The sequence below is a fragment of the Lissotriton vulgaris genome, chromosome 8 (genome assembly GCF_964263255.1).
Source record: "Lissotriton vulgaris chromosome 8, aLisVul1.2, whole genome shotgun sequence".
Classification (NCBI taxonomy): domain Eukaryota; kingdom Metazoa; phylum Chordata; class Amphibia; order Caudata; family Salamandridae; genus Lissotriton; species Lissotriton vulgaris.
This window is the reverse complement of record NC_141696.1, coordinates 1,396,878,625-1,397,455,340: the sequence shown is the minus strand read 5'-3', so window position 1 is coordinate 1,397,455,340 and position 576,716 is coordinate 1,396,878,625. Positions and strand designations below refer to the sequence as shown.

Sequence of the window (576,716 nt, the reverse complement as noted above, 5' to 3'; positions counted from 1 at the left end):
ATCCTGCAGGTCTATGGCGCATAGCCAGTCTCCCTGTTGCAACTGAGGGTAAATCTGATGCAACGACAGCATGCAAAACTTTTCTCTGCGAATCCATTTGTTTGCCTGTCGCAAATCCAGAATGGGCCTGAACTCGTTCTTGTCCTTCTTGCGAACCAGAAAGAACGGGGAGTACAGACCTCTTCCTCTCTGAGACAGAGGTACGTCCTCTATCGCCCTTTTCCTTAACAGGATATCCGCTTCCGCCTGAAGCTCTCGCAGCTGAAACCGCGAGCTGACCGGGGGAATAGCCGGAGGAGGGCTGGTGAACCGAAGACTGTATCCATTGCAAACAATATTCAGCACCCACTTGTCCTGAGTAATTTTTCTCCACTCTGCCAGAAAAAAATTGAATGCTTCCCCCTACCGGAGTGGGTAACAGATCCGGGGGAAGAAGGTGCCTAGACCCAGCCTGGCCCTTGGGCGCCGGAGCCGACTGCTGGCCTCCCCTGCCCTTCTGGCGCTTCTGGAACGGCTTACGGAACTGGTGTTGCTGTTGCGATTGTCCCGAAGCCTGTCCCCGTCCACGGCCTTGTCCGCCGAACCGCCGTTGGAAAGGGCGGTACTGCTTCTTGGTCTCTTTGGGCTTTTACAGGCCCACAGCCGTCAGCGTCTCGGCATCAGCCGTCATGCGGGCCATTTCATCGTCCGCATGCTTCCCGAAGAGGGTCTCACCGGAGAACGGCAGATTGGCCACCCTCTGCTGTGCGTCCGGTTTCAGGGACGTAAGCCGGAGCCATGCGTGGCGCCGTTGGTTGACTCCGTGGCAAAATCCGTGCGCCGCCAACAGGGAAGAGTCCGCTGCCGCTCTGGTTGGCCACCAGCATCCCCTCACTTAGTACTTCCATGAAGTCTTCACGCTGCTCCCGAGGTAGATGCTCCGCAAAGCGCTCGAGGGAGTCCCAGAGGGCGCGGTCGTATCGGCCCAACAGAGCCGTGGCACTCGCCGCTTTCATGGAAGTAGCGGAAGTTCCACAGACTTTTCTTCCCGCTGAATCAATCCACCTTGACTCCTTATCCGGTGGAACCGTGGAGGAAGGAGTGGTGGCATGCTGCTTGCGAGCCGCCGTGACGATGACCGAGTCAGGCGGAGGCTCCGCTCTCAAAAAGGCCGGATCCGAGTCGGGAGCCCGGTACTTCTTTAGTAATCTTGATGGAGCCGCCTTCGTCACCGCAGGGGTGAGAAACAGAGCCATAGCCGGTTCTTCCAGGCCCGGCACCAGAGGCAGGAGAGGACGAGACAGGTGCTTTTGATGTAGGGTCTCGAAAATGACCGACGTCTTCGGAGTGGGCACCGTCAGAGATATGCCCAACTTCGCCGCGCCTCTCAACAGGACGTCCTGAAACGCCACCAGGTCATCTATCGGGGACACTCTCGTGTCCGGTGACCCCGATAGGGTAGGGGAATAATCCCTGGTCCCAGAGGACCTTGTGTGTGAGCGAGATTCGCGCCTCCTACGGCGGTGTCTCGATCTCGTGAATGATATGCCTCGCAATCTCTCCTTCCTCCTGGAGCGAGAGCGAGACCTGCCTGCCCGTGGGCACTCCTTCGGTTTACGTGGAGGGGTCTTCCTTGGTTCCTCACGGGGTTTCGTCGGTTCCTCCCGGGGTTTCGGTTTTGGAGTCCCCTTAGGAGGAACAGGCAGGGACGGCAGGGAAGTGGACCTCGGCGGAGGAACCTTCGGCTGCGGGGTGGGCCCATGCGGAGGGACCGGAGGTGGAAGAGGGTCTCCTGAAGGCAGTGGCGGTTTGGGTGGAGGGTCCTCCTTAGGAACAGGAGGGGGAGGCGGAGTCCTGGGCCGAGATGGCGTGTAGACTTCCGAGTACACCGAGCCCGGTGACCCTTTAGGCGAAGGATGCGGAGAGCCAGTCCCGTCAGCGGGCGACCGCTTCCTCTTGCGCCCTCCACTGGAAGCAGCGTGACTTCTGGGACTAGAATCCCTCCTGCGCCGTTTTGGAGAGGGTGACCGACTCCTAGACCCTGACCGCTGTCTGCAGGACGCAGAGCGACGCTTCTCTGGCGTAGAACGACGCCTCCTGGGCTCCAGCGTCGATCGCCGTCTCCTCGACGTCGACCCTCTGCTCCTCGACGTCGACCGTCGACTCCTCGACGTCGACCTCCTCTTCCGCGACGTCGCACGGTGCCGTCTCGACGTCGAGCGTTCCTTCGACGACGAACGTCGCCGTCGTCTTGATGTTCTCGACGTCGAGGAGCCCCTCGACGTCGAACGGCGGTGTCGCCTCGACGGCGATCGACGGTGTCGCCTCGACGGCGAGCGTCTGTGCCGCTTCGACAGCGAGCGCCGATGCACGTCACTCCGCCTTCGGCGTCGATAAGAAGATCTCGACGTCGACGAAGACGATGACGTCGACGGTGGCTTCTCCTTCGACGTCGAGCCGTCACGCCGTCTCGACCCGGAGCCCCGGGGAGAAGGGAAGCACACCGCCGTCATCCCTCTCGACGTCGTCGATGCAATCGACGTCGACGGAGAATGGGACCATTTGCTGGACTTCCTGCCCCCGGGGGACCCCCCAGGGGCCTCAGCAGAGGCAGAGGGAACCTTCCCAGCCTGCCCAGACCCACCTGCAGCCCGCAGACGCCTATCCTCCAGGCCAGCCAGCCTGATCTTCAATCTGTCCCTCAGAGTCCGAGCAGTAAGCTGCTGGCAGATAACGCAATCCTCAGGGACATGATCTTCTGGAAGGCACACGATTCAGACATCATGGGGGTCACTCTTGGCCTTCTTCCTCTCACATGCTGGGCACTTGACAAAAAGGCCAGGCATTTTAGAGCCCTAAAACGCCAAAAACAGCACAAAACAGGAGAGGAGAACACCAATAATTAAACTGCAACACTTTTAAAAGCCAAAAGTGTCAAAAATTTCCAATAAACCCTTGAAAAAGGGAGAGCTCAATGCCAGGGTCCTGTAAGCAGGAGCCGGAAAAAAGAACTGAAAGTAGAGGGACCTGCTATGCATTCTGGGATACTGGGAGAAGTTCTGGAAAGTTCTCTTAAAGGCACAGTATCCTATTTAAGCCACATAATAGCAGCCTATGGGGCTTGTCTGTCCCTACCTTCCTCTCTATCATTCCAGAGTCTTTGACTGGGGGAGGCAAGTTTCTTCATGGTAGAAACTGCAGGCTGTTTTATGTGTGGTGTTTTTTTGGTGGAATTTCTAGTTGAAGTACTGGACAGTGTAGCCTGTGGATATAGGCTGTATTATTTGTCTTTAAATTCTCTCTTAAGTGTCTTTGCAGTTTCTGCATTATTTTGACAACTTAAGAGATTATTTTTGATTGCCGGGGTCCACGCACATGGGCGGGACTATTCACTAGATTATGACTATACACAGAGATCCCCTACTACAGAACAAGAATTCTTTGAATACTCCCAAGAGACAATATTTGACCTTGTCCACAACTAAAACAATTTATATATTCGGTCATGGAATGGTCGACTTTTTTCTTCTGTATTTAAGAGCCATTTCATAAATGTACTTTCATGATTCAGTCGGATAGCATTTCCAATATCATACTGTATGCTTTGAATGAAAACATCGCTTTTAAAATGCGTACAGCACAAATGCTCATTTTTCGTGTACAACCATTTCAAATGCATTTTTATGTATTTTGGGTGGGGTTTTTACACACCATGCTTTAGATACGTTTTAAATGCTTAGAATTTAGTAATGTCGAACATAATAAAGTGGAGTGGGTGTTGTATGGCGTTTTAGGATCAGAGCGAAATTTCCTGATTCATGCCCTTATATAGGTACAATTCACCTTGCCCTAATATAGGCATAGAAATCATACCCATATTTAGACATAGCCCATGAAGTCCAAATACAGGCATGGCAACTTCCACCCGTTCCAAAAAGCCACAACGATTTCTTGGAAAAATCGGCTTAAGCAATCAGGGACATCCCCTTGCTTGAATATGAATTTGTCCAAGAACTCATTGAGTTTTCAAAGAACTACCATTGCCTTGGGGTTCTTGACGTGATAATGCCCGACTTTACGTCAAACTAGGCACCTTCGAGGTATAAATATGCCTACACTTGCCCTAGCAAAGACACGGTGGTTCGGAGCAGCTCGGCTACCTACTTGCCCGACGCAGATCGCTACAGCAAGTGCCGAAGGAAGCCGACCCTCCAGCTGACACGCTGATCGAGAAGCTGTACTTTCTCTCACTGAGAATCCAGCTCCAGTGTTTCCAAGCTCCCCTCGCGGGGTGTCGGGAAATCGAATCCCGAGACAGAGATACCGGACCTCCTTCATTCTAAACTAAGGTATGGAGCGGATTAGACCCTAAAGAGAAATCTAGGATAGATTCTTGGCACAGAAACTAAACCTATGCTACACAACACTTACTTCTTCCCTCGTACTAAGACTTAGGTTAGGTAGATTGGGGTAGACGTATTTTAGACGCATCAGTGGAGTACTTTTAGCCTTCGTTGTTTATGTATGTATTTATCTATGGTTTAGAAACCATACAATGGTTTTACAGTATTATTTTATAATACTCTTCTCACTGTACGCATTATACTTTGCAGCCTGTATTAAGATTGTAGCAGTTCACTTTACTTGCATGAGAAAGAAGACTGTTCAATAAATCCTTTTATTAAAAACGCCCGTCTATTTCTCTGCACCTCTGATGAAACTAAGCATGCACGATTGACTGAGTAAAATATTTATCTATTGTTTCCACGACTCTGAAGATATGTTTATTCTTGGGGAAACAAAGTTGTCATGTTTATGCGGTTGTCAGAAACTAATCCCTTCTTGTGAACCTGGACCTGCTCCAATACGGTCGCTCCCCCCCCTCGCTCCTTGACTCCAGTTGGTGAACATCATTGTGTCGGAAACGCTTTGCTGTAACTGGTATTGCATTCGTGAACATCATTGTGGCTGAAGCGCTTTGCTGTAACTGGGATTGCATTCGTGAACATCACTGTGGCTGAAGCGCTTTGCTGTAACTGGTATCGTTGCCTCATTCATTGTTTCAATTTGCTCTCATCCGGACTTAGAGCTGTATTAGCGCGCTGTTTACATTTGCTGCATTAACTGTGTTTAGGTGAAGTGTTCTTGCCTGTGCCCGGTTTCACTTTCCATCCTGCCCACCATCTTGCTGTTGTGCTTTCCCTCAGCCCGCCTCTCCTCCCCGCTACCGCCTCCCAGCTGCCCCTCCCAGGCTCCACCCCCTACACTCTCCATTTAAGACGGATGACTCAACGCGCAGCGGTCACGCCAAAGGTAAGCCCGTCTAATCAATCAAATCAAATTAGGTTGTCAAGTTTATACTGCTATGATTACAACTAAAGTGTAACCTGGATTGTGTTGTATCTTATCAGTAACATTAGTGATGGGATGATAGTATTGTAGGCTGGTTGTGGACGTACTACAATTATTATTACCCATTTACTTAACTACTACCTATTTATAAATACACACACTTAGATATTCATTTTTTCATTACATGATATGGTTATGTTTGATGCTGATAACTATGCATGTTAAAAAGTAATCGAAGTAATAGCACAATCCATAACACACAACAGCCTTGCAGTGGCGTCCACATTAAGCTGGCCCCTGTTGCGCCATTTCTCAGTAGCACTCAATTGTCCAGAGCATCCAAAGACTGTTCACAGGGGAAAAACGAGGTTGGAAATCGGAAGGGCCTGGCCTCTGGCAAAGCTTTGCACCCATCATTCCGTGCGCAGCGAGGGTGTGCACAGCTGGGTTGGTCACAGATCCTGGCCTTCTAGCTGGGCCCTGCACCCTACCCTCTGTGGGCAGGTAACCCATTCTGTACCCAGCCATCAGACATGGCCTGTATGGGATTCACATGAAGGCTTGTACTGCAGACTAGTCCCTATCTTACCATGCTGTGTGCGGCCAATCTAAATGTATGGTCAAATGGTACTCTGAATACTATTTACAGGATTCACAAATCCAGAAGTTTTGAAGGGTACATGGAACACAGGAAGGATCAATGAATCAAACGTAACATTTGTGAATCCCGCAATAACATTGCATTTTCTATCTTCATTGTGATACCTTTGGTATTCTTCCTAAAATTCCAGTGCGTTGGCTAATATCAGTCTGAACAGAATTTTGAGGCAGCAGAGCACTATACATGGTGAAGACTAGCATAACGTTGAGTAAGAGGAGATGCAGTTGGGTTGTGGCCAGTTAATGCATGTGTTGGCAAATAACAGGAATTCTGCCTTGACTGGGTTGAGATTCAGGAAGATGCTGGACATCCAGGGCTGGAAAATGTGCAAGCAGAGTTTGAGGCCATTGATGTCTGAAGCACAGGATACTTTCAAGTAGAGTTGTGCATCATCTGCATATTGATGAATCTTGACAGTTATCTGGGAGTAGAGTACCAACCAGCTCCACGTAACCGCTGAAGAGGACAGCATACAGAGTAAAGCACTGGAGGGTTCCCCAGGTAATAGAGATCTTTTGTGAACTTGGTGTCGCCTGGAAAGGTAGGAGGCGAACCAGTGAAGGATATTGCAGGCAAATCCTACTCAAGACTCCACGGTGCAGATAAGGGAGGGAATGCTTTACTGCATTGAAGACAGCTGAGAGATCGAGCACTATCAGGAAGGAGGGGTCATTTTCATCTATATGCTGGCGTAGTATCTGAAGCCACACGGATAAACATGCAGTATATGATTAGCATTGATATGATCTTGGGATGAGGGTCGCAGAAATCTACTGGCCCACTTGCTATGGCAAGTCAAATATGGTCATGGCAAGATATTGTTAGGGTCTACTGGCCCAGTTTGGAGAGAGCGCTAAAATTGGCAATGAAAGGGTGGTCTGCCCATTCAAAAAGGGAATGAGCAATAGAAATGCCATAACATCTTGTTTTTATTTTGTCACATTTGCTGTGTGTTCAAAAACGGGTCAAATGTCAATTTGGGTCTTCTTACAAACGGAGGTGTGTTTCATCCTGGAGACTGGTGTTAACAAAACACTAACTTTGCAGTCAGGGAAAGAAAAGTAAACTTTACGACAATTTTGCCAAGGTATATACAGGTAGTGTGAAAAGATGAGCCTTAGGATGTCAGTGTTTTCCTAACTTTTAAATTGCTTGTAACTAAACATTACAAATATGTCAAAATATACTGAAGCAGCTATGAAAGTACTTTTGGTCGTAATTCAGATGAGTGATGGAAATTAATATTTTAATTGGATCAAAACAATTAACACTTTACTTGGGTTTGTACAAATGATAAATAATTGCTGAAACTAGTTTTCCACACGTATCGCTTGTACGCTATGTAGTTTTATCAATAAAACTTCATGTCAGTGGGAATGTTTGTGGCCATTTCAATGGAAATGTGATGTTTGTAAATGCCAGTGCACTACCACAACATGCTTTAGTAATAGATTTATTAGACGTGATCTATTTTAAACATGAACTAAGATACATACTTGCCTCTGCCTTGATGACAATAAGATTAGTGAACTAAGAGACAAGTCCTGGACCACGAGTACCCTATTTGTGGGCTACATTTATATTATAGATGGAGCAAAAGTTTAGTGCATTAAATCAAACAAGAGTTTTTCTACAGCAGACATGCTGAACACACATATTTGAAGGAGCCCTAATATGTTTTAATTAAGAAAAATGTGTAGGTGGAATAAAATATTTGCCTAGGATCAGAGAATTTGTGGGTCACACACATTACAGTTCGGTCCAGTAGATTATTCAAGTCACTAGACCTGCAGGTCTGGTAACATTTATATGGTTTTGGAGACCTGGTATGCCCTTATGCTGAACTCGGTTTGCAAATGCTCTGTGGATTTGAGATTCCGAGGAGGATCGCAAATCAATGGTCCAGATATCAGTGAAATTGTATATCTTATCTTCATACCCAACAAAAGCACCCTTTAAAACACTAATTTAACAAAACTACTTTTCACATTTACACCAAACCATCAAAAGCGCAATCATCGAGTAAAGATCTACCTTTGTGCAAAAATTGGGCATAATTATTTCCAATCTTATTTTCTGTATTATAACTATTATTATGCATGATATGTAAAGCGGATGGCTTCCTAAAAAAGGTTTCGCAGCACTAAGCTGACACAGTGGGGGTGGGGGGGAGCACTCCACTGTATAATCATCAAAAGCAGCATAATTTAAGAGGAATTAGAGGAAGGAAACAACCAGGTTTTAAAGAGTTTCCTGAGTACCAGAAATGATTTGCAATCTTTCAATGCCGTAGACAGATTGTTCCAAAGCCTTGGTCAGAGATAAGAAAAAGCTTGTGCTCCTTGGCAGCATTTCATAATTCTAGGAACTACGGCCAGTCTCAGTTGACTGAAGAGTAGTGAGCGTGCGGGTGAGTACCAAGACACCATTGATCTCAGGTAGAGAGGTCAGTTGTTTGCTAGACATCTGTGTTTATAGCACGGTGCTTTAAATTGCACATGGTGCTTTAAATTGCACATGCTGCTCTATGGGTAGCCAGTGAAGAGTCTATAGCAAACTGGCTGGAAAACTTTGGGCTCATAACAAAAGGAGCGCTGCAGCATTTTGAACAACCTGGAGGCGCTTAAGTAGATAATTCGCAAATCCCAGATAAAGGACATTTCCTTAGTCCAGTATAGAGATAACTAAGTCCTGGACTATGGTTCTCCGATCCGAAATAGTGAGGCAGTACATGATCTTTCTGAGACACTTCAATATGCCATAGCAAGTGGCTACCACCCTGGTAATCTGCAGGCTCATAGTAAGTTTGTAGTCTAACAAACCACTCCGGTTCTTTACAACTGGCACTGGGCTATGAGGGAGTATCCATAATCGCAGGCCGCAGTTGGAAACACCTGGTGGGGGGGAGGGGGGGGGGGGGGGGGGGGGTTACCTATCAGCAAGACTTCAGGCTTCTCTCCATTCAACTTTAAAAAAGTGGATATCCATCCAAGATGAAACTTGGGCTAGACAAGTGCAAAGTGATCACATTCTGGTTTTTCTTGGATGACAGATACCACAATTTGTTTATTGTCTGCAAACGAGAAGTGTAAGGCCACAGTTTTCCACTATCTCTGCCAATGGCCAACATACAGATTGAGTAGCAGAGGACTCAATGTGGGCCCTTGAGGCACATCAGGAGTTGAACTATGTAGTTTTGACCTATGTTGGTTAGTGTGTGCCTGAAAGGTTCGATTATGCAAAAAAGATTTTAACCAAGATAAGGCAGTATTTTGTTTTCTCATTCCCTTTAGCTTTTTTGTATGAGCATAGAGTAATGAACAGTATCAAATGCTGCACTGAGATGTAACAAGACCAGTGCAGTAGCTCCGCCTTCCTTAGTTTTTTAGGTTTCGCCTGTCGAAAGTTGCGCAGCAGCGTTTTGCGCAGGCGAAATCTTATGAGAATATCATGTGGGCTTTGTCCCGCCTCTGTCTTCCATTGGCTAGCTCTATAAATGGAGGCTAGCCATTGGAAGAGAGAGGAATCCGTCATTGTGCGAGGCGATTCGTGGGCGTTCCTGCGTTTTTTTCCCCCTCTGCCCCTTGTAGAACGTCATTGCGGCGGTGGGCGTTTACTTTTTTTTTTTGCAGCCGTTTATTTTGTCATTTGCCCCGACCGCCGCCGGAAGAAGTCGTCCTCTGGTGAGTGCGTGTTTGCTCTTTTCCCTACTTATTGTCTTTCTGCCATTTTCCACCTTTCTCTTTCCCATCGGTCTCTTCCGCCGCTTGCTCTTCCCCGTCCGACTCCTGCCTCCCGTTTGCTCTTCCCGTTCTTTTCCGCCTCCCCGCGTTGTAAATAAACTTCTTGAAGGCTCCGATTCCAGGAAACTCGGGGGCCGAGGGGTTGTTGAGTCATCCCCCCCCTCCCCTTCCCCCAGTCTGCTGCGGGCCTTTTGTGTGAACAAAGGTTAAATTTCTCTTCACGAGCCTGTCCCTCCCACCCGGAGTGGGGGGCGCAAAGCGGGTGGTGGAAGTTTCTTACTTTAATCTGATGTTTTGGGAACATTACACCACACCCAGCACCACTAACTCTGGAAACACTAGTTTTCTTGAAAGGAAAATCGGATTTTGTGTATTTCCTCCATCATGCTCCGATGACCACCTCTTTCCTTCTTACTCTACATGTTGTATTTTGCCGCTTCTAGGTGCTGTAAATCAGTGTTTAAACTCGGGAAATGGAGGTGCAAGCAGCTCGAACGCTTTGTTGTATTCTTTTAGTGAGCACCCGCGTGGCAGCGCGTTACTCGCTAATAAATATCAGGTCATTCATTCCTCGGGGCCAGGCTTTCTCTACAAGTGATCTCAGTCAGCGCCCTCCGACCCCACACTGGGTGGTCTGAAATGGATCTGTGTCCAGAGAATTGAAGCCCCTCTCTGTGCGGGCACTCACTCGATTTATAACGCTCCCCTCCCATGGGGGGCCTATCAGTAGTGCAGCAGGCGTAGTGGCACCGGGGCCAAATGATCTAAGGGTCTCTGGTTTTAAGGGGCTCTCTGCACCCATATATGTGTCTGCATTTCAGCACCTAAATGGGGACCTTAGGGGTGGGGGTGTTTTCAGCTTCCATTAGTGCGCGTGGCAATCTCCCTACGCCACTGCCCTACCAGTGTCATGGGGCAGGAGACCTCCGAAGATGGTCCCTGATTTGGGCTGCATGTGGAAATGGGGTATCAGCAGAGTACGAGGGTGCTATAGCTCCGCGAGGCCCCGCCCCCAACAAGCGCACACACACAACGGGCACGAGCAGTCTGGTCTCGATGCCACTCTGCTCACAGATTGGCACTGCTGGCTGTGTCTTACAGATGTAGAGTAAATATGCCGCTTTACCACACACTCTGAAAGTCTGTAGTGTAATAACCAAAATCCTGTCTCCCGGTGTCTGCTTTCTAGTTACACTGTGCGCAGTCTGTTACCTGCCTCGCCCTTACAGCGCTCCGAAGTCCACTCGTGGTCGTGGCAGGGCGGCACTACATAAAACTATACAAATAAATAAAAGCCAATGTATCACACTGGAGAGGACAGACGAGGTGCCCTTGGGTTTCCTGGGGGGGTGGGTCGAGGTGTGAGGGGCGGGGCGGTCTTGACGCCGCGGGAATCATTTGGAACTCATTCCTCGCAGTGTTATGGGATCTTAGTCAGGGATGTGTGGGTGGGAGGGACCCCCAGCGGGCACCTTCCGACTGGGCAACAAAGAGGCCTTTGTCTTTGACGGGGACATCTCTGGTTGTGGGGTGGGGGTAGGTGCAGAGCAGCTCCCCAGAATGGATGGGGGCCTCATCTGTGCAAGAACAGCACAAGGCAGTTTAATTACTAGAAATGGCTGATGTTGGGGGGCGTGGCTTGGACGCCGAGGAAGATGGCGGCTTAGAGCGTCTCTCCTCCCGTCACGAGCGCTTGAATCCTAAATTGGAACGCTTCTTCAGCTCTGTAGCTGAGATGTGACCGCAGTTTCAAGAACCGGAACGCTCACGGAATACGAGGAGCTGTCCCATGCGGTCGTAACTGCAGTGGTTCGGGAGCTGTGCCGTTTGAAGCTCCGGACACACATGGCGGCAGAACGCGGTGAAAGGAAGACGCGGAGCGAGAGGTAATCTCCAGCGTGCCGATGCGGGGAACCTGCCTTAGCGAGGAAGTTTGAAGCGGAGGGAAGGGCCGACGAAGGAATGCGCCCCTGAGCAGACGGACTGAAAACACTGGTCGCGTGAGTACTTGGTGATCGCCCGTGCCGAGGCTTCCCCCGTCTTACACAAGATGGCGGCCGCCACTCGGTAATGCACCGCAGTCCGAGACAAAGTGACTCTCCCAGCCATCCTTGCCTATATTAATCCACATGCAACAACAGGAGAGCGATACTGATAACTGCTGAGCATGTGACAATGAGAAGCTAATGTTAACTCCACCAAACACGTGTTCTGTGCCTTATACATGATGGATGCCATTCTGTTGATGGGGGCTTAAAGCTGAGTGCCTGCCTGCTACACCAGCGCTATCCCCGAATGCTGACTAGTCCCTAGAACTCCGCTTATATTAATCCACATGCAACAACAGAAGAGCAATACTGACAACTGCTCTACCAGTTTGAACATGTGAGCATATGGCAATGAGAAGCTAATGTTAATGCAACCACGACGTATGCCTGCAGTACCAACCATTAGACTGTATTGAACTCCACCAAACACGTGATCTGTGCTTCACACATACTGCATGCCTGGATTACATGATACCGAACTGTATTCGACTCCCTGCTGCACCAGCGCTATCCCCGAATGCTGACTAGTGCCTAAAACTCGGCTCTCTTCTACCTACACAATAATCAATATTTGGTGAACCTCTCAACGATAGTCTTGTCTCCGCAAAGCTTTTTCCAATGCCAGTGTACACCACGTGCGCAGTCTGAATGAATATGTGAGGTGCTCTGTACCTGAGATCCCAAACGCATGGTAATGCAGCTCCCGGCATACTGAGATCTAGTTGTCCACCCTATTATATGGACTTGTACTGCACACTTTCCGGACGCAGCTTGTGATTCCAGGCAAACTATGGAAGGTTCTAGCGACCAAGATGGATACCAAAGACCAGACTACCCTTAAAAGGCTTAAGTCGGATCACTCGAACCCGGGATCACCAAATAAACCAAAGAAGATCACTCCGGACGCACTTGAGATGATATTGAACAGGCTGGATGAAGTGAAGGACCTGGCCATGGTCACTAAAGAAGAAGTGGTGGCAATCCGTCAAGATATCCGAGATACTAATGCGCGCCTAACAGAAACAGAATCCCGGATCAGTCGCCTGGAAGACATAGAGGTTAAAACTTCAACGGCTCTGAAACACTTACACATCTCCTCAGATCAGACGGCTAGACGACTAGCCGAGTTGGAGGATAGGAATAGGAGAGGGAACCTACGCATTTTTGGAATTCCGGAGGGGTCCGAAGAGTCGGAAGGTTCATGCATTCGGTTCTTGGAATCCTGGTTCACTAAAGCCACGAACTTGACTTTCACAAGCCCGCTTGAATTTGACAGGGCACATAGAGTGCCAGGAAGAATCAATAAGACGCAGAGAGGACCAAGGCCCGTCGTGTGTAAACCGTTGCGCTACCAACATGTCGAGCAAATCCTTGCCTTCGTGCGGAAGCACAATCATATTCTATGGAAGGACACCAAGGTCTACATTTCCCAAGACTACAGTAAGGAGACCGTAGAAATAAGGAAGGCCTTCCTTGCCCTACGTCCACAACTGACAGTGAAGGGATATCAATTTGGCTTTGTAGGCCCAGCGAAGTACAGGGTGACGATACGTGGATCGTCTCACTACTTCACGGATCCCAGGAAGCTTAAACATATGCTTGATGACGTAGAAGAACGGGATATGGAGCGTGACATGGAAACTAATAATCCAGATAGCCTAGCAGCCTCAGCTTCAGGCTACAAATGACCACATCTGAGCCTCCGCACTCTCATCAGGATATTTCTGCTTTGCTGACTCTCCAAGCCTAATGCGCTTGTCAATTACAAGGTAACTACAGGGTAAGGTCCCAAGTTTACGGATGCCTCCTTGCACCGGAAGTTCTATGATGCTTGAAACGTCGCGCTAGGGCTTGATCTTCAGTCCTGGAGGTCTCCTTACTTTGCTTCTCCAGTTGTATTGGACACAGACCTGTTGTTATTGGTCTACACCTTTTGAAGGGAGCAAACCCCGGAACATTGGCAGGATAATTCGGGGTAGATTGGAATTCAGATCGACCACGCTGAGACTCTTTGTTTAAGAAAATGGTTACTGCCAAGTTACTGATTTTGTTTAGGTTACCCACCACTGAGGCATGGGCCAAATGACTACTAACCATTACATACCTTTGCTGTAGGGTATGAAGCTATAATACTTTACAACGGTTCAGGTCATTGTTTTCTCAACTTTCTGCTCGATAGCTATAATCGAACGGGTACATAGGATTGTTTCTGATCTATCAAGATTATATAGTGGGGGCGTGCTAGTCGATTCATATTGATTATATGTTGGTTCTGCCACACCATTCCAATGTTCTAATGTTCGAATAACCCACTGCTTACGTAGTGTTTATATGCATTTTGCGTTGTGCATAACTGTTCCAATGTTTATACGTGACTAGTATAGACGGGAGGGTTGCTGCGGTTTTCCTCACGTCGCCATGCTTCTGTACTACAGTTGGGGAGGGTGGGGTGGGGGGATATGGGGGATTGGGGGGGATGGGTGTAGTGTTCTTTGGTTTGCATTTTTTCTTTTTCTTCTTCTTCTTTCCCCTTCTTCTTCTCTTCTTCTTCCTCTTCTCTTTTCCTTGCTATTTCTTTCTCTTCCGGTCTGTCTCTTTGCTCTTGATTGGACAAGTTGTATCATACATATGTTGTATTTGTCTGCCCGTACTCAGACCAGTCATGTTCTATCCCAGGGCGCCCAGATGTCTGCGCATGGTCTCTTCCCGTTTTACGTCATAGGGAACAATCCAATGTGTCCTGTGCATAATGCGCCGTGTAACATGTTTCGTCTTGGCTCTCACGGTCCATTCATGATACATATACTAATTTAAATGTCACATACACCGATCTCCACTCCATTTGGGGCAAGCTCACTTGATCGATTGAAGATTCTGTCTATGAATGTTAAAGGTTTAAATCAACCCGTTAAAAAACAAAAGATATTAGACTATGTACGCAGGCAGAAGGGGGACATTGTATTGCTACAAGAAACCAAACTAGATGCTAAACAATTTTACACTTTGCGCAACAAGTTTTATACAGAGGTTGTAGGATCTAGTGCACTTGGTAAAAATAATGGAGTTCTGGTATTACTGTCAAAGAAGTCCAAAGTAGAATTACTGTCTTCCTCATCAGATGAAAAGGGACGCTGGGTCACAGTGAAACTTTCTAAGGACAACACAGAATTCTTTGTCACTAATGTTTACGCACCTAACGCTAGTGACTTGGACTTTTGGCAGGACTTAGTCAAGCAGATTGCAACGATACCTGATACGGCGGTACATATATTTGGGGGAGATTTCAATCTCCCTTTTGACCCGGCCTTAGATAGGGATTCAAAATGTGTATTCAAACCGAACAAATCACACAATGCCTTTATCAAACTGTGTCAACAATTTCACTTAATTGATACATGGAGAATACAAAACCCTACTGATAGGGATTACACTTTTTACTCCTCCCCTCACGACTCGTTCTCCCGCATTGACTACATTTTCATTACACAAAATGGCGTAGCAAGGATAGAGGATACATCAATTGAACCTAGGGTACTGTCAGATCACTCATGCATTTCTCTATCCATTTGTAACATTAAACCGACCCCTAAACAAACGTCTTGGAGACTCAATGAAGAAATCTTAAGCAAAGAACAGAATAGAACCGAAATTCTAACAGCCATTAGGTCTTATTTGGAGAATAATGTGAAAGGGGACACTTCGGATCTAGTACGATGGGAGGCTTTGAAGAGTACAATAAGGGGGGGTGTGCATCAAAATTCGTTCGGCGATGAACAGAGACTGTAATGCAAAGCTGGAAGGGTTAGAGGCTGAAATAGCTATCCTAGAGAACAAACACCAAATGACAAGGGACAGGGAGACGTTCAATATTATGACCAACAGAAAATATGAATATAACAAGCTAGTGAGCGAGAGGGCGGGGGTGTGGCTAGACAGGAAGCGAAGGTTTAAGCTATGTGAATCTAATAAGGCCGGCAAGAGCCTAGCGGCATACCTAAAATTCAAGGTCCAAAAGAATGCTATTAATGTTATTAGGGACTCTGCAGGAATTAATCACTCAGACCCCCAAAAAATAACCGAAGTCTTTAAAGACTTTTATGAGGACTTATACGCTAAAAACGAGTTGGTGGATGTAGACAAGATTCAGGAGTATCTGCAGGAATGTGTTCTACCAAAATTAAAACCTGAAGAACAACTCAGTCTTAATGCGCCGATCTCGGCCACTGAGGTGGAAAAAGCGATCAGGGGATTGAAATGCGGGAAGGCACCGGGCCCAGATGGCTTCACGGCCAAATTTTATAAAAGCTTTAAAGCGGATTTGATTAAACCTCTTCTAAACCTCTTTCACGAATTCACAGAATCAGGGGAGGTAAGGGGCACATTAGCAGAAGCGACCATTGCAGTTCTGCCAAAAGACGGCAAAGACCCATCACTACCAAAAAATTATAGGCCGATTTCACTGATCAATTTAGATTGCAAACTACTGGCCATGATTCTGTCCGCCCGTTTACAAAAAGTCCTTCCTACCCTTGTACACCCATCCCAAGCGGGTTTCCTGAAGCATAGATTGTCTAGTGATAACACCAGAGTGCTAGCCCATGCCCTAGAAAAAGCAAAACTTCTGAAAACTCCCACGGTAGCTGTCACACTAGACGCGGAAAAAGCCTTCGACAAGGTAGATTGGTCCTTCCTTGAGGCGGTTCTACACAACTTTAACCTAGGAGAGACGTTTACTAAACTCGTAATGGCTTTATATGCCGGCCCTACTGCCAAGGTTAGAGCGGGTGGCTCCTTTTCTTCTTCCTTTTGTTTGAAACAGGGGACGAGACAAGGTTGCCCACTATCTCCATCTCTGTTCTTACTGGCAATAGAACCCTTTTTGTGGCATATTAGACATAATGAAGCCATTGCTGGTGTTCCATTCGATGACTGCACTGTAAAATTGACTGCATACGCCGACGATGTGCTGATCCTGACAGAAAAAGCCGACGAGGCTATCCCGGCACTGATGGACACAATTGAGGGGTTCTCTAGAGTTTCAGGGTATAAACTGAATAAAGACAAAACAGAAGTTAAGTTACTGAATAATATTGGGGGTAAAGAAATTCTGGGTTCATCTGGCCTCACCTGGCAACCGAAAGCTTTTAAATATTTGGGCTTAGATTTTGAGAAGGACTTGGTTACGACTCTGAAATTAAATGAAGACTTGACATTAAAAAAGATATCTAAGCTGCTGGACAGCTGGTCACCAAAATTTTTATCCTGGTGGGGTAGGGCTGAGACCCTTAAAATGATGTGCACGCCTCTAGTTAACTACTTAGCCTCCATGCTACCCATGACTTTTTCAGACGAATTCATTAAGAAGGTAGATCGGTTGTTCGGAGAGTTCCTGTGGCGAGGGAAGAAAGCCAGGATATCACTAAAAAAGCTGCAATTAGCAAAGGAAAAGGGCGGCCTGGGCCTGCCCTTTTTCAGGAACTACCAAACAGCCTTCCTCTGTAAGCAAGGGGCACTTTGGCTGGTTGATGCTACATCCTACACTCCTGTGTGGCTAACTATCGAACGTTCCTTAATGGCACATGCACCCCTCTCGGCTATCCTCACCATGGACTTGGCCCATGTACCTCATTCTAAATACATTCTACTAAATACCAGAAGAGCACTCCTCCGACTTGATCAGTCCCATAAAACTGCTTCGGTGATTAAGAGATCTACTTTGATCTCATTATGGCGTAACCCTATGCTCCGGATGGAGGGTCAGACCCTTTATTGGGAACTGTGGGCTGCGAAAGGTATACATATGGTGTGTGACCTCTATGAGAATGGCAGGCCCCTACCCTTCTCGTCATTGCAAGAGAAATTTAATTTGCCACCCATAGAATTTTACCAATTCCTAAAACTGAAAGCCGCTATCTCCAAATGTCCCCTCACTACAGACTTGCCTTGGCTAGTGACCCGTCTCCGAATATTGTACCATGCTGATCATTTTGTATCCAGAGTATATAAACTGCTACTCCCCCTGCCCAAGAAACCACATAGGTCGGCAGAATGTAAGTGGGAGGCGGAGCCTAACTCCACAGGCCTAGCGATAGACTGGGAAGTGATACACAACACCGCACTAACAAACAAGGTATCCCCGATCCTATGCCAAACAAAGTATATGTTGTTGAACAGAGTGTTTTGGACCCCCCAGAAACTGTTTAAATGTAAACTGAGGGACACGCCTACCTGTTGGAACTGCCAGGAAGAACCAGGTGACTTGGCCCACATGCTTTTTAATTGTTCCTTATTGCGACCGTTTTGGAGTAAAATATTTACATATATTCAGCAAGTATTTGGAATCACCCCTACCCAGGAATTTATATATGTCATTCTGGGCCCTTTAGAAGCACAATTGCCGGACATTCATGACAGACAATTGCTTGATATCATGTTGACATTGGCGTGCAAAGTCGTACTTTACAAATGGAAAAATTTTGCTGAAGTCAACTTTAAAATGTGGCTGGAATGGCTTTCCTTTCTAAGAGGGGCGGACAATCCTGCACTACAGTCAGCCACTTGGAAACCTTCGAACAACAAACTCTGGTCGTCCCTGGATGCTTCATCCTCCCACTTTGAGCCTCCATGAAGTACAGCTCAACGGTCAACTTGACTAAATAGAATCATTATAGAATTTGGTGGGATTGAATATGTATGCTTACTGTATATTTTATGTATGCTTACTGTATATTTCCTGTTACGCGCGCAGCGGACCAGGTCTGGGTAAACCGATTGCTATTGCTATTGTACTACGGATACACCTGTCCTCTCTCTTCTCTACTCTTTTCTCTTCTCTTCTCTCTCGCTTTTCCTCTCTTTCTTTCTCCCCCTTTTCTTCTCTTTCTTCTTTGACTTGATTTGATTATTGTTAGTATCACTCCGCCAATACTTTATTCATGTGTACCTTGGAAGATTACTTGTATTGTTTTCTATTTTCATCTTTGTTCTTCAATAAAAAAGATTTGAATTAAAAAAAAAAGAAATGGCTGATGTTGGAAAGCACAAGGGGTTCAATTTGACATTGAGAGGGAGGGGGGGGCGATAAGGGGATTGGTCATTCTTAAATTGGAGGGGAGGGTGTGCAGAAACTCTAGTTCGCTCCCCGGCACTGGGATCATCAAGGTCTGACCCCTTCCTCCCCCGCCCTTGGCTGTAATGGGGAGCTTAGGACCGGCTTTCTACAAAAGATGCCCAGTAGCACTGCCAGTAAATCACTCGTTTGCTAGTGGGAAGGGGAGCGAAGCTGTAGCGACATTCACTGTGTCCCGCGCAAACTAGGCAGAACGAGGGGGCTCAAGCTTGAGGACTTAAAGCGTCTGCCCAAGATCACACAGTGTTTTCATGAACGGAAGACGAAGTAAGATCCACTTTGGTTTTGACTCCGGTGGGCACGAATCCACATTTTCTCCACAGTCCATTTAAAAAAAATGTAAAAGTGTCATAAAGGTGGCAGCAAGTCCTAAACGAAGAACTTGTGTGGTCAGGACCCAGCTGTACGTCATCTTGGTGAAAAAGAGCTCCGTGCACCAATGCACGCTTGCATGCCTCTGATTTCTCAGTCTGTGGGAAACTCCACTTGGGGGGGTCGGAAAGCAGCGAGTGAGGTCGGAGGAGGGAGGGGCTGGGGGCAATTCACCGATCCCATCGGCCTCAGCAGGGACATTCCTGCAGCCTCAATGACACCCCTCTCTGGATCCCGCCTCCTTCTGTTGCCCCTCCCCGACAGCCAACTAAACTGCCCCTCCTAGCTGCGAGACACTGATCTCCTATACCTCTGTGCTAGAAAAGACACTCATGTTTTCCGAGCATTTATTGGTGTGGGGCTGAACTCTGGGAGCATGTAGTGGGGGTGTGGCCAGCCCCGCCTCTCCTCCATGTGTTCCTCTGAGGTTTATCCACGCAGCTTTTCCAGCCCTCGTCACCCCAACCGCCCTACCTCCTTATTGAAACACACCTCACTAGGATAGGGCTTGATTGCAGGAAAGCCCTGCTCCATAACATGACTGCCCATCTACCCTGTCACAATAATTCCGTTTAAGCCAGGGAGTGCATTGGTAGTAGTGTTGTACACACCACTACTGAAGCGTGCATTCGTTCTTAAGGTGCATGCTATATTTCCAGTTAATTGCAGCGCATTTTAAGGTCACATTCCTCAATTTATTTTTGCAGTTGTATATAGCGCGAGCTCCGTCCCAAGGTATGGGAGCGCTTTACATGAGCCCCAGTTACGTTACGCAAGGATCCAATCATTTTTTGATAGGCAAGAGGAGATTAAGTGATTTTCCCAGAATCACAGGATGTTGAGCCATTTGCCGTCAGTGTCGCCTTTCCCTACATACCGTCTGCCCCCCCCCCCTTGTACACACAAACCCAGCAGTTTCACCACAGTTCAGCCTCCTCTCTCCAGGCCACCTAGTCCAATCAACTGTAGACAAACAGGCGGTTTTTCGTTTTAATGTATGTCCAGATTTGTGTCGCAATGTATGGTGGTGCAGAGTATGACTGGGCGTTCGAGACCAAGTGAGTTGGGAAGGGAGCATGTATTGTATTGCACAGTCTTGAATACACTACCTCCTACAGGGACGCCTGCTGACTCCTCTTGATACTCTTCTGCAGGAGTAAATGCACAAGCCAGTTTTCATCATAGTGCAAAATGCTAACTGAAATAGTTGCAATACAAATCGCATTTGCGAGAGATTAAGCTATTGCCATTGTAAATGACAATGCCATTTATTTATCTGATTTCAAAACCAACACATAAATAAAAAGTTTGTCATTCACAATGCCAATAGCTCAAACTTTTTCAAAGGCGAAACCGTTGCATTTTAAATGCTTGTTGTTTAAAGCGTTGGATTGTCTTTTTATTCTCTTGCTCTCTTTCACTTGAGCACATACTTTTTGCACTTTCTATTGCACCTCTATCTCTTGTTTTTTAAATATGTATATAAGAAAGTGAATGTAACAACCTGGGGATGTCCCAAACTTCGGTATGTGATCAAGCTACAAAGACAATACGGACAAACTCTACCTTTAACCCATTGTACCCTCTGCAGAATCTCGACACGAACGTAGACTCGCAATCAGAACACTGGCCCTTTAATGAAGATTGGGAATACCAATGGGAGGAGTCATGTCAGGACACGGAGACGTCTTATACCGCACAGAACGTATCAGGTGTGTGCTTGTTCACCCAGGAGGAGGAGACGGATTAACGGAGTGGAGTTGGAGAAAGCATCGAAGCGGAGCAGAGTGCAGAGTGCAGAGAGACGAGACGAGAAGAGAGCAGGAGGCGTGAGAGTGACGAGTGAGGACGAGAAGCCAGGAGGCCACTGATACTACGAGCCGCCCAGCCATACACCCGCGGGAGGTGTATGGCTCAGCCAGGTACGTGACAAACTCCGGGGCTGGGTCAAAGGCAGAAATACGAGCACCGACGTACCCTGAGGCATCCCCACTTGGTCTTGGTGCACCCCTCCCTGAGCACAATTTCCCCTCACTTCGGCGTTTAAGTTAGACATGTGCACCGTTAGGGTAGTCCTCACTCCCTTTTCCCTATAAGTACTAAAAGCATTGAGGGCAGACCACTGATACTTGCTATCTTTCTCCCCTGTGCATTCAAACGAGCGGCAAGACGGAGGTTGACGAACCCGCTCCGCGACGGACACTCGACCGGGATCATCGTGCCTCAGCTGCGGAGTCTGGGATCAGAAAGGCAGCGAGAAGTCGTTCTCCGAGGGGGAAGATAACATCCAAGAAGAAAAGTTCGGACTCTTTGTACTCGAAAATAAACCCTTTAAAAACTTAGATCAGGGGGCGTGGCCAAGATGGCGGGGTGAGCGGACGCTTCCTCCCGTAGCTCCTCCGGCCCGGCTCAGCTCGAGCCCCGATTTCAGCGCTTCTCTCCCCCCGCGGCTGCTTTGCGGGTGAGAGGAATGTGTCGGAGTTCCTGGCGCACCTATTGGTACTACTTTGACTCCTATCGCCCCGGGGGAAGTACCCCGAAAGCTTGCTTAAAGTTCGGAGCACGGAGGAGAGCCTGGGAGGCGGAGCGTATTGCAGTGCTGTCCAGGCGCCTCGGCTGGGCCTGGTGCTGAAAGCTGGTGATCCCGAGTGTTCGGTCCCGACGTGCTCCGGAGAATAACAGCACTCCCCGGCCGAAGCCTACGTGACCGGTATCACCGACGCGCAACAGGCCCTGGACCTTAGCTGGCACTTTGGCACTTTGGCCCCTCGCTACCGACAACGGTGCATGGCACGGCGTGGGCCCCGGACCTGGCGGAGAGGGACGGAGGCATCTAAACGGCAGCCGACCTGGGCGAACCCACTGGCGGAACTGTGAGACATTGGCTGTGGACTTTCCTTGCTTATTGTGCCCCGGAGGTCGCCGACGGTCTCGCCAGCACCGGCCGCCCTGTTGGGCCCTGCCCTGCCGCCATCTTCTCCCTGAGGAGCTGGAGCTGGCGACCTCCACCCGTGCCTTCGGCGGGCAGGTGCCCACTTTCGCATTGGCTCATGTCCTGATCGCCCAAGGGGTGCGCTTCTGAAAGGCCCTGACTTTGGCCCCCCTGATTGCCACCTTGGTCGGTACAACGATTGTCTCGCCCCGGCCAGAGCCGCCATTTTGTCGCTTGTGACGCAGCACCCTTGTCCTCGGCGGGGTCTCACATCTGGTGCCCGCAGGCGACTGAACGCATCTACAGCGGCCGGCCCTGAACCTTGCCCATTGCAGTGGCCACGATGACTGGGAGAGGAGGCTCGAGAAGGGGCGATCGTACTCTGCCGGACATGCTCAGCAGGGCCCAGCAGCTAAGGGACAGGACGCAGCCGTCGCCGGGGTCCTCCCGGGCCTCGGCGGACGCAACCGGCGGCGAACCACCGGTCACGAGGTCCTTTATGGAGGACTTATTTAGCTCCCTCAAGGACGACTTCCAAACGCTAAAGAAGGAGGTGGCCGGCGAGGTGCGAGAAGTGCGCAAGGAGGTGGAGGGCCTTGGTGAGCGTGTTGACACGGTGGAAACGGCGGCCCAGCGCCGTGACGAGGAGATAGTCCATCTCCAGCAGGACGTTCTCCGTCTCCGAGAGCAGTGTGTCGAGCTCCAGGCCCACTCTGAAGACCTCGAGAACAGGTCCAGACGGAACATCCGGGTGCGGGGTGTCCCATCAGCGGACGAGGGGACGGACCTGGTGGCCTATCTACAGGACTTGTTCCGGGATATTCTGGGTGAGGACGCAGAATTCCCGATCCGTATAGACAGAGCGCACAGAGTGGGCCGACAGCGCCAGTCTTCAGCACCCCCACCGGACATCCTGGCGTTCCTGCCCGATTTCCCCTTGAAGGAGCGCATCATGGCGGAGGCCCGCAGGAAGCAGCCTTTCACTTTCAGAGAGCGGCCTGTGGCGCTCTATCAGGACCTGTCCGCCATCACGCTGCAGAAGCGCAGGTCCTTCCGGATTGCTACAGACTTTCTGCGGGAGCACGAGACGCCCTACTCCTGGGGTCACCCCTTCCGCCTCATCTTTCGATGGAACGGAGTGCTACACCAGCTGCGCTCCCTCCAGGACATCTGTGGAGTGTTGGGACTCACGGCCACGGAGGAGGACGGAGCGACACCCACGTGGAGGCGCTCGGAGAGACGGAATCGGAGGAGATCGACGAGGAGAAGATCGTCAGCGACTGTGAGTCGCCCTGATTCCCCTACCATCAGGGCGGATATGGAGGAAGCCCTGAGAACGGCGGCAAGGAACTTGCCTGCCTCCGACAGCGTGGCCTTGACGGCCTGATTTCACTCCGGGGGGAGAGATGCTTAGCTTCTACGATGCTGGGTTGGGGCTGGGGGTTGGGAGGGGACGGTTGGAGGTGAGTGGCTGAACGTCCACTTGATTGTTTTCTACAGACTTGCCCGTCTGGGCTGGACTGAGACAATGGGGTGTTTTTATTTGTTCATGGTTTTGGCTAGTTGCCATGGGTTGGTTTTGGGAGGGTGTAAGAGTTGTTTTGTTGTTGGTGGGGTCCCGTCTGATAATGCCCAAACACACGTGAGTCCGGTCCTGGCCTTCCCTGCGCTCCTGCCCCGCGCGCCCCCTCCACTGATCCCTCGCTTGCTGCATAGCGCTTCGATCCCCTGGGAGCGATGCCGTCCTTGAAGGTGGTGACCCTTAATGTTAAGGGTCTGAACAACCCTGTGAAGCGTAGGGCGATCCTTTCCCTGCTAGAGGGGACGCAAGCGGACATTTGCCTTTTGCAGGAAACTCATTTACTTTCCAAAGATTGTCACAGGCTGCGCTCCGCCAAGTTCCCCACCCAATTCTTCTCTTCGGCGGCGACCAAGACTGCGGGTGTAGCCATTCTTTTAGCCAGCTCCTTCAGGGGCGAGGTATTGTACAAATATGCCGAGCAGAAGGGGAGGCTCTTAGTGTATCGCATGCGGCTTGGGGGTATCGCCTTCACGGTTGGCTCCGTTTACAGCCCGAATGACCACCAGGATCGTTTCCTGGAATCAGTGTTGGTGGACGTCACTGCCTCGCCCGATCGCCATGTTGTCTTTGGGGGAGACCTAAATATGGTCTTCGACTCAGCTATGGATAGGTCTGCCCAACGCTTCCCGCAGACGGGGGAGCTTTCCCGAGCGGTGCAGGACCGGATTGCAGAGATGGATCTGCATGACCTCTGGCGCACTATGCACCCCACCGATCGGGACTATTCATACTTCTCCCATGCGCACCGCACTTATTCGCGGTTGGACTATCTCTTGGTGAGCGGACCGCTTCGCTCGGCCGCCACGGCAGCAGACATCGGGGTTTTGTCCCTGTCCGATCATGCACCAGTGTCCGGAGTCTTTGCTTGGCCGGCAGCCCCCCCCCCCCCTCCAGAGGGATGTGGCGGCTTCGGGATACTCTTCTACATAAGAAGTCGGTGGTGAAGCGAGTGGGGGAGGTCATTCAGGAGTATCTGGTCCACAATAGCAACTCCGACACGTCTCTAGCGACGCAGTGGGCAGCCTTGAAGGCGGTCCTCAGGGGGGAATTTATCTCCATTTCCTCGGCGGAGAACAGAGAGCGGCAATGTAAGAGGGACAAACTGACGGCGCAAGTCAGGGAACTTGAGCAGGTTCACCGCCGAACGGGAGCTCCTCGAGTTTGGAGGCAGCTGAAAGCGGCGAGGAAACTCCTCTCTGCGCTAGATCTAGATCGGGCGGAATACGCAGCGTTGCGTCTGAAGCATGCCTTTTATACGGGCGGGGACAGATGAGGTAAGCTCCTGGCCCATCGGCTCAGAGCTGCGCAGCAACGCAATGTGGTGAAGGAGCTAGTGGGTGCAGATGGGGTTCCGGTTACCGGTGACGCGGACGTGGCGGATTCCTTCCGTAGCTTTTACGAGGCGCTATACGCTGCGGAACCCTCCCCACCGGGAGAAGCTGAGGCCTATCTGGAGTCTATGACCCTCCCGGCTCTGGAGCCCGCCCAGGCGGACCACCTAGAGAGGGACATCCATGTGGAGGAAGTCATCTCCGCTATTGCACGATTGAAGCACGGTAAGGCCCCAGGCCCGGATGGCTACACGGCCTTGTTCTACAAGACCTTCTGCTCCACTGTGGCGCCTATCCTGGCTCGCCTGTTCAACTCCTTCTCTGAGCCGGGGGCTATCCCGCCGGACCTCCTTTCCGCGACGGTGTCGGTTATTCCGAAGCCCGGGAAGGATCGGGCCCTGTGCGGTTCATATCGGCCTATTTCGCTTCTGAATGTGGACCTTAAGCTCTACACGGGGATCCTGGCGGCCAGACTTGGCCTGCTCCTACCGGGCCTAGTGGAGGCGGATCAGGCTGGGTTTGTGCCCGGTAGGCAGACTGTCGACAACACCAAGAGGGTGACGCACGTGTTAGAAAAGGCCTCACGCGTCCCGGGGGAACGGATGTTACTGTCGGTCGATGCGGAGAAGGCCTTTGATAGGGTTCATTGGCCGTACCTTGAGCTGGTTCTCGGGAAACTGGGGATCGGCGAGAAGTTCCGCACCATGGTCTTCAATTGTTATAAGAGACCGTCAGCATCGGTGCGAGTCAACGGACACAGCTCTAGTAGTTTTGCCATTGAGCGCGGTACGAGACAGGGCTGCCCCCTCTCACCGCTCTTGTTCGCCCTCTATATGGAGCCGTTCGCCCAGAGGATCCGCGACAATCCGGACGCTATTGGGGTTAAGATGGGTCAGTACACTCATACTGTCAGCCTATATGCGGACGATGTCCTGCTGACCCTGGATGACCCCAGGCGGTCGCTCCCCGCTTGTGTCCAGGAACTGAACGCCTTTGCACGCGTGGCCGGCTTTAAAATGAACATGTCCAAATCGGCTGCCCTGGATGTGTCGCTCTCCGCGTACACCAGGCGAGACCTCCAGCGTCTTTTCCCTATGCAGTGGTCCTCTTCCACGGTGCCGTACCTGGGGATCCTGCTTGCACCTTCGCTGCCTGAAATGGTCAAAGCCAACTATTCTTCCCTTAGCAAGAAGATTAAGGAGGAACTCAGCCGATGGGGCAAGGGCCTGCTCTCGTGGCTGGGTCGTATCGCAGCGGTGAAGATGACGGTACTGCCTCAGATCTTGTATCTTTTTCGCGCTCTACCTCTCCAGCCCCCTGTGGGTTGGATACAGCAAGCGCAGGCTGACATCTCCCGTTTTGTGTGGCAGGGCCGCAAGCCTCGGATGAAGCGGGTTCTTTCCACGCTTGCCCCGGAGGCGGGGGGTCTCGGTGTTCCGGACCTCCGGAAGTATTTTCAAGCGGCACAACTCCGGTATTTGGTGGAATGGAGCAGGTGGGAGTCGGACAAGCACTGGCTCTTTCAAGACCAGGCGGTTGCAGGTCGCACCCTTCAAGAGGTTCCATTCCTGCGGCGCGCACATCGCCCGGCTAATTTCTACGCCTCCTTTGTCACCCAGGTCCCACTGCGAGTGTGGGACGCGGTTTGTGAGCTCCGCGAACTAACCACTTTCCCATCACCGTTTACACCCATAGTTGGTAACCCAGACTTTACTCCGGGCCTAGAACCGGGAGCTTTTTCTCACTGGGTGAGTGCGGGTTGCAGGGTGCTCTTTCAGATTTACGGGCCAGAGGGCGTGCTCCCTTTCCAACAACTCCGACAGGAATTTGGTCTGACGGAGGTGGACAGACTGCGTTATATGCAGGTCCGTCACTGGGCTCTCCAGCCCCAAGTGCGCGACGTCGCAGCCCGTCAAATCACACCTTACGAGCGGTGGCTGGTGACTCGGACCTCGGATGCCAAGCTTATCACCGATCTGTATAAAATTCTCCAACCCCCGCCGTTTCATTACCACAACCCGGGGAGGGAGCGTTGGCACAGGGAGCTGGGCAGAACCCTGAGCCACAAGGAGTGGGACAAGATCGCATATCGGGCGAGGCACTCTGCGTATCACACTGGGCTGACGGAGACCTTCACCAAGGTGTCCACCTACTGGTATTACACCCCGGAGAGGCTCTACGAGATGCACAAACTCACCGACAAGGGTTGCTGGCGAGGCTGCGGTCAGGAGGGTACTCTATCGCACATTCTCTGGGGGTGCCCGGTGCTGTCTGCTTATTGGAAGGAGGTCTTAGATGAGGTGGACAGGCACTTTGAGGTGGAGCTCCCGCGCTTCCCAGCATACGTCCTGCTAGGCCTTCCCAACGACTTGATGTACCCGCTGAAGTCCCGCAGGGGTAGGCAGATTGCTATTGCGCTAGGCTCAGCGGTTCAAAATATCCTTGTACACTGGCGCACCCCCACTGCCCCCTCTATCACTGGCTGGTTACATAGACTCTGGCAAGTACTGGGTATGGAGAAGATGTCGCTCACTGTGGCTGGAAATGTAGACCAGTTCGAGGAGCTCTGGCACCCTTTCTTGGCACTGCTGTCCACGGAATTTCGCGAGCTCACATGTCCGAGGTACCTGCGCCTTCTTAGGCTGACGCCGCCGGAGGCTCCAGCGGATTAAGAGGGATGGGATCAGGGGGACTGGGGGTTGGGGGTAGGCGGCTTGAGGTGAATGTTTCTACAACGGGCTATTGGACGGGGATGTTGGGGTATTGTTTTCTTCTTTTCTGGGGACGGGGGGCTTTGAGGGACTGTGTTGTTTTCGCTGTGTTGCGGGACGCTACTCATGCTTAGCTTTGATTGGGAGGTTGGGGACTTGGAGGGGTTTTCGCACTACCTTATTGCCTTGTAGCATATGCCCCTTTCCCCTCCGGGACTACCGACCTCCCCACTTTCCGCCAGAATTGCTGCAACATGTCTCTTTTTGCACTGTATGTAAATTTGACCTCCTACTTCCCTTCCCCGTGTTTTTTATGTTTTAATAAAATGCTTTAAACCTAAAAACTTAGATCAGCATCTTGCCTATTCCTCCCGCAACACTAACAGTGGTGAAGAATGCGGGCATAGGCACCGTCTGTGGAGTAAAGATGGAAACCGTAGTGCAACAGTTAGTGAAAGGACAAGAGCGGATCGAGTGGGTACTAGAGCAGCACTTGGTATCTGCACAAGCGGATAGAGAAGTTATAAAAAAAGCATTTGAGGAAAAACATGAACAACCCTGGGTCGACACTAGTAACAGAGGAGGAACCACGGAGAGAACAATAACCCATGGAACACCATCAGTTTCCCTGCAAAAATATCGGTCAGGAGAAGATCCCGATGCCTTCCTGTTAAATTTTGAAAGGGCCGCCAGAGCTTGTGGTTGGCCAGTAGCAAAATGGCCGTTTTTTTTGGCGCCGCTATTAGGGGGAGAAGCACAGGCAGCTTACCAAGTGGCCAATCCTAATGGGAATACTCAATACACCGAGATAAAGGAGAATAATTCTCGACCATCTGGGGCTAGATCCAGAAGCATATCGGATAAGGTTTCGGAAGGAAAGAGGCTCAGTAGGAGAAAACCCCAAAACTTTGTTTGTAAGACTTAAAATGGCAGCAGACAAATGGCTCACCCCCGCTACGAGTAGCAAGGAAGAAATACTCGACCATATTTATTTAGAACAGTTTCTAGAGGCGCTCCCCTATGCCACCCAAAAGTGGCTAAGGCAGCATCATAGTTTAACCACGGCTCAAGCGGTCGAAATGGCTTCATCTTTTGCACGGGCTCAGCCAAAAGGTTTTCCCTTTGAGCAGGATCGGGAGCGAAAAACTATGATAAGACCTGAAAAAACTACTGCACGAGGAAGGGAAATGACACGCCTTAGAACATGGAGAACAGAAAACACCATCCCTTCAGGTCCACAATGCTTTGACTGTGGACAGTGGGGACACATTGCAAGAATGTGTCCTAGAAAGAGAAACGAAGAGGAACCGATGGAGGTTGGTTACCTCCCCAAGGCAGTCCTGTTTTCGGCGGAAATGGGTGGAACATTTAGAGTAAGTGTCACGGCAAATGGATACCCCCTGTTGGCGCTATTAGATTCAGGCTGTCGCCAATCAGTAATAAAAGCATCTTACGTCCATCCAAAACAGTACATATTAAATGGGGTGTTTAACAAAGTGCGTCCATGGGGATGTCAAACCCTATCCAATTGCCAACATTGTTATAGAGTCCACCTTAGGGACAACTCCTGAAGTCCGAGTGGGGGTAATGGAAAGTTTGCCTGAAGATCTGATAATCGAAACTGACAACCCGGGTTTCCTAAATATGTTTAAAGATAAACTGGCAGCAGCGAGAGGATACCCCTATAACACTGATACGGAACCAAGGGAACGGCCCAACATTGACTACCTCCGGTTTGTAAAATTAACCAAAAATGCATGCTCTCCCACAAAAGGTTCAGTCAAGGCAGCTGGTTACGATTTATATAGCGCATACGACTATATAATACCCAGTAGAGAAAAACTCTAGTTAAAACGGACTTACAAATTGCAATTCCCCCTGGGTCCTACGGCAGAATCGCTCCTCGGTCAGGTTTAGCCGCCAAATATTTTATTGATGTGGGAGCAGGGGTTATAGATGAGGATTATAGAGGTAATGTGGCTGTCCTCCTCTTTAATTTTGGAACTGAAACATTTAAGGTCAATAAAGGAGACCGTGTGGCTCAGCTAATTTGCGAGAGCATAGCATCTACGGCATTGAATGAAGTAGACAGGCTGGATGACACTGATAGGGGGACGGGAGCTTTCGGATCCACCGGGTTACACTGTGAACCCGTACATGCGATACTCCCTCACGACCCGTGGGTGTTAGACAAAAGCTTTAAATTTGCCCAAATTAGTGACCCAACCCTGCTGAATGCGTGGGAACAGGCACACCAGAGAGAAGTAGGGTCCAAACATTTTCCCGGCTTCATCATACAAGATGACCTACTATACAGAGTTGGGAAGGAGGGGGCCCCTGCTCAGCTTCTTGTACCGGTATCGTTCAGGGAGCAGGTTCTTTTTTTTGCACAGCCACCTGGTGGCCGGACACTCCGGTGCTGAAAAGACGACCCAAAATGTGCTCAGACAGTTTTTTTGGCCCGGGATCTATAAAGATACTGAATCCTATTGCCGTAAATGTGACATTTGCCAACGAATGAACATGGTCAGACCCCCTGCCATCCCTTTACAACCTTTACCAATTATTGGGAAACCTTTTGAAAGGGTCGGCATGGATCTTATAGGTCCGTTACCCAAAACAAAGAAGGGGTTTCAACACATTTCTGTCGTAGTCGACTTCGCCACCAGGTTTCCTGAGGCATTTCCCTTGTCAGCTGCCAACTCTAAAAAAGTGGGTGATAAAATGATTGAACTGTTTAGTAGGGTGGGGTTCCCGAAGGAAATCCTGACTGACCAGGGTACTCCATTCGTCTCCAAGTTGATGCAGGAAATTTGTGGTACCTTGAACATCCACCAGATCCGTACCTCTGTTTACCATCCTCAGACGGACGGACTGGTGGAACGTTACAACCGTACCCTCAAGTCGACTCTCCGTAAAATGATGGAAGTCAGCGGGTCTGACTGGGACAAAATGCTGCCACTCGCATTATACGCAATTAGGGCCCAGAAACAGAGTAGTATGGGAGTGTCTGCTTTTGAACTTCTCTACGGCCGTCAACCCCGCTCATTACTTGAAATGACCAGGGATGCATGGGTCAAGGATTAGTCTGAGGAGGTCGCCACTACCCTTGACTACGCCACGGCCTTGAAGTCCAAGCTAGGTAAATTGAGAGAACTGGCGGTGGACCATCTTGCGGCCAGCCAGACTGTCCAGAAACGAGCTTATGATAAGGGGAAAAAGTGGAGACAACTAAAGGTGGATGACTGGGCCTTGGTTCTGCTGCCTTCCTCCTCCAATAAATTTAGGGCTGAGTGGATGGGTCCATATAAAGTTACCGCAGTCATAGGGCGCACTAGCTATAAACTGCAGATCGCTCCAAATAAACACCAGTCATATCATATCAACCTTTTGAAGAAATGGCTGGGGCCGCCCCCTGCCGATGTTCACTTGGCTGACAATTCAGGATCTGAGTGCTCCACCATTGATATGCTGGTACAGAATGAAGAATTGCAAGGGCAGCAACAAATTGAACTGAAAGCTACTCTAAGTACTTTTGCGGACGTATTTTCAAGCCGCCCAGGGAGAACGTCTCTGGCTGAACGTTGTATCGATACCCCACCAGACAAAAAAGTTAGGATCAAACCATACAGAGTCCCCGAGGCCAGAAGAGCGGCTATCAAAGCTGAGGTAGAGGAGATGCTCCGGCTGGGCGTAATCAGGCCGTCCAAAAGTGATTGGTCTAGCCCCATCGTAATGGTCCCTAAAACGGACGGCAGTCGCCGATTTTGTATGGACTTTCGGGCTCTGAATGACATCACTGTTCGATGCGTACCCCATTCCCAGAGTGGACGAATAATTGAGAGTCTGGGCAATGCTAAATACATTTCGACCCTCGATTTAACTAAGGGGTATTGGCAGGTGCCCCTGCGACAGGAGGATATGAAAAAAACGGCATTCTCGACTGAAGAAGGTCATTTTGAGTTCACTGTCTTGCCGTTTGGCCTCCATGGGGCGCCAGCAACGTTCCAACGTCTGATGAACAGAGTTCTAGCTGGGTTGAGTGACTTTACGCCCGCTTATTTGGATGACATTGTCATCTACAGTCCAGATTGGCGGTCGCACCTGAAACATCTGGCCACTGTTTTGGAGACATTACGGATTGCTGGCCTAAGAGTGAACGCTAAAAAGTGTAAATTGGCCTTCCAAAAAGTCAAATACCTTGGCTATGTGCTGGGACATGGAATGATTGAGCCGCAAATAGAGAAGGTGAGGGCTATTTCTGACACCCCTTTTCCAGCAACCAGGAGAGAAATGAGATCTTTTCTGGGCCTCGTCGGATATTATCGGAGGTTCATTCCACAGTTTGCTGACATAGCCGCACCCCTTACTGATGCCTTGAAAGATAAGGGGAAGCCGTCCACTCCGGTACATCCTACTGAACTGATGCAGGAGGCTTTTGGCACATTGAAGTCCATCATTACTTCAACACCAGTATTGTCTTCTCCAGATTTCTCTCGCCCGTTTTCGTTGCACACGGATGCATCAGATTACGGGATTGGAGCTGTACTTTCGCAAATAGGGCCTGATGGGCTTGATCACCCGATCTTGTACGTAAGCAGGAAACTCTTCCCCAGGGAATTGAAGTACGCTACCATTGAAAAGGAATGTCTTGCAATAAAATGGGCCATTGAGAAACTTGCATACTACCTAGAGGGGAGACATTTTGATCTCTTTACCGACCATGCTCCACTTCTGTGGATGGCCCGCAATAAATCAAACAACGCGAGGGTGCTTCGATGGTTTTTGTCACTACAACCATTTTCATTTTCTGTCCATCATCGTAAGGGTATTGAAAATGTGGGGGCCGATTTTTTGTCACGACACCCACTCACCGATCGTGAGTGTCCGGAGGGGGAGGTATGTAACAACCTGGGGATGTCCCAAACTTCGGTATGTGATCAAGCTACAAAGACAATACGGACAAACTCTACCTTTAACCCATTGTACTCTCTGCAGAATCTCGACACGAACGTAGACTCGCAATCAGAACACTGGCCCTTTAATGAAGATTGGGAATACCAATGGGAGGAGTCACGTCAGGACACGGAGACGTCTTATACCGCACAGAACGTATCAGGTGTGTGCTTGTTCACCCAGGAGGAGGAGACGGAGAAACGGAGCGGAGTTGGAGAAAGCATCGAAGCGGAGCAGAGTGCAGAGAGACGAGACGAGAAGAGAGCAGGAGGCGTGAGAGTGACGAGTGAGGACAAGAAGCCAGGAGGCCACCGATACTACGAGCCGCCCAGCCATACACCCGCGGGAGGTGTATGGCTCAGCCAGGTACGTGACAAACTCTGGGGCTGGGTCAAAGGCAGAAATACGAGTACCGACGTACCCTGAGGCATCCCCACTTGGTCTTGGTGCACCCCTCCCTGAGCACAATTTCCCCTCACTTCGGCGTTTAAGTTAGACATGTGCACCGTTAGGGTAGTCCTCACTCCCTTTTCCCTATAAGTACTAAAAGCATTGAGGGCAGACCACTGATACTTGCTATCTTTTTCCCCTGTGCATTCAAACGAGCGGCAAGACGGAGGTTGACGAACCTGCTCCGCGACGGAGACTCGACCGGGATCATCGTGCCTCAGCTGCGGAGTCTGGGATCAGAAAGGCAGCGAGAAGTCATTCTCCGAGGGGGAAGATAACATCCAAGAAGAAAAGTTCGGACTCTTTGTACTCGAAAATAAACCCTTTAAAAACTAAGATCAGCGTCTTGCCTATTCCTCCCGCAACCCTAACAGTGAAATACATTGCAAATTTATATTGCTTATAAGAATTTTGTATTGAAGTTTATTGTGGGTATTACCAATAAGACTGAATACGCATTTGGCTTTGTATGTTTTTTTTTTTTTCTCTTCTTTTTGTAGTTTTTCAGGACTAAGTCCCATGAAATAACTCAGATTTAAAATGAGTATTACAATGAAATGTGTTAAATGAATTATGTCCAGGACCACTCTGTTTACTATATTATCGAATACCCAGGTCCTTTGACTTTTTCTGGGTTATAGCCTCCTTGGCAGCATTTTCAGCTCCGGCACTTCATTTTTTTTTACAAATTAAGCACTGCTTGCTACTTAGTTTTGGTTAATACACCTGAAGTGCCTATACATAAACCATATGCACAGATGTGTAATATGCTATTTATTGACTTTATTCAGTTAAGTACTCAAAATCATAGGCAACAGCCAGGGTCGGACCACCCCCTCCCACCGCTCTTCTCCACATCATTTTACTGAGAAGCCCATAGATCCTTGCAAATTGCATATGTTAGGGGGTGATGTGTGACTGGTGGATGAGTGCTACACCTAGAGGTCACCACCCTAGATTCTTACCCCAACAGTGAACACGGTTTATGCGTTTAGTATGGACAGAGAACAGGTGTTTTCTGTTTTCTAGATGGAAATTGGGGTTAAGTTGCCACAATTTGGCAATAGTTGGGGGTGGCCTAGGCAGAGATTGTGGAAGGGATGCTTGGGAGGTTTTGGGTGCCAGGGCATCCCTTTACCACATCCCAATGGAAATGAATATACACACATTCCTTACAAGGAACAGATGGGGCATGGGCACTGTTACCAAAAGATATACATCTATCTTAGATGTACAGGGCCCCAACATTCTTCTAGAAGGCACCTAAGAAATACAAGAGGCTTAAGTGTAAGAGGAGAGGGCAGCTATTTGCAGCAGGATATTACGCGTACATTAGGGGAGTCCTACTTTGATGAAATCATGGGGTCCCATTTGCAGAACCAAATGTTCAAGAAAGAGGGCAGGTTTGAGATGCTTACTGGAAAACCTGATGTGGTGCTGGGTACTATATATGCCCCCAACATGCATCAAGCCACATTACATAGCCCTTCCAAAATATCCTTTTGGAAGGGCTAATAACCTGACAGCCCCTTGGTCAAGGGCAAGGAATACATCTAGAGGTTATACATTGAGCTATAAGGTTTATAATCTTGTTTGTCAGGAGCCCCAGGTGATAAAAATGTTATAAAGACTAACTGCCGGGTACTGGTTCTTGGATGAAAATTTGTGACAGGAAGGCTCACTGTAGCAAATGCATACTAGATGTAGGGAGTATTCATTTTGCTCCCAGTATGGCTAATCCGATCGAATTCTGTGTATACCATGTTGCTTTTATGAGTTCCCGGAGGTATACTATACAACATTTTATGAGAATGAAGACTACCTAGCTGGAGGGTGTAAGAAAAAGATAGCAGGAGTAGACCACATTTGACAAGTCAATACGTGAATTACAGCTATAATCAGTTTGCGGGCCCTTTCCATATACAATCACAACTTACAGAAACTGAGAAAAGGGCAACGCCACTAAGAAATGGAGGAACCTCCACTATACGAATACATGACAAGGACTCCCACAGAGTTGCAATGGTTAAGTAAACCTGAGCAGTGACACAAACATAACCATAATCAAAGTTAGGAACGATCTGGGTAATGTAGCAAAAACACAAAATTACATTAACAAAGCCTTACTAGACTATTCTATTAACTTGTACCTAGGTCTCAACAAAGCAGAATATGAAGATCAATATAATCTCCTTCTCATTTGAGGTGAATTGAGACAAAAACAAAGATGCACACTTTTATACATGGTTTTTGTGCTGGCGATAGAACCCTGTGCAAGCATAATGAAGACTAAGATCAAAGAGAGAGGGAGGTTACTGACGGATGAAGTACACCTATCTGTGGGCAGGGGACTTCCAACTGTTCCTGCAAGATGACAGCACTATCCTGGTGATCAGAGTCAACTCCTTTAACCCTTTCGATGCTGATGACGAGCTCAGCTCGTCATCACCCACGGGTGTCGTGTGCTGATGACGAGCTGAGCTCGTCATGGTGCCACTAAAATGGCATTTTCCAGCACAAGGGGGGAAAAAAGCCCAGCAGCCATGTGGTTAAGGAAGTCAAACCAACACCGGCCTCATGGTGAACGGAGTTAAATACTGCACGTTTCTCACTGAGCAGACCTGTAGTCCACCACAACTGCATGAATGTGATATCTTCTGAGGATCACAGAAATGTAGATACTAAGGGGTTTTTGTATATTTGGAGGTAGACCGCTACTCTGGGAATTTGAGCAGGGCCCTGCAAATGTTCAGAGAGTAGAGCAGAATTCTTAAAGTCGCTACCATTGTGGACCATGTAGTGCTGGTAAAAATAGTAATGCTGCTTTAACTGTTCAAATATTCGGTCACTTTGGTTAATTTACCAATCTGCTTCCCAAAGACATTTATTCAGGCACTTGGACCTCACTGCTAGCAAAACAAGGAAAGAGACACAGACTAGCACTCGACAAACTTAAACTTTCAGGCATGGGAAGAGCCCTGGATGCACCACATTTCAATTTATGTTTCACAGCTGCCCAAATCCAATGGGTGCCCTGAAAAACCTATTCCAAGGTCACACAACTGCTGCAGGGAGCATCCGTGCTTACTGCGTGCAGCACTACCGCGTTGGAAAGGTATGCACAGAGAACACCTTCTTCATAGAGAACATACCTGGCACCTATATATGTCCCAGGCCTGCCATTTCTAGCTTTACACAGATCCAGGGCATACTAAACACAACAACTAGAAGCCTGGATATGGGTAGGATTAAAAACTATAAAGGACTGCTTCACCTCAAGCAAATAGAAATCTTTCTTTGATTTGACTGAGGGTGTTAACTACCAAGAGGGTCATTCTTACTCTACCCAACATTAATGCACACTCTTCGTGAAGCTGAGGGCGGGGGTTGGCAGTCCCAAACACACCAAGTATGTATATTACCGTTTATGATATGTGAGGGACAAAAACTAGTGAGGAGTTCTAGAAGGCCTCTCTCAAAGATCAGCACAAATAGTCTAACAACCAAATGAAAAGTGGACTTTGGAAGGGAGCTGGAAGAAGAGAACTTGTTGAAACCACGGATATGCTCAGAAGGTATCCAGAAAATCGTCTACGTACACTCAATTTTATTATTTACTCACAACTTACCTAAACTCAAAGAGGATCAACAAGATCTACAGTGCACACTCAAATTGTCCTAGATGTAGGCTCATAGGTGTTGTGTTTTTCACATGGTACGGGACTTTGCTATTACAAGCCAGTTTTACGAGGAAATCACTAACCATTTGCAAAAGGCAATAGGATAAACCAGAAATTCACACCACAGAGAGCTGCTTGCTGTGCCTCTTTCCTCGCCCAAAATGTAATCGTAACAGATTTTATCCCCAAAAACGGCTTCGGTCAATATTAAACTTCAGGAGCATTGCGTTACACAGGGAAGAAAAAATAAACAGGCCTCTGAAGGTGATCAACTGCAAAGTTATGGGATGAGGTATTGTAATCATTTGTATCTAGTAGTGGATTAGATGATGAACCACCTTATGTGGCTAACTAGGCATTACCAGACCTCGAGAAAAAGAAAAGGCTAAATAAATAGTAATTACAGGACACAGGTGGAGTAGATATTATTACATCGGGACTGCCACATATATAAATACAGTACCAAGCAACTAAGCAAGATATACTAGCAACCCCACCTCTGGGGACTTCCGGCCCAACCTTCCACAACGGCGAAACAGAAAAGAACACTAGATTAACACCACTCCAACACATGGAGACTAGACCCACATATTTCTAACTGGTTTTTATTTATGGTTTAAATCTTTTATTGATTTTCAAACAGAAATAAAAGACAAGGCCCTCAGCTCCTTATGAACAGTGCAAAATAGACAGAGGTCGCAGTACATGTCATCACCATAGGCAACAAGCATTTACAAAGCAATGGTTTCGCCTTTGGAAAAGTTAGAGCTATTGGCATTGCTCATGACATTTCTTTTTTTTTTACTTATAAATAAATGGCATTGTTATTTACATTGCCAACCTCAATGAAGGTCGAAGTCTCACAATGCCTGTCTCACAAGGCACACAGATACACAGCAGTCACCCACTTCACAAGGCATAACATACACTCAACTTCCGGCATCACAAGATACAAAATGCAATGCAGTACCTTATGCAAAATGCACAAAGTGTGCAGGAAACCCTACAAAACGCACAAAGTGATTTTCAACCTATTCTAAATGTACAACAACACAGCAGCATGCTCCACAACACACAACAAGTTAAGGCCGGTACAACATGCAAACGTCCTCCACACAATATAAAATAAAGATGGATGCGGCAATACAGCCAGAGCTGCTGATCATGGAAATGGGGAGTCAAGTTCGAGTCTTGTTGTCGGCTCAACAGCCTGTGATTCTGGGCAAATCAAGTAATATCGTCCTATAAAATGAATGTGACCTTGTGTAATGTAAATGGTGCTCGTGTGAAGCACTGGGGTCGAGTTTGCGCTATATGAAACTGCAAAAAAGAAAAACACAAACACTGCAACCTACCCCTACCATGCAAAAATATTCAAGTGTGCCCTACTAAATACACAACAGCAGGCTTGTATATAGGAAGAGGAGTTCCATGGGACTCAGTACAAGCTGAGTAGGCATGCACACGTGTTTACATGCCTATTGGTTGCAACTCCTTCTAAAGCATGCTTCCCTTCCCACATCGCGAGCAATCAATAAAGTGTCCACTCCAGAACCAACATCCCTGCTACTAAAAACATAAGACATAGAAGATCTACACTTCAATATTTTTGCAAATCCTCTCTGTGCTTCTAAATTTAGGGAACTTCAATTACATTTGCACGTGTGATCTAAATTCTTAATGGGGCTGTTTTATGATTGTTCTGAAAACCAAGGCAAAGTAGAGGGTCGAAGAAAGCACAAGTACTCCATTGCAACGGCGACCCAATACCCTGTCCACAAAACCAAATGTCTGCCAACCCAATTTTGAGTTGGTGGACTGCAAGCTTTCGCTGACCAGATTAAAATGTATTCAGATGGTGTAAAACTTCCTCCAATGACCCAACAGAGTAGGGGCTGTTGGAGGTAAGCCAACCGACCTGGAGCCAATGGGGGTTGAGAGCCTGACTTTCTTTTGCTACTACACGTGGCGGGATCTAACTTTGTTTAGTGTTCAAAATGCTGTGCCACCGCGTCCGTTTCTGGATTGCAGCGAGGTCTGTTAGCCAATGAATGACAGCCATTGTGCCGCGCCGGTCACAGTCTTGTCTGGCAATCAGTGTACATTGTTCAGGCTCTCAGTCCCTGACGGTCAGTGAGTGCACAACAATCTCACTATCTGCCTTCGATCGACAGCCAGATATATAGTGTAGGGACTCGAAGCCCTGATTGGCATCCGATGTACGTATTTCAGGGTCTCTGTGAAACATTGGTAGGGAAATGCAGACAGCGGTGCCGGTGGGCGGGCGAGAACACCTAACAAGCGCGCGCCGCTGTAGTCAAGAGCAGCTGATAACCGAAGGAAAGTGCTCCACTGTCAGCTCGGCCAAAGTCCGTCCCTCTGAGAGACCTCGTGTTATAGAAACAGGGGGAAGGACTGCAGGCTTTAAAGAGTCTTTCTTGAACTAATCACATCTGTAGTACTCCTAGCGCGCTGGTGGCAGGCCATTACAGGTTATATCCACAGCCTACATATGCTGAAACATTTTACTATTGAGTACACGGTAAGATTCTTTTGAAAATGACTCTGGGGAGATGCTTATTGCTGTGCAGAAGAAGGCACTCCTTGAAAGTTGACTGTTCAACTTTGTTGCATATTGCTGTATTTTGGTGGTAAACTAGTACTGATAAAGTAAAAAACTTTTGAACAGTGTTGTGAACATGTTAAAAATAACAATAATACTGAACTGAAACTATCACAAAATGTACCTCATTGGTCACATACTTTGCATTTTCTTGCAGCATAATTTGGTCCTCCCTTGCTGCATTATTCCAGTGGCCCTGGAAATAGCCTTCTTGCTCTCAACCTGTAGGAATGACCACGACAATATATGTGACCAGTTGCTTGTAAATTAGTATTTACTACATTTTAGGAACAATCTTATCCAGCTATCGAAAGAGATTGTGCGCGGTCTCTTCCCGCTCCTGCACGTGATAGACATAACATTGCTGTGCGGGATGTTTTAATAAATACACACCCTTTCATGCTACTTGTAGCTATTCGCAATGTGTTCCCTTGTGTCTCCCTCACTCACAGAGCTGTCTTGGCTGCCACAGCTTGCACTTGGAACCATAGTCCTGCTCGCAACCTAGAGTGTAAAGATTCCCTGCCTTAGCAGGTGCACTGCCTTGCTGCCCGAGCTCAGTCTCCCCTCACCACCTGGATCCCTGACCCTGCATTTTACACCGGTGTGCGTGCCTTAACCATCAATCCACAGTCCCTATGTAACTTTATCCAGCACTCTTCCAATGTTCGTGCATCTCTCGGTAGCATAGGGCAAGCTCTGAATTTCCTCCCGTCCTGACTGTCGAATCTTCTTTTTTTCCCTACACTTCCATGTCCAGACCCCATCCAGGCCCGCTGTGCCATGCTCTCACCTCGCAGTCGATGAGGCTCTCGGCCAGCAGGTCTCCGTGCCGCAGCCTCGGAATGGGCCGGGTCTGGAACGGGTAAGGTCAAAACTGGCTCTGGCTCCAGCCTGGAACCTGGACTCGAGCTCTAAATTATCGGTGCTCCCAGTTCCTTCGCCTCCCAAATCAGATCTGGTACCGTCCTCCTTCCCGGCCCCTTCCTCCTTCCCGCCCCCGGCCTCCGCCATCGCAGGCTCTTCTGACCGCTCCCACCGGTTCCGGGGACCGGAGAGGCCGCGGCTGCTCCTCGCGCTGGAGCTAGGCACACTGACAGCGGCGGCGGCTGCATGAACACCAGGAGTCTGACCAGGCACAGACAAAACATGTGGAGAGAAAGGACCGCCCGCCAGACAGGACTGCTGCAGTGCCCTCCCGCGGACCGGCGGGGTAGTACAAGGTTTCAAACCAGATACGGCTACGTATAGAGAGAGCTCCCGCAAGTCTGCACCCAAACAGGGAGTACATACACAGGTACGCAAATTTCTATAGAGTGCAGTGCGCTTTGGAAAGGTCGATCTGTGAACTTTAGAAAAGGTTGAGGAATAGGAATAAACCATTTCTACATCGAGGAATAAGCAATTTCTACACAGTTCTAACTTCAGTGCTCAAGCATTCGCTTTTCATAAATCTCTGTCTCGATTTATGTAACAGTACTGCAGAATTTGCACAAACACACACACGGTTCTGCGAGCAAGTCATAAATTAATTTAACGCAAATAAAAACAAGAAGCACACGGACAGCGGGGGGGAACGGACGGCGGGAACGGACAGCGGGAGGGGGGGGCGGGAAGGCAAGGAAAAACAAGCACTCACCTGGCCTTCCTCCGGCGGCAGTCTACCGCGAAGGGCCAAAACAAACCTGGACGACAAAAAAAAAATAAACCCCGCCCACGGCCGCGATGACGATCAGAAAAGGGTGGAGAGGGACGAAATCGCGGGAACGCCCATGAATCTGGTCCGGCCATGACTGACAGATCTCTGTTCCAATGGCTAGCCTCCATTTATGGAGCTAGCCAATGGAACAGAGGGCGGATTCCCAAGCCACATAGTTCTTCTCATTAGGTTTTCGCCTGCGCGAAAAACTGCGCAGTGCGCAGCTTTCACTTAGGCGAAACCTAAAAAGGGAGGTGCCGGTCTACAAGATTTAACAAGGGAGGGAAACAAAAAGGAGAAAACCCAATTACCCACCCCCCCTCGTCCACCAGGAACTAAAATAAAAAAAATAAAAGGAAGGCAGAGTGGCTTTTCACGCCGCCGTGTAAGACTTTTCATGGAATCGCTACTTAGAATCTGTGTATCTGGGAGACGAACTAGTCGAAGGTATCGAGGGCACGTCAGCTCTCGAAATTCTGACACTAATAAGGTCAGGAAGGGCCGCCACAACTCCAGGAATTCAGACCCTCTACCAGCCAACGTAAGAGTGAGCTTCTCCATGCCCAACACCAGCCAGAGTCTCTGGAGCCAGCAGGAGTGTGTAGGAAGTTGGGGGGTGGGGGGCACCAGTGATCTTGGTTAAGATTTGTGAGACCCATATGGTAGGCTGAGTATCGAGCCCTGTGGTAGATACCTTCCCATTCTTTGTGGCTTAGTGACCTCCCCAAATCCCTTTCCCATCGGGGGCGGCACGCGTTATATGTGTGTGTGGTATTGGCTAGGAGCATTTGGTATAGGTCGGAGATGATTTTCTTATCAGAGGTAGGTGTTATAAGCCATTTTTCATATGGGGTCAGGAGACGCTGCGCCTGAGGTTTAACCTGTGGGTGAAGTGCCCAGTGCTTGATTTGGAGACATGGCAAGCGTTCTGATTCTGAGAGGCCATAATCCTCATTGAGCGGTGGAAATGGAATAACGCCATTTAAGTCATAGAGGTGGCCCAGGGACCTGCAGGGGGAGGAGCACCATGCCTGAAAGGTCCGGGTATCCGTGCTGGCCTGAAACTCTGGGTTGTCAAACAGTGGTGTGAGGGGCGATGGGAAGGTGGTCAGGTGAGTGGAAACGTTAGTGTGATCCCAAGAATCCATAATAGTGTTTGTGATGTATGAAGCATAGAGATTGGGTGGTCTGTGTCACTTGCGAAGAAAGGGAATACCCTGCAATGGCCTGCCCGCTACCGCCTGGTCCTGAAACAACCAGTGTTTCTCCGATTCTAGGCAATTCCACTTCACTAGATACCCAAGCTGGGCAGCGTGAAAGTGCAGTTGAAGATCAGGGACGCCCACACCCCCCTTTTCCGGTGGAAGGACTGCGATCTGGTGTCGCAATCTTGGTTTACGGCCATGCCAGATGAAGCGTAATAAATCCGCTTGGGTCTGTCGAATCTAACCTAGTGGGGGCCGAAGGGGAAGGGTCTGGAAGAGGTACAGGATCTGCGGGAGGATAGTCATTTAGGTAGCTGCAATCCTACCTAGCCACACAGCGTGCAGTGTTTCCACCTATTTAGTTCCTTGCGTATGTGGGTGCGGAGATTGAAGTAGTTGAGGTCTGCGGTGGCCTGTATGGTGGGGGCCAGCTGGATACCCAAGTAGGGAGTTGCGGCAGATGCCCATTGCATCGGTGTTCCTCCTGTAGGTGAGTGAGCGTATGCGAAGAGCGGGAGATATTGAGAGCTATGGATTTATCCATGTTAATTTAAAGCCCGACCCTTGCGCAAAGCTATGGAGTTCAATAAAGAGGGAACGCACAGCTGTGATTGGATCTGAGAGAGAGAGCAGGATATTGTCTGCGTTAAGACTTATGGTGTGAACATCCCCTACAAATTTAATCCCCGTTATCAGAGGGTGTCATCGAATTCTGAGTGCCAGGGGTTCCGTATAGAGAGCAAATAGGAGGGGTGACAAAGGGCGCCCATGCCCAATGCCTCTCCCAATGGGAAAACAAGAGTATGTGTGACCGTTGACCCAGACCGTCGCCATTGGAGAACGGTAGCAATTCAGAATTCGGGTGCGGAGTTTCTCACCAAGGCCAGCAGCCGTCGGGATCATTTCCAGATAGGGCCAGTGCACCCTAACGAATGCCTTTTCCGCATCGATGGCCAGGAGCATATATCCTCCCTGGGTGCGGGATGCTTTTTCGATCAGGTGTAGTATGCGTTTAGTATGGTCACTGGTCTGCCTCTTCGGGATAAAGCCTGCCTGATCTGGTTCAACCAGTTGGCCATATAAAAGGTGCTAGGCGAGGCGCTAGAATGCTAGTGTAAAGCTTAGTATCTATGTTCAGTAGAGATATAGGCCTATATGCGCAACAGGCCGTCTTGTCCTTCCCAGGCTTCAGGATAACTACTATTGCCGCCTCCAACAACTCAGTATAGCTCCTGTTTGGTCAAAGGTGTTAAACAAACCTGCTAGAATAGGGGCTAATTGGTTGCAGAACGTCTTGTAAAAGGAAGCTGTGTAGCCGTCTGGGCCTGGCGATTTACCTACCGTATAGCTCCATCTAGGTGGTCTACCTGTGGCTCGGACATAGAAGGCATGCGGGCCGAGGCTATATAGTCGGCGCTATTTTGGGCATCAAGTGGGTCCCCCATGTAGAGGTCCGCATAGAAATCCCGGAATATTTCAGCTAATGTCGTGTCGTCAGAGACTGGTTCGTCCCCGCGTGCGAATGGTCTGGATACCCTGCTGCTGTCTGGCCTCTCGCAACTTGTTGGCGAGTAGTCGGCCACATTTGTCCCCTCCCATATAGTAGGAGTGACGAAGTCTGAGAGCCGCGTACTCGGCTCGGTCCTGATCCAATGCCGCAAGCTGTTTCCTTTAGACATAAAGCGGATGCCATGCGCGGGAGGCGCCTGTTCTCCGATGCATCTGCTCAAGCTCCGAAACTCTTTGGGGAAGTTCCGCTCTCTTGCGGCTCCTTTCTCGATTGTGGGCTGAGGATATAGCTATAAATTCCCCCTTAGGACTGCCTTCAGTGCCGCCCTTTGTCTCGCTGGGATGTGCCTGGGTTAGCATTGATGGTGACAAAGTCGGTGATGGCTTTCTGAATTGGTTTGGTTACCGCTCTGTAGCAATGTGTCGCGCAAATGCCAGTACCTGAGGGGTTGCGGTGACTGCGGCAGCTGGAATGTGCCTAGGACCGATGAGTGGCCAGAGAGGGAGGCTGTCAGTATTTCGGCACTTATAGCATGTGCGTGAAGTGATGTAGAGCTAAAAAGGTAGTCCAGTCGTGCATGTGTCTTGTGAGCCCCGGAATGAAAGGTGTAGCTGCGAGTGCGTGGATGAAAGAGGCAACAGAGGTCCATCAGTCCCAAGTCATGGAGTTGGGTTCGCCCTGTATGCGCAAGTACACCCGCTTGGGTCGTCCTTGGACAGGAGCGGTCCATGTCATTGTCGAAAACTATGTTGAGGTCCCCATCCAATAATAAGTGGCGATCTGAGGCTGCAGCTGCCCCCCGAAGGGCCTGGAGGAGGAACTTAATCTGCCCGTCGTTGGGTGAGTAGATTGAACCCACTACAAAGGTCATTCCTCCTTGTGAGTACGGATATACGAGTAGGCGACCCTTAATCTCAGCTTCCTTCTGCAAGACCCGGCAGGAAAAGGAACGGGAAACTAGTATGGCCACCCCAGCCGATTTTGAGGTGTTAGAGAACATCTTGGGAACACTTTAGTATTAAATATCTTTTATTGAGCATGTCGACACAAAAACGGGCCCAGAACATTTGTAAGCTATCTCCAAGCAGTTTTGCTAGGTGTTAGGGTTCAGATATAACAGAATGGCGTACAGTGTGGCACTGTATTTGCAAGCTCAAGGTTATACACAGCAAGCCGCCTACAACCCAACCAGGGCCGGCCGCGTTTTAAAACAGTGTAGTGCGAGTTCATGATCACCGTTACCCCTTCCACTGACCCGCACATTCCTTTGCTCGGGCGGTACCCGACCCGTTCCAGGTGCGGTGTACTGCTGTTGACTAACTCAGTTTTTTGGGCTCAACAGAACTCCCCCCCTCCCCCAACAGACCCAACCCCCCTCACCCGACACCCCCCTCCCCACCTAGCCCCAGCCCCCTCCTTCCCAACCCCTCCTCCCCAACCCCTCCCCTCCCAGTGTGGTCCATGGTTTCATTCTCCCTTGTGTCACCACTGTTCCGATCAACCTAACAGGCAGGTCTATTGCCCCTCCCGATCAGTCTCCGTTAGTCTCAGCAATCTAAGATACCGTGGGCAAGTCACCTCCACAAACTCCGAGGACAGGAGGGCTAGAAATGGCTGCCATAGCTCAGCATACTTGGCCTCCTCTCCCGCTTTGTACAAAGAAATCCTCTCCATGCCCAGGACCATCCACAGGGGATGAAGCCAACCCCGATACGTAGAAATTTGCGCAGAGCGCCAATGTGCCAGAATGTTCTGTAGCACCGAGCCCAGCGCGATGGCCATCAAGCGACCTCTTCTTGATTTTAAAGGATAGGTCAATGCGTTGGGGAGCCCCAAAATGACATATGAAGGGAAGCGTGGGATTTCTGTGTTAAAGTGGGCATCTACTTCGTCTAAAACCTGGCGCCAATATTCCTGTAAAAATCCGCAGTCCCAGAGTATGTGCGTGAGAGTGCCCAATTGTCCGCAACCCCGCCAGCATAAGGGATCTTTGTTACTGTCCATCTCATACAGCCGCTCCGGGGTGTAGTACCAATAGGTCACTAGCTTTGTAAGAGTGTCAGTGAGCCCCATGTGGTAAGCTGAATGTCGCGCTCGGTAGTATATCCCCTCCCATTCCTTATGTGTAAAGGATCTCCCCATATTCCGCTCCCATCGGACCCTACTCGCGCTGTAGGTGTACCTGTGTTTGTGCATGAGCATTTTGTAGAGGTCCGAGATGAGCTGCTTGTCTGTTGTGCGTGTGATCAGCCAGCGTTCGAAGTCAGTCATTCGCCTATCTGCCATAGCTCTCACCGTAGTGTCTAGGGCCCAGTGTCTGACCTGGAAGTAGCGGAGCCTCTCGGTTTCTGGAAGGCCGAACTCCTGGCGGAACTGTGGAAAGGGGACCACTCCCTCCGGACCGTAGACCTGGCAAAGGGAGCGAGATCCAGCTGGCTTCCAACGTTCGAAAGCCCTCCCATCCATCCCTTGGGAACACTTTAGACCTTTGGAGACCTTTGGAGATCTTTGGAGAGAAGGGGAGTCTCCTGTAGAAGGCATATGTCGGCCTTGGAATGCTCTAAATAGTGGAGGGCGGCAATCAATCAAAGCATTTATATAGCGCACTACTCAGCCAGAGGGTCTCAAGGCGCTAGGGGAGGGGGGTCCGCTACTGCTCAAACAGCCAGGTCTGGAGTTGCTTCCTGAAGGCGAGGTGGTCCTGGGTCGGGAGGGAGTTCCATGTCTTGGCGGCGAGGTAGGAGAAGGACCGTCCCCCTGTGGTGGCTCTTCGGATGCGGGGGACGGCGGCGAGGGCGTGGCCGGTCGATCGAAGCTGGCGTTTGGGGGCGTAGAAGTTGAGGCGGCTGTTGAGGTATCCTGGGCCTTGGTTGTGTAGGGCTTTGTATGTGTGGGTGAGGAGACGGAAGGTGATTCTCTTGTTACCTGGGAGCCAGAGCAGATCTCTCAGGTGTCCGGAGATGTGGCTGCGACGGGGGATGTCCAGGATGAGTCGTGCTGAGGCATTCTGGATCCGCTGGAGTCTCTTCTGGAGTTTGGCGGTGGTTCCGGCGTAGAGGGAGTTGCCATAGTCCAGACGGCTGGTGACGAGGGCCTGGGTGACCGTCTTCCTGGTCTCGGTGGGGATCCACCGGAAGATCTTACGTAGCATGCGCAGGATGTTGAAGCATGACGAGGAGACGGCGTTGACTTGTCTGGTCATGGAGAGGGAGGAGTCCAGGATGAAGCCCAGGTTGCGTGCGTGGTCTGTTGGTTTGGGTGGGCTGCCTAGGGCGGGGGGCCACCAGGAGTCGTCCCAGGCGGAGGGTGAGGATCCCAGGATGAGGACTTCCGTCTTGTCCGAGTTCAGTTTCAGGCGGCTGTTCTTCATCCATTCGGCTACCTCTTTCATCCCTTCGTGAAGGTTGGCTCTGGCGGTGGCGGGGTCGTTGGTGAGGGAGAGGATCAGCTGGGTATCGTCGGCGTAGGAGATGATGTTGAGGTTGTGCTGGCGTGCGATGTCTGCGAGGGGGCTCATGTAGACGTTGAAGAGGGTTGGACTGAGCGAGGAGCCTTGAGGAACGCCGCAGATGACTTCGGTGGCTTCAGATCTGAACGGGGGGAGGCGGTCTCTGTGTCCTTCCGGCGAGGAAGGAGATGATCCACTCCAGTGCCTTCTCCTGGATTCCGACGTTGCTGAGTCGCTGCACTAGTGTACGGTGGCAGACAGTGTCGAAGGCCGCGGAGAGGTCTAGGAGGATGAGGGCTGCTGTTTCTCCGTTGTCAAGCAGGTCTCGGATGTCATCGGTGGCTGCGATCAGGGCGGTCTCGGTGCTGTGGTTGGCCCGGAAGCCAGACTGCGAGAGGTCGAGGGATCCGTTCGTCTCGAGGAAGGCGGCCAGCTGCTTGTTGACTGTCTTCTCGATGACTTTTGCAGGGAACGGGAGCAGCGAGATGGGGCGGTAGTTCTTGAGGTCGGTGGGGTCGGCTGATGGCTTCTTTAGTAGAGCGCGGAGTTCGGCGTGCTTCCAGCTCTCCGGGAAGGTAGCGGTGTCGAAGGAGGTGTTGATGTCCCGCAGGTGGGATGCGATGACAGAGTCAGCCTTGTTGAAGACGTGGTGAGGGCAGGGGTCGGTCGGAGATCCAGAGTGGATGGAGTTCATCGTGCGGACGGTGTCTTCGGTGCTAATCGGGGTCCAGGCGCGGAGGGTGGTGGTGGGGGGCGGTGGTGGTTTGGTCGTGGCGTGCGTCGGTTGAGTGCTGAAGCTGTTGTGTATGTCCGCGATCTTGTTGTGGAAGTAGGAGGCGAGGGAGTTGCAGAGGTGTTGCGAAGGGGTGATGTTGTTTCCGGCGTTGGGGTTGGAGAGCTCTTTAACGATGTTGAAGAGTTCCTTGCTGTTGTGTGCGTTGTTGTCCAGTCGTTCCTTGAATGCAGTTTTCTTGGTGGCGTGGATAAGTTGGTGGTGTTTTCGGGTGGCGAGCTTGAGGGCAGTCATGTTGTCCGGTGTAGGGTCTCTGCGCCAGGTTCTCTCGAGGGCTGGGCAGTTCTTCTTGGAGCTCTTGAGTTTGTCGGTGAACCATGGGGCTTTCTTGCTGCCGGGTCTGCTAGGCGGGGTCCTCGGGGGGGGGCGAGGTCGTCTGCGCAGTCGCTGATCCACTTCGTGAGGTTGGTGGCCGCTTGGCTGGGGTTCGATGCGCGGGTGGGTGGGTTCTTGCTCAGGGAAGTCGCGAGCTGGTCGGCTGTGATCTTGTTCCAGCTTCTGCGTGCGACCTGTTGCTGGTGGTGGTGGATCGTGGTCCAGCTGAAGTGGACGCAGCTGTGGTCCGTCCAGTGGAGTCCGGTGGTGTGGCTGAAGGTGATGTCCTTGCTGGATGAGAAGACGGGGTCGAGTGTGTCCGGCGTAGTGGGTGGAGGTGGTCACCAGCTGCTAGAGTCCGAGGTTGTCCAGCAGGGTGGTGGTGTTGCGGTCGTTGTTGTTCTCCAGGTGGAAGTTGAGGTCCCCGAGGAGGATGTAGTCAGCGGAGGGGAGGGCGTGTGGGCTGATGAAGTCGGCGATGTCTTCGCTGAATTGTGTGCGTGGTCCCGGGGGTCTGTAGATGAGGGTGCCTCTGAGGGTGGTCTTGGGATGGATGTGGACCTGGAAGTGCAGGTGCTCGGCGGATGAGAGGATGTCATCGGTGATGGTCGTGATGCGGATGGTGTTCTTGTGGATGATGGCGATGCCTCCTACGGTCTGGTTGATGCGGTCCCTTCGGATGATCTTGTAGCCGTCTGGGATGGCGGGCGCTGAAGAGGCGTTCATCCAGGTTTCCGTGAGGAAGGCGACGTCTGGTGAAGTTGTGTCGAGCAGGTTCCAGAGCTCGACGGCGTGTGTGGACGGAGCGGGTGTTGAGCAGGATGCATTTCAGGTGGCTGCTGCTGTTGCTCGTCTTGGTCGGTGCTGGAGTAGTGCAGGTCCGGATGCAGGGGAACTTGCAGGAGTGGCAGCAGAAGGGTCCGTGGGTGCGTCTCGGTGTGGCTCGGTAGCAACCCGGGGTTCGGCCGGCGTTGAGTGCGTTGAGTTCGGTGGCGTCGTAGGTCCGGCGGGTGGGCTGGTGACTGCGGGGGCCAGGGGTCCTGGCACTGGGCGCAGACAGGCTTACCTTTGGCGCGCTTCGGGCGCGCCCGCTGCGCGTTTGCCACTCTGCCATATGAGGAGAGTGGGGGGGGGTGGAGCGAGGGAGGGGCAGCTGGGAGGCGGGGCGGCGAATGGGAAGGGTCCCAGGTGGAAGGGGGCGGGGCCGCAGGGGGGCGGGGCGGTGGCGGGAAACGCGGCGGGGGCACAGCAGGGAAAAAAACGGCGGGCAACGAAACTTAGACAAAAAAGAGAAAAGGCTGGGCACAGAAGGGCAACAGGGGATACAGCAACAAACACAGGGGAAACAATACCGCAATGACAGTGGCAGGATACAAACGGGCAACAGGGGAGAAAAGCCAAGCAGTCAGCAGGAAGCGGCGCTGCGCTACGGAGGCTGAGATCACGCCAGTGGTCAGGAGCACAGCTGCGGGCAGCGGCGGGATCGGGGCAGCCTGGGCACACCCACGGGGAGGGTGCGCGGTGCGTGGTGGTGTGACCGGCCCAGAGGGACTGAGGTCACACCAGTTTGATTGCGTTTGATTAGGTTGTTCAAACCTCTCACATTGAGAGTGAGGACTTTAAGGGAGTCACGCGGCATCGGAGGGCCATGGTCGTGTCAAATCGTTAAGACAAGTGTCAAAGCAAGAATAAAAAAAAGACAAAAACTGGTGGAAAAGTCAAGTTCCAAAAAGAATTTCCGTCATCCTGGAGCAACCAGGAGGCCGTCAAGGTGGGGCTTGTAGTGTGACCAAAGGGAGAGGTCGGGTTCCCCCCGCCGCCCACCAGGGATCAGAAAGTCATGTTTAGGAAGATGCGGGTACCATCTGCTCACTTGAAGGTGTGACTCGTCCCACCTAAGGCATCAGTTGCTAAGGCTAGTGTATTCTGTTGGCCTTTCTCTATATCCACCTTGCTCGGCTTCCTGGTCCGTCTACGCCGATTTAGACGCTGCCACCCGAGGGCGTAGTCTCAGGCCCTGAACTGGTGCTGAGGTGGTCCTCCTCCTCGGTCGGTGCCACCAGGCGGCAGGATTCGATGAGCGAACGCATCTGGTGTAGCTTGTCAAAGAGAAAGAGGAGGCGGAATGGATTGCCCGAGGAGTACGGGATACCTTGTTACCTGAGGTGCTCTATCACCAGGCGAAACTGTAGGCGATGCTGCAGAGTGATCAGTGCCAAGTCCTGATATAGTACTGGGGAGTACCCTTGGTAGGAAATAGGATGGAGGGATCTCGCCTTCGCGAGGATGGATTCTTTGGTTTTGAAGTCCTGTAAACATACAAGGATGTCCGCTGGAGGGGTGTTCGGCACGCAGGGTGAGCCTACTCTGTGCGCCCCGTGGATGATTTCAGTGCCGTCAGCAGAGGTTGAGGTGTGGCGGAAGAGACCCACCGTGAATGCAAAGAGGTCCTTGGTGTCATCTGTCGCCCCCTGATCTGAATGTTATGCCTTTGAGACCTGTTTTCCAGGTCCTCCAGGTGCGTTCGAAAATCCAGGTGTTGGTCTTGCAGGCGGATTATCTCTTGTTGGAGCATAGTCACTTCAGTCGCCGTAGTGTCACTCTTGTCCTCTAAAATTGCGACGCGCTCTCCCACAGTCTACATCCTTGCGGATCTCCCTCATTGCGGCCGCGAGTTCCATCTTCACAGTCTGTAGATCAGCTCTATGGGTATTGAAAAGCGATTCTAAGAACGTTTTGTTGATAGGCTCATCCCCGGGTGCTTGGAGTTTGCTGTGTGGTCGCCATTTTGGGTGACGCAGTTGCTAAATTGGGAATTGAATGTGCGCCTCCGAAGATATCCTTCAAGGGTTTCTGCTTTCTCGTCCTGGCAGAGGACATAGTGGTGGGGTCTCTGGTATACAGTCGGCTCCGGGGTACCTCTGTGTGCGCCCCCCACTTGTGGATTTGGTTGCGCGCCTGTCTCGCCCGCGGGCATCGACTCACGTGTCCAGGCAGGGGGGTCTTCCGCTCGCCCCAGGGATGGGGGGGGTGGGGGGAGGGGGTCCACCCAGCCCAGGGGCGCGCCACAGCCCGTGCTGGATCTGCAGGGCAGTTGCGATGTAGATTAGCCGGGCGCGGTTTCCCCCCCGCTGACCTGAGACGCCGGGCCATGTGTTGCCAAGACATCGGGTGAGAGACATAGCGGTAGGGCCTGACGCGGAGTGAAAACTTGACATTCAGCTCAGAGCGCTGTTGCGAGCAAGGAAGAAAGCGAGGATAGGAGAGTACGCCCCCGGAGACACAATGGGGAAGCCGGACACCAGGCAGCCGAAGCTGAACTTTGAAGCGGCAAAGAAGAGGAACCGAGGCACGCAGAATGACCAAGATCACGCCAGAAGAAATGAGACCCAGGAAGTGTCCCCTGGGCAGTCAACAGATGTCCAGGATATCCTTTGAGAGGTCCGTCAAGGATTTGCCACCGTCGTGGACAAAGTGGATAGAATGTCGTCCAGAATGGACGCCATAGCACATTAACTGGATGGCCATGAGGACAGAATCAAAGAAGTGGAAAGGCGCATATCTGACTCGGAAGACGTGACCACGAACCACACCACACCACACAACTGGCATGCATTGATAACCTGCTGAGGGTCATTGCCGCGAAGAACGAGGACTTGGAAGCACGCAGTAGACACAATAATATACGCATTTTAGGTATACCAGAGTCTACCAATACTGGGAGGATGGAAGACTACGTGGAGAAAATGCTGATGACTGTAATAGGTCCCGAATCCTTCTCCAATCAGTTAATAGTAGAGCGAGCCCATAGAACGCTCGAACTGCGGGCTAAGCCAGGCACCACTCCAAGACCCATCATAGCGAGATTGTTGAATTATAGGGATCGGGATGTGGCACTGCGGGCTGCGAGGAGTATACAGATTTTGAAATATGATGGGAACTCATTTTTCTATTTATCCGGACTTCACGCCTATGGTGCAGAAGGATCGACGGAAATTTTTAGATGTCAAAAGTAAGCTGAGGAAGGCACAAATTGATTATGCGCTCTTGTATCCTGCTTGCCTGAGGGTAACGCACCAAGGCAAACAGCGGTTCTTCACCAAACCACAACAGGTGGCAGATTTCCACCGAGGATGGCGGAGAGGAGCTGTAGAAGTCTGGATGGCGAGAGGACAACGAGGCTCCTACTGAGTCGTACCTTGCAGACATTGGACGTCTTAACTGTAGACTGGGTCACGTGAGTCTTTAACTGACAGGCAGTCAGGTAGAAGTAATGTTTGTTATTTGAATGATGATCCGTTTTGGGACCTTCTGAAAGTTAAAAAGGCCCTTAGAGACAAGAGCTTGAAATACTCCATGCTGTTCCTGCCCAAACTATGGGAAGAAGCAGAGGGAAAAACTTGGTTCTTCGATGCACCAGAGGAGGCGTGGGATTGGCTTGATGGCTGGCGAAGAGTAAGAGATAAAGGAACTAACAACGGAGGTAGACTACAAACATGGAAGTCACAGGATAACTCTGATCTCACTCTGGAAGCGGCACAACCCGCAAATGGCAGAACTCAGGATTGCCCGGAAGGAGTGTGAAACTAAAAGGAAACACTGTGTGGTGATGGCTCCCACAAGGACACTCGAGTCTTAATCTGATTGGACCATATCTAGAAACCATGTGAACTACAAGGTGGGCATCTTCCAAAATCGGCTCTGCAAGATCCAGAACCATCGACAAGAAGAAAATGAACTACAAATTGTAATGTATAGTAGCATGCCTTAACACTACACATTGTCGGGTTCAAGCTCCTACTGATAAGGGGGGGGGGGGTCGGAGAGGCGCTCTGCAATGTTGGGGGACAGGAAGTTCACACACTGTCATGCATGGAGGGTTGTTACATTTAATAGGTGGGTAAATAAGGAATCATAACTAGACATTGCTCTTTTTAAATCACAGCACTTGAACACAAATCTGACATTGCATACAAACCAACTGCAGTGCCCTGATCGAATAGATTCCACAGTTCGGCTACAGATACTGCTCCTGTGCGAAATAGGGGATATATATGTCCATCCATACAGAGCACCGGACATGGAGGGCAGGGGGGAGGCGCTGGACGTAAACTCTGATGTAATTTGATGGGGCCAAATGTCTGGTGAAGTCGGCAACTATGCCTGAAATACTAATTTTACGACTGTTTTGAAAATGTGATTAACTAGGTCTGATGTAAGATTCCAACCTTAATAAAAAGAGGTTTAAAAAAAATAATATGGGATGGATGGATGAACTAATGCGGCTTACGGGAACGATTGTGAAAAGTTACAGATTGCAATTATCATTCTGTAGGTGGTGCACCGTTCTTAAGGAAATCTTTTATTTGTGGCGTTTCATGGTGGCAGCCCTATTCTTTCTAGGCAAAACAAATTTGTTGATAATGAGTTCGGTTCAGTTTTATTTATTTATGATTACGGAACTCTCGTGAGGTCCACATAAAAGACAAAATATTACATTCAGTAGAGTCACAAATAAGAAATAAAACATTTACAAGGAGTAAAATATTTGAAAATATACAGAAGAAACTAAAACATCAGAACTACCACCTAGTACAAATTCAAAAAACATTTTAAAAAATTGTACAATTTAAAACAAAACATTTCATTGGGGGGATTGTTCATGGCCAAAGTGAAAGCAGAGGCAGACAGAATATTCAATTGGAGGCAAATAGGTCTTAGCCACTTTCGCCTGTACGGCATTAGAGCTGGGCAAACAAAAATAACATGAAGCAAGTCCTGATCTTTCATGTAACAGAAATCACATATAGCTGAAGAGCCATACCATCTGGATAACAGAGATTTCAAAGGAAGTAAGTCCTGTCTTACTAGAAACAATAGACGCTTAACGCCATGAGGAATGTTCCAATGAACATAGGGTTGCGCTTTCCTCACCAGACAGGAATCAATAACTGGGGTGATACCTTTTTTCAGAGTACGAAACTCTCTATCCAGTCTAAACCCTAATTCCCAAGAAGCAGACTTCAGGGGGGTTTTTAGCCGATATGGCGATAAAGAGAATAAAACAGCTTTATCTAATTGTTATTGACTCACAGCATATCTGAAGTTTTTTAGAATTAAAGAATAATCATTAAAATTTCCCAGCAGCTCAGTTTTTATAAGATGTCTTAACGTGCCTGGCTCACTCAAGGATAGACTAAAAACCCATCGCACACTCCCTGCTAGACCTTGAACCCAGCTACTACGCAAGCCAAGTCCCTGTCTAAGAGCTGCTGTTGAACTAGCTGTGTTGACAGATAGAAGGCTACGTGAGATTTTACCTTCAGAGGAGTTCAAGAAACTCCAACTTTTCATATCAATTAGCTCCATTCCATAAAGTAATGAAGCAGGGATTTTTGCTCGATATACATCTAGCAGTATCGAAAAATGCCTTCTGCCTGTGGCCTTATATAAGGACGCCAAGCTCTCTCCCTGGACAATAGCTTTATGGATGTTATTAGCAATGTGAGCTTTTTCACTTAAATTGCTCGCAACAATTTTGCCAAGAAAAGTATAAGATTTCACGGTTTCCAATTTTTGGCCTCCCACAGTCCAATGAAAGTTCGCATATTTAGAGTTCTTCCTGCCCGACATACACATCACTTTACTTTTTGCGATATTTATCAGCAGATGATGCTTTCCTGCATACTTATATAAGGCTTGTAAACGATTATTCAACCCTTTAGGCGTTAGGTCAAGAATCAAAATGTCGTCAGCATACATAAGACATACGATTGGGGAACCCCCCCAAGATCGGAGCAATACCTGTACTTGCAGAGGGAACCTGGGGTAAGTCGGCTATATATAGGGAAAACAACAAAGGGGCCAATAGACAACCCTGCTTTAACCCATTGGCTATAGAGATAATTCTAGATAGACCGCTTTCCCCACCCAACAACACTCTGCACCAGGTATCCGAATGCAGGGCACGGACTAATCTGATAAGAAAAGGTGGCATCCCCAGATCAAATAACTTTCCCCACAGCAATGTTCTATCCACTTTATCGAAGGCTGTGGAGAAATCGATGAAGGCGCCATAAACTCGCCCTCCACAAACCTTAACATATTCTCCATTATAACCTGGAGTGCAGTTAGATTATCTAACGTACCGTGCTTTTGCCTAAAACCGGTTTGGTCAAAAGGTAAAATTTCGGCCATAGACACCCAGTCGTTAATTAAAATAAGGAGACATTTTGCAAAAACCTTGCCGATAGCATCTAGTAAAGTGATTTGGCGATAATTTTGAGGTAGGTCTCTAGCCCCTTTTTTAAAAAGAGGGACTAGAATGCTCCCTTTCCAAGATGGGGGAACGGTACCGCTAATAAAGCAAAATTTGAACACTGGATATCCTTTTCGGATGGTGAGTCATATGGAAGAATGTCCTTATGAAGAAAATCATCATCCCGTTGCAAGCCATTGCTACTATACAAATGCTCAATATATTGAACCCAAATCTGCTCATCAATGGCAATTGGCGTAGGACAGGATTTAGTGCCACATCCTTTGCCAATTAATGACCAGAATGTCCTGGCTAGACCCTTATGGGAGGATTCACGGAGTTTAATCCATAGAGAATCCTCCTGATCTCTTTTTAATCTAGCCTTCAACCTAGATCTCCTTTTTAACAGGGCTAATTTATGATGCCTTTCCTGAATAAATACTAAGTATTGATCCCTTACCAATTTATTTATTTGAATGTTTAATTGTCGAAGCGGTTTGGGGAATATTGTAGGTTTTTTAATGGGCGGGACTTTCTTTGCTATTGAGGTTACGAATTCCAAAAAATCTGAAAAACCTAGGAGTTCCCTCCCGTCCCAGTGGGACAAATTCTCCACAGTGGATAATAGGGTACTCCGCAAGCACTCAAAGACCTGAGGATTCCAGTAACATTTCCCAGACCTGGCTCCAAAATTCACCAAATCAGTATCAATGTGCCAGGAATCAGACTGGAAAGGCCTGAGAGCAACTGTAACAGTTAGCACCTTGTGGTCACTTAATTCAGAATTGACAACCAAGACATCCTTCAGGAAAGAGAAAAAAGAACTGTTACAACATAATCAATAATTGATTCTCCATTTTTTGATTTATGTGTATAAGCTGCAGGGATGTCTACCGTTTACTATTAGGCAATCCACCTTAGCAAGACCATCTAAAATTAATTTCCCTCTTTTGTTAGATTTAATATTCGTCGGGAACTGAGCTTGTGGAATATGGAGAGATTCTTCCCTAAGCTTATTCCTGAACAAATCAAGGCCACAATTAGAGATCTTACAATTGAAGTCCCCCAATAACAATATATGTGGAGGGGAAGGAACATCCATAAGTTTAGATATAAAGGAAAAGAGCGACTTTAAGCCATCATTAAAGCAGGTGTCAGGTGGAATGTAAGTGTTTATTAAAATAAGCGATTTATTTGGACAATCCTTAACCAAATTTTCCAAAGTTATTGCCTGGAACAGTTTATTTGGCTCTAGATAGTGAGAATAATGCCAATTAATCTTATTGGAAAGTAAACATGCTATTCCACCCTTCGCGTGTCCTCTCCTAGAAGGAAATGCACTGCCATCTAAAACAAAATATTCTTTTTCCATCATTAGTTTTCCTTCTACCCAAGTTTCCTGTAGACAAATTACGTCAGCTTCTAAGGAATGTAAGAATGACAGTTTTTCTTGACTATTCTTAAAACCTGCAATATTCCAAGAGATTATTTTCAAATCTGTGTTAAAAATGTAGATGCGGTTTGAAGGTAGCGGTGGATTTACTAGAAAGAACGCCAGGCAACCAACTCCATTTAGATATGTCATCCATCAAAACAGGTTTAGGAGGGGGAGGATTTTTATAGAGAACTTGTCGTTTGTTTTTAGATACACAAATTTTTAAATCCTCAGTTTTGGCTGAGGACCAATCTGTGGAAACCGGATTTACACCGTAGGTTGATGACAAGTTGGTGGATAATTTGTCACCCTGTTCCTCTATGAAGAAAGGAGTAACATCTATCCCTCTAATTTGTAACTCCTCTGCCCAGTGTAGAATGTGATTTAAAAACCAATTTAGAATGGAATTTAACCCTGGCTGTTTTCCCCAAGGTGGAATTCGAAAGCAATACCAGATCCAAATCCGAAGTTTGAATTCGTTTTAGGCTTTCGATCTCACGGAAACATTTAAGAAGTGCCGATATATTGAGAATAAGATCGGAATCAAATAGAGGGATGAAATCTAAGAAAGCAGTATCTACACTTTCTTTCTCCCGAATAGACAAAGAAGGGGCAGGCTCAATTACAGGAAAATCCTGAAATGGCCTAGCTCAAGGATTAAGAGTAGGAGGTAGAACATTTACAGGTAATATCGATTCAACAGGACGAGAATAACTCGTAGATCCTGCGGAATCTATAATAGTCTTCACTTGATCCTTTGGGGAATTACCAGTTATGTCATCAGGTAAATTAAGCGACAACTCATTCGGGCAAGATTTTTCCAACAAGGGCTCCAAGTTATTTTCAAAAGTAAGTTTCCTCTGTCTTTTTTTTTTAGAGAATCTTCGGACATGTTTCCTTTTTTTTATTCTATTCTTTTTTGGCTTTATAAAAGCTGCCTTGTCATCATTAATTGGGAGATTAATACATGCCTCTTTATCTTTTTTTATATGCGGAGTAAATATAGGAAATACAGGAGGTACTTCCAAGTTTTGCATGTCAGTAGAGTCTATCAGGGGTTCTATTTCCTCATCAAGGATGACGATACAATTACCTCCAACAGATACTACATTGTCGACAATACCATCCGCCAGAATGGGCGCTAACTTATTTCCATTCCCACCATCGGGGACGAGATGCAAGTCCATTTGGGCCGGGTCTACAGTTACCATCTCATGTGTAAGCCTTTTGTCTTTACTCGAGTTCACCAATAAGATGTCAGACTCAAAATGAGACCCGGGAACGGACCCACCTTTATTATGTAATGACACCATAAGAATTTGGGTTACCGTATCCAGGACGCAATCTGAACCACCAACAAATTTTTCCAATAAACGTAGGATTGATGATAGCAAATATTCCAAGGAAGACAAGGATTAAGAAATTAAACTATCACTGTCAATCAGAGGACTCGGATGGATGTTATTCAAATTAGTGCCAGAACAGGAGGAGAGGTTTAGCTGGGCTAGAGAAAAATCTAATTTATTAGAAGGAGTGCTGCTATAAGGATGGGGGCTAGGGATTAAAGGAACTTCGTTAGTATTAGATTTGGCCATGGCATTAAAGTTCTTCCCGTATCTGCCATCATCAGCTAGAGAGTCGGTTGCTAGAGCTTTAATTTTATCTAGGCTCGACTATGCCAACTCTCTTTTTAGCGGCACTCCAGCTTTCTTAGTTGCCCGACTGCAGATTATCCAAAATGCGACAGCACGGCTGCTGTATAACATTCCAAGCAGAGAAAGCGTGCGAGCACACTTAAAAGAACTTCATTGGCTGCCGATCGCTCAAAGGATAACTTTTAAAATCCTCACCTTAGCATTTAAGGCAGTCCATGACATGGGACCATCCTATCTAAGGAAAAGATTCAGCCGCTATGTCCCCACACGGCCGCTACGTTCAGCCGGCTGAAATCTCTTGTGTGCCACGCTTTCAGCGAGTACGACTAGGAGGCTACTCGCTTGCTGTTGTCGCAGCTAGGACTTGGAACGCCCTTCCCCTCTCCCTGAGATCGACTGAGAATTTTGTTTCTTTTAAGAAAGCACTAAAAACTCATCTTTTTAGAACAGCCTATTAGTGTTCTTTTTCCTTTAGCTGGCCACTTGCTTGTTTTTCTTTATCGCGCCAGGATACTCTGGTAGTAATGGAGCGCGTTATAAAACAGCAAATAAATAAATAAAATAAATTAACTTGAACGAGTTCCGAATGTCTCTTTTGGGACACTAGATCAATATCAGGTTAAGTAAAGTCTCCCTCCGGAATTACAGGGGTAGAGGATAAATCAGGAGAGACTTTAGATTTCTCCTTAGTCAAATGTGTAGGATTAAGCGCTATTGAATCTGGTAAGAAAATGTCATTAGAGGTTTTTAAATTAATACAACCAGGAGACGCAATCGGAATGACATTATCCTTAACAGGAAGAGAAATTGCCTCTGACACTTTACCCTCTAGCTCTTCGGAGTCCGAGGCATCTAACTCAACTTTATCCTTTCCCTTTTCCCATAGACTGTACAGTTGACATTGACCTTTCAATTGTAGAGAGGAGTTAATTTTATTCCGCAAGGGATTCGATTTCGTTTTAGAACCTGGCCTCCCCACTAGTACTCTACCAGAACGGAGTTTTTTTGCCGTCATAGTTTTTGTATACAGAGAAACACAATGTAAGATACAAATTATCACTCTTAACCAAGGATGAAATAGGAGAGGAAAATGCGACAAAAGTCAAAGGGACAGGACCCAGCCTAGCCTACTTCAGCCTCTGACGGCCGCAGACGGTCCCGCCCTTGTCCCAGGCTTCTCCCAGGATGCTCCCGGGCAGCGGGTAAGGAGTCCTATTAAGTAGGAGAGTGTGATGGGAGGGGGGGGCGGGCAAGCAGGGAGAGCGGCCGGGTGTTTCCTATCGGGCTAGCCGGGACTCCTGGGACATGGAGTCCCTAAGCACAACGTTTGCAGCCCTGCTCCACTGACCAATCGCCCCACAGCAGTCTTGCAGAGTCACAGCCCGTCCTCTGTCCAAAGCTCCACCGAGGCAGCAGACGAAGCGGGACCCGCGGAGCGGGCCCGGCGAGAGGTAGCGTTTTCCAAAGGCGACACACTGGCAGCAGCAAGCAGCAATCCCGGCAGGTAGGCAACAGAAGTAATGCCTGAAGATACATTTGATATTTCTAAATTATAAAACATTACATGCCACAGATAATCAAGAACAAAAGAATGTGGCCCATGTTCCTAAACAACTGACAATGACAAATCTAGGATTCTGACTATGTAAATACTAAACAGAAGCACAATCCAGTCACAAATTTAACTGCTTAATAGGTCAACGGCAGGGGGGGTTTAATGGGGAGGGATTGTTCAACTGATTTCCATAATGTGTTCTCTTATGAATTGACACATTTGTTATTATGTTTTAGAAAGCAGTCCCGAATGAAAGGGATGTACTATACACTTATCTGAAAAACTATTCTTGCTTGATACCAAGGTCAAAAATATTATGATGTGAGATTACCAAATTTCCTCAAACAGAGGCTATGTCAGTAGTGCAATCACTTGGCCTTTAAGAAATCACTCATGACAGCCATTTGTGAGCTAGTATCCAAGGTCTGGTCGTTGTCCGACAGGTAATCAGCCAATCCAATAAGACAAGCACCAATTAATACATTTGAGAAAATGTGTTACTTTTATCTCTCAATTTAACTCTTAAAACTCTAATGTTGTTACTGCCAGAACAGTAAACAGAAGATCAAAAGTGTACTTTTTTTTTTATAAATCCTGGTTTGAGAAGAATATCAAAGAACAAGATTCAACTGATGATTGCATATTTCTGTTAAGACAAGTTAAAAGAATACAGACTGCTGCAATCACTGTGGATGTGAAGATGTTGTCTGACATATGCTGGAGTGTTGTAAAGTTTTGGTTAGACAGACGCCTCCCAGAAACATAGTTAACACTTTTTGTTGTATTTCTACAAACTGAAATCTAACAAACTGCATTTCAGACCAGAATCTAATGAGTGTCAGCTATGCGGCCAACCCTGGAAGAATTTCTCTCATCTTCTCTGCATCTGTCCAGCCCTAACTGACGACCACTGGAAGTTCCTTTGTCAAGCATGGATCAAACAAGGGACTCATACCATTCAAGCATCCGTACATTTCCTGCTCAACTACTCTCCTCTTAAAGTTATCTGCGGCCTGGTCAAATTCTTGAGAATAGCTGACAAAATGCTAAGAGCCCTCACTCCATCAGTTACACCTGGAACATAAACTGTTACTCATTATTCCCATTCACACTACGATTATGCACAAACGCACAAAGTACTGATCAACAGGTAAACATAAGCGCTAACCAAAAGCGCACATCATCATCTAAAGGGCAGAAACTAGACATCAGGACTTCATATTAAAACCTCAAGAAAGACCTGGGTATAATCTAGTCAGCAAGGAATGAGCTTACATCTTGACGCACAGGCACTTTAAGTCACAGCACAATGGGAGCAACGGCAGACTGAGATTTTTTAAACATGCACTTATACCACTCTGAATTTTAGATTAATAGGTTTGAAATCAGTTACCAGTTTACCTGGAGAAAGATTCAACTCCATGGAATGGAAGTTTTTATTCGCAGTACTAGAAAAATATAAACTAGGCCTGGTGTTCCTCAAACTTGTTCGACTGCTATACACGGAGCCGACAATCCAGGTCAAGGTGGGTCCCTACACATCAGAAAAAGTCTTAATACAGAGGGGAACTAGACATGGATGCCTAATGTCCCCTCTCCTTTTCTCGCTAGTCATCGAGCCATTAGCAGAGACAATCAGTAGTAAACTGCAGGAGGGCATACCGCTGAGAGACGGCATGCACACAGTGACATTGTATGCAGATGACTTATTGATATATGTCAAAGACACTGGAAGAATTCCCCCATCAACTAGCGCAAATTCTTAAGGATTTTGCAGCCCTATCAGGTCTGAAAGCCAACGCCGCTAGGTCCTGCCTCTACCCATTCAGTGACACACGGATCAAGACCCGGTGTACGTCCTCAATGGGGTAAAAGTGCAATGGCGGGCAGACACTTTCCGATACCTGGGTATAAGAATATATAGTAACCATAAACAATAGAGGGGGTGAAGAGGTATGATAAGCTGTGGACTCAGCCTCCTCTATATATTGCAAAAAACACAGAAAGTCCACCCTTCATACATAGTAAAACACCTTCATACAGAGAAAACACTGTCCTTCCAGAGATCGTTTTAAACCATGTGTGAGAAATCAGTATGTTTTCCTAGGGGCGTTTAGGAAAACAATGTTTTGTTAAAATAACCCTCACCCACAAAAACGTCCATTGGTGGCATGCTTCATAATCTGGTTCTTCCCGCCCGATGCAGGGCGGGCGGCCACAACCGACGGAGACGTGGGAGCACTTATTAGTGAGGTGATTCTATGTGTAGGAGTGAGAGGAAGGGTCAGAATCTAATGTAGTTAGTTAAAAAATACCTGGCTGCGTGGAAACTAAATTTTAATACTCCCTGTAGCTGGCATTCGTAAAAGGGGGAAGGAGGAATATTTGCTATGATGAGCTGTTCCCTCCCTGGTCTACATGTCATGAAGCCTTCCTCTAGGCTTCTTCTTCAGGACCAATGCGATTGATCCAGTCTACCACTCTAGAGAAAACCTATGTGGTCTGCCTGATCAATGTCACGGTCTAATGTGCATAGTATAAGCATGCGTCCATACAAAACCTAAATTGGTACGTTACTGCATATATTCCTCCTTTCCCCTTTTTTTTTATATTACCAGCTAGAGGGGGTATTAAAATCTAGTTGCCATGCAGCCAGGAATTTTTTAACTCTACATTAGATTCTGACCCTTCCACTCTCACACCTACACATAGAATCAGCTCACTAATAAGTGCTCCCACGTTTTCGCCGGTTGTAGTACGCCCCTTCCTACAGCAGGGAGGGAAGAACCCGATGATTAAGCATGTCACCAAGGGACCTTTTGGTGGGTGAGGGTTATTTTAACAAAACAGTATTTGCTTGTACACTCCTAGGAAAAAATACTGATTTCTCACACATGGGAGGACAGTATTTTCTATGCATGAAGGGTGGACTTTCTGTATAAGGATATAAAGACAACCTGCTGACTTCATTGACGGTATTTTGAGCAGAGCACACACTGCAATCCGTTCCCAGATGTAGTTCTGGGGCACTCTTCTGCTAGCAGTGACTGGCAGAGTAGCCCTGGTTAAAATGGTGGTTCTCCCGCGATTCCTCTATTATTTTACGCATCTACCATTTTACGTCCCCCCTTCCTTCTTCCAGTCATTGGAGAGATTACTCAGACTTTTTATGGGGCAATACTCTACACTGAGCAGCAATCAAGAAACTATATCTGCCTACACACCAGGGAGGCCTCGCAGCCCCAAACCTTGAACAATAATACCTGGCTGCACAACTGCAGTGAGTCTCTAGATGGTTGGCTGACCGGCAACGCGAGGACACCGGGCCAGCAGACCCACCCTATTCACTTTCACAGCTGACTGCGGTCTTTCACCCTAGCACGAGAGTCAGACAGCCAACACCACTATCGCTCGCAACAGCATATAAATGCTTCTGCAGAAGCCTACATTTGACCAGGAATGTTGTGCCATATGCTCCAGCGAAACCTATGGTGGGAAAATCTAGGAGCCAATCAGTGGTGACCAAAGCAGAATTGCGAAAACTGGCACAAGTTCAAGCCATGGGAGACTTCTAATGATATGGGGTGTTATTCCCTTATACTACACTAGTAGAAGACGATGAGTTAGCCCTAGGGCAGTACCTCTTACATCAGGCGTGGATAGCTACCCTCGCAGATAAGTGGGGCGATTTAGCAAGGGAACCGCAAGTACACCTCACAATGCAATACCTACATGTCATGGGACAGGATAGGCATCGCACGAGGTGGCTTGTGGCCTCACTGAAGCAACATACTGCAATTAATCTGACCTCGCTACGAGGCCATTGAGAGCAGGACATGGGCCGCCCATTCACAGATCAGTAATGGACCACAGTACTAGAGAGCCCAGGGCACATCCCTAGAAACGAGTGGCTCCGCCAGATCCAGTATTATATCACACAATGGGCATATCTGGCCAGAATTAATCTGTACTTCCATCACACAGATGCAGCCTGGCTGCTCAACGCCCGCCCACGCTGCGTTTTTGCAAACACATACCTGCTACACATGCTCTGGGGATGCCCCCGTCTACAAACATATTGGACGGATATAGCGAGCATACTGGCTATGTGCAAGGAGAGTATACTTCCATTCAAATGGCACATATACATTTTACACATATCGGAGGCGCCAGGGCACCAAAGTAACCTCTAGATTTTTTGATCTAGGAATGATAGTTGCCAGGAAGCTAATTACTAGAAAATAGAAAGCGCAGGCACCCCTCCACATATTAGCATGGAGACACCCTATGCCTGCATGGGCAAAGGCAGAAAGTGTGGCACTCCGTAGAGAGGACACCATGGGGATACGTAAAATTCCAATATCATCAAACTGGGAAGCGATACGGACTGAATGACCTCACATAAATACCACTACCAGCGAGGATACAGCCACACCCAGCTTGGCGGATCAGGAAGGCGCACATGAGTAACAGAGCAAACCCTGGATTGGTAGGCAGGGCAAGAACTGGGAACATTTACTGCATATAGCCCCCAGTGCATGGCTGCTGCACAAGTACATATCAAACTGACCCTCAAATGAATAAACACCAGAAGGCGACTAGGGTAGAGGGTCAGGAGGAACTCTCAAGATTTGTTAGTTATTAACGGTTATGATTTATGTTGTCCCTGTTACGTTATCACCCACCTCCATATCACGGAAAGTTACAGTGTCCATTAAGAGTCATAGCAACGACAGGCACGGATATCTAAAACTCTAGGAAATGTACAAGGCTCTGACACTGAGGGAACATCTTTATCGTATTGGTTTTATATGAAGTATGAGACAATAAAATATTGAATATAAACAGCATTTTAGACCATTTTTTATTTCCCCCAAATGGAAATTTATGTTAGATACTGATCAATATCAAGTAGTTATCAATGCATTGAAGATGATATATACATATAATATATACACACATATTATATATATATACACACACACACACAAACACACACACACAGGAAACTTCCATAAGATAGGCATTACAACGCAATGTCTTTACGACACAGGAGCAATTAGGATGCATGCCATTACAACGCATACCCCTCACTGACCAGCACCTTCACGGAGGTAAACATCTGGCAGTGTTAGATTTGTAATTTTCGTTGTAATGGCTTGCATTGCAATGGCATACGTTGTAATGGAAGCTGTGTTGTATTGACCGCGTTGTTAAGGTGTGCGTTGTAATAGTTTTCGTTGTAATGTCATACATTCCACACACACACACACACACACACACACACACACACACACACACACAGAGTGCTGAACAGTTTAGGATCAGGGATTGACTCCTTGACAGAGGATCTGTGGTGGTTTTTCCCTTCATACTTGTGCACCTGTCTTAAATTTTTCTCTTGTGGATTCATTTGCAATGTAATGATAGTTGAGGACATTGGTAGATTTGGCTCTTTGTTTGACCCAAATCATTTGAGGACTCAATAAATAAAAGATTAATAAAATGTATGGAACAAGCAGAAAGAAACGAAGTAAAGTGACTCCTTGCCTTTGCACAATCAATAAACTGTTGTCTATGCAGTGTGTGTAGCATCCTCGGACTTAAAATACATTGGTTTATAGCTATGGAATTCTTATCTTCCAACGCTCTTACATGTCTAAATCTGCATCACAAGTTATGCTCAGAAAGTTTTGTATCTGTCAGCAGGACAGAATAGTGAAACATCTTGGCAATATTTGCCACGCTTACACTTTATTTAATTTTAATATTCTACAGCTTTGACTGGTCAAATCGTCATATAACATCTTTATTCTGATTTTCATAAGACTTATGTAAAATGTAATGGGTTACAGTAATAGTTTTAAATAACCACAGGTTTCGATTTGGTTAAAAAAAAAAATTGGCAGAGACAGCACATGCAGAGCAACAGTGTCTACCTACAGCAGAGAGAGAAAGGAATGAGAAATCGCTGTAGCTAACTCCTATGTTTCCTTCTGTAGCATAACTGAGATTCTGAAGGCCAGGACACTGAGGAAGTAGTTTGTAAAGCCGATCAGTGTGCACCATTATTGCCCTAAATAAAATTGAGCATGTGGTAAGAAAGTAAGCACCAACTCAACACCCAGACTGGGTCAGCACTTCATATCCAAACACAAAGTACCAACTTCCAGTGCATTCAACAATTCAATAATGTTTAGAACACCGGGTTGTAAAAAAAAAAATGTAAAAATGTTTTTAGAATGCTGCACAATAAATACACAAGTTTAATTCTTAAAATATGTAAGGCACGGTTAAGAGAATTAAGTGGTAAATCATATCTTAGCCAAATGAACTAATAAGTGCAATAGAGAGAATCACGAAAAGTACTGTTAAAAAAAAATAAAAAAAAAAAAAAACACACAACACGTTTCCCTCAAAACAGTTGTACACTACTTTCACTTTAGGCAGATAGGGTAGACATTTGTGTTTACATGGAGAACTACAGCTGAAATACTCGACATCTGCCAAAACAAATTTAAAAAGAAAAAAAACTTGTAGTAACTAGGTTTCCATAAAACTACTGACAAATTCCTAAAGAGATGAATGCCAGTGCTGGCTAAACTCCCTGGCTAGGATTCAGATATCTAAATGTGTCCATAAAAAAATAAGCAAAGTCATGAAAGTAGGACAAGACTAATTGGACGGCATAGGTTGGTCTGAACATGTGGAGTTAGGCCCCAAATATAGACACTTTTGTATTGCTGGGAAAAATAAAGTTTATCTTAAGTTCCATTCTGCACTATTAAGCAACTGTTTACCTATACCTGAAGACACTGCTTCAAGTTTAAAATGTTACTATAGCTTTACTTTTCTACAAATATTATCCAAGTTTCATGTGTTTTTTGATTCAGGGTATGTTTGTTGCAGCGACATGTTAAAGATAGGCTTCTATATGTACATACAATAATAAACTACTTGAGCAAATAGAGGGGGTGAGGGAAAGGAAAATTAACCACACTGATTTAACAGTACTTAAAATGTGATCTGTTTAATAGTAATTATTATGGTTTACAAGTCAGATCGCCCTTCGTCAGCTCATAAAATGCATGCATCAATCTTACCGACACCCTCAAATTAGACCAATTAAAACAATACACATTGTGTTAAATTATTACTAACCGATTTTAAACAAAAACGTAATACAGAAGAATGCTGTCTCAATCTTCCTTCGATGAAACACAGTGAAAGAAAAAATGTCTTATTGGTCAAGTCAAGTCAAAGAATTTATAAAGCGCACTACATACCCAGAGGGTCTCAAGGCGCTAGGGATGGGATTAGGAGGATTACTTGTCGAATATCCACGTTTTAAGTTGCTTTCTGAATGCTAGGTGGTTCTGGGTAAGCGAAGGTGAGTGGGGAGCGAGTTCCATGTTTTAGCAGCCAGGTATGAGAAGGATCTGCCTCCCATGGTGGTCTTGTTGATGCGAGGTACAGTGGCGAGGGCTTGGCTGGAAGAGCGTAGTTGGCGGGAGGGGATGTAGAAGGACATGCGACCATACTGCAATGGATATTTTTTCTAAAAGTACACTCAAAGTTAAAAACACTAGCAAACAGTTGTCTGGATTAAAACATGAGCCTCTTATTGTGAAAGCTCGCTTGATTGGTAACATTCAACAGTTTAATCAGCTTACTAGCTTGCTCGCCCCTTTTCCGATATCATAAATTGCCGACAAAACAATAGAATAAGTGCTAATGAAAGAATAAAAGAGTAAATCTGCTGCGGGGGCAAAATTGAAACCATCATCTGAGAAAGTGTGATTTTCACAATAAATGCGTATCAAGTTTAAATTACATTCTTCAAATAACTAAAATAATAATAAGCATTGGCAAAGCCAATGCCTGGACTTGGCAGGCTGAGCATTTTTTTTATTTTTTATTGTAAGCATATGCCACAAAAAGAAAAAGACTTAAACATGACTGCCACATGCTTGCGTTTAGATTTTAAAAACCATTCACAGATATGGCAGTTTTGTTACTAGCGAAGAATTGTAATTAAACTTTTCAGTTGTACCATGCACTTTATTATGACCATTATTATTTGTAAATAAAATAATACATCAGTACATAGCAAGCACTCAAATCCCAAGCAGCTACAACGTTACTTAACTTTAAAGAGGGGACGAAAAATAAATCACCATCTAACTGAGCACCCACAGTACAGGTAAAGAAAAAAGTATTTAATAACAAATAAAATAAAAGGCACATTTTAAGCAGCTTTGTCATTGAAGAGAAAGAGACAATATTGGAGGATGTGAACAATGTGCACAGGCTCTGTGAAGTCGCTCAAAGTGAACGGTCAATTGGCAAAGTGGACTGGCCCACTGACCCATGCAGAATGCTGGAGTGGGTGAAAAAAATGTGTGAATTACTATTTAACTGACCAACGGACGAAGCCCTCTCACCAAAAGGCTCTACCCCTGTCACTCTCCAAGTATGTAAATTCACCCAGCCACCTACCTACGGGTCATGTACAACATTCAGAACATAATTTAAACTTCAAGAAACATAAAACCAGTAACTTGTGTCGAACATGATACATGGAGCAAATATGGATTGAGTGGTACGAATTCAAGCGTTTTGAGAGTTTAGAAATGCATGCAAAAATGTATATACCTGGTCTCGGGAGGCAAGTAAAAAGTCTTAAAGAAAGTACATATAAAAGCTACACTATATCTTACAGTTCACTGATGGTGACTTTGTGGGACAGCAAACAGTCGACAATTGGGTGACAAAACTATGCACAGGTAAACACACAAACAAGTATGAACAACTTTCATGTGTACTATTTGGTAACTTGAAAGGAAAAGCCTATTACTTTCTAAAAACGGTCCATCTCTTGAAACTAAAGTATCAACCTAATAACAGGGGGTCTGAGAGGTCAAACGAACAGAGGAGCCTCGTTCAACGATCTGTTGTAGTGATTAAGTGACAGCTGTCAAACCTCAAGATGCAATAGTACTGCAAAGAACTTGAGAGCAAAGTCTTGACAAATGAAAAAGCACGAAGGGGAGGGGGTATGGGGTTTGTTTTGATTCAGCAATCTGATGAAACACAAATCGTTCGATTCGTCAAGATACGTGCTGTATATCCCTTTCTGTGCCCGAGCACCGAGCTCGGCTACAAGCTTAGTAAATCGACACTGGAAACTGGGTGGTGTGGCGATACCTGTAGTACGGTGTTGCTAACAGAATAGCCATGTAGCGCAACAAAATGCATAAATCACTTCTTAGAGACCAGATCATGGGGATGCATAGATCCGCAGAAGCGGACTCTACGCTATCAGTAAGGAGGCTGGAAAGTATTAACAAATGCAATGGAATCACGATTATGAAAAAACTCGCTCCGCGTTGCATTCAGTCCACACTACAAGCACGCACAAAACAGACAGATGGAAATCCCTAAAAACAGAGTCCGCTCTATTATAGGGACTCAATTCAACAATCTGTGAGGATATAGCCTATAATAACACGGGGGGTAAGCCACAGCTCTGTAATGTTCCCAATTTTATGTCAAAAAAGCACAAATTGCAAAGCTGGCACCCAAGATGATCACTCATCAGTTCATACCAATGAAGAATTGCAGGTGTTTCAATGTCAGGTAATCCACAATGCAGGTTTGTTAGCTAGCAACTCCAGGACCCAAGCAAAAAACATGGACCATGGAATCTATTCCTGGCCCGGGACATGGTCTGCATGTTTGGATTCTCTTACTCCAACGAGACAAGCCGCCGGAGCAAGTGATCTATTCCCTGGGCTAGTATCCGCAAAGTGGCTTCTATTCTCCATAAAGGCATGGTGCCGAGGGGCCATAAATCCAGCTCACCCCAAATACTGAAGTCAAACCCTTGCATACACAGAAGCTGTCACAATATCAACACCAATTCTGCTCTGTCAGGCCGCATACCATAGTCACCGCTCTGTGCAGACAGTTGTTCAGGCTCAGCGCAATGACTCGTCCAACGTCTCCATCACGCACAGCAACAGCGCTATCCTCCTGCCCAGCAACAGGGCCCAACACTTACCCGCCTCCTCGCCGACGCGAAGGGGCCTTGGTGTCAGCCGGTCTTGCGCACCCAGGGGCTCCCCGGGGATCCGGAGTCCAGAGCCGGCGGCGCTTCTCAGCGAATACACATAAACACGGCCCCAGGATCTCTCCCCCGGCCGCGCTGCTCAGCGGTGTCACAGGCTGCGTAGAGTCTCGGGTCCTCCCCCGCGGCACGCCTCCCCCGCGCTCTCCGCCGCTTGTTTTCCTTCAGGGAGATTTTGTAAATTTCACAAAATGGCGCGCGTTCCAAACCTGCGCAGCGAGCCGGCCCGGCGGAGCGGAGACCGGGAGAAGGAGGGGGGTATAGCTACCGGGCAACCGCCTTCCACCCGCGTCGATCACGGGTACTGACCCGGAACAATGCCGCGGAACCAAATACCAAAATGAAGTAGAAAAAGAAAGAGGGGGAAAAAAAACAAGTCTCTTGCGAACTGTCCTTGTTTATTATTATTCGGGCGGGAAGCAAAAATTATTTAAAAAAAAAAAAGCGACTCACAAAATGGCGACAGAAGGGGCATGTTGCTATGGAAACTGTCAATCAAAGCACGGCCCTCCTCCTTCTTCTGCCAATGACGCGCTGACGTTTCAAAAAAATAAAAGGCGGGGCTGGTCGCCCATGGCGACCAGCAATCATGTGACAGTGACGTTTAAAGTAGGAGGGGGAGCTGGCTCCAGGGAAGAAAACAGTTTGGTTGGAATTCCGTGAGAACCCTCGCCGGAGTGACGTGTACAAACAGACCGCCGGTATAAACACTGAAGAAAGACTGTTCAACTAGTCCAGAAGTCCTCTCAATCCACGAGAAGGAGGGAAGTTGGTGTTGCCGATGCATTACTTAAAACCAACGTATAGAAAGAGATACGAAACGGCACTCTTCATTCCTTTAGTATAGTTACATAAAAAGTCAAAGTTCTTTTTAGTTGAGGGCCATGGGACTACTCATCTGTATTGAAGGCACTGCACGTCCACTACAATGGTAACCATCGGATCCATCTTTTTTTCACAGTTTTATGCAGTGCGAAGGTGAGATTAATTTTGTAGGCATGGGAAAACGGATTCGCCCAAAATCGCAGGATGTTCAGCTGACGCATGGGGACTCGAACCTTCGGTTTCCCAGTTTCTAAGGCTACAGCTCTGGTCTTTCTCCAATAACTATATTACTCCAAATTTGCACTCTCACAGATTATACATGGAGGGTAGCAACAAGATATTATGAACGTGAAAAACCTAACAATGATTTCTGGGAATCATGAGCATTCCTCAATGACAACAAGTAAGCATTGGTAAGTCGCAATGGGTTCATAAATTCGATTGCAACTCCATTCCATGCATGCATGGTCAGAAGCAACATTTTAAGTGTTTCAGGAGAGCAGTCCTGGCACATAGTTGCCACATTTTCCTGAAAAAATATAGGCATTTTTTGTGGTTTGTGTTGTAGCCTGACTATATACTACCTACCCTTACACTTCACCTCCTGCTCCTCCTAATTGATCATTCTACTGAAGTTAAATTATAATGTTCAGGAGACAATTGCAATCTGTTGTTTAGAGAGCGAAGCCTGAGGACATATTGAAGGAATCTTCTTGAAAATTGCTCATCTTGATTATAACACTGGCAACCAGTATGGGATGCTGTGTGGTGGACGGCAAAGAGTCCTCACCCCATCGTAATACTCTAATGCTCCGGCACTGTTGCCTTGAAGATGTTGCGAGTGAAACATTCCTGAGCAACAACATGCTTTCACCCTTATCAGAGTGTTCCTGGTAGCTAAGTGAGACGTTTTTTGCTTTTGCGTACTGCCGCTGTGGGGTCTCTTCAGGAAATATATGTTGTGTGGGGTCGATAATATGGTGAATATTTGCATGACATCTAGACAACAGACTATTGTTGCCCCCTACTGTAAGCTGTTTTTTTCCCAGCGCTCTCTCGTTTAGGAATTCTGTCTGAGAACTCTTCATGTATATCTGAATATTATGTGAGCCTTTTGTGCCTTTCCCTTCTGTGTGTTAGGCTACTCTTCCTTTAGAAAATGCTTAGTGGCCAACCGATCAAGCACAACCTTTCTTTTTACGGACACCAGCTGGCATTTCCCCTCAAACTAAGCAAGTGCGTACGGAACTGCTAACATGTATTTGGCTTCATGTTGTTGGACTCCATGTCCTCTATTGTCCAGAGGTCACATTTTCAGGGTAGTGATTGTACAGACATCGCAAATTGAGCTGGATGATGCTGTGTTTCCGAGATCATAGCACCAGAGGAGGAGACCCACAAATCTCCGTTTAGCTTCCAGCACCTTTGGTTGCCTGAGTGGGAGCAGCCTTTTTGCATTCACTTCCCTAGTCCCGGGGTAATTTTTCTGTCTGGTTTTATGTTTTTTCTCGTCAGCCTGAGGAAAACTAGCATACCGCACTGCGATCTCCCTCACCCCACCATAAAAGGAGCGCTCTAATACTTGCTTTTGAACAGTCAACACCTACCTCAGAATAAAGCGTTTCAGTACTTGCTTCTGGACAGTCCCACAGGTAAGCCAGCGCACTGTTCTGTGTTTCCCCTCGTTCTCGCCTCAAAAGGTTTCCATAAGCAATGCGATTAAAGTAATAAACTTCTCCTATGTTATTTTCTTGCACAGTTCGCTACAGCTGCCGAATCTTCAGAGAATCTCCCTCACAAGCCATCTCCTTCAGTGAGGGAGCTTTGGGACCACCCTGCACCACATGACTGAGCACTTGACTTGTACAAGTTAAAAGGTCTTCATGGAAACTGGACTCCTGTCTTCATTTTGTATGTTTTTCACCATTGTTCTAGTATAGTATGTGAGCCATACTATACCGTTATGTAGAGAAACTCTGCTTTCTTTATATTCCAGGAGCCTTTTCTTCCCCTGAATTTTTGCTACAGATAGTACCTCGTCCTCTTTATAATGGCTGCCACCAGTGCATCAAAAATCCCAACCTTTCTAAATAATACAGGATTGGGTTAAAAAAAAATGGAATCCTACCTATTAGTCGTAGACAGGGAGACATTTACTTTTTATGAAAACAACATTTATTGTTGTATAATCGGGGTATAGGAGGAAGGAAAGTGACAATTAAGCTGAAACCTTTGGTTTTGAGACTGATGATGCTGAAGGTACACAGGAGTGTATCAAACAACTTTCAAAAAGTTAGCAGAATGTTTTGGAGAGATCAACATTGTGTTAGGAAGGAATACGTTCTTCAACAGGACATAAAGATAAATGAGAGGGTAACTATATCGCTGTTTTGAGAGGGTTATCTCTGACCTGTGATTTTGGACCCTTTGGCAATTCATTAATCAGGGACAAACTGGTCATGTCTCAATAACCCGAAAACACAACAAGAGTTTCATCACTTAATCGTGGTCTCAGTGAGGCAATTGAAATTCCTGAAAGCATTGAGCACCCAGCTATATGGAAAGATGGAAGTATTAAATTGTTGTTTTTTTTAAATATATTTTTTATCTTTTATTCCCAGAAAATGAATTATCACAGTGAATACAGTTTCACTTGCATATCAACAGAACATATTTGACATAGTGTAAATACGCCCTGGTAGTTCGTGTTTTGACAATAAGAAGACAAAAATAATAAAAAGGGACAAAAAACAAAACATAGACTGATTATCAGAGGGGAGAAGCACAGACAATAAGTTGATGTTAAGAGATCTTAAAGCTACACAGTTTTCTCTAACTAGCTAGTAATTGGGGACCAGATTTTTAGCTCCCATGCTCGCTTTTTTCGACCCCCGCATTTTATAGGCTGAAAATTCTATATTGTGTATCCCTAGCATCCTAGATCTACAATTAATAAATGTTGGGGCATCTGGACTAATCCCCTGGGAAGTTATGCATAGCCCTAAAACAGACATAGCTATGAATAGAAAACTAATCTCGGCTCCCCCACGAGGTTCTCATTCAACCCACAATATTATCAGCTCAGAATTGAGAGTTACGGGTATAGCAATGATCACATTTAAAAAGTAGTTTACATCCTTCAAAAAAGAACCCAATGCAGGACAAGCAAAAAACATATGTAAAGTGTCTGCTCCCTATAGCCCACATCAGCTGCATGAGCTTCCCAGGGTGCAAGCCCATTTAGAAGTTTTAGCAGGGTATAATATAAATCGAAAACCGACATAAAGTGCTGCGCTTTCAGACTTCCAGATATAAGTGCACAATTAGCAAGTTCCAACGTTGTTTCCAAATGAATCCCCGTTCTCCCTAGCCTCCTTTCCCAGCTAGCATTTTGAGATATTAAATCGTCAAGGGGCTCTGCCAATAATGCCTGATAGATTTACTCCAATCCGTGGTTGTGTTTGCAACAGTTCTTTTAAACTAATGGAATCCAGATTACCATTTACCCCATGCAGCCTAGGGCCTAAGAAGCTTCGAATTTGTAAAAATTTGAAAAAGTCCCCCCCGGGAAGACTCAACTTCTCTTGTAAAGATATAAATGATGCCAGTTGCTCTTCATGGCATAAGTCTCCTAAAACAGTTATTCCTGCATAACCCCAACTAAATGTAATTCTATCCTGAAATATGGTTGGTAGGAGACAGCTTGCAGAAAGAGGAGTATATGCATTGATATTGGGTATCTTGAATCAACATCGGATTTTCTTCCAGACTGAATAAGCCGATTGTACTGTTTTAAATTTGTTTTTTTATAGTAGCTAGGTTCCAAAATTTGAACTAACCTTTGTCTAGCTTCGCCTCCTAAAAGCATTTCATATATAGTGGGGCTATTATCCTCTGATCTAGCTATATTACCAGTCACTAGCATTCCCATATGCTGCAATAGCGCAGCCCAGTGATATAGTAAAAAAATAGGTACCCCCCAGCTGCCCCTTAATCTAGGAAGGGACATCCACTTAATTTCTCTTCTGGGCGTCCGATAACCCCATAAAAACCTAAAACAGGTCCTTTCGATATTTGTGATACAAAATGTTGGAAATATTAATGGAATTGTCCGAAAAAATATAAGAATTTTGGGGAAATGGACATTTTGATGACCTTACAGCGACTATGTAATGATAAGTGCAGATGGTCTAATCTCTCTAAGGATTTACTAACTGTATGTATCTAAGATGTTAAGATATTAAGTTCAGGAATACGTTCCACTGCTGCTGTTAATCTAACCCCCAAATTGATGGCCTCTGATACAGTAGGGATGTCTGTAGGAGGTGAATTATCTGAGTGTAAGTATTGTGTTTTGTGCGATCTTCCATAGCTGGGAGAGCTTGCCTTAAGTTGCTGGTGAAAATCGCAATATCATCGGCGTATGCCAGTGTTTTATAGCTAGTATTGTTAACCTTGACAGGCTCCATTTCAGTTTCTGCTTCAAGGTTATTTAAAAAGGGATCAATATATAGTGAGAATAGTAGTGGAGAGCAGGGACAACCCTGCCTTGTTCCTCTACTAATATTGAATGCTTGCGAGATTTGCCCTGATATGCGAATAACAGCTTCTGGTGTTATATAGAGAGCTTGGATTGCTTGAATAAATTCAGAATTAAATCCCTTCCATTGTAAAACAGACCAAAGGAACCGCTAGGAGACCCTGCCAAATGCTTTTCCAGCATCCAACAGGATCATCCCGAGCAGTGATCCACTTACCTGCGCCCAGTCAAAGAGGGCTATTGCTCTCTTGATATGGTCTGTTTTATCCCGACCCGGGATAAACCTCTGTTGTCTAATAGATACCAAAGGGGTTATAGCTGTGCCCAGCCTAGAGGCGATTATTTTCGAATAAATCTTGCTGTCCGCAGTGATAAGTGTAATCGGTCTATAAGATGCCGGACTGAGTTCAGGTTTGTCCGTCTTCTTAAACACCACAATAGTAGTCTTTTGCCAGGATTTGGGGATCTGTCCCAATTGAGCAAGTTGGAAAAGAGATATCAACATAGGACATAAAATTTGCAGAAAAGTCCTAAAAAACTCTAGGGGAATCCCATCTGACCCAACTGCTTTACCCGAAACTAAAGATCCTATTGCTATCTCGACTTCCTACCCGGTGATTGGAGCATTGAGAACCTCGTTTTGTTCAGGTGTGACTTTCACCGTATTTTGTTCATTTAAAAATTCCCTAATGCTTTCAGTAGTGGCTTCCCCTTCTGCAGTATTTAATTGATGATAACAATTTTGAAATACACTACGGATTCCTGACGGAGTTTCTTGTATCAGACCCAGTAGATCTTGAATCCTACCGATTCCGTTGCCCTTTGTTGGATGCGTTTGGCAAATAATTTCCCAGTGTTTTCCCGAGCTCATAAATATCGGATCTGTGCTGTATATACTTTGCAGCGAGCTCTTCTGCGAAATGTAGATGTATTTTAGATTTAATTGCGGAGATTAAATGTTGACATTCATCTATATTTTGTGCGGTACTGATTTTCCTTATAAATTTCGCCTCTGCGAGCCTTAAATTATCAATCCAGCCCTTGATCTTAGCCATGACCATCCTTTGATGGTGCATAGAGAAACTGAGTGTCTCCCCCATAAGGCAGCTTTAAACGCGTCCCATACTGTGGTTTCCGGACCAACACCCTTGTTAATATTAAAATGATCCATTTGGCCATATGGTTACAGTAGGCTTCATCTAATAGAGGTTTTTTTTATCAAATGTCCATATCTGTATATTCCTAAGAAGCCCACCTAATTATATTTCCATTATTAGCGGATTGTGGTCAGAGATTATTCTAGGGTACAATTCGATATTGGCATTTCTGATTATTTGATAGGTTCCCAAAAAATAGTCAAACTGAACAAATTTGTTATGTGGTGCATAGAAAAAAGTGAAACCCAGCTCCCCAGGTCTATGTCTGTGCCATACATCCACTAATCCATGCTCCCTGACTAGCCCCTGCAGTGCTTTAAAGGTCTGGCTCTTTCTGCCTGGATATAAAATATTATCAGCTAAATTTGAATTATTCTCTCAGTGAAAGTTAAAATCACTGCAAAGAATAAACGGAGATGGCCAAGTAGCTAATTCAATATTGATATAGTTCAACATTTCAGGGTCATCTAGGTTTGAACCATACAGGCAACAAATTGTGAAGAGGTAGCCTTTGATATCTGCTTCCAAGATCACCCATCATCCTAATTGGTCCTCCTTCTTGCGTCTGCAAATTGTAGCTCCGTGTTTTGCTAGTATTGCTACCCCCGTGTGGTGGCGCCTTGGCGTGTACAGGCCAGTAGATCAAGGCCAAGATCTCTAAGCCAGTTTTGTTTGCACCAAGCTATATGTGTTTCCTGTACGCATTGTACTTCTATTTGCAAATGCCTGATTACTTTAGCAAATAGATTCCTTTATTTACAGTCATTAAGCCCACAAATATTTATTGAACAAATATGTAATTTATCACTAGCCATTATCCATGTTAAATGCCTGTGCATTCACTGAGCTAATAACTTGGTACATATGATTCAAATGGCTTTTAAGAGCTACAAGCTTCAGTGTTGTCAGTTTTCCCCTATTCAAGTAAAGGTGTACACACTGAATATGCAAATTAACCATCAATTGTGATTCCCCACCCCCCCCAATTCTTGAGGCATAGGGACCATCTGTCCCCGGTGATGTTGAGTGGGCCTCCACCCACTCTGCTAAGCCAAACCTCCCCCCTTCAAGTGAAATTAATACTGGAGAAGAGTCAAGACATATTATTGAGCAATCGAGGGAGAAAAAAGATTGAAGAGCTATGAGAGAGAAAAAAAGGAAAGAAAAAAGAAAAATTAGCATCTCCCAATTCAAGCTTACAGTGCCCTTCTTGTTCTCCCTTAATAGAAAAAAATAAAAAAGCTTTGCCTTTCTCCATTTTAACTACCCCTTGCAGGCCTATAATGAAGACAACAATTCCTTCGCTTGAATCTCAGATTGAAAGAAATGTGTTTGCCCATCGAAGATAACTTTCAATTTGGCTGGGTTAAGTAGAAACACCTGGGCTCTCTTTGCCTGAAATGTCGGCAATAATTGCCGCAAGAGCCATCTTTTTTCAACAGTTACTTGACAGAAGCCTGGCCTTACAAAAAAGTCACAGCCCTTTACCATCAGTTTCCTGTCTGGTCTAGCCAGATCATAGAGGGCTTCCCTCGCTAAGAAATTATTAAGGGAAATAAGTATGGCGCGTGGTCGACTATCCGCCTGTCCTCCAGTCTTCTTGCGTACATTAAAGGAAAACTGATGGGCCCTCTGGAGCTGTAGCTTCCAATCCCAGTGTTGAAGTTCGGGAAATGCCTCCTCAAAAAGTTTGATCACAAATTGTCAGGCGTCTGCGCCCTCTTTGCCCTTGGGAACACCCAAAATACGGAGATTGTTTCTCCTCGAGAGATTTTCCATATCAGTCAATTTCTATACTGTATCGTCCTTTATAGATTTCATAGTTTCTGTGAGATTTTTTTGCACAGTCAACTCATCTTCTAACTGAGAGATTTGGGTCTCAGCTTCCCCCATTCGCATCGGAAAATCGGAGCATGACTTAGCTACCCGTCGGAGAGAGTTCTGAAGTTTACAATAAGCTCCTTGCGTCCGGGAGCTCTCTGCTCTAGTTTTCTCTCTGAGGGCCATAATAGTTTGATATATTGTTGAAAGCGTAATCCCTTCTGGGTTCTTATCATTGTCACCAGTAGCACCTGCCAGTGAGATTTCCTCGCAGCCTCCTTCCCATCCAGATTAGGTGAAAAGCAATAATCCCATGTCATAGAACCTGCTGCACCCATAGCCTGGTCAGATAGACTAACTGGATCTCGTATTCTGCACTCCATGCCATGCCATGTTTTTTTTTTCTTCAATTTGTTTTTATTAAATTTGAAAGTTCAGACTGCGGATTGTAATTTTCCAGTAAAGCATATTATAATCAGCGTTGTTACATCTATCAGCTGCTTACACCTTGCAACATTCCAAACCTGGACTGTAAAATCAAAAAACATGTTGCAATTATAAATGTTCCCCTAGTCCTTATGTATAGTCCCGGCATGTAGAACAGATCAGCGCGGTTCTGGACCAGCTACCTGATCATAACGACCTTCCGATGATTAAATAACGAACAATTAGTCCTGTATGCATCCAATAGTATCCTAAAATTAGCAATCCAGATATAAACAACAAAACATTATACCCCCCACCCATAACCTCCCCCGCGCTCAGGTCCGAGTATGCTGCATCAGTATGTGTAGGATCCTGTCATTAACAAGTGTGCAAATTGTATCGCCAGTGGTCACCACTCAACTGTGATATATTAATGGTCGCTTGTACACTCAAGTGCATGTTTTGAGATCGGGAGTGCGCACCACCGGCTTAAACTCTGTACCCAGAGCATGCATCACAAGTTGGAGCACGCTCAGCAGATAATGACATCCCGTGCAGCAAAATCATTCAGCAATGCGTGCCATTCCAATGAGATGGGCGTCTTCTTTTTTTAAAAATTTTAATTTTTTACTTTTATTGGTGACTACAGTAAAGTATACATACATCTCAAATCATTGTCATATCACAGTCAGTTTTCCACTTTTTTCTAAACATACCTTTACACTCTTCTGGAATGTCTCATGTGCCTCAGCTTCGTCATCAAGCTACAATTTCAAGTTCATGGAAATCCAAGAAATTTCCACTATTCTTTCACTGATAATCATTCTCTCAGGTATCACACGTGTGAGGCATTACAGACCAAAACTATAGGCACTAATAAAATACGAAACTTTAGTTCTAACCCTCCCTTAACCCACCCTCTCCTGGTCGCTTCTGCCTGAAACTGACAATACACTTAAAGCATATCTCCAGCAGGCAATAAGCTGCTCCTATAGAACATCATTATGCGTGCACCTTTCTGTGGAGGGGGGCTGGGGCAGTCCCTTGACCAGCGTCTACTATTCTAAGCAGATTATTGAGAATCATCCACTCGAGGGGCAATTAAATCTATTCCCTCAACTGCAATACCATCACATCCCACTCCAGTACTATGGGTTGTTTCCTATATCCTCTCTCTGTAAAGCCGCTCCCTCTACCTTACTGCACTGCACTAGGTCCGAATGCCATGTAGAACTCCTGGGGGGTCTGGGGGATTTCCACCTCATTGTAATACATCTAATCGCCAAAACCAAGGCGAGGTCCAAGAATTTCAGTTTGACCTTCAATGCCTTAGATCTCCTATGCAATCCCAATCGGCAATTCAGGGCATCCGTCGGAATGGTCATTTGAGTGATCGTGTGGAGCGTCTGACATATCTCTACCCAATAACCCGACAGTCGAGGACAGGACAACAGCATGTGAATAAAGTCGGCTTCATCACGTGACCGCGTGGACAGCAGTGTGGGGAGTCAGTGAACATACGATGTAGTTGTGTGGGCGTTAGATACGCTCTGTGGAGCACCATCGTCTGGATAAACCTGAATTTGGCGTTACGAGAGACTCTTCTTGGGTGCTCTAATAACAACTGCCAAGTCTTAGCAGACAGATCTGAGCCATGATCCTGTGTCCAGGTCGCCCTAAGGGCCGTAAGTGGTAGTGCAGCATGTTCCCTGATTCCGGTGTAAAGCCAATGTACCAAATGACCCCCTTCACCCATATAGTACAGCAAGTGAACTAATTTGTGTTGCGTGGGTTTTGTTCTTTGAGGTGCCCATGTGTTTTTAATATAATGTGAAACCACGGCAAACAGTAAATACAATCTTGGTGGGGCTCCTGTGATCTGTAGGAAGGTGTTCTGATCCAATAGTGTGTCATCTCCAAAAAAGGCCCCTATATCCTCTACCCTGTTGTCCGCCCAAGTCTGCAGTGCGTTGCATGTGAGTCTACCCTGCGGTGTCGGGATCCCTAGCAATGGAATGTTCACCGCGTAAGGGGGTATCGTGGACGTGTAGGCCAGTGCTTTCTTCCAACATGTTAAAGCCGTGTGTAAAATGGGAGAACAATGCGGGGGGATCCAAGTTTTTGGCAGCAACAAAGAGTGGAGGGCTCCCCGGTCTAGGCGTTCCTTGGTAAAGGCAATCTCGTTCAGGTTCTTACCCGCTGTCCAATACGATAGCTATTGCAGTTGACTAGCGTAATAGCCTCTGAAATCCGGCACTCCTAGCCCACCCATCGAGGTACCTAGTTGAAGTTTCCGCAGACTGATACGTGGTCGCCCAGTGCCCCATATCAGGCTAATCAGGAGAGTGTTAATGGAGTTAAAAACATGTTGAGGGAGAATCACAGGTATGTTCACAAAATAATATAATAGGCGGGGGAGCATAATCATTTTCGAAAGGGCGACTCTTGCCAATACAGATAGTGGCAGTGAAGTCCAGTATCCTACACTACCACGGAGTCGCGCAATCGCCCTCATGAAGTCCCATCAATTTGATCGTCAGTCTTTCTATATATTTGTATACCCAAATATTTAAATGACACGGGCCACCGGAATCAAATATGTTCTAAAAGGGATATATAAGGGGCGCAATCCTTCCTGAAAAAAGAATCCTACCGATTTGTCAGGATTAATCGCCAGACCCGATAATGTCTCAAATTGCTGGAAGACCCGGCAGACTGCCGCGTGGTTCACTTCTAAGTCACTGAAATACAATAATATGTCGTCAGCGTAGATGGATATCAGATGGTATACCCCTCCCACCGGAATACCGGGCCGTTCGAAGGCACCTCTGAGCGCCAGTGCCAGAGGTTCTAGTGCTAAAACAAATAAAATATGGGATAAAGGGCACCCCTGTCAAGTGCCTCTATGCACTGTATAGCGGTCAGAAACATACCTGCCTGTGCGCGCCCGAGCTGTAGGGTTGGTGTACAGTAAACGTATCCAACGGATAAGGGCGTCTGGGAAGCTGAAGCGTTGCGGCGATGCTAACATGAAAGACCAGGACAAAGAGTCAAATGCTTGTTTCAAGTAAAGCGCTATACTGCCGGCCCTTGGAAGGTCAGGAGGCGACTCCGACATAAGGGCGTGTAATCTCAGCGTATTTAATGAGGTACTACAGAAGAAGGGATGGTTTTTAGGATGTCAGAGAATGGGCGCACTGCCAGAATAGTAGCACTGTAGGGCTAAGTGGAGTGTGGTGCAACTGGGTGAGTGGACAACCATGTAACCACTCAAAGGAGAAGCAAGCACGCTATACTACTCCACAGTGACAAAAAACAGCATACCCTATGCACACACTAGACAAGTTAAAAAATATGGATACAATGTCCAAACGTAGGTATTCAATATAACACAGAGAAACAACAATAATATGCAAAATGTTAAGAATAAGTAAGTAGGTGTCAATAAAAATCTTGGTATCCTTGTTTTATTCATACACAGCAAGTGGACAACCAGCCGACACGTGTTTCATCGCGTCTCGCGAATCTTCAGGACTGGAAATAACACAGAAAACAAGGAGCTATACTTGGGGATTTATACATTTGTATGTACGACCTAGATTAACACTTTAGGTCAGCCGTTGAGACAAAAATCGCATTGGATACTATCATGCATTAGTTCATGCCCTTCGAGATGGTTGTGGGAAAACATCCTTTAGTGTGCTGATGTGCTTAGAAATAGTTCACATGTACCATGCAAATAAGGTGAACCGTCGTGCACTTGAGCCTATGGTCAGGCTCAGAAGAATTACTCATGGAATTTTTTAACTACCTGAATAACAACACATGGGAAATTAAATTTACCATGACCCACAGCCAAACCAAAATTGAATTTCTAGATATAGAATTTTATGTGGCAGATAACACTTTACATAGCAAGCTCTTTAGGAAATCTACTTCATGTAATTCTATATTACATGCAAATAGCTCTCATCCTCCGCACCAGGTACAGTCTATACCGTATGGCGAATTCCTAAGAGCCAGAAGGCTCTGTAGTGAAGAATCCCAATATATAGACTGCGTACATGACATGAAAAACAGGTTCTCCAAAAGAGGTTACGCCAGAACACGTTCTGTGTTATTTCCAGCCCTGAAGATTCGCGAGACGCGATGAAACACGTGTCGGCTGGTTGTCCACTTGCTGTGTATGAATAAAACAAGGATACCAAGATTTTTATTGACACCTACTTACTTATTCTTAACATTTTGCATATTATTGTTGTTTCTCTGTGTTATATTGAATACCTACGTTTGGACATTGTATCCATATTTTTTAACTTGTCTAGTGTGTGCATAGGGTATGCTGTTTTTTAATGAGGTACTACGCCCAGGAAGAAATCCACACTGATCCGGATGAATCAGTGTATGAAGATGGGGTTGAACACGCAAGGCTAAGGCTTTACTGAGGATCTTGTACTCCGTCGAAAGTATAGAGAGAGATCTATAATTGGCCATGTCTAGAGTATCTCTATCTGGTTTAGGTATAGAGGTGACCAGTGCTTGCATGGTAGAATCGGGTAGCTGCCCTTCCTCAAATGCTATTGTATATACCTTCTCAAGGACAGGTACCAGGATATCTGCATAGGTCGAATAAAATTCCACAGGTAACCTGTCTAAGCCGGGTGTTTTATTATGATTGAGGCTCTTTATTGCCACCCGTATCTCATGCTGCGTAATCGGGCCCTCCAGTGACTTTTGTGTGTCTTCCGACAGTACTGGGAATACGAGATCAATCGGAAAATCAGTTATTTGCACCAGGCCTTCAATGCCCCTGGATGCATAGAGGCCACGTAGGTGGGCACAAAAGGCATGATTTACTTCAGTTTGCATGCGAACCCAGGCGCCCGCCGGGTCACGTATTTGAGTAATAGTCGGTGGATCCGGCTGATCCCGCACCAATCTGGCCAAAAGCGCACCAGACTTGTCCGCTTCCGTGTGCTGACGACGTAAATATTCCCTATAATCTATCGTCCGCAATGTTTCCAGAACCTCTGCGTGGTCAATTGTAGGTCTCTCTTCCTTTCCGGATCCACGCCTGCTGCTTGCTCCAGGGATTTTAAACAAGCCTCCACGTCGCATAACTTCTTGTGAATCTCCTGTCTGGCTCCCACCACCTGTCCTATGGCTACACCCCTGATCACAACTTTCATAGCATCCCAGACCACCCGATTGGAGGAGGCAGAATCCCAATTTAACCGAAAATAGTCAGCAAGGGCATCAGACAAAGTTCCACGAAACGGGGGATCTTCTAAGAGGGAGGGATTGAGTCTCCAGGTGGGAACCGGGGTTGGTACTGTACCCCAGTGAAGTACAAGGGACAAGGGCCTGTGGTCCGAAAACGTCTTTGCTAAATATTCTGACCTCTCCACCTTAGCGATCAACGATCTGGAACATAGGAACCGGTCAATTCTAGTGTGCAGGTTATGTAGTGGTGAATAGAAAGAGTATTCCCTATGTGTGGGATAGAGCTCCCGCCATGTATCGGACAACCTCCAACCATCAACCCAGGAAGCAAAGAAATCAGTCAATCTAGCAACTCCAGCAGCCTGGAGGGGGAGGATGTGACCTGTCCATGTCTAAATTCAAGACCGCATTCCAATCACCTCCCAGCACCCAAGGTATCTCCGCCCAGTCCAATAACGCCGAGCCCAGCTTATGCAAAAACTTTCCTGATCAAAATTGGGTGTGTACACACTACCCTACACTGTTCCTTTAACTAAGATGTACCTGCCTTGGTCGTCCATCCTCCTTTCCTCTTCTATTAACCCCTTAAGCGCTGCCGTCGGCCAATGGCCGACGGCAACGCTACCTCCCCAGTGCTGCGCACGACCGTTGGCCAACGGGCCAGCGCTCGTTATTCGAGCGTTCACACTGGGTGCTGAACGTTCGACGCAGCTAAGATGTTAACATTACCCCATGTCGGACCCATATAGTCGCACCCCGGGAAAATTCAGAGTAGGATGTGGAGTAGATCGACCCTCTCCATTTCTTCCTCAGTTTCTGTGATTCTGCATCAGTGAGGTGAGATTCTTGTATAAAGGCAATCTGTGTGTGATTGCGAAGGAGGAATGAGTGGATTTGATGAAGTTTTTGTACAGACCCAAGACCTTGCACATTCGAGGTGAGTAATTGGTACTTCCCCTTAATCCCAGCCATGTGTATCTTCTATCTCATGTAAGAGCAACCATTGCCCTATACTGGCATCCATTTCCATTGGCGACCAGGAGTCCCTATTCCCAGAACTAACTCTAAAACCCAACAAAACTCGGCACAGCCATTGAACAGCGCTGGGCCCATCAATAAAGCAATCAACATTTCAAACCAGTACATGGTGCATACGCCAATGTGGGGCCGCTATCCCGTAGCACCAGTGATGTGATAGTCCAATCTAGCTCCACCTGCTCGACAGCAGGTCTGCCCCGGGTACAATGAAGTAGAATGTCCGACAGCGAGGGAACGGGGGAGGGATCCTAGAGTATTTAAGTGACCCTAAAGAAAACCAAAATGTATCTGTACACGGTAGCTTTGCTCAACATCACTTAAGAAAGCAGGTCAAGGTGTACAATTCCCGCCACCCGCCCATAAACAATTAACTTACAATGCATCATACCAAGATCACATTAAAGAACGTAAATCCTATTGATTAATAACAAAGAAAGGATACCACTGCTGTTATCTTCTCATGTCCAATTCAAGCTGAGTCTTCAATGTTCCTAATTATCTATAAGGTCATCAGCCGCTCTAGGTGTAACAGTGGGGAACTGCACAACACTGTGGTCTGAATCAGAATGTACAGTGCTGTCCTCTGAGTCCATGCCAATCTTGTCTGTATCCTCTCGAAACGCTCCCACCGATGCCAACGCCCCCAGTTGGTCTTTCTTCTGTTGTTGTCGTGATGGACCAGGTCGTCCGCCCCTTCCTCCGGAGCCAAGGGATCCTCTCGCAGTCTGGCTCAGGTCGTCCTCCGGCATCCGATCTGATTGTACATGAGTAGAATCCAGGACATCTTCCAGATCCATCACATCTAGCCATTCCTCGACATCTGAAGGGCTTTCAAAAAAGTGTGTCTTTTGAGCATGGATCACCTTCAAGCGGGCTGGGAATAAAAGAGCGTACTTCAGGCCGGCCTTCTGCAGTCTTCTCTTCATCAGTTGGAATGACGAGCATTGCTTTTGGACCAGAGCAGTATAATCTGGATACAGGGATATCTTGTGGTTTTTGAATTGAATGGTCGACTTCTCACAAGCTTTTTGAAATAGGAAATCCCAATCCCCGTAATTCAGAATCCGTACTATAAGCGGTCGGGGTGGCCAGCCAGGCCGAGGTTGTCCGGACGGGGTCCTGTGTGCCCTCTCCACACAGAAGTACGGAGAGAGACCCTCAGTAGCCACATTGTCTCGGAACCAGCTCTCCATGAAATCTGCCGCACGATTCCCCTCGCATCGTTCCTGGAGGCCTATGACACGTATGTTGTTGCGTCGGTTTCTTCCTTCTGCATCCTCCACTCGGTCTATCAGCGAAATCCCTTGCGCCTAAAGCTGTTGAATGGAGGAAGAGTGGTCCGTCACTGTCGGCTTGAGCTCTGCTAGGACAAGCCCTTTGTCCTTAACCTTGTCCGCAAGCTTACCATGGTCGGCCTTCAGGAGGGACAAATTGGTAGTCAAGGCCCCTAGCTGCTGTTCCATCGCTGTTCTGGAGTTCCTTATTTCCTTTAAGATCAGGTCCAACTTGTCTGTTGATGGTTCGCTCCCGGCGTCCATGGTCCCTGGTCGTCCCTTTCCAGCCCCCACTCCAGTCTGCGTCGTCTCCGGGCCACCAGGAGTCTCTAGACCCTTGGCCCCTTTCCGGACCATGCTGGAATCACTCACTAGCTCGTGGTAGTGCTCACCCTGCAACCAGCCTCGAGAATGTCCCCTTAAGAAAGCGGAGATCTCCCAGCAATAGACACTGTATTCCAGGCAAATAAGGATAGTCTCGTAATGCCAGGGTCCCGCAGGCACGGAAGCGTAAGAATATAAATATGCGGGGTAATGATCAGAGAACCCCCCCTCTGGAATCAACCAGGCTCAAGATTGCTGTGCCAATTGATCTCCCTTGAACTCTGTGTCTGACAAAGGGGTATTCTCCGTGGCACCACTCCTCTGTGCATCTACGCAAAGGGCAAACACTTCAACCCCTCCTTGATCCTCTAAAGCCCAACTGTCGCCTCTACCCTCGGGGGGGGGGGGGGGGGGGAGGGCCTTTATCTCCTCATCGGGCTCATATATCCGTATGCCACGTCTTATTGCTACAGTGGTGTTCCTCAAAGGGTCCAATCGTAGCTCCTCGCTGGGTCGCCGACCCCCTCACCGCTCTGCCGCCCCGGGACCGTCCACGTGCACCAGGTGCGCTCTCGCCAGCCCCCGGGGTCTAGTTCCGAAAATCAGGGCCTTTCCTTGCACAAGGAACAACCGGACAGCAGCACCGGGCTCGTCGCTCTCACCCAAAGGAGGGGGGGAGGGGCTGGTCCTTCAACGAAGGAACAGCAATCCGCATCCCCCCCTCCAGATCTCACAGCCACTTCCCACGTCGTCAGTCCGGCGTCCCAGGCGCCGTCCTCTCTCGGGCAAACACCGTCGTCCTCAGGGATAATGCGGGCTCTGGAGCAGGCGCAGGTGCGCCGCAGTCCGCTCCGGGGCCGCACGGCCCGCCAGCCGACCCGAATCTGTGCCACCGCAGGGCAGGATGGCAATCTCGGGACTCCACCTCGGCAATGGGTTCCACTCAGGCAGCTTTCCCGGGCACTTCCGGTCGGGCAGGCGGGCTGCCGCTCGTTTCCTGGTACACTCGAGCGCCCGGTTGACGACTGTGGAAGGCCGCGGCAGGCCACACTCAGCAGCCACCGTTGTGTGAAGCACAGCAAAAACTCCTGGGACTCCAGTCCGGTTCAGAAGACGATCCCCTCACTCCGCCTCACTTTTGTACAGAATCGGACTCCCATCGGAGTCAAGCAGCAGGATTCTGACCCTGGGCACCTCCGGAGCACTATCAGGAGCCGACCACCATCGTGACAGGTTAGCCACGCCTCCCCAGATAGGCATCTTCCTTAGCCCCATGTAATCTTCTCTGCTTAATTCTACCCCCTCTGCACAACCCCACCGAATCACCTCTGCATGCCAGTCCATTGGGGATGGGGGCTTGGCCGACTTCCACCGGGTGGTCACCGTTCGTTTGGCCAGGAGAAGTGCTTCGTTAACAAAGCGCGTGGAGGGATTTCCTTTCTTTGCTCGTGGTCCCAATCCCAGGATACAATATTCCAGGGAATCATACGGACGCGCCGGGACCACCGCCGCTAGGCTGTTACGCACTGTATTACAGTTCCCCAGCCTAGTGCAGCACCACAGCATGTGCAATAACCCCGTCTGCGGTGCTCGACACCGTGGGCACTCATCCAACGCGTCTGAGAACATAGCCTGCAGACGCCATGGGGTCAAGTATGCCCTATGGAGCAGCATGAGCTGTATGAACTTAAATTTAGGGTTTTGCGAGACCTTTTTGGGGAATTCTATGATCTTGCTCCATTCTGTGTCCGTGAATGTGCGGCCTGAATCCCCCTCCCATTTGACGCGTGTAAGTTGCAGGTAAAGCTGTTTTTCGCTTCTTATCCCATGGCTCAGCCATTTTCCCAGCCGAGCACCATTACCCATCAGGTATTGCATAGTGAGGAGTGCATTCGTGGGAGGCTCATCTCTATTAGGTCCCCATATAGTGCAGATGTAGTGAGCAACATAGGTGTGCAATAGGAATAGTGTAGCAAGAGTACCATGTGTTCTCATGAATTCTGCGTGCGTCATTAAGACGCCCTCCTGGAAGAAATCCCCCAGCGTCGTGACCCCAGATTCTGACCAGGCTCTGAGTGCACGTTTAGTGAGCGTACCTGATCTAGTGGGCCCACCGAGTAGTGGTAAAGTAGGGGCATATGGTGTTGTTCTACTAGTATATTTCAGAGCACTGCGCCAGCAACCAATCGCCATCCGGAGTGCCGGTGTCATGGGAGCATGGGGCAAGAGTAATCTGTGTATTAGTCCCTAATTCGTGTCTTGTTCTGTCATATCTAGTTCGTGATGATTCCGTCCAGCTATCCAGTATGCAAGCTATGCAACTGGCATGCATAACTGTATGCCCGCAAATCCGGGACCCCCATGCCTCCCCGGGTGGTGGGCAGCTTCAGCTTTGCCAGACTGATACGGCGCCGTCCCGTGCCCCATATAAGGTCTGTCAATAAGGTATTCATTAATTTAAAGGTCCTTGTGGGTATGGACAGTGGGAGATTAGTAAAAAAATATATCAGCCTCGGTAGCACCACCATTTTCGTAATGGCTACTCTACCTGCTATTGACAAAGGCAGGGAGGTCCAGAACTGAATTTTGGATCTAAGTGCTGTGAGCGCTCTGCCCAGGTTCCCGTCTAGGAGATCCTGAGTATTACGGTAAATATGTATCCCTAGATATTTAAAGGTGGCAGGTGCAAGATGGAATACCCAAGGGTTGAACTGCTCCATGCCATGTTCTAACAGCGTTTTGTCACTCCTCTTCCCAGTGTAGACTGCTGCTATCCCTTCCGTCAGCGGCCCAGTGATTGCCAGGTTGATCATCATCGGAAGAATTAGAATAGTCTGATAGTGAGTAGAAATTGTCTGTGGCATCCTCCTCCTTTGAAGGCTTGCTTCCTAGATGATTGTTTATGTACAGCGATTCAGTTACAGTTTTTGCCTGACCTTCCCCTGAAAGGACTTCGGCTCCCACAGTGCATCCCTCTTGCTGTTGTCCTCCCATTGCGTCCTCAGCCACCGGGGGCCCATCTGTCGGGGGGCAAACCTATTGGGCTCCCAAACTCCCCACTGCCACCAGGGAGAGTGAGTGCATCAGTGGTTGATTCCCCAACAACACGCATCTGCAATCCCCCAATTGCTTCATGGGCGGGTAATTCAGTGCGCGGCAGATCCAGACCTTGAATAACAGCATTTTGTGGAGTCAGGGCAGCCGCCGGTATTGTCCGGGAAGCCTCGGTCTTTCCAATCCATTTCAGGCTGACAGCCGGATACTGCGTTGGTTTATTCCTATCAATTTGTGCTTTAAACAAAGCAGGGATCGTCTGTTTACCCCGCGCTACGCCGTTTTTCCTCTGTTGGCCCCCGGAGCCAGGAGACCCAGCCGTTGTTACAGAAGTGGAGCATCGTCCATTCTGCTCATTGTTCTCCTCTGCTTGATCCGGGGTTGGTAGTTGAGAGTTGCCAGAAGTGGTGTGGCTCACTGGTTAGAGGCGGCAGACCCGTAAGCAGAGAACTGCCCGAGACCAGGGTTCAATTCCCGACGCGGCAGGGTCAAAACGGACTTGATCATTCTCGCCTCGGTGCCTACTCTAACCAAGGAACACACTCGGCAACTCTGGGCATTAAGCTTGCCTCATCTCTACAACGGCCCCCCACAGACGCTGGGGATGCCTGGTTTCACCTTGGAGATACCCAGAAAGGGACCATCTCACAGGGAAAACCAGGACGGGTTCCCCAGCGGTCTTCAGCGCCAGGATACTCCATGGAGTCGCAGTGCGCTTTACAAGTACACCCACATTTACAGAACCAGCCAGCTTTCCCCGTCCCTTAGTGCTTTTGGTGTCGATCTTCGGGGGCATCTTTGCGGCTGGATAGATGTACCGTGAAAAAGGAGAGGAGACGCAGGGGGTCCTCCATGCCACCAATTTGAAAGGGAGCGGTACCCCCCAAAGCCAGGACCAAGAGCGCCAGATCATCTGAGGAAGAATAAAGCTGCAGAAAGGTAAAAATCACGTTTTCAGTTATTCTTCACCATTACAAGAGTCCAAGATCACAAAGAAAGGAGGTTTAGCAGGGAGGTGGTTAGGAGCCTGCTCACTCAGCCACTGCAGCGGCCACCATCTTGCCTTGCCTGAAAGAGAAATTTGGAATCCATTGTCGACAATAGCCAACCACAGTATTAAATGATTATGTGAAGAAAACATCAGCAGATAAAAATAATGAAGTGGATGTGGTGTGCAAAATTAAAAATACCCAACCAGTAAAACAAAATACACCTATTCGGAGAACCAGAGTACAGAGTGAAATACTCCAATGTTTTCACTGTGGGAACAGTAATCACTTGGCAAATAACCCTAATTGCCTTACAAGTGGGGTAATCTGTAAGAAGTGTAACTAAAGCAGGCATTTGCCTGAGTCAACAGAGAAGGTGATAACAAGAATGCTCATGCCATCACCATAGACATTGAAGAGAAGGTGAACATAGCATTTTAGTTGAACACAATAGGAAATTATAATAGTATACCCTGTACTGCTTGTAGCATTAGATTGGATGGAGTGCTATTTGAAGTGTAGGCTGACTTGTCCTCCCATTATACCCTCATTGACAGCAACACATTTAAGAAGACATTGAAAGGTAAAGATTAGGACATAGAACCACCAGACATAAAACAAGGAGACTATAATGAAGATGAAATGTCATTAGAAAGGATGATTAGTATGCACACTTAATTTAAAGACAGAACCACTGTGCTTGAGGTATATCTGGCAAAACAAGGTTAACATCTTTTAAGGTGTAAACACCAAAAATATTTAGAAATCAAATTAGATCCTAACATCGATGAACAAGTGCTATTGCTTAACCGATCTATTGTAGGAGCATAGCCCCAACCTCAAGCATCTCCAGTGACCCAGATCCTCTTCCTCAATACATCTCTTTCATCGTGGGCTTGCATCTCTTGCGACTCCAGTGCCTCCGGCTTATGGGTCCCCTTGAGGGTCATCTTCGTATTCTTTGGGCTCTCCCGATTGCTAGGGGCCTGCCATGACTCCCCTGCTTTTGGTGGATCTCCTGGATCTTGCTGGTCCCGACATTGCACCTTTCTCCACTTTTACGTTGGTTGCAGTTGCCAAGTCTTGTTGGTGCTTCCACCGGACACCGCCCCCTCGACTCTCGACGTGGGACAGCTCGTATACGGCTCCTGTTCTTCCTCAATATCGCCTGGGCCACCCAGTTGCAGTTCTAAGTTAATCGTCGGCTCCCCTGCAGCACCCGACATCAGTGGGCATTCGTCTACTAAGCCTCCTAGTCAGATACTTTCACTTTCTCCAGCAGCAGCATCTTCCTGAAGTCCTCCATTGGAATCAACAGCGGTTTCCGACTGGGGCAGGTATGCTGGTTCCTAAGGTATCCACAGATGGGGTGGCTTTCCAACCTTCTGTCTTCCACAGGGTTTCTTCAGGGTCCGCTGGGAAGGGTCCTTCTTTAAAATTGCAACCGCAACGTACCTATTGACTTGTATTGATCACGCAGTCGTGTTCTCACTCTGTACATGGCCTCCTTGGGGCTCCTGGTCACTTACCTAGGGTGGTTCCTTGGGTCCCCGACATTTCTACTTCTTATGGGTATAGTCTTGATTTGAGTCATGGTTTACATACCACTCCTTTAGTATATGGTTTTGTCTCCCCCTGGGGACCACTGTGTATTATGTGCTACTTACCTGTTTCTATGGAAAAGATTGTGTGTATCTCCGACTAGGAGATAACTGTATGTGTTAATGAGTGTTATATAATAAATACATATTTTTATAAATACACTGTGTGGTTCTTTTTCACTTAATCATATCAATAAGACTATGGTCTGGTAAAACAAGTTGCGTTACAATTCTTCTGGACTAAGCCTGAAGGCTGCTCTCCACAACTACCACTTAGAGAGATTTTTAAGGTTGTCTATGACCACTAAAATCACTATAAGGGTTGTCTGGATTGGTGCAAGGTGCCCACTTACATAAGTGTACTACATATACCGAGCCATCTTCTCACAGCTTGGGTTTGTAGGCTGTTCACTATAGTGTTAGTTAGTAGGAGAAGTTTCCATAGGGTTATTTTTATGCATAAATTGTCTCCTAAAGTGTTGTCAATGTGTCTGTCATTCTGCAAACCTGCACCTACTTGTATTCACAATACACATGCCATGCTAATGAAACAAAAGGAAATACCAGATTTAATAAATATTGAGATTATATAAGACAAAATTGGATGGACTTTTCGTTCAAGGGCCGATTGAGAAATTTGCTTTAAGAAATGGACTATAGCATGAACATACGTAGGTAGCATCCATTTTGTCTTTGAGCCAACATTTATTTAAATCAAAGCAACTTGAAACTTGCCACTTCACAAGAAATGCTTTTACCTTTGTTTTTCTCAGCAAAGAGCTTTGTTTATTTAGCAACTCGCTGACATGATGGAAAAATGACTGTTGTGCCTCAATTTGCTTTTCTGTTTGTGACATGTAACTGATAACCACAGAACTAGGAGAAGGTCTTATCACTGATGCTAAAAGCTTATCTTAAAAGGTGCAGTCTTTATACCAGCTACGGGCTTCAATGGGGAATTTCAACTGTTCAGCAAATTTGTCGTCACATAGCCCTCCTTTGAGTTCGGTATAAATATGAGAGATAGTCTGAAGAACCAGTTAGTGAAACTTCCGCAGCCGTCCTTGTTGATTGAGCTTTCGTCCTAGCTCCACTCCGAGTTTACACTTGAGCCTGAGCAGCGCGCAGGTGTGCAGCAGTCCAGCAGCAGCGGTGGCAGCCGTAGGAGTTTCCTCCCGGAGCTGTGCCGCGACTGCGGTAAGACTCGACTTGACTGTAGAGCGGGTGGTGCGGGTAGAGCACAAGGCTGGCTCCCGGCCCCCCACAGGCTCATCAGCAGGTGTGCAGCAGTCCCGCAGCGGCAGCCTGAGCAGGCGGAGCGGTCGGAGCACAAGGCTGGCTCCTCCGTAGTTCCTCCGCAGTCTCACCAGCAGGCGTGCAGCAGTTCTGCAGCTGCAGCGACGGCTACAGGAGTTTTCCGCCGGAGCTGCCCGATTTACTTGGTTGCCTGGTTTGGGTGAGCTGAAATCTGTGTCGCTTCATGGATCTCTGATCTCTGATTTATTTGTATTATACTGTACGTGACTCTAAAGTATGGCAAGAGTCCAGCGTTACAAAAACCTCTGAAAAAAGAAAAAACAATGCTCTCCGCCTCATTGACCATTTCCTCTGCCTATCCCGGGTTGGTCATATGCCAGGGCTACTCCCTTGCCCCGATTTGCTGACTTGCTACCCTGCCACCCTGCTACCTTGACTACTTGCCACATTGATAGCCCCCCTTCATTCAGTAATAGCCCCCACAGACTGCACAGCGAAGGAGTAGAGAGAGGCAAAGGAGTGTTAGTAGAGACACTATTACAAACAGGCCACAATCAAGATTGGCCATCCACTCTGACTTCTCACCCTGCCCTGGAAATCATTGACTGGAAAACTGCTGAAGGTCATCTGGAGGGGAGGACAGCCGCTCAGCGTGTGTTTAAATAGGGCCAATCAGGCAGCTCTAATGCCTTCACCTGAGGCCCTGCCCACTCAGAGAAATCGCCATCTCCACAGAGCTGCCAAGGGCCCAATCTACGAGGCATCAAGGAGGGCACTTCCTTTGCTTCAAGGATGGCAGTCGTCTCATTGAGCATTCCACCAACTGCTAACTAGTGTTCTCGAAAAATGGAAGGACCAAAAATCTAAGAAAAGGAGTTCAACACATAAAATATCTAAAGTAGCGGAAGTGCTGATGACAACTCAAGATAGATCTTCTGCATCCCTTTCCCTCAGTGGTCTATCCAGCCTTAGCACTAATCAGACAAACCAACCACCTTTGGAGATCACAGCAGCTTCCAAATCCACCAAAGATGGAGATGGTATAACTCCATTAAAACTTGAATATTCGGGGCGTGGCCAAGATGGCGGGCTGAGAGGTCGCACTTACCGAGAGCTCCCGGACCCCTGAAACCCTGCACCGCTCGCAGCCGCTGATTCCCCCCCGGATCGAGCGGTGACTGAGCCTGGTGACCCCCGTGGTGGTGTGGAGCGCTCGTTGAGCCCTGGGTGCACCGCCAGAGGTGCGATTCTGACCGAGATAGCCTGGGCGGAGCCTGCTGGTCGGCTTGTGTGCGGCCCGGAGGCCGCGAGACCTTCAGGCTTGGGGTCTCGACGGTGTGCTCGGCCGACTTTGAGTGGCCTGCCGGAGTGCCTGCACCGCGGTGATCGAGTGGGTGCCGAGGAGGACTTCGCCGGCGGAGCCGAGCGGAGGAGGGCGACGGAAGCGGAGCCGGCCTCCGGCTACTACGCAAGTCCGGGGCCTGAGAACGCTCGCCTCGCGCGGCCGCTCCTGCCCAACCCTGGTCGTGGCGGAGTGGTGTCGCGCCTCCGGAGCATTTCTTCATCCAGACGTGCCGACTCCGGCTGCCTTTGCCCCGCGAGCCTGCCCTCCGGCTGTGTTTATCGCCACTGGACTCGCGACGGAGGTAGGCCTCATTCCCTGGGCGTTGGCCCATTGACTGTAACGGGCAGCCATTTTGGGAACCACGGACCGGCCGCCCGGCCTTGGTCGGGGCCTCTGTGTGGCGGTGCTTCCCGGCTGGCGAACAGCAGTCCTGACCCTAGTGGCCTCTTCGCCGAGCGACGGCCATCGGTGGCTTCCGCGCCGCCAGGATGTCGAATGCCAGGGATCAGAGGAGAGGCGACCGGACTTTGCCGGACATGTTGGGACGCGGTGCCCTACGCAGCGGAGGGAGCCAGGCCGCCCCAAACTCCCCGGCCCCTTCTAGAGGCGCTGAAGGCGGGGAGCCCCAGGTGACACGATCGTTCCTGGAGCCGCTGTTTAGCTCCTTAAGGGAGGATTTTCAGACTTTGAAGCAGGAGGTGGCCGGGGAGGTCCGCGAGGTACGGAGAGTGGTGGACTCCTTGGGGGAGCGAGTCAACACCGTGGAGGAAGCTGGTCATTCCAGGGACGAAGAGATCACCCACCTGCAGCAGGAGGTCCTGCGGCTGCGGGAGCAGCAGATTGAGCTGCAGGCCCACGCCGAGGACCTCGAAAACCGGTCCAGGCGGAACAACATCAGGGTCCGGGGTGTCCTGTCCGGCGAAGAGGGTGAAGACGTGACCGCCTACCTAGAGGCCCTCTTCCGCGCAATTTTGGGGGGAATCAGGATTTTCAAGTCCGCATCGACAGGGCGCACCGAGTGGGCCGCCCTCGCAGAGCTACGGCGCCCCCCGGACATTCTGGCCTTCCTAACGGACTTCCCCCTGAAGGAGCGGATCCTCCGCGAGGCGCGGCGGCAGCAGCCTTTCCGCTTTAGAGACCACCCGGTGGCCCTCTATCAGGACTTGTCTACGGTCACGCTGCAGAAGAGAAAATCCTTTAAAATCGCTACGGACTTTCTCCGGGAGCAGGGAACGCAGTACTCTTGGGGGCACCCCTTCCGCCTGATTTTCAGATGGAATGGAACATTGCACCAGCTCCGGTCCCTCCAGGATGTCTGCGCAGTGTTGGGCATCACGGCATCAGATACGGACACCCCGGCACCGCGTCGCAGACGAAGCACTCGAGATGGTTGGCAGCAGGCTGGGGAGAGGCGCTCCCCGCCACCGGAGCGGCCTGACTCGCCCACGATTCGGGCGGACATGTCGGCCGCCATCCAGGAGGCCTCCAGAGCAACAGCGATCGGTGAAGTGGCCTTGACGGCCTGAACTTACTCCGGGGGGAGTCTACACTAGCCTTTCCTTATTGCAGGTGCAGGGGTTCTGGGGGTGGGGAGGGACGGGATGGCGAGTGCAGGTGGTTGTGGCTGGACGTCCACTAGACTGACTTTCCATGGCCTTGTCCGATAAGGACCGGACTGGGACAATGACTTCTTTGAATGACTTGAGAAGCGGGGAAGGGGAATGGGAATTGCAGGGGGGTGTTTTGAGTTTGGGGGTTTGCAGGGGGGCTGGGAGTTGGGAGCGGTATGGGGTTGGGTGTGTGAAGTTCCAGGGGAGGGGGGGGGTCCACGTGTGCCGTAGGGATGTCTGCATTTGCTGTGCGCTGAGGTTTCGTGAAGTGGCCTCTATGTTCGCCTGCTGGGCCTTGCCCACCTTCATGTGCGTTTTAAGGGTTCCCCTCCTTGATGGCCCTTAAGGTTGTTACTCTGAATGTGAAAGGGTTGAATAACCCGGTTAAAAGGCGGGCAGTGCTGTCTCTGTTAGAGAACTCCCAAGCTGACATCTGCCTGCTACAGGAGACCCATCTGCTGGCCAAAGATTGTCCCAGAATGCGTACCCCCAAGTTCCCCACGCAGCTTTTTTCCTCCAGCGCTTCTAAAACGGCGGGGGTGGCACTTCTGTTCTCCAGGGGGTCAGGGGGGAGATCTTACAAAAGGTAGCGGAACAGAAAGGGAGGCTCTTAGCATACAGGATTAGGGTGGGGGGCCTGGTGATGACTGTAGGCTCTATCTAAGGTCCCAATGAACATCAAGATCAATTTTTGCACTGGGCACTGGAGGACGTGGCGTCCACCTCTGATAGGCACATAGTGTTGGGGGGAGATCTGAATCTGGTCTTTGACGCGGCTCTGGACAGGTCTGTGCAACGGCGCCACCAGTTGGGAGAGCTTTCGGGCTCGGTTCGCACCCGACTTGAGGAGCTGGATTTGCATGACATGTGGCGCCGCCTCAACCCTGCGACCCGCGCGTACTCCTATTTCTCACACGCACACAAGTCCTACGCGCGACTGGACCATCTACTTGTGACTGGCCCGATGCTCGCTCTGGCCTCGAATTCCGACATGGGGGTCCTCTCTCTTTCCGACCATGCGCCGGTGGAGGGTGCCTTCAATTTACCCTCAGTGGCTCGACCGAAAGGGGTCTGGCGACTCCGGGACACCCTATTGCACAGACGGTCGACGGTGCAACAGATTTGCGCGACCATTGCGGACTTCCAGCGCGTAAACGATAATGACGACACCTCCCGCGCGACGCAATGGGCCGCCCTGAAGGCCGTGCTCCGGGGCGAATTTATCACCATCTCCTCGGCGGAGAACAAGGATCGCCAGCTCAAACGGGATGAGCTTACCCGGCAGGTGCGGGAGCTGGAGCAGGTCCATCTTAGACGGGGGCCCCCAGAGTTTGGAGACAACTGAAAGCCGCCAGGAAACTCTTGTCTGCCCTTGACATGGACCGGGCTGAGTACGCGATGCTTCGTCTGAAGCACAAGTATTACACCGGTGGCGACAGGTGCGGGCGGCTCTTGGCCAACAAGCTTAGGGTGCAACACCAACAGCACCGGGTGAAGGAGCTGGTTACCCCTGCCGGAGGTTCAGTCACGGAAGACGAGCAGATTGCGGACGTTTTCCGTACTTTTTACGCTGACCTCTACACTGGCAAAGCCCCCTCCACCCGGGCAGAGGCGGACTATCTGGAGTCGGTGCCGCTCCCGTCGTTGACGCCGGATCAGGCCCAGTATCTGGAGCGGGAGATCCGTATCGAGGAGGTGGTCACGGCGATCTCCCGGCTTAAACCGGGAAAGGCCCCGGGCCCGGATGGCTTCATCCCTCTTTTTTATAAGACCTTCTGTCAGGAGCTGGCGCCTCTGTTGACACGCCTCTTCAACACGTTCTCGGAGCCGGGCGCCATTCCCCCCGAATTTCTCCAGGCCACGGTCTCCGTGATCCCGAAACCGGGCAAGGACCGGACTGCCTGTGGATCCTACCGTCCTATCTCGCTACTGAACGCGGACCTGAAAGTGTTCACTAGCATACTGGCGGCACGTTTGGCACTTCATCTCCCGGGCATGGTCGACTCGGATCAAGCCGGCTTCGTGCCTGGCAGGCAGACGGTGGACAACACGAAGAGGGTGACTCATATTCTTGAGAAGGCCTCCAGGATCCCCGGAGAAAGAATGCTCCTTTCCATCGACGCGGAGAAGGCTTTTGACAGAGTGCACTGGCCCTACCTAGAGAAGGTCCTGGGCAAGTTCGGGGTAGGCGAGAAGTTCCGGCACCTGATTTTCAACTGCTACCGGTTTCCGTCCGCGGTGGTCCGAGTGAACGGAGGCAGCTCCCGACCCTTTCCTATAGAACGGGGAACGCGACAGGGATGTCCACTGTCCCCTTTGCTCTTTATATGGAGCCGTTTGCTCAAAGGGTTCGACAGAACCCCGATATTGTCGGGGTCAAGATGGGAAAATTTCACCACGCGATTAGCCTCTATGCGGACATCGTCATTTTGACGCTCGATGACCCACGGAGGTCACTGCCGGCTTGTATCGCGGAATTGGACCTCTTCGCCGCGGTGGCGGGCTTTAAGGTGAACCTCGGGAAATCTGCTGCCCTCGATATTTCGTTAACCGGCGCCACCAGGGCGGAACTACAGAGGCTTTTCCCTTTGAGCTGGTCCGGGGACCGGATTCCGTATCTGGGGATCCTGTTGGCACCCTCCCTCCCAGCTATGGTCACGGCCAATTATGCGGCTTTGAGCACGAAAATCAGAGAGGAACTGGCTCGGTGGGATAAGGGCACGTTGTCGCTACTGGGTAGGGTGGCCGCAGTGAAGATGACCCTTCTACCTCAGGTACTGTACCTGTTCAGGGCGCTGCCGCTGCAGCCCCCCACCGGATGGCTCGCAGAGACTCAGTCGGCCATTGCGCGTTTTGTCTGGCAGGGCCGCAGACCGCGGATTAAGAGGACCATAGCTACGCTGGCGCCTGAATCTGGAGGGCTAGGGATACCAGATTTACAGAAATATTTCCAGGCCGCCCAACTTCGCTATCTGGTGGAGTGGAGCCGGTGGGAGTCAGACAAACACTGGTTGTTTCAGGACCAGGCGGTAGCAGGCAGAACGCTACAGGAGGTGCCATTCTTGAGACGGGCTCATCGACCCCCTAACCTTTACGCCTCTTTTGTGACGCGTGTCCCACTTCGGGTGTGGGACTCAGTGGCCACTAGGCATGAACTCACTACCTTTCCCTCTCCCTTCACGCCGCTAATTGGCAATCCGGACTTTGGTCCGGGAACTGAGCCTGGCGCTTACGACTGCTGGCGGGCGGCCCGCTGTTGCACTTTGTATCACCTGTATGGCCCAGAGGGTGTCATCCCCTTCCAGGACTTGCGGCGGGATTATGGCCTCCCTGAGACGGAGTGCATGCGGTATATGCAGGCGCGCCACCGGGCGCTACAGTCCCAAGTGCGCGAAAGGGCAGACCGGGAGATCACGGTGTACGAGCGCTGGTTAGTCACTCGCACGTCGGACGCTAAGCTTTTCTCCGATTTGTACAAGATGCTGCAGCCCCCCCCTTTCACATTCACAACCCGGGTCGGGAGCGCTGGGAACGGGAGCTCGGACGAGTGTTGAGTCATACAGAATGGGACCACATCTCCTACCGCTCACGCCACTCTGCCTATCAGACGGGGCTCACGGAGACCTTCACCAAAATTTCGACCTATTGGTATCGCACTCCTGAGAAATTACATGAGATGGATAGGTCAATACCAGGGACGTGCTGGCGTAACTGTGGCCAAACTGGCACGCTTACACATATTTTGTGGGATTGTCCCCTTTTGGCTTCTTACTGGGAGGAGGTCCTTAGCAAGGTTGACAAATGTTTCGAGATAGAGCTGCCACGGTTCCCTGCCTATGTCCTATTGGGATTGCCGAATGGGTTGATGTACCCCCTCAGGTCTAGAAGGGGTAGACAGATTGCGATAGCTCTGGGGTCAGCGGTGCAAAACATTCTCATACACTGGCGCTCCACCACGCTCCCCTCCGTTGTCGGCTGGCTGCATAGATTGTGGCATGTTCTTGGTATGGAAAAAATGTCCTTAGTGGCAGTGGGGGATGTAGATGCTTTTGAGGAGCTGTGGGCGCCTTTCTATAGTCTGTTGTGTTCTGAGTTCAGGGAGATCACCTGCCCGAGGTATCTCAGGCTGTTACGGCTGACACCGCCGCCGGATCCGCCTGTTTGATTGGTCGGAGTCGGCGTCTAGTAGCGGAGTCAACCGGAGGGTCGCTACGAGGGGAGAGCAGTTGGTCATTGGCACAGTGCAGGGGGTGGGTTGGGGTGCAGTAGTTGGGGGGTTTGTTGGTTGGATAGGATATGGAGCAGGGTTGTTTCCCCACCCTTTTCCCCCCTTTTTCCTTTATCCCCCCCCCCTTCCCTCTTCCCCCCCCTCTTTTTTCGTCTTTAACCACAGGCGCGCAAGCTGTGTTTCCATGCTGGATGGTGCCCATTGAGGAGACAGAAATGCTTTGATGTATCTAATGTACCGCACGCATTGATTGTGGGGCACCTGTGGTTTTTCTTTTTCATGTCCTTGTTGTTTCCTTCTTTACCCTGCTTCAATAAAATACTTTAAACCTAAAACTTGAATATTCATCTATCGTAAAAGCACGCATGGATAGTAAAAGGACCAGCTATACTAGTAGCAGAAGCCCTTCAGAAATGAAAAAAACCTCAATAAAGGACTTTCACTTTAAAAAGTCCCCTCATATTACTCAGTCAGCCCAACTGGACATTACGGATACCTCGGACTCAATTAAGAAAAGAAAAAAGTACCCAATGGGGACCCAATAGCTCCTCCGGCCCACCCTGTGGGTATATTATCTCTTATAACTCCGTCTCCCACAACAATTAGTATGCACAACCAGGTGCAACCACACTTAATAAATAGCACAGTTATTGACATTTTATCTGGAAGCCCCCCGGACAGCCTGTTGGCGGTGTTTGACCTAACAACCAACACGACCGAGAAAGACACAGGAGCCGAAAAAAGGGACCTGCCTCCCAACACCCAAGAATAGTCCAGAGAAAGCACTACCCTATCCCAAACTAAATTGTATAACTACGGCTGCACAGATTCATAGCTCCATGGAAATAGGTGCAGGAGCTACAGGACAACAGGCAATCGTGGGCTGCAGCCTATGGTCCACTGATCAAGCAGACTGTGAAACTTTCAAGGCAGCCAAAGGGGTCCTTACACCGGCCCAATCTCACCTGGGGTCCCTTTTCGCACAATGGGCAAATGTACAATAAAATCTACAGAGTCCGGGCAAGCACTCGAGCAGCACAAGGTCCTCCCCCCAGTGGCTTGCTGCTCTACGCTTAACTCGAGTATTATGGAAAGTCTAATATCTGCTTCTAAAAATATTACAAACAACATGGAACAAGAATCTTTATCGGCTTCTATAAATCAAGCACTGGTAAACACAGTAAGGCCCCTGACATGGCAGTCCGATAAATTGGAGTTCCAACTAGAACTAATTCAATCCCTGGCCTTCCTAATACTAAAGATCAAGGAAAAAATCAGCGCACTGCAAGAGAAGCAAAAAAAAGCAGCAGGCAAGGAATGCGCTTCATGTTCCTGCCATTTTTAAAAAAAAATTTTTTATTGAGATATATGATGTAATTCAGTAATAAACAAATACATATACAATTCATTAAACCTGATGCAAAAATACTAAATGCTTAATATACGTTAAATTTGTTAGCATTAATCAATAATATAAAATAGTCAAGGCTCATACAGTTTATACAGACATCAATAATAAGATGGCCCGAAAATTGGTGAAACCCAATGCTCCTAAATGAATATATGTTGTAAGATTTACCATTTTGAATCCCTCCATTTTTTCAGGGGTGCCCAAATATTTCTGCCCACTTCTTGAGATTTCTTGCCCTTAAATCCGTATAGACATGACTCTATATTATGCATGCCCAGTAGCCTGGCAAGCCACATCTGAAAAGTAGGGGCGGTGGTATCCTTCCAACCTGCAGAAATAAGGATTCGTAGTACAGCGACTGAGATAAACACAAGAGCTTGGGCATCCCTCCCCGCCTTTAACTTGTCATCCGTCCCTATTAGGACCAAGGTAGGTGATAGATCGATGTTGTGACCTAGCAGCCCCTCCAAAAACAGAATTATATGCCTACGAATTAAAACAAGATTGGGGCAGTGATAGAACATGTGTAGTAAATCTGCAGGGCCAATATTACATTTAGGGCATCTATCCTCTTCTCTTACCCCCCATCCATACAGTTTCGCGGGGGTGTAATAGAGATTAAACCGGGTCTTATAATGTTGGGCCCTCAAATTTGAAGATCGAAATATTTTCCTATTTAGGAGCAGGGCGAGATCTAAATCGACATCAGGATCCCTCAACTTCTGCGCAATTGTGGTTTCGGTTTTCTCCAAATCAACTCAAAGGCCGAGCAGCAAATAATTATAAACTATTCTTATCTTTTTACCCCCTCTAATTAAGTAGTCAGCCATTGAGTTACCTGGAGGCAACGTAATCCTTGGTCTAATTGCCAGCAGTGTTTGAACGATTTGACCATATAAAAACCAATGATTTTGAGGGATACCATATTTCTGCTGTATCGCCTCAAAGCTAAGGATGTCATTGCCTACCATAATATCCCCCAGACACCTTACCCCACACTCCCTCCAAACCAAACAGTTATTACTCTGGCCAAGGTGAGGGAAGGGGCTGGATTTCCAAAGATTAGTATTGACATTGATTTTGGGAATATTCAATATTTTACTAATGGCCTTCCAGGTCCCCCAAACCCCTTCCATAATCTTATATCTAACTTTCCTATAGTACCTACGATCAACTTCGCACATCAGCAACCCTAGAGCCTTCCTCCCAAACAAGAGCTCAAAGATAGAAGGGGGGCCCTGATTCTCGACCTGACCTTCCAAAGGCAAGGGATCAAGTTGCAGCAGTATATTCATTTGTGTGAGGAGGCACTGCCAAAGATAAAGTCTAAGGTTCGGCATAGCCAAGCCTCCTCTTGCCAATGGTAATGACAAATGGTTGATCGAGCGCCCGATCTTGCCATACTGCCAAACAAACCTTATAAAAGTGGCTTCTATTTTCCTTATCAAACTTTCTCCTAGTAACAGGGATAGCCCTAAACAGATATAACACCTTGGGGAACATAGTCATTTTTAGGATATTAACCCTACCGATCAATGAAAGATGTAACACATCAATTCTTTTCAGGTCAGATTCGATTGATTCGATAAGCGGTGGGTAGTTATCTTCAATGATCTTATCCACCGAGGCAGTCACCCTAACCCCGAGATATACAGCTGAATCTACGAATCTTTGATTCGTCTTAGTAATGTTTTTAGTACATATGATCTGGGTTTTCCCTTCATTCAACTGCTATCCTGATCGACACCCGAATTCCTTAGCCAGTTGTGACAAGATAGGCATAGCTCGGTGAGGATCCGTGGTTACTATTGCCAGATCGTCGGCATAAGCAAGCAATTTTGTGGTAAAGCCGTTACACACCACCGGACTGATCTGACGGGAGGCTAAACGTTTCTGTATAAGAGGTTCTATAAATAAAGAAAACAATCGGGGAGCAAGGGCAGCCCTGGCGCGTCCCCCTCTTAATTGCTATTTCGTCTGAACGCTGGTCCATAACAAGAACCCTGAGCCACCGGATCAACATACATAGCTTTGATAGCCCTCTCGAATTTACTACCAAAGCCTCTACCGGCGAGGATGACCTGCAGAAAAACCCAGACCACGCGGTGGAAAACTTTCTCCGCATCAAGGAGGATCATGGCCATCTCCCTCCCAGTTGCACCATGGGCATCAAATAACGCTATTGCCCATCTAGTATGGTCCGTCGTGCCTCTACCCGTCACGAACCCATGCTGCCACGTGGAGACGAGACGACCAATGATCCCCCCCCCCCAATCTTTTAGCCCAGACCTTAGAATATAGCTTGGTGTCCGCATTGATAAGCGAAATTGGGTGATAAGACACTGGCAACTCTTTCGGTTTATCTTTCTCATGAAATATGACGATGTTAGTCTCTTTCCAAGAGTCCAGTATTATGCCTGAACACAAAATGCCGTTGAACAAATCGTGCAAGATAGGGTCAATCTCTTTTTCTAAGCATTTATAAACCTCCAGAGGAATCCCGTCGGGGCCTGCAGCCTTACCAGCGGCTAGCTCCTGGAGGGCAGTAGTTATTTCAATCAGGGCCAGGTCTCTATCAAGGTCTTCTCTACACTGTTCGTCCAAACCGGGACCAGCATCCTCATAAACCGGGCTTTGATCATAAGTCCCACCCTCCTCATCATACAGTTCTTGGTAAAAGTTCTTAAAAACTCTAGAATATCTTTAGGCTCAGTATACTCGTTGCCATCTTCCTGTGTACTAGAGATTGTATTCTTAGTCCTCTCTTGTCTTATCCGCAGTGCCAATGCCCTCCCTGCCTGCTCCCCTGTTTCATAACGCCTTGCTCTAGAAGCCTGGTATTCGCTAACTTCCTTCTGTGTTACAATTCTCTGGAGGTCTGCTTTAGTAGTAGTAATTTTATTTAAGCTTTCCTGACCATCCACCCCTTGACCAATGTCTCTGATGTGCTGCTCTTCCGCTACCACTAACACCCCCATGAGGTTCTCAATCTCTCTCTTATCCTCTCTCCTTAACCTGGCTGAGCAACTTATCGTTTCCCCCCTTAGAGAGGATTTAAATGCTTCCCAAACACCATTACGTGACATACTATATCGGTTTGCGTCATAGAATTCTTTCGCCCATTTTCTGAGATGCTCCACAAATCTGGCGTCTGATAATAATTTCCTTTCAAATGTCCAGCTAGTATGCTTCCTCTCCGGCTTAGCTACTTCACAGAACAACATCAAGGGATTATGATCCGAAATTGACTTCAGCAGTTTCTTAATACGGACCTTATTTATCTCTGAAGCGGAAATCAGAAAATAATCAAGCTTGGAGTATCTCTGAGAAGGGCTAGAAAAGTATGTATAACCAGGGTCTAACGGCTCATTAACCCCCCAGACATCCTTGAGACCATGAGATTTCATGAGAGCGTCCAGAGCACGATACACTCTAGATATTTTGATCCCCACAGACTATGATGGGAATTGGCCAGTTGGCTAACTCTCCTTCCAGAAAATCATAGACTTCTGGGTCGTCCTGGTTGGAACCATAAACTACACACAAAGTATAGCCTAAATTAAGCTCCACTATTGCCCACCTCCCTGAATTATCTGCCTTGAGTCGCTTAGCCCCCCCTAGCGAGGGTCTTGCCAAAACCGCAACCCCCCTAATTGTCGATGTTTGGGATGAACAGGCCAGCAGCTCGAACCCCCTGATATTCATCTGATTCCTTTTTGTCCAGGGGAGATGAGTCTCTTGTAAACAGAGAATGTCGATATTATTATACTTAGTAAAATGTCCCAGCCTCTGACGCTTCCTCCAATCGTTCAGCCCACCCACGTTAGCTGTACAGATTTTAATGCCTGGCATATCTTTGAACTAAGCTTTCCCGACAGGCCTTGACTACTACTACGGCTTTCAATGAGACCAACAAACCAATATTAATTAACTCAAAACACCATTTCCCCCTTACCCCCCAACCACCCCAAGCCTCTCCTCCCTGGCCCCCCTCCTTCCCCTCCCCTCCATCCCCACCCTGCCCGACCCCCATCCCCCCTCCCCTCCCCTGCAGGCGCTCAGACCTAGTCTGTGCACGTGATGGTCACAGTTGGAGCAGTGAAGAAAAAAAAAACACATTTCAGTGTCAACTATCACCTTACCCCTTACAACCTTCAAACTAACAATACTCCGGAGTCATCCGACCCCCCGGACCTTTTATGTGGTGCTTCATTTACCTAAGCGGAAAAGACCAACATTAAATGCATGTACTTCCACTGGGAATCTAGATACTCTTTAGCTTTAATTTCTGAAGCAAAATATAATGTTCTTCCTTCATTCATTATTTTTAATTGGGCAGGGTTGATCAAATAGGCCTGCATCTTCTTGTCCTGAAATGGCTTGATCAATTGCCTAAGTCTCCAGCGTCTCTCAACTGTCACATGGCAGAAATCCGGGCGGACGAAGAATGCCACCCCTTCGATAATCCTCTTAGCGTCAGGTCTTGCCTTTTCCGCGATTGCCTGTCCCCTCACAAAATTGCCCAGGAAAATGAATATTGCCCTAGGTTTATCACCTTCTTTTACTTTTCTATTTAGTTTGAACGGGGTACGATGTGCCCGCTGGATTTCTCCTGACCAGTTCCAGCTTGAGAGTTCTGGAAATGCCTGCTCGAATAGCTTGATGATGTAAGTTCTCACATCGGAGCCTTCTGCTCCCTCGGGCACCCCAAGGATCCGGAGATTGTTCTGCCTAAAGCGGATCTCCATGTCCTCCAGTTTCCACTGGATGTCCACAACTTGGGAGCTTTGGGCCTCAACCTTACTGGTAGCGGCAGCCGCCTCCATCTCCGTTGAGACTACTCTCTCCTCAAGATTTGAGACCCGGTCTCTCAGGTTGATACAGGCCTTGGACAGTTTCCTAACAACACCCTGCATCTTCCTTACTGCTGCTTGGGACTTACGGCTGTCCTGCCGGGTTTACTCTCTGTGGGCAAGAATCTCCTGATGGATGACCTCCAGGAGCGACATCTGAGCAACTACCCCACAGAGGCTCCCTTGCAAAGGCATTGCGGAGGAGTGATCGCAACTGAGCTCTCGTTGAGGGGGCTCCTGTCCTTTCGACCCCAATTGAGGTTTGACTGCCGTTGCGGGAGACTCATGTTCCTGCCATTTGATTGCGGAAAAACTATGCTCCCTGCCAGATGCGTTGAACCTAATGTTAACGGATATAAAGTTGGCTCTACTGCAACAATTAAGCAGTAGCCACAGCAGTTGCGACGAGAAACCAATAGATAAAAAATCTGGCTGCAACACGGAAAGAGAGACCACCCTACTGGAGTCAGCTGATGGGAAAACCCAACTGCCGGTCGCAATGCTACCACTGCGAGACCTTGCAAATTCGGCATTACGTACCTTGGAAGTAATTCACAACCAGGGTGCTGATTCACTCCCAATAGAGCACGAATTGGGCCTGGAAGCAAAGGATAAAAAATCGTCAGGTTTCCAACACAGAAAACCTTCAACTAATGATAACAGATGGCCCGTTGCTCTATCGAAAAGAGCAAAAAAAAGACAAAAGAAGGACAGAAATAAAGCAGTGGGAGATAGTCTCTCAAACCAGCCTCCACTCAAACTAATACAATTAGATAACAACTCGCTTAATGTATTTTCACTGTTTAAAGGTTGTGGCAATTCGAAGAATTCATTACGAACTGCACAACCACTTGCTCTCTTACCCCAGGCACCCTTGGATCTGACAATGACAATCTAAATACAGCTCCCACCACGGTACAAAGCATTACATCCCAGTCCATTACATCAGGAACATACCTGCCAGGGTATCACCCCGCAATCATGCAAAATCAGAAGGAACCACCGCAACAGTGGTAACACAATAAAAGATCCAGAAGTAGGCCAACAGCCGCCATCCTCACCTGAACGCACTGAGAGATTAGTTAATTTCACAACCAAGAAAGACCAAGGCTCTACCACTGATCAAAGCCGCTCACTTCAAAACTTAGAGCCCTCAACTCACTAACAAAGGGCGCAGCAACCTCCAAGATGGGTGGCGACTTCAGTCATACAAGAAGTTTCCCAATCTGCGACAAGAAGTGGAGACCCGTGGAGATCTTATCTAGTGCGCAAATTGATTAGACCAGTGATCAATAATCACTATCCCCTAGCTCACCCTAATAATGAAGGCCATACTAAAAGATGCCCAGGAGAGGAGCAACCCGCCAAGCTGACGTTCTTCCCATACTATCCGTCGGAAGGGAGGCATGATGTATTGACATACTAAGGTTACTTCAGGCTACTCCTATCCTGTTTAAGCTAACCTCAGAGGACATACTGAGCGTGGAATGAAAAAAAAAACGGAGTCCCACAATGGGAGGGAAGCCACTTTTTTAACATTATCAACAACTTCACTGGCGGAGGAAATACTAGACCGAAAGGACATCCTCGAGTAATGGGGCATAGGAATTTCAAAAATACAAGCACCCAAATACCCAGCTCCGTTAAGAAAGCCCCATCCAAAAGCCCACCCCTACAGTATATTGAGGGGGACAGGACCTTTTCTCCGCCAGCCACAGATAGATAACATAAATATATCCTGCTTCCACTCATCATCAAGGGGCATGATTAGGAAAATAGTAACAGGACAACCAGGGTGTGTCCACCAACCTGACCGGAAAGAGTTTCCCACATTTGGCCGAGTGAAGTTGCGGCCTACTCCTAGCAGTGAGAAGCGTGCACCATTGCCACAACAACTGATAACCTTTTTGTCATGGAATGTAGCTGGACTATTAAGACTTCTTAGTTCAAACACAGCAAATTCACTGCTATTGGCATCTGATGGTCTTTGTTTCCAAGAAACATGGGCTCTAACACCTTTAACAATTGTTGGCTTCCAAGGGATCCATCACGCATCTAAGAAAAAAAACATCTTTGGGAGGCCCTCTGGAGGCCTGTCAATATACCTCAACTTGAATATGAAAATAAAAACACACTCCATTTCAATTCAAGATGAGAAGCTTCAAGCGCTCGTACTGAAGAGCACCAAGCCGTTGGTGCCCGCTCTAAAATCCTCCTGATTAACTTCTATTTTAACAGCTTCGGCTCAGATCGAGCAAGACGCCTTCGCCAGCTGTGCGATAATCTGGACCAAATCCTCTGTGATCATGTTAACCACGACACAATAATCTGTGGAGATTTTAACCTGCGACGATTAGGATTTGTTAACATTACCTCCTTATCTCTAAATCCTCTAAGTAACCAAATAAATAACATCTTAAGTAAACATGGATTACAATATTTGCTGCTCTTAGCAAACAGCCAAGAACCTTCATCTCACCCCCTGAAGACCTTCAAGGGAATAAGCACCATCGACTATGTTTTTGCATTGGCGAACTATATCAATCACCTTGCGAGCTTTAAAGTGCATTTTTCTAATGATAGCCGCCATCTTCCACTTCGCACATCATTTAACTTAAATCTCCCGAAACGCATAGGTCACAAGGTGCTGGTTACTTCCTGTAATGACGAAAGATCAGATCTAATTCGGAGGATTAAATGGGCCCATGTCAACTTACGGAATTTAGCATCTTGGAAAGCTGCTACAGGACAGTCCCTGCAAGCCCAAAGCGGCAAATACCTACTATCTCACCGGACTTCCATTACTAGGGGCATCCATGAATTACTTAATCCTCAAATAGGACCCAGGCGGCATCAGTTAAAACCAATTAACAAAAATCTAACTATTTTGGCGAGCTCACAGCACATTCGTAGTATTCTAAAAGTACTAAGCAAAATAAAATCTTCAGGTGCACCTGGTCCAGATGGCCTCCCGGCCCAATTGTTCAAAGAAGACTTGTCACTATGGTCCGCATTACTATTCTCAATATTCACAACCTGTACTAAACTTCATCAAGTGCCAGACAGCTGGAGAGGTTCAATATTGCACCCAATATTTAAAAAGGACGACAGACAGAATCCCTGTAATTATCGGCTGATAGCTTTATTGGATATCGAGGCTAAGATCTACGCAGCTGTACTCCTAAAAGATCTAGAGGCTTGGGCAACAACAAACGCAATAATTTCTTTCTGCCAAACTGGCTATAGACCCAATTCCTCCACACTGGACAATATAATCACCCTATCCTACCTTGTCCACCAGGCAAAAAACCAGAAGACATCAGTACTCTACGCATGTTTTGTGGACTATTCATCTGCATTCGATCTGGTGGACAGAGGTATCCTTAGGAGAAAACTGCAGGCGTGGGGCATTCCCAGCAGCCTCCTCAATGCCATCATATCGCTATACACAACTACCAGGGTGAGGGTCAATCTACCAGACACTGCGCTAACCAAGAAGATCAACACCACCCAAGGGTGCGTCCTTGCCCCAATGTTGTTTAATTTATACACTGCGGACATGTCCCGGGCACTTACCAACGCTAATTTAATCTCCCCAAAAGTCGGCAACACAAAGAATACAATATTGCAATATGCGGACGACATAGTCCTCCTCGACAACTCAAAAATAGGACTCCAGAGAGCATTAAATTCTCTCCACTTATACAATAGCGTAAACAAACTGAAAGTAAACAAAGCAGAAACAAAGGTTCTATTATTTGGAAGGACGCTACAAAAAATAAATAATTTTTAGTCCCTAGGACCCTTAAAAATCTCTGGAGCCAAATCCTATAACTATCTGGGCACATGGTTTTCTGCAAACGGCGCATCAACAATACATAAGCGTCACTTAAAGAACAAGGCAGCATTAATAACTACAAGACTGTGTCAACTACATGCATCCATTGAAAGTCCATCTTCAGTGTCAATTAGAAAGGTGCTCAGGGGAGTATTACATCCGCAATTCTATGTCAGGACCGGAGGCTTCGGATTATGCAATTCTTTCATCGCTTTATTCTCTACAGCAGCAAGAAAAAATAACACAACTACTTTTCCCATGAACATTTGGGGGAAAAATAAAGTCAAACATGAGTCCTATTACAGTGTCCATGTACAGGTGTCTCCCATCATGCTCCACTGTACTTGTCTCCTCCTCTTTCTTCGCTGCTCGCAGCAAGTTAAGTTGGTTTTTCCTTCTCTCCTGGGTTTTGGGTTTCTGTGTGGTGCCTTGGGCCTTTGGGCCGGGTGTCGGGCTTCTGTTCTTTCTCCACAGATTCCCTTGATTGGTCGCGGGACGCTTAGTGCGCTCCTTACGCGATCTTTGCCCAGTAGTGTGCGGTGTGGTGGCGCGGCCACCAGGGGCCGGTGTCTCGTTTGCTGAAGGGGCGCTCCCAGAAACTTCTGGAGTGTTCTGGCGCGCCCCTGTCACCAGCGGACCCGTGCCTAGCCTCCCGGCTCTGACACCCTGCGGGGTCGCAATTAGGTTTCCCCTTTACTTCTGAACGCCCTTTGGGTTGTACTTTTGACGAACACCCTACGGGGTCGTAATTGTGCTGTGAGAATGCTTTGCCGGGAGGCGCCCCGAGATTCTGTGGGCTGCAGCGTTTCCAGGGCTTGGCCCGTTCATTGTGTGCCTCTGGCCACCCATATCGCTGGGACTCCCCAGACTATAGAGCGCCCTGAGGAGGGTCATTGGTCTTGTCTGCCGTTCCCGTTGCTAGAGCCTAATTTAACTCGCTATGCAGGGGAACGCGGACAATTATCCGGAGGAGGACCCCCTGAACTATGTCCCGTTGGACGATGACTTTTACCAGGCGGTCGACGACTCCATCTACCGCGCGGTCGACCAGGCTATGGTCCCACTGGAACAACGTCTTTCGGCGCGCCTGGACGAGGCCTATGCCAAGTTTGCCGCCTTGCTTCCGGCGCCGGTCCCGGCCTCCGGGCCAGATGCGTCCCCTACCCCGCCTCCTCCCAAGAAGCCTTGCACTGAGGGGGTTGATTCGGCGGCTTTCGCCAGGGTAAACAGTGCCTTCAAGGCCCTGGAGGACGCACAGCCTCCCGCTCCTCTTCCCTCGGAGGCTCCACCGCTTTCTCCACCTGCGATGTCTCCGGACCCGCAGCACGACGACGACGACTCTCCGGACTCGGAGGAGGAAGCCTGTTCTTCCAGGTCGTGGCTCCATTCTCAGCCCTCATCCTTCGCAGGTCCGTCGGACATGCTGGACCCGGACGATATCGTCCACCCCCGTTCATCAGAGTGGGTCCCGTGTGACAAGGTGGCCCAGTACGTCGCTAATAGGCTGAGGAAGCCGGTGGACAAGGATGCTAGGAGCCGCCTGCGCGCGGAGTGTCCCCGGCCGTCGTTGGAAGGCAAGGTGGCCATGACCCCGGACATCGATCCGAAGATGGCGACCTTCCTACAGAAATTTGTCAAGGACCCGCGGAAGGGTATCGACAGGTCCTGGAGAACTTGCCAAGACAAGCTTCTGGATGCTGTCGGGCCCCTTACCAAGATCCTGGATATGGCGGAGGAGGCCAAGGTGTCGGGTGACGCAATTTCCCCGGAGGTTCTTTCCAACTGGGCCCAGAGGGCCATTATTTTCCTTGGCAACGCCAACTGCGCCCTCTCTACGGAGCGGAGGCGCTCCCTGCTTATCAAGGTGGATCCCAAGCTGGGCGACCTTGCCTCGTCGGAGGCGGGTGCTGTAGTCCAGGGGGGCTTGTTTGGTGACCCGTTCATCAAGGAACTGGGGATGTTTGTAGCCACCTTCACGTCCCTGGATCGTGCCCAGTCCAGTATTAAAAAAGTTTTCGCGCCCCGGGTTTTCGACAAGGCCGGACGAGGCAGGGGCCGCTCGTTCGGCCGGGGCGCCAGCTCGGATCGAGGTCAAGGCTCCGGACGTGGCCAGTACCAGGATAAGGCCAGGTTCAATAATTTCTACCCCACGAGAGGGCAGAAGTTCGGAGGTCGTGGAGGTCAGCGTGGCCAACAACAAGGCGGTGGCCGAGGTGAGTGTACTGCCTTCCGCGAGTTTGCTAGTGGGGGGGCGCTTGGCGCAGTTTCTTCCTGCATGGGCCTCCCTTACCAGCGATGCTTGGGTGCTGCAGACGGTTCAGGGCTTCCAAATGGAGTTCCATGGCCATCCGTGTCAGCTACAGCGTCCTCGCCCCATTACCTTTTTCCAGCGCGATGCGGCTTTGGTGGGCGAAGAGGTCGCTGCCCTCCTCCAAAAAGGGGCGATTTGTTGCGCTTGCGAGCACCCCTCAGGTTTCATAAGCAATCTTTTCTTAGTCGACAAGGTCGATGGGGGCAGTCGCCCTGTGATAAATTTGAAAGAGTTCAACAAGTGGTTGGTGTATCGGCATTTCAAAATGGAAGGGATACATCTCCTGCGCGACGTCTTGCGACAGTCCGACTGGATGGTCAGGCTGAACTTGAAAGACGCTTACCTAACAATTCCCATTTTTCCCCCTCATCGGCGTTTCCTCCAGTTCAGGTGGAACGACCAGGTTTACGAGTTTACCACTCTTCCTTTCGGACTCTCCTCAGCACCGTGGTGCTTCACAAAGGTGTTGCGGCCGGTGGTGGAGGCCTTGCGGGCTCAGGGGGTCAGGATGATAGTCTACCTAGACGACATGCTACTCATGGACCAGTGCCCCTAGAGACTGCGGTCACAGTTACAGTCTGCGGTCAACCTTTTGCAAGACCTGGGGTTCGTGATCAACGAGAAGAAGTCTCTCTTGGTTCCCATGCAGCGCGCTACGTTCCTCTGTTTCACCATAGACTCGGTGGCGGCTACCTTGAGCCTGCCGGCCAGGAAGATGGCATGGATCAGACACGAGTTGCGCCAAACCCTAGCGAAGCGGATGATTTCCTTGCGCCACCTGGCGAGGCTAGTGGGCCTGCTGTCCTCTTCGATCCAGGCTATCTTCCCGGGTCCCCTTCATTACCGCGCCATGCAGCGCTTGATGGCGTACCACCTGCGGAGGGGCCTGACGTACTCTTAACTGATTCCTTTGTCGGAGGACGTGAGGGACGAAATGCAGTGGTGGCTTACGCACATGGAGGCCTGGAATGGCCGTGCGATTTTCGGTTCCGTCTCAGATATCGTGATAGAGTCGGACGCCAGCCGTTCCGGCTGGGGGGCGCGGTGCGGAGACTTCTCCACGGGCGGCGCCTGGTCTGCGCTCGAACAGTCCTTGCATATCAACTGCTTGGAGTTGCTAGCGGGCTCCTTCGCAGTGCAATGTTGGACCAAGGACAGAGTGCAATCCTGCGTCCTTCTGAGGATGGACAACGTGTCGGCGGTCCGTTATATCAACCACCTGGGCGGTACCAGGTCCAAGATGTTAGCGGACCTGGCCAGGGATTTCTGGCACTTTTGTCTGGACCGCCAGGTGTCGGTTACGGCGGAATATTTGCCGGGTCGTCAGAACAAGGTGGCCGATTGGCAGTCGAGGAATATCCTGGACGCCAGCGTTTGGAAGCTGGACCCTACCCTGTTTGGGGAGCTCTCGGACCTTTGGGGCCCGTTTTCGGTGGACCTATTCGCGTCCCGCTTGGACCACCAGCTCCCGCGGTATTTCAGCTGGCGCCCCGACCCTCTGGCGGAGGCGACGGATGCGTTCCTCCAAGACTGGTCGGGGATACAGGGCTATGCGTTTCCACCGTTCTCAATGATAACGCGGGTGTCAGCGTTGTTACGCCGCCAGTCGGCACAGGTAGTGATGATCACTCCGTGGTGGAGGTCGCAAGTTGGTTTCCGGTTCTTCTGGAACTTTCTTGGGATTTTCCGATCCTACTCCCCCAGTCTCCCCACATTCTACTGAATCCGTAGGGGGCTCCCCACAGGTTGGTCCTGGAGGGCTTGTTGCGCCTGATGGCGTGGAGGCTCTCCGGAGACGCTGGACGTTGCCTGGCCTTTCGAGAACGGCAGAGGACTTGCTCTCCAAGGCTTGGGCCGACAGCACGACCAAGCGCTACCGATCAGCTTGGCTCCGGTGGAGCCGTTGGTGTGTGCGACGGGGTTTGGATCCCGTGGGGGCACCTGTAGTGCGCGTCTTGAACTTCCTGGCGGAACTGTCTGATCAGGGCCTGGCCTATAGATCGATCAATACGTTCCGGTCGGCGGTGTCTGCGGGGCACGACCTGGTTCAGGGGTCCCCGGTTGGCGAACACCCCTTGGTCTGTCGGCTCTTACGGGGTATACGGCTTGCCTTGCCGCCGGAGCCTCGGTATTCCGCCCTGTGGGATGTGAACAGAGTGCTGAATTTGTTCCTCTCCTGGCAACCAAACAGGTTTTTAACGCGCAAGGAGTTGACGGCTAAGTTGGCCATGTTGTTGTGCCTGGTTTCCTGCAGGCGTGTCTCGGACGTGCGGGCGTTGGATATAACGGCCAGGGTTTTTTCCCCTGAAGGAGTTTCTTTTACCGTCAGCAGACGGACCAAAACGCATACTAGGGTCATTTCGTACCCGGCTTTTCAGGACTCCCCTAAGCTGTGCGTGGTGCAGTGCCTCCGTGCTTATGAGGATATGACAGAAGATACTCGCCCTCCGGGTGAGCGACAGCTGCTTATTGCCCTGCGTAAACCGTATAAGGCAGTTACTTCACCGACGATCGCCCGTTGGGTGCGTTGGGTGATGCAGGAGGCGGGGATTGATACTAAGCAATTTGGGGCTCACTCAACACGAGGAGCCATGGCGTCTAAAGCCTTTGCCCTTGGGGCTAGGTTGGAAGATCTGATGAGAGCGGCCGATTGGTCCTCGGACTCCACCTTCAAGAGGTTTTATTTCAAGCCAGTTATTGATGTGGCCAGATTGGTGGTCGATAAGCTTTGAACTGGCATAATCCGAAGCCTCCGGTCCTGACATAGAATGCGAATTTGCCTAGCCTTAGTGCTGGTAAGTTCCAATTCTATTAAGGACTCGGAGGCGAGGATTATCCCCCCCGGTGACTTCATGGAAGTGTACCCTCCCCGTATGCAATGTAAGTAAAGCGTTTATGTTCCTTTTGAATGTGCGCTTATGGCTCTGCGGTGTACTGCTCTTCCTGTTTTACAGATGACGTTCTATTGATATAGGATGGGTCTGATGGTGTGTTCTTTTGCAGGAGCAGGTAATTCTAAACAAGATGCGTGAGTGGACGGATGTTCTGGCTTCGTGCGAAGAAAGAGGAGGAGACAAGTACAGTGGAGCATGATGGGAGACACCTGTACATGGACACTGTAATAGGACTCATGTTTGACTTTATTTTTCCCCCAAATGTTCATGGGAAAAGTAGTTGTGTTATTTTTTCTTGCTGCTGTAGAGAATAAAGCGATGAAAGAATGGCGTAATCCTCGCCTCCGAGTCCTTAATAGAATTGGAACTTACCAGCACTAAGGCTAGGCAAATTCGCATTATCTATGGCAGCAAGGCCTTTCCAGGTCAATTCGCCAACACCATCGAGAAATTACATCTAAAAATATATGTAAAAGAGTGTTTAAATTGCCCTATTATACCAGGGGACCCTTGGTGAGACTTGAATTTGGCCTGGAGGGCATCATATGGTCAAGTATGGGGACTTTTATAAAGTACTACCACAGATGCATTACAGCACCGCCAGGTACCCTGAAATTCATTTTGCAAGATATGTTCAAACATAAAATCAATCCATGGTCTCCTTACTTAAGGGTAGCAGCAGAAACTCTACAAATCGATTTGACTACTCTAAATACTTCTTCACGTTTGTCCATTGCAATAAAAAGTATTACGAAAAAACAGACTAAACTACTTTCCAAGACCTCGGACCTGCAAAAAATTTATACTACATCACCACTAAGGGCCCCTGCAGCGTCATACAACAATGAAAGTCAAGTCGGACTTAGGGCACAACCTTACCTTAACTGCACTATAGGGAAAGTCTGCCTGACTAAAATCTTGGCAGTAAGGTTGCTGGCACTACAAATCAAAGATTTTAATCCTTACTGGCCGCTGCTCTCTAAAGTAGTCCAGGTTAGAATATGCGGCTACAAATCAGGAACTCTTTTACACCTACTGTGCAACTGTCCGACGTTGCTCGACTGCCGCCGAACTTTACTAAAGCCACTCTTCTTAATCCACAGTATAAGAACATGCAACCAAGCAATGAACTGTTTTTTTGCACAATGGTCCCCCTTAGATTGGCAAGAATAGGTAACATTTTTAAAGCAATGCAGGACTTCCTTAAAAACTCTAAAAAAAGCACTGAGATGATTATTAAGTGTTAACTCTTAGTTCTTGGATTACAGACACTTATGCACAGTAGAGTTAGACCATGCCGTAATAGAGTTCTCTTTTTAGTTGAAACTTTTTATTCATTTTATGGAAGGTTTTTTAACCTACTTACTCATTATATTCATAATAGACAAGGGAAAGGGAAGAAGGTAGAGAGAAAGCCTGTACACCAAGAGTTTCCTTTCTTCGGGCATACCAAGCCATTTACACAATATGGTCTTGTCAGGAACCAGCATTCTTTTTTGTTTTTTGTTTAATTGTGTTTCTTTTTAAATGTTTTCTATTGTCATGGTTTTAAATAATCTACACAATAAACTTTGTATTGACATAAATATGAGAGACTAAGTGTTGATTTTTGTCCAGTCTATACAGTCCATCTGAAGTGGTGTGTTGTACATTGTACCCGCTAAGCTTAATAAATGGCTTTTGTTAAAGCTTGCCTCTGACTCTTCGCACTTTAATTTAGGAGGACAGAGTGGCATTGTCTAGAGCATAGGGCTATGCTTTTCACACCCAAGATAGTTTTTTATTTAATGGTGAAAAAGTTAAAACTGTGGTGCTATACAGGCCTGGCCTATGTGGCCCCGTGCTGTTGTAGATGATTCTAGGACTCTAGTAAATATTCCCTATTTCATGCCCTTATGTGGTTATATAAAATCATATCCTTATATAGGCATAAGAATCATACCCATATTAAGACATAGCTAATGCAGTCCAAATAAGGCAAGACTACTCCCATAAACTCCTAGAAAGCACAAGGCGTTCTTAAACAAACCAAGCCTCCAGCAGCCCGGAAATTCCCCCTGCTTCTGTATTGATTTGTCCTAGAACTCCTGGAGTCCCTAAAGAACTGCGAGTTCTTAGTGACGTCTTATGTCCAACCTCACGTCAAACTCGGCACCTTCCAGGTATAAATATACGGGCATCTGCCTTAAGCAACACACAGTGGTTTGGAGCAGATCGGCTATCTACTTGCCCGACGCCCTGCTGATCCGAGTGCCGAAGGAAGCCGACCCTCCCTGCTGACGCGCTGAGAGAGACGCTGTCTTTTCTCCTGCCGAGAAATCCAGCTCCAGTGTTTCCCTGTCACCCTTGCAGGTTGCTGGGAGATCGAGTCCTGAGAAAGAGATACAAGACCTCCTTCATTCTATAACCAAGGTACGGAGCTGATTAGACCCTTAGAGAATTCTTGATTCAGATTCTTGGCAAAACTGTAACTCATCTACTCCTTCCCTGTACTAGGCTAAGGTTAGGTACACTGGGGTAGGCGTATCTTAGAAACACCAGTTGAGTACGTTTAGTCATTATTTTATCATTGTATGTATTTTATCCATTTTAAGTATCTTATGGCTTAGAAACCATATAAATGCTTTTACAGTATTATTTCATAATACTCATTTTACTGTACGCACTTTACTTTATGACAAGTAACGCAATTGTGGCAATTCACTTCTCTTGCATGAGAAAGTAGACTGCTCAATAAATAACCACTTTTATTGAAAACGCCCGTCTCTCTATTTCTCTGCACTTCTGGTGAAACGAAGCATGCACGCTTAACTGAGTGAAATAGCTATCTATTGTTTCCCCGATTCTGGAGATATACTCCTTATTCTGGAGGAGCAAAGTTGTCATGTTTATGCGGTTGTCAGAAACTAATCCCTTCTTGTCTATTCAAGAAAGTTAGCACCTTCTTGTTTACTCGAAAGTTTCTAGTGACCTGAGCTAGCTGGCATTTCATAATTAAGTCTAACATATTCAATAGAGACCTAGTCGACCTCAGTCCTACGTCTACACTGTCGATTATGTTATTCCAATGCACAGAGCCTATTGGGAATATAAGAACTACACTATTTGTTTTTATTAATTTCTATTTCCCCTGCTTTTAATGTGTGTTCCCTCCTGCCCACTCACTTGCATTGTAATTGTTTATATCACCGCTGTTCGAGTGAGTCCGGTCCCGGGGATCTGCTTCCACGCTCGCCATATTCGGAGCGAAGGGGACATTTCTGGGCGCCATTTAGGAGCGTTCTAGCGCTCCTGCAACTCGCGATCCGCCTACTTAAGGCGTCTGTATTCTGGGGGCCAGCCTGGACAAGGTAACCTCGCAATACAAATTGTTAGCGCTGCTGTGCATGCGTTTTACGCTTTTAAATCTCCCGTTTTCTATTTGTTTTTATTAATTTCTATTTCCCCTGCTTTTAATGTGTGTTCCCTCCTGCCCACTCACTTGCATTGTAATTGTTTATATCACCGCTGTTCGAGCGGGTCCGGTCCCGGGGATCTGCTTCCACGCTCGCCATATTGGGAGCAAAGGGGACATTTCTGGGCGCCATTTATGAGCGTTCTAGCGCTCCTGCAACTCATGATCCGCCTACTTAAGGCGCTCTACTCAGCGCGCAGCGGTGACGCGCAGCGGGTGCGCCATCCCTGCGCCAGAGTCCTGCCCGTCAGCGCTCGTCAGCGCTAAGGAGGCGCCTGGCGTGGCGGGTCTCTGTTCCTTCTTTTAGATGGCTATTCAGTATTCTAGGGAGGAACTCCTTAGATTGCGGTATATGACCTTTCTTTGTACGCTTGCCCCTCTACACCCTCTTTGTGGTCCTTATGATTGACCTTGCGGTAAGTTGTGTCTCCCTATCCCTACTCCTATACTTGCTCTTACGACACCCCATTGCTCAGTGGATTCTCTGTCGGCTATTCCCGCTCTTCATACTCGGTCACCCTCACATGTAAAAATCTGGCATCTTAATGTCAGATCCCTGTCTAAACACTACCAGGATATTCATGACCTGCTATCTCAGGAATCTCCTGATATATTTTGTATGACTGAAACTTGGTTGCATGACGAGGCCACGGCCATAATCAATTTAGCACTACCCTCGGATTATTCTATTTTTACGCTTAATCGCAACTCCAGAGGAGGAGGTATTGCCATGGCTATAAAGTCCTGCTATCCTTGTATCTGGAAACCTATAGATATAGCTGGCTGCAAATGTGCTTTCTTTGCTGATACTATTAACCACCATTTCACTTTGCCGGGCTGGTGATATATCGACCGCCAGGTAGTGATGTACTATTTAGGAAAGCGCTTCCTGAAGTTGTTAGCTCCCTGGCGCTTGCCTCAGCTAATTTTAGCATCATTGGGGATTTAAATCTCCATTTTGATGCCTTTGATACTCCAGTGATAAGTGGCATTCTTGCTGACCTAGAGGCTCTTCAGCTATCGCAGCTGATCCTCCACCCCACACATGAGTGTGGTCATACCTTGGACCCACTGTTTACCAACTTGAGTGCGGTCAAGGTCAGTCTGCCTAGACCTAAAGTCTGGAGTGATCACCATCTGATCGAGCTTCAGGTCACTACTAGGGACCTTTTGTATAAAACATCTGACAGAACAATCTTCAGACGTCCTTGGAAAAAACTTAAACTTGCGGAATTTCACCATTTCCTGGAGTCTTCTCCTTTGGCCCCATTTGACGATGTTGAGTCCGGATATACCCTCTTCTGTGATTGGATCACCAAAGCCCTTGATGTCTTGATTCCTGCGGCGTGGAGTAAGAGCCTCCAGTCAGGATCCAGTCCATGGTACAATGACTCCTTACGGCTTTTGAAAGCTACTTGCAGACAAGCAGAGAGAGCTTGGCGCAAGTCTTATGAGGTGGGACTGAAAACTCTCTATATTGCTAAAGTTAAATTCTATCACCGAGCTGTTTGCAGGGCTCGTGCAGCTTATTACTCACACAAATTTAATATTAGCCTTAATCCCACAAAGCTGATCTTCAAAGTTTTGAAAGATCTCACTGCTAACCGAGCCTCAGTGCCTGAGGTCTGTTCACCATCTCACTGTGAGGCTCTCGCAGCTTTCTTTGTGGAAAAAGTGACTAATATTTACCGCTCCTTTCCTAATACTACGCTGGCAAGTGAGGAGCTGGTTTCCATTTCCTGTAACAACTTGATTCTTTCAGCACTTCCAGCTCTTTCTGAGGAGGAGTTTGAGAATTTGGCAGTTAAAGTGAAATCTGGATCTCCCGTGGATCCACTTAGACCTGCCCAATTTAAAGACTCAGCTGCCTTCTGCTTGCCCCCTATTCGTCATCTTATAAATCTATCCCTCTCTTCGGGTAAAGTCCCCTTGAGATGGAAACAAGCTCATGTTACTCCCATCCTGAAAAAACCTTCACTGGACCCTCTAAAACTCGAGAACTACCGTCCTATCTCCCTCCTCCCGTGGGCTGCGAAGGTGACAGAAGCCCATGTAAACGACATTCTGTCTAATCATCTTCAATCTGCCAACATTTTAGACCCTTCGCAGAATGGCTTCCGTGCTGGGCACAGCACTGAGACAGCCCTTCTTTCCATGGTCGAACATCTGCGCGCTGTGCTGGATGTGGGTCAAACGGCGGCTCTGGTACTTTTAGATCTCAGTGCCGCCTTTGACACTGTTTCCCATGCAATACTTATGCAGCGGCTAGGAGAGGCGGGTGTCAAGGGTTTGGTGCTGGAATGGTTTCAATCGTTTCTTTCTGATCGTACCTTTCGGGTCTCTACACCTCCCTTCGAGTCTAATCCCCATATCATCGAACAGGGAGTTCCGCAGGGATCACCATTGAGTCCCACGCTTTTCAATCTTTACGTGCAGCCGCTGGCTGCTGTCGCCAAGCGTTGGGACCTTACAATGGTGTCCTATGCTGACGACACGCAGCTTGCGGTTGCACTTAGTGGAGACACTGATCCTGAGGCCTCCAACTTTCGTGAGGGTCTCAGTGCGGTGGCTGGATGGATGACGGATAATTGCCTGCTGCTCAATGCGAAAAAAACGAGGTATTGATTGTGGGCAAACAGATTAATCTTTGGGGTGATAAGTGGTGGCCAGCTGACTTTGGCCCTACCCCGACTCCGGTTGCTGAGGTGAAAAATCTGGGTGTTTGGCAGGATTCTATGCTTAGTTTTTCTTGCCACACCAAAAAAGTAGCCGCGACCTGTTTTGGCATCCTACGGGGGCTTAGGCCGGTGCTGAAATTCTTTGACGCTCCGACTCGACAATTGATCATTCAGGCAGTCATACTGTCTAGGCTTGACTATGTGAGCTCGCTGCTGCTTGGAGCCAATCAGGCCGAAATTACGAGATTGCAGCGCGTTCAGAATGCTGCATCTAGGGCTTTAGTTGGTCTCCCCAGATTCTGTTCTGCTAGAAGCACTATTGTCAAGCTCCACTGGCTGCCTGTGCTTCAGAGGATAGAATTTAAGACTTTATGTCTTTCTTTCAAGATACTAAAACTTGCCTCTCCTCAGATACTAGAGCATCTCATTCTCCCTTACACTCCTTCCCGTCAGTTGAGATCCTGTGGACAAAACCTAGCTGTAGTCCCTCGATTTTTAAGAAGCAGGTCCGGCGGTCGCTCTTTTAGAGTGCTTGCCCCTAAACTTTGGAACTCTCTTCCTGCCCATGTTCATGCCCTTGATGACCTCCTGACATTTAGGAAAGCTGTAAAAAAGTATATCTTCCCAAACAGTTGTTAACTTTCCTCTATTCTTTGATTTCTTCTTTTTGTTCTGTTCGTGTTGTGTTCCTTTCCAGGCGCAGCGCCGGGACGCCCCTTAGCTGGGGCAGCTGTGCGCTTAAAAAATGGAGTTAACATAACATAACATAACACTACATGGCGCCCAACGTTTGGTAAGGCGATAATTTACCGCTAGATAATAAAGTAACTCAGTTGTGCTTTTCACACAGACCCCTTTTTCCTGTAAAAACTCCGATAGACGTCTGGAGCGGGTAGAAAGGTTAATATCCACCAGAACTTAGTAGGAAGAGATTCCTATGTAATAGTTTTTGGTTTAGTCAACGTTGAAGGATACAGTGTTCCAAAATATTGTGCACCTAACCTTTGTTTCCTTGAAAGCTACTCTGAAAACTCTCAGTCAGCAAAATGACGGAGAGTGGCGACGAAAGGGAGAGAGCTAGAATAGCAACTGAACTATTAGCAGAAGACACAAGTCTTCAGCAAAACAACCCAGATGCAATAATCATCCCGGTAAATGTAAGAAAGAGTGTAACTTACAAACTAATAAATAGTGGTGTATCATCGAGAGGTGGTACAGTCATATTTGTGGTAGAGGCACATAAATATCGGCAGACAGAGGTATTCTATTCATGGATAAATTTTCCTGCTGCAAATGCTGTAGCACACGAGTTCCACTACTACAAAGCAGAGGAACCTCCAGCGGAATACGTTCCTTTCGTGGATGTTGAAATTCCACTAACTTACCAGGAGCATGAGCTCTGGTTCAATGGTGCCCTAAAACATCAAAATCACATTACCAGGCTCAGTCCACTAGGTAGACCAGGAGCCACATGGCCGGTTCTAGCCAGCTATACACCACATCCTGACATTGAAGAAATGTCAGACAGAGAACTTTTAGTTCAGCTAAAACAACTAATTAAAATACATAGACAATTGGTACAATATGTCATGCGGACTTTAACAGTCCAACCAGCAATAAAAATTCCACAGCACACTCCTCACCAGGGGAACACCACTGACTATACAATCAGTCATTGGCAAATTACCCACAAAACAGGAACAAATTCCGTTCTGGTTAGCTCAAAAAATTACTCCAATAGAGGCAGTATTTCCTGATACTACCCCTCACGAAAAACACAGAATTCTGACAATCTGCCTACCAATGGGGATTGCACCACATGTGGAAGACTGTGACACTTGGGGAACAGTCTTTGCTTCAATCTACACGAAAACACATGGCGTTCCGTCTATGGCGGTTATACCAGATGTACTAAGACAGATTCAAAATGAATACGGCCCAGAGCCTGCTTTAAATCTAGGTATGAAATTACTGAAAGACTTTAAGCAAGTCTCGGCTATACTACTAGCCAACATAGAAGGAGAAGCAGCATCTGTGGCAATCCGCCAAAAGTTAAAAGAAACAGATATAGCAGAACAACCTTTTGAACTTGCCAGAATAATTGAAAAATCCTATGAAGAATTAGGTAGAGACAGTTTGGGTGGGAAACCACTAAAACCACAACTAACAGAAAATGCTGAAAAAACTTTCATTAAAAATAATTTATTAGCACAAAAGAAGAAGTGGGAAGGTAATAAACAGACCTCTCCCAGAGAAAGGTCTCACCAACGGAGAGATAGATCTCCAGAACGGGGGGGCAAGTCTCCACAACGGGAGCCCTCTGAAAAAAGATATAACCTTAGAAATAGGGAAAATTTGAGAAAACCTGACAGATTTCAAGATATTGATACACGCCCCTCTCGATCTTTTCAGACTTCCTCACAGAAATCGGAAAGAAGAGGACGGTCAGAACATAAAGAAGAGCGCGTCAAGTCCAAAGACAAAGAACCTGCTCATCAAAGTAAAAAATTACAGTTTCCCAAAAAGAAGGTAGCCAGTATTAAAGTAAAACATGCCGAGGATTCTGAGGACACAACTCAAGAACGGAGAATGGGCCCAGAAAATGCTAGACAGCGCAGCAGAAGTGACCATAGCTCGCAAGATCCTGATGAATCTTCTGGAGACAGTGGACACGAATGAATACATTCAAGTGGAAACTGCAGATACCAGAGTTAGCGGTTCCCATAAATTATATGAAATAACATTACCTATAGAGGGGGGACAAAACTAGGAAAATAAGAGGTCTCTTCTGAGGGAACCTATCTAAAGGTTATGGTATCCTTCTAGCAGAAAAGGACTGGCCACCAGAGTTTGTCAGGGAGTGCCCGCATGGCGAAGAAATGATTATGCCTGCCTTCTCAAATCATATTCCAATTCATAAAAAATACACATACGCTAGAAAATGGGCAGTGCCCAATCCCCTGCATTTTATAAAAATCATGTAGGGTGGGATGAGGATTCTCCTCACCATAAAATCCAGATAAAAAATCAACCTACTGCACAAAGGCATTATCCTGTTAAGCAAGAAGCTAAAAAACAAGTCAGGGAGATCTTAGATCAACTTGAGTACCAGGGGGGGGGATTGAAACATGCACCTCACAAATGAACAATCCTTTGTTTCCTGTCTCCAAACCAGACAATTCATATCATCTAGTATTGGACTACAGGCACTTAAACTCTTGTTGCAAAACATTTGCAGTACAAAATTCACACAGTTCAGCACTAATGAATAATAACATGCGCAAAAAATACAAGACGACATTAGATATTTCAAATGGTTTCTTCTGTCAAAACATAGCACCAGAAAGCAGGTATTTGACCGTGTTCTCCAGTATGGGGACCCAAAAGCAATTTTGTCGTCTCCTACAGGGATTCAAGAATAGCCCAGGATTATTTTCAGCCAGGGTAACAGAATTACTACAAATGTATGATGATGAGGCATTATCTTATGTCGACGATATCTATCTAACAGACGATGACCTGGAGACACACTTGAAAAGAGTGAACACCATCATACTTGGGTTCGCATCTGAAGGGTACAAACGTAACTTAAAAAAGTCACGAATTGCCCACCTCACGGTCCTATTTTTAGGATAAGAGTTATCAAGTGAAGGCAAAAGCCTAGCAGACAACTTCTTAGAGAAGTGTGCAGTACTCCAAGCTCCAAAAACGCTGAAAAACTTACAATCAATTTTAGGTTTCCTGAATTTCGGAAGAACTCCATTCTAAATTATGCAGAGAGGGTTAAACCGCTCTACGAACTAATAAAACCTGATTTCAAAGCAATTAATTGGACTCAGAAACACACAGAAATTTTATGATCATTACAAACACACATGTTAACTAAAACAAAACTGCAAACACGTGCGAACGAATGCAATCTTGTAATCCGAGTCATCCCAGGAAGATGCGGATTTACATACCTAACCTCTAATGAGGGAGAAACGGTACCAATAGCTTACAAATCACACTTGTACACACAAGCTGAAATGAAATTCAGTTCCACTGAAAAGATTCTAACTGCGGTACAGACTGCTGTAGCAAAAGAAAGAACCCTGCAACAAGGTAAACGCATAAAAATCATTACACCGATACCTGCCCTAGAAGCAGCAACAAGAGCAAGCATTCCGAATGCTAAAGCAAGGGACTGCCTTGCGCTGGTCTTCGACTGGTTCCAGCGGAACGGTCTGAGGGCCAACTCAGGCAAGTCCGAGATTTTATTTTTTGTTTGCGTTGCCGATCCGGAGTGGCAGCATTGGTGGCCGTCCGACATGAGTCCTCCTGCACAGTCTTCAGTGGTGGCCAAAAATTTGGGCGTCAAGCTAGACAATCAGTTGTCGCTCCGAACTCACATCCTTGGCCTGGCCGGCACCTGCTACGGATTACTAAAAATGCTCCGCAAATTTTTGCCTTTGTTATCTGAGGAGCACAGGAGGATTACAGTGCAGGCTCTGGTCGGTTCGAGGCTAGATTATGCCAATGCTCTTTTTCTCGGCCTTCCTGATTATCTGGTCCAGCGCCTTCAGGTGGTGCAGAACTCTGCTGCCCGGGCGATCTTAGGCCTAGGGAGACGAGCTCGAGCGTCCGGGTTGTTCCAGTCGCTTCATTGGCTCCCCCTTAGGAAGAGGATCCAGTTTAAATCCTTGACCCTGATGCATAAAGCTCTGCATGGATCAGGAGCGGGATATCTGCAGCGGAGACTGACTTTTTATCGTCCAGCTCGTTCCCTCCGCTCGGAAGCTCTTTGCAGAGCGGTGGTTCCACGGGTGAGGAAGGCCCGCGCGGGAGGGCGGTCTTTTGGTTGCAGAGCCCCCCAGCTTTGGAATCTGCTTCCATTTTCTCTTCGGAGTACTGCCAATTTGCTCCAGTTTAGGAGGGGCCTGAAGACCTGGCTTTTTAACTCCTAGTCTGTTTTATTGCCCATTGTTTTTGTTTTGTTCTGTTGTCTGTTTTTAGCTGTGTTGTGTTATTTCAATATGAGTTGAGGGTGGAAAGCGTCGGGACACTCCCTGTGAGTAGCTGTACGCTATACAAAAGCTCAATAACATAACATAACATAACATAAAGCCTTACATCCGAGATGGATACAATGGGTTAATTCTCTTGCTGCATCAGACGTAGTATACAAATGTGATCCTAACTTAAAAACGCAAGAATTTCTCCAATACGAATACGAATGTCTTCTGCCAGCTGTAATTCTGCCTCTGGAACATTACGGCTATATAATATATACAGACGGTTCAGCACAACCCGCAGTAGGGGGTAAACCAGCATATAGAGCTGCGTGCGCGATTGTTAAAGGTCGATGGCACGAAGGAAAATTTAGACCATTGGTCACTTAAACTCAATCACTTGGAGATTGTACAGCTCAACGAGCTGAACTACAGGATTTTAAAATGGCGCGTGAAAATACCGATCGCGATTTCCCCACACTAATAGTGTGCGATTCATATTACTGCGTCCAGTTTTACAATGAATACGGTTACAAAGATGAGACAGGTGGCACAATAAAACATAAAAAACTATGGGAACAAGTAGTTCTTTTACAGAAAGAACTACGGAAGACTCACGTGATACATACGCAGAGTCTTCAACGTGATGGCATTCACGTTGCAGTGAATTCATTGGCTAATAAAGCCACAGCGGCAGCTGGTCAACCGGCTTCGGTAGCTACAATAAAGCGTTCTAAAAAACAAATAGATGGAGAAACTCTACTAGCAGTAAAAGCCTCAATGGAAGGCAATTATGCGGCGTTACCTCTAAATTATCCACTCTGAATTACATACATAATTGATGCGAACTCCGTTCCTTTTGCTCAAATCCCTGGAGTGGAGGATCGAGTAATTCCAATCACGAACCGGAGGGCTTACTTGATTCAAGAAGCACACATGGGAATGGGTCTGAGGCACCAAGAGATCCTGAAATCTCTAATAGAATTGCAATCAAGATACTGGTGGCCGGGAATGAGCGTGCAAGTTTATAACTTTGCAATGGATTGTCATGACTGCAATAGAGATCGCAGTTATGAACCGGACCAGATATCTGATTCTAGCACAGTAAGACCAGCCCAGACACCTCAATTAGACAGCATTAGACTATCTATACGCAGGCGTCCGAGCGGACAAATGCAATCCCATAAATATTAAGACAAGATTCATTTGGATGTGGCCCCAGCGCTCGGCTGACGCCAGAACTGTTATAAAAGATTTGCGAGTCTTTATCGGCACCTACGCAATTGGCATGCTACATTCTGACCAGGGTCCTGCGTTTAGCTCTCAAGCTTACAAGGAGGCCATGACCAGTTTGGGCATTGCATTGCGGTACTCTAGTCCATTCCATCCTGAGGGAAATGCTGTAGTGGAGAGAAAAAACCGTGACATAAAGCAATCTATAACAGCGAGGGTATGAGGTTCGGGTGATGGGTGGGTCAAACATCTAATAAGTACCAACGTAGTCTTAATAATCTGCCAAGAAATTCTCTGGGTGGAATCACTCCTATGAACTTTTGTTTGGTACAAGAATAATAATCGAAGATCTCGATTGTCAGACTTCAGTGGTGGAACAAAAAGCTTTTGATATCAAAGATCGTTTGGCTGTTTTACAGGACTTGAATAAAACAAGAAGAAGTCTAAGTAACACAAAACTAAAGCCAACGGCCACTGAAGAAAAACCACCTGTCCCAGCAAGACCTGTCTGGATTCCAAAGATTGGGGATCAGGTCAGAGAAAAAATTACGGTAAAGAAGGAATTTGGGCCTTCTTACAGAAAAGCAGTACCCGTCTTAGCTATCAGGAGAACAATATCAGTCGTACTACCGCCCCTTGCTGGTAAAAAGGAGAACAGAGTTGTATCAATCGACCTGGTAAAACCACAACCATGTGGCCAATAATAAGTAGTAGGCCCAGTGGACTCCCAAGAAGTAGCAGAAGACCAAACCTTGCTACAATCCAAGAGGTTCAAACTGAGAGACTAATCACATTTGATAAACCTGCAGTGAATAAAAAAGGACTATGCAACAAAGCCATGGAATTTGTGCCTCTTGAAACCCAAATTGCAGCAGTTCGTCAAGAAACACCTGTCTACAATGATGTAGCCTCGGACTATGCTAATATGAAAAAGAAAGAAGCAACTACAAAGATTAATACCAATCCTGATGCCATTCAAACAATTGACAGAACTGGCTCTGGTTATTTCATCAGTTTCGATGACTTTTCTGAAGATCCTAGTGAACATGAAGAGAAGCCAGCAAACAAAACTTTCAAAGACAAAATTACAGAACTCTTTCATCAACTTGTGGAAACATATCTGATTTCACTGTGGATTGAATTATGGATTGTGTTAGGTGTACTTTTCCTCCTGCTTTGGCTTATTTCGGTTCTAAGCTTGGGAAGAATGATAGATGGAAAATACAGTACAATGGACACAGCAAGTCAGAACATCAACTTGGTTCTAAAACCTCACAGATCCTCTCACATTGAAAAAAGAGAACTATCATCAGTGAACATCACAGCCATTCCTATACCTGGTGGTGTAGCAGGGGACGGTACTGATTACGAAATCTATGGCCCGGTTGAACTCTTGAAGCATCCACATCAGTTCAAGATTTCTTTAAGTGACTTTGTATCACCTAGTACTTTCTCTGATGATTGGGACTTTGAAAATATTAACAATATTTAAAAAAAAAGAAAATATTAACAATATGATGTCAGATTTAGAAATGTCAGCAAAATATACAGAACATTATTATTTACAAGGTTCATCAAATTATGAAGAAATGTATTGCTTTAATCACTATGGGCATCACTATTTGCATAAATCGGCTAATCCTAGAAATGTTTTTATTTATAATCGATGGGAACATTGTCCAACTCCGCCAAAAGGCAGCTCAAAAACATTTTATGAGAAATCCCCCTACTTTTCAGGGTTTAATATCACTGATCCATAAACGTTTTATTTTAAAATTATGAACAAGACAGGAATGAAAAACATGTTGAAAAATACTAAACTGATTTATTCTGAAAAATGTTATGAAAAAATGTCTACGTTTGGTTTTGAATTTTGGAAAAACAACATTGAGACAAAAACTGTCTGGGGTACAAAAGACTGGCAGGTACAAGGTTTAGAATCCTTATTCAGAGCCTGCATGATCCCAGAACAAATAATGTTCCTGAATGACACCATTCAACAAACGACCTGTCTTGGCCTAGCCAGGATAAAGGACTTAAACAAACCGTCTATACCAAAACCCATACCTGATAGTAATAGCACTACAGAAGTGGAGATAGACGTATCCCATATTTTAAAACATAACAGAACACTTCCTAATTGGAACAAACGGTTGATCTGGCCCACAGACACTAATAACTGTCAAGATAGATTCCTGAACAAAATACAGGGGTTCAAACAGAATAGGCCAGACCCAAGATATTCCCAGAGACAACATCCAGGGATAATAACAACCTATAGTGTAGGAAAACTATGCCTCGAATGGCTATAGAAATCCACACTACCTGAAATTAAGCAACACTTGACTTTACTTAAGGAAGGTGCTGACTTGCGAGATTTCCTACTGGGACCTCACAAACAGCGTCAAAAACGTTTCATATACGCCGGTATATACGCAGCTTACAATGAAGCTTGGAAAGTAACGCAAATTGAAACTGCAGAAAAAATACGAGAAATTGATCGTATTAATTTGGAAAAATCACTGTCTGTAGTCGACAATGGGTTAACGACTCGGTCCTTCAGAATTTATTCACTGGACAGCATTGTATCATCTGCTATTGATATAATAGAACAGGATATGCTAATGTTACAACATGGCCAGTCTCAATTACTTTCTATTGTACAGTTAGGCTGGACGTTACAAAATCTGCGTTCAGGCTACGTGCCATGGCGTCCGATAAACCCAATGTCATTATTTTCTATCTTTAACCTTACTGATAAACAAATCTCTTTGGCACAAAGAGGGGCAGACTATACGGTGCTGAGCATTGAAAAACTAGAAAGATTACCATTGACAGTCTCCGAAAAACCTGTCATTGAATGGATAATACATGGCACCATTACAATTCCGATAACGACTTTTCAGTTTCAATATTGCCAAAAGTATATACCAGCAGGCCTGTAAGAAAGGTTGGGTAAAGGCTACATCAAGTCAACCTGGAATTTACCTTACACACATAGATTTTGGAGTGGGGGCAAGAAAGAGGTATTCCTTAGTGGGAACAACTGTAAAAATTCACTAAGCGGTACACTTCTGTGTCAAGGAATTAATTTACATGGAGCCTGTGAAGGTTCATCAAATAACCTTTCATCCCACCTGCACGGCACCCCTGCTACACATATAGAGCCTTTTTTCAGACAGCTTTCCAACGGCAGCTACGTTATAATAAGTGAACACAGCTGTATCCAAACAACAAGCCAGACATGGAGGCAGCAATATGGCCTTCTTTGAATATCTCTTCTATTCGAATTGATACTTTCAGCAGAATGAAGTCTATTCTTTTATAAACAACTGTGCCTTTAACCTCGTCTAGAGAAACATATGATCTGCAAGTTGCAAGGACAGCAGCAGAGATACATACATTATTATCGACAAATTGCCCCTTACATTTCGTAGAAATGTTAAGCCAAATCTTAAACATGTCTGATACCAGTGGCATCGCACATGTATTTAAGACAATTTTTTTGGGACTGTTAGCACCCTTTGAAGCAGTCCTGAGCATCTTCTCGAATTTCGTGCACTCTGTGTTCGGCGGCCTGCCTCTCATCTTGGGACTCGTAGCAGGAATCTTATTTTTGTTCCTTCTGCTCCGATATGGCAAGTCAAGTCACAGACAAAACTCAGGCTACAATGGAAGACACGATCCTAGCAATGCAATACCGAGAGCGGATTACTAAAGTCCTCAGCTTGGCTCGGCTAAGAGATCTGAATACTACCTGGTTTCTTTCATTCAGACCAATCTGGCAAGATTGCATCTTACCTGTTCTACGATGCCTTCTTTGCGGAGAAGAATGTGTGTTAGACGTCTGTCTCACACTTCCATCAGCAGTACCTATGGATATCGATACTTTGCTTGGTTCGGTAACGGCTCATGCAACGTGTTGTCCCCAGCGGCTACCCGTTCTGATGACGGCATTCGTTGAGACCTCACCATTACGATTAGGTGGCGGTGAGGTACGAGATGAAAGCGATACACAGGTACAACCTTCTGTGAACATTGCTGATCCAGATAACGCTGACTGTAATGCATCTCACATATGCACTATTTCCACTTTTTCGGAAATGGCCCAACTTTCACCTACTGTTGTAGACGAATTTTTTGCCAGCCTATCTGAATTAATGTTCTCTCCTAACAACGAGAATAACTGTTGAAAAAGCAAGCACACGGCGTTCCCTGAAATCTGAATTCGGCCTTCAGTTTTGGTAAACAGAACCTAAAAAACTTTGGAACTATTTTTTTTTTTCCCAGAAAAAATTGATTTTTTCCAGTTCCCAAAATATTTACCTTTTTGGCACATGATACTCTGCCTAAAGTAGAACTATTCTTAGAGTCTATACTAATTTGTAACACCGTAGTCAGCATTCTCATAAACTGTCCCACATCACATTATCCTGGGGACATCAGGACGTCAGACCTTCAGATGGTGCCGGTAAGTCTGGAGTTCATGTCTCCGAAAGGGTGGTTCATTGTCTGTTCTTTTGGATCGTAGCCCAAAGGTGTGTTTGCCTTTTCTAGCTTGGGCTTTACATATTTAAATATGATGGTGTCTACAACCCACAAGTTCCACTAGTGGAAATCGTTAATATGTGTCTTTCATGACTAGCATATTTTTTCCATCAAGGATGCTCCCAAAATCTGTTCTCATATAGGTCCTGGGGGATATACCTGGCACTTCCACAATGACTTGACTGGGTCGTTCAGGTTCACTGTTCTGTTGATACGTATTGCATCCTAAACAAAATCTTCAACTTGCTGGTTCATCCCAGGGAAGCATAATTGTTTTCTCAAGAGGAATTTAGTGTTTGCGAGGTATTGGTTCCCTTGGTGGCCAAGAGCAGAGACTGTCTCTTTCATGATCTGGGCATCAACAATTCCCCTACCGCTCAATATGAGAGCCTCTTCAGTGGCACTGAGGTTGGACCTGGCTCTCCAAAGCTCCTTCAATGTTTCTTTGGACCTCAAGCCATACTTCTGCAGTTGTTTGAGATATGTCTTCCACTTGTGTTGTCGGAGCATCTCTGCTACCTTTTGCAGGCATTCATCTTTGCCAGTCTCAAAGACAGAATCACTGAGTATTAACGTCTGTGGGCACATGGCCCTCACGGCTTGACAAATGTACTCTGGTACTTTCCACCTGTAGAGTGCCCACTTCACAACAGTCTTGGGGATACAGTGAGAGAAAATGTGGGGGATTTTTAGCACCTGACCTGTACACGGCATCAAATTTTTACTGCTGCAGCTGTACCACCGATTTCTTGATCCTCAAGAGGACACTGTGGGGAGGTGCCTTGAAATAAGTTTACCAGGGATTTGTGATCAATTATGACTGAAATTCTTCCTGTAGAGTACAAGTGCTTCCAGCTCCTCCCTCTTGATATGGGCATACTGAGACTTGACATAAGTGAGGGCTCGGATCTCAAATGCCACTGGCTTCCATGCACCTTGAGTATACAAAAACAGAGCTCTGTACTTGCGCTCTTTAACTGTCGCACTGCTGAAAGCGGGAACAACTCCCTCCAATATGTAATGTTCATCCTGGTATTCCACAGCGCTCTTTGTAATCAACATGTTCATGTATCTTCCTTGTTACTAGCTTTTTCATCATATTCTTCACCACAACGGAGACAGCAGAGTTCTTTATTGAACATTTTCGATACATGCTGTATGCCATTTTAGGCTTCGTACAACAGTACATACTAATTGACCTCCATATGAAGTGAACACTCCGTATAATGTCCCAATGCATTTCGAGCCTAGGGGGCTCTTCGTCAGGGGATTCTGAAACATGTAAAATTAACAGTTTTTACTCATCCTGACGTGGTAACACACGTGAAATATAAAAATATATATAAAATGGCGCTGTTCATGAAAACCCAGAAACACCCTCCCTTCATCCATATTAATGAAAATCGTAACACTAAATACACCACCCTACTCTGCTCCCCTCCTACCCAAACATGCATTTCCCTTGTGAACTATGCAAACCTAGCTCAAACCCATGCATCTCCCTAACTACAGAACTCAACTCTAATAACAAAATTCCACCTCTCCTTGCCTCTCCTCCGTTACTGCTCCTTCCTTCTCTTTCACTTTATCCCTCGCTGTTGATCTCCACACTCACACTTACTGATTGCAAACTTTCACCTAATCAATCCGAAACCCCATACTCCCCTAAACTCACATACGTACTCCTACCCATCCCTCTACCTCCTTATGCTGTCCCTCATTATTTTCATACAGCCACCCACAACAAACTCACCTGCTTTGGCGTCACTTCACAAGTAAACTGCGTCCTCATGCTTCCATAAAATAAATCCATATACTCTCCACTCGCGTTCACTTAAATACCTACCAGACGGGGGCGTGGCTAGCAGCCGATCATGGCGGCAGCATAAGGGACATGCTCCGCGGCTAAGGCGGCCTCTTCGACTATCCGACTCGTAATCCGTCACAATTTACAAGCCCTGCAGGAGGGAACCAGAGCCCAGGACCGGGCGGTGCAAGTGGCGGAAAGCGGCGTTCAAATCCGACGCCTGGAGACCGAGCTCTGTCGGAGCTGCGGACTGGCCTACTCCGACCATCTGAGCCAGGACCTTCTCTGATCGACTAGCCCGACAGGAAGTGAAGCCGTTCCAGGGGACCTGCACCAGAAGTGCCCGCACGTAAAGCATGGCGGCCGGGACACTGTAATCACGCAGACAGACTGGGCACTACCTACAATCTGAGATGGAGTGGCGGCATCTGCACACCACGGCCGCTACCTCCAGACCCGTATACTGCGTGTCTGGTGGCCACACGCCGAGGAGAGCTCAAGATTGTAAAGGACAGCCGCCATTTTCTGAACGGTGAAGGACAGTGCGCACCGATAGACCGCTAGCACAACTCGCCCTGCGGAGCGCCCTACCGGTGCCCGGTTGGTGAACAAGGCCGCACCCTGCTAACTGCACCCGGTTCGTAAGAACGATACGATCCTCCGGGGCCCGGTGGGGGGTCAGCTCATTGGTGCCGGTGGACATCAGGGAAGCTCCCTAATCGCGCTCACACGTGAGCGAGAACGCCAACACTCCGCGAACGTTGCGGATGAGACTCTCCGAACAAGCTGGAGCGGAGAGGCCCGAAAGCCACGAAAACCAGAGGTATGGCGGGGAAAGGACCGAAGAGTGGCACCACGCAGACCCGCATAGAACGCTATGCCTACGACAAGCCAGCTACCTCCCCCACGACAGGGAAAGAGACGGGGGGCAAGACTGCAGATGCCCCGGGTGGAAAGAAGGCAACACTGGACGACGTGATGCAGGCACTGGCTCAGCTACAGACGACAGTGGGCTCGATCTCAACGGATGTAACTTTGCTCAGAGCCGACCTCCACAAAATGTCGGAGAAAGTCAACGCCATGGAAGTGGTTACAAAATCCCTCGTGGAGGACGTCTCGGAACTCCAGCAGGAAATGGGGAAGTTGGCAAAGGACAACAAGGTACGGCGTGAGAAACTCGATGAGCAAGAAGGCGGAACAACATCCGCATTATTGGGGTACCTGAGTCAGAAGGCACGAGAGCCATGGACTTGTATGTGGAGAGCCTAATCACGAATGAACTTAAGCCAAAAGGATTGTCCTCTTTCTTCTCCGTGGAGAGGGCCCACCGTGTACCGGGTGGTCAACCGAAACCAGTGGCGTCCCCGCGGCCTATAGTTGCTCGACTATTCAAGTTCCGAGACCGGGATGCCATCTTGCAGGCAGCCAGGACGTCCCCTCCAATCAGATTTCAAAACTCCACTGTGGCCTTCTTCCCCGATTACACGGCGGACGTCGCACGCAGACGAAGAACCTTTTTCGAGGTGAAGAAAGAACTAAGAACACGAGAAATCCTGTATTCCATGCTCTTCCCCGCAAGGCTCAGGGTGGTAGCAGAAAATAAAACATGGTTCTTTGACACCCCTGATGCCGTGCAAGACTGTCTGGAGGGTTGGAGGCCGGGCCCTCACCCTCGGCGAACCAACCGACCCCCCCCAAGGGCCGTAATGTAGGAAGACATCCGGATTCCCAGGCATCCGGGGGGGCCCGGAGAGCAGCTCGCCATTAAGAGACGAAGGTGGACAAGAGGAGAACGAAGAACTAAGATCTCCAGGTTTTCGTAATCTACTAGACTTATTGTGCCGCCCACACGCCACCCGCCATTGGACACTGGGTGATGGACCTCTGGGGGTGAGACTGAGAGACCGCTGGCTGCGGAGAGTCCCTCACCCCGACGCGCAAGTACATTGTTTGGTGGTTGGGACATGCACTCTGCTCAGTTGGGGGGGCGGGCAGTTTTGAGTCCGTATAGCAGGGGGGCAGGGAGGGGGGTGGGTAGGGGGAAAGGGATGGTTAAAGTTTGGGACCACTTGGTCCTACAAGTTATGGTTTTGACACACACACATGCTGATTGGATTGACACTGCCTTTGGACAACACCACATGTCATTGGGGAGGCCCGATGGCAGGGGGTACAATAGCGTTGCACCTGCCTCGTGCGTGCCCTCACACAACACCTCACTCACAGCGAGAAGGCCTTGCGGCCTATCCAGATTCCTCCGTAGGACAAGAGGGAGATTGCATCCTAAGGATTCTTTCGGGCCCCAACACCAGCGACTCCTATGGCCAGGGTGAATAGTCACACTCCGCCAGCCCCACTGCATGTTATGTCCTGGAATGTTAGGGGCCTGGGCGACAAGATCAAAAGGGGCCTGGTACTACAAGGAATTAAGAGACAGGGACCCGCCCTGGTTCTTTTGCAGGAAACACACTTGGCGGGGGCGGCCACACGGGCTCTGGATAGGAGAGGATACCACATGATAGTACACGCGGAATTTACCTCAGGGTCACGGGGCACAGGCATATTGCTGCGAAAGTCCTCCCAATACATAGTTAAATCCACCAAAATAGACGACCAGGGCCGCTTCGCAGCGGTACATGGCCAGTGGGAGGGTAGACTACTGAATGTGGTCTCCGTTTACATCCCGCCGGCGCTGCAAGCCGTGGCACTGCCAGACCTCGGCAAGTTCCTGTTAGAACTGCCTGAAGGAGAATTACTTATTGGCGGAGATTTTAACACAACGCTCACAAACACCCTTGATCGATTCCCCACACGAACACACACAGATGGCCCTAGCAAACTCCAGAATTTTCTAGAAGCGCAGGGATTGGTGGATGTGTGGCGTCTGCTACACCCGGAACAACAACAGGACACCTACTATCAGCAACCCACAATAGCCTTTCAAGGATAGACTACTTTTTCACATTAGGAAACGGCCTCCTTAACATCGACGAAGCGAAGATACAGCCGAGGGGCATTTCGGACCACTCGCCGGTCACTCTGACCATATCTAGTACAGGTACCAAACGTAGGAGGATCTATCCGATTTTTCTAGGGTATCTCAAAATCCCACAAATTAATAAAGACCTGAAGAAAGCGACCCGACTGTATTTTGAAGAGAATCAGTCCTCGGTAGCCTCCCCCTCAATATTGTGGGAAGCCTATAAAACGGTGTTGAGGGGACAGGCTATTGCGACAATAACAAATCACAAGAGGGCGCAAAGGAGGGAAGCTTTGGAGCTGGAACTGGGCCTTGAGAGGGCCAACACCGCTCACATGGCTGCCCCATCAGAAGACACACTTCACGCCCTACAGATACACCTACGCCGCCTCAACGACCATTTGAGGCGTGTGACCATGGCGGACATCGCCGTACCAAACACAGAGTCTATGACATTGGGGACAAAGCCAGTAAACTCCTTGCGTGGCTGGACAAGAAGCAGGGGGGAGGCAGGAACATACTGCAAATCACTGACGCATATGGCATTGCACACACCCAGCCGGAGGAAATAGTAGATGCATTGGCCGACCACTTTAGTGAAGTATACACCCCGACAGTGATAGTGACGGAGGATGAAGCCCGAGCCACCCTCGACTGTGTGCCTCTGCCGGCGCTGACAGAAGAGGCGGCGAAGGACCTCGACGCCCCCTTAACAACGGATGAAATTCAGTTGGCAATTAACTCCCTCCACTCGGGTAAGGCTCTGGGCCCCAACGGGGTACCCATTGAGTGGTTTAAAACCATGTCGGAATCCCTGAGTGAACCCCTACTTCAGATGTATGAGGAGAGTAGAGAAAAAGGTACGTTGCCCCCATATCAACGGATGGCAGCTATAGTCGCCATCCCAAAACCGGGTAAACTGCCTAGCGACTGTAAGTCCTATAGACCTATTTCGCTCCTGAACCCAGAGGCCAAAATAATAGCGAAGGTGCTGGCGAACAGGCTTATGCCGTGCTTAGGTCAGCTGATCCACCCGGACCAGTCCGGCTTTATGCCGCATAGAAGCACGGCATTAAATCTTCGTAGAGTGCACAGAGTTTTGGCGCGAATCTCACTGTTGAAGGAACCAGCAGCGATATTGTCATTGGACGCCAAAATGGCATTTGACATGGTGGAATGGAGCTATCTCTTCGCGGTGCTCACTCGCATGGGCTTTGAGCCCGTCTTTATTTGGTGGATCAGGTTACTATACAAAGACCCCGTGGCCAGGGTAGTGGCGAATGGACACACGTCACGAGACATACGTCTGGGATGAGGAACTCGACAGGGGTGCCCACTCTCGCCCCTCCTATTTGCATTGGTCCTAGAACCGCTGGCGGTCACTATACGAAGTACGCAGCTCCTTAAGGGGATTAGATGGGATCAACAGTGGGAAGACAGAGTGTCCTTATATGCGGACGATATGTTGATATACCTCACAGACTTAGAGAATAGCCTTCCAAACCTCTTTGCTATCTGCAACGAGTGTCAACACCATCAACTGGTCTAAATCGATACTCTTTGAGCTCAGAGGGCCACTCCCGCCCCTGCCAGACTCCTGCCCGCTGGAGGTGGCTTCCTCTTCCTTTAAATACCTAGGAATACATATCACTCGAGACAACGCTGAGTTTTCAGCACTCAATCTGCAACCCCCTCTAATTCGACTACGTAATGATGTGCAACACTGGAAGGAACTTCCATTAACACTACTGGGCAGAGCAGCACTATTTAAAATGATGGCACTACCGCGCTTCCTATACGTACTTTAAAATGCCCCAAAATTAGTACCGGCCAGTTTCCTCCAGAGGGTAACAGCACTAATATCGAGTTTGCTCTGGGGAAACCGACCAGCCCGAATATCTCACACGAAACTTAACAGGAGTTGGTATGATGGCGGAATTGCACTGCCTAATATGCAGTTGTATTACTGGGCGGCCCAACTCAAGATCCTCAACCAGTGGGTACATGCCCCACAGGACGACCCAGCATTCAAGTCAGACAGGGCACAACTAGGTACAAACAGTTTGCTAGCACCTCTATACCACCGGGGCACAGCGGCGAAACTTATAGGACCCACCAAACATACCGTACAGCTATGGTACAAGGCGCAAGCGAAGCTACACTGGGATGGGACCATCACGAAGCTCACACCACTGTGGGACACCAAGGCATTGGGACACCTACGGCGCACTGAGAGCTTCACCCAGTGGGATAACATTGGGATATCGACTGTGGGGGACTTGTGGACTAGAGAGGGTGTGATCCCGTTTACTTCCCTTCAGGACCAGTATGAACTAGGAGATAACGAACTGTATAGGTATATACAAATCAGACATGCCCTCCAGGCGGCGATCCCACCGAATACGACACCACCAGAGTCCTCCCCGCTAGAAGACCGTCTGCTCACGGACTTCATGCAGGAAGGCGCAACCTCCTTAACATATCGTAAACTGATTAATAACTTACCCGCCCCACTGGAGAGGTTGAAGGACAAATGGGTGGCCGAAGTCGGCGACTTCGATGACTCCGATTGGAACTCTGCCATTGCATCTCCGCGTGAGGCTGGCATATCGTCCAAGTTCCGCCTGGTACAACTAAAAATCCTACACAGGGTATACTATACGAGAACTACATTACACAAATTGCAGAGAGCAGACCATCCTTATTGTCTCAGGGGCTGCGGGGAAGAGGGCACGTTCATACACACACTCTGGAGCTGCCCACGTATCGTCGGCTACTGGCAACGGGTACTCCGCACTATCGCTCAGACACTTAACACCTCACTCACACTGGACCCGCGTATGTGCCTATTGAATATTTGGGGACCTACAGATCTCACATTTTATGAGAGGCTTTGGACTACGATAGGCCTCATGACGGCCAAACGGGACATTGCACAGAGGTGAGGGGCAGCGGAACTCCCCAATTTAGCGCAATGGAGCAGAAACATGGATATGCTTATGTTAACGGAAAGGGCAGTATACAAACTGAGAGATAATCCACGCAAATGGAATGGGGTTTGGCAACCGTGGAACACATACAGAGGGGATATTTGTGAGCCATTGCCGGAGGAGGATCTTGATGGCTCTGAGGATGAGGAGGACACTGAATAGGAGTCCAGAACGACGGGAGGCAGCACACGTGAGGGGAACGGGGCTGGATACAATACAGCGGGATTTAGTGAAGGGGGGTGCACGGGCGGGATGCAAATTGAGGAGAATTGCAGACCTGATCTCTCGCAGGGCAACGCCGATACCAGATAGCAAACCATGCATAAATTGTGGTCATACTGACCTACTTGTGAAGTTTACTAGTTATACAAAAACACAAAATGCAAATTGGATTTCGATGTACATTTTATCCGTTCCATGTAAATAAGTATCCTGAGTAATCAATAATGCCTCAACAATCGGAGAAGGCCAGAACATCTGCTCCTGGATCACCAGTACAACATACTGCAAGCCGGCCTCAGGGTTGTAGGCGCAATTATGTAATATGATTGAAAATTTCTATATGACTTTGCAATAAAAAAAAATTAAAAAAAATACCTATAGACGTGCTCATTAGCTCCCCACGTGACACCTCCATCCTTCCTGCACACCCAATATGCTCAGGAAACAACTCCCGAAAACTCCACCTGAAAACTCTAACATTACCCTGCCCCACGGCGATATAGAAATACCACTATCCACTCTTTTATAACTCCCAACCAAATTAAGTACCAAATGAATAAATCTAATTTCCATACCACTGAGAAAAGTAACCTGCAATACTTAGTTACCTTGCCCTCAAAACATAATACCCAAAATGCGTGACCGTGTCAATGCACCGGTGAGACTGCTAAGAATCTCAGTTCTATAATGGTGCCCAATGTGGGACTCGATTGAGGGACCCAACTGGACCAGAACAAGGTTGTTTTGACAGAACAAAAAACACAGACGGGGCGCCCAGCAGATTGATATTTGCTCTTACGGTATAGGTGGTTTTCAGCTTATCAACTTGACCTTTGAGGCGGCTGTGTTTCTCAACTGGGGCTTTTCGGTTGGCATTTTGGAGGTGGTCTATTGATCCAAGGATTGGCAGGTGGGAGTTGGAGTACTGCGATCAGGTAGGATCGAATTGGTTGTCTTTTTAGGGTTTTGTTTGAAAAAGTCATTTGCAAATGCCTTTGACAGGTAATGTGAGAATTTTTTCTCATCTTTTGGCATTGGTATAAGAGTCTCTTAACGCTATTGTTAAGAAGTATTTGGTAAACATGCCTGTTTTGAGCACACTTCGTGCATTATGTTGTTGCTGCAGCAGGAAATATGTTTTAGAGGAAAGACAACCAGTGCCTTTAGAAAGCACTCCGAATTATGAAATGTCCATTAAATATGGTATTTCTTCCACACTTTTTAGTGCATTATGGAACAAATATACGAAGGCCAATGTTAGTTTACAGTGGCCACTTCATGGTACCTTTGATTCAAATAAATTGCAATATATAGAGGAACAACTTTAAAAAAAAGAAAAGTAGGCAGAGTTTGTTTGATGCTTTAGGATTATGGAAAATATATATTAAACAGAAACAAATTAAAGAAGAAAAATATAGGAAGAAAGCTGAAGAGCAGTGTTGGACTTGGCCCTTTTGGCAGGTTCACTCCGAAACCTTTTGCGTTCTCCTAGCCTTTTTCTGTAACCTGGTGTTGGTGATTTTAGGCCTCTGAGCACTTTAGCACTGTGGTCCAGTGTAAAGTGCATGTGCTCTCTGTATATGTGTAGGGAGATGGGCCTGCCATCCCATAGGAATGCATGGGGGATATGTGTGTCTCTGGTAGTTCCTGATATGAGAGGAGTGCAGAGACGAGTTTGGTATGTGCGAACTCGTGAGAATAAATGCTGCACAATGGTGTGCGCAGATTTATTGTGACTGGTGGAGAAGTGCCACTTTATAGACGTTTGTAAAGAAAAGGAGTCTGGTCCTGGGACAGAGGGGCAGCTGGACCAATCTACAATGAACTAGAAAAAATTGCTAGCCCCCCACTCTGATTTCTTGTCTCAAAATTTAAGAACAAACAAAGAAATTATCTTCTGTTTGTGGGGGTTATTTTATTTGAACCCTTTTGGAATTTATCAATTATTTTATGTACTTTCATGAGTGAGAAAAACACTTATACAAAACACTTATACATATATACAAAACTACTGCATATTATACATATATACGAATATAAACAATTTATACACAATCTTCTTTTCAAATGTAGCGGTTTTCTGTCCGCAAATAATTCATCTTTGCGAAATGCCTGTCCACTACAATAACCACAGGGTGAAATAGCAACAAAAACGGCAACAAAATTTCTTTAAGAAGGATCAAAAACCAACTTTGAAAATAAAGTCAAAGTGATTAACAATGAATTCTTATTATCTTTCTTCTAGTGCCTGCCGACGCGTTCCGAATCTGGAGTTAAGTTTCAGATTCTCATCAGGGCTCTTTCATTGTGGATAATCTGAACAAAAAATGTAAAAGAAGAACATTCAGTAACTAAATTTATCTAGAAATTTAAAACCCCTTCAAGAGCTGGATGTCACAAAGCAAATTACCTTCAAAAATGGGCGACGCGGTCCCGCGGGTCCAGTTATTCTAACGAAGCTAATGCAATCCTGAGTCTTTTGGTACAACGACTGACCTAGTATGTAAAGTAAGGAATATTTACTATTTGGGCAAGGAACAACACAGCCTGCCTGGTACTTGAACGGAAAGGCTCTAAATTCATACCTATTGTGGTGTAATCGGAGTCTGAAGGGTTGGGTTGTTTATGTTTCACACTCCAAACAGGTACGGAGACTCTTAGTCGGGCTCCAAAACAATCTGAAAAGCACAATCGGTAATAGTGCTAAGTGCCCGATGTTTTCTAAAACTGTAGGAACGATCTTGTCAGTCTAGGAAAGAGACGTACCTGTGTTTGTTTTCAATTCTGGCGGAGATCGCAAAAAGGCGTTTGTGCTTCTCCGTGTCTCGCGAACCCACAGGTTCAATTCGACCGCGGGGAAAAGTGATTCGGGCTCCTCCGCGGCGTTAGTAGCAGCGTGTCAAAGTCGCGCTGGATGCCTACATGGAAATGTCCTTGTTTAGTAGAAACAGGGCGCAAAGGACGCGGTGGTGTTGAACAACATCACGCTCACTCACCTATCTCTTCCTATGACGGACCAGAGATGCGAACCTTCCAACGTCGAGGCAGCCATGTTTGGCTCCTCCACTATATTCAACAGCCGCTAGGCATTATGGATACTGTAGTTTGCTAATGGATTTTCGCAACTAGGTGTTCTCAAAGTCTGGAAACTTCAGACAGGGAATTCAAGCCTGTTTGCGTTCTATTAAATTTTAAAATCAGGTAAGCCTCCTTCCTTAATAACACTTGTTCTGTGTTAATGCCTGGTTTAGCCTGATTCATGCTGAATAAGATGGTCCACTGGAACTCGTTATCTGCATGTTTGTTCTCGATAAAGTGTTGGACCAGAGGTGCAGTAAGGACTTTATTTTTGAGGCGTGATCTATGTTGTGTCATACGAGTGTTGACCCGTTGATTAGTCTTGCCTATATAGACTTCAGGGCAAGGGCAGACTATCGCGTAAACGACATTTTTAGTCCTACAGTTGGAGAAGCAGCCATGTGACCAAGTGACATTGGCGTGTTGAAAGGTTTTACCCTCGATAGTCGAGTCACACGCCACGCAGGTTTCACATCTGTGGTGTCCTTCAATGTGCTTTAGTTCCCATTGTGTTAACAAATCACTTTTAGGTTTCGCTATCCTTATGTCTGCACGGAAAATCTGCTGTCCAATGTTTGGATTTTTCTTATATGCAAAAATGGGACGGGGAAATGGCACTTCGAGTTCTTCAAGAAGATGCCAGTGTTTGAGGACCATTTGTCTTATTTTATGTGTTTCTGCACAAAATGTAGTGACACATACCAAGTTTTCAAGATCACGTTTTACTTTGGTTTCAAAGAGGCATTCTCTAGGGGTGTAGCGTGCTCTCTTGTAGGAGTGTTTGAGTAACTTCCTAGGGTAGCCCTTTTGAACCATCTCCTCACAAAAATTCTGTCCATGATGGTCAAACTGTTTTAATTCCGAACAATTTCTTCGAATCCGAATAAGTTGCCCATAAGTTTCTTGGATGGGAACTCCTATAATGGAGAATGGCATTTTTGTCCGTTGCCTTCTTATGTAAGGAGGAGTTAAGTATGCCTTCAACATTTGTTATTTCGACATCCAAAAATGACATTTTCAAACTACTGGAGTCCACAGAGAATTTTATGTCCTTATGTCTTGCATTTAACCATTGGTGAAAGTTTGACAACTCGTTGTGGCTCCCCTGCCACAGGAGCCACACGTCGTCGATATATCGGAACCAGTGGACTATGTGATGTTTGAAAGGGTTATTCTCCTCCACTTATTTTTTCTCGTATTCGGCCATATACAATACAGCCATCTCAGGAGCATAAGGGCACCCCATCACGGTGCCCTTGATTTGCATGAAGAAGTCATCATTAAAACGGAAATAATTTCTTTTCAGCGTAATTTCCGCTATTTTAGGGATGAAGGACGTAGGGACTCTGTGAGGTCTTTCCCTAGAGTCCAAATAAAGTTCTATCACCTCTAACGCCTCGTCCTGTGGGATCTGCGTGTAGAGTGACGTGACGTCCATTGTCACCATAAGTTGTATGGTTTGGTCAAACAGGGTCCCTTCAACTTTTGTTAAAAAATCGGTTGTGTCTCTTAGATAAGCTTTCACTTTGGCCACAAAGGGCTTTAAGAAAAAGTCCACATATTTGGACAAGGGCTCAAGGCACGATTCACACCCCGAGACAATTGGTCGTCCCGGGGGATTGGATAAATCTTTGTGCATTTTGGGCAAAAAATATGCCACTGGGGTTCTTGGGAACTTTTTCACTAGGAGCTCACTCTCTTTTGGGCCCAGAAACCCGCTGTCCCTACCAGTTTGGACGATGTTTAAGATTGATGCTTGAATCTGTTGTAACGGATCTTCTTTAAGCTTCCTGTACCATTCCTGATTATTGACCTGAGAAAGCCCTTCTGCTAAGTATTTTTCTCTAGGCCAAATAACTACAGCACCACCTTTGTCGGCCTGTTTTATTATCACTGAAGAATCTTCCTTAAGATTCTTCAGTGCGGCCCGTTGTCCCTTAGTAATGTTCTGTTGAACAAATTTCTTCTTGTTTTCTAATTTGTTGATGGATGACAACATAATTTGCTCAAAGGCATGTACCTGTTTAGGGATGTTTTGACTGGGAACAAAAGTAGATTTGTTCCTTAGGCCTGTGGTCTCAGTATTGGTATTTGGTGGTTGGTTCGCAAAGAAAGCTTTAAGTCTGATCTTGCGGCAAAATTCTATTGTTTCCAATTTAATTTTAGTGAAGTCTGTCTGCCTAGATGGTACAAATTTTAGACCCAAATTAAGGACAGATTCTTCATCTTTTGTTAATGTCCGTGTGGATAGGTTGACTATAGTGGAGGAGCCTTCTACGACTTGTAGAAGTTTTTCCGGGTTCGCATCTCCCATGGTGTTTTGAATCGTACTTTTGACTTTTGACTGTTGGCCTTTCTCTAAAAAAGAAGTTTGTTTTTTGTTATTGTTGCCTCTTGTTTCTGAGTCCGAAGATTCAGAAGAAGAGGTTTCAGAGAAAGTTTTAAACCTGTTTCGTGACCTACCTTGGAAGTTTGAAAGTGCTCCACGAGATTCCGTTTGGGAATAATAATCGTATTTAAGGAAGGGGTAAGCCCTGTCTAACGTGAAAGATTTAGAATCCCTTTCGTACTGGGCGGTCTTACTGTTGATCGTGTTATCTTTAAAGGTCTGTATTTCCTTGTCTTATTTCTCTAAGAGAGCCTTAGAGTCCAGAACCACCTGGCTGTCCTTGATCGCCTGTGTAAGATCCTCAATTTCTTGTAACTCCTTAGCACATAGTCTCTGCGCTGTTTCTATGGTGTGGACCATCAGGTCCCGGCTGCACTTCGTATTTATGCAGCTGAAACCCTTTTTATATTCCGCATCTTCAGTGAAAATCACCGGGATATTCTTGACCTGCAACCCACAGGTTCAATTCGACCGCGAGAATTAATTGTTAATCACTTTGACTTTATTTTCAAAGTTGGTTTTTGATCCTTCTTAAAGAAATTTTGTTGCCGTTTTTGTTGCTATTTCACCCTGTGGTTATTGTAGTGGACAGGCATTTCGCAAAGATTAATTATTTGTGGACAGAAAACCGCTACATTTGAAAAGAAGATTGTGTATAAATTGTTTATATTTGTATATATGTATAATGTGCAGTAGTTTTGTATATATGTATAAGTGTTTTGTATAAGTGTTTTTCTCACTCATGAAAGTACATAAAAGAATTGATAAATTACAAAAGGGTTCAAATAAAATAACCCCTACAAACAGAAGATAATTTCTTTGTTTGTTCTTAAATTTTGAGACAAGAAATCAGAGTGGGGGGCTAGCAATATTTTCTAGTTCACTTTATAGAAGTTAGCATTTCTGTGTGCTGTGAATTGCATGTCCGGCTTGTGATTGACAGGTGCTGGATGATGTGGGTGGCTCCAGGAGCCAGGATGTAATGTAATGTAATATAATACGTATTTATTGAGCGCAACTGTCACCCAAAAGGGTATCCTGGCGCTGTGACCAAAACATTACCGACAGATGTTACGCACTACACTACTCTTGGGAAGAGATAGCTTTTTAAACCCTTTTTAAAAGCCGCCAAATCCTGGCAGCTCCGCAGGGGCAGGGATAAGGAGTTCCAAAGTTTTGCAGCTGCAAAACTGAACGACCGACCGCCCATCCTCACCCTTTTTATCCTGGGAACAACTACCAGGAAGGCTGAGGAAGACCTCAGCGGTCTTGCGGCTGAGTACCAGGAGAAGAGATCTTGTAACATTACTGGCCCCAGCCCATGTAAGGCCCTGAAAACAAGGCAAGAGGCCTTGAAATGAATCCGTTGCTGAACAGGCAGCCAATGAAGGTCCGAAAGCGCCAAAGACGATGACGCTGAGCGTGGACGAGAGAAGGCCATCTTGGCAGCCATGTTCTGAATCCTCTGCAGCTTAAAAACCAAGATGTTAGGGGCTCCTAGAAGCAGTGCGTTGCAGTAGTCTAACCTACTGAGGATGGTACTACGCACCACTTCTGTCCTGGCCGCAGTTGGAAGTAACAGCAGAATCTTCCGTTAAGTGCGAAGCAGGAGCATACAGGTCACCGTGGTTTTATTAACAAAAGCGTCAAGCTGCAGGCTAGGCCTGAACATGACGCCAAGATTACGGGCCGAATCAGCAACAGTCACTGTACCAAGATTGAAGAAGGCCAGAACCCATCAGGTAGAGGGCGAGGTAACCGGTCCAGGGAGCAGTGGAGCACCTCGGTCTTCGCTCCATTGAATTGGAGTGAGTTGTGTCGTAACCAATCTGCAGTTGCAGTCATGCAGCGGTGAAAGGTTTCCCTCGAAACCGCATCACCTCCTTCAAATGAAAAAATAAGTTGAGTGTCATCGGCATAGTTAATAACAGATATGCCGAATGACCTAATCAAACTTATTAGTGGACGAAGATATAGATTGAAAAGGATCAGGGTAATTGCCGATCCCTGAGGCACGCCCTGCTTTACATTCTTCACTGCTGACCGAAAAGGTGGAAGTGCCACAGCCTGCTGCCTGTTGCAAAGATAGGAAGTCAACCAGTCCAAGGCCAGACCAGTCACCCCGGCCTTCGGAAGCCTGCCCAGTAACACCGCGTGGTCAACCGTGTCGAACGCGGCCGACATGTCGAGCAGCACCAAAAATGTCACTCTGCCCATGTCGACACGCGAGCGCAGGTCATCCAACACGGCCACCAGGGCAGACTCCGTACCGTGGGCCGGCCTCAAGCCAAACTGGGCCGCGTCCAAGCAGGCATTGGTTTCCAGAAAGTTAGACAGGACCCTTGTAACGAATTTCTCCAAGATTTTTATAGAAAATGGCAAAAGCGAAATTGGCGTATAATTGGCCGGATTCGAAGGGTCCAAGGTGGCTTTTTTTAGCAGGGGTGAAACCACTGCCAGCTTCCAACTATCTGGAACCGTAGCTGTGGCAAGTGACTGACAGCAGATGGAATGGAGCGGTGGAAAGAGCTCAGCCTGAAACACCTTCCAAAACCTGTGGGGCATAGGATCAAGTGGGGAGCCAGAAGAGACACCATTTGCCACCAAACAGAAGTCCTCCAAGGAAGGAATAGGAAAACAGGTCAACAAGAGCTGTCCTGACTCTGCCCCAGAAACGTCTGGGGTCGTTGTGCTGGCCAATTCTATAGAGGAAGGCACCAACGGTGTAGTCTGACAAGAGTCCGAAAGGGCAAGTAGAATGTTCCTAATTTTTTCCTCGAAGGCGGCGGCCAAGGAGTTACATAACTCCTGAGACGCCGGAATAGCTGACGCAGTGCAAGAAGGATTGGATATGTTGTTGACAAGTTTGAACAATGCCTGGGACTTGTTCATGGCCTTAGTCAAGGTATCCTACAGGAACTTTGCTTTGGCCACCCGTATCTGCGTTTTATATTCTTGAAGGGTTTCCTTGTAAGCCAGTTTACCAGATTCCAGATAGTGTCTTCTCCAAACACGCTCCGCCCGTTTACAGCAGAGTTTCTGGTTAAGGAGCTCACCAGAAAACCAAGGAGAGGCTCTCATAGGCTTGTCCTTTGCCTTACGCAAAGGGACCAACTTATCTAAAGATTCCAGGATCTGCTGGCATAGGACGGAGTAGCTCTCCTCCACGCTCTCCCCCAAAGAGAAAATCCCAGGCAGTAGCGCGGGCAAACTCGTGCCCTTCAGGAGACGCGACCATTGCCTGCTGAACTTATACCTACCAGGGCCGCTAATGTTCAGCGAGCCTGCTTGCATGAGAATGGTGAAAAGGACCAATGCATGGTCTGTCCAGCATTGGACTGCAACCTCCTGGACTGAAACCGCAGAGCTATCCGCAAAGACCAAGTCCAGTGTGTGGCCCTTTGCATGAGTAGAGGAAGGCACAAGCTGGTCAAGATGTAAATTGCTACAAGCTTGGCAAAGCTCTCTATAAGCAAGGTCTTGAGGGCCATTGGGCCACAGATTAAAATCACCCAGGATTAGAAATCTAGCATGCAAATTGGATAGATCGTAAACCAAATCAATCAGCTGCTGGAGAGACGAAGCTGTCATAGACGGTGGTCTATAGCACAGGAGACCAGCCAATAGTACACCACCCTGGCTCGTTAAAGAGAAGCCCATGAGCTCAAACCCCAAGACCTCTCTGACAATGAGCTGTGATAGGGCGAGTGAGTCTCTAAAAATAAAGCCCACTCCACCACCTCTCCCTGTGACTCGCGGGATATTCTTAATCGTGTACCCCGGGGGACAAGCCCAACCGAGCTACACTCCACTGTCCGCCCTGGTCCAAGTCTTGGTCATAAATAGGACATCCAGCCTTGATGATTCGATTAAAAGGTCGATCTCTGCATGGTGTTTGCAGAGTGAGCGGACATTAAGCAGCCCACATAAAAGAGTCCCCTGAGAAGGAGTGGGGATGGTTAGCCTCCTACCCGTGCCAGAATGGGGATCCAGCAGACATAGCTCTTCCCTGGAATACACCAAGGTATTTGTGGCAATAAGGGCAGCATGGCTAGCGCTAGATGCGTCCGGAGCGCGAACAGACGCAAACGGGCTTACCTCAGGCGCACCTCTGGCGCGTCTATGGCGCGCCGCTGCGCGCCCACGCTGCGCGCTTGGTCGTCCATCCCCTTTTATAATATACCGCGCGGGAGTCCTGTTAGTCGAGCCTCTAGACCCGCTAGAAGATAGCGCCTGAAACTGGCCCAAAGCAGGATAACCCCTACCCAAGAAGGCAGCCAAAGACGCCGCGAGCAGTTCCCAATGGCCCCCTACCTTAGCCCCGCAAAGTGCGGGTGATCCAACAATTAAGGTGCAGGTAAGAACCTCGCTATGAGTCCCCCAATGTCCAGCGGATGAAAGCGCCTGCAGACTAGGTAGCAGCGCGAACTATGTGGCAGCGCGAGAGAAATAAAACAAATTCAAAGTTAAAATCACTGGCAGCTACCGCTGAGAGAGGCGTGCGCGCAGTAAGTGTCGATCTGACTGGGATTCCTAAAGGAACCGCTTAAGTACACTCTCCAGTGCGCGGGATTCCTGTTAGTTGAGCCTCTAGACCCGCTAGAAGATGGCACCTGAAACTGGCCCAAAGCAGGATAACCCCTACCCAAGATGGCGGCCAAAGACGCCGCGAGCAGTTACCAATGGCCCCCTACCTAAGCCCCGCAAAGTGCGGGTGATCCAACAATTAAGGTGCAGGTAAGAACCTCGCTATGAGTCCCCCAATGTCCAGCGGATGAAAGCGCCTGCAGACTAGGTAGCAGCGCAAACTATGTGGCAGCGCGAGAGAAGTAAAACAAATTAAAAATTAAAATCACTGCCAGCTACCGCTGAGAGAGGCGTGCGCGCAGTAAGTGTCGATCTGACTGGGATCTCTAAAGGAGCCGCTTAAGTACACTCTCCAGTGCGCGGGAGTCCTGTTAGTCGAGCTTCTAGACCCGCTAGAACATGGCGCCTGAAACTGGCCCAAAGCAGGATAACCCCTACCCAAGATGGTGGCCAAAGACACCGCGAGCAGTTCCCAATGGCCCCCTACCTAAGCCCCGCAAAGTGCAGGTGATCCAACAATTAAGGTGCAGGTAAGAACCTCGCTATGAGTCCCCCAATGTCCAGCGGATGAAAGCGCCTGCAGACTAGGTAGCAGCGCGAACTATGTGGCAGCGCGAGAGAAGTAAAACAAATTAAAAGTTAAAATCACTGGCAGCTACCGCTGAGAGAGGTGTGCGTGCAGTAAAAGTCTGCCCGGTGCTGAATAGGGAGATCTGCATGTAGATGGGAGGGAGGAGTTGCATCTCAGACCAGAACAGGGCTGTGCCTTCCCTCCACAATGCTGGCTCCACCTCCCGTGGTGCGTCTGATGTCCCTGACCTGTCCTGTGAAAGGGAGAGAGGAGCTGAGCAAAACAAAGTGCTCAGGAGCTCCCCTGAACCAGTTGTATCTGGTTCTCCTATTGCCTACACTTTTAGAACAAAGGATTTGCTGGTATAAAAGAAGGGGCTGTGACCCCTTGAAGATGTTCTGTACTTGGGTGCTGAATCTGCCAGGGGCGTCCTGCTGCTGGGCCAAGGGGAAGGCTTGCCTCCCTGGGCCCTGCCTTGCCCCTGGATACCTTAAAGACTTTATCTTGGGACCCCTTTTGCTTCCTTGATGCCCTGCAGGATCCTTGAGACTTTCAGCAACCTTTCTGCACACTAGGCGCATTTCTAATTTGCTTTCCCCAGGAGAGAGGGAGAGCCTGGGGCTGCGCAGTGCTTAGCTGCAGCCCCCCCTCCCTTTGGGAGGGAACCTCCACCTTGGGGATTCCCCCGTGATACTGGCCTTGCGGCTGCCCACCCCGCTTATTTTCGTATTTCGATGCGCAGGTGCCCACCCTGCGTCTTCGTTTTTACTTTTAATGTGCGGGTGCCCACCCCGCGACTTTGCCTTTATTTTTATGTGCGGGTGCACCTTTGCCTTTAATTAAGCGGGTACCCACCCGCTGTATATTTTTACCTATGGAGGGAGCCTACCCCTCATTCCCCTGAGAGACGAGATCGCTGTCTGCGGCCTGCCTGATTGTGGGCTGGGCAGCCGGACGGAAGCGGAAGGGGGCGCAAAGAGGAAGTGTGATCCAACCCGCAGGGATCCCGTATGCCGGTGGGATCCCTGCACGATGCCCGAGAGAATGCCTCGCGGGGCTCCTGTGAGCGGTTGGGAGCCCCGGTGCTTTTGATGAGAATTCCGGTGAAGTCCCGGGTCCCAGGAGGGGGCCCGGGTGAAGAGAGGAGTGACAGAGCCTCCAGGCTCCACAGTGAAGTCGCGGTCCCAGGAGGGAGGACCGGGCGAAGAGGAGCACACGAGAAGAAAGAGCCTCCCCCGACCAGAGCCGGTGAGTAGGGCTCTGTGGGAGCAACGGCTCTTGGGTATTGTAGGGCAAAGAGTCAGAGCGGCCTGTTTGTGCAGCGGGCCGCTCTAACGTGGCGAGATTTGTTTTAAAGGGCCCCTTGGGGAATCCCAAGGCTCCCTGACAGTCAGAGCGGCCCCTTCTAGCAGTGGGCCCCTCCAGGGTGGGGCATAGTTGTTGATGGAGCCTGCGTGGCTCCAATGGTTGGCACAATTGCGTTTAGAGCCTAGGTGGCTCCAACAATGGCCATAATGGTTGTAGGCCGGCCCAGAGGGGCCCATGCTTTTCTTGTTCGGGCACATTTGTCTTCAAGGCACAGTGGTGCAAGGGCCCGTTTTCCCTTGATCTCAGCTGCCCTGCTGGAGCGCAGGCAGCTGCAACAATGACGCAGTTTGATATAGGAGTGGGACAGGAGTGGCACGGTGGTGCCAGACCTCATTGATTCCCAGCTGCCCAGCAAATAGTGGGCAGCTGCACCGTTTAGGTCTTTCTTAACGTTGGGGGCATGTCTAAGTTTGGAGTGAATTGCACTCATTTGCCCCTGACACTAACAGCTGCACAGCACTTAGTGCCGGCTGCAACGTTTAGGCCTGCGCAGATTGCGCACCCTTGAATGTCGCTGCTTTGGCAGCGCGCCCTGACTTTTGGGACACAGGGCATTTGAGTCCCCTTTTGAGATGGCCAGTTGACCAGGGAGACTATTAGGTTTGTAGGGCGCCAGGCCCTAATGTGATGTTGTACTAGGAAATGTATTGTGTGTAGTATGTTTTACGCACCCTGTTTGATACCTCTAAGTGTGTTTTTATAATTATGAGGTTGTTTTGCACATTACGGTTTATGCTAGTGAGATTATGATTCACTGTGTGATTTACTCCCCTAATGTGAGTTATACTTAGGAGGTTGGCGTCTAATGCATTCAGACTTGTGAGAGGATTGCATAATGTGTGTATGCTGGTGAGGTTGGTGCAGAATGTAATTTGCGTCTGATGTGATACTGTGCATAAGGTAGTTTATGTTACAGGCTAATGCTAAATACAGTGATTAACAGTGTTTACTGGTTGTACGTGTATGATCTGTTTTACTTTTACCAAGTTCGCTTTGTTATGGTTCTGACAGTGGTCCATGTGGCCCTCTCGTGTATATAATCCCTTGTGAATATTGCCCGTGCCAGTTGGCATAGTGTATATTGTGTGATTACTATTGTAATGTGTTATGAGAATACAAAGGCTATTTTTGACATAACCTCGTGTAGAGTTCCTTTTGTAGTGTGCCTGGGATGTTGTTGCTGTGTGCATGTGCAAATGCTTTACACATGGCCACCGGGATAAGCCTGACTGCTCGTGCCAAGCTACCAAGGGGGAGTGCAGGGCTTATATGTGGCGTGTAACTCCCTTGCCCTTACTAGAGTGGTGGTGTCTGCTTTGCTTTGGCACAAGCCTTAGCCAACCAGAGATCCCATTCCTAACATTGGTTGTCAGCAGTGAGGATAGGACTTGCGTTTGCGCAGTACCACAGTGACAACTGGCTGCACTACAAAACTCTGCATTTTAGATAGTCACATGTTTGGGGATTATTGTTTTTGATTTTGTTTTCTCCTCAGGAGTATTATTTTTCAATGGTGTTTTCTGTGCTTTTATGTTTAGTGGCAGAAGAGAGAAAATGACAGGGCGGGATGCCAGTAGGTGGGGTAGTTCCCATAGATAGGGAGTCCCTTGCTGGGTCCAGTGCCCAATCCCTGTTCCTGTCCCCAGAGGTGTGGGTAGATAGGAGAGAGGGAGTGTGGAGGAGAAAAAACTAGCTCAGGAGGGTGGTTATCCCCTGAGTGTAGTGTGAGTGTCTGGATTGACCAGTAGGGTGGGATCCAGTGGTGGCAGCCGAAGTGTGTCCAGTGCGTGTGTACTACATTGGCCATTTTACACGTGCTAAATTACATGTTGACCTCGATTCCATGCAATGCTCTGATCTTCCATTTTGTTGCATCGCACTTCCATTTTGTGCTACCTTGCCCTGTAGTTACACTTCAGCAGTAACATAAACATGTTTTTCATGTAAACCAGTACAAGCTGGTGCGAGGTATCTCGTCAGGTTATGTTGTACCTTCAGCTTGTTTTCGTGCATTCTATGCTTATCTCTAGGACAGATGGAGGATGCTCGGTGCAAAGGTCTTCAAGGCTGGAGATACGGAAAGGAATGTCTTTTGCTTCGGCCCGCCCAAACAGAATCTGGCCAGTTCTGTATGGGTGGATCTGATGCAGAGATGGGCCCAGCACCTGTGAGTAGATGGGCGAGAGCGCCTGCTAGAGGCTTCTCGAACATGTTGATTTAAACTATAAAAAGCGGAGTCTGTGGGGTGGAGCTCAGGAACTCAGTCTTGGAGTGGACGCACTTGCGGGACAATTTGGTGCCCGGAGAGATTACTTCCTGTGCCCCAGTCTCTACAGGGTTCCCGACTTGGTGTTTTCGGTGCTTGGCCAGGGATGTTGAAGTCTCCGCTGCAGACGCATCTGGTAAGGTGCTTTGTACATTAACTGTTTATAACTCTGTATTCACAGTTTCATATTTTTATATATAGTGTGGTGTATTCACTGTTTATTGCCTTTCATTCGGTGCCTAAGAATTTAGTAGCTTCAGTGACTTATTGCCTTTGCCTACGATATTAATAAAGCTCATTTTTTCCTCCAGAGGAGTGATGGAGTTTCCGTGTGAGTAAGTGGTGTGCGTAAATTCAGATTACGCAAGTGGGCAAAGCAATACATTTTGGCGTAGTCGGCAGGATTCGTAAATTACACGGGGAGGAACATGTTTACAAAGACGAAAGGTGGTTTTTGGTTCTTTGGCACCGAGTGAAATCCCATTAGCCCCCATGCAAATTCCTGGATGGGAGGCTCAGGATTAAGTGAGAGCTGGTTTGACTGTTTGAGCGAAGCAACGCCAGAAGACGTTTTAAATTGTTTACGGAAGGTTACTGTGGAGAAAGGTAAAGAATTATGTACAGTCGGTCGACAAGGGTTGGGCTCTGTTGCATGCCTACCATCAAGTTTTTGACAAATATTTATCTCTGCAGCGGGAACAGTTGAGCTTAAAAAAACAACTTATCAAAGCTAAGAATATTTCTACGATACTTTCCTTTCAGAATAAGTTATTACAAGATATGTTAGAAACATATCAAACTATAGCAGAACGGGCTGCAGTCCGTGTTGCTGAATATAGATACAGGAAAAGGAGGGGGCGAGTGAGCAAGAGGAACGTCCATTTAGTGATTGCCAAAGCAGGCTTAGATTTCAATCAATCTACCTGGGACTTCAACATCTGGGAATCATCAGGGTTCTCCTCAGAAGGAGAGCAGCCTTCACAGAGAGAGAGACAGGAGGAGGAAAAAAATGCTAAGAGAGTGGAAGCGCAACCCATTTTAAGACGGAAACTTCAAATCGCTCCAGGATGGAGTAATGCTAAATAGCCTTGAGGATTTTACTCCGCAGGAAATCAGTGATCTTTTAGTAAGGTTTAGACAGAAGCCTGGCAAGACGCTATTAGCTTGGAAGGTGCGCCTCTTTGATCACGGCGCTTCTGGGGTCATGTTAGACGATGGGGATGCTGCCAAATTTTGTACTCTCAGTACTGATCCCACTGTGCAGGGATACTTCCGGACTTTCCACGCTGATGACCAAACTACCCTGTTACAGTTAACCGGGTGGGGTGTGGTCACAGGTACCAGACAAATTCAGACTGGCCTGAGAATGAAAAACCATGGTTCACGCTAAAAGTTGCCTCACAGAGAATTAAGGAGGAAGGGATGAAGCTGGCTGTTCTTGTAGGTGAGGCGCATAATTTGATGGGTCAGTTAATGATTGTGTTGATGCGGAACAAAATCATTTGTTTGGCGCCTCCTGCATACAAAGCAGTGATAATGACTTTGTTAATTGATCAAACTGGTAATACCATAGGAGAAGTAGTCGAGGCAGTCCATGAGCTAGGAGAGCTTGGGGAATGGGCCAAGCCAGACAGGTCTTCACACCCCGAGTCCCGCACTGATAACAATCGAGTGACCCGACGTGTTATGTTTTTGGCGCTGTTAAAGGATGTGGTGTCAAGGAGTGAGATTGATGGTATTGAGACCAAAAGCATGTGGGAAATGTACCATAAGCGAGGACTAGATAGGAAGGAGGGGAGTAGGCATGTGAATGAAAAGATAACAAGAAAGTGAGTCGCAGGGAAGCGGAGCCTGAGGAGAAGCACGAAAAAGCAGGTTAGGAGAGAGAGGGCGGGAATCTCATGTGAGAGTGACAAAAGAGAAAGGTTGGGACCGAGATTGCACAGATTCTGTTGGGGACCGGGAAGAGGAAGAGTTGTTCCCTGAGGGTTACCCACAATTGTTTTCAGATCTGCGCTGAGACCTGCGCCAGGCAGATGCAGAGTTGCACAGGCGAAAATTGGATTAGGAAATGGGCCAAGCTTCAGTGCAGGGATGGGCTCGCAAAGATAATAGACCGCATGTGAGGGTTGAGATTTATTGGAAAAATAGAAACGTTCAGGAGGTGCAGGCTTTAGTAGACACTGGAGCGGAGGCCACGTTGATATATGGCAATCCACGAAAATTAAAGGACAGTATTTCACTATCACAGGTTTGGGTGGACAGGAAAACCAGCAGTGCAAACGGTAATTCAGATGAAAATAGGCAGACTTCCCAAGAGAGTATACACTGTTTTGATTGTGCCAATTCCAGAGTACATCATTGGCATTGACATTCTGAAAGGTATGACCCTATATTTAGATGATGGATGCTATTAGTTTGGGTCACAGCAGTACTTCTCAGAGGAGGAGCTTTGCGGGCAAGCAAGATGGCCGCGTAAGCTCGGAGCTCCGCAGACCCTCCGGCCCTCCGCAATAATCCTGCTCGAAATCCTGTTCCACGTAGGTGGATTCCGAATGCTGACGGGTCACTGATGCGGGAACTGCCTCCCGCGTTCGAATCGGAGATTCCTACGCTGAGCTACGTCGTGTGATGCCCCTTGCCAAGGAAGCGCCATTGTCTCCTCGGTCTCCACCACTCCGCAAGCTTGGGATGCGTAGTGCTGGGTGGTGATCCCCACTCGTGGAATTTCCTATACCACTGTGCCATCTACCACTGGACTTTGCTACACCTCTGCTCTACAACCTCGGCTCGGCGCACCTTGGGCTCGGAGCTGTGTGTGGTGGCCCCACGGTCTCATCGGACCCAACATGGCGGGCAAGGGCGACCCGGACAAGACAGCGAACAAAGGAGTTCGAGGCAAGTCCCAAGTGCAGCAGAACAGGATTGATAGATATGCTCAACTCCGCATATCGCCTGCACCGGGAGCCTCTACTAAGGACATCTCCGCATCGGGCTCGCCGGATGGGTCCGAGCCCACCCTCAGTGATGTTATGGGGGCCATCTCGGGCATCCGAGCAGAAATGCAGAAACAGCATGAGGTCCTGACCCACAAGGTGGACACACTGGCGGTGGATCTCACCCTCATCAGAGCTGACCTGGGTAAAACCAACGATCGGGTGAAATCGCTGGACTTGAAAGCCTCGAGCCTTACCACCGACGTCTCGGACCTGCAAACCGAGGTCCGGACCCTACGACTCGCCTCTGACCAAGTCTTCAGGAGACTGGACGACTATGAAGGTCGTGCCAGGCGACAGAATGTCCGCATCATTGGCGTTCCGGAAGGGTCGGAGGATACATCGGCGGACCTGTTCGTTGAGGACCTGATTCAGAACCATCTTACTCCCCCCGGGTTGAGCAAATTCTTCTCGGTGGAGCGAGCACATCGGGTGCCAGGTGGCCCGCCAAAGACGGGCGCGGCACCTCGACCCATCATTGCTAGGTTCCTCAACTTCAGGGACCGGGACGCAATTCTACAGGCGTCCAGGAGGCATGGACCGCTACAGTACCAGAACTCAGAGGTGCATTTCTACCCTGACTTTACCAGAGCGGTACAGAGACAGCGCCAGAGCTACGGGGGAGTGAAACGGCGACTGAGGGACATGGGACTCAAGTACTCGATGATGTTCCCGGCCAAGTTGCGGGTCGAGCACGACGGCCGTGCAATGTTTTTTGACTTTCTGGACAACGTAAGCGAATGGCTCGACACCCTACCACAGCGAAGCGATGACGGGGAGAACGGCGAAGGGGGCGCGGCTGGTGGCGCAGATTTGTGAGAACTGGCTCTACCAAGTGGACACTGGCGGTTGGTGGTCCTGCTATATGTGACATTCGTCCCCTTTTTCAGTGTAATAGCAATTTGAGCTCCTGTCGTTTCATGGGGGGCGGCGGGGGGGTGTCCGCGGGGAATCCTTACTCCTCTTGGGGCTTTCTGTAGACTAGTTAATGGGGCAACAGGCACACTGTAGGTGGGGGGGGCTTTTTAGTCTGCTGCAGGGGTGCAGGGTGGGGGGTGTTTTGGGACAAGTTCGAATGTCTCTTAGAGTGATTTTGTTTTCTTTCTTTCGGCAATGGGTGATGTATATTGTTGTACTTTTGATTCTGCAAGGGTCCCTCGGGCCGGGTAGGGGAGGGTGCCACGATGATGGGGGGTAAGAAATGAAAAGTTATCAGTTGGAATGTCAACGGGTTGGGTGACCGAATCAAACGGGGAATTGTGCTTCAAATGCTCAAGCGTCACATGCCTGATGTGGTTTTTCACATCAGGCATGTCGCCTGCACCGGGAGCCTCTACTAAGGACATCTCCGCATCGGGCTCGCCGGATGGGTCCGAGCCCACCCTCAGTGATGTTATGGGGGCCATCTCGGGCATCCGAGCAGAAATGCAGAAACAGCATGAGGTCCTGACCCACAAGGTGGACACACTGGTGGTGGATCTCACCCTCATCAGAGCTGTCCTGGGTAAAACCAACGATCGGGTGAAATCGCTGGACTTGAAAGGAGACTGGACGACTATGAAGGTCGTGCCAGGCGACAGAATGTCCGCATCATTGGCGTTCCGGAAGGGTCGGAGGATGCATCGGCGGACCTGTTCATTGAGGACCTGATTCAGAACCATCTTACTCCCCCCGGGTTGAGCAAATTCTTCTCGGTGGAGCGAGCACATCGGGTGCCAGGTGGCCCGCCAAAGACGGGCGCGGCACCTCGACCCATCATTGCTAGGTTCCTCAACTTCAGGGACCGGGACGCAATTCTACAGGCGTCCAGGAGGCATGGACCGCTACAGTACCAGAACTCAGAGGTGCATTTCTACCCTGACTTTACCAGAGCGGTACAGAGACAGCGCCAGAGCTACGGGGGAGTGAAACGGCGACTGAGGGACATGGGACTCAAGTACTCGATGATGTTCCCGGCCAAGTTGTGGGTCGAGCACGACGGCCGTGCAATGTTTTTTGACTTTCCGGACAATGTAAGAGAATGGCTCGACACCCTACCACAGCGAAGCGATGACCGGGAGAACGGCGAAGGGGGCGCGGCTGGTGGCGCAGATTTGTGAGAACTGGCTCTACCAAGTGCCCACCCTGCACCTTCGTTTTTACTTTTAATGCGCGGGTGCCCACCCCGCGACTTTGCCTTTATTTTTATGTGCGGGTGCCTACCACGCGACTTTGCCTTTAATTAAGCGGGTGCCCACCCTGCTGTATATTTTTAGCTACGGAGGGAGCCTACCCCTCATTCCCCCCGAGAGACGAGATTGCATCCGCCGCCCGCCTGATTGTGGGCGGGGCCGCCGGACGGAAGTGGAAGAAGGCGCGAGGAAGAAGTGTGAACCTTCCCCGCAGGGCTCCTGTATGCAGGTGGGAGCCCTGTGCGATGCCCGAGAGAATGCCTCGCGGGCTCCTGTGAGCGGTTGGGAGCCCCGGTGCCGAAGGAGAATTCCTGCGAAGTCCAGGGTCCCAAGAGGGGGCCCAGGTAAAGAGAGGAGTGACAGAGCCTCCAGGCTCCACGGTGAAGTCCCGGTCCCAGGAGGGGGACCGGGCAAAAAGGAGCACACGTGAAGAAAGATCCTCCCCCGATAAGAGCCGGTGAGTAGGGCTCCATGGGGGTGACGGCTCTTGGGTATTGTAGTGTCCGTGGTGCAGAGAGTCAGAGCGGCCCAGTTTGTGCAGCGGGCCGCTCCAACTTGGCGAGATTTGTTTTAAAGGGCCCCCAGGGAGGTCCTGAGGCTCTGTGGCAGTCAGAGCGGCCCGTCTAGCAGTGGGCCGCTCCAGCGTGGGGCATAGTTGTTGACAGAAGCTGCTTGGCTCCAACGGTTGGCACAATTACTTTTAGAGCCTAGGTGGCTCCAACAATGGTTTTAGGCCGGCCCAAAGGGGCCCATGCTTTTCTTGTTCGGACACATTTGTCTTCAAGGCACAGTGGTGCCAGGGCCTGTTTTCCCTTGATCTCAGCTGCCCTGTGAGAGGGCAGGCAGCTGCAAGAATGGTGCAGTTTGATATAGGAGTCCCCGAGAGGGACAGGAGTGGCACAGTGGTGCCAGGCCTCATTGGATTCCCAGCTGCCCAGCAAGTAGTGGGCATCTGCACCGTTCAGGGCTTTCTTAACTTTGGGGACATGTCTAAGTTAGGAGTGAAATGCACTCCTTTACCCCTGACACTCACAGCTGCGCAGCACTTAGTGCCAGCTGCAACGTTTAGACCTGCGCAGATTGCGCACCCTTGACTTTCGCTGCTTTGGCAGCAGGCCCTGACTTTTGGGACACAGGGCATTTGAGCCCCCTTTTGAGGTGGCCAGGGGGACTATTAGGTTTGTAGGGTGCCAGTGAGATTATGTTTTACTGTGTGATTTACGCCCCTAATGTGAGTTATACTTAGGAGGTTAGGGTTTAATGTATTTAGACTTGTGAGAGGATTGCATAATGTGTTTATGCTGGTGAGGTTGGCGCAGAATGTAATTCGCGTCTGATGTGATACTGTGCATAATGTAGTTTATGTTACAGGCTGATGCCAAGTGCAGTGATTACCAGTGTTTACTGTTTGTACGTTTATGATCTGTTTTACTTTTACCAAGTTCACTTTGTGATGGTTCTGACAGTGGTTCATTTGGTCCTTTCATGTGTACATAATCCCTTGTGAATATTGCCCGTGCCAGTTGGCACAGTGTATATTGTGTGATTATTATTCTAATGTGTTATGAGAATACAAAGGCTATTTTTGATACAACCTTGTGTGGAGTTCCTTTTGTAGTGTGCCTGGGATGTTTTTGCTGTGTGCGTGCGCAAATGCTTTACACATGGCCACTTGGATAAGCCTGACTGCTCGTGCCAAGCTACCAAGGGGGTGAGCAGGGGTTATCTTTGGTGTGTAACTTCCTTGCCATGACTAGAGTGGTGGTCTCTGTCTGGCTTTGGCGCAAGCCTTAGCCAACCAGAGATCCCATTTCTAACAAGCAGACTATCGTGCAGTGGATTAAAGAGCTCCAATTAAAAATGCAAGAAGAACGTGATGATGAGAGATGATTTAAACTTCAATTGCAGAAAGCATATGTGACTAAGGAAGAAGCAGGACTTAAGGGTTTAGAAGAGGAGAATTCAGAATTAGAAGAAATGCATTGTAGACCAGCCCGCCTCCTTATGCGCCGAATCATGTAGGAAACAATGTAGCCCCGACGGCGCCTCCCCAGTTACCTCCAGTAGTTCAAATGTATCCTCCATTACCTACTGCCTCTGCTGCTACCCCTGTTCTTGATTGAAAGACTGTAGTTCATACACCCCCCACTCCTAAACGACATCAGAGATCTATCCTTATGTAAGAGGACAAAGTGGTATTATTGGTTAGGGCTTGTGAATGGGTCCGGGATGACGATATACGATTTGATAAGGTCTTTACGACTTTGACACAATACCCACAAATGACTCAACGGTATGTTGTAGGGGAAATTGCTAATGCACTAATAAGGGACTGGAGGACTAATATGAATGAGGAAGCGCCTTGAGAATTAATTAGGATATACAAGAGGTCCAATGAAGGAGCATTGACCGCTACTCCCTGGAAGGTAGCGGTAGAAGATCTATTTACTCAGAAAAGAAAACTTAAGAGGCTCATGTCGACCTCGACTAAAGCGTTCCGTATGCGAGAAGCGAGCCCCATGTTTCAAGCAGTTATAGGTAACGGCAGGGTGTTAATGCAGCTGGGTTTCGGTTCCAATGGATCTATTCCCCTTGGAAGCGATCAGACGTATTGGCCCATAAAACTTCTTTGCCTGACCCCAGGAAAAACCCAAGTGCATTTTATGATGAATTGAATGAGGCCGTACTTTCTTGTGTTATGACTTTAGTTGATATTGATAAGTTTTTCTGATTAATATTGCCCCTGACCTTTGGCGTATGGTCTGCAGACAAGACCATGCAGCCTTTGGTGGTATTTAGGCGCAATTACAAGCGTCAGATATTGATAGGGAAGCGGGACAGAAATCACCACAGCTTATATTAGATTTAGCGGGTCACATCATTACTTATTTGAAAGAGATCGTGCCACCAAAGAAAATATCATGGTCGAAATTGGTACCCTGCAAACAAAGGAAAGATGAGCCCGTCCCTGACTTTTTTTTACAAGGTTTGAAATAGCATTTCATGATTATAGTGCTCAAAACTTTACACAAGAATATGGACACTGGTGTTTGGGCGTACACACCGAAGTGACGGTAAGCGTTTTTCTTGGGATCAGACTCCGATAACTCCATCCGTGTGATATCATAGATCACAATTAATATGTTTTTTATGCACATTGCAGGTGCTTTTGACAATCGAGAAAAATTTGAATGTATCAAGAGGTTTGATTTGACAACATTCAACATTTGGTACGCTTCCTTGAATGTTATTTTGCACGCATTTTTCGCATTCTATTTTTTGATTACTTGCACAATAAAAAATCCGGGCACACTCGGTTTTTATTAAAGCAATGTTATCACGTATCCCACACACGCCTCGTAAAAATGCACATCATCCGTTTTTAACTTTTGCAGCCCCATCCCTTCACTCGACCTTCACTGAGCCACTTAATGCCTCACTTAGATTCACTTCACTGTCAATCAGGTCCTAAATATGAAGTCCTTGAAAACAAAGCCTAAAGAATATTACTGTGCACACATGTATCACAAAGCACTAATATATGTTTGGTAAATATGAATATGAGATTAGTCCTGTGCTATATGAAACATTGTAATTCTTTGAACTTTCAGAATTTAAGTCCCCCGATGAAAATTATACTATGAATGAAATAGTATGAACAAGAAAATAAAATGAACCTATGGATAAATCAACAACAAGATGTCTATGAAACTTTATTGACATTTTCAAAGGAGGGCCGGTTTGGAGACGTTACTTCCACGGAAGGAAACGCGTGCTGTAATATATTATAAATCACCCTCCTGCCCAGGAGGGTTCACCGACGTGGCACCCACCACCTGGAGAAAATCTAATTAAACGTAATTACACGGAGTGCGATAAACTACAGTCCATTTGGATTCTAGTATAGTGGTCAAGACACAACTTCTGATACAGGTCAACATTTATTTGTGGATACATTTGTAGCTAACTTGTTACCTGAAATTTCACAGACATTAAAAGTAGCTGAAAGTACGTGGGCTTCCTCAGCCCAGCCAAAGATTTTGGATATGGCCTTGTATTATGAGAATCAGGTAAATCAAGAGAAGGAGAAAAAAGAGGGTAAAAATAAGGAATTGAACAATAAAATGTTATTGAACCAGGTTTATGGGCCAAAGAGAGGTAGAGGTTGGGGGGTACTTAGAGCTGACCTTCTAAGGAGGTATATTGCAGACTCTCTGGCATTTGGTCCGTTGGGACGGAATCAATGTGCATACTGTAAACAGGATGGACACTGGCAATCTGAATACCCATTGCTTCCCGAACAAGGTAGAGGTACTGGACCGGGAGTGCAAAAGGGTCCTCAACAGCACCCCGGTCCTAGTGATAGACAGAATTATTTTGACAATCCTCTCCCGATGAAAGCCTATTATGCAGACGATTTCAGTGCATCCGATGCCACGGGTCCGCACTTTAACTAGGACAGCGTGAGACGAGGGGAGGGATCGGTTTCCATACCGGTAGATCAGACAGGCCCATATGTTACTGCTTAAATATTGGGGACCTCTCAGAAATTTCTGATGGTACTGGAGCTACACAAAGTGCGCTTTCTAAAAATATGATCCCTGGGACTCCCTTGTCTGGACCACTGGATCTTACTATTGGACCATTTACTGTCCAGTCACCGTTCCTTCTTGCACCAAATTGTCCTGATAATCTGTTAGGTCTCGACTTACACATTTCCGTGCATGCATCTATTGTTCACAGGATGGTGTATATGTTACGTTTGGTAAACCGATACATAATAGGCAGTATGTTATTGATGACGTCTCACATGTATTGTCCACTGTCCGCCTTCTGCTTGGGCGGAGGGTGAACGAATTCTTTGAACTTTCAGAATTTAAGTCCCCCGATGAAGGGCTTCCGCCGGAAATGCTTTGGGCACACTAACATGAAATGTAAAAAAATTATACTATGAATGAAATAGTATGAACAAGAAAATAAAATTAACCTATGGATAAATCAACAACAAGATGTCTATGAAACTTTATTGACATTTTCAAAGGAGTGCTGGTTTGGAGACATTACTTCCACGGAAGGAAACGCGTGCTGTAATATATTATAAATCACCCTCATGCTCAGGAGGGTTCACCGACATGGCACTCACCACCTGGTAGGCTTATTGCCTATTTTACAATCTATATGACAATCAACAGGACTTGTGCTGGACCACAAACTGACGGTTTTTGTTCCCCATCCAGTTGATGTATTATTGAATCAAACTGAGACACAACATTTGACGAGTGCTTGTCTTACCGGGTACGATCTGACTTTATTAGCACCACACATAACTCTTAAACAATGTCTGACTCTAAATCCAGCCACCTTGTTGCCCTTGCCTTCTGAACAGTCTAGTGATATACACAATAGTATTTTCACCACTGAAGAACAGACTAAAGGTCGAGTGGACCTTACTGATACTCCTCTGTCCGATGCTCAGGGTGAATTATATGTAGATGGGTCCTGTTTTAAGTTGCCTGATGGCACTACGACTGCAGCTTGCGCTATCACTACGCTTCACACAATTGAGGAGACGGCTCAAATCCCCTATAATTCCGCACAGGCTGCCAAACTTATTTCACTCTTGAGAGCTTAGTCATATACAGATAGCCATTACGCCTTTGGAGTTGCACATAACATTGGACGCTTGCAGCAGGAAAGGGGGTTCCTGACATCACACGGAACAAGGATCCAACATGGAGAATTAGTTCAGAATTTATTAACTGCATTAACACTACCAAAGCAGGTGGCTGCACACCAGTAAGTGTAAGATGATGTGGGGAGAGGCAAATCTTTTGCAGACAGTACTGCAAAAGAAACAGCACGTAGCCAACAAGAAAATATGTATGTAATGTACTCCTCTGCCGAAAAAATGTATGACGTAAATAATGAAATCAGGGAGATTCAACAGATGGCAACAAAAGAGGAAAAAGAACAATGGAAAAGGACAGGAATATTAGATAGTGAAAATTGTTGGAGAAGAGGGCCAGATGGGGACAGGTGGAAATTGCCCAGTTCCTATGTACTACTGTTTGTCACTATGGCACATGGCTTAGCACATGTTAGTGCGAAAAGTATAGCCACACAGTTAGAGCAAGTATGGAAGCATCCAGATGTAAGAAAAACAGCTGAACATCTTGTTACAAATTGTATAATTTGTTTGCAACAGAATCCGGGGAAGGGAGTGGCTACCCCAAAAGGAGGGTTCGCTCCGCCTAGTGCGCCATTCGAAGACCTGCAGATGGATTTGATAGAACTGGAAAGGTGCAATAACCTACGGTATGCCTTGGTTATAATATGTGCCTTTAGTAAGTGGGTGGAGGCGTATCATATGAAATATAATACTGCAGCTAAGATCTTTTGATGGAGTATTTCCCCCCAGTTCGGGATTAGTAAAATTTTATGGAGTGATAATGGACCTCATTTTATTGCACACTAGCTTACCCGTCGCGCGTTGCTGCGATCACAGAAGAAAGGAAATGTAAGGAAACTTGTTATGATAACATTCAATTTACATTGTGTCGTTTTTATTGACACTTTTTCATTTTAATATGGAAAAAATTTTAAAGTGTTGTTTTAATTCTGTTTATTTATTTGAGTGCTTGTGGCTACACGGTATTTTTTGTTTTTCCGTCTGGTGCATACCCGAATAAATCAGAACGTTTTCAGACGCGTGAGCTGGCCACATACAGTTGTCCATGTGAGAAGCACGGATTCTCCAAATCTAGTCCACACACTTGCAGCGATTGTCCTTGTGCTTTGTTGATGGTCATTGCAAAAGCGAGTCACACCAGAAACTGTAAATGTTGCGTACAAGAATAAATCAGAAGGTTTTCCGACACATGAGCTGGCCACATACAGTTGTCCATCTGAGAAGCACGGATTCCCCAAATCTATTCCACACACTTGCAGCGATTGTCCTTGTGCTTTGTTGATGGTCATTGCAAAAGCGAGTCGCTCCGGAAACTGTAAACTTTCAGTATTGGAAAGATTATGAGGGCCCTGGGGGGCCAGGGGGCCGATATTTACCAATTTTTTTTTTTTTTTTTGCCAGAAACCTTCGCGGGAGTGTACTCAACAACTTCCCAAAGTTTCATGCCGATCGGATGAATGGTGTAGTAATGCATAAAGGACAAACAGACAGACATACATTCGTTTTGATATATATAGATGTTATAAAATTAATTTCTGAAAGTTTAGGTATACGTCAGAGATTTCATGCTGCTAATCACCCACAATTTGCTGTTTTGGTGGAACGCTATAATAAGACTTTAAAGCTTAAACTAGCTAAGGTGCAGGCCTCCACAGGGCTTAAATGGCCTGATGCTTTGCCTTTAGCCTTTATGTCCACCTGAGCAGTGGCACATAGCAAGTCTGGCCTTACACCGTATGAAGTGGTATTTGGTAGGCCAATTTATGTATGGTGTCCCCAACGTCCTAAGAAAATGAGAGAACTTGAGTACCCCATTTTGTTAGACTACATAAAGGAACTTACAGACAATCTCTCTTTGATTCATCAACAGGTGCGAGACGCACTTCCTGACAATTCTGACGGTCCTGGGCATTCGTTACAATCTGGTGACTGGGTCCTAACAAAGAATTTTCTGCGCTCGAAGAACTTGGAATTTTGTTGGAAGGGGCCGGAACAGGTCCTCTTGGCGACATGAACAGCAGTCCGAGCTACGAACAGAAGGAATTGGGTCCACAGCTCGCACTGCAAGAAAGTGCCAGCCCATTTGACTCAAATTACAGAATCTGAGACGCAGGAATTGCACACAATATTCTCAGCAATGAAGAAAAGATGGATAATTTTTACTACACCTGAAGAATTGCTTTTTACTGATCAAACGACAGCTGGAAGAGAAAGGTACAATCTGAGACCTCGTATTATCCACTGAGCGAGGATTTTGAAAAGAGGGTGCGGATAGTCTGATCTGGTTAGAGGGCCTACTTGGCAGGAGACTCTGTTCTGCAGAAGCATCCAAACTAGGTTTGGTGCGGTTTGTGGCATGGATATCCTGAATCCGTGGAAGAACCCGAATTTTTGAATTATGAATTGATTTATGGTAAAAACATCCGTCCTACAGTATTTGAATGGAGAGAATTCAAGGGGTGTTTGTGCAGAGAACCCCTGACACTATCCAAGTGCTTATTAATTTACTTTGCCCAGGACTTGAAGTAAAGTCAGAACTTTCCACTACTTGGCCCAGGAACCCGGTCAGAAGCAAAATAGAAATCGTTTGTCTTGGCCCAGAGCTTCAGTTACCTGACTTTTCCCCAGCAGGATTTTATAGGGGACCCGAATTGCATTCTTTGAAAGAGGCAGTATGTCTAACAATCCTTGAAGCTATAGGGGACGAATTAGAGGACAATTTTTCTTGCGTACCTGTTATATTGATTTCCTTGCTATCATTGAGCTACTAGCATTCAACGATTTTTTCTTTTTTTTAGTTTGGACTTTGTTGAGGTGAACAAGTGTTGTTTGATGTAAACATTAGCTTTTTCTTTGAAAACTCCCCATTGACTGATAGATGCATTGGACACAAATTATGGACTCTTTTGAAAAAGAACATTTTGTGCAGTGTTTTTTAAGAGACAATACAATTGGGAACCTTGTTGATATTTGGTCGCTAAATATGGAGGACAACACCAGGATATTTGTTAGACCAGGCATCTTTGGCATGGTTTCCCCTGTCTTTTTGACCTCTACCTCCTGTATTTTTGATGCTGTGCTGGATTTCGTTTTTGCTGGTTTAGATGCTTTGGACACTCTGCCACTGCTGGTCAGTGCCAGGGTGTAAGTGCTCTCTGTGTAAATTGTTATTGTGATTGAATATACATGATTGACAAATTTGTATCACCATGAAGTCCCTAGTAAAGTGCACTGGGTGTGCCAGAGCTGGTGATGACAAATGCTACTAGTGGGCTGCAGCACTGATTGTGCCACCCAGATTAGTAGCCCTAAAATGGTGTCTCAGGCCTGCCACAGCAGTGCCTGTGTGCAGTCTGTGAACTGCCATGTCCTCCTGGTCAGTGTCCCCACAGGCCAGGCCTAACCCTTCCCTTTTTGTGCGCATTGGTCACCCCTAAGGAAGGCCCAAGGTACCCCCCTGGGCAGGGTGCAGTGTATGTGAAAGGTAGAGCATGTACTGGTGCAGGTGACATGCTCTGGTAGTGAATTACAGCCATTTTCGTTTTTCACTATAGTAAGGCTATCTTGCTCCCTAGGCTAATATGGGGGATGCTGGCTACAGTGGCTGCCAGCATATCTTTCCATAGGAACAAGGTAGGACATAAAAGTCTGGTATCCCTGAACTCAGAATTTAATAACACATCTTTTAGGAAAGGTTGTTTTTAAGTCCTGTGTTTGAAAACAGCACTTTTAGAAAGCTGCTGTTCTCTTGTCTGACCTTCCTGTGTGCCTTGGCCTGTTTGTGTATTGACTGTCTGGTTTGAGAGTGACAGGGGCTGGGGATTCCCCAGGAGGCTGGCAGATTCAGCCCTAGGCTGAATGACTGCATTTGCAACTTGAGTGGTGGGAGGAGATAGCACCTGGGCCTGAATAGGGCTGTGCCTGCCTTCCACAATGCTGGCTCCACCTCCTGCTGGGCAGCTGACGACCCTGCCCCTCACTCTGAAAGGAAAGGAGAAGCCAGAAAAACAAAGTGCTCAAGGAACACCCAGAACTGGGGACGCTCTGCTGCTAACATTAAAAATCACCGCTGGATCCTTGTGCTCGTGACCTCCACTTGAGCTAATCTCTGCTGTTAAGCATGGGCGGAAAATCCGTTACGCTCGCGGATTTTCGGTAAATTCGCAATCCGCGAACGCTCGCGAATTTACCGAAAATCCACAAATTCGCACGCAGCGGATTTTTTTATCTTGGTGACACAATTTTGCGGCGCGCTGCGTTTACTTACCGTCATTCAGAGTTTGCAGAGTTGTTTTTCTCGATATTTTGCGAGTGCTGCGCCATTTTGGATCTTGCTGCGGGATCTCGCGGGAATTTGGCGAGCGCGATTACGTCATCGCAGCTTGCCAACTTGCACAGCGAGAGTTTGTCAACTCGAGTACGCAGTCATCACGTATCGCGGGACTTCGCAATTGCGACCTTGTAGATGCGGCGAGCAGCAACAATCTCGCACTCGCGAAAATACAAAATTTGCAATTCTGCAAAAGAAATCCACCAGCAAGCAGCATAAACCTTCTGGAAATTATGATTTTTATCTGAATAACTCCTCAGGTTGACATTTGCCTGCACTTTTTTCGTGAGGAGTCCATTTTGGGGAGGGGGGGTTGGGAGGAAGGAAGTGCCCCACAGTCTTCAACTTCCTGTTCCTGTCCAGCAGGCTCCTTCCAGTGCTTTGTCCATCTCCTGGTCACTTTTCATTTGGATCTGGAGCTGGAAGGATTACTTTTTTGTGGATGCTGCTGGATATTTGGATTTGAGGCCTTTTTGACTTTCTTTGGATCACTTTTGGATTAGAAATTTCACAAGTAAGTTTGTTTGGGGCATTACAGTTGCTGCAACTACAATTTTGGAATTTTCGATTTTTGGGCTGTTGTTGGGGCCTTTTGCCCGGGGGTACTCAGTGGTGGGTGGACTGAGTCTTTCTGTGGGGTGTTTTGAATTTAAACATCATGGAGGGCCTGGATGGTTTGGGATTGTGCTGATTTTTCTGTGATTTTCGTTTTTTTGGCCTGTTGTTGTGGCCTTTTCACCAGGGGTAGTGAGTGTTGCATGGGCCTAGTCTTTCTGTGGGGTGTCTTGAATTTAAACATCATGGAGGGCCTGGATGGTTTGGGATTGTGCTGATGTTTCTGTGATTTTCGTTTTTTTGGCCTGTTGTTGTGGCCTTTTCACCAGGGGTAGTGAGTGTTGCATGGGCCTAGTCTTTCTGTGGGGTGTCTTGAATTTAAACATCATGGAGGGCCTGGATGGTTTGGGATTGTGCTGATTTTTCTGTGATTTTCGTTTTTTTGGCCTGTTGTTGTGGCCTTTTCACCAGGGGTAGTGAGTGTTGCATGGGCCTAGTCTTTCTGTGGGGTGTCTTGAATTTAAACATCATGGAGGGTATGGGATTGTGCGGATTTTTCTGTGTTCTTTTCGATTTTTTTGGGGTGTATAACTGAACTGATGTTCCTCTGTCTTCCATTGCTTTTAGGTGCACAAGACTCAAGAGAACCACCAGTGCCAGGAAGAAGTCCTGCAGCGGTGTGTGTGTGCAGCCTAACGTCACGCGACGTCACGTCTGGCCACAGGCAACTCGTGCAACTGCGGCCTGCTGTTCTGACCTGCTCTGAAGAAGATGGCCCCAAAAAAAGTTCCCCGTAGCTCCTCTAGCAAGAAAGTTGCCAGTAAGGAGCAGAAGAAGCAAGTTACCAAGGAGGCTGGTGTGCCGGCCGCCATGTTTTTTGGGAGTAAAAAAATAAGTTCGCCTGCAGCAGCAGCGGGATCTGCTGGGGACCAAGCTGGGAGCAGCACCCCCGCTCCATTGGGCTCAGTGCCACCACCACCATCACGCCAACTTAAGTCCATGCCCTTGAGTGCTGCAGAGGCACTTAGTCTAGTTGTTCAATCACCATCGACCAGTGATGTTGGCTCATCGCAAGAAAGTAGCAGCAATGTCCCTGAATCAACACAGGTTGTTGTAACTCATCTGACGAGTGTTGAACAACCACAGCCGCAACAACAACCACATGTGCAAGTACAAGCCCAAGTACATGTGGAAGGAGAGGCAGCGCAAGGAGATGCGCAAGCAGAGGTGCATGGAGGGTCACAAGTGCCCACAATAGTTGTTCCTCCCGAAGTAGGGGCACATCAGGAAATCGACAATCAAGGCGAGGTATCATTTGAGGAAGCCACTCCTCCTGATGATCATTCATTGTGTTCCACACCCCTAGCAAGGAAGAGATCAAGGGTGAGGTCTACATCTTCTTCAAGCCCACCTCCTTCTGATGATACGGATCTAAATTGGGAACCACCATCACTGCCGTCTGAGAGTGAGGCACACCATGATCTGACAAAGGTAGCTAAGCGTAAAAGGAAGGTGGTCGAAAGACTCATAGTTATGGAGTGTGATGAGGCTCAACAAGAAGTGGAGGATACTCCTGCTGATGAAGACTCTCACGACGACAACGCAGTCATCATAAAGGTCACTGCAGCCCCAGCGGGCATGCAGCAAAAAGACATTTTGACTCTAGCCCGAGAAGCTGCTGAGCGTGATGATGTTGTCGACGAGGAGGCAATGGAAGAAACACCACAATCATTGGAGTTAACTAGTACACCAACACCTACCGCTTCCATATTTCTTACTTGCCAGAAGGGACCTCCATCCACCTCGACCTCAATTAGTGGTGGTGAAAGTGCAAAACGTACTGAAGTTCGGCAATCCACATCCTCCACTTCATCTGGCATTAGCAGCAGGACCACCAGCACCAGTATCGCCGCCTCCTCCGGCCCCCAAAGACATTTCAAGTCCGCAGTTTGGGACTTCTTTAGTGTTTGCCCAAAAAAGGAAAACGTCGCCATTTGTAGCATTTGTAAGTTAGCAGTTAGTTGTGGTAAGTTTGGTTCCAACTATGGTACCGGAGGCCAGAGAGGTCATCTTGAAAGAAAGCACGCTGTCAAATGGTTTGCGCACCTACAGGCGATCAAGAAAGCCCCAATTGCACGTAATGCTGTTTCATCTGATGATGACGAGGAGGAAGAAGACGTGTCAAACACTTCACTTACACCCAGTACCCCTGTCAGCAGCACACCCCATGTGAGCCACACTAAGAGTGTGGGAGAGAGTGAGACACCAATGCGAAAAAGTTAATCAGCGAGCGTAACTGGGTCGAAGATATCATCATCATCATCATCCCGTAAATGCTTGGTCCAGGGCAACATTAAAAAGATGTTGTTTACAGAAGTGCAATATGAACGCAACCACCCACTGACGCGTCTGTATAACACTAAGCTGGCTAAAATGCTAGCTCTGGACCTTCTCCCTTTTTCTTTTGTAGAAGGGGTTGGTTTTCTAGAATTAGTGGCAGCGCTCTGCCCTAAATGGAAGGTTCCTAGCCGGTTCTATTTTGCCAGAGTTGCGGTTCCAGCACTACATGAAGATGTGCTGGAGGTGATTGGGGCAGCTTTGCAGAAGAGTGCTGTTCACACTATACATCTGACAACAGACATGTGGACCAGTGGCGCAGGCGCTGATTACATGTGCATCACTGCAAACTGGGTCTCTTTTTCAGGGGTTAAAGCAAAGCTAAACGCAGGTGTTGACCCGGACCAAGTTTTTTATAGCTGCTCGGAAACATGCAACACTAGCCATGTTTGGTTTGGAGAAACGTCACACAGCACAAAACATTTTGGATGAGTTTAACACAAAGGCCCTTGACTGGCTGTCCCCAAAAAAACGCCAGATTGGTTATGTTTCCAAGGATAATGGCGCCAATGTAGTTAAGGCCATGGAGCTGGGTCAGTATTTCAGAGTGCCGTGTTTGGCGCACTGTATAAACCTGGTTGTCAAAAAATTCTTGAGTGATAAAGACAGTCCAGCGTACGAGGTAGTGGACACCTGCCGAAAAATGTGCAACCATTTCAGCCATTCTTTTAAGGCCCGGAAGCATCTGAGGGGCCTGCTACATGAACGTCGAATGCCAGTGAAAGCACTCATCCAGGAGGTGGCAACACGTTGGAACTCAACCTTCTAGATACTTGAGCGTCTGTATGAGCAGTATACGGTACTCGATCACTATTTCTTAAAACAGGGTACAGCTCAGAAGGACCTGAGGATGGGTGTGGCGCAATGGGACATAGTTAAAAGCCTGACACGCATGCTTCGTCCTTTTGAGGTCTTCACGCGTGCAGTCAGCAAGGAGGACTGTAATTTGGGAAAAGCTATCCCATTGTTGTACATGCTGGAGCACCAACTGAAGGAGGTGTCTTCTGTGTTTCAAAAAGATGAAAAAAACAAAGACCCTTTTGTTTTGGCGGAGAAATTATTAGAGCGCCTACAAGGTGATGAACGTCTTAAAATGATCCACTCAGACCAGCATTACATTTGTGCTACTATTCTGGATCCACGCTAAAAAAAGACGCTGGCAGGCCGAGCATTCTTTCCTTTTGCTCATGAAGATGTTACAAAGTACAAACGTTGGCTAGCCTTGTCAGCCAAGAGGTTTGAAAGAGAACGGCAGAAAATTGATGGAAAAGGCAGTACATCAGCATCAGCATCAGCAGGCCATCCCCAGTCAAAACAATCCACTTCTGCACCTGTGGCTGTGGCACAAGTGACCTCTCAGCTGCTAAAGACACCGGCAACCGGATCATCTGCACCAGACACAACAGTAACATTGGATGCTGAAGAGGATTGGCTAAATCGGCTTGGGTTTGGTTCTCAAAAGGTCACAGCAAAAGCTAAGCAAAGTGGAGGAACCTTGGAGGACCTTGAGTCGATGGTGCAGGACTATCTGAATGACTCAACAGAGGTCTATGTTAATGCTGACCCATTGGCGTATTGGCATGGGAAAAAAGAATTGTGGCCACAGCTCTCCAACCTGGCTTTAAACTACTTGTCTTGCCCACTCGCAAGCGTGTCTTCTGAACGTGTTTTCAGTGCTGCTGGTGGCATTGTAACTCCCAAACGGAGCCGCCTCTCGCCCAAAAATGTGGAGAGGTTAACAATGATCAAGATGAATCAGCACCTCATACCACCAGATTACAGAGTACGAGAAAGCACGCCGGATGAAGACGAGGTGGACAGCAACGTAGATGAGGGAATTTCTTCTCTGTCAGGTGACACTGAGCTCACCCTGCCTGAATTCGCAGAGTATGATGACGAAGCCTTATTCTTATTCCTGGACCCTGACACCGAGCCCTGAAAATGAGACCATGACCATGAATCAATAACTTTCTTTTTCGTCCTTATTCACTTTTATTCATGTGTGTCTGTCTTTCTTTGTTGTGCACAGTTAATATAATTCAAACTTTAATCACCTAATCACAAAAACAAGCCCATCAGCAGAACTGTCTTCACTTGTTTGCTTATTGATTTGAAGGTGCCGCAGTCTGCATTCCTCAGGTTCACAAGTTCAGAAGAACATGCTCCTCTATCCTCCTCCTCCAGACTCCTATTTCCATCAAAGCAGAGGGCTGGATTACGCCCAATGAAGAAAGACTCAGCACTTGTGGGGGTGTTCTACTTCTTTGCGGGTGAGTTGACGGCTCTGGGGCCATTGCTGGGAAGCTCCAATACCGTATAAAAGTGGTTTGGACCAAATCGGAGGCGGAATTTTTTGTGTGTTTTTGCTGACTTGCTTGCCTTTGAGGTGCTCTTTGGCGGGGTTCCGGGTGTTTGTGGGTGAGTTTTGGGGTCTGGGAGAACTGCTGGGACAGTCTAATCTTGATTGCATTTGCTTTTCAGGAAATCCGTGCTGGAAAACGGGAGTTATGGCCTAGCTGCACAGCGCGTTTGGACCGAAGGCCGAGAAATATTGTAAGTATGAGATTTTCCTTTTTGGCTGTTTGGGGGTGTTGTGCTTTTTGGCGGGTGGGTTGGCGGGTCTTGGGGCATTCCTGGGAAGGTCTAATACCGGATAGAAGTGGTTGGGACAAAATCCACGCTGAATGTTTTTTTGCTATTTCTGACATTTTGCTCAATGTAGCGTTTTCGGGGGCCTGTTTGGGGGGCTTCCTGGTGTTTGTGGGTGGGTTTCGGGGTCTGGGAGCACTGCTTGCTATGGATACTTTAGTTTGCAAGAGGTTTGAAGCAAATCCATGGTGGCAGAGGGGAGTTAGGGCCTAGCTGCAGAGCGCGCGCGGAGTGATTTGGGAAATTGGCAAAAAAATGACTAAGTCCCCATTTTTGTACTTTTGCTTTTTGGCTGTTTGGGGGTCTTCTACTCGTTTTCTCCTGGGTTGACGGCTCTGGGGCCATTGCTGGGAAGCTCTAATACCGGATAAAAGTGGTTTGGACCAAATCGGAGGCGGAATTTTTTTTGTGTTTTTGCTGACTTGCTTGCCTTTGAGGTGCTCTTTGGGGGGGGTTCCGGGTGTTTGTGGGTGAGTTTTGGGGTCTGGGAGCACTGTTGGGACAGAGTTATGGCCTAGCTGCACAGCGCGTTTGGACCGAAGGCCGAGAAATATTGTAAGTATGAGATTTTCCTTTTTGGCTGTTTGGGGGTGTTCTGCTTTTTGGCGGGTGGGTTGGCGGGTCTTGGGGCATTCCTGGGAAGGTCTAATACCGGATAGAAGTGGTTGGGACAAAATCCATAAGGAAAAGCCTTTTGGCACTTTTTGTAACTTAGGGTTCGTTAGGGTTAGCCCTAGCAGCAGGATTGCATGTGTTTCGGGGTGTTCTAGATTTTTGCAACTGAGTTCTGGGGTCTTAGAGCACTCGTGAGAATGTGTAATTTTGGTTGCAAGTCATTTGAAGAAAATCCATGGTGGGAAAGGGGGGATTTGGCATAGTTAAAGTAAGCTCTGCCACTATTCTTAACTTAGGGCTCGTTAGGGTTAGCAGTATTTCTATTGCATGTGTTTGGGTAGGGGGGTTTTCGAGTCTTGGAGCAATGCTGGCTATGGATACTTTTGCTTGCTTGCAAGTGGTTTGAATACAATCCACGGTGGGTAAGGGGGTATTTGGGCCTACTTTTACTTTCGAAGTACGTTTTGTCACCAGTTTTCTGCTAGGCCTCGTTTTTTGAGATCTGATTGGGGGTCTTCTACATTTTTGCGACTGGCTTTAGTAAGGGTCTGGGTGGGAGCACTGCTGGGAAGGTCTAATTTTGTTCTAAAACACAGTTTACCGTACACCTAGCTTGAGGGGAAAGATCCGCTAAATTAATTTGCCCATACTTATTTATCCTTCAAAAGGTGACTCAGACAGAGTACGCACTTTCAAAAATGTTGTACTATTAGGAAAATCAAAGTGTGACTTTTTGCACTACACAGCGTACTTACCTTATATTTATTTATCAGTGCTGTTTTTCGTTCAATAATTACAGGCCGGGTTTCAGTCTGTGCAATGGGGAAAAAAGGATGGAGTCAGGCTTCACATTAGCGAGCCGTAATTCAGCATCCGCCAGGCAGGCAGTGGACAGGGTGTCTTCTGGTCACCAACATTGATGGACGAAGCGTCAGCTGGAATGGAGGAGTGCCGCTAATAAGAGGAATTGTTTGCTGCATGCAACTTACTTACCAAATTCAACAGGAGGACAACTACAACAACATACAGACAGATACAGTATCCATTCTTTTCTTCTATGAGTGTGACTGCATTTCTTGGATCTCTCTCTGCTTCTAAATTGATCCCTACAGCCATTCTATAGGTTTTACTTCGGCTATTTTTTAAACCTAATTTAATGTAGCCCTGTACTGTCGCATTCTGTCATTCACGGTTGTCGAAAGTACTACTTACTTTTCAGTAACAATGCATTCAGTAGTGCATGCACTTCCTTTATGTCACGTAAAAGATTTATGGTTAGCTTTGTACCCAAAAATTTCTTTGTTCAATTATTGTTTGTCCATGCTGTGCTTTTTTTTTCTCTTAACAAAACCTACCCAAAAAGAAACCCCCATTCCCATCCATTTTACAAACCCTAACCCTCTTCCCCCGGGCTGTGTGGTTTTGCTTGATGTGTGACTAAATGACATCAATAATTCCACACACTTGCTGGGGAGGATAAGGTCATAGCAACAGGCTGGTGAAGGAATCCGAGGATATATTCTAGACTTACTCAGCTTCAGTACTATTTCTTGTAGTAGTAGCCAATGTCAAAGAAATCCTACACAAGTACAAGTTATACTATCAATACTTTACCATTTGTTAGGCTACATTGTGGCACTGTTGTAGTCTAGTGTACTGTCACCTGCTATATTCTCTATCGTACCGTTGTAATGCTACAGTAAGGACAAACCAGGTTTCATTTTCTTTTTTTCCATAGCCATGGAACTGCCACTGTGTCACACCACTAGTACCACCGCAATGAGGAGGAAATTTCATTCGCCCTGGATTGCAACCTTAATCGCCATTTCCCGTGGAGCCAGCCCTGGGCCTAGCCCTACTTTCAAACACAAATTACAGGTAAGATAAGCCTTTGGTTGGAGGTAGTATAATGGAGTATTAGGAGAGACGAGAGATTGATGGAAGTACAACTAAAGTCCTAGGACTATTCAGGAAAACAAACTTACTGTTAAACCCCCACCCACCAGACTCAAAAGCAGTAAAAAACAGGTATGGTCAGATAAGTTTCAAAAAGTATATTTTTATAGCCCTAACAAAAAAATCTCCCACAAGACCCTCCCTAACCCCAACGATTGTCCTTCAAAAGTCCCCAAAAAACCCAACTCCCAAGTCCCACCCCCCAAAAGTCTCTAAAAAAGGGGCAAGGGACACTACGGCAGGGTGCTGTTGACTTTAGCGGCCAGGGCATCATGCTCCTTGCGGAGGGTGGCATGGTCGAAGCGGAGGCCCTCCACCAAGTTCTTATAGCTTAGGACCTCCTGCTCCAGGTAGGACACTCTGAGGCATAAGCGGCGCCGGCGTGCCTTGCAAATCCTGTGGGGGGCAGCTGCTGTCTTTGCTGCTCGGCGGTGGCGTTTGGCTTTGGTAGCCCGGCTCTGTACCGCTGGAGCACTGCGCTGGCTGGCAGCCCGTGGGGGCACGGAGGAGGATGCAGCTGTCCCAGTGGATGTTGTTGTAGTAGTACCAGACTGCGTCTCCTCCTCCTCCAGGGCCACCAGCCGCCGATATTCAGCGACAGTGGCATCCAGCCTCCGTTGCCGGGCCATTCGAGCCAGCTCCCTCCTCCTTGATGGTCTGTTGGATTTGGAAGGAGCAACTATATGAAGAAAGAAAGACATAGTCTGTAACCAATGCTCCTTAAGATTAACACAAAATGATTGAGCAGAAACTTGTGTCACAGTACAAGTAGCAAATTGAAAGCACAGTACATAACTATTGAGGACAGTATCTATGTAACCTCCGACTTCTTCATCCTTGCTCTAACATTAGTGGGAGTTTAAGGAACAAATTCTACGAGCACTATGGACTTCCATTACAGTCGACTATGACAGTACACCAGTCTTATTCTTCTTCTTCTCTCTTGTTTAGGAAAATTGGTACGTTATCTTATGCAAGCCGGCATAATGCCAGCGCAGTGAACTTGCACCCGAGAAAAACAGACGCACACCATGATGAGTGAGACAGACTTGCGTTACTGTACCGGTCCAGTACATGCAGGTGGTGAAGCTCTTACTTTTCTATTACGGGTGGCACTGAGAATACTCTGTTAAAAGGGCTACTGCTTAATTAATTTAGCTTTCACCCTATAGTGCAAATGAGTATTAGAAAAGGAAAATGAAGAAGCTAAATAATCTGATTATCTATCACTTCACATGGGATGTATTTGATGACATATGGGATGACTTTAGGTACTTTGCTTATTATTGAGTGAACAGTGATACACCCACACATGAATGACGTACTACTACTAAACTAAAGTTATTAAGGGAGGTAGGGAGTGTCCACCGTAATAACCGGATATATGCTGTGCTTGCAGTTGCAATACAAACTACTGCTACTGATCATGGTAGTATTTGGACAAAATTACAACTTCTTTTCCTTGCCTTTCCTACACTGGAACGGACGTGCGGGTGCGGTGTTACATGCTCTTCAAAGTAACACTTAGTTCATCCAGTGACCGTCTACTCTCTCTAGATACACATATGCTATCTAAGAGTCAGATAGTACCATGATCCATGCATCCATCCATTCAAAGTATATGCACACATACAGTTTCTGTTTCACCCACCCAGGCTGTTCTCCTTCCACTCATCCTTGCTTCATCATTCACCCAGCCATGCACCATACCATATTCTTTCCTTCCCGGCCACCTCGGGGGCCAAGCAAACACATATCATTCTTCTTTGCCAGTCATCATTACATTTCTTGTCCTTCCACACTTACTTACACCCTTCTTTCGCTTTTCGTTCATCCCATCCATACAGTTCATCTCAGATCTGATTGGGATTCTTCTCGCCAAAAACTTCACAGCTAAGTCGAAGTACATTTAGAGGAGGCTACTACCTGGTTGATTTATAATACACCCGTGCAGAAAGCACACTCTGCAGTCTTCAATCTCAATAAGTAAGGAATATATAGCTTACCTCTGCCCTGTACCACCGTGTTATCCCTCACAGGCATGTCCTTGTCCGGCACTTGCACCGCCTCCTCCCCAGAGTTGTCCTCGTCCAATGCCACCACCACCTCCGCGCTGGCACCGCCTCCAGATGTTCCACCTACAAAGTAAATTTAATAATGTTAGAATACACCAGTCACTACTATATAATATTTGGTCTAGGAGGAAGAAAGAAATGTGAAAAAAACAGAATACAATGTAATAATTTGTGACTGTCTACTCTAAAGTAAAAATGTCCCTTTTTCCAGGGAAGGCTGTTGTCTTGCTGCACTTTTTGGCACAACTGATGAATGCTTGCTTTTTATTTTTAACACGCACCACTTTTTCTCCTAACAGACAGAAGCTTGACTTCTAAGAACACGAGCAGGATCAAGTTCAAACCAGGTGAGAGCTCGGCTCGACCACAAGAAATGTGTCCAATTAATCGTCAGCACTAAGCACTTTTCCATTTTCAGTTAAACGTTTACTTTTATGACAAACTTGATTTTAATAAATGTGTTTACTTTTAATAAAGCTTTTAAACTTAAATAGACTCTGTGGTTTTTGGTCCTCCAGACTAGAGTGGATGAGCTAAAGGTTTTGGAATTTTTGCAAGCATGAGTCCGTGCCTCTGACATCATTGGGGATCAATCATCGGTGACTTTGGGAGCTAAATGACTCTGCCACACTATCTAGTCAGTAAGGAGATTGGGGGTTCAACTACAAAGTCTGTTATCACTGAGATATGTGGAAAGTCTAACAGCACCTATTATAATTGATAAGCTAAGCAATGCATTATTTAGTGTCCATAGTTCTGTTTGTGCAGATTTGTCCCTGCAACAGTAGTAGAATGGATTGTCCTCCTATCCAAACCAAAAGTAAAGTAGTATCTTATTCTTTCTTGGTGGTCATTCACCTTTTTATTGTTGGCAATTGTCAAAGCATAAACATTTAGAAGACTTGAAAAGACATTATGGACAATCCCAGAGGACTGCTTTCAGTGCATAGAGCTATTGCTGACTAGAATTGGAGTCCAATGGAATTGCCAAATGTGCAATCTTAGTTAGCTACACAGACAGACTAATAAGAATAATCTAGTAATACCACACAGAGTCATAGTCGAGGCAGGATAAGAATTTAGATCCAGTCTACAAGAAAATCAAAGACGATTTAGAAAAAATCGAATGAGGAACGCTCGGAAAAAATAAGTACTCTATATTAAAATTAAAACTTACTGGGGCCAGCAAAGGAGCCCTCGCCTGCCCGATCCTGGCCTGCATCCTGAACAGCACCCTCCTCCTCCTCCTGTGTCCTCCTCTTGCCCCTGGGGGGAGCTGATGTACAACATGAAAGAAAGAAAAACAGAAAACATGGATGATATTTGTCAACCAAATCAAACATTTCAAAAGAACTAACAAAATATTTTGGCGAAATAGCAAGTAGACAACTATTCCACGGGATATATTATTGACCAATCTCATGTGGTCTACTACGTTATTAGTATTGCTTGATTGGCGGACCGTCGAATTGGAAACTTCTTATGTAACTCACTAAACAAAGTACTAAAAAGGTTTGCCTAGGATTGGCAGGCAGCAGTCCGCAGCACGCGAAGTGACAGACAAAGTCCATCGTGATTGCAGATCAGCGACAACACTAAAGTTTCCTACTACATTCACCAGTCATTAAAATACTCAAACTATTAATCCACCACCACTATTTCTTCTTATCGCCATGTGTACAAAGGAAGGACTGGACATGAGTCTGTAGGGGCTGATTTAGAAGACCCTTGCGGCTCTTTTGCTCCATTGTTGCGTTACTTTTGTGACGCAGCGGCAGCACAAAAGAGGCGCAATGGTGCGGCATATATTATCAACGTGACGCATATGGGAGATGCATCACTTTGTAAAGCCCTGCGCCATCAGGGGGCGTTCCGGCGCAAGGGAGGGCGTTCCTGCGCAGGAACGCATCCTAAAAGTGGCTGAGGGAAATCTACAAGATTTCAATCACTCACTTTAACGACAATGATGCGTGACTCAAACCCTGCGCCTGCTTGAAGCAGACGTACGGCTTGACGCAGCATTGGGGAGATAGGGCACCCCAGAGCATTGATGGAGCTGCGCCATTATTGCGACGCAACTCCAGCAATGCGCCGCCTTTACGGCACAGATGCGTAACGCTTTGGTGACGTTTTGAGCCCATGGTGCGCTGCATTGTAAATACGGCGCACCATGGGTGATGGTGGCGTAGCGCACAATTACTGGCGCATCCCTGCTACTTTGCAGGGATGCGCCGGTAATTAAAAATCTGAACCTTAGTGTGTAGCATTACGCAGTTCTTTAAACTACACTCCTACATAATTTCACAGGCCAATGAAATGAACACAAAATCGAAAACAAATAAGCATAGTAGCAACACTACTGAGAAGGAGAGCAGTGCACCTGAAATGCACAGAAGATTTTGAAATATAATTTACCTACAATGTAATGAGCAGCATTATTGCTCTTGGTAAAAAACAAAAATTTGCAATATAATAACACACAGCAGGAGAAAACAGAGTAGTAAAGAAATAGCTACTACTACTAACCAAGCCGGGGGATCTCAAGGCCAAGCAGGTCGAGCAGATCTTGTTCACGGTCCAGGACATCCGTCCAGCGGTGGGTGGCCTGGTTGTAGGTGCGCCAGACCCGAGAGTGGTGGTACATGGCCCGGCACACCTTCTCCCACCGCTTCCAACGCTCCCGGATCCCGGATCCCGTACCCGACACCGATCCTGCCGCCTGCCATGATAGTCCTGGGGAGGCGGCGCTGAACATAAAAAATGAGTGCGGCCACCTCCTCCGGGCTAAAGATCTCCCGGGGTACGACCTGCTCCCCCCTCAAACACCCGCACGGGAGCCGGGCACGGGGTGTGGGACCCTTCCCCTTCTCGGGATGCTTCCCGGCTCCCTTCACCATGGTCTGGGCGGAAAGGAATAAAGAAAGTAGAATAGGGAAGAGAAGAAAAGAAAAGAGTTTAAAAAAGTAGTTTAAAATTAACCAAAAGTAGCAGTAAACACAAAAATATAGGGCTAAAAAAATAGAGGGATAGATAATAAGTAAAATAGATCAAAAAAACTTCAAACAAGCAAAGGATGGCAGAGATTTAGAGAGGATACAAAAAGCATGCCCAGCACCATAGCAATGAATGAGAAACAAGATGGCCGCGCCCGTTCACGACCGCGCGGGTAAGTTCGCGCAAGATTTTCCTCACGAACACTCGCAAAATTGTACTGGCGAGCCGCACACTTTGCGAGATTACACTTCGCGCCCGGAAATGGAAATACGTCAAGCAAACAAGATGGCCGCGCCCTTGAACGACCGCGAGGGTAACTTCGCGCCTTGCGCTACAAGCGGCTCCCGAAAACGCACAAAACCTTGCGAACTAACACGCCGCAAAAAAACAAATCGCATATTCGCATGAATTTGCGGCTTCCGAATCCGATCTCGCGCGTGTTTGCGCCCCGCGAATCCCGCGAAATTGCAGAAAAACGAGTTTTGCAAAACTGAAAGCACTTGGCAAGTGCAAGAGTTCAAACTCATCATTAGTAACCATTCCCTGTAGTGCTTCCTGACTGGGGCCCCTCCAGAGTTCAGTTGCTAGTTGCAACAATTGTATGACCCTGCTCTGACCCTCACAGCAGGCTCATAGAATAGCTACAAGTAGGCCACAAAGGTCCTGGGAAAAAAAAATTGCACTGCAACAGAAAGCAAATTACTGATAAGGAAGCAGGTGCCAGACCTGGAATTTTAAAACAGTGACACATTAATAAACTAACCCCAAATTAATTCATGTCAGTTGAAGCAGGGCAGGTGTGCTTGCTTTTCCCCCCCATAATCTACAGTGATGATGAACCAGAGGGTGGCATTGATGTAACAGAGGGTGACATGGGTGAAACAGAGGGTGGCAGTGGTGAAACAGAGGGTGCCTGGAACCTGTGATGATGAACCAGACGTAGAAACAACATAGTCGCGACCGTTGCGAGCCGACAAGTAAGTTTGCGATTGCGAACTGGTACCAAACCCTCGCGAACTGGCAGAAACCCTTGCGAACACAAAAAAAAATCCGCAAATTCGCGAGAATTCACGGATTTTGCGGATTGCGAGTTCGCAAATTTGCAAAATTCGCGAACGCCAGATTCGCAAAATTCGCCCATGCTTATCTGCTGTGACTACATATCGCGGAACCCGCTTCGCGGGTCCCGCTTCGTGGGGGGTATTGTGTGCTCTCTACGTGCTTTGTACGGACTCTGCCCGAGACTTGGATTTTTGTTTGTGGGTGTTAAGGAAGCTGACAGGGCTGCGAGCGTGTAGCGGGAGGGACTACGAGTCCCAGGAGCGCCCGCCAGCCAGGATTGACAACACCTGGGCCGCTCTCCCTGCCTGCTCCTCCCCGCCCTTCGTGTTCTTAAGCGCCAGCCTCCAGCAACTACTTGGGACGCTCTGCTGCTAACATTAAAAATCACCGCTGGATCCTTGTGCTCGTGACCTCCACTTGAGCTAATCTCTGCTGTGACTACCTCTCGCAGAACCCGCTTCGCGGGTCCCGCTTCGTGGGGGAATTGTGTGCTCTCTACGTGCTTTGTACGGACTCTGCCCGAGACTTGGATTTTGGTTTTTGGGTGTTAAGGAAGCTGACAGGGCTGCGAGCGTGTAGCGGGTCGGGACTACGAGTCCCAGGAGCGCCCGCCAGCCAGGATTGACAGCACCTGGGCCGCTCTCCCTGCCTGCTCCTCCCCACCCTTCTAAGTGCCTATAATTGTACTACCCCAGTCCCGCTGCGCGGGAGCGACCGGGAGAAGCCCGGGACAAGGGCGGGGCCGTCTGTGGCCGTCGGAGGCCGACAGAGGTCGGGTTGGGCCACCCCCCCTTCATTTTGTATCATTTTACTGAATGTATACTGTTATTACTGGTATCTGGTTTAGGCAGATTGTTGGGTAAAATCTGTTTGCATATTTGGTTGTGTCCTATATTGTCCTATTAACCCAGGTTTGCTAGAAGGGTAGTTTAGTACATTTTACCAAAATGCCCCTAAGTTCAGGTAAGGAAAGGCAGGTTCAAGTATCCACCACAAATGGAGTTTTTACAGGCACTATCGACCAATTTTTTAAACGTACCACCTGTATCTTGGAAAAAGAAATTGCACTAGCAGAAAAACGCTTATTGCTTGATTGGTCACGGGTAAGCGTTCTTCATTAGGGAAAATTCGTGAGGTTGTTTCCCCGGTTCCCCTAACACAACTGACTAGCATTTCTATCAACGCTAACAATGATATAGAAGTAGAAACCGTACCCGCCAGCCAAAACGTGGAGTTAGAGGGGGGTGTTATTGATATTGCCCAAGACTCTATATCGGAAGGCAGTTCCCTATACCATAACTTACTTAACATTGAGACTGGTCTTTCAGACTCTCCTAATATTATTCCAAGCCCTGAGCAAGAAACTCTATCTCCCAACCCTGAGTGCACGCCTGCACACAAACCTAGTAAAAGGAAAAGGGTAGATTCAACTCAGAAGGGGGGCAATAAAAAGGTTCTGAGAACCAATAATACATCTCCCCTATTGACTACTACACCAGCCCTATTCAATCCCCCAGTAAAAAACAAAACTATAGGAAATGATGTAGAAGACATTCTTTTGGATAAAATAGAACTATTGATTAAATCTCTTCTCCTGCCCCTATTTTAATGGACTAGGTTATTAAATGATAAGATGGATATCTTGGATTCACTAGTAAGAGAAAATATAGCCACAACGAAAAAGACCAAATTGTCTACTGCCCTCACGGGGTCAGATATGACACATTCCCAGAAAAACCTTTTGAATAATGGGGATAAGGGGAATAAAGCCAAACCTGTACCTTCCTCTTTGAGAGCCCCCCAGCAGAAACCTGTCTCTGATAAAAACAAACAGACCTCTGCGAACGCAATATCACAAAAGGTAGATTTAGTTTCCAATTTACAGCCCACTCTAAGAAAATCACCCAAATCTTCCCGTCAAATAGACCAAAATATACGGACTAGGAAAAAATCTCCACCTAGAAAACAATGTGTGAATCTCCCCCCTGAGTCATTACCCTATACTATAATTTTAACTGGAGTGGCCCCATTGGGAGAGGGTAAGAGGGAAACCCATAGAGACTTACATAACAAAGTAACTTTTTGGTTAAACAAGAATCGACCGCTCCCCCGAATGTCTAAAACAGAAATCCTTAATATCAGGAGGGTGGATTGGGTTGGATTCAGTAAAAAAGATCTTGAGGGGGATTGTGTGGTTATTAGCTTTAGGGAGTCATGGGTAGCTGATTTTATCCGCAGAGAACCAATATTTGGAAGATTGGGAGATGTCCAAACCTTGTCCTTACACTACTTCTACCTTAAACTCAACTCAGCGAGGGACCAATCACACCAAAATCATTCCATCCAAAACTATAGATCTAGAGATAGATATTTTCCAGAAACACCTATCTATCCAATGTTCTTGCCCCACCTTTCCAATCGTTTTGCACCATTATTGGGGCTGGATGGAGTAGACTGACTTAATAATGTGTCTCTAGATCACAGGCTGTCCAGATCGCCCACCGGAGTAACATCTCCACACTCTTTAAACTTGCAGGTGTTAGATAGCTCCACCGAAAATCAAATCAGGAATACTGTAGATATGCTGAAGGATCAGTTGAGAAATGTCCCCCTAGGAACAGAACTGACGGATGAATACACAAGCAACTCCCCAATACAAGAGGGAAGTGGGGGGAATGTTAGCTTACCCGACAAGACACCAGTAGCACCTGCAATCACACTCAAGATATTATCCTGGAATATTGCAGGGTTAAAGGGGAAGATGGTTGAGACTGATTGGGGGTCCTTTGTAGAGCAATTTGATATAATTGCATTCCAAGAAAGCTGGGCAGTCGACGCCACATATCGACTCGGTTATTTGAATTTTTATAAACCAGCATACAAAGGACCGAAGGGTCGCCCGTCTGGGGGTCTTGTTATTTGGACTAGACAATCTCTGGGTTATAAGATCTATGAACTGCCTACCTTAAGTACTGATATTCAGGGGCTAAAATTTAGCAGCGAAAATAATCAAGATTTTTTTCTAATCAATATATATGCAAGGGGGCGACCAAGAGGGAAGATATCTAAAACTGCTGAGGATCTAGATCCCCTATTGAATAACATTGGTAGAGATAAGTGTGTAATGATGGCTGGGGATTTTAATTGTACGTTTGAACTCATACCCACCCTGGAAGACGGGTGTTATGGCGAAGCAGATCAGCTATGGAATATCCCTAGCTTGACCATCACCCCTGTTAAAAAGGTTACTGAGGCCGTTATGCAATGGCTTGGTCTATGTTTGGAGTGGGATTTGAGAGCTGCTAATGGGAGGACTAAGTCCGATCTGGCGGGAAATGCTACTTTTGATAATGGCTACAGTACCAGCCGCATAGACTACTTTTTAATTAAGACGGAGTTCTGGAGTCTATTAGAGGACATGGAAGTAATTGTAAGACCGGAAAGTGACCACAATCCCCTATCAATAAACCTGAAAGCAAATGGTGGTCTACTTAGAGACAATGCAACAAACTTTACAACAGCTGAGACAGTCCTTACAAATGACGGTCGTAGGGTACGCTGGGTTAGGTTTCTGGAAGATCCTGGTATCATTGATAATATATCAATAGAAGTATCGGCAGCGACCAAGAAGGTAAAACCTCTACTGGACGATGTGGGGTCACTGGAGCAAATGGGTGTAATCCATGAGTCCCTTTTTGCCAAAATCAAAACCTTTTTTATCAAACCAGGTAGTGCTAAAAAAAACTGGTATGATTCATTTAGGAGCCAAATGGTATGACAAGTCCTGCCGTAAAGCCCTGATAGCTGCCATGAAAACCAGGGTAACAATGGATATTAAAAAAGAGAGGGCAAATTACAAGAAGGCGCTAAAACAAGCAAAGACAGCCTGGGATGATCAACGCTGGCTAGATCTATATGAGGCTAGCCTCTCCACCAACCAGTTAAAATTTTGGCAGGTAGTAAAGTGGGGAGGGACAGGGGACCTGCAAGCCCCAGTTAATCAAGTTCCAGCCGAGATCTGGGTTGAGCATTTCTCGGCCCAGTTCAGCGGTATGGAGATGGGAATCCATAATACAGGGGAGAGTAACCGGCCTCCGACTCCTGCTGCTTTTTATGATCACATAGTCTTTAAAGAATCTGAGACAGTAAACGCCCTAAAGCAGGTCCAAAATGGTAAAGCCCCCGGTATGGACTGTGTTCCAGCGGATCTTTTTAAGTATGACATGTTAAATTGGGTCCCCTACATAACTATTCTGGCTGATGCTATAGCTAAAGGCGTTAGAATTCCAGATTCCTGAAAAGGGGCAGAGATCCTACCTGTGTACAAAAAAGGTGACAAGACTAATGCGGAAATTACCGCCCTATCAGCCTTATTGACGCTCTGCAGAAGGTAATTGCTAGAATGTTGTTGGGCAGAATTCAGTCTTGGATGACTGAAGAAAATATTCTGTCCCCACTGCAGGCTGGCTTTAGGGCTAATATAAGCACAGTCGACCAAGTGCTCAGATTTGTTATGATCTATTGGAAGACTGTGTTTTTAGGCGGAGGCACAATATACGCAGCGTTCGTGGATCTTAAATCTGCGTTCGACCTGGTCCCGAGAGAAAAGATGTGGGCAGCTTTAAGGAGAATGGGAATACCATCTGATTTACTCGAGTTTACCATCAGGCTACATGAACAAAATTTTGCCAGAGTAAGGTGGGGCAGCCAGGGTCAGGTGACAGAATCCTTCCCAGTGACTCGAGGAGTGAGACAGGGGTGTGTCCTGGCACCAACCCTATTCTTACTCTTCATTAATCAGGTAGTTCAGTTTCTCTCAGCTACACCGACAGATGCGCCAGTCTTGGGTGGGACTAGATTTCCCCTTTTAATTTTTGCTGATGACACCTTAATCTTGGCAAAAACGCAAGTGGGTCTCCAGACAGCAATAAATAAGTTTGTGGACTTTTGTAGTCTAAATGACCTCGAAATTAACGTTTCAAAGACAAAATTTGTAGTAATAGACTACAGGCTACGCTGGAAGGAAGTTTCAAGTTCAAGTTTATTTATTTATGTTTTGGAACTCGTGAGAGGTCCACATAAAATTTACATACACAATAACACTCCAATATTATACAAAAAGAGAAATTTACACACATGATTAATACAAATCTAAAAAGCATTAAAAAAAATTGAAGATTCTAGAACAAAATAATTCATTAGGGGGTGAAAGAATGGCATCTGAAAAAGCACCAGCAGATAAGATTCCGAGTTCTAAACAAATTGGTCTCACCCATTTGCGGCGGGATTTTGTCAAAGCCGGACATATAAATAAAACGTGGGTGAGATCTTGAATCGAAATATTGCACAAGGTACATTTGTTAGAGGAGCCATTCCACTTAGCTAAAAGATTATTCAGTGGTAACATATCTTGCCTTAATAAGAACCAAAAACGGCGAATGCCGTGTGGGAGATTCCAGGTAGAATAGGGTTGCATAGTTTTAAGACTAAGGGAATTAATAACGGGCAAATCGCCTTTCTTTGTCCTTATCTGATCTCTATCCAACGAAAAGCTTAATTTCCATGTTGCAAATTTTAAGGAAGCTTTTAACTGATAAAGGGAAAGAGAAAAAAGGGTAGATTCCTCCAATTGCAATAACATGACCGCCTTTCTAAAGTTTTTTACAATTGGTGAAAACTCCTTTAAAGGACCTAGTAATTCCTTTTGGATAAGATGTCTTAATGAAGATGGATCACATTTAGCTAGGTGAAAGATCCATCTCACAATTCCGGCTAACCCCTGAACCCAACTACTTCTCATGCCATACTCAAGCCTAAGAGAGGCTACAGGGCAGGCGGTATTAACAGAGGTTAGTTGACGCAGGAGTCTACCTTCAACAGAGTGAAGAAAACCCCAACTACTCACTTCGATAAGTTCAGTGCCGTAAAGCAGGGAAGCCGGAATTTTTGCACGAAAAGCTTCAAGCAAATGGGGAAAATGCCGTTTTCCTGTGGCTTTATAAAGTGCATTTAGGCCCTTACCCTGCATCAGAGCCTTACGCCTGTTATTCTCAATATGAGCCTTATTGCTCATGTTACCACAAATTATTTTCCCTAAAAACATATAGGATTTCACAATTTCTAACTTTTGGCCGCCTATTGACCACGTGAAATTCCCATGAGAATATCTTTTCTTGCCAGTCAAACACATAACCTTGCTTTTGGAAATGTTAATCTGTAAAAAATGCAACTCTGAAAACACCTGTAATGCATGCAGACGATTTTGTAAGCCTTTCGGAGTCAGATCTAATAGCAAAATATCGTCGGCATACATTAAACATGCAATAGCTTTATCTCCCAAAACAGGGGCAATACCACTACTCAGAGACAAAGCTTGAGGGAGATCATACACATAGAGGGAAAACAATAAGGGGGCCAGTAGGCATCCTTGCTTAAGACCATTGGCAGAAGGGATGGGATGCGACAAACCTCTTTCCCCTCCCATCATTATACGGCACCATGTATCTGTATGGAGATCCTGTATTAAATCCAACAGTATAGGTGGCATGCCTAAGGCTGATAGTTTCCTCCACAGCAGAGGGCGGTCAACTTTATCGAATGCTGTGGAGAAGTCTATGAAGGCTGCATATACTTTTCCCCCCCGGACCGTGATATATTTATCCATAATCACCTGAAGAGCTGTTAGGTTATCCAGGGTACCGTGGCCTTTACGGAAGCCCGTTTGCTCAAGAGGTAATAAGCCGCATTGATCCACCCATTCATTCAATAATCTTAGCAGGCATTTAGCAAAGACTTTGCCAACGGCATCGAGGAGAGCAATCTGGCGATAATTTTGGGGAGAAAGTCGATCGCCCTTCTTAAAAAGGGGGATCAAGATACTCCCTTTCCATGAAGGAAGGACTGACCTGCTTAAAAAGCAGTGTGCAAATAAGGGATAGAGATTTTTACTCCATTTTAAACTACTCTGCTTTATAACAGAGATGGGCAGCTCGTCTGAGCCCATAGCTCCAGAAGCGCGCATTTCCATTATTGCCTGTTCTATAGACTTTTCAGATGGAGATTCCTCTACGGTCGAGACAGCCGTCTTGAAACTTCCAACGGGAACAGAAACGCCATTACTTGCATAAAGATTTTTTATATGATCAACCCAGGTACATTCCTCAATGGAGATGGGAGTGGGCATCATCCTTGCGCCACAGCCCCTACCTATTATGGACCAAAATGCTCTCACTCGGCCATGAAAGGCTGCCTCCCTCAATTGTATCCAAAATTGGTCCTCTCTATCTTTGCGTAATCTAAGTTTCAACCTTTTCCTTCTTCTTTTCAACAGGGCTATATGTCGGGCTCTTTCTGGAAGAATATTCAAATATTGATCTCTTACCAATTTGTTTATTTCTTTGTTTAACAAACAAAGGGAACTAGAAGGAGGGATTGGGGGCCTATCTCTTTTGGGATATCTAGCTAAAGAGGTCACTTTCAACAATAAATCTGAAAAATGTACAGTTACAGCCCCCTCCCAATTGACCAAATCGGAGATTGCTTCCTCAAGGATGCTCTCCAGTCCACTAAGAGCCTTTCTATCCCAATGACATCTCCCTGATGTGCTGCTAAAACTGACCAAATCTTTATCTAGCGACCAACGGTCAGCCAAAGGGGGGAAAATGTTTAAAGAGATGACCAAAGTGGAATGGTCACTGAAACATGTTTTAGAGATTATCAGATCATTCAATATGGCAAAGGTGGAATTAACAGCTATGACATAATCTAATATAGATTCTCCCTGGTATGACTCATGAGTGAAATTTGCTGGGGAGTCAGACGGAAGACGTCCATTAACCACAATCCCATCCAGCTCGAGTACCTCCTCCAAAAGGATTTTCCCTCTTTTATTAGTTTTAATATTCCCGGGCCAGACAGATTGGGGAATGTGCAAGGATTCTTCCCTATATTTATTTCTAAATAAAGACAAACTTGAGTTAGAAACCTTGCAATTGAAATCTCCAACCAAGATTATATGGGCTGATGGGGTATTCTCACGCACTTTCTTAGCATAGGAAAAAAATTTCTTCAAAATTGGATTGAAATACTCGTCAGGAGGAATATACACATTAATCAGAACTAGTGGGGACGGAATTTCCATATAATCAAGGCAAATTAAAGTAACAGCCTGAAACAAGTTACTGGGATCCAAAAAATGTGAAAAATGCCATTTTCTCTGATTTGTTAAGCAACAGGCAATACCCCCTCTTGCGTGGCCTCTTACGGAAGCAGAGGCTTTACCCTCCAGGATAATGTAGTCACTTCCCAACATAAGATTTTCAGTGCGCCATGTCTCTTGGAGACAGATCACACTGGCCCCTGAAGAGAGTAGGAACTCAATTTTTTCAGAGTTGTTCTTTACCCCAGCTACATTCCAAGACAGGATTTTTAAATTACTGCTAAAGATCAGATCGCCTTTCCTGATTCATAATAGGTTTCTTCGCAAGAACACCAGGCAGCCAATTCCAACGGGAGCTCTCATCTTCATTTCTGTTGTGCACAGAGAGAGGGGGAGGATTGATTTCGGATACACAGCGAATATCCTTAGAGAGGAAGATTTTTATGTCGCTGTAAGCATCAAAACGTTCTTTCCTACCCAGAGCTGATGGAAAAAGAGAGGTGGAGGAGCATAATCCCCTTGGGGAGATCGATAATCCATCCTTTAAGCCATTCCCCCAAAAAGGGATGACATCAATCCCCTTACTCTGAAATCTCTCAGAACACTGAAGAATTAAATTTACAATGAGTTTGGAATGAAATTTAGCCCTCGTTAGAAATCTGCCATCCGTTTTACAAATATAAATCAGATCTATATCCGAAGATTGGATTAATTCCAATTTTTCGGACTCATAGAAACATTTAAGGAGAGCAGCTCTATTCAAAATGCAATCAGCCTCGAACAAGGGGGAAAACTCGAGGATAAATGCATTTATAATTTCCTCTTTTCTAAATACGGAGGTTCTGCTTGTCGTTCTGCTTGTATCCTCTACATCGACCTTAAAGCCGGAAAAAGGCCTAGCCAGGGGGTTAAGAACTGACAGACCCATGTCCATGGACTTATCAGTAGCTGCCCCTAGCTGACCTGGCCTAAGTAACTCACTTTTACTCTTAACAACTTGGCATCCATCCTTTGTAACATTAGAAACCGTGAGGACAGTGTTAGAAGAAGGATTAAAGGGCATTTTGGGCGGGGATGGCATTTTTTTGTTGGAAATAATAATAATGGGTTCTAGGGATGGAGACTGGGGACGGTCATGAAGTACTTTTGAGACCAATGCCATATCTTTGACACCACTTAGGGGCTCCTCTCAACCACATCATCTTTAATAGAGGTTTCCTGCTGGATTTCAAAGAAAATTTTCCTCCGCCTATTTTTTTCAATCCTACGAATTAACTTCCTTTTGTTTCTTCCCTTCTTATTTAATTTCCCCATTTTTTCTTTTCCCCCATTAACAGTCGTTCCCACAGCTGCTCTATTTTCCTTGACCTTCTGTTGGTTGAAAATCGCAAAACATTCCTTATCCAGTTTCGCGCTCTGAGTGGACGGGACTTCGACTAAAGGGCAGTCGTGCTCCACTACACAATTGGAAGCAAGGATATGTATAGGGGAGATCAGCTTTTTATCAACTCTGGATGATTGGGAAACCTCCAAGGGGACAGATACACTTTCTAACGGTGTATTATTCAGCCCTTTGTCTTCCGGTAAACAGACGTCAGAATTGGAGAGAGGAACCTTCTCCTTGCGATTATTTAATAGTACTTTTAAAATTTGAGTTACCGTTTCCAAGACGCAATCTGAGCCCCCTACAAATTTCTCTAGTAAAGATAAAATAGATGACAACAAGCACTCCAATGAGATCAAAGACTCGGAAATAGGTTTGTCAGAACTAACAGGGTTGGAATCGTCAAGGCCTGTTAAATTTAAAACGGGACTCAATGAAGTACTATTGGCAATAGATTTGTTAGAAGGTGTACTGCTGTAAAGTTGAAGACCAGAAGGAACGAATGTTGCCGGAGTCTTTGCCAAAGTGGACAGCCTACTAGGCTCATCGGAAACATACCGTTTATAAAGCTCCAAGTCTGTTTCAGAGGGTATGGATTTATTAATCTTATCTTCTCTCTGAGAAGATAAGCTTAATTTTTGATTAGACCCACTGGGGCCAGGTTTGGGAGAAAGCATAGGGGGATTGGAGGGGGTATCATATACTAAAGCCTGTACACAGTTAATGTTAGGATTATTCACGAGAGGACAGGAAGAGTTTGAGGGCAATGAAGCAATGACAGCTACATCCTTAGTATAAGGTTTAACCTCTTCATTTGTATTTGACTCAGATGATCTCTCAGGAACATAAGGGACCTTTGCGTGTTGTGTAGCTATCCTATCCTGGCAGTTTTCAGCCTTATCAGCCAGGGGCGGAGTTGGCCGAGCCGCTTTATTCGAACCCCGTTCCCACAAACTGAATAGTTGACAGTTTCCCTTTAAGAGATTTGAGAGACTACTCTTATTTTTAAGAGGGTTAGATTTAGTTTTAGAGCATACTCTGCCAATTAGAATTCTCCCCGACCTTAGTTTCTTTGCAGTCATTATTATAATGTGAGCTTTGAAGCTCCAAAATACAATAGCACCTCAAAAAGGGTTCCAACAAATCAAGTATGATATAACTGCCCTCACGAATATTGCACGTAATCACAAGGTTTAGGAGATAGGCCCAGCTCCAGCCTTCCTCGGCCTCTGAGGGACTCAGAGGGACCGCCCTTTGACCGGGCTTCGTCCGGGTCTCGTCCCGCTCGCGTTCCGCTTCGCGTCAGTCCTTGGCTGCTTATGAGGATTTGTACTCGTAGGGGGACGGGGCCGCTGCGGGAAGAGGCAACAGCTGAAAGCCTCGCAGTCCCGCAGCGGAGATGTGGTAGACAAGAGCACTCTGGTCCAGCGAGTGCGGCGCTACTCTCAGCGCTTACCAGCCCCAGCTACAGCACAGCCTGATTTTCTCCTCAATCAGATCCTTGATAATTTCCGCGAAGAACAGCAGATCCGGTTTCAGGGTAAAGCGCTAGTCCGTGAGTGGCACCCGCAAAGCGGGTGCCGCGAAAAGTTATGCGCTCAGCTGGTGAGGGGGCGGGGCCGCTGCGGGAAGAGGCAACAGCTGAAAGCCTCGCAGTCCCGCAGCGGAGATGTGGTAGACAAGAGCACTCTGGTCCAGCGAGTGCGGCGCTACTCTCAGCGCTTACCAGCCCCAGCTACAGCACAGCCTGATTTTCTCCTCAATCAGATCCTTGATAATTTCCGCGAAGAACAGCAGATCCGGTTTCAGGGTAAAGCGCTAGTCCGTGAGTGGCACCCGCGAAGCGGGTGCCGCGAAAAGTTATGCGCTCAGCTGGTGAGGGGGCGGGGCCGCTGCGGGAAGAGGCAACAGCTGAAAGCCTCGCAGTCCCGCAGCGGAGATGTGGTAGACAAGAGCACTCTGGTCCAGCGAGTGCGGCGCTACTCTCAGCGCTTACCAGCCCCAGCTACAGCACAGCCTGATTTTCTCCTCAATCAGATCCTTGATAATTTCCGCGAAGAACAGCAGATCCGGTTTCAGGGTAAAGCGCTAGTCCGTGAGTGGCTGGAAGGAACAGATCGAGGCACTCAGCCTAAAATGTGCACGTTTATCAGGGTGTCTTGTGAAAGAACAGCGCTGTTCCCAGACAAAAACAGTTTTGCCGGCACTTAAAATCTATAATGCAAAAATTAGCTCTGCCATACTCTATGGCTCAGATTTATGGGGAAACTTAGATCTAGCTGTTCTGGATAAAATCCAGAATAAGTTTCTTCGTAGTCTGGTAAGTCTCCCGCTATCGACACCATCACTTCCCCTTACGTTAGATATGGGTTGCCAATCCATTAAACATCATGCCCAATATAGGATGGTTGCTTTATGGAGACGTATCTGGTCCACTCCAGAACTATCTATGTTTGCCAAGGAGATTCTGGATGTGAGATCGATACAAGGGGCAGGGAATATATCCTGGTTCAAATCAATAAAGACTACACTTTTTAGAATGGGTCTTCACATGCAGTGGACAGAGCCGGGAAATTGTATCTTCCCGTCGAAAAAAGAATTTAAACTTCTATTCTGGGCCACAGTAAAAGAAGACCTGGTCTTGCTCTCACAGAAAACTAATTTGACAGGTACATTCCTGATTCACAAAGTGGTTCCGCACATTGAGACCTACTGGGACACCATTACAAAAAGTACTGATAGGAAACTGTATCATCAATTTCGTGTTGGGACGTTGCCATTAAGGGAATTTACAAATAAGTGGCATAACCTACCGTCTTTGTACTGCCCCTGGTGTAGTGAGCAAAGGGAATCTTTAGGCCATTTTCTTTTTGCTTGCCCAGCATATTGCGCACCGCGCCGGAAATGGCTAAAACCCATATGCAGAAGGGTCAACACACGAGTATGTGAAGAAGCGCTGTCAATTCTAAGATTCAATGCAGCAGAATGGTTGGCCATAGGTATGGCAAAATATCTTGGATGGGCTTGGACCATCAGAGCCAGGTGTTTACAAGGTGATAAATGATAAATGAGATATACTAAAATTTATGCCCAATTGAATGAACTTTTATATTCTTATTAACTGAGAAAAACGTCTTTCTATGTTATTTAATTGACTTTTTAAACGGATATGTGATTGTCTTTATTGTATTCTTAAGGTCTGTACTTATGTGTTGTACTTTTGTATATATTTTACCTGCTTGTCTTTTATGAAGAAATCTTCGAAATAAAGACGTAAAAAACTGAAACTGGTTCAGACCGGGCTCAGGGCCCACTTGCACAAAGAGAACAAAGACTTTTAGGGGTATAAGTACAGGACCCCTGACAACAGAAAATTAGATCAAACTGGAATCAAGAAGGAACCTCTGCCAAGGAGAAAGCTGAAACTGGAGAAGGAAGATTGTCCAGCTGTTGCTCTGCTGGATTGCCCTACTGTTGCTTTGCTGCCAAGGAGAGGGGAAGGACTTTGCTTTGTGCTGTGTCCCCTTGCTTGAAGGAATCTCCAAGGGCCTGAGAAGAGCTGGCTCACTGTTCTGAAGTCCCAGGAACAAAAGGACTTCACCCCCAGCTGCCCCTGAGCTCTACTGAGAGAGTTCTGTCCTTCCTAGAGTGTGTGGCACCTGTGTGGTGCATCTGGAAGTTGTACCTGTGCTGGGAAGCTGGAAACCAAGATTTAAAGACTTTGCTACAGAAAAGGTATTGCATCGCTCACTGGGAGCGCATCCCCAGCAGTGCGAGGAAATTCCCACCGCTCTGAAGGCCGAGATCGTCGCAGCGCCGTCGCATCCTTCGTTTTGCGGGACGCACCAGACCGGTGCGGGAAGACTAACATCTCTGCGAGTGTCATCGCGGAGCCTGTCGTCGCTGGGTGAGAACGACGCTTGCTTACGGACCACATCACGTCGCTGCGAACATCGTCGCAGATCATCGCATCGAGGACCTGCGAGAGAGAGATCGCCGCTGGATCGCGCATCTTCACCCTGGAGATCGTCGCAGCCCCTACGAGATAGTCGCATCGTGCCTTTGCGAGAACAAACTTCCTGCGGAACCTACGCACCAGAATCCATACAAGTGACCTTCCTCCCCATACAGACTGGATTTGTTGCAACACGCCTGCTGCTGCAGCGGGGCTATCATAAACGCCTCCCCAAGGTCTCAGGAGCAACGCATCGCTTGTTTTCCACCAGCTTCTGCTTTTGGAACTTTGTCGCAACTAAAGGTACTGTCGACTAAAGCGTGACGCAACTGTGAACTTTTTACGCAACTGTGGATTATTTTTATCGCAACCTTAAGAACTCTTTTGCAACCATATTCTTGAACTGTGTATGTTGGATTTTTGTCGTTTTGGTCTTGTGTAGTTTACATTAAATACCTTTATTTTTCTAAACTGTTGTTGAGTCAGTTTGTGGTGTTTTCACTGTGTTACTGTGAGTGTTGGTACAAATACTTTACACATTGCCTTCTGATTAGCCTTGACTGCTCGTGCCAAGCTACCTAGGGGATGAGCAGGGGTTATCTCGGAGGGTTTCCTCCTTACCCTGACTAGAAGCAAGGGTCCCTATTTGGACAGTGATACCTACCTCTGCCAACTAGAGACCCCCAGTTCTAACAATATTCAACACCTCATGTCAAGTAAGAAGAAACGAAAACTGATGTCTATTTATTTAGCAGCAAGTTTAATTAGTATTATAGGAATTTGTGTCATAGCTTGGTTTTTACATGTAAAATATCCTGTGCATAGGTTTGTATCTCCAACACCTACACCGTCTGAACATTACCATTTTATACTGTCACTGTTAGATGAAAAACATAGACTCTCCTACAAGAATAATTCATTTATTTGAATGTTACATTACACCCATAGCATTACTAACATTTCTAATTGTTGGGTTTGTGGATTGTTGCCAGCACACCAAGGTGCAGGGGGAACTCCTCTTATCCCGCTTCCATTCTCCCACAATGGTTCTTGTTGTGCTTGGTTCGTACTTTCGAGTGCTGATGTAGGGAGGTCTTCATAAGAAACTAAATAAAGTATGTTATCCAAACGATGATGGAGATCCGCAAGCAAGTGGGAACGGAATGGGAAATAGAGGTACCTCTGTCACGAGATATGTCTTTACAAGTACACGGACCAAACTAGAGAAAGGATTCGCTATTATAACAGTAATAGACACATGAGCTCCGCTATGAGTAAAAAGTTGTGGTCCTATTTTTGTGGGTAATAGTGATTGTGACACTGTATTGACTGTAACGGGTCTGGCTCTTAGTAGTTTTCTAGCATCCCATAATACATATTTTATTTGTGGGAATAAGGGTTATTTTTTATCTACCTCCTAGGATGGTCAGGGATATGTTCCGTTTATTTAGCTCCAGCTTCTTATAATAAGACTGGACTATCACCTCTCAATCCTTTATTAACTTGGACCAAGAGAATGATATATATTAAAGCAGTGGATCAGACTGATGCCTCATTGCAAGAATATGTTGACGTAAACCCGGGTATGTTCTTCTTTGTTGGACCATCTCTCAACAGTAGGAACATACGAAGACTCACTAGAGTAGTTAAAGCAGTAGTTAATCAGACTACGGCAGCTCTAAGTAACATCACTAAGGAACTCGAGGCGGCTTGTCGCTTTGCAGAACCGCATGGTTCTGGATGTTATTCTTGCAGATCGTGGAGGTGCATGCCGAATTATCAGGGCCTGTTGTTTCTATACCAGACAACGCGCCTATCGTTTATCAGGTCATTTCTAAATTGCATAAGATAGCGGCTGAGATACACCAAGACACTGGAACATGGACCTGGTCTGGTTGGCTCTGGAGCATTTTTATGTCATGGGGATGGAAATTACTTCCTATACACAGCCTGTATAGTAGGTGCTTGTCAGAATCTGTCGCGCCTCCAGAAACTAACGGGTCCGATGGGGAAAAACTACATTTCCCAGAAGGCTCAGCAGCCGAGAGGCGGAGTATAAATAGACTCTACTTCCTGCAGCCGGTGTCGGATATTCCGGTTCGTGGTTCCTGGCGTTCCTGTCGACTGTGCGGTGAGGTGTTTCCTGAGCTCTAGGTATACTCTGTATCTTGGACTCCCTCCGTTGCGTTTATTCCGGCGCTGTTGTTTCGGTTCTGTCCTCCGTTGGAGAGCCTTGTCACCGGCTATTGCGGAGGACGGTCTTGTATTTCTGGCATTGTTGTTTCGGTTCTGTCCTCCGTTGGAGAGCCTTGTCATCGGCTATTGTGGAGGACAGTCATTGTGTTTTCCAAAGTTTAGTGCACGTGTCTCCGTTGGCGAGCCCCCTTGCCCTGGCTCTTGCGGAGGACACGTTTTGCTTAATCCCGTTTCCTCCGTTGGCGAGCCTTTTTGCTACGGCTATTGCGGAGGAAACAGTTGTTTGTTTTCGCGGTATTTTCTGTACCAGATCCTCTGTTGGAAAGCCTTCTTGCACCGGCTATTGCAGAGGGTCTGCTTTATTTAGTTCCAGGCTGGGACGCAGAGTTTCCTACACCTGAAATCACTTTCCTTCAGGTAACCTTGTTCTCCTTTATTTTTGGGTGACGTAACCCTTATTTACTTTGTGGGAGTTATTGTATACGTTCTACGCTTTCCTTAGAACCTTGTCTACGTTTCTTCAGAACTCTGAAGCAAAAAGATTAGGGTATGTAGTGTCCTTCTTTACCTATATAGGTGTTGCCATTACCGGGGTCTTAGGGGTTGTCTTACTATTAAGTTTTGTGTTCACAGGGGAAGGCAATCACAGGCTGAATTTACGTACCCTCAGTAGAAGAGAGGCATCTCATGAGTTAGTGCGGTCAGCATTCTTATTACAGGTATAGCACGGTATAGTCTGGTTGGTAGCTTGAGTAAAGAGAGAACTTTCCTGAGAATTGACACCAATCAATTGTTTGTTTGTTTTCTGTCTTCGCAGCTCTCCCTCCCTGCAGTCCCCTTCCTTTCCTCCCTGTTTATTATTTTGCCCTCACCTGATCCTTCTCTAGCCCACGGCTATTACAGCATTCGGGGCTTGGATAGATCTGGAGGTGGCCTACTGGTACCACAAGCTGATCCTGAGGACGGAGAGGATAACAGAATATCCGACCCAAGTAATATAGTCCTCCCGATCAGTTTAGGGTGATGGCTACTCTGGACGAGGTGATGGCAGCGTTAGTCGTGGTGCAATCTGAATTGATAGCATCCAGACAAGAAAGCACTGAATTACGGAACCGGTTAGATAACATCCAGAAAAACCCCTTTAGTGCTGGGGCTTCAGGGTCTGGTACAGCCGGTTCAGTAGTGGTGGAGATACCCCCTAGCATTCCGTTAGCACATCCAGAACGATTCAACGGAGATGCTGGATCAGTGCAAGTATTTTTGACGCAAGTCTTGATGCATTTTTCATGCAAACCCCGGTCATTCCCTACCAATCAGTCAAAGGTTGCGTTCGTCATCTCGTATTTAGTAGGGGAGACGGCTCAATGGGCGGTTCCCATGGTTCAGAGGAATGACCCAATGTTACATGACTGGGACGCTTTCCAAGCAGAGTTCACAAAGGTATTCGATAGGAGAGCCGATACTTATACTGCAGATAAAGAACTATTAGGCCTTCGTCAAGGGAATCAAGATCTGGTAACATATTTGAATCATTTCAGACGTTTAGTTGCTGAAACTAAGTGGCCAGAAGCCAAACAAGCATCAATCTTTCATCAGGGTTTAACCGAAGAAATGCAGGACATAATCGCTCAAATAGACCACCAACCAGTGTCATGTGAAGATTTGATTAATTTGGTATTAAGACTAGACCATAGGATGAAGAATCGTAAAGGTGGTGGTGGAGCTAAAAACCGACCAATTCCTTCTTCTGTGGCGGTAAAGACCCCGGACAGTCCGGTATCTCATGCCGCTGAGCCTATGGACATAGGAGCGGTCCGTGCAGCTTTGACCGCCACTGAAAAGGAACAAAGGCGCAAGTTGGGTCTTTGTCTTTATTGTGGCAAAAAAGGCCATTATGTTAGAGAGTGCCCTATCAAGCCCAAGTTTTCCAAATTCCGCTTGAATAGGGGGGTGTCAACGGCCACTGAGAAGCCGGCGGAAAACTGAAGAGCTCTGGGGGTGATGAAGGGGTTCCCTGGAGTCATGTTACTATCCCTTCCATGTTGAGTATGGTTGTAGGAGCGCAACATTTATTCATTAAGATAATCTTGATGATCGGTATGATGGAGGTACATACACAAGCCATGGTGGATTCAGGGGCTACGGGTTTCTTCATGGATATGAAAGAAGCAGAAAGGTTAGGCATTCCTCTAATCCCCAAAGAAGATGGTACCGATGTGTTTGCAGTAGATGGGAGGAAACTGAACACCGGGCCCATAAGTTATCAAACAGCATTAACAGAGATGAGGTTCGGTCATCATAGAGAAAGAGTGTCTTTCAGCATCATAGAGGCACCGCAGTACGGGGTGATTTTAGGCATTCCCTGGCTGAAAAGACACAACCCCGACATCAATTGGGAAACAGGCAATATCTTGATGAATTCCGCACATTGTGAAGAGCATTGTTTTAGATATGCACAATGTCCTTCGTTTGCTTTGGCATGTGGGGATAGAATAGCCACGGCCGCAGAAAAGGCAGTATCTCTCCCAATGGCATATCAGGACTTTGAAGGGGTGTTTGACGAAGTAAGAGCTGAAGAATTACCCCCACATAGGCCATACGATTGCCAGATTGAGTTAGTTCCCGGGGCGGTGATTCCCAAGGGACGGCTGTATGCGCTGACAGAGCCAGAGAACGCCTATTTGAGAACCTATTTAGACAAACTGTTAGAATTAGGGTTCATACGTCCTTCAAGATCACCAGCAGCATCCCCTTTGTTTTTCATCCCCAAGGCTAATGGGGATTTGAGAGCCTGTGTAGACTTTCGAGCCCTCAACGCGGTAACAATCAAGAACAGATACCCTTTGCCTTTAATCAACGTCTTACTGGATCAGGTGAAAAAGGCCAAGGTATTCACCAAATTAGACTTAAAAGGAGCATATCATCTGGTTAGAATGCGAGCAGGGGATGAATGGAAGACGGCCTTCCAGACCAGGTATGGGTTATTCGAATACCTGGTCATGCCCTTCGGGCTATGCAACGCCCCTGCTGCATTCCAGTTTTTCCTGAACGACGTGTTGAGAGAAATACTGGACAGACATGTCATTGTGTATATAGATGATATCCTCATCTATTCAGAGTCGGAGGACATGCACATACAACATGTCAAGTCTGTTCTAAGGATACTACAGAAAAACCATCTCTACTGCAAATTGTCCAAATGTGACTTTCACGTCACTACAGTGGAGTTTTTGGGGGTTATGCTTACCCCTCAGGAACAGGAAATGGCGGAGAGGAAGATCCAAGCAGTGCGAGATTGGCCGATTCCTCAAAACGTCAAGGATGTCCAATGCTTCCTGGGATTCGCCAATTTCTACAGACGTTTTATTAACCAGTTCTCGAAAGTGGTGGCTCCCATAACCAGACTGCTGAAAAAAGACCGAGGGTTCGTGTGGGATATAGGGGCTCAGGAGGCGTTTGATGCTTTAAAGGAAGCGTTTGTCACCGCTCCAATATTGACACACCCCAATACTGATGTCCCTTTCATAGTTGAGGCAGACGCGTCAGAGGTTGCTATCGGAGCCATTCTTTCGCAAAGAAATGGAATCACAGGACAATTGCATCCCGTGGCATTTATGTCCCATAAACTTACGGGGGCGGAACTCAACTACTGCATAGCCAAAAAAGAACTCTTAGCTATAAAACAGGCATTCACTGAATGGAGGCATTTCCTTATGGGGGCGAAGCACGTGGTGACGGTCTATACCGATCACCGTAATCTGCAATTCATGTCAGCGGCCAGACACTTAACCCCTAGACAGTTGAGGTGGATGCTTTTCTTTTCGGAATATAATTTCATTATTACTTTCAGGCCTGGAGCAGACAATAGAAAGGCGGATGCCTTGTCTCGTCAATCATCCACAAAGGTCTCGGAGACCAGAGCAGAAACCTCTATAGTGGACCCTGTCAAGGTGGTTTGTGGCATCCAACCTGATGCCTTTTTACAGGGCATACGATATGGGATCAGAACGGACCAGTAGAAGAGATGGCTACAGACACATCCTGAATGGCAACTACAACATGGCTTTCCAATCAACCAGGGACGGATGCTGGTGCCCTCTGAATCTTTGCGTAAACAAATGTTTGAGTGGTGTCACGCTTCACCCAGTGCTGGACACGTTGGGGTAGATAAGACTATGGATCTGATTCAGCGTAGGTGTTGGTGGCCTACGATCAGGGTTGATGTACGGAAATGGGTGACTGAGTGTGATGTTTGTGCTCGCGCCAAGACTGATCATCGTCGTCCTGCAGGGCTGCTGCAGCCCATGCCTACCCCTTCTACTCCCTGGGAACGTATATCTTTAGACTTTGTGGTAGGTCTACCCAGAGATCAAGGTTGCACAACCGTGTTGGTAGTCATTGATTATCTAACTAAGATGGGGCATTTCATTGCTTGTCCTCAGGTGCCTATAGCAGGTCAATTGGCACAGCTTCTTATGAGACATATTGTGCGTCTGCATGGCCCACCAACTGTCATAGTGTCAGATAGGGGCTCTCAATTTACCGCACGGTTTTGGAAGGCATGGTGCTCCTCTCTCCATATCGAAACAGCGCTGTCCACGAGCTTCCATCCACAGACTGATGGACAGACGGAACGTCTCAACCAGACATTGAAGCAATTCTTGCGATGCTATGTTTCTCAGGGTACAAAGGATTGGGTGGAGCACCTTTGGCTTGCTGAGGTGGCATACAACAATGCGACGCATTCTGCCACGAGAGTATCGCCTTTTTATTGTACTTATGGTCATCATCCCCGATTTCTCCCTTTTGTGCAGCCTTACAAAGAAGAGACAGTGCCTGAAGCCGCCAGGAGGGTTTCCCGACTCAAGAGGATTTTGGAGCAGGTACAGAACTCCCTAAAGGCCTCCAAGGTGGCATATAAGAAAACGGCTGACAAAAGACGTCGTCCTGGTCCTTTGTATCGTGTGGGGGATTGGGTGTGGTTGTCCACCCGGAACTTCAGGTTCAGACATTACAGCGTGTTTAGCCCTCGATACATAGGTCCGTTTCGTGTGGTGCAGCGCATCAACCCGGTGGCAGTGAAGTTGCTGTTACCTAAACATCTGCGTATACATCCAGTTTTCCATGTGTCCCTGCTCAAGCCTGCAGCTGCGGTGGTACGACGCCTCCCTCCCCCTTTGCTGGTCTCGGAAGGTCTGGAATATGAGGTGGAGGGGATTCTGGACTCGAGGTGGCGTGGACGTGGCCTTCGGTATTTGGTGGCCTGGAAAGGCTACGGTCCCGAGGAGAACTCGTGGGAGCCTGCATCGGGTGTTCATGCTCCGCGCCTGGTGGCTGCTTATCATCGCCGTTTCCCTGAGCGCCCTGGTCCCCTTCGGCGCTCTAGGTGAGGGGGGATGTACTGTCAGAATCTGTCGCGCCTCCAGAAACTAACGGGTCCGATGGGGAAAAACTACATTTCCCAGAAGGCTCAGCAGCCGAGAGGCGGAGTATAAATAGACTCTACTTCCTGCAGCCGGTGTCGGATATTCCGGTTCGTGGTTCCTGGCGTTCCTGTCGACTGTGCGGTGAGGTGTTTCCTGAGCTCTAGGTATACTCTGTATCTTGGACTCCCTCAGTTGCGTTTATTCCGGCGCTGTTGTTTCGGTTCTGTCCTCCGTTGGAGAGCCTTGTCACCGGCTATTGCGGAGGACGGTCTTGTATTTCTGGCATTGTTGTTTCGGTTCTGTCCTCCGTTGGAGAGCCTTGTCATCGGCTATTGCGGAGGACAGTCATTGTGTTTTCCAAAGTTTAGTGCACGTGTCTCCGTTGGCGAGCCCCCTTGCCCTGGCTATTGCGGAGGACACGTTTTGCTTAATCCCGTTTCCTCCGTTGGCGAGCCTTTTTGCTACGGCTATTGCGGAGGAAACAGTTGTTTGTTTTCGCGGTATTTTCTGTACCAGATCCTCTGTTGGAAAGCCTTCTTGCACCGGCTATTGCAGAGGGTCTGCTTTATTTAGTTCCAGGCTGGGACGCAGAGTTTCCTACACCTGAAATCACTTTCCTTCAGGTAACCTTGTTCTCCTTTATTTTTGGGTGACGTAACCCTTATTTACTTTGTGGGAGTTATTGTATACGTTCTACGCTTTCCTTAGAACCTTGTCTACGTTTCTTCAGAACTCTGAAGCAAAAAGATTAGGGTATGTAGTGTCCTTCTTTACCTATATAGGTGTTGCCATTACCGGGGTCTTAGGGGTTGTCTTACTATTACGTTTTGTGTTCACAGGGGAAGGCAATCACAGGCTGAATTTACGTACCCTCAGTAGAAGAGAGGCATCTCATGACTTAGTGCGGTCAGCATTCCTATTACAGGTATAGCACGGTATAGTCTGGTTGGTAGCTTGAGTAAAGAGAGAACTTTCCTGAGAATTGACACCAATCAATTGTTTGTTTGTTTTCTGTCTTCGCAGCTCTCCCTCCCTGCAGTCCCCTTCCTTTCCTCCCTGTTTATTATTTTGCACTCACCTGATCCTTCTCTAGCCCACGGCTATTACAGCATTCGGGGCTTGGATAGATCTGGAGGTGGCCTACTGGTACCACAAGCTGATCCTGAGGACGGAGAGGATAACAGTGCTATTCTAGGATGTTGTCCTTGTATTCAATGTATGCCTATTATATGCCCCCTCTGTACTTCTTTATGTATGTCCTGTATCCCTAAGAAAGAAATATTCATGATGTTAATAAGCAGCTTATGCTTCAGCAACATATAGATGAATTTATGAAAATAGATACAGAAAGCTTGAACGATGCAGATAGAGCACCTTCGACTGTTAAGGTATGATGTTGCTTTAGGTTTTTACTCTTCATGTATTCCGTATTTGAAAAGTTTTATATATATATATTTGAAATATACTCTTAATTGGGCAAAATGTATTCAGCAGAGGCTAAAAGGAGGGACTGTTAAATGGTAAACAAAATTGTATTCTGTTAACTTAGCCTCTGCTTTCAGCCATTTTTGCCTGCCAGACCCATTTTGTGTTTCGAAGTTAGAAATTGCTTGTTCACTGAAAGCTGCTCATACTGATAACATTCGCGTGTCAGAGCAAGCTGCCCTGCCCTGCCAAAGGGTCTACGTGCACAGATGTCTACACTATTAGCCCACCAACACCTGTAACCTCCCTTGCTTATCTATGAAAGTGAAGTGGGTAGGGGTTATCAGGATTCTACAGTGCAGCTTGTAGGCGTTGTCTAAGGGGGTTGGGTAAGCGTTATGTAAAAATGTCATAAGAGGGTTATGCAAAGTGTGATTTAATCATGACTAAGGGGTTTTCTGATGAACTCCTATGGTGCCTAGACTATATAAAAGACAGACCACAAGCTGTTCTAGTTTGTTCCCTCTCAGGCACTTGTAGTGTCTGTATGACGGAGCCATCTCATGAGATATAATAAACTTGTATTTATTTCCACTCCAGTGTTGATCCTTATGTTTTGAACCTGTAGACAAGAAGGGTGTCCCTGCACAGGTGAGACTGATAAGAATCTCATTTCTACAGCATAGCCTTGCTTCAATGGTTATCTCACTGGGGTGCATTAATGCCGCCTCTCAATCTATGTCTTCTAAAGGCCCTATGTCTTTCTCCCACCTTTTCCTGAGTCTGTGTAAGTTGTCTGGTTTATTATTGTTTATGGTTTTATATGTGTGGGAGACTGCCTTTTCTACCAGTTCTTCTTGTAGTAGCCCCCCCTCAAGTGGAGAGTATTCGAGTATGTCTGTACATGGAATGTCCTGTGTAATTTTGATCCATGTTTTGAGTGCCTCTTTTTCAAGATATCTCCAAATGCAGAGATTCCTATGAGGTACCATGCCTCAAATCCCTTTAGTTTCTGAAATTATCTGAGCCTTCTCCCCTCCCAGAGTGGCGTGGCCCTTATGATCCGGTTTGCCAACCCAATGGCTTTTGTGGCTCTAGCCCATGCCTCTAAGGTAACTCTTGTCGCCCGTAGTAATTGTGAGGTGCGTTTCCCGCCATAAAGGTAGAGTAAGTGTGTGTGGTGACATCAGCTCTCTCTCCAGTCGATATGTGGGGTGGTCTCATGCCCGGTGCGTTCATTCATTAGCGACCTAATTATTATTAGATTACATTGCAATATCTCTAGTGCAGGGAGTCTCCAACCATTAACTCATGAGCTACTGTAGCGCTCCAACTACCTCGGAGTAGCTCACCTGTGTACAGCCCAACTTACTAAATTAGAAAGCTTTTGCTTGGTTGAATTAATATACATATTTAACAAAATGAAAATATACAACACTAATAATATTAGTAGCTCTCAATGCGTTTCATTGAACATAAGTAGCTCTCATTACAAAAAAGGTTAGAGACCTCTGCGTCTAGTCGCAGGTAGTTGCACAATGGCTTGCCCAGTGAAAATGTATTAGAAAGGTCGATATTTATAACCTACTGTGATTGGCTACAAACACAGGGACGTTGACCTACAAGGAACCTCAGACCACCATCCCTCTGCTTGGATTGCCAAAGTGGATTGCTTTTTTTAACGTAGCCTACCTTCTTTAAAGGGACCTGTGCTGCTTTAAAAAAAATATCCTGTTTGGGAGCACATAGGAAAGCGGTCCCATTGATCACTGTCTACTTTCACCGCGGTCACCTGGCACAATTCCCAAAGGGAACACTGTCCAATGGGGGCAACTTCCCTTAGGCAAGTCAGTTACCACCTCCTTTGAGGAGTCAGAAACTTGTTAGATGCTTTGCAATGTCAATTGCAGCTTTAAACCACTGGTAAATTGCATACCAAATCACAATTATGTGGGGATCCCCCTTTCACAACCCTTCCTAATAGAGATTCGGTATGGGTCCATAAAGAAAATGTTGCAAGTTGATAATGCTTTCTGATTCACTATATGGGTTTAGTGTGTACCAAAAAGTTATTTTGCAGTCGCAAACTATGTGATTTTGCGACCTCAAAATGGCTTGGTATATCAGGCCCTCAGCTAGCAGGGAGACGAACATATGTGTTTTCGATGTAGTAGTATACTGTATGTTCCATTTAGCCAACCGTAAAACATCCGAAAATGAATGTAACATTCAGGACACTAAAGAAGACTTTCTAAAAGAGGAAAAATACAAGTAGTATATTGTATTGTATCATATGGCTATCTGTATAAAGCTTTCCATGCCCTTGCAAGGTCTAAATCCTTTTTTTGATTGTTGAGTTAGAAACGACTCCTTGTATATTATTTACTTAGCTCCTCTTAACCTAAGGAGGCCAATGGAATGTTCTGACTTTGGTTGAGTTCCTGGATACTCTTCATGTGTGGGGTGAACAAGTGTTCATTATAGTTAGGCCAATGTGGGAAATGTGTGCAATGCATGAAGTTTAGAAAGCTTGAAGTGCTGCATGAGCTTCGTAGCTCATATGAATAGGTGTTGTGGCAAGTGTAAAGATAGATGCAGCTGGGCATGCCAGTGCTTACCATCTTAGTTTAGTTATTCTTGAGTAGGGTTGCTGCTAAATTGTATCCCACATTCAATGCCTAATGTAGGAAGGTGATCACTCATCTCATCAGAAAGCAAATGAGACAGCAGACATTGAGAAAAACGTAGTTTAATCTTCTTTATGGAGGATCCCATCCAGACCCAACAACAATACTGGGCAACTGAAGATCTATTTAAACGTCTACATTCTATTCTCTGTCATGACAAGGTTGTCATAGCAGAGATCACATTCTTATGTTACCAAGGAGATAACAACCCATGTAACCAAGATGCCACACTTAATGTTTGATACTTGAAATGGTGCTGTGGGCATAACATTGAGAATCATCTGGTAGTTTTTTGGTCCATCTGGTCGGGGAGCATTAGTGTCCAGCTCTGCTTGCTGCGCTGCTAATCCACGTTAGTTTTATTTTGCAAAAAAGTCAAGTTTTTGTAGCATTTCTGACTTATAGCTGATTTTTGTTTGCCCGTATTTTCTTTGGCGGTTTGTTTTATAGTTTGCAAGTTTGTATCCAGAAAGAGCTTCTTTTTATCTGAGTTCTTCTGTAAGGCAGGATGGTTAGCAGCAGTAACATTCTTGAGCTAATGTTCTTCGTTTGAGGGTACAGTTTGAATGTGTATTGTAGAAAAATGGGTGCAGTGCTATGGATTGCACTGTCGGCAGTGCAGAGATCTGTGAAATGTATTCTTTTTTGCAAACAAGTAGCTATTGTAAGGCCTTGAGGACAGGGGTGATATTGTACCATATTTTCAGGGTAAGGACTTGTCTGTATCCTCCTTTCACCATTAAATAGCACAGGGCCACTTGTACGAATACAGAAACCCATGCTTTCTGCCCCCTTTACGTCCGAGAGTTCGAGCGTGGAGCATTTCATAGAGTCCCGGTGAATAATGGCTAAGCCACCCCCTCTCTGTTCTTGTCTATCGGTCCTCTGGATGAGGTAGCCTTGGGGGACTGTTTGGGCTATAATCGGGTTGCACCATGATTTTAGCCATGTTTCCGTTACAAAGAGCATGTCAATATCATTCTCCGTGATTAGGTCATGAACATGCGCCCCATTCTTGCATATTGACCTGGCATTGATCAAAGCTCCTCGGAGAGAGGTCGCGCTTTCCATAGTGGATGACTGTTTCTCCGGGGTAAGGAGGGTTCTGCAAGTGTAACAGCATGATGGTCCTAACCACTTCTCAACGTCAATCATATTGTGACAATGATTAGTATTATGATTTAGGGAGAGAATCTTATCTCTGGTGAAAGTAGGTATTAGATTAGTACAAACCGTGGGTTGGACAGCGTGACAGGCCCTAGGCCTGTTACTGAATCGCATAATGGGTTTACGAGTCGGTATTAGAAAGGGGCGTTTGAAGGGCGTCCCTTCCTAATAGCGAGTCGCAGAGGTATGTATGAATGTTTTGCGACCATATACCTGTCACAAAACATTCGCAGTTTACCATCAGAAACAATTTGATGGTAACCCATTCACAAATGGGAAGGGGCCCCCAAAGGACCCCTTCTATGGGAATGGTGCCGGAAACATTTTTTAAATGCAGGCAGTGGTCCGACGGACAACTGCCTGCTTTTGAAACAAGCATTTGCAATGCAGTAGGTCTCGAATTTGCAAGAGTTTGAGCTATTGGCATTGTTAACACTCATGTTTTACTTATAGTCGTTGCTTACGAGAAGCAAGGCTGGCAGTAAAAGTGGCACAGTTACCGCTCAAACCGTCGGACCCTCAACGCCGGGCTGCACCGCATGCTGGTAATTCAATTGTCCGGATCCAGGGACAGTGACCTAGGAGGCTGTGGGATGCTGTGACAAATGACTGGCTAAATCGAGCTCACCATTACCAAGAGGGCCGCCAAAAGACTGCATATTTACATTTTGTCGAGGTGAACCACTAGCACGACTACATTTTTCAAAGTTTGGGCCCGTATTATATTGCTGGGCGTCTAAACCACTTGGAAAGGAGTTTGGAAGGAACAGTGAATATCGATCGACCCTTGCAACAGCCCATACCCTGAAACGTTGTTCATTACTTTTTGATCGAACTGGACTTTAGATATCGCCCTTAGGAAGCTCCCTGTCAGGGAGAGAAACGCGTTGGCTGAATCTCTTTGTGAACTAATTGATGATCTTATCTATTTAACTTTTTTAATAAAGAAGAAATATTTTCCATACCAAATCTGCTCATCAGGACTTTGTGATTGTGCGCCCCCATGTAACATACAAAAAATCATTTATTGATCCGGAAACACAGCGACGTCATTCAGCAGCTGATGTCGGGGTTGGCAGCACATTTTATTGAAATATATTTGGAACTGGGACTAAGGTGCGGCAATCCTAATCCTGTTGCTGCTTCTTTCTCCGATACAGTTACTGCTAGCCTTGCTTCTCGTAAGCAACGACTATCAGTACGAAGTGTGTGTTTACGCAGACCTTGCAGATTTTCAAAACACATAAATAGCATTGTTATTTACAATGTAGTCTTTTTAAATTATTCAAGGTCAGGTGCAGCCCACCTAAATAAAACTCGCATGTACCTCCCCCCCCCCCCATGCAACATCACTTTGCTACAATGCTCGTAATGCTGACTCCAATAGAGTAGCGCCTATCACTAGCTTGGTGAGCGCGAAGGCAGTCTCATAACCTCAAATAATGCTTTTGGGGTGGGGTAAGGGGTGCAAGGTCTTTGTGGAGCATATATGTTTATTCTGCAAGAGGGAGGCACTATCCTAGCATCCATGTGAGAGAGAGTTCTTAAAGTTAAATGGCATACAAATTTATTTTTTCTACAAATATCACCTTTTGCCTAACTAGTCGATATTCTGGTATCTCTTGTGCAGTTTGCTGCATGCTTCATAAGTTTCACATTGAGGCAGTACGAGGCAACAGGTGGAAAGCGTACCATATAAGGACAGGAAGAGTGCTGGGACAGGGCCTATAAGGGGATAGGTGGGTACCAGAACAGCAGTGCCAGAGAAACTGCAAAACAGAACCGAAGTGCCACAAGTGAACCAGCACTGTGCCACAGCAAACCTTGCTGTGCCAGAAAAACATAACAGTGTCAGGCCAAAACCATACCAGTGCAAGGCAAGGGCCAAAAGTACCCCAGGAATAATACAGATTTGACAGAAATTTAGTACAATAGTGCCTATAACTTGTACCATAACAATGCCAGCGAGAAAACTGCTGTGTCAGAGTATATCTGCAAGAGTGCCAGAAACAACCACACTACCAAAACAAAACCATGGCAAATGTATAGGCAACTACAATTGCATCAGTGGCAAAATAAAACTGCCATTGTACCACAAAATATACTAAAAAGCACCAAAGTTTACGAAATCCAACCGTGTCAGAACACAAGCTATGGGGTGTACTGGAAAGGGAAAACTCAAACAAGGCACTAGAAGAACGAGAAGCCAACAGGCGAACCGCTCTGAATTCGTTTGTAGATGCAGCAGGTACATGCTTGGAAACACTGGTATACCTACAAAGGAGGAAGGGACATTTGGCAATTAGAACAGTTCAAATTCTAAAATAATCAGCTTACAGCAATATTAATTAGATACAAAAAATGTTGTTGTTAGTTTTATAGAATCAAGAAGACCAAGACCATTAGGAGCCTTGAAATTATACATTGTTGCTCACCAGTTTGTGTCCCTTTGTCACCTAGGGTCAGTTAGGGTCCGTATGACTGATCCCCTTGGCCCAAATGGAAGTCTGGAATTTTCAGTGTAACCATTTCACTCCTGAAAATAAAGTCTGGTAAGATCCTGACACTGGGTCCCTGCTAACCAGGCCCCAGTGCTAGTGCTCTTTCCCTAAAATGATACAAATGTTAATTGTAACCCAAGTGGCAAGGACTTTAGCACCTTTGTAAGTCTCGGTAAATGGTACCTCTAGCACCCATGGCATGGGTACTAAAGAGGGTCCCTCAGAGCTTCAGCATGTATTATGCCACTCTAAAGGACCCACACACAAACTGCATGCAGACTGCCATTACAGGACGCATGAAATGGTGCAAACCATTCTGAAAACATGTAATTGCCCACTCCTTTGTACAATGCCAAAATACACTACATGTACTATAGATAGGTCACCCCTACAGTAGGCTTTTGGAAACCGAAGGCAGGGTGCATTATATTACATTTGAGACACATCTGCAAGAGCAGATATGCAATTGTGATTCCTAGTTCCATTACTAGTAATTGCAAGTGATCAGGAAGCCATTTTAAAGGTATGTACTGGGCACTGGCCATTACAAGTAACCCAGCTATATATATATATGTGCTTCACTAAAAATAATAGTGTTTGGTATCAAACAGCTTGTCTTAATAAATCCATCCAGATGCCATTTTCGGATCTATGAAGATATGCACTCAGAGGGAACCTTAAAGGTGCCCCCTGTAGCCCTACTAGTCACTTAGGCCCTAATTACGATGTTGGTTGGGTGAGCGTCCGATCGACATCTTAGTGGAAATGGACCGCCTGACAAGGAGCCAGCGGTCCTGCCTCCACAATTATGATGCGACTGCTTTCACGGCGGTTTGAAAGTGTATATTTTCTATTAAGGCTTGTGCTGCGGGTTGTACCAACAGCCTCATATGCACTTTTAAAACATCCCTGCAACCGACATCGTAGCGGAACTGGCCCGCCCCACAAGGAGTCAGCGTCCCGCTTTAACAATTATCATGCGACCGCCTTCACGGCGGTCGCAAAGTGTATATTTTCCATTGAGGATTGTGCTGCGGGTTGCAGCACCAGCCTCAATAGAAAATAATCAGTTTTAAAACATCCCTGCACTGTGTGGCAGGCACCATGCGGTCACTGCCACATGGTACAGGGATGTTTGATCCCATAGCGGAGGGCCAGGGGGAAAGGGAGCCTTGCTAGAGGCTCCAGTAGTCATTTTATGACAGCCTTTCCATATCGAAAAGGCCAACATGGAAAGGCTGTTGGAAACGGACATCATATTACGACGGAGGTGGCTGAACAGGCACTGCTGTTATTTGGGGATTCTGACACTGGAACAGAATTCCCCCGTGCGTTTCCCTCCGACCACCAGTATCGTAATAAGGCAGTCGGGTAGAAACCTATAATGTCGGGAGGAAAGCCTCGGACGAGCTGCCAGATGACTTCCGCCTTTAATCATAATCAGGCCCTTAGTTTGTTGGCTGACTGGGATCTTCCAGCCTGCCACCACAAAAGAGTTTCTTACCCCTGCAAGGTAGAGCTCGCACTCTCAGAGGTCATAAACAATGTCTGCTCACAGAAGGTGTTCTCACCTCCTCCATCAGGGTGGCTGGTGATTTGGCATGTCAAGGCCAGATGCTTCAAAGCCTCTGCCGCCTTTGATTTGCGACCCCGGCTTCCTTTAGACCTGAGTAATGCCACCACCTGCCCCGGGGCCCATATGCCACCAGAGCACCCGGGAAATTAGTTATTCAGGAAGTGTGTTTTACTCACAGGCTAGTCACACCCGTAAGGTGGGCTACCTGAAGTGAATAGCCAATCTTGATTTTTGGTGAATTAGACTTACGGGTCAGGATTATGCCCACTCCTTCCAGGAAGTGGTCATATGGGGGTGTAGTTGCCCTAGTGGCAATTAGCCCATTGGCTACTACCATATACTCCCCTAAATTGAGTATTTAGGGTTCCCCCCAACACCAGGTCCTCATCTTCGAATTCCTGGAACTGAAGGGGACAAAAGAAGAGATAACACTGCAAAAACTAAGGACCTGCACTGAAACTGGCACCAAACCCTGCCTGGCAGCTTTCTCCTTGACAGTTGCAAAGACCCGACTCGTCCTGCGGCTGTGCATCATCCCCAACATTTGGAGGACTGCCCAGCACTTTGACAACCAGCTATCATCTCCCTTGAGGTGGAGGAGCCATCCCCATGCATCCGCAGGCACTGACTGCATCTGTCCAGTTCACCATGTTGTTGGCCATTGGGCCCAACGAGGGAGCAACACTTCAGGAGGAGGTTTTCATGGCTCTAGGAGGTTAGCCCGTCTCTCTCCGAGTTTCCAGACGCTCGACCCTCCAGGCGCCCCCTGAACCAATGCTCTAAGTACTGGGTCACTTGCACCATCCATGACTTGTTCAACATCCAGCCCGGACACCACCACCTTGAAAATCCTCCTGCATGATGAGGGACTTCGGGATAGATAAGATTCACAACCAGAGTGGCCCTGATGTTTTGTTTTCTTCCCCCTGAAGCACCGACTGACAACTGTGAGAGCCTCGACCTCCAGTTGCCAGCCAGCCATCTCTGCCGCCAAGCTTCACAGCCCGGGGCCATGACTTCTGATTGCGTTTCCTTGTCCTAGGTGTCCTCACGACCTGGGCCCTTTGTTGTTGCCCCTAAGTCCCTCCTTGCAGCCTTTGTTTCTGGTCGCTATTGACTCCTGAAGTGTAGTGCTCGAGGCTACCATCCAGGCTAACCTGAAACTGCTGGAGGTTCTTTGGATCTTGGCCTTCTAGCACCTTAAGTCTAAAAGAGCACCCCTGAATTTTGACTACAAGTACCTGTTTGCGGTGTATTTTTTTCTTCCTGTAGGAAAATATGACCTCTTTTGAGGCTTAAACCTCAAAAACCAATATTTGAGCATTTTTACTGTTTTGTTTAAAAATCGATAACTCTGAAAGAAAAGTTATTCTAAAGATCTTGGGGCCAGATGTAGGTCACCCTATACCGGTTGTTAACGGCCGTTACCCACCGACTGGTATTAGGCTTTTCAGATGTAGGGGTCTAATGTTAGGATTCGGTAATTTACCAAATTGGTCATTTAAGGAATCGGTAAATTACCGAATTCTTAAATATCGATTCGGTAAATGACCGAATCCTTAATGTAGGGAGCACTCAAATGAGTGCTTTTCCCATTTTAGGATTCGTTATTTACCACCAACTACAAGTTGGTGGTAAATATCGAAAACCCCAAAAGAAGAAATTTTTTGCAAATTATTACAGTGCCATGTGGGCATGTATGTGTGCCACATACATACACTATTGCCGGGTGACACCCTGCCACCTTTCAATGTGTTCCCCCTTTTACTGAATCGGTATTTACCGATTCAGTAATTCACATTCATTCCTATGGGCTCCAGGCAGATGGGAATGAATGTGAATTACCGAATCGGTAAATATCGATTCGGTATTTACCTAATCTTACCGATTCGGTAATACTTACCGAATGAATACCTACATCTCATTTACCGTTTATTAAATACCCAATTGGTAAAATTGGTATTTTAGAATCGGTAAATCTGGATTACCTACATCTGGCTCCCGGTGTCTAAATTCATATAAAAATCGACTTTATTTTTACTAATTGGTCTCGGATTTCTTATTGAGTGTTTGAACCATTTATTGATTGAGTGCATACAACAAATACTGCACACTCCTCTATGACAAGCCTAAGCTGCCCGAAAACACTACCACAAGTAGTGCACTTGGGATTATTAAAGTAAGCCCTGTAAAACACAGGGTCGTCTGGACTTTCTGCATGGTGTGCCCTTACATTAGGAACACTACAGAAAAAGCCAGCTTCCTGTACTAACGAGCCCCAATAAGGGTGAAACTGGTCTTGGGTTGCTTGTGTTCCAGCAGAGAGAGGACTTGGTTTGGCTGAAATGTTCCTATTGGAGCAGGATCTAGTTTGATTTGCATATGGCTGATTCTACTCTGAGGTGACCTTATGGACTAAAAATTAAACTATGTTGCAAGTAATTACCGGTGGATAAGATCCTACACATCACTGTTTTTGTAAAGTACGATGTTTCTCAGCCAGTTAGATGTTTTTATATCTATGTCTAGTATCAGGAGAGTGTAGGGAATTCCTACACAAGATCCTGTGGGTGCACCTACGGAGGATGAAAACCTCAGTGTTCAAACTTTCTTAAGCAACGAATTCAACAAACAATACATTTTCATCTGGGTATTTTTTAATCCAAAGTTCATATATTGTATTCCATATAGACTTGGTTAATGTCAACAGACATTCTGTTCGTTATTCACCATCAAAACAATTTGTAATGCCAAAATCCCAATGCATTTCGGGACAGGGGTCCCTTCATCAGGGGAACAACGTGACTCTGTAAAAGAAGCCAAACACTGTGTAAGGGAGTGGACATTTCTGCAAGAACGTAAAGAAAAAAGGTAAACCGATGGCTTCGAAACCTCACCCTATAGCATGTAGTAATGAGAAGGAAAACCGTGAATCACTAAACGTGCTGTGAACAGAGTCGGAAATAATCGGGTGACAGAAGTTACACCGCAAACAGCAAGTAACCGTGGATAGTAAGAAAACGTGAATGCCAAAATTATCTTGTGAATGCAATATTGATCGCGTGAAAAAAAGTGCACCATGCGTTTTTTCACCAGTTAACAATTGAAAAAATACGGGTTCAAAGGGAGTATAAATGCGAAGAAATGCCGTGCACATTATGGACTAAAAATTAAACTAGGTTGCAAGTAATTACCGGTGGATAAGATCCTACACATCATTGTTTTTGTAAAGTACGATGTTTCTCAGCCAGTTAGATGTTTTTATATATATGTCTACACATTTGTGTTCTCTTTTCTGTAATTACACTGTACAACTTAGTTGGGTATGCATGCATTGAATAAATACTAGAATATAATACCACTAGTGAGTAAAAGGTTGTTCCATCTCAGGACAGATATACACTGTAGAGTCCACAAGCATGCACCAAATAACATCCCTGCCACCACGGCTGCACATCCCTAGTCAAAGTTAAAGGAAGGTAAAGTTGCTGGTTTACAAGGTTCAGCAAAGCCTTCAACCTTAACATGCTAATGAAAGCAGATTGTGAGTTATATCTTTTCAATTTTAAGCATTAGCAGTATAGGACCAAGTGCCCAGGCATCAAGGCAAAACATTGTGATGTGCCTTGAAATAGAAGGGAGGTAGGTGATTTTTCCCTAAAAAGATCCTAAACATCCTCAATGACCTCAAGGCCAGAATTCTTGGATTAACAAGGTGGGCAAAGGTTCTTTTATCCTTGAGCAGATATGACTGCAATGCCTGGTAGATCTCCCCAGCTGGGGCTGCCATTCAGAATGGTTAAAACAGATGCGAACTGCAAGGCTTGGCATTCAGAGGGGCTGAATCAAGAGTCTAGAACAGGAATTACACCTGTTTGTTGTGCTGTTGTTGTAGCAGAAACAATATCTTCGCTCATATCAGTGTCTCTTCATCACTCTGAAATGTCATTCATTACTAACAAGTGTGTGTTGTATGGGAGGAAATTCTAGAAGGACAAGAAGATGCCTCCTAAGTTAAGCAAGAAAGAGCACGGCTATATGGAATCTAAGAAAAATATTTGGTTTCCATGGAGAGATGAGGATAGAAGATGTCATGTCATTTAGGCTAGTCCTGACATGTATACCCCCATTACATACAATTGTCCCATCCACACAACAATAACGATTCTAAAGAGGTGGCCTTTTACCTAGTAGCTTGCTCCTGTCTCTTCGACACCAGGCTCTCAGTATTCTATCATAATCCCTGTACCTGACGTACATATACATGTCCCCAGGCACGGCAGAATTATTCTGTATAAGAGTCACCACTTTTTTCATCCTTGGCCAACAGCCAGCTGTGCATGATCGTATTTGTTTAGAAAACCATTGGTAATTGTTTTTAAAACATTTATGAATGTTTTCAAAGCATTTATGATTGTTTTAAAAACATATTGATCCTAGAAAAAAAACTGGAATGACCACTTTAGTATAAAAGAACCTCACTCCCCCCTACAAATGAGAGCATTCCTTCCAAGTTGACACAGGGCCCTGCATGCTGAATCTTTGACACGCAGCGGTCTGACATCCCTTGCAGAGTGTCATCCTCGAAGCAGAGACGGGGTCCTTCGTTCTCAACCATCAGGTGAGAGGGCTAATTCTTTCCTAGGGGTTTCTGGGCTTCATATACATATACATGCCACACATACCGATCTAGGCTAGGTACATTTAGGCAAATTACTTAAGGCGCGCATTTTAGGAATTTGCAAGTGCTACTGATTTTATCTGAACTGCTTATGTTCATCTTGTTAGCACTATGGTAGAAATGTATCTACTATTGACTATATTAGTACTAGCAATCTCTTTTGTATGCTTCTGACTCCTGATTGTCGCAGCGCACATGTTTTACACAAGACTGTCGCTGGACTAATAAATACTTATTGAAACGTCCTAATCGCCATCCTGTGTATTTTCTGAGAGTAAGAAAGCACGAGTGTCTAAGCGAAAATTACTGTACTGTTTTACATGATTCCTGAGGAATCAGGGTTGTCCTGTTCAGTGGTTGCCAGAGACTATCCATACCTCTGTAGAATACAGGGGGGGGGTAGTAGCACTGTAGAGCTTGCTGGTCTAATGACTTATCCTGTGGGGGTGTCCAGAAGAGGTTTGGACACCAAGCACTCAGTTTAGGTCATCCAAAACGTGCAGGTCCTAGGCAGTCCGAGGAACTACACGACATGGCACTGCCAACGTTGGTTTGGTTCTTATAATAACAGTTAGAATCTGAATAGTTCAGTCCTCCTTTCTCAGAAAGACCTACTCAAATTTTTCTGAGACGTCTGAAATGGGAAGGAAGATCCGCCTCAGCTGAGCAGATATACTCTATATTAGCTGAAGGCTTATCAAGCTTGTAAGGATAAAATATTCCCACATTGTGAAAAACCCTACCTCTTAACCTTTTCTCTTCTCTTTTAAAAAAATGAGTGACCCAGCGAGTAGCTCGGGCAAGAAGAATGGCTAACACTCTTAACAGAGAACTGCAGACATGCAGTGACTATGAAACAACGCGTACCAGCAACAGGTGGCTGTGTTACCTTCGTGATTGAGGCACACATGGTGTTCAGATCAAAGGTATTCTATTCTTGGGTTCAGTTCCCACCTGCAGATCCGGTGACTAATTTGTTCCACACATGCGTTATAGTTGAACCACCAAATTAATACATTCCATATGAAGACATTGAAGTCCTGTTAACTTACCAGCAACACAGAAACTGGTTTAACAGCACCCTCTCACATACAACATCTGTCGTGAGACTCAGTCCACTCATTCTGGAAGGAGTGACCGGGACGGTCTTAGAGATATATACTCCACATCCAGAGATAGATACACTACCAGTGGATGAAGTCCGTACAATATACAAAGACATAGGCTATACAGACACATTGTTCAGTTTGCTATGTGAACATTGACAGTCCAACCTGTGAGAAATGCTTCAGTCGGTCCACATCAGACTTCACCTACAATTAACCCACAGACACTAAAATCAGTGATAGGAACACCTATTGCCAATGGGGATGGTTCCCTCGATTGAGGATTGTATCACTTGGGAAACAATGTTTGCTGCCGTTTACGTCGGAGTACACAATTCCTTATGTGTTTAAACAGATACAGAACGAGTATGGTGCAGGACCTACCCTGGACTTGGGAATGAAACTGATGGGTAATTTTGCCCAAGTCTCTGCAATCATGCTGTGCAACATAAAGGGGGAGGCAGCAGCAGTGACCATGCACAGCCGCCTAAGGAAAACAGCTCCTATCAATAGGGAGCGAGAATTACCAAAAATGATTGAAGAAACCTATGCTGCATTAGGTAGAGATAATTTGGGAACCAAAGCAGGGAAGCCACAAATGGCAGATATTCCCGAAAAGGACAACACAAGGCAAGCACCCGCTTCTTCTAAAAACAAATGGGAAAAAATCCTGGGATGGGTCTCCCCAACGGGAGTCCTCTGAAAAGAGGTACAACCTTAGGAACTGTAATAACATTAGGAAACCTGATACAAGTTCCTTTCGTTCCTTTCAGGGTTCATCAAAAAACTCAGAGAAGGACGTGCGATCAGAACAAAAGCAAGAAGATCGACCGAAGACAAAAAGGGAAACACATCGGAATTCAGATTATATTATAAACAGGAAGAGAACCTAAAGCAAAACCTCAATTCTAAAAGAAGAAAGTAGCTGGCTTAAAAATTAGATATATGCAGGTTACTGAGGACAGACAGACATCTCAAGAAAAGTTTAAAGTCTCTTTTGAAAGAACTTAACATATGGATATGACATACTGCTAGCAGAAAAGTTTGGCCGCCTGAGTTTGTGATGGATTGCTCAAAAGGGGACAGCGTAATTTTGCCTGCTTTCTCCGCCCTCGTCTCAGAATCTTTGAAACATTCATACGTGCAGTAGTGGGTGCTAGCAACCATGTAGGGTGGGACGTGGAGTCTACCCACCACGAAATCCCATTAAAATCTACTCCAAATCCAGAGAGACAGTACCCTATAAAAAATTATGCAAAAAGATAGGTTAAAGAAATCTTAGACCAACTCGAATATCAAGGTGTAATTGAGACTTGCACCTCTCCGATGAATAATTCTTTGTTTCCAGTAATGAATCCTGACAACACATATCGTCTAGTTTTATATTACCCACATGTAAACACATGCAGGTGAACAGTTGCAGTTCAAAATGCACAGAGTGTCAGATTAATGAATAACATTGTGCAGAAAAAATACAAAATGACATTAGATATCTCCAATGGATTCTTCTGCCAAAATATAGCTCCAGAAAGCAGATATTTGACAGCATTGCGTCACTTCCGTTGTTTGCCCCATGGGTATAAGAACAGCCAGGGGCTATTTTCGACAAGCGTATCAGAAATATTACAAACATGAGATGAGGAGGCAGTGTCCTATGTAGATGACATCTATCTGACGGACGATGAATAACTTGAACACTTGAGCATGGTGAACAACATAATTGTGGGTTTTGCCAATCAGGGCTACAAATTTTATTTACAAAAAAATCAGAAATTGCTCATCTCAAGTCCTATTTTTGGGAAATGAGCTATCAAGTGAAGGCAAGAGCTTGGCAGCCAACTTTTTAGAAAATTGCGTGCTGCTCCAACATCCAAAGACTCTCAAAGGTTTGCAATCCATATTAGGATTTCAAAATTTTGGCAGAATTTACATTCTAGATTATGCAGAAAGAGTGAAACCTTTCTACAACTTAATCAGACTTGATTTCACACCAAAGCAGTGGACAAAGCAACAGGCTGATATGATAGAATCTAAACACTTGCACACATGTGTAATACTAACTTGGTGATCCGGTTGGTCCTGGGTTTATCCGGATACACATATATTACTTTCAATGAAGGTCAGACAGTCCCAATTGCATACAAATCACATTTATACACAAATGCTGAAATGTGATTTGCCGCAACTGAAAAAATATTGACCGCAGGACAGACTGCTGTAGTAAGAGAAAGAGCACTAGCACAGGGGAAATGCATTATCGTTGTAACCCTGGTACCGACTTTAGTCGCTGTTACCAAAGTGAACATTACAAATGTGAAAGCATTGCATCTATGATGGATGCAATGAGCTAATTCTCTCACTGCAACAGACGTAGATTACAAATACGATTCTACTTTAAAGACACAAGCTTTCCTGCAGTACGAACAAGAATACCCTCTCCCGAATGAAATCTTGCCTCTAGAGAAATATGAATACATCATTTACTCTGCTTAGCCTGCCATAGTAAGTAAACAGCTATATAGCACAGCATGTGCTATTGTGAAGGGTTGCATGTGGGATGGAAAGTTCCATCCCAACAATAAGACTAAACAATCTCTGGAGATTGTACCGCGCAGCTGGCAGAACTGAATGCCCTGATACTGACACCACAGTATACGGATCGGGGATTCCCCATGCTGATAGTGTGCGATTCGTTTTACTGCATGCATTCCTACAATTAACCCCTTTGATGCGGCGCAAATATCCCTCCCCAGTGCTGCGCTGTCCATTGGAACTAGTGCTGAATGGACGTCCAATGGTCGTGCGCAGCACTGGGGAGGTAGTGCATGCGACGACCGTTGGACGTTCGCAGCACTGAAGGGGTTAATATCTTCATTACTGGGGCCAAAATGGATGGGTTTAGAGATTCCAAGGGTTGCACAATTAAACATAAATTGTTATGGGAACAAGTGGCAAAGCTGAAAGCATGCCTGCCACGGGCTCAAGTTATTTACACCCTGAGTCACCCGCATGTTGGTATACATGTTGAAGGGAATTCACTGGCTGATGAAGCCGCCAAGGCGACAGTGCGAACTGCTGCCGTTGCTGTAATCACTTGTTCTAGCATGAGGATAGACGGAGACATACTGACAGCTGTCAACTCCTCAAATATTCTTATAAATTAGATACGCGAAGCACAAAGTATGCTCAAATTCCAGGAGTGGGGGATAGAGTTATACCAAACAAGGATGGCAGATTAGGTTTAATACTAGCTGCACACGAGGGTCTGGGCTCTGCACACACAGGAGTCACCGCTTCAGTTTCTTTACTGAAGCGGTGATTCTGGTGGCCAAGTGTGTCTAAATAAACAAAGGCTTATGTCTTAAAGTGCAGCATCTGTCAGCAGATGAAAGGTTCCACTGTAGCATGGCTATCCCAAACACCATTAATTATCTCAAACAGACCTCTTGCATGTGTTTATTTGGATCACTGCGGCCCCTTAAATTCAGACAGGCTTACAAGTACATCTTGGTGGCACTGGATTCATGCTCTAGATGTCTATGGGTTTGGCCTCAGCGCTCGACTGATGCTCAAACTGTTATAAAGGATTTGTGAGTCTTCATCGAGACATACGCAATGCCTTGCGGTACTCCTCCCCTACCATCCCAAGGGAAATTCGGTGGTGGAGAGGAAGAAACGGGACCTAAAGCAATCCTTAACAGCAAGGGTATTAGGTGTGGGCGGTAGGTGGGTCATTCACCCATATGAGGAGCCCATATAGGTGATAAAGTGCACTGAACAATATGCCAAGAAAATCCTTGGGAGGAAGTACCCCTTATGAGATCCTGTTTGGGATAAGAATGTGGGTATCAGACCTCGATTGTGCCAGCACAGTGGGGGATGTAAAATCATTTGAATTGAATGATAGTTTGGCTGTTTTACAGGAACTCAATGAATTCCTGGTATTACAAAGCAACATCCAAGTCAAAAGCACCGCCACTGGGGAAGTGAAACCGGTTCCAGCAAGACCTGTCTGGGTCAGAAAGGTTTGGGACCTGGTCAGAGGAAAGATTGTGGACAAGAAGGAGTTTGGGCCATCCTACAGAACACCTGTACCTGTCCTGGTGGTTCAAAGAACAAGAACAGTTCTTCTTCTGCCTCTTGCTGGCAAGAAAGAAAAAAGATTCATCTCCATTGATCTGATCAAACCGCACTATGTGGTCGATTCTCAACAGCAGGCCGTGTGGAGTCCTGAGTAGCCTCAGATCGCCTCTCGCTACTATACAGGAAGTTCAGATGGAAAAACCTAATAACGTTCCAATACTCCTCTGTGCAAGATGGTGGAGTAGCCAATAACAGAGTACCAGTTACACCCGTTAAAATTGAACAACTTCCAAATGAAACTTAAACGCTAATTGCAATTCGGCCCAACAATGAACTTTAAATCAATGTGCCTTCACAAGAAGCAACTGCCAGTTCTACAAACACCGCTGAGCTCCCAAAGATAGATCAAACTGTGTCTGGCTACTTCATCAACTTTGATTACTTTTCTTCAGATCCAAGTGAACCTGAGCAAACACCACCCATCTCTAAAAAAGAACAACTTCGACAATTCTATCATTGAATGATTTATTTACCCAGAGTACACTTTCTGATGATTGGGACATTGAGCCACCTGCTCTCAGATTTATAACAATCTGCTGCATTTTCTTACATGGGAATTGTATGAAGATACACATGTCTTCAACAGTATGTATTGTTACCAGCACTACATGATCACTTTTTCCACAGGCTAGTGCTCCACTCACTGTAAGCACTTACCATCAAGGGAAATACTACACTAGTTGCAGGTTCAGCCCCCTCAGATTCCTTGGGTGAGGCCTGGCGCTAGACCAGTGTTTCACCTGAGCTCAGACCAACCTCTGGGTGGTCATTTACAAGGGGACAGCCAAGGGGTAGGTCTTTACTGACTACCACCCTTCTCCAATTAAGAGACCTAGCTATTTCTAGGGGCACTACAGCCACCGGCCTAACAGTGACCTCCCCTGGGATAGTCCTTACTATTTAATGTCTCCCCTGGGACATACTGGTTTGAGAGTACCAACCTGTCATGCACTACATGTGACTGGCACAGGTATCTCTCAGGACAGTGGCTGGGATTCCATTCACCGATAGGTGGAGGAAGTGTCTACTCCACTCTGGAATCTCAAACTCACCTTGTGGGCCCACTTTCCCATTAAAGGCTAGAAGGACCGCCTCATCTGGAGATTTACTCCCATATGCTACACTGGCAACCCTGGAGCTACACCTGGTGTTTTGTTTTTTGGACAGCTAGGATCCTTGGTGTGGTGTCCTATCTTTTGCCAGCTGTGACACCATGCTCTACTGGGATCCCAATTCGTACCTTAGTCCCTTGTTAGGTTGTGAGGTGTCTCTGGGCCCACCCTCCTAGACAGGGTTTTGAAGGCCTACATGGGACTCCTTACTTTTATCTGGTTCAGAGTTGTCCACCTTTTTTTATCCATCATAATCTTGCACAATGTTACCATCCCTTTTTCACCAAAACTTGGTTGGGACCCAACTCTGGCCCCGACATTGTCCAGGCCCTACCACCAGGATACCTGATCCAACATATTGACAGAGTATCCAAGGTCGGAGGAGGGATTGCCATCCTTTATAAAGACCATCTAGTATGTCATCTATCAGGCAGCCCTATCCCGGATTGTGAAAATGTACACTTCTCCATCACTTTATCCCCAGAAACCTCCTTTTCAGTACTCCTGATATATCGCCCACCTGGACCCCCAGGACAATTCCACGAGGGACTAGTCGAAGCAGTAATGGATCTGGCTAGCACAGCATCCAATTTCACGGTGCTGGGGGATATGAACCTTCACTTCAATGACCCACTAGACTCCACAGCTATAGACCTGACCAAAGATCTGGGGTCTTGTGATTTGAGCCTAAAAGTTCGGTGTCCTACCCACTCTAAAGGTAATCTCCTGGACCCAATATTTTCGAACATTCCAGGCCTAACAACCGAGGACCCGTATCCGATCCCGTGGTCGGACCATATGGTAATTCCTTTTATCTGGAAGGTTCCCTGCCCCGGCCCAACTAAATCTTTCCATAGAGCATTAGCTAGACATTGGCCCAAACTTGAGATCTACAAATGGGTAGAAATTCTGAGGACGACCGAACCCTCCACCAATCCTGATATAGATATAGCAAACAGTGAATTCAACCACTGGATAGAGCAGTCACTAGATATCGTTTTCCAAAAAAATCTATAACTAAAAAGAAGGGCCCCACTAATCAACCGTGCTTTAGCACGGAGCTTAGGACTCTTAAACAAGAGTGTAAACGGAAGTAGATACAGTGGGGGAAAGACTTCAATCCTGAGAAGAAAAGTAAATACAGAGCCTCCATAAAAAACTATAAATCTGCCCTAAATTCCGCCAAATCCATCTTCTACGCAGATAAAATTGAGGCCTCTGCTAATGCCCCAAGAGAGATGTTCAGAATTGTCAAAACTTTGCTAAAAGCCCCTGACCCGCCGTCCACCCCAGATGAAACAGATGCCCGCTGTGAAGAACTGGTGAACTTTTTTGCTACAAAAATCCAAAAGATCCTCTTTACCCTCCCTCCCATATCCTCTGTTGAACCTCCCCCACTCCCTAATACTTCCGCTCATCAACGCCCCCCCAGCTTTCTTCCTTTTCTCCGCTTAGTGTGGACTTCCTACCCCCCCTTCTGAATGCCATAAAGAGCGGCTCCCCGCTCGATCCTGCTCCAATGAATATCCTAAACTCAGCCCTGCCTCACATTAGTAAGCCCATTGTCAATCTGGTCAACTCCTCGATTGAGTGAGGCACGGTCCCACGAGATTGGAAAATAGCCATGGTTAAGGCCCTGATAAAGAAACCTAACCTTGACCCTGGCGACCTTTCCAATTATCGCCCTATTTCCCTTCTCCCTGGCATCAGCAAGCTGACTGAAAAGTTTGTAAACAGTGAACTTGCCTCATTTTTAGAAACATCTAATCTGCTTCACGCATCCCAAACAGGGTTCCGCAAAGGGCAGGGAACTGAAGCAGCTCTGCTGAGGGTGGTTGAGTATTCCAGGAGGATCTTGGACGCAGGTGGCAGCGTGGCCATCATCCTCCTGGACCTCAGCACCGCCTTTGATACGGTTAATCACTGTATCCTCCTATCTCGCCTTAATAACATCGGAGTCACGGGCAAGGCCCTTGCGTGGCTCGAATCCTTCCTTAGGAACAGGTTTTTCAAGGTGTTTGCGGACAACAGCTGCTCCCCCCCGGTACCGTTGCAGTGTGGGGTGCCGAAGGGCTCCTCCCTCAGCCCCACACTGTTTAACGTGTACATTACATGGCTCTCTTAGCGGAGATAGTTGCACCTTTCGGGATTCAACTAGTAAGCTACGCTGATGACACCTAGTTGGTGGTCTCTTTGAACCAGGCAGAGCGCCCCCCCACAAATCTGTGCAGCTGCTTGGAATCAGTAGCTAAATGGATGGACCAGTCTCACCTCAAATTGAATGGTGGAAAGACCGAGCTGATGCTACTAGGAAGGCAGGCCACATTTGACACCTCCATACTGTGGCCCCCCTGTATGGGTCCCGGCCCCGTCCCCAAAAGCAAGATTAAGAGCTTGGGCATTTGGCTCGGTGCGGACCTTTTAGTTTAAACCTCAAGCAAGAAAAACAGCAGCCACTTGCTTTGGGCTACTGAAGACAATCTGTAAAATCCTTCCTCAATTACCATAAAAAGCCAAGAAAATCCTAGTCCAGGCCCTAATCCTATCTAGGCTAGATTACGGTAACGCTATCTACCTAGGAGCACCAACATCGTGACCTGGCAACTTCAGGTCGTCCAGAATTCTGCGGCGAGACTGTTAATGGGCACCAGTCATCGCTCCTCAGCCAAACCCGCGTTGAACGCTCTCCACTGGCTCCTGGTGAAGGAACGGATCCATTTCAAGACACTCTGTATGGTGCATAAAACTCTCCATGGCAGAGGCCCCCCCATTCTAGACAAGATGATCAGACCATACAAAGCACCTAGAACTCTGCGCTTCAACGATCTGAACCTTGCAGAGATCCATAGAATCAATAGGGCCGGTTCTGGCGGCCGTCTTTTTTCATATAATGCGGCAAAATTGTGGAACTCCCCGCCCCCGTCCTTTCGCCAGGAGCCCAATCTCCTCGCATTTCGAAGAAAGTTAAAAACTTGGCTCTTCCCTAGAGTCTAGATCCCCAGGCTTGTCTGGCCTCGCCACACTCTGCCCTCACCCTTCTGGTTATTTCTAAGCGCTGGGATGCTCCCGAGTAGCCATGCGCTATATAAGAGTCTTTTTCATTTCATTTCATTTCATCTAACCAACCTAGTGTTTTTACCCAGAAATCTACAAAATCTTACCAGGTTTGGCTTTCCGATTTCTTAGCCTACCTGAATCTAATCCTATAATCCTCAGAGCTGAATCCAAAGCCCTCAATCGGAGTACCCTTCAAGAGGCCATAGGGTGTCGCATCTCTCTCATAGAGCTTCAAGAGTCTATCCTTGCATTGCCATGGGGTAATTTACCTCAGGATAGCACTCCACAACTTCCTGTGTACCTGTCTACCAAGGCAGGCTCTTTCAAATGCTATGAACTACTCAGTAAAATTATTACCCAAAAAGAATTTAGGGACAATCTTTTGGGGACTTTTGGTGTCAACAAAGTCCACTTCCCTATTTATTCTTTTGCTGCCATCAGAGATGATTCAGAAAAGGGGGTGGTGATGAACAGAGTGTCTGAATTAGGCAGACCACTCTTACCCAGTCCAAAGATCAGGGCTTGATCCATCACCGTTTTTTAGCTCACTTCACCATCCCAGCTCAGAACCTGGCTACATGCAAATTAGTCTGTTCCTGTCCCAGTGCATGATGGGAACAGGGCAAACCAAACTACCAAGCCAATTCTTATACTGGGAAGGAAACAAGCTTCCGGGGACCGGTTTCTGGCATTTCAGCCGTCGTCGGGCCGGCTTGCTTGAATCCTGATGGTGCTTGGTAGTTTAGTCTGCCCTGTTCCCATGATGCACTGGGCCAGGGACAGACTGATTTGCATATAGCCAGGTTCTGAGCTGGGATGGTGCAGTGAGCTAAATAACTGTGATGGATCAAGCCCTGATCTTTGGACTGGGTAAGAGTGGTCTGCTTAATTCAGACACTCTGTTCATCACCACCCCCTTTTCTGAATCGTTTTTGGCCACTAAAGGTGTGGCAGGGTATACTCAGACATGAGTCCCTTGCTCACTGCACCATCAGGATTCAAGCAAGCCGGGCCGACGACGGCTGAAATGCCAGAAACCGGTCCCCGGAAGCGTGTCTCCTTTCTGGTGAAGAATTGGCTTGGTAGTTTAGTTTGCCCTGTTCCCATGATGCACTGGGCCAGGGACAGACTGATTTGCATATAGCCAGGTTCTGAGCTGGGATGGTGCAGTGAGCTAAATAACAGTGATGGATCAAGCCCTGATCTTTGGACTGGGTAAGAGTGGTCTGCTTAATTCAGACACTCTGTTCATCACCACCCCCTTTTCTGAATCGCCATCAGAGATGGGCCTGAGGCTCAGGTCAGCTCTTTCTTTTTTTATGGCCAGGAGTCTAGCCTCTAAGGATATCCTCCTGGCCAGTTTCTGAAGATCTGGATTTTCTGTTTCAACCTAATCTGAGATACTAGTTCAATAAATCTTTATACAATATTTTAAAAAGTTCATAAAAGCACATAGTAAAGTAGTAAGAGCTGCCACAGAAGCCAGTAGCTGAAGGGCTCTGGAGCGGGGGCGAGAACGGCATGTCCCAGACTGCTCCACTCACATCAGCATCATCGTTTGTGCCAGGAGGAGATTATTTACGGCACCAGAGCTCCCGCATCGCCGGACACGCCATGGCATGGCCCGGGCAAAGACCAGGCCCGTCTGCGGCTGTCAGAGCTTGGAGGAGACTGGGCTGGGCCTCCCCTCTTGGTGCTGAAGTTATTAGGTCAGCAGCTCCATGGGAACCAGCACGGAAGGAGTTTTATCACTTTAAATGACCGGAAAGTTTGACTACTGCATCTTTATTAAAGGTAAACTGGGTACTCATAGCATCAAGGGGTACCCAGCTTTTTTCTATACATTTTAAAGTATATGAAATGGGTAGAAAGAATGTCACCACTACCAGAACTCAAGCAGGGCAAAATTCCACCATGATTGCCTCTTTTTTAGCTAGAGTGGTCAGTGTTGTTTCTTAAGAGATCGACTTAGCTGAGAGACGTCTGTCCTTGAGATGTACTGGAGTGATCTCACCTCCCAAACAAGTCACTCAGGTTAGGGAAGATGTGCGTCTGGATCTGCATATGATAGACATGTCAGTCTTCTTGACTCCATCTCAGAGGAACTGCTCAGTGGGAGCTGCGGTCCATAATCCCAGTGAGGAGGCCTTAAATTTTACACCAGTATTAAGCCCCCACCTTGAAACACAAGCAGGAGTCCAGGCGAGTGACGGACTAGATTTCCCCATCTCCACCTTCGGAAACTGGGCAAGGCAATATAAACGATTCAGGAGCCACACAGTACTCTTCTTGGGAAGCAATGCTGAATAAATTTACTAAGATTCTGAGAGATTGTTTAAACCCCTTGAGAGAGAGTTTAGATAAACTAGAAATTGCAATTGAGAAAGTCCTATCTAGATGCCAGGTATATATCCATTAAAACTCTTCTTTAATTTCACACAAGTCGGGCACAAATGTATGGTGAGCACGATTGGCCTGGATGCCGTTACTTACCAGTCTCGATTAGACCATTTACATGCACTTTATGATATTCAAGATATTTCCTCCTTTAGTTTGTTTCCAAAATTATGGACAGAATGGGCAGAAGTGACATCGGTCTACAATTTGCCAAATTGTCAGGGTCTAAATGAGGCTTTTTCAGCAAAGCTAGTACCATGGTGTGTTTCCAGGCTTTGGGCACGTGGCCTTCACGTAGTGAGGAGGTCAGGAAATACATAAGTAAAGACAGGATATGTGGGCTTAACGAGCTGAACTTAGAGGGGTGGAGGGTATCCAGCGGGTAACCAGATTTAATGAATCGTAATAGTTCCATGAATCGCGCATCATCCAGAGGGAGTAGAGAATGTAAATAAGAAGGTGATACCACACTATCTGGTGGAGTTGTTTCCTTGTAAGGAGCTAAGTCAAAGGCCGGGTCAGGGCAGATCTTTTCAGAAGGAAAAGAGTCCTTATTTCCTGTGGCCAGAGTGCAGCAGATATTAATTGCCTTATTAACAAAGAAATCTAAGAAGGCCTCACATTGGTCCTACAAGAGTAAGGGGGAGGGTACAATATTGATGAGGTTGAATAGGTCTTGAACAACTTTGAAGAGAGTCTTGTGAAAGTTTTGTGTTTTTAGTATTATGTCAGAGTAAAAGGCCGCTCTGGCGTTCCAAGTGTGACCTTGGTATATATTCTGGGCTTTCTTAAAGGTCGATTTGGCGACATTATCATAGTGTTTTCCCCAAGCTCTTTCAGTTTTTTACAGGATTTTTTTTTCCTGTAAGGTCTCGTTATGCAATGGGGCCCCAGCTCTAGGTTCAGAAGGCAAAATTAGGTCAAGGGAGTTCCGTAGCAAGCTGTCGATCAGGGAGGGCAGCATCGACTTGGGATGCTAATGAAGGGAGAGTATCTGAGAAACTAGTGTTAAAAACAGTGATGTCCAGTTTGGTCCAGTTTCTGGTAATTGCTTTAGGTCTGGTTGCTACGATCAGGGAGGGGGAAGTGTATAATAGAAAGAAGAGGACAGCAAAATGATCATCCCAAGATAGCGGTAAGGGTGGGGCTGTAGTGAGGTCAGTGATACTGGAAAAATTGGATCAAGCATATGTCTAGCAATGTGAGTAGGGACGGAGTTGATCAAGACCAGGTTGAGTGAATTCAGGCCATCAGACCGGGTTTGTCCCAAGTTGCATGGCTTCTTATCAAAATTCATGGTCTAGTCACCCAGAAGTGTAAAGTTTTAATATTTAAGTACATATGGAAAGATTATGTCAGGAAGAGTGGAACACCATTTTCTGATAGGACTTGGCAGGCGATATATATTTTTTGAAAACATATTTTATTTAAAATTTTACAGTACCAATCAGGCAAAAGCCCGGCATAATCCAATTGACTACGAAATAACAACGAGATAGCGACATTAGAGATATGAGTGGGTACTGGTCATAGACAAAACATAAGAAAACGAACTGAGAACTGTACGCAGAGATCTCCAGCAGGCGATATATTAAAACCCCGAAAAAAGTTTGGGGTAAGACTTAGAGAGAAGAGAAGCGCTTTGCCTGCCAAGGAGCAGGGTTCCTCCATGTTACACTGAAATCTGTTTTTAAAAATAATAGCGATACCACCCCCTTTTTTTATGTTTGTGATCTCTTCTAACCATGCAGTAGCCGTTTGGTAAAGAGGAACTTATTAAACTCACACAGGAAGTAACGGGTAGGAGGAATCTCTCCCACTTCGACCTCCTGCAGCAACTATATTTCCACAATATAGAAGAGGGACTGTGTACTCATAAGAGCTGTGATCACAAGTAGGGGGAAACACACAAACTGGGGGGAAACTGCCATCACACATAACAAACTGTGTCATGCTTCATCATAGGGCTACTAACACACCTCTGCGCAGACCAATGCAGGAGGTGGAGCAATAGGAAGGGGGAAGACAATACAACACGTAAATAACAATGATATGGGATCACAAGTGAAAAAAAGGTGCAGAGGTAGAGCGCATTGCTCTCCAACAGGAACCTGCACGGCCCTAGGAGAGACAAGCATTATGGTCACAGCTCACCTTGAGGAATGTGTGACTATAGGGAGCTGTTGTCGCTCCCCTGCCAGTTCAAGTTTAGATTTTAAATGAACTCGGTTCCTTTTGGAGAGCAAGGCGCTCTACCACATTTTATCTGAGTAGTTACTCAGAAGGGTGTCTTCCCTCTACCCTTGGATAAAAGAAGGTAGGGTTAGTATCCAAGGGATCATTTCTTTGTTGGTCCGGATGAAACCCGGGGTATTTAATGTTGCCGCCTTAAACATGTCAATGGTTTTGCAGTGTGAAGGGGTTGGCAATTCATTATAAGTTCCCCATACCGCCATCCACTAGTCCTGTTGTCCCATTTTACTCTGGACAGGGTACCCAATATTAAAATTGTAATAGGGACTCCATGTGACCAGTTTTAATCACTGTTTCTGCACCTTTTTTCACTTGGGATCCCATATCATTGTTACGTACGTATTGTATTGTCTTCCCCTTCCCTATTGCTCCACCTTCTGCGTTGGTCTGCGCAGAGGTGTGTTAGCAGCCCTTTGGTGAAGCATGACACGGTTCGCTGTGTGTGAGGGCAGTTTTAACACCTTTGTGTGTTTCCTTCTACTTGTGATCACAGCTCTTATGAGTACACAGTCCCTTTTCTATATTGTGGGAATAAAGAGGAAATGACATCTGGAGTAGATGAATCATTCAGCCAGGTTTAAGTCAAGAATATGGCATTGGGGTGTTGTCTGAAAGGAAGTCATAAATATGTTGTTGATGGCTGTTAAGTGAGTGAGAGCTATTGCTATGGAGGTGGAAATTATTTTTTGCACCCTTGTTACTGCAGTTATTCCTTTCTTTGATAACTGAGGACGGAACGCGAGATATAGGGAGACTGCTTATCAAGAAGCTTTTGTGATTCCAGGAGAAACCGCATACTTTACATCAGGCATTGGTGGTGAGGGGATACAATGACGAGATTCAGGCATCTGTGCAGCACAGGCAAAGTGCACTGAGATGATGTGAGGAGCAGATAATTCTGGGGGGCATTGGAAGGAACCACATTTACATATGGTCTAAAACAAATCAAACATGAGGACTTTACGAACTGTAACACACATAATGTTATATATTGTGTAGTGTGCCCCTGTGGCCTTGTATATGTGGGCAAAACAAGCCAACCGGTCAAAAACAAGAATATCACAACATCGCTCAAGAATCAGATGCAGGAAAGAAAGTGCACCAACGGTACCGCATTGTATTGCAAAGAATCATGGACCAGATGATATAAAATGGACAGTGGTTAAACACATTAAAGGCAAAAATGTGCCCCAAAACCTATCAAAGCAGGAAGCTAAAACCATTATGTATCTAGGTACTGTGGATAATGGATTGAATGAACTTGCCGAAATTTCAAGTTTTGTATGATGTAGCTCCAGACTTTAGTATTAAAAATGATCTGCACCCCTGATACAGTCATGACACAGGTAACCAAGTTCATGACAATGTCTGCCCACACTTAAAGAAAATGACATGTGACTTCGCCTTTCCTAGCTACAACGCTTCTCAGAGACATTGTTTTCTCCCCAAGTGCAAAGCATAGCACTAGAAGACCCGCGGCAATTATGAGATGTGGAAAATTTCCAGCATCAAGAAAAGACTGACACTACCCTGTTCAAAATAAAAAAACATGAGTTAACTACAGCCAACACAAACTCAAAGACCCGGCAAGTATCGCACACCAGCGAGTCGTGAGCAACCAATCAACAGGAAAGTGGCCCCAATTGAGTAGGATTATGATAAGCATAAAACCAAAAACACCCAACTGATAAGCCGTAATAATGAGACTTCATCAGTACAACACACAATCCTGAAAAAAGGCTCAAACCCCGTCGTATTATGATATTGTCAAAGAAAAAAATCAAAGCCACATCAACCCTGGGCCAGCAGAGAGCGTCTCACACATGGCAACGAGTTGGACTCAAACACAGCCATCAAAATATCCAAACACCCGGCAAGTATGGCGCATTAATGAAATGTGAATTAAAGAATAAGCCGAAACCCCGAGATGTCCTCAGTGCAACAGACAATCCCGAATAAAGGTTCAAAGCCCGTCGTTTTACTAGACCGTCAAAGAAAAATAATCAAAGCAACAACAACCCTGGATCAGCGGAGAGCGTCTTGCACCATGGCAACGCGATTACACAACCTATAGGAAAGCAGTATCTACACCACAGTGGAGCGCGACCAATTAAAACGAAGATAAGTCAAGACAAGCCCATAAACAGCCAATGACCGGCAATCCTGTTCTATCCAGGTTACTGACGAACCCGGCATCGGAGGAACACCGCCAAACACAAAAACATCGTACCAAACTTGCCGGAAACAACAACAGACATACGGCACAAAGATAAAGACTAAAAGGTACGAGTTGCCCACGCTCGAGTATGTTATTATCCGCATAGCACAAAGCTCGGGGGGAACCACCCAGTACTTGCCACGCTACACACAACGGTCGAGCAACCGCGTAGTGACCCTGATGACTGGGGTCAATCAATCAGCCGAGAATGAAATCTCTGCCCATCATTCCTTACTGGACAGGTTAACTAAAAAACGCCGCGCTGAAAAAGAAAAATAGAAAAATAACCAGCATGTCCTTCCTTGTCCCCTCTACCCAGCGCATTCCAGAGCAATCCTGGTAAAGACTTCAAAACGCGGGCCACTCCCAGAAGAAAATACCCCCATGTTGCTGGGCGCAGCGATTGAAGTAATGTAAAGATACAAAGAAAAAAGAACAAGAATAACCAACGTTCTACCACAGGGGTACGTGACCCTCACGGTCCCCTTAATATTAATTTTTATTTCACTTTTCAAACAAATGTATATAAGACTCCTGATCCCACCACTAAAACATGCCCCTTACAACCCTACAGGTGTAGCATGATGTCCTACAAAACACTACCATGAGCCCTGATGAAGACCTTTTCAAAGTTATTTCCTGTCATCTGAAAGAAGGTCAAAACGCGTAGGCTTACTATTCAGGCCAGGAGAACTAGATGCCTTATGACCTAACATACCAATAGGACATATAGTGAGAGATGTATCTCACACCACGGCCAAAAAAAGCCTAAAAGACTTCTCCGACCTTATACAGGACGAAACTTATTGTTTCTTTGTGGGAAATAATCATACCTCGAAGAATAGTTAATCTATTGAGATAAAGTAGGACTGATCTTTCTTCAGCTAACTTGGCTAAACAACAAATCTGAAAGCCTTTTTGTGTGATTTAGGAACAATAACATTAAGATCAGAGTTTTCTTTAATTCTGTGACATGTTGAGTATCGTTTTATTGTTGTGTAATGAAATGTCGTAATGAATCTATTTAATTTTTGTTATATGTTGAATGTATTCTACCATAGGAGATGAACTAAACAAATGTGCTATCACCCAATTGTGCAATATCGAAAAGTTATTTTGAAGAAAACGCAAAAATGTAAATTGCTGACAATGTCAATAAAATAGGACATTGGGTAAAATCAATTGTATAATTCATGGTGTCAGAGGCAATTGTTCTTTGTAAATTAATCTATGACCCTAGTGTACTTTTCCTGATTCATGCCCTTATATAGGTATAAACTATCTGATCCTTATATAGGCATAAGAATCATTACCATAGTTGGACTGAGCCTATGCAGCCCAAATACGTCATGGCTACTTCCACTAAGTTCCGAGAATCAACAACGATTTCTTAGAGAAACCCGCCTTCAGCAGCTAGGGACTTCCCCTCGCCTGAATACTAATTTATCTAGGAAATCATTGAGTTTTTACAGAACTGGGTCTTTGAGTGACGTTATTAAGTCCAATCTTACGTCAAACTTGGCACCTTCAAAGTATAAATATGCCTACATTTGCCCAGACAAACACACAGTGGTTTGGAGCAGATCGACTAACTACTTGCCCGACGCCCTGCAGCAGCAAGTGCCGAAGGAAGCTGAACCTCCAGCTGACGCACTGAGAGACGCTGTCTTTTCTCTCGCCGAGAAATCCAGCTCCAGTGTTTCCAGGCTACCCTTGCGGGTTGCTGGGAAATCGAGTCCTGAGAGAGAGATACAAGACCTCCTTCATTCTAAAACCAAGGTACGGAGCTGATTAGACTCTTAGAGAATTCTTGGATAGATCCTTGGCAGAGAAATACTAAACTTAAGCTACTCCTCACTTACTCCTTCACTCGTACTACGGTACACCGGGGTAGGCGTATTTTAGAAGCACCAGTTGAGTACTTTTAGTCCCTATTTTATCACTGTATGTATTTTAAATGTTTTAAGGCAACTTATGACTTAGAAACCATATCCTGTTTTTACAGTACTACTTTATAATACTGTTCGTAATGTATCCCTTGTACTTTATAACCAGTATTACGCTTGTAGCAGTACATTTCTTATGCTTGAGAAAGAAGACTGTTCAATAAATACTTTTTATTGAAAACGCCCGTCTCTCTATTTTCTCAGCACCTCTGGTGAAACAAAGCATGCACGATTGACTAAGTAAAATAGCTATCTTTTGTTTCCGCGACTCATCCTGGGGAAACAAAGTTGTCATGTTTATGCGGTTGTCAGAAACTAATCCCTTCTTGTTTATTCGAGAAAGTTTCTAGTGACCTCTGAGCTAGCTGGCACTCACTATTAAGTCTAATGTATACGATAGAGACTTAGTCGACCTCAGTCCTATGTCTAATGTATAGTATATGTTATTCCAATGCGCAGAGCCTATTGGGAATATAGGAACTACACTACAATGTATGATCTCTAGTCTTCACCTCTGCTCAACTCCAGTAAAAATATCACTGTAACTCTATCCACTCCTTTATGTTTATGTATTTATTTTTATATAGCGCATATATCACTGTTCGGTCTCAGAGCGCTTGCGGGGAGCTGGACTAAAGGTGGAGAGACAGGGGGATTTTATTGGATTTAAAAGAGCCAAGTTTTAAGATTTTTGCGAAACGTTTTGTGGTTTGGGTCAGTTCTGATAAACAGAGGTAAGGTGTTACAAATGGTGGGGCCTATTTTAGAAAAGCTTCTATCCCCATTCCTGACTGTCCTAACCTTTGGGATTTTTCGAAGATGTTTATTTGATGAACGTAGAGTCCTTCCCGGACAGTAACCCTGGAGCTTTCTCTGAAGGTACTTAGGTCCCTGTCCATTTATAGACTTATGCACCAACGGCATATTTTAAATTTGATGCGTTTTCTTATTGGGAGCCAGTGGAGAGTCCTAAGGCACAGGGCTGATGGGGTGCGGGGTGGGAGGTCAAGAATCAACCTCGCTGTAGAGTTTTGCAGGGTCTGAAGTTTAGTTAGAGAACCTTCGTTCACATCAGCCAATAGTGCGTTGCCATAATCAAGGTGACTGATTATAAGGCACTGAATAAGGGGTTTCCGAGAAGCAAGTGGAATCCACTTGAAGATTTTTCTGAGGCTTCTCATTAGCCCAATGCTAGTGTGAACCACTTTATTTATGTGTTGGGTCAAGGCCAGTTTGTCATCGATGATAATTCCCAAATCCCTAGCTGAGTTTTTCGGGGCTGGGCAAGGGCCTAAAGACGGTGGCCACCATTCGTCCGTCCAGATTTTATTGGCCATACCAAATAACAAAATTTCTGTTTTCCCAGCATTTAACATTAAATAGTTGTTAGTCATCCATTCTTGAATGGAGATCATACACTGTTGGAATATCACTTTGGCATCTAAGTGGTTGGGGCCTAGGGTTATCAGAATCTGGGTATCATCAGCGTAAGATACCGTATCAATGCCATAGGCTTTGATTACCTTGGCTAAAGGTGATAAATATACATTAAATAAAGTTGGGCTTTAGATTGAACCCTGCAGAATACCTTTGTCATTTTCCAAATAAGGCGAAGAGAAAGAACCAATTTTAACCTTTGACCGCCTCCCTGTCAGATAGCTCTGTATCCATCTGTGTGCTTGACCTCCGACACCAATCTCAGCTAGCCGTTTTAGCAGGACACTATGAGAGATGGTGTCGAAGGCCGCCGACAGGTCTAATAAAATCAAGATGGCAGATTGCTTGGCATCCAGGGCCAGCCGGATGTTATCCACTACCTCCAGGAGGGCGGTCTCGGTACTGTGGCAAGCTCTAAAGCCTGATTGAGAGGTTTCCAGTAGCATATTGTCCTCTAGATGTTTAGTTAATTGGATATTAATTAAGGATTCCATTATTTTGCCAAATAGTGTCAAAAGGGAGATAGGATGATAATTTACTGGTTGCTCTGGGTCAGCATTATTCTTCTTTAAAATGGGTCTGACAGTTGCTTCTTTCCAAGATACAGGAAAAATGGCTTGAGCTATTGATAAGTTAAAAATTGCCGTTATTTCAGTCAGCATGGCTGGGGCTATTTTTGTCAAAATCTGGGCAGATGCAGGATCACTTGGGGAACCTGACTTTACTTTCTTTAATTTATCAATGACTTCTTCCTCCGTAACAGTATGGAATTCAAAGAGGGGTTTAGACAAGGATGTTAATTCAGGGGTAGGCGAATTAGGTGGACCTGTGCGATTGTCCTTAGCAATCGGAGGTTCCGTCTCTCTGGAAAAGGCTTTATGAATTACATCTATTTTATCCTTAAAATAGATGGAGAGCCTATCAGCCCATTCTAGGGACTCGATGGTGAGTGGCTGGCAGGAAGAAGGATTATAGAATTCCTTCACTATAGAGTATAGTTCTTTATGCGAATTACCAGCCAATTCCATTCTGGTTCCTAAATAAGCTTTCTTCGCTGAGGCTATCTGGCTCATGTATTCTTTATGTGCCAACTTATATAGCTGTTTATCCAAAGGATTTTTTGTTTTACGCCATTTCCGTTCGGTGCACCTCATAGCCTGTTTCACTAGTTTTAGATCTGGTGTGAACCAAGGGGATCTTGTGTTTGGGCATTTAGTTTGCTGTTTTGGGGCAATATGATCCTGTGCCATGTTAATTGCTTTGTCTAGGTCCTTTACCACCTTATCTGGATCAGAATTGTGGGTCACTGGGGGGGGCGTAAAAGCGCTAGCAAAGGAGTCAGAGTTGATTTTATTCCAGGGCCTGCTCATTTTTACCTTCTTTGAGTGGGCAGATTTAATCGCATTAACTCTAATATTGAACTTTATTATCTTATGGTCAGACCATAGGATTGGGTAGAGTTCGACAATTTGAACTGCCTGAGAGTTGGTACATAGGAAATCTAAAGTATTTCCGGCCTTGTGAGTAGGACCCATTTCTAATAACATCAAGTCCATTGCCTTAATGTTGTCCATTAATTCAGAGGTATGTGTATCTTGCCGCAATTCAATGTGATAATTAAAATCTCCTATTAACAAAAAAATGTTACATGCTAAAACATGCGGGGCCAAAATTTCCAATAGCTGAGTCGCAAAGTGGGTTTTATTTTCAGGTGGTCTATAGACAAGTGCTCCTTTCCAGGATTCTCTGTTATTTAGGTCTAGGGAAAAGATAAGGAATTCACCCCATTCAGTGATTTGCATGTCAATGGCCAAAAGTTTTATGGATGACTTATAGACTATTGCTGTATCTCCTCCCCTCGTAGCCGTCCTATCCAATCTTAGAATACTGTAACCCGTAGGTAGAGCTATTGCTAAATCCGGGCAGGATGTCTCTTGGAGCCAGGTCTCCGTGATGAAAAAGAGATCTGGTGATTCCTGATCCAGTAGGGCCCATATTTCAAGAGCGTGCTTAAGGAGGGAACGCACATTTCCATACAAACATATAAGGTGGCTAGGCAGGGGCAACGGTGCATGCAGCGGAAGGTCTCTATTGCTGGAGGTATGGGAAGTGTTGAGGGAAAGAAGCTCTGATCGAGAGTATTTAATAATGGCCATTGGGCGTTTTTACCACACGAAGGGGGACTGGCGGCAGTCTGGCAGCGGTCTAGCACAGACGGGCCTGACTCTGGCGCGTCGCTGCGCGCGTCCGCTGCGCGCTGCGCTGCGCGCTCCGCTGCGCGCTCCGCCTTCTATGTGGGTTTATATCCGTCCCAGCAGCACCACTAGACCGCCACCTACCCGGAAACAAACTTTCCCTCCACTTCGATCGGGATAATTAACCCACGGTGGAACGGGGAAATGCCGGAGCGCGGCTCAGCGTGCAACCGGCAGATAGCAGCAAAGAGCTGCAACAACAGTGATTAAAAATACCAAGACGGCGCAAAATAAAAATTAAATGTTAAAAAGCTATTAAATCAGCTTTTGAGTGTCAACAGCTAGCGCTAGGTACAAATCAGGCACTCTCATACCCCAGTCGCGTCCGCTGCGCGATCCGCCGTCTATGTGGGTTATATCCGTCCCAGCAGCACCACTAGACCGCCGCCTACCCGGAAACAGACTTTCCCTCCACTTCGATCGGGATAATTAACCTGCGGTGGAACGGGGAAATGCCGGGGCGGGGCACAGCGTGCAACCGGCAGATAGCAGGAAATAACAGCAACCACAGTGATTAAAAATACCAAGACGGCGCAAAATGAAAATTAAATGTTAAAAAGCTATTAAATCAGCTTTTGAGTGTCAACAGCTAGCGCTAGGTACAAATCAGGCACTCTCATACCCCAGTCGTGTCCGCTGCGCGCTCCGCCTTCTATGTGGGTTTATATCCATCCCAGCAGCACCACTAGACCGCCGCCTCCTCGGAAACAGACTTTCCTTCCACTTCGATCGGGATAACTAACCCGCGGTGGAACGGCGAAATGCCGGGGCGAGGCTCAGCGTGCAACTGGCAGATAGCAGCAAATAGCAGCAACACCTTCTTTCCCCCCCTCAGACCCTTGCATCACATCTCTCTCCCCAGTCCCCCACAGCCCACTGTCCTCCTTCGCCTACTTCACTTCCTACCCCACCTTCGACCCTCACACCCCAATACTCCCCCCGGTCACCCACTTCCTCTTGTCCTCATTCGCCCAAGCCACTCTCTCCCTTAACCATTGAGCCACCATTCACTCCGTGCTCAGCACACCTCTCTCTGGAAACTAAACTTGATTCTCTCATCTCTTCCATTTCCCAGCTTGAAGCGTCCATTTCACTCTTATGTGCTAAGATATCACCCTCCCAGAATAACATCCCGAGGAGTTCCACGCTCCCGCGCGGCGCCCCAATAAAGCAAACCACATTCTGTCCTCCACAGACATTACCAACTTACTAGCTTTCTACAAGACTATCAATGTCAATTCCCCGCCATTCGCCTCTCCTAACAACTCTACTCAATTTGCCATTCAGACCATCTCTTCCCTCAGAACTTACCAGCCTCCCCCTCAAGGGGCACCCTTATTCAAGAATCTAATCCCTATCCCCCTCAACAGTCCAGACACGCACATCACCAAAACAGTTGCGTCAGAGCTACACTGTATGCGCCATAACTGCAGCTCTGCAACCAAACACAAGCTGGAAATCTCTGACACTATCACTCACCACAATCTCGACATGCTCTTTCTCACTGAGACCTGATTTAATGACTCCTCTAACACTTCATTAGATTTTTTGATTCCTACTGACTACTCTATCCTCAGAAACGACAGAACAGGCAAGATCGGGGGTGGTGTTGCGATTTTCTTCAGAAACGCCCTCCAAATCAAAGCCTTTCGCACCATCCTCTTTCGCACCTTTGAATGCCTTTCCCTAGAACTCCAAGTACATCATGGCTCAGCCTTCAGGTTCCATACCATCTACCACCCGCCTGGTAATTGCTCTTCCTTCATTGAGGAATTCATCGACTTCATTAGTGACCAATATTCACAAAGCGACAAGCAGATCTTCCTAGGTGATTTCAATCTCCACTGGGGCTCCGTGGAAGACTCGGCTGCCAACAAGCTTGCAACCTTTCTCTCAGCTAACGATCTTGCCCAACACTGCTCTGAAATTACACACGCCAAGGGCTCAATTCTGGACCTTGTTATATCCAAATCAGACCAGATTACCACTGCTCCACCCATCCGTGTTGACTGGTCTGACCATTTCCTCATTCCCTTCTGTTTTCACCTCTCACACATTTTAACTCTCGGCCAACCTAAAAGAGCCTCTACCTGGTTCCGCAACACAAAAAACATTGATCTTGGGACTCTATGTGATTCTGCTATGCGTTCACTTCCTAGTCTAGACCCCAATAAGGATGTCAACGATCTCACTCCCCATTGCCTCTCAATCCTTGCAGTCGAAATCGACAAGATTGCTCCACTCCAAAGCAAAAGGAAAAGACCCACCCAATCAGCTCCTTGGTTCAATAAAGCTCTCTATGACGAAAGGAAACATATTAGAATCTTGGAGAAGCACTGGAGTCAATCTCCATCCACCTCCAACCTCTCCCTTTTACGTTTAGCAAGACCCAAATACCACAAGCACATCTTCCAGGAAAAAACAACACATTTCAGATCCCTCCTCGATTCAGCTAAAAACAGACCCCAAAAACTTTTCGACCTCATCAAAAACCCAATTTGTTCTGCCCAAACCATCGAGCCTGAGGATGCTTCAAAGAACTGAGTTTGCTTTATTCTTCCGTCAAAAGGTAAAATCTCTGGTGGAACAGGTCACCCACCCCACCCCAATTGAGGAGCGAAAATCCTTAGTCACTTGGCAGAACTTTGCCGCCATCTCGGAGGATGATCTCCTCAAATGCATCCGCGAAACCAAACCCTCCAACCATTCTTCTGACCCCATACCCAGTGGCAGTGCCATTGATTTCTATACTAACCATCTCTCCTTCTGGACCAGACTAGTCAATCTCTTCCTAAGTCAAGGATCCCTCCCAGTTGTTCTCAAAACAGGACAGGTTACCCCCTACTAAAAAAAACCTCTGCAGGTGCAAATGACCTCAATAACTTCCGCCCCATCACCAATCTCCCTTTTCTTTCAAAGACCACAGAAAAATGCGTTGCAAAACAATTTTCCCAACACATTATGGACAATAATCTCCTCGACATGTTCCAGTCAGGCTTTATTCAAAATTGCTATAGGAAGCACAGGAGGTAACCCATAAACCACGTTGGGGAGGGTGCGTTATGTAAACAAGAACAGGTCCCAACAGGTATTATTTAAAAAACTGTTTCAATAGGAGTATGCCACAGGCATTACTAAGAACAGAACACAAGGAGTCAGAGGATTGAAAAAAGGGTGGTATTATTCACCAAGGGCAAGGGGTAATGCATTTACAGTTAAGACAGCACTGTAAAGATTAGATCTTGTGACAACCCAGTGGCACTTGGTGCAAGGTGCTATATACAGTTTGAAGTGAAATGAGAAGTGCAAGTGCTTTTAAAAACAGCATAAGTGGCGCATACATGAAATTATGTACATCATTAAAAACTATTTTCCAAGTGATTGTAACTTGCTCTGTAATTGAAGCTTTAAATGATGTACATAATTTCATGTATGCGCCACTTATGCTGTTTTTAAAAGCACTTGCACTTCTCATTTCACTTCAAACTGTATATAGCACCTTGCACCAAGTGCCACTGGGTTGTCACAAGATCTAATCTTTACAGTGCTGTCTTAACTGTAAATGCATTACCCCTTGCCCTTGGTGAATAATACCACCCTTTTTTCAATCCTCTGACTCCTTGTGTTCTGTTCTTAGTAATGCCTGTGGCATACTCCTATTGAAACAGTCTTATTCAAAATTGCAGCACTGAAACAGCCCTGCTGCGAGTGAGCGATGATGGGCTGCATATTCTCGATTCGGGGGAATCGTGCCTTCTGATTCTTTTTGACCTCTCTGCAGCTTTTTTTTGTTTAAATAATTTTTATTGCATTTCAAACAAAGAAGACATAACACCGGTCGGACAATGTGCATGTCGGGGGCGTGCCCCTTTTCTGACCTGACCCACAGCCCCCCTCCCCCAAGAAGGTCCAGAATGACTGGGGTAGGAAATGTGTCCATGTGGGCGGGTGTGGGCTGGATGTGGATCAGCCATGCCCCAAACAACCCCAACAGAACAAACCCCCCTCCCCCTGTGAACAACCCGCCCTCCCCCTTGCCCCGGAACCCTCCCCCCAGGTGTGGTCGCTTGCAGAAGAACTATGTGCCAGCTTGTCAAGCTGAGGCGTCGGTAACAGGGATCTCAGAGGTTTTCCGGAACTCGTCCGCCAGTCGCAGAACCCTGAGGTATTTCGGACAGGTGAGCTCATTGAATTCATCGGCTAATAGGTCTACCAGGGGTTGCCAAGTATCAAGGAATGTGTCTAGCGTCTGGGTTAGGGAGGCCTGTATCCTTTCCATACCCATCGTATACCATAGCTAGTGGAGCCACCCAGTGTGTGTGGGTTTCCGTGTGGAGCCCCATAGCGACAAAATGTGTTGTGTTGCCGCCCCCTTTGCTAAACCCATTTGTTTGCCTCTAGGTGATTTAAGTGGGAAGGTGATTTTGTTGGGTAATCCCAGCAGTGTATAGGCAGGGAAACGAGGGATTTCAGTTTCAAAATATTTGTCAACGTCCCTGAGTACTTGTTCCCAGAATTCTTGAACCTCCGTGCATTCCCACAGTATGTGGGTCAGGGTGACTGGCTGACCGCACCCCCTCCAACACATGGGATCGCGACGTGGGTTGCTCTGATGAAGTTGTGCCGGCGTCGGGTGCCAATAATAAGCAATCTTGCCTACCGATTCTTTGCTAGCTACATTCTTGGCGGTGTGATGTGCCCTGTAGTATATATCCTGCCACTCTTTATTAGTGAGGGGTCGACCTAGTTCCCTCTCCCATCTCTTTTGACCCGCTGAGCGCGAGGAAGGTAACGGCGGACATAGCATTGCATACAGTTCCGCTATCGCCTGCTTATCGGACTTCTTGGTATGGAGCCAATTTTCAAACGGGGGAGGTGTCTACTGACCTGCGCTAACATGTCCCAGCTCGTGAGCCAGTGACGAATTTGAAAGTACTCGAAGCGTGGGATCTGTGGAAGCGCGTAGGCGTTCTGTAGGGTTTGCGTCGTCATAAAGCCTTCGAGATCGAAGAGGTGGCCAGCCAACCTGCAGTCCAACAACCGCCATTGGTGGAAGGATCCACGTACTGTGCCTGGTTCAAAGGCCGGGTTATCGTACAGGGGCGTCAGAGGCGATGGGTATGTGGTGAGTCCCCGGGACACCGCCACTTTGTCCCACACCTGCAGAATAGTGCGAGTGATAGGTGATTTTTTTCATGTATGTGGGCCCATCCTGCTGTCTGAGGAAGTGAATCTTCCACAGTGGCATTTGGGCCATCGCGCGGTCCTGGAACAGCCACCTTTTTTCAGATTCGGGGCGGTACCATTCCAGGAGGTATCTGAGTTGTGCCGCCTGAAAGTATCTTAGTAGGTCCGGAACTCCCAGGCTGCCCACCAACGTGGTGTGAGGAGTGAGGTCCCTGCGTAACCGCGGTCGTCTGCCGGCCCAGACGAATTGTCGGATGGCATCTTGAAGTTTTGTATGTAGACCTATTGGAGGGTGACTGGCAGCGTCTGGAATAAATATAGGACCCTCGGTAGTAGAGACATTTTGATCGCCGCTACTCGTCCTAGCCAAGAGAGTGAGTGTTGGCGCCATATCTTTAGGTCGCCCAATAATTGACTGAGGAAGGCTGAGTAGTTCTGTTCCACGGTTTGCGCAGTGTTCAGTGTTAGGGATATGCCCAAATAGGGCACGGACATGCTGGAGGAAAGTCTCCCTAGGTTGCGGGAAAGTTTGTGGGGAAGTTTGCTAGACGCCTGGGCATTACACCCGAGCGGCAGGATCAGCGACTTTCCAACGTTTATTTTAAACCCCGACACCTTCCCAAATGTCTCCATTTCCGACAAGAGGGCTGGGATCGAGTTAATAGGGTCCTCCAGCGCTGCGAGGATGTCATCAGCATAGAGGGTTATGGTCTGCGACCCCCCCCCAATTTAACTCCAGCAATCGCTGGGTTGTCCCTGACCTTTTGTGCGAATGGTTCGATGTAAAGAGCAAAAAGCAGTGGAGAGAGGGGGCACCCCTGTCTTGTCCCCCTTTGTATGGTAAATGGCTTGGAACACACCCATTAACCCTAATGACCGCCTGCGGGGCAGAATAGCAACCAGCGACCCAGGCACGAAAGCGTTCTCCCACTCCGAAGCGCGCCAGGGTGGCGTCTAGGTACCCCCAATCGACCCGGTCGAACGTCTTCTCAGCGTCGACCGATACTAGGGCCGCGTCCGAATCGTTGAAGTTGACCTTGTCTATGACATGAAACCAGACGCTTTGTGTTGTCTGCTCATTGTCGGTTGGGGATAAATCTTGCTTGGTCCGGTTCGATGATGCCGGGAAGGCATGGTCCCAGTCTTGCGGCCAGGATGCCGGTAAATAGCTTGAGGTCTAGGTTGAGCAACGATATGGGCCTATAAGCCGCACAGTTGGCAGTGTCTTTCCCCGGTTTCGGCTGAACAATAATATCAGCCTCAACCATGTCGCGTGGGATGGAGCCAGGGCCCTTAAAAGATTTAAACAGTCTCGCCAGGATCGGGGCTATCAGAGGGCGAAACGTTTTATAAAAGCCCGCAGAGAAGCCGTCTGGTCCAGGCGATTTGAGCGGCTTGAAGCGCGCTATTGCGGAGATTACCTCGTCTATCCTTATCGGTACCTCAAGAGATCACGCATTCGCCTCATTGAGAGCCGTGACTGCCGCCGTGTCAAGATAAGAGTCCGCGCTCCTTCCCTCTCGGCTAGGCTCTGTGGCATATAATGACGTGTTAAATGCCCGAAACGTTTCGGCGATCTGCTCGTCGTCCCGCTGCTCCTGCCCGTTGCTATCCCGGATGGATGTGACTTTCGAACGCAGGACCTTGCATATTCTGCCCGGTCCAGGTCAAGGCTCGCAAGTTGGGCCCTGGCTGCCTTAAGCTTGCGCCATATCCTTGGGGCCCCGGTCCTACTATGGACCCGTTCGAGTTCGAGCACCTGTTCGGACAGCGCCTGTAGTTTTTCTCGACGCTCTCGGGCTTCCGCCACTGCAATCGCTATTAGCTCCCCGCGCACCACCGCCTTCAACGCCCCCCACAGCGCCGCCAAGGATATGTCTGCTGTGTTGTTTGTAGCTAAATACTCGGTAATGCACGTGTTGATGTGTTGTGTAACCCCTTTGCGGTGCAAGAGAGTTTCCTTAAGGCGCCATTTACCCTTCTGCATCTTGGGTCTGGGAACCCGAACGTGTACTGCTAGCGGGTCGTGGTCAGAGAGTGCTGCAGGGATGACCTCAGTGTCTGTGATCAGAGCCGCCACCTCCGAGCATCCCAGGAAGTGGTCTACTCGGGCATATGTGTGGTGTGCATGTGAGTAGAAAGTATATTCCAGGTTGTCTGGGTGCCTCATCCTCCAGATGTCTATAAACCCTCTACTCTCTAACCATTGCTCCCACTCTTTGGAGATTGCTCCTGTGTAACTGAATCTCTGTTCTGTCCCGGCCTGTCCTTGTGGGTGTCCATCACTAGGTTAATGTCACCCCCAACGAGCGTGGAGTTGATGTTGTGAGTGAGTGTATCCGTCAAAGCCCCCGTGAGAAAGGATTCCTGTGTGATGTTGGGTGTATATATCGACCCTATCACGGCTGACCACCCTCCCAGCTGAATTTTGTAGGCCCTTTAATGTCTGCGACCTTGTCCCCAACCAAACCCCTGAAGTGACGCGCAAACAGAATGGCTACCCCGCCTTTTTCTCTGTGGTGGAGGAATAGTATTGTGTTGGAAACGCCCTAGAGCGCATGCGGTGCCAGTCCTTAGGCAATAAGTGTGTTTCTTGTAGGAGGCAGATCTCCGCCCCAGAGTTTTCCAGGAAGGAGAGGACGGCCCTGCGTTTAAAGGGGTTGTTAAGCCCCTTAACATTGAGGGAAATAACCTGCATAGTGGAGTCAGTCACCTGGGAGTTTCAGGTGGCTACCCTTTCGCATCTAGGCATCATTAGCCATGTCGCCTCTCCTGCACTGCCTGCAGTGCGCCACACCGGAGCCCTCCCTTTCCCCCAGCCCTACCCCCATCCCCCCCCAACTTCCCCCCCCTCCCCCCCCAGCCCCAACTAGGAATCCCCAAGAACAAACCATAGTCCCAGGCCTATCAGACAGCAGTCTAGGCCCGTATAGTTTCAATTCGGAGGAGTATGTGGAAGTGGCAACCCCTTTGGCCCCCCACCCGTCCCCCCTGCCCCGTGGATCCAATGCGATGAAGGTAAATCCCGTGTCAACAATGCCTCATGGTGGAGCCGTCGTGTCCTTGACCACCTCTTTTATGGCCGCCGCCTGTTCCTGGGTCATGGTCCTAGGGTCCGGTTTGAGATTCGCCTTAGGAGAGCGTTAACGTCTCACTCGTTGCCATCCGCTGCGTGACTGCTGTGTGGATCCCTCTTGCGATGGTCGTGGTGATACCTCTCCAAACCCGCTCTTCCTCTGGAAGGTCGATGTCCAGCAGGGCACATGTGTCCCGAAGCGAGGGGAGCTGGTGTAAAGCCCCCTTCCATTTGAAGACTAGTCGGAATGGGTGGCCCCCAGAGTAGGGTACCCCGTTGTCCCGCAGAAATGTCGTAGCCACTCAGAAAGATCTCCTCTTCTGGAGGGTACTGGCCGACAGATCTTGAAATAAGGCCACAGGGTGGCCCTGGAAGTGGAGGGGCTGTTTCAGACGGGCTTCTTTCAAGATTCGCTCCTTCATGGGGAAGTCTGGGAGAAAGGCCAGGATGTCTGGTGGGGCGCAGGCACTCCTCGCGCCAGGCCGACTCTGTGCACCCTGTCTATGCGAATGTCGAAGTCGGCGGGCTCGCCGAGAATCTCCCTAAACAGTTCTTGCAGGTAGCTTTCAATGGCACCCCCCAGACCCGTATGTTATTTCTCACGGAGCGGTTTTCAAGATCCTCCGCATGTGCTTGGAGATCCACTTGTTGCTCTCGGAGGCTAAGAACCTCTTGCTGTAAAAGTTCTATCTCCTCGCTCCGGCCTGGTCCGCCTCTTCCATCATTGCCACCCTTTCTCCTAAGCTGTCGTCATCCCGGCGGATCTCGTGTTGCTCTCCGGCCAGGTCTTGCTTCAAGGTCTGGAAATCTTCCCATAGGGTATTAAAGAGCATCTCCAGGAAGGCTTTGGTGATAGGGGCCCCTCCATCTTCCTGCCCAGTGGCCTTAGTGGATATCATCGGGGAAGGGGGTGCCTGAGTTTTCTCCGTCTTTGGGGTGTTCTTTACCAACAGGTCTGTTACAGTCCGGCCTCCCCTGCGCCCATTGTTGGCCATTGCGCCGTGAGTGCGCTGTCTCTGAGGGTTTGGGGTGGACGGGCTGTCCCCTCAGGTTAGGAGCTGTGAGTGGACACTCCCAAAGCAGCTGGGCTCCTAGACGATGTTCGCGCCAGTCCCGCTAAGCATGCGTCTACTGAGGGGTCACTCCGCAAGGGGACCGTCTCCCCACTCTCTCCCAGGACTCCCCTGCTGGGCATCTCCACTCCCTCCGTGCCCCTCCTCACCTGTCGGCCTTCAGGTCTGCTGCTGCTGGGTATCCCGGGTCGTCGGTGCGCCTATGACTGCTTGGGGGGTCTTCCAGTCTGGAGAGATCTTCCAATGCGCCCGCAGACCACTGTCAGAGCGCCCGCAGGTCGCGGCTTTCAGATTGGCTGCCAGGACCTCCCACTGCCCACGTCGCTGGCACCGGCCTCGTCCCCCCGATGGCGGTTCCCCGGGAGGTGGGGAGCAGGGGAGGCCCGCTTCTCTGTGGCAGGGTGAAAGCCCCCCGCGCCTGCCGTGCAGAGCCCCCGCCGGTCCAGCGCCGCGGCAGGGCCCAGCCTCTTCTCCCAGTAGAGGCCCGAAGCTGGGGTCTTGATTTTCACAGCGGTCCGCCGGATCCCGTGGGGCTCCGCCGCCTCTCCCTGCTGCTGCCTTGTCTGCGCTAGTGCCTTACTGACCGCATGTGGGCCGCGGTGCTCAGGCAGTACTCGCCGGGCTCCCACGTCTATGCCCAGTCTTCGCCTCTGTCAGTGCTCGGCCGCCCCTGTCTCGCGTCCCCCGGCAAGGCCTCAGTTTTGGGCCGTTGATTGCTCCGGGTGTCGCCCCAAGAGTTGCAGGCGAGTCCAGGGGGTAGCGCCGAGGTGTGCAGCGCGGCAGGGTGTGGAGCTTATGGTTTGGGGGACCTACCAGCGAGTATAAGGGGTGATACGGGTTTCAGTGCCGGGGAGCCGAGAGAGACATGTCTTGTTAGGCCGCCATCTTAGCCACGTCCCCCTCTCTGCAGATTTTGACACTATCAATCACAACACCCTCCTTTACATTCTTCAACAGAGAATAGGCGTGGAATGCACAGTACTCAAATGGTTTGCCTCTTTCCTCTCAGACAGATCCCAAATGATCAAGATTGCGAACAGTCTCTCTGCTCCATTGGTGGTTGGTCAAGGCGTCCCTCAAGGTTCTATCCTTGCTCCCACTCTGTTTAATCTCTATCTGGAACCATTAGGGAACCTTCTAAGCAAATCTGGAATCCTCTACCATCTCTATGTGGATGACACCCAAATCTACCTCAAGGTGTTGTTAATAAGTAATCGACAAGCATGAACATCACCGGTGCCATCTTGCCTAACAAGAAGCCACTGTCCACACGTAAACAGCATCCATTTTAGATGCCGCGGCCATCTCGCGCTTTGCAAGGCATCTATGATTCACCCTGACCCTGCAACCCTCCCCCGGTGCCCTGATTCAGCATGACCAAATACACTAAGATCATAAAACCTTGTCAGCCTGACAAAGCCCCGGAGCCACTTCCTACCCTAAAACACATTTGTCCTTTTCATCCCCTACACATGAGCCAGGCCTTCTGATAACCCCCAACTGCACCTGGCCACTTGACCCGGTCCCAGGCTGTAAACCAAGCCCTTTGGACGTACTTTATTGCCCCTACACAGCAGGACTTGTTACACGAACAGAAGTGCTTGATCTTATCACTTACACAAACCTTTAGATCTGACCGATCCCACACACTTTTATGTCCTATTGGAATGTCCAACTGCAAGATGGCAATCATCTGTTAGATTTGGGAGGGGGAACGACAGCTGGTGAGTCTGTGTGGGAACTGGCTGGAGGCAGGAATTCCAAGGATGTTTGACCACTAATAAAGTCACTGTAACATGTATTAAAAAAGGAAGGCAGCAGAGAAATTGTCAGAGCATCTCCTGAAGACATTCTGTGTGTCTGAAGCGACGTGCTCTCCTCTGGAGTTAATAAATCTGTTCTTTACTTTTCAGCTTCCAGCGCCTGCCTCTTTATTTTATTAATTAATAATCGAGTGGATTAGAGGCGATTAACGCCAAGCAGTGCTTGAGGATATCTAGGGAAAATCTGCTTTTCTACAATTGGCGCCCAACGCGGGACCCATCAGCGACACGTGGGTCCGGTAGAGAGGTCCTAACGACGGGGTGAACATCTAAAACGATTGGAGTATACCTGCCTTGAGAGGACCCTCATCTGGCTGCCGATCGAATGAGCTTCACCGATTCTGAACTGACCTCTCTCGAGTGACCTGCGGTCCTGACTGGGATCCCACAGGAGTGCTGCGGTAAAATTGGAGTAAGAGGACGATCGGGCGCTGGAAGGGGAAGGCGAAGAACTGTCCACGTGGTCTGGGTAAGGTCGTGATACACGACTATTGAATTGTTTAATTAATTGATTGATTGTTTGGTTTGGAAAATACTAGTATTACTCATTGATTGGTTCGTTTAGCCTCGTTTGCCACTTGATATATTGGTTCTCTTTGAGATATTCTCTGTTTCCAAACAGCGGCGAATAGAAGTATTTTCTCCCTCTTTGCAAACAGCGAAGGATAGGTAGTGCGGACCTTTGTCCACAATTGTTTGAGATCTTCATTTGTCCGATTATACGTCACGCCTACCTTCTCCCCACTGATTGGTAATTGGTCCTTTGGTTCTTTGGCCCTTTGGTTCTTTGGTCCTTTGGTTCTTTGGTTCTTTGGTTATTTGGTTATTTGGTTCTTAGGATATTTGGTTCTTTTTGAGATATTCCCTGCTTGCAAACAACGAAGAATAGGAACATTCTCTCTCTTTGCAGACAGCGAAAGACAGGTAGTGCGGACCTTTGTCCACAATTATTTGAGATCTTCACTTGTCCGATTATACGTCATGCCTATCTTCTCCCCACTGATTGGTAATTGGTTTAACCCGGACCGTTTATTAGAGGTAGATCATCCGGCTCCGCCGGAGGGCACCCCTAATAAAAAGGACACGTATATAAAATACGGATTAGCCGCTGTAGCTTTTAGCAAACTATGGCATATAACTCACTAGGAAAAATCGAGTAAAATCAGTAGGCCACTGATGGGATATTTTGACCCCGCTAAAATAGAAACGCTAGGAATAGCCCTTCACAAGAAATATGGAACTGGCATTATAAAAGTTACTTAAATTGGTAGGTTTTGAATAATGGTTACTATTTGCAAATAGTAAAGGACAGGTAATACAGACTCCTTGTCTGAATTTAGGATTGATTGAGATTTTTATCCAACATGCCTGTCTTTTCTGAAGTCATTAGAAAACGGTTGTTTTAGCTTGAATTGTTTGTTGAATAAAAGGTATGGTATTTGTCCCATAATGTATGATTCATTGAGGAACAAATACGCAAAGAAGGAACTCAAATTTAAAAGAGCATGTAACGTGAAGTAACTCGATTATAAAAAGTTAAAAAGATGCAGTACGCAGAAACAATGTCGAAAGAATAGTCAAGATCTGTTCTATTTTACACCCCTACAACGTAAGCAATCTTTAAAGATCGTGATATTTAGATACATCAATAAAGAGGACAGTAAATCGAACCTCTTTTACTTAGCAGGTCCCTCGGAGGAGCAAAAGCGCGCCTTTTTCAAACTAGGAATTTTTAGTTTCATTACAGTTGTAAATTTCCCAAAGAAGTACCTTAACCCGAAATATTGTTAGCTATGAACCCCAAGTGCATTCTGGTCCTTGGAGTCCAAAACCTCGTAATCTTTGTTTTACACACCAAGTGTTTCAGAGGAGTTTTTCAAATGCCTCTAAGCTTCACCAAAGGAACGCCATCCAGTCTAACATTAGGCAGGAGTAAGTTATAGACGTATTAAGTAAAAAGGAGAGAATAATCTTCCCTAAAACACTTTTGCCTGCATGGCCAAAGCCAGGGCTTGAAAAACATCGCAAGAAAGCCCGGTTTAAATGTTAGCGTTTGTAGTCCTTGCACAAGTCATATGATTAGAATGAACTTTTTTAGGAAAGTCCTGCTTTGTTTTAAACCTCTCGTAACCTCCTAACGTAACAGTCATCTGTTTAGATTATATCTGATAACATTTCTAGGCACTGTATTTTAGCAGTCGTGCACAAATGCATATTACCGGTTTTTAGAAAGGCACAGTTTCTTTTGCGTGTTATAAATTGGTATGCCTTGCACAAACATTTCAGGCATGGCCTAGTTCGTGTTTATGGACCCTGTGGGAGGGCAGGTCGGATATATAAATGCGGAGGCTGAATGTATTGTCTGACAGTGGCTGATTTATTAGCAGGAAGTACAGTGGGGTCAGGTGATGGGGAAAAACCAGTGTCCTCTTCTTCTGACTCCTCAGGAGTTGTAACAGGGGTCTTGGTATCTTCCAGTAAGGGGCCAAGGGCCGTGACATGAGACTCCTCCCTCTCCGTGATGGTGTCCGAATCCGGAGGTTCGTTTAGGAGAAAAGAAAGAATGAGGGTCGTCAGTAGTATTGTGGTATGAGGCTACACTACCGTCAACAACACCCGGTGGTTTGACATTGGTATTCACAAGAAAGGTGGTAGGGAAAACAAAGGTGATAGGGGTTTTATCTATCTGGAAAAACAGTGTGGGGATTTCCTATCGGGTGAAAAAAAGGTTCTCGGTTCGTCAGAACTTTAGAATATTGTGGTGGTAAGAGGGAAGGTCAAGTATAGAAATGCCCCGGTACCAGAGGAGTTGAAGCAGTGAAAGAACCAAACAAACAACACTCTCCCGTGGTTTCTCCAACCCCTCCCTACCTCCACCCTCGAGTTCGCCCTCCCTGATTTGTCCCTGAATCGGTATGACTCACTGACCCTGCCGTAACTCTCCAGAGTTACGGCCGCTCCTCAGCTCCCTCCGGTGGACGGCACCAATCTTCCATCCCGTGGTTGTCTTCTCTGTCTTTGTCTCCGGCGTCCTCCTCACGTTCCCGATCCCCCGACTCCCCAGATACTTCCGCGTTCGGCTCCTCCTCTCAGGTTCCGCTTCCGCTGGATGACGCGCCCTCCTCTCTCCGATTCCTGGTTTTCAATGAAGCGGCGCTATCTGTTCCGGGGTTAACTCCGCCCTCACTGGTTTCCTTCAAGCTCTGCGGAGAAAGACGAGAGGTGGGTAGTCTGTCTTCCTGGCTCCCAAGTGATGGGCAGCTACCCCATGTATGTAGAGTCCCGTGGAATTGTGGATCCTGTAGTCTTCTCGTGGTATCGGACCCTTTTTCCTCACATCCCCTTTCCCTTGCAGTCTTATTACTGGGGAAAATGTCTTGGGGATATCTAGATAGGAAGTCCACGTTCCCTTGTTATGTCCTTTTTCTATGTCGGGTGTGGAACCTATAGGGTTGCAAGGCTATGAACCATCTCAATACCCGCTTGTTGTTCCCCTTGTTACGTGCCATCCATTCTAGAGGCGCATGGTCTGTGACAAGAGTGAACTCCCTCCGTTCTGAATAATATTTTAGAGTTTCTATGGCCCATTTAATGGCCAGTGCCTCTTTCTCAATCACTGCATAGTTGCGTTCTCTGGGAAACAGTTTCCTACTGATATACAGTATGGGCTTCTCTTCTCTTTGTTGTTAACTTGTGATAGGACGGCTCCTAACCCTTGGTCAGACGCATCAGTTTGCAGGACAAAAGGTAGGGTGAAATCAGGGCTGATCAATACAGTATCAGATGTCAAGGATTATTTGAGTGATTGAAAGGCTTGTAGGATCTCCTGGGTGGGATGTTTTAACAGGACTTCAGTCTTCACATTTTTCTATAGTAAATTAGTAAGAGGAACTGCCAACTGGGAAATGTTAGGAATGAATCTTCGGTAATAACCGAGTAGGCCCAAGAACGCACGGAGATCTTTCTTACTTTGAGGTAAAGGTAAAGTCGAATGACTCCCTCACCGAATAGATACCCTAAGTATTTCACTGTTTGGGCTGCTAGGTGACTTTTAGTGGGATTTATCTTAAGTCCCTGTTGTCCTTGGGCTGAAATGACTGTAGACAGATGTTCCATATGTTGTGACCAATCATCACTATAGATGACGATAGCATCAATATAGGCACCCGCATATTTCTCGTGGGGACGTAAAATGTGATTCATGGCTCTCTGAAATGTAGCCCGGGCTCCATGGAGCCCAAAGGGTAACACTTTGAACTAATATAACCCATCTGGGGAGGAAAAAGCGGTCTTCTCTTTGTCTTGCTCTCTCAGGGGTATTTGCCAGTAACCTTTACAGAGATCTAAGGTGCTGATGTATTTGGCTTTCCCTATTCTTTCCACCATCTCATCTACTATAGGGAGGGGATAGGTATCGAATTCAGAGATCTTGTTGACCTCACGAAAATCAATACAGAAATGGACCGAATCGTCCGGTTTCGGTACGATTACGATTGGAGAATTCCACTCACTAACTGAGGGTTCTATGATGTTCATGTTTAGCATTTTATTGACTTCTTCTTTGATGACTTGTGTACGGGCTTCAGGTATTCTATAGGGTTTTAGACGGACCTTCTTGCCAGGAGCGGTTTTGATTGAATGTTCAATCGTGGACGTGAGACCAGGTTTTGTAGAATAAACGTCACTAAGGGGCATAAGATCAGGACACAAACTGTGTTTCAGTGAGGTAGGTAAAGTTGGTTCAATACACTGTGCGAACAATGGCTCCACTGGTTCTTTCTCGGCGATCAGTGCCGGTATGGGACCCTCCCATTTTTTAAGTAAGTTAATTTGGGAGACACCTCGGTTCTGATCTATCATAATCCTATAGGTAACTGGGGTCACCTTTTCAGTTACAATATAAGGGCCCTGCCATTGTCCTAGTAATTTGTGGTCTGATGAGGTCATCATAAGAAGGACCAGTTCACCTACTGCCAAAGTCCTCTCTTTCGTCTTTCGGTCATATTGGGCTTTTTGGGTTATTCGGGCGTTTTCGAGATTGGCTCGAACAATAGCACGGATTTGGCTTAAATGTGTTTTGAGGTTAGAAACATACTCAACTATAGGTCGGGTATTATCAGGTTCGTTTTCCCATTGTTCCTGAACCATTTCCAGCAAGGTGCAGGGTTAATGACCAAACAATAGCTCAAATGAGGAATATCCTGTGCTCTTCTGTACTTTACATCTTATGGCGAACAAAGCTAAAGGCAACATGTCCTCCCATTTCCTGGATTCTAGATCAAGAAGTTTTTTTAGGGTGGTTTTTATGGTGGCATTGTACCGTTCCACCAACCCATCTGTTTGTGGGTGGTAAGCGGACGTTCTAATCTGATGTATGCCCAGCTGCGCACATACCTGTTTCATCACTTTGGATATGAAAGGGGTCCCTTGGTCGGTCAGGATTTCTTTTGGAAATCCGACCCTTGAAAACACTGTGAGCATTGCCGTGGCGATATTCGTGCTATCAGGGCGACGCAGTGCCACGGCCTCTGGATATCTAGTGGCGTAGTCTACTATGACCAACACATATCTACACCCGCTACCTGAGGGCAATAAGGGGCCGATGATGTCCATTCCTACTCTGCTGAATGGCTCTTCGATAACGGGAAGAGGACGAAGAGGCACTGGGGGAGGCCTATATGTACTGTTTTTTTGGCAGACAGGACATTTTCGACACTATTTTTTTACCTGCTGGTATATCCCTGGCCAGTAAAACCTCTCCATGATTTGTAAAAACAACACCTTCTCCCTGAAAGGGGTGGGTATTGACAACTGAGGTGTCTGAGCGTGATTCCCTTTCTGATATAACAACCCATTCTTATTAAAGAAGTAAGGACCTACATGTAAGGGATCTTCCTGATCTAGAGCCACCCGCCAAGTTTCTTGTAAGATAGGATCTTCTCGTTGAGCAGTCCTAAATTTCCGGTCGGTTTCCCAGGGGTTGTCATCTGGTACAATTGGCAATGCTGTGGGGAATCTTCCCTTTTCTGCTCTTCTCTGTTTCTTACTTTTCCGGGTTTTAGATTTCATCCTCCTTCGACCTTCGACCATCACAAACTGGATTCCGCCCAGGTCAGGGCACAGACACGGCCCTCTTGGCAGTGGTCGAGGAAGCAAGATGCATCCTGGACTCAGGAGGGTCAGTGGCGGTGATCCTCCTGGACCTCAGCGCGGCGTTTGACACCGTGAACCATCAGGTGTTGATCCGACGGCTGGCTGAGGTAGGGGTCTCCGGGGTGGCCCTGCAGTGGCTGAGATCTTTTCTCTCGAATCGTTCCTACCAGGTGTGGGATGGCCCTGAGAGATCCAAATCCATTCCCCTCCACTGTGGAGTGCCACAGGGCTCGTCATTGAGCCCCACATTATTTAATGTATATATGGCCCCCCTGGAGGACGTAGTATCCCCATATGACATCAAAATCGTCAGCTACGCTGACGATACGCAGCTAGTGGTTTCCTTATCACATCTGGCCGACAATCCTGACATCTTGAACTCCTGCCTGGCAGATGTTCACACTTGGATAGGAGATTCCTCCCTCAAGTTAAACGGCTCAAAGACGGAAATACTGCTGCTGGGGAGTAAAACTACCCTTCTCCCGCCGCTCAGCTGGCCGGGATGTATGGGCGATCCCCCGACCCCCAAAGATGCGATCAAAAGCCTTGGAGTCTGGCTAGAACCAGACTTGTCTTTCCGCACCCAAGCAAAGAAAACAGCAGGAGTATGTTATGCCCTGCTCAGGTCGGCTCGGAAAATCTTCCCTCTACTACCGGTAACATCGAGGAAGCTGCTGATTCAGGGTCTTATAACATCTAGACTTGATTATAGTAACGCCATCTTTTTGGGCGCCCCTGAATCAACCTTTAAGACTCTTCAACAGGTCCAAAATGCAGCGGCAAGGCTGCTCATGGACATTCCGAGGACGCAATCAGCGAAACCGGCACTGAAGGCATTGCATTGGCTCCCCGTGCGGGAGAGAGTGACCTTTAAGGCACTTTGCACCGCTCATAAAATTCTCGCAGGTAAAGGCCCCCTTATTTTAAAAAATCTAGTGACTCCCTACAAAGCTGGCAGAACGCTGCGATCAGACACGAAACATCTCTTGATGGTGCCTAGAGTCAAAAAGGCCCGCACTGGTGGGAGAAGATTCTCATTCAATACGGCAAAGCTTTGGAACTCGCTCCCCCTAAAACTTCGAGCTGAGCCCTGTACATTGCGTTTCCGCAAAGGTCTTAAAACCTTTCTGTTTCCGGCATAACGCCTCTATGCTGTCCCCTCTACCATCTGATGTTGTCTGGAAGCGCCGGGATGCCCAAGGGTAGCTGCGCGCTATATAAGATTTTAAATAAATTTTAAATAAATCCATTCTGGGTTTTCTTCTCCTGCATATGGTGCTGTGGTCCACCAATTGTGTTCTTTTGTGGGCGTTTGGGCTATCATTTGTGGGAGTTTAGGGTAATCACTTCCAAGAATGACTTGTTCCGGGAGATTGGGTATGAGACCCACTTTTAAGGAGGTACCGGTATCGTATGGATGCTGTATCTGAACATTGGTAGTGGGATATTCTTTGGTATCTCCATGAATGCATCGAATGGCTACGACTCTGATCCATGGTTGCAAGTCCTGGGGTCTAATAAGGCTTTGTCTACACCTTGTATCTGCCAGGGCCGTGGTAGGTTGACCATTAATCATTACCTTACAATGATAAGGGGGAAGAGCCTGATCGTTGGCGGAACAGTAGTAATTCCTTGCCATCCCTATTTCCATGGGTTCTTCCTTTTGAGGGCAGAAGCGGGCAATATGTCCTAGACCACCACAGTTGAAACACTGTGGCCCTGGAGATGGTGTTCTTATCAAGGGTATCCCCGGGGTTCCAGGTACAATAGTGAGGGGCTCTGGTTTTTTCATCAAGGGAGGTCTTTGGGGTTTATGACTGCCTGGTCCGGTGGCCTTCCAGGTGCCATCTTCTTTCGTTCTTTGGATTTCGTGAGCTCGATTATAGGCACTGGCTATTTCTATAGCCGACACTAGTGTGAGATTGGCTTGTTGTCTTACCCACCGTTGGATGGGTGGATGAAGGGACGCCAAGTATTTTTCTAGGTATATTTTGGACATGATTCCGTCTTTGTCAGAGGTGGCCGGCTTCAACCATCTGTCGGTCATATCTTTTACCCTAAAGAACAATGCCCGAGGGGTTTCCTGTGGGCCCTCCTTTATTTAGCGGAGCTTAATCCGATATGATTCATCATCAATACCCAGTCTCTCCATTATACAACGTTTTATATCCACTTAAGGAACTACCCTTTGAACGGTTGCGGCCTGGTAGGCGGCTTGTAGGTCCCCCGATAAGAGAGGACCCAGGTACTGGCCCCATTTGTCCACGGGCCATGACGCAGGATTAGCTATCCTTTCAAAATTGTTAAAGAAAAAGTCGGGGTCTTCTCCACTGGCATATGTTTGTAAAACCATGGAAGGAAGTGAGGTGGGTCCTCGCTGTTGCCCCAAAGCTTCTGTAAGTTTATCCATCGCAGTACCATGTGCCTGTCCTTGTCCTTCCAAGACTTTCTGTATTTTGCTTCTATCTTCTTCTACTACACTCAGGAATCTTTCCATGACCTTGCCTAAGTGTTCCTGATTTTCCGCCATTTTCCTCAAAGCTGCCTCCATCTTTCCGGGGGATCCCACTTCTGACACCACTTGTGGGAGGGAAGGTTGGATATATAAACGCGGAGGCTGAATGTATTGTCTGACAGTGGCTGATTTATTAGCAGGAAGTACAGTGGGGTCAGGTGATGGGGGAAAAAACAGTGTCCTCTTCTTCTGACTCCTCAGGAGTTGTCCCAGGGGTCTTGGTATCTTCCAGTATGGGGCCAAGGGCCATGACGTGAGACTCCTCCCTCTCTGTGATGGTGTCCAAATCCGGAGGTTCGTTTAGGAGAAAAGAAAGAATGAGGGTCGTCAGTAGTATTGTGGTATGAGGCTACACTATCGTCACCAACACCCGGTGGTTTGACATTGGTATTCACAAGAAAGGTGCTAGGGAAAACAAAGGTAATAGCGGTTTTATCTATCTGGAAAAACAGTGTGGGGATTTACTATGGGGTGAAAAAAAGGTTCTCGGTTCGTCAGAACTTTAGAATATTGCGGTGGTAAGAGGGAAGGTCAAGTATAGAAATGCCCCGGTACCAGAGGAGTTGAAGCAGTGAAAGAACCAAACAAACAACACCCTCCCGTGGTTTCTCCAACCCCTCCCTACCTCCACCCTCGAGTTCGCCCTCCCCGATTTGTCCCTGAATCGGTATGACTCACCGACCCTGCCGTAACTCTCCAGAGTTACGGCCGTTTCTCAGCTCCCTCCGGTGGATGCCACCAATCTTCCGTCCAGTGATCGTCTTCTCCATATTCGTCTCCGGCGTCCTCCTCGCGTTCCTGATCCTCCGACTCCCCATATACTTCCACGTTCGGCTCCTGCTCTCGGGTTCCGCTTCCGCTGTATGACGCGCCCTCCTCTCTCTGATTCCTGGTTTTCAATGAAGCAGCACTATCTGTCCTGGGGTTAACTCCGCCCTCACTGGTTTCCTTCAAGCTCTGCGGAGAAAGACGAGAGGTGGGTAGTCTGTCTTCCTGGCTCCCGAGTGACCGGCAGTTACCCCTTGTACGTAGAGTACCGGGGAATTGTGGGTCCTGTAGTCTTCTCGTGGTATCGGACCCTTTTTCCTCACAGACCCCATGAATAGGTCTGCCAGCCTTGGCAAATACGAATCTGTAATTTTCTGGCACGACTGTGCTACCGCGCTAGAACTCTACCGTGTCCTCCACCCGCCCAAAAAACTGATCTCCATGCAGACATCAAACAAGTCTGTGAGTGGTCTTACCGTGTAGCAAAAATGCATACCATTAAAAGCACGAATGCACCCAGCGAAACTCGCTACCCCCTATAGTTTCCATGCTCCACAAATAGGAACGGCCCCAGGCTACTGTAGATTGTTTTTCTCCAAATGAAAACATGGATCCATCACCCCCCCTCACCTTATACTGAGTACCTCTGGTTTCTGACCCTTTCCCACATACGGTCCGTTATACCGCACTCGGACGATCTATGTAGTGAGCATACTATCATTGGTTATCCCAGCCGCACTAACAGTTCCTCTGGGCTTCTATGCCGAGATGCCAAGGACTGCATCCCAAGAAATAAGTCAGGTACATGGTAAGTAAAAATATTCTTGTTATAATGCACGCTGGCGTGCGTTGAATGCTGCCCCCTCCCCCCTCTTCTCTTTTTCTTTAGGTTACATTGAAGTTTCCGCTGAAGAATGGAGAAGGCCTAAACGCACTGTGTGTACTGAGAATGCACAACATGCATGAAAAAGTCCTTTTGTCCAAAATAACTCTGTGTTTTGTCTTCGGTTTTTGTACTTGATGTATGTACTGTCGCGCCCTATTTGATATTTGTGTGTACGTAAACTATGAATTTATGTTTTCCCTCAGTTAGTGTGTTTTATATGTAAAACCGACCCGTACTGTTCTATGTTGTGTGTGCACTGAATGGCCTATTATTGTACACGTTCTCTCTCTCTCTCTCTTTATGTTGTACGTGTACTGAATAGCCTATTTTTTTTTAACAAACTTTATTCGTGAATGTATATTCAGGGTAAAAGTATACATCATTAAGCACTGAGCATTTAATACATCACGTTTTTCCATTTTACCCCCATTCTGTAAATATAATGGGCCATATTACTGTAACCAGGTCGTCCACATTCAGAGACATACACAATAACAGGGTCCTCCGTGATCCCCAAGACCTATCCCAATCCCACCCATTCCCTCCCCAACTTACCCCCCCCCCCCCCTCCTCCCACCTTACCCGGGTGTCAATAAACTCTCAGCTCTTCCGTCTCCGTTCCACGGTAAGGACCACTCTCAATCCAGAATAATCTGTATAAGTCTACCTAAACACGTCAGTTCCATCTCAGTGTCTATTATACTCAGCCTCCCTCCCTCATGGTGTGTTGTGTTGTCTTTCAATTTGGGACAGTGTCTGGTCTGATCTGTCTAAGTCCAGTAGCATAACCTCCCAATCCTGTGCCATGGGAGTTTTCCGCCTCCCACCCTCCTCTTCTTTCCTAAGGGCAATACACTCTGCCCGTCCCCACCTCACTACCTCTGCCTGCCATGTCTCCACCCGGGGCGCTCCTGGGGATTTCCACCTCATCGTAATCGTCCTGATCATCAAGTGGAGGGCAAAATCTACAAGTCTCAGTTTGGTTTTCAACGGTTTGGGACGTGGGCGGGCTCCCACTAAACAGTATAAGGCGTTCTCCTTCACCTGTATCTGTGAGACCTCCCTTATTGTTTGGCATACCTCCTTCCAATAACTGCTCAACTGTGGGCATGTCCAAAGCATATGTAGGAAGCCCGCCTCATCCACCCTGCAGCGCGGGCAATGATGAGGGGCATCAGGAAACATCCAGTGAATTCTCTCCGGGGTGAGATATGCCCTATGGAGTATCATTGCTTGGATAAATTTAAATTTCATATTCCGGGAGACCCTTTTGGGATGTTCCAGGACCACCCACCAAATTGCGTCAGTAATGTCCTCCCCAGTATCTTGTGACCAGATCTCTTGTAATGTGGTAAGAGATAGCGCTGCATGAGTTCTAATCCCCGCGTACAGCCAGTGGACTAAGTGACCCCCTGCCCCCATGTTGTGTATCAGGTGTACCAGCTCATGCTGTTGTGGCTTTATGCGCTGTGGAGCCCAAGTCGTCCTAATAAAGTGGGATACAGTAGCGTGCAATAAGTAGTGTCTGTCCGAGGACCCGGTCACCTGCACAAATGTACGGTGATCAATCATTAGGTCATCTCCAAAGAAACTACCCACTTCCTCAACTACGCTCTCCGACCAGTGTCTAAGGGTATTTTTGGTGAGTGTTCCCTGTGTTGTCGGGATGCCTAATAAGGGGATATTATCTGCATATGGCAAGACAGACGACGTGTAAGCCAGCGCCTTCTTCCAGCAGAGGAGCGCGGTGCGTAGTAATGGGTGGCACTGTCCTAGTATCTTACTTTTGGGTAGCAGTATAGTATGTAAGTCGCCTCTGTCTAACTGTTCCGTTGTCCATCCGATCTCGTGAAGGTTCCTTTCCAGCCAGCCAATAAGCCAACCATTGGAGTTGGCTGGCGTAATAATACCCTCGAAAATCGGGGGCACCTAGACCCCCCAGAGAGGTACCGAGTTGCAATTTACGCAGACTAAACCGCCGTCTACCCGACCTTCATATAAGAGTGGTCAGTAAAGTGTTTATTGTCGTAAAAATGCGGTGTGGGAGACATAGGGGTAGATTCACGAAGTGGTACAGTAAGCGAGGGAGCATCACCATTTTTGCTATTGCAATGCGGCCCATGACTGACAAAGGCAGCGAGGTCCAGAATCTGATACTGCCACGGATGCCTGCAATGGTTTTAGAGATATTAACATCTAGCTGGTCCTCCGTCTTCCTGTATATGCAAACCCCCAAGTACTTAAAGCTGGACTGAGCTACCGGGATCATGTAGGTGCCAAATGGTAGAGATGGCGGATGTGGTGCCTCCCAGAAGTAGAATCCCACTGATTTTTCTGGATTTATAGCCAAGCCCGAGACCTCTTCAAACTGCCGGAAGGTATCATACAGTAGCGTATGATCAGCTTCCAGGTCCCGGAGATATAGTAAAATATCATCCGCATATATGGAAAGGATATTGGATGACCCTGCCATTGGGACGCCTTGTGCAGTCGCGTACTTTTGCAGAGCGATGGCCAGTGGCTCAAGCGCCAGGACAAACAGCATTGGGGATAGAGGGCACCCCTGTCTGGTGCCTCGGTAGACCGGGTATTCAGCCGATATATAGCGCCCCGTCCTTTTCCCGAGCTGTGGGATCAGTGTATAACAGCCTGATCCATCTCATTAGAGGGGTCGGGAAGCCAAATCGTCGCACATAAAGGGCCAAGAAAGTGAATCGAACGCTTGTTTGAGATCTAACGCAATGCATCCCGCCTGTTGCAGTTCCGTCGGTGCTGCCGCCATTAATGCGTGCAGTCGTCTCGTGTTTAGGGAGGTACTGCGCCCGGGAAGTAATCCGCACTGATCTCGATGTATGAGTGCGGTCAGATGAGGTTGGATTCGCAGAGCAATAGCTTTGCTCAGTATTTTATATTCTGTGGGCAACAATGATAAGGGCCTATAATTTGTCAGTTCCGAAACATCCCTGCCCGGTTTGGGTATGGAAGTCACTAATGCCTGCATTGTTGATTGTGCCAAATGACCCTCATCAAAAGCTATCTTATAGACCTTTTCCAGGATTGGTATTAGTGTATCGGCATAAGTTGAGTAGAACTCCACTGGGAGCCCATCCATGCCTGGTGTCTTATTTCTGTTTAAGTTCTTAATCGCTGCGCGTATCTCATGTTGGGTTATAGGTCCCTCAATCGATTTTTGCGCGTCTGCTGTTAATAGGGGTGAGGGGAGATCCCTCATAAAGTCAGTTATTTGCGTGGGGTCTTCCCTCTCGGTCCGCTCATACAGTGCCTTCAAGTGGTCATGAAATGCCAGGTTAATATCAAATTGCGTGCCCACTAGGGTGCCCGCCCGGTTATGGACCTGGGTAATGATCGGGGTTTCGGGCCTATCTCGCACCAGGCGGGCAAGCAGAGCGCCAGAGCGGTCCGCCCCTGTGTGTTGCCTCTGTAAATAAGCTTTGCAGTCAATGAAGCGCAGCGTTTCCAGCGTCTCTGCATGTAAAATGAGTTGTTCTTGTAGGGCCTGTTTTTTCCCGGGGTCCTCGACTTCCTCCCGTTCCAGCACCGTTAATCGGGCTTCCACCTCACATAATTTCCGGTGTATCTCTTGCCTGGCGCCAACCAACTGCCTTATCGCAGCCCCACATATTACCACCTTCATCGCATCCCAGACCACCAAGTCAGAGGAAGCAGATCCCCAATTAGCCTCCCAGTAGTGTGTCAGAGTTTCCAAAAGGGACGTTCTAAACGGCCCGTCCTCTAAGAGTTGTGGGTTGAGTTTCCATGTAGGGACTGGGGTCGGGACCCTACCCCAGGAAATAGTGCACCTCAGGGGCCTGTGATCCGAAAAAGTCTTTGTTAGATATTCCGGAGCACTTATCAGTGTAACCAGTGTGTGGGAGCATAAGAATCGGTCAATGCGTGTGTGTAGGTCGTGTACCGGGGAGTAGAAGGAATATTCCTTGTGCGTTGGATGTAATGTTCTCCAAACATCGCTCAGTCCCCAGCCCTCCGCCCATCTTTTAAAAATGTCTGATAGCTTCGCAGCGCTAGTGGCCTGTAGGGGTGGGTGTGATCTATCCATGTCCAGGTCTAGCACAGAGTTCCAGTCCCCTCCTAGCACACAGGGTATATCAGCCCAAGTGGACAGAGCCCGCCCAACTCTTTTGGAGGAACAATTCTTGGTCATAGTTCGGGGCATATATGCTACCGAGGACAATCAGTTTGCCATCCAGGGTACCTTTTATTAGAATGTACCTACCCTGGTCATCAACTTTCCGTTCTATTTCTACGAACGGCGTCCCGTGTCTTACCCAGATAGTGGCCCCCCTGGAAAAGGCAGAGTACGACATGGAGTATATGGCCCCTCTCCACTTGCTCCTTAACTACTGCGCCTCAGTGGCCGTGAGGTGTGGTTTCTGCAGAAAGGCAATTTGTGTCTAAAGAGGTATGAGTGGACTCTGTGTCTTTTCTGCAGTGCCCCTAGTCCTCGCACATTCCAGTTAAGAACTTTGTATACTTCAGACTGCTCAGCCATAATCGTCTCGTGGTGGAACTAATTCTGTCAGTGGTCGTGAATTAGGAGCACTGGAGAGCAGAACCCAGGAGAGTACACCACTAAATACAGTTAAGCTAAGCAAAACTAACTTGGCGCAGCAGTAGAACATAGCAGGGCCCAACATTAACAATTGGAACATAGAAACCCAAAGTCTTGTGCATTCGCCAGTGGGGGGGTGGCCTAGCTCACATTTATGCATTTCGTTGTCGACTCCGGGCTCCACCGGCTCAACGGTGGCCCGGCCGGGATCATGTTTCACATAAGAAGAGTTCAAGGTAATGTTTAAACAGTAACAGTAACCATGGGACTATCAGGAAACCGCCTTGGGCACTGCCCAGGGACACCCACTGCAATTCTGTTCTGGAGGCGTGTCTAGTACTGTAGGAAAGGTCAATGACTTACTCCACAGGTACATTCTACCACTCATACATAATTTTCAGACATAAGAGACAGATTCCAAATATACAAATTGCATCAGTAAAGGATACAGTCCAGTGTATGTAACAGAGCTATCGACACTGGTCACCATCTGCCGATTCAACTATCTATTAGATCGTCCGCAGCTCTAGGTGTGATTGTAGGGAAGAGCAGTACGCTGTTCTCCGAGTCCGAGTTTATCGTGTTGTCCTCAGAGTCTGTGAATATTTTAGCAGAGTCTTCCCTGAAGGTGCCAGCGATCGAGAGGTCCATCAGTTGATCTTTCTTCTGTCGGTCGCGCGACGGTCCTCGCCGAGCGTTCCCCTTCCCGGATCCAGAAGATGAGTGGCGGCTACCCCCGGAGCCCTCTCCGGACGCCCCGCCCCAGCTCCCTGGGACGCCTCCTGAGCACCGTCCAGTCCCATCACCTCCAGCCACAACTTCAGCTGGACTCTCAAAGAAGTGAGATTTCCTTCCATGAATAACTTTTAGGTGGGCTGGGAAAAGTAATGCGTATTTATTTTAACAGTGCGCCCCTCAACTTCTTTTCCACTTCCAAATAAGAGGCCCGCTGTTTTTGTACCGTATTCGTGTAATCCGGGTATAGTGACACCCTCTGGTTTTCAAAGTGAATGATGGATTTCTCCTGGGCTTTCCTTAAAAGTATGTCCCTGTCCCGGTAGTTAAGATGTGGACTATTAGCGGGCGCGGAGGGCGGCCCGGCTTGGGTAGTCCGGTCGCGATCCTGTGTGCCCTCTCCACACAGAAGTATGGGGAAAGCCCTTCCGATGCTACGTGGTCCCGGAACCACAGCTCCATGAACTCCGCGGCACGTGGTCCCTCACATTTTTGTTGCAGACCGATCACCCTTACATTATTGCGTCGGTTACGCCCTTCCGTGTCCTCGACCCATTCCATCAGTGCGGTGACCTGGCCCTGTATGTCTCTGATAGATGTAGTGTGGTCTGCCACAGTGGGCGCAAGGTCCGCGAGCACTAGTCCCTGTTCTTTGACTTTGTCGACTAACTTGCCGTGATCAGCTTTTAGAAGAGATGGGTTAGTCGTGAGGGCCCCCAATTGCTGCTCTATGGCGTGTCGCGAGTCCCGGATTTCCTGGAGTATGAGGTCCAGCTTATCTGGTGGATGAGTCCCCGGGGTCGTCTGATCAGCAGTTCCCGCTCCCGCCGACCCCCCGGTCTCTCAACGGGGCTGTCCAGCTAGTATGAGTGGGGGGAGGGGGTGGAGGGGAGGAGGGGGAGACCACAAGGGTCCGACCGCAAAATGGCCCCAAAATGGCGTCGCCGATCGTTACCAGCGTCTGGCGGGCCGGGCCGCGGATCTCAGCTCACCTCTCCGCGCCGTCCGCACCGAGCAGCTCTCGCTTCTCCTGTGTCCGGCAATGTCTGGGAGGGCCCAGGCGGCCCCCACAACCATCCGCAGGTCGCAAGCCCGGCCCCCCACAGGTCCGATGTCACCCGCCGAGCGGGCCCCGGAGTCTTGGTCCCGCTGCCGGACCACCGCAGCACTCTGCCTCCCGGCTTCTGAGGCCCACGTCGCAAGTCCTAGCGGCCTCAAAATCAGGCCACCTCGCCGCCACACCTCGCCTCAGGCTCCGTTTTTCGGGTCGTAACTCCCTGGGCCGGACTCTTCCTCCGATCCACCAGTACTGGGTCCGGAATGTCGCCCACAGCTCTGTTTTAACCCGGATAAGTCCCGGCCGGGCTCGGAGCTCTAGTGAGAGCCGTCCGTCATTGTGGCTGTTCGGCCACGCCCCCCTACTGAATAGCCTATTTATTAGGCACGACCCTCTCTCCCTCTGAGAGCTCACTTTTGAATAAATGACGACGCTGTACCTCACCGGTACACGTCTAATTGGCTTTAAACACGACAGTGTTTGAATAAATTGACAGAAACAAAATATCATACTACTACCTCTCCTTTCTGTAAAATGATGGAACTTAATTGGCTGAGAAAGAAAGGACAGGTAAGACGACTGATGTCCCCTAATCGGGCCCTTAAAAGTGAGCTATATGTCAGTGGCTTTTTGTTTTAGTGCCTTAGTAGCACAACCTTCATTGTTCATATTACCCCGCCCATTGCACAAAAGTAGAGTGACCAAAACGTCCCTGTTTTTCCAGAATGGCCCCAGTTTTGTACCAGCTGTCCCAGAAAATTTTAAGAAATGTAGCTCATGACCAGGTTTTCAAAAAGATAAATTGTCTAAAACTGATAGAAGTTAGCCGTTGTTTCCAGAAAAGATTTAATTGGCAAACAAGCCGCCAGGTTTAAAAATTCACAATTTATGTAAGTTCTTACTGACCGTTCTGTAGCTCTCTGCTAAGGAGCGCACTCGTAGCCTGAAGTAAGATCGTAGTCCTTCTCCAAATTTTGTGAAATCTCCCTAGTTGTTTTTACTTTTAGATTCTGGTCACCCTAGATATAAGTTGTATGGATATCGCCAGTCCCTCGATAACTAATGAAGTAACCAGATTGTTGATGCAGAAATTAGAATAATGTTTATAAAAATTGATTTGAACCAAAGTAAAAGGAATGTTGTAGTAAACCCTGCTGAAAGAGTACTGAAACCAAAATGTTTAGCTAAAAAGTAGGAAACATTGACAGGATGGAACAATGCTTAGCCTGTGTCATTTCTAGGAATAGTACCTATAAGCCCATGATAGTAGCGTTTCACACTTTTCGTAGTTAGCAGACCCTGAAGAAAAATATAGCTCAACAGGAATTATTTTAGAAAGACGAGCCTCTGCTGGAGGAGCCGGTTTGAATTTGATAGACCATGTAATTGATAGATATCAGACTTCTTGCCACGATCACGAATGTAACAGGATTGAACACTAAAGAGAAAAAAAACAAATTATGATGGAAATTCGTAGAAATGCTTGCAAACCTGCACCACAGCAATGATTTATGAGTTAATAGCATTCCCCGATGTAAGGATTAAAAAGTATCCACCCTATAGTCATTTTGAGCAACTGATAAATGTTTCCCCAGTTACTTGGGGTTGGGAGAGAAATTGACTTGTGTAAACGTCTTCCCCTGCCAGTTCTCTAAAAATAGTTTTTTACTTATTTGAAGAGATCATGCAGTCGTCGGAGGAGAGGGACCGTACGTGACGCACAGCCTGGCTGCAGATGGTGAAACACCTATGACCTCGACCAAGACCGAGCCGCAGAGCAAAGAGATGCTGGACGAGGCACAACTCCCAACACGGAAAATGAAAGAAAGAAGGGCTGTCCAGGAGCCCCAAGCTTGTTGATCAGCCCGTGCCGAATGTCCCAGCTCATTGAACCCGATTGATAGGCCCACTTGCGTGAAATTTCTGCCCCCCTTTGGTCCATTTCAGATCTGACCCCACTCCGCCCTCTCTTCCTTCGACCTTCAAAAGCACACCACCTTTTTCATATGGAGTTTTTTTTTAAATGACTCAACGAAGAAACGCAGCACACAGACAGAATAGGGTTAGTAGGGATGGACTTCATGGATAAAGAATAGAGTGCAGGTACCCTGTCTAAGGTACCTATGATAGATTAGTTAGGGAACAGGGCAGAAAAAACTGTGGTCCAAAAGCAAAAGCAAGAACGGCCATGACCTGCAATGTGAAATCTGGATCAGAGCTGAACGCATAGCTCCACCGCCGGTGCTCAACAGCGCCAACGACAGAAGAAGGACAATGAGAGTCTACCAGTGATGGCTCGTTGTAAAAAGACACTGGAAAGAAGAACCTTTTTGAACATTTCCACCCCCCTGACCATCACTTATATTAGGTTGAATTTCTCTCCCAACCACTTTGTATTGATTATGCCCCAAATTGGACAAGAAAAAGATTTTCCTTTGTAACCTTGCATCAACCACTTTTACTGTATATGAATAACCAAGAAAGCGTTAACCATACAAATTGATAATCATAGAACACCAGTTGTCCTCATGAATATGGTTTTTAGATTGGATCCCCATGGAGTCTAGACCTCAAGTAATGTACTTAATAGCCCCTATCCTGCCAGAACATTTTTTTGATGATATCATGTTTGTATTTGAATGTACTCTCTGCATCATCTAAGAAATATGCTCATCTCCAGATCTAAACGTATGATACGAAAAATGTAATTTTGTATACATTGCCTCCACACCTATCACATTGACTACATATGGTTGTTCCCGATCCTGTCCGCATTGGTAGCAGGATTGTTTTCATCTGCCCGTAATACAAGTAGGCCACCGAAGACCGCAATAGACAGCCCAATTGCACACCGCCCTTGTGTTCCCTACGTCGAAACCCTTTGTGCACCTAAGACTGAAGACACGGATAAAAATAGAATAGCAAGATGTCTTAGGAATGTTCAAAGGGGCGACTGTTAAAAAGTAATCGACAAGCATGAACATCACCGGCGCCATCTTGCCTAACAAGAAGCCACTGTCCACACGTAAACGGCATCCATTTTAGATGCCGCGGCCATCTCGCGCTTTGCAAGGCATCTATGATTCACCCTGACCCTGCAACCCTCCCCCGGTGCCCTGATTCAGCATGACCAAATGCACTAAGATCATAAAACCTTGTCAGCTGACAAAGCCCCGGAGCCACTTCCCACCCTTAAACACATTTGTCCTTTTCATCCCCTACACATGAGCCAAGCCTTCTGATAACCCCCAACGGCACCTGGCCACTTGACCCGGTCCCAGGCTGTAAACCAAGCCCTTTGTACGTACCTTATTGCCCCCACACAGCCGGACTTGTTACACGAACAGAAGTGCTTGATCTTATCACTTGCACAAACCTTTAGATCTGACTGATCCCACACACTTGTATGTCCTATTGGAATGTCCAGCTGCAAGATGGCAATCATCTGTTAGATTTGGGTGGGGGAACGACAGCTGGTGAGTCTGTGTGGGAACTGGCTGGAGGCAGGAATTCCAAGGATGTTTGACCACTAATAAAGTCACTGTGACATGTATAAAAAGGAAGGTAGCAGAGAAATTGTCAGAGCATTTCCTGAAGACATTCTGTGTGTCTGAAGCGACGTGCTCTCCTCTGGAGTTAATAAATCTGTTCTTTACTTTTCAGCTTCCAGCGCCTGCCTCTTTATTTTATTAATTAATAATCGATTAGAGGCGATTAACGCCAAGCAGTGCTTGAGGATATCTAGGGAAAATCTGCTTTTCTACAGTGTCTTCCCCTCATTATCTCTCACTACTCAACTCTACTCTCAACTCTATTCACAACTGGATGTTAGTTCACCAACTCATTCTCAATCCCTCCAAAATGGAATTCCTCCTCTTATCTAGCTCTCTCTCCCCGCCTCCTGTTCAATCCTGGATGGATCAGTTGAATTTACTCAACCGTAAGCCCAACATTGTGGACTGCGCTAAATCCTTAGGTGTCATACTTGACAAAAGACTCAACCTAATCCCACACATCAATTCCATTGCCAAGACCGCGCGTTATCAGCTGCGCCTTCTATGGGGGATTCGTCGGTTCTTCCCGGAGAATGACCTAAAAACCTTGGTCCAATGGCTAGTTCTCTCTAGACTGTACTATTGTAATTCTCTTCTGACTGGCCTTCCCAAATCTCACCTCTCCCCTCTCAAATACGTCCTCCACTCAGCAGCTCGCTTCATTTCAGGGTCTAAACGAAGTGACCACATCACTCCTATCCTGTCTTCACTCCGATGGCTTCCCATCGAGGCTAGAGCTATCTACAAAACGGCATGCATCACCCACAAAGCTTTGCACTCTTCCTCCCCTCGCTATCTTGCGAATAAACTGAAATTGCCTGGAGGCTCAAGACCTTCTCGGAATGCGGAAAAGTTCCTTCTTGAGCCCCCCTCCTTCAAAAGGGAAAAATTGATGGCACAATCGTTCTCAGGTAATGCGGTGAGAATCTGGAACTCGCTTCCTCCTTCGCTCCATGCCATCACGTCCATCCAGATCTTCAAAGCGAACCTCAAATCTCATCTATTCCAAAGACACTTTCAGAACTAATTCCCTCCTTCTCAGACCCCACCAGGAAGTTCTTTAGTCATTGTAAATTTGTCATATATATTTATATTTTGTTTGTATATGTGGAAAAATCCTAGGACGTCTAGGTATATGGGTGTACAGATAAGACAGGCCAGTTATCAAGAAGGAACAGTGGTGGAGGATTAAAGAAGTTGTATAAAAAGTATATTTTTATTTTGTATATTTAAAAATCATATTAGAAATGACAGGGGGTCAAACCAATATGACGGGTATTAAAACAGCTTTGTCAAAATTACATACAATAGTCATAACAAATTAACAAAATTCAGAGTACATAAAATAAGAGGATATGTTAACCAAGGCATACAAATAATCACATCATTAATAAAACAAACATAGGAACTCGACGCGCGTTTCGGCAGGGGACCGCCTTCTTCAGGAGACACAATTTTAGTTCCTGAAACACAATTTAAAAGAATATCTATGTTATCTAAACATCCATAGGATTTATAGTGACAACATACACAAATATAATTACAAACCAATTTAAAAACCTACATTCCTAACTTGAGGACTGACCTTGACTATTGTTTTTTTTTTTTTTTTTTTTGAAAACCTTTATTGTGCATCAAATCAGAACAAATACGGGCCTACAACCTACCGGCCGGCCACGAAAACATTTAAGCATCTATGCAACTTTACGGCGGCACAGTAATATCTCTCATTGCAAGCAAGCATTAATAAGGTTACACTGTAGTTACCATATTACCGTGTCCCAGAATCAGTGAAGGTTAGTTTTAAAAGTTTTCAGCGCAACAATTAAGGTCAGGTCTACTGTTCCGTACTTATACAAATAAGAAAGAGAAATTAGGTCCATGTAGGTGGGACTCGCCAATAGATATCTTCACCAGTCAGTGCAGTTCGCAACATGCAAGTTCCAGCCAGAGGATGGTCACAAATTATACTCATGCCTAAAGAAGACGCAACATCACAGTGAACACCACGCTACCACCCATCCCCCAGTACGCCTAACACAGGCCTAGAAAGAAGAAGTTAAGTAATAACAAGAAGGCACCATAGAAAAAAAAAAACATGAACTAAAACATACCCCCCCACCCTACACACATGCAGAGGCTACGGCCTACCCCCCCCCCCCTAGCAGAGTGCTTGTCACCCCAGAACCCGAAATATAGTATGAGAAGAGAAAGTTGAAGAGAAAAAGAAAAGAGGAAAAAGAAAAAAGAAAGAAGAAGAAAGAGTGCAAATCACATAAGACCGGAGGAGGGCCAATGAAATGTATCCAACGCAAGTAAAACAGTTCCCTGGCCGCCCTTACCCCGACCCCAAGACCAGTACAATACCAATACTCAATACCCCCGGCAGTCCGTCAGCAACCCAGCAGTCCAAAAACGGGAAACAGTCCTGATACAGGAGGGGGCTGCCTCAACCCTGTCCCCTGCGAGGCGGTGGTACTGTACAATCCAGCTGCACGGTAGTCCTCTTGGAAGATGGGAACAGAGAAAGGGACCACGGCTGAATAGGGGGACGATCACCAAAGTCCATCCAAGACGCAGTCATGTGGTCCGCAATCTTAGCAGAGGATCCATAGTCCCACGATGGTTCACAGAGGGCAGCTGGTCCGCCCGGTAGTGGCCGTTCCAGGATAGAAAACGGAGGTCCACCATGAGTCCTCAAGAAAGCCCCCAAGCGTGGTGTCTCGCGGCGTCTCTCAGGCCAGTTCGCCACCCCAGAGAGTTTGCGTTCCTTAGGGGGTGCTGCCGCCAGCACCCCAGCAATGACCGGGTCTCGTGACCGCAGTGAGTCAGTGGCGACGTTGGCGAGGGGGCCATGAATTGCAGCTGTAGGATGTGGCGCAGTGTCCCACATGTGGACAGACCGGGGGGCAGCAAGCAGGGTGGCATCAATCTGGGCCCCCAATTCCCAGGTAACAGTACGCATGGCGGACCTGAGGTCGGCCAGGGCGCTCAGAACATCTCCAAATGACAAAGGCGCCTCAAAGGGCAGGGACGCAACCCCCTCCCGAACTCGAGTATGGCAGACGAGAGGCAGTCCCACTGGTCGTACATCCTCACCCTCAGCGAGCCTACGAGTCCCCCGCCGGGTCGAGTTGCGGTGGAAACAGACTGAGGGTGCTGGGGCTGCCTCCTCCATTCCGGCACAGTCGTGAAGTGGTGCTGGCCGATGCACTCGTCGCACCGGCAGCCTGGGCTCACTGCTGTAAATCCAAGGCAGAAAGATGGCGCTGACTACGGCGCCAAGAGAAACAATGTAGCGGAGGACCCGTCCCGGGGCTGAATACCTGATACTTTGTTGCGCCGGTAGCGGCGGTGCCCAGGATCAAAGGCAGCGGGGTCGTGGAGAAGCAAGCGCCACCGACGAGAGATGGGAACCAGCACCGTCCGTCCCACAATGGCCGCCGTCTTCACCACCAGGGCCGGCTGCCTCCGCAAACAAAGACCCAGGCTGCTCTATTCGGCGTCCGGAAGGGAAAGGCGCCCCAGAGCTTCTGCTGCCGGGATCGAAGAAAAAACACACCGGCGTGATCAGGCTCGCCTCCCGGTTCCGCTGCTGTAACGCAGTTCGCTGGTTGGAGGCAGGATAGTGCGGAAACCGGGAGGACCGCTACAGGGTCAGCGGAGCCGAGGAATCAGGCGGCCATCGCGGTCGCGAGCTAGGCTCCTCCCCCCGACCTTGACTATTGTTATGTACACTCAAGGCCTTTGATGGGCACAATATTTTACCAATTGTACAGTATCTGACTCATTTTGGGCTACCGTGACTAAGATTATACGGGCAGCCCCTTACACTGAAGAAAAATAACCTTAGGTCTCACTCTGAAACGCTAAAGTAGAATCACTTCTAGGTTATTATATATAGGAATAGCATGTGGTAGATTCATGACATATATTTCCAAAAGGACTGTTTCTTGAAGAAATAAAACAACAATACAGATCTGAAAACAGCAATGCTCAGTTCACAAGGTATACTCACAGAGGTAGACTTCTATCCATACAGCAAAAACACCCAAGTGGAGTCTTCATATAGACATGAAACGTATATGGAAAGGGTTTTGGTCCTTGTTTTTCACAGTTTTATATTTTGTTTGTACATTCTGTGCTTGATGCGTTTGATATTGTGTTCCTTTTACCTGGATTGTTTTGATTCTATGGCCTGCTATTTTTCGCCAGGAAGCTCTTAAGTCATTGCAAATTAGTCATATATATTCATATTTTTGACCGTACATTCTGTGCTTGCTGTGTTTGAGATTGTGTTCCTTTTGGCTGCCTCATTTTGATTCAATGGCCTGCTACTTTTTTTTTTTTTTTTTTTTATTTTTGAAAACCTTTATTGCACGATGTCATGAAACAAATACGGGCCTACAACCATCCGGCCGGCCTCGACAATATATAGAGCACATCCGTACACATTACGACACCACAGTAGTTCGTCAAACAAAATACAGTAGACTTAAGTTACACTGGAGGAAATACGTACTACTGAGGAGGAGGAGAAGTGAAGGTTCATTTTTAAAAGTTTTTTTATGAAGAATAATAACTAGAGAGACTAGGCAGGATCAAGGACCAGGCATACCACCCAAACTGAAATGGGTTACGCATAGCAAAGAAATCCAGCAAGCAAGGAGACAACATCAAAATGGCGGCACCAAAACAATATACAAGGATAGGCAGTCTCAGAATACGTTGCTTGCCAATTGCTACCCACCCCCTTACAACCGACGCCATTGACCCAAGAAAAAGGAGAAGAAAAAGGAACATAAAAATAAGAAAAACTGAGGCCCATAGAAACAAAGCGGACAAAATAATATCCCCCCCTACCCCCCACCCTACACGCATGCAGAGGCTACGGCCTACCCCCCCCCCGCCCTAGCAGTGTGCCTGTCGCCCAAAAAAGAGTACCCGAAATAAAGAAGAAAGAGAAGAAAGGAAAGAAAAAGGAAACATTTATTACCGGAGGAGGGCCAACCATGAGCACCCGAAACAACCAACAGGAATATTATCGGCCACCACTTCCCCGACCCCTAATCAAACCATAACCCACGTCCAGCATCCCCGTCCGTCCATCACAGTCTTAGTAATGTAAATAACGGTAGTAAGGCAGGAAAAAAGCAGAATCAACCCTGACCCCTACGATCCAGTGCGCCAGCGAAGTGCAGTAGCGGAGTAGCCCTGCGGAGCAGGAGAAGCAGCCGGAATGACCACCTCGAGATAGGGCGCCGTCCATCAATATTCATCCGAAGCAGAACAATGCGATCCATAAAAGTACAGTACAGGCAAGCACACAGCAGTAGTCCGCCGAAGTTCGGTAACCCAATCCCAAGCAACATGCCCAGAAGAAGCGGAGCAATCTTGCCAACAGATCCCGCTGGTGGTATCAGATATGGCGTCCGACGGCGATCTTCTAGTATCTGTACAAGTACAGAAAGCATACTTTCCCCCATTGCTGCAACAGGCAGTGTCGCGGTGATGTTAAGCTCACTCACATTTAGCACCTCCACGTTTCTCCAAAGAGGCTGCTCGCAACTGCCGAGCGCAGGGCGCGGAGATATGCTCCGCACACAGGCGCCAGCTCGGCCAGTCGAGGAGAGTGGGGGCAAAACGTCGTCCAGTCGGCACTCCAAGTCACGGGTGTCGTGGCACAAGGCATCTCGCAGATCAGCCAAAGCACCCAGGATATCGCCGATACTCAAGGGCATCACGGGAGAGGATGATATGTCAGTTCCCTGCCCATGGGGCTCGCAGGCATGTGGCAACCCTCGATCCCGATCTTCGGCATCCATTCCCAGCTGCCGGTTATCAAAGCAACTCCCAGACAAACACAGCCAGGGCGCAGGGACCAGGGCAGCACCCTCCATTCCAGCGCCTCGCACGGGGACAACACAGTGACGGTCGTAACAGGCGCCGTATGCAGGCGCTAATCACTCAGCCCAAAATGGCCCCCTCCATTCCGCTGCGTAGCAAGAAGACTCACAGAATCGGCCGGGGAGGGGGATACATTTGTTGCATCGGCGATGATGAAGCCATGTAGCAGTAAAACTCCAAAAAGAAACTGTTGCGCCACTTCAGAAGACCCAGAACTTCTGCTGCGTCTCGCCGGCAGATTCAGCACCTCCCTCAATGGCCGACGTTGTTGTCGTCCGGCCGGACGCAGCCGAGAACAAAGGACCGGTCCCACTCAGCGGCCACCAGCAGGAGTACCGGGCGTTCCGTCACTCCCGTTACAAGAAGACCGACGGGGAGCACATCATTGGATCCAGCGTCGCTTCCCAAACCCGTTACCGGACCACAGACACGATTCAGCACACAGGAGAAGAAGCGGTACGGGAGGGAAGCGGACGGGTCGGCGGAGCCGAGGGCTCAGGCGGCCATCGCGGTTGCTGGCTAGGCTCCTCCCTGCTACTTTTGTTTTGTTCCATTCCTGTAACAGTTCTCTCATTTAACGTAACTGGTTCTATTGTACAGTGCTCTGACACCTTCGGGTAAAGTCTGCACTTTATAAAAATTCAATCAATAAATAAATAAGGAAAAACAAGCATTTGCAATGCTATAGGTCTCACATTTACGCTAGTTTAAGCTATTGGCATTGTAAATGACAATGCCTTTTATTTATGTTTTGGTTTTAGAACATAAATAAAAGGCATTGTCATTTACAATGCCAATGGCTTAAAATTGTGTGAATGCAAGACCTATTGTATTGCAAATGCTTGTTTCTCTAGATCTCCCCCTCTCCTGACTTACAATTTGGTATGCATGCGGTATCTGGTGTTATACACGTTGGGAACACTTTGCTTTGATTCTACTGAAACTATGGCTGAAGCCAACTTTGTTCAGTGTCATCTCCATGTACTCTTATTGCCTTCTTTTCATTCCATCAGACATGCCAACCCTCCCGATTCAGGCGTGAGACTACCGATTTGAAGGCTAGTCTCCCGCCTCCCGATTCCTACAAGAAAAAACCCGATTCCTACAAGAAAAAACCCGATTCCGCGGGGGTTTCAGCTGACAGGGCTTGGTATTGTGTAAACTGCTAATTCTTCCAGCAAAGAGTGGCGATGCAGGGGATCTCGAAGGGGTGAAAAACCAACAAAGCATCATTAACAAGAGAATCGTCTTTTAAAGACCTGCGAAGTACTGGGGGGGGGGTGCTGTTTCAGCCCGGGCTGCCACAGTGGGGGTGGGGGGTGCATGCACTGCCAACAACCTGCAAGGCCAGTGCCCAACACTTGCATCACCCTCTCTGCCTGCCATTACGCTCCATGCTTCTGAAAGGTAAGAAAAAATACGTGTATTTATGTTTCAAATGTCCGATCCTACAGCAGCCACTTCCAAAGCCCATACATGCCAGTAACCCGATTCAAAGTCCCTTTCTCCCGATTTTTTTTCTAAATCTCCCACTTTGCTCTCCTGAAATGTTGGCATGCATGATTCCATCCAAGCTGCATCTTTGTGGAATCCACAAGATGATTGATATGGTATGTTATCCACTAAGTGATTGATATGCATGTTTAGGTTTTATTGAGATGACAGTAATCTGATGCCTCTGGGCTAAGCACGCGCTATATAGAAACACGAATAACTAGCTAGATTAATAAGTAAACAATTAGGCCTGAACCGCAGCCATGTTAGTGCTTCCCAGGCCCGCTGGCCGCTTGCTTCAGGACCAGTCTGGATTTCCCATATTTAGCATGGCAATTATGTTACCCCGGTGCTGTTACACGCAGTCTAGTAGGGCTGTGGTTAGATGCCGCAAATGAGCAACATTCGCTTTTAGGCAAACTAGTGTTTTCGCAGCGTCACCGGGATACAGTTAAAAGTTAAAAAGTAGACTGCGTTAATAAACGGGACTTTGATTCAAAATAAACTAAAAATGCTAATATTGTGAGACCGTTTATCGGTATCTTAAGACGTTGCTTTGGTAGGTCTCGGTTATAACGAACGCAACGTCTCCATTAGAACAACAGTTCCGCTGTCTCCTTGTTTAGAATTTACTATGTTTATTTGAGAATGTTAGAATGTTCACACAATTTCTTAGGGAATTTCAATCTTTCGATTTTCTAGAAGATTCGCGTTTATTGCTTGCAGCGAATATCAAATATAATCTAAATTTTCTTATTGGCATCCATGTATTGAGGCTAAACATATACATTCCAAAATGGCTGCCTTTTTCACCTAATGTTTTTTTTTTAATGGTTATGCTTGCACGTGACTTTTCATGTGATCATATGATGATCACGTGATTTTGGAGGAGTGACAGCTTTTGACAGTTTTGTGTTCAGCACAGCGTGGTTGCCGCTCTCCACACCCCTCAGAGTGCGATGGGGACGGTGCTGGACATTAAGATCAAGCGGGCGAATAAAGTGTACCATGAAGGGGTAAGCTGGGCACCCGGGAGCGGGGAAAGACCAGACTGAAAGTACTTCATATGTGTTCCCCTCACCTGCAGAAAGCTTTCCAGCTGCGCTCTCCTCGTTACACTTTTTAGAGTCGCTCACGGTAACCGCTGATACTTTGAGCTCCAGAAGCGTCCATTTATTAAGATATATCGTGTGTAAATGTTGATGCATGTTATGCGGAATGTTTGAAGCGTTTATCTGAAAATGCAGTTTAGTTACCTTGACCCAAATAAACAGGGCAGAATTTTATTTATGAAGCATTTTTGGACCTGCTGTCGTTTTAACGCGACATTGCATTTCTCTCAACTCATGCTGTGTCTCTAAACATGGCCCGTTTTACTTTATTATACACAGTTCTCGTCCTCTGTTTACCCTTTTCATAGAGTTGTACAATTTTACAAATTATGAGCACTACTTCTGTTGTGATGCAGTTTTTTAGAGCTTGGTGCTAAATGGGAGTACAAAAGCGATTTGGTCTAAAAATGGGATTAAGGAGAGCAAACTGCTGTTGTGAACGTTACCACGTCTATATGTCGTTTTCCACTTGTAATCACAACCCACTAGGTGTGAAAGTGCAAAACCAGCGTTAGCGAATCGGCACTTAAGTCTTATTCAGCTGAGCTCTTTCTTTTAGCACAAAGCAAACCTTTAAAATTGGCATCACCGGCAACCGTTGCACTAAAGTGAATTGAAATTACAATATTTGTTGTTGAAGTAGGATTGGTCAGTCCAATGCACTAAAATATTTATAGTCATGACATTTCTGATTACTATTGTTGGAGTAACATCAATATTAAGTACAGAAGACATAGTGGCATGTAATAGAGGATGCAATTAAATGTTTTGCACTTTGCCTTAAGAGGGAATTTTCTGTAAAATATTCAACTGCCGTGTTCACTGAGTACATTTTCACCCTATGATTATGAGAATTTGTGCATGTTTGTATCTCGAAAATTGTGTTCTTTATTTTTTTTCCCTTGCAAAACGTTGGAAAATACATTTTGCGAATGGCGTATATGTGGAACTGTGCGATAAAAAAATCTTAGTTTTCTATGTCACAGGAATACTGCTTGATAGATTCTGGGTTTCTGTTTAATCTGTGTTGACCAGTCTGTATTTTACATTTTCGATACTTTTTTCTCAGTCCCTGTAAGTTTAGTAGTTACATATTTTATTGTTCTCCAGTTCCACCACCTTTCAAGTTCCCTAACCATGACCCGTAAAAGATTTGGCATTTAGTCTACTTAGGATCTATCCGAGCTAGAGAAGCCAAACTGAGAAGAGGATCCAATATACACGAACCCAACTGGGATACCGAGACCCTTACTTAATTAAATATGTCAGAAAAGATTGCCACACCGTCAAAAGAAGATTATCTTTATACTTCAATATGCAAACAGATCACATTCTAGAGTGTGCCAATTTTGTTCGGCCTGACACTAAGCTCAGACATTTTGATATTCTTGCTCTGTGCTCCTTCTGGCACACGCCTAGTGAGAGCAGTTTGTTTATTGATTTGATATTGTTATGACCACGACCCTCAACATTGTGACCTAATTGCTCACATGTAGCTGAAGGGCCTTTATTTACCTATGACATGCAGTCTTTCTGAAAGATCCACACTTATGCTGGAACTAACTAGTATATTTTATTCTAGGCTGGTCTCTTCCTCGACTAGCTTGTATGTCACTGCGCAGAGCAGGCTTGGTGTCACAGCCTTTCGGTTTTCCATCTTGAATCGCCGTGCTACTATTTGCTGAAGGGCTGGCTCATATCTTCACACCGATTTTCTTGATTGCACTGTTTCATTGCATCCTGCATGTTGCTTTTCCATACCTGATTTAGCTGGTACTTTGAAGAGTGAGTGTGGTTGAGATAATTTTGTAATGTAATGGAAGGTTGTTTTGTGTATGCTGGGGCTAGTCTGGCAGGTATGTACAGTTGGAGGAATGATGAATCCCCCAAAAAAGTGAATCAACTAGTGCCTACCTTGAAGAAAGAACAGATTCCCTCCGACCCATACTCCTGACCCATCAATTTGAAAACCTCTTAGGATGTGTTGAGACCGTGGAATGTGCCATGTAGGTGGCTTGGAACACTACAGGAGAACGTTTTATGGTCCGTCAGTTGCTGCTCAAATGGTTTAGCAGGAAGACATTACTTCTTGTTACTAATAAACTAAGCTGTTTACCTCACTTTGTACTTAGAGCATTGATCAACTTATCAAGAAGACCAACAGTAGAAATATATAGAACAAGTTAATTTCTACTAAACATTCTATTTCGGAGAAAGGTGTTAAATAGCGAGAAGAATAAAACAAGGAGTTGCCTACTTGAAGGATCTGACTGTGTTATCCAAAGATGATAGTTTTAGACTTGTGCCAGAGTGCGGCGTTGAGTCAAAAATAAAGAACAGCATGAAGCACAATTTGTGAAGGGGACAAAGGCCCAAAGCACCCTTAAAATGAGGGTGAGTCATGTTTTAGATGTGAAAGTAGATTCGATATTGCATATGCAATAAACTGTCCTGCCAAGGTAGCAAGAATGCACATTTTTCTCAAGTGTGCTAAGCTGGGTTTGGTGCAAAGAAAATGTGACTGTATTTTGTTGAGTTTGTGAAGATTACATATTTCGTCTGATCAGTGAAATTCATGATAATGCCACGTGTAGATAATATAGGGTGAATGATGTTGAGGTAAGGGTGATGGGAGAATAAGGATCGTCCCACATGGGTAATAATTGGCCAGATTTCCTGGGTTGGCATTAAGAATATCCATGATAAAGTTCTTTGCTTGTTGCATAAAGTCTGTAGAAGTGGTTGTAGAGATTAATGTGGAATTGGGTTCTCTGGGAGCAATATTGAAGGCGTAGTCTATGTGGCTAAAGATGGGTCTTGTCTCCTATGATGGGATTAGCAGAATAACCTAAAAATCATTTTTTGACCCTAGTCACCTTGACCATGTCTTGTGCATCAACATGGTGAACAGTGTGTTAGAAGAAGGTTGGGTGTAGAGGTTACCAGAGGATTTTGATGTTAGGTTAGGAAAATTAAAAGGGGTTTCTCACAAGATTAGATCGAAGGACTGTGCGCAGCCCAAGGCTCACAATGTTTGCTATATTTTTTGGGGAATGAGACACAAGGTCTGAGTGGATGATTCCAAGTTGTGAAACCAAGACAAGATCATTAAAAAATCAGTCTGTGCTCAACACCAAGATCATCTCAGTGATAACCATCTCCTGCATGACTACCAGTCTGGCTTCAGATTGCACTGTGTCAATGAAATCGCTACCTTACACCTCAAAGACAATACCCTCCTGACCACAGATAGAGATTACTACTGCCTAATATATAGAGCTAGACCTCAACTGCCATCAAGAGAGTCAACTATCCAATTCTTATCCGCACCCTGGAGTCTCAAATGGAATTCACTGGCAATGTCCTTCACTGGTTCTCCTCCTACCTTTTCAATTGATACATGGTTGTACACACGGGCAACTCCAGGTCCCAAAATATTCCATTCATCTGCACAGCCCCCAGGGTTCCGTACTCTCTCCTATCATCTTTAGCCTTTAAATGGGAATCCATCGAGCACTACTCAAAGATAACAGCAGTAAGAACCACCAAAATGACGGCGATACACAACTCTGCTCGAAAGCCTCCTCTCCTCCACATATCCAAGGCCTGTACTTTACCCAGACCTGGATGTCCAGCACCTACCAAAAGCTCAACCCAACCAAGACAGTATTTTTGTTATTTGCCAAGAACAAAAAGCAAAATACTCTCTTCGATGACATGAGCATTGATGACTTCAAAGCCCAATTTTCCTCTAATGTCAAGTTACTTGGATTTATAGTGGGCACAGCCTCACACTCAAGAAATGCATTGACATAAAAACAAAGAACAAAGGCAGCCCACTACCAGTTCTTTCTTCTAAGGAAAGTGAAATCATTTCTACTGCTGCTGCTGTTTAGACCCTCGAACTCTTGCATCTGGATAAGGATAACATCTTGCTTCATGGCCTCCCAGATTCCACACTGGTTCCCTTTATAGGCATCCAACACACAGCAGATCGTTCAACTAAGACTGGAATCAATGTTAGCATATTACCTCTATCCTGATGGAACTCAATTGGTTTTCCTTGACAGCCTGTACCATCTTCAAAATCAGCGACATTATTTACAATGCCATCATGACCAGCACCACCCTTATCTTGTGGACAAGTTCACACTGAGACTCCTCACCCTGGTAGTTGTGGTGCACAAACGAATGTGGGCTTCTTATTCAATTCAAAAGTTACTGCTTTCCTCACCATAGCATCAAATTGAATTCCACAATGAATCCCCTCTTTTGTGACCCTACAGGGTGCTTTTTGCTTTATGAGCATACCCTTTCGGCCGGCCTCTGAGTTTTTCAGAGAACTATGCACTTTTTTTCAAAGATATGGCGTAGCTAATTTCCAAGTATAATATTCATGTGTTTGGAAAAGAAAGCAATGCTAATATTCTAATAAAATGAGGGATGATGTTACAGAAAAGAAGTATAATATATATTTGCAAAAACCCCTGGGGGCACAAGATGGACCTCAAACCTACTTTATGCAGCGACTAAATGGTCTTCTTGGAGACATGGAATACCATATTGCATGAAATGTTTCTTGAAACAAATAATATTAACCATCAAGAAATATGTCGGGGTAAATGAAAATTTAGAATCTGATTTGGCATAATTGAAGGATGAAATCCAATTACAAATGAAGAAGGAAGGTTAGCAAACCTCCTCTTTGACATAAATGATAAGGTTAATTATAGTCTGCTCCAGTGGGGATGGGGAAAGAGGGCGAGTGCCCCCCCAGGAGTGCGCTTCGCTCTAATGTCCAGTCTTTAGTGATGGTCACTATGACCCCCCCCCAGGGGGCCGGTCGAGGACTGGTACTCTCCCTCCCCACTCTAACTCTTCAGTCCCCTCACCGCCAATGTCAGGCCTGTATCCCCAGGTTAGCACTGAGGGAGGGTGGACTTACGGTTTTGTTGCTGCTGGTGTGCATGAGCAGTCACTGTCTCCACTGTGTCTCCGATGCCGCCTTACAGTGTCCCAGGTCTTGCCTTTCTTGCTCTCTGTTGAGGTGAACGCTTGGCTGGGCATAGGCCTGTGCCTCAGTCAGTCAGCTGTTGCTGGGCTGCACGTTGGGGGAGCCAGCACTGGCTATGTGTCGGCAGGGCAGGTCCCCTTGGCCCTCTGTTGCCACACTGTTGTAGGCTCCTCTCCTGTCCCGACCACTGCTTTACATCTCAGCTGCCATTTTGTGACTGCCTCACGGTAAACGCCTCACTGTTTTTTTGGCGGCCAAGGAAGCATCGCTCCCACTGCTTCTCCCCTTGGCCTTTAGCCAACAACAAGGATGTGTTGGGGGATGATGCTGGAGGTCCAATGAGGCTCGTGGTAGCCAATTACAGCAGGATAATATTAAGCCTTTTTGGCCATGCCCCCATCCTTGAAAATTTCCAAACACTGAATTTTATCAGAGTTCCCTGAAACATTTATTGCTGACCCATGCCATTTTGGTCGCAATGGGAAACTAAAAAATGGCCTTATCTTCTTTACTCATCACACATCCCCATGGTCAGTGTTTTTTATCAGGGTATTTAATGTTTTCTCTGTCTTGAATAGTCTACTTGGTCAGAAACAAAAAAAATCTCCCTCACCATCCTTCAGAGGTTTACGCACATTAACCATCTATAGTAATGAGAGGAATATAATTTCATCTACAGATGTCAGTCTGCCTTTAATCGATCTCTATTTCCCATCTCTTCTCAGGGTCCTTAAACTGCTACCCAAATCTGCACCTACGCCCTCACCTCTCACGACTTACACCAACAACTCCCTTTTCCATGGCTCCTGCAATTTTTTACTGATGGATATACACCCTCTTAGTGCTATCACTCACCTGGATCACTTTACCGCTCTGTCTTTTGCCTACACTCTGGCATACATGCTCTCCGTTTCACTAGTCTCATCCTCATCAGGTTCTATCTTTCCCATTTCCTTTGAGTTTCTTTCTGGCTGCTCGTGATCCTACTTACTTTCCCAATACTATATGGATTTCTCAACAAACAATCAATCAATCAATCAATCCGAGTACTTGTAAAGCGCGCTACTTACCCCCGAGAGTGTCAAAGCGATGAGGGGAGGGGGTGCCGCTGCTGCTCAAAGAGCCAGGTCTTGAGGAGTCTTCTGAAGGCGAGTAGGTCTTGTGTCTGCCGTAGGTATGTATTCCAGGTCTTGGCGGCGAGGTAGGAGAAGGATCTGCCGCTGGAGGATGTTCATTGGATGCGGGGGACAGCGGCGAGGGCGAGACTGGCGGAGCGGAGCTGGCGAGTGGGGGTGTAGAAGCGGAGTCTGCTGTTCAGGTAGGCTGGTCCGGCGTTGTGGAGTGCTTTGTGTGCGTGGGTGAGGAGATTGAAGGTGATCCATTGTAGGTCTCTCAGGTGAGGGGTGATGTGGCTGCGGCGGGGGACATTGACGATCAATTGGTCGGAGGCGTTTTGGATGCGTTGTAGTCGTCGTAGGTGTTTGGCTGGGATTCCTGCGTAGAGTGTGTTGCCGTAGTCCAGTCTGCTGCTGACGAGGGCCTGTGTCACCGTTCTTCTTGTTTCGGTTGGGATCCACTTGTAGATCCTGCGAAGCATGTGGAGGGTGTTGTAGCAGGAGGAGAAGACGGCGTTGACCTGTTTAGACATGGAGAGGGAGGAGTCGAGGATGAATCCTAGATTGCGTGCATGGTCGGTGGGTGTCTGTGGTGTTCCCAGTGTGGTCGGCCACCAGGAGTCGTCCCAGGCTGAGGGGGTGGGTCCGAGGATGAGTACCTCCGTCTTGTCCGAATTCAGCTTCAGACGGCTGTTCCTCATCCAGTCGGCGACGGCCTTCATTCCCTCGTGGAGGTTGGTTTTGGCAGTGTGTGGGTCCTTGGTGAGGGAAAGGATGATCTGGGTGTCGGCGTAGGAGATGATATTGAGGTGGTGTTGGCGGGCCACTTGTGCGAGGGGGTCCATGTGGACGTTGAACAGCGTCGGGCTGAGGGATGAGCCCCTGGGGTCGCCGCAGATGATGTCGGTGGCCTCGGATCCGAGGGCGGGAGGCGGACGCTCTGGGTTCTGCCGGAGAGGAAGGACGTGGTCCAGTCAAGGGCCTTCTCTTGGATTCCGGCTTCTAGGTGGCGTGTCTTTAGAGTTCGATGGCAGACCGTGTCGAAGGCGGCTGACAGGTCCAGGAGGATAAGGGCTGATGTTTCGCCGTTGTCGAGTTGGCGCCTGATGTCTTCTGTGGCAGCGATGAGGGCTGTCTCGTTGCTATGGTTACGTCTGAACCCAGACTGGGACGGGTCCAAGATATTGTTGTCTTCCAGGTGGCGGGCCAGTTGCGTGTTGACGATTTTCTCGATGACCTTCGCCGGGAACGGGAGCAGGGAGATGGGCCAGAAGTTCTTGAGGTCCTTGGGTCAGCCTTGGGCTTCTTGAGGAGGACGTTGATTTCAACGTGTTTCCAGCTTTCCGGGAATGTCGCTGTTTCGAAGGAGATGTTGATGACCTTCCGTAGTTAGGGTGCGATGGCAGCATCTGCTTTGTTGAATACGTGGTGTGGGCATGGGTCTGGCGGAGGTCCTGAGTGGATGGAGTTCATGACCTTGCGTGTCTCGTCGTCATTGACGTTGGACCAGGAGGCCAGTTCGCTCTACAGAGGGGGCATCTTCAATGCAAAGACTACCAATTTCAAATCTCTAACCAACTCATCCAAAAACTGCCTAAAATAGCTGTTCAAGTTTGTGAGAGCTGCTAACAATCTCCCTCCCTCCATTACATTTGAAGTCCCCTCAGCTGAATTAGAATAATTTGCTCAGTTGTTCAATAATATAGTAAGATCCATTGAGCCGTAAGCGCCAGCCTCTCCAGACTCCTAGTTGATTATGAATTCTAGCTGCAAATCTATGGTTACATGGCAGCATGGTAACTTGATGATTTATGTAAAGTCCTCAATAAAACCAATTCTTCTAACCTTTTTAAATGGATCCGATTCCTGGGAATATCACCTAAGACTTTACACTCCAGCTAGTAAACTTCTCTCTGAGCCAAGGAAAATTACATGGCTGTTTTAAGATTGGCTTAGTTACTACACTGCTCAAATAAAATTGACACAGGTGATCTCAAACCCTTTTGACGTGTATCTGCCTTTGCCTTTCTTGCAAAAAGTTATTGAGAAGTGTATTGCAGTGTCACTTGCTCAACACATATGCCAGAATGATCTGCTAGATGAGTAGCAGCCGGCTTAGGCCCAGGTTGCAGCACAGAAAGTGCACTGCTCCAGGTTGTAGAGGGCCACTCCACATCCTCGATTCAGGCAGCTCCTGTCTTAGTCTTTCTTGATATATTAGATACAGTGAATCACTGTACTCTCATTGAAACACTTGAGGAATGTATGTGCATTGATGGAGCGGTCCGCGAGTGGCTCACATCCTACCTAACAGAGAGGTTGCAGATGATCAAAATATGTTCCTGTGTCTCAAATTCTGCTGCCCTAACACAGAGGGTACCAAATAACCCTGTTCTGTCCCCTATTGGGTGCAATAGAAAATAACTCTGGGATTCTTTATCATCACCATTATGAAGATGATTCACTATCTCTTAAGATCTCTCAAAATCTGTTCAAAACTGGATAACCAATCGTCATTTAAACTTAATCGATCTAAAACATTTCTCTTAATTTCTTCTCCCCAGACACCACCAGCAGTTCGATCATGGATTGACTGAGTTGGCGCCCTTGAATGCAAACCTATCACCAGATTCTGTACAAATCCCTGGGTGGTGCTTTTGACAAAAGGCTCAATCTTCAGACACAAATCAAAACTATGGCCAGAAATTGTGATTGCTCTTTGGGATTCTCCATTTTATCCCAGAGTAAAACATTAAGGGGCATATGTTTGAAGCCCATTTCCAGTTCACAAACAGAACCAGCCCGTTTGCGAACGGGAAAAAGGCTTTTGGGATGAATCATCCCAAAAGGCCCTTGCAAAATAGGGAATCTCAATTTAGCGAATACATTTAAGGAATCAAAAATTGTGATTCCTTAAATGCGATGTAGAAAGCACCCAAGTTGTGCGATTTTTCCTTAAGAAATCGCAAATTACTTACGATGTCTTTGAAAAATTCACTTTTTGGCATTTTTCAAAGTGCCACGTGGTAGGGTATGTATGTGTGCCACATTTGCACACATGCTCATTTCAGGGGTGCAACAGGGTGTCTTTATGACACACTTGCACCCTTGAAATTGCATTCGCAATTTGCGAGTACCTAATGGGTACTTGCAAATTGCGATTGTCTTCCCATTCATTCCCAAGGAGAATGGGAAGCCATTCCTTAATTTGCTGTGCCTCTACCTGTACTTAGATGTGTGTCACGATCATCTTTCAGTAGTGATATAAAATCCTTTCTTTGCTTACACCATTTACTGTCGGGCTGTTTTCTTCCAAATGTATAATAGAATATTCATTTTGTGGACCACTGCTTGATGGGTTCTTATGTAGAAGCTTAATAAAGTGTATATGAAAATGTCTATGTAGCTGCAATAACTGAAAATGCCAAGTGTTGCTCCGCACCTCACTGTGCCCAGGGGGACTGCCTGCCAGTCCCCATCCTATTGCTTCATATAACCATGGGCCAGTTCCAATGCCCTGTTACATGTTGCCGGCCCACAATCAATCAACACATGAGAATCACAAGAGAGACTATTATGATAGAGAGACTCGACAATGGTAGGTATGGTTGTAAAAGCCTCATAGTTGGCAGTGTTCAGTGATGTTGCAGCAGGGGAGGCTGAAAAGTAACAAGCCCCAACAGCAGTGCTTGCCTTGAGACAGTGTTATCTAGTGTTCCCCACCAGCACTTACTTTTTCTCAACAGCCTTTGATCAAGAGTAAGAACGAGAAAAACATAGAAAGAGGAACAAGAAAGAAGAGAGAGACAGAAAAACCGTGACAAAAGGAGAAAGCAGGGGTAGGAAAGAATATACAAGAGTGAGAGAGTCAGGCATTGCCTGGTGGTAGGCGAAAAAGGCATGAGGTGGCATCAATAAAGCGCAGCCCTGGTATTTGGCACCCTGACCTTGGATTGAGGCGTCCCCTAGCTTGTGCGCAAAAACCTTGGTTCCAGGCACCTATTCTTTTACAAATTAAGTACTGGACTAGTTCCTCTTACTAGGGATATTCTACACTTGTCTGCAGTGCTTCTACGCATCTGTTGAAAGAGAAGCATCTCTCGTTGGGACAAACTGGTGCTTAATTAAAAGGCGGACAGCCAATATTAATTGCATTTGCTTTATTATGTCATTCGTTTCTGCTCAGTCTACATTAGTCATAGGACTGTAAGAGAATAAAAAGTAACAAAATAAAGTCCTGAAAAGTTACTCCTCATGGGAGTTAAAGGGGAAGTTCAACCCAGTATGTGTTGGGGCATTGAATGACCGACAATCTAGCATCTTGGACTCGTGTAGTAATTTTATATTTTTTGTGTAATTTCTGTTATTTTCTCTATCTTTAACAGCAGAGCGCTAACCCACAGTAGCCTCCATCTTTATCACACTTTTCCACTCCTTTCTGTCCAACGATCACTTCACATTGCACAGTTGTTTAAGATTATTTAGATACAAAGATGTAGACCTGTGGCTGTGCTGATTCACACTTACCTTTATTTAGAAATACACATGCTTGATAACAGAATTGACATTTGTGTACATTTTCATAAATGTTGAATGGAAATAGTTAGAATTAAAAATCTAGAAAAAGTACATACACTTGTGGCATCCATGGACTGCAGTCGAGAAACGAGATCTGTTTTTAAATTATTCTTAGAAGTGACAAATTTGTGGGGCTGAGAGTACCTGGAAGCAAAGCGTACAAACATGGGCTAACTTTGCTATCCTTAATTATAAGATCTTAAAAGTGCGGCGGTGGAAAAGCCCATGGGTCCTGTTAATGCTGTGAGTAAAGAGGACTGTACCTAAATTGTCCGCCTTTTGGATAAAAAGGTAATGCGATGATTAAATGATGTTGGTTACATAACTTTTCAACTGTGTAATGTGATCTTTGGCCACATTTCCAACTCCTTAATTTGCAGAGTTAACTGATTTTCCAATGTATTGCTGTATGTTTGAGAGCATGTAGTTGAAATACACCTGCTCGATAACCCACTGGGTGTGTCTAGGGTATTTTGGGGCACTACTACAACGGGTACTTCGGAAATAACTGAACATTTGGCAGTTAACCCTCTCTTTAATCTCAAAATTGGCAAAACAGAAAAAAATTATAAAAGCGAGGACAGAGCATACAGAAGTAAAAATAATAAGAACTGCTAGTGTTATAACAAGGGCCACTGGAATAATGTGGTAATAAAGGACATTTTATGAGCATTATTATCTAACAAGTTTGACATTTAAAAAAAACCCAACAGATTTTATTGTCAAATTGCACATATGCCGCAAGGCTCTGTACCCCAGAGGCAACTGCAGTATCAGATTGTACATAAGCAAGAAAGCAACTGACCTTTTCAAATGAACAACCAAAACACCAGACATAGTATATCAATTAGGATATTAAATCACCCCCTCCCCCCACCCCCTGACCCCCACAACCACCACCAAAGTTGTGCAAAGTCCAAGGAGTCCAGTCCATAAGCAGGTAATATAGGACAAAAAGAGAAAAGCTAACGGAAAAATGAAAAAAAAAATCAGCTTAAATACACACACACCTCAGGCTACCCCCCACTCCTCCCTGCACCAGGTCTAACCAACCGGACTGGGAGATCGTCCGCAACAATGGGAGGCTCCAGCCACAGACCCCTATAATCCACCCACCGCTTCCATATTTTATAGTGCTTACGCGGACATCCCCTGGCAAAAAAGATTTGCTGTTCCTGCCCCATGCAAAATTCCAGGCCATTTTTCCAGGCGGCCACTGAGGGGGCCCGTGAATCCTTCCACATCCTGGCTATATCGCGTTTCGCCAATGTGAGGCCCAGTTGCATAAGATGTCTTTTATATACATTACCCCCAATCCCCTCCATGACATGAAGCAGGGCACACTGTGGTGTACGTGGGAGTGTCAACCCCAAGACCTCGGACAGACAGGAAAACACCCCCCTCCAGAATCAATCAAGTTATAGACATTGCCAGACAGCGTACAAGAATGTGCCCTCTTCCCGGCCACAACAAAGAGATTCCGGGGAGGCAATCAATCCCGCCCGCCACAGTCGAACCCGAGTAAAGTAGACCCGGTGTAGATATTTAAATTGAATGAGGCGGAGACGCATCGCTATGGCCGCTCCCCGGGGGTGGCTAGGGCCTCCCTCCAGTCCTCCTACTCCAGCGTACCCACATCCTCTTCCCATACCCCCTGAAGCTTCTGAAGTGTGGGGGAGCAGTGAGTGACTAGGGACTGGTAGAGATGCGGGAGATCTTCTTGGTCTCCAGATCCCCCATGAAGTCCTTCGCCTCCAACGGGCTAAATTCTGGAAGAGATTCCAGACCCTCCAGACTGGGGGAGAGTGCATGGCGGAGTTGGAGGTACCGAAAGAAGTGGGACCGGGGCATACAAAATTCCCCCTGCAAATCTCGGAAGGACTTGAGGGACACATCCCTCAAAACATCCCCCAAGGTTGAGATGCCTATAGCATCCAAGCCCCGAATGCTCTGCAGGGCCGCCAGGTCAGGCAGGCGTCCATCATGCCATAGAGGAGTTTCTCATGTCAGGGTATTCCACCACCCCATTCGTCTCAGTGACTGCCGCCAGATTTGAAATACTAGAATGGTGGAAGGAGCGTCAAATTCACAATTTTTTTTCCAGTTCAGTACTGTAGTCCACGATTTTTATTATTCAAAATCTTTCTGAAAGTCAAAGAATATCCAACAGAAAGAATGTCCAATCCAGTGTATATTACAAGAGACATACCTGGCATTAACCCTTACCGTTGATATTGATTTAAGATTTGAAATACTATCTGCGTGACTGGTGGCAGCGCACCCCGCAACGGAGCTGAATAAAGAATAGTGTGCAGAGTGTGAGGCCCCATAGGGCGTCGCTCCAATGTATAGGCCGGGTTCTACCTATTCCCATACCACCACTCTTTGAGGACCAATAAGTGCGAGGCCTGGTAGTATGAGAGGATATCCGAAGTCGTGAGTCCTCCGCAGTAAGTGAAGAGAAAGCATGTGCGCATCGCTTCCGTACTGCGCCCCCCTCTCACAGGAACTGCCCCAGCACAAAATTCACCAGCCGGAACCATTTAGATGCAATCGGGTACGGGTGATTCTGTAGCTGGTATAGCAAATGAGGGAGCGCAACAATCTTAAAAATTGCTGATCTGCCGTATATGGTCCAGGGCATACGTGACCAGGTCTTTATATCCGCACGAACATGCTCCCAAAGCGGTGCCAAGTTTCGCTCCCAAGAGATGGCTGGCACATCCGACAGGAATACCCCTAGGTACTTGAGGTCCCCCACCGCCACCTGAATCGCAGACGCCCACGTGCTCAATCTCTCCCGATCTCCCAGAACCCACAGTGTGGATTTACGGGGGTTCACAAATAACCCTGACGATTCCCCGAATATTTGCATGATCCGCAGAAGCCGGGGCCCCTATCTATCCAACGCCATAAGGAAAAAAAGGACATCATCTGCATATAATGCAATGATGTCAGACAGACCCACTCAAAACCTCTAATCTGTGAGTTAATGCGCACCCAGGCCGCCAATGGCTCAATGGCCAGGGCGAATAAATACGGTGACAGGGGGCACCCCTGTTTGGTGCCTCGTCTGATAGGGAAGCTGGATGAAACCGCTCCTCCCACCCGTACCAACGCCGTCAAATCGGTATATAGGAGCATCAAATATGATAGAAAGCGTGGGCCAAAATTCAGTCTATGTAGTAGGGCGAACAGATAGATCCAACTCAGGGAGTAAAATGCCCTGTCCATGTCCGCTAGCAGGAGTGCAGCCGGATAACCCAGCCTGTCAGATAGCAGCAAACGCTACGTGTGCCTGCCTTATGTTGTGTCTTGTCGCCCTCTGGGACATAAACCCGGCCTGGCCCGCGTGTACCAGTGCCAAAATGTAAGGTAAGAGGCGGTTAGCCAATGCTTTGGCCAAAACGTTGGCCTCCACATTGAGGAGGGAAATGGGGCAATAGGAGGCGTGCTGCTCCGGGGGCCGGCCGGGCTTATGGAACACCACCACCTCCGCACGTCTCCAGTCTGGGGGGAGCTTGCTCGCCTCCCTGGCTTCTTCCAATGCCACATGATAATAAGGCGCTAGCTGTAAGTTATACAGTCGAAAGAACTCACTATGGAACCCGTTGGGTCCAGGTGCCTTCCCTGAGTGGTGATCTCCCAGGACCTTGCCCAGCTCCTCTTCCGACAGGGGGAGCTCCAGTTGTTGACTCGTCTCATCCGACACCACTTTGGGTGGGAGATCCGCTATAAATTTGTCAACCGTAGCCTCCGGTAGGCACTCCAGAGGGGCGTAAAGGTCCGCATAATATGTTGCGAAGCTCTCCGCTATGGCCATAGGGTCCGTCATCCGGGCCCCATCCTCATCCAGCACACCCGGAAGGGCCTGGGGGTGAAGAGTGCCCTGGCACTGCCGATGTAACATCTTACCAGACTTGTCACCCCACTGACATATCCTGCTACGCGTTGCCAGCCAAATCTGCCGCGCCTCATCCATCAGGAGAGAGCCGTAGGACTGCTGCTGCTCGAGCGCCTCCACTTCTGCCTCAGCTCAAACCAGTTCATCCCTGCTCGTTTTACGGGCCGCCGCGCACCAGGCTATGTCCACCCCACGGAGAGTAGACTTCAGTGCCCCCTACAATGTCACGGTACTGGAAACAGACCGCTCGTTGATGGCAAGATAATGAGATATTGCCTCCCTCATGGGTTCCCCGTACTCAGAATTCTGCAAATTCCACACCAAGAGGCGCCAGCGGAAGGGTTGCCGCTGCCTGCACATCTACAGCTCAACAGACACCTGGGAGTGATCCGAGAGCCCCCGGGGAAGAATCTCAGCTGAGACCACCTTGGCGACCATCACCCGAGGAACAAATAGGTAGTCCGTCCTAGAGAATGACTTGTGATCCGCCGAGAGGTACGTAAACTACCACCTGTCCCCATGTATGCTCCGCTATGTGTCCACCCAGTCGAGGCTTGTCACCAAAGAGTGCTATTTCGTGGGCTGACCGCCACCCAGGCCCCCACCAACCCTGCTCCTGTCTTTGCCCACGTCCGTCACATAATTCCAATCTCCACCCACCACAGAGACCACATCCCACATGTCAGCCAATAGGGAAAGCAACCGTTCCACCAAAGACCACTGTAAGGGGGGGGGCTTACACACAACCCAACACAATGGGGTCCTTCCCAATCGTGCACCAGATAAATAAGTATCGCCCCTGCGTATCAACCCATTGCTGCACATGTACGTATGGCACCCTGCGGGTCACCAGGATCGCTACTCCCCTGGAGCCCTGCGTGAACCCAGCGTGGAAAATCTGCTGAAATCCATAGCGCTGTAAGCACTGGACCTTGGAGCCCATCAGGTGAGTTTCCTGCAATAAAAGGATATCCGCTCTGGCCCTTTTTGCCTGACTAAGTATAGCCCGCCGTTTCATTTTGTCCAAGGCCCGCGCACATACAAGTTTGACATTTTAACATACATTAACACCTAAGGGATCCTAATGCACTAAAAATTCAAATCAACCATGGTGATGGGGTGTGGAGGTAAAACAAGCTAAGAGCTTAGAGAAGGATGGAGGTTTGTACCTTTTCAATTTGTTTCTAGTTATGTGGAATGATTTCCAAGAATTCTGTGGTGATTTTCAAATGCGTCATATTTATTTATTTTCTCATGCATAGAACAAAAAGCAAAGTAAAGAAACAGTCGATACATGTTTCGCCCATGTGGCACATCAGCCGAGGGCTTTTTCAAGGCAAGGTTCGTGGCAGGTTGTCGTGTGTCTTGGAATGTGAAGTGAACAGGTCTCTGCGGTCCCAGGAAACCTAACAGTTATCTGAGTTGAAAGCACAGGGCTTAGTATTCAAATGAAAACTGTATGAGTACGAATGGATAACAATTGAAGTTCCAGTTGACAACATTGTGTTACCCCAGTATTGGAACTTTCATAGATTCCCATGCTTTGTATCAGTCCCCGTCGTCGGAATGGGAGTCTTGGTAACAAAAATACCATAGCTGTAGGTACAAAAGACAATGGAAAAAGGCCTAGGCCTCATTCCCTTTTGTAGCATATCACCCTCTTTGTATAAAAGAGACCAAACTTTGGCATCAGCCAATCAGAAGTGCCTCACCACTTAGAACCTTCCTGAAGGAACCTCAGAGCCTCAGATTTTCTACCGCACATTGTGCTTAGGGAGTCTCCTTTGAGCTCTGCTCAACTTCTACTCTTCAAAAGGATTTACTTCAGGATTTTCTTCAGAATCTTTCAGATTCACTTCAGGATTGTAGCTGCCTTCCAGGATGTTGGAGATTGAGAAGAAAAAAGCCCTTTTCAAGCCTTGTTCCTCCTGTGGCAAGAAAAGGCTTTTTGTGGAGGATAAGCATAAGGACTGCATATATTGCCTCTATCCTGACCACCAGGCTACTGACTGTAAAATCTGTCGCACCCTTTCAACCAAAAAACCCTCCGGGACCGTAAGGGTAGGCTCTTGACATGGCTTCAAAAGCTTAAATCCAGGAAGGAGACTGTCTCAAGTGACAGTGAGGATGCAGCGTCGATGTCTTCTACGAGAAGGTCAGTGAAGTGGGGTAGGGGTTCCCCTTCTCCTTCTTTGGAAAGATCTTCAAAGGCCTCAAAAAAGACCCCCAGTGAGTCTGAGAGCCAAGGTCCCAGCAAATCTCCTCACAAAAGTGTAAAGGAGAGGGAAGGACCAACAACGCCTTCTACAGGTGAGAAGACTGCCACAGCCTTCAAAACACCTTCATCCCAGTCTTCTGAGAGGAGTTCAAAGTCCTCGACGACGAAGACGTCGACGGCGGAAGTTCCGTCGACGAAACACCGAAATCCGGTTTGACGTCGTCGATGACACCGTCGACAGGGGGTTCGTCTACGAAGCTACCGTCGACGGCGGGGTCCTCACCGTCGACGGAGAAACAGAAGACGCCGACGACGAAGGTGCCGACGACGACGAAGGTGCCGACGACGACGAAGGTGCCGACGACGACGAAGGTGCCGACGACGACGAAGGTGCCGACGACGACGAAGGTCCCGACGACGACGAAGACTACAATGGTGTCGACGACGATGGTGCCGACGTCGATGATGACAACGACGTCGACGATGACGACGATGTCGACGACGATGGTCTCGTCGACGACTTCTACTGTGACAATGACAACAGCTGGCGTGTCGACAGTTTCATCGACTACGCCAATCTCGACGACGCGGATACAACCGTCGACGACAGAACCAACGATATTATCCACAGAAAAGAGGATTACCATTTCTGTGACGCGGATCACGCCAGAAATGACTTCTCCGATGAGTGTGTCTCCCCTGTTGCCGACCATGCTCCTTCAAGAGGGAGAGTCAGAGGAGGATGAACAGGATGCTTACAGCTATGCCAATAGTCCCTCCCAGCTTTTTGTCAAATGCCAGGACACTGACTCAGAGGGCGAATACGGCCACGAGGAGGTTGGTCATCTTCAGCTGCAGCAGCAATCTGAACAAGAAATGGTTACAGTGCCAGCATCTTTCCTTCAAGATCTACATAAGATGCTGCAGGACTATAAATCTAAGGCAAGTAGGCCTCTTCCAGTTCCGTCAACACCTGCTAAACGCCTACAGGGGTTCCGGCTTCATTTGTGACACCTACTTTTCCGGCTCAAGCTTCCCCTCAGCCTCAAACGTCCTTCCATCAGGAATCCTCTGGATTACAAGAGGGCCATAATGATGATGATTCCTCAGATGAGGACCAGCAGTCAGATCATGTCTCTAATCCCGATACGGAATATGATGACTATGTCATTGAACATCCCTCATCACCAGTTCCGGACCCGGCGGACTCCCCGCCAGCGGACATTGGGGGCTTCCATCAGCTGATGGAGAGAGCTGCTGCAAGATTTAAATTGGCCATGCCTAAAGTTACTACAGATTGTTTCTTATATGATTTTAAGGAACCCTTTCGGAAAACTACTAGGTCCATTCCTATTGTGGATCACCTATGGAAAGAGGGCATAAAGGCTATGAAACACCCGGCGACGGTAGTCCCGGTGCTACCGCGTCTAGATAAAAAATACAAGGCGACCGATGATGCTCCTGCGGCCTTAACAGGTCACCCAAGGCCAGACTCTGTGATCTCGCAGGCGGCACAGAGAAAATCACGTAACCCTTCTGCTCCACTAACAACTCCTCCGGACAAGGAAGGGCGGAGGTTGGATAACGTGGGAAAGAGATTCTCATCTATGGCAAGTTTGCTGGTGCGAGCGGCTAATGCCCTAGCGATCCTGGGTAGGTACGACCGCCAGCTCTGGTGCGATGTCGCCCCGTACCTTGACCAACTGCCTCCGGAATCTACGTCTGAGGCAAAGAAGATTTTACAGGAAGGAGAGGCGACGTCGATGGAAATCATCGACTGTGCAATGGATATTGCAACAACGGCATTAGTTCATTGGCTGGAGCGGCAGTACTCCGTCGCCAAGGATGGCTTAAGGCTACTTGGTTTCAGCCTGAGATCCAGAACAAGGTCTTGGATCTCCCCTTTGATGGAGAAGCATTGTTCGGCAAACTCATTGACGAGACCCTGCAGGACATAAAGAAGGACACAGAGACTGCCAGGTCCTTGGGGACCCTTCAATACAGAAAGTCTCCTTTCAAGGGATCCAGCGGCAGGGGTGGTAATTACAGAGGATCCTTCCAACAGCAACGCTATTCCACCACGGGCTCAGGTTCCCAGCAATACCGTCAGCCTTATCAGCAGCAGCAGGGCCAGTCTACCAATTACTCCAGGCCTTACAATAAAGGGAAGCAGGCTGGACGAGGATGGGATTCGTCCAAGCGCCAATAGCGGCCTCCTGGCTCTTCCTACTGGACCCTCCTTCAGGAAGTCATCTGTTGGAGGCAGGGTCAACAAATACCTTCAAAACTGGTGCAGGATAACATTGGACCGTTGGGTGCTCAACATCATTCGGAAAGGGCATACCTTGGAATTCACACAAGTCCCTCCACCCAAGCCCCCGGCAGCCACGCCATCGAAAAACCAGTGTCTCCTTCGGCTCGAAGTTCAACAGATGCTCCGGAAGGGAGCGATAGAGCCGGTTCCCTCAAACCAAAGGGGTCAAGGTTTTTTTTCCAGGTTCTTCTTGGTGAGGAAGACGCTAGAAAAGTGGCACCCCATTTTAGACCTCAGGGGGCTAAACACCTATCTCATCTCTGTCCTTCCGGATGGTGTCTCTCCAGGACATCTTGAAGCTTATCAGCCCGGGGGATTTCATGGCCACGCTCGATCTCGAGGATGCCTATTTCCACGTTCCGATTCACCCAGCGCACAGAAGGTTTCTGCGATTCACAGTAGCCAAGAGCCATTACCAGTTCAGGGTTTTACCCTTTGGACTCCGCTCAGCCCCAAGAATTTTCACAAAGGTCCTGGCGCCAGTAGCAGCTTTCCTGCAAAAAAAACATTTTCAGGTCTTCCCCTACCTGGACGATTGGTTACTGAAAGCTCCGTCCAGGAAAGCAGCGCTGAAGGCTGTTCAAGCTTGTACCAATTTATTTCAGAACTTGGGATTCACTCTGAACAACGAGAAGTCTTGCCTGGTCCCGTCCAGAAGAGCTCGTTTCCTGGGAGCCATCTTGGATTCGAAGCTCTCAAGAGCTTTTCCTACTCCGGAAAGGAGACCGAAATTACAAACCATGGCCCAAGACTTACAAACAAGAAAGTGTCTTTCAGTACGCCGCTACAAGTCTCTGCTGGGAGTAATATCGTCATGTATCCCACTAATTCCCCATTGCAGACTAAAGATGCGTCCTTTACAGGAGCAACTAGACAATCAGTGGAAACAGGTCCACGGTTCATTCGAGGACAGGATGACGGTCACTCCAGAGATGAAGGAAGCGGCCTTATGGTGGACAGATCAAAACAACTTGTCCCAAGGTCTATCCTTCGCAAACGACCCGTCTCCACAAGTGGTAACAACGGACGCGTCATTGGAGGGTTGGGGAGCAGTGATGCAGGACCTACATGTCAGCGGTCACTGGTCACCCCAGGAGAAACGCCTCCACATCAACCTGTTGGAACTCAGGCCGATACGACTGGCTCTACAAGCTTTTCTTCCTCGCCTGGAAGGTTCACAAGTGCTTATCAGGACGGACAACGCCATGCACTATGTGAACAAGGAAGGAGGAACCAGATCGCGCCCATTGTCGCAAGAAGCTCAGCAGGTCTGGGAATGGGCGATCCTTCACAAGATGTCACTGAAGGCAGAACACTTGCCGGGCGTCCTAAACGAAAACGCCGACAGACTGAGCAGCTCATCCTCGATCAGCCACGAATGGGAGTTGAATCAGAGAGTCTTAAAGCAGGTCTTCAGCCTGTGGGGCAGGCCGGACATCGATCTTTTTTGCCAATCCGACCAACAAGAAATGCCGGTCTTACGCAAGCAAGCTTCCCCATCGAGATTCACTGGGAAATGCGCTTTCGATAGCTTGGTCGAAGACATTTGTCTACGCTTTTCCTCCCATTCCTCTGATACCACGACTGATCAGGAAAATCAAGGTGGAGCCGTGCAGGATGATCCTGATAGCCCCGGCTTGGCCGAGGCAGTTCTGGTAAACGGAGCTCCATCTGTTGTCGATAGCTCCTCCCTTTCCTTTGAGGATTCTGCCGGATCTTCTCACGAAGTCCGGCGGACAAATTTGGCACCCAGATCCACAGTCGTTACACCTGACTGCATGGCTCCTGAGCAGCGAGAGTTTATGAACCTGCCCTTGTCAAAGGAGATTAAGGAAGTTCTGTCTCAAGCAAGGACTCCTTCAACGAACAGGACTTACCGCATTAAGTGGAAAAGATTTTGTTGTTGGTGTAGGAAACAAAGCATTGATCCTTTCAATTCCAAGCTTCATCAGATCTTACCTTATCTGCTGTCCTTGGCCAAATCGGGACTAGCTCATTCATCAATTAAGGTCCATTTGGCTGCTTTGTCACGATTCAGAAGGACAGGATCCGGTCCTTCCTTCCAAGCAGCCGCCAACTTCACACAATGGATCACCCACAGCGCAGACTAACTAGCACCCTTAAAAAACCAGCAAATCAAGCGAGGCAGCAAAAAAGCTCCCTGGTTCAACGATGATCTTAAGAAATCCAAGAAGCTCTGCCGCACCCTCGAGAAAGCCTGGAGAAAAAACCCAACCACTGACAACCTAAACACCTTCAAGAACGCCACTCGCAAACACCACCAACTGATCCGATCCACCAAGAAATCAGCATTCAAGGATCGACTCGACAACAACGCCCACAACAGAAGGAACTATTCAACATAGTGAAAGAATTTACCAACCCCACTGCCGGCACCAACTACATCACCCCTTCTCAAGACCTCTGCGACTCCCTAGCCTCATTCTTCCACAACAAAATCGCCGACATACATAACAGCTTTGAAAACCAGTCCAGAGACCAATCCACTCCACCCACCTCCGAACCTAAACCCCCCTCTAACAACCTTTGCACCTGGAACCCAATCACCACCGAAGACACCATCCACCTGATGAACTCCATCCACTCAGGATCGCCAACCGACCCATGTCCCCACCACATCTTCAACAAAGCAGACTCCATTATTGCACCCCATCTCCGAGACGTTATCAACTGCTCCCTCAACTCCGCCACATTCCCGGAAAGCTGGAAACATGCCGAACTCAGCGCCCTCCTGAAGAAACCTACAGTAGACCCCACTGAACTTAAGAACTACCGCCCCATCTCGCTCCTCCCATTCCCTGCCAAAGTCATTGAGAAAGCCGTCAACAGTCAGCTCGCCGCCTTCCTCGAATCCAACAAATCCCTCGACCCCTCACAGTCCGGCTTTCGAGCCAAACACAGCACCGAGACCGCCCTCATTGCAGCAACAGATGACATTCGAACACTACTGGACAACGGAGAAACAGTTGCCCTCATCATACTTGACCTCTCTGCAGCCTTCGACACAGTCTGCCTTAGCACCCTCATACAACGCCTCAGCAACGTCTGAATACAAGGAAAAGCATTGGACTGGATCATCTCATTCTGTTCCCCTGCCTGCCTGTTTTTCCGCCCCCCCCTGCTCTGGTATCCCCTGCACCCACCCCGCTCCCCGCCTCCCGCATTCCCGCCGCTTACCGCCGCCAGGAGCGTTGACACGCCCCCTTCCTCCCCGCTCCCGCCTCCCAGCTGCTCCACCCTCCCTGCACTGGCCATAAATGGCGACCGTGCGAACGTGCAGCGTTGACGCGCAGCGGGCGTGCCGATTGTGTGCCGAAGGCGCGCCAAAGGTAAGCCCGTCTGCGCCCGTCCGCGCCTGGACCGCGCCCAGTGCCAGAACCCCTGGGCCCCGCAGACACCAGCCCACCCGCCGGACCTACGACGCCGCCACCCTCAATGCACTCAACACCGGCCGAATCCCAGGATGCTACCGAGCCACTGCGAGACGAACCCACGGACCCTTCAGCTGCCACGCCTGCAAGTTCACCTGCATCCGGACCTGTCCCGCACCAACACCCGCCAAGCCGAACACCAGCAGCAACCACCTGAAGTGCATCCTCCTCAACACCCGCTCCGTCCACAGACACGCCATCGAACTCTGGAACCTCCTCGACACCACAGCCCCTGACATCGCCTTCCTCACGGAAACCTGGATGAACGACTCCTCAGCGCCCGACATCGACATCGCCATCGCCATCCTAGAGGGCTACAAGATCACCCGAAGAGACCGCGACAACCAGACTGGAGGAGGCATCGCCATCATCTACAGGGACACCATCCGCATCAAGACCAACACCGACGACACCCTGACAACCGCCGAACACCTGCACTTCCAGATCCACACGGACCCCAAAACCACCCTCAGAGGCACCCTGATCTACCGACCCCCGGGACCACGCACACAATTCAGCGAGGACATCGCCGACTTCATCAGCCCGCATGCCCTCCCCTCCGCTGACTACATCCTCCTGGGGGACATCAACTTCCACCTGGAGAACAACAACGACCGCAACACCATCACCCTGCTCGACAACCTCGCCAACCTCGGTCTCCAGCAACTGGTGTCCACCCCCACCCACCTCGCCGGACACACACTCAACCCCGTCTTCTCTTCCAGCAAAGACATCGCCTTCAGCCACGCCACCGGACTCCACTGGACGGACCACAGCTGCGTCCACTTCACCTTCAAAAGAACGACGATCCACCACCACCAGCAACAGGTTGCTCGAAGAAGCTGGAACAAGATCACAGCCGACCAGCTCGCCGCTTCCCTGAGTCAGCACCCTCCCGCCAGCTCAGCGAACCCCAGCCAGGCCGCCGACAACCTCACGAAGTGGATCAGCAACTGCGCGGACGAACTCGCCCCACTGAGGACCCCGCCCAGCAGACCCGGCAGCAAGAAGGCCCCATGGTTCACCGACAAACTCAAGAGCTCCAAAAAGAACTGCCGAGCCCTCGAGAAAGCCTGGAGAAGGGAACCAACTCCAGACAACATGACCACCCTCAAGCTCGCCACCCGGAAGCACCACCAACTGATCCGCGCCACCAAGAAAACTGCATTCAAGGACCGGCTGGACAACAACGCACACAACTGCAAGGAACTCTTCAACATTGTGAAAGAGCTCTCCAACCCCAACGCCGGAAACAACGACATCACCCCATCGCAAGACCTCTGCAACTCCCTCGCCTCCCACTTCCACAACAAGATCGCGGACATACACAACAGCTTCAGCACTTAACCGACGCACGCCACGACCGAACCACCACCACCCTCCGCGCCTGGACTCCGATCAGCACCGAAGACACCGTCCGCATGATGAATTCCATCCACTCCGGATCTCCAACCGACCCCTGCCTTCACCACGTCTTCAACAAGGCCGACGCTGTCATCGCACCCCACCTGCGGGACATCATCAACACCTCCTTCAAAACCGCCACCTTCCCGGAGAGCTGGAAGCACGCCGAACTCAGTGCCCTACTCAAGAAACCTACAGCGGACCCCACCGAACTCAAGAATTACCGCCCCATCTCGCTCCCCCCGTTTCCAGCCAAAGTCATCGAGAAGACCGTCAACAAACAGCTGGCCGCCTTCCTCGAGACGAATGGATCCCTCGACCCCTCACAGTCTGGCTTCCGAGCCAACCACAGCACCGAGACCGCCCTCATCGCTGCCACCGATGACATCCGAGCCCTGATGGACAACGGAGAAACAGCGGCCCTCATCCTCCTAGACCTCTCCGCGGCATTCGACACTGTCTGCCACCGCACCCTAGTGCAGCGCCTCAGCAACGTCGGAATCCAGGAGAAGGCACTGGAATGGATCATCTCCTTCCTCGACAGAAGAACACAGAGAGTCCGTCTACCACCGTACAAGTCAGAGGCCTCCGAAGTCATCTGCGGCGTCCCTCAAGGATCATCTATGAGCCCCACCCTCTTCAACGTCTACATGAGCCCCCTCGCGGCTATCGCACGCCAACACAACCTCAACATCATCTCCTACGCTGACGACACCCAGCTGATTCTCTCCCTCACCAACGACCCCGCCACCGCCAGAGCCAACCTTCACGAAGGGATGAAAGACGTAGCCGAGTGGATGACAACCAGCCGCCTGAAACTGAACTCAGACAAGACGGAAGTCCTCAACCTGGGCTCCTCGCCCTCCGCCTTGGACGACTCCTGGTGGCCCCCCGCCCTGGGCACCGCACCCAAACCGACAGACCACGCACGCAACCTGGGCTTCATCCTGGACTCCTCCCTCTCCATGACCAGACAAGTCAACGCCGTCTCCGCGTCCTGTTTTAACATCCTGCGCATGCTACGGAAGATCTTCCGGTGGATCCCCACCGAGACCAGGAAGACGGTCACCCAGGCCCTCGTCACCAGCCGACTGGACTACGGCAACGCCCTCTACGCCGGAACCACCGCCAAGCTCCAGAAGAGACTCCAGCGGATCCAGAACGCCTCAGCCAGACTCATCCTCGACATCCCACGAACCAGCCACATCTCCGGACATCTGAGAGACCTGCACTGGCTCCCCGTCAACAAGAGAATCACCTTCCGTCTCCTCACCCACGCATACAAAGCCCTACACGACCAAGGCCCGAGCTACCTCAACAACCGCCTCAACTTCTACGCTCCCAAACGCCACCTCCGATCGACCATCCACGGTCTCGCCGCCGTCCCCCGCATCCGAAGAGCGACAACAGGAGGAAGGTCCTTCTCCTACCTGGCCGCCAAGACCGGAACTCCCTCCCGACCTGCGCCTGACCCAAGACCACCTCTCCTTCAGGAAGAAGCTCAAGACCTGGCTGTTCGAGCAGTAGCAGCACCCCCCCCCCCCCCCCCCCAAGCGCCTTGAGACCCTCCGGGTAAGTAGTGCGCTCTACAAATGTCTTTGATTGATTGATTGAGAGAGTCCGCCTCCCCCTTTCAGATCAAAGGCCACCGAAGTCATCTGCGGCGTACGGCAAGGATCATCACTCAGTCCCACCCTCTTCAACGTATACATGAGTCCCCTCGCATCCATCGCACGCCAACACAACCTCAACATAATCTCCTACGCAGAAGACACCCAGCTGATCCTCTCCCTCACCAAAGACCCAAACACCTCCAAAACCAACCTACACAAAGGGATGAAAGAAGTAGCAGAGTGGATGAACAGCCGTTTAAAACGGAAGTCCTCATCTTAGGATCATCCCCCTCTGCCTGGGACGACTCATGGTGGCCACCGGCCCTGGGAACCGCACCCACACCTACGGACCACGCACGTAACCTGGGCTTCATCCTGGACTCCTCCCTCTCGATGACCAGACAAGTCAACGCCATCTCATCATCATGCTTCAACATCCTTCGCTTGCTCAAGAAAATCTTCCGTTGGATCCCCACCGATACAAGAAAGACGATCACCCACGCACTGGTCACAAGCCGACTGGATTACGGAAACACCCTGTATGCCGGAACCACAGCCAAACTACAGAAAAAACTTCAACGCATCCAAAACGCCTCAGCCAGACTCATACTAGCATCCCTCGCCAAGCTCACATTTCCAATCACCTGAAAGACCTCCACTGGCTCCCCGTCAACAAGAGAATAACGTCTCGTCTCCTCACCCACGCACACAAAGCCCTCTACAATCTAGGACCCGATTGCCGTAACACGCGCCTGTCCTTTTACACCCCCACCCTCCAACTACGATCGTCCAACCAAGCCCTCGCCGCAATTCCTCGCTTCCATAGATCCACCATGGGGGGGAAGATCCTTCTCCTACTTAGCGGCCAAAACCTGGAACTCTCTCCCCACCCACCTCCGCCTTACATAGAACCACCTCTCCTTCAGAAAGCAACTAAAAACTTGGATATTCGATAAGTAAAGTACCCACTCCCTCAAGCGCCTTGAGACCCTCTGGGTGAGTAGTGCGCTATACAAATTCTTGAACTTATGGTCTTCCAGGATAATCAAATAATTTCTTAAGGGCTTGTTCAGGGTCTATCCACCGGTGAGACCGCCCCCTCCTACATGGCATTTGAATCTGGTCCTTTCTCAACTCATGAAGGGTCCATTTGAACCAGTCCATCGTTCTGACATGAAATTTCTTTCGTGGAAATTGGCTCTCCTTCTTGCTCTCACGTCGGCTAGGCGTGTTGGAGAATTACAGGCTTTGACCATCCAAGAGCCTTTCCTTCAATTCAAGAGAAACACTGTGATCATGAGGACTAATCCTAGGTTCATGCCAAAGGTTCCCTCGGATTTCCACTTGAATGAACTAGTCGAAAATCTTCTCAACTATTTGTAGCCTTCGGGGGTCCTAGTAAGGGCCTTCCGCTCTCCAAACAAGGAGTTTCGAGATGGATCACGAGTGCCATTCTACATTGTCACAAGGCTGCAGGAAAACCTCGGACTGGAAAGATCCGAGCACATTCCACAAGATCTGTGGCTTCTTCAACAGCCCTCTTCGCGGGGGTGCAGATTAAGGATATTTGCAGAGCTGCTACCTGGAGCAGCGTTCACACCTTTACCAAGCATTACTGCTTGGAATCTCTTCAACAAGATGATGCAGCAGTAGGACAGGCTGTCCTGAGAACCTCTTCCACTTAGGGTGAGCTTTCCTTTCTTTCCCACCCTCCGTCTTTCACATTTTGTATCTAATGTCATGTTGTCTATTGCTATAATTTACGATGCAAAATGTGATTATCTTGCCAACTGCTTGCTATTCTGATACAAAGCATGGGAATCTATGAAAGTTCCAATACTGGGGTAAGAAAACAAGTTACTTACCTGTAACTTTATGTGAGAAGTTGGTCTGATATATAATGTTCACTATTCTAGTGAGCACTTTGTATCAGTCCAAACAACCCTTATTGATTGGTTGTAAGTCAACCTTATAGACCAGCTATCCTAGTAGCATGGATACGAGCAGTCTTCGGGCTAAACTCTAGAGGGCGTGTTAAGCCAGCTGTTATACCATCACATATACCCCTTGAACACCAAGTGAAAGGACACCACACAAGTGTTATGAAAATAAACAGTGTATTTATTTAGATCACAACAGCCCTGTACTCTTTATGAGGACAGGGTACTAAGCACACAACAAAACTCTTACGAAAATACTTTAAGTTGCACAATTTACACAAATGCCCGAGGGGCACGAAAACCATATACTCTAAAAGTGGAATGCGAAATTACTAGCAGGTAAGTACTGTAGTAATAGGCTTTGGAATCGCTAGGACTACGTTACTGAACCTTCAGATTACTAGTAGGAGGCCTAGGGGACTCGGGTGCAGAGTGTGCACTCTCACGCGGGATGCGAGACAAAGTCTATGGAGGCTAGTAAAAGCAAAGTTAGTGTTCTCGGGCGAACCCGACTAGGTAGATCGAAAACGAAAGTGGATCTGGACCCTTGGATAGTGAGGCTAAGCTGGGGCACCGAAATGCCGAAGTTACCTAGCCCAGGGGCTGCAGCTGCATAGGTCTGAAAAGACGTCGGGAATCCTCGTTGACGAACCAGGAGCCTGAAGAAAGAAGTTGCTGGCAGGCGACCAGTGAAGATTGTTCGAGTGATCCAAGCCTGGATCGAAGATGGATGACACCTGAAAGCAGAGGGGACCAAGTTCTTAATCACTAGCCCGTGATTGTGTGGGCACCAGGATGGCGCCGGGCGAAGTCACCTCGACCAGGTGAGTGGGCGACACTGGGCTCTGCAGTCTCACGGACCAGGAGGCGTCGTCGGCGACCAGGATGGAGGTGCGAGCTGTCCCACGATGGTTGATGCTGTCGACGTCGCTGGACCCAGGATTGGGGCAACAAGTCTTGGCAAATTCAAGCCCACGCGGTGGACCTAAAATGGCGTCTGGAGTGGACCAGGAGGGTCCGGGGTGCTCCTCTTTTGGAAGGGAGCAAGGGCCAGTCTGGAGCAACCAGACCAGCAGTGTTGTTGTCGTTGATCGTCGTCGGGAAGGCCACAAGCCAGCGGGCTAGTAGCCAGACAACGCGGTGAGCAGCCATAAAGCATAAGGGCCCCACGCAGATCGTGGAGATGCTGGGGGGCTGGACTTCGGTGCTGGAGCTGCTCAGGGTCGGGGCTTCTCGGACCTCAAAGCACTCACCAGAGGATCCCTCGGCGGTCGTGCTGGATGGAAGTCGTGCAGTTCTGATGATGGCCGGTCCCTCGAGGTCTCGTCGCACCTACGGTTCTCAGCTTAGCTGTTGAGGTAGGTAGAGGTCAGAGGTGCCAGGGAAGCCGGGTCTCGTCGTGCTGGTCGGTCTGATTCCTGAGGAAGGACGTGCAGCAAACCGCAGAGTTCTTAGATGGTGCCTGCGGATGCAGGGTGACTACTCCTTAGCCACAAGGGAGAAATCTTGAGAAGAAGTCGAGAGTTCCTTTCGTAGAAAGTAGTTTCTTGATTCAAAGATGATCTAATTTGGAAGGGTCCCCGCCCCTGCCTTTATCCTAAAGAAAGGGGTGGGTACGCGACTAGGTCCTGCCCTAGGGGTGGGACCAGGAAGGGGGGTGGTTACGCCCCTCTCCCATGCCGACTTTCCCCAGGCCAGGGGCTGGTGTGCCCCTGGAACTGGTTCTAGCCGGCAGATGCGTAGTGAGCACCGGGGTGCCACTTGCAGTCACCTTCCTGTAAAGCCCTGCCTACCCAGGATACACAAAATCCTGTCTGGGATGGTGCTAGCACCGCCCCTGACAGGAAACCCTTTGTCCAGGCTCCCCTCGCTGGAAGGACTCCCAGCTGCAGGGGGTCAGACTCGTGTCTGTGGTGGCAGCATCCATTTTGTGGAGCTGAGGCGCGAGTTAACTTTAACCGGGGTTCACAGTTACATACATGTCGTGTCCCTCTAGAAGGGTGGAATGCTAACCCCGTCGCCAGAATTGGCGAGGGGTTAGTATTCCAATTCGTATGACACCTTACTCAACATGTTTTGATAAAGCAATACCAAAGATAGCATTTAACCGCGAGGATTATAATGCACTTAAGAGTATATGGTATGCGATATCATGGAACAGCTATTAGGACTTGGTTCCGCAAGCTGCAAACGGGCCCAGCTCATTCCAGAGCACCATTTAACACGATTCCATGCACTCTGCCTTCAGGATTGTCAAGGCCTGCCATAGGAGTGACTGATAGGAATCTGTGTGTCCATTTTTAGGGTTAGATATAGGTATACTATACCTAAAGCAAAGGGTGATTACACCACCTTGCCCCAGCTGTCGTGCAGCCAGTTGTGTCAGATTTAGATGGCCATCCAGGGGTGGCATAATACATGCTTCAGCCCCTGGTAGGCCCGGGGTACACCTATGCCCTGAGTTACAGGGTCTGATAAGGTGGCCCAGTACCAATTGGAAATGTACCTAGGGTACATGGAATCCATTTTAGAGAGAGAGCAGTAGGCCTGGGGTCCTGATTGGCAGGGCCCCAGGTCAACCAAGTCGGAAAACCAGCAAAACACCAGGCAAAAAGTTGGGGGCAACCATAGTCGGGTATCCACCTTCCTACACAACCCCCCCCCCCCAAACGAAAGGAGATAAGGCTATCCTTGACCAGGTAAGCCTATATTGCCTGAGTGGCCATATGAGGTGGTACATGCACTGGCATGGCTACCCCCTGTATCATGGTCCACTAAGCAACCCCTCACCCTAAGGGCATCTGAGGGTCTCCACCATAGGGAATCACTACCTGTGGTGTGCTTTGGCAAAGAAAAAGGCTGGTGTGGGAATGGAGTACTGAAGTGAGACTCCACTACTGTTGGGCTCAGCTTCCTCCAATCACTATCCACCATATGTGCCTTTCTTTCCAGTACTGAGTTGCTATGAGCTCTCAGGGTCAACCTCTGGCTACCTAAAGCTGGAGGCTGAGTCCCTCTGTTTGGCTTACTGGAGGGACAGGTCAGGTTTGGGGTTTTTAGGCCCCAGGTTTGGCTGGGCCCAGCAGTGTCAAGCTGTGGGAGTTCCCTAACTAAGTTTAAGTGGGATCCCTAAGGAGTTTGTTTTATTTTCACTTGGCTAGGACTACTAGCTTCAGTGATCCTAATCTGCTGATTGGGGATTTTTGGACAGGGGGCCCTTTGGGGTCCACCACTGGCCTTCCTGACCTCTACAGCCCTGGGCTGATGGAGGCAGGGTAGAGAGGGGCAGGTTACCTGCTCCAGACTGGGTCGCACCTGGGAATGGTCCACTGCCATCAGGGGCTCTGCCAGGCTAGGCCTGGCGACCTCTGGGGCAGCTCCTTCACCAGGGGTAGAGTCAGTTCCCTGAGGAGGCTGGCTCTCACCTAGTGTCTGGGAGGGGGAAGACTTTTCTTCCTTCTCAATGCTCTCAGTTTGAGTGGAGTGATCCATTGTTTCAGGCTTCACAACACTATTATCTGTCTGAGTTTAAGCTGTGGCCATCACAACTCCACCAACCTTTTCAGGAAGGGACTCAGTTTGGATTTGGGCTGTGACCATCGTAGCCTTGCCAACCTGTTCAGGAAGGGCATCTTTCTGGGATAGGGCTGTGACTGGCACAGCCCTCCTGACCTGTTCAGGGAGGACATCTTGGACTGGGGCTGTGGCTATCACTGCCCCACTACCCTTACCATGGAGGTTTACCATTTTCTTTTTTTTTTTTTTAATTTTTGGAAAACCTTTATTAGACATTATAAGCAAACAAATACGGGCCTACAACCCACCGGCCGGCCTCGAAATCGTTTGAAGCACATCAGCAAGCAATTGAGCGACTCAGCAGCATATCGAGCAGAACACGATTAGTCCAAGTTACACTGTAACGAGATGCGCCGCCGAGAGGTAGGAGAAGTGAAGGTTTAATTTTAAAATTTTTTAAAAGGTCCAAAGTAATAGGAGTCAAAAAGGATTAGAGTCCAAACAATCCGTACCAGGACCGAAATGGGCAGCAATTTGCAGGAGCATCATCAAGCATTATCAATTTAAACATGAGGCTGGTGGCAAATAAAACAGGAGAGAAAGCGATCAAACATTATATACACCCCAGCCACTACCCACATCGTGCCAATCCACCCCTTGACCCAAGGAAATAAGAAGAAGAAAGAGGAGTAGAAGAAGAAGAAAAAATAAGGCCCATAGTAACTGAACGATCGAAGAAAAATACCCCCCACCCTACACGCATGCGAAGGCTACGGCCTACCCCCCCCCCTAAGCAGTGTGTCTGTCGTCCCAAGAGTACCCGAAATTCAGAAGCAAGAGAAGAAGGAAAAGAAAACACATAAGACCGGAGGAGGGCCAAATGGACGTTCAAAACAATCAGCGTTGTTACCCTCGGCCACCCGTCCCCGGACCCCGACCCAATACCTGACCAACATTTAACTCCCAAAATGTCCGTTACAGTCCCAGCGAAGCACACAACCGGATACAGCCAAAAGAGAGAAACATCCTTATCCTTGTCCCCTGCGATCCAGCAAGTCGACGGAGTCCAGATCTAAAACAGCCATCGTTGACGAAGAAAGCGAAGGTGAGGTCCACTGCAGCACACGATGCCAGCCACCAAAGTCACACCGCCACAGAGCCAGACGGTGAATGCCCATCCAGAAATTGGCTACGCACAACCGCAATGCGTGAAGGGCAGCCAGCAAAAACAGCAGTTGCAACTCCAGGATGGACCGGTGGGACCCGCGAGGAAGCCCCGAAGCAGTCGTGAGGCAAGGCGCCCAGACACAAGTCCCCAGTGTCCGCCAAGGACCGAGATCTCCACACACTCCTGCAACAGTACTGGATAGCTCGGCAGCAGCGACATCACTCTCATCCAACACCATCAAGTCCGTCTGAGCAGGTTGGCAGTCACAGACAAGCACCGGGTGTGGCGAGGTGCACAGCACAGAGGGCGCAATATGTCCATCCAAGGGTTCTGCATTAACAGAGATATCCGGTTGGCATTGCAGGTTCAGGACCATGGCACGCATAGCTCCACGGAGGTCTGTCAGGGCAAGCATAACATCCGCGAGGCTGAGGGATACCGCAGGAGGAGAGGGAGCTGCCGTCCCACGCACCCCGGGCTCGGGATCACGTCGCAACCCCCGAGACTGGACGCCTTCGGCCATCACCTCAGCCGCCCACCAGTAGCCGGCCCCCAAATGTTGCCGCTCCGGGAGCACAGCAGCAAGACGGTGCCCGTCGCTCAGTCCCCGGCGTCAGTGCAGCACTGTCCACTAGGAGCACGCCAAATGGCCGCCGAGCGCCCAGATCAAAATGGCTCCCGGCGCAGTTCTGGAAGACAAGAAGATGTCCGGGGCCGTCCACTGGCTGAGGAGAGGGCGAAGCCTGTCGATCACGGTGAGAAACCGAGTCCGGCGCCAAGGCGTGCAGGACAGGGCGGCACGCTGCAGCTGGAAAAGCAATGCGGTAAAAGATTTCAGTCAGCCGACCCCGTCCTGCTACAATGTCGGCTGTGGCTACAACGAGGAACGGCAGCCTCCGGAGAACAAAGACCCGGCCGCAGCGCTGCAACACTGTAGCAGAGATCGGGACTCCTCGCCGTCTCTGCCACCAGGATCGCGCCGGAAAGAACACCGCTGGACACAGGAGCGCCTCGCGGATCCAGGACGCCGACAAGTGGGCAGGATGATGAGCAGGATATTCGGCGTTTCGGGAGATGGACGGAAGGGTCGGCGGAGCCGAGGGATCAGGCGGCCATCATGGTCGCGGGCTAGGCTCCTCCGAGGTTTATCATTTTCAAATGGATTTCTTGCTCTACCTCAGCCCAGGCTGAGGTCTCCAAATCATTCCCCAGTAGGCAATCTACAGGCAAGTTTGGTGACACTGCCACTCTCTTGTGACCAGTGACACCTCCCCAGCTGAGATTTACCACTTGTTAGACCTGGCACCTTGGCGTGAGTTTCCCTTCCACTTTTTGCTGGTGTGCCTCCGATGTTTTGCGGGTTTTCCGCTACTCCGGGCACTGCGCCACGGCCAACCTGTGCCGCAGTGCAAGTGCTCCCTACTGAAAATTGTACATGTGATTGATGTCCATGATTGGTTCATTGGATTTACTGTTAGTCCCTAGTAAAGTGCACCAGGAGTGCCAGGGCTTGTAAATGCCAATACTGCTAGTGGGCCTGCAGCGCTGGTTGCGCCACCCACAGAAGCAGCCTTAAAATGTGTCTAGGGTCTGCCATTGCAGAACCTGCTTGCAGTCTGGTACTGTCATGCTGGCTGGGCAAGTGCACCCACTTGCCAGCCCCTAAACCTTCCCTTAACTTCATATTAGTCACCCCTATGGTAGGCCCGAGGGCAGGGTGCATTGTAAGTGTAAGGTAGGACAAGCCCTGATGTGTGTGGCATGTCCTAGTAGTGAATTGCAACCCAACTCGTTTTTCACTATTGTAAGGCTACCTGCTCCCTTTAGGCCAGAATGGGCTGCTGGAATTATTACACTCTATAATCCCAGCAGGCTCAGGGAACATGGTAGAGAGTCATGTTTAGTATGCCTGAACTCAGAATAATAAAATATTTCTTTTAGTAAAGTTTATTTTAATATCCTGGGTTTGCAAATGCTACTTTTAGAAAGTTAGCGTTTGCTTGTCTAACCATTTCAGCCCGCCTCTGCTCTTGTGTGTATCTGACTGTCTGGGTGTGTGAGTGACAGGGCTGGGTGTCGACAGATGGTGAATGGCAGGATGACACCTTAGTGGGTGGTGGGAGTTTCCCCTGAACGATGCATCAGGCTGTGCTCTGCCTCCACAATGCTGGCTCCACCCTCCTGGGGAGCGACTGATGACTCAGCCTGCACCTGGACCAGGAAGGACCGAAGCTTGTCAACAAAGTGCTCAGGCTGCCCCTGTCTTCACAATGCCGGCTCCGTCCCCCTGGAGAGCGGCTGATGTGCCTGCCCTCACACTGAATGCAGAAGCAGAAGTACCCACCACAAGTGCTCAGGGACTGAGAACAGTTATGCAAAGGCCCCCCTGGCCTGTAAGAACAAAAGAAACTGGGTATAAAAGTAGGAGCCCTGCTCCTTGTAAATTAGATCCTGTTTGTGCTACAGAAGAAACTCTGCCCGAAGAGAAGGACCTGGAAGGACAAGGAGGAGTGCTGTCTCTGGCCTGTGTCTGGTGCCTTGCTGCAGAAGGAGAGGAAAGAAAAGACTACCAAGAGACTTTTGCTTTTATTGAACTTTGTGCCAAACTCTGCTGAAAGATCTCCAAGGGCTTGCTGCTGAACTTGCCCCCTGACCAGCGCCCCAGGACCAGTGGGCGCTACACCCTGAAGAAAGCGACTGTGTGTGCTGCTTATCCAGGGCATCGTTATCCCCCCAAGCACCGTGACCGGGGCCCAAGGCAGCAGCAAGAGCAACGTGAGGCCCAGCCGCCGCTGGCCCGAGCACCGTGACTGCCGCTGCACCGGGAGCCCGAGAGCAACGTAAAGGAGGACCCGTCCGGTCCAAGCGCCCGAACTGACTGTGCCTCGAGCCGTCAGTCCACCTGCAAAGACGGACAGCCGCCCTGTGATAACCCCCCTCTGGTCGGCATCCTGCCCGACAGCTCAGCTGTGAGCGCACAGCTGCAACCGGCACTTTGGCTGGGTACGTCCTGCACTTGGGGACCGTACTGCCACTTGCCGCCACCACACAGCCGCCGCCTCCAGGGAGGGAGCGAACGACAAAGGAAGGACCCTGCCGCCGCCAAGCACCGCCGCCCCGGGTGACCCGTGACCTGCCCGGCTGAGAGCCGCAGCGCGCATCGACCCCGGAAAAGCAACGCGACGTGGGACAGCTCCCCTTGAAGCCGCCCGCTCCACAAGAATTTGAAAGGTACTGTGCTCTTGTCCTCACGGTGCGAGCGTCCTGCAACCCGAGCTCGCACCGCGCTATCTGCTCCCAACGCGAGCCGCCTCTGAAACCGAGGCTCGCACTGCTCCTGGTCCTCGAGGTCCACGCGGGAAGCGTGAGCTTTGGCCGGCCAGGCCCGATCTCCTCTCTGAAGCGAGCGGAGACAGTGGAACGCGCATTGAGGCGCTACAAGACACTGAACCTTGCCGAACCTAGGCAGAAGGCCCAAAAGATTGCTTATTGCTAAGGAAGAACTGTGGCAACTTGAAACTAAGTAACCTGGAACCGCTATTGAAAGTTTGATAACTGTATTTACAAGCCTGCTTGAAATCTATATAAAGAATATATATTTTTACAAATACAGTTTGGTGTCATTGTGTGGTGGGTTGGTTGTGACGGTGTAATATTGCAAATGTTTAACCCTATGTGCCCCAAAGATTAGCCTAAGACTGCTTAAGCCACACTACCTAGAGGGTAAGCAGAGGTTGTCTGGAAGGTAACCCTCAGCCCTGACGAGGAAAGGAGAGTCCCTGCTTGTCGCTAGTGCTGCACTGCGCCAACTAGAGACTCCCCCTTCCTACACCACTGCTATGGTATGATCTCTCTGCACTCCATCAATGTTCACTACCTGGTATGTGGCACCAGGTATAAGTTGCCTTGAGGGGACTAGGCTCTCAGCCACCATGGTGATGCTAGCCCCTGTGTCTCTGTAGGACTCAACGTTTGAACCATTGATGAGGGGCTCCTGTCTGTACCTGCCCAAAGTGTTGGGACAGGCTGTGAAGTTGGCAAACCCCATGCCAGTCTCACAGACAAGAGTATCTAAGTCAGGGGACCTGGTTAGGCCAGAGTCCCCAGGCACTCCCAAAGAAAATGCACCCAGATTCTTGGGGGCACTCCCACCACCTGGGGGATTACTACTAGTAGTAACAGGAGGCTGGGAAGCTTTATTTGGGGGAATGTTCTCCTTATTGTTGTTGGCCTTGGGACAACTGTTGTCACTTTTGTAATGCCCTACCTGTTTGCAGGTATGGCAATAAGGTTTCTTTTGGGTTTTGGGAGAAGTTTGGGACCCACCCTTTTTAGAGGAATTTTGGGGCCTTGTGGTTTGATCAGAAGATTTATTCCCACCCTTCTCTTGAGATTCCTTCTTTTGGTCACCACCCTGGTTCTTAGGCCTGACCCTGGTTCTGACCCATTTGTCTGCCCTCTTACCCAATTCTTGTGGAGAGGTCAGATCAGAGTCTACCAGGTGCTGGTGTAATAACTGGTTCTGACAATTACTTAAGATTTGCTCCCTCATAATTAGATTGTACAATCCTTTAAAATCAGTAACCTTACTTCCCAGTAGCCAGCCTTCAAAAGCCTTAGTGGCACAATCAACAAAGTCAGCCCAATCCTGAGACTGAGTTTTCTGGGTGTCTCTGAACATCAACCTGTACTGTTCAGTGGTTAAACCAAACCCATCAACCAGTGTATTCTCCAGGACTTGGTAATTGTTAGCATCCTCAGCTCTAGTAGTGAGGAGCTTATCTCTACCTTTGCCTTCAAAGGAGAGCCACAAGATAGCTGCCCACTGACTCTGGGGGACACACTGTACAGTGCAGGCCCTCTCCAAAGCAGTCATCCATTTGTGGATATCATCCCCTTGTTTAAAGGTGTCTAGTGTCTAAACTCCTGTCTTTTTCTCTTGGGAGAATGCTGCCACCAGTGGGGTTTGTCCCACTCAATTCTTGCTCTCTAGCAAAGGCAAGTCTCTCTTTGGCCAGGGCAAGTTCTTCCCTTTCAATCCTCAGATTGATTTCCCTTACTTTGGCTTCATACACTCTCCTCTGAGGGGATGTCATCCCTCTGTGAGAAGAGGTCTGAGAGCCATTGGTTCGAATGGATCTGTTAGAGCCTCTGGATAGAGACCTAACTCGTCCATTCCCAATGTTAAGCTTGCCTGAGAGGGGCCCCAGGGGTCTCCTAGTACCATTCTCATGCCTGCTTAAGTTGGCCCTAGTTAGCTGGCTAACTACTACTTGGCCTTTGTCTGCCTCGTCCTCAGATGGCTCTAGATCCTCATCCTCCTCTTCACCTTCTGCAGAGAGATGGATAAGGTCAGGGTCACCTAAGGTTCCCTCTAGGGGAGGCATGGTCCCATCTGGATTAGAAGGGTCTGGGTTACCAGCCCTCCTGGCATCATAAGTCTCTAAGAGACCAATCAGGAATGGGATTGTAGGGTTAGAACCCTGCTTTAGCTTCCTGGAGGTACACACTTGTCTCATCTCCTGGAAGCTAAGAGCAGCATATCTGGAAGCGACCTGTGGAGGGTCCACTGACACAAGGGGAGACTCAGAGTTTCCTCCTTTGTCTGACACGCTGTTTCTAGTGTGGTGTAAGTGATGCACCTACCTACACTATTTGTTTGCCTACTGATCCCTTGCTAAGAGTTGTAGCCAAGGTGTGCTAAGCCTTGAGGAGCTACAACAGCTGGTTCAGTAGAACTCAGAGTATTCTAAGCTAAGTTATAAGTACCTGAAGTACTTATGTGATCTTTCACAAGATATTCTTAGGATACGTGTGGTAAAACAACAGCAAGCTCAAATCCCAACCACTGCTCACCAATGTGAGAAGTTGGCCTGATATATAATGTTCACTATTCTAGTGAGCACTTTGTATCAGTCCAAACAACCCTTATTGATGATTGGTTGTAAGTCAACCTTATAGACCAGCTATCCTAGTAGCATGGATACGAGCAGTCTTCGGGCTAAACTCTAGAGGGCGTGTTAAGCCAGCTGTTATACCATCACATATACCCCTTGAACACCAAGTGAAAGGACACCACACAAGTGTTATGAAAATAAACAGTGTATTTATTTAGATCACAACAGCCCTGTACTCTTTATGAGGACAGGGTACTAAGCACACAACAAAACTCTTACGAAAATACTTTAAGTTGCACAATTTACACAAATGCCCGAGGGGCACGAAAAACCATATACTCTAAAAGTGGAATGCGAAATTACTAGCAGGTAAGTACTGTACTAATAGGCTTTGGAATCGCTAGGACTACGTTACTGAACCTTCAGATTACTAGTAGGAGGCCTAGGGGACTCGGGTGCAGAGTGTGCACTCTCACGCGGGATGCGGGACGCGGGACAAAGTCTATGGAGGCTAGTAAAAGCAAAGTTAGTGTTCTCTGGCGAACCCGACTAGGTAGATCGAAAACGAAAGTGGATCTGGACCCTTGGATAGTGAGGCTATGCTGGGGCACCGAAATGCCGAAGTTACCTAGCCCAGGGGCTGCAGCTGCATAGGTCTGAAAAGACGTCGGGAATCCTCTTTGACGAACCAGGAGCCTGAAGAAAGAAGTTGCTGGCAGGCGACCAGTGAAGATTGTTCGAGTGATCCAAGCCTGGATCGAAGATGGATGACACCTGAAAGCCGAGGGGACCAAGTTCGTGACTACTAGCCAGTAGTCAGGGGGCACCAGGAGGGCACCGGATGGTAGTCACCTCGACTAGGTGAGTGGGCGATGCTGGGCTCTGCAGTCTCACGGACAAGGAGGCGTTGTCGGCGACCAGGATGGAGGTGCGAGCTGTCCCACGATGGATGATGCTGTCGACGTCGCTGGACCCAGGATTGGGGCAACAAGTCTTGGCAAATTCAAGCCCACGCGGTGGACCTAAAATGGCGTCTGGGGTGGACCAGGAGGGTCCGGGGTGCTCCTCTTTTGGAAGGGAGCAAGGGCCAGTCTGGAGCAACCAGACTAGCAGCAGTGATGTATTGTATTGTATTGTATTTAGTTATTTGTAACGCGCAACTGTCACCCTACGGGTATTCTGGCGCCCAAACAGGAAGTAGTCAGATGGTAATCAGATGGTAAACAATACACTAGCTGTCATGACATATAGACCGGCCGCCAGAGCTATTAAATAGTCAGGGGGATTATACTTTGGCGAACAGCCAGGTTTTCAGGCTCTTTCTGAAACCCAGTAGGGTGTCGATCTGTCTGATGTTCTGGGGAAGCTCGTTCCACAGCCTAGAGGCAGAGGTACAGAACGCTCTGCCTCCCATCCTCGTTCTCCTGATCCTGGTAGTAGCTGCCAGACTCTGGCTAGCAGAGCGCAGGGACCTGGAAGGACTATACCAGGAGAGCCTTTCCTGTAGAGGGATAGGTCCTGTGTTGTGCAAGGCTCTGTACACGATACATAGGGACTTGAAGGCAACTCTACTCCCGATTGGCAACCAGTGTAGATCTCTTAGCGCCGACGTAGTGGAAGAACTGCGAGGTCTTTTGAGTGCCAGCTTGGCCGCTATAGACTGGACCCTCTGGAGCCCCTGTAGGATATATAGGGGGGCCCCTAGATATAAAGAGTTACAATAGTCCAGTCTGGCCAGAATCACACTCCTAACTACTAGTGGTCTAGATTCGTCAAGCAGGAGGGGCAGAATCTGTCTGAGTGCCTTCAACAATCCATAACAGACACTGATGGTTTTATTGGTCTGAGAGGTAATTTGGAGATCCGCATCAAACAGTACCCCTAGATTGCGCACGGTCTTAACTGGGATGCAAGGTTCTGCTCCCGGCGCGAGCCTAATCTCATGGGAGGGTTGTTGACTCAGCTTGGCTGATGAACAGTAGACAACCTCTGTCTTCCCCTCATTAAATTGAAGGGAGTTTATTGTCAACCACCTGGACACCTTGTTCATGCAGTTCTGGAAGGTCTCCATGGTCACCGCCTGTCTTCCTTCTAAGGAGAACACCAATTGTGTGTCATCGGCGTAGTTTATCAGATCTATGCCGAAGGATTTGATCATGGGGATCAGGGGCTACAGATAAAGATTAAAAAGAATAGGGCTGATCGAGGAGCCCTGAGGTACTCCATGACTGACCAGGGACTTGGGCGATGAAAAGGGTGCTAGGGTTACCACCTGTTGTCTACCTGTCATGTAGGATTGTATCCACCTCAGGGCTTTGCCCTTCACGCCCAGTTTTTCCAGCCTGCTTAGCAGAACTGCATGGCTGACCGTATCGAATGCGGCCGACATGTCCAACAGCACCAAGACTGAGGAGTTGCCATTGTCGGCTCGCATTCGAAGGGTGTCCAGCATGGTTGCCAATGCAGTTTCTGTTCCGTGGCCTGGGCGGAAGCCAAATTGGTCCTTATCCAAAAGACAGTTATCTTCCAGATAACCTGACCAGGATCTACTGACCACCTTCTCCAAAATTTTTATCGGATAGGGCAGGAGGGAGATGGGCCTAAAATGCGCCGGGATAGTAGGGTCCAGCGAAGGCTTCTTAAGCAGGGGGGTAACGACTGCCTGTTTCCATGCTTCCGGCGATGTGGTCGGGCGTCGTTAAGAAGGCCACAAGCCAGCGGGCTAGTAGCCAAACAACGCGGTGAGCAGCAAAAAGCAGAAGGGCCCCACGCAGATCGTGGAGATGCTGGGAGGCTGGACTTCGGTGCTGGAGCTGCTCAGGGTCGGGGCTTCTCGGACCCCAAAGCACTCACCAGAGGATCCCTCGGCGGTCGTGCTGGATAGAAGTCGTGCAGTTCTGATGATGGCCGGTCCCTCGAGGTCTCGTCGCACCTACGGTTCTCAGCTTAGCTGTAGAGGTAGGTAGAGGTCAGAGGTGCCAGGGAAGCCGGGTCTCGTCGTGCTGGTCGGTCGGATTCCTGAGGAAGGACGTGCAGCAAACCGCAGAGGTGGGACCAGGAAGGGGGGTGGTTACACCCCTCTCCCATGCCGGACTTTCCCCAGGCCAGGGGCTGGTGTGCCCCTGGAACTGGTTCTAGCCGGCAGATGCGTAGTGAGCACCGGGGTGCCACTTGCAGTCACCTTCCTGTAAAGCCCTGCCTACCCAGGATACACAAAACCCTGTCTGGGATGGTGCTAGCACCGCCCCTGACAGGAAACCCTTTGTCCAAGCTCTCCTCGCTGGAAGGACTCCCAACAGCAGGAGGTCAGACTCGTGTCTGTGGTGGCAGCATCCATTTTGTGGAGCTGAGGCTTCAGTTAACTTTAACCGGGGTTCACAGTTACATACATGTCGTGTCCCTCTAGAAGGGTGGAATGCTAACCCCGTCGCCAGAATTGGCGAGGGCTTAGTATTCCAATTCGTATGACGCCTTACTCGACATGTTTTGATAAAGCAATACCAGAGATAGCATTTAACCGCGAGGATTATAATGCACTTAAGAGTATATGGTATGCGTTATCATGGAACAGCTATTAGGACTTGGTTCCGCAAGCTGCAAACGGGCTCAGCTCATGCCAGAGCCTCATTTCACACGATTCCAAGCACTCTGCCTTCAGGATTGTCAAGGCCTGCCATAGGAGTGACTGATAGGAATCTGTGTGTCCATTTTTAGGGTTAGATATAGGTATACTATATCTAAAGCAAAGGGTGATTACACCACCTTGCCCCAGCTGTCGTGCAGCCAGTTGTGTCAGATTTAGATGGCCATCCAGGGGTGGCATAATACATGCTTCAGCCCCTGGTAGGCCCTGGGTACACCTATGCCCTGAGTTACAGGGTCTGATAAGGCGGCCCAGTACCAATTGGAAATGTACCTAAGGTACATGGAATCCATTTTAGAGAGTGAGCAGTAGGCCTGGGGTCCTGATTGGCAGGGTCCCAGGCCAACTAAGTCAGAAAACCAGCAAAACACCAGGCAAAAAGGTTGGGGGTAACCATAGTCCGGTATCTACCTTCCTACACAACCCCTCCCACCCCCAAACGAAAGGAGATAAGGCTATCCTTGACCAGGTAAGCCTATATTGCCTGAGTGGCCATATGAGGTGGTACATGCACTGGCATGGCTACCCCCTGTATCATGGTCCACTAAGCAACCCCTCACCCTAAGGGCATCTGAGGGTCTCCACCATAGGGAATCACTACCTGTGGTGTGCTTTGGCAAAGAAAAAGGCTGGTGTGGGAATGGAGTATTGAAGTGAGACTCCACTACTGTTGGGCTCAGCTTCCTCCAATCACTATCCACCATATGTGCCTTTCTTTCCAGTACTGAGTTGCTATGAGCTCTCAGGGTCAACCTCTGGCTACCTAAAGCTGGAGGCTGAGTCCCTCTGTTTGGCTTACTGGAGGGACAGGTCAGGTTTGGGGTTTTTAGGCCCCAGGTTTGGCTGGGCCCAGCAGTGTCAAGCTGTGGGAGTTCCCTAACTAAGTTTAAGTGGGATCCCTAAGGAGTTTGTTTTATTTTCACTTGGCTAGGACTACTAGCTTCAGTGATCCTAATCTGCTGATTGGGGATTTTTGGACAGGGGGCCCTTTGGGGTCCACCACTGGCCTTCCTGACCTCTACAGCCCTGGGCTGATGGAGGCAGGGTAGAGAGGGGCAGGTTACCTGCTCCAGACTGGGTCGCACCTGGGAATGGTCCACTGCCATCAGGGGCTCTGCCAGGCTAGGCCTGGCGACCTCTGGGGCAGCTCCTTCACCAGGGGTAGAGTCAGTTCCCTGAGGAGGCTGGCTCTCACCTAGTGTCTGGGAGGGGGAAGACTTTTCTTCCTTCTCAATGCTCTCAGTTTGAGTGGAGTGATCCATTGTTTCAGGCTTCACAACACTATTATCTGTCTGAGTTTAAGCTGTGGCCATCACAACTCCACCAACCTTTTCAGGAAGGGACTCAGTTTGGATTTGGGCTGTGACCATCGTAGCCTTGCCAACCTGTTCAGGAAAGGCATCTTTCTGGGATAGGGCTGTGACTGGCACAGCCCTCCTGACCTGTTCAGGGAGGACATCTTGGACTGGGGCTGTGGCTATCACTGCCCCACTACCCCATGGAGGTTTACCATTTTCTTTTTTTTTTTTTTAATTTTTGGAAAACCTTTATTAGACATTATAAGCAAACAAATACGGGCCTACAACCCACCGGCCGGCCTCGAAATCGTTTGAAGCACATCAGCAAGCAATTGAGCGACTCAGCAGCATATCGAGCAGAACACGATTAGTCCAAGTTACACTGTAACGAGATGCGCCGCCGAGAGGTAGGAGAAGTGAAGGTTTAATTTAAAAAATTTGTAAAAGGTCCAAAGTAATAGGAGTCAAAAAGGATTAGAGTCCAAACAATCCGTACCAGGACCGAAATGGGCAGCAATTTGCAGGAGCATCATCAAGCATTATCAATTTAAACATGAGGCTGGTGGCAAATAAAACAGGAGAGAAAGCGATCAAACATTATATACACCCCAGCCACTACCCACATCGTGCCAATCCACCCCTTGACCCAAGGAAATAAGAAGAAGAAAGAGGAGTAGAAGAAGAAGAAAAAATAAGGCCCATAGTAACTGAACGATCGAAGAAAAATACCCCCCACCCTACACGCATGCGAAGGCTACGGCCTACCCCCCCCCTAAGCAGTGTGTCTGTCGTCCCAAGAGTACCCGAAATTCAGAAGCAAGAGAAGAAGGAAAAGAAAACACATAAGACCGGAGGAGGGCCAAATGGACGTTCAAAACAATCAGCGTTGTTACCCTCGGCCACCCGTCCCCGGACCCCGACCCAATACCTGACCAACATTTAACTCCCAAAATGTCCGTTACAGTCCCAGCGAAGCACACAACCGGATACAGCCAAAAGAGAGAAACATCCTTATCCTTGTCCCCTGCGATCCAGCAAGTCGACGGAGTCCAGATCTAAAACAGCCATCGTTGACGAAGAAAGCGAAGGTGAGGTCCACTGCAGCACACGATGCCAGCCACCAAAGTCACACCGCCACAGAGCCAGACGGTGAATGCCCATCCAGAAATTGGCTACGCACAACCGCAATGCGTGAAGGGCAGCCAGCAAAAACGGCAGTTGCAACTCCAGGATGGACCGGTGGGACCCGCGAGGAAGCCCCGAAGCAGTCGTGAGGCAAGGCGCCCAGACACAAGTCCCCAGTGTCCGCCAAGGACCGAGATCTCCACACACTCCTGCAACAGTACTGGATAGCTCGGCAGCAGCGACATCACTCTCATCCAACACCATCAAGTCCGTCTGAGCAGGTTGGCAGTCACAGACAAGCACCGGGTGTGGCGAGGTGCACAGCACAGAGGGCGCAATATGTCCATCCAAGGGTTCTGCATTAACAGAGATATCCGGTTGGCATTGCAGGTTCAGGACCATGGCACGCATAGCTCCACGGAGGTCTGTCAGGGCAAGCATAACATCCGCGAGGCTGAGGGATACCGCAGGAGGAGAGGGAGCTGCCGTCCCACGCACCCCGGGCTCGGGATCACGTCGCAACCCCCGAGACTGGACGCCTTCGGCCATCACCTCAGCCGCCCACCAGTAGCCGGCCCCCAAATGTTGCCGCTCCGGGAGCACAGCAGCAAGACGGTGCCCGTCGCTCAGTCCCCGGCGTCAGTGCAGCACTGTCCACTAGGAGCACGCCAAATGGCCGCCGAGCGCCCAGATCAAAATGGCTCCCGGCGCAGTTCTGGAAGACAAGAAGATGTCCGGGGCCGTCCACTGGCTGAGGAGAGGGCGAAGCCTGTCGATCACGGTGAGAAACCGAGTCCGGCGCCAAGGCGTGCAGGACAGGGCGGCACGCTGCAGCTGGAAAAGCAATGCGGTAAAAGATTTCAGTCAGCCGACCCCGTCCTGCTACAATGTCGGCTGTGGCTACAACGAGGAACGGCAGCCTCCGGAGAACAAAGACCCGGCCGCAGCGCTGCAACACTGTAGCAGAGATCGGGACTCCTCGCCGTCTCTGCCACCAGGATCGCGCCGGAAAGAACACCGCTGGACACAGGAGCGCCTCGCGGATCCAGGACGCCGACAAGTGGGCAGGATGATGAGCAGGATATTCGGCGTTTCGGGAGATGGACGGAAGGGTCGGCGGAGCCGAGGGATCAGGCGGCCATCATGGTCGCGGGCTAGGCTCCTCCGAGGTTTATCATTTTCAAATGGATTTCTTGCTCTACCTCAGCCCAGGCTGAGGTCTCCAAATCATTCCCCAGTAGGCAATCTACAGGCAAGTTTGGTGACACTGCCACTCTCTTGTGACCAGTGACACCTCCCCAGCTGAGATTTACCACTTGTTAGACCTGGCACCTTGGCGTGAGTTTCCCTTCCACTTTTTGCTGGTGTGCCTCCGATGTTTTGCGGGTTTTCCGCTACTCAGGGCACTGCGCCACGGCCAACCTGTGCCGCAGTGCAAGTGCTCCCTACTGAAAATTGTACATGTGATTGATGTCCATGATTGGTTCATTGGATTTACTGTTAGTCCCTAGTAAAGTGCACCAGGAGTGCCAGGGCTTGTAAATGCCAATACTGCTAGTGGGCCTGCAGCGCTGGTTGCGCCACCCACAGAAGCAGCCTTAAAATGTGTCTAGGGTCTGCCATTGCAGAACCTGCTTGCAGTCTGGTACTGTCATGCTGGCTGGGCAAGTGCACCCACTTGCCAGCCCCTAAACCTTCCCTTAACTTCATATTAGTCACCCCTATGGTAGGCCCGAGGGCAGGGTGCATTGTAAGTGTAAGGTAGGACAAGCCCTGATGTGTGTGGCATGTCCTAGTAGTGAATTGCAACCCAACTCGTTTTTCACTATTGTAAGGCTACCTGCTCCCTTTAGGCCAGAATGGGCTGCTGGAATTATTACACTCTATAATCCCAGCAGGCTCAGGGAACATGGTAGAGAGTCATGTTTAGTATGCCTGAACTCAGAATAATAAAATATTTCTTTTAGTAAAGTTTATTTTAATATCCTGGGTTTGCAAATGCTACTTTTAGAAAGTTAGCGTTTGCTTGTCTAACCATTTCAGCCCGCCTCTGCTCTTGTGTGTATCTGACTGTCTGGGTGTGTGAGTGACAGGGCTGGGTGTCGACAGATGGTGAATGGCAGGATGACACCTTAGTGGGTGGTGGGAGTTTCCCCTGAACGATGCATCAGGCTGTGCTCTGCCTCCACAATGCTGGCTCCACCCTCCTGGGGAGCGACTGATGACTCAGCCTGCACCTGGACCAGGAAGGACCGAAGCTTGTCAACAAAGTGCTCAGGCTGCCCCTGTCTTCACAATGCCGGCTCCGCCCCCCTGGAGAGCGGCTGATGTGCCTGCCCTCACACTGAATGCAGAAGCAGAAGTACCCACCACAAGTGCTCAGGGACTGAGAACAGTTATGCAAAGGCCCCCCTGGCCTGTAAGAACAAAAGAAACTGGGTATAAAAGTAGGAGCCCTGCTCCTTGTAAATTAGATCCTGTTTGTGCTACAGAAGAAACTCTGCCCGAAGAGAAGGACCTGGAAGGACAAGGAGGAGTGCTGTCTCTGGCCTGTGTCTGGTGCCTTGCTGCAGAAGGAGAGGAAAGAAAAGACTACCAAGAGACTTTTGCTTTTATTGAACTTTGTGCCAAACTCTGCTGAAAGATCTCCAGGGCTTGCTGCTGAACTTGCCCCCTGACCAGCGCCCCAGGACCAGTGGGCGCTACACCCTGAAGAAAGCGACTGTGTGTGCTGCTTATCCAGGGCATCGTTATCCCCCCAAGCACCGTGACCGGGGCCCAAGGCAGCAGCAAGAGCAACGTGAGGCCCAGCCGCCGCTGGCCCGAGCACCGTGACTGCCGCTGCACCGGGAGCCCGAGAGCAACGTAAAGGAGGACCCGTCCGGTCCAAGCGCCCGAACTGACTGTGCCTCGAGCCGTCAGTCCACCTGCAAAGACGGACAGCCGCCCTGTGATAACCCCCCTCTGGTCGGCATCCTGCCCGACAGCTCAGCTGTGAGCGCACAGCTGCAACCGGCACTTTGGCTGGGTACGTCCTGCACTTGGGGACCGTACTGCCACTTGCCGCCACCACACAGCCGCCGCCTCCAGGGAGGGAGCGAACGACAAAGGAAGGACCCTGCCGCCGCCAAGCACCGCCGCCCCGGGTGACCCGTGACCTGCCCGGCTGAGAGCCGCAGCGCGCATCGACCCCGGAAAAGCAACGCGACGTGGGACAGCTCCCCTTGAAGCCGCCCGCTCCACAAGAATTTGAAAGGTACTGTGCTCTTGTCCTCACGGTGCGAGCGTCCTGCAACCCGAGCTCGCACCGCGCTATCTGCTCCCAACGCGAGCCGCCTCTGAAACCGAGGCTCGCACTGCTCCTGGTCCTCGAGGTCCACGCGGGAAGCGTGAGCTTTGGCCGGCCGGGCCCGATCTCCTCTCTGAAGCGAGCGGAGACAGTGGAACGCGCATTGAGGCGCTACAAGACACTGAACCTTGCCGAACCTAGGCAGAAGGCCCAAAAGATTGCTTATTGCTAAGGAAGAACTGTGGCAACTTGAAACTAAGTAACCTGGAACCGCTATTGAAAGTTTGATAACTGTATTTACAAGCCTGCTTGAAATCTATATAAAGAATATATATTTTTACAAATACAGTTTGGTGTCATTGTGTGGTGGGTTGGTTGTGACGGTGTAATATTGCAAATGTTTAACCCTATGTGCCCCAAAGATTAGCCTAAGACTGCTTAAGCCACACTACCTAGAGGGTAAGCAGAGGTTGTCTGGAAGGTAACCCTCAGCCCTGACGAGGAAAGGAGAGTCCCTGCTTGTCGCTAGTGCTGCACTGCGCCAACTAGAGACTCCCCCTTCCTACACCACTGCTATGGGATGATCTCTCTGCACTCCATCAATGTTCACTACCTGGTATGTGGCACCAGGTATAAGTTGCCTTGAGGGGACTAGGCTCTCAGCCACCATGGTGATGCTAGCCCCTGTGTCTCTGTAGGACTCAACGTTTGAACCATTGATGAGGGGCTCCTGTCTGTACCTGCCCAAAGTGTTGGGACAGGCTGTGAAGTTGGCAAACCCCATGCCAGTCTCACAGACAAGAGTATCTAAGTCAGGGGACCTGGTTAGGCCAGAGTCCCCAGGCACTCCCAAAGAAAATGCACCCAGATTCTTGGGGGCACTCCCACCACCTGGGGGATTACTACTAGTAGTAACAGGAGGCTGGGAAGCTTTATTTGGGGGAATGTTCTCCTTATTGTTGTTGGCCTTGGGACAACTGTTGTCACTTTTGTAATGCCCTACCTGTTTGCAGGTATGGCAATAAGGTTTCTTTTGGGTTTTGGGAGAAGTTTGGGACCCACCCTTTTTAGAGGAATTTTGGGGCCTTGTGGTTTGATCAGAAGATTTATTCCCACCCTTCTCTTGAGATTCCTTCTTTTGGTCACCACCCTGGTTCTTAGGCCTGACCCTGGTTCTGACCCATTTGTCTGCCCTCTTACCCAATTCTTGTGGAGAGGTCAGATCAGAGTCTACCAGGTGCTGGTGTAATAACTGGTTCTGACAATTACTTAAGATTTGCTCCCTCATAATTAGATTGTACAATCCTTTAAAATCAGTAACCTTACTTCCCAGTAGCCAGCCTTCAAAAGCCTTAGTGGCACAATCAACAAAGTCGGTCCAATCCTGAGACTGAGTTTTCTGGGTATCTCTGAACATCAACCTGTACTGTTCAGTGGTTAAACCAAACCCGTCAACCAGTGTATTCTTCAGGACTTGGTAATTGTTAGCATCCTCAGCTCTAGTAGTGAGGAGCTTATCTCTACCTTTGCCTTCAAAGGAGAGCCACAAGATAGCTGCCCACTGACTCTGGGGGACACACTGTACAGTGCAAGCCCTCTCCAAAGCAGTCATCCATTTGTGGATGTCATCCCCTTGCTTAAAGGGGGGCACTATCTTACTCAGGTGCCTAGTATCCCCTTGGGGGAATGCTGCCACCAGTGGGGTTTGTCCCACTCAATTCTTGCTCTCTAGCAAAGTCAAGTCTCTCTTTGGCCAGGGCAAGTTCTTCCCTTTCAATCCTCAGATTGACTTCCCTCACTTTAGCTTCATACACTCTCCTCTGAGGGGATGTCATCCCTCTGTGAGAAGAGGCCTGAGAGCCATTGGTTTGAATGGATCTGTTAGAGCCTCTGGATAGAGACCTAACTCGTCCATTCCCAATGTTAAGTTGGACCTGGTGTGTCTCCTGACTTCTACCTGTCCCTTGTCTGCCTCATCCCCTGACAACTCATCCTCATCCTCATCCTCAGCATCATCTGCCTCCTGGAGGGGATGGTCATGGTTATCAAAGGGACCCTGTAAGGTGGGCATATTCCCTTCTGGATGAGAAGGATCTGTGTTAGCAGCCCTCCTAGCATCATAAGTCTCTAAGAGACCAATCAGAAAAGGAATGGTAGGGTTTGAACCCTGTCTTAGTTTCCTGGAGGTACACCCTTGTCTCATCTCCTGGAAGCTAAGTGCAGCATATCTGGAAGGGACCTGTGGAGGGTCCACAACCACGAGAGGGGTCTCTGAAGACTCTCCGAGGTTAGACATGCTTCTAGTGTGGTGTAAGTGATGCACCTACCTACACTATTTGTTTGCCTACTGATCCCTTGCTAAGAGTTGTAGCCAAGGTGTGCGAAGCCTTGAGGAGCTACAACCGCTGGTTCAGTAGAACTCAGAGTATTCTAAGCTAAGTTATATGTACCTGAAGTACTTATGTGATCTTTCACAAGATATTCTTAGGATACGTGTGGTAAAACAACAGCAAGCTCAAATCCCAACCGCTGCTCACCAATGTGAGAAGTTGGTCTGATATATAATGTTCACTATTCTAGTGAGCACTTTGTATCAGTCCAAACAACCCTTATGGTGATTGATTGTAAGTCAACCTTATAGACCAGCTATCCTAGTAGCATGGATACGAGCAGTCTTCGGGCTAAACTCTAGAGGGCGTGTTAAGCCAGCTGTTATACCATCACATATACCCCTTGAACACCAAGTGAAAGGACACCACACAAGTGTTATGAAAATAAACAGTGTATTTATTTAGATCCCAACAGCCCTGTACTCGTTATGAGGACAGGGTACTAAGCACACAACAAAACTTTTACGAAAATACTTTAAGTTGCACAATTTACACAAATGCCCGAGGGGCACGAAAACCCATATACTATGGAAGTGGAATGCGAAATTACTAGCAGGTAAGTACTGTACTAATTGGCTTTGGAATCTCTAGGACTACGTTACTGAACCTTCAGATTACTAGTAGGAGGCCTAGGGGACTCGGGTGCAGAGTGTGCACTCTCACGTGGGATGCGGGACAAAGTCTATGGGAGCTAGTAAAGACAAAGTTAGTGTTCTCGGGCGAACCCGATAAGGTAGATCGAAAACGACAGTGGATCCTGACCCTTGGATAGTGAGATTATGCTGGGGCACCGAAATGCCGAAGTTACCTAGCCCAGGGGCTGCAGCTGCATAGGTCTCAAAAGACGTCGGGAATCCTCGTAGACGAACCAGGAGCCTGAAGAAAGAAGTTGCTGGTAGGTGACCAGTGAAGATAGTTCGAGTGATCTAAGCCTGGATCGAAGATGGATGACACCTGAAAGCAGAGGGGACCAAGTTCGTGACTACTAGCCAGTAGTCAGGTGGCACCAGGAGGGCACCGGATGGTAGTCACCTCGACTAGGTGAGTGGGCGACGCTGGGCTCTGCAGTCTCACGGACCAGGAGGCGTTGTTGGCGAACAGGATGGAGGTGCGAGCTGTCCCACGATGGATGATGCTGTCGACGTCGCTGGACCCAGGATTGGGGCAACAAGTCTTGGCAAATTCAAGCCCACGCGGTGGACCTAAAATGGCGCCTGGGGTGGACGAGGAGGGTCCGGGGTGCTCCTCTTTTGGAAGGGAGCAAGGGCCAGTCTGGAGCAACCAGACTAGCAGCAGTGATCTGGTCGGGCGTCGTTAAGAAGGCCACAAGCCAGCGGGCTAGTAGGCAAACAACGCGGTGAGCAGCAAAAAGCAGAAGGGCCCCACGCAGATCGTGGAGATGCTGGTAGGCTGGACTTCGGTGCTGGAGCTGCTCAGGGTCGGGGCTTTTCGGACCCCAAAGCACTCACCAGAGGATCCCTCGGCGGTCGTGCTGGATAGAAGTCGTGCAGTTCTGATGATGGCCGGTCCCTCGAGGTCTCGTCGCACCTACGGTTCTCAGCTTAGCTGTAGAGGTAGGTAGAGGTCAGAGGTGCCAGGGAAGCCGGGTCTCGTCGTGCTGGTCGGTCGGATTCCTGAGGAAGGACGTGCAGCAAACCGCAGAGTTCTTAGATGGTGCCTGCGGATGCAGGGTGACTACTCCTTAGCCACAAGGGAGAAATCTTGAGAAGAAGTCGAGAGTTCCTTTCGTAGAAAGTAGTTTCTTGATTCAAAGATGATCTAATTTGGAAGGGTCCCCGCTCCTGCCTTTATCCTAAAGAAAGGGGTGGGTACGCGACTAGGTTCTGCCCTAGGGGTGGGACCAGGAAGGGGGGTGGTTACACCCCTCTCCCATGCCAGACTTTCCCCAGGCCAGGGGCTGGTGTGCCCCTGGAACTGGTTCTAGCCGGCAGATGCGTAGTGAGCACCGGGGTGCCACTTGCAGTCACCTTCCTGTAAAGCCCTGCCTACCCAGGATACACAAAACCCTGTCTGGGATGGTGCTAGCACTGCCCCTGACAGGAAACCCTTTGTCCAAGCTCTCCTCGCTGGAAGGACTCCCAGCAGCAGGAGGTCAGACTCGTGTCTGTGGTGGCAGCATCCATTTTGTGGAGCTGAGACTTCAGTTAACTTTAACCGGGGTTCACAGTTACATACATGTCGTGTCCCTCTAGAAGGGTGGAATGCTAACCCCGTCGCCAGAATTGGCGAGGGGTTAGTATTCCAATTCGTATGACCCCTTACTCGACATGTTTTGATAAAGCAATACCAGAGATAGCATTTAACCGCGAGGATTATAATGCACTTAAGAGTATATGGTATGCGTTATCATGGAACAGCTATTAGGACTTGGTTCCGCAAGCTGCAAACGGGCTCAGCTCATGCCAGAGCCTCATTTCACACGATTCCAAGCACTCTGCCTGCAGGATTGTCAAGGCCTGCCATAGGAGTGACTGATAGGAATCTGTGTGTCCATTTTTAGGTTAGATATAGGTATACTATATCTAAAGCAAAGGGTGATTACACCACCTTGCCCCAGCTGTCGTGCAGCCAGTTGTGTCAGATTTAGATGGCCATCCAGGGGTGGCATAATACATGCTTCAGCCCCTGGTAGGCCCTGGGTACACCTATGCCCTGAGTTACAGGGTCTGATAAGGCGGCCCAGTACCAATTGGAAATGTACCTAAGGTACATGGAATCCATTTTAGAGAGTGAGCAGTAGGTGGGGTCCTGATTGGCAGGGTCCCAGGCCAACTAAGTCGGAAAACCAGCAAAACACCAGGCAAAAAAGTTGGGGGTAACCATAGTCGAGTATCTACCTTCCTACAACTTTCATAGATTCCCATGCGCCCACCGACCTCCCCGAGGAAAGCTCAGCCTACAACAGATATGGTGTCTAAGTACACAACAGCTACGAAAATCTGAGGCTCTGAGGTTCCTCCTGGAAGGTTCTAAGTGGTGAGGCACTTCTGATTGGCTGATGCCAAAGTTTGGTCTCCTTTATACAAAGAGGGTGGTATGCTACAAAAAGGAATGAGGCCTAGGCATTTTTCCATTGTCTTTTGTACCTACAGCTATAGTATTTTTGCTACCGAGACTCCCATTCCGACGACAGGGAATGATACAAAGCATGGGAATCTATGAAAGTTCCAATACTGGGGAACTAAAGTAAGTAACTTGTTTTCTTAGGTACACTGACCAAAATGAATATTAATGTACTTTCATGTTTATTTTTATTGAATACATAGTGAAAATACAAACAAACTAAACCACATTTGAATATATTTGCCGTGGATAGCTCTAAATCTGAAATTGAAATTTGTTGTCCAATTAAATTTTCTCAAATTTAAATTTCAGGAAATACTTTCAGGAGTGGTGGTTATCATGAGCAAAGACACTGTACAACACCAGGGAATTTCCTTAACGATGGAGGGATCTGTAAACCTTCAGCTCAGTGCTAAAAGTGTTGGTGTGTTTGAAGCCTTCTATAATTCTGTGAAGGTAAGGGCAAGATCATGTTGACTTCTGCAACTGCATGCCTGGAGACAAGACTGTAAACCTAATGTTCTTGTTTTGTTGTTCTCAGAGCTCCAGATTTTAAACAATATCGATAGGGTAACTGTTCCTGTAGTTGTTGGTCATCAGGTGAAGGTAATGAGGGGGTCTTCCTTGTTAGGAAGTTATGCCCTCAGACACACGTTCGTATGTCATTCTTCATCAACGGGCTTAGCTCCTCGTGGGGTCGGAGCTGCAATACCCCACATGCCCCACAAGAGGGTTGTTTAGCGGAGATCGTTTGATAAAAATAGCAGTGATGATGATTGCGGGTGTGTGGGATAAGTGAAGTAGTGAGTTTAAAAATACCTAGAGAGTACCAAAAAGAATTTGAATCCGGAGTCCCCTTAAGGACAAAAACGACATGTAAATTGTTGACTTGTTAAATATGAAGAATAAATAATTTCAACACCCATGTGTAGGACATGTTTCATGCCTCGGCGATCCAGGAGGGATCCATTGCATTTAATCAGGAACAAATGAGTAGTAATGCATATATCCCTACTATGAATAGGGTTGGGCGAATGAGTTTCTGTATCAAGTGAATACCAAAATGTGCTTAGTAGGGCAGACGGGCCAAGAAAAGTACCTACTAAAAGGTAAACCTACGAAGGTTTCCTATGTTGCACCTGGAAGAGAAGAAAGTATAGTAAAATGAGAATTATATGTACCCTAGGTGGTCTACAGGGAGTACATAATAACATGAAAAACATCTTGTGTAGAATCACAACATGCTAGGAGGGCTGTGCACAACTCCTCTGGTGCAGTGTCACACATCCAGAAAATTGAGGTGAGTGACTTCAATGATGGTTCATTATCATGACACAGTTGTATAACAGATACACAAGAAAAATATAAAGTGGGTGACCCCTGGTAAAGGTAGGGATATGTTCTTACCCCACGGACGATTTTGTGCACCCTGGATCATAAGCAGAAGACCTCATCTAGGCTGTGCTGAAAAATCTATGGAAGCGAGTACAAGGTAGAACTGTTAAAATATCTTATGCGGGCCGTCCGTAGAATGTGGAACGTACGGCTTGGTATCTTCGGTACTTACTTTGGTTGTCGCAGTGTGCATCATAGTCACCTACCCTTCCTTCTGCTAGCCCATAGGTGCAAATGGCCAGTTGTAAACATAGTTAAGTACACCACGGAATTTCCAGCTGTAGCCATATCGCTCCCCCTCAACGTGACCGTGAGCATGTCTCCGAGATCCTGTGAGCGGAGCTGCAGTAAACCAGACGGACTCAGAGTGACTATGGCAGCCATCTTAAAATGTGTGAAATACTGAATATGTTGGACTGCATATTCGTAAAAGTGGTAAAAAGGCCACAGTGGGCAGGCTGATGGTTCCGAAGACCTGGTGTGGTAGACTTAAAAACTAAAAGGGCACAGAAATCTACTAAGTAACAAGGTACAACAGATTTTAACTTGGGGAAAAGTTGTATAGATCTCTTTAATAATGAGGGATTATCGGTAAAGATAATTAAGGTACAGAGAAGAAGGAAGAAGGACAAATGAAAATAGGAAGATGGAGATGCTCTCCCATCACTAGGTCGGGGTTACTCCAAATAAAATCACAGGTGGTCACAAGTGTTCAAAAAGCGGGCAAAGAGAAAATGCCCTTCTTGGATTGTACGTCGTTTAGGGGAGGACAGATCAGCTGGTCCTAGGGTTCGGTTCTCTTATTGGATTCGGGAGAGGATAAATGTGCAGGTATCTAGTGAGTTTAGCGCCCTACTTTTTATCAAAGTTATTAGCTCTGTCATTCCCGGATGAGACAGAGTCCCATTATGTAGCTTGTGAAAAAGAAGTGCCATGCCGTGAGGCACAGCTATATGCAGATTATGAGGACGTACTGAGTGTAAAAGGACATGCTCATGATGTCAAGACTAATCCAAGAGTGTTTATAGAATACAAACACTCCAAGAGGAGAAGATGAAGTCCTGTGATGGTCTGGTGATTGCCTAGTGCACTCAGTCCATGGTATGTCATCATTAGGACCGTTGGGGTGGGTGTCATGATATGAAACGCCCATCGTTATCCTCTGTTGAATAGTGATTCAGCATTCCATCTATCATTGGCCACATGTATTGTCTACATGATGGTGTCTGCTGTGTGGTTCAAATCTAAAAAGTGAAATTTGGTTGGCTTTTTGCAGTGGATATTACTCCAATGTTTAGTAATCCTGGTTTTGATCATCCTAGTGGTCATCCAAACATAGCCAAGTGTGCAGGGGCAGGCAATAAGGTAGATACAGTTCTTAGTGTTGTAATTTGTGTGGCTCCTTTGTTCCAATGGGTGGGTTTCTCCCAGATCAAGTGTCTTGTTGTTTGCTCATGTGAAGGCACATACAGGACAAGACCCACACGGCTAATGACCTATTACCAGTGGTTGGCCCCACAATGTCCATTGGGCTCCTTGGGGGGAGTAGGGCATGTGTGCACAGGGAGATCTCTTAAATTGTTTGTGCGTTTATACATGAACAAGGGGTCAACAACGTCCAAGGTGCCTATTTTGAGAATAGGCCAGTATTTCTTTATGATTTTTTTTAACTTGGTTGGAATGGGGCATGACGTTCGTCGCACAGGTGAGATTATCGACAGGTTCCTTCATTATTGTTTCCAGGAGGGATTAAGGCATTCACAATGATTATTTCACCCCCTTTTATACACTTGGTTAATGATCTTGAAAGGGTAGTGGCTAGCCTGAGTGTCATATTCCTTGAGGGTGTTGCAGCTCTGCCTTAAGCAGAGAAATTGCCCCACGAGAAGGTTATCTCGTAGGGCTTTAGGGTGATGGCTGTCATAGAGCAGGAGAATGTTCCGGTCTGTCGGTTTCTTGTAGTTTGTTGTTGACCGTTTCCTGGCTTCTATTGAGATCCATAGGTCCAGGCATGGTACTGCATGTTACGACACAGTGCTGGTGAATTTAAGAAACCGGTTGAGGGTATTGATCCAAGTGCATGAATAAATCTTCGCACGTAGACATGTCCCCATGCCACCAGATAAGAATGTCACAGATTACCCTACACCATATAATGATGTTGGTCCTTTGGATTCCTATCCGTGAGATTGTGTTCTCATTCGAACACCACCATATAGAGACAGGCTAAGCTTGGCACAAATGTGCTGCCCACTGAAGAGCCCTGTATTTGGTGGTATAGTTGATCCTTAAATTTGAAAAAAGTTTTCTTTGAGAGCTATAGAAGCACATTCCACAATAAACCTGATTCTACCATGAGGGTCGTTTCCATCACTTTGAATGTGGCATCTTGTGGTATGTTAGTGTATTGTGCTTCAACATTGAATGTGATTAGAAGATTGATGTTGTCATTCGGGGTGAGGTTCTGTAGAAGATTGAGTACATCTGTGGTGTTTTTCAGATAAGTAGGTGTCTTCAGTAGGTCTGAGGAAGTAATCGCAAAACTTGCTCAGGGGCTCAAGAACAGAGTCGATGCCCAATCCAATAGACTTCCCATGTGGGTCCCCTTGTGGATCTTGAGTAATGTATAGAAATATGGGATTTTAGGTTTGAAGTTGACCAGGAAGTCAGCCTTATATTGAGATATCCATCCTTCTGTCGCTGCTGAATTGACCAAATGTTTGGTCTTCATTGTTAACCTTTCTGTCGGGTCTGTGTCAATCATACAGTAGTATCGACTGTTGGAAAGTTGACGAAGGCACTCTTCGTCGTAGGTTGTTGCATCTTGGAACACAATGGCTCCACCCTTGTCAGCATGTTTTACTATGATAGATTCCGTAATAGTACGTGTGGTGTTCTGTTCCCAATGTGATAGGTTGTTAAAAGGGATGCACAGGGGGATATTTTATTCACATCTTGGAGTACTGCTTTCTCGAAGGTGATCACTTTATTCATCAGTGTTGTAGTCTGTGTAAACCTCGAGGGGTTGCGTAGGCCTGAATCTCTGAGGGGTTAATCTTGACTGTAGGCAAATTTTGCTAAAGAATTGCTGGAGTTCAGAATGAAGTCAAAAAAGGTCCTCCTTGTAGGTAGGGACAAATCCTAGGCCTTTCTCTAGAACTCTAGTTTCCTCTCTGGTTAGGATGCAGGAGTATAAATTGACTACAAGTTCTTTAATCAAGAAGGAAAGGTGGGTGATTGCTTATTTAATTCTTATGACTTCCCCAACTGTCATTACTTTAAGTGCTGCTAAAGAGCCAGTCTTACTATTTGATGTGGAGGAACCTTCATCAGATGATGTTTTCCCCATCGGTGCCTGGAAATCGTCTCTAGTGTATGGATATATCTTTTCCCTTTCAAATCTTTTGACTTCTTTCTGAAGTTTGGTAATTTTCTGCTGTGTGAGGTAGTATTTGTGTTCATTCATCTCCTTATTGATTCTGCAAGACGGGTCTTAAACGTTGGTATGCTAATACCTGCTCTTAGTGCATTCTCTGCGACCAGTATCTTGATCATCAGTGGCTTTGTTAATGATCAACATCAGCCAGTTGCGGATGCATTTCCATGCGATCTTAGACCATTCACGTCTAAAGATGATGTTGTCTAAAAAATGTGGTGTAAGGGTCACTAGGAGGCCATTTGGGGCAATCTTGGCTTTCAGGTACTCGGTCATGATTGACCCATGTAAAGCAATTTTAACCTGTTTCTTTAGGGCAGCTAACGAGTTCCAGTCCACTGTATGACTGCTCGAAGCTGGGGGGGCCATCAAAAGTGAGGGTGTTTCAATATTTCAGCCACTATATCGTCATCAAAACTAAGTCCTAAGTTTTCTGTCATAACGAAACCCTCTGGGTTTATCGTGTGTTGTAAGGGTGTCTGTGTAGTCGAGGGTAAGATATGCAAACAATCCTAATGGAAAAGTAACAAGCATTTGCAGTGCAATAGGTTTCCCATTTACGCAAGACCTATTGCATTGCAAACGGTAGTCATCACGGACAACGGAAGGGGTGGGGAGGGGAGAAGGCACGTACAGTGGGGCGTGGGGGCGGGAAGGCACAGACAACAGGAGTGCGGGCGGGCGGGCGGTTCGGTTGGCGGGGAGAAGGCATAAACAACGGGAGGGAGGGGGAGTGGAGAAGGCAGTAGGAGAACCTAATTAAAGAAAATAGTGCTCACAGTCTAAATAACACATACCATGTGACACTCAAGTAAAGGAGCCAGTCGCCATGGGAGGTGACAAATGAAGAGGAAGCGATTCTAAGGAGGGACTAACAAGCCTATTGATAAATCAGAAGCCAGGATTTGGGACTGTACATGTTGCCCAGGTCATATTGAATCTGAAGAACATTTTCTTTTTGCTTGCCCTAGGTACGCTGCACCCCGAAAGAAATGGTTAAAACCCTTGTTTCAAAAATTACCATTCAAAACATCGATGGAAGCAATATGGGTGCTTAGGACCAACACCTCCGAACTCTTTGTAGTAAGTCTGGCAAAATATCTGGGATGGGCTTGGCTCCTAAGGCTAAAAAACAACATGCCTTAGCCCCAAGGACCAAGATGCTTCACAATCGGTCATAATCTGATTGACTATGTATTAGTTAATTGATTTATGACTTAGTTGTTTCATCTGTATCCCTTGTATTTTTGCCATATAAAGGGCCCATTGACAATGAACTTGAACTGTAATGTCTTTCTTAACTTAAATTCATCTTTTTATAAAATAGTCAGGTTCTTCATTAATTGAAATTTAATCCTGTTTTATCTATTTGTCTTAAATGTTCCTTATTTGCATACTTTTGTTAGTTGCTTAATCTTTTTATAGTTTTGTTCTTTCCTGTTTTTGCTTAAATTGAATTAGTTAAATTCTTTTGTATTTTAATGTGTCTTTTATGATTTGTTAAAAATCGAAATAAAGACTTTAAACCTGAACCTGACTAACAAGCCTATTGATAAATCAGAAGCCAGGATTTGGGACAGACAATAATGCAAGCCAATGGAAAACATGGGCGGAGAGTGGGAGGGTCTTCTATTTGCTACTCGTCTACAATTAGTCTCGCAGAGCAGCGCATGCGCACTGGATTAGGCTCAACCTAAAAAGGAAAAATAAAGAGATAGAATGTCCCACGGCTGTGGTGCCATACTAAAACATAAATCACAAAAGGAGAACATTTGCGCCTAGCTTAACCTACCTCTATATGGCGGCTTTTGAAGGAGAACACATTCTCATGGATAGGAACCCATACAGGGCCAACATTATTGTATGGCATAGGTTCGTCAATGACCACCTTATCCTGTGGCCTGGAGAAATGTCTACGTGTGAAGATTTCTGCACTTGGATCAGTACCTTCTACCCGTTTCATAAATTCACCAGCACTGTGATGAAACATGCAGTACCGTTCCTGGACCTATGGATCTCAAGAGAAGCCAGAAAACTGTCAATAACAAACTACAAGAAACTGACAGACCGGAACAGTCTCCTGCTCTATGACAGCCACCTCCCTAAAGCTTTACGTGATAACCTTCCAGTGTGGCAATTTCTCCACTTGCGGCAGAACTGCAACTCCCTTGACGAATACGACGCTCAGATTAGGGAGCCGAGTACTGACCTGACCACATGCCACTACCCTTCCAGGATCATTAACCAAGCGTATAAAAGGGCGAGAAATAATCATCGTGAATCCCTCCTAGAAACCAGAATGATGGAACCTGTCGACAATCTCACTTGTGTGATGACCTTGCGCCCTCTTCCAACCATGTTCAAAAAATCAAAAAGAAACACTCACCGATTCTCAAAACTGGCACTTTAGACGTTGTTGACCCCTTGTTCATGTATAAGCGCACGAACAATCTAAGAGAAAAGAACTGTATCTACCTTATTACCTGCCCCTACACACTTTGCTATGTAGTGGTGACCACTAGAACGATCATAACCAGGATTAATGAACATCAAAGCAATAGTCGCTGCAAAATGGCTACCACCAAAATGCCATCTCACTTTTTAGATTTGAACCACACAGCAGACACTATCATGTGGGCAATTCCTGAGGCCAGCGATAGATGGAATGCCGAATCACTGTTCGACAGAGAACAACGATGGGTGTTTCGTCTCATGACGCACACCCACGGTCTTAATGATGAAATACCCTGGACCGAGTGCACCAGGTGATTACCAGCTCATCACAGGAGATCATCTTCTCATCTTGGTGTGTTTGTATTTTATAACACTCTTGGATTAGTCTTGACATCATGAGCATGTCCTTTTATACTTGGTACATCCTCATAATCTGCATATAACTCTGCCTCATTACATGGTTCTTCTTTGTCACTAGCTACATAATGGGACTCCCGCTCATCCGGTAATAACAGAGCTAATAACTTTGCCAAAAACTAGGAAGCTAAATTCACCAGACCCCTTCGCATTTCTCCTCTCTTTAATCCAATAGGAGAACAGAACCCTAGGACCAGCTGATCTGTCCTTCCCTAAACTACGTACAATCCAAGTAGGGTATTTTCTCTTTTCCCACTTATTGAACACGTGTTGACCATCTGTGATTTTATTTGGTGCAACCCCCTACCTTACCGATCATCCCTAATTTTTAGGGAGATATATGTACGAAATTCCCCTGTGGTTAGACCTGTGGCACCTTGCTACTTATTCCTTTAGTAAATTTATGTTGCCCTTTTAGTTTGTAAATCTACCTCACCAGGTCTTTGGAACCATCCATCGGGCCACTGTGGCCCTCATATCCCATTTAAGAAGAATATGCAGCCTGACACATTCACTATTTTGCACATTTTAAGAAGGCCGCCACAGTCACAGTGAATCCATCTGGCTTACCGCAGCCCGCTCACGTGACCTCTGAGACTTGCTTACCGTCACGTTGAGGGGGCACGGCTACCACTACAGTGGGAGATTTCGTGTTGTACTTAGCTATGTTTGCAACCGGCCACATTCACGTACGGGCTAGCAGAAGGAAGCTTAGGTAACTATGATGCACACCGCGACAGCCGAAGTAAGTACAGCAGATGCTGAGCTGGACATTCCACTTCCTACCAAACACCAGCATAAGTTATTTTAACAGTTCTGCCTTGTCTCGCTTCCATAGATTTTTCGACGCAGTCTAAATGCGTTTTCTGATCATGACCCAGGGTGTACAAAACAATCATCCTTACTGTAGGGTAAGAACATATCCCTCCCTGTTTTTCGGGAGTGTCTCTGTGTCTGTTATACTACCATGTTGTAATAATGAACGATCATTAAACTCACTCACCTCAATTATTGTAATTGTTTGACACTATGCACCAGAGGAGTTGTGCATTGTACTCCTAGCATGTCATGATTCTATACAAGATGTTTTTGTTATTATCTACTTCTTGTGGGCAACCCAGGGTACGTATAATTCTCCTTTTACTATAATTTCTTCTCTTCCAGGTGGAACATTAGATACCGTTGTATGGTTACCTTTTAGCAGGTACGTTTCTTAGTCTGTCTGCCCTTCTAGTCACATTTTGGTAATCACTTGATACAAAAACGAATTCACCCAACCCAATTCAGGGCAGGGATATTTATTACTACTCTTTTAATCCTGATGGAACGCCATGGATCCTTCCTGGACCGCTGAGGCATGAAATAAATTGACCTACACGACCTTCACATAGTGTTGGATTGTTTTTTCTTCATAATTAAGAATTAAGCAATCAACACATAGTTTTTATCCTTACCAAGGGGACCCCGGACTAAAATTACTTTTGATGCACCCTAGGTATTTTTAAACTCACTACTTCACTTATCCCACACTCCTCATCAAACCTATTTTTATCAAACAATCTCCGATAAAGAGCCCACTCGCAGGGCCGGTGGGGTATTGCAGCGCCGACCCCAAAAGGAGCTATGCCTGATGATGAAGCATGGCACATCTAACGGGAGTGTGTAGGCACTACTTTCTAATAAAGAAGTCTCCCTGATTACCTCCAACTGGTGACATACAACTAGAGGAACAGTTACCTTATCGTTCTGGTCTATAATTGATCTTGGGAGCAAGGGATGTGGACCTTTTTATTCGCTCCCTGTCCTCCCTCTTTTTGTGATTTATGCTCCAGATTTTAAAGCCAGAGACCTAATAATTATTAAATGTAATGATCATTACAGCTTGTACCTTGGCTGATAATAGGCACTGTGCCTCTCTAAAGAAAAGTAAGGGTGTGTTGAAAATTTCACTTTTTAGTGTGGAACTCTTTACCTAGTGTTCCCTTCCGTTGGAGAATTCTGCCCGTGTTAGAATGCTAGAATGAATGGCCGTATGAATGGTTAGAACCTATATAGCAATATAGGAAGTAGTCGCTATAGTGCATACCCAGGGATTTCCCTTTGACCTAGAAAATTTAAGACTGCCTCAGGACAGTCTTCACAATTTTCCTGCCTATTCAGCAGATTCTTATATATGTTAGTGTTAGTCAAAAAAATACAAACTTGAACTATAACAAGGAAACTGATTTACGTAACAGTGTATAGTGTTCTGTTATATGGAATTTATAGAGCACGCTTGCACCAAAAAGGTTTCTTGGCACTAAAGTAATAAGAGGGTCTGCTGACACAAAAATTAGCCATAAGCTTGTCTAAACAGCCACGTTTGTAAAAGTTTCCTGAACCTTGCATAGTTGGCTGCAGATCTAATGTCAAGGGGGAGAATGTTCCATGTGTGGGGAGCCATCACGAGAACCTGTCCCCAACCAACCTTTTCCTTTTACATCTTGGGACTGTTAATACGTTCAGGTGGGCTGATCCGAGATAACGATTGGGGGGTGTGGCGCTGAATTCTACAGGACCTAAATGGCAAACTATTGTCGTGGAAGGATTTGAAGATGATGCAGCATATTTTGAAGATAGTTCTCTGGGTAACTGGGAGCCAATGTAGTTTTTCCATCAGAGGCTTAGTATGGCAATATCTAGGTTGATGAAAGACCAACCGAGCTGCCTGGTTTTGTGCTATTTGAAGCCTACGGTTGAGGCCCATTGGAAGTGCCAGATAGAGGGCATTTCAATAGTCTATCTGGGACTCAACTAAGGTGATGGTGATTTGGATGACGGCTTCAAAAGTAAAGTATCTCCTGATTTTCCTTATTCGTTATTAATGAGGATCCGAAGACTTTTCACCACCTTCTTATGGTGTTGGGGGGAGGGGGAGGGGTTGTTATCTCTGGGGACCAGGAGGAGGCATTCCATTAATGGAGTGTATTTTTCGTGATGACAATTTCTGTTCGTTCAGAGTTTAATATATATCCTTTATAATGAACAATATCTACAATTTTACATATATTATGTTGCAGTGCTTAATTCCTCTTAATCATTTGCAAATATCATATATTGTACGTCAGGAAAATCGTCTGCACAGTATCCATAATTCAGTGCCTTTATCAATTACAAACTACATTTGATTATATTTCTATGAACTCCACATTCACTAGAGAACTAAAGAAATCATCTTTCTCTTCAGTTTTGATCGATGGGTAAAAACATATGCTTTATGAACAGCAGTTAAAATGTCAAGGGAACAACAAATATTTTATTTGTGTTTTCTATGATTGTGGCTAGATTTGCATACCACGTTATATCATGTCTTTAACCCCTTGGCTGCTAAGCATGCAAAGTCCTTTTTTGGCTATTTAGGGTAGCTCTCGCTTGGGCATCCATAATTTCATTATCACATTTAGGGCTAGATGTATGACCCTTACATTTTACGACTTGCAAATTGCGTCGCATTGCCACTCGCAAAATGTTATGTGCAACAGTGTTACAGATCTGTTAGTGATTCCTACTGGGGTTGTAAATTGCATGCCTCATCAATATTCATGCAGCATTTTTTTTTAAAGACAGATCGTTTTCCTTATAGGACAATGGGCTGCATTTAAAAATTTTACTTTTCAGTTTCATTGTCTAAGGGCAGGCAGTGGTCCCTGGGATCACTGGGTGGTCTTAAAAAATATTTACTCACAAAGGGGAAGGAGTCCCCTGGGGACCCCTTCCCTTTTGCAAATGGTTCACCACCTACTTGAAGTAGGAACACCTTCCTAATAGCGAGAGTCACAAACGCTATCGCAAAATAGCGTTTGTACATGCCATTACCATTTTTTGCGGTCGCAAAAGCTCCTATCTCCCGTTTGTGAGCGCAAAAAAGGGTCGTACATCTGGACCAAAGTATCCACGCCAAATATTGTATCCTTTTTCTAACATTTTGGGGATTCTGAAGGTACCCAGGATTTTTGATTCCCCTGGAAAGCGACTGGGAAAATAGGCAAAATCTAGCTACATTTTGATATTTTTTGAGGAGGGGGGGGCTTTGCAAAAAGTGTCTGTTTTTTGTTCCTTAAAATAACATCAACAAAAGGTTTGCTTTGCTAAAGGGCTGAATGAATGAACTGATTTATTTATTTGCACAGCTTTGGTATTTTTCCTTTTTTTCCTATTTTAGTGCTTTCATCCTACTTAGTTTGTGGTGGAAGAAAAGGTGAAACCCATGTGTTATCCTGGAGAGCTATATATTTCTGAAAAGTAAACACAATTTAGAATTCAGCAAAGGTTCATTTGTATAGATGCTTCAAGGTTTTCCCAAAGAAACGAACTGTTGAAATACAAAAATATTGCAAATTAGTAGCAAAGAAACGTCCATTTGTGACAATGTTTTCATTTGTAACTTCTCCTAATGATGACTCATTTACAAAAGCAATATACTATTACATCTGCTAGACCCTTCTGGTTGCGGGTTATATAGTGTTTGTGGGTTTTCTAAGAAACTGAGGTACCCTGAGCAAATAACTGATCTGCACCTTACAATGATATTTGATTGTAAATTGGGTATAGAGCAATTCATAAGTTAAAATATAAAGGGCAGAAAATAGAAATCAAGGAAACCTATGTATTTCCAAAATAGGCACAAGACATGGAGTTTAGAAACACATTCCACATCTATGAATTTGTGGGTACCCATAACTAGCATGTGAATTAGGCAGCATTTCTCAAAATGTCTCCTTTATTTGCACACTGGCTTACATTTGAACACCCAAATGCAGAGAAATTCAATTGGGAATTAGAGCCCTGGATCAGATGACACCTAGGGAAACCTAGCAAACCAGCACATTTTTGAAATCCAGTGTGGGGTGACTTGTGTGGCTGTCATCAGGTTTTCCTACCCAGAATCTGTTGCAAACCTCAAAGTTTGACTAAAACACACACGCGTTCCTCACATTTCTTTGAGGAAAACTAATGTATTCTTTGGGTAGCCACAAATTTCAAACCACCTACTATTCCCCTAGGTCTCCTGATAAAAATAGTACCTCACTTGTGTGCGTAGGGCAAGTGCCTGTGACAGGAAAACAGCAAAACGGAAATTGCACACATCATTTTTCCCACTGAAAACAGACCCTTTTTTGTGAGGTGGCTAGCTGTCTATTTTAGGCCCTAGCTCAGTCAGCACCTACCTACCACCTACCATTCCCTCAAGTCTTCAGATAGAAAGGGTACCTCACTTCTGTGGATAGGGCTAGTGCCCGTGACAGGAAAGGTCCCAAAACACACTGAAAACCTCACCCTTTTTGGGCGGGGGGGGGGGGGGGGGGGGAGATTGTGGCTAGCTGTGGGTTTTGGGGCCTAGCTCAGCCAGCACCTAAGGAAACGTAACAAACCTGCACATTTTGGGAAATTTGACACCTAGAGGAATCCAGGGTAGGGTGGCTTGTGTGGCTCTCACTTGGTTTTCCTACCCAGAAACCCTTGCAAACCTCAAACTTTGACTAAAAAAATAATAATTTTCCTCACATTTCTGTTCAGCCGGCACTTAGGATAACCTAGCAACGCAACACAATTTTTGAAAACTAGACACCCAGAGGAATCCAGAGGGTTGTGCTTCACGTGGGTGCCACAAAGTGTTTTTACCCGTAATGTCCTGCAAACCACAAACACTGCCTAATAGTGTACATTTTCCATCCATTTCGGTGACGTAAACGTCCGAAATCAGCAGGAATCCACAAAGTTAATACCATCCTTGCATTCCCCCACTTATCCTGATAAAACGCTGCTCCACTTGTGTGGCTGGCCTAGTGCCTGCAACAGAAAGAGATCAAACCCAAGTCAACGAGTGCCCGTTGTGAGGACTTCCATTAACGTGCTTTGACCGATTCCTGTTGCGGGGACTATGCAAATCCACACAAGTGGGGCAGCATTTTTATTGGGACAAATGGAGAAGTTCTAGGTGGTAGGAATTTCGTGGATTCCTTTTGGAAGAATAGGTCACAGAAATGTAAGGAAAATATGTGATTTCTAGGCACATTTTGAGGTTTGCAGGGCATTGTAGTTTAGAAAGCTGTGTGGGATCCACGTGCTGCACAACACCCTGTACTCCCATGGGTGTCTAGCTTTCAAAAATGCCTGGGTTTGGTAGGTTTTCCTGGGTGGCCGCTGAGTCCAGGCCCCAAAACAGCAGCTAGCTTTTTTGTTGATGTTGCCACATTGCATCTTGAACCCCGACCTTTTGCAGTCACTAGATCCACGCACAGAGGTGAGGCACCATTTTTATCAGGAGACATGTGAGAACTCTTTGTGGCAGGAAATATGCAGATCCTCATAGTACTTTGAGTCACAGAAATATGAAAAAAAATGTGTTTTAGCCTATGTTTGAGGATTGCAGGTGCTTCTGGGTATGAACATTTTGTGGGATCCAAGCAGGTCACACCAACCTGGAGTCCCCTTGGTGTCTAGTTTACGAAAATAACTGGGTTGGTAGATTTTTTCTTAAGACCATGTACACCCTAGCAAAAGACAGAAATGACAAAAATTACAGCACAACCATCTACTACTCAAGTGTTCACACACACACACACAGGTTAGATTTGGCACAAAGGTGAGTGAAAAGTACAAAGTGTAAATTGTATTAACAAATGATTTCACAAAAATGAAAATGTAGTAATCCGTGTTAATGAATAATTGAAATTTTAGAATACTGAACCAGTGACTCGTAGCTCTAAGCTGTGAAGCCACAACAAGTCACCGACCGCTTTACAGACCATACACACACCTTTCATGCATTTCACACACACAAAACCATTCACACCGCTAGCCGTGGGTTCAACACATTACAACACTCACATCAACAAAAGGCGCCATTCAAGGGCCCATCACTTTCATATGCCCACCGGACTGACACAGCAATCACACCACCTGGCAGCCGGTTGAGTGTATGGACTGGCATTCGTCTGGCAGTATGTTATGTTATGTTGATCGCACTTGTAGAGCGTACGGTTACCCTGGGGTGTCCTGGCGCTAAGCACTGGTTGCTAGGGATAAAAGGGTGTGTGCTACTGGGATAAGAGCCATGTCTTCAAAGCCTTTCTGAAGGAAAGGAGATCCGGGGCATTTCTGAGATGGAGATGGAAGGGAAGCTCGTCCATGCCCTGGAGGCACAATTGATGAAGCTCCTACCTCCCCAGTTGATTCTTTTGAAAGGGAGGACTTGAACATATTTAGCTCCTGTGGCGTGTAGCAATGTTCCCGGGATGTACCATTGGAATTTGCACCTAAGAAGTCTGGTCCTGCTCCATTAATGGCCTTAAAGACGGTACAGAGTGCCTTAAAGCGAGCTCTTTGTTTCACCAGGAGTCAGTGAAGGTGCTTCAGCTCCTTTTTTACTGAGACACATTTTGGAGTACCTGACAGCAATATTGCTACTGCGTTTTTGCCTAGTTGGAGCTGATTTATGTGCTGCTTTTGGGCATTAAGATATAGGAAATAGTATGTGTCTAGTGACCAGCATCATCATCATCATCATCATCATCATCATGATCATGATCATGATCATGATGATCATCATGATGATCATGATGATGATGGTGATGATGATGGTGATGATGATGATGATGATGATCCTCCTCCTCCTCCTCCTCCTCCTCCTCACTCACTCACTCACTCACTCACTCACTCACTCACTCACTCACTCACTCACTCACTCACTCCGGAACGACGTCCGTAAGCTAGGCCTGGCAGAAACAACCAACACAGGGAGGTTGGCGGACTTCCTGGAGAAACTACTGGCGGATCTCTTTGGAAGAGACTCCTTCTCCGCGCAACTAGTCATTGAGAGAGCTCACCGCTCCCTGGCCGCCACACCACCCCATGGGACACCACCACGTCCGATCATTATGAGATTCCTTAACTACTGCGACCGGTACACACTGCTGCGGCTGGCGAGGGAAAAAGGTGACGTGAAGTACGAAAACACCACACTCTCCTTCTACCCTGATTTCACACAAGCGGTGCAGGAAGCCAGAAGGAAGTTTATTGCAGTGAAGAAGCAACTCCAATCCCGCAGTATTCAGTATGCCATGCTGTACCCTGCTCGGCTGCAGATCCACCATAAAGGCCGACAACATATCTTCACCACGCCTCAACAAGCAGAAGATTTTCCGGGAAACAGCGGCAAGACGCAGATCGCGTTCTCATTCACCGTTATCAGACCCTTCCTGAACACAGCAGACCAAGCATGAATGCATAAAGACATTTCAAGGACATTCTACGAACTGGTGATGTATGATTTTTGTTAATTATAACGATGGCAAACACTGTCGCCTGGCCACTCGCCCTCGTCCCGTCAGACCGACCCCTGTAACAAGCGGGTTGTGGATGGGGGAAACAAGAGAGGCGAAGTGGTAATGGCGGGGGCATTCCCCCGAAGTTGCTCTTTTCGTAATGGTACTTTCACTGTGGAATTGGGCACTAGGCCCTATGGGTGTTTTCAGGGGAGGGAGGGATGTTTTTTCCTGGCAGGTTGGGGCAGCTGGTGTGGGTGGGAGAGGGAGGGCTGGGCCACTAGGTGAAATGTTGATATTGTATGGTGAGTCACAGCAAAGGGTTTGGAGTACATGGCTGAAGTTTCAATATCATCTCTATGGTTGTGGGTGAGCAGGGTGGAGATAGTGCAAGCCTCAACGTCATGTCATGGAATGTACGGGGGCTCAATGACCCTCGGAAACCGAGACAGATTCTGGGCTGCCTGGATAGGCATCACGTTGGCATTGCTTTCCTACAGTAAACGCATTTGACCAAAGGAAACACTCCTCAATTTGCAACCCGCTGGGCTTCTCATGGGTGCTTTGCCTCATACTCCTCTTATGCCAGGGGGGGTGGCCATATTGATTAAACACGGGGTCCGTTTTGTGGAGGGAGGGCGGGAGGTGGATTCAGAGGGACGGTACTTCCTGTTGTGGGGGTCACTGCAATCGCATGAAATTGTATTTGTAAATTATTATGGGCCCCCACTATCTACAACTGATCAGAGGCAAAATTCAAACGTTGGGGTGCAGATATCTTGTATGGGGAGGAGATTTTAATACAGTTGTAATTCCCACTTGGGATAGGTCGCATGCTACGACAACACACTACACCACTTCCCAACGCACCTTAAAGGATATTGTAACAGCTGAGAGTCTTGTGGACGCTTGGCGTTTTACTCACCCTTTGCAGGAGGAGGGCACACACCACTCATCCGTACACAACACCTGGGCCATATTGGAATATGTGCTACTAGCAGGAGGCATGTCTCGATGGGTGGAAGGGGCGCACCATATGGCCAAGACCTTTTCGGACCACTCCCCAGTGAAAGTCTCCTTATTACCACCCGTGGACCTAGCACCTTTCCTTGGCTGGAGATTAAACCCCTTACATCTACAAGACGCCGTCTTCAAGGCGGAGTTGGAACAGGAGATGTTAGAGTTTTTCCCCAGGAACACCGGCTCTGTAGCGAGTCTCACAACTGTCTGGGAAGCCTTTAAAGTAACTGTTAGAGGGTGGTGCATTTCCAAGGGGGGGTGGGATCCTGTGGGATCTTCGAAGGACCCTACACACTTTGGAAGTTGAGTTAAAGGCTTTGGAGTGGGAGGCCGCGGGCAGTGAGGACTCCAATTCCCTGAAGGCACAAATACGGGAGAAAATGTCGGAATATAGTGAGGCAGCTGAACGGGAGTGTAAGTTTCGGGGGAAGCTAGACGATACGGGGAAGGCGACAGGCCGGGGCGCTCCCAAGCTGAGCCGATACGGCCTCTAAGCTTTTGTAATTATGTCACAGAACTGCCGAACTCCCAAGGGGAGATATATAGATCCCTACCAGAGCAGCTGGACATCCTGACAGACTATTATAAGGCACTGAACACATCGCGGAGACAATCTGAACTACACTTGGGAGATTATTTTGAGGACATGGCCCTTGCCTGGCTGGGACCCGTGCAACAATTTTTTTTTTTTAGCAGTAGACCTTGAAGTTGACGAAATTAAAGAGGCGATAATGAGCATGAAATTTGGAAAATGCCCTGGTTCGGACGGGATTCCCATTGATTTTTATAAAACTTATATTCACATTCTAGCCCCTATACTCAAGGCAGTATATTATGAAGCGCTGGAAGAGGGCGTACTCCTTGGCACTATGAGAGAAGCGCACATTCTGTCCTTGCTTAAGCCCGGGAAAGCTTCCGATCAATGCGATTCCTTTCGACCCTTGTCTCTTCTTAATTGCAACACTAAAATATTGGCCAAGGTGCTGCCCATTAGGCTGAACCTTATCCTTGAAAAGATAGTGCCGCCGGATCAGTTGGGCTTTCTCCCTAACCGGGCCACATCCCACAACCTTCGCACACTACTGGCGATCCTACAGGACATAGACCCCAAATGCGCGGCGGTGGCGGTCTTCTTAGACGCCACCAAAGCGTTCGATTCTTTGGAGTGGGACTACCTGTTCGGCACCCTGACATATATGGGGCTGCCGGAACAGTTCATACGATGGGTCAAACTCCTCTACAAAACGCCAATGGCCAGAGTCCTGCTTAATGGGTCCTGATCCGATCCCTTTCACATTAACAGGGGGACAAAGCAAGGCTGCCCGCTGTCCCCGGTTTTATTTGCTTTTGCCATTGAACCCTTGGCGGCCAAGCTGCGCCAGCACCATAATCACAGGGGCCTACTCTATTTATCCCGACAGGTCCTAGTCTCCCTTTACGCGGACGACATCACCCTGTACATCCGCAATCCGGGCGACAACTTAAACCCAGTATTGCGGGAAATTACCAAATTTGGAGCGATAGCCGGAGTACAGGTCAACTGGGGAAAGTCAGCAGTGTTCCCTTTGACCGATCATACCCCCCTCAATCCCTGGACTATCCACTGCAATGGGAGGAATCCGAAGTGAAGTACTTAGGGATTTATGTCTCCAGGGATAAAGAAACACTCATGAGAACAAACTACGTACGAGCCATGTCTAAAGTGACAGACAACATCTCATCCTGGCTTAAACTTCCCCTATCAATGGCCGACCGTATATCGTTAATCAAAATGGTGATAGCTCCCAAATTCTATATTTGTTTATTAACATTCCTTATCACCCTGGGGCACATTTCTTTGCCACCTTAAAGACGCAGCTCATCCGATTGATCTGGGGAGGGAAGCGCGCACGGCTGAAGCTGGACTCCCTAACACTCCCATATAGATACAGTGGTTTTAATGTCCCAGACTTTGCACAGTATTATTACAGTGCACAGGCACACTTTGCGGTGTACTGGTTCCACCCCCCCCCCCTACATGCCCCATCTCGCTGTAGAGGATGGTCACATGACGCCGGTCCCCCCGACTGGGTATGTGTTTGCCCCCTATAAGGAAAACAATAGAGACCCTACTACCGTGGACTGCACGGTTAAAGCACTACACTGGCTGGCGAAAGCGGAGGGAGTTACACAGCTCTAGTCCCCTAGAATACCATTGCGTAACTGTCCGCTTCTTCAGGTGACCACTGAGAAAATTTGTCAAAACCTGCTAACCAGACTGCAATATTTCACGTGGGGGGGATCTCTTTCTCGAATGGACGTTCCGGTCGAAGGAACAATTTTTCGGAGATCATTCCTCCACATTCATGGATTTGTTCCTCTACACTAGGATCAGACCGAGCGTGCGGGCCGTATGTCCTGACTTCCCAGCGGAACCGGAAGTGTTCCCTTCCCTTCACCTAATTCTGCAGGAAGACGCACTGAAACACGCCACGTCGGTCTTATATACGAGAGTCAGATCTGTGCCCCCCCTCCGATTTCCCCCCCCCCCCCCCCCCCCCCCGCGCATGCCAGAGCCAAGGCTGAATGGGACAATGACTTACCTGAACCACTCACTGATGATCAGTGGGAAATGGCCTGTACGCGGACTGAACGCGTCTCCGGCATCAGCAGACTTAGCTTGCTGCACTTCAAATTCCTGCACAGACTCTACCACACACCTGCTCGATTACACATGATAGGCCTGCGAGAAGATGATAGATGCCTTCGATGCAAGCAGAGTCCTGCAGACTTCATACACTTAGCTTGGAACTGCCCCGAAGTGGCTGAATACTGGGAGGCGGTCTTCACAGGGCTCACCGATATGCTAGGACTCACCATTGAACCTCTCCCCACAACGGCTCTACTGGGACTAATCGCAGGCATTAATACCCCACACAGGAAATTTCTTCTAATGGGCATACTACTGGCATGACGCCAGGTGGCGTGTCGATGGGGCAGGGGAAGGGCACCCAAGTTCAAGGGATGGTTACACAACATGGTTACATGGCAGGACAACTTACACACTTATGCGGAACAGATGCCACTGAAGTCTAGGCCTAAGGACATTTGGGGCACGCAACTGGCCTATCTCAGAGTGCATCAAGATGAGGAGGAAGTGGACCAACTGGAGACGGAGGTGGTGGCGCAGGCTTAGGCCACCGAGTAGCTACAGATATTTCGGGGGCTCATATAATACTTGTTTATCTTGGACCCGCCTACTGTATAATACTTGCACTCTATAGTCTGTCAAAAGTTAAACTGTACATGACTGTAATATCTCAATGTGTATAACCTTGATCTATGCTTGACTCACAATGACTTTATGCATGGCCATAATGTTGGGGAGAAAGTTGGGGGGGGGGGGGTGGGTTGTGAGGGATATTGTGGGGGGGGGGGGGAGGTTTGGGGGTTTTGATATTGGACCACACTTCAGATAGATTTCTCTATGAGATGTATGTATTTTGAGACAAATGGAATTGTATAAATAAATAAAATAAAAAAAATCACAACACATGGAGGCTGGTGGAATGTGTGGACTGGTGTTACGGTGGCAGTGTGTGTGTAGTGATGTGCTACTGGGCAACACACACACACTGCCAGCCACACACACTGCCAGCCACACACACTGCCAGCCACACACACACACACTCACACACTCACCAGCCACACTTGCTGCCAGCCCGACGCCAGTCACACACACACCCTGCCAGACCTCGTATACACTATATGTACACTGTCTATATACCTTGTTCTATCAGTGCAGAAAGCAAGCAATGATAAAAGCAAAACGTTCCATAAACACTGGAAAAACACTTTCTGTTGTTTTTAGTGACGCAAAAATGTGTAACCACTGATAGCAACAGTTTTTTAAGGCAAACACTGAAAAAACCCCTCTAGAATTTACCAAAAATAGAAACTGAAAACAGGAAAGCCTAAATATAGATCTCTGAGAAATGATCTACTAAATTGTCAAGAACAGGCCAAATCTTGAAAAGACGATCACAATCAAAATGCAGCATCTGCTGCAGAAGCAAATACCAGTCTCTACTTATGTTGCTGGAAATATAGCAGTTGCCATCAAGGGACTAGTAGACAAATATCAAGACATGGCTTTCTTAGCAATCCCATCAACCTCGTTAAACCCTATAACTCCTTAATCTTATGGAGATTTGTGGGAGTCCACTGGATAGATCTAGAGTGGGTTTTAAGTGTGGCACTGTTGTCCCTCAAAAACTGCACTGCAAACGACTTAGTCCGCTTAACAATTAACATCATCAGCAAACGGTTGGAAAATTTGATAGGCAAAATGTTCTCTGTATTGACCCTACACCCTGCAGCACCATTAAAGGCAGGCCCATTAGACTGCAACATATTAGGGTCAACCCAGGTTTCAGCACTTCCAGCCCCTGCCATCAATCCAGCTTGCGCTTGCTGCCCTACTGGGATATTAGTTTCCTCCTCTAAAAGTGGTCCTTCATCTTAACTAACAGCGGATTCATCATCAGATGATTCCTCTCAGACAGAAAATTCACTGCCAGGAGGCCTGATTACGAGTTTGGCGGTCTTGCCTCAGGCTGCCACACTAGCGCACCACTCTGAGACCACCAAACCCGTAGTCACACTGCGTGCCAGATCAGGACTTAGATTCTGGTCTGGTGGCCAGTGCTTTGGTGGCCCCAGGGCGCTGCCTTTCTATGGCTCACATGTGAGGAAAAGCAGAACTGCGGGACTGCCAAAGCACGCTCCAACACGGAAAGAAATGCACCATGTCGTGCATATCTTTCTGTGCTGGAACTGGGGATGCAGACATGCCCCCTGCATGCACCTCCGTGCACAGAGGCAACCGGGGATACTGTAGGGTCCCCTTTGTTGCCTCTCCTCTGCCCTTTTCATGGCGGTCGCACCGCCATGAAAAGGGTGGAGGTGAGACAACTCATCTGCTCGGTGATGGCAGATGTCGCACTGCCAGAATATTCTGCCCAAGGAAAAACCGACCAAAACATGGTAATTTCCATCGAGGGAGTGACCCTTGCCCAAGATACCGCTCCCAACACCTAAAAAATACATCCCTGGTCTCTAGTGAACATTCCTGCTGCATGATCGCGGTACCACCCGCAGCAGGAATGCACTTCGGAGACACACAGGGTGAAAGAAAAAACTCTGTTTCCCCGGTGCCGCTCTGCCCTCCTGATCCATCCCAGGAGCAAGGACTTACCTGCATACAGGTCCTATTCCCTGGATGTGCTGGAAGCAAATGGCTCAAAGTGTGTTCTCTGCATCGGTTGACGACATCTCCTCACGAGCGCTGACATCATCAAATCCTCCATGGGGGAGGCATATGGCGGGGGGACCACTGGGGGAGCACTAGCGCCTTCCACTTTGGCTGGTGCTAGGACGTGCTGGAGCCATCCTCCGCATGGAGCACTGGCGCTGAGACTGCTCCAGCACCCCCTTAGCACCCAAGCAGTTAAATTCCATGAACCTTCCACTTATCAAAATTGCATAATCTGGTAATTAATCCAGTAATTTATATCATTGGAGACAGCCCATACAATACAATGGAAAAAGTCAAAATGGTTCAAATTAGTTTCTTTCACCAATATCTTTAATTTCTTCTCATCAGATACATCACAATCCGATTCCTGAATATTGTGCAAAAACATCCAAATCAAACCTGTCAGCAGGTCTTCTTTAGAATAGGGGGAAAACATTTTCTAAAAATGTGATCATATTTTCCTAAATCTATGCGGAGTGGTAATGACCACGGAGACGGCCACTACACATAGCAGTGAACCAAGCAGTGTAAAAAGCCTTGAAGCTCTCTGTGAAGAAGTGGAGTTTTTGTTTTAGTCACATTTCAGAGACATCGTGGTAGGTGGGATGATGTTCTTAATCGATTTGTAGATTTGAAATTCTGGTCTTTGTTTAGAATTATAAACCAATAATGTCTTTGAGTATAATCTGTGTATGTGTTCTATTTCAGCCAATTCAGGTTATTACTAATACCATTGAGATGGTAAAACAAGGAAAGCTTCCCAGTGGCAAGACTGAAATTCCCTTTGAGTTCCCTCTTCAGGTGAAGGGCAACAAAGTTTTGTATGAGACATACCATGGTGTGTTTGTCAATATTCAGGTAAGCAGTTATTCGTGTTGCTATTAAATCTTTTGTGGAGAAAATGCTTTACAGTAATTTGTCTGAAATCTGAATTAAAGTATCTCCTTCACAATGAAAACCTTTAGGCAGAAATTCCAGTTACCCCAAACATCGTCAGCAAATGCCACTGCTTTTGTGCGTCTGCCCCCTATGCTATTACAATCCCGGGCTGGACAAACACGTACAAAACCAACTTATGTTTGTGGCATGGAAAAAGGAGTTTCATTGAATATAAGAGACTCAATTGATGGGTGTGTGTATGACTGATGGTTCCAGAGAGGGGCAGCCATTACCTTCAAGGCTGAAAATGGGGATATTGGGGAAGACCTCAAATTGTTTAAACAGTACTTGTTTTTCGTTTTTTCTACAAAGTGATTTTGTAGTTGGTACAAATAATTGCAGTGAAACAAGTGGGGATATTGAGTCCTTCATGTGGTTGTGGGCTTGGAAGTAAAAATAGCTGAACAACGCCGATGGCTCTGAGGAAGTTTAAAATGTCTTTACTGAGTTGAGGATGGTCAAGACAGTGAAAGAAGTAGTATCAGAAATGTGTCGGTCAGAGAAAGGCTTAGCAGTGCCAGCATCACAAACAAACAGTTCAAATGAGTGTTGCAACATGGTACCATACCTAAGAGTGGGCAGTTCCACACTGGTCTTACACAAAGTAATGAGACATTATTCATGGATCTCAGTGAGAGAACCCAGTGTGTTCATGCTGCACCAGGTCAAATGCATGTTCTAATTGGTACGAGGCCTATTTTTTGCCCTGTCCCAGTTAGATGGAGGGTTATAGTTTGTATCTTATACATCACAGAAACGAAAATTGGACTCTGGTCTTCAAATGTGGCAGAGTAAGTCACCCATGTGCAAGGACTGGATATGTTTAGCGGAGACCCCTGATTTTCATTGGTTCTGCATCCGGAGGGGGGGTGGGTGTGTGTGTGTGTGTGTGTGTGTGTGTGTGTGTGTGTGTGTGTGTGTGTGTGTGTGTGTGTGTGTGTGTGTGTGTGTGTGTGTGTGTGTGTGTGTGTGTGTGTGTGTGTGTGTGTGTGTGTGTGTGTGTGTGTGTGTGTGTGTGTGTGTGTGTGTGTGTGTGTGTGTGTGTGTGTGTGTGTGTGTGTGTGTGTGTGTGTGTGTGTGTGTGTGTGTGTGTGTGTGTGTGTGTGTGTGTGTGTGTGTGTGTGTGTGTGTGTGTGTGTGTGTGTGTGTGTGTGTGTGTGTGTGTGTGTGTGTGTGTGTGTCTCTGTGTGTGTGTGTGTGTCTCTGTGTGTGTGTGTGTGTCTCTGTGTGTGTGTGTGTGTCTCTGTGTGTGTGTGTGTGTCTCTGTGTGTGTGTGTGTGTCTCTGTGTCTGTGTGTGTGTCTGTGTGTGTGTGTCTGTGTCTGTGTCTGTGTCTGTGTCTGTGTCTGTGTCTCTCCCCGGAGGGGGGGGGGGTGTGTGTCCCCGACCCACTCTAAGAGGACTGGATCGGGCTTCATACATGGGTAAACCCTGACAGAAGCAGACAAACATTAGGTATGTTATGTTTTGTGTGTGTGTATATATATATTCACTGAAAAAAATAGGTTTTAGGTGTGTTATAGTTAGTTGGACATTTCAATCGTACAAAACCATTGAAATTCCCACGTGATAGTTAGTTGTACTAACTATAACTCGCGCGTCCGCAATCCACTGCTGATGATGTCACATATTACATCATTCATGATATTGTCAGTGACATCACTGATGAACTCTCAAATGACATCACTTATGACATCATCCACGTGACAATCTTATACATCTTATCATACACTAGTATAACCTTTCAACACTCATTATAAAATATGGAGTACCATATTTGACACCATTTTGTAAGAGTGAAATGTCCAACTAACTAGAACACCCCTAAACCAATGTTTTTTTCAGTGAACTTCTAAAGTTTTTTAAATGCTAATTCCTAACTATAACAGGTCTGAAACCTATGGTTTTTTCAGTGAATTTCTACGGCTTTTTGAATGCTAATTCCTAACTATAACAGGCCTCAAACCTATGGTTTTTTCAGTGAATTTCAAAGGTTTTTTAAATGCTAATTCCTAACTATAACAGGCCTCAAACCTATGGTTTCTTCAGTGAATTTTAAAGGTTTTGTAAATGACAATTGTTAAATGTATTAGTCATTTTATTTTTTATACTGATTTTCTAAAAAATTTTAAACAGTTTATTTTTAGATATTTTATTTTTTAAATTACATTATAATTGCATTATACATTACATTACAAAATATACTTTCTCAGAATGAATTACTTTAGTTTAAATACTTTGCAAATAGGCAATAGACTTTAAAGTACAGTAGTTAAAGTTGTTGCAATGGGCAACTCAATTTCAAACACAATGCAACAATGAGGTCAATCTGAATTTCTAGTTAAATGCAATTAATTACTTTTTGGATTACTTTTCTAACCACAGGACTGGATCCTAAATTCAGTCCTGAGACATCCCCTGTAAACAGTTGAGTAAAAGCGTTTTGGTTACAGTAGTGATTTTTAAGGAATTTTATTGTATTTTAAAAGATGACAGAAACTTTTTCACATAGAATTTCCAATGTTATCCTATGGGAGGAAATTCACTTATCAGGTAAGTAGTCTTAAGGTTACTTTTTCTTACTCAGGTGGATCCTGGTTCCAGCACGGGTGCATCTCCTGTAAACAGTTGAAAGAATGCGTTTAAGTCATACAGGCAATTTTTAAGAAATATTTTCAGTTTGTGAAAATAGACACTTTGAAACTTTTCTGGTGAAAACCACACAATGGATTCCTATGGAAGGAAATACAAGTTACTGGTAAGTACGGTTATAATTACCTTTCAAGATCAGTACCGGGCTCAAAGAAGCAGCACTGAGGTCACTCCTGATAACAGGTGAGTAAATCGGAATTTGTAGTTCTGCTGATTTTATAGGAATTTTTTACAGTTCAAAAACTCCACACTTAGAAGAATTTTCAAATGAAACCAGTCCATGGTCGCCTATGGAAGGAAATTCAAGTAACTGGTAAGTACGGTTAGAATTACTTTTCATGATCAGTACTGGGCTTCAAAGATGCAGCACTGACGTCTCTCCTGATAACAGGTGAGTAAATTGGAATTCGTAGTTCAGCTGATTTTAGAGGAATATTTGTACGTTTCAAAAATCAACACTTGGAAACTTTTCTGCTGAAAACCACACAATGGATTCCTATGGAAGGAAATAAAAGTTACTGTAAGTAAGCTTAGAATTACTTTTCAGGGTCAGTGCTTGGCTAAAAGATGCCACACTGGGTTCTCTCCTGATAACAGGTGAGTAAATTGGAATTCGTAGTTCGGCTGATTTTAGAGGAAAATTTGTACAATGGTAAAGGAAGGGGGCGGGGCCTGAGGTGACGTGTGCAAATACGCCCTGTGGCGTGTTTTAAGTTGTGGGATTAAGTGGCCTTGAATCCTGAGGTTCCCTGGGGCCAACTAGCCCACCAGGTACCTCTAGTATGCGCCAGGGGCTGCGTTGCAGAGAGGTGTTCAGAGGCCATGCCCCTTTTTACAACACTCTACAACACAGTTCCCTGGCGCTTACTAGAGGTACCTGGTGAGCTAGTTGGGCCTCAGGGACCCTCAGTATTGACAAGGAATTAATTCCCCAACTTAAACCGCGCCACAGGGCGTGTTTACACACATGTCACCGCAGGCCCGCCCCCTCCCTTCACCACTGTGCAAACGCCCCCCATGGCACGTTTTACGTTGGGGGATTAACTCCCCTTGAATACTGAGGGTCCCTGGGGTGCAACTAGCCCACCAGCTACCTCCATTAAGCGCCACAGAGCTGCGTTGCAGAGAGGTGTAAAAAGGGGCCATGGCCTCAGAACACCTCTCTGCAACGCAGCCCCTTGGCACATACTGGAGGTTCCTGGTGGTCTAGTTGGCCCCCAGGGACCCCCAGTATTCAAGGGGAATTCGTTCCCCATCTGCAAACGCGCCAGGGGGCACGTTTGCAGGGTGCAGCAAGGAGAGGGCCTCAGGCGCAATGCCGGTATTTCTTTTTTATGAAGGGGGGCTGTGTAGCCCTCTTCTTTTTCTCATTTCTGGGCCTTGGGGACCCCATCCCCAGGGCCTGTCCCCGATTTTTTTATTTTTATTTTTTATTAAAAATTTGGGAAGGGGGCCTCGTGACCCCCCCCCCTCTCGAGGCCTTAATCAGCCCCAGGCACCCCATCCCCCGAGGCATGGCCCTTTTCTTTTTATATATTTTAGGAGGGGGGCTGCCTTTCCCCCCTCCTTATGGCCCCGGAAACCCAATCCCCCGGGGCCGGCCTTTGTTTTCAAAACATTTTTTTTATATATAATTTGAGGGCTGTGTGGCCCCCCCAACCCGGGCCACTAATAGCCCTGGGGACCCCATCCCCCGGGGCTGGCCCACTCCATTGGGGACCGTGGGGGAGTCCCCAATCCCCCCACGGTCCCCGCATCCTGTGTTGCTTTTCCATATGGGGAGCAGCTAACATGCTTTTCCCCATATGGAAAAGCAATCTGCTTTCCTATTTGGAAGAGAGAGCAGGTTTCCTGCTCTCTCTCTCCCAAATAGGAAAGCAGTTTGCAATGAAAGGGTGGGAGCCGGGAGGCTCCCGCCCTGTCATTGCAAACTGCAGTGTTCCGGGGGTGGGCAACCCGGGACACTGCAGGAGCTGTCCAGGAGGAGTGCCATCCTCCCATCATTTGAAAAGCCCCGGGGAGTGGTGGTCTCCGGGGCATGGGCGTCCATAACGGACCCCCAAATTAAAAAATTTAGTTTCCCGGGGAGGTGGCGTGTGCCTTCGGGTCCGGCGCCGCAGGGCCCCACTGGATCCGCTTCGGGATCCGGGTTGACCTAACAACCTCACCAGCGCCGGTCCCTCAGCTGTCACCTCCGGCGCCGTCCTCGGGCGGCGCCGTCCCCGATGCCTCCCTCGCTCCGGGTCCGGCGTCGGAACGGCGCCGCTGGACGCCACTTTCGATACAGCTTGGGGAGTTTAACTTCTATGAACCGGCCTCATCGTTTGACAACCCTGACTATCAGGGGATGGGTGAAGAGGAGTATTGGGAGGGGTCTGAGGACCCTCTGACCCAAGAGTGTCAGTCTCAAGAGGACTGGACAGGTGGACTTGGGGATGCCAGTGGTCTGGACACATCACCAGACACTGATTTTTGTCTCACCTCCTACCGTGGCTACGGAGGAGTGGGCAACCTACAGTGTGGTGTTGATGAGGCAGGGCCGGCCCTAGGCATGTGCAAAGTGTGCACCTGCACAGGGCCGCCAAACCCCAGGGGCCGCCACAACGAGGATCGGGAGGATCAATGATACATCGTGGCACTGTGTGAAATTGCCTCCTATCTATCAGCAAAGCACCATGGTCCCAGGCCTCGAAAACATCAAAGGAATTGAAATAATGTAATCATTGTGCCTTTAAACGAGAGATTGCACTTTTTGAACAACTCTTTTTCATACGCAGTGATTAATAACATGCTCTAAAATTCAAGACCGAATTTGACGTGTAACAGAAAAAAGTAGTGCAATGCGACTGCTGGGACGGCAGGATACAGGGCAACATCCATTGGGTATGGGGGAACAGCACGTGTTAGGGAGGGGGCAAATGGACAGCGTCTTTCGGTCGACAAGAGTTGGAGAGGACCGAAAATGTGAGTCTATTTATTGTTTTTTTATTTCGTCCTTCGGTCATTATATGCTCAGCAGCATTTCGAATGAAATAATAAGACTATATCGTGTGATTGTAAAATTAAAAGATGCACACTTTAACAGCAGTAAGGAAACGACTCCAACTGTAAACCTTTTTGCAAAACTGGAGGGGGCTATTATTCAGTACACATAAAAGTGGAGATCAGCTTTTGTTATTTGCCTGTAATTTCTGCCTCGGCCAGCACATGCTAGGGCACTCCAACCTTTGAATATGAGAAGGTAGGTTTGTAATTTGTATGCAGGCGGAGACATTTTATTTGCTTGATGAACTTTGACACACAGTTTAGTTAGTGGATGTTCCCATATAAGTTAGGCTGTGTCGATCACATTGTTACTGCTTTAGGGTGACTGGGATGTGTATTCTTGATCATTTTGCTGTTTACCCTGGCATCAGGGAGTCAATTGGCAGTATGAATTCATTTCCTGTTAGTAGGCCTTAGTGCCATCTTGGCGTCCATCTTTACAGACTCCACGCTGGTTCTCAAACAAAAGGCGCCTTTGTGTAATTCATTGTATTGGAAGAGCTGGTCAGATTCACAAGTGAATACCCAGGGGCGCAGCCAGTGGAGCACCGGTACCATCTAGTTTTCCTAGCAGTTGTGTGATAGTATGATAGCTCACCTCTCCACGCCTTTCCGTGGACTGTCCTACGAGGCTTCTCATAACAAGACTTGCGGGTTTAGGTGCAGCGACACTGAAGGCACCACCATCCAGTGTCCCTGCACCTAAAACCTCTCATTATAATTTTAAGAGGTCAGAATAGGCAATAAGACCTAGTCTGTTTGTGAATAGTTTCAAACTCAGCCTCATTAATAGGCCATTCTCAACTAGAATCTAATACCTGTTAGAAGCAGCCGATCAATGGAACCAGAGAAATCTGTGCAGGTTTAGGTGGCGGGGAGAGCACCTATGGTTACTCCAGGGGAAGGAACTCGCTGCTATCTCTCTCTCTAGCAGTCCTGCTGTCCGTTACTGGGTCTCACCCAACTCTACCAGAGCACCTCACTCCTCAGCTGGGGCGTCCCGTAGACACATGTGAGATACATAGAGAGGGAGGGAGGTTAAAGGTACATGGAGAAGTAGAACTAGAGTCAGGTTAAGAGAGAGGGTGAAGTGAAGTAAGGAAATAAGGAAATCCCATAGAGTATTTTTTAAATTTAATTGCCACCAACTGCCGGAGAGTGCTAGGGTTAAGGCTAGATTGGGTACGCCAGGCATGCACACCAAAGGGCACATTTTCTTTATCGCAATGCAGCACAGCAACAAAAGTTAACTTACTGACCTGCACAAGTGTGAGATTAAAGCAGCACAGAGCCGTATATATTAGATATGGCCTGCTGCTGCTCACTACTCGCTCATCACATTACTTGTCCTGAACTGCGTCCCCAGGGCAGCAGTGGGCGTGGCAAACACAGGGAGGTCAAAATTACTATTCTAACTCCACGTTTTTCATTTGCCTGCATATCCTACAGTCAGTTTTTGCATACATTGCTATGTATCATTTTAGGACCCTAGTGTAATTTTCCCGATTAATGCCCTTTGCCCTTATATAGGTATAGATCTCCATACCCGTATTATTAAAACACCTTCCTGAGCTCCGTCCCGTCCGGACCCCCTCTTCCGGGGCCCCCTTCCTACGCTCCCTGCACAGGGCCACCATGAGCCTAGAGCCGGCCCTGGATGAGGGCAGCCAAGGCCTTGGGCCTTGAGCTCCCCGTCGCGGCTGTGAGGACTAACCTCCTCACTGAGGTCCTAAAACCGCAGTCAAGCTCGGCCGAGCCTCTGCTGCCTTTTAATGAGGCCTTGACCGACGTTCTTTTGGGCACTTAGTCCAGGCCCGCTACGGGTTCGCCCGTAGATAGGAACGTGGCCAGACGCCACCGCCTGGCCCTGGACGACCCATGTTTCCTGTCCACCCACCCCACCCCCGAGAGCCTGGCATCAAATTCCCAGACTCGCTGGACAGGGAATCCAAGAGGTATGAGCAGTACGGCAAAAAGGTATTCTCCTCCCTTGGTCTGGGACTGCGGTCTTCCAACACCGCATGCCTCTTGGTCCGCTACACCCACTCTCTGTGGGATACGGTTGTGGAATTACTGCCAGAGTGTCCGGTGGAGGTATGGGCCAAACTCGGCCAAGCCCTTGTGGAAGGCCGGGATGCAGCAAAATATTCTATCCGGTGTGGGCTGGATACCACCGACTCACTAGGTAGAGCGATGGCAACGACAGTGGCGATTCGTCGCCACGCCTTGTTGAGGTCCGCCGACTTTTTGGGCGATGTCCAGAATACACTGATGGACATGCCGTTTGATGGCCGTCGCCTTTTTGGCGACAAGGCAGACAATGCGCTTGAGCGCTTTAAGGACTCCAGGGCTACGGCCAAGTCCTTGGCCCTCTCGGCCCCGCGCCAGCAAACGGGTGCCTTTCGCTCCTTTGTTGGCCAAGGAAGGGGCGCCTCCACACGTGCTGCGAGCCACGCCCCGCAGAATGTCCAACAGCGCGGTGGCGGCCGTGGAAATCGCCGTGGAGACGGTCGGGGACAACGGCGAGGCCAGTCCACACCCTCCCCCGCAGCATCCGCCTCAAAACCCTCCTAGTCCGTGCTTTTTGGCCCATGTGACGCCAGTGCGGGGCAGGGTTCGCCATCACCACTCTCACTGGCGCACTGTCACGTCGCACAGGTGGGTGCTGCAAATCGTCAGAAGGGGCTACTCCCTCCCCTTCGAGACGACCCCTCAAGCCATGCCACCGCAACACCACCGCGTATCGGGGGATCATTTGCGGCTTCTGCAGGAGGAAGTCATGGCCCTCTTGGCCAAGGGGGCCATCGAGCGCGTTCCTGGGCCTGAAGTAGGGTGTGGTTGCTACTCCCACTACTTTCTGGTACCCAAGAAGGGCAAAGGGGGCCTACGCCCTATCTTGGACCTACGGAACGTCAACGGCTTCCTCCGGAAGGAGAAGTTCAAAATGCTGACTCTGTCTCAGGTCTTAGCTGCCCTGGACCCAGGAGACTGGATGGTAGCGTTGGACTTGCAGGATGCTTATTTCCACATCCCCGTCCTGCCGGCCCACCGGCACTACCTGCGGTTTACGGTAGGCCACGAGCACTTTCAGCTTACCGTGCTCCCCTTCGGCCTTACCAGCGCCCCGCGGGTGTTCATGAAGGTGATGGTGGTGGTCGCAGCTCATCTGCGCAGGTTAGGGGTTTCAGTCTTCCCCTACCTCGATGACTGGTTGTTGAAGGCGGGCTCGCCCCAGAGAGTAGTCAGCCACCTCCAGACAACGGCAGACCTCCTGCACCAGCTGGTGTTTTCCATCAATGTGCCGAAGTCACACCTGTGTCCCTCTCAGAAGCTCCTCTTCATCGGAGCGGTTCTCGACTCTGCGCAGTTTCGGGTTTATCCTCCCGAACAGCGGGTTCGGGATATACAGGCTCTGATTCCAATCTTTCAGCCTTTATCCCGAGTCTCAGTCAGGTTGATGCTGCAGCTTCTGGGGCTGATGGCTTCCTGCATCTTTCTGGTGCATCACGCCCGTTGGCAGAATCGCGGCTCTGCAGTGGGTCCTGAAGTTTCAGTGGGCCCAGCATCAGGGCAACCTGTCCGACCATGTCCTGATCTCGGAGGGCACTGCGAGACCGCTGCAGTGGTGGATCACGGACCGCGATTGGGTCAGCGGCAGATCCCTCTCCCTTCCCCAACCGGAGCACGTGGTTGTGACGGACGCGTCCCTCCAGGGCTGGGGAGGCCACGTGGGAGAGGCGGAGATCAGAGGCCTCTGGTCTCCGGCGGAGTCCCGGCTCCATATCAACCTTTTGGAGCTGCGGGCGATTCGTCTAGCACTGAAGGCATTCCTCCCCTCTGTCCGGGGGAGTGTAGTGCAGGTGTTCACGGACAACAGCACCGCCATGTGGTACTGCAACAAACAGGGCGGGGTGGGGTCGTTGACCCTCTGCCAGGAGGCTCTGTGCCTTTGGCAGTAGCTGGAACATCAGGGTGTGACCCTGGTGGTTCAACACCTGGCAGGTTCTCTGAACGCCAGGGCGGACGAACTCAGCCGCCGGTGCATGATGGATCACGAATGGCGTCTGAACTCGGTGTGGGGAGAGCCTTGGTTCGATCTATTCGCCACAGAAGAGAACGCGTTGGAATTTCCAAGGCGGCACTCGTTCAGAGACGCTTTTCGTCGCGAGTGGAGTTGCGGTCTGTTGTACGCCTTTCCGCCTATACCACTTCTGCCCAGAGTGCTGAAGAAGATCAAGCGCGACCGGGCACAAGTCATCCTTGTGGCTCCGGACTGGGCACGAAGGTACTGGTATCCCGAGCTACTCAGTATGTCAGTCGATCCCCCGGTTAGTCTGCCTCTTCAGGAGGACCTTCTGTCGCAGCAGCAGGGGAGGGTCCTCCACCCAAACCTGTCCAGTCTCCACCTCCATGCTTGGAGATTGAGCGGCGACAGTTGAGGCCATTTGACTTGCCTTCTGAAGTATGTAACCTCATTCTGGCAGCCAGGCGTCCCTCCACAAAGTCGGGATACGCCTGCAGGTGGAACAGATTTGTGGCATGGTGCACAGCAAAGGCTGTGGATCCTCTCTCTGCCCCTCTTTCTGAGGTTCTTCTCTTCCTTCTTTCTCTTGCCCAGCAGGGCTCTGCTCTGGGCACTATCAAGGGCTACCTTTCTGCCCTTTCAGCCTTTCTAAGGCTGCCTGATCAACCTTCTTTGTTCAAGTCCCCTGTTGTTAATCGATTCCTGAAAGGCATCACACATACTTTTCCACCTGTTCCCTTCGTGATGCCTCAGTGGGAATTGAACCTGGTTCTTACTTTTCTGATGTGCGCTCCCTTTGAGCCACTTCACAACTGTCCTATCCGCCTTCTTACTTTGAAGACTGCCTTCCTGGTTGCCATCACCTCTGCCAGGAGAGTGAGTGAGCTCCAGGCTCTATCCTCTAAACCTCCTTTCCTTTCGGTCCATCCGGACAAGGTTGTGTTGCGGACAAGGCCCTCTTATCCTGCCCAAGGTAGTCACAGCCTTCCACATCGGGCAGTCCATCACCTTGCCCACCTTCTTTCTGCCTCCGCATCCCTCGAAAGAGGAAGAGAGGCTCCACCGTCTGGACCCAAAACGTGCGCTCTCTTACTATCTGAATCGCACAAGCCAGTTCCGGGTGGATGACAAACTCTTTGTTGGTTACGTGGGCGCTAAGAAGGGAAAGGCGGTGCACAAGCGGACCATCTCACGGTGGAGCATCTTGTGTATCCAGGCGTGTTACTTCTTGGCTAAGAAGAAACCCCCTGTGGGACTAAGGGCTCATTCCACTCGGGCCACGGCGACTACAACTGCCCTGGGCCGAGGAGTGCACTTGCAGGACATTTGCCAGGCAGCTACGTGGGCCTTGCTGCACACATTTGCAAGACACTATTGCCTGGACAGCCAAGTCCGGAGGGATGGCTTCTTTGGCCGTTCCGTCCTCCAAGACTTTCTGTTGTGATTATTGGTACGCAGACCCACCACCGGGTTGGTATTGCTGGGGTATCTATTCTAAGGTAAGGAATCTATCACTAACGTGTCTCTTTCAGATGCACAAGTTGCTACTTGTGTAACGATAGATCTGTAAGAGACATTAGTTAGTGATAGCTTCCTTACCGACCCACCCATCCTCCCCGTTCTGCGAACCAATATCTAGGGTTAAGGTCATCCCCTTTCAGGGCCCTAGTTTCAAAGGCACCAGTGTTGGTTTTTAGCATAGCTCCGCGTTTCTGGCGCGGAAAAGCTGTGTCTAAGAACTGACGTCAGCACGCGGAGGCGGCGTCTAAGTACTCAGACGACGTCATCACGGCGCCCACGACGCCGACTACTGACGCGGAGCCGCAGATGATGCCTAACGACGCGCAAGGGTACTGCTACGCAAAAATTTCCGGATCCAGTCTGACGCCTGGGGATATTCTAAGGTAAGGAATCTATCACTAACTAATGTCTCTTACAGATATATCGTTACACAAGTAGTAACTTGTGCTTCATTCTGGGATGGACCCAACTTGTTCTAGGCCCACTATTCGGGGCCGCAATGGCGCCATGCGGTTGGCCAGTGTCTTTACATATAATTTAGCATACACATTCTGTAGCGACAGTGACCTACAGGATGCACAATTATCATCTGGTTTACTGGGTTTTAACAGGGTGGCCAGAAGTTCTTTGTTTATCGAGGGTGGCATACACCCATCCTCTACCATCTGTTTGTAGTATATCTTGAAAGGCCTTATAAAAGGTCACTGTCAACTCATCAGTTCCCGTTGCCTTACCACTAAGGAGCTCTCTGTTTTCCGTTGATGGCCACTTCATAGCAATGTGTGCCAGGTAGTCGACGGTCTCCTTCTTCCTGCACAGATCTGTGTGTACAAGTCCCCATAGTACCAGCGGAACTGCTCAGAGATTTGATCAGGCGAGCACAAAGACGTTTCCTGCTTAGCAGCGTTGTCACAGTTGCTCCCAGTATCTCCTCTTGACCGTTCCGTCGCATATTTCCCCAGATGGTTAAGCTCACTCTGCACGGTGTCATGGTAGTCTTCTATCTTGACTCGTATGCCACCCAGTAAGCTGCCCTCTGCTGTCTGTCTTCATTCCTGGTCTCCCAGTTCGTCTTCCAGCTAGCTAGCCTACCACGCAATGATCGGAGTACACAAGCGTGTTTGGAAATAGTGACCCCCTAATATAGACCTTAAATGTCTCCCAAATTGTTGCGAATTTGGGCACCGAGCCAATGTTGGTGCAGAAAAAATCCTGCACTAATTCCTCTTTAAACGCAGTATCTTGAAGGGAATGTAGCGGGAGCCGCCATGTAAATGCTGTTGGGTGTGGGATGTGCAATTTCTGCTCGATTAGTACTGGTGCATGATCAGAGTAAGTGCATGACCAGTGTTCTTAGTCATGCACCCACTGTATCAGGCTGCAAGATATTAACCTCTTGGCTGCTAGGCGTTTTCCCCCTCCTGTGCTGGATTTTGCCATTTTGCTGTTCCCATGACGAGCTCAGCTCGTCATCAGCACACGACACCCGTGGGTGATGACGAGCTGAGCTCGTCATCAGCATCGAAAGGGTTAACCAGAAATCTATCTTTGTGTGTGCACATAATATACTGTAGAGGAGTGTGTGTAGCCCCCTCATGGGGTGCCTAAATTATCAGACATCCAGGAGGTCCTGCTGCGCCACAATATTTTATAGGACTCAAGACGCTGCCAAGGGCGTCTGGAAGGGCCCTTGGAGCAATCTTGTTCAGGGTTTAACACACAGTTTTTTTTTTTTTTGAATATATTTTAATTGGTTATTGTAAGCAGTTGGTTGATACACAGATATACAATGCCAATATAAAACGATAGGTAATATTTCACATACATTTGCACAAAAGAAAATGCAGCACAATGAGGTGTTACAATGGCAGCACTCATCAAGACAGTTTCTATGTGTACCAGTTCGTGTAACAGAGAGGCTAGGGCAACATTGATAGGTAATGTGGCTGCAATGTACATAATGACACTCTGTGTGTAGGGCAATGCAACCCCAAGGTGTTGCGGGGTGAAGTGGAGTAGGAGGTGGCATGTACTTGTGGCTCCACTACGTGTTTACCTCACTTCTGATTGACAGCGTGTGGTAGCGCCAGATGTGGCGTGTAATCAGGAGTATCGAATATCGGATGTGTTCAGTCCTCCAAGTCAACATATTCAATAGTTCAACAGGTATGGCAGTTGAATCTGCCACAGTAACTTCCAAACAAGTCCCCATCGGGGATAAAGGGCCAAATAGGGCAAAACCGTGAAAAAAGGTAGGGTCTCAGGTGCCACTAAGTGGTCGCCGAGCGGGGCGGGAGGAAAAAATGGGGGGGGGGGGGGGGGGGGATAGGACGTGTCGTTGGGAGTACAGTATTGTAAGGTGTGTCCGTGTACAGCTGTGCAGGCGAGTGCCCGGGCCCGCGGCCAGTGTGGCAGGAGTGCGTTGTAATCATCGCTCAGTGGACAGGGGAGGTTGAGTTACCACCAACCAGGAGGCGCCATGGTGTCAGCTCCTGGAGCTCGCAGGTGCCAGGGGGACAGCACGGCCTATCTGTGTAGCATTACCGCATCCCACAGGTGTGCGCCCCTTCTAGTGTGCCATCACCTAAGGGAGCCCCCTAGCCAAGCTTGCCTGTTGGAAGGAGCTCAGGGTATCGTCCCAGAGTTGTGCAATTGGAAACTTCCTCAGACCTGCTGTTTCCTCTCGGTGTAGTGTGGTGCTTTCAGCTCTCGCCCAGTTAGTGAAGGAAGTGCACCAATATTTAGTGAGTGGAGGTTCACCCTTCTTCCAGTGTTTGGTGAGCATGCGTTTGGCAGTAATGAGCCCTAGGTCCCAGAATCTGGCCGGTACTTTATTTAATTTGGTCCTCTTATACAACCCCAGGATGCATGCCTCCCATGTATGGGGTAGGCCTGCGCCAGCACTTTGCGTCAAAAGGGTTGTCACCTCATTCCAATATGTAGCAAGCGTGGGGCAATTCCAGAGCATATGTAGGATGTCCGCGCCAGCCAGAGTGTATCGGGGGCAGCTAGCGGTGGCAGTCGTGAAATACCTATTAATCTTATCTGGTGACAGACACGCCTGATGCAATATATAAAACTGTATTATTTTGAAACGGGAATTACGTGGGACATTAACGGGGCTGGTTAATACCATTGTCCACTCCTTGTCTGTCCATCCCCTCCCTCTGGAAGCCGCCCACTTATCTCGCAATGGCTGCGTGGATCGTTGTGTGTGCACAAGAAGGGCCTGTGCTAGCCAGTGTATGATATGGGAGCCGCTGCCCATGACATGCAGGTACTGTATGAGATGATGCATTGGTAATTCCTCATGTATATCACCCCAGGATTCCGTGTATGTACGCAATATCGATGCGTGGAGGAGGAATTGTCCGGCCGGTAAGCCTGTGCTCCCTGCTAGGTCTCCAAAAGGGAGCATGGTTCCATCTGCATAAAGATCGCCTATGGTTTCCACACCAGCCGCTGTCCAGTTCTCCAGCATGGCTGGTGTCCCCATTCCACCCTGCCTGGGGGTGCCCAGCAGGGGGAGCGCAGGAGCATAAGGCTTTACCTCTCGGGTCAGTTTCAGGCTACGCAGGAAGCACTTGCGAGCCACCACCACATGTAATGGTAACAGGCGGGCCCTTTGGTCAGGGGGTAAAACAATGCGCATATTTGTGCGTGGGTCCACACAGTGACGTCGGTGGCGGTGTCGTCTAGATTTCTGCCACCTAGCCAGCACGACACCCATTGCAGCTGTGCTGCCAGATAATCTAGTTCTAAATTGGGGACTGCCAACCCTCATGCCTCAGTGGGCGAGTAGAGCTTTGTCAGCGCAACGCGTGGTTGTCCAGCGTTCCAGATTAGATTCCGGATCATAGTGTCTAAGTCGCGGAACACTCGGGCAGGGACATATAGCGGAATATTGGCAAAGTGGTATAACAGCCTTGGCAATACTATCATTTTAGATAGCGCTATCCAGCTAGGCACATATAGGGGTAGTGTCTTCCAGAAGGCCATCTGTGCGCGCAACGAAGAGATTGCACGCATCAGGTTTCCCTCCATTATGTCTGACGGGTCTCTGTAGATGTGCATCCCGAGATATTTGAACGTAATGGGATACCAGGCGAGCCTCTCGCCACCGATGCGGACGTCGCACTCCTGTGTGTCAGGGCTGAACGAGTATACGCCGGACTTGGCCTAATTGACCCTTAGTCCCGACATTTCCTCAAAAGTCTGGAATATATCGGATAATAAGCACGGCACACAGGTGAGGTCGTGCACGTATAGAAGCAGGTCATCCGCATAAAGCGAGACCACATGTAAGCCGTCCGTCATTGGGATCCCCCAGTCCGCTCCTCGCGTTCGCAATATCGCCGCAAGGGGTTCTACGGCCAAGGAAAAAAGGAGGGGGCAGCCCTGTCTAGTTCCTCTTCGCACGTCCACTGTATCCGAAAGCAGTCTGCCCATTCGCACTCGTACATTGGGTCTCTGGTATAGCAATCCAACCATGTCGACGTATGCGTCTCCCAAGTTGAATTTCTCCAGCACTGCTCTGAGGTAGGGCCACTTCACGGAGTAAAAGGCTTTCTCAAGGTCCAGCACTAGGCACCCCGATCTTGGCCAGTGTAGTGTGGCATTTTCCTGTACCCTGAAGAGGCGGCGGATATTGTAAGAGGTGCTTCTTGCAGGCACAAAGCCATTTTGGTCATGATGGATAAGGGTGGAGACTACGGTGGCCAGGTGCCGAGCTAGAATAGAAGTGAAGATTTTATAATCGGTATTTAACAGAGCGAGAGGTCTGTAAGAGCCCATATTTGTGTCGTCCCTGCCGGGTTTTAGGAGCGAGACGAGAGTGGCCTCATTAAGCGTGGCTGGAAGCGCCAAGTCGTCTATTGCAGCAGCATATACTTTAAGCAGCTCAGGAATTAGAATGTCTGAGCACGTCTTAAAAAATTCGGCGGGCAGCCCATTCGGGCCAGGCGATTTGCCATTAGAAAGTGCAAAAATGGCTTTGCGCATGTCCTCTGACGTGAGTGGCGCCTCTAGGTCTCCCTGCTGCATAGCTGTGAGGAGTGGCAGTTGTATGTCCGAAAGATAGTCTGCGATAGCTTCAGTAGAGGCTCTCAGTTGAGACCGGTGTAAAACCTGGCAGTGTCGTACAAGAGCTTGGTGTATTTTACTCTGTGTGTACACTACCCCTTCCTCAGCCGTATGAATGGCAGATACAGGCGTAGTGCGATCTTCCTGCTTTACAAGCCAGGCCACTAGTTTCCCGGGTTTTTCACTAAGATGGTGCGTGCGCGCCGAGTGAGCTGCATAGTTAAGGTGACAGAGCCGTTCCAACAGCCGTGTATGCACCTCGCGAGCCGTAAGTAGCGGCCCGTCGGCCCCTGTCATCGCCTCCTGTTCTCGTCGGAGCAGGTCAGTCTCCACACGCTGCAAATATTCCTCTAATCTTTTCTGCATGTGTCCCTGTGTGCCCAGGCAGTGCCCCCTAATCACGACCTTGAAGGCGTCCCATTCGATCTGTGGGGAGGACGCTGTGCCAGAGTTGTCCGCAAAGTATTGCGCTACACAGGCTTGCAAGGAGTCTCGGAAAGGGGCATCTAGTAATCGGGCGGGCTGTAATCGCCAAGTAGGAATGGGCGGGTGTGGGCGTTCCCATGCTATGTCTAGTGTATGCGGGTTGTGGTCAGAGTGTGTTCGACCCATGTACTGTGTGTCTGTGATGAGGGGTAATAGTTCCGATGACACCATGTATCTGTCCAGGCGCACATGCAGATCGTGTGCCCCTGAGTAGTAGGAGTACACTTTAGTAGTTGGGTTGCGAGTGCGCCAGGCGTCTTGTAGGTCCCACTGAGTTGCTCAATGAATGAGCGCCTTCATGGCGCCGCAGGTCGGTGCGCCGGGCCGGGTTGAAGCAGAACGGTCTAGTGTTGCGTCCAGTATGCAATTGTAATCGCCCCCGAGTATCCAGGGGACCCCATGCCAGGGCGCCAATTTCTCCAGATAGGTGTGCAAACCCCCCCCCCCCTGGTCTGTATTGGGAGAGTACAGGGATGTCAGGACCACAGGTTGCCCGTCTAGTCGGCCATGTACATGGACAAACCTGCCCTCCGGGTCGGTGTGAGAGTGAGTCATTGCAAAGGGAGTGCCCGGTCTCACCCATAGCAGTGCCCCACGGCATATGAGGAGTATTCTGTGGCGTATAGTTGCCCCCTCATCGACGGCGTAGTGCTAGCACTTCGCCTTGTTTAAGTGTGTCTCCTGCAAGAGCGCAATTTGAACCCAGTGGCTTTTGAGGTAGGAGAATATTTGATAGCCGCGTGACGGCGTGTGCATGCCTGTAATGTTACAGGTACACATTTTTATCGCAGTCATAGCAACAATTCAGGCAATCCCCTCTCCCTCCCCAATACATTAGCTGACCTCGGACCCGCTGCACAGCCCCACCGCCCACACTTAAAGTCATCTCCATTGACACGAATATCATATCCTGGGAAAACACAAAAGGGACAGGGATTAAATAACAAAATTGACCAGAAGGGGGTACACCAACAGTAAATGCCAAAAGGGCAGTAGCCAAACATGCCACCGTCCAAACTCTCGATCGAGAGGAAAAACCTTTCAAGTCTAGGGGGTGTTACGTGTTAGGCACAGTCTCAGCAGTACAGCAACTGGGACAAAGAGGGAGGTCACCATCCTCCCCTGGGCCTCACAGTTTAGGCATCTCGTAGCCAAAGTTTATTGGGTGAAATTGGCTTGACCTGCTATGCAGAAGTCTCGACCTAGCCAGCCATTCAGAAACAATGCAAAGCAGGCCGCATATCTCAAGCCATGTACGTGGCTAGTCACCCATAGGTAAAGGTCGATGGACAGAGGAGGTGCAGGGAGTCCCTCCCACTACAGCACTGTGTCAGTGTTCGGGTGGCCAGGGTGATACTCTCTGTTTCCCGTCTCCGCCGTCTCTCCCGGAGGCGAGGGTGTCGCCTCAGACCTTGCCAAGCTCCAGCGGCGCAGCAGTGTCTGTCCAGGCCGCAGCCAGGACAGCGTTGTTCTGGCAAGCTCCATCGGGGCTCCACACGTGTTCTCAGTTGAGCAGGTCCGCTGTCTGTGGTGTGACATCCGGCAGGTCTGCGGAAAGCTGAGAATCCGGTATCCCATAGATGGCTTCATCATCGCTCTGAAACGGCTGTGGGCTGGCGTCCGGCGCGGCGCCTGATGTTGGGGAGCTGCTAATTTCGGTGACTTTGCGGAGAGCATCTTGCTGCTCCTGGATAACCTGTTCCGCGGGTGGGGAGTGGCGTGTCGCGTTCTTCCGGGCGTTTAGTCTGAGGCGCTCTGTTCCTACGGCGTGCTCGTGATCTCGCCCCGAGCCCTGCGGCTGCCTGGGTGCCGTGTCAGTGCCGCCATCAAGCCAGGCGTCTGCTTCTTCAGGGCTAGTGAAGAAATAGGTTTTATCCCGTGCCACCACCCTCCGCTTTGCAGGGAAAAGGAGGGAATATTTGAGACCCGCAGTGCGAAGTCGTCGTTTCACCTCAAGGAAGGAATGTCTTTGGCGTTGCACCTGGACTGTGTAATCTGGGAAAAACATCACTGTGGCGTTATATATGCGAATTTCTCCAAGTCTTCTGGCTTCCCGCAGGATGGAATCCCGGTCGCGGTAATTCAAGATCCGGAGGAGCAGCGGTCTCGGGTTGGAGCCTGTGGGAAGTGGTCTCGTTGGCACTCGGTGTGCCCTTACCACCACAAAGTAGGGCGATAGTGTGCCCTCCGGTAGTAGGGTTCTCAGCCAGTCCTCCACGTGGCGGGCGGGATCGTTTTCCTCCCATTTTTCCGGTATTCCCACGAGTCTGATGTTGTTTCTCCGTGCCCGCCCTTCCGCATCCTCAGCACGGTCTTCTAAAAATTCAACCCTGTTCAGGAGGTCTTGCACATGTTTGTCTGTCTGACTGACTCGGGGCTCAAGGTCCGTCACCGTTCCCTTCAGGACTTTGGTGCGATCTACCAGTTTTTATGATCTTCCCTCAGATGGGTGAGGTCGATTGCGACACTGTCTATTTTAGTTTCCAATGAGGTCCGGGTCAACTGGAGCGATTCTTCCAGGCGTTCCATAGCAGCGAGCACGCTGTCCAACCTCGTGGTCACCTGGTCGGCGTCCAGTTTCCTCGATGCCTTGTCAGTCTTCCCTTTCGGTAGGGCACCCCCAGTGCCAGTGCATGTTCTTACCCCTCCGGACATGGACAGAGCGACGAGTCTATGAGCCAAACAGTGTTCACAAGGGGGCCTTAGCAGCAAGGCGCACCCTAGTTCGTGGTCTTAAGAGGTCTAGTGATTTCTGAGGTTAGGGGGGTAACAGGGTAGTCAGCGTTACCAGCGCAGTCAGCAGGGTGTTGCCGCGTAGGCAGGCGACAACGGGCGCTACAGGCTATCGGACCAGGCAGGCGTGTCAGCGTGACCAGCAAGTGCCAGTTCTCGCCCTCGTCATGGTATGGACAGCAGTAGCGGTCAGCAGGAGGCTCGTAGTCATACAAATTGCAGAGTAGCCGCTGCGGGCGTAAGGTCCGTGGGGGGGTCTCGGGAGGATCCGAGGGCTCGTGGTCACAGCATCACGGCTCTGCGGCTGACCGCGGGGGAACAGGCGGCCGTTGGTAGTGGTGCTGGCGTCGCAGGTCTTCTCAGTCTACGCAGGGCCTCGTCTCCCCCACCAATACGAGGTCCAGCTTCCCCAGGTAGGCAGGTTGCAGGGGGTTCAGGGGAGTCCTGCGAGGGCCGAGGCCAGGGAGCGCTCCAGTTTGCCAAGGTTCGCGAGCGCCTGTCTTACTCCCAGGTGATGGCTCCGGCAGGCCTCTGGCGTCACTTTGCGTAGGCCGCGGCGCCCATTCCGGCCACCCAGCGAGGATCTCCAGTCACTCAAGCTTCACTTGCGAGTGAGTAGGGGGTGCACCGGGCATAGAGCAGTCTGGTGAGCCCTCAGAGCATCCGGTCGGGTGGGCTGGGCGGGGGACAGCGCTAAATCCGTAGCCCGTAATGCAAGGCGAGGTGTGCAGCGCGGGGCCTCGCCTCGGCGACGATCCGGCAGCCTCCGGAGGCAGGCCTCCTCTCCCGGTGCCCCAATCCTACGGAGGTGATGAGCGTACTCCCCCAGGGGGTCGCGGCGGCCCCAGCCGCGACGCACAGCAGCCGGGCGGCAGCACTCTTGCTCCGGGCCCCCACCGGAGCATCAAGTAGTTCAGGAGGGAGAAGCTGCCGTCCCACACAGGTCCGGATCTCCAGCGAATCCCCGGGAGTGCCCAGGCACGCTTGCAGTTCTCGGCATAGAAAGACAATATGGCTCCAGGTGTTGTCGCAGGTAGGCAGGAGGGCTCGTGCGTATCAGTTCATAGGCCGCATGTGTAGGCCTAGTGGTCAGGCCAGGGATGCGGCCTCGCGTGATTGCGTCAGTCGATCAGGTAGCATGGGATCCCGCAGGAGGTCTTCGAGAAGGGCCGGTGCGGTTAAGATCAATTCCTCTGCACCAAAGTCAGCCGGCAGGCAGGTGCCATCGATGTAGTGTTCCGCTCGCTTTTTCAGCCTGCTTCAGGGAAAGTGTGCAGAGAATTGGCCCAGGGAAGGGGAGCTCGGCTCGGAGCTCTACCCAAGTGGAACTGCCGCCATTGCGTGCTTAGCCACGCCCCCCCAAATGTGGTTCATCATAATTAGGTCCATACACCCCCACCAACACTGCTTTTAGGTCTTCTTAGGTGCAGCGGACCCCACATATCTGCTACCCTAGTGTGCACATATCTCCTGCAGCTTAAGACCAGAGCCCCACTGGACCCATATCAGTACACCTCTAGCATGGGTGGTAAAACCTGCTGCATAGTAAATCCCCTGATTTCTACGTAGTGTCAACATGTGGCTTCCCGGTGCGAGGTTCGTCCCTTATAACATTGCTACATCTATTTTAGGTCACTGTAGGTATGCTATGACTTTGCACACTTTTCTGTAGTCTTTCAGATCTGTGACATTCCATATCAAAAAAACTAATCACTGTGGGGATTGGGGCACCTTGTGCTGTTCTACTTGTGTTATCTGCCATTGTCTCGCACCCCAGTTAGTTTCTCAACAACAAATGTAATTATGATAGGACACTACCATTGCACTCTGAACAGTTGGTCTAATCAAAACCCTCTCTGATTCAACACTGAATGGTCCCTCAACATACACAGTAAATTCTCTAACCCCTAACCCTTCCATTCCCAAACCCACTAAGAACAATGCATAGTAAAGTGGCTCACACATTGGGGTAGATGTTGGCTCTCATTTCAGTAAGGTGTGAGAAGCCATGTGCAATTCCTAGTGTAACCATCACAGTTGCAATATGTTTGCCACTTCAGTTACCTGCTGCCCCCCGCCAACCCGACTGCCGACCGTACCTCAAAACAATGTGCACCAAGATACAAGAGAGTTGTGAAATAAAAATAACACTGGTGACCACTCAACCTGTGATTACAAGTATGTTACCCAACCTCAGTCATCCTTGGTTACTTAACCACATGTCATTATGTTATGTTATGTTATGTTATAGAGGGATTTATACCGCGCACTAATACTCTGGAGTGTCCTGGCGCGTAGGTGAACTGTGGTATGCATGTACAGAAACATTAAATCAGTTGTTTTAACAGGAAAGTTTTGAGAAGTTTTTTAAAGATACCGAACTTCTGGGCGTGCTGGAGGTCAGCTGGAAGAGCATTCCACAACATGGCTGCTTTAACCGCCAAGGACTGACCCCCAATCCGCGACCAACAGGGACCACCAGCCGGCGTTGGAGAGAAGAACGCAAAGGTTACCTAGGCAAATAGAACGCGAATCGTGTTCTGATGTAGACAGGGCCGGAACCGTGGAGTGCTTTATGAATCATGGTCAATTCCTTAAAATGTACGTGCTGGGCCACGGGAAGCCAATGAAGGTCCCTGAGCTGCTGCCGGACACTGGAACTCCTCAGGATATTAAACAGCAGTCTGGCTACTGCATTTTGTAAAACCTGAAGTTTTCCTAGGAGGTAGCCCGGTGTAGCGGGAGTGGCAGTAAAGGGCAAGATACGAGTTCTGGTTACTGCGGGTTTTATTCTGGCAAACAGGTAATCAGTCTTTCTTGTTGATGGGGGTCTTCTAGGGGAACGGCTTCTGCTGGTTCGACTTCTCCTTCTTTCAGCCTCTTCTTCTCTTTTTAAGCTTCTGGGACTCCTCCGGCTTCCTGACGCGGACGGCTCCGTGATGACGTGTCAGGGTCTCAGGGCGTGTAGAGAAAAGGATAGAAAGGGCATGTATCCGTCTTTTTGTATGTTCTCTTCCGTTACCAGGGAAGGAGTGAGGATGCACCAGTGCAGAGCTATCAATAACACGACGGGGTGAGAAATGTGGTGAACTTGTGCAGGAAGGGGAAAAATAGGACTACCGGGAAAAGGGTACCACGTCACGTCACGGACTCTCCCTTTCTCCCCACCCAGCCCGCTATCCGCCCCCGTACCTTGGTGAGCCACACACCTCCTGGCGTGCGGCTGGGCGGCTCGTAATGCCGATGGCCTCCTGGCTCCCGCACCGCCGACTGGTCTTCTCTCTCCCTCCTCGTCACGGTAGATGGTATTCCGATCTCCTCCTCTGCCTCTGTTTCCAACAACTCCTCACTCGATTCCGCTCGCTCCTCTCTCGCCTCCGCTCTCCTTACGCCTTCTCCTCCAGTGAACAAGCACACCTGGTCTGATTCAGTGGCCGCTTTTGACGTTACTGTTGGGACCGCCCAGGTTTCCGCCCATGTTTCGGAGTCCTCCCAGTTAAAGGAACCGGCTTCTTCGTCCTCCTCTGGCTGATACATCCTGCCTGAACCCGACCAGTCGTTATGCTGAAAAGAGAAGAGGGGTGGGTTTTGGTGTAAATCCCCGGGAGGGGGTACGGAGTCCTGGGTTACCAGGGGTTGCGACCCGCCCCCGCTACACCCGGTATACCAATGTAGAGAGCAACAGGCGGGAAAGAATAAGCGCCCAGGCAACCGTTTCCCTAGCAGTATGAGTCAGCAGAGGAAAGAATCTCCTCGGGGCTTTAAGAGAGCCAAAGCAGACTCCTGTGAGTTTTTTGATTTGGTCATGGAAACACAGATCTTCCCCAAAGCAAACCATAAGCATATTCATCCTTAGCAGCAAGCTGCCCCCACCAATCTAATATTGGGCCTTCATCAGTGTATCAAATGTTGGCAAGTAGGATGGGCAATTCAACAGTGATCTCAAGGAACAAAGGTCCCTTCAAAAATCAAGCTTGTTGTAACCTGTTTCATCCATCCAGTTCTTGGGAAGCCATTGTGTCTGAGTCCTCCGACCTGGGAGAGTGCTGCCTAATCTCTGAAGTGGTGTGGCATTTGAGAAATTGATGCAGTTGCTTCGGGTCTCCAAAGATCCGTGCTTAGCCAACCACCATCACCCGTAAGTGCGAGCGATAGAGCATACTATATTCAAGTTGTAGTTCCTGCAGCTTGCGTTAGGCTGGGATACATTGTTTATTGTTCCTCCTGAACTTGCTGTGTGAAATCCGGATAGAGTGCTAGTTCGATACCCTCATAGGATAATTCCTTGAGGTCTCTCGCTTTGTGAAGTGCTGCATCTCGATCCCTACAGTTGAGGAGGTGCTCAACGATGAGGCTAGGCTTCACTCCAGTCACTCGCTGTGGTGCTAAAGATTGATGAGCATGCTCAACTACAAATATGTCGGAGAAAATCTCCCGTCCCAACAGCTCAACAAGAAGATGCTTCACAAACTTCTCTGTATTGTCAATGTTTGTGGACTGTGCAAGACCCACTATTTGGAGATTGCTGCAATGTGATGTGGCCTTTAGGTCTTCCATCTTTGACTGCCAGGTGAGCATCATCTTCTCCATTTGTTTCTGTGTTGCACTTCTGGGCGAGCAGACAAAGGGGTAGGTGACTATAGCCAACACCACATGGATGATATTTAGTGCCGCAGCAATGATGCAGGCGCCTGCTCCGACCTAAGTGGCTCAGTTTTTACAATAGTAGGCTTGGATTATGAGACAACCGCATTATGTTTACCCTCTACTAGGTATATGTTATTTGTATCATAATCAAGATTGCATGTGAACAGGGTGGTAATCATTGGACACATGCAGCCTAATTTCCTAACCCAGAGTTAGGGTAGGGACACTGTTTTTTCTTCTCAAAACCATCCGCCAGTCCTGATGAAACGCCATGGATCCCTCTTGGACAATTGAGGCGTGAAATATGTCGAGCTACACCACCTGCACTTAACACTAAATTGTATCTCCTCATTACTGGTATTTTCTGATTTAGAAACAGTTTTTACCCTTACCAGGGGGACCCTGAATAAATTGATCCTTGGGGTACCTCAGTGGGATTGTTAAACCCATATTTTCACTTGATCCACATACCTGCACTTGCCATCATGTCGTTTTACAAAAAGATCTCTGCCAAAGAGCCTCTCCGGGAGTCCGCGTGGTATTGCAGCGTCGAACCCACGAGGAGCAAACGCCCGATGATGAAGCATGACACCTTCACAGGTGTGTGGTAGCACTATTAACCAATAAGGAAGATCCTCTCCCTAGTACTGACTATCCACCTATATAACAACACTCTTTTTAGTAACAGCTACCCCCCTGTGTTCTACATAGCTGTTCTTGGGAGCAAGGGTTTAATGGCACCCTGTCCCTCTCTATAGTAGATTATGCCACATTGCCACCAGGATCCATGGCAGGTCCTTGTCCATCTCCAACTTCACCTCTTACCTGCCCGAGTCTGCCGCAGCCTTTTCATCTCTGTTTTTGGATGTTTTTTCGCAACTCAAACTGTAATTTGGATTGAGATCTGTTGACTTTGACCATTGTGTAAAGGACCAATGAACTTTACTTGAGGTTGCAGGGTGCGTCGGCCATTGTGGCCATTATGGGCAGTAGTGCCCACAGCAGGCAGAGTGCTCCGCCGCGCTATCACAGAGAGGCCACAACTCACTATGCCCTAGATACAGTTATCTTCGATGCCCCAACTTCACGGGGTCTGGGAACGAGCGGACTAAATGCTCCACAGGTGGTGCCCCCAATCACCCACCGGGCTTTTGAGGGTATATGTGTCAATGGTGCTTCAGCCTGCAGTCTTGCAGGGAGGTTATGGCGCAGGGCTTGCACAGCACATTCCTGCTTGTATTCCAGTCAGTATTGGGGCTGTGGGATTTTGGTGGAGGCCAGGTACCAGATATTACATCCACCAAAGCGTCCCCAGCTCAAAGTTCCACACAGAGGTCTAATGTGACCTGCTGCCAACCGCGTGCTTTCCACGACTATCAATCCGGTATACACCTTCAGGGCCCAGGTGTTTCGTTTTCGTGTTCTGTTGCCTGATTTCTGTGGGCTTGTATTGCCCCTGTGAATAGAGTGCCTAGGTGAAAGTAGGGTGTGCAGTTTGTTTTACTCTCCCAACACTACTATTTCATACTGCACTTGGCCCGTTCCTCCAACAGGGCAGTTGAGCAGTGCCCCCGCTCTGATCAGGCAGGGCGCCCCCGCTGTCCACTAAAGTTATTTTAACAATTGCCGGGCCCCTGTACCTCAATGCACGCTATTCCAGCGCACGGCCGTCTCCTCACTGGCCTGTGCAGCACGGCATCAGATTTCAGGTGCTACACTACTGGACGAGTCGGCATGCGAGTCATCCCCTTCAGTGCGTACACCCCCAGGAGGGGCCCGATATGCTCCCAGGGCTGCGATGTGCCACAGTCACTGTGCATAGCAGCGCTGCACCCCAGCCATCACTGGAGTTAGGCATTGCCACACCTATTGATGCCTGCCAGGCTACCGCTTCGGTCTAGTGTCTTAAACCTCCCCTGCGGTCACAGCATCCACAGCGATACTGTTTGTAGAACAATCTCCACTAGGGCATCAGTCACAGGCTTAGCTCCACCTCATAATGCGCTGGACTGTCTGGGCCTTCTCTCTCCTTTCTGAGCTGCAAGCCACACCCTACACCTGTAACACGACCATGCGGCGCTTCGTAAAAGATTGTGACTGGTCTTTATTAGTAATCGGACAGCTGTTCTTTCAGGTTCATCGACCCCAGGGAGGGGTCGAGGGTTGCACATGGGTGGCTACGGTGCCCTCATGTTAAGATTTAGCATCAGGATTTTTTAGGATGGGTTTACGCTGAGAGGAGCTCATTTAGATTGTGGCCATCTTCTGGCCCTGTAGCTTCTCCCTCCCACTTCAATAAGTTAGAGGAAGTACCCTTCTTTTATTTGAACTTCCCCTCTCTGTAGTCCTGCCCTGTTCTCTAGATGGGGATTCATGTTATCACAGATTTATGGATCAAGACACTTGAGGAACAATCACATTGCCAAAATTACATGCACACACTGGAGACATTTCCTTGTGGTCCATTATGCATCTGTAGTGTAGAATATGCACTTGTTATTACCCAACGAGATAGCACTTGCTAATTAACCAGTTGAAAGTACTCCAGTTTGGTAGACGTTTTCTGCAAAACTTTGGACTCCTGTTGAATACAAGGGCAGGTGATGTTTTTTTCTGGCCAAGTCAATCACATAGCTACTGACAAGATACTCAGACACCAACTCAATACCCATTCAGCCTCTATCACATAGACTCACAGCCACTCACACACCCATACAGCAACTCACATGCCCACAAAACAACACACACACACTCACAGACCCATACAGCCATTCACACCCCCACAAAACTACTCACGTACCTGTACACCCACTCCCACAGTTTGGTGGTGAGCCTCAGCAAGGCCTACCAGTGCAAGGGGTTCGCCCTTCTCTTCACAGAGTCCTCAGACCAACAGGAAGAAGTTGGCACAGAAACTGGAATAGAAAATACAGAGTTTATTAAACCTCATGAGCTGGAACTACATTCACACAACACCCTTCGGTAATGTATGAAGTAGCACACCGAATTTTATACCCACACGGGGGCTCAGAAGAAGGCGGTGCAAGTACAAAACACAGGTTTTAGGTACATATATGGTCATATAGAAAACCTACAGTCAGCAAGTGGGTGGAGCTAACGGTGGCTAATTCTAGTAAACACATCCTGACAGTTACAAACTATGAACAGCTGCAAAGACAGCTGCAAGCTCAACTGGGCATGTGCGAGACAGGAAAGGCTAAATATACCTTGTCACTAGGCAGAATATAAGAGCAGGGGGCAGAAAGGTAGGACAAATCACAATGCGAGCACCTGGTAGCACATGGCATATGAAATGGCGGATAGACATACAAAATGGATTCCACAAAACGAACAAATTAGCTTCTAAATACAAGATGGCTTCAGCTAATGCTAACCCAATCACTGCCAAATTACAACAGATGACCCTTTTAGCATTAGCTGAAGACATTTGTTTATCTGGGGTAATCTTGATATGCATCTTGTACATTGATGATCATCTTCTCAGTGATCTCTTTCTTTAGCATTTGTTGTGCTTTCATTTCTGAAGCATTTCTTTTGGGAGGTGTACAAGCAGTGATGCACATGGAGCAAAGCATAGGACCACATTGTATACAAGCACAGCATGTAAATAATATCCCCAACAGTATACATAAAATAGTCAGTATTTTCAGCCCTAAGTAGCAAATAGTGCCATTGCTGTCTGATTGGTAACAGCTTCCACAACACGAGTGAGTCTCCTTATTTTCCAACTGTTTAATGCAGCACCCACGAAGAAGAACAAACCCAAATTAAAATCGACATATTGTTGCAAAGTGGTATCAGTCTGATCAACCTCATCAGTGCTTATTGTTCGTTTGTATCTGTTCTTAGAGATATCGTTATACAGTTTAAAATCTCGATGATATGATGGAGGTGCTAAGAACACAGGTGGTAACAAAAATTATATGTAACATACCCCAGACCACCCAGCAGGTAATTGATAGTATCCTTTATTACCACAGGCAAAATAAGTATTGTGCGAAGATGTTGGACTACTATTATTAGCTCCTTCAATAGTCAATGTCAAAATACATTTACTCCGTCCCACTGGAATTCTTCCAACACTGCTTATACACAAATCTGCTTTAGCTCTGGTCACAGAAATTACAAAAGGTCCATTGTTCTTGATAGTGCTCATATTCATGAAGACATATGGTGTCGAAATATTGTCAGGTTGATACTCTTCCCATTCCCATTTAGTCCCTTTAGCTTGAGGATAACCATCTTTATCTTGATAGCATACTTTATTCAGACAAAAGTTAATCCCACCTACTGAAGGCTTTCCGGAAGCAAAGAAAAGTGCATACCAAGCTTGACATGAACCATTATGGGAAAACGGCAGAGGAATAAAAGGTGTTCCTCCTTTCTTTTGATGTGCAGGTATCATCCCACACACCCAACAGTTGGTAGTATTCGTGGCATTGTGTGTATGATGCAACATCTGGATGAATGTATTATTTGGGTAGGATTGTCGATGCTTCTGCTCATGGTAGGGAAGCGTATAGTAGTGATGCTCAACCGGTACTGGAGTAGTGGCAATCAGCAATTGTCGAGCAGGAGCCATTTTCTCAACAACCCAAGTTATTGCTGCCAAGGCCACCCTAGCAACAACAAACCCTATCACACAAATGATAATTTTACTACAGACCTTGGCAACAGTTGATCTTTCTGTAGCCATGATCACTTTCGTTGTTTAAAACAATCGTTGGAGCTCTTATTCCTGGGCAGCCGTTGTTTTCTTCACCAAGGGCCAAGACTGGTGTCACTTCGCTGGACTGATTTACCCCCCACCCCTTGCCACATCGGCTCTCCGTTTCACCAACCCAGGGTGGTAGCTCAACTACTCTTTTTCAGCACTTCAGATTCTTTCTACGGTCTCAAGTGGTATCGCGATGCTCCAGAAATCATGTGGTCCGGGAAGACTCCCTCAGATTTGTCAGGTGAGATAGCGTGGCCCTTCTCCGTTTCCAAGATCTTTTGATGATCAGTCAGCACAGCACGTTCCACCAAGGCAGGCGACACACATTTGCAGTGTGTGCTGTGGACCCAGTTCTTCTTGTTCATCACTCGAACTGCTTTCCTTGTTGCAAGTAATACTCGCTCTGGTCCTCACCACCTCGGTTCCAAACTGTTCGACCTCTCGAAGACCTTTATCATCACATGGTCTCCAGGACGGAGTTCGTGGGCCTCACCTGTAGATCTGTCAGGAAGCACTTCTCGAACCTGTTGATGAATAGAGATCAAACTGTTGGTTAACTGTGCCAAATAATCATTCATCAGAACACAAGGTATATCATGTACAGGGAGTGGCTTAGGAACTCCCCAAATGTTCATTGATCGTCCAATTACGATTTCATATGGGTTAAGGCCAGATCATGAATGTGGCACCGATCTTATGGATAGCAATGCCAATGGTAGTGCATCTGGCCATTTCAGGGACGTGGAAGCAAGTATTTTCGCTAATTTCAATTTCAAAGTAGCGTTGTACCTCTCCACTAACCCTGCTGATTGTGGGTGGAAAACTGAATGGAATTTCTGTTTGATCCCTAATCCTTTCAAGACATACTCAACAACTTCCCCAATAAAATGAGGTCTGTTGTCACTCCATAAAAGCTTGCAAACACCATATCTAGGGAAAAACTCTTTCAGAAGCACCTTCGCTGTAGTGAGAGCTGTATTATCCTTTTTAGGGTATGCCTCTATCCATTTGCTAAAGGCACATACCACCACTAGGACATATTTGAGATTGTTGCAGCGTTCAAGTTGGATGTAATCCATCTGCAAGACTTCAAAAGGTGCAGTCGGTGTAGCAAACTCTCCTGTAGGAGTTTGTGTCCCTTTTCCAGGATTATACTGCCAACAAATCAAACAGGATTCTACTATTCTTTTCGCTGAACCGGCAATTTCTGGATGCTCCCAAACTTGTGTGAGCAATTTCGCTATCGCTAGAGCTCCAAGATGTGCCGGCCCATGTGCCATTTGAACCATAGGCTGTAAATAAACAGAAGGCAATTTCCGCTTATTCATTTCTTTGTTACGCCAACAGCCCTCATCATCGAACATTCCTTCTTTAGACCATTGCTCAAGTTCTTTCACAGAGGCAGACCTCTGAATATCCAATACTTCCTCTCTAGCATCATGCCAACACTCAGCTTGTGATTTCACTACGTACATAGATGTAGTGCTTCGCTGCATCGCAGTCTCACCGGCTACGCGGTCTGCAAAGGCATTGCCTTGTCCTATTTTGTCAATGATTTTCTTGTGTGCGCTACACTTCATAACACCAATTTTCTTTGGGTATGTAAGTGCAGTCAAGAGATTATGTACTAATTCTCTGTGCATTATCTGCATCCCGTGGGATGTAAGAAAGCCTCTTTCCTTCCAGAGTAAGCCAAAATCATGAACCACTCCAAAAGCATAGCGGCTATCTGTGTAGATGTTCACACACAAGTCAGTGCTAAGTTCACACGCTCGTGTCAAAGCTATTAGTTCAGCTGCTTGAGCCGACTTCTGTGGTATGCCAGTTGTTTCCACTACTTTCTCGTGTCGTGATTGCATATGCAGATGAGGTTGTGCCATCTGGTAACTTCAAACGGGACCCATCAACCCACAGTTCCCCATATACATTCGAAAGGGGCGTATCTTGCAAATCGACGTGACCCTTTGTCTGTTCCTCAGTAAGGAATATACAATCATGAGGCTCTTTTGATTGAGACTTAGTCACAGGATATGGCAATAAAGTAGCTGGGTTGAGTGTCGCACGCCGCTTTAGTGTAATGTGAGGGGCTAACAGTGTCAGTTCGTATCTGTCAAACGAGCACTAGTTAAGTGATGTGTCTTAGTCTGATTCAAGAGGGCATCAACCGCATGGGGTTCTAGCACCAGCAGTTTATGTGCAACACTATCCCTTCACTCTGGCGTATGGACATAGCTGTCGCTGCAACCGAACAGAAGCACCAAGCCAATGCACGAGCAACAGGATCAAGAACTGCAGAAAATATGCACAGAGAAATCTGAAATCTGTTCTCCTTACCTAAAGCGCCGGGACACTCTTTTTGAGTAACCGTTGCGCTATACAAAAGAATAAATAACATAACATAACATAACATAACAGAAGCTGCTTGTCACCGTGTGTCTGTACTAAAACTGACAATGCACACCCATCTTTCTCGTGTACATAGAGTGTAAATGCCTTTGTGTAGTCTGGTGTGCCTAACACTGGCGCAGAGCAAAGAGCTTGTCTTACCTGACGAAAAGCATTCTGACATTCATCTGTCCATGGAAGGGGGATCGGAGTGTCTTTAGTCAAAAGCGCTAGCAGTGGTTTAACAATGTGTGAAAAACACAATATCCATTACCTACAAAACGAGGTCAAATCAATGAATGCACGGACATATTTCTGGGCGGAAGGTACTGGTGTGTCTAAAATTGCTTGGATGCGATCTGGGGTAAGTGCACGACCCTCCTTAGGCAGAAGGTGACCTAAGTAGGTAACCTTCGGTCTACAATATTGCAATTTCTTCCGTGATACTTTATGGTTGTGTGTAGCAAGAAAAGAAAGTAGACGCAAAGTACATTTTTCACACTGCTCAGGCGTATCGGCTGCCAACAAGATGTCCTCGACATATTGTATGAGAGCCACTCCTTCAGACAAAGTAAAGGAATCAAGTTGTTGTTATAAGGCTTGACTATAAATACTCGGACTCTCAGTGTACCCTTGAGGAACTCTACAAAATCTGTATGATCGATTATTCAAAGTAAAACCGAACAAATATTGGCTATCAGGATGAATAGGAATCGAGAAGAAAGCATTCTTCAAATCGATTACAGAAAATGTAGTTGCTGTTGGAGGGACTAGGGTAAGCAATGGCGTTATGTCAGAAACCACATGGTACTGCGGTACTACAATCTTATTAACTTCTCTCAAATCAATGATGAATCTGTAAATACTAGTGTCAGTATCTTTTTTCAAAATGGGAAGAATCTGACTACTGCAAACATTGTAAGGAACTTCTTCCACAACCTCCACTTTAATCAAATCATGTACAATGCATGTAAGTGCTTCTTCTCCTTCTTGAGAAATTTTATACTGAGGCAGTCTTGGCAATGAAGCACCCTCCTTGACACTAATATGCACTGGCGGAATAACCAGTTGCCCTACATCTGTGTCTGAAGTAGCCCACAATGTACTAGGGAGTGAAGCTAATGCAATGTCCTCTTTAACAATACAGGATCTCTCAATCACGGGGTAGTTGTCACTCAAAATAACCCGTACTCCTTCCGGAGAACATCGTATCGTAGCCCTGAAATATTTGAGCATATCAAGACCCACAATATTATCTGGTGTGTTTGGAGAAAGCAAAAACGGACATGGAGCAGTAAACTTATCAACATGGAATGCAAGTGGATGTGATAGTGGGCTAAGGGAAGGTGTTCCATCGAAACCTATCGATGTAATAGTTAATCCAGACATGGGAGCCCTAGGAACCAAGTGTTTAGATAAGGCGCTACGAATAGCTCCTGTATCAACCAGAAACTGATCAGTAGAACCCAAAACATGTGCTGTAACATAGGGACCGTTCTGATCTACTGGGACTTCGACTTATTCCTAACACCATCCTAGGCAATCCTATGCATAAGCAGAATCGTTTAAATCAGACGGCATATAATCAGACATTTGATACTGATTCGGTCTATCAAAAGCTTTAAACCCATCCTGTCCACGTGTATTAGCATCAAACCTAGCACGATCACCTGTGCCTCCTCTAGGCCCTGAGTTTCCTGAACGATTTCGCATTTGTCCCAGACCACGTGGATACTGCTGAGCACGCAATGCTGGACACTGATCAACAGACAAATTCGAACGAGTATAAGAAGGAAGAGACGAACCATAAGATCCTCGTCCACCTCTATTATTACCTCTAGAAGGCGGACCATAAGCCTGAGCAGACATAATCTTAATTTTTAATTCTTTAGTCTTTTTATCCTCATTACCTTTAGCTTCTAATTCCTGTCGTTCATAATACTGAGCCATAGTTAAAAGAGCAACCGGAGAAGAGGTAGTCCATGAACTCTCGCTGGCCTTTAGGTGACTAGCTATTCCTGGCAAAAGGTTTGCGACATATTTATCGACGAACAGATGTCTACCCGTGTCATCTGTCAATAACTGGCTACTAAAATCATGGAATGCTTCTTCAAAGTGTGTGAAGAAGTCAGAAACAGATTCATCTGCCTTTTGCTTGCAAGACGCTAACACTGTCCAATCTATCTTTTTAGGGGGAATCATCGTCTTTAACTTAACTAATATAGTTGCCGGAAGATTTAATATTAACTGACATGGTTTCTGTGCAGGTTCTCTTTCTTCATCTAATTGCTTCAAATCTTTCCATAATGCTCCATATGTTGCACGATCATCACCTTTACGCACAGTTCTCCACATATCAGTCCGAAAAACAGATCAATATCAGGCAAAGTCATAGTACAAGAGCTAATAGCACCCTCAACTTCCTTGTAAAAGGCTGCTGGATTCTTTCGCGGATCAGGTAATGCAGTTTTAAGAGCCATGACTTCTGCTCTGTTCCAAGGAATGTAAACCCAATTATAAATAAAATAACCCTTTGAATCTGTAGAAGTCTTATCATCACGTGTGCCTGCTCCTTTAGGAGGAACATATAAAAGCGCGGCTTCCCGCATGGGTTTCACATTAATTACAACATTCTTATCTGTTTCCGCAGTCGAAGCTCGTGCCATGTTGATCTGGGATGTTTGTGCAGCTGCATCTGCTGCCTTCATCTCCTCTCGCAAACGGACTGCTTCAATACGCAGTTTAACCAAATGTCTGATAGTGTCAGTCACCTGGGAGAAGACAAAAAGACCTTCACGTAGTTGCTTACAATCATTTGCTGCATCATCTGGCTCCATTTCTACCGAATAATCCCTAACCCGTTCAATAACCTCTGCAGCAAATGTCGGTAAAATATATTTGCTCCCTTTCCTGCCAACCCTTTTATACTATCTAGAAGTTCAGCGGCAGTGATAGTACTACGAACAGCTTTACGAGCAGCAGCTCTAATGTCAGATGCACGCCCAGCAGATAACATCGAGCAAATTTCTCGAGCTTTGTCCTGGTTTGAAGGAGAGTCCTCATCTGACTCATAAGGAGCAGAAGGAAGAGTATACGGAGGTGGACAACAATCTAATAGGAGAGAATCATCTTGGGGTTTATTAGGAATAGGATAAAGAGGTCTACGAAAAGCGTATTGGCCATTTACCTGTAAATGACGCTCCCCATCTTCTCTCTCATTAATTTCTTTCAGTTCCTTATTTTTCATTTCTAATGCTTTCGCATGAATGCTCTTACGTTGTTATTTTTCAAACAAGGCTTCTCACGCTTCATTCGCTCACGCACTTCTTTCTCCCACATTCGCACACAGTCAAACATATCCTGCCTAGCCTTTCGCTTAAACATTCGTTGTTCGACATACTAAATCTTTTGGTAATCAAATGACCCATTCATAGGCCAATGCAACTCCGAATCCTTACAAGTATATTTATTCCATAACGTGCTGTACATTATAGAAGAAATACCATATTTAATATACATATCCCTATTAGGCGTCCCTTCCGGGGGAGCCGGTTGTGCTTAGAGTCTCAAATTGGTACCACTACAAAAGCAACACATCCTACAGAGTGTGCTAGAAACAGGAATGCCAAAAATAGTGCAGAATATGCAGTATTATATCCAAGTAGCACTTGAGATACCTTTAGTACGATGTGCCGTTCAAATCAATTCAAAATAGAGAAAATTCTCATCATTACCTCCCTATATAAATTGCAATTTATATATTACAAATTTCCAAATACAAATATTGGCCAATCATAAAAATCTAAAGCCACAGTAAGCGTTACTAAACTACCTTACCAATCCAAGGCATCAAAACCCAACAGCAAGCGCCGCTTAACGACTCTTACCAATCACCTGGTGTCCTGATTCCAACTGCCAAGTTCTCAAATCGACCAAATGGTCACTTCACGGCGAATCAACAGAAGAGATTTCAGTCGAGGACCGGCACCACCTGGATGGTCAGATCAGAAAGAAAGGAAAAACGCCGTGAGTGCCAAGACTCTGGTCTCCTCAGGCAGCAATCGCGTCCAAAGCGAAATTCCAATACTTCGTCTCGACCACTCCTTTGGGCATCCGAGTCTCCGATGAGCCCCACGTTGGAAGCGCCAATTTGTAGTGGTGAGCCTCAGCAATGCCTAAAAGTGCAAGGGGTTCGCCCTTCTCTGCACAGAGTCCTCAGACCAATAGGAAGAAGTTGGCACAGAAACTGGAATAGAAAATACAGAGTTTATTAAACCTCATGAGGTGGAGCTATATTCACACAACACCCTTCGGTAATGTATGAAGTAGCACACCGAATTGAAGGAGCATGGTCCTTTTATACCCACACAGGGGCTCAGAAGAAGGCGGTACAAGTACAAAACACAGGTTTTAGGTACATATATGGTCATATAGAAAACCTACAGTCAACAAGTGGGTGGAGCTAACAGTGGCTAATTCTAGTAAACACATCCTGACAGTTACAAACTATAGACAGCTGCAAGCTCAACCGGGCATGTGCGAGACAGGAAAGGCTAAATATACCTTGTCACTAGGCAGAATACAAGAGCAGGGGACAGAGAGGTATGACAGAACACATGGCGCGCACGTGGTATAGGAAATGGCATATAGACATACAAAATGGATTCCACAAAACGGAAAAATTAGCTTCTAAATACAAGATGGCTTCTGCTAATGCTAAACCAATCGCTGCCAAATTACAACAGCCACTCCACACCCACTTACTAATCCATTCAGCCACTCACACACCCGCTTACAGATCCTTACAGCCACTCACACACCCATTCACAGATCTATACAGCCACTCTCATACCTATACAGACACACACTCGCTCGCGCTCGCATACACACACACTCACCAACCTATACAGCCACTCACACACCCACTTACACACCTACCAAACTCACAAGTTACTACTTGTGTAACAATATATCTGTAAGAGACATTAGTTAGTGATAGATTCCTTACCTTAGAATATCCCCAGGCGTCAGACTGGATCCGGAAACTTTTGCGTAGCAGTACCCTTGCGCGTCGGTAGGCGTCGTCTGTGGCTCCGTCGTCGGCGTCGTGGGCGCTGTGATGACGTCGTCGGAGTACTTAGACGCCGCCTCTGCGTGCTGACGTCAGTTCTTATACACAGCTTTTCCGATCCAGAAACGCAGAGCTATGCTAAAAACCAACAATGGTGCCTTGAAACTAGGGCCCTGAAAGGGGATGACCTTAACCCTAGATATCGGTTCGCAGAACTGGGAGGATGGGTGAGTCGGTAAGGAATCTATCACTAACTAATGTCTCTTACAGATATATCGTTACGCAAGTAGTAACTTGTGCATCTGAAAGAGACACGTTAGTGACAGATTCCTTACCTTAGAATAGATACCCCAGCAATACCAACCCCGGTGGTGGGTCTGCGAACCAATAATCACACCAGAAAGTCCTGGAGGACGGAACGGCCAAAGAAGCCATCCCTCTGGACTTGACTGTCCTGGCAATAGTGTCTTGCAAACGTGTGCAGCGAGGCCCACGTAGCCGCCTGGCAAATGTCCTGCAAGGGCACACCTTGGCCCAAGGCAGTTGTAGTCGCTGTGGCTTGAGTGGAATGAGCCCTCAGCCCAACAGGGGGTTCCTTCTTTGCCAAGGAGTATCACGCCTGGATACACAAGATGATCCACCGCGAGATGGTCCGCTTGTGCACCGCTTTCCCCTTCTTAGCGCCCACGTAACCAACAAAGAGTTTGTCATCCACCGGGAACTGGCGTGTGCGGTCCAGATAGAATGAGAGCGCACGTTTTGGGTCCAGACGGTGGAGCCTCTCTTCCTCTCTCGAGGGATGCGGAGGCGGAAAGAAGGTGGGCAAGGTGATGGATTGCCCAATGTGGAAGGCTGTGACTACCTTGGGTAGGAAAGAGGGCCTTGTCCGCAACACAACCTTGTCCGGATGGACTGAAAGGAAAGGAGGTTTACAGGATAGAGCCTGGAGCTCACTCACTCTCCTGGCAGAGGTGATGGCTACCAGGAAGGCAGTCTTCAAAGTGAGAAGGCAGTTGTGAAGTGGCTCAAAGGGAGCGCACATCAGAAAAGTAAGAACCAAGTTCAAGTCCCACTGAGGCATTACGAAAGGAACAGGAGGGAACGTATGTGTGATGCCTTTCAGGAATTGATTAACGATAGGGGACTTGAACAAACAAGGTTGATCAGGCAGCCTCAAAAGGGCTGAAAGAGCAGAAAGGTAGCCCTTGATAGTGCCCAGAGCAGAGCCCTGCTGGGCAAGAGAAAGAAGAAAGAGAAGAACCTCTGAAAGAGGGGCATTGAGGGGATCCACAGCCTTTGCTGTGCACCATGCCACAAATCTGTTCCACCTGCAGGCGTATACCGACTTTGTGGAGGGATGCCTGGCTGCCAGAATGATGTTACAGACTTCAGGAGGCAAGTCAAATGGCCTCAACTGTCGCTGCTCAATCTCCAGGCATGGAGATGGAGACTGGACAGGTTCGGGTGGAAGACCGTCCCCTGCTGCTGCGACAGAAGGTCCTCCTGAAGAGGCAGATGAACCGGGGGATCGACTGACATACTGAGTAGCTCGGGATACCAGTACCTTCGTGCCCAGTCCGGAGTCACAAGGATGACTTGTGCCCGGTCGCGCCTGATCTTCTTCAGCACTCTGGGCAGAAGTGGTATAGGCGGAAAGGCGTACAACAGACCGCAACTCCACTCGCGACGAAAAGCGTCTCAGAGCGAGTGCCGCCTTGGAAATTCCAACGTGCAGAACTGATGACATTGCGCGTTCTCTTCGGTGGCGAATATATCTATCCAAGGCTCTCCACACTGCAGAAAGAGACCTTGCGCCACGTCCGAGTTCAGACGCCACTCGTGATCCATCATGCACCGGCGGCTTAGTTTGTCCGCCCTGGCGTTCAGAGAACCTGCCAGGTGTTGAACCACCAGGGTCACACCCTGATGTTCCAGCCATTGCCAGAGGCGCAGAGCCTCCTGGTAGAGGGTCCACGACCCCACCTCGCCCTGTTTGTTGCAGTACCACATGGCGGTGGTGTTGTCCTTGAACACCTGCACTACAATCCCTCGGACAGAGGGGAGGAATGCCTTCAGTGCTAGACGAATCGCCCGCAGCTCCAAAGGGTTGATATGGAGCCGGGACTCCGCCGGAGACCAGAGGCGTCTGATCTCCGCCTCTCCCTTGTGGCCTCACCAGCCCTGGAAGGACGCGTCCGTCACAACTACGTGCTCCAGTTGGGGAAGGGAGAGGGATCTGCCGCTGACCCAATCGCGGTTCGTGAGCCACCACTGCAGCTGTCTCGCAGTGCCCTCCGAGATCAGGACATGGTCGGACAGGTTGCCCTGATGCTGGGCCCACTGATACTTCAGGTCACACTGCAGAGCCCGCATCCGCCAACGGTCGTGATGCACCAGAAAGATGCAGGAAGCCATCAGCCCCAGAAGCCGCAGCGTCAACCTGACCGAAACCCGGGATAAAGGCTGGAAGATTGGAATCAGAGCCTGTATATCCCGGTAAACCCGAAACTGTGCCGAGCCGAGAACCGCTCCGATGAAAAGGAGCTTCTGAGAGGGACACAGGTGTGACTTCGGCACATTGATGGAGAACCCCAGCTTGTGCAAGAGGTCTGCCGTCGTCTGGAGGTGGCTGACGACTGTCTGGGGCGAGCCCGCCTTCAACAACCAGTCGTCTAGGTAGGGGAAGACTGAAACCCCTAACCTGCGCAGATGAGCTGCGACCACCACCATCACCTTCGTGAACACCCGCGGGGCGCTGGTAAGGCCGAAGGGGAGCACGGTAAACTGAAAGTGCTCGTGGCCTACCGTGAACCGCAGGTAACGCCGGTGGGCTGGCAGGACGGGGATGTGGAAATAAGCGTCCTGCAAGTCCAACGCTACCATCCAGTCTCCTGGGTCCAGGGCAGCTAAGACCTGAGCCAGAGTCAGCATCTTGAACTTCTCCTTTGGGAGGGAGCCGTTGACGTTCCGTAAGTTCAAGATAGGGCGTAGGCCCCCTTTGCCCTTCTTGGGTACCAGAAAGTAGTGGGAGTAGCAACCACGTCCTACTCTGGCCCAGGAACACGCTTGATGGCCCCCTTGGCCAAGAGGGCCGAAACTTCCTCCTGCAGAAGCCGCAAGTGATCCCCCGATACGCGGTGGTGTTGAGGTGGAATGGCTTGAGGGGTCGTCTCGAAGGGGAGGGAGTATCCCCTCCGGACGATCTGCAGCACCCACCTGTCCGAAGTGACAGTGCGCCAGTGAGAGTGGTGATGGCGAACCCTGCCCCCCACTGGCGTCACATGGGCCGAGAAGCACGGACTAGGAGGGTTCAGAGGCGGATGCTGCGGGGGAAGGTGTGGACTGGCCTCGCCGTTGTCCCTGACCGCCTCCACGGCGATCTCCACGGCCGCCACCGCGCTGGATGTTAGTCTGCGGTGTGTGGCTGGCAGCACGTGTGGGGGCGCCCCTACCTTGGCCACGAAAGGAGCGAAAGGCACCCGTTTGCTGGTGCGGGCCGAGAGGCCCAAGGACTTGGCCGTAGCCCTGGAGTCCTTAAAGCGCTCAAACGCGTGGTCTGCCTTGTCGTCAAAAAGGTGACGGCCATCAAACGGCATGTCCATCAGAGTGTTTTGGACATCTGCCGAAAAGTTGGCGGACCTCAACCAGGCGTGGCGTCTAACCGCCACCGTTGTTGCCATCGCTCTACCTAGTGAGTCGGTGGTATCCAGCCCACACCGGATGGAATATTTGGCTGCATACCGACCCTCCACAAGGGCTTGGCCGAGTTTGGCCCGTACCTCCAACGGACACTCTGGCAGCACTTCCGCAACAGTCTCCCACAGAGAGTAGGTGTAGCGGCCCAAGAGGCATGCGGTGTTGGAAGACCGCAGTCCCAGACTAAGGGAGGAGAAGATCTTTTTTCCGTACTGCTCATACCTCTTGGATTCCCTGTCCGGCGGAGCCGACGGGAATGTGGTCTGGGAATTGGAGGCCTGGATGACCAGACTCTCGAGGGTGGGGTGGGTGGACAGGAAACATGGGTCGCCCGGGACCTGGCGGTGGCGTCTGGCCACGTTCCTATCTACGGGCGAACCCGTAGCAGGCCTAGACCAAGTGCCCAAAAAAACGTTGGTCAAGGTCAAGGCCTCATTAAAGGGCAGCAGAGGCTCGGCCAAGCTTCACTGCGGTTTAAGGACCTCAGTGAGGAGGTTAGTCCTCACGGCCGCGACGGGGCGCTCAAGGCCAAGGCCTTGGCAGCCCTCATCAACACCACACTATAGGTGTCCCCCCTCCTCCGAAGCCACGGAAGGAGGGGAATCTGAAAGAGTTACGTTAGTGATAGATTCCTTACCTTAGAATATCCCCAGGCGTCAGATCGGAGGCCTCTGGTCTCCGGCGGAGTCCCGGCTCCATATCAATCTGTTGGAGCTGCGGGCGATTCGTCTGGCACTGAAAGCATTCCTCCCCTCTGTCCGAGGGAGTGCAGTGCAGGTGTTCACGGACAACACCACCGCCATGTGGTACTGCAACAAACAGGGCGGAGTGGGGTCGTGGACCCTTTGCAAGGAGGCTCTGCGTCTCTGGCAATGGCTGGAACATCAGGGCGTGACTCTGGTGGTTCAACACCTGGCAGGTTCTCTGAACGCCAGGGCGGACGAACTCAGCCGCCGGTGCATGATGGATCATGAATGGCGTCTGAACTCTGACGTGGCGCAAGGTCTCTTTCTGCAGTGGGGACAGCCTTGGTTAGATCTATTCGCCACCGAAGAGAACGCGCAATGTCATCAGTTCTGCACGTTGGAATTTCCAAGGCGGCACTCGCTCGGAGACGCTTTTCGTCGCGAGTGGAGTTGCGGTCTGTTGTACGCCTTTCCGCCTATACCACTTCTGCCCAGAGTGCTGAAGAAGATCAGGCGCGACCGGGCACAAGTCATCCTTGTGATTCCGGACTGGGCACAAAGGTACTGGTATCCCGAGCTACTCAGTATGTCAGTCGATCCCTGGTTCGTCTGCCTCTTCAGGAGGACCTTCTGTCGCAGCAGCAGGGGACGGTCTTCCACCCGAACCTGTCCAGTCTCCACCTCCATGCCTGGACATTGAGCAGCGACAGTTGAGGCCATTTGACTTGCCTCCTGAAGTCTGTAACATCATTCTGGCAGCCAGGCGTCCCTCCACAAAGTCGGTATACGCCTGCAGGTGGAACAGATTTGTGGCATGGTGCACAGCAAAGGCTGTGGATCCCCTCAATGCCCCTCTTTCAGAGGTTCTTCTCTTTCTTCTTTCTCTTGCCCAGCAGGGCTCTGCTCTGGGCACTATCAAGGGCTACCTTTCTGCCCTTTCAGCCTTTCTAAGGCTGCCTGATCAACCTTCTTTGTTCAAGTCCCCTATCGTTAATCGATTCCTGAAAGGTATCACACATACGTTCCCTCCTGTTCCTTTTGCGATGCCTCAGTGGGACTTGAACTTGGTTCTTAATTTTCTGATGTGCGCTCCCTTTGAGCCACTTCACAACTGCCCTCTTCGCCTTCTCACTTTGAAGACTGCCTTCCTGGTAGCCATCACCTCTGCCAGGAGAGTGAGTGAGCTCCAGGCTCTATCCTGTAAATCTCCTTTCCTTTCAGTCCATCCGGACAAGGTTGTGTTGCGGACAAGGCCCTCTTTTCTACCCAAGGTAGTCACGGCCTTCCACATTGGGCAATCCATCACCTTGCCTACCTTCTTTCCACCTCCGCATCCCTCGAGAGAGGAAGAGAGGCTCCACCGTCTGGACCCAAAACGCGCGCTCTCGTTCTATCTGGACCGCACACGCCAGTTCCGGGTGGATGACCAACTCTTTGTTGGTTACGTGGGCGCTAAGAAGGGGAAAGCGGTGCACAATCGGACCATCTCGCGGTGGATCATCTTGTGTATCCAGGCGTGTTACTCCTTGGCAAAGAAGGAACCCCCTGTTGGGCTGAGGGCTCATTCCACTCGAGCCACAGCGACTACAACTGCCTTGGGCCGAGGTGTGCCCTTGCAGGACATTTGCCAGGCGGCTACGTGGGCCTCGCTGCACACGTTTGCAAGACACTATTGCCTGGACAGTCAAGTCCGGAGGGATGGCTTCTTTGGCCGTTCCGTCCTCCAGGACTTTCTTGTGTGATTATTGGTTCGCAGACCCACCACCGGGGTTGGTATTGCTGGGGTATCTATTCTAAGATAAGGAATCTATCACTAAAGTGTCTTTCAGATGCACAAGTTACTACTTGTGTAACGATATATCTGTAAGAGATATTAGTTAGTGATAGATTCCTTACCGACCCACCCATCCTCCCCGTTCTGCGAACCGATATCTAGGGTTAAGGTCATCTCCTTTCAGGGCCCTAGTTTCAAGGCACCAGTGTTGGTTTTTAGCATAGCTATGCGTTTCTGGCGCGGAAAAGCTGCGTCTAAGAACGGACGTCAGCACGCGGAGGCGGCGTCGAAGTACTCCGAACACGTCATCACAACGCCGACGACGGACGCGGAGCCGCAGACGACGCCAACCGACGCGCAAGGGTACTGCTACGCAAAAGTTTCCGGATCCAGTCTGACGCCTGGGGATATTCTAAGATAAGGAATCTATTCTAAGGTAAGGAATCTATCACTAACTAATGTCTCTTACAGATATATAGTTACACAAGTAGTAACTTGTGCATCAATCTGTCGGCGGATCATGTCCCAGGGGTTGCCAATGTACTAGCGGACTCCCTCAGCAGGTCTGCTGCAGGCAATCACGAATGGGAGCTACATCAACCAACCCTGGATCACATATTCCAAGAGTGGGGTCACCCCGACCTGGATTTGTTTGCAACGAATCGGAACTGGAAATGCCCACGCTTTGCAAGCTGGATTCCCCACAGGAACTCATGTGTGGATACCCTTTCAATGAACTGGTGTCGGATATTTGCATACGCTTTTCCGCCGATTCCTTTAATTCCCGAGGTCATCAGGAAGATGAGGAGACAACCATGTCGTCTAATCCTGATTGCTCCAAGGTGGCCCCGGCAATATTGGTTCACCGAGCTTCTCCTCCTCTCGGAGTGCAGGCCGATACCGAATCTCCTGACAATTCAAGAGGGCCAAGTGTACCATCCGGACCCAGTTTCTTTGAAATTATCAGCTTGGCTCCTCAACACAATGAATTCGCGCACTTAGACATTCCTCAAGATTGTCAAGAAGTTCTCGCTAATGCTAGAGCGCCAGCAACGATTAAGACCTACAAACTAAACTGGAAGCGTTTCTGTGCCTGGTGTCAAGCTGTTGATCTGCATCCCATTTATGCTAGACCAGAACAAATTTTGCCATTCTTTCTGCATTTGGCTAGATCAAGTTTGGCACATTCAACCCTAAAGGTATTTCTGGCAGCCATTTCCAGATTCCGTCAGGACGGATCGAACTCTGTTTTCTTCAAGAATAATCCAGCAATTTTTTAAAGGTCTATTTCGTATGTTTCCTCCGATTCGACGACCACCTCCATCTTGGCATTTGAATTTGGTGCTAGGCCAACTCATGCGTCACTCCTTTGAACCTATCCATAAGATTGATCTCAAGTTTCTTACTGGGAAGGTTTCTTCGCTATTGGCTTTAACATCAGCTAGAAGGGTCAGTGACATTCAAGCATTCACTTCAAAACCGCCTTTCTTGCAATTCACATCAGATTCTGTGGTGCTACGTACCAATCCTAGGTTCATGCCCAAGGTTCCACCGGATTTTCACCTAAATGAGACTGTGATCCTCAAGATATTTTTTCCAAATCCACAATCACTGGCTGAAAGAGCTTTACACTCTTTAGACATCAGGAGATGTCTCAGGTTCTATCTTCAAAGAACGGCAACTGTTCGCAAGACAGACCAACTGTTTGTGGCCTATGGAAGGCTGCGCGGTATCCAAGCAGACTATAGCCAGATCGGTCTCTTCAGCAATTGGACTCTGTCATCAACAGGCAGGAAGACCCTTGCAGTCCTTACCAAGAGCGCGTTCTACAAGGGTGGTTTCCTCTTCCACCACTCTATTCGCTGGTGTGCCTCTAATGCAAATCTCCAGGGCTGCAACGTGGTCCAGCAGGCACACTTTTACAAGACACTACTGTCTGGACTCAGCAAGTGATGCAGATCTTCGGTGGGAAGAGCAGTTCTTTGCAATCTTTTCAAATAAGGTGAGCCACTGTTCTCCCTCCTCCTCTATGCTCTTGTTTAGACGCTTCTAACATGTTATTGGTTGTTACCTTGCATGCATATCTGCTGTATACTGTAAGCGTCTTATGAGCATGTTGGTTTTTTTTGTACTGCTATCTACTCTGATTCAGGCATGTGAATCTATGAAAGACACCCCAATACTCGAGAAGAACAATAGTTACTTACCTGTAATCTGTGGTTCTCCAGTATTGGTATCTTTTATAGATTCACATGCACCCGCCCACCTCCCCTCAGAGGCTTCCTCAGGCAATTACTGGGTTCCACTCCTGTGTGAGAAAATCTGAGAGCCTGAGTCTCTGGGGAGAACATTCTGGTGGGTGCTGTCGCCTGATTGGCTGCAGTTTGGACTAACAAAATGACTAGGATAATCATGAGTGTGGAAGTTCTGTACACTGTAGCTTAGGGCTACTTTACTTCCTGGTTTATTACCAAGGTTTTGGTTTTTCTATAGGCATATTATTGCTTTTTTATGTACCGTGGGACTCCCACTCCGACGACGGGGAATGATTCAGGCATGTGAATCTATGAAAGACACCAATACTGGAGAACCACAGATTACAGGTAAGTAACTATTGTTCTTTCATATTATGACATTCAGCCACCAGATGTATATCTTCATATCTATCTCTCTCTCCCTCTCTTGTTTTCTATCAAATGCCTCTGTTTTGTATTTTATTCTAGGCTCTTGACGAGAATACCAATACAGACATGTCAAACCAGAGTCAAGGTCCCCAGAACTTACTAGCAGGACAATAATGAATTTGTTTGGGAGGCTTCACACCCCAAACACCCCCTGCCCAAACCTATGTCCCAGGGAGTTGTATCTGTGATGGAGTTAATGATGCTTCATATTTTTCTGAGCTTCTTTGTACCTAATTCCAATCCTCTAATTTCATATTAGTTTATAGAGTAATGTGAAAGAAGCGTGGGTGATCTAATCAGTGATGGTTCCTTCTTCTTAAATCCAGAATATACTTGCATTCCAGGCATCTAAAAATGCCTTCCATGTTGCCTTCTCTTGAGCTCAAAGTTTTTTTCCTTTTTTAACTTTTGAGCATTGGCAATGAGGCGCTTCTCCCATGGACTCTGGACACATATGGCTCCACTGCCTATTGAGGAGCCTTTATTCGAGGTTAGACCTATGACCGAGCCTGAGCTTCAAACCAAAGAATAACACCGGAGAGCGCCATGCTTTGGACGAGGAACCTCCCTTGAAAAAGTCTTGACACTCGCCCACTAATGTCAAGGCCTTCTAGCACCAAAACTGTTTACGATGTCCCAAAGTTTGAGTCCAAGAGGCTGCTGAGATCTCTTCCGCGTTCAAGCTGACACTGAAGTTGAGCATATTCTCGAAGCCAGCACACCAACTCCTTCACAGGAAATGGGAGAATAGCCAGACAGTAGTCAGCTCACCAACTATATCAACCCTGACAGCGGTCACATCTTTGCGTGGCCGCCTTCCTCAGCTAAAGTTCTACACAAAAAGATGAAGCTCCAATTAGAGGAGGCCATTTTGGAGGAGTTAATGGCTTACCCTATTCCCAGAAACAATTTAACTGACCCAGTCCTACCTCCACCCTCAATTGCAAGTGTCTCTGGATGACTTGCATCATAGTTGACCTAGAACATTCATCTGACCCACTGCCATCTTATCGGAAGGCAATATCCGGAGTAAGGTTCAGCAAGGTATTTGGGATGGCTATTGGTTGAACTCTCATTGCGATATGTCCCTAGAACCTAATCCTGTTAAGGCTTTGCAGCCAAATTATACTACACATATTATTTGCTGCTATGATGAGCATGAGGTCCTCATGCACGTGGAAGAGGAGAACGATTTTGTAATAGAAACCTTGTCCAAAACGGAGTACTGTACTCTATTTCTTACCATGACCGTGCTTACATTTCCCACCGAAAACTTTAAGGATCCTGTCAAGGCCATGGTAATTACTCCCTAGGTAGATCCAGAATTTAAACCTGCTCCACAAGACCCTCTCTTTATTAATGGGTGTGTCCCCTTGCATTCTTTGGTAGTGCACACTGTGTGGAAGAGAGCTCTTAGGGTCCAGGAGACATGCCGCCTCTAAATAGTAAAAAGATTGATGTGGCATAAAAAGGGGTCACCTTAGGAATTGCCATTCAATGCCATATTGCTGGCTCTATGACATTCCTAGCCAGGTATAATAGAGATCAGTGACACAAAATGAAGAAATCGCTTAAATACCTCTCAGGCACCTACCATAATAGAGAGCAACCCGAATTGTCCAAAAAGGAAAAGTCATCTTGAATGCAAATATTCATTGTGCCATGGATGCAGTAGATACAGCCTCCAGGCAAATTGATACCAGCACTCTGCTCTGCCACCATGCTTAGCTTATTGTGCCGGGCCAGATGTTAGTTTGTCCCTTTTGACCACGAGCATCTATTTTGTCTACAGATAGATGAGATGCTGGGGAAGATAAATAAAGATACATACACCATGAAAACTATGGATGAGTTTCAGCACCATGAGCCAACAAGCATTGGCAAAGCCAATAGGTCTCGCCTTTGGGACCTATTGCCTTTGGCAATTGCTTGTAGCAGGTCTGTACAGCATCCGGAGACACACTGGGCAGCATCTTTGAAATAAAAAAGGCACTGACAAAAGACACTAGTTCACGCATAGGCAAGACCTATTGGCTTTGCCAATGCTTGCTGTAAAAAGTGAGCCCGATCCTTATTGTATTGACCTAGAAGGGTGAAAATACTGCTGGACCTGCCATATTTAAAGCAATATCTTGTAGGTTGCGTGTTGATTTAGTCAACAGATGCATTTACCCACTGAGTTATTCTACAGCTGCACTCCCTTTAGAAAATAAATAAACATGTTCTTCTTATCTGATCAGTCCGGGCTTGGCTGTCTTCTACAGTGACCCAAGTGTGACTCATAAAAAGCATGTGACCCGTTGCTGCCACCAGCAGTTGTTTCTTGCCGACAAGTAAACACAACCCTCTCTAGGAACATGAACAACGTCATCAATCAAATGGGCAGCGGTGCATGCTTATGGTGTCTGCCAAGAAGCATCTACAAATGCTGATTCCACACTCCAGGAAAGGTCGCTGGTGAGCAGAGTTCTGAGGAACCAGCTACAAGCAAAAGACACACCGAAATAAAAAGCTTCTAATAAATATTACCACATTCTTCATTTTGTTAAAACAATTAATGGTTTGAAATGAAAAAATTACAAAAGCAAGAACTTAGTGTGTGTGCCATTTTTAGGTCTCGCCTACGTAGCGCGCATGCGCTGCATAGGAGAGAGACCTAATGCCATTGGCACAGCTTTAGGGGCAAAAACGTGCACGCGTTGCATTGCTTGCAATGGCAACGCGTGAACGTCTGGCCCCCCTCCCCTGCTGCCGCGCGCTTGTTATTATTGACAGAGGCGCGCAAAATAAGATGACCACCTGTCTACGATTTACAAGCACTGGGCGTTTACAGTCCGTCGTCCGCAGCTTATCGTTTGACTGGTGTCTGTCATTAATCCATAATCTGGACACAGCGGGATCGCAAAATAACCAATCCAACTACAGAACATAGTTTGAGGGATGAAAATACGCCTAATATGTAAAGGAACTCCGGATTGGCGCATTCGGTGGCATCTAGACCAATCCTAGTTCGTCACACAGAACTCCGAAACATGGTTGGCTTTCCAGTCCGCATAACCCTTCATCCGGGCATGGCAGACTTCCTTCCTCCTTCAATCAACGAGTGATGTCCAATTCTGGCCGCGTTATAGGGCAGTGCTCGGATTAGGTAACAGTTGGTTCGGTTCCTTTTGGCAGCTGCTTTTGCGTTTGTGGTCCAGGCTTGGTGTGAAAGCCATGCGTGATACAGAGTGGTGACAGGATGTGGTCCGTCAGCTAGACTGCCGACTTTGCTGTAGGAAACCAGGGTTCGAGCCTCGGGTGTGTGATTCTGGGCAAATCACTTAATCTCCCCGTGCCTGAATGTGTAATGTAAATACAGTGCTCGTGTAAAGCTCTCCAATACCTTTGGGTCGAGTTTGCGCTATAATAATATACACCACAAAAAAAAGAGTGGCAGTTTGGCATTTACTGGCAAGGATATTCCATTTGTTATGTGGCAATGGCACAAATGGCACCCTGCTGCCACATTGATTGCTCTTTTTTAGCATGTCTGGCCTTTGCGGTTTTCTATAGCGAGTACCTGACCTTTAAGGCATTAGAGTGCTTTCATGAGCACCAGAATCAGAGTCAGGTTCACAAAATTATTGGTGGTTCCAATGACCAGTGCCATGGAGCTGAACGATGAGGAGCGAGTATTCCTTTGCTTACATTACAAGCATGATGGTCCGTGACTATCAACACAAATGCCACCCTGATGCATTTTGGTACTCGCATACCAAACTTCACTTAGTGTTGCTTTCCCAACAAGAACGTTCCCTTCACATTAAGGTGTAGGAACTTGGCTATCCAACTAGTTCTTCGAATTTTTCTGCCTCATATTCACCACAAAGTGGTTCGTTCCTACTGGCTTAGACAATATGAAGATGATGTAGTACGTAAAGAATGGGGGTTGGGGGGGCACACGCTCTATGCTATTGTCTCAGCTCACATAACTGATTTGGCGCAGGGCCATACGCCATTGAGTATTCCTGCTGACGGACCTTCTCCCAAGGGTGGACAGCGGCTTGGCAAACTTCACAAGGAGCCATCGGCAAACCCACGAATGGGACATCAATCCAACAGTTCTCAATCTCTACTTCCACCATTGGAGCATTCCATCTGTTGACCTGTTCAATTCCAGAAAACTGAAAAGGCCAATACTTTGAGTCCTGGTACCCTTATCCGCTGGACAATGCACAATAGGATCAGGTAGCCTGGGACATTTGCCTACCCTTTTCTCCCGATACTGTTTAACATCTGTGTTCAGAAAGATGAGGCAAACATTTATAACACTCATTCTCACCCCTGCAACCTGGGTGAAGCAGGCATGGTCTGGTTCTCTCTACTTCTTGATGTAACTATTAACCCTCACAAGAAGCTGCAGCAGCGTCCAGACTTGTTCACCGACTACAAGAGGCAGATGCTGCATCTGGATCCCAAGTCCCTACGTTTTTAATTTGGTACCTGAAATCCTAAAATGTTGCTATTTGCAGTTCCCAGAGGAGTGCATGCTAATGCTCTGGGAAACTAGGAAGCCTACCTTACGAGCATGCTATGCTGCTGAGTAAAAATAATTAGTATGTTATTGTTGTGCATTAGGCATACAAGCTTTAAAAACTGCAGTACAAAACATTGGTACTGTTATACCTACAAAAGTGAAGGCTAGCCTACACTTCTATCGGCATGCCTTTAACAGCACTTGTGGCTTACCTCAAAAATAGGTGTTGTCATTCTATTTTACAAATACCAGACATTAAGGCCCCAAAGTCTCTACATAATTTCTTAACATTGTCCTTAGAGCAAATCACTTCTCTGCCTCTCGGGCAGGGAAATGCGTTGACTTGTCCAACCCCGGTGGAGCAAAAGAAAACTGCTCCCGGCGGGTTTGGCGCTATGCCAGCACCTGCTGTACACGCTATTGTTGCAAGCAAGCTGGTGGTGGTGTGGGGGCTCTGGGCCTCCCCCCGAATCCCTCAACATGGGGTTGGCCATGGGGTGCCCCGATGGATATTGGGGCAACCCCAATACAAGAAAAAAAACTTCTATAGTTGTGACGACCGCGTGCCCTGGGCATCCCCTCAGCGACCCCCACAATAATTAATGGTCTTGGTGCACCGAAAGGTCACCCCCAAACAAAAACAATGTCCACTAGTTGTGGTGTGCCATTTTACATAAAAACATGCCGGCTCCAGCAGGACCAGAGAGCTGACCGGGCCATGGGGGGTGAGGGGTGGGGGTCGGGTAGGGGAGGCCCTGCTGCTCCCCGCGCTGCCCTTATAAAAAAAAAAGAATACAAAAAATCCAGTGGTGTCCCGTTTGGGATTGGGGCACCCACAAACACATTTTTTTTAAAGTGAATAATAAATGAGCAGCTCCAGCAGCTCATTTATTATCCATTGCTCCTTCAGGAGTGCCCCATAAAGCCAAGGGAGAGCTCTTTACATATACCTTGCTTTGGTGATGTCCCTAGACGGGGTAGGGACATCACCAACACTTTTTTTAATGTTGTGATGGGGCTGTAGGGAGTTCTGCAGTCCCCCCCCCCCCCCCCCCCCCCCCCAAACTTACTTTTCCTGGGTCATTGAACCCATTACCCCAGGAGAACTTACCATATAGTCCAACTTAGCATATTTTGTAAAGCATTTTCCCGGCTGGAGCTTTCTTTTTAAATTGTTTTGTGTGTAGAATGTTAAAAAGTAGAAGTAAGAGATATAAAATAATGTTTTAAAGAAACAATAATATATTTTTGACTACTTATTTTGAAATTTTTCATACCAATATTGTATTAATTGTTATTGTATTTATATAGTGCTCACTATCCTTGTTGAGATGTCAAAGCACTTTTTCGTCGAGAAGCACTCTACTCCGGAACCCAAAAAAGATTAGTGGTGGATTAGTGTAGGGAAATATGAGTTAATTTGAGGAGTAGACATGAGAATCTGCTAGTTGGATTGAATAGAATAATGGCAGGATAAAAGAGGGAAGAGTGTTATTTGGGAGATTTAAGTATTACGATCAGGTTTGGGATGAGTTAAAGGAGAGATGGAGGAGGGAAGAGTCTCTAGAAAGGGATTGGAGATGAGTCAAAGGAGGTATACATGAGGGAAGAATTTGGAAAGGGTTGTTTGAAAGATCATAGTAGTAAAACAAGGTTTGAAGAGCCAAGGAGGGACAGAGGAAGGAAGAGTCTAGAAAGGGTTAGTAGTAGAATAAGGTTTGGGATGAGTCTGAGTGTGGAGGTAGAGGATATATTGTGAGACGTAAAGGGTGAGACAGAGTAGTAAGTGCATTGGATAGAGTCAAAGGTATTCTTGTCTTCTTCTACAGTAGGAGTGAAGAAATAAATATATAGATCCATATCTACATAGAACCGGTAAACATCTATAGGGAAGATAAGAAATTGAGATTTAAATGTGCATTGTATAAACTCAGACTTTCAAGTGTTGCTGTACTTGAAGCTAATTTCTTGGTATATTTTTATAACTATTTATTTTTTATTTTTTCATCAATATTTCAATAATGAAGCACTTGTAGATAAAATAGTGATAACATTTACATATTGTGATGGATAAAAAAAACGAGACCCATAAGCATCCAATCAAATACAAGTATGAAAACTATGTAGTGACCTATAAACATGTTAAGCATAGAAATATATATATATATATATATATGTATATATATATATATATATATATATGTATGTGTGTGTGTGTATATATATATATATATATATATGGATATGTGTATATATGTATATTTTTAATTTAAACATAGGTAATATATATTTAAGGAGACCTAAAGAATATATATATATTAAAAACAATAGTTATACATATTTGTACCACAATTGGCATATTCATATACATAGAATCAAATTATAATTGTTTACAAACACGGTTAAAAGCTGTACATTAGTGCTTGAGTATGGTGGTTATGTAGGAAAGAGTTCTGAAGGTAAGACAGTTATCTGTGGATCTTATGTTTGGCGGTAATGAATTCCATAGTTTGGCTTCTTGAACAGCAAAAGATGTACCATCTATAGTTATGTTAGTAGTACTACTACAAAAGAATTATGTGAATAGGCACCAAAATATTTTCTTATTTCAAGTTATAAACAGAAGGGTCAATACATGTATTTCATTTATCTAAGAAGAGCTGCAAGTTGTCCTGTTTTTCGGGGGCAGTCTGTGACTTTTATCAAAATGTTATCTTTATTTTTTGCCTCTTATTCCGCACAGTTGAAGTAATTTCAAATATGGCAGATCCAATGTTTTATATATGCTTTTGGTCATATTAAACATTGCCTCTGCTCTGCTATGTGTGCCATGTGGTAGCTGTGGAGGGCAGAGGTGAACAGCCTCCTCCTGTTCATCGCACAAAGGCCTCAAACAGGTCGAATTTCAAAATGGCACCAAGGGTTAGCAGCTACTGTTTCACTTTAATAATGACTGCTACAATATTCTTTCCTTGTAGGAAAGTAGGATCTGCTTTCATGGTTACCCCACTTTTTGCTGTTATGCATTTTTCTGACTAGTCTGACTGGGATCCTTCTAATCAGGACCCCAGTCACTGTGCTCTCTCCCTAAAGTTGACAATGGTAAGTACTTTTGTACTTCCATAATTGACTAGTGGTGTACCCTTGTAAGCCCCTAGTATATGGTACTAAGGTACCCAGGGCATTGGTACACCAGGGGTCTCCCATGGGCTGCAACATGTATTGTCACCCATGACAGACCACTCAAACTGTGACAATAGGCCTGCTATTGCAAACATTGTGAGTTGGTGCTTGCACTCCTCATCACAGATATTAGTTTCCTTATATCTGAGATAACTACACTTAACACCTATAAGTCATCCTTATGGCAGGCTCCTCAGTCCTGAGGGCAGGGTGCTTGGTTACAAGTGTGAGGGTACCCCTGCATGAGCAGGGAACTTCTACAAACCTGGAGTTGATTCTCCAGGCTTTGCAAGCACAGTCAGCCATTTACTACATATAGTGGACATCAAGTCAATTTCGAGATGCCTAACTATATATTACCTGCACCGAAACCGGTTATGTTTTGTTTCAAACATGTTGGAATCCTACCCCAACACCGACTCCAGTGTCTGATGTAGGATCCCATGTACTGGGGGGTGCCCCTGAATTCCCAGTACCAGCCTTTCAGGGTCTAACAGCAAACTAGTGCTGCTGCCGACCACAGACACAGTTCTGCCCTCCTGCTGCTGAGCTGAGCTCCAGCAGGGGAAGGCAGAAAAATAGGTTTCCTGCCACAGGGAGGTGTGACCACCACCCAGACAGAAATTAGTGTATTTGGCTGTGGTGGAGTGCTTGGCAGCGCCACCACACAACTTTGAATTGGCACATTTGGTGCCCTCCTTGTATACTTCAGTTTGAGCCAGTTCAGGCAGCCCTTGGCTCCTGCTCCGGTGCGTAACTGGACAAAAGACATGGGAGTTTCTTCCCCTCTATCCAGCCCCGTCTCTGGGAGGGATCCTTGAATCGTCCCAACCCTTTACCTAGGATACTGCAGGGCTTACCTGTGGGTGGCTCTTCAGATTCGTTGTGGGACTAGTTTCAAACTCAAAACTACTTCAACCGTCTGGGCACCTTGTACTTCGCTGGACTTCAGTCTGGAACCGAGACTGCACTAAAGAAGACTACAGCTGTTCCTGGTCTCGCCGTTCTGCAAGTCTTTTTCATCACCCCTGCCTGTGATTCATCCATCTTCCTCTCCAGGCCTGTTGGCATCAAATACACCCAAAGGAATCTTCTTTGGAGTGAAGGAGTCACTCCCCTGCATCTGCAGGCACTTCAACAAAGCTAACTGGTCTGCTGCTCCTGACGTCCCACAGATTCTTCAGCTACACAGCTGGTGGTTCTGCAATCCCTCGAGGCCTGCAATGTCTTCTCAGCAAGTTTGAGGCCAGTATCCCTCGTTGGAACCGCCGGAACAGAACCCCTGTGCACCGCATCGACTTCCTGATGCCAAGGCTTTTTGGCTCTGTCCTCCAGAGATCTTCATGCTACAAGAAGCTCCAGCCTCTAGCATCTCTTCCTGCCAAGATCTTCGTCCTCACTGCAGCCTCTGCACTGTGGGCCTGCATCCTTGGTAAGCTGTTTGTGGTCCTCTTGCGACTCCTGTGCCTTCAGCCTGTGGGTCCTCTTGAGGATCTTCTTTGACTTTAATGGGCTCCCCTGCTTGCTCGGGCATGCTCTGACTCTCCTGCATTTGGTAAGTTCCTTGGACCTTGTGTGTCCTAACATTGCACCTTTTTCATTTACCACGTCTGTTGCTGCTGCCAAGACTTGTTGGTGCTCCCGCTGGACACCCACCCCTGGTTCTTGACTCCCTACATGGGAGAGCTCGTGAACGGCTCCTGAACTTTCACAGCGTCTCCTGGTCCTCACAGCTGCAGCAACAAGGTCACTGTCATCATTCCTGTATATTCCATCATCTGTGATCATTGCTATTCCGTGCTTCCTCGTCACCTCTGAGTGGTATAGACTCTGTCCCCTCTGTTTGCAGGTTCTTCTCTTCAACAATCTATCAATGGATTCCACCAGACTAATTCACCTTCTTCACTGGCAGCATCTTTCCTGAAGTCCTCCATTGTGGTCTACAGCGGTTTTCGATGTCATTTTGCACCCATTATCACCAGCAGTTTTGAGTCTTCTGGTCCAAGTTCCGACTTTTGTTTAGGTTTGCACTCCACTTCTTTAGTGTATCGTTTGGTCTCCCCCTGGAGACCACTGAATTTGTGCTTACCTGTTTACATTTGAAGTATTGTGTGTATTGTGTTGATAGTGTTAGTGAGTGTGTATAATAAATATACTTATTTTTATAACTACACTGTGTTGTTCTTTTTCGTTTAGCCTACACTATATGCTTAGTTCTGGTAAAACAAGCTGCTTAACACTCCTTTTGGACTAAGCATGACGGTTTCTCTCCACAGCTACCACTTAGCTTTGTATGGTAGTCTATGATCACTAAAATCACCATAAGCGTTGTCTGGATTAGTGCAAGGTGCTTCACTTAAACGAGTGTGCACCATTTACTAAGCAAGCCTTTACAGTCTTGCTTTAAAAAAAAAAAATTGTATTGAGAAAAAAAAGTGGAAACATACATTTCTCCGCAAAAGGTCATGGTTGTCATCATGCCACCATGGTAAATTACTTGGGAGTGCCTCCTCTTCCATCACTCCTTTCTCAATTCCTCCTTCAATTCTCTACTCCCCAGAAGTTGGTTAACAAAAACTTGTTGTTAATTATTATAAGCTGAACACTGGCAAGGATAGAGGGACATGCACCTGCTCCAATAAAATGAGAAATCCGGAGATGAAGCAAATGTGCTCACAAAAGCCTTAACGTTTGTAAAAACAAGGACAAATTGCTTAATAATTTCTTGTATAAAAATATAATTAAATTGCGTTACTTCAAGACCTCCTTTGTAGAGGAGATCAGAACCTCTGCCCCTCTTACCTCTGCACTGCTTGCTCACATAAGTATTTGCAGTGCAAAGTCGACATACAGGCTCCTGGAAGCCTCATAACGATGTCTAGATAGGCCGAGGTAGAAAAACCGATTTTAGGGCGACCATTCGAGACGGGTTGGAGGCACCATATAAAACATTTCTATTTCTATTTCTGGATTTGGTGAAGCGCAACAGCTACCCCAGCAATGGGGCGTCCCGGCGCTGAGAGACATGCTCGCACCTACTAGACTGGGGAGTAGAGAGGGCCCTAGAGAGCAGGAAAGAGGTAGGTCTTGATTGCTTTGCGAAAGACTGGGAGACTGTCTATGGAACGTATGCTGATCGGGAGATCGTTCCAGAGTTTGGGTCCGAGAGCGCTAAAGGAGCGACCTCCAGTGCGACAGAGCCTAGTTCTGGGAACTTCCAGAAGAAGTTGGTTAGAGGAGCGTAGATCACGGCCAGGAACATAGGGTCGGGCCAGGTTTCGCAACAGGGGGGGGCTTCCCTGTTTGACAATCTTAAAGATCGTAGTAAGAGCTTTGAATTTAACTCTGTGTTCCACCGGCAGCCAGTGAAGCTTGCGGATGGTGGCTCTGGCTGAGCATCTGCGTGGGAGACCGACCAGCGTTCTAGCCGCCGCGTTCTGGATACGTTGGAACCTAGCCGTTTCTGCTTTGTTTGCTCCCAGGAGGAGGACGTTCGCATAGTCCAGGCGTGACAAGATGGTTGCCTGGACGATTAGCTGGCGGGACTTTGAGTCAAAGAGTCCGAGTATAGGCCTGAGGTTCCTTAGGAGACCTATGCAGGTGGCTGCTACCTTTTTAGTGTGTGACTGGAAGCTGAGGTTAGCATCCATCCAGACTCCCAGATTTTTTACACAGTTTTTAGGGAGTGGAGTGGTGCCGAGGGATGACGGCCACCAGTGCTCGTTCCAGAGGCTGGTGTTTCGGCCAAGGAGGAGCACCTCGGTTTTCCCAGCATTAAGTTGGAGGAAATTATCCGTCATCCATTGTGCCACCGCTGCCATGCCCTCTCTGAACTTGGATGCCGCGGTGGACGGGCTTTCCGAGAGGGTGACGACCAGCTGGGTGTCGTCGGCGTAAGAGACCAGCGTGAGCCCCCACTCTTTGGCCACATCCGCGAGCGGCTGGACATATAAGTTGAAGAGGGAGGGGCTCAGCGCTGATCCCTGGGGGACTCCTTGAGCTATGGGATGGGATTTAGAGAGAAATGGGGGGGGGGGGCTGACACCTTGAAGGTTCTGTCCTTAAGAAAGGATTGGAACCATGTAAGAGCGAGGCTAGTCACACCGGCCATCTCCAGACGTTTCAGAAGAATGTCATGGGATACCGTGTCAAAGGCTGCGCTGAGATCTAGAAGGATCAGCGCAGCACTTTGACCGGAGTCTAAAATCGTCCGGAGATGTTCGGTGGTGGCCAGTAGGGCAGATTCAGTACTATGGCCCGCTCGAAAGCCATTTTGGGATGGATCTAGGATTCCGTGCAGGTCCACATGCTTTGAGAGGATGCCGTTGACATGGGCTTCTGCTATTTTAGATATCCAGGGGAGGACGATGAACAGCACATTTCAAAATAGGAGCTACTGATTCCGAAGAGACCTTTAGAAGAGAGGCCTATTACACAATAAACAAATTATTCTTTCCAAAATACATCTCCGCAAGAGTACATATCCTGTTTGCCACAGTTCATCAGTGCGTATGCATCCACAAATAACCTTTTCTACAAATCAAATGCAAAAAGCATCAATTCCTTTTCACAAACGCGACACCTGCATCTGTGATTAAATTGCAAAATGGTACCCAAGACGTTTATCATGGCACGGCTATACCAGTGGAAGAATACCCGCCTCCTAAGTTTTGTGTGACAAAGTACCAAGGGAGCAGCATGTAATCCGACAAAGCCCTTCCTACTGTAACTCTATTGTGGCATTGGAGTCAGTCAGTAATGCTGTTATTGGCCTTCAACTGAATAATGGACACAAGTCGCAGGTGAGGGTAGAGGTAAATGTATGACCAGATCCAAGGACAATAATATTAATGACACATGAATGACAGCGCCCCCTCTCCGGTGCTCCAGCGCTCACAAAAACCACCATCACTCCCACCCTCCAATAAATACTACTGTACATCAGTTGTTGTCCCCTTCAAGTAAACAGGACTGGGATTTTCCCAACTCCACACTAGATTGACTGACTTTCACCCTTCAGTGCAATCATCTTTCTGTGTTTTCATCTAGATTCTCAATAACTGCTCCAACGCATGCTATTTTCACTTCTCTATTATCACTTGTTAAGCAAATGAAACGTCCCAACCGATGAAGTAAGAACAACGAAGAGGGTTGAACAACAAAGGTCACATCCACGATTGACGGAACAACGAAGGACAGAACCGCGACTATTTGGAACACTGGAGTTACACGTCACTTCTCTCCGCCTGCCTTCCCCTCATGTTCACTTCGATTGGGCTTTGTTGGAGTGTTACGTCACTCATCTACGCCCAATCACAATTCAGTCTTTGTCGCCAGCAAAACCATTGGAAAGGAATTTCTGTTATCATGTTGACATTGGCATCGTGAAATGCAAATGTCAGCCTTTACATCTCGTCTGCATCCTGGCTGGCAGTCTCAAAAGAGTTTTGGGAAGTAGTCTGGTTTTATCCTGCTTGGTTGTACGACCTGGGAAAAGCGACTTTAGAAATTCTCGAACATTCTAAGGTAGGTCAATCAATTGAATGAATGTTTTATTTAATATGTAAAAAATACTTTTTGATGTATTTGTTTTTTTAATTGGAGGTTATACATTTGTATTTAATTTGATTTAAACACTTTTACTTCTAGCCACAGGATGTGGGTAAATTATGGGTAATGGTTTGTAAAGTAATTTAACACCTAGATTTTCGTTGTTTAGGAAGTCGTTATAAAATAAGTAGTTGTTAACCATAGTTCATTGTTTAACTTTCGTGGTTTAGGAAGTCGTGGTTCAGGCAGTAGTTGTTTAGTCACACAATCGTTAAGCAATACATATCTCACACCAACACATTCTGAGAGCAACCCCAGACTGTACACTTTTAACACAATATCCCCACTCCAAACCCACCATCAACCATTCCTCATCTGAGCATGAACTGAATACACCTACAAGTTAGTATTCCCCTAGCCCTTCCTCTGGCAACCAAAAGGAAACTACTTAAATACACTATGATCTAACCTAAACGCATCACAAAATCATGACAGAAGTGCTTTGAAAAATTCTTAACCACACATTTACTAGTAAGTATATTCTCTCCGCTGCTTCAAAGCCAACCCCTTGACTATCACCTACCTTTCAAAATCTTAAAAGATATAAAACCATAAGAGCAATTCTATGCAAGTCGCACAAGAACAAATCCACCTCAGTATGGGGTCAGTTCACACTATCAAATGCCATTGCAAACCCCAAAATTTCATAATTCCAAAATCCTTTTCAACTCGCTTCAGTGTCGCAATTAACCACTTGTGCACACTGTCATGAACCTATTCTCTACTCCATTTTCACTTATCAGTGATCTGTCCTCTTCAGCTAGGGACTTTGACTTGTATATCTCCTCAAAATTCACTAGTAAAAGACACTACTTACAGCCTTAGTGCCACCCTCCTACATTCCCACCACAACCCAATTCTAAACTACACTCTGATTTAGATTAAGGGTATTATGACAAAGTCATTCCAAATATCAAAGCTACGAACCCCCCCCCCCCCCATCCTGTGAACCGTCAGACCCGTTCAGTCCTCAGGCTATCGCACTTCTTTCCCTCATGTCTAGTGTTCTTCTTCGTCTGAGCTATCTTCTTTACTGTACATCTCGTACATCTTCAGCAATCCGACATGTTTCAAATATGTAGTGGTCCCAGTGGTTCTTTAAAAAATAAATACTACTGCTGATCCCTTTCACTTCTCCCACACCCCCATCAAACTATTTTCCAGCATCTCAACTCCTTTTGTTGTACGATATTGAAAAATGTGTCTTCAGATGTGTCCCTCTTTCTTTCCTCAATCTATTGTACCTTCTCAGGTTTCCATACCATCCACTCCATAAAAACAGTTCTCTCACATGCAAAAGAATTCATAACCTCTGGCGTTCATAGTCCCCTTTCTTGCATCCTTTTACTTTAGAATCTATTCGCCTCCTTCAAAACTTGATTGTCCTACTGTGTCCTTACTACGATAAATAGCGGTCATTTTCCTAGCTCACAACTGGTTTACCTTGTCACTCCATCATTCTATCTCAGTTGCTGAGGTCTCCAAAATGTCACTGTCCACCACACTGACAGTGGGTATCACACGTCTAAGTCCTTGGCCCTCTTCTTTCTCATTGTACACCACTTCTGTCATCTCTGATGTCATCTTTAGGCCATGCTTAGCCAAATATACTCCTTTCCCAGTTTTAAACCCCACGTCTGGTCACATAACTCTTACTGCCATCGGACAATGAAGGACGCCACAATCGCTGTTGATGAACTCTTTTTAAACTGAGGCCCTACACTTTCCCTCTGACTCCACTCCACTCTCTCACCTACTACATCCAGGCTGCAATCTCTGGAAAAAGCCCTTCAAAGCATATACCATAAATTCTCTTCCACCCGTTCATGAAAGGAAGCCTTCATATCCTGTATTAAGCAGCACATCTTAAATTATTGTGCATCTATAACATTGCTCGCATACTCTTTAGTAACCCCAAAAGACTCCTCATCTCTTTAGTATTCATTAAACTGGACTACTGCAATAGTCTTGTTCAGCCATGACCACCTTGTCACACCAGGCCACCTCTTTTCACCTCCATGATCCAGGCCATCCACCTTCTAGGCCCCATTTACTGGAACTCCCTACCCCAGACATGTGTTCATCACCCTTGTTTCAAGAGTTCAAAAATAGCATCTACTACAAATATAAAGATGGCAACTGTTACAGCTCCAGTGTGCTGGGCTCATCTACATTTCATGCCTCTGTGTTCCATTAGCTAGAGAAACGTAATTGTTCTAGATAAGTGTTTGTCTTTACCAATCATCGTCAAACAACTACCATAATGAATCCATACCTTAACTATTATTTTTCTAAACTATGCTCACCACTCCACCCTCATTGATCTATGAAGCGGCATTTCAGCTATGTAAAACATTTCTGAAAAGTTAATGGTGCTAATAAAATATAAATAATACGTTTGTTGTTTTTTGTGAGAGCTGCTCATAGGACCTGTACGTTTAGTTACCGACTTCATACCAAGGTATTTGATTGGTTGTCCCTCCCCAAATATTGCAATGAATGTGCTCTGCTCAGTTTGGTATCTGACATTAGCATTACTCTAGGTCTATAGTCACAGTCCTCTTTGAATGCTTAATATTTTGCCCAAGAATGAGCCTGGGCTACTGAATAAACATGCTCGCAACGCTCCAGAATTTCACACACATTTGGGGATATACCAGCCGCACAAACTATTCGAACCTCCGATGAATAATTTTCTTATTTTAAGAAAAAGAATGTTTCTAGTTCTAGGTCTAATTCAGGGCTCTCCAAACCGGTCCTGGAGGGCCGGATCCATGCCAGATTTTTGGGATATCCCCATTGAGATACATGTAGTAATTTTAAAAATCTGGCATGGATCCGGCCCTCCAGGACCGGTTTGGAGACCCCTGCTCTAATGAAATAAAAAGGTGGTATTCACGGTGCTTCACAGTGATAACAATAAAAACTATGTAATAAGAATCAGAGACTTAGTTTGATAATTTTTCAAGTACGCAATAATCATTGTATTGTGTGTAACATTTGAACTATACTTTTGATTTAAATTATTGCTATTTTTTGGAGAACGATGATATATCTGCTTTATATATAGGGTGTTGGGATTTTCCACAGTGTTAAATCATACGTTCCCTGCTGCCAAGTGTAGGACACAATTTCAGTCTCTAACCAAGTTCTTTTAGAGGTGTCTTAAACCTCAGAAGTGGAACCATCACAAAACAATTGTGGCTCTATCCATTTTCTCTATGTGAGTAAATTGCAAAGAGAGCTCTCATTCTAACCTATATTCACTTACTATGTGCATGCTGCTAAAGCATATGAAATGCTATCTCGCCAACCTTCCCAAGTATTGTCAAACAGGTGGGGGGAGGGGGCAGGGGGAGGTCAAGAAGATGTCTTGTTATTCAACTTTTCAATCATGGCTCCCTCCTAGAGTAAGGATTCTAAATAGTAGTTAACAGATGTCTTGGCTTTAATCAATCATGTATTTTATTGAGCGCTTCCTGTCACGCGTGAATGTATCCTTGTGCTTACGATAATAGCTCCCTCAGTCGCGAAAACAGAGGTCACAGTGGGAAACTGGTAGCAAAAGAATTACAGTCTCAAAGCCCCCAAAATGCGAAATCAAAATTAGGAATGATGTTTTGTAAACCACATTGGTCGTCACACTTTTCACCCATGGTTTTCTGTGGGTGAAAATACAGCAGAGCACAATATTTTGAAAATGACAATATGAAATAGAGGAACAAAAGTAAAATAATTGGTCTAGATCACCTCATTTGGGTTAAAGGAATTAAATGAACTATCCTGAGACGCAAAATCTAAGATTGTTTTTCTGCTTATGAAACCGAATAATTTAGGACGTTCTTGAGAGCATTCTTGTAAACTTTTTCCTCCCGTTGATGGCATCTATTTATGTATCTGTTAATGGTTGAAAGAGTTAACAGCCTATTTTCTTTTTAACAGTATACTCTCCGCTGTGACATGCGACGATCTTTACTGGCCAAGGACCTGTCCAAGACCTGCGAATTCATCATTCACTCCTTAGTAAGCATGTGCTCTTCCCTGTTTAATGATTCATTTAAACCCTTTTTGCCTTGAAGTGTCTTCCAACTCAGTGAAAGTCTGAAGTAGTTTGTAGCCTTTTATTCCTATCATGTTAACGGAAGAAGCCCTCTTCTCTAACATGTCTGCAAATAGCAAATGTGTGCACTTCCCAAAGATCGAATACGATTGGACAAAAAATTATCATTGTGTACTGTGATTTACGGGGCAACGAGTAGCAAGAATATTATATAAACTATTTGAAGAAAGACATACTTTCATGAGAAAGTACAATTTGAGATCACTTAGAAACATGGTGCAACCTGAATACCTCAAGTATTTGTAGGAAATTATATTTGACCTTGCAAGGCCATGATTCTGAAGTTCAAAGATAGTAACTAAAGGACATATATGCCCAAAGGTGTGAATCGTTGATGGTAAAAACAGAAATAAGCAGACACTCTGTTAGTCTGCTGCTGCTACATACCAACTGGTTATTTTTTTGCCTGTCTGCTTCTTAATGGGGATATTTTTTAATAGTCTCTTTTCCTAGATCAGTACATTTCTGGGCCTTTGCTTTTTATATTAAATCTTACCCCACTATTTTCTCTGTGATTATCGCTAATCTCTCCAGTATGCAGGATGGCAAGTGATCAATTATTTAATCATAAATTGACACCTGTGCACCTTTTGTCTCAATAGGCGTTTCAATATTTAGGTGTTGTTCCAAAGGACCTTATTCTGCTATAGCCTGGTAACATGTCCCTAGAATTTGGGAGGTTTCTCTAAAGAAATCGTAGCACACTCGTATATTGGGAAGAAACTCAGTTTTACAACTGTAGTTTTCATCTTTAACTTGTTTGCAATCTTGTAAAACTATTTCAGGTGATACAATACTTGATTTCTGCACTTTTCATGAACACCCTTTACCGTCATCAAGAAGTAACATTTCGTACCCTACAATAAATAAAATTGATATATTTTTGCCATGTGCTGCTTTAGATACCTTTTGCAGAAACCCACATTTGTGAAATCGGTGGAAATTGTTTGATATTTTCATAGATGGGTCACCATGGCTAGACGAATTTCAGATTACTCTAAAAGACTCCCAATACAACATATTTGAGTAGGTTAGACGGATGTGCTTTTCATGCGTGCAGAATAGAATACTGCCTGGTGCAGTTTAACTGCGAAAAATCGTAGCTTCTATTCTATCATCCACAACTATAACTGATAGATCCAAAAAGTCAGCAAATGCGGCATGTCATAACAAGCTATATTTTGAATGTTCTGATTCAAGCATTCCACAAACTTTTTCAATGGGTGTACCTGTTATCACAAGCCACAATGTCATGTAAAATTTTCTCTGATCAGCCTTACCCCATTCCAGTTAACATGTTGCTGATGCTAAACTCCCCTGAACTGCATTGTAGCTATTTTAGGGGTAGACCTTATCTCAGGGAGTATGGAGTTACTTCATATACAACTTATTTGTTTTTATCGCTGGTATTTATTTCTAGATGAAATTGACTGGGAAAGCAGCTTGGGTCTCATGGTGACCAAAAACACTCTAACACACTTGGGGTTGCCCCTCTGTAAATGGACTAAAGACCATCCAGTAAATGTACGGAAAACGTGTTGAGAAACGTTTTGAAACCGAGAGGCAGAGGCCTCCTGCAGATAGTCAAACCAAATATTCTTGGAAAGACACTTTCACGTGTGGTAAGCCTCATCTCCTTCGTCTTGTCGTTTTTTGCCAGGAAAGTGGTTAGCTTCAGAGCAGATGTTGGTCACTGCAGGTCCATTTGCATGAGTTAACTGGATTCTCTCCAGCCATTCCTTGAAATGTGAAGTTTATATCTGCCAAACAATCCTGAATAATGAACTCTAGGACAAATATTTATTTTATAAACTATGCAGCTGCATATGTGTGAGGACAGTATTTGATGTCAAATACAAGCCACACCAGACATTTGTGCCTGCTGGAGAATCCTATCTTGCAATCTCTCATAGGGAGTTGTATGGCGGCGCCTAATCCCTAAACAACATTTAAGTGTACTCTTATTGCCTCCACAAAGAAAACCACAGTTACTCTACTACACCTCCTTTATCAAGTGATTGCACTCCTGATGGGTAGCTTCGTGGTTGGAAAGCTTCTCCTGCCATTGGGTGCATACCTCCAGTTAGTAGGAGACTGCTCATATTGGAGACTTAACTATGTATCTCAGTTGAGAAGGCTGAGGTGGGGAGAGACAAGCAAATAGAGCCACATTGGCAATGTACCAATTGGGGGAAAGTGCCACCTACCTTCAGAGTGGGTGCCAAGATCAGCTACTTACACCTGTTTCAAAGGTGGTGCTGACCAATAGTGTCTCTTATAGTGCTTACCCATGCCTCCCAGACTTTGGCCAGGCCTACCTCAGTGACTCTGTTCAATCTCCTTCTAGGTGGCTACTTCCCCTAAGCCAATGGAACATCAAATCCACTATGAAAGCTCTCTCTCTGTCGCTCTCGCTTTCTCGCACAGTCTCAGCCTGCTCTCGAGATAGCAGCTCACTTCTCTGAGCTCTCTCAAGATGTTGGATGTCAGGATCCAGACTCAGTAGCCTTCCTCCCTCGTCTGGCTAGCTGTGGGCCCCAGCTCTCCCCCAGTCAGGTAGTTGAAATTCTTTGTGGCTGACGTGGGTGAACCCCAGCATCTTTTAATGAACATTTCCGTGGTCTAATTTGCAGCGTATGATGTGGAAGAAGGAGTTTCTTTGCATTCAGACTACCGTGTACAAAGTGATTCGACCAAGTAGCACATTCTTGAGCGCACACAACAAGCACAATGCCAGGATTAGTATTGGCAAAGAGGATGTTCTCCAAACTGTGTACACCCTGCATACATTTGCAAAGGCCCCACCGCTACGTTTAATTAAATTATGTTCGGCGAATTTATGAAGCACTAAAGAGTGTGCATATAGACTTGGAACCTCAGTGAATTAGGGTGTACCAAAACTCACCTTAGTAGCCAAAATCCCCTACCAGACTAGCAATCAGCATCTCATTGGTTCTTCTATAACCCCAATGATTAGACAATCCAGAACATGGATCTTAGAATACCTCAGGCAATGTGGAACACATGAACATTCTTTCGCTATACTCTCATACCAGTCCAAAAGAGGGAGCAAATGGAGACACAAGCAAGTTTGAAATATTTATTTCCAATGCTTTGCTCTCTTGAGCATTATCTTAGCTAATACAAACAAACATATTATAAGCAACAAGATTATCAGCATAGTTACTATTCCATAAAATACAAAGGGAGAAAGCATATTAAAATGCTAAATGGAAACAGGTTAGAATTGACCTATATCTCATCCTCCCTTGCTAGTAGGTTATTTTATATCTACAGAAGGTCTCTTGGGATTACAAGGGCGGCCCCATACCTCTGGTCCTAGCAGAAATGGATCACATCAGTTTCGGCACCAGCTCTCTGCATGCAAATGTTCTCCAAGTGTGTGTGCTCATGCCTACGCAGTGCATTATTAAATGCGCCAAAATCAGAGGTGGCCACAGCTTCATATATGTTATGTCTGAACGTGCGCTAATCAGTCCGAACAACAACCACTGTGTTGAAATAACCTTGAAGGCCTCGGCACTTACTGTTCGGACAAAGCTTACCAAGCAAGGCTGCTAATATAGAAGAACATATTATTCTCGTGTTAAGCAAAACACTCTGCTAAACTCCAAACATTTATAATAATGTGTGCCGTGTGCAAAGGCAGCAGAAAGGAAAAGTGGCGTTTAAACTTCTAATAAGCTCATGCCAACTTAACACAGTTTAAATGCAAGGCTCATCCCCATTACACCCTCCCTTGATCCGAGCACGGATAAGAAAAAGGGGCAATTTTGGAAAGCAGAGTTCAAGAACGATAGTCAGAACCAAGTTCAAATTGCCACAGTGAAAAAATAGGAACAAATTCCATAAATTGTCAATTTTAGCAACTGAAATACGGATGCCAATAGGGCTGGGTGGAAAAAAGTGAAATCGAGAAAAATAATTTTCAACAAAAAATAAATATATCCGATGTCCAACATGTGACATCGGTCATGTGAGAGAGAGAGAGAGAAGCGATAACACATCTCACTCCAATAATGTATATGAAAAATATGTAGCAACAGCCTCCAGTAGGAAGTCACTGTCCTCATCTGAAAACAGTTCAGCCATCTAATTCAGTAAAGGGAAAGAATATACATGTTCCTCAATTACCGGAGCCTCTAGCACCATCAGAGGGCAACTCAGTGTTTCTTCAATGAAGCTGAGTGCCAAGAAATCTTGCGCCGCTGCGAAAACATTCCAACGTCCCAGGACTCCATGCATCGCGGCAAAAGCCATAATCCCTCCGCCAGAACAAAGCAATTCATGAGCAACTAAGGGGCTCATAAGCTGATCATAATCCGCATTGGGAGACATCGTACTGCAGAGACACAAATCCAGGGCCCAGTCGAAATCGCAACTCAGGCAATGAAAGACAGGCTGGACGCATGTGAAAAAGGAAAATCGAAACGATAATCCATAAACTGCACTCAAAGTAGCAAGAGGCAGCGCTCCATAATATTCAAGCATTCAGTTGCGGAGCAGCAATAGTCGTGACAGATCTTCTCGCAACACAGGACGTGCATCCATTTTGAAATAAACAAAACAGAAGTACGCCTGCGGCCAGAGCTAGTATTAAGGGAAATCCACCAGGATTGAAAAAATCGAATGAAAGAATGCGGGGAACACACCAAATATAGTTTGAAAAGAAGTCACAAGGCCACTGCTAACAACTTTAAAAAAGTGAGCCAGCCCTGTGGTGGAGGATGCATTAAAGATAGTGTGAATTAATTCACCGAAATGCAAGGGCAAATCCGTATTTAATAAAGCACTCACCTCTATGCAGGTGTTTGCCATGGGAAGGACAAATGTTTCATGAGCAGATGTGAGGGCGACTTCTTTCTGGGACAATAGAGCTCTTATACGACTCATCTTGTTGAACTCTGCTTTCAAGGTAGGAATCGTCGGCCAGATGGAAACATCAAGCTTCCCATGCGGAGGAGGAAACATTACATTTTTACAACAAATTGCACGCTCACTGACCGTAACCACGTAAGGAATTCCGACTACCATCCCACAACAATCTTCATTTTTTAAAAGGAAATAACTCCCGTTTGCCAGTAATGTGAATGTGTGTATGATAGCAGGTGCCGGTGTACCTTTCAAAATACAGGCTAAATTCGGCTTGTTCTGGTTACAAGAGCCATGCACTATACTTGCACTATAATTCTTGGAATCACTCACCGCTTCTTTAGCGGGTCCCTTTTTCATCTCCACTATCACGGCGGACATATTGGGGGGAGAAAAGGACGCCTGGCGGCGCCATCTTTGTTGACGGTCTAGTCGTCAGAAGGACGCTAGACCTCTATTTAAAACGGTCATGTTGACGCGCAGCGGGCTCGCCGGATTTCCGCCGGAGTTGCGCCTGAGTTCAGCCCGTCTGCGCCCGTCTGCGCTCGGCCGGGCTCAGGGGCCTGGCCTACTGGTGGGCGACAGGTATTTTCCTCTAGAGATCTACATGATTTTGATATTGGTAGGCAGATGTTACATCCCACCATTATGACTAAGCTAGAAGATATGAATATCCTTTGACCCCTTAGGGGGAGGGTTGGGGTGGATCAGCCTTCTCTGAAGCTAACCAGCCTAAACACAAGGTCACTGCACAAGCATCATCTTGAAACCTTCACTCTTCTTCAAGATGAGGACATTGATGTTTTAACTCTCACGGAGACATGGTTGGGCGAAAATTCCCTGCCTGACATTAGAGCTGCACTTCCCAACGATTATGATGCGGTATGGCACAATCGTGCGGACAATGCCTGGGGAGGGGGGGTTGCAATTTTGTTTAAAAAATACCTAAAGGCTGTTAAAATAGCGGCTGAGACCGTAGATCTAGCCGACATACTCGGAGTGAAGATTACTCTGAATAATTCATGCCTTGTTATTCTTACAGTCTACCGTCCTCCAAACTCCACCCCAGCATTCAACAATTTATTTGCCCCTATTATGTCAGACTTTTGCACGAGATACCAAAAAATTGTGGTAACCGGGGACTTCAACATGCATTGGGATAAAGCCCAGAAAGACCCGGCAACTCAACACTTGGAGAATATTATGTCTTCACTTGGCATTAAACAGCTTGTAGATGCCCCCACACATATTAAGGGGCATACCCTGGATCTTATCTGGACCTCAGACCCAAAGGTGAACCTTGGGGACATTTTACCTTGTGTCTGGTCGGATCATCACTTGGTGAACTGTGTGATCCCCATTGTTGGTTATCCGGCCCAAAAACCTCAAAAACTGAAAAAAGTTCGTCAGTGGATAAAAGTTGATTCAAAATCCCTGACCAGTACTCTTCCTGATCATGTTCAATCATTGGCTTCTAGTGGGGATCTAGAACAGGATTATAAGGACATAACGTGGAATCTGAGTCAGGCGATTGACCAGATAGCACCTGAGAAACTACAAAAAGCAAAAGGAGTAGGAACAGGGGCTCCATGGTTCACTCCGCTCCTGAGGGACCATAAAAAGAAGCTCCGTTATCTAGAAAGGAGTTGGAGGAGAACAAAAGATGGTATAGATCGGGAACAGTATAAAATTTCACTTAAGTCATATAAAAAACTGATTATGGCAACAAAAGCAGAATTTTACGAAACCCGCATAAATCAGGCAGAGAATATCCAGAAAGAAACGTTTAAAATCTTAACAGAGTTGAGTAAAAAAACAGAAATGACTGGAACAACAATAAACGTTGATAGTTTTCAACGCTTCTTTCTTGAGAAGGTGGAAACTATTCTTCCTGAGCACCCTGAATGGCCCTTTGCCGTCACAGGAAGCTCAGATTTCCTCGGAAGTTTCTATTTCAAGGTTTCCTGAGACAGACTCTCTTAAGTCTTGAGCAGCTTATGAGTAGAACCAAGTCAGGTTCTCCGGTGGACCCGTGTCCCCCTAGGGTTTTTCGTCTGGCGCGTCCTATTTTAGAAGACCATTTCATCTCCCTTCTTTACAGCTCAATGGAGACTGGCCATTTACCATCGAGTCTCAAGGAGGCACGTGTTAAGCCTTTGTTAAAGAAGTCAGGAGCCGACCCGGCTATCTTAAAAAACTAAAGGCCGATATCCCAACTGCCTTTTCTGTCCAAGGTTTTGGAGCAACATGTGCTGAAGTCCCTTTCCTTATTCCTGGAGTCACACCATCTACTCCAGGAGCGTCAGGCAGGGTTTCGTGCACATCACAGCACCGAGTTGGTGATGCTCTCGGTGCTGGATGAGCTGAGAGGTATGGCTGACAGTAAGAAACCGAGCGCCATGATACTTTTAGATCTGTCGGCGGCGTTTGATACTGTCAGCCATTTCCTGCTACTGGACAGACTGGCCATTTTTGGGATAAGGGGTTTGGCCCATCAATGGCTTCAATCCTTTTTGACGGGCAGGACGCAGATGATCCAACTGGGGGATTGTATCTCCGATGTGGGTATCCTGGAGTGCGGAGTCCCTCAGGGCTCCGCATTATCCCCACTATTATTCAACCTCTATCTGCAACCGTTGATTGACTCTCTAGTGAACATGGGTTGTCGTGTGTTTAATTACGCCGATGACACCCAGTTGCTGAGTATTGATAATACGGCTCTAGCCCAGACCAATGCCCAGAACATTCTGAGACATACGGTTGGCTGGCTAACTGCAAACCTGTTGAAAATAAACCCGGAAAAAACAGACGTTTTGGTGGTTTCGACCGTAGCCTCACCCTGGAGTGACCTATACTGGCCCCAGGAATTGGGTCCCTCACCGATACCGTGTGATAAAGTAAAAAGTCTCGGTATCAAGATTGACAAGGAGTTGTCAATGGCCAGTCAGATTTCCTCAGTAGTAGGGATGTGTACTGGTCTGATTAAACAGTTGCGTAAGCTAGCCCCCTTCTCTCTCTTTCTGTGCTCCGTATGGTTGTTTCTGCTACCATTATCTCGAGGCTGGAATATGGGAACGCCCTCTATTTAGGTCTGCCTAAAACCTTGACCAATAGATTGCAGGTGGTCCTGAATGATGCGCGCGATTAATCTTCAGGTTACCTAGAAGAACCCATGCCTCTCCTCTACTGCTTAAGTTACATTGGCTCCCTATTGAGCAGAGGGTGGAGTTTAAGAGCTTATGCACGGCTTGGAGATCTATAACCCCAGACGAGTTCTGAGGTCTTCTGATTCCCAGCTACTGGTCTGCCCTCGATACAAGCTAGCAACCAAAGGAGGGAGATCCTTTTCGGTTTTGGCTCCACAGATATGGAACAAATTACCAGAACCACTTCGGAGAGAAGTAAATCTACTGCGTTTTAGGAAGCTGTTAAAAACGCTTCTATTTAGGGAGGCATTTGGCCCATTTAAATAGTTGTATTGTTGGCCTTTCTCTGCCTTCCTTACGTTCTCAATCATTGCTGTTTGTCATCGGTCTAGAGCGCCTAGAGACCTGTAGGTGAGTTGGCGCTATACAAACCGAAGTTAACAATAACAATGTAATTGGATATTCCTACACATTAATTAGTGATCTGGTGTTGTATTGCAATCTTCACCATTCAAGTAAACCTCTTTTCCCTACCTAAGGCACCTATAGGTAAATGGTAGTGACCAAGCTTCATGAAGATAAGCGGTGCCCAGAGGTTCATATCTGCCTATTGCGTTGTACTTCATACAGGCCTCGAACTTGAAAAGGGGGAAAGGTAAAGTTATCAATCCGTGGATAAGCCACGTTGCAGAATTTGTTTCGGCCACAGAAAAAGGTAACGGTTCTAACTTTACAATGTGTAACATAGAAAATGTTGCATCTTTCATTGACATAAAACGTTGCTTGTCAGTCAAATAAAACGGGACAAATAATGATGAAGTATTCATGTAGTGCCATGGCACTTTTCCAGATTTTAAGGTCTGCAAGGTCCAGGCAAGCTGCATAACAGAACGCAATTGATTTTGACCATGGTACAAAACAGACACATCTTCTTGCACAATATCAACAACAGATGAAACAATATTATCCAATGTGTAAATGCGGGAAGAAAGCGTGTTAATGCTGTTATCTACAATTGCTAGCACTTTTTCTAAATTTGCTTGAGATATAGATCTAATGCAGGAAGCCGCCTCAATTTGGGACAGTTTCCAAACCTCGTTGTAAATAGCATATATCCATCTTTTAGATCTGCCGGAAGCCGGGCCCTTCACAAAATCATTCAGATCAACATTGTCTGTCAATTTAGATAAATGCAGCATAACTGACGCCAAAGTGGAATGTTTGAGCCTACTTTGACATCATATGCCTACAGAATAGGTAGTCACAGAATGGCCACTTTCAAAACGGGGATCCACCCTGACCTATGTGTAGCCTGAAGCTAAACCCAGAAAACGATGCTGACAAGAATCAGCACTTCTGTGCCAGAGCAACCAACCCTTAGGATCCAAACTGGATATGTTAAAGGTAGAATTCAGTAACAGAGTCTGTAATTCTCTGACAGAAAACTCAGTATTATTATTCCAACCGGAATATTCTTCTAACTCCGGAAAAGAAAGAGCATTTAATTTTTTAGTAGTAGCCAATCCAAAGCAAGTCGTTTGTGAAATCGTAGAGTTCAGTTAACAACCTATGGTTCGGGATGAGGCATGCACGATGCAAATCCTCTGTGCTTTGAACTTGCCAATCATTAGAACCCCAAACAGATCAATAGTATCTTTCCACAGCTCGTAGCCCCCAACAGTCAATTGGTCTAAAAAGGACTTCGAATACAATAATATTTGTGTGGGTAAGTCTAACTTTGGAAGTGAATTTTTCGGTCATTTTAAAATAAAATGCATTGGGATTTGACTGATTAAAATCAGTAAAATAAGTGAACCTCTTTAAAAGAGATGTGGAACTGCCTTGTACAGGAGCGGGACAGTGCTCCCATTGTGTATAATTAACAGTCTTCCTCCTGGTATTAACTTTATGCAGGTAGTGATTGCCAAAGTATTGATAACAAAACAAATCACCATAATTTGCGGAATCCAGATACAAATCTTCAGCATCAAAGGCAGCATAATATTTCAAATCAGAAAACAAAGCTTCCACGGCCTGAACATCCCAATCATCAGAACGTATGTTTTGTTTAATCACATCCCCTATAGAAACCCTTAGGACATTTGGGACATTAATAACCTCTATGGGTCAGTGAATTTGAAATCTAATAGCATCCCACACAATCCCATCTAAGATGGGCCAAGCAGTTATGTTAACAAAAGCCCAGGTCCCTCTTCAATCTGTGTGACGAGGAATGGGGAGCCAATGATCCATTAATATGTTGAATGCATGTTCTCTCTTCAACATAGTGTCTGTTGAAGAGGCGGAAAAAATACACCACGAATCCAATAGACATGAATAGGTAAATCGAAAAAAGCACCAACCAAATGTAGGTCCAAGGAGGAATCAAAAAATGTTTTTTAAACCATGATGCAAAAATTGAGATCTTTGAAGGGGTCTTCGATGTGTGAGAGTCAGTGTCAAATGAAAATCTGTAGCTAAACAGGTTTGCAAATCAGGCATCGATAAGTCAGTGGGGTAAGTATATTCAGTCTCATCAAGGTGAGCATCATATGGAGTACTTAACTGAGGACTTGGAACTGCAGGCATCTCAAAGGCAACGTCAGGCCTGGGGTTAGGAGCCGGGGCCAAAACAGAATTTCTCAAAATCGATGGACATGAGACCGCAAGAGTCATACTAAGAAGAATCGCCCACTCTGTGTAGTTTGACATTGTCAATGGAGATGTACCATTGTTCTTTATGACCTGGAAGTGGTGGTAAAATGATTGTTTTTGTGCCCTTCACACCAAGCACTGTAACTTAAGGTCGATATGAGGGACCAAATTCTTTCTTGTTTTCGATCCTCTCTCGAACCAGTTCTCCAACTTGGGGTAGCCAGCCAACTACCGGAATCTGCAACGCAGCATCAGACGTGGAGGGCAAGTGTTCCTTTGCAAGACTGTCTCTCATCTCTTGTAGATTCTGTAAAACATGACAATGTTCATCTACGTCAAAGGGGGCAGCAACCGCCGTCTGGTGTAGACCGTGAAGGTCCGGGACGAACATTTTGATACCAAAGAGCATTTCGTATGCGGTCCGCCCACCCAGAGACCTTCTAGGGAGATTATTAAGTGCACGTTGCATGCTATTTAGGTGGGCCAGCCAGTTCCTGCCAGTGCCTATAACTCTAGCTGTCAAAGACTGCTTTAAATTTCGGTTCATTCGTTCCACAACACTATTACCCTCAGGTCTGTATGGAGACGAAAACTTGACTTGGACCCCCAATGAAGTCATGGCATCCTTATACGCCTTAGAGGCGAAAGCAGGATCCTGATCTGAATGGAAGGTGCCACAGGCAAAAATCCCTACAAAGACACGCAAGTCTCTTATGACAGTTCGCGAATCAGCGCTTAAGTGTGGCCACACCCATACAAAGCGGGTGCAAGAATCAACTGCAACTAAGATGTACTTATACGCAGTATCAGAGGAAAAAGGACCGCAGTGATCCAAATAAACACAACCAAGTGGTTTGTTAGAATTGTACAACTGTGTCTGGGGCAGACGCGTAGCAGTTGAAGGCTTAATCTGCTGGCAAATGTCACATTGAAGGACATAATCACGCATCTGTTTGTACAGTCCCCGCCACCAGAAACATTGATGTAACTGAGATACAGTAGCCGAAACGCCTGAATGCGCAGACGCAACACCCTCGTGAGCAGCTGTAATCAGTGTGGACCTGCGGTCCGCGTTGGGAATCGGTCTTTCACCAACGCTCGGTATTTTTACATAAGCAACTTTATCAGGACTTAAGTGATATGAATACTTTGAAGGGAAACCCTTAGGATATTTACTTCCCTTCTCAGTAGCGGCTACAGCCGCCAAGATGTCATCATCAATTCTACTTTTGGAACGTGTAACTGCTGCAACCAAATATGTAGATACTGCTGTTTTTGCGGCCTCATCGGCCAAACTATTGCCAACAGCGTGAACTCCCACGTGCTGATGACCGAGAGTGTTTATTACATACACGAGTGTCAACTGCTCTTTAAGCTCAGCCACTCAAACCCAGATCATTTTTTTGTTTTATCGTGCTACCCTTGGAATCACAAAAATCATTCTGAACCCAAAAGAACAGGTTTTCATTGTAAGACTGGACACAGTAGTAATAATCACTAACAATGAGTCGTCACACCAGGATCAGCGTACTCCAATGCAAGCATCAGAGCACAGAGCTCTGCCAATTGTGCGGTACAGTCCCCTAATGTCTGTGTATGCACAACATCGGACTTGAATTCATCATGGTACCTACCACAATGGCACAGCTGGGACGTATGGGTGTTTAGACCCATGCGCAACTTGCGCTGAACCATCAGTGTAAATGATACAATGGAAATTCTCCAAAGGCCGCATAGTCAATAGTGCAGGATGAAGAAACTCGTACTGCAAAAACTCTTGTGACTGTAAGGAGGCATCAAAACTAAATGTGACATCCGGAGTCGTCAATGACGCTGCCCATTGTATCCACCGTGGGTGCAAAGCTTTAGAATTTGGTACACTGGCTTTCGTCACTGCCTCTAATGCAGGATACGGGGTAACTACCAACATCCGTTTTCCCTGCAACAGTGAACGTTCCTTAAGAATCGCCATTTGCACTGCGTCAAAACTTTCTCCACAGTGGAAAACCGCATTGCGGCTGAAGTGTACAAGTGTGACTTGTAAGCGATAGGTACTGTGTCACCTTCGTTAAAAGTAAGGTAAGTGAAACCCACCGCCCCAGGGATGAATATTATCACCAGGTTGGTGTGGTTGTCACGAGTCAGTAAGAATTTAGATTCTTGAAGATCAGTCTGCAAAGATTATAAAATGGCTGCATGTTCAGGCAGCCAGCATGATTTGGTAAAAGTAGGTTGTATCAAAGCATACAAAGGCTTGATACGCTGGGCATATTCGGGAATATAGGTACGGCCGAAATTCAAAAATCCCAGCAAGGACTGTAATTTTTTCAGTGTTGTAGGAGCGCGCAGCTGTGTGCATTTCTCCAAGAGGTGAGGTGCCAACCCTCGACCTTCATTGTTGAGCTCATAGCCCAGGAACAACACTGTGTACTCTGCAAAGTGGAATTTGTAACCAAAGTCCGCAAAATTACAAATTATGCGGTCAACGCGACACAGATGCGCCCAAATTTCATCGTCTGGGAGATTGATGCCATCCACATACGAACACGCATCTGGGTCCACTTTCTCCAGGAGAGAGACAATGCGGGCAGCAAACACAGTCCGGACTATTCTTATAGCCCATGGCCAGGCGTTTAAATTGGCGTTGTTTGCCGCCACTGGTAAAACTGGTCCATTGGGAACCTAGACCAGACAGATTGTGGGCAAAAAAAACGTTCGATATGTCAAGTGTGGTTTTAAACCAGGGGTCTCCAAACCGGTCCTGGAGGGCCGGATCCATGCCAGATTTTTGAAATATCCCCATTGGGATACATGTAGTAATTTTAAAAATCTGGCATTGATCCGGCCCTCCAGGACCGGTTTGGAGACCCCTGTTTTAAACCTTTTACGCACAAGACCATCCACTAAAGCAGGTCGGTGGGTATTTTGTACTGCACAGGTACAGCAATGTGAGTTTAAATGCCGGTAATCCAATACCAAATGGTACGAACCGTTAGGCTTGGTCACAGTAAAAAGTGGGTTATTCATCGGTGATACACAAGTTTCAATCACTCCTTGATATTCTAATTGTTCAAGGATTTCCGCAACAGAAGCCTTAGCTTCACGCCGGATAGGATATTGAGGTTGAGGCATAGACCGTAAGGGAATCTCGTGGTGCGGGGAAAATTTATCCTAACCACAGCGTACGGTACAGAGCAGGCGCATGGGCCTTAGCCCACTCTTCTGCAAAATTCAGCGCATACTCCTTCGAGACCGTGTGCGCAAAACTAGGGAGGATTACCTCCTCCCCTCTCTCCCTACGAATTTAGACAGTAGAATTAAAAAGATACACTGGAGGATTCCAGAGTTGTAGATTTTACTGGAATTAATAAATCAAAGCAGTTTACACCGCAAACAAGCCTTGGCAAATTCTTCATCAAATTCAACATCCAAATTGTTTTTGAAAAAAGTTTTAGGTTGGGTAGAAGTACTTGAGACAACCAACTCAGGCAGGTAGCTTGTCAAGGGGACCTGCCATGTCCTTAGAAACCGTTACCTCCACAGTAGAAGCAGTCTTAAAGCAGTTCCGGGCACTCTGCTTTGCAATGTATTCCTATAGAGTGGTCCGGATGCAAGGGATGAAAGATGCTGAAGATGCTTTCAGGATGGTGTGGAAATTATGCAATAGACTAGGGCCTTCCTGCAGGTGCGCCTTAGTCCACGAAGCTGGTGCAGGATACTGGTTGCAGGGCAGACCTACCGCTCGCCACTGGACTACTAGTTGCCCAGTGTCTTGGTCACTGGCCAATGCTACCTGGGTCAATAATTTCACTTCTGAGGGTCCCAGCAACTCTCCAACAGCAATCCTGGGCTCCGCAAACTCTGGTGCAACTCTGCGTGCCGGGTCTTGGTCCTTGGTGCTTCCAACTTCAGAACTTTGGGCTACTAACTTGCATCAGCATTCTTCTTTAGCGGTTATGCGTCTGTGATGTGAACAAGAGGCCAGTCAGTTGGCCCTTGGAGTCTCTTGGCTTGACTCTGCTTTAGAGATAGCTTCTCCTAGATCAGGACACAGCAGACTCAGTCCCTCTCTTCACTAGCTATCGGGCGCAGCAGATGCAGTCTTCGACATACAGCCTCTCTTTGCTGGTCCGTCGGTGCAGCATGGTGGTCCTTCTTCCAAGTCGGTTGAGATCTGAGTTCTAGGTGTTAAAGGTGACCTATTTATGGCTAAAAGATGCCCTCATGGTAGGATGTGGTTAGTAGCCAATGGGCTATGAGGTGCCCTCCTTCCTGATCACCACTTCCTGGGAAGTGTGGCATCTAGCTATCCCAGGATGCACCATTCTGCCCCCTTCCACAATGGCAGAATCCCTCTCTTGATACTCGGAGCTCCCTTGCCCATCCCAGAGGTGTGCCTTCCAAAGGGCTACACACCCCTGGAACAAACAGTTTGACTACTGGTTTCTCCCCTATTGCCAGCCTATATGCCTAAACAATAGAGTGCCTCTCTCCTAAGTGTTACCCAATTGCCCTTCAAAGGCGACTTACCTTATGAAGGTCAACTTTTGAGCTAAAGCACAAGTTACTTCTTGTGTAACGATATATCTGTAAGAGATATTAGTTAGTGATAGATTCCTTACCTTAGAATATCCCCAGGCGTCAGACTGGATCCAGAAACTTTTGCGAAGCATACCCCTGCGCGTCGGTAGGCGTCGTCCACGGCTCTGCGTCAGTCATCTGCGTCGTTAGCGCCGGAATGACGTCGCCGGAGTACTTAGACGCCGCCCTCGCGCGCTGACGTCAGTTCTTATACACAGCTTTTCCGCGCCAGATACACAGAGCCATGATAGAACCAACACTGGTGCCATGAAACTAGGGCCCTGAAAGGGGGTGACCTTAACCCTAGATATCTGTTCGCAGAACGGGGAGGATGGGTGGCTCGGTAAGGAATCTATCACTAACTAATGTCTCTTACAGATATATAGTTACACAAGTAGTAACTTGTGCATCTGAAAGAGACACGTTAGTGATAGATTCCTTACCTTAGAATAGATACCCCAGCAATACCAACCCCGGTGGTGGGTCTGCGAACCAATAATCACACCAGAAAGTCCTGGAGGACGGAACGGCCAAAGAAGCCATCCCTCCGGACTTGGCTGTCCAGGCAGTAATGTCTTGCGAACATGTGCAGCGAGGCCCACGTAGCTGCCTGACAAATGTCCTGCAAGGGGACTCCTCGGCCCAGGGCAGTAGTAGTCGCCGTGGCCCGAGTGGAGTGGGCCCTCAGCCCAACAGGAGGTTCCTTCTTAGCCAAAGAGTAACACACTTGGATGCACAACACGATCCACCGAGAGATGGTCCGCTTGTGCACCACCCGTCCTTTCTTAGCGCCCACGTAACCAACAAAGAGTTGGTCATCCACCCGGAACTGGCGTGTGCGATCCAGATAGTAAGAGAGCGCATGTTTTGGGTCCAGACGGTGGAGCCTCTCTTCCTCTTTCGAGGAATGCGGAGGCGGAAAGGTGATGGACTGCCCGATGTGGAAGGCTGTGACTACCTTGGGCAGGAAAGCGGGTTTTGTCCGCAACACAACCTTGTCCGAATGGACAGAAAGGAAAGAAGGTTCAGAGGAAAGAGCCTGGAGCTCACTCACTCTCCTGGCAGAGGTGATGGCAGGGAACAAAATGGGTTGCTGAACCGTTCCTGAGTGAAGAAATTATATGTATTTGGCGTGACCGGGGGTGTAAATATGACACCCTTGGGTATCCATTTTGTTGGATATATTTGCCTCACACACCCGAATGGGTGTCATGCTTCATCATAGGCGTTGCTCCTCGTCGGGGAGGCGGTGCAATCCCCGACGGGTTCACCTCAAAGAGGGGCTCTTTAGCGGAGATCTTTTGAATCCAACTGCTTTATGGTGAAGTGCGGGTATGTAGGAAATAGGGCAGATAGCCTGAAGAGTGATTAAAATGTAGTAGGGAGTACCAAAGACACTCCTTTATTCTGGGGGTCTCCCGCTACGGTTAAAAACGTGAATCCAACTCACTGGGTGTCACTATGTTAAGTACAGTGTCCCTAGATGAGATTGGAGAAAAGATTGGTCAACATGTTTCTCGCATCAGGAAATACCCCGCGATTCATCAGGACCTATTAGGTGTGGAGATTCTAAAAATTGCATTCATTCAACAGCATGCTAGTGTCATGTGCGAAAATACAAGTGTTATGTGTCTTGGTTACCTCTGTAGTGTTATCCTATGCCTAAATTAGGAAATAAGAATAATAGTACAGGGTTAATAACAATGAGTTAAATTTCAAAACACACAATTGGTCAAGCCAAAAATACACATAGTGTGTAATGCTAGTGATGGTGAGGTAACAACCAGCTTCAGTGAACCACCGCTGCATATTAGCCGCGTGCAGTAAACACAACGCACCAACCATATGTGCTCGAAAGGTGCTCTGCGTTAAAAACAATTTTATAAAACCATTAAATTAAGAAAGAATAGGGGTAATAAAAATACAGCAGCATATTCATAAGAAACTCAGTTAACTTCTTTCTTGGTGCACATCTATTGTTAAAAGTGCTCACTCGATATGGAAAGTTACATGGCAGGCACACATCTGTCTCACCTTGGGGTCAAGAATTAAATACTACATGAGTGTTCGGCGGTTTATGAACATCAGGGGAGAGCCTTCAGATGTGGCTGCAGAAGGAAGAGGCATGTATTATGATACAGGGGAAGTACAGAGCAGGTGAATCACAGCCCACTGGTATTGTAGCGCCCAGCCTATATTATCGTCAAAGGACAGCAAAGTGCAAAACACTCCCAGCCCAATGGTGTTGTAAGCTGGTAAGGAGCATGTATGACACAGCCCACTGGTGTTGTAGCGCCCAGCGTGTATTTTCATCAGAGGGCAGCACATAGCAATTGAATCACAGCCCACTGGTATTAGCGCTCCGGGGTCGCTGCCCACTGGTATTGTAGCGCCAAGCGAGTGTTAAAATCAAAGGGAGGCAAACGAGGGTACAGAGTGGGTGGAGCACAGCCCACTAGTATTGTGGCGGCGTGATCGGTAAACACATAGCTGGAGTGATGGTAGATTCCCCCAGTATGTGACTCTAAACCTCCTTACCTCGAGCTTCCCGTGTTCTAGTAGTGCGACCTACCCATCGCCGCCGAGCTCGGATAGATAGAGGAGCTCGGCGGCGGGCGCCATATCTAGTCGTAAGCGCCCTTGGAAACGGCGTTCGGCCCGCCCCTTCGTGGAGGTCAGGTGGTGCGTCAGAATGTGGCGGCCGCCATCTTGTAATGGATATATTCCGGTTGAATTTCAACAACATAGTCTATCCGTGGCTTTGGATGGGCTAAAAGAGTGTAAATAATTAAATGTGGAGAGTTGGATGAGTGTTCCCGCATATCAAGAATGTCGGTTAATGACTTGTATGCATTGTGTGCATGGACTCAGGTCGGGAATAACCAAAGTAAGTCACCTCACATGATGGCGGCCATTACAGAGTGGAGTATTGAATATAAACTATGCCTCTAGGGAGTGTGATTTGCAGTATAAACATACCCGCATCCAATTGTATGGTCTGACATTTGCTAGGTAAAATCAAATAATGGTCGCAGGTGGAAAAGTCGGGGCAGCGGCTGTGAAGTGGCACCACCTAGCGTCCACTATGTATTATGATGTGATATAGTCAAGGGGCATTTTAGACAAAGGAAAAACTGAGGAATGTGGCTTGCCATTCCATGTATTCCATAACAGTATATGGTGTACAGAAGTGGCGGAAGGTTGTGTTAGAGAGAGTGCCAAGGGATATCCTCGTTGAGACCTCCGCTGTCAGTGGTTAATCGGTGAACCCACCTTTGTTCTTTACGGAACAAGGCTTGTTTAGAACAGTTCGGGCTGGATTCTAACACTAGCCATTTTAGTGAGTCTGCAGTGTGGTTGGCCTCCACAAAGTGTTTACACATTTTGGTGTGTGTCTTCTTACAGCGAAAATTGCTGCGGTGTTCAATTATACGGGTTTTGATTGGGCGAGTCGTCATCCCAATGTATTGTAGTCCACACGGGCATATTAGCATGTAGATACAGTGGGAGGTATTACAGTTAGTGTGTCCCCTGATTTCCCAATTAAAGGTGTCACTTAGTTGGATTGTCTTGTGTATAGCTGTGTAGGCGCACACTCCACAGGAGCCACATGGGTAGTGGCCTTTAACTGGGGGTAAGTTCCACAAAGTCTGTTGGACCCCCTTCTTGGGTGCTTTAGGTCTTGTGCTTATCAAGATATCTAGATCTTGTGCTTGAGGTGATGGCAACCAGGAAAGCAGTCTTAAGGGTAAGAAGACGGAGAGGACAGTTATGAAGCGGCTCAAAGTGAGCGCACATCAAGTAAGTTAGAACCAGGTTCAAGTCCCACTGGGGCATCACGAAAGGAACAGGAGGGAACATATGAGTGATGCCCTTTAAGAATCTGTTTACAATGGGGGACTTGAACAAAGAAGGCTGATCAGGTAGCCTTAGGAAGGCTGAAAGGACAGAAAGGTAGCCCTTGATAGTGCCAGAGCAGAGCCCTGCTGGGAAAGAGAAAGAAGGAAGAGGAGAACCTCAGAAAGGCATTGAGAGGATCCACAGCCTTTGCTGTGCACCATGCCACAAATCTGTTCCACCTGCAGGCGCATACCAACTTTGTGGAGGGACGCCTGGCTGCCAGAATGACATTACAGACTTCAGGAGGCCAGTCAAGTGGCCTCAACTGTCGCCGCTCAATCTCCAAGCATGGAGGTGGAGACTGGACAGGTTCGGGTGGAGGACAGTCCCCTGCTTCTGCGACAGAAGTTCCTTCTGAAGAGGCAGACGAATCGGGGGATCGACTGACATACTGAGTAGCTCGGGATACCAGTACCTTCGTGCCCAGTCCGGAGCCACAAGAATGACTTGGGCCCGGTTGCGCTTGATTTTCTTCATCACTCTGGGCAGAAGTGGTATAGGCGGAAAAGCGCACACAGACCGCAACTCCACTCGCGACAAAAAGCGTCCCCGAGCGAGTGCCACCTTAGAAATTCCAAAGCGCAGAACTGATGACATTGCGCGTTCCCTTCGGTGGCGAATAGTTCTAACCAAGGCTCTCCCCACTGCAGAAAGAGGCCTTGCGCCACGTCAAAGTTCAGACGCCATTCGTGATCCATCCTGCACCTTCGGCTGAGCTGGTCTGCCCTGGCGTTCAGAGAACCTGCCAGGTGTGGAACCACCAGGGTCACGCCCTGATGTTCCAGCCACTGCCAGAGGCGCAGAGCCTCCTGGTAGAGGGTCCACGACCCCACCCCGCCCTGTTTGTTGCTGTACCACATGGCGGTGGTGTTGTCCGTGAACACCTGCACTACACTCCCCCGGACAGAGGGGAGGAATACCTTCAGTGCTAGACGAATCGCCCGCAGCTCCAGAAGGTTGATATGGAGCCGGGGCATTGATAAAGCCAATAGTCCTGACTTGTAGGCTGGCCCGGTTCTAGCAGGTGGGCCAGGCCCACCCAAACATGAGTCTGGCCCACAGAGTGAACCTTGGCCCTTGCAGTGACGTCAGGAAGGCCAACAGAAAATGGCCAATGCAATTTAAAACGTTCCTCTGAACGTTATTTTTCTATCGTGATTTGGCCTGGGTTCTTTCTCACAGGCACCCCCAATCACGTATCTCCTTTTAGAAAGGTGGGTTGTGTTTCCACCCACTAGTGCAGGTACAGGAGCATGGCAAAGGGGAGAAATTCTCTTTGGCACCAGGTAATCTGTCCGTATCGTCCTGCTGCGTGGATATATCCTTCTTTTCAGCGCTGGAGAAAAGGAGTTTGTTGATCCTGATTCACCTTTCCTGACCCCTTCAGCTGTTTATTAGATCCGGTTGTGACACAGAGTTTGAAAAGAGTAGGTAAGAGAATGTCTGGCTATTTTTCCATTTTTTTTTAAATCTGCAAAGGCCTAGCTAGATACATACTTCATGTATGCTTCGAGGATGTGTGTATATTAGTTAATATTTTAAAAGTCTGTGAGGGCCCAGCAACACACATACTTTGTGTACGCCGTGTATATTTAATTTATATTGTTGTTTCGTTATCATGACAGATGCAAGACACAACTACTAAAATGTCCAGATGACTCTGGTGATTATTGATCCTGCTGGAGAGCAATATTTTATCTGTTTGTAATTTTTAAATGCAGATCAACTTTATGTGGATAGCTCAGTAGGTTACTTGCAGTACAGAAGTTACAATCCTAAAATAGGACAGTGACCTATGAAGTGACATCAAAGAGCTGCATACAAACCTGAATGGTATAAGCAGAACTTAGTTTTTTATGTTGCAATATAGTTAGAATTTCCACAGTCTTTCATTACTCTAAGGTTACTATAAAGAGTTTGTTTTGACAGATATACATTTTAATCAGTAACGCGAACCCCGCAAACACTGGGGTATGCTTTAAATCCTGTGTTCGTGCTTTTCCAGACCAAACCCTCTTAAAACATACTGCCCACCAGTATTGATGACATGTGATTCCTACACCTTGTAATCCTCATTGGCTTATATGACATTCCCTATAGGCTGATTTACATACCTGTATGATTCATTGTCTCTGCATAATGTGTGCGTGATGTAAAGTACTGTGACACCCTACACTATAAGTGGCGCTATACAAAAAATGAAATCGAATGTGATAGAGGGGCTACGGAGAGATGAAGGACACTGTTGGAGGGTGCAAATTGTGAATCCGAGGAGGAGGTCAATCGAGGGAGAGGCTATGGAGCAATGAGGGGCACTGTTGGAGGGTGGCAGTGATTGAATCCAAGGAGGAGGTCATGGGGGGCTACGGAGCGATGAAGTGCACTGTTGGAGGGTGGTAGTGAGGGAGTCTGATGAGGAGGTGATGAGGGGAGAGGCTATGGAGCGATGAGGGGAACTGGTGGAGAGTGGTAATTAGGGAATCTGAGGAGGAGGGCCTTTGGAGAGATAAAGGGCACTGTTGGCGGGTGGCAGTGAGGAAATCCGAGGAGGAGGTCATGGGGGGAGGGTGGGAGATACTGAGAGATGACGAGCACTGGTGGAGGGTGGTAGTGAGGGAGTCTAAACAGGAGGTCTTGAGGGGAGGGGCTACGGAGAGATGGTGTGCACTGTTGGAGGGTTGTAGTAAAGGTATCTACAGAGAAAGAGGTCAGTGGTGGGGCGCCAATAAATAACACCCCACGTGCGCTGTATACACACAGAAGCAATTCTTGTATCATAGTGACTGTTTGCAAGTAGATATGATGTAATCTATGGCTTGTAGACTACCTCCAGAAGCGACAAATTGATCCGGTAGTGGCCCACCCGAATGCACCCTTGACCCACCCAAATAAAAATTCCTGGAGCCGGGCCTGCTTGTAGGTATGATGTGACTTGTTGTATCATATATCTGGATGCAATGACAGGAACAGCAAAATACAAGTCGGGCGGCACACTGAGCTAAACACAGATTTTTAGCAATCTTGTTTTTAAGCCACACCCTTAATTACATTAACCACGCCCCATTGATAGACCCCCCCAGTTTTTCTTCCCGTTTAAAGCCCTGTCTGTGTGTCTGTGCATTGATATCTGTGGTTACAGTGCTCTGCCTGCAGTTTGGCATAAATGTATGCATGGGCATGAATGCATGTGATGATGAAAACGTATTCAAATGTGTTATGTAATCTTAGTGTTAGTTAAGTCGATATTTTTGTCAGTCTGTGCTGCGACTTATTATATCGTGGGAGGGGGCTGAGCTCTCGTATGGGGGCGTATGTCGTGTACAGTATGAGAGTGCTTTCCCTCCATCACTATGGCTGTAGGGACCGAGGACCTTGGTGACAAATTCCTAATTCAACTTGTAGGGATGCAGCATGCAGGAGTAGCTCGTGTTCTTGATGCAGTAGCTCCATCTAGTGACTCCATGACAGAATACAGGTGAACGAACCACTTTATATCGAGAGGTCTTTGAAATGAACTCATTAAGAACGAAGTTATTGATTTGTTATATAGTATATTGATTCTGCTTATATGAAAATATATACTCGATGAAATGGTTATTATTTTAAAGGTTTAGTGTTCTAGGTATAAGTAATTTTGAAAAAACATCGGTCTGTCGAAGGAATATCTGTGATTTTTTTATCACCTGGATTCAGTCTCTGTCTGTCGTATTCTTTAGAATTCCAGAGGTTTCAATAGTCCAAATAAAAAAAACATTTCATAGCCCTTACATACAAGACTCCAAGTTCAGGGCCGTTCTATGTTAAGCGCTCCGCTGTGGGTACCGCCCATGGCACAACAACAAGTGGTGCACGTGCATTCCTCCCCTCCTCCACTCCCCTCCTTCTCCACTTCCCCTCAGCGCCTTTACTGGGGTAGATGGGTGCATCTCACAGAGGAACTCGATAATCCAGGGTGCATTGTACCCAAGGACACCGGATAACCACTGCTAGGGGGAGTCGTTTTGGGCCGATTTACTGCTGGATGTAAAACCGTCCGCTCTGCCCCGTATGCTTATTGGCCGGAGAGAGTTCTTGTACTTCCAACTCTTTATTTACACAGGCAGGGCTTTAAGTGGGATGAAAAAGCTGGTGGTGGAGGTTGTCTACCAAAGGGGCGTGGCCAGTGTAATTAAGGGCGTAGCTTAAGATCACGCACGCAAAAAAATCGGTGCGTAGCAGGGGCGGATTGGCATTGCGGGCACTCGGGCATGGGCCGAAGGGCCGGTGTCTCAGTGCACTCTTTGGGCCGTTTTTTCCCCCTTTCCCAGCCCACAGAGAGCACTGACAGGGAGAGGAAAACATCTTCGCTGTGCAGCCGGCCGCAGCGATGATCAGTTATGGCCTCTCCTTGACCCCCTGCCTTGCCAAGCAATCATGCTGATGGTGGGCTGGGGAGGGGTGATGGTGTTCCAGAATCAGCCTCCCAGGGGCCAGGTGTTGCTTAGGCCTATGAGCCATTTTCACCTCGGCCCCCCTGGGGCCCACGCAGCACAGAAACAGTGCTTGCATTAGTCCTCGCCCACAGCCCTTCTCATTCAGGGCATAGTGAGCGAGGAAGAATGGGTCTCACTTTGGGGGCCAGGTGATGTGGGGACCCGCACCATCTTTACCATAGCCTCCCCCCACCCCCATGAATGGCCCAGAAGCTGTCTTTTTTGCTATAGCCCCTCTCCTGCCTAATCCATTGCCCTGAGGCAGTGAAGGGCTGGGGAGGGCTGAGTAATTTACAAATAACTGGGGCCTCACTGTTTTCAGGTGCTCCTGCGCTGGAGGGCTCGGGAATAATATTTTAATAGAAAGGGGCCTCGCTGTTTTCAGGTGCTCCTGCGCTGGAGGGCTGGGGAATAATTTTTTAAGAGAAAGGGGCCTCGCGGTTTTCAGGTCCTCCTGCGCTGGAGGGCTGGGGAATAATTTTTTAGGAGAAATGGGCCTCGCTGTTTTCAGGTGCTTCTGCGCCGGAGGGCTGGGGAATAATTTTTTAAGAAAAAGGGGCCTGGCTATTTTCAGGTGCTCCTGCGCTGGAGGGCTGGAGAATAATTTGGTGATAGAAAGGGGCCTGGCTGTTTTTCAAGTGCTCAGCTTGTAGGACATTGTCACCTTAGCCCTGTGTCCTTCCCAAGAACAATATCCTCCCACTTACAATCCTTGAGTGTTTCATGAAAGGGCACGCCCGCGAATGTGGGCCTGCCCCGTGAATGTGGGAGACACCCAGCAAATGTGGGCCACGCCACCGCAAATGTGGGCCACGCCCCCAAATGTGGGCCACTTTTTTCGTCGATGCCCGGGCCAAATTGCGATCCCAATACGACCCTGGTGCTTAGCACAGTGTGCCGTTCGACTGGTATTTTGCTGCTTCTGTCATTGCATACAGATACATAATACAAGTAACATTACATTTACAACAAGCCAGGACTATTGGGTCTGTCAATGGGTTTTAGTTGCATAAAATAAATAAGCCACAACTATGGCTTTGTTTTACATAATTTTGAAGCTGCTTCAGTTTTAAAATGATGAGACTATGAACGAACTATAACGAGTGTCAAAGGCAGTGAAGGGTGGTACTGCTGCAGAGTAAAGATTTTTTTCCACCCTGAGGGTGAGGGAAAAATGGAAAGCCTGATAGAGATCAGTCTGAGCACTTGTTTTTTAGAACTGCCCTGAGCACCGGCAGGACCCAGCCCACTTAAAACCTAGCAGAGAGGTGTACTGTTAGAGACTTTGCGGAGAAAGTTTTCTAAGACCGCAGTTGGGTAAGGTTGGGTAGTTATTATTCTCTTTCAGTGTACTGCATATTTATTAGGTGATTGCAGTACTAAAGGCACTATCTTTAGTGGTGACACCAATAGTAGTATTAGTACTGTCCGTAATTACAAAATTAGACCTAGCACTATTGGTCTTATTACGAAAGGGAGGAGTAGGACCAGTGATGATGCAATAAGTAGTTTTATTTGTAAGGTTAGTAGTTGTAGCACTTTTAATAGTGCATGCAGTAGTATTGCCTGTAGGCGTTTCAGCACTCCCTTTATCAATCGAGGCATTAGTAATAGTCGTGGACAACGCCTGAGGCGAGAGGGAGAGATTCAGCGCTGTGGATTTCGTCAGATTGACATTAAACCCAGAGGCACTCGCGAAGGAATCCCATTCCGGCCAGGAAGGTCCCCAATGCGGTCCTGGGGTTCGCTAGAGTGACCAATACTTCATCAGCGTATAGCCTTATAGTGTGCGTGTCCCCTCCGAAGCAAATGCCTGTGATGTGATTGTGATCCCTGACTCTCTGCGCCATGGGTTTCATGTAGAGAGCAAAGAGCAAAGGCGACAAGGGGCACCCCTGCCTCGTGCCTCTACTAATAGGGAATGGGGTGGACGTGTGTCCGTTGATCCGAACTGTAGCTGTAGGGAACTGGTAGCAGTTAAAAATGCGTGTTCGCATCTTATCCCCAATGCCAACGTGGAGCATCGCCTGCTCAAGGTAGGACCAGTGGACCCGATAAAAGGCCTTCTCTGCATCTATGGTTAGAAGCATATAGTCTCCAGGGATGTGGGAGGCATTTTCTATGAGGAGCGTAACTCTTTTGGTGTTGTCACTCGTCTGCCTCAGCGGAATGAATCCAGCCTGATTGGGGTTTATAAGCCCCGGCATATAGGGAGCAAGCCGGGCGGACAATATTCCAGTATACAGTTTCAGATCAACGTTCAAGAGCGAGAAAGGCCAATATGACCCACAATTTGTTTTGTCCTTCCCCGGTTTAGGTATGACTGCTATTGCTGCCTCCAGCATGGAAAAGGGGATCGCTGCGGGTATCGCGAAGGAGTTGAAGAGCCGAGTGACCAGGGGGGTGAGCGATGATCAAAATTGCTTAAAAAAAGCTGCTGTGTAGCCATCGGGGCCAGGTGATTTGCCTAATTTCAAACGAGCAATAGCTGCTATGACTTCCTCCAGTCATATCTCTCTCTCTCCATATGAGCTGCCTGTTCCGGTGTCAAGGCAGGAAGATGGGCCTGGGCCAGATAAGTGTCTATGTCCGCCCTCTCTAAAGGCTGTTCGTCGTAAAGTTGGCCATAAAAGTTGCAGAAGGTCTCGGCGATAGCCGCGTCGTCCGAGCATAACACTCCTGTATGGTCCCTAATCTCTTGAACTCCCTTGCGCTGTTGAAACTCCTGAAGTTTGTGCGCGAGCAGTCGCCCACACTTATCCCCACCAACATAGAAGGAATGTCGCATGCACATCGCAGCGCATTCCGCCGTAACATGGTCAATGGCAGCCAGTTGTGCCCAAGCTGCGGTCAACTGTCGTCAAATGCGTGAGGCCCCGGTGCGGTGGTGCATCTGCACCAGCTCCTGCACTTTTTGCTTCAAGTCCTTCCTTTTCTTTTTATGGTCCACGTTCTCTGCGGAAGAGATACCGATGATTTGTCCCCTAATATCTGCCTTACGGGCCTCCCATTGAGTGGAAAGAGTCGTGTCAGGACTATCGTTGTGTAATAAATAGTCATCCAGCGCGCGGTGTATCTGAGCAACTGTGTCCGGTTGGTGTAGTAGAGTGTCATGGAAGCGCCAATGTCTGGTCGATTGCCGAATCTGTGGAAGGGCCATTGTAACCACCACTGGGGCATGGTCCGACAGGGCCGCCACCAATATTTCAGCCGAGAGCGTGACATTGCTGAGGGGCTTTGAGCCCAAAAAGTTATCTAGCCTGGCATATGTTTTATGTGCTTTAGAATAGAATGAGAATGTTTGTGACCGAGGTTGATGCTGTCTCCACAAATCTGTAAGGCCTAGATCATGTAGCCGAGTAAGCCCTGTATGCGAGAGGGCACCAACCTGACTTGTGCGCTGTGCCGATCTGTCTAACTCATTGTCGAACACCAGATTGAGATCAACTACTATCAGTATGTGACTCTCCTGAGTTGCTGTTGCTTCGGTGAGGGCCTTGTGTAGGAATCTTTCCTGACCCTCATTAGGTGCGTAGATAGACCCCACAATCAGTGTGTCCCCCCCTATGGTAAATTGGTATGTGAGAAGTCTGCCCTTTATCTCAACCCCTTTCTGCACCCCCTTCCCCTGAAAAGCCCTTGAGATCAAAACTGCCACCCCTGCGGTCTTGGAGGGTCTGGAGGAAAAGAATTGTGTCGGGAAGGTGCAGGACCTAAGCCGGGGACCATACTTAGCCATAGCCCTCTCCCTCCAACCCCTCAAGCATCAAAGGAAGGATACACCATAATAATCAAGCTCAGTCACATGATCAACACCTTGGCTTCTGGCAGAGCCTCAAGAGAGGCCTGTTGGAAGAAAGACCGGGGTCGGAGGAGGAGCCAAGCTGGCGACCGAAATGGCCACATAGACGCTCGGCTTCGGGAGCCCTCTCACCCCGCACATACATCCTGACAATTATCCTGAGCTGTAACGGCATATTTAAGTAGGTGAAGGAAAACTTTCACTTACCGTTTGCTCCTGGGGCTTCTACGTGCTGCAGACCCGAAGAAATGTCCCCGACTGTTCTGCGGCCTTCACGGAGCTGGGACCGGGGTGTCGAGTGAGAGGAGCAGCCGGCCGCGACTGTCACAACAGCGGCCATTGATGGAGGTGCGGAGTCGGCCGGAGGGCGCCGAAGGTTTGCTGGGCCGATGGCGACGGTGACGACTCAGTCCATCTGGCAGAGTACCTCGTGGAGATGAGTGGCAGAGCAGGATCGGGAGGGGTGCGTGAAATTTGGGCCCCTTTTCGGTCTGGTGTCTGGGCATAACTAAAGACTTCCCCCGGAATCGACGGGCGGCTCCCGGGGAGCGGCAGCGATTTTGTTTAGCCCTTTGGTGGTTCTTCGCCGGGTGGCCTGCCTAGACTTCCTGGGTCCTCACTGTGGATCCTGTTGCGCCCTGGTGTGGGGCCCGGTCCCAGGGTGGGGTGAAGAAGGACGAGGCCGGATCAGCTAAGATGGCGGCGGTTGCCCTCCTACGCAGACCACATCTAGATGAAAAAGCCGCCGTGCAGGAGTGTTCAGGGGTCTGGCGGCACGAGAAAGAGCCCACGTCCCAAGATATATTGGCTGCTCTAAAGACCCTGCATACGGCCCTGATCCGCAGCGCCCGAGACCTGGGAAGGATGGCCGCCATTGTTGTCCCGCCGTTCCACACGGGTACATTTCGATCTCAAGGAAGCGCCGACGTGCCCGCCTCTATGTCAGCGAAGAGTGCTCCAGCTACGGCTATGTTCGTGGAGACGCCGGAAGACCCGGCTCATGAGATCGCCTTGGACAGTTCTGTAGTACTCGTGAGTGACTTGTCGGTGCCTCTACCTGATCGGCGACTGGGGAAACAACGCCGGTTCATGTCTCGGGCTGCCCCGGCGCCGTCTCAGTGCTTGCCGTATGGTGTGACTTTTTCTCCTTGGATGGTGAGACTGTGTTCGGACTTGAGGATATTTTCGGTGTCGATACCGACGCAGATGGATTTCCGCTATACATATTCGGCTGGGTTCTGGTTGCTGAAGTCCCATGGAGTAATAACACGGCCCGGCCTGCCCGGGTCATTTGGACCCTCCACGCAGCTCTGCCTGCCGATTGATAAGTGGACGTATGTTGGTGCTATTGATAAGAAAGGCCAAGGGTGATACCGCCTGAGATCCAGTGGACTTATTGATGGCTGATGGTGATTTGGGGGACATTCGGCGGGGAGCTTACTGATGGTGCTCTCAGTGATTAATGTTTTCCATGGATATTCTGATTATGCTTTTAGAATGTTTACCGGGTGCGGGGTGGGGGTGGGAGGGGGGGGGGGGCGAGTGGCAGGATCGAGGGCCCTTCTCCACTTTTTTCTTCTTTTCTTCTTTCTCCTCTTTTTCTATATTTCGGGTCTCTTATTTAGGGCGACAGGCACGCTGCTGGGGGGGGGGGGTAGGCCGTGGCCTTCTGCAGGGTGGGGTGTAGGGGGATGGGTTTTGTTATTTTGTCCGTTATTTGTTTCTATGGCCCTTTTGTCTTTCTTCCTTTTTGGTGTCGTCGTTTTTCATGTTTCCTACAGTATGCTTCGTTTTGGGGGGGGGGGGGGGGGTGGCTTGCTATGGAACGGGTTTGTGGTCACATTTGTCCTGACTCTTATACCTTACCCCCAATACTTGAACTGTGTTTGCATTAATTGCGGATTTCCTGATTCAGGCTTGTTATTGTAGGACCATGTATGACTGGACGGCATTGATCCTTAGTTTTTCTTTATTGTAAAATGAACCTTCATGAATCCTGAATATCGGCCACTCGCCTGAATACGAGTCATATCCTGGACGCTTGTTAGACCCCGGTTCTCGGGCTGCTATGTTTTCCTACATTGATTTGCTGTACTTATGACTTGGCTAGCGGCCGGCCGGGATGGTTGTAGGCCCATATTTGTATTTGCTTGAAGTAATAATAAAGGTTCCCAAAAAAAAAAAAAAAAATAAGAGGCCTGTTGCTCTCTCTTGACCACCAATGGATCTGGTCGATGGGTCACCGCTGCTGCCTCCATTTCGGTCGACCAACACCGGACTATCACCGGACCCTTGGTCTGAGCGCTCCCCAACATTTGTGCCTTCCGGAATGGTGATCCCCAACAGCTTCCTTGCTTAGGACAGGGAACGAAGTTGGTACAACTTGCCATCATGCCGGAATATGAGGCGGAACGGATGCCCCCAGGAGTAGGAGATATTGTGTTGACGCAGAGCCTCCGTGATGGGCCGGAAGGTCTTGCGTTTTTGGAGTGTGATAGCGGCTAGGTCCTGGTAGAGGATGGACGACTGGTTGCAGAAGGTGATCGATTGAAGTGATCTGGCTTTGCGCAGAATCTCCTCCTTGGTGTGAAAGTCCTGAACACAGACCAAGATGTCCGCCTGGGGGTGCCATTGCCGCTCTGGGTGGGCCCACTCTGTGCACTCGGTCCATCTTAAGGTCAGTGTCCAGTGGGCTACCCAGAACATGATTAAAGAGCCCTCGCACATATTTGAAGATATCGCCAGCCTCTTCATTGGTGGTCACTCCCCGGTACCTGATGTTATGGCGGCGGGAGCGGTTCTCAAGGTGCTCCAAGTGAGATTAAACGACCACCTGTTTCTCGTGTATACGGAGTACCTCCTGTTGCATGGCAGCCAGCTCGGTGTCCTGGGCGTCACTCCTGTCCTCCATGGATGCCACTCTCTCTCCTATGTCGTTCACATCTTTGCGGATGTCCTTGATCTCTGCCGTGAGATCCTGTTTCACTGTCTGGAGGTCATTCCTTCTGGCTCTTCCGTAGAGACCGCTATCTGCGCCGCCGGCTTCCTGGAGTTCGCCGCCGCCCCCCCCCCCCGCTGTGTGCCCGGGCAAAAAGATATTTAAGCGATTTTTCTCTTGTGGCTGATTTGTCCTTTCTGCCCAAGGTGGATGTAATGCTGAACTCACGAACACACAACCAGCACCAGCAACCACGAACCTGGGCTTACCATAATTCACTACTGTGCGTCGGCGCCCGATGCAACGTTCCCACACCACTTCCCAGGAGCCGACCATGTGGACACCAGCTCCAGACCTCTCCCGGTGCGTGATACTGCCGAAATGTCGGTCTGCGGTCCGTTGGGCCCCTAACAGTGCACTGGGGGCATCCTTGCTGTCCAGGCGCCGGAGCACGGCTGCTCTGCACAAGATGGCGCCCACCGCAAACCATTGCCACCACAGCTTACTTGTCCGGTGTGGTGGGGAAGCCTCAGAGTCCAGCTGGCTTCCCCGGCAGGTCGATGCCACTCCGCGGCCAGGGACACAGTGCTCCAGCCCCCACCGTTGCTGCTGTGCCGCCCGCTACTAATAGCCACTGCCCCACCCCGGAACCTGGAGCACAGCCACGGGATCCCTCGGAGCCGCTCCCGGTGAGTTGCCGATTGTGCCTGGGTGCTGGGAATGTTGATTCAGCCGCCTTCCGTGCGATTCAGGGCCAGAGGCCAGTCCTACAAATCGGCGGGCGGAGGAGACACATCCTAGCTCTCCGCCATCTTGGCCACGCCCCCTTTGCCATTTCTTTAAATGGTAAGTCAGGCTACTTACCGGTGTCACATCCAAGGTGTGCATGACCTGGGTATCATATACTAGGGATTTATAGTTAAAGTAGTCTATGCCAATTGGATATAACTAATGTAACTTATACGTTTTGGCTTGGGGCACTGGCATTGAGGTCTGGTTAGAAGGCATCAGTGCACTCTGAGTGGAAAAACCAACAACATCAGTCAAAAAACCTGTTAAGGATATAAACCTTATGATTACTAATTCAGTTACTCTGTATCTGAGGAAGAATCCATGAGATATGCAAAGCTTGTACATATACGATCATCATCTGTCTCACTTGGCATTTATCCATTGAAAGGTATCTTTACCTCCACAGAGTCTTTAATACTATCACAGTCGACAACTGCTTTTCTGCTTAAACACACGCAATAGGATAGAAGTTAACTAAAGAAAAATATTTATCTAAACTTGCAAGAGGAGCTCTTACATGAACGAGAACATGGTAAGATTGATACCAAATTCAAGCAGTATGCTTAGCTGTGGAAACTATGGAACATGCATGGAAAAAAAATCACTCCTCACATAATTCACATGCCTTGAGTCATAGAGATAAATCTTTGAAAGAGGAAACTAAGAAGACACCTGACCAGAATAACAAAACAATACACCAAAATGTTGAGTGGGAAGATCCTTTAAAAAGTCCAGATGTGGAGTATTTGTTGTGTACCTTTCCATGAAGTGTATTAACAGGTTGAAAATTCAGACATTTAGATCTGCATGTTTCGAGGGTGACTCTAACCCAAGCAATATGCCCGAGCTCCCAAGGACGGAGAGCAAGAATAATGAGAACAAGCATTGGCATAGCCAATAGGTCTCGCCTTTGGGACCTTAGAAGTGTTTAGTTATCCAGCACAATATCCTTGGTGCAACAACAAAGTGTTGCATGGCTAAACACTTATAAGGTCCCAAAAGATAGACCTATTGGCTATGTCAATGCTTGTTGTATTTTATGTTGGGTAAGAGGACACAGCCCGACCTTAAATTGTCTAAAATAAATATAACCTGCGTGCGATTAGACTGCTGGCCCACAGGAAAGGAACAAGCAGAGCACTAATTGTGTTATGTTTGAACTAGATGGATATAAAAAGTAGGGTATGAATTCATAATAACAAGACGTCGGCATCCAGTGTTTAGTGGAATGGTTACTTGCTGTACGCATGTTCCTAGTGTGGCTGCTTTCGCATTAAGCGGAGAACTGGCTATTTATTGTTCGAAAGCAGAAGCAGATTAATGACTCCGAGTGCAGTTCCTCATAGGGGCACATTTGGGTGATAAACATCAGTGACATGAAGAATAAATTGCCCGTTAAGTTTAAAGACATATTCGAGATAGGGGAGAAATTAAGTCGTGGGTGAATCTTTGTTTTTGCCAAACAACTTCGGCCTCATCTTAGATTGCGCTGATGCACGAGGCTGCCATTAGATCTCCCAGACCAAGTACCAATCTTTTGTCACCTTTCTTGCCCCTCATCAAGCCGTTCAGGAAACAAAACCTCTGAAAGCATTCAATCAATAACGAGATCAGTCAATATTATCTGTGAGAGAAATGGGACTTGCAGGCAAGCTCTGTTTGGAGAAGGTTGTTTCTCTGAATGCTGCAGCATGGGCATCTTATCAGTTAGTGACCGCGGTACCACGAGAGTGATTGAGGGAGTGTAGATAACGTCACAGTACATCGGGGCCCTACAGAGACACACGGACCCTGGAGGGCAGAAACTCAGCTCGTCAATGCGTGTGGCCCTGCCCAGCCCGTAAGACTTTCAAAACAAACACAGGAGTGGGCCTGTTCTCGCCCGTTTGCTGTCTGTTCGAATGTATCTGAACACTGATGCAGTACCTTGTGCGGCCAGCAAGAGCGTAGCTATTGTTAGTGCAGCAGCGGCGCAACTCTTTAGGGTGAGGGCCTATTTATGGCACTTTTATTACCCAAGAGAACTCTAGAGGGCTACGCTCATTGCTTATATTGAGGACCATGGCACCCTTCTACGTCCCTGTCTGCCAATACAGAGCTGGTTCGGGGAGACGGAAATGTGCTGCACACAAAGTAACATAGTGCACCCACTGAATTACTGTCCAGAGTCCACTGAGTGCCAAACATTTCTCCCTGTTGGAAAACCTCTTGTCTGTTGCTTTCAGACCGAACTTATTTTTCAAGTGGAAAATCAGCAGTGCCAGCTCTAAATCTTTAAACGTGCCCCAATGAAAGATGCCCAGGGCAAAGACCTTAATGGCCTGCTTTATTACATTACAATTCCAAAGGAAATCACAATAACTAAAACAAGCGCGCACGCCGCTAGCTAAATGTGGGAAGGTTGAAGGGTCGGCCAGCCGATGCGCTTCCCTTGTGGGAGCGAGCCAGGGGCACCATGTGTTTGTAAATTAATTACAAACATATAGTTTAAAGACAGTTATACCTCGGCACTCTAATATTTGACACAAACCAATTTTTATATGGTAATTCGCTGAGAACAAATGGCCAAATGAAAGCACCCTGACTCTGTAATGCTTTTCTATATGTTGTCTTACAAATGAGGAGATATAAGCAATACATATGTCATTTCAAGAGAAGAGAACATCAGATTGATATATTCTTTCATATAGTTTATTGTTTTTTGATATTAAGATTCTTTCTGTTTGTCTCTCAGTGCAGTATATAAAGTTAAAATACAGTACATGAAATTTGTGATTGAGTACAGGATCGGAGTATTGGACAATGCATTAGAAAGTTTTTCACTTTAAGCACTTTGAGTCATCACAAAAAACAGAATGTAATTAGAGTGCCGAGGTATAACTGTCTTTAAATTCATGTAACAATGAATTTCTTAGGAATACCCGTTGGGCCAATATCAGTGGTAGTGGGATGTCTTTATTACCATGAAGGGCACCGTAATTTGGAAGAAATTATAAATCCAACAAGAGGCAAAAACTTTAGAATTTGATGTGCAACTGTTAAAACCACCACTACCGTCCTGTGATATTACAAACATATGGTGTCAAGTTTGCTCCCGCATGGGAATCGTCAAACGTGCACGAGTTGCCATTGAAGGCAATGGAACGTGTGAAGTTTAAGGAACAAAAACCTAAGCGATAGCTTAAGGTCTTTTTCCTATGCAGCGCATGCGCACTGCTAGGCGAAACATAAAAAGGAGTGCTACACATTCGTAGCCCAAGCCCTTCTCCCATCTCTTTCACCAAACACACACTCTTTTTCCAATATTTGTTCCGCCACTGCTCCCTCGCAGCACTGTTATACAGGTATACTTTTCCTCGCACTATTCCCATGTTGTTAACTACCCGTAAAAAACGAATTTTAAGATTTTCATTGCACTGCATTTTGTGTGAGAACCCGAAACGTTTAATTTGTATGAGAACATGCCTCACCAATTTGTATTTGATCTTACATCAATATAAGTAAAGATTGTTACCATTTTGATTTTAAACAGGTTTTCTTACATTAGTATCGCAAAAAGGTTGTTCATAGAACCATTTTTGCAGAATGTCTTAAGCCTAGTATATGTACGTTCTTGTGAAGCGGAATGTAAAATATAATTTTCTCAAATGTACTGTTGTTCCTTTAGCAAAGTTTATCCTGCTGTTTAAATCTGAGATATGCTTTAAGAAGCTGTTTTTTTAAGACAGGATTTTATTATTTGTGTTTAATTGCATTTCTCTAACTGTTTCAGCCTCAGAAGGGGAAGTTAACTCCAAGCCCGGTAGACTTTAAAATCACACCAGAAACCTTACAGAATGTTAAAGAGGTATGCCACTTTTGTTTTATCTCTGTTCCAATATAAGACTGTAGTTATTTGATTAAGACACATTGGTATGAAGTGTTGAAAAGCCCTTTTATTAGTTAATTAATTTTATTTGATGACATGGTACAAAAACACAGTTGCAGTTTTTAAGTAAAAAGCTTTAAGATAGCCTAACTTTCCCATTAGTCTTGGAGTGCATGTAGGAATTCGAACTTGGGGCTTATTTAGTTTGGCAGAGGGGGTACTCCATTGCAACAGCGACAGAGTACCGTCTCCGCTAAACTCTCGGTTCACCTGCCTGATTTAGAGGTGGGTGGACCGCCAGGTTTACACAAACTAAGTAAAATTTGCAGGGTGCAATAAAGGGTGAATTGTTAGTAGGTCATCCTAGTTGAGGTGTGCTATTTTACGTACTTAAGTAAAACATTAACAAAGACGCACTAAGGTTTTAAAAGACATCCTTTCTGGAGAGTGTTTTGAAACTCTGATATGGTATTTATGTTTAAAGTATTTTTATTAAGTACAGTACAGCAGTGAAGATATAAATGAAAAGGCGATTAAAGACAATCCACGACAAAATGAGGCAATGCTTCATCCAGGGCCGCAGCTACCCATAGCGGTCAACAGTCCCCTCCGTGTCAGAGCCACCCTGGGTGTCTCGCTAATACGGGGCACTCGTACTTTGGACTATAGGCGTAGAGCAACCCCGCTGTACTTCTCTTTCAACAGAACAAAACACCCCAACAACCCCCCGTCCACCCCACCCCCTTCCCAACCCCCCTCCCGTCCGGTGCTGCATCAGATAAAACTCGGACACTCGCATCTCCTACTCGGAGAAACCTTACTGGCACTCGTAAGACTCACTCCCCTCAGTCTGTCCATTCACTGTATCGGTGGTGTGAGTCTCAGAAGTCTCAAGTATCTCGGGCAGGTAAGCTCCTTGAATTCAGTGGCCAGCAATGTGTGGAAGGGTAGCCACAGCTCTTGGAATTGATCTACGTCCCCAGCCAGTGTAAGTGATATTTCCATTCCAAGGACATGCCACAGCCTATGTAGCCAACCCGTAATGGAGGGGATGGTGGGTGTACGCCAGTGTATTAAAATGTTCTGGATCGCTGAGCCCAGCGCAATAGCAATGTGCCTCCCCCTCCTGGATTTCAGTGGGTACATTAAGTCATTGGGGAGCCCCAATAGGGTGTAGGCGGGAAGGCGGGGCAGTTCGATACCAAAACATGCATCTATCTCATTGATCACCTCTGTCCAGTAATCCTGTAGCATTGGGCAGTCCCATAAAATATGTGTCAGTGTGCCAACTTGCCCGCAATTACGCCAACATGCAGTGTCTAGGAGGCGGTTCATTTCATGTAGGCGCTCCGGAGTGCGGTACCAATATGTAGAGACCTTGGTGAAGGTTTCGGTGAGTCCTACATGATAAGCAGAATGTCGTGCCCTGTACGAGATTTGCTCCCATTCTTTGTGGCTAAGTGTTCTCCCCAATTCTCTGTCCCACCTCTCCCTACCGGGGTTATAGAGATGAGAGGGCGGTGGTTGCAGCATTTTATACAGATCCGATATTAGTTTAGTGTCCGACTTACGTGTCGCCAGCCACCGTTCATAGGGCAACAGGTTCCTGTCTGCCGACTCCCGCACCTGTGGCTGCAGGGCCCAGTGCCGAACCTGCCAATACTTCATCCTATCTACCTCGGTCAGTTGGTAAGTCTCTTTGAGAGTCTCAAAGGGGAGGACTCCCCCCTCACCGTATACATGAAAGAGTGCTCTGCATCCCCTCCCCCGCCAGTGTGTATAGGCTCCCAGGTCTGTCCCTGGTGTGAAGTCCGGGTTGTCCACAATGGGCGTGAACGGCGAAGGGAATGTGGTGAGGCCAAAAGGCCTGCAAGTGCCGTCCCAAATCCGCAGTGGCACCCGTGTGATATGGGATGCGTAAAGGTTCGGGGGGCGGTGCTGTCTGCGCAGGAACGGTATTTCTTGAAGGGGCCGGCCCGCCACCGCCTGATCCTGGAAGAGCCAGTGCTTATCTGACTCCCACCTGCTCCATTCCACCAGATACCTTAGCTGCAACGCCTGGAAATACTTTTGAAGATCAGGGACCCCCAGCCCACCTGCCTCCGGCGCCAGAGTCGTCAGCGTCCTTTTCATTCGGGGTTTACGGCTTTGCCAGACAAAGCGGGACAAGTCAGTCTGCATCCGCCGTATCCAACCCTGAGGGGGGTGCAGCGGAAGCGCACGGAATAAATACAGAATTTGGGGCAAGACTGTCATCTTAATTGCTGCTATCCTTCCTAGCCAGGATATCGTCCCCTTGCTCCATCTCCCCAACTCCTCAGTAACTTTCTTGCCTAACACCTCGTAATTAGCCGCCACCATCCCCTGTAACGTGGGTGCTAATAGGATACCCAGGTATGGCACGTGTTGCCGTGACCAGTGAAGCGGGAAACGCCTCTGCAAGTCCTGTCTCGTCGCAGGCGCCAGGGAGATATCCAATGCAGTAGATTTCCCTACATTCATTCGAAACCCAGCTGTTTCCGCGAAAGCTTCGAGCTCCGCCATACATGCGGGTAAGGCCCGCCTCGGGTCCTCTAGTGTGAAAATGACATCGTCCGCATATAGGCTAACCGTGTGGACGTACCCTCCCATCCGCACCCCGATCGCATCCGGATTCTGCCTCACTCTGGGCAAAGGGCTCCATGTAGAGTGCAAAGAGAAGAGGGGATAGTGGGCACCCCTGTCTAGTGCCCCGCTCAATATCAAAGCGCCTTGAACCGCAGCCATTGACACGCACCATAGCCGACGGGAATTTGTAACAGTTAAAGACCATGCTCCTAAACTTCTCTCCTATACCCATCCGCGCCATCACCCGTTCCAGATATGGCTAGTGCACCCGGTCGAACGCTTTTTCGGCGTCAACCGAGAGGAGCATCCTCTCCCCCGGGATCCGCGAGGCTTTTTCCAGTATATGCACCAGCCTCTTAGTATTATCCACTGTCTGCCTGCCAGGGACAAAGCCGGACTGGTCCGGTTCAATCAGCCCAGGAAGATACTGCGCCAATCTCGCAGCCAGGATCTCCGTATAGATCTTGAGATCTACATTTAGGAGAGAGATTGGTCTATACGAGCTACATTGAGATCTATCCTTCCCCGGTTTAGGTATAACTGACACGGTCGCCTGCAGGAGATCTGGAGGGATTGCACCGGGGCAGGCGAAGGAATTGAACAGTTTGGTCAGTACGGGTGCCAAGATCGTGCAGAACGTTTTGTAGAAAAGGGAGGAGTAGCCGTCCGGGCCGGGGGCCTTTCCCTGCTTCAGCCTGGAAATCGCCGCAACTACCTCCTCAATCCGAATCTCACGTTCTAGGTAATCGGCCTGTGCCGGAGCCAGGGACTGGAGAGCTACCGAATCCAGGTAGTCATCGGGCTCACCCACCATCGAGTTATCTGCCGTGTAAAGCTCAGAATAGAATTGGCGAAAACTCTCAGCTATATCGACGTCTTCGGTGACTAACTGCCCCCCCGCTGCCGCAATTTCTTTCACTCGACGGCTCTGGTGCGCAATTCTAAGCTTCGCCGCTAGTAACCGGCCACAGCGATCCCCCCGAGTATTAAGCGTGTTTTAGACGCAGCGCCGCGTATTCAGCCCTGCCCAAATCCAAAGACGAAAGGAGTTTCCTTGCCGCCTTCAGCTGTTTCCAAATCCTGGGAGCCCCAGTGCGACGATGCACTTGCTCCAATTCCCTGACTTTCTGCGTGAGCTCCTCCCGCTTAACCTTTCTCTCTTTGTTTTCGGCTGATGAAATCGCTATGAAGTCCCCCCTCAGAACTGCCTTGAGTGCTCCCCATTGAGTTGCCAATGTAGTGTCGGGATTAGAGTTATGCAGCTGAAATTCCTGCACAGACTCCGTTATGCGCCGCACCACCGTCTTTTTGTGTAGGAGAGTGTCCCGAAGTCGCCAGACCCCTCGATGTACCGGGGTCGATGGGGGAAGGAAGGACCCCGAGACCGGCGCGTGATCCGAAAGAGAGATGAACCCTATCTCGGAGGCAGTGGCCATGTCCCGAACCGGCCCTGAGACCAGCAGATAGTCCAACCGAGCGTATGTTTTATGTGCGTGTGAGTAATAAAAGTAGTCCCTATCTAAGGGATGAATCCCCGCCAGAGGTCATGCAGATCCAAATCAGCTAGTTGTGTTCGCACTATGCTCGACAATTCCCCAGTCTGTGGGTGACGCTGCGCTGACCTATCTAGAGAGGAATCGAATACTAAGTTTAGGTCCCCTCCCAGTATGATGTGTCTGTCTGGTGACGCTGTGACATCCACTAATGCGGAGTGTAGGAAACGGTCCTGGTGCTCGTTTGGGCTGTAAACTGATCCTATTGTAAACTGAAGGGGGCCCAATTTAAACCTATAGACCAGCAGTCTCCCTTTCTGTTCTACGAGTTTGTGTATGACCTCCCCTCAAAAAGATTTAGACACTAAGATAGCCACTCCAGCCGTTTTTGTGGTATTGGAGGAAAAGAACTGCATGGGAAAGGAGCGGGACCGCAACCTATGGCAGTCCCCGGCTAGCAGGTGTGTTTCCTGAAGCAGACAAATGTCTGCCTGAGAACCCTCCAGTAAAGAGAGAATTGCTCTTCGTTTTGTGGGGTTGTTCAACCCTTTCACATTCAGGGTCACTACTTTCAGCCCCGCCATACCAAAACAGAGTCATCGCTTCCCAGCGGCCGGGTCATAGCAGAGAGTACCACACCATTGGACAAATAGGCCTGCGAGCTCCGGCAATGCCGAATGGACTTAGCGACAGCACCGGACAGATCCGCCCCCAACTCCCCCCTCCCGGTTCCCCTGTTCCCCATCTCCCAACTCCTCAACACACCCCTCTCCCGCGCCCCAATTCGAACCCCAAACTCCCCCCACCCTCCCATCCCTCTCTTCCCAATCACGACCCCCAGTCCTGATAGTCCCAGTCCTGCCCTCACCGGACAAGTCTGTGGTAAATGACCTTCGTGGGTGACCTGCCACAGGCATACCTCCTCCGCCCCCGCCCTCCAGCCCACCCCTGCTCCAACAGTGATGCGTTGTCATTCTCCCCCCGGAGCCAAATTATGCGGTCAACGCCACTTCCTCCTCGACTGCTGAAGACCTGGAAACAGTTCGAATGGCATCCTCCATCTCTGCCCTAATGATGGGCGAGCCCGGCCTCCGAGGAGCGGTGGCCGACCTGCGTCTCGAAACTCTCCGCCAGCCACTGTTAGGGGGATCTCTTCTCCTTGGCGTGGAGGATTCCTCCTCCTCCGCAGTGATCCCCAGCACTTCGCACACATCCAGAAGAGACCGTAGCTGATGTGATTCCCCATTCCATCGGAAGATAAGGCGAAAAGGGTGCCCCCATGAGTAGGGCGTGTCGTGTTGCCTCAAGAAGTCCGTCGCAATCTTAAACGCCCGCCTCTTCTGGAGAGTTGTCGCTGCCAAGTCTTGATACAATGCCACTGGATGGCCTCGGAAAGTGATCGATTGTTTCCTCCTCGCCTCAGTCATGATCCTCTCCTTTAGCGGAAAATCGGGTAGGAAAGCTAGAATGTCTGGGGGAGGCCCCGTCGCACGCCGTTGAGGACCAACCCTATGGGCTCTGTCTATCCTAATGGGGAAGTCGGCAGACTCGCCCAGGATGTCACGGAACAGTCCCTGCAGATAGTCCATTATGCCAGTGTTCTCTTCCGAGGACGGCACTCCCCGAACCCTTATGTTGTTCCGCCGAGATCTGTTCTCCAAGTCCTCATTATGCAGTTGTAGATCTATGTGTTGGTCCCTGAGGCAGAGCACCTCCTGCTGCAGGTGCGTGATCTCCTCATTTTGCCTCTGCGTGGAGCTTTCGACCGTGGCCACTCTCTCGCCTAGTCCGTCCACTTCTCTACGTATTTCACGCACTTCACCGGCCACTTCTTGCTTTAACGCTTGAAAGTCCTACCTCAGCGTCCCAAAAAGTGGTTCCAAAAAGGATCTGGTGACTGGGGGCTCTCCACTGCCCACCATGTGAGAGCCGCTGGCACCTCCCGGCGGCGTTGCGTTCTTGTCTCCTTTCCCCTGGGATTTATTAAGCATCTCCGGAAGAGTGCGACTGCTCCCTTTGCCACCCTTCTGTCCAGCCATTTGTCCTGGGCCTCCGCAGCACGTGTGCTATGCACCTCCGCACCAGCCAATCCGACACTCAACGTCAGGCCCAGAGCGCTAGTGCCCGTCACCAGGAGCCCCTTCTTCCGTCGATCGCCCCAAGAGTCCACTGCTACACAAATTCGGGCCTGCAAGCCGCCTGGCCTGACAGCGGGTCGGGTGCCCCACCACGCCAGCAGCAGCCGCCGCCTCTCTGCACTCCCCAAGCGCTGTTCCGCCACTGGTCAAGCGACTCTCCACAATCGTCTGCGAGGCTACGCAGCTGCGGCCCAAGGTCAGCGCGCCGCTCCACCAACTGCTACTGCACCATCCGGCAGAACCTACTATGCCTCCAATGTCCGCTCATTCTTGGGGAGCCTTTCTCTGCTCAGTTACCGCACCCAGGGCCTCACCCCCCTTTCAGACAGGCGCTATAGGCCAGGCGCCACCGCAGCTCCCAGATTCCCTCGGTGTGGTGCGCTGTAGGCTCCGATTCGCAGTGCCTCGGGAGCTCCGCGTCACTTCACGCCCCTCCAGCTCTCTCCTCACCTCTACTGCCGAAACCAGGGGGGGGGGAATGTCCAGGGCCCCGCTCCGTCTCAGCACAGTCCCGGGTTTCGGGCCTTCACCGCCCCAGCCCCCGAGCGCACTGCGCAAGCCGCCCTGGATCACCCTCGCTGAGACGCGGAACCTCGTCAGTGCCGCCTCGCCTCCTGTGTGCTTCACTCTGCCTCCATGCAGTCCGCGGGGGCAATTGCCTCCGCACCAGGGCCCCCGGCTCGGCTCCACACCCCACTCGCTGCCTCCTCACCTCTTCCGAATGACCTGGGGGGAAAGGGGGGGGGGGCGCTCCGTCACCGCCCGAATTGCAGCTCTCCCGGCCTCTCTGGCACTGCGCTCCGGGTGCGTTGGTATGGGCACTGCAGCGAGGGGTCCCAGGCGGGCTCACTGGTCTGCAGGCACGGCTACTGCGCCGGGTTCTCTTCTGCCGCCGGAGCCGCCCCTCCGTAGTTCCGACCACTGCCGCCTTCCGGCTAGGCCACAGCCGCGGCCCCAAGTAGCCGAGGGGCGGGCTCAGGGGCAGGCAGTCTTCAGGGTTTGCGCCGTCCTCGGGGCTCCGCTCCTCCGCCACCGGACTCCTGCGCTTGCTTCCGCCGGGTCACCGACCCTTCGTTCACCGGCCCTCAGGCTGGACCCTGGGGACGCCAGCCGCCGCGACACCAACAGCCGTGCTACAGCTCCGGCCCGCTCTCCTGCAGCACTTCGGGGCTCCGAGGCCGCCTCCATCGCACTCGGCTCGTACAACGACGGAGAGTCCGGACCCTCGTCCAGCGGCGACCGGAAGCCTCCCCAGTCAGCTCCGCCACCTCAGGTAGTCAGGGGGGGAGAAATAGCTCAATTTAGGGGCTTCGGGCCTGGCCGGGAGCGGGAGCTCGGGAAGGGCACGTCTTCCTACTCCTCCATCTTGGCCACGCCCCCCTGATATGGTATTTAAATTTTATATCTTGCACACTTGCTTATGGATGGTCTCCTATACTGTAGAGGTTCTCTTGGAATGGAAATCCACTGATATTTGACCATACATGGCTTGAGTGTGCAGTGCCCCGTGGAAGAAGCGGAGCAGCTCAACAAAGATTCAGGGTGCAGAGAAGCGGACTGTCGACTTTTTACTTTTAAACAAAGCCCAATGCTCATTACCCTGACATCAAATGCCTCCTAAAGAGAAAGGGAATAAAAACTACAAACGAGGATGGGTTTCCTTCTTAAAATAAAATTTCCCCCACGCTTCTGGATGTGAGATGTCGGGGCACTGCGGCAGGTTATGGAGATGGATCCTGGTGCAGGATTTCTAAAGTTGTGTAATCCTTGGAAAATCTTCTGAAGCCCTCTAAATATTTGGAGAGCAATGTCAACTCCAGAAAGACCCAGATGAGCAGCTGAAAAAATTGTTGAGTTAGTGGGAAAGAATTTGAACTTTGACAACAAGGTCATGAAGTTAAAGTGCTCCCAGTAGTCCTGTGCTCCACAGTGGTCTGCTCAAAGGACTGAAGTGGTGTCAGGCGAACTAACATATGCTCCCTTTTTTTAATTAAACATAAGTAGGTAGCAGTCAACTTACACCAGGAAACTGCTAACCGTATCACAAGAGAAATTTTTTTAAGAAAGCAATTTCTTCTTATTTGATTGTTTGACTCAAAAAATCAGTGATGCATGCTCATGGTCAGGTTGAGATATTTCGTGTTTTGCATTCAATCTCATAATTTGGTACTGGAAACCGATTTGTAAAGTTACTGATAGTGAGTTGAAGACATAAACATCTATTGACTCTGATGCTGAGCAGAAACATCAAGATTGATTTACCTTAAAGAGCTATTACAACTCTTGGTGTTCAGGAATAGTCCTCTTTGTTTACAAAGAAACCAAGGAATGACTCATTTTGCCTTCTGTTTTGAAAAGGCCAGTTTTTTAATGGATAGTTTGATTCTAGACTAAAGAGCAGTCCTCTTTCCACCCTTTTTCCTGTTATGTGCATATTGGTGAGGTTGAAAAGAGTTAACAAAGCCATAGTGATGATGATAGTACTTCACTTCCACTGATTTTCTTTTCTTGGAGCATCAGCTGATACAGTTTGTTCTTACAATAGTGTATATGCTGCTGTGTCATCCTTAAGAATGCTGCCATATTTGTAGCTTTGAGTGTACAAAATCAACATTTTCACTTGCACATTTATGATAAACACTAATATATACTTAGTCAGCCACTCCCTTTCTCATATTTCCAACATAGAGACACATTCTGGAATAAATGTTAAATAATCTACAAGAGTGGAGCTTCATGTCATGTACAAAAACATTTTTTGGTTTATTTCATAAAATTTTACATTTCACAACATGCCATCTGTAGCTGAACACCAAGTGCTCTCTTCTCACAATAGCCTTGTTTAGGTGAACAGGTCTTGTCACCAGGCAATTTATACATACATCCTAAATGATAATTGCCAACCGTTTCTTAAATGCATCTTTTCACCTAAAGCAAGAAGTTCACTTCTGGACTCCGATTTCACTGCCTCTATTATCCTTCTTGATCTGTTGACGGCCATCAACTCCGCTCTCATAGCATTCTCATGACGAATTTTGGAATTCAGGGAGCCATTCATGCCTGGTTCCATTCTTTTAAACCTGCCGTTCTGTACCTTCTTTTCAGTTTGCCACCATAGATCTACCCTGTGGTATCCCTCAAAGATAGTCTCTTCGCCTCTCACTATTCAACGTATATATGGCACTCTTAGTCAAACAAGTCTAGTACTTCGCAATCTATATCTTATCTTCTGCCAATGATACGCAACTGATGTTGTCCCTGTTGGATAAGACCATTGAATTGCAACTCCACTTCAAAAATTGTTTATCAGAGGTAGTGAGATGGTTGCACCTTAGCTGCCTTTGCTCTGAAAAGATTTAGATACTTCTTTTCTGTCAATCCACCTGGACCTGGTACCCTGCTTGATGGCCGGAATTAGGTACAGTACTTCCACTACAGCTTTTTATTTGGGCATAAAGTTTGACAACAACTTCTTCTCAGCTCAGGCAGTCTCCAGCATCTGCTTTGCCCTGCTTAAAGCACTAAAGAACATCTTTGAGTTTTATTACCACAAGTGCACATACAATCGTAGTCCATGCCCTTATATCTCCAGATTGGACTACAGCAATGGCTTGCTGATTGGGGCCTCTAAAAGTGTCACACCTCGACTGCAGGTGGATCTAAATGTGGCCGCTAGACTCATCCTGAACATCCCAAGACATCTTTTGGCTTTTTAAAACCCCATCCTTACCCACAGAGTAATCATGGTCATTGGCCCCAGATTTCTCCAGCAACTATCAACCGAGTACACCCCACCCAGGAACTCTTAGGTCAGGGCATCAAGACAGACTCCTCTTAGTTCTGTGCTTTCATAAAAGGAGGACGTTCCTTCAAGTGCACTGCCGGAAAGCTCTTCTACATTCCATTATCTCTGAAGCCTTTTCGCAAATCCAATGAAACCTGGCTTCTATCATCCTAGCTCTCCTTCCACTGTTCTTTCTTGAGTCTCAAGCACCAGGACACTCTGTTTTGAGTAGCTGTCTGCTTTACAGATACTATTTAATTCATTAGAGAGCTGCAACATACTCTGTTCTATTTCTTTTGGTGCCGCATACCATGAATTTCCTAAAGTATAGATAGCATGAATTACCAATGATTTGTGCATACACTTAAATTATTCAGGATTTGCCTAAACAAGAATTAAGCCAACCTCAATTCTGAGTTTTCTCTACCTCAAGCCGCCAACCCCCCAACAAATGTAGCTGGTTTGTGATTGCCCTAATATCATCCATAGACATGTAGCCTGAATTTTTCTCACCTTTCCGCTCAACTCTACCTACGGCTTAAGTGCCTAGACTTCATGTGCACGGTGTCGCGCCTGACCTTCCTAAGCAAACCCCAACCATTTTAAGACCCCTTTAAAACGTTGGTGTGGCTCCACTCCAGAAGTAGTAATTTGGTCTAAAAAAACTGGTTGAGGATCTTTACAAAACCAGATAATATATTGCCATCTTCAAATCTTAGGCAGACATTAAGACTTTTTTTCTCTATGCTGTACCAGACTAACCTCTGCTCCTGGATGTAGGGAACAAGCATGAGCCCTGAGTTAGTTGCCCTAGAAGAGTTACAGATCCAGATGGACGACAGCAGTGTCCAATCACTAGTGCTTTTATATCTATCATGTGCTTTTGACACTGCCATTCATCTACTCCTTACATGCTTAGGGACTACAACATCAGAGCTGCAGCCTTGTCCTCGTTTACTTTTTATCTGGTGGATTGGCATACAATACCAATGCCCCCTTCTTACTCAAACCCAAGACAGGTACACTGGATTATCAGCCAAGATTACCCAGGTTTGCTGATGTTGCTTAACTTTTTATGATGCCATTATCTAGAGTACTGCGTTTATCTAGAGTACTGCGTAAATACTATTTACTTCTCTATGCTGATGACGCCAAGCTGATGATTTGCTGAACCCTAAATCAGAAGAAAGTGGTCCTTTCCTGGAGGCATTAGCTTTAGATCTATCAGCACTCAGGACCTGTATGTCTCAGAGCTATGTAAAATAAAATCACACAACGCCTGAAGTCCTTCTTATCTCACTCAACTCTTTCTTGTGGGATAAGAATCTTTGACTTGCTACATTAGACTTCTGCCTTTTCCAGCAATCGTTTAAGGACTTGGTTGTGAGCATAACTGTGAAGAGCCTGGCTACCATTGTGCAGTTTCAAATCACCACCTACTTATTTTACTGAAAATGTCTGAGATATTCTCTTGGTAAGAATTTGCGGTAAATGGTTGAGATGGACGATAACCCTCCTAAAGCAATAACCATAATCCTTGTCAGGGTGAATCACAAAAGTAATTAAATTAACGTGCATTTAACCCTCTAGTAGCTTGCAGAAACTCAAATTGAAGGCCAGGTGTATCAGTAATTATGCAGCACTCCAACAGTAATAAAGTGAAAACACAATACAAGAAAAATCCTATACCAATGTAGAAAAATAAGAGTATGTTTTAATAAATAAAATTACACCAAAACAACTTAAATCACATCCATGGAACCAGAGTTATGAGTTATCCATGAAATCTAATGCCTAAAAAATCAAAGTGTCAACCGTAGCCATCTGGTCTCATGAGAGCGGGGCAAGGTCAAACGTAATGGCCGATTGCGATGGAGGACCGATCTGATACACGAGGTGGATTGGGCCAAGTCTTGGCTTACCTCTGGACTTAAAAGACATTTTGAAGAAAAGTAGCTGAGTAGGTACAGTTCAGCAGGGCAATGTGGTGTCTGAGGAAGAGCTGCTGGCTAGGGAGCTGTTCAGGGAGCTGCTGGACGGAGTTGCAGCGAAGATTTCTACCTTTGGGCTTAGTCGGTTTTTGGGAAGTCGAAAATCTCTAGCAGGATGTAGCTGGAGACTGTAGCTGCTGAGGACTCAATGAGGCTGGATACACTTAAAGAGAGCTCCTGCTACACAGAGGTTGCTGCTACAGAGAAGAATGTAACAGAGTTACCTCAGAGTCAGGCTGACCTGCAATGCGCCCTGGGCAGATCGGTGAGCAAGTAGGTCCTATTCTTCTGTCGGTACTCAGGCCACTTTTTTTTTTTAAGTCCCAACTTTTAGGCTTAGGCAGAAGTAGCACCTATAAACAATTCCTAGGCAATCTTAGATGAAAACAAATATACATAAGCAGAGGTTATTACTACGTTACTAATGATCTGATTGTGATTATATTAATGTTAGTTACTGATGGATTGAAACCTCATTGTATGTGTAATATTGTGTTTTTTTGTAAAATGTATTATTGATACAGATGTGTTACGAAATGAATTTCTGATGTTTTTTAATTTGTTATAAATTTTTATTACTGAACAATAAATTTACTATATACTTTTCGTAGAACACTTCATTGTTTTTGATTCTTGCCATACCCTCCCCTTATGTATATTTGTTTTCATCTAAGATTGCCTAGGAATTGTTTATCGTATATGTTTGATTTTCCCTGTCCTAGGAATTGAACCATTATAGTTTAGGGGGCCTTTGTTTATTTCCTACAGAAGTAGCACCTATAACACCACAACTATTGGTCCCGGACTGAAGGGGCACCACTTGGAGGTTAGGACTGCTGTAGAGGCCAGGTGCAGGGTTCGGGTCTCTGAAGCTTGTTATGGTCCTGTAGCTCAAACAGGAGGCCAGCCAACTTGCCCTTGGAGTTGTTCAGGTAGTCCTGGGTCCAAGCCGCAAGGCTCGCCTCAAGCAGCAGGGCAGTGCCCTGGTAGCAGCAGGGCAGCCCTTTAAGGTACGAGGCAGGCCTCAAGCAGCAGGGCAGTCCACTGGGGGTCCAGGGCAGCCCTTATGAAGTTCTCCACGGGTCCTGGAGCATACTGAAGAGATGTTCTGAGTGTCTAATATTTATACCTGGTGCCATCCTTTGAAGTGGGGGGATTTTTAAGGCTACCCCTGCATCTGGTTCTGTAAAGTTTGCTCCTTCACCTGCATGGCTGCAAGAAGCTAGGGTATCGGGTTCCTTTGAGTTTGCTGGAAGCAGCTCTTTCAAGCGTAAGTGGGGCAGGGAACAGCGCTGCCCCTCGCCAACATCTAGTCCTCTTTTGCCTCGCCGTCTGGGCGGAATACACAGAGCCCAATAGCAAGGTCAAGTGACCCAGGACCCTTGCTACAGGCACAAATGGTTAGGACAGGAAATTGGCATTTTAAGAATTGTGATTTAAAATCCGACTTTAATTTGAGTCCAAATTTGATATCCCTATCTACTCCCAGTCAAACGTTAGCACTTATTAAATGCAATGCGGCAACTCAATGCTATTGAAATAGGAGACACAGGCCTCACAGTAGAAAAAAACAAATTTCGTTTTTCACTACCAGGACATGTAAAACTTGAAAACAAATGTCCTACTTTTTAAATACAATGCACCCTGCCCTGTAGGCCTAATTTAGGGGTGACATATAGATTAAAAAGGGAGGTACAGACCTGGCAAAAGGTGTATTTTGTCAGGTCAAAATGGCAGTTTTAAAAAAGCACTGAAGTCTGCAATGGCATGCATAAGACATGTTTTAGGGGGGCGTGTCTTGGACGGCAATGGGAACAGTTGCCTGATTTTGACGCTCCGTCAACCCCTGGGAGCAAGAATGAAATTCATTGCACACATGGCGTGTTAAGAGAAACTAAAACCACCTACAACCTTGTCTGAAGAGCTCAGGAGCGAGAGGGACCAGGTGCGGAGGCCCGTACAGCAAGTAAATCCAAGTTCTATACTGTGAAAGAAACTACTTCTATGAATCTGTAAAGCGCTCTGATACCCTCACGGGTCATGTTCACGCTCTAAAAAACCTTAAAATAAAATAATAAATAAGAGAGAACAGAGACCCCAAGACGGTGACCGTGCACTATGCGGACCCGGCAGGGGCATAACAAGATCGTAAGCACACCTGGTAAGCCGCATAGCCCCAGAGGAGCAAGGTGACAGGACGTCCCCCCCTGGCATCCCACCCCAGGATAGAGGGTAGAGGCGAGGAAGAAAATCCTAACCCCCCCACGAGGGGTCGTCACGAAACCAAAAACCAGTAATAGGGAGCCGCCATCTTGGTAGCCTATCCTGGGAGAACAAAGCCCGGTGAACGATTAAGCGCTCGATCGCCTGGAGCGGGCAAAAGAGAAGGCGAACGCACAGACCTGCCTGCTAAGCAGAAACTGAATCACCAGTGGAGCTGAGTACGCCTCGAGATTAAAGCGGCCGCGGAGGACTAAGGGGCTTGGCAGGCTGGCTGGGCGCTGCGGCGGGAACGTGAACGTCGGAACACCGGACCTCCGGGAAAACCAAGAGGTCAGTGGTGCAGATACTGCCGGGGCTCCCCACAGCACTGTGCCTCCCCGCCCCCTGCTAACGAGTATAAGACAGAACCGGCCCCCCAACGCCCAATTATAAAACAAGCGAAGGTGTAACCACACAACTGGGGCGGCCATCTTATACGAACAGTGCCGACTAATATTTAAAGCGAGTGAAGTCTACAATCTCCCAATACAAAAAAGGGAACCCCAGAGCAATGGGAAGCGAGTTCCCGTACAGTAAACAACCAAAGAATCAGCAGCAGAGAAGAAAGGTAGTGTGCAGTGCTTGAGGAACATCTAAAGAACTACCGCACAAGCTGCTGAGGAGCAGAAGGGCAGATAAACTGCAGTAAGCATGGGGGCTGCAACCATAGAACCCTTGAGAAATCACTAGAGCTCTACCTCAGAACACCACAACCCAAATCAGACCCTAGAGGAACAAGTCTCCAGGTGTACACCGAGCCCAGAAGGAGCACAGAAGAGGCAGTGCACCAGGAGACCGCTAGCCCACAACACAAGCAGGTAAGGGGGTTTACAGCCATCAGCTACACACCTCGGCAGAAGACAAAGAGAGTAAGCGTGCACCAAGGTGCCTGTAGATCTAATAAGTGGCCGCAGGGCAGGGCCAATCACAAAAGAGGTGGCATCAACAAGAGCGACTCGGAGACATCTGGAGCAAAAGAGGAACTCCATTGCAACTGCACCACACCAAGAGTGTGGCACTGGAAGAGAGCCCGCAAAGCGCCTTGACAAACCCACAAATCAAGCGCCACGGGAGCCCAAAAAAAACCAAAGATACATCTCCCAAGTGAGGCACCACCAACCCACTGATTGGAAAGGGCTAAGAAGATTTGAGCTACATCAATTAAAACGGGGCCTCCTAACCATGGCTGGAAATGATAGCAAAATCACGCAACAGTCAAAGAAGAACAGAGGAGACACTCTGGCAGACTCTCCCATCAAACACAAACCAGATATCAATGCCACACTGGACATGATCCTGAAAAAACTGGCAGAGGTGCATGATCTAGCAAAATCAACAGAACAAACCACGGATGCAATACAACTCGGAACTAGCTGTCATCAGAGCGGACATCCACGCAACAAAGAACAGGCTATCAGAGGTCGAGCAGAGAGTGGAGACCAAAAGACAAACAATGCGCCTATGGCACTAACAAAAAAGATGGACACACTCCAAAGGCAAACTGAAGAATTGGACGACCAAAATAAAAGAGGTAACATAAGAATTCTAGGGGTCCCAGAGTGAGACGAGGACAAAGCAGGGTCTTGCATGGCACTAATCGAAGACATGATCCCAAAAATTACTAACATCAAATTTGACAAACCATTTGAGCTCGACAAAGCATACAGAGTTCCGGCCTACAAAACCACGAATAGACCTGGCCCGCGCCCCATATTCTTCAAACCACTGCGATCGCAGCACACAAGGCCATTTTTGGGGTAGCAAGGAAAAACCCGAACATACAATGGAACGGACACAGAATAATCCTCGCGCAGGACTACTCCAAACCCACAGTAGACGTAAGGAAAGGATTCCTAGCCCAGCGGGAGAGACTAAGGAAGGAGAACATGATCTTCTCTTTTGTAGGCCCCACGAAATTCAGAATTAATGACAAAGGGAAAACGCACCTCTTTGATGACCCATCTGAATTATCCAGATACCTACATGGCCCAGTGCATCAAGAGATGGAGACCTCACAAGCAGGTACGAGCAAAAGGAGAGCCTCGCCAGAGCTAAGAGTGTAATGAATGGGAGAAACAAACACCAGGACCGTGCAATCAGTGACTAAAACTGTATCTACCTCACAGTTGTACCACAAAACACCTCAGACCTCAAGGTCATTTAAAAGGATTTAATAAATGATCCACAAAACGGCTCCCTTGCTGGCCAAAAGCGTCAACCGATCCGTACTTTTCCGCAGGATTACGAGAGTAAAAAACGAGATCACAGCTGCCTAGCGAATCGACCTCAAATCACTCCGGGACTAAAACCGGATCTTCACAGTTGTGACAACAAAGCCGATCAGGCCTCAAGGCCATCTAAAAGGAGTTAACTAAATCATTGACACTTGGGCTTCGTTGTCGGCCAAAAGCGACAACTGGTCCGTATCTTTTCGCAGGATAAGAGAGGAAATAACCTTAACAGAGTTTATAACTGTTTAACGAACCTACCTCAAACCCGTAGTCATCTCCACATGAGAAGAAGGCCAAACCAGATCTGTACTTCAAGTCGTATTGAAGAACCGGGGTTTAACCCAGCGGCGTCCGGGGCACGCCTAAGATCTTCGAGTTCACCTGTCTTGGTATACAGAGACACGGAATACTTCTGGATGGCATCAAAGACCCAGTTTAGTAGCTGCAGCTAGTAACAGTGATCCTAGAAATACATCACGGTGTAAATTCTCAGGAGACTGCTCATTTTACTAAGGCGAGACGTCTCCTTTTATACCCAATTTTCACATTATAAATGTACACCCACTGCACAAAATTCTAGCCAATAAGGTACATTTTCAAACAAAGTATCACATAACAAAAACTCAATTTACAGTATCCCAACCCAAAAGTTAATTATTAGGAATGTCCCAAATTCAATCTCCACAAGCCGGACAAACCTATAATTGAAAGCATAACCCATGTAATGAAGAAACATAAAAAAGAAACTAACAGATGCTGAACAAGATGAGGCATGTGCAAGGAAACTAAAAGTTAACGATGTCCTGAACATTTATTGGCAATCTCAGACAAAGATCGATCAGGGAAATTGGCTTTGCGAGGTCAGTTTCAGGTGAAGAGGTCAGTTTCTTACAGTTCATTTCAGAGTCAAAAAGAAACCTAGTTAATGTATACATGAACTAAGAAGGCCAGGCCACTTTGTTCGCCAGGCTACCTTCACAGGCCTACGTGAGGGCAACACAAAATGGTGGCACAGAACAAAATGGAGTCAGACTCGAGAATTACAAAACCTCAGACCCTCCTTTTGCCATTACGTAGGCAATAACCTAAGACTCATGTTAATCTGAATCTAGGTCTATGTCGATATTCATTAGGCCATCAAGGTGTTGCTGTAGCATCATCTTATTATTCTCTACTTCTCTCGGGACAGGTCTCCGAACACACATAGTAGCACAAAGACTACAAATGGCGGGACCACACTGGATGCAAAGACAACAAGAGAAAAGGATGGTTAAAACCATACCAAGGAATGTCAGAGTCTTCCATCCCCATTTGGACAGCAGTCCCCAAAACCATCCCGTCAATGAGCAGTCTCCTTCGTCTACATGGATAGACTCAGAGATTTTATACAACCTAGAGATGGCTTGGTACACTGTAGGGGCATTATCTGGTATGTAAACACAGCAACTGGATCCAATCAATTTACATACTCCTCCTCTATCTGCAAGTATAATGTCTGATACCATACGGTTCTGCAAAGTCATAAGGCGGTCCGCTTGAAGCTCAGCTGTAACATTACTAAGAGCACCTGCTGTCTCATTAATAGTAGCTTCAACAACGAGGACAAGCTGTCGAATATGCCTACTATTGATCATAGGACCCCAAAAGGGCAGGAAGCCCTTGAAGATATCTCCTACTTTGTGTGCTGCAGTATCTTCCTGATTGAAGACACCTCTACCATATCCCGTTCTATGATAGTCTGAAGCAGTAGTGTATGTAGGGGGAAGCAGAAACGCCACATAACACGTTCCTGAAAAATCAGGTGGCAACCATGTGTAGGCTCTGTCATGACAAACAAAATATGTGCCTTTAGCTGGCACAAACGGTGGTGAAGTCCGAGATGAATAGACATAGGTTTGAGCACACACACTCTTACCTAGCTGAGCTTTCGGATTCCGACCATTACTTGCAAATAAAATGGCCTTGGTGGGGTACAATCCAAATCGGGGGAGACCTTTTTCGTCTCTCCTTCTCTGTCAAGCTGGTACTATATCCAGTCACGTTCCAAACAACGTAAGCCTGCACCTCATCCTTAGGGATAGCATTATATGCATCAATATCTCGGATTATAGCTACTATTCCCCTTATCAAGGCACTATTGCTCGAGTTATCTTCAAGGGAAGGTAAGGGGCGTACCTCATTTGCATAAATAAACATGGTCTGAAAAGCCCACACAGACCCATTAAAAGAAAAAGGCAGAACCAAATATGGCATACCTTTATCTGTCGTATGAGGCATAAGACCACAAACCCAACAATTAGTGGTATTTACTACTAACTGATGCTGATGCAACAACTGTATGAACGAGTTGTGGACAAATTCTGATCTCCTTGTCTGTTCATGTTCAGGCAACGTATAAAATTGGTGCAAAGAAACAGTAGTGAAAGAAAGCATAGGTTGGGAGGTGGGTGCAGATGTCTGTTGTGTAGCATAGACAGTCCAACCCACACAAGCTAACGTGATACTTAAAAACGTCGAAAAGCACAATATAATAAAACATTTGCTATGTATCAATGTACAAAATCTTGTCTTAAGATCTATTCTCTCAACATCTCTTTCAGTTACAACAGACTCCATCCTCTAACGTGCTGCTCGCGGCAATTTTCCTTCTTCACTCAAGTGTGCGTCCAGGCGTCCTAGACATCCCTAGAACCGCAGACCTTTTGTCAATATGCGGGCCACCCCTTAAGTCTTGTACCGCGACCCTGCAGCTGAACCCGGATGGTGGTTCGAAATAGAAAAATAGTCTCTTGTCTGAAAGAGTGTAATTCACAAAAAAAATCTGATTTTATTTGTCCTTTTTAGACCTTAAGTTGTAGCGTTCTTTACCAGGACAGTTTGATCCTGAAAGAGTGTCTCTGGGTGCGTAGTATCAAGTCTCAAACACAGCGGCACACCTTCTTGCAAGACTTAATCATCCGCACGCTCTGACTGAGTCCATTCCAAATGTGCATCGCTAAAAGGTACAAATCTCGGAACCCTTTCACTCTCAGGATCAGCAACACCTTCCCGGACCCACTTATCGTACGGTAAGGGCAAAGGTATCTTCTTGCAACGGGTACCATGTACCCAGTTTTTCTTGCCGAACACCTTAATAGCAGTCAGAGTTGATAAAAGGACTTGGTATGGACCGGTCCATCTTGGTTCCAAGTTCTTTGACCTCTGGAAATTCCTGGTTAGAATCCAGTCGCCAGGTTGAATCGTGTGGCCTGTGTCTACAGAAACTGAAGGCAAAGTGTCATGGACCTGTTGGTGAAGAACACGCAATTTAGCAGTCAAATCATGTAAGTAGTCAACCAACATAGGGTACTCGATATCACTGTACTTCTTAGGCCTCAGCACACCCCAGACATTCGCCGGACGTCCAAAAACAATCTCGTATGGGCTAAGTCCCACACGAGAATGTACTGTCGTTCTCGTGGACAAAAGTTCCAATGGTAAGGCATCGGGCCATGTAAGACCAGAGCTCACTTGCACCTTGGCCAACTTCAGCATCAGAGTGCCATTATAGCACTCGACCAGGCCTGCTGACTTGGGGTGATTCGCAGCGTGAAATTTCTGTTTGATACCCAGACCCGCACATACTTTCTTCATAATCTGACCCACAAATTCACTTTCATTATCACTCCATACCATCCTTGGCAAGCCATATCTGGGAAAGAATTCTTTGAGCAAAACCTTGGCTGTAGACAAGGCAGTATTATCATTTAGGCAGTAGGCCTCTATCCATCTGGAAAAGGCACAAACAACCACAAGGACATACTTCAAGTTATTGTATCTTTCCATATGAATGTAGTCTATCTGCAGCACCTCGAACGAATACTTTGGAGGAGCAAAATGACCCGCTGAGGTTGGGGTTCCCTTTCCAGGATTATGCATCAAGCAAATCATGCAGTGTTTAACCAAATTCTCAGCACACCTAGGAATTCCACCATTCTGCCATACCGGAGCCAACAACTTACATATCCCTTTTGAACTAATGTGAGCCAACCCATGAGCCATAGTAACCACCGGAAGCAGATATGCATCCGGCAACAACCATCGCTGGTGCTCTGACAACTCAACCCAACAGCCTGTTGAATCCAACATTCCTGTACTCTCTCTCCACATACTCAATTCTTTCTCAGTAGCTTCTGCCTGAATCATCTTCACACTTTCTGTTGTATCTTCACACATTCCTCCATCCACAACCCATCTGGCAGGACCTGCAACATACATCCGTCTCATCACATCTTTCGCAGTTTCTCTCTACTTCATCTGCAAACGCATTCCCTCGACCCACATCATCCGTAACCTTCTTATGCGCACTACACTATCGCAATTTGGGTCGGCAAAGTGATTCAAGAAGTTCACTCACTAATTGTCCATGCTGAATTTTCGTACCATGGGAAGTAAGAAATCCTCTCTTTCCACAAGCGACCAAAACTGTGAGCCACGCCAAATGCGTATTGGCTATCAGTATAAACATTCACTCTCTTTCCTTTTGACAACACACACGCTCTAGTCAATGCTATCAACTCCGCTGCTTGCGCTGAATTCTGTGCAATACGTGCTGTTTCAACAATCGTGAGCAAAGTTGTTACAGCATATGCTGCAGTCGTCTCTCCATTCGGAAGCTTAAAACACGAACAATCTACCCATAGGGTACCATCAGGATTTGAAAGAGGAGTATCTTTCAGATCAACTCTACCCTTCGTTTCCTCCTCTGTCCGGAGAAAACAATCATGCTGTTCCTGAGCATCTGTCTCTACAAAAATCGGCAACAATGTAGCTGGATTCAATGTGTTGCACCGCTTGATGTGCACATGGCTAGCCAAAAGCGTCAACTCATAACCTGACAAACGCGCACTGGTAAGATGTTGAGTCTTCGTTCTATTCAATAGGGTATCCACTGCATGTGGGACCATCACAATCAATGTATTATCCAATACTAAACCAGTAGACTGTCGGATAGAAACAGCCGCTGCCGCTGTAGCTCTTAGACAACTAGGCAACGCCCTAGCTACCGGATCTAAAGTAGCTGTAAAATACGCACATGGGTGCTGCTTGTCTCCAAATTGGTGCGTCAACACTGACAACGCACAACCTTCTCTCTCGTGTACATAAAGTCTAAAAGGTTTACTGTAGTCGGGGGTACCCAACATCGGAGCAGAACAGAATGCATCACGCAATTCAGAAAAACTCTTTTGACATTCGTCAGACCAAGGAAGAGGGTGTGGTGTGTCCTTAAGAGTAAGTGCCAACAAAGGTTTCGCTAGCAAAGAAAAATTCGGAATCCACTGTCTACAATACGAGGTGATACCTAAGAAGGCACGCACCTCTCTCTGTGTGCATGGCAAAGTCATTTGGGCAATTGCTTGAATACACTCTGGGGTCAATCGTCTTCCCTCCTTCGACAAGAGATGACCTAAGTAGGTCACTTATTGGCGGCAATACTGCAACTTCGAAGGTGACACTTAATGATGAAGGTCAGACTGGTGTCGCAACAAAGAAAGAGTAACTTCTTTACAAATCTCTTCATCATCAGCAGCAACCAACAGATCATCAACATACTTGGATAAGAGTAGCACCAGAAGGCAATGCAAGAGTATCAAGCTGAGTTTTCAAAGCCTGACTATAAATGGAGGGACTCTCACAATAACCTTGAGGAGCGCGCTTAAACCGGAAACTGCGGCCTCCTAAAGAGAAGCCAAAAATATCCCTACTTTCCTCAGCAATCGGAATACTGGAGAAAGCGTTCTTCAGATCAATAACAGAAAACCAAGCAGGTGAGGCAGGGATCATAGTCAATAAAGCAGTAATGGCCGGGACAACAGGAAACTGTGGCACAACGGTCTTATTAACCTCTCGAAGGTCGATCACAAACCGATACACAGGTGGCTGAGAAGAGTCAGTACGCTTAAGGACGGGCAGAACAGGACTGTTACACACATTACCTCTCGATTCTTCAACCACACCTTTCTCAACCAAATCATAGATAATCGCTAAAAGAGCTTTCGCCATCACTGGAAATTTTGTACTGAGGAATGCGAGGTAACTTAGCATTCGACTTAAGGGTAACAACGTAGGGTGGAATCTGCAAGAGACCAACATCATTGGGACCTGTAGCCCAAAGTGTATCCGGGAGAGAACGCAGTTCCAGTGGAAGGCGATCCTTAGACAGATACATCGGGGAAATCACTTTCTTACGCACCGTAAGATGTACTCCCGAAGGAGAACAATGTAATGTCGCATGCAATCTTTTCAACAAGTCCAAACTCAACAGATTCTCACCACAGCCAGTCGTTAGAATAAGGGGAGCCTCCAATTCACAGGGGCCAATAGAAAGGGACAAAGGACAAGAAACCGGGTTACGAACTGGGGCGCCAGAAAATCCTACTGAAACATTGGTCTAGCCAGACAAAGGTGCGCCAGGGAGTTTAGAGTGCATGATAGAACTCTTTGCTACACCAGTATCCAAAAGAAAAGGTTCTGCCACACCTGATGTAATCACTTCAACATAAGGTCCACTCTGGTCTACTGGAACTGACACTACTCCCTCCCTTTGTCCATGGCTGTCCTAACTATCATTAAAACCAGCACTCTCACTTCCAACATAATAATCATCAGTGTAATACTGAGCAGACTGGACGGTCGGAACATTCTGTTGGTCAAAATAATTCATAGAATTCTGAGGGGAAAAGGAACGTTCATTCTGGGGAAACGTACCACGTCCCCTACCCCTAGGTACTTGTTGGAAACCACCACGACCTCTCAGACCAGACATACCATTCACACCCTGTAACAAGATCGGGCAACTATTCTTGAAGTGACCTTCTTCTTTACAATAAGCACACTGATTAGGGCCTAGCGGAGTCGCGAAGCAAAAGACTCCGGCTTCTGCAACAGTTTCTGAAACTGTGGGCGTTGCTGAAACTGGGAAGGTTGCTGAAACTGACGCTGATTAGGGCGAGGCGGATAAGCCTGCTGCAGAAGAACTTTCGTTTTTAATTCTCTAGTCTTCTTCTCTACTTTATCCTTCTCATCTTTATCTCTATTCTCATAGTATTGTGCAGTAGCCAATATCTGGGCCGAAGAAGAAACAGCCCATGAACTCTGAGTCCTCTAACTTATTAGAAAGTTCGGGAAGAAAATTAAAAACAAACTTATCTACAAACAACCTTTGACCACCTTCTGTACTCATGTCCTGACCACTATGTTCAATGAATGTTTCCTCAAACCTAGTGAAGGTATCAGACACACTCTCGTCTTTCTTTTGTTTGCATGCTGCTAATTTATCCCAATTCACCCGCAGAGGAGGCATCATAGTTTTCATTAAATTAATAATCCTACCAGGTACTTCTGCAACTAAGGGTTCAGGTTTGGCACCTCCTACCTGCCGACCGTCTGCAGCAGTAATATTAACCCATGTATCTCCTAACTCTGGCGCGTGATCCTCGTGACGGATCTTCGCCCACAAGGGTTGAGGAACTACATTACCCATCAACCTATCTATGTCAGCTAAATTCATAACACACGCATCAACTGTCTGAGACAACTCCTTGTAATAACCAGCAGGATTTTTACGGGGGTCAGGCAAGGTCTGCTTAAGAGCCAGGACCTCCGCTCTCTTCCAAGGGACATGCACCCACACTCGCTGAAAATGAGCTGGTGCAGCCGCAATACCATGAGCGGCATCAGCCACAACTGCCTCTCTCCATACAGGGGGAACCTCTCTCATAGGATACTGCTTCACTTTTCTCCTAACAGAAGGGTCAGGTTCGAACAGTGACTGAGGTGGAAGTCTAGACCTAAAAGTGAGTAGTGTCTCTACCGCTTCCTCAACATCGGAACCCACTATCGTCCCTTTAGCAAATTCAGACTGAACATTAAGCAATTCCAGTGGAATTGAACCCAACTCATTTCCTTCTTACTCCTGGCGAAGGAAGGTACACATGACATCAAAAACATACCTTTGTTTTGGTGCCTCCCACCGTAGGAAGATATCCATAACCACTTGTGGACTGTACTTGGAGGTATTCTAAACCCATCTACGAGCAAGGAGATCTAACACTGCCCGCTATTCGGGAGCTGACTACGTCTCTGCTTACGTTCAGAAACAGGGGTCATATTCAGTGACCCAAAGAAAGGAGACAAAAGACTAGTGACAGTCTCAGTCATTCGTTGCTGAGCAGAAGGAGAAGAAGTTGACATGGGGACAGGAGACAAAGTGTTTTGAGGCGACAGAGACGTAGGGACAGAAATAAGAGAAGTCGAAGATAAAGGAGTGTAAGGCAAAGGAGTTTGAGGCGAGGCTGGTGGCAAGGCTTACAGCCCTGGAAGGGGCTGCCCCAGGGGAGGAAGAACCACCTGTGAAGCAACGGGTGGCTGAACAACAACAGGGGGTTGAACGACAACAAGGGGTGCAACAACTGGAGGTAACGGAGGTGCAGTAGCACCCTGCACATAAGGGGGTGGTAATCTCAGTAAATGTGATATCAAAGGATCCTTTTCAGGGTCTTCAGTCACATTTGAAAGGGTGGGTGGCAAAGCCGGGTAACATTTGTCAATGGCCATGCAATGTTGTCTATCTGACACTTCAATCGCACGATCTTCTTCATCTTCCTTAAACTGCCTAGCAGCTTGCATTACCGATCTATTCCTTTCCTACCTATCTCTCTTAGCTTTCTTAATTTCTCGCTGTTTGGCTTCCTTACACTAAAGGCGGAAAGAGTCAAACATCGCCGTCCGGGCTTTCTTCTTAAATAGCGCAACTTCTAGGTTATCTAAAACATCTGATTCAAAACTACCATGTTGGGGCCATCGTAAAACACCATCTTTCCTTGTATAACTGACCCATACTTCATTAAAGGTAATGGGACCTACACCATGCTTTGAATAGAGCTCATAAGTTGGAGTTCCAACCGGAGGTATCGGACACGAGTCCTCCAATTGTGAATCCCTATTACAACTACAACAAAACCATTTCCTAAATTTGCTAAAACCAGGCTTCTTTTAGCTCACTAGTCTTGCTTCAAACTTCAAGGGGTTATCAAAAATGATACACTCGCAAATATACCAACCCCTCAGCTTCGACTATTGCAATGGCTGAATCAAAACCAAGAAACAAAACAGTCGTGGGAGCGACCCACTTATACTTAACCAAAATGTCTGTCACGCCACCAGAAGACCGTCTAACGTCTCGCCTTACAAATCATCACAAGAGGGTCCAAGACAGGGCGACAGTCAGGGCAGCAGTCCTTCGCAGCCATCGGAAAGGGGAAGCCTCGCAGAAAAAACCTTCGGTCCACGTCGACATGCAGGGGTCGATGAAGTGGCGGCATTAGCTGCAGCTAGTAACAGTGATCCTAGAAATACATCATGGTGTAAATTCTCAGGAGACTGCTCATTTTACTAAGGCGAGACGTCTCCTTTTATACCCAATATTCACATTATAAATGTACACCCACTGCACAAAATTCTAGCCAGTAAGGTACATTGCAAACAATGAATCACATAACAAAAAATCAATTTACAGTATCCCAACCCAAAAGTTAATTATTAGGAATGTCCCAAATTCAATCTCCACAAGCCGGACAAACCTATATCTGAAAGCATAACCCATGTAATGAAGAAACATAAAAAAGAAACAGTAACAGATGCTGAACAAGATAAGGCATGTGCAAGGAAACTAAAAGTTAATGATGTCCTGAACATTGATTGGCAATCTCAGACAAAGATCGATGAGGGAAATTGGCTTTGCGAGGTCAGTTTCAGGTGAAGAGGTCAGTTTCTTACAGTTCATTTCAGAGTCAAAAAGAAACCTAGTTAATGTATACATTAACTAAGAAGGCCAGGCCACTTTGTTCGCCAGGCTACCTTCACAGGTCTACGTGAAGGCAACACAAAATGGTGGCACAGAACAAAATGGAGTCAGACTCGAGAATTAAAAAACCTCAGTATGGGGAGAGACCCCAAAATAAAGGACGATGATTAAAGACAAAACCAACTGCTGAGAACCAAGAGAGGCTAAAAGACTATTATATATCCTTTCTAGTGGCACAGTGGGGGGGTCTGCCAAGGGGGGCATGGGGAAGAGATGCTGAGTAGAACTGTAGAGGCACACGCTATGCAGTACCACCAATAACCGGAACAAGAAAGAGGGAAAGAGATTAAGTGAATAAGCCTAAGTATAAGTAAAAGTAGAACCATTATAACGATCCAATGTATCCCGGGGGGGGGGCGAAGGGGGGATCTTGCCATCACACGTCCAAATCACGAAGGTGTAGTTCAGGGAGGGTGGGACGGGTGGGAGGGTGTCTATCTTGTATGTCTGTACTGTATTATCTGTTGTTTTGTTTTTTTCCGAGCTCCGGGGTCGTCTGTCTTGTTTGTCTAGTTCATCTTGTTTGAACTATCTGTCTCTCGTATCTACTCTGACACATCCCACTATCTCCAATCCTATCCACACCCTGCTCGCCACAGCCACGCATAATAGCAGGGCCAGGGGGAAAATGTATGAGGTGAGACAATCCGTAAATAGCGCAAGGGAACCTAGGGAGAGCCCACTGCCTCCACAAGAAACACTAGCTAAACAAAAGGGCATGGAAAAAACCCTCAATAGGGGGGGAGAGGGAGAAAAATTCGACGCTCACACACTATAAGCCATGACACAGAATAACAGCTCTTACTTGCTAGCAGACCTAAAGATAGTCTCCCTCAATGTAAAGGGCCTCAACCACCCGGTAAAGAGGAAAAAGATCCTAGACTACCTAGCTAAGACGTCCTACTGTTACAAGAAACCAAGCTCTCCCTGGAGGACTCCACAAGAGTCAGGGCAAGATGGATAGGACAGGTAGCCTGCTCTCCGGCGATAGGGAGGAAGCGAGTAGTGATCACGCTGATAAATACAAACTCAAAAATAACCATTGAAGATCAGCAACACGACGAGGCAGGGAGACAAATAATAACACAACTGAAAAGAGGAGACAAAACCATCCTGGTAATTAACACTTAGGCTCCAAATACAGATGACACCGCTTACTGGGAGGGAATCTCGAGGAGACTGGAAGCAAGCCCCCAAAACGACATGACAGTGCTGGCAGCGGACTTTAACTTAGCACTAGACTACACCCTAGACAGATTATCGCAGGCCCACGCCCTCTCCCCAGCCTCACACAGCATTCTAAAGAACATGTGCAATAGATTTAATCTGAAGGACCCATGGCGACTACAACACCCCGACACCAGAGACTACAACTTTTACTCCAACCCACATAACTCCTATAGTAGAACAGACTACATCATAATCTCAGGCTCACAAACCCACTTAATAGAACATTCCGAAATAGTGGCTAGAACTATCTCAGATCACTCATGCATCATCCTACAGCTGGCGGGGCGATACAATGAGAACACCACCCGAAGGTGGAGGTTTAGCAATGAAGTCATGGTAAATCAAGAAGACAAGATCAGAATAGAGCAAGCCATTAACGACTACATTAGACACAACGACACACCAGGCATAGACCCCAAGATTCTGTGGGACATGCTTAAACCGACAGTCAGAGGGACACTAATAGATATCAAAGCCAAATGGAATAAGGAAGCGAAGACACACCTAGAACAATTAGAAAAAGACATCAAAAGCCTAGAAATATCCCACATCAATGACAACAGGAATTACAACGCCCTAAAAGAACTGACGGGAACAACATACGAATACAACAATATCCTGAGTGAACAGGCTGGTCTGTGGATAAACAAATACAAACAGATTAACCTATGTGAGGGAAACAAAGCAGGGAAAATTTAGCGTCAAACCTGAAGCACAAACAAAGACAACACACCCTCATCCATCACTGACTCACACAACAACACGCACACACAGCATAAGGACATCCTACGTACTTTCGGTGAGTTCTACCATGAGCTTTACAAAAGGGACGAAACACTAGATCAAGATGGTTGCACCGAATACCTGGATAGACTGAAGCTTCCCAAGATAACGAACGAGGAAGCACTGTCACTAGGACGGAAGATAAGCTCAACCGAAATTGAGATGGCAATTAAGTCTCTTAAAGATAATAAGGCGCTGGGTACAGATGGGTACACGGCCTCCTTCTATAAAAACATTCGAACACACCTTCTCCCAACCATGAAAAAAGTCTTTAACCACTGCGAGGGGGAGCGAGTGGTGTCAATGTCCATGACGGAAGCAAACATAATAGTTATCCCTAAAGAAGGCAAGGACATGCAAAGGCCCCAAAACTACAGACCCATCTCACTTATCAACATAGACTGCAAAATGTATGCCAAAATCCTAGCCATAAGGCTTAACACTGTACTCCTTCAACTGATAAGTAACTCACAAGTAGGCTTCCTGAAGAAGCGTATGTCTCATGATAACACAAGACTCCTGTGCCATATTCTCGAACAGTCCTCTAAGTCTGATAAGCCAGCGGTAGCAATCACGCTAGACGCAGAGAAAGCGTTCGACAGAGTGTCCTGGCACTTTCTAGAACAGTGCATGTGGGCATACAACCTGGGAGATAAGTATATGAGGAAGGTGATGGCACTGTACGTAAACCCCAGTGCGCAGATAGCCATCAACGGGGCAGTCTCAAATCAATTCACCCGTCAACTGGGGACAAGACAGTGGTGCCCCCTGTCCCCTGCGCTGTTTTTACTGGCACTGGAACCCCTGATCTGAGATATTGTAGCCAATAGAGATATGCTGGGAGTCACCATCAACGAGACCACAACCAAACTTGCGGCCTATGTGGATGACATACTCATAATCACAGAGAACCCCAAATCCTCTATCACTGCCCTCATGAACACCATAGGTAAATACTCGAACCACTCCGGCTACAAACTAAACAGAGACAAATCGGAATTCATGCCACTGGAGAAGTGTGGCTCAATGGTTAGAGCGGCAGACCCTGATGCAGAGGTCTAGCCCGGGACCAGGGTTCAATTCCCCGCCTCGGCGGGTCTTGGGCTCAAAAATTCCACGGACCTGATAATTCTCACCCCGTTGCCTATTCCAATCATGGAGTCCCACTCTGCAACTCTGGGCAATAGCTTGCTTAATCTCCACAACGGCCCCCACAACGCTAAGGATTCCTGGCCTCCACCTTGGGGGTGCCCAGGAGTGGACGCCTCACAGGGAAAGCCAGGATGGGTTCCACAGCGGTATTCGTATAAGCACCTTAAGACCCTTGCGGGTGAGTAGTGCGCTATACAAATATCAATTTACTTTTACATTTACATTTACATTTACTTAACGTCCACACCACCAGAGAAGTTATAGACAACTCAGGATTAGTCTGGCAGCCCGGGTCCATCAAGTATCTAGGGATCCAATTTGGCAAAAACCTCAAAACCACACTCAACCAGAATGAGAAACTAACCTTAGAAAAGATTAAAAAAAGCTTCTAGAATCCTTGTCGCCCAAAGTCATAACATGGTGGGAAGGATAGATACAATAAAGATGATGATCACCCCGGTGATCAACTTCCTGGCGAGAATGCTCCCCCTTACATTCACAGACGAATTCCACCGTAAAACGGACAAAATTATTTTCCTACGGCAAGACAAAAAACCTAGGATAAGCCTGAAAAAGCGAAAACTATATAAGTCACTAGGAGGTCTAAACCTGGCAGATTTCAGAACATTTCAGACTGCGTTTTTTGCGAGACAGGAAATATACTGGATCCTGCCTAACCAGGAATACACGCCGGTCTGGCTCTGGATTGAGAAAGCCCATACTAAACAATATCAACCCAATACCACTTCTCACCGCGAACAAACAGACACAAGATAATAAGCTTATACTTAGAACACTAGATACGCCTTGCTTAAGGTAGATCAAAAACTGGAATACAACGTTAAACTCTAACTGGGAATCGCTGCGGGCAAACTCCAAGATAAAATATAGGGGGAAACTCCTAACCATAGAATCCTGGAAAAAACTAGGGATCTCATATCCAGCCCAGTTGGAGGAAGGGGGAAGTCCCTACACTTTCAACACGCTAAAATTACGACATAACCTACCAGATATAGAACTCTACAACTTCCTCAAAATCAGAAAAGCCCTAACCAAATCAACGATACCAAGACACAAACCCTCAATCATCCCCTATATGGAGAATCTGAACAAAGTGGGCCACCAGGTGTCCCACATATACAAACTACTCCGCCCCGGTTCCTCCAAGCTTAACGATAAGTCAACCAGATACTGGGAATCACACCTAAACACCGCACTTAGCGAGCAAGAGAGACACTCCCTCTGGGTGTCCCCATCGAAAAACATGATCTCCCCGGTGTTAGCTCAGACAAAATTCTGGCTTCTGCACAAGACATTCTGGACCCCAGCTCGCTTAGCGGCCCTAGGGCGGGGGGAAAACTGTGACAGAGAACAGGGGGATCTGGCACATCTCATCTTCTACTGCACAAAGGTCAAAAAACTTTGGAAAAACATTTACCTTCATAAATAAAGCCTTAGGCTGCACACTTAACCCCTTGCATGCTGGTGACGGCTCCCGTCCGTCATGGCACACAGTGCTCGTGTGCTGATGACGGCCGGGAGCCGTCACAACCACGCCCGCGATCGGAATGTGCCGCAAAGGGAGCGGAATTCCGACCTCAGGCAAGGGGTTAAAGAAGAATTTGCCTCACTCACTACCGCATTTATAACATCTGATATTGACACGCAACATGACAGAAACCTCCTAGATCACCTGTTAACAGCAGCAGTCAAGATAGTACTCACCAAGTGGAAAGACGCCTCCAAAGCCACCTTCAGAGGGTGGCTCAACTGGGTGACTTAACTGAGAGGTGCTGACATCGCAGCCTTACGAAACACACCATGGAGAAATCCCAACAGGGGTATGTGGGCATCCTTGGACAAGTTCCTAGTACCTTATGAGCCCCCATGAAAATGACATTCAGAAGCAATCAAAGGGCCCACATCCACCCCAACCACTAATCCACTAGAGCAGGACACTACCCCCCCCCCCCCCCCTCGGAAACTCTTCTCTCTCCCCCCTTCTTCTTTCAGAGTAGACAGATGGGCAGGGGGCCGAACATGCATATATATTGTTTTATTGCAACCAGCCTGACAGTTACCCCCAAGCACAAAGCGCCATTGTATATATGTTATATGTGAATTGTAGATATGCAGGGACGTTCAAGCTTAGGTGCTCTACGAGTAGACTGTACAACCAACGGTTAAGCCACATGGGCTGCCACCCCTGTATGTACAAATGTGATGAGGACTACATGTTATTTGGTATATGTTGTAAGTGTTAAAAAATCCCAATAAAATATTCACCAAAAAAAACAAAAAACATGTTTTACTTTAGTGGGTGGTACGATGAGTGCTGCTGGCCCGCTAGTATCCTTTAATGTACAGGCCATGGGTACATGTAGTGAAATATACTAGGGACTTATAAGTAAATTAAATGCGCCATTCGGATGTAGGCCAATATTACTATGTTTTTTTATTTTGAAAGTACAAGCACTTTAGCAGTAGTTAGCAGTGTTAAAGTGCACAGAGTGCTGCTGATGCCCACAATAATGAAGTAAGAAAGCAGGAGGAGAAGTAAAAGCAAAAGGTTTTGGGTGACCATGCAGAGAGGGCAAGGTTAAACACCAGTGGTGTAGCAAGGGGAGGGCGGGGTCCGCAGTCCACCCCTGGCGGCACAAGTTTTGGGGGCGGTGGCCGCCTCTTGCTCTTACATGCCGGTGCGGGTGGAAATCGGCAGCACATACCCCCCGCTCTAAATGCGGCTGTTGGGCGGCGGCAATTGGCGGAATCTCGTGGCAAACCCAGGGACCACCAAGAGCAGCCTAAGGGCTACCTATGCCACTGTCCAACACTCTATTTCTTCAACTGTCCATTCACATTCAAATAGAGCATATATACCTAGTGCTGCTAAGCGGTCTAAAGGCTTGACTGTAGCAAGTACGGAATACCACCACCAGGATGTTGACCGGCCTAGGTAAATACCCAAAAATAGACACTGGCGCTGAATGAATTGCACATTCTTCAGGTGCAAAATTAGTGTAATTTAATTCTCTATGCATATGACACAGAATCATCCATTGCTTCACACCCTCTTTTTGGTGCAAAGATGTAAATTGCACGTTGCCTGAAGCTTGTTGCAGTCTAGATGCATATTTACTCTGCAGGCTTCAAAAACATGCGTAATGATAATTTGGCACCAAGAAACTTTGGTGAATCTGCGCTATATAAATTGTCAACTAAATGGACTGGGTTCGTTAGATAAACATGCATTTCTCCTTGCATTAGATGGGATTCGATAAAGACTGATCAGGAGCATGGAAGAGCATTTGCCCAACTATTAGGCTCACTCCTTACCTATGGTAGCATACCTCAGGCAGGTTCGAGTCCTCCCCACAGTCAGTCTTTGTATTCATAATGTCTGTGAGAACTTATGAGAGCTGAGAGTAGTCCATTGAATTAGTATGAGCTTGCTTGTTAATAGACACTGCCCCCTCTCAGCACAGGTGATTTTGCTTTTTTTTTCAATTTGCTGTAAGCAGACACAAATCTCAGTGTAAATGCCAATGATTTGCTTCCATGCACCTTGAATGAAAAGAATGGCATAAGGTTGGTAGTATCTTGCAGCTAACCATGGCCCGCTGATGAAGATTGCTGCAAATATGCATTTCCCTATTTAATTGCTTTGCACTTACAGCTGGGACAGCCACTACCCCACCTGCACATACAGACTGCCAGTCATCGGCTAGGCCCCGACCCAACCCGCACTCATCAAGTTGTTGTTGATCAGAAGAGGACAATCTGACTTTTTGCCAATATCGCTATAGTCTAAGTGATCTCTTTTGAAAAGGCCCATTTGAGAACACCCGTATTAGTACTTTACTTAAGCTTCTCTGGCCCTCTGTGCCTCGATGGTGTGACCAGTTTAGAAGGTTCTGCAGGCATATCTTTTCAGGGTTACTTATGTGACTCTGTATTGGTGTGCGAAGTTTTGGTACTGACTGTGTAAGTATCAGATGGAGAAGTTAGTGCAGCTGTGGTCTTTACCTTCAAAATATTGGGAAAGGCAACAGCCTCAAGGCATGCTTGTAGACAGTCTTTGTAGGTGCGCTCACCCTCTTCCCAGTCCAACAACAGGCAATAAGTACCGCTGCCAGGTGTATACAAGAGGGCTCGGGCGTTGTGTTGAGACCTTGGTTGTCGGGCTGGGAAGCGGCGAGTGCATGTTGACGACAGCCAACAGCAGGAATATGCTGGTCAGCCCACAAACACTTAGGGGCAGATTTACAATAAGTGGTGCATCCCTGCATATCAGCCGGGATGCGCCAATTATTGTGCGCCGCAGCTCCGCCACCATGGATGCGCCGCATTTACAATGCGGCGCACCATGGGGCAAAAATGGCACAGATGCGTCACGCATCTGTGCCATAAAGGCGGCGATTGCTTGAGTTGCATTGCAAACGCGACAAAGCTCCAGCAATGCTCTGGGGGGCCCTATCTGTACAATGCTGCGTCAATCCTTACGCCTGCGTCAAGCAGGTGCAGGGTTTTGACGCAGCATGGGCTCAAAATCACTCAGCCACTTTTGGGAGGCGTTCCTGCGCCGAACGCCCCCCCCCCTCCCCCCTGCGCAGGAACTCCTACTTCTGGCGCAGGGCTTTACAACGTGACGCATCTCCCAGATGCGTCACGTTGTAAATACCCCGCACCATCGCGCATCTTTTGCTTTGCCGCTGCGCAACGGCGGCGTAAAAGGGGCGCAAGGGGCTTGTAAATCTGCCCCCAAGGCCGTACAAACAGCAGAAGAAAGAGTCCATCTGGAGCAAGAGCGCCAGGGGTAACACCTGTGGGCTCGCTTCAATAAACACCATTCACTTTAGGACCGCATTTTACTGAACTATTTTGCACGCACGTCACGTCGGCATGTCACAAACTGCGAGCCCGGCCGAACAACATTAAAAGAAATGAAATCCGCAATAACGAGGAAGTTCTGAGTGTGTTTCTGTGTTGTTTTATCACAAGTTTCAACAGGTTTTATTTAAATGGTGCCGTCGAAATGATCTCATGGGCACGGCAGGCGTATTCTTTGCACTTGCGACCCACGGGGGTAGATTTGGTTCCGAAAGAGGAGAGGAGAGAGCGTCGCCGAGGGAAGACGGCGGTATATTTGGTATGCGTTTCCGGCGCCATTTGAAGGATTCCCTCTCCATAGCTGCCGCCGCCGACAGGCTCTCGTGAAGCTGATTTATGCCGCCACAGACCTGAGGTTACCCCCGAGGTACTTACACTCGACGCGCGCGCATTAGTGATGCGGTTCGGGAAGATTTGTTGCTGCCTCACTCCTCGTGTTTTCTCTCGAGAGGTATTTTCCATGGGCGGACAGCACTGCCTGGAAGACAGATTTAAGTACTGCGTGTGCTGGGAAGCCAGTCAGAAGTAAATCAATTTTAGAGCTGATCTCTGCACCGCCGCTTCCGCTGCCAGCAAGTGCGGCGCGGCGGATGGATCTCGGCTTTTGGCCCTTTGATGGATATGTGGTTGTCGGATACCGCGCACGTGCGTGCCTGCGTGCGGTTTCTCAGTAAATAGGCACCCGTTAAGACTATTCGATACAAGCAACTGTGCCCCTCCCCCCCCCCCCCCTCATCCCTATTGCCCTGTTCATACTTAAAGTCCTGAAAATGTCCCCTTGCTGTAGTTGAACTCACAGTGGGGTTAACCTCGCTGTTGCTGTCACACAACCAACGCTATGCTGTGTACAATTTCAGGCCGATATACTAAGCCTATTATTGTCACCCAGCAATATATTGCAAGTATGGTGAAGTTCTGCTTTCGCGTCACCGGTTGACCTCGTTTTCAGTCATGGGATTCCACTTACCCAATTATCGTTATCAAATATGTCTAAGTAGAAAACGCCCCACCTGGACTTAACAAGGTACTGTAAAGCACAGAAGAGATATCACAACTTCAGAAGGCATCAGTAATGTGGATGCATGCTCTTGGAGGCCAAGGAATCAAATATTGTTTTGAAGTTCCGGAAAAAAAAATGTGGTCCCATACTGCCTTTTCATTTTGACTGAAAGTGCTTTTAATGGACATATAGAAATACAAGTCCTCACTATTTAGAGTACCTGTTTGCTCCTGAGCAGTGCTGGTACTCTCACATTAAATGTATTTCAGCAGTGCTGAGAAATGCAGGTATTCTCCCTTTCTAATTAAAAAAAATGGAGATACTCCGTACCGAACAGTACCTGCCCATTTAAAGCACTGTTAATATATCCCATCTCCAATCGCAGTTTTTCTCCTTTATTTGGCACATATATGTCCCTTACTGCACCAATTTATCACTAAATTAGTGCCTGCAAATTTAGCTCTAAATTCTAATTCGCTTTCCCACAATCTTTCTTTTGTCAGTTTGCAGGTTTACGGTAGTTGCCAGGAAAAAAATGCTGTCCTTTTAATATTTTGGTTGTGCTGTTTCACAGCATCCACTTCCTCTTTTATAGTGCACATCTTTGCTCATGCAGAATCTACCCGCTATGTTTAGTGTTTACGAAAATTGTTTTTCGGTAGCTTTAGTCCGGCTCTAATCTCTGATCACAGGCTGTAATGTTGTAGTTCCCCCCAATGAAAGCGCTGGAGCCACAGTGATGGTCGTTACTGTTTATTCCTAAAGAGCGCCGAGCACGTCTTTCTCTTGCCGGCTCTCGCGCTTGTCTGTCGCTGCGCGCACAGCCCAACATGGCCGCCAGCACGTCACGTAACCTACGTGACGTGCAACACTAGAACGCTCGCTACATATCTCCCCTTTTTTCCCAATGCAAACAATTAAACTTACAGTTCCCCACTCATGTCATAGTCTCTGAATCTCGCTGGCTTGACCACCGCTCTGCCCCTCCTGGTCAGTCTTACCGGGGTTGTGGCGGTCACTCCTTCGCTTCTGTCTCCGCTCCCTAGCGCAGCCGCGCTAGCTTCTCCATCACTCCGGTCCTCTTCGATCAACTGCTCCTGGTTGGCTTCACCAGTCTTTGCTTTTTGTTGTTCTCCTCTTGTAACAGGTTCTTCCTCCCAATGTTCTTGTGGGGCATTTCCTCCTTCTTTATCTCCTCCTTCTGTTCCATCGTTGTTCCAGCATAGAACCTTATTGCATCTGGCCATGCGGTCCTGCAACCACACGTTTCCGTCGCTCAGAAAGGCCGCTCTGCCCATTACTTCCTTCACCTGCATGGGCTTGCTGTATTTGCTCTCTCCTTTCCTTTGTAGTATGGCCAGTTTTACTCGCACCCATTCTCCTTTTTCTAATCCCGTGTGCACGTTTCTTCGTGTGTCGTAGTGTCTGGTGTACACGGTTTGGGCTTTCTCCAAGTTGGCTCGCACCACTGCTGGTGACCACTCGCTCTGGATTATTTTCTCCTTCCATACCCTGTTGTTTTTGGTGAATGGTTCGCGACCTCTCAGTATCTGGAATGGGCTGTAACCAGTCCCTGTGGGGGTGATCCGGTACGCCCACACCATGTGCCATATCTCCTTTTCCCAGTCTTTGTTGTCCGAGATGGCAGCTTGAACCGACCCCATCACCACTCTGTTAAAACGTTCCACCAACCCATTTCCAGCTGGGTGGTAGATGGAAGTGTGCTTCGCTATGATGCCATTCCTTTGCATGAATTGGGACCATTTTTCTGATCTGAATTGGGGGCCATTGTCGCTGAGGATGCATTTTAGGATGCCTTCCCTTACAAACGTGTCGGCTATGAACTTTACAATAGTCTGTGTCCATCGCTTCCTCTATCCTCAACTCCGGCCACTTGGAATATCGATCCACTATGACACAGATGTATTTCTGGACTCCATATGCGTCTAGGATCGGGCCTAGGATGTCTACGGACAGTTCCTCCCATGGATTCCTCGGGGGGTCGAATTTACCCAGTGCCGGACGCAGTGGTTTGAGTGTCTTGTCTGCGCCTTGACACCGTGGGCACTCCCTGACATGCCTCTCGGCCCTTATATCTATTCCCAGCCACCAGTAATTTTGCTTGGCCCTCAATTTAAGCTTGCCGATCCCCAGGTGTCCCTCATGCAGTATGTCCAGTAGTTTGGGGATGATGTTGGCTGGGGGTATGACTTTCTCTCCCCTAAACACAAATACGCCTTGGTCGTCTATGGACAGTTCTTCTCTGACCTCGAAATATGGGTTGAGTTCCCCTCGGGTCTGCTTCTTGTCAGGCCATCCTCTAGTGACGTGTGACTTCACTTCTTCTAGCACCAGGTCTTCCTCGTACGCCTGTTTCCACTCCTGGTGACTAATGGCCGTTTCTTGGTCTTCCGTGAGTGCTACCCATTCTTCAGTCCCAGATTTGTCTTCCTCGCTAGGCTCCATGGCTGCTGCCCTGCTTAAATAGTCTGCCACTCTGTTCTTGCTCCCTGGAATGTACTCCACATCGTACCTGAACTCCAGCAGTTTCAGCGTCATTTTGGAGATCCGTGGCGTTGCGTCGGCATGTCCACTCGACGTGAGCACTTTCAGCAGGGGCTTGTGGTCCGTCCTCAATCGGAACCTTGTGCCCCATAGGAACTGTCTGAACCTAGTCGTGGCCCACACTACTGCCAGCATCTCCTTTTCGATCACGCTGTACTTCTTTTCTGTGTCACTCAGTGTGCGGGATGCGAAGCTTAGTGTTTCCAATCTTCCTTGGCCTCGGTCTTGCATGAGAACTGCTCCAAGCCCCTTGTCACTGGCGTCGGTGGTCAGCACTGTTCTTCCGTGGGGGTCGTACCCTTGCAGCGGTATTGCTCCTGCCACTTCCTTCTTGATGATATCGAACTCTTCTTGTGCTTCCTTCGACCAGTGGAATTCTGTGTTTTCTCTCGTGAGTAACCTCATGTGGTGAGTCTTGGAGGCCAAGTGCTGTACAAATTTTCCATAGTACTCTGCCATTCCAATGAATGATCTTACTTTTTCCTTGTTGGATGGCGGGGGTGCCTCGCAGATCGCCTTCACGTTTTCTGCCTTTGAGGTTACTCCTCGCACCCCTATTTCATGTCCTAGGTAGGTCACCGACTCCATTCCAATCCGGAACTTGGCCCATTCTGCTGTGAGGCCCTTCCTCTCCAGGATCCCTAGCACATCTCCGAGTTTCTTGTCGTGGTCGGGTCTGTCTCGCCCCATCACCAGTATGTCGTCCTGGAAGTATTGGACGCTGGGTGTGTCCTTAAACAATTGGTGCATCAGTTTTTGGAACACGGCTGCCGCCGAGGCCAGCCCGTACGGCATTCGGCGGAACTGATAACACCCAAATGGGGTGATGAATGAGGTGAGTTTGCGGCTCTCCGGGTGTAGGGCGATCTGGTGGTAGGCGGAAGTCAAGTCTATGGTGGAGTACCATTTGATCCCCCTGGTGCTGGCCAACATCTCCTCTATTCTGGGTAAGGGGACTCTCTCTACCACTATGTTCTTGTTCAATTCGCGCAGGTCGACGCACAGCCGGACCTTGCCGCTGGGTTTCTTAACCACCACCAGTGGCGCCAGCCACTCGGCACACGTGATGGGCTCGATGATCCCTTTCTTCTCTAATTCCTGCAGTTCGATCTTCACTTCTTCCTTTACCGCCAACGGAATGTTTCTCACTTTGTGGGCCACCGGCACCGCACCCTGTTTGAGAATGATTTTGTGTGCAAATTTCTCCAATTTTCCCACCGTGCCTCCGAAGACCTTTGGAAAATCGCTCATCCATTTATTGAGGTCTGGCCATGCGTCCAGTTCTGTCAGTAGGATTTGCTCCTTACCTCCCGGGTCCAACTTGATGCCTAAGTCGCCTTGGTCGAGCCATCCTAGGACTGAGGGGCCTTTCTCTGACACATAGAGCTTGCAATAGGCGGATCGTCCTCTGAATTCGAAGTTTAACGGTCTGAATCCAGCCATTGGTATGCGGTCCCCGTTGTAAGTGACTGGGCGGATGTCCAGTTTCTCAAGTTCGGGGCACAGCTGTGGTGCAAACTTCTCCTCCCACACCGCTCTCTGGAGGATGGTGTAAGGTGAGCCGGTGTCTGCCACCACTTGGATCGTAACTCCCCCTATCGACATCTCCAGGACCGGCTTCATTGTCCTTTTGCCGTCGACCCCCAGAACTTGGCCTTCCACACTCAATATCTCGTCATAGATGCAGAGTACCGTTACAACCTCCTCCTCGGCACCGTCTTCTTGTTCTTCACCTTATTGACCAACGTACTTCACGGTTCCCTTGGAGGCCTTTTTCCGACATACTTTCTCGTAATGGCCGATTATTCCGCAAAACATACATTTGGCGCGAAATGCTGGGCACTTCCTGTCGTGCGCCTCGTGCGACCAGCTTCCGCATCTATAACATGGCCTTCTGTTGTTTCCCGCTTGTTTTCCCGGGGGGCCTGAGTTGCCTTGCCATTTGCCTGGCCCCTTCTCTGACGATTTCCTGTTCTGGTGGTCTCTGCGGTGCTCCTTATTGTCCACCTTGTTCACCATGACACTGGGCGCTGTTTCTTTTCGAGTCGCCACTGCACATCGGCGCGCTAGTTCGGCCCTTTTGACGATGACCAGCACTTCTTTGAGCGTAGTGTCACTGCTAGCCCATAATTTGTCCTGCACGGTCGTGCACGTGGTGTGCATCACCACCTGGTCTTTTATGAACTCATCTTCCCAGTTGGCGTACCTGCACAAGGATGCCAGCTTCCTCAGTGCCGCCACGTATTCCTCTACCGTCTCTCCTGGCTGTTGCTTCCTCTGTTGGAAGTTGAACCTGTCCACTGAGACGCATATCGTTGGTCTGAAATGTTCGTCTAAGTCTTCAATCGCATGGGCGTACACATCATCGTCTGTGGTCGCTCTCTGTTTTGGAACCAGGCTTTTTTAGAGCCTCAGGCCTTCTGGGCCTAGATTCAATAGCAAGATGCGTTTTTTTCTCGGGGGTTTAAATTTTTCTTCGTTTTCGTCCTCTAGGACTCCAATGAAATTATCAATGTATTCCTTCCAGTCCTCCCACTTCATAAGCGGTTCTCCGGGCCTGGGTAGGAACTGAACCGGCGCCATTGCGAATCCAGCTTGCGCGCTCATCTTCTCGCTCTTGACCGTTGGCTGCGCACTTCCTTGACCTCTCGGGCTTCCTGGCGTGTTGTCTTGCTCTTCCTCGTTCACTTGGGGTTGGGGACTGTCTGCCTCAGCCCCTTCCCGCTTTTGTGAGGTATCCAGCGCGGTCCCCCTTGACCTGCGGGTCGTGGCTCGCTTTGGCGCGCTTTCTGCCGCGGTTCCAGCCGGTCTACTCACTGTAGGTCAGTCTTCTTGCTCTTCTGAGCTCCTAGGGGCTCTGCCACGCTCTCTAGGGTGATTGTGTGGGGTAACGGCGACTTATTCTGGCCCCTTTTTAGGTCTCGCAGACGTAAAAAGCAGGCATAAGCCTGCTGTCTGCGAGACATCTGTTGCTGGCGTGTTAGGAGGAATGTGAGACGGAGCTCAAGCACGAGCGTCGCAGTCTCAGATTCCTCCTCGGGGGCGCGCACGGCACCACACACGCATGCGCATACACAGACTCAATCACACACAGTCACGCATGCGCTCACACATTCCCACACGCACACACTCACCCCCCTCAGGCATACACACAGGCAGGCAGGCAGGCACGCGCACACACACACACACACACACGCACCCCCCTCCCCCACCCCCACCACCACCACCACTCCTCACGGGGCTCACACGCACACACACGCACGCGCGCGCACACACACATATACACATATCCCCCCTCCACTCACCGTGCTCGAGTCGCCTCGCTGAGCTCCTTTTCTCCACACGCGGGGCACTTCTGTGGATCTTCACGCTACCTCGGCGCTCTCCCTCCATGATGGGAGCCCGCATCAACGCGCAACACCGGCCTCTTCCGGCCGCGTCACAGGCCCCGCCCATGTCACGGGCAAGGATGCCTGACTTCCTGGTTTCGCCCCCGCCAGCAACTCTGCTTCCTGAAAGCGTGCAGCAACCTAGATCGGTAACTTGGGATTGCGGGCAAATTACTTGTTATCTTGTCTATCCACACATTGTGCCCCTTTCATTTGCGTCTTTTCGCGCGGCCCCCTTCCAACATGGAGGCAGTATAGTGCATCTTTTATTTCTAGTTAGTTTTAATCACGCTACCAGCTTCCGGGTCATTGCCGCGTATCGCGTTACCTCACTGAGAGCGTGGCCATTTAAAAACAACTCCTAGATGCCCGGTCTTCTCTCCCTCGATCTGCGCTAACTAGGACACGTACACGCCGATGAAAGCATCGTACTTAAGCAAGGTGAGTGCTGTGATTTCGGTATGCGGGACATTAGTATACTCATTCCGGCTACCTGGGCTGTCTGTATATGTAGCACCGCAGCGCCCATTGTGCAAAACTTTCAGCCGACTCCTCCGCTTAATGTTCTGGGTGGGGGATATCGCAGCTCCTTTGGTTAAATATTTTAAATATATTTTTTTCTTTTAGTGTAAGGGCACGAAACGCGGGGGACTTGCTCCATTCTCCAGTTGGATAAGGAAACCAGACGTTAGAGACGCATTTGCAGTGTGAGTCGAGTTGTTACTTATTTGTGCTTAATATATGACAAACTATGTTATGTCTTACACTTATAGGCTTTCTTTAAGTGCGAGGGCACGACATGCTAGGGACCTGCTTATATCTCCAGTCGGATAGGGAAACTAGACGTTAGGGACGCGTTTGCAGTACGAGTTGAGTTGATACTTATTAGTGCTTAATACATGACAAAACATGTTATGTATTACATTTACAGGCTAAAGTGTTATTAAATCATACAAGTTGGACTGTTCTTTATATAGGTCCTTTAGCCTCCTTCGTTTATGGTTTGGTATAGCCCTTGCATTCAGGTCTTATTAGGTTGTATAGAATTGCAACCTTTATTCATTAGTTGTATCTGACTTATTGACACGTTTGGAGGTATCATGTACACAGCATTCACCATTTAATTGAGATCTGGACCCTTTATTTAACAGGCTATTTAACAGGATACTGAGAGGTTTGGCAGGGGTCCCTCTACAAAAATTTAATTAAAAGCTGGATTTACAAGACTCTGTGGACACATCCATTTATTTATAGAGGTAGGTACTACATAATAATCATAGCCCGCTCGCAATATATCTAGGTAACAACAGAGATTTATTAACTTAGTTTCTAATCTTTGTTTTTAGCTGTATATTTTATAAAAAAAAAGTCAAGAATCGTGTCACATGAAGTGATCTCAGAAACACAAATAAATCTCAGGAATTATCTACAAAAGGGTAAGAGTTGGTTACTTAAACGTTGATTATCCTTGTCCACGTTGATTATCCTTGTCCACTTTTAGGCTCAGATATATCTTAGGCTCACCGTCTGGCACCTTCACTTACAGATCGTTAATTGGAAGACGTACTCAATATGAATACCTAATCCTGAAACAGGATAATTTCACTAGAATTTTTCCTGAGTCTACAATACTTGCTCTTTTATGTAAGTATTTTAGTACCTTAAAATACAGTAGCACTTGACATTCTTTATTTAGGCTGCTAATAAAAGGTAGCATTTACCCAAAATCTTTCACCCCTGATTGGTTTAAAAATACTGGTCTGTGTGCTAAAGTAGTGGCGCGAGCCGAGGAAACACAGCAGGAATTCTAGGCACGGAGTGTGGCTGCAGCGAGCATTATCAGCACACAACCATGGTGTCACCAGGCTGTGTGTGCTGCCTCCGCGGGCACCATGTATATGTCCATCTGCCTCACCGCCCATCGCTGCTCTAGGAGCGGTGAGGGTCCTACATATCTGCACAAGCCCTTATGTGGTCTGATGTTCTCGTGTTATGCACCCTCTCCCTTTGTGCTTGCTCCTACAGCGTTGTAAAGCTGGAAAGAAGATCTTTGCCATAGTCCAATTTAATGCATTTGAGTTAATCGAACTCAGGAGGATGCCGAGCTTCGTCGGCCCTAGTAGAGATTCAAACACATGATAGCACTTTACATTCCCATGTCATTAGCAAACAGTTGTGTTATTATTTAGATGAGGTCATGTTTTATGGTGTGAATGTTTGTTATGTTTGCTGATTAGATTGTGCGCCAAGGCACCAAGATTACTATCTGCACCAACTGTTACAGTGCATATAGCAACCTTTTAAATAGATTTCAAGAGCTTTAATTGGACATTGGTTTGCATCCTTTAGGTTAGATATATACAAAGGACCACCGCCATTCTGAAACGTTCCTATACCTCTCTTTAGAGTACATTGTCCACCCAGCAGGGAACGGATGCGGACAATGCTTGACTCATAAAATAGATTCAAATGATCACCTGCCTGCCGTGTCGCATTTCTCCTCCCCCCTCCCCACAGCAATGCCCTCCGTCTTGGCTCGCTGTTCTTTTAACTATTCGCTGCCTCCTCCCGCTCTCCTTAATCCGCTCTCCCTCTCCTGACAGTGAGCTGCAGCTTCTAAAACCATGCATAACAATTTCGGACTTTTAAGTCTATAATTAGCACGTCGGGACTTGTGGTGTTACTTTTACTCATTCGGTTAAAATATCCAAGACTAGCTGACACTCTGAGAGCCAGTTAACTATGTGCCCTTACTGTTGTCGGGCAGTTGGTCAACCACTCTCGGTGTATTTTATTGACGGGTTGGAACGCCGCATCGCTCTCCCTCCTCCCACACACCCGCTCTGCACCCTCCCCTGCCCGCCATGTCGCATTTCTCCTCCCCCCTCCCCACAGCAATGCCCTCCGTCACTTATGGAAAATGTTCACATTCCAACTCTTAGCTTATCACTTACACTGAAATCTGTCTCCAGCACTTATTTTACTATTTTCAAAGCAACCGGTCAGACTCCAGTGCTTAGTTTACTAGTTACACTGGATTCTGCAAACCTCCAACCCTTTACCATTCACATGGAGCCGTGAAACCGGAGTATTCGGAGTAACCACGCGGATTTCTGAACACCCGAGGCATAATGGGAGTTATCCCATTCAAATTCATGGTATGCAAATGTATCCAATGTGGAAAACTTGAAACCATAAGAATGTGCCTCTTGTGATCTGAGGTTGGTCACCATTGGTCTGGGGCCGGCATCTCCTGACAGTGAGCTGCAGCTTCTAAAACCATGCATAACAATGTCGGACTTTTAAGTCTATAATTAGCACGTCGGGACTTGTGCTGTAACTTTACCCATTTGGTTAAAATATCCAAGACTAGCTGACACTCCGAGAGCCAGTTAACTATGTGCCCTTACTGTTGTGTCGGGCAGTTGGTCAGCCACGACACTCTCTGTGTATTTTATTGATACGGTTTGGGCCAAACGTGCTCAACAATAATCACAGGAGCCTGCGCGCTGTTTAACTATCGGCATTACACTTACCACAGTGAGAAGAGTCGGTGTCAGACAGGGTAATATTTTCATGTTGGAAATTGGCTTTTGAAATAATCGAAGTTCATATGTCTGTTGTTCTGAACCACAAGTACTAGCTGTGTGACGGGTTGGAACGCCGCATCCACCACCACCACCGCATCCACCATCACCACATCCACCATCACCACATCCACTGCATCCACCACCACATCCATCACCACCACATCCACCACCACATCCACCACCGCATCCACCACCACATCCACCACCACATCCACCACCACATCCATCACATCCACATCCACAATGACATCCACCGCCACATCCACCGCCACATCCACCGCCACATCCACCACCACATCCACCACCACATCCACCACATCCACCACCACCGCCACATCCACCACCGCCACATCCACCACCACCACATCCACCACCACATCCACCACCTCATCCACCACCACATCCACCACCACATCCACCACCGCATCCACCACCACCACATCCACCACCACATCCACCACCACATCCACCACCTCATCCACCACCTCATCCACCACCTCATCCACCAACGCATCCACCACCACCACCATCATTTCCACCACCATCATTTCCACCACCCTCATTTTCACCACCACATCCTCCACCACCACATCCACCACCACATCCACCACCACATCCACCACCACTTTCACCACCTCCACAATCACCACATCCATCACCACCACATCCACCGTCACATCCACCATCACCACCACATCCACCATCACATCCACCATCACCTTCACATCCACCATGACATCCACCGCCACATCCACCACCACATCCACCACCACATCCACCACAACCACATCCACCACCACCGCATCCACCACCACCGCATGCACCACCACCACCACACCCACCACCACTACATCCACCACCACATCCACTACAACCACCACCCCATCCACCACTAACACCACCACCGCATCCACCACCACCACCGCATCCACCACCACCGCATCCACCACCACATCCACCACCACATCCACCACCACATCCACCACCACATCCACCACCACATCCACCACCACATCCACCATCACCTCCACATCCACCATGACATCCACATCCACCACCACCACATCCACCACCACCACATCCACCACCACTTCCACCACCACCACTTCCACCACCACCGCATCCACCACCACCGCATCCACCACCACCGCATCCACCACCACCGCATCCACCACCACCGCATCCACCACCACCGCATCCACCACCACCGCATCCACCACCACCGCATCCACCACCACCGCATCCACCACCACCACATCCACCACCACCACATCCACCACCACCACCACATCCATCACATCCACCACCACATCCACCACCACATCCACCACCACATCCACCACCGCATCCACCACCACCGCATCCACCACCACCGCATCCACCACCACCGCATCCACCACCACCGCATCCACCACCACCGCATCCACCACCACCGCATCCACCACCACCACCACATCCATCACCACCACCACATCCATCACCACCACCACATCCATCACCGCATCCACCACCACCACATCCACCACCACATCCACCACCACCACATCCACCACCACCACATCCACCACCACCACATCCATCACATCCACCTCCACCACATCCACCACCACATCCACCACTACATCCACCACCACATACACTTCCACCGCATCCACCACCACCGCATCCACCACCACCGCATCCACCACCACCGCATCCACCACCACCACCACATCCATCACCACCACCACATCCATCACCACCACCACATCCATCACCGCATCCACCACCACCACATCCACCACCACATCCACCACCACCACATCCACCACCACCACATCCACCACCACATCCATCACCTCATCCACCACCTCATCCACCACCGCATCCACATCCACCACCACCACATCCACCACCACATCCATCACCTCATCCACCACCTCATCCACCACCGCATCCACATCCACAACCACCACTTTCACCACCACATCGACCACCTCCACCACCACCACATCCACCACCACCACCATATCGACCACCTCCACCACCACCACCACCACATCCACCACCACCACATCCACCCCCACATCCACCACCATCACCACCACATCCACCACCATCACCACCACATCCACCACCACCACCACCACATCCACCACCACATCCACCACCACCACATCTACATGTGTGTGGCTCTGTGTGTGTGTAGGTGCAAATGCAATGTTCTTGGATTGTCGTCACAATAAAATACACTGAACATAATCTTCACAAAAGTTATTTACAAATGTTTAAGCTATTGCCATTATAAATTACAATAACTTTTATTTAAGTATTAATTATTTACAAAATTAAAAGCCATTGTTATTTGTAATATCAATACATCTAAGTCACGTAAATACAACACACATTGCATTACAAATGCTATAGGTGTCACATTTGCAAAAGTTAAAACTATTGACATTGTAACTGACAAAGCTATTAATTTTGCTACTTTCAAAACCAACACATAAATAAAAAAATTGTCATTTACAATACCAATAGCTCAAACTTTCCTAATGCGAGACCTATTGCATTTCCAATGCTTGTTCTTCTGGTTGACTGGCACTGTGTCTCTGTCTGGCTCTGCAGGCACTGCTGTTCCTTCGGTGCTGTGAGGGGGGTGGGGGGTCTGCTATCCCATCCTCGTCGCCATTGTAATGTTGTAGTTCCCCCCAATGAAAGCGCTGGAGCCACAGTGATGGTTGTTACTGTTAATTAAATCTTAATCCCTAAAGAGCGCCGAGCACGTCTTTCTCTTGCCGGCTCTCGCGCTTGTCTGTCGCTGCGCGCGCAGCCCAACATGGCCGCCAGCACGTCACGTAACCTACGTGACGTGCAACACTAGAACGCTTGCTACACAGGCCAGCTTCTCTAACTGAATGGTAATAAAATAGAGGCAGTGGATTAATTTATTGTGGACTCCTGACTGTTACTCCCCTTGCCTAGATTATTGCCCTGCTTCACGTTCCTCTGTGAGAAACTTGGACAATGGAAGAGATCCACTTTTACTGCGCAATATAAAGTATAAACATTCAAAGTAAAGTAATCAGGCAAATATTTATGCTTGATGATCTCAAGAGTAAAGCGCTCACTAGAGATTGTTGAGCACTAAAAGACCCCAGATCTACTTAGCCCAACCGCACTAGAGGCATACACTGGAAAAAACAGAAGAACTGCGGAAGCCCAGCCTATCACAAATGCACACTAACAAACTAAAGAGCAGTAAAGGAGTGAAAAAATCAAATACTATAATAGGATTGTTTACTAGAAGTGAGAAAATGGGCTACTTAAATCCAGCCCCACATTGCCACACCCACGTGTGCATAATTATGCCTGCGTGCTGCATAATAGTCTTTTGTTTCTCATTTGTGCTTTTGTGGCCGCTGGGTGACAAAAAAATTGGTCTACAGAAAGTAGCCAAACATTCCAGATTTCTGAAATGTTGCCCCTTTTATTAGCATCTTAAAGAGTTTATCGTTCTATTAGCACGAACCTACACATCTTTAGGCTTCTGAAATTAATGTATTTGGGGCTCTCGCAAAATTACTTGATAGTTAGAATGTTCACACTGGTTGATTTAAGCCTCCACCAAAATCCAGACTCCCTTTCTTCGACTCTCAATGAACAGATGTTTTTTAGACCTGACCTACTTGTCTATCTTGGTGTCATTACTCTAAGATAGGTATCTCCCTTATTTTACTTTGCTCTGAGGACATTTGGTTCAAAATATGCAGGTTTTTCGATATTGAGAATGGATGGCAAATCTTTTTCTGCAGCAGCAAATCAAAATGGAGAGAGAGGACTAGATAAGCCAGTCCGGATCCCCTGGTTTATATATATTATCAATAAAGGACTAGCTTAGTTGTGTTTTCGAGAGACTCAGTGCGTACGTATGACGGCAAACCAATTGGTTTGGTTGTTAAGCCCTCACCCACCAACCTAGTCTCTGAGTGTGCTGTGAGGGGGGTGTGAGATAGTGAGTTATGGGCTCCCACGTCCTATGTGGCGACCACATAGGACGTGGGAGCCCATAACTCACTCCGCTGCGTCCGACTGCCTTTTTATTTGCTAGCAGGGGCCCAGATATTAAAGTTATCCATATACCCTCGGGAACTGGGACCCACTGCATAGCTTTTAAATCACTATCTCACACCCCCCTCACAGCACACTCAGAGAGTATACCAGCTCCTCAGTAATCTGGAGTCGAAGCACACCCGGGACACATTCGGTGTCACTGTGGTGGGCCCGATGATGAAGCATGCCACCAACTAGGTTGGTGGGTGAGGGCTTAACAACCAAACCAATTGGTTTGCCGTCATACGTACGCACTGAGTCTCTCAAACGCAACTAAGCTAGTCCTTTATTAATAATATATAAATCTTTTTCTGCCACAGCATCACACCTGTGGCACTCTATAAAGACTTTAGCAATTTGTAAACACCTCATGTTCTATAAATGTAGCCTTCCCCTTCCTTCAAACCAGTATAACGTATCACTGTGGGCCCTTCACGGGTGTAGTGATGGCATGTTCCTTTAATTGGAATGTTATATATGTAATTGGAATGTTTGGATGCTGGGCAACAGTAACTGGTGGATCTTGTGTTTTCTTGATGTACCTTTACTGGAGCTGCATGCATTCCTTCTCTCACTGGATTAAATACTTGTTCCTACCTACAACTACTCTCTGTTTCCTGTTTCCACATCTTAATGAGATCACTACAACGGGCCACTACACTCTCGTGTCATACCAGCTGGTGCCAAGCGACCACTGTCTGATGTTTGTGCGTTCTATGCATCTGTAAAACGTTTGTACAAATGTATTTGATTCAGCTATTTGAGTAATGTATATGATATGCTTGTGTGGGTGGGTTTGTTGCTTTCCATACTTTCTGATACCGGACCTTGAATTACTTTTCTCACGCAAAGCCATGCCTCGCTTTGTAAACTCAAAAGTAGCCCTAGACTGCTCTGCAATGGTCACAACACAAAATAACAGCCTTTTTCAATTAAAAGAGCTGCGTGAACCTAGTTTAAGGTGCATGCTTTGCCTAATATTTGAAAGTACTTGTTTTTAGATCTAACACAAACCGGTGGCATATTAATCAAAGTGCAATCAAAGTTTCCATTTGTTGAATGGTTCTTTTGTTGAGTTGAATATCTTTGCTTTGACTATGGGTTCATCCTTTTTCTTCAGAGAGCATCACTCCCCAAGTTTCTCATCCGAGGTCACCTGAACTCTACAAATTGCGTCATCACACAACCGTTGACCGGGGAGCTGGTTGTTGAAAATTCAGAAGTTTCAATCAAAAGTATTGAGCTGCAATTAGTACGAGTAGAAACTTGTGGTAAGTCTTTATATATTCCTGTGTGTGGGATCATTTGAAGTGGAAATAGACCAAGACACAATCATTTAATTGGCATTAAGAGCCTGATTAAGAGTTTGGCGGACATAGATTACTTCGTTAGGTTGGTGGAGGAGAATACTTTTGGAATCCCAAGGGACCTCCACTTCCTCTACTGCTGGCCCTGTACACAACTCTACATTCACTATAACTGCCGTCATAGCGGCTCCTGCCAATGGAGGAAACGTTTGACAGACTGTACCATAAGCCATGACAGCTGGCTGTCAAACTTTTGAAAAGTTTTTAGTTTTTTAAAAGCAAACTCCCAAAGATGAGTTTGTTTTTGAAAAACAAAACAACTCATGGCCCTAATGGAGTTTTCTCACAAAGTTTGGGCGTCATTATTGTTTTTTTTCCTGTCCCTTACTTCCACGTTTTTTCCTGTAGTAATGGAGAGGTAAAACTATTTTACACCGTCCAGTTTCAATAGAGCAGGCAGTGTAAAGTCGTTCTCAGATGGCTCCTACACTGTTAGACCGTGGGAGGTAGTATTTGATCAATGAAGCCAACAGGGGCCCTGTCGTTGGAATATGTACAGTCTGCCCAACTCTAAATGAGATGGGCAACCTAGTCTTTGGTGGAGATGGTACTCAGTCACGTTTGCCACTTTGTAGCCTGTCTACCAGTTTCTAAATTAGGCCTTAAGTAGGTTGGCGTTTCATTATAATTTTTAACAAGAAGCTGTTTAAAGAAAAATAAATTCTGTAAGGTAAATAAAGAGTACCATTGTCCCATACAGAAACTTGGAGACAGTTATCCTAGATGTGGAATCCAATGTGTCTCGATACCTGAGCACAATACCGATCTTAGGATGTCTTCAAAGCCATTCTTACATGCTGACGTGTATATAGTATTGTAAAAGCTAGCTCCAATTAACTGTACAATAAATGACAAAATCTTGAACAAGTGTGGGCAAACTCCATAGGTCTAGTCTTTTGCATATCTGCAGTACCTCAAATCATTATTAGATGTCCCTGTCCAGTCAGAAGCTTTAGCTTGAAGTCGTTAACAAAGCTGCAATCCTACAAGATTTTACTAGAAATCCCTCTTGAGTCAGAAGCAACTACTTAACAAGTCTATCACAAAGCTACGGTACCTCAGGTGGCTAGTAGCTGTTCATCTTGAGTCTGATCCAGCTACTTGAATTCTTCACAAAGTTGCAGTACCTCATATCGTTACTTGATGACCCTTTCAAGTAAGATGCAATTGTTTAAAATGTCCTTCGCAAAGCTGAGGGAGAATGGTTTAAAAAATTTAAATGTACATGTATACTTTTCCGCCCTACTGAATTGTGCTTGTTTTCTGTAGAATAATTAAATATATCTGAAAGAGACACGTTAGTGATAGGTCCCGCTACGCTTCTTGTGCATACCGGAGCTGCTGTTGCTGCCCCTGGAGGGGCTCTAGGGGGACTAACTTGCCCATTACTCTTGAGGGGGACGTCTTCTGGCCAGCAGCTCGCCGCACGGGACTCGGGAGACCAGGAGTCCGTGCGTGCCTGCAGCTGCTAGGAGCCCCGCCCACCCGCACACCGGGGGATTTAAAACTCCTTGCCGGACCCGCTGGCACGGGTCCCGCTACGCTTCTTGTGCATACCGGAGCTGCTGTTGCTGCCCCTGGAGGGGCTCTAGGGGGACTAACTTGCCCATTACTCTTGAGGGGGACGTCTTCTGGCCAACAGCTCGCCGCACGGGACTCGGGAGACCAGGAGTCCGTGCGTGCCTGCAGCTGCTAGGAGCCCCGCCCACCCACACACCGGAAGATATAGATCCTTCATACTCCCGCAGCGCGGGACCGCGCGCGGATCAGCGCCGGACCGCGCGCGGATCAGCGCCGGGCTAAGCCCGGGCAAAGGGCGGGCCCTCTGTGGCCCTCAGAGGACCTGAGGACGACGGGACGGGCCACCCCACTTGGCCCCATCAAAGGATGAGGTATAGAGACATTCTACCCTTTTCTTTTGTGTTGTGATTTGCCTATTGACGTTTTGGGACTCTTTTTGTAAACCAACTACTATGTCTGTCTGGGAAGAACTTAATGCCTTGTGTGGCTCAAATTATGCCCCCGATATTCTTACTTCCCCTACAATGGACAGAGATACGGATCTCATAAACTGCACTCCCCAGGCCCTTGAAATAATCCTGCCTCAATCTGATACACCGTTTCGGGAACCAATCAGCAAAAGGAAAAATGAGGTTACTCCACCAAATGCCGCCCGCATGTGCTGTAGCCCCTCCTTTTCCTTCGTCAACCCAAGCGTATTAACGCCATCTAAAGCGGGGACCACATCAAATGACTGTTTCCCCCCTCCATTGGACCCTATTGGCCCATATTGAGCGACTGTTGAATGCGGCTTTAACACCCCTGCTCTCAAAAATTACGGATCTGGGAAATAGGTTGTCTGATGTTGAAAAAATAGTACAAAGGATTGTACCATCACCTGTAAATACTGTTACTCTTTCTCGTCCTACGCTTTCTACTAACCTTGTAAACCCCAAGTCCATCGAACACAGGAAAGAACGAACAATTGATCCCTCTCTTAGTACACCCATCCTAAGTGGCAGTAAAGTTACTCCTAAGCCCACTCGCCTCCCTCTCAAAGCCTCTAGGCTCCCTAACGAAAGAAGACACCAAATGAACTTATCCCCTGAAGCCGCCCCCTATGTGACTGTTCTCTCCGGGGTCCCCGAACTTAGTCAGGACAAACATGAAACAAGCCTGCTGAATAAAGCCATATTTTGGCTCAATAACAATAGACCGCTGCCACCTGACCTAGATGGCGGAATCCTGAGCGTCAGGAGGGTGGGATGGCTAGGGATGATGCCCAAGGACATTCCGGGAGACCTGATACTAATTAAATTCAAACATAGGAACATTGTCCCATTTTTAAGATTTTCCCAGCCCAAAATAGGAGATGGCCCTATTTCTATTTGGGACTTGTTTGATTTTTACCCTGGCCCCAGAGCATCGAACTATTACACTTGGTGAAAGGGGTTTCTGTCTACCATGCGTTTTTAATTTGCACTAGATTGGTTTTAGTTTGTTTTAAATATCTCAACATTGTAATGAACTGTTGATTTCTATATACATGTATGTATTTCTTTTTGCTGCTTTTATGGTTTCAACTCAAAAACCGAAATAAAGCTTATTTGATTCTGATAGATTCCTTACCTTAGAATATTCTCAGACTGGATCTGGAAAGTTTTCTGCTTAGCAGTACCCCTACACGCCAGTAGGTTGCGTCGTGCGGCTCCGCGTCCGTCAGTGGCGTCGTACGCACCGGAATGACGTCACGGAGACTGCTTGGGTGCCACCCATACTCGCTGACGTCAGTTCTTTCTTTTTCCGCTCCGAAAGCACAGATCTGGATTGAGCACGTACATCGGTCCTTTTTTTACCACTTTTGAGACCTTTGTCTCCTTTTCTTGTCTCTTGGTGCACGCAGGGATGCCCGGCTTTAAGTCTTGCGGGTCGTGCCACCGTAATTTGTCGGTGGCGGACCCCCATGATGTATGCCTCTACTGCCTGGAGCATGACCATGACTCCCGGGATTGTCGGGACTGCCGTGCCATGGCCACGAAGGCCTTGCGGGAGCGGCTTCAGAAGTTGCTGGAGGTCCGGCATTCCTCTCACCGCGCTCCGGGTCTAGGGGCCTTTCGCTGGATCGCTTGCGGTTTCGGAACCGTCGCTCCTCGGACTCTAAGTCTTCCCCTTCAGATTCCGGTAAATAACGCCATAAAAAGAAGTCGAAGAAGCACGTTCGCTCTCCGACGTCCCCCCGTTGCTCCCCGGAGGTGGACATGGGAGACAGGGGCTCTGCCCCTGCGGCTCCTCCCGAGCCTGGGAGTCCCGCGGCCTACCCGCTATAACCGGGTCCGTCGGCGACTCCAGAACAAGTGCAAGAGTTCCTTGATGCCTTGGACCACCTTTACAGGCCCAGGCTCCCGCCGGCGCACCTTCGGGCCACGCGGTCCTGTGTCCAGATCCTGTTGGCCCGGCAGCACCGCCTCTGGCACCAGCTCCGGAGCCACGGGATCCAGCCCCCCTGGCTCCGGCGCCACAAGGTGCAGCGCCGCTGGCGCTGGCCCCGGCGCCGCCCTTGGCTCTGGCCCCAGCGCCGCCGCCGCACTGGATGCCATTTATCCTGCCCCTGCCCCGGACCATTTTGTTCTGGCCTGGGATCCACGTTGGGATGCGGCTCCGGCTGGCACCGCTCCCGGTGCCGCTGACCCCGTCTCTGGGTCCGGCCCTGCCGCCGCGGCTGGCTCCTTCTACCCCAGAGCCAGACGACGACTGGGACGGCTCTGAGGACCCCCTTGCACGGCAGTGTGACTCCGAGTAGGATTGGGTGGATGACCTTCAGGATGCAGGTGACCCGCATACTCGCTGACATCAGTTCTTTCTTTTTCCGCTCCGAAAGCACAGATCTGGATTGAGCACGTACATCGGTCCTTTTTTTTAACCACTTTTGAGACCTTTGTCTCCTTTTCTTGTCTCTTGGTGCACGCAGGGATGCCCAGCTTTAAGTCTTGCGGGTCGTGCCACCGTAATTTGTCGGTGGCGGACCCCCATGATGTATGCCTCTACTGCCTGGAGCATGAACATGACTCCCGGGATTGTCGGGACTGCCGTGCCATGGCCATGCCGTGCCATGGCCACAAAGGCCTTGCGGGAGCGGCTTCAGAAGTTGCTGGAAGTCTGGCATTCCTCTCACCGCGCTCCGGGTCTAGGGGCCGTTCGCTGGATCGCTTGCGGTTTCGGAACCGTCGCTCCTCGGACTCTAAGTCTTCCCCTTCAGATTCCGGTAATTAACGCCATAAAAAGAAGTCGAAGAAGCGCATTCGCTCTCCGACGTCCCCCCCATTGCTCCCCGGAGCAACTGGGGGATGTGTCTTCTGACCCGGGGTTTGCCTCGCCTCCACCTACTATGGAGGAAGGCGCTTCTTATACATGGTGCTGCGGCGCGCCGCGGAGGCCCTCCATCTCGACCTCCCGACGGTGGCCCTTAAGACCAACCTCCTTACGGAGGTGCTCCAGACAGCGTCTACGTCTTCGGAGCCACTGCTCCCTTTCAATGTGGCCCTCACCGAAGTCCTCTTGGGCACTTGGTTGCGACCGGCCACGGGGGAGCCGGTGATCCCGCCTTCTTTACCACTCACCTCATGCCTGAGAGCTTGGTCATTCAGGCCTCGACAGCACAGAGTGCCTTTCCCTCGGCTCCGCCGGATAAGGACTCTAAGAGGCTGGACCAATATTGCGCTACATTGGGCGTACCTTAGGGGTGTCTTACATGTAAGAAAAGGGAAGGTTAGGGCCTGGCAAGTGGGTGCACTTGCCATGTCGACATGGCAGTACCAAACTGCGCACAGACACTGCAGTGGCAGGTCCGAGTTATATTTATAGGCTGCTCATGTGGGTGGCACAATCATTGCTGCAGGCCAATTAGCAGCATTTGATTTACAGGCCCTGCGCACACATAGTGCACTGTACTAGGGACTTACCAGTAAATCAGATATGCCAATCATGGAATCCCCAATCCATAAACACAATTTACAGGGAGAGCATATGCACTTTAGTACTGATCATCAGTGGTAAAGTGCTCAGAGTCATAAAACCAACAAAAACGGGGACCAAAACAGGAGGCCAAAAAGCAAAACGTCTGGGGATAAACCCGCTGGAAAAAACAGGTCTAACAATCATCCAGAATCCTGGGCCAGGGGACATTTCATGCAGATATGACGAAAATCTGCTCAAAGAGAGAGACATATGAAACAAACCCAGATGAAGTGGGAAACCTGTCCAAAATCCCAGTGAGATAGCTACATGTAAGAAACCCATATAGAATAATTTTAAGTTGAACATTAATAGACACAAGCTTTCGGTGCATGCACATGTCCGTCTTCTGAGCATCAGTGCAAGAAGAGATCTATCTCCCATCTCCATGAGCCCCCCATAGGTGATTCTAAACATATGTCTTCAGAACAGCATACATATTAATCACTTTGCAAAGCTGAGTACGTAGAAAATGTTAAATATTGTCTGTGGAGAGCTCTTGAGGTATCTCATGCCACTCACTGAGTTGTCATGCTTGTTTTCATCCCATAGTAGATATCACCAAGCGACCAACTTGCCCACTATCTTCTGCCTACCATTTAAGAACACATCACTCAACATGACTATCTCCTTAACAGCATATCTCTGCAAAACGAGGCATCCTTATATACTGCACCCTGCAATAGGTCGGCTAAATTCGAAATTGGGATGCACAAAGCTGGCACTTGTAATATTTCTCTGCCCTCTCTATCCATTGAACTGGAGTTGTGTTGCAGGGATTCTGTTTGGAAACAGAACTCTGTCTTGGGAGAACAGGACGTACGAATGTAGGGACTGAGGGCCACATGTACAAAAGGCTTTAGCGGTCACAAACCGAGAATCGAGCCGTTAGCGACTGTTAAATAGCTTTTTGACATGTACTAACCCTATTTTGCGAGTCAATAACCTATTACCGACTTTCAAAATCGGGTTTGCGAGTCAGTATTAGGAAGGGGGGTGTCCCTTTATTAATGGCTTTCACAGGGGGATGTATGAATGTTTTGCAATCAGAATGCAGTTGCAAAACATTAGCAGTTTATCGCCTACTTCTAGTAGATGGGTAAGCCAGCTGCAAGTGGGAAGGACTCCTCCCGTTCGCCTTTGTAAATGGTTACAAAAAGGTTTTTTTAAGAGCAGGTAATGGTCCCAGGGACCACTGCCTACTTTTAAAAATTGAAACTGACACGTTTCATTTTTCTTTTTGAAACGCATCCCATTTTCCTTTAAGGAAAACAGGCTGCATTTAAAAAAAAACTTTGCTTTATTTAAAAGTTAACACAGGCATGGTTGTCTGCTGTCTCCAGCAGGCCTCCAGCCCTGGGTTTCTAGCGATTCCCAGTTGGTCGCAACTTTGCGACCTGCCTCATGAGTATTGATGAGGTAGGTCCATTGCGACTCCATTAGGAATCGCTAAATGTGTCTATCGCACTTGGCAACTTCCTATTTGCGAGTCACAAAAAGTCACTATTAGGAACTTGCAAAATGAATTGTTTGTACATGTGGCCCTTAGTCTCTACTATATCGGTACCAGTAGGCCCAAATCTGACTACCTCTCAATGCCTCATCTGAATCCTAACCTTTCAAGAGTAACAGTTGATTTCAGCAAACTTAGAACATGAACCTCTAGTCCCAAGGGAACCGTGGAAACGGATCATCACCTTTCTTTCTCACTCATGCATGTCCATAGTAAACAAAGAAAAGACACAAAGGAAGTTTACAATATATTTATTGAAAGTATTGTAGTGGATTTTGAAGCAAGTGTTCTATGATTAGTAGGCAAATACAACTGAGCAACATAATCAACATTACTAGCAGTCTGTACACAATGAACAACCTAACCATGGCAAATAATATATATAGGCCTATCCTATATGTGAGCACGGGGATGTATTAGTCATCTGTTGGATTAGCACCGGATCCCATACCTGGCATGTGTAGCTAGGTGGTCCACATCATAGGTGTACAATTAGTTTATGTAAGGCTGCTGCCTCTGTTCCAAGACCGATCTCTCTGCTGGAATTCTCCTTTCTACCACCCAAGGGGGTGAGACACTGTTAGAAAACTGCAGCTCTGTCACTGTGTTATCTAAAACATTGGGAGATGTTGCTGACCAGGCACAGGAAAACCGTGTACCACGTTGTTCGACCATGTACGAAATGTTCAGACTGAATCCCAAGAAGAGTCACTGAATAACAAATATGTTCAGTGTATTTCTAAAAGAGAATCTTTTTTTTTGGTTTAAATTTCTTTTATTAGTTAAAAAAATTTCTGTAGCACCACAATCAAATTATTAGTTTTCACATTTTCCATGTAAATGCGCACGTGGTGGTTGTGGTAACATAACGGGGGGGGAGGAGGGGTAAGGGAATATATGAGAACCGTTGGAGGAGATCGTGGTGGGAAAGGGAACCACAGTACGCTCAGGCAGATCTCCCAAGCCCAGAGTCGCCGGCAGGTCTGCGATGCAAGGGAATGCCCCGACAGTCCAGAGCGGGCTCGCTAACAAATGACCACAGTCCCCGGCACTCACTAATAAAGAGAACAGTCCCCACAGCCTACAACCTGCTTCCGCCAACTTTCCCACACTGCAGCTTAACTTGCACGCTGTCCATTACCTAAGGCGGGCACCGGCTTCAACGGTCTCCCATGACGCTGGGTTTCTCGTCACGGCTGAACAGGATAGGAGCAGGGCAACCCTTCCGGCTTCCAACACGGCCTCGCTCCAGGACGAGCCCCTCGTTGCCGGGCAACACTCCTGTGCCTGCACCAATCCCAGCGCGGCCCTGCTCTAATGTCAGCGGGGCAGCGCATGGGTTTCCGTAGTCTCCCGTGCTGGCAGCGGTGATTCCTGATGCTATTTTGATGCGCCTGGACTTGGGCCCAAGGGGTGATCTCGGGCAATTTCAGAAGGCTCAGCAGTTGCGCCAATCAACAAAGGCAGGCACGGAGCCCCACGGTCACAGGGTGCTGCCATAGACCACTTGGTGGCAGGTCGCAATCCACGGAGGGGCTGATTTAGAGAACGCGCTCCGCTCGGGCCGGTGGCGGTGATTTCAGGGGTGACAGTGAATCAATCTTACACACCCCGCGCTGCAGTGGCAGTTATTAAAGCTCACAGGGCCAGAGATGCTGAGGGCAGGCACAGTTTTGCAGGTGCAAATCCTTAAAGGACTGTCGTTCGGAAAGAAGGTCGTTTTTAGAGGAGAAGAAAACACTGTTGTCTTTCTGAATTCCCTATCAGGCAGGGGAACAGTCAGCAGTAGTTTATGGCGACACGCTTGTGTTGTTTCTTCAGTCTCCCTGGCAGGGCAAGATGAGCAGGCAGAAGGGTAGCTCAGCAGGTTGAGGCAGCAGTTCCTAGGAGCAGTCAGCATCCGCAGTGTGGCAATCCTCTTGGCGCAGCAGTCTTCACTTAAGCAGAGATCCTTCCTCGTCCAGTAGTGTAACAGATTTGTGGCCAGGAGACTCCCTTTTATACCCTGCAGTCTAGTTACTAGAAGGGGGCAGAAGTCTCTGGAAGGGTCTAAGGGGTAGGAGTTTCTGGAAGAGTCCAGGGAGGTCTGGGATGTTCCCTGCCTTCCCTGACCTGGCTGTCAGTGACAAAAGGCAGGACGGTTAAGGCTACAGTGGGCTGCCAGTCGCAGCCCATTCAAGTGGAGAAGGTGTGAATCACCACCCCCTCCTCACAGCCCAGGCAGACTATCCGTATGCAGATGGGAGGGGGGAGTCTGCAGTGCCCAGACTAAGTGTAGGCAGAGAAATATCTACTTTCTAAAAGAGAGAATTCTAGAGTAGTAGTGCCCAAACCCCATATATCATTGGAAAGGGTTCCCCGCCTCGATTTTAACGAGACAAAACATGACAAACCTATTAGGTCCCAGTCAGAAATTATCCCAGAAGGGGGTTCCCAATGTTAGCCTATAGAGGGTTAAGCCTCACTGCAGTAGCAGGGGCTTGTGGTAGATATGCCAGTGTCAACATGTTTTAGGGGAGAGCACCTGCACCTCAGCACTGTTTAGCAGTGGTAAGGCGCCCAGAGGCCTAAGTCCAACAAAAATTTGAGGTCAAAATGTAGGGGGAGACTACCCTAAGGCTGACAGGTCCAACACCTTTCTATTCTAAAATAATATCATGTCACAAAAACAAATCTATTATGTGTGGCTTTGCAAAGCAATATAAAAAAGAACAGATGATGGACGGAATGCTGAATAATGAAAACATTCACCCCCAATCACAGATCTGAGTTTAGCATAGTTGTTTGGGCGGGAGTTTCTGGGGTCCGGTGCTACAATTGTTATGGCCCAAATATGTTGGGGCACATTCCTCGCGAAAGGCTTCATTCAAGAGCCATTGTAGGGTTAAGTTTAGAGGAAAGTGGAGGATTGTGCCCTCACAATTGTCAACAATGGTCCAGAAGAAAATTCAAACATTCTTTGAAAGTTTAACATGCTTAAGTTTTATTTCATGTTTCATCTGTGTAAAAGGACAGCCAACACGTGTTTCGCCCCAAGAGGCCTATTAAGGCCATGGGCTTTTTCAAGGCTGATGGGGTCGGGAAGGAAGAATGAATGTGAGGACGTTGGAGATGGACAGGGTCCTAAAAAAGGAAACCGAAAGAAAAAGAATGAAAAAGTGAGCATGGTAGAATCGTGGGGGAGCATAGCAGGACAACGTGGCAAAGCAGAGAGAGAAAATGAAGAAAACGTCCGAAAAAGGAAGAAAATGGGGGTGTAGGGAAAAGTTGGAAGGGAAGTCAAAGGGGGAGAAAAATGAGTGCATGTAGAATCAAAAACAGTGAGCTAGCGATAAGTCAAAAACCATGGGTTACATGATTAGTCTATTAACAAACAATTGAAAATAAAGTATTCAAATATTGGGACTGGTATAAATTGTATCTGAAGAAACATACAAGTCAAAAGTCAAACAAAATGGATTACATGATTAGCATATAATACACCAATATTTAAAAGTTGGGACTGGTATTGATTAAATTTGAAGTTAATAAATCATCTAGATTGGTTAAGTAGGCCTGAGAGACCTGCTTAGACATTAGTACACAAACGATATACTCTTTAGGCAATTGAAATAAGACATAGGACTGATGAAACAGAAGGTTCCAACATACCACAAGAGAAGAGTTACTCAAACCTAGAGAGGCTATGGAAAACGAGATACCCAATAAAATTAGTTTCCTAACAGATTATCATAATGGACATCATTACATCGGAAAGACACTGAAGAGACACTGGTACCTCCTGACTAGTAACTCAACACTAACTGACCAAATAGAAGAATTTCCCCAAATGGGCTCCAGGAGAGCCAAGAATCTCAAACAAATTCTGTGTAAATCAGAATTCAAGGACAAAAGGAGCAAACCAAAGACTAACTTCCTCACTAAACCATGTGGCTTCTACACCTGCAATGTGTGCAAACTGGGAATGAATAAACTGAAAGAATACCAGCATGACCCTATTACCACCATCCATATCACAGATTGGATCAATTGTACATCGATGTATGTAATCTATATCATAATTTGCCCCTGCAACAAAATCTATATAGGGCACTGAAAACGAACACTACCGCAATATCAACAAAGAAGAGGTGGGACCACCACTAACTGAACACTTCCAGGAATTTTATCCACACAATAAGACCTTCAAATTCTTTGGACTAGAGACAGTCAAACCAGCTTCCAGAGGTGGGAATCGTGAACTGACCTTGAGACGCAGAGAAAGCGAATACATCATGCATCTAAACACAACCACCAGTGGGCTCAACAAAGATGCAGAGATGCATTACTGGCTATACTAGGAAGGGTAAAGACGAGGGAGAGAGACCCCTTATGGCCCAGGGGAATGGGGTACTTTTAAACAGTAAAGTGAACAGCTTCCCTTGGGTAGGTAACTATATAGGGATGCCCAAACATTTTTGGTCTTGGACACAAAGCTTCACTAAGCAAAAGCATAAACAATAAAAACAGTTGTATATAAAATGTAGAAATGTATTCAAACATACAGTAAAAACATATTAAAAAATCATTGTTATTACATAAAAAAGACCCTTTGCATTAATTAAAAAAAGGAACATCAATTCATTCACAATTTATACATGTAAACACATATCTATAAAAATGGCAATTAAATCAACTTTCTATATATCAAAGAATGGGAAAAGAGAGAGACACACACAATAAGACATCAACAATTTGTCATTCGGAAAATGAACATCATGACCCTCTTCTAGACTAAATCCAAGACTTAATTTTTTCTGTGTTCTTGGAGTAAGTCGGGCGAATGGATTGTGCAGTGTGGGAAGCTGTTCACTTTACTATACTAGGAAGGGGCCACCTTACTTGTGGTTGCCCTTTTGAAAAAGAAATAGCCCATGGACCATAGCCCAAACGCATCATTATAGACATACCTTTGTCATATCTGCATTTTCCTGTAGCACCGGTTACTATATAGCAATTTGTGATTGTCATTTTCAAATTGTCTGAATTTCCTGCAAAAGATGTTAATTTTGTAATTCTACTCTTCACGAATGGTGATTCTATTTGGGAACTATTGTGGGTCCTTTTCATATCCTTATCTAAATCATTCCTCCCCATTACCACTTATCCTCACAAATTTTGTGGTAAATGAAATGTGCCTCTGTTTGGATCGAATACTACAACAAACATGATAAGTATCACTTCTTACTAGTTGGCTTGCTTTCTCTATATAACAATGTTTTAACTTCTGCAGCCTCTGACTAGATTACAAATATCCTCTTTTTCTCCCTCCTGCCCTTTAGCCACTTCATTTCCTTTACACCTTTATCCAGAAGTCCCCGATCACAGTAACTTTTCAGTGGCCTCTGCGCCAGCCATGCGTCAGAATGACTGAGTCTCTGACGTCACACCCTGATCTAGATTATATCTGACAGCGGGTAACGTGACTCTTCTTGCTCCTGGACCGCAGATACTTATACAACGGCCTTCATTAGGTAAGATACGACTGCTTAACCGTTACGCTTCATGCGATCATTATGCCTTCTCCTCCTCATCTTTGTTACCGCTTGCTCACAAACGCGGTTCTTACCTTTTACCCCTCACACGATTATTAGACATTTCCCTCAATATCGAAGTCACTGCTCGCTCTCTAACGCGGTCTTATACCCGAGCGTTTTTAGACTTGCTGATGCCTCACTAGCATTTGTGACTCTCTTTCCTCCCCCGCTAAACCATTACAATAACTTTTGTGTGGGCCTTGCAAGTAATATACTTTTCCTTGGCGACTCACTCATTACTTCTGGACCCCAGCTGAGAGGATCCTTTGACCTCTGCCTTCCCCATTTACTTACTGTCAGGTTCTGTGATTTAAATTTAACAGCGCCACCCGCGAGTAGCTGATCTGATTGCCGCACCTCTTTTGTTCTCCCCCCGATTGAATTTATACGCTGCGTTTCCATCTGCAATGAGACTTACCAGTAATCCCACATATTGTCTCCACCTTAGAATCATGAATTCGATCTGACTGAACACCCGATTTTGGTAAGCCCCAACGACGCGTTGTATATTTCCAAATGTGTTTTAAATGCTTCTTTCGACTGTTACATTACCTTTGACCCATAACCAAGTACAAATTATAATAATAGCTGAATTAGTAGGTTTACCCCTCGGCTAAACCACTGTTTACAGAACTAAGAAATATGACCATGTGCCTCGTAACTTTGTCTTAATAAGGCATTCATAACAATCATAGATGATGTGGAATTTTTCCGAATGTGGTATGTTGGAACCTTCTGTTTCATCAGTCTTATTTCATTTGCCTAAAGAGTATATCTTTTGTGTACTAATGTCTAAGCAGGACTCTCAGGCCTACTTAACCAATCTAGATGATTTATTAACTTCAAATGTAATCAATACCAGTCCCAACTTTCAAATATTGGTGTCTTACATGCTAATCATGTAATCCATTTTGTTTGACTTTTGACTTGTATGTTTCTTCAGATACAATTTATACCAGTCCCAATTTTTGAATACTTTATTTTCAATGTCTGTTAATAGACTAATCATTTAACCCATTGTTTTGACTTATCGCTAGCTCACTGTTTTTGATTCTACCTGCACAAATTTTTCTCCCCCTCTGACTTACCTTCCAACTTTTCCCAACACCCCCATTTTCGTCCTTTTTCGGACGATTTCTTCATTTTCATTTTCGCTCTCTGCTTTACCACGTTGTCCTGCTATGCTCCCCCACGATTCTACCATGCTCACTTTTTCATTCTTTTTCTTTGTTTCCTTTTTTGGGACACTGTCCATCTCCAACGTCCTCACACTTATTTCCCCTTCCCGAACCCATCAGCCTTGAAAAAGCTCACGGCCTTAATAGGCCTCTTGGGGCGAAACACTTGTCGGCTGTCCTTTTACACAGATGAAACATGAAATAAAACTTAAGCACGTTAAACTTTCAAAGAATGTTTGAAATTTCTTCTGGACCATTGTTGACAATCCTCCACTTTCCTTTAAACAGATCTGAGTTTCATCCATTGTTTTTCTGCTCATCACAGCACCCCAGCCTTGACCCTGCTCCTCACTGAAACAGTCCAGCCTGACCTGCCAAGCCAGGGCCTCCCTGGCCCGGGAAGAAGAATCCTGGGACCGGTTTCGGGGTATCACCCCATATCCAGTGGCACAGTAGCACGGGACCCATGCCTGGGCATACCCTTCCCACTCAGGGCGACAAAAGCAAAAATAACAGATGATGGACGGAATGCTGAACAATGCAAACATTCACTCCCAGTACAGGTCTGGGGGTGAAGTAAAGCAATGGTAGCCTAAATCAGCGTATACGTGCTACTGAAAGAACCAAAGTGGGCCCAAACGGGAAATCACCACAATTACATCTCCGAAGGAGACAGCCAAAAGGAAGAAAAGCTTGAATTGTAGCTCATCGATTCCATATTATTTTCATTCCATCAAAACACGTGGTTGGCTGCAAGCATTCTTAACCATTAGAGTATGTGTTACAAATGCTCTGTTGGACAGTACACATAAAGATCTGTGACCTTCATACACCCCTCCTGCTAAAGCTGCAAAAGCATTTCATAGAATATTCTAAGGTGATCACCCACTCATTTAAACTTTTGAAAATGGGGCTCTACATCATTAAAAAAAATAAAAAAGCTAGAGTCTGGAAAATGAGGAAAAATACAAAAACGTCCAAAAATGTAGGACTGGAGAGTATTGTAAGCTGGCACAGAGATAGGGAGGTGCGAACACTTCTGCTTACTTTCCCCTTGAAAGATGTTACAGAAGATGAAACATTTGAGATTAGTCTTCTGTAAATACCCAGATATATAATTTGGTCAAGGACCCATCAAAACAGAGCAGTCTCGACGACTGAGGAATATGCTGTAGAGAGGAAACGCCTCGCATCTCTCCCACCATTTTTTCATATGACCAAAGTTGTTTAAGGCTCTATGTAGTGTCACATCTGTTTTAGTCAAATAAAAGGCATTGTTAGCATAGAGCAGAATTGGGCATTCTGCTATAAGTCATAATGCATCACACATAATACAGTTTTTCTGGAGGAGAGTGATAGCTGCAGACTAGGACATTGAAACCCTGATTTAAACTTTGTACAGAGCCACTGCCTCTATTTAGTATTCCACCCACTGTTATCTCCACATTTACTTCCTTCCAGTTAGGAGTGGCTGAACAAAAACAGGGCAACTGCCACCTCTTTGTCCTGCAGGGCCACCAGGCAACATACAGGGCTTGCAACCTGCCACAACAGGACCATGCGAACGCTAAGGAATTCCATAGGACACCTTTTTTTTTTTTGCTCATTGGGTCAGTCAACATATTTTCCAGGCCTTGGGAATGGGGTAATGCTAGGTATTCTCTTGGATCTACCGTAGAAATATGTTGTAGGATCAGACACTCTGGCCAAATGAGTCCCTAGCTGCTTTCAAGCACCTCTACCTCATCTCTGTCATACCAGAGCCTCCGCACAAATCTGTCACCCGAGGAGCAGCACAAAAAGAATTTCTCCTGTGTTGTGTCCTATCGTGTCCAGTGACGTAAATGTAGTATTATTTCAACTCCATTTTTAAAACTGCTGTAGTCCGTTGCAGAGGAGTCTCCTGCATGTGTACAGATGTTCTGCTTCTCTTCACTTCCATGTTAGCAATGAAAGTACTACCTCATTTCAGGTTCCTCATGATATTTAATAATAGCTATAAGAAACACACAAATGGAGAAAGCAGGCTGTGTCATTCTCCGCCTTACCGGTTACTGTGACTAACCTGAGAAGAATGGTCATTGAATGTGGTTGCAGGCAGAGGTGGACAGCAAGGAAGGCTGTTGACACTCGTTTTAGGTGAAGGAGGGCCTAAGTTGAGTTCAGCATCACACATTAACCTGGTTTTGGTGCGATTGCATACAGTTCCTGCTATGCAGTTGGCCAGGCAGAGGTTTGTGTTTGCCAAGTTAAGCTGCACATCTGGATGAGTAACATGCAAGGATGTGTCCTAGGCCAGGCATAAAATATGTAGAATTGACTGGCAACCCACATTATGATGCAGAATCCTTTGTGCAGAAGAAACTGCAGACTGCATTTTGTTGTGGTATCACAATACAGATCACAGTTGCCACATCTTGCCATCTTCTCATGTATGCTATTGTTCTTGCTGCATGCAATGATCGTGTAAGCAAGAATGAAGGGAGAAAGTTCTCTTGGAAAATTGTATGCAGCTGTTTGGGTAGTTAGTACACCGGCGCTTCTCTCAGGATTGGAGTAGATGTTTCTAAGTCATCAATGTTACCTTGCCAGTTAACAGCAAGATATAGTATGAAGTATCACCTCCATAATTCTTACAGATTCCCAGCGAACCCCCATTCAAGTGAAAGACTTGATTCAAAACATTTAAAGTATGTCTATGAGCAGTAGATGGTTTCAGCTTCAAACCGGAGTTGAAAAGGTGTGTGTTTGATCATTTGTTAGCCATGGATGGCAACTATATTCTGGTACATCTGCACAAGGTTTGCCTGCTGCCAGGAAATTATTTTAATGAGTATAAGGAATGGCCACATTTGGAAAATCACATTATTGTTTTTTAAAGAAGCAACTAACAATTGAATATGAAGATATGTGCGCTGTTTCTGTAAGAGACCTTGCTGCAAAATGAGTCTGAAATAACAAAGGTTACAAAACAGATAAGGTATGTTCAGAAAAACTTACAAGAGAGGCTTATGGCATGTGAACACCTGTAATGAAGACACCGGGCAGGAAGAGTAGAGTACTCTGTTTATATTGAGCCCTGCAACATTGGATGGTTGGTAGAGCCCGTGGTCCTTCTTGGAACACCCACCACAAGCAAGGGCAATCAAGGTAACGATGTGGGAGGCACAAGAAAAAGACAACGCAATAATAAAGAACAAGAGAAGATAGTGGGGGGATAGGGAAACTAGAAACACTATAATGATCCTACACTAGCCAGTGCATTAGATATAGACAAGGCTTTCCAAGATCTAGGGAAATAGCCTAAGAATTTAGTTGCTGAATTGATTACCCTATATTTAGCAAACCTATCCAAGATGTCCTTTATGAGAAGATGAATAGAATGTGTTTATAGATGGGGAGCTGGATCACACATGGTAACTTTCAGCAAGAAAGAAAATATAAAAGTGCGGTATGTTGGGACATTTTGACAGAGTATACAAGCCAGGAAGAAGGTAGGTAGATGTATGCAGAGGGGATAAATCTACCTTGCAAAATAGTTTGGAGAGTATGGTCCTCACAGTGAGAGTAGATGAAAAAATGAACAGCGGTTCGAGTGTTGTGAGCCCATTAATGATTCTGTCATAGATGGTAAGGCTGAGCCTCTGTTGCTGAACTCGGGGTCAGAGATAGTAATAATCTCAGATGATATGTTTTAGAACGTATGGGATAGAAGTGATTTAAGTACCCCAGGTATTAGTCCTAGTGGACACGTTAGTAGATGGACAGCGTTGAAGCAATTTTTTAAGATAAGCTGGGTTTCAGAGGGCAATGAGGCATTTTTAAAATGTATTTCAGAAACTGAATTATGAATTGAGATGTGTTTCCGAGTGATATAAGCAAGGTGCTGGTAAGTGCAAAAGAACAGGCAGAGATAGAACCTGTTGACTCTAATATGTGGTTGTCCCATATTGTGGCAGCGGATAAATAGTACAATGAGCTGCTAGTGTACAAAGATCTTCACAGTATTAACCATGACTTTTGGTCATGGTAAGAATGGATGAGACAGTGACCATGTGCACAAGACAAATGCTCCTAGTAAACTGGACTTAAAATCTTAAAATATTGGATAATAAGTTGAGAAACTCCTAGTGCATGTGTCACTAATGATAGTGTGTTCCATCTAAATGAACTGTCTTATTGGTTTTTGTTAATTGAAGAGTGCACTGTTACTCCAAAGGGTGCTCTGGCAAAGAAGGAATTCACCTGAAAAAGCAGTTCTATTGTGGACCTTTGGAAAAAGACAAGTTTTGAGGAGGTTATTGAACAGAAGATGGTTAGGCTGTAAGTAGATTGGGGGAAGCAGTCCGTTCTAGCTTTTTTGCAGCAGGAAAGAAATGTCTGTTAACACCAGCTTTATTAGCTTTAGGAAGGCAGAGCAGACAGCGTATTATAGCAAAGAGAACAACCAGGCGTGCAAGTCTGGAAAATGCTTAGTTGGTAGAGATCCCATGATATGAAGAAAAGTCTGTGAATTGAGGAAAGAGCCTTGAACAATATGTGCAGCGAACTCTGCAGCTGGTGAAGAGTGGTCAGATGGTTGGTGACTTAGTAGCAATGAAGGGTGCCTATGCTAAATCGGACAGCGGCATTTTCGGACAGCACGAAACCATGAGATTAGGTCATTTGGAATGCCAGAATAAAGGGGGCTCCCATGGACCAGGTAGGAGGGAATCATTGCCATATATGCATGTGGTATGTATATGTAGTAGAAGCAGTAAGAGAAATCTTACATGAAAAGGAAAAAGTTGGAAGGATTTAGGTGGGGAGTAGAGTTCAAAGGACCAGCAACTTGAGATAAGGACGGTGACAGTCATCTATTGAGAAGTATCCCTGTCTTATCAGAATTAAGTTTGTGGGTACTAGCACTCATTTTTATGGTAAGAAATTGGTTTATTGGTTGAGGGGGTAGAGACCCCACACTAGCAATAACCACAGTCCTTATCAGGGTGAACCATAAAGGTCACTAAATTAACCCATACTTAACCCTCTGGTAAGTTGGCACATAAGAAGTTGGGGTTAACTTAGCGGCAATGTGTAAAGTATTTATAAAGCACACAAACAGCAATAAAGTGTAAAACACAACACAAGAAAAATTCTAACCAGTTTAGAAAAATTGAGTAATTTTTGAAAAGATAAAATGATACCAGAACAACAAAAATCTTTTTTGATTGAAACCCTGCATTTTGTTTGTTACAAACTGTTTTTTTAACTCCTCAAGAAGGGGCTAGTACCAAAAGTCGTTGTGGTTAATTGAAACAAAAAATCTATTTAATAAGTTTGCAGTTAAAAATTGCATGGATTTCAGCCGCGGTCGTGCAGGTAACAGCAGTGGGGCTGGGTTGGGGGGGCGGAAGGGGAAGATTTCGAGGGACGACTATGAGGTAACATTAAATAAATATTCCCTCTGCATCGTCCCTTGAAATCCCCCCACGCGGCCTCGCCGTTGTTACCTGCATAAACTGCGGCTAATGGATTTTAATGTAAAATTTGGATTAAATATTTACAAACGGTTTGGATTAATGGCTTTTGAAAATGCCTGCAAATTTATTTCACTTTGAGTTTGTTGGTGCCTCTCCTGGAAACAATACTCATAAAAGTACTCCCTCATTTCCGGCTGTTCGTAGCCCTTAATATCCCTGTTCTTTCTGAGCATTTCAAAGATAACGGAGGCTAACATCCGGAGAGTTAAAATACAGATTTTCTACCTGGTGCCTCCATAGGAGTTCTTTTCGTGAAAGCCAAGTCGACCACCGGGTGACCACTTTGATTTGTATACAAGATTCCGGTCACACTTGTACTGATGCTCCCTATGACATGGATGCACCGGTGAAAAAGATAAACATATTTTTGCTCCTAAATACCAACGCAAATATTTGAAACTTAACAAAAACAAAAAACTGCCTTGCCGCCAGAGAAGGAGCTTCTTTAAAAAGGACTAATATGGAGCCTTTCCTCCTAGTATTAATCGAGCTGTAACAAAAACACTCTCTAAGAAGCAAGACAGCATTTAAGTAGTCAAGCAGTTACTCATGTATAAGTCTCCACTGTAATCAAATTCAAGACCGGAGCTGCTCTGCAGCACATTTGATAGTTCTTAGGCTTTAGAGGTCAGGAAATCAAATGCTAATTGGGTAAATTCTGATTTCTACTTTGATCAATACTGTGTATTAGTTACTACTGCTGACAGGATAAACACACCCACTGCTATAGACTTTAGACATATCCTCAAATTTCTCAAAGATTAATTTTGCATTAAAAGGCAAACCATTAAAAAAGTATTACATCAATTAATTGTATGTGTTCTAGTATGCCATTTTGCATTCCTTTGCACATTTAAATGTTCTTTTTATTTCATGGAAAGGGTGTGCTGAAGGTTATGCCAGAGATGCTACAGAGATCCAGAACATTCAAATTGCCGAAGGGGACATTTGCAGAGGTCTATCAATTCCTATATACATGGTGTTTCCCAGGCTGTTCACCTGTCCTACTCTTGAAACTACCAACTTCAAAATTGGTAATCATACTTTTCTTTGTCATTTTACTGTCGCACTGTCAATAACCATTTCGACTTCTTAAAGTGGTAAGTGTTTTGGACATCATTTTCAAGGCGTGGACATTGGTCTTCAATATAACTTTTGAGTCTAGATGAGATTGGTAGGGACTAAGTACATCATAGGCTCCCACAGCTAGTTCAATATTCTGCTTTACCGCTTAGAAGTGTTAAGCATTCACAATGCCTGTAATATATCAACAGCAGTAATACTGTTGGGCAGATATGCACAGTAATACTTAGCAGCCACCTAGACATACAACCAGGAAGAGAGGAAACAGCAAACGTCTCCTCAGTGAGGAGAGAAAATTCATGCACCTGCACTCAACACAAACCGAAAACCTTTAGACAAACTGCTGTGTTTTGGCATGAATAGCCTTTAATTGTGACTGTAATATGTTCTTATCACCTACATTTATAATTATTTTTTGTGTTTTTGCTTGAAGATGCTCCTTAATCATTTGATTTTACATCGGTAAGTGTCTGTGCAACATGACATACAATTTTTAGTTAGCATATTTCTGATCAAAAGCTAATAGACATAAATTCAAGGATTCAACGCTTCACTTTTGTTCGTCAAGTGGGATGGCACAATATTTTGCCTCTAATTTTGGTGCATTATGCAGATGTTCTTATTGTTAATGATGTCCATGACCACTGGATAATTTGTGGATAATCCGTGAAATGTTTTAAGTGTTTTACATTTGATACGTTGCTCGAGTGTAACAAAAGCAGCGCTGAAGCTATGCCTGTGTTTGAAGTCCACAGGTACTGTTTCCTAACTCAGCATTATATTCTTCAATATATTCACATGCACTGTACATATTTGCTGTGTAAGTGAATAGACTGGCATTTGCATATGTTTAAATGTGTTTACCCAGACTTGCATTTGTCCTTGCATATGATCTGCTCTGTTTGCAGCCACACATATTTCTGAGTCTGCACAAACATGTTGGCATGCACTTGTGCAGCTGTACATGTAGGCATGCACCTCCATTTTGAGTCTGTAGTTTGAGTGTAGAGGCAAAAGACAGGCAGCTGTATAAGCTTTCATACACAACCCTAACTTGAGTGCAGCATCAGTTGGTGACAAATGTGCATGTAGGAGTACCTTAGTTCAAACCTTGCTGTAAATCAGCATATTGTTGAGCAGAAGGTATGAGAAAGGTAATTAAGAAGTGTGCCACAGAGGTGGAGGGTACAGAAAGACAATGTCCTGGAGGGGTGCAGAAAAAAGTAAGGGAAAGACAGGTGAGAGGCAGGGGCGGCTCTAGGCTGATGGTGGCCCTGGGCAGGGAGCGTAGGTAGGAGGCCCCGGAAGAGGGGGTCCGGGCGGAGCTGAGCGCAGAGGCCATTGAAGAGGGGGGGTGGGGTGGGGGGGGGGGGGTCAGGATGTTTAGAAGTGTAACCGAGCCGGAGACCGCAAAATCCCTGCCAGGGGCCGCCACGCAAATATGTATCCATCCTCAGAGGATTAATATATTAAGAATATATATTGGTGTGGTGGCCCTTGGGGTTTGGTGACCCTGTGCAGGTGCACAGCTTGCACATGTCTAAGGCCGCCCCTGTGAGAGGTCTCGGTGGTGGCCCACCAACATCTGGGAGTTGCTACGCATGAATCAGATGTTACTTGGAAGGAAGAAACTGGTACTTCAGCTTCTTGTGGAACTCGAAAAGTGGTGAGGAGACTCTGATGCGGTATGGGAGGTTCTCTTCCAGGGGATCCTCATCAATAGTCATAAGCATTAGAATATTCCCGCCCATGCGTGGGACCCCGGAAACATTATATTATATGTGCCCCACATATATATATCCATATATATCCATATATATATATATATATATATATATATATATATATATATATATATATTCCAGGGATAATCCAGTACGGCGCAGAGTTCAGAAAGGCTGCAAATACGGACTCGAACCCAAATATCAGTGCAAAGTGGTGGTTTATTAGCAAAAGGTTTTCCCAGTCATCACGGTGGACAGCAGCGGTGAAGTCGGGCTGAGATACATGAAGCGCGGGGAGGAGCGGAACGTGTGCTGCTCAGAGAAGCGATGGGAGGAGGCGGACCGAGGAGCGGTGAAGTCGGGCTGATGGGAGGAGGCGGAACGAGGAGCTGTGAAGTCGGGCTGATGGGAGGAGGCGGAACGAGGAGCGGTGAAGTCGGGCTGATGTGAGGAGGCAGAACGAGGAGCGGTAAAGTCGGGCTGAGGTAGGTGAAGCGCGGGAGCGCTGGGAGGAGGCGGAACGTGTGCGGCTGAGTGAAGCACGGGGAGGAGTGGAAATGTTGTGGCGGGCTGGGGCCGGGGCGGGAGTGCACGCAAGCCTGAAATGCTGCCCCCAGCCCCCTTCAGCCCCAGGCAACGCTGGGGCGGGCTGCTAGTATATATATATATATATGCAATTGCAGCCTAATAAACACCAGAGCTGAATTATGCTGTAAAGAATTTCCATAAACCATGAACAAACATGCATTATAAACATGAGAGACAACAACAGTATTGTTTCAGAACTGTTTTAATGCTCAGAAAGCAGTGGGAATTCTCATGAAACACTGAAAGCATAGGAAGCTCCCAGGCTGCATTGCAAAACTACAGTCTAAAAAGACTGAAAAGCTAACCTGCGTCAACATGCAGCAAACTGACACTGTGCCTTTAAGGCACCCATGACCCCCAGCTTCCCATCATGCCTCAGGGGTGACAGTTAGGCAGTTGTTCTTTCCGGTTCCTTTAGGAAGGACCCTGGTAACTCAGCTCCACTCTTTTCTGGCTTTTTGTCTTACTTAGACATTTTACATCAAGTCAAATAAGTATCTGTCTTTATTGGCAGTTTTTTTTAGGCATTTTCTCTCAAAATGCCCTCACTCTTTGATAACTGCCCTTCTTGTGGCAACAAGAAGGCTAAAACAGACAGTCATGATGTCTGTATACTTTGTTTGCCTGAGCATCATGACCCAAAGACCTGTCCTCACTACGAGCGCCTGTCTGCAAGAACTCTTAAGGACAGGGAGAGGAATCGCATTTATGGCCTGGCCCAAAGGTCATCCAGAGGAAGATCTCCGGTGAAGAAGGGCTCTAAGAGGGCTAGAACACCTTCAAGGGACAAGTCTTCACGTCCTTCATCTTCAGCGTCGGGCTTGGCGCTGAAGAAACAACTACCGGTGGGTCATTTATCAAAAAAACGACCGTCGACGGCGGGCTCGCCGTCGAAAAGAAGATCAGGTTCGTCGCCGACGTCGAGGATTCCAGATCCGTTGTCGAAATCCCCTCCGCCGTCGTCAACCAGGCGACGATCGGCGTCGAGGGAGGTCACTCCTCCGCCATCGTCAACAGGGCGACGATCAGCGTCGAGAAAAGTGACTCCTCCGCCGTCGTCAACCAGCCGACGATCGGCGTCGAGGACCATCACCCCTCCGCCATCGTCAACTCGGCGACGATCAGCGTCGAGGACAAAGACCCCTCTGCCGTCGTCAACCCGGCGACGATCGGTGTCGAGGGGCATTACACCTCCGCCGTCGTCATCCAGACGACGATCTGCGTCGAAGTGTGACCCTTCTGCCGTCCTCAACAAGGCGACGATCGGCGGCGAGGCCCAAAATCCTTCCGCCGTCGACAACTAGACCTCGATCAGCGTCGAGGAGACTATCTTCGTCGGCGTCTCATCGGCGCTCGGCGTCGAGGGTGGCCAATACCCCTCCGCCGTCGTCGCATAGACATTCGACGGTGAGAGAGGAAGCTCCGTTGTCTGCTGGTCATCGCCGTTCGATGTCGAGGGACCATGATTCCTAGCATCGCTCTCCGTCGAGAGATTCGATGCCGAGATTACTTGCTCCATCGACGCCACAGAGGTTTTTGACGTCGAGAGAAGAGGTTCCATCGTCGGCAGTGCAACGCTGTTCGACGCCGAGAGACCAGCGTTCGTCGACGTCGAGGCATCCGACGTCAGAACACCCGACGTCGAGGCCACATGAAAGGGCTGATTCGATGGCATGGGACTCGGTGATTATGGTGGCTGAATCAGCTTCGCGCCACTCCTCTTCATCTTTTGGCTCCTCGAAATCACCCTTAAGGTCCAGAAGTCCGGTCAGTAAAACACCTTTACGACGGACAGATCCTTCTTCGGAGGGGGTGAGGTTGTCCCCAAGATGGTACCAACCTTTGTATCGTTGGAGAGACTCAGGGGCTGCCAAGCTGGTGCGAGAGTACGCTAGTCCCGAACACAGGTCCCCACTTGAAAGACTGGTGGCGGAAGTGGACAGACGCAGCCCTCCCAGGCGCCAAGTTGAAAGATCGCCTGTGAGTAGGCCATCCAGGTCTCGTTCTCCCAGAAGGGAAGAGCCGGCCAGATCTCGTTCTCCCAGACGGGAAGATCCAGCCAGATCTCGCTCTCCAAGAAGAGAAGAGCGTCCAAGAACATCACGTGAAAGGGGCCATGGCTCTCATCACAGGAGTCGAAGAACTCTATTGTCTTCTTCTTCTTCTTCTTCTTCTTCCTCAACCCGATCTTCCAGGAGAAATTATTCTCCCACACTGACAGATAGTCCTATCTCCAGAGTTTCTTCAGTGGACGACATCAACACGTATCTAGATGTCTTGCAGAGAGGGGATAAGAAACTGAACATTGAAATGTCTGTCCCCCAAGTGGCAACGACAGTGATTTTTGAAACGTTGCATCAAAAATCTGTCTCACGTCCATTACTACACTTGGTTCCGGGTATTATGGATCCTGTTAATGGCGTTTTTCTAACTCCAGCGACTATTAAGGCGGTGCTGGCTCGCATACAGAAAAAATACAAGCCAGCTGACTCTGACCCAGTCTTTGTAAAGACCGATCCTCCAGCAGACTCTGGGATTGTAGCGGCGGCTCGGAAGACTCATGCAGTGTTTGCCTCTTCCTCAGTGCCGCCAGACAAAGACAGCAAATCACAGGACTCGTGGGGTCGAAAAGTATGCAATTGTGCCTCTTCTTCTCTAAAGATCTCCAGTGCGGCTGCTCTATTAGGTAGATATGATAGAGCCCTATGGGATTCCATGGATCGTTTCAAGTCCAAACTACCAAAAGAGGACCAGAAGGACTTTGAGGAAACTCTGACAGAAGGCTGCCTAGTGTCTAATCCAATAATTAGCACAGCGGCAGACGGCGCAATGCTGGCGGCTCATTCTTATTCTCATGGAGTTTGTGCCAGGAGGTCTTTTTGGCTGCACCTCACAGGCCTCAAGCCCGATGCACAACAACGCATCTTAAACCTTCCTTTTTCTGGTTCTTTTCTCTTCGTGGAAAACGCAGACGAGGAGATGAGCCAAATGAAGATCGAGCTGGACACTGTGAAAGCAGTCGGTCTAGAGAAGAAAAAAGAGTTCAAGCGCCGCTTTAAAACCAACAAGGGCAAAGGGGCTCAACAGAGGGTTCAAACCCCTCAGTGGTCCCAAAACAAGAGTCAAGGCAAGTCCCAATTTCGAGGAGGCAAATTGGGCAGAAGTAGAGGAGGTCACCAGCAGTCCTCTAACACGGCGAGGGGAGGAAAAGCCTGAGCAGTGGCTTCCTCTGGCGCCGTTGCCCACTCCAGTGGGAGGAAGTGCTTCACAACATCTGGCAGAGTGGGTCAGCATCACAAAAGATCGTTGGGTGCTGAATATACTGCGCAATGGATACACGCTACGTTTCCGTGCGCTCCCAAAGAAAATTCCTCTGAAGAAATCTCTCCCCCACCAGTTGGAACTGCTCCGGAGAGAGGTGAAAATACTTCTGCAAAAAAGAGCCATAGAAGAAGTACCTCCCTCTCAAAGGGGAAAAGGAGTCTACTCCAGATATTTTCTTGTTCCCAAAAGACATCAGGAGGACAAGTTCAGACCCATCCTAGACCTTCGTCTTCTAAACGAGGTCATAGTCAAAGAAAAGTTCTGCATGCTAGCTCTTCACCAAATATGTCCACATCTGCAAGTCGGGGATTGGATGTGTTCGGTGGATCTGCAAGATGCATACTTTCACATTCCGATTGCACTGCATCACCGAAAGTACTTGAGGTTTGTGATCAGCAACAAGCATTACCAGTACAAAGTGCTGCCCTTCGGGCTCAAGTCCGCACCACGAGTCTTCACCAAATGCATGGCAGTGGTGGCGGCTTTCCTTCACAAAAAGGGACTTTTCATCTATCCGTACCTGGCCGACTGGCTCATAAAAGGTCCATCTCCTGTACAGGTAGCGAACGATTTCCAGCTTTGCCTGCGCCAGTTACACAAACTCGGGCTCCACGTCAACTTGGAAAAGTCAGTCCAGCAGCCAACACAGTCCATCCACTACCTAGGCTCTGTTCTGAACACAAAATTGGGAAAAACGTTTCCTTCGGAGGAGAGACTTTTTTCTATGCGGCAGAAATGCAGAGTTCTGCTCGAGTCGAGAAACCCAACTGTCGGACAGGTTGCCTCCCTGCTAGGTTCCATGGTGTCCTGCATCTTTCTCATACCGAACGCCAGGTTGAGAATCCGTCCTTTACAGCAGGCTCTGGAGGACCAATGGGACCAAGCGACAGGGCGTTGGGAAGACCGAATCAGTCTGCCCCAAGCAACGAAGACTTCCATCAAATGGTGGACTCGACCACAGAATGTTCTGGTGGGAGTGTTTTTTCACCAACCTCTCCCAACGCAGTCAATAGTGACAGACGGTTCTCTACAAGGCTGGGGGGCACACATGGGGTGCCTTCAGATTCAAGGTCAGTGGTCGGCGCAGGAGCAGACCTATCATATCAATATGCTGGAGCTCCGAGCGGTGCATCTTGCGCTCAAAGCTTTTCTTCCAGCGATCAAGACCAACTCAGTCCTGGTTCAGACAGACAATACAACCACCATGTTCTATCTGAACAAACAAGGAGGTACAAGGTCACGCCCTCTCTCCCTGGAATCACAGTCGATCTGGCACTGGCTTCTCGCTCGAAATCTCAGTGGTAGCAGTGCACCTTCCAGGCGAGTTAAACGTCAAGGCAGACACACTCAGCAGGCACTTCGAAGATCAGCCAGACTGGGTGCTAAACGACAAGGTGGTAGACGAGCTTTTTCGTTGTTGGGGTCGTCCAACTATAGACTTGTTTGCAGACGACGAAAACAAAAAATGCCACGCCTTCACGTCCAGATTCCACCGGCCAGGGACGCAGGGGAATGCTCTCTTGATGGATTGGTCAGAGACATTTGCTTACGCATTTCCTCCCCTATCGCTGATCCCTAAGGTGGTTTCCAAGCTCCTCAGGTCGAACATGGAGATGATTCTCATAGCTCCGGACTGGCCACGGCAGTGGTGGTACCCGGACCTTCTTCATCTGTCTGCGTGTCCACACAAACGGCTTCCTTGCAGGCCAGACTTGTTGAGCAAGATGAACGGCAGGATTCTGCATCCCAACCTTTCATCACTGAACCTGACAGCATGGCTCCTAAAGTCCTGCAGTACGGACATCTGAACCTGCCTCCTGAATGTTTGCACATTTTAAAAGAAGATAAGAGGCCTTCCACAAGAGCGTCTTATGCGTTCAAGTGGAAAAGGTTTTATATGTGGTGCAGGGAGCGTCATCTTGACCCTACTACGGGGCAGGAGGAGGTTGTTCTACCATACCTCCTTTCCTTAGCAACATCTGGGTTGAAGTATGGTTCCATTAGAGTACATCTGTCAGCCATTGTAGCGTATAGGAAATCACCAAGCCAACTTTCTTTCTTTCAAGTTCCAGTGGTCAAGGATTTCCTTCAGGGGTTGAAGAAAGTCTATCCCCCTGTGCGAAATCCTTCTCCTCCTTGGGAGTTGAACCTGGTTCTATCCAAGTTGATGGGGCCTCCTTTTGAGCCCATCCACAAGGCCTCGTTGCAACACCTCTCTTGGAAGGTTGCGTTCTTGGTGGCAATTACATCAGCGCGAAGAGTAAGTGAGATACAAGCGCTGTGTACAAAAGAACCCTACACTGTTTTCCACCATAACAAAGTAGTCTTAAGAGCACATCCATCCTTTTTACCTAAAGTGGTCTCTGATTTTCATATTAATCAGTCCATTTCTCTTCCATCTTTTTTTCCAAACCCTATGACTATTGATGAGGATCCCCTGGAAGAGAAAGATTAGTTATTTACCTGTAATCCTAGTTCTCTTCCAGGGGTATCCTCATCAAAGTCATAAGCAACCCTCCCGCCTCCCCGGGCAAAGGATTATTTTAAGTTGGAGATATGGTTAACCTAAATGTTTCATGGTTTTTTCAGTCTCCGCAAAGAACAACTGACCTAACTGTCACCCCTGAGGCATGATGGGAAGCTGGGGGTCATGGGTGCCTTAAAGGCATAGTGTCAGTTTGCTGCATGTTGATGCAGGTTAGCTTTTCAGTCTTTTTAGACTGTAGTTTTGCAATGGAGCCTGGGAGCTTCCTATGCTTTCAGTGTTTCATGAGAATTTCCACTGCTTTCTGAGCATTAAAACAGTTCTGAAACAATACTGTTGTTGTCTCTCATGTTTATAATGCATGTTTGTTCATGGTTTATGGAAATTCTTTACAGCATAATTCAGTTCTGGTGTTTATTAGGCTGCAATTGCTTATTTTTATATATATACTAGCAGCCCGCCCCAGCGTTGCCTGGGGCTGAAGGGGGCTGGGGGCAGCATTTCAGGCTTGCGTGCACTCCCGCCCCGGCCCCAGCCCGCCACAACATTTCCACTCCTCCCCGTGCTTCACTCAGCCGCACACGTTCCGCCTCCTCCCAGCGCTCCCGCGCTTCACCTACCTCAGCCCGACTTTACCGCTCCTCGTTCTGCCTCCTCACATCAGCCCGACTTCACCGCTCCTCGTTCCGCCTCCTCCCATCAGCCCGACTTCACAGCTCCTCGTTCCGCCTCCTCCCATCAGCCCGACTTCACCGCTCCTCGGTCCGCCTCCTCCCATCGCTTCTCTGAGCAGCACACGTTCCGCTCCTCCCCGCGCTTCATGTATCTCAGCCCGACTTCACCGCTGCTGTCCACCGCTCCTCCCCGCGCTAGATGATGTCAGCACGCACGTCCACGTTGTTAGCGCACACGGCCGGCGCTACTACTTAGGGACTACTTTTTTTGTATTGTTTATTTTTTAAATAACGTTTATTTTTATATTTTTTATAGCCTATTTCCATCTACAGGACCCCCCCTTTCCAACGCTGTATTGGGTGTTGCGATTGGTGGTGTACTTTTCGAGTTTACCATATATATGGATATATATTTGTGGGGCACATATAATATAATGTTTCCGGGGTCCCGCTCATGGGCGGGAATATTCTAATGCTGATGACTTTGATGAGGATACCCCTGGAAGAGAACTAGGATTACAGGTAAGTAACTAATCCTCGCTCCATACTTTAGCGGAGATGTAGAAGAAGGCACGGCTACCAATTGTGGCTTTGTGGATACAGTGTATGTGTGCTAGTGGGAGTCCAGCTGAGTGGAGGTGCCTGGGAGGTATGTGGAAGTGTATACAGCTTTTGAGGTAGGCAGGGGCAGTGTTGTGTAGTGCCTTGTAGGTGTGTGAGCAGTTGGAACTATGTGTGTTTGTGTATGAGGAGTTAGTGCAGTTCTCTGAAATGTGGGGTGATATGGTGCGGCGGGGAAAATTGAGGATGAATCTTGCTGCAGTGTTTTGGATGATTTGGAGCCAGTTCAGGAGCTTCTTGGAGATTCCTACGTAGAGTTTGTTGCTGTAGTCAAGTCTGCTGGTGATCAGGGCCTGTATAACCTTTTTCCTGGTGTTCTCTGGTAGCCAATTTGAGATCTTCCACAGTATCCTCAGGATCTGGAAATGGGCAGAGGCCACTGCATTTACTTGGGCTGTCATTTCAAGGCTGTCATCCAGGGTGATTTCCAGTTTTCTGGTGTGGGTAGTGGGTGTAGGGATGGGGTCAAGGTCAGTTGGCAACCAGGTGGATTCCCGAGCAGAGACTTTACTCCCAAAGAAAATTACATTAGTTTTCTATTGTAGTGTCAGTTTAACTTCATCTAAGACGCTACAGATGTGTGTACAGGTAGTAAAGTAAGTTTTTGTAGTGGGGGTTTAGTCCAACAGGGAGAGTATCAGCTGTGTGTCATCTGTGTAGGGGGAGTATGTTGATGTTGTGTGATCTGATGAGGCTCGCAAGCGAGACCATGTATGTTGAATAATGTGGGAGGGAGCAATGATCATTTGGGAATTCCACATATGAGGTTCTTAGCCTCCGACATGTAGGGTGGCATGTTGACTTTTTGTTTTTTCCCTTGCAGTCACGAGGTAGGTGACACCTCCTTTTGTTGATAGTGCGCATGGGCATCGGCTCCATACAGAGATTGTTTTTTTCCGCCATCGGTTTCGGATGTATATTGTTGTACTTCGGTTCGGTATCGTTTTCGAAACCCTTTGACTGGCAATCCTCCACCCTCGACGGTATTGCCGACCACACCAGCAGTCGATGGAACGGACTCCATTGAAGTTTTGTTCCGGGTGGCGTGCTAAGTTTCCACGTACCTACTTGCACAAGGTCTGTAATATCTGCCTATCTGAGAAACAAAACAAAAAGGACTGTGAAGCCTGTCGATCATTCCAATCAAAGAAAACCACTTGTGAGTGGCGGGCTCAACGCCACGAAATGCATTACAGCAGCAGCTCCGTACCAGACATCTTCGGAGAAGATTCTGATTTCCACCAGCCAGATCCAGAAGCCGAAGAAGAAGAACTCGTCTCTGTGTCCGAAACCGATTCCAACATGGAAGAAGCGACCATCACTCCGGGTCAACGTACTGCGAGTACAAATCCCCCCTGTGCCCACTCACCCAAAACCTGCGGCTCCTGTGTCACCTTCTCCCTCGGGCTCAGGTCGGCACCAAGAAAAAGGTTCAAACGCCCCGCCCTCGGGCTCGGCTACGAAATACAAACCCAAGCCTTTGGGCTCGGGCTCGAGCTAGCCTCATTCCGGTGCCGAACCAACACCTTTGACACGAGACATAACCACAAGGACTTGCCAGTCTCCACGACACCGGCACTGAAAAAATCTTTGACAGCAAAGTCCTCAGAGCCGAAACCCACAAAACACAAAGACCCGGAGCTGAAAGCCTCCAAACCTAAAGCTTCGGAGCCGAAACACGCATCTAAAGCCTCGGAACCGAAACCAATACCGAAAGCTTCGGAGCCGAAATCCACACGTAAAGACTCTGATCCGAAAAACCCGAACAGCCACCTTTGGATCCCAAACAAAAGAGACTCCGCATTGACACTAAGACTGGACACCGCCAAGTCATTCTTCCTAAGAAACGGAAGCTGGATCTCAGAGGATCATCCTATATCTCTAAAAAAGATGGACAACCCTTCTCCTCCTTACATACCTCCCTCTCCTCCTCCTAACCCAAATTTGATAATTACACCATCAAATTCACCCCTGCCTCCATTATCACCTGATACACAGGACAATGGGGATGGGGGTGAGGACCATTATGTGCTACATGACATACCACAGGACACTGATCCCTGGGACAATTATGATGAAGACCAAGACCAGGATAACGACCCAGACCTCTATCCAGCTAGTTCCTCTCCACCTGATGATAACATCGGGTTTGCGCAGCTTATTAACAGGTCTGCTCACTTTCACAGGCTGCAACATCACTCAGACACTCTAGAAGAGGACTTTCTTGTGGAGACATTCACACATTCACAAAGGTCTCCTAACACTTTACCAGTGCTCAAGGACTTACTAAAACACACTGACAAAGTATTCAAAGAGCCAGTTAGAGCCAGACTACTAACAACTAGAGTGGATAAGAAATACAAAGCAGCTCCTACAGACCTGGCATATAGAAAAATCCAGTTGCCTTTGGACTCTCTTGTTGTAACTAACGCCCGCAAGAGAGCTAATTCTCAAACCACAGGCAATGCACCTCCTCCTAATAAGGATTCAAATCTTATTCATGCCTCAGGAAAAAGAGTGGCTTCCCAGGCGGTTAACCATTGGTGCATTGGTAATGCTCAGGCTTTGTTAGCACGCTATGATAGGGCTCACTATGACGAGTTGGAAAAACTCATGCAACATCTACCGGAGGACTATAAAACTAAAGCTAACGACCTCCCCCTGGAAGGGAAGCTCATCACCAACACTTCCATAAAATGCGCTCTAGATGCAGCAGACACAGCATCTTGTGCCATCAACACCAGCAGACTGTTACCTGGGCACGCTTGCCTTCAAACAGGAGGTACAATCCTCCATAATTAATCAGCTCTTTGATAAAGAGCATCTGTTCGGGCCATCAGTTGACACTTCATTAGAGAAAATGAAGAAAGACACAGACTGCGAAGTCCATGGGGACCTTACAATTGCCCTCTAACCGGGGTTCCTTTCGCCGCTCCTTTTAAAGGGGTGGCTCAAAAACACTTTCTTCAGAAAATCCCTCCTCCTTGTATAAAGGTAATAACCAATCCAACTTCCTCCAGAGGATATTTTAGAGGAAACTACAGAGAAAATAATAACAAGGGAAGAAGCAGAGTAAATTCCACCCGCACTTCCCCTGCAAATAAGCAGTGACTTCCCTCCCTTACCCCCCGATCATCCCACCCCTGTTGGGTAACGGCTCTCACAGTTCCTACCTGTCTGGAATTGCATCACCTCAGACAAGTGGGTAAGACAAATGATCAAGTATGGTTACTGCCTGGAACTTACCAGCACTCCCCCAAATATTTTTCAAAAGCAACCTGTAATGTCACCAGAACATCTCACTCCTCAAACAAGAAGTTCTCTCTCTTTTACAAAAACATGCGATAGAACTAGTCCCGTTCCATCATCAGGGAACAGGAGTGTACGCCCTGTGCTTTTTAATCTAAAAAAAGGACAGCTCTCAGAGGCCTATACTATACCTCAGAAAGTTAAATCTGTATATTCAGTCAGACCACTTCCTCATGGTGACCCTCCAACAGGTGCTCCTATCGCTTCAACAAGGCGACTTTCTACCCACTCTGGATTTAAAAGACGCCTACTTCCTTATTCCCATTCTCCCAGCTCACAGAAAATATCTCTGGTTCGTGGTGGATGGATACCATTATCAATTCAAAGTTCTCCTCTTCGGGGTAACTACAGCACCCAGAGTATTGACTAAGTGCCTCGCAGTGGTTGCAGCTCATCTAAGAAGACAGCACATTCATGTATTCCCTTACTTGGACGACTGGCTAATAAAAGCAAAATCACAGCACAGCTGCATTCTCCTCCCTCGCAAGACAACACAGCTGCTTCACGACTTGGGATTCACTGTAAACCTCACTAAGTCTCACCTCCAGCCGTCCAACACACAAGCGTATGTAGGAGCTACGATAGACACTTGCAAAGCTCTAGCATACCCCAATCCAGCCAGAACACGCAACATGCAAAATCTAATATCACAATTTCAGCCCCAACACTCACTACCAGCCCGAGTGTTCATGTAATTAATCTGCATTATGGCTTCTTGCATTCTAATTGTCCCTTATGCAAGACTTCAAAATACATCCCCTACAGGAATGCTTGGTACGTTAGTGGAACCAGTTTCAAGGTCAGCTGACAGATCTGGTGTTGGTAGACGGCCGCACCCATCGCTCTCTGCAGTGGTGGTATACACAAAACTTTCCCAAAGGGCGTCCATTCCTCGACCCGGTTCCACAGATACTGTTAACATCAGACACATCACTCACTGGTTGGGGAGCTCATCTTCAAAAACACACAGTTCAGGGCACATGGACCATACAACAGAAACACCTTCACATCAATTACCTAGAGCTACTTGTGATTTGTCTGGCATTGAAAGCTTTTAAACTGCATCCAGTAGACACAGCTCTGTTTGTCCGTACAGACAATATGACAGCAATGAACAACATACAAAAACAGGGAGAAACACACACACTATACAGCTTTCACGCCTAGCTCAAAGCATTTGGAGATGGGCCATACCTCAAATAATAGATCTCCTTGCAGAACACCTCCCAGGAGAAAACATACAACCGAGCCTTCTCGGGGATGGCGCCCAGGATCTGAAATGCTCTGCCCACAGAAACTAGACTGAATCACTCTACTGCTTCTTTAAAAAAAGAAGTGAAATCTCTTCTCATGGCCAAATTCACTTGAACTAGGACTATTGTGATTATACCATTCTTGATTCAAATGGAACTCTGTTATTTATTATATGCCTATGTGTATTCTATATTTACCTTGTAATGCGCTCTGATACCCGCAAATGTCTTGTTTGCGCTATATAAAACCGTCAAAATAAAATAAATAAATAAACCAGATCGCAGATCTGCTCAGTCGTCAAAGACCACAGATCCACGAATAGGAACTAAATCCTCAAGTTCTGATCCCATTCTTCCAAATGTGGGGCTATCCAGAAATTGGTCTGTTCGCAACACACCTCAACGCAAAATGCCCAAACTTCACGTCCAGGTATCCACACCCATCATCCAAAGGCAGTGCGCTATGGATGAATTGGTCAGGCATATTAGCTTACGCTTTTCCACCTTTCCCGCTAATTCCATTAGTGGTTCGGAAGCTCAAGCAACAGTCCCTCACAATGATCCTAGTTTCTCCCACATGGGCTCGACAACCCTGATTCACAACCCTATTGAAGCTATCTGTAGTTCCTCACCAAAAACTACACCTCTCCCCCAAGCTTCTCACTCAGAACCATGGAGAAATAAGACCTGTAAATCCCAGTCAACTCAACCTTGCGATTTGGCACCTGAAGTCATAGAGTTTGGCTACCTTAATCTCCCGCCAGACTTCATGAACGTCATTAAAGAGGCGAGATGCTCTACCACTAGCATGCTATGAAGCAAAGTAGAAACAATTTGTCATCTACTGCCCAAACAATTAAATCAATCCCCTAGATGTTTCAATCCAAAACATAATTTGCTACCTATTACACCTTCAGTGTTCTAATTTAGCTTATTCATCTATACGGTTACATCTTGCTGTAATAGCGGCTTACCTACAAAACAGACAACACTTATCTTTATTTCGCGTGCCCGCTATCAAGGCATTTATGGAAGGACTTAAAAGAATCATCCCTCCTAGACTTCCACCTTCTCCAGTGTGGAATCTTAATATAGTCCTTACAAGACTCATGGGTCCACCATTTGAACCTCTGCACACATGTGAGCTACAATTTCTCACTTGGAAAGTAGCCTTCCTTATAGCCATCACTTCTCTCAGAAGCGTTCGTGAGCTCCAGGCACTAACCATACAAGAAATATTTTTACCAATTCATCGCAATAAAGTGGTTATTAGGACTAATCGCAAATGTTTACCCAAAGTCGTTTCTGCCTTTCATCTGAACCAGTCTGTTGAGCTACCTATATTTTTTCCTCAAACAGACTCAATGGCAGAACGTGCTCTTTACACATTAGATGTAAAAAGAACCTTACTATATTACATTGAAAGAACTAAATCCTTTCGAAAAACAAAACAACTTTTTGTTGCTATTTCGCCACCGCATAAAGGCAATCCCATATCAAAAGCAGGTATTGCACGGTGAATCATTAAATGCATCCAAATATGCTATATTAAAGTGAAACTCACATTAACAGTTCCCCCTAGGGCGCATTCTACACTCAAACTAAGGGCTTCTATGGCATTCCTAGGGAACATACCCTTAGATAAGATCTGAAGAGCAGCAACGTGGTCTACGCAACACACGTTCACAAAGCACTATTGTGTAGATGTGTTAGCAAAACAAAAAGCTAGTGTGTTTCAGGCCATTTTTAGAAAACTATTTCAAACCACTGCAACAGATATGGGTTAGCCACCGCTTAGGAGATAACTGCTATGTAGTCTATGCTAAAGCATATGATCTACAGCTCATATGCCTCGAACGCAAAATGCTACTTACCCAGTATGCATATGTTCTTGACACATACAGCTGTAGATCCATATCCACCCACCCACCCTCCCCGGATACCTTCATCTGTTGCAGTATCATCTTACTTAGATACAATATACATGGACATCTCTTTCTACTCCTACTAACTCCATCATCTCCCTTGTAGCAAAACAATCTGGGGATGGAGCCAATGCCCATGCGCACTATTACCGAAAGGAGGAGTCCCCTACCTCGTGACTGCAAAGACTTCTTCGAACAAAAACAAAGTGCAAACATCCGTACCCAACACCAGATGGCGATCTTTTTTGAAGCATATGAATCTACAGCTGTATATTCCAAGAACAGATGCTTACTGGGTAAGTAGCATATTCCTTATTTCTCCTCATTGTTTACTCTGTCTATGTGTGCTGCAATCAACAACACACATAGAAAGAGGAAAATGCCTCTGAGGGTTGTTTTTGTGAAGAAAGGTACACCTTCCTGCATAAAAACAATCCTTCATGCTATGCAGGCAGCCTTGCACGTTGATGCAAGGGTGCCTGCGTTGGCGCTAGGCTGCAGTTTATGCACCAGCGCAGGCATAGAGCAGGAATGCTCCGTATAATGTTAAATATGGCGCATTCCTGCCCTCTCCCTTTCATGTGGCGCAGCAAGGTGGCTTGCTGCGTTACTGTGCGTGAATTGTTAAAATGTAGCCCTCAATCTTATCAGAGATTGGAATTTTTGATGTAAGAGGACGTCAATTGAGATGACACTGTTTTAGCTACATGTCTGTACTTGTTCCTATTTTACCCTGACGCACAAGTTACTTACCTTCTGTAACGATATGTCTGTAAGAAACAGTAGTTAGTATTAGATTCGTTACCTTAGAATATTTCCAGGTGTCAGACTGGATCCGGAAACTTTGGGGTAGCAGTACCCTTGCGCGTCGGTAGGCGTCGTCTGCGGCTCCGTGTGCGTCGTTGGCGCCGGGATGACGTCACCGGAGTACTTAGACGCCGGCCTCACGCGCTGACGCCCGTTCTTATACACAGCTTTTCCGCACCAGAAACGCAGAGCCATGATAAAAACCAACACTGGTGCCAAGAAACTAGGGCCCTGAAAGGGGTAAACCTTAACCCTAGATATCGGTTCGCAGAACAGGGAGGATGGGTGGGGCAGTAAGGAATCTAATACTAACTACTGTTTCTTACAGATATATCGTTACCGAAGGTAAGTAACTTGTGCATCTGAAAGAAACAGGTTAGTATTAGATTCCTTACCTTAGAATAGATACCCCAGCAATACCAACCCTGGTGGTGTGTCTGCGAACCAATAATTACACCAGAAAGTCCTGGAGAACGGAACGGCCGAAAAAGCCATCTCTCCGGACTTGGCTGTCAAGTCATTAGTGTCTTGCGAACGTGTGCAGCGAGGCCCACGTAGCTGCCTGACAGATGTCCTGCAAGGGGACTCCCCGACCCAGGGCAGTAGTAGCCGCCGTGGCCCGAGTGGAATGGGCACGTAGCCCCACAGGAGGCTCCTTTCTAGCCAGAGAGTAACAAGCCTTGATGCACAAGACGACCCATCGAGAAATGGTCCGCTTGTGCGCCGCCCGACCCTTCTTAGCACCCACTTAACCAACAAAGAGTTGGTCATCCACCCGGAACTGGCATGTGCGATCCAGATAGAATGAGAGCCCACGCTTTGGGTCCAGACGATGGAGCCTCTCTTCCCCTTTCCCGGGATGCGGAGGCGGAAAGAAGGTGGGCAAGGTGATGGACTGCCCAATGTGGAAGGCTGTAACTACCTTGGGCAGGAAAAAGGGTTGCGTCCACAACACAACTTTGTCCGGATGGACAGAAAGGAAAGAAGGTTGAGAAGAAAGAGCCTGGAGCTCACTCACTCTCCTGGCAGAGGGGATGGCACCCAGGAATGCAGTCTTAAGAGTAAGGAGACGAAGAGGACAGTTATGAAGTGGCTCGAAGGGAGCGCACATCAGAACAAGGTTCAAGTCTCACTGAGGCATCACGAAAGGAACAGGAGGGAACATATGAGTGATGCCCTTCAAAAACCTATTTACAACTGGGGACTTGAACAAAGAGGGCTGATCAGGGAGCCTTAAGAAGAGAGGTAGCCCTTCAGAGTGCCCAGAGCAGAGCCCTGCTGAGCGAGAGATAGAGGAAAGAGGAGAACCTCTGAAAGAGGGGCAGAAAGGGGATCCACAGCTTTGCTGGCACCATGCCACAAATTTGTACCACCTGCAGGCGTATACCGATTTTGTGGAGGGACGCCTGGCTGCCAGAATCACATTACAGACTTCAGGAGGCAAGTCGAATGGCCTCAACTGCCGCTGCTCAATCTCCACGCATGTAAGTGGAGACTGGACAGGTTCGGTGGAGGACCGTCCCCTGCAGCTGCGGCAGAAGATCCTCCTGAAGAGGCAGACGAATCGGGGGATCGACAGACATGCTGAGTAGCTCGGGATACCAGTATCTTCGTGCCCAGTCTGGAGCCACAAGGATGACTTGGACCCGGTCGCGCCTGATCTTCTTCAGCATTCTGGGCAGAAGTGGTATAGGCGGAAATGCGTACAACAGACCGCAACTCCACTCGCGACGAAAAGCGTCTCCGAGCGAGTGCCGCCTTTGAAATTCCAACGCGCAGAACTGATGACATTGCACGTTCTCTTCTGCGGCGAATAGATCTAACCAAGGCTCTCCCCACTGCAGAAAGAGGCCTTGCTCCATGTCCGAGTTCAGACGCCATTCATGATCCATCATGCACAGACGGCTGAGTTCGTCCGCCCTGGCGTTCAGAGAACCTGCCAGGTGTTGAACCACCAGGGTCACGCCCTGATGTTCCAGTCACTGCCAGAGGCGCAGAGCCTCCTGGCATAGGGCCCACGACCCCACCCACCCTGTTTGTTGCAGTACCATCTGGCGGTGGTGTTGTCCGTCAACACCTGCACTACTCTCCCCCGGACAGAGGGGAGGAATGCTCCGCCGGAGTTCAGAGGCCTCTGATCTCTACCTCTCCCATGTGGCCCCCCTACCCTGGAGGGACGCGTCAGTCACAACTACGTGCTCCGGTTGGGGTAGGGAGAGGGATCTGCCACTGACCCAATCACGGTCCGTGAGCCACCACTGCAACTGTCTTGCAGTGCCCTCCGAGATCAAGACATGGTCGGACAAGTTGCCCTGATGCTGGGCCCACTGAAACTTCAGGTCCCACTGCAGAGCCCGCATCCGCCACCTGGTGTGATGCACCAGAAGGATACAGGAGGCCATCCGCCCCAGAAGCCGCAGCGTCAACCTGACCGAGACTTGGGATAACGGCTGAAAGATCGGAATCAGAGCTTGAATATCCTGAACCCGCTGTTCAGGAGGCTAAACCCGAAACTGCGCTGAGTCTAGAACCGCTCCGATGAAAAGGAGCTTCTGAGAGGGGCACAGGTGTGACTTTGGCACATTGATGGAGAACCCCAGCAGGTGCAGGAGGTCGGCCGTAGTCTCGAGGTGGCCGTAACTTCCTCTCGCAGAAGATTCAAGTGATCCCCCGACACGCGGTGGTAGTACGGTGGCATGGCTAGAGGGGTCGCCTCGAAGGGGAGGGAGTAGCCCCTTCGGACGATTTGCAGCACCCACCTGTCCGATGTGACAGTGCGCCAGTGGAGGAGGTGATTGCGAGCCCTGCCCCCGACTGGCGTCACGTGGGCCTGAAAGCTCGGACTAGGAGGGCTTTGAGGCGGATGCTGCGGGGGTGGATGTAGACTGGCCTCGCCGTTGTCCCTGGGCACCGCCACGACGGTTACCACGTCCGCCACCTCGCTGGATGTTAGTCTGCAGCCTGTGGCTGGCAGGACGTGTAGGGGCGCCCCTTCCTTGGCCATGAAAGGAGTGAAAAGCAGCAGTTGGCTGGCGTGGGGCTGACAGGCCCAAGGACTTGACCGTCGCCCTGGAGTCTTTAAAGCGCTCAAGCGCACTGTCTGACTTGTCGCCATCAAACGGCATGTCCATAAGGGTGGTTTGGACATCAGCCGAAAAGTTGCCATCGCTCTGCCTAGCGAGTCCGTTGTATCCAGTCCACATTGGATGGAATACCGTGCCGCATCTCGACCCTCCTGCAGGGCTTGGGCGAGTTTAGTCCGGGCCTCCTCCAGACATTGTGGCAGCACGTCCGCAACCGTGTCCCACAGAGAGTGGGAATAACGTCCCAAGAGGCACGCAGTGTTAACTGACCGCAACCCCAAACTCAGTGAGGAGAACATCTTCTCACCATACTGTTCGTACCTCTTGGATTCCCGATCGGGGAGAGCCGTAGGGAATGCGGTCTGGGAGTTAGAGGCCTGTAGGACCAGGCTCTCGGGAGTGGGGTGGGTGCTCAGGAAGCAAGGGTCGTCCGGAGCCGGGCGGTGGCGTCTGGCCACGTTCCTATCTACAGGGGGACTTGTAGCGGGCCTGGACCAAGTGCCCAGAAGAACGTCAGACAAGGCCTCATTAAACAGCAACAGAGGCTCCAAAGAGCATGCTTGCGGTTTAAGGACCTCAGTGAGGAGGTTAGTCCTCACGGCCGCGACGGGGAGTTCAAGGGATAAGGCCTTGGCCGCCCGCGTCAACACCACACTATAGGCAGCCCCCCTCCTCTGTAGCCACGGTAGGAGAGGAGACAAAACCAGTGCCTGGCGAAGTGTCCAAATCACTGGCATCCCCAAGCTAACCTGCCCAGTCCTGATAAGACTGGCACTCACGTGCCAGAGGGTCCTCAGACCCCTCCCACTCCGCCTCGCCACCAATCTCCTGGTACTCAGGGTCAAATGATGGGGCCGGATCATAGAAGAAAGAGTCTTCTCTCCACGGCGAATTCGGCGTTGAGCGGCGCCGCTCCGGCGTCGAACCAGGTCGAGGGGGGGATCGGGGACGACGTCGTCTGGGGACAGCGTATGGGGTGACACCCTAGGCGCTAGCGAGATCGTAAGGTCGACCGACGATGCCCCAGATCTGGAACCGGATCCAGCGGGGCCCTGCGGCGTCAGTACTGAAGTCGCTGATGGCGCCGGTTCCGAAACACCCGGCCCACTTGGGCTCCCAGTCGGGACCGCGGAACCCGACGAGTCAGCGACCTCATGGCCGTGAGGAAGGCGTCGATCTCCTGCGGCGTCGCGTTCTGCCCAGGGACCGGCGGGTATGGAGCAGGCCGCGATGCCTGCGGAGCCGCGTGGGCGGTGTCGCCCTGAACCCCCAGCCGCGTTGCGCGAGTGTCTGGGGGACGGGGGGGGGGATAGTCAGAAGAGCGATGTCGCTTCTTCGAATTCTTGTGCCTCTTACCTGAGGACTTGGAGCCCGAGGAGTGGTGACGACTCTCCGAGCTGTGATGACTTCGGCCCCGCGACCGGTCCCTCTACCTCCGTCCAGACCGGGATCTCGAACGGCGCGGGCCGACTGCCGGAGCTCGAGGCGCTTGTGGGACCGCTCCTGCCTAGCCTTCGATGTCGGGCCCCAGGCAATGTAGACACCGGCGATGGGGGTAGGTAACCAACATCAGTCGGCTGCAGACGATGCAGGGTTTGAACCCGGGCATCCCTACCGGCACCGTCTGAGTCGGTCGACTTCGAAGAAAGAGCAAAAATGATCGAAAAAGTTTAGTCAAAAATTGACTGAGGGTTCAACTTTTTCCGGATCGGCACTTACTGGCGCGGAAAAAAGAAGAACTGACGTCAGCGCGCGAGGGCGCGTCTCAGTACTCCGGCGACGTCATGCCGACTCTGGACGCGGAGCCGCAGACGACGCGCAAGGGTACTGCTACGCAAAAGTTTCCAGATCCAGTCTGACGCCTGGGGATATTCTAAGGTAAGGAATCTAATACTAACCTGTTTCTTTCAGATATGGTTATAAGTAGACACTTGACCCAGACTGATATCGCATCAGGTGTTATATCTATGTCATTAGTCGAACAAGCTGACACTTTCACAATTCTTGGAAAGATAAAGTCAGACAGCATCTGCGTCAAATGGCGTACATGACCATGATTCTGCATAAATTGGGACGATAGTGACCTCCATTGTCTTAAATGGCGACGTACATTGTCTTAAAAGGCAACGGGCCTACTTAAACTGGAGTCGGACGAGTTAGACCTTAGGGGCTTTACGTCGAGAGGAGAGCTGTCGAGCTAGGTGAACTTTCTGACAAGATAGCTCCTCACAGTTATGTGGGCATAAGTGTAAACAGTCAATCTCCAACATCTGCAGGGCAACCCTGGTCTCACACACTGTGGCCACCCAAAAATAAATTCTACTACCTTCTGTGTCACCCAGCCCCCATACTGCATAAAGGAAGAACCCTGGATGCCACAGAAAGAAGATTGTGTGAGTTGCCAGGCTGGCATCCTGCCAACTTTGCTGGCAGCAGAAGAATACCAGCTGGCAAAGGGACATGTAATTGAGGCTTCTAGAGTTTTGACCCAAAAAAAGATCCACCATATTGGTATCCCCGTGCCCTCTCTCTCCATTGCACCACATCCCAACCTCACATACCTCCTCAGCCACTATGTACCTTATCGAACAGAAAAGCAGCTTTGAAGAACCCAGCACAGAGGGAGCCACTTAGCTGTAGTTCAGCTCCACCCAGGATGGTGAAGAACTCTAGGCTGTGCCGTGCCTCTCCAGATATGAAAGAGATGCAACGAAAACTGATATGGTAAAGAAGCCTAATGGGCTGAAGTGCCAGAGAAGCATTAGGATCCAATGGGCATAACAACATTGAAATGCCACGTAACAGTACAGATGCTGTTCTTCTTTTTAGTCACTTTAAGTGAACTCTGTTGGAACTGTTTTTAGTGAGTGAAGATGGATTTTGAAATGTGGGGATCGCCATACCATTTTGACGGGTCCAGTTGTGTTTTGACCTTAATATAATTTGTATTTGGTTATGGTTTATTCTTAAATGCAAAATATTTCCCTTCAACAAATGTACACCTCTGTTTTCTAGCAGTGGATATTTTGTATATTCACATATCGGCTTTAAAATGGCCGTAGGCCTCAGCAACAGTGTTTTAATGTAGCACATCCACTTTTTTTTAAACCACCCAAACTTCAGTCAGTGAAGTATAAGTGCAGAGTTTCCCTTGTCCTGGTAGTGGCCTCAAAAGCTCAGATTTCTAACGCAAGTCACGTGTAACAGAGTCCATGAGAAGAGCTCTTCTCTAACCTGAGTGTGAGCAGCAGCAGTCCTGATGAGACTCCTTTTGTCTAGAGTTCCAAAACGGACATGCCCTTCAACGGGTAACCGTTATTACTTTATAAAATATGATCCCTGATTCTGAAACCGTAGGGAGAAGGGGGGATTGGCATGCCCTAACCTATTAGATTACTATTGGGCAACCCACTTAGGTTTTATCTCTGGATGGGTTGTTCACGAGAGTAACAAACACTGGTTTGATATGGACTGGGCAGTGGCCTTTCGTCCCCCATGGGACCTAGCTTGGCACCCTAAGCATATTCGACCATATAGTGCCTGCTTGGCCACCCTCACCCGAACAGTACTAGAGGTCTAGGATAAGACAGCGCTCCGGAGAGGCATTACTACTTCCCTTCCTTAACATTCCCATTGCCCGTAACTCTAAGTTCACCCCGGTACTGGGCCCTCTTGAGTTTCATAGCTGGGAAGTCGGAAAATGTAGAACGCTAAGGGATCCATTTGTGGATGGCACTATTCAGTCATTTGAGCACTGCAAGGCGGATTTCTAATTCCCTGAATCGGAAGGGATGCAGTACTTTCAATTGCGCCACTGGACACTACACCCCTCCAATCACCAAGGAGACACTTGAGACTACACTCCCTTTGAAAAGCTTGTTAGGACTTATATTGACTCTCGGGGTCTGATCTTGAACACATAACGAGTTCTGCAGCATTCTACGCAACTCCACCCACACATCAAGCTAGTCGACATAATAGCAGCTTGGATGGCATCTCAGCCAAGCAGTGGAAGACACCGTGATGTGATATCACCAAAACATAGAGAAGTATTTAACAATGGGAGACAGCATATAAGGTGATGTTTCAGTGCTACGATACGCCGTCCCACATCTACACTATATATCCTTCAACGTTGTTTCCTCTGTTGGCGATGTGGCACGGAGAGAGGAGACTTTTGTCACATTTGGTAGTCTGATTCCCTTATAGCTATGTATTGGAAGGAGATCCTAGGGCACATTAAGGGAATAGCGGAGTACCTGATCCATTCTGCTTATACTACTGTTATATTGGGCATCCGACCTCTGTTGCTGGAAGCATTGACACATGTTGACTGGTGACTTATTTGTCATATGCTAAATGCAGCCTGACAGCTCATTGCACTGGCTTGGAAGAAGTTCATGGAACCCCATGTCGCCCTAAGGTTCCAGCGCCTCTGGGAATGGATGGCGATGGAACAACTCCTGCATAATCTGCCCACACTGCTGCCAAGTTCTTGCGTGTTTGGTGCCCCCTACTCACATGTCTTACTCACCTTGAATCCTCCTGCTTTACTCCCAAAACCTAAAACATTGCAGCTTTTTGATTAAACATCCCTATCATCAGAGATTCTCTGTACATGATAAGTTATTAGGCTGCGCCTTGGACATATCCCCCCTTGTGCCTGCGGCATTTTTCATAAACCTAACTAGTGCTGATGTGGTCCAGGGGATTCTGAAGGCATGTATCGACCTAATGTTACTAGCCCTTGTTTTTAACTTATTTTTTCTTGACTAGTCTCGTTCAAAAGCGTTAAGCATAGATTGGATGCCTCACATCTTGCCTATTGCTTCTTGTTGCTGTTAAGTGTCCTACGAATGATATTGCATCTAACTGTCTTGCAATGATACGCTATATGCACACTTGAGCTTTCTTCCTTTGATGCCCTATCCTATTTTGTATTGTCTTTTTTATTTTGAATAAAAAGACTTCACATAAAAAAATAAAATATGGATGATTCCCTCAAAACATAAAAATGCATACTCAAACTCCATGATTACCAGGAGCTTGGCCGTACCGACGACCCATATGCTACTTTTCTCAGCTCCAGGCGATAACAGGCATGTGGAGGAGCTTCCAATCAGTATGATAGACAAAGGTGCTCTTACTACCTCTCCACAGATAAGAATATGGCCAGGATTGTACAGCTCCTGCAGAAGCCAAAAGCAAAGCTGTGAAATTATGGGAATAGGAGAAGTGGATTCCAGCTGCACACCCAGGACAACAAGAAGAGAGCCTGACTCTCCCGAGCTTACACTCTCTCTTTTCTCCCTGAGGACTGGACATGATCTGGTGCTGGTGAGGGCTCTTCTCATCGAAAGTACAGTACTTGACCAGTTGACAACATCATATGGAAGAGTGAGACACAACCCTTCCCCCACAACATTGTAAGATTGATAATTGTGCTAGGCTCACTGATGAGACAGCAGGCCTGAACACTGAACCCCCCAATAACGCTGCAGAATCAGAAGCCCTATCAATCACCACATTGAAAATCTTTCATGAGATATGCGAATCGCGTTCCGTAGTCATTAACAGAATTTGCATCAGGACCTGAAGAAAGTCGCTGTACAGGTCTCTGAGGCTGAAATCAGAAGCAACAGCAGAAGACAATATGCAGTCTCTCCAGTCTGAGGTGACACGCTTGCAGAATGCATCTGCCAGACTAGAAAAACGACCTGAGGATGTGGAGGCCCGCAGAAATAAACTTGATTCATTGATATGGCAGAGGGGGCATGCCAGAACATTTCATGACTGACTGGTTCTGGTTCTGGATGTCACCTGAGAGCCATATTTGCATGCTTTATAATTGCATGGATGCACAGGGTCCTTACCCCCCAAACCTCTTGTATGAGCCTCCCTGAGACCACCCATGATTGTCCAGATACTGAACTATCTGGGCAGAGGTGCAGATCTTTGCATGTCAAGACTTAAGTTGGAACTTTTCATTGATTAATCTACAATTGGCATCTTCCCACACTGAGACAACAGTATCACAACCATGCAAATAGTTTAAGGCAGTGAAACGAGGACTGAACATGATGCAACTCACTAATGTAAATGTATGTATGTAATACTCAGCTAAAATGAAGATCATACATCAAGGCAAATTTCATTTTTCAAAATCCTGCAGGAAGCATGGGATTGGTTGGAGATGTTCAGACAGCAGAGGCTGGAGTTGGTGGGCGGGCGGGCGGCTCCCCTGCACCCTAGGTAGCTGAGGAGACAGGGAAGCTGTTGACTAGTAACAAGATTTGCAACCCATAGAGACAAAGCAGAAAGGTGGATGCCCTGAGACTGGTAGCGAAGGAGAAGATGACAACTTTCCAAATGCAGCTGAGATCATTTGAAGAATGAACCAATAGGGGATTCCTGAAGGTCGCATCTGCCATGGGACAAATCGGAGCGGTTTAATCCACATGGCAGGTATAATACCACCCACGACAGGCACAAGACTAATATACTTACATTGCCTGTGGTTCAAACCTGTAGTATACATTTTAAAACTGTTGTGCTGACAATGTTACCTTGTATTAATATGGCCTGATACGCTCTAAGCATGTCAACAACTAAATGGCTACTGTTTTTAGTTGGATATAGATACTTCAACTTAGAAAGTCTGGAGTAGTGGGGGAGATGGAAAAAGGGATAGAGTTAGTTAAGTTTGTGTTCCCTTTGCCCTCTCTGCAGGGTCATCCCCCAAACTGTTTTGCCTTCCCCCTTCTGTTTTCTGAACCTGTTTTTCTTGGCTTTTATGACTCTGTGTACTTTACCACTGATAGGCAGTGCTAAAGTGCATTTACTATCTACCTTAAACATAGTGAAATGAGCTTACACCAAGCTGGCACATTTAAATTACCTGTAAGTCCCTAGTAAAGCGGGACTATATGTGCCCAGTCATTGTGCCACCCACATAAGTAGCCTTTTAAACAGGTCTCTGGGCAATTACAGCCTGTGTGTGTGTGTGCAGTTTTAAACTGCTATTTTGACCAGGCAAAATAAACCTTTTGGCAGGTCTAAACCTCCCTTTTTAATACATATGGCACCCCTAGAGTAGGCCCGAAACAGCCCAGAGGGCATGGTGCAGTATGTAAAAAAGTGGACATGTACTTTTAAGTTTTACATGTCCTGGTAGCCTACATTTGTTTTTCACTACTGAGGCCTACCTATTCCCTAAATTAATATTGGGTTTCCTTATTATAGTAATAAGTGATGACATTTTAAGACACAATTTTGAAAATGGCACTTTTATAAAGTTTCCATATCTTTTCCTAAACATTTGGTACCAGCAGTATGTTCCTGGATCACATGACTATGGTGTGATTGGTAGTGGACTTTGTGTATTCCTCCTAGACAGTATCACAAAGGTGGGTCTGGATATTGGCCAAATGGGCCATCTCCAACTTGAAAAGGGGGGCGGAGCTGTCAACTACCACACTTGCACCCAGCGTGACACATCTTTTTGCTGACAACCAGCCCACCTCGACGCCGGATTGCGCATTGAAGGCTCTGATTGGCAGCTTTACAAGCACTGACCTAGCGCGACCCAGTGTGACACATCTTGATGGCGACAACTGGCCCAGCTCAAAACATCTCAGTTTAGCACTGGAGCATCTCCCTGCAAGTCCTCGCTGCACCACCAGCTTCATCTACCTCAGCGCATCTTGACGTCGGACTCTGCACAGCAAGTGCCCATCAATGGCTCCAGTGACTTTGACTCAGGGCAATGCACCTTGACGCAGCATAGCACATCTTAGCTCCACTGACGGCTCCTCGATACCCACGCCAGGCAGGCCAGTGCAAGGACTTCGCATCTCGACGCACCAGCACACAAGGTAATTTTTACAGTGGACTGATAGCCCTTTATTCGCCCGTGCTTCTCTGCAACGCGAACTGGACTCTTGGCATGAACCTGAGAAGGTAAACCTTCAACGGACTAACCTGGGACCGTATCTGACCTGCACTCCATGGCAGTCGACCAGAACTTGTGACTTGGACCCGGTCCACTGCTACCAGATAACCGCAGTTGGCAATTCTTGCTTCTAAGTACTGTTTTTCTTCAAAACCTTAAACATTGCATATCTCAGGGTCTACTGATTGGACATTTGTCGTTTTGGTGTCAAATAATTTAATACATTTTAATCTATTTATTTAAATTGGTGTGGAATTTTTCTTGTGTGGTGTTTTCATTATATTACTGATTGGGTGAAAGGTTGGAGTCTGAGTTAGTGCAAGAACTCTAGATGTTAAACCTCCGAAATCTCAACCACTGCTCCATCATCCTGAGCTGTTTTTGCAGAAACTCTCAGAAATACTTAATTTGCGCGCATGCTGCAGACCACACAATTACTTAAAAATTGAGCGAGAAGCTCTCATGGATGTTTAACCTCTGAAAAACCCGTAATAAGTTTACAGCAGATTAGGTTGGCTGTTGAACCTAACAGGGGAGGCAATGCTGTAGATTCCATCTTCTTCTCAACTCACTAAATTCTGTAGGATGTGGACCTAAATCTGGCAGAGAACCCCCGTCCATATGGAAAATGCAGCAGGATAAAAAATGGCGACAATAAAGGAAAACTCACATCAGGTGGAGTCCGATCCACATTGGACATTGGATGTGCTGGTTGTGTCACAGTCCAAAGGCATGCTTGATTACTCCGATGAGAAATATCATCAATTCAGTGATCTGGACCAGAAATCATATGGAAAGGGAAATAGCTAAATTATATTACAAAAATGCTCACTTTATAGCATGTGGGATGCAGACTGGAATTCTTCAGCTTGAAAAGCTGAGATTTACATACAAGGAGAGAGAGTAGTCATTTTCACGCTGGCACACCTTACCATTTTGATTGCCTTTGTTTCTGTGGAACCGAATGAAAAAGTGTAAGATGTATTTAGAGCTCTGCATCATATCTGTGGATGGGTTTATGATAACTGAGATGAGATTAAGTGAATTTAAGTCTAGATGGTTCAGTGTGAGCAACATGAATCCCTTTGTTTAATTTATGAGCTCTACTGATTTGTTCTATCCCCGGTTTTTAAATACAGAGTGTAGGAAGGTACCTCCTGACTATGGTTGCCCCCAACTTTTTGCCCTGTGTTTTAGCTGGTTTTTGACATAGTCGACCTGGGACCCTGCCAATCAGGACCCCAGGCCTACTGCTCTCTCTGTAAAATGGATTCCATGTACCTTAGGTACATTTCCAATTGGTACTGGGCCACCTTATCAGACCCTGTAACTCAGGGCATAGGTGTACCCAGGGCCTACCAGGGGCTGAAGCATGTATTATGCCACCCCTGGCTGGCCTCCTAAATTTGACACAACTGGCTGCATGACAGCTGGGACAAAGTCGTGTAATCACCCTTTGCTGTAGATATAGTATACCTATATCTAACCCTAAAATGGACACACAGATTCCTATCAGTCACTCCTATGGCAGGCCTTGACAATCCTGAAGGCAGAGTGCTTGGAATCGTGTGAGATGGTGCTCTGGCATGAGCTGAGCCTGTCTGCAGCTTGCGGAACCAAGTCCTAATAGCTGTTCCATGATAACGCATACCATATACTCTTAAGTGCATTATAATCCTTGCGGTTAAATGCTATCTTTGGTATTGCGTTATCAAAACATGTCGAGTAAGGTGTCATACGAATTGGAATACTAACCCCTCGCCAATTCTGGCGACGGGGTTAGCATTCCACCCTTCTAGAGGGACATGACATGTATGTAACTGTGAACCCCGGTTAAAGTTAAACGAAGCCTCAGCTCCACAAAATGGATGCTGCCACCACAGACACAAGTCTGACCCCCTGCAGCTGGGAGTCCTTCCAGCGAGGGGAGCCTGGACAAAGGGTTTCCTGTTGAGGGTGGTGCTAGCACCGTCCCAGACAGGGTTTTGTGTATCCTGGGTAGGCAGGGCTTTACAGGAAGGTGACTGCTGAGTGGCACCCCGGTGCTCACTACGCATAGGCCGGTCAGAACCAGTTCCAGGGGCACACCAGCCCCTGGCCTGGGGAAAGTCCGGCATGGGAGAGGGGTGTAACCACCCACCTCCTAGTCCCACCCATAGGCAGGACCTAGTCACCGGGTCAGCCCCCTTTTTTAGTATAAAGATAGGAGCGGGCCCCCTGTTCAAATTAGATCATCTTTGGAATCAAGACACGACTTTCTGCGAAAGGACATCAAGATTTCTTCTTCAAGATTCTCCCTTGTGGCTAAGGAGTAGTCACCCTGCATCAAGCGGGCACCATCCTAAGAACACTGCGGTCTGCTGCAAGTCCTTCCTCCGGAATCCGACTGGCCAGCTCGACGAGACCCGGCTTCCCTGGCACCTCTGACCTCTACTCACCTCTACAGCCAAGCTGAGAACCGTGAGTGCGACGAGACCTCGAGGGACCGACGATCGCCAAGACTGCACGACTTCTTTGCAACAAGCCCACCGTGTGCTCCACTGGTGAGTGCTTTGGGGTCCGAGAAACCCCAACCCTGAGCAGCTCCAGCACCGAAGATCAGCCCTCCAGCATCTCCACGATCTGCGTGGGGCCCTTCTGCTCTTGCCTGCTCACCGCGCTGTGTGGCTACTAGCCGGCTGGCTTGTGGCCTTCTTCACGACGCCCAACGACATCACTGCTGCTGGTCTGGTTGCTCCAGACTGGCCCTTGCTTCCTTCTTCAAGAGAGGCAACCCGGACCCTCCTGGTCCACTCCAGACGCCATTTTGAGTCCACCGCGTGGGCTTGAATTTGCCAAGGCTTTGTTGCCCAATCCTGGGTCCAGCGACGCCGACAGCTTCATCCATCGTGGGACAGCTCGCTCCTCCATCCTGGTCGCCGACAACGCCTCCTGGTCCGTGAGATCTGCGAGCACAGCGTCACCCACTCACCTAGTCGAGGTGACTACCATCCGGTGCCCTCTGCTTTCAGGTGTCATCCATCTTCAAGATCCAGGCTTGGATCACTTCGAACTCTCTTCACTGGTCGCCTGCCAGCATCTTTCTTCCAGGCTCCTGGTCCGTCTACGAGGATTCCCGACGTCTTTTGAGACCTATGCAGCTGCAGCCCCTGGGCTAGGTAACTTCGGCATTTCGGTGCCCCAGCATAGCCTCACTATCCAAGGGTCAGAATCCACTTTCGTTTTCCTCCTACCAGGTCGGGTTCGCCCGAGAACACTAACTCTGTGAAATCTAGCTACCATAGACTTTGTCCCGCATCACGCGTGAGAGTGCACACTCTGCACCCGAGTCCCCTAGGCCTCCTAGAAGTAATCTGAAGATTCTATAGTCAAGACCTAGCGATTCCAAAGCCTATTAGTACTGTACTTACCTGCTAGTAATTTCGCATTCCACTTTCAGAGTATATGGTTTTCCGTGCCCCTCGGGCATTTGTATATACTGTGCTAACTTAAGTATTTTCGTAAGAGTTTTGTTTTGTGCTTAGTACCCTGTCCTCATAAAGAGTACAGGGCTGTTGTGATTTTAATAAATACACTGTTTATTTTCATAACACTTGTGTGGTGTCCTTTCACTTGGTATTCAAGGGGTATATGTGTGGTATAACAGCTGGCTTAACACGCCCTCTCGAGTCTTTAGCCTTAGACTGCTCGTATCCACGCTACTAGGATAGCTGGTCTATAAGGTTGACTTACAACCAATCATCAATAAGGGTTGCTGGACTGATACATAGTGTTCACTATAATAGTGAGCACTGCATATCAGGCCACCTTCTCACATTGGTGAGCAGCGGTTGGGATTTGAGCTTGCTGTTGTTTTACCACACGTATCCTAAGAATATCTTGTTGAAAGATCACATAAGTACTGTTAGGTACATATAACTTAGCTTAGAATACTTTGAGTTCTACTGAACCAGCTGTTGTAGCTCCTCAAGGCTTAGCACACCTTGGCTGCAACTCTTAGCAAGGGATCAGTAGGCAAACATATAGTGTAGGTAGGTGCATCACTTACACCACACTAGAATCAGCATGTCAGACAAAGGAGGAAACTCTGAGTCTCCCCTTGTGTCAGTGGACCCTCCACAGGTCCCCACTTCCAGATATGCTGCTCTTAGCTTCCAGGAGATGAGACAGGTGTGTACCTCCAGGAAGCTAAAACAGGGGTCTAACCCCACCATTCCCTTTCTGATTGGTCTCTTAGAGACTTATGATGCCAGGAGGGCTGGTAACCCAGACCTTTCTAATCCAGATGGGAACATGCCTCCCCTTGAGGGAACCAGAGGAGACCCTGACCTAATCCACCTCTCAGCTGAGACTGAAGAGGGGGAGGAGGATGAGGATCTATCTGGGGATGAGGCAGATAAGGGACAGGTAGAAGTCAGCAGACTAACCAGGTCCAACTTAAGCAGACATGAGAATGGTACTAGGGGACCCCTGGGGCCACTCTCAGGCCAGCTTAACATTGGGAATGGACGAGTTAGGTCTCTATCCAGAGGCTCTAACAGATCCCTTCAAACCAATGGCTCTCACAACTCTTCTCACAGAGGGATGACTTCCCCTCAGAGGAGAGTGTATGAAGCTAAAGAAAGGGCAGTCAATCTGAGGATTGAAAGGGAAGAACTTGCCCTGGCCAAAGAGAGGCTTGCCTTTGCTAGAGAGCAACAGTTAAGTGGGGTAGTCCCCACTGGTGGCAGCAAAATACCTAGCAATAGGGAAAGGAGTTTTGATACAAAGCACCTGAATAAGATAGTGCCCCCCTTTAAACAAGGGGATGACCTCCACAAATGGATTAATGCTTTGGAGAGGGCCTGCACTGTGCAGGGTGTTCCCCAAAGTCAGTGGGCAGCTATCTTGTGGCTCTCCTTTGAAGGTAAAGGTAGAGATAAGCTCCTCACTACTAGAGTGGAGGATGCTAACAATTACCAAGTCCTGAAGAATACACTGGTTGATGGGTTTGGTTTAACCACTGAGCAGTACAGGATGCTGTTCAGAGACACCCAGAAAACTCAGTCTCAGGATTGGACTGACTTTGTTGATTGTGCCACTAAGGCTTTTGAAGGCTGGCTACTGGGTAGTAAGGTTACTGATTTTAAAGGATTGTACAATCTAATTATGAGGGAGCAAATCTTAAATAATTGTCAGAACCAGTTATTACACCAGCACCTGGTAGACTCTGATCTGACCTCTCCACAGGAATTTGGTAAGAGGGCAGACAAATGGGTCAGAACCAGGGTCAGGCCTAAGAACCAGGGTGGTGACCAAAAGAAGGAATCAACCAAGCCTCAAGAGAAGGGTGGGGATAAATCCACAGAGAAGACTTCCCAAGGGCCCCAAAACTCCAACAAGGGTGGTGGGTCCCAGAACACACCTTCAGAACAGAAGAAACCTTATTGCCATGCCTGTAAACAGGTGGGCCATTACAAAAGTGATGCCAAGTGCCCTACAAATAGCAATAAGGAAGACATACCCCCAAGTAACACTCCCAGACCTCCTGTTACTACTAGTGGTAATCCCCCAGGTGGCGGAAGTGCCCCCAAGAATGTGGTGGGCATTACTTTGGGAAACCAGGAGGACTATGGCCTAGCCAGGTCCCCTAACAACACTCTTGTCTGTGAGACTGGCTTGGGGTTTGCCAACTTCACTACTGGTTCCCACATTTTGGGAAAGTATAGGCAAGAGCCCTTTATCAATGGTCAGAAAGTTGAGGCATACAGAGACACAGGGGCCAGTATCACCATGGTGATTGACCATCTGGTCCCCTCTGCTCAACTGACCCCTGGTTTCCTTTACCAGGTGACAGACGTTCATGGAGTAAAGAGAAGGCATCCCATGGCAGTAGTCGAGCTCAGTTGGGGTAATATCACAGGGCCCATGAGAGTGGCAGTGACAGACACCTTACCTGTAGATTGCTTACTGGGGAATGACCTGGAAATCTCAGCATGGGCTGAGGTGGAGCAAGAAACTCACTCCAGAATGATAGGCCTACCCAGAAAGGTTAGTGGGGCAGTAATACCTACAGCCCCAGTCCAAGCACCATTCCTCCCTGAAAAGGTTGGAAGAGCAGTGGTAGCCACTGCCCAGGCTCAGACAGACTTTCCTGAACAGGATAGGAGGGCTGTGACAGTCACAGCCCAAACACAAACTGAGTGCCCTCCTGAAAAGGTTGGCAAGGCTGTAATGGTCTCAGCCTCTACTCAAACAGATAGTGTTGTGAAGCCTGAAACAATGGATCACTCCACTCAGACAGAGAGTATTGAGGAGGAAGAGAAATCTCCCTCCCACCAGACTTTAGGAAAGGATCAGCCTCCTCAGGGAACTGATCTGACCCCTTGTGAAGGAACTGCCCCAGAGGTAGTCAGGCCTAGCCCCTGATGTCAGTGGACCCTTCCAAGGTGGGACCCAGTCTGGAGCAGGTAACCTGCCCCTCTCTACCCTGCCTCAGTCAGCCCAGGGCTGTAGAGGTCAGGGAGGCCAGTGGTGGACCCCAAAGGGCCCCCTGTCCAAAAGAACTCCTTAATCAGCAGATTAGGATCACTGAAGCTGGTAAACCTAGCCAAGTGAAAATAAATCAGACTCCTGAGGGATCCCCCTTAAAAGTAGTTAGGGACCTCCCACAGCTGGACACTGTTGGGCACAGCCAAACATGGGGCCTAAAAACCCCAGACCTGACCTGTCCCTCCAGTAAGCCAAACAGAGGGACTCAGCCTCCAGCTTTAGGTAGCCAGAGACTGACCCTGAGAGCTCAGTGCATCTCAGCTAAAGAAAGAAAGGCACACATGATGAATGGTGATTGGAGGAAGTTGAGCCCAAAGGTAGAGGAGCCTCACTTCAGTACTCCATCCCAGCATCAGCCTTCTTCTTTCCCAAGACACACCAAAGGCAGAGATTCCCTATGGTGGAGACCCTCAGATACCCTTAGGGTGAGGGGTTGCCTAGTGGACCATGACACAGGGGGAAACCAAGCCAGAGCTGGTCCTTCCTTATATGGCCACTTAGGTAATAGAGGCTTACCTGGACAAGGATAGCCTTATCTCCTTTCGTTTGGGGGGGGGAGGGGGGGTTGTGTTGAAAGGTACCTCCTGACTATGGTTGCCCCCAACTTTTTGCCCTGTGTTTTAGCTGGTTTTTGACATAGTCGACCTGGGACCCTGCCAATCAGAACCCCAGGCCTACTGCTCTCTCTGTAAAATGGATTCCATGTACCTTAGGTACATTTCCAATTGGTACTGGGCCACCTTATCAGACCCTGTAACTCAGGGCATAGGTGTACCCAGGGCCTACCAGGGGCTGAAGCATGTATTATGCCACCCCTGGCTGGCCTCCTAAATTTGACACAACTGGCTGCATGACAGCTGGGGCAAAGTCGTGTAATCACCCTTTGCTGTAGATATAGTATACCTATATCTAACCCTAAAATGGACACACAGATTCCTATCAGTCACTCCTATGGCAGGCCTTGACAATCCTGAAGGCAGAGTGCTTGGAATCGTGTGAGATGGTGCTCTGGCATGAGCTGAGCCTGTCTGCAGCTTGCGGAACCAAGTCCTAATAGCTGTTCCATGATAACGCATACCATATACTCTTAAGTGCATTATAATCCTCGCGGTTAAATGCTATCTTTGGTATTGCGTTATCAAAACATGTCGAGTAAGGTGTCATACGAATTGGAATACTAACCCCTCGCCAATTCTGGCGACGGGGTTAGCATTCCACCCTTCTAGAGGGACACGACATGTATGTAACTGTGAACCCCGGTTAAAGTTAAACGAAGCCTCAGCTCCACAAAATGGATGCTGCCACCACAGACACGAGTCTGACCCCCTGCAGCTGGGAGTCCTTCCAGCGAGGGGAGCCTGGACAAAGGGTTTCCTGTTGAGGGCGGTGCTAGCACCGTCCCAGACAGGGTTTTGTGTATCCTGGGTAGGCAGGGCTTTACAGGAAGGTGACTGCTGAGTGGCACCCCGGTGCTCACTACGCATAGGCCGGTCAGAACCAGTTCCAGGGGCACACCAGCCCCTGGCCTGGGGAAAGTCCGGCATGGGAGAGGGGTGTAACGACCCCCCTCCTAGTCCCACCCATAGGCAGGACCTAGTCACCGGGTCAGCCCCCTTTTTTAGTATAAAGATAGGAGCGGGCCCCCTGTTCAAATTAGATCATCTTTGGAATCAAGACACGACTTTCTGCGAAAAGACATCAAGATTTCTTCTTCAAGATTCTCCCTTGTGGCTAAGGAGTAGTCACCCTGCATCAAGCGGGCACCATCCTAAGAACACTGCGGTCTGCTGCAAGTCCTTCCTCCGGAATCCGACTGCCCAGCTCGACGAGACCCGGCTTCCCTGGCACCTCTGACCTCTACTCACCTCTACAGCCAAGCTGAGAACCGTGAGTGCGACGAGACCTCGAGGGACCGACGATCGCCAAGACTGCACGACTTCTTTGCAACAAGCCCACCGTGTGCTCCACTGGTGAGTGCTTTGGGGTCCGAGAAACCCCAACCCTGAGCAGCTCCAGCACCGAAGATCAGCCCTTCAGCATCTCCACGATCTGCGTGGGGCCCTTCTTCTCTTGCCTGCTCACCGCACTGTGTGGCTACTAGCGGGCTGGCTTGTGGCCTTCTTCACGACGCCCGACGACATCACTGCTGCTGGTCTGGTTGCTCCAGACTGGCCCTTGCTTCCTTCTTCAAGAGAGGCACCCCGGACCCTCCTGGTCCACTCCAGACGCCATTTTGAGTCCACCGCGTGGGCTTGAATTTGCCAAGGCTTTGTTGCCCAATCCTGGGTCCAGCGACGCCGACAGCTTCATCCATAGTGGGACAGCTCGCTCCTCCATCCTGGTCGCCGACAACGCCTCCTGGTCCGTGAGATCTGCGAGCACAGCGTCACCTACTCACCTAGTCGAGGTGACTACCATCCGGTGCCCTCCTGGTGCCACCTGACTACTGGCTAGTAGTCACGAACTTGGTCCCCTCTGCTTTCAGGTGTCATCTATCTTCAAGATCCAGGCTTGGATCACTTCGAACTCTCTTCACTGGTCGCCTGCCAGCATCTTTCTTCCAGGCTCCTGGTCCGTCTACGAGGATTCCCGACGTCTTTTGAGACCTATGCAGCTGCAGCCCCTGGGCTAGGTAACTTCGGCATTTCGGTGCCCCAGCATAGCCTCACTATCCAAGGGTCAGAATCCACTTTCGTTTTCCTCCTACCAGGTCGGATTCGCCCGAGAACACTAACTCTGTGAAATCTAGCTACCATAGACTTTGTCCCGCATCACGCGTGAGAGTGCACACTCTGCACCCGAGTCCCCTAGGCCTCCTAGAAGTAATCTGAAGATTCTATAGTCAAGACCTAGCGATTCCAAAGCCTATTAGTACTGTACTTACCTGCTAGTAATTTCGCATTCCACTTTCAGAGTATATGGTTTTCCGTGCCCCTCGGGCATTTGTATATACTGTGCTAACTTAAGTATTTTCGTAAGAGTTTTGTTTTGTGCTTAGTACCCTGTCCTCATAAAAAGTACAGGGCTGTTGTGATTTTAATAAATACACTGTTTATTTTCATAACACTTGTGTGGTGTCCTTTCACTTGGTATTCAAGGGGCATATGTGTGGTATAACAGCTGGCTTAACACGCCCTCTCGAGTCTTTAGCCTTAGACTGCTCGTATCCACGCTACTAGGATAGCTGGTCTATAAGGTTGACTTACAACCAATCATCAATAAGGGTTGCTGGACTGATACATAGTGTTCACTAGAATAGTGAGCACTGCATATCAGGCCACCTTCTCACACAGAGCCCCCCTGCAGACGTTGAAGGCTGGAAACACTTTATTTACAAAGATTTTACGTTATTTTTGTAATAATTTTTTTAACCTAACCCAACGCAAAGAATTAGGTTGAAATTGACACTCTAATGCAAATATTTATTTGCGTTGGGTTGTAACTAAAAGTAACAAAAATCTGCATTATGCGCTGTCTTTCATTCATTGCACCAAGAGCGCATTCCATGGGTGGTGCATGGGCATTCTCATGCAACCTTCATGGGTCTTTACGCAAATCCCTATCTTCTAAGAATTGTTTACAAGGATTTGTGCAAAAATCCTCTGCCTCCCTGAGGTAGGTGTAACAAGGAGAAATATTTTCTTTTTCCATATTTTCCCTCTTTGTATGTATGCTGTAGAATGCCGCACACAAACAAAGAGGGAAGTCTCTTAAAGCATAGTTTTTGTACAGGAAGGAACGCTTTCCTGCAAAAAAAACAATGCTTGCCAAGTCAAGTCAAGTCATAAAATTTATATAGCGCACTACATACCCAGAGGGTTTCAAGGCGCTTAGGAAGGGGGGAGGGTTATTTGTCAAAAATCCACGTTTTAAGCTGTTTTCTGAACGCTAGATGATTCTGGGTGAGGCGAAGGTAAGCGGGGAGTGAGTTCCATGTTCTGTCAGCCAGGTATGAAAAGGATCTGCCTCCCATGGTGGTCTTGTTGATGCGAGGTACAGTGGCGAGGGCTTGGCTGGAAGATCGAAGTTGGCGGGAGGGGGTGTAGAAGGACAGTCGAGAGTTGAGGCAATCTGGTCCGATGTCGTAGAGTGATTTGTGTGCGTGGGTGAGCAGACGGAAAGTGATCCTCTTATTGACGGGTAGCCAGTGGAGGTCTTTAAGGTGACCAGAGATGTGTTCGTTGCGTGGGATGTCTAATATGAGCCTGGCTGAGGCGTTTTGGATTCGTTGTAGTTTCTTCTGGAGTTTAGCGGTGGTACCTGCGTAGAGGGTGTTTCCGTAGTCCAGTCGGCTCGTGACCAGGGCATGGGTGACTGTTTTCCTTGTTTCGGTGGGGATCCAGCGAAATGTTTTTCTGAGCATGCGAAGAATGTTGAAGCAGGAAGAGGATACGGCGCTGACTTGTCTGTTCATAGAGAGTGAAGAATCCAGGATGACGCCAAGGTTCCGTGCGTGGTCTGTCGGGATGGGTGCATTTCCGAGGGCTTCCGGCCACCAGGAGTCGTCCCATGCAGAGGGAGATTTACCTAAGATGAGGACTTCTGTTTTGTCTGAGTTTAGTTTTAGACGGCTTTGTTTCATCCATTCGGCAACTTCTTTCATTCCTTCGTGTAGGTTAGTTTTGGCGGTGCTGGGGTCATTGGTGAGAGAAAGGATTAGTTGAGTGTCATCCGCGTAAGAGATGATGTTGAGGTTGTGTTGGCGGGCGATGGCCGCGAGGGGGCTCATGTATACGTTGAAGAGGGTGGGGCTGAGTGAGGATCCTTGTGGTACGCCGCAGATGATTTCAGAGGCCTCGGACTTGAATGGTGGGAGGCGGACTCTTTGGGTTCTTCCGGTGAGGAACGAGGTGATCCATTCCAGTGCCTTTCCTTGGATTCCGATGTTTCTGAGGCGTTGTAAGAGGGTGCTGTGGCAGACTGTGTCGAAGGCTGCAGAGAGGTCGAGGAGGATGAGGGCGACTGTGTCTCCATTGTCCAGTAGAGTTCGAATGTCGTCTGTTGCTGCGATGAGGGCGGTCTCAGTGCTGTGTTTGGCTCGGAAGCCAGATTGTGAGGGGTCGAGTGATTTGTTGGTTTCGAGGAAGGCGGCGAGCTGGTTGTTGACAGCTTTCTCGATGACTTTGGCCGGGAATGGAAGAAGCGAGATGGGGCGGTAGTTTTTGAGTTCGGTGGGGTCTGCTGTTGGTTTTTTCAGAAGGGCGGTGAGTTCAGCGTGTTTCCAGTCTTCTGGGAAGGTAGCGGAGTTGAAGGAGCAGTTGATGACGTCTCGGAGGTGCGGAGCTATGACGGAGTCTGCTTTGTTGAAGATGTGGTGAGGGCATGGGTCTGTGGGGGATCCAGAGTGGATGGAATTCATCAGGCGGATGGTGTCCTCAGTGGAGATTGGGTTCCAGGCGTTAAGGGTGTTAACGAGGGGAAGATGGTCAGCTGATGGTAGGGTGGGTTGATTTCCGGGTTGGTTGTCAAAGCTGTTGTGGATGTCAGCAATCTTGTTGTGGAAAAAAGAGGCTAGGGAGTCGCAGAGGGTTTGAGAGGGGGTGATGTCGTTGGAGTTGGCCGAGGGGTTGGAAAATTCCTTGACGATGTTGAAAAGTTCCTTGCTGTTGTGGGCGTTGTTGTCAAGTCGATCCTTGAATGCTGTTTTCTTGGCTTTACGGATCAGTTGGTGGTGAGTACGGATGGCGCTTTTGAAGGCGTCCTTGGTGTTGGTGGATGGGTCTTTTTTCCAGGCCTTTTCGAGGGAGCGGCACAGTTTCTTGGAATTCTTGAGGTCGTCGTTGAACCATGAGGCCTTCTTGATGCCAAGTTTGTGTTGACGTTTTTTCAGTGGTGCTAAGGTGTTGGCGGTGTTGGATAGCCAGAGGGTGAGGTTGGAGGCGGCTTCGTTGGCGTTAGAAGAGAGGGCTGGGGAGGTTTGGAGGAGCGATGTGGAGATCTGCTCCGTGGTGATTTTGTTCCAGTTTCTTTGTAGAGTTGGTTGGAGGTGGATGATGGGTTTCGGCTTGTTGTAGGTGAAGTGAACGCAGCTGTGGTCAGTCCAGAGGAGATCCGTAGTGTGGCTGAAGGAGACATGGTTGCTGGAGGTGAAGATGGGGTCGAGTGTGTGACCTGCGATGTAGGTGGGGGAAGTGACCAGTTGTTTAAGTCCGAGATTGGCGAGGTTGTCCAAGAGGGTGGCGGTGTTGCGGTCGTTGATCTTTTCAAGGTGGAAGTTGAGGTCTCCCAGAAGGATGTAGTCTTTGGAGGGGAGCGCGTGTGGGGTGATGAAGTCCGTGATGTCTTCACTGAATTTTGCGCGGGGTCCTGGTGGTCTGTAGAGGAGGGTGCCTCTGAGTGTGGTTTTGGGGTCGATGTGGATCTGGAAGTGAAGGCGTTCGGAATTAGCGAGGTTGGTGTCAGAGCTGGTTGAGATGCGGATTGATTTCTTATGGACGATAGCGATTCCTCCTCCTGTATGGTCTGTGCGGTCCTTGCGTGTGATTTTATAGTCATCGGGGATAGCGATGGCGATGTCAGGGGCGGAGGAAGCGTTCATCCATGTTTCCGTTAGGAAGGCGACGTCTGGAGAGGTGGTGTCTAGTAGCAGTGCAGACCCCCTAGCACTATGGCGCAAGGGTGTCTGCTTTGGCGCATTGCAGCTTACAGTGCATGTGCGCAGGAAGAGAGCAGAACAGCGCCACATTGCAGTAGATGTGGCGCTGTTCTGCTCTCTCCCATTCACACAACGAAGCACCTCAACTTTAATTGCAGTGTTGCAGATTTCTTTGTAAATCTGGGCCTCATAACGTATAGGTAGTCTATTTAAACTACAATTTACTAGCTTTATTTTTTTTAAAATATTTTTTTCAATTACAACTAGATTATTACACAGTGCTATTTTACCAGACATATTTCTCTGCAGTTAACGCAAATAGCTAAGCTGAAATGAACACTTATAACTATTTTATCTGTTGATAGACACTGCTGTTCATGTCGATTACAATGTTTTTCTGTCTTCCAGAGTTTGAAGTTAATGTAGTGGTTGTACTACAAGATGATCACTTCATCACAGAGAATTTCCCGCTCAAGCTGTGCAGAATGTGACCATCTAGAAAGCAAAATGTAGAAAGAGGAGAAAATGGTCTTGGAGTTTAAAGTCCTCCGCAGCCAAGCTCACAAATTTGCACAGACATCTTTTGTATTACACCCATTTTCATTGGCTTAGAGAGTAGGTTAAGGAAAAGGAGAGCTACAACTGTAAACTATTTTCTGATTTCCTACAGACCATTCCCTTTTATGACATCAGAATTCTAGCATCATTGCACATCAGTTCCTACCTTTCCCTTTAAAGACTCTATATTTCAGCTGTTTTCAGCAGAAGCCATTAGACATTGAATCTGAGGTTTGAGAATACTTCGGAGGAGCCTGTAAGATGTATCCAACTGTCATCCAATGATCCTTATTGTATGTGTGCTCATATGGTATGAATTTATGTATATCAATGACATTTGTACTTTATATTGTGTAATACAACGTGAACCGCTGACCAGTGCCTTACAGCGTCTCTGAAAGTGTAAGACTTCGGTTCTTGCTTTAAGAGGATCTCTAAAGTAATATCTTTTGGCTGTAGAGAAATACAAATGAAATGGCACTTGGTCAATCCCTGTTTGTTTCAATACAGTGACCATGTGTTTGTGTTGAACACTCAGTTGTGATGTATGTCACTTGTGTTTTCAGATATATTTTTAATTAACCGCTGTAGTACAGTATGCTACTATATGTGTGCTGTGTCCTCACCAATCTCCTACAAGCTGATGTTTTGGAACAATTTGAAATTTTATTCGTAAATATGTTGTCTTACTCGGAGACTGTGGTTACAGTATTTGAAGATGGTTAACATGTAGACATGCTGTCTTGGTTTAAATACCATGAAAAATTGTATTGAGATTGCCATTGTTAAGTTTGTTTCATGTTGCACATCTGACCACCTCCATTTTAGGCATAAAGTTAAGAAACATTTGAAATACTATGACTTCTGTCACATCTGATTACTAAACCTGTTTAATAATATAAATATCTTTGTGATACACTTATAGTTTAATATTATTCTAGTCTAAGATTTTTCACTTGACTTTTTAATCTTGACTGTGATCAATGCCACAATAACCACATATTGGCCTTGTTTATATTATTCAGCACCGGTATTTGAAAAATAGGGAATTGAATTGGATTGAAATAGCCCCAGCACTATAGGAATGCATTTCTTCACACCTTTTCTTACAAACGTTTTCCCAAAAATATTAAAATAGTGTGTGTACTGATTAATATGTTTAATTCTACAACTCGCAGAAAACCGATATACAAGGTGGAGATTTTTTTTATGGAACTAGAGATGCTCCTAGTAAGTGGCATTGTGAAAACCATGTTTAATGGTATGTGGCAATAACTGTCCAAAAACATCTCTCCAAAGAAGTACTGCAAATAAATCATACACCAGTGATTGTATACAGCAGGAATATACAATGCTTTAGGGAATGTGAATAAAAACCCTTACAGTTTGCATTAGGTTTGACTATGTTTCTTGTTGGAGACATATCTCCCAAACATGTTTAAGAAGAAAAAAAAACCAGTAATTATTGTATTATCATTTAAAAAGTATACATATACAAAGTAACTCATTTTAAAATGCATATGCTGGCAAGTTGTGGTCTGGATCCATGTTTCTTTTGAGGAGTGCCAAGGGAGAGGAGAGTTTAAATCTTTGGAAATCCTTTTTTGGGCTATAAGCTCTGCGGAAACAACCCCGTGGTCCTGGAGATGGTGAGGTAGAGGTTCTCTCAAAATCGGACATTTTGCAAGTACCGATCATTTCTCTCTATTATGTGTAATTTACATATGTCGCCTTGCAAAACCTTACATTTTACTAGCTTTATTCTTTCGAAAACATTAATTTCAACTAGATTATTATACTGTGATATTTTCTTAGAGTTATTTCTACGCAAGTAGTGATGCTGAAATTAACGCTTGCTATATGTTGATAGAAACTGGTGTTCATGTAGATTATAATGTTTTTCTGTCTTCCAGAGTTTGAAGTTAATGTAGTGGTTGGACTACAAGATGACCATCTCATCACAGAGAATTTCCCACTCAAGCTGTGCAGAATGTGACCATTTAGAAAGCAAAATGTATAAAGAGGTGAAAATGGTCTTGGAGTTTAAAGTCCTCAGCAACCAAGCTCTGGGCTCCAAACGTTCACAAATTTGCACACGCATCTTTTGTACTACACCCATTTTCATTGGCTTAGATTGAAAGTAGGTTAAGGAAGAAGAGAGCTACATCTGTAAAATATATTCTGATTTCCTACAGACATTCCTTTTGTTTAAATAAGAACGTCTAGCATCATTGCACATCAGTTTCTACCCTTCCCTTTAAAGACTATATTTCCGCTGTTTTCAGCACAGGCCATTAGAACATGTATCTGAGGTTTGAGAATGCTATGGATGAGCCTATAAGATGGTCTGTATGTATTTGTAATCATAGGGTATGAATACATGTACAATTACCTTTGTACTTTTCATTGTGTAACACCATTTGAACCGCTGACCAGTGCCTTACAGCATCTAAACCGGTATAAGACTTTGGTTCTTGCTTTAAGAGGATCGCTATAGCAATGTCTCATCTGTAAGAGATAAAAATTCAATGGCACTTGGTCAATCCCGTTTTGTGTCAATACAATGACCATGTGTTTGGGTTACTCGGTTATGATGTATGTCAGTTGTGTTTTCATATACATTTTTAATAAACTGTATTTGTACAATATGCAACTGTGTGCTGTGTCCTGAGCAATCTCCTATAAGCGAATGTTTTGGAACAATCTGAAATTATTTTAGTAATAATATTGTCGTAAACGGAGACTGCGGTTACAGTATTTGAAGATGATTAAAATGTAGACATTTTGTCAGTTCAATTCAAAATGAATGTATTCGGTTCCAGAGACCATAAACGTTTCACACACATACTTTACACAATAAAATTTTCATATCATATAGTTACAGAGACATAAATAAAATCAGTATAAAAACAGACCAGAGATGGTATTCAGACAATTTTGGTAGGGAATGAAAACCTTAGCGCCAAGTACCTAGTGCAAAGGTCTTTTAATGTCGGCTATAAAATTTCATAAATGTGAGTAATTATTATTAAAAAGTTACAAAAGTTTTGTTCATCTATATTGACTCATAGCGCTTTCTTATAGACATTGCAACTTTAATGTAATTAGAAACTGCAATACAAATAGGTAAAGTAGACAAAGAAAGCAAGAAATTAAAACCGTCAATATAGGTACATTTCCCTCAAAAGTGGGGCTAACATTTTTTCCCTTGGCTCTTTATAAAGGGAACAGATCAACATAAAGTGCTCTGAGCTGCCAAATTGTCACACGGACAAGGCATTAATCTATCCACCCATCGTGATTGTTTGGGGAATGCCACTAAAAAGTGCAAGGTGCTTATACGGACTCTGGTCAAAAAGAATCGTACTTAAACATTGGTAGTAAAAGTTAAATAGAATTGCTGTTTTGCGGGGAACTAACATGAGAGACCTGACACTACCAGTTGTAAGCGGTGCGTGTATGCCCCAGAATAATGTGCCTCTTATGTTATGGCTTTCGCATTAAAGTGGATTCTTGCACTAGCGCTGGCTGATTTCGGTCTAATCTTGCCGTATACGGATTGTGACACGCGCTTTCATGAAAAACACCATGCACCATTAAGAGTAACTCGATTTAGTTTTTTGCATTAGGTGGGATTCCAGATCTGTAAAATGCTGTATACATCAGTGGAGTCGGTTTTCAGTTATACTCCTGTTGTGCACATTTTTTTCATGTTTATTTTTATCCAGGAAATGCTTAAAATTCACTGCCACTTCCGGGTCAATGTATGACTTTGACAAAGACGAGTGCGACTTTGTCTTATGGACGTGGAATGTAACCTTTGCCTTTGTCAGGGAAAATATATATATATATGTGTGTGTGTATGGATATGTGTGTGTGTCAAGGACGTTGACCTGGAAGTGGCAGTGATTTTGAAGCATTTCTTGGATAAAAAATAAACATGGTAGAAATATGCACAACAGGAGTATAACAATTAATTCCGAAAACAGACCCCACTGATGTATATAGCATTTTTACAGATCTGGAATGCCACATAATGCAAAACTCTAAATCGAGTTACTCTTAATGGTTCATGCTGTTTTTCATGCAAGCGGGTGTCACAATCCATATACGGCAAGATTAGACCAAAATCAGCCAGCGCTAGTGCTTGTTGCCATTGAGGACAAAAAGTAGATGTTGCAAGTGCGTGGTGCATACAGCACTAATCAATACCAGTGACGGCAAACTATTCTATGTCTGGATTAAACAATACTCATAATTAGGACCAATGGTAGGCAAGTGCCTTTATGCTGATGACTCGCACTCTTGTGACAAAAATATGATAACATGTTGCCAATTGGCCTCCTACTTCTATTTCTGGTGGTGTATCGGTCTAGTGACCAATTAATCGTACCCCTGAAAAGCTCAAAAGAGGTCTGACTGCTCAGTTTTCTGTCCTCTGTTTTGGGTTTTCTGCCTACTGTTTTGTCTTTTTCTGCTCGTTTTTCTGCCCTCTGTTTTTCACAGGGGAGTGCGACTCAGCTCTCTAGGCTGATTTCGGCCCCGGTAACTCCCATCCCTGGAACCCTGCATTAACTGCATGGAGGGGCCCACGTGGCCCCTTCCCAGTCTGATTTTGGCCCCAGGGACCCCATCACAGGGGTCCCAGCCATGATTCAATAGGGAAGGGGGGCCTCCTGGCCTGGCCATGTCTTCTGGGTGCCCTGGACCTCCCAGTGTGCAGGATTGGGACCGGGGGGAGCCTCAAGGCCCCTGCAGTACTATCCGGCTCATCACCTCGCGCAGGAGCCAGCATTGCTATTGCATACAGGGAGGTGGTGGAAATGCGACTCCCTTTGTGCAATATAGTAAATAAATTGTGAGACCCAATACACCCTTGGAGGCTTGGGCAATACAATAACAAGTAAAAGGTGCCTACAAAAGAATTTATTCGCAACAAGCTTATGTGAATTTAAAGTTACTGAAAGGGTTAGTCATCTGGAACAAAAACCAACGTGTCATTAGACAACACCAACCAATGCAATTAATAAGCATAAAACACGCGGGAGAGCCTAATTCTTAGAAAGTATGAATTTGTTTATGTATAGAAACAGTAAAAAGGGAGTACAAACAAATGCAATGAATCAGCAAAAAATAATGAAAGGAAGTGAATCAAATTATTCTAACAATTCATTACTAACATCTATTCCAACAGAATATGTGACGACAAATCTCCTAATGAAAATATATGTCGCTAGAGAGTAACACAATTTCTCAGGAATAGAAGGCGGAGTCGACGTTTCGGTCTTTCTGGCTTCCATCCGTCAGACCATCTTCAGGACAATGGTATTTGCTAAAAGAGACTCTTAGATGGTTTATGAGAAACAGCCAGGAACCATGAAATGGATCAGTGGTCACAGCCATCAATTTTGACACTGACGTCTATGAAGAGTGTATATTTTAAAGTCAGAGGAAACTTTACAAACAGGAGAACAATCTTCCATGCGTTGTTTATCTTTAATTATTAGGAAAAAGTAGAAGGCGTTGCGTGAAGACCAGCGTCAGTCCGGAAATCGTGCCCTGATTTCCAGACGACCCACCGAGAGATGGTCCGTTTGTGCATGGCCCAACCTTTTTTGGCACCCACGTAGCCAACAAAGAGCTGGTCATCCACCCGGAACTGTTGCGTGCGGCTCAGGTAGAAGGAGAGCGCACGTTTTGGGTCCAGACGGTGGAGCCTCTCTTCCTCTTTGGATGGATGTGGAGGCGGAAAGAAGGTCGGCAAAGTGATGGTCTGCCCGATGTGGAAGGGCGTGTTTACCTTTGGCAAGAAAGAAGGACGGGTCCTCAGAACCACCTTGTCCGAATGAACAGAAAGGAAAGGGGGTTTAGAAAAACGAGCCTGGTGCTCACTCAATCTTCTGGTAGAGGTGATAGCTAACAGGAAGGCCGTCTTGAGAGTGAGAAGACGCAAAGGACAGTTATGAAGGGGCTCGATGGGAGGGCACATAAGATATGTCAAGACATGGTTTAAGTCCCATTGAGGCATGATGAATGGCACGGGTGGAAACATGTGCGTAATGCCTTTCAGGAAGTGGTTAACAACCGGGGACTTAAAGAGAAGGCTGATCAGGAAGCCGAAGAAAGGCTGAGATGGCCGAAAGATAACCTTTGATACTGCCCAGAGCAGAGCCCTGCTGGGCCGAAGAAAGAAGGAACAGAAGGACTTCAGAAAGAGGAGCAGAAAGGGGATCCACAGACTTTGCTGTGCACAATGCAACAAATTTGTCCACCTGCAGGCGTACACAGTTTTCGTGGAGGGACGTCAGGCTGCCAGAATGACATCACAGACTTCGGGAAGAAGATCGAAAGCTGTCAACTGTTGCCGCTCAATCTCCACGCATGGAGGTGGAGGCTGGACAGGTTCGGGTGGAGGACCGTCCTCTGCAGCTGCGACAGACGATCCTCCAGAAGAGGCAGTCGGATCGGGGGATCGATCGCCATGCTGAGTAGCTCGGGATACCAGTATCTTCGTGCCCAATCCGGAGCCACAAGAATGACTTGGGCACGGTCGCGCCCAATCTTCTTCAGCACTCTGGGCAGAAGAGGTATAGGCGGAAAGGCGTACAATACACCGCAACTCCACTTTCGACGAAAAGCGGCGCCGAGCGAGTGACGCCTTGGAAATTCCAACGTGCAGAACTGATGACTTTGCGCATTTTCTTCGGTGAAGAATAGCTCTTACCAAGGCTCTCCCCACTGCAGAAAGTGACCTTGCGCCACGTCAGAGTTCAGACACCATTCGTGATCCATCAAGCACCGGCGGCTGAGTTTGTCCACCCTGGCGTTCAGAGAACCTGCCAGGTGTTGAACCACCAAGGAAATACCTTGATGTTCCAGCCATGTCCAGAGGCGCAGAGCCTCCTGACATAGGGTCCTGGACCCCACCTGCCCCACCCCTTACCTGCGCAGATGAGCTGCGACCACCGCCATCCCTTTCGTGAACACCCGAGGGGCGCTGGTGAGGCTGAAGGGGAGCACGGCAAATTGAAAATGCTCCTGGCCTACCATGAACCGCAGGTAACGGCGATGGGCCGGCAGGAAAGGGATGTGAAAATATGCGTCCTGCAAGTCCAACGCTACCATCCAGTCTCCAGGGTCGAGGGCAGCCAAGACCTGAGCCAGAGTCAACATCTTGAACTTCTCCTTCTGGAGGAAGTGATTGACGTTCCTGTGGTCCAAGATGGGGCGCATGACCCCCTTGTCCTTCTTGGGGGCCAGAAAGTAGTGGGAATAACAACCACACCCTACTTATGGCCCTGGAACGCGCTCAGTGGCCCCCTTGGCCAGTAGGGCCATGAATTCCTGCTGGAGAAACGCAAAGTGATCCCCCGACATTCAGTGGAACTGAGGTGGCATGGCCGGGGGGGGGGGTGGGGGGGGATTAGACTCGAAGGGGAGGGAGTAACCTCTCTGGACGAGTTGCAGCACCCACCTGTCGAAAGTAACAGAGCGCTAATGGGGAAGGTGATGACGAATCCTGCCGCACGCTGGCGTGGGGTGCGTCCCGAAGCTCAGACTAGGAAGGCTTTGAGGCAGATGTCACGGGTGCCGAGGTGGACTGGCCCTTACACTGGCATCTGGAACCGCCACGGTGGCCTTTGCGGCCACGCTGATTTTGGTTCTGCGCAGGCTTTTTATTGAACAAATAGGCAAGGGCGCCCCTTCCCTGGCCATGAAAGGAGTGAAAAGTAGACGTGGCCGGGCACGAGGCAGAAAGGCCCAAGGACATGGCAGTAGCTCGAGATTCTTTAAAACACTCCAGCGCACTGTTGGCCTTATCCCCAAACAGGCAAGTGCCATCAAAGGTCATGTCCATAAGCGAGCTCTGGACATCCGGGGAGAACCTGGTAGACCTCAACCAGTCGAGGCGACGAAGTGCCACAGTCGTGGAAATCACCCTTCCGGGAGAGTCCGCAGTATCTAAGCCACAACAAATGGCAAATTTAGCCGCATCCTTACCCTCGGCCACGCCACAGCCTGGGACAGCACAGCCTGGACCTCTTCAGGGCACTGGGGTAAATCCTCTGCAATGGTATCCCACACCGCGTGGGAATAGTGGCCCAAGGGACATGCAGTGTTCACCGAACACAGCCCCAGGCTAGCCGACAAGTACAACCGCTTGCCGAACTGCTCCAGCGTCTTAGAGTCCTTATCCGGCGGCGCCGTGGGCAATGCACTCTGGGACGTCGAAGCTTGAATGACCAGACTCTTGAGGGTAGGATAAGTGGTCAGAAAG

The 576,716-nt window shown here is 47.5% G+C and overlaps 2 protein-coding genes and 1 long non-coding RNA gene across 5 annotated transcripts in view; 2 read left to right on the top strand and 1 right to left on the bottom strand.

Annotated features, from left to right (window-relative positions):
• DYRK1A (dual specificity tyrosine phosphorylation regulated kinase 1A) overlaps window positions 1-71,048 on the bottom strand; it is a 700,909-nt gene extending 629,861 nt beyond the window's left edge. The window contains exon 1 of one of the 2 annotated variants that reach the window (XM_086935409.1): window positions 70,486-71,048. The gene's annotated coding sequence lies outside the window, so the exon portion shown is untranslated. Of the gene's footprint in view, window positions 1-70,367 lie in introns of both variants that reach the window. The other variant, XM_086935410.1, reaches the window with a different exon arrangement.
• A 292-nt stretch (window positions 71,049-71,340) lies between these two features.
• Window positions 71,341-73,263, top strand: LOC147698812 (uncharacterized). The gene is made up of 3 exons (XR_015299227.1): window positions 71,341-71,482; window positions 72,892-73,028; window positions 73,136-73,263. It is a non-coding gene; the product is annotated as an uncharacterized LOC147698812 (long non-coding RNA).
• Window positions 73,264-281,995: 208,732 nt separating this feature from the next.
• Window positions 281,996-571,091, top strand: VPS26C (VPS26 endosomal protein sorting factor C). 2 transcript variants are annotated; one of them, XM_086935407.1, is made up of 8 exons: window positions 281,996-282,136; window positions 335,507-335,650; window positions 358,227-358,376; window positions 420,935-421,015; window positions 456,064-456,138; window positions 506,381-506,531; window positions 526,809-526,961; window positions 570,352-571,091. In XM_086935407.1, the coding sequence occupies exons 1-8, from the start codon at window positions 282,080-282,082 to the stop codon at window positions 570,432-570,434; spliced, it is 894 nt and encodes a 297-aa protein (XP_086791533.1). In that variant the 5' UTR covers window positions 281,996-282,079; the 3' UTR covers window positions 570,435-571,091. The 2 variants fall into 2 exon arrangements, with proteins under 2 accessions (XP_086791533.1, XP_086791534.1); XM_086935408.1 differs by lacking the exon at window positions 570,352-571,091 and adding an exon at window positions 568,289-569,826.
• Window positions 571,092-576,716: the final 5,625 nt, after the last annotated feature.

Excerpts from the sequence above, each read along its gene's own strand:
- VPS26C (XM_086935407.1), top strand. The coding sequence starts at position 282,080 with ATGGGGACGGTGCTGGACATTAAGATCAAGCGGGCGAATAAAGTGTAC. Across the intron at positions 282,137-335,506 it reads ATAAAGTGTACCATGAAGGG|GAAATACTTTCAGGAGTGGT; the intron begins GTAAGCTGGGCA and ends TTTAAATTTCAG. Across the intron at positions 421,016-456,063 it reads AATTCATCATTCACTCCTTA|CCTCAGAAGGGGAAGTTAAC; the intron begins GTAAGCATGTGC and ends TAACTGTTTCAG.